Source organism: Lacerta agilis, chromosome 15, assembly GCF_009819535.1.
Source record: "Lacerta agilis isolate rLacAgi1 chromosome 15, rLacAgi1.pri, whole genome shotgun sequence".
NCBI classification, from domain to species: domain Eukaryota; kingdom Metazoa; phylum Chordata; class Lepidosauria; order Squamata; family Lacertidae; genus Lacerta; species Lacerta agilis.
Genome location: NC_046326.1, coordinates 4,826,436 through 5,403,151, shown reverse-complemented (window position 1 = coordinate 5,403,151; position 576,716 = coordinate 4,826,436). Strand labels below are relative to the sequence as shown.

Sequence of the window (576,716 nt, the reverse complement as noted above, 5' to 3'; positions counted from 1 at the left end):
CTCTTGTATTTCACCCCACCTCATCCTTGGACTGGCTCTGGTGTTGACTGTCTCAAGTGTTCACATTAACACTTACTCCACATCCGGTTTTCTAATTGGATTGAAGCTGGTTTGAGGGGGAGGGGGGTTTTGAATCCAAGAACAGTATTTATCAAGAAATTACAGGAGCAAGATGGAATGTGGCTAAAGTCGTGTGAATGTAACTTCCACAGCTAGCAATGGGAACACCCTGGATGCAGAATAAGCAGCAATGTGAATATACACAGAGAAAGAATATACACAGCCTTTGCAGCCTTAATTGTCATTTTGTCTTTCTATGAGCGGGCCTTAAAAAACTAAACCTATTCTTTTTCTGTGTGTCCTTTTTGGCTTCCTTTTTTCTGGAGGAAAAGGGGAAATAGAAACTTTCTAAATGTCAGGTTTAGACAGTTGGCTTAGACTCCAATTTTGACCATCCCTGACCACTGTCCATGCTGTCTGGGGCTTGGGAGAAGCACAACTCCACTTGTCATTCAGAATGGGTAGCAGGAAGGAGTAGATACATGTTAGGTAACCTGCTCCTCCATTCCATCTCCTCTAACTCTTCACTTATAACCATTCATGACCTGGAAATGACCCTGCATCAAAAGGCTCAGTATCCCATTTACCAATCTCTTGAAGCTAACAATTGAGCAGATTTTTAACAAACCCTGACATGGAGTCATCAACCTTAGATTTAAGCTGCACTGCAAATAGATGGCAATTTAGAGAGCCTCTCCCTCCTCCACCCCACAACCTCACCCTTCTGCATCTGCTTCCATTCCCAAATCTTTCTTTGGTCATATCGCAAATCCTAGCTAAATCTTCTGAAAAGGAGATTATGAAACAGCAGATTCTCTGAACAGCAAAAGACAAGAAAATAAGGTAGCACAACCTTCCTCCTCTTCCTGTGGCCCTCCCTCCCTGAAATTCAGCAGCATGCTAAACATAATCTGTCTCCCTGAAAGAAGCTTCAAATGCAGTCAATCTTGCCTGTGCCAAATGTCTAAGGCATATGTTCTGTTCTGCTTATTAGCAGACTTTTCCCTTCACTTCATTGGGGTTTTAGAACAGGCAATAAAGCACCTTATTGGTGTTTTCTCTTTGGCGGTCTCTGTTCACAGTTACAGTGTAATTTTATTCCACTATAAGGTTCCCTTGGGGTCACAAAGGATTGCAAACATTTAGTGTTTCTGTGAACAGCACTGATTAGAATCCACATTGTTTTATATGGATGGTTGAGCATGGCATGGAGACTTTTCTTGATGTATATAATAGAACTGGAATATAAGGTATATAAGGAATTGGAAATTCACTGAAGAGAGGAGGGTAGGTGGGTGGCTGTGAGGCACAGACGGAGACCCTGTGTCCCTGCAAATGTTGTTGGACTCCATCGTCCATCAGTCTCAGCCACCATGGTCAGTCATCTGGAATGATGGAAGGGTCACAGCTTAAGGACAAAAGAAGAGCTCTGACAGACCAAACCAAAGGCTCACCCAGTCCAGCATTCTATTTCAAGTCTTTTCTCCCTGCCACGGACTGGCTGGATGCAGAGGGGTGGTGCACCAGCTGGGGAACTGCCAAGGCAACCCCAAGGGAAGAAGGCTCAGAACCAGGGAACTGGTGGTGGGACGATGATGAGTGGTCAAAGGGAGAAGATGAGGGAACAGACTGGGAGGAGAAGGTGTCAGAAGCTGAAGAGGTAGCAGGGTTTAGTGAGCAGGAAGAGACTGTGACAGAGAGCCATTCAGACTCAGAGGCAGCAGGGGGGGCAGGAGAAGAGATGAGGCAGGCCAAGGGGTCTCCAGAACATGTATAGAAATGAAGAGGGCAGAGCAATGAGAGGCAAGATGAAGGAGCCTTAGTGTAATGGCTTAGGTCTCTCCCACACAACCAAGACGACTTCGGCAGTTAATTATTTCAGATTTATTAGTCCAATCAAAAGGTCCCAGTCGGAGCTCAGCTAATCTCCCTCATCCCCAGAAAGTACAGTTGCTGAGGTCCACCCCCTTTCCCCAAAAAAGGAAAAACCCCACCTTCTCTTCCTGTCCTTTTCGTGCTTCTTGGCCAATCTCGTGATCCTACAAGATTTTGGAGAGGGCACTCTCTGTATTCCTGTGTCTGAGTCACTGTCTGAGTTGCATTCTTTCACTCCGGCTCTCTCTTTCGTTTTCCCTGTGTCCAGAGATCAAGTTATGGCTGCTCCCTGCTGCTTCTTGCTCCCCTCTGCATTCCACTCTTATCTGCTCTCTCTCTATGCCTGCGTTCTCATTCCCTGTCAGTGAAGGAATGGAGCAAGCACTTAGGTTGCTGTGGAAGCAGCCAGGGCAGGAGCCTTACAGAGTCCTTTCAACTGCCTGATTGAGGAATCTGATTAGCCAGTCTCCTCTTCTTGGGCAAGGTTTTGGAATGGATGGTAGCAGACCAGATCCAGAAGCTATTGGAGGAAACTGATTTTCTGATCCAATTCAATCAGGGTTTAGGCATGGTTATGGCACAGAAACGGCTTTGGTTGCCCTGTATGATGACCTCTGTCAGGAGACAGGCAGGGGAAATGCCTTCTGGAGTGGCTGTCCGAGTTGGGGGTGGGTGGGACCACTTTGCACTAGTTCCGGTGTTACTTGTAGAAACGTGTAGAAACTCCTCACTTTTACTTGGCCACAATGTAGCCTATTGTACAAAGATAATGGTGGCATCTGTTGCTGCCCACTTTTTCCTCTGGCCATGCCCACCAATAGTATGTGGCTTCTGGAATGTTACCCAGGAGGGAGTATAGCCCTAGGGCTGAAATAGTTTCCTGCCTCTTCTTAAAAAAATGAAGAAAGCTGTTCTGCATATGGACACCACTATGGACCCTCCAAAATGTCTGGGGATCCTGAAAAGATAAAACCAGAATGTGTATTGGTCAGTCCATCTATCAGAAGGCAGCAGCTATTCCCTATTTCAGACATGGGACTTTCTCATCCTTACTAGAGATGCCAGGGCCCAGGGCCAAACCTTTAGCAAGCAAACTATTTTTTCCCTTCCATTGAGCTATGTGTAGCCATTCCAACATCAAGGGTCTAAAATTTAAAGCTGCTTTTACGATAGGGGAAAAAATGGGAGAAGTTCCCAGAAAAGATGTTCTTGGGACAATCTTGGCCACCTAGTGACAACTTGTTTAAGACTGGAGGGTGAGGTGGGCATATTTGAACTTGCAAACCAGTTTTCCCCCAAACTTGGATCTTCAGAAGTTGTTGGATTGCAGTTCTCACCAATGTCAGACAGCATGACTATTCATCATTCTGCCTGGGGATGATGAGAGCTAGAGTCCAACAATATATTGAAATCCAAATTTGGGAAAGGTTGGCTTAGGGTAAAGGCTTGAAGATCAGCCAGTCTTGTTTCTAGGGACATATCAGTCCTGATGCCTCTCTTTCCCCCCAGAAATTAAGCACTGGCTTGCTGAGATATTATATAGTTCCAACATTCTCTCTCGCCTCTCAGTTTTGCACAAGTTGTCTAGCACCACTAGGCATTGCCAAGGTTGACCAAATGCTGGCATCTTTGCTGGGAACTCTTCTAATATTAAACACAGGATAGAAATCTCCAAACTCCCATTTGGTGCTTGGCTCATATGACAAGAATAATGGCAGAGGGACCAATTAGTGCTAGTGGCTTATTTACCATCAATGTTTTTCCAACAGGAACTGGGCTGAGATCCTCAAAACTCAGACCATAAATGTTATCTCCCCTTCTTTTCAATTTCCATTACAAAATACGATTCCTAGTTAACTAGTAAAGGCCAACTGAGTGTAAACCGAAATCCTCACTAGGATAATTAGGGTAAATTATGATTTCCAAGAGAGCCCAATGGACTATTCTTATTTTAAACAGATGTCTCTGCTATGATTGAGAATAGCCACAGCATCTGCTGTGTCAGGAAGGGAAGAAAGCAGGAGACAGGAACTGCTCTCTCACTCCCCACCTGTGTTTATGCTTGTTGTCTCAGTTGATTTTGTTGCTTGTTCCCTCTAGTTCCCCAAGCAATGAGATGTTCTAGTGACAGCTCCTCCTGGGTTCAGCTTCCTTATTGATGAAAGGGCACTGTTTTTGCAATATTGGCTTTATTTACAAATATACATGTAGAATATATAAGTGTATACGTGGAAAAAAACAGCAAGGCAGCAGAAACACCACCCCTGCAACAGAGCAATGCCAAATATTCCAAACATTTCTTTTGTGACTATGTGGGTCAGAAATTTTGCTGAAATGTTCAATTTGGTGCTGCTGCTCACTAGGCTTGTGCACAGTCCCCCCATCCCAACCAATCTGGGGGCCAATTGGCCTGACCCAAATTGATGTAGCAGGCAATCACCTTGTCTCATAGTAAAGGTAAAGGGACCCCTGACCATTAGGTCCAGTCGTGTCTGACTCTGGGGTTGTGGCGCTCATCTTGCTTTACAGGCCGAGGGAACCAGCATACAGCTTCCGGGTCATGTGGCCAGCATGACTAAGCTGCTTCTGGCGAACCAGAGCAGCGCATGGAAACACCGTTTACCTTCCCGCCGGAGTGGTACCTATTTATCTACTTGCACTTTTGACGTGCTTTTGAACTGCTAGGTGGGCAGGAGCTCACCCCATCGCGGGGATTCGAACCACCGACCTTCTGATCAGCAAGCCCTAGGCTCTGTGGTTTAACCCACAGCGCCACCCTGTCCCATATCTGGTCCCAAATAAATTTGGGGGTGGGACGGGACTAATATTTAATTAGGACCCAAGTAAATTTATAATTGGGAGTGGCCAGGGAATAGAGACACTGCACTCCCTCTCCTGCCTGAGAGCAGGGGGCTAAACCCTGTGGAGATGCTGCTTTGCAGTCACATTCCCTGTGCAGAAGGAGCTTGTGCAGGGGTACCACCTTGCACCCCACAATTTCATTCTAGTTTTGGACAAATTCAATGCACAGCTCTACTGCTTAGCTTACTTCAGGTTGGGGAACCTCAGAATGTGGGGCCTGAATGTTGCCTTCTAGACCTCTCTGTTTCGCCATTAGGACTCACAAAGACCATGCCCCCCCTCAGGCTACACACCCCACTGGTCCTTTCCCACACTCTCCTCAAGTGCTTTAGCCTGGCTGGAATGTATCCCTGAACTCTGATGATGCCTTTTGCTTGCCTGGATCAACAACAGATGGAAGTGCATGAGTGCCTGCCAGCCCAGGAAGATTTTCTTCCAGAAATGTGCAGAGATTCCAGGTATGTCAGTCACTCAGAGGTCACCCTGAGCCTCTTGTTGACTAGCTGGATGTGTGTCCGTGTACACTAAAACAAGCTGGAACGTGTCCAGAGGAGGGCAACCAAAATGGTCAAAGGCCTGGAAACGATGCCTTATGATTAACGGCTTAGGGAGCTGGGTATGTTTAACCTGGAGAAGAGAAGGTTAAGGGGTGATATGATAGCCATGTTCAAATATATAAAAGGATGTCATATAGAGGAGGGAGAAAGGTTGTTTTCTGCTGCTCCAGAGAAGCGGACACGGGGCAATGGATTCAAACTACAATAAAGAAGATTCCACCTAAACATTAGGAAGAACTTCCTGACAGTAAGAGCTGTTCGACAGTGGAATTTGCTGCCAAGGTGTATGGTGGAGTCTCCTTCTTTGGAGGTCTTTAAGCGGAGGCTTGACAGCCATCTGTCAGGAATGCTTTGGTGGTGTTTCCTGATTGGCAGGGGGTTGGACTGGATGGCCCTTGTGGTCTCTTCCAACTCTAGGATTCTATGATTCCAAGTACATATATTTAGGAACCCAATGGGGCAAGCACCCGGTTCATCGCCTGACCCTGGAAACCCTGCTCCTGGATTATTTTAGGAGCAATGCCAGAATAAACCACTTCGCTCTCAAGACATTCCAAGAAGTGTGAACAGCAGATGATGCACAAGGCTTGCTCAGATTGTCACCAGCTGCACATCTTGGAGAGACCCAGTAAGCTTTAAAAAGAAAAAAAGCCCTCAGAAAGCAGTAGGTGGCTAGCATTTTCTGGAAAAGTGGCTTGGGGAAGAGAAAGCAACTAGCTGAGACTTACTCTGTATATATTTGTCCATCAAGGATTCCCGTCCCCCCAGGTGCTTTGCTTTCAGTCAACTGGCATAAGAACATGACAACAGCCTGCTGCATCAGACCAATGTCCCATCTAATCCAACATTCTGTTCTCACAGTGGCCAACAAGAGGCATGTGGGAATCTGAAAAGGAGGATTCAAGCACAAGAGCTGTCCTAAATCTTCCAATATTCAGCTTCATTAGATGACCATGAAAGAGAGAGAGAAACTTATCTCTATCCACTTTCTCAATGCCATTTATAATTTTGTAGATTTCTTTTCCCCCCCAAAAAATTTATTGATTTTTTTTTAAAAAAAACCACAAACAACACATACAACAAAAAACATTACAACAAAATACACAACAAAAAATAATACAAACAATTAATTATATCTACCTAACCCTCTTTTATAACATTGTATATTGACTTCCTCACGCCCTCTCCATCTGCTTTCCTTGTAAATCCTTGTAAATTTCTTTACCTTTTTATAATCTAATCTTAATTTTTAACGCCTTAACATTACTTCATCTATAACTACGTCTTGTCTAACTTACATATCTGCTGCCTATCTATTCTTTAAATATACTTTAAATTTATTCCAATCTTTCTCCACCGTATCATCCCTCTGGTCTCAGAGTTTCCCGGTCAGTTCAGCGAGCTCCATATAGTCCATCATTTTCATCTGTCATTCTTCAATCGTTGGTATTTCCTCTGTCTTCCAGTTTTTAGCTAGTAAAATTGTTGCTGCTGTTGTGGCATACATAAAGACTGCTCTATCTTCTCTTGTATAATTTTACAGGTTTCTATCATGTAGCCACTTACTTACATTTTATCTAAACTAAAAAGTCCCAAATGCTGCAACCTTTGTTCATAGGAAAGTCACTCCAGACCTTTGATCATTTCGGTGGTCCTTTTCTGAACCTTTTCCAGCTGTACAACATCCTGTCTGAGGTGAGGGGTCCAAAACTGTACCCAGTATTCCAAATGCAGTCACACCATATATTTGTATAATGACATTATGATATTGGCAGCTTTATTTTCAATTTATTTCTTAATGGTCCCACATGGAATTTGTATTTTTCACAGCTGCTGCACACGCGCCAAGGTCTTCATCAGGAAGAAGAAGAGGAGGAGGAGGAGGAGGAGTTTGGATTTCATATCCCGCTTTATCACTATCCTAAGGAGTCTCACAGCAGCTAACAATCTTCCGTCCCTTTCTCCGCCACAACGAACACTCTGTGAGGTGAGTGAGGCTGAGAGATTTCAGAGAAGTGTGACTAGCCCAGGGTCACCCAGCAGCTGCATGTGGAGGATCGGGGAAGCGAACCCGGTTCACCAGATTATGAGTCTACCACTCTTAACCACTACACCACACTGGCTCTCAAGCTATCTACTACAACCCCAAGGTCCCTCTGTCCCTCTCTGCCTCCACATTCAGAACCATTTCAGAGACAAGATCAGGGGCTTCAGAGCTCTGTGATCCTGGGAGAAATTTGGCTGAGAATCTTGGAAGCACTCCCCAGTGTATACCAAATGCTTAGGGAAGATGTGGTTGTTCCTCAGTTCCACGTCAGTGAACCTGACTCACTGTTCTGATTCACTTCCATTTCTCTCATTGAATTCCCAGCACAGACCACAGGCAAGCCACATAATTTAGCCTGTTCTCCTTTCTAGAACAAAACTGAAATCCCTGAATTATTTTTGTTGCTGGAAGGGATGAGGCATAAAGGGATCCCATTGGTCCAAAGTCTTTAGTCAAAGTGGACAAAGCTAAACTCCGCCAGATATGAAATGGAGTGCCTTGAAAGGTCACCACAATAGAAAGGCACTTGGAAATTATTTACTATATTATTTATGTGAAATGCATTCTAGTCTTCATAGCAAACAAAAGTGATATTTTAATGGTATAATGCTGTCATAAAAGACCAATAACCACTGCTGTTTTAGTTAGAGCAATAAAGAAACATGTTTTATTTTAAAGATTTAATACGCTGGTCCTCCATCCACCCAGGGGAAATTGTTGTCTCAAAGATTAAAAATACATAAAATTCTCTCATTCTCTCTCTCTCTCTCTCTCTCTCTCTCTCTCTCTCTCTCTCTCTCTCTCTCTCATCTTGTTGGCAGCTTTTTCTCCCCATCCAAATAGAAATTATGGTCCCAAAGCCAAAAAAACTTTTTGGCACAGCAAAAGCAGAAAGATTCTTCATCCAACAAAGAGAAAAGGAAGTGACTGTTTTTAAGTGCAGTAGATCTTTTTCCCCACTGGGGATAGGATTTGCTATTTATGTATCCCTGTGGATTTCTGGGAGGAATGGTACTGCTGCTGGCATGGTTTAAGTGCTGTGCACTGTGGTTTTATTGGATTCTGAAGTGGGTTTTTTTTAAAACTGCTTTTCCTGTTGAGTAGTTGGGCTGTTTTCATTATTAGTTAAGAGAGATGAAGAAAGCTGACAAACTGCTTGAAGAAAGGGTGAACCACTTGCTTTTTGGAGGATATGAATAGTTTTCCTGTTCCTGCATCAATAGATCAACGGCCCTAAGGACAAGGAAGAAATTTGTTCAGTTCACAATTAATACAAACTAATTTGCACATCCCAAAACAATACAGAAACAGGAGAAGATTCCGCTTTCAAAATAGATGCTTCTCTGAATTTTGTGATGCAGATCTCCAGCCCCAAAATGTATGCAATCAAGCAAGTATTTTTATGTGAAGATATGAACAAAAATGCAAATCTTAGGTGAGGTGCTTCTTCTTTTTGCAAAGTAGAAAACAGCAACAAAGGAAAACCTGCAGTCACCTTTTTCTCAGTATGGCAGGGATGGGGAACCCTTTTCAGTCTGAGGACAACAGCGTAGTTTTCCAGGCAGAGCTGGTCCATGTCATTATGGCATCTGAGGTGAACCACAACATGTTGTGTCCTCTCTCCTGGCCAGGGAAGAAGTTGTGAGTGAAGATCTACACCAGGGACGGGGTGGGGACAACACTGAGGGAAATGGTGGGAAGAGACCAACAGCACCTACCATTTGCCCAAAGGCCACTGCTGAGGAAGTGGCAGATCCAGCCTCCCAGGAGCACACCACAGTGGGCGATGCACTCCTTAGAGGTTGAATCCCTTCTGGATCCTGCCACCTGAGAAAGTCACCTCATCTTGCCTCATGGGCGGGCTGGCTCTGCTTCCAGGGGCCACATGTCAGTGATGAGTGGATCCAAAGTAACTCGAGGCAGAAGTGTGTGAAGCAATGGCTGAGGCTCTTAACTTTGTACAATATGATACTTTCCAGACATGCAAAAGCCACAGATCTATACACACTCATGAACACACGAAGATGCATTATTGCAGTCCCAAGGGCATTTTAAAGAGCAATTCTTGCTTAGCAATTCTTATATATATATTTGTTTTTATGTATGGCATTGTTTTGTACATTTCATTGTTGTAACCTGCCCTGAGACCTTATGAACTCACTCTCTCTCTCTCTCTCTTTGTGTGTGTGTGTGTCATTAAATGTCAATTTGATACATGCAGAGTTTTTATACATAGATTCTATCAGCAAAATTAACTCAGCATAAACACTCATTTTGCGTAACTTGCACCTAAAACTCAACAGAAAAGAAGAAAAAGTAACAGAAAACAACAAAAGAGGAAAGAGAGAGAGAGAGAAATAAAAAGAGGAAATAATAATGCATCTATTGAATAATATGTCCCATTCTACTCATATAATTTTGTGGCCTTTTGGCTACAATCAAGTCTCGCGAGCCAATGGAGTGAACCTCCGGGGGCGAAGTCAAACCACTGTGTTAGCAGCACTATAGCAACCGTGTGTTCAGGCTGCCCAGATTATAAGTAGAAATCTAAAACAAGAAATTAAAATAAGGTCCTACAGAAGTCAGGACCAGGTAACTTGAAGGAGAGTGTGTGTTGCTGCAATTTAAAGATTTTATCCAAATACAATAGACGTAATCAGGGAAGCCCATTCCTAGGATTCCCATTCCTAGCCCATTCCCAGGAGTTAGGACCAGGCTGTATGAAGAAAATATTTGACATTATTTCTCTCCCCTGCACCCCCCCCCACTAACTGTGCTATCAGAGTAGTTCCAGTATTCCCATCCTTTAAAGTTTCAGGTAAAAGTGTTCCTTCACGCTGGAGGCTTCTCAAAGACTTTTCAAAGCGGGCAGTGTAATTTCTCCTCCAGCACAGATTATGACATGAAAGCAAGTAAACCTGCAACATTGATTGCTGTTGTAATAAGATGACAAGTTTGCTTTTATCACGGCTTTCAGAGACGATGAAAATGCCCTTTTCACTCCTTTGCTCTTTCTTTCTTGTCAATATGAGTCTCCATCCCATCTTCATCCTGGCTCCTATTTCAGCCTTGCTCCTATCACTGTCAAGAAAGCTATTTGGGTAGGTTTAATCAAACACTAATCTGTTCTGTTGAAACACCAGTCAGTACAGAGTGGTCGATAACTTTCTAGAGTTTTTTGTGGGGGTTAGGGGTGTTCTTCAACACCGACAGTGTAAGCATGTAAAATTTCTTGCATTGGACTCTTTTCGGTATAACAGGTCAGTTTTGCATGCCCTGATAAGTGAATATCCTCAGCCCCAAACAGCCTATCACTGTTGTTTTCATAGTCTGACCTTCCATGGTAAATAGGTGCCTTTGAAATGTTACAGTGTCACACAAAATGCTTTTTTTCCCCCATAGCATTTTCTTCAGGTCCAAATCTCCACTCAGTGATCACTGGATGACCTAATCTCAACCTATCTCACAGAAAAGTGTGTCATCCTTTGGCGTACTACTGACGGTTTCGTGGAGGAAATGTAGCTGTGGATCTTGAAGCACCCAAATGATGACATTCTTTACAAGGGGGTTGGGGCCTTGTTGAATAACCATCAGGAGTCTCAGGAACCCTAGAAGCTTCATCTTCCATGACTCTTTGTGCTGGGGCTGCTGCTAAGGCCATCAATAAACATCCATGCTGCATATTTAGACCCCCAGGAAAACTTCACCCTGGCCTCTGGCCCCCCAGTGGTGGATGGTCCATAAGGGTAAATGGGCTTTTGCCCCACCATTCTCAGAATGTCTTTCTTACAACTAATCAGAGGGTGGCATTGCCCTTCAATGGCTCTATCTCAACCTGATGCAGTGGTACCTCGGGTTACATACGCTTCAGGTTACAAACTCTGCTAAGGCAGAAATAACACTTCAGGTTAAGAACATTGCTTCCTGATAAGAACAGAAATCGTGCTCTGGCGGTACAGCAGCAGCGGGAGGCCCCATTAGCTAAAGTGGTGCTTTTCAGGTTAAGAACGGACCTCCGGAACGAATTAAGTACTTAACCAGAGGTACCACTGTATTCACTCTGGCTCCACCTACTGTTGTCTTCCTACCTTCCACCTCACTAGTCCCAATGGGCACCTGAGCTGCTGCCATTTCAATGCCCCAGAAATCCAGGATGAATGCAGGCCACATGGTCACTACTGCTAAGATTTGGTAAAGAGGCCTCTGGGCAGGATTCAGGGTGTTCAGGGCAGATGGAGAGGTTTGTGAGATGCATTCAGATTAGAGACTGAGTATAATTTCATTCCATCCACAGTTATAAGAAAACGAACCTAATTCATACCACCTGGCCAAATATACACTTTGGGCCATAATTACCCTTCAGATTTCACACTTCTTCAGATTTTGTGAGACAATTTTTGGCTCCATAAATAATAGCAAAAATAATAGCAGAAATCTATAGTTTGGGATAAAATATGTTTAGAAATGTGTGCAGCTAATTTAAATAAACATTTTCATACATATTTTTTAAAAGAAAGGAACACAGATTAATATGGAAATGAGACAGAACAGGTTTATAATTGAGCATATGTGAAATTGACATAAATTGTGAGTAGATTCATCTGTTCATCCTTAATTCTGAGCTCATAGCACACTCAGTGGTGTCAAGAGTGCAAGAAGAGTGAATTTTTGAACTGGGCTGAAGCAAAAAGTCACTTTCTATTTACACACACACACACACACACACACACACACACACACACGGTTTCCTGAGACAAATTCCAAATTGATCTAAGGAGAATTGACTCACAACTAATCTCAGCTACATTTGTGTTCCCCGGATTCAGTCTCAGTAGGGTTTCAACCTGATCAGACACTAGTTCAAATGAGCACATGCTCATTTGTGCACGCTTGTATGAAAAAGCAGGGAGATCTGTAGGCCACCTGAGGCAGAACATTAGCAACATTCTGCTTCAGTGTACTCAGGGAAACATGGAATTGACTTGCTAACCATCTGACTTCACTGCTTTTCCCTACTTCTCTGCTGCACCAGCAATGTCATACCTTGAGACAATCATGAATGTCAGTGAGACTGAGTAGCTACACTCCAGCCTATGTTAAGACAGTCACAAATGTCACCGAGACAGAGTGATTACACCTCTGTGTACAGCCCTGAGCATTCATCATAATGACTATAGGATCAAAATTTTATATATTCATGAAAGAGCATATTAATCATACTGCAGAAGAGAATAGCAGAGAAGGGGAGAGAGTCAAGCAAGTGACGGGTGATTAAGGCACCCCCCTCCCCACTGACAGAAAGCTCTTTGATCCAGCAGATCCTTCCAGTAATGTAATAGAGTTGTGCTTGGTAGGGCTGTGCACCAGATTCAGCCAAAGCCTCAACTGGGCTTGATTTGAGGGGATTCTGGCTTTGGTCAATGTGGGTGGAGACAGCCCCAGATCAAGCTTTCTGGAATAATCTGGGGCTGTAAAGGGGCAGGATGTTGGATTGGAAGAAATTACTTTGGCTTAATATTCCTGTTTCCAACTGAAGAGAGAGAGAGAGACTGAGGCGGATTGAACTGAGGATATATGTTGCACAGTATATTGGACAAAATTCTATAGAAACATGTATCTTTTTGGGGGAGGGGGGAATCATGATAAAAGGCTGGTGAATTTTCCTGAGGACTTTTGCAGATAAATAAATCACAAACTGATGTGGGGAAAATGGAGAAAATAAGATTGGAAAAATGAAAATCTGAAAGAAAACAAAATTGATGGATTCTTCCATCTCTAACCTTCAAGTATGCAAGTTTATCTGCTTTGAAAACTGTTAACTCTTAAAATACAGTAACTACATGCCGGTCATGCTTAACAAACAACAATGCATTTCCTGTAAATCATTCATTAAGCAAGCATTCACATAATGAGTCCATAATTTACCACATACCCCATGAAAATATTTCTAATGCAGGATTCGTCGGATCTCTTTTCCACGTCTCTCCCTTGTTTCTTCCTGAAATGACTGCAGCCAATCAGTTAAAGAGAGACAAAGAGGGGAAACTGATTTGTCCCTGATTTGTCTGATCTTTCCTGCTCTCTGATTCTTTCAATCTCAGTTGCCTCTCCTTCTCTCTGTGGTACCTGCCCCAAAATGTCTGCCTCCAACCAGCAAAGCACAAACAAACAAGGAAGTAAGGAAGCTGGCTGTTTGGATATCTGAACCTGCAGAGCATATAGCAAGGCTTGGACATAATTGTTTAGCTGTGGATAAGTGAATTTTCAGATAACAAGCATGCAGATAGCGGAATGTGTGTATTGGGAACTGATTTTGCCCAAGGCACCTTAGATAAGAAACAATGCATTAAGAATACAACTAACAACTACAAGGTAACATTATGCCCAAAGTCAAGATAGACTTTCTCTTTCTTTCTTTCTTTCTTCTTTCTTTCTTTCTCACATCACTCTCTGGCACTCTGCAGGCAACCTCAATGGACTGCTCATTTTCTGGAATACTCATGAGTACCGTCTTCTGATGGGTGTTCGTGGACAAATGGCACAAAGAGAAGGACATACAGTAAGAAGATCTGCTGGATCAGACCAATGAGCCAACTAGTCCAGCAGGAAGCCCATGAGCAGAACCTGAGCACAAACAGCACAGTCCCCACAACCCCAGCAAATGATGCTTGGAGGCATTCTGCTTTCAACTGTGGAAGGGGAACACAATGACCATTCCTCACATCAAATGGGGGGAGACGTTTGCGTGGTTGTGTGCAGCCCCCTGGATTCCAGTGCGACTCCTGGTAGTTCGGGCTGGCGTCGCCTTCCCCCAGGCAGGGATACCTGGGGTCTCCAACTACCTCAGTTAACTGCCCAATCCCGCCTGGGGAGGCGTTGCCAGGGGATTGGGTAGGAAAAGGGGAGGGACCACCCAGCCCACACAATAGAAGGTGTAGCCTACCTGGGAAGTGGCAGTCGGGGCTCCAGAGCTTCTACAGAGAGCATCGCTGGACTTCCTCAGCGGATAAGGTAGGCCTGGGGCCTTCAGCCTCCCCCCTCACCCTATTGGGCTGTGGGAGGAAAGCTTTGGGATCCTCCACAGGATCCCTTTATTTTAAACGTTAAAATAATAACATTAAACGTGCAGGGCAGCCTTGGGCAGCCTGGCACCCCTCCCGTTGGCCTGATTGCCGTGGGGGGGGCAGTGGGAGGCTTTTCGGGCACTTTCTATGCCCCCAGCGGCGGCATGGGCCACGATCTGGGGCTGCGCCACTTCACACGGCCTGGCCCTCTCCTGTTATAGGCCTGGTGGCTCCGGGGGGCAGCGGGGGGCCTTCAGCCACTTCCCGTACCTCCGGCAGTGGCCAGAGCCGCTGGGGAGGGCCATGCCGCTTCGCACAGCCTTGCCCCATCTGAGGCGGGCCAGGCGGCTCTGGGGAGAGCAGGTGGCTGCAGGAGGCCTTTGGCTGCTTTCCGTGACCCCACGGTGGCCTGGCTCCCTCCCCAGGCAGGCTTGGCGCTGCTGTTTGCTCGCTGCAGCCTTAAAACGCGGCGTGGCACGGCTCCGGTGCCGGTCGGAAGGGGCCCCCGGACTTTCCCCCCCATAGGAATGCATTAATTTAATTTTAATGCGTTCCTATGGGAAACGGTGCCTCGCAAGACGAAATTTTCGCAAGACGAAAAGTCTTGCGGAACGAATTAATTTCGTCTTGCGAGGCACCACTGTACCTGTAACCCTCACACCCTTCATAAAATTCATAAAATGCCCAGATCTGCAAATAATTTCACTGTAATTCCCTTGATTCCAGGGAGGAAGAGATGAAGCATTTTTCAAAATTCAGTGGTCAGGTTTGGCATGGAACAAATATTTGAAATACTAGAACTAAGCTGTTGCACTCATCTGTAGTAACAACCAGCTGTCTGATTTGCTTTATAAAAATGATTGTAAAGCTAATGTTAATCTTGTATTCTTATCATGCTCTAAACTGTCCTGGGACCTGATGGTGAAGGGTGGGTAATAAATGCAACCACCACCACAACAATGCAGTAATAGTAGCAGCAGCAATGCTATTCGGCATGAGTGGTCCTCTCAATCAAACCTAGAAACCACTTTCTTAAGCCAGTCATTCTGGTTTATATAACTGTTAATTTCTCTGTTTTCCAAATTAGGACCATCTGTGAATTTGGTTTCTTCTTCTTTTGAATCTTAAATTCAGTTTCCACATTTCCATATCAGCATTTTAGCGCAGGTTTCTCCTAAAATACACTTTTTTTTGCTAGCAATTTAATACTAATATAATGTATTTTTGCATGTTCTTTTAACTCATTTATTCATTTTTATCCACACCTCTACCCTAATATATGTATTTTTGTACACATCTTTTGTTGTTTGTTTGCATATTGTTTCAGAAACTACAAGTTTTAATGCGAACAACATGAAATCAACACCACCATCCCTTCTCCCTATACATACTGTTTATAGGATGAAATATTTCCAGTCCATATAAATCTACTCTAGCTTCCCAAGCTCCTGCTACAAATTAAAACTTATTTTCCCCCTGAAAGACAGGTTTGTAAGGATTTTTATCTAAGTGTAATATCCCACCTCCTACCCACTTTTTCTTACAGCTCACATTTTGTCCAGGAACATAGACATCCTCTTCTGTCAACCATTTGCCTGGCTCTAATGGGTAGAAAACCACTTGGAGGACAATAATGCTAAATAGAGAATGGAGAAAATAGTGTTTGTTGTTTTGAATATAAAAGGATGGAGAGAAAAACTGGGCATCTATTCCTATTACTTGGAAGGGAAAACATATGACTGTCTATCAAAAAGAGAGCGAGAGAGAAAGAATGGATGCTGATATTTTTTACAGTGCAATGAAGCATTTGGATATAGCAGTGTTGGCAACAATTTATTTGCTGGCAAAGCATTCAGCAAAATGCCACTTTAAGTTGAACTTCTCTCGTGTGCCAGCTCCATTAGTATTCTACAACCAAACCAACCCGGGTACCATCGGCATGGCATGCTAATTAATACAATTGCTCGTTCTTTTTTCCCTCTCTCTCCCTCCCCCTTCTCCTGCCTTTCCTTTCCAGTATGGCCAGTCACTTCTATCAATGATATATGGTTTATATCTTCTTAGACATTATGCTGACGACCCAGGGCAGCACCTGCCACTTTTGATAAACTGTCAGATTATTTTTGGAAAAGTCTAACATATGCTTTTTTTCTGGAGGTACAATTTAGCACTGGGATAATCTATTAAATTGCTTTCTCAGTGATGCCAAGTAGTTGTGCTGTTCTTTTATTTAGGGGACTAAAGCAGCAGATTAAATGGGTGTCCAGATAATTTAGACAAACCGTGAATGAGACGTGGAAAGATTCCACGAGGGCTTCATGCTGGAAGCTGGTGAGCAACCTCAGCTTTATCTAGCCATGCTCCAGTCAGATATAGTATTTCACTTTATTCCATGGCAGCTATTTCTCTGGGAACTACAGAGGACTTAAATCCTGAGGGTGGGATTCGCCTAATGAATTTAAACATTGGCCTGGGAAAAGCCAATTTAAACGGTACTGAAGTCTACAATAGTGGAACGCCCTCCCACCAGATGTCAAAGGAAGAAAACAACTACCAGACTTTCAGAAGACATCTGAAGGCAGCCCTGTTTAGGGAAGCTTTAAATATCTGAAGGACTATTGCATTTTAATATTTTGTTGGAAGCCGCCCAGAGTGGCTGGGGAAACCCAGCCAGATGGGTTGGGTATAAATAAATAAATTTATATTTATTATTATTATTATTATTATTATTATTATTATTATTATTATTATTATTATTATACAATGAATGGGTTACATCACTCATTCCACTGCTTTCAGGCAGAAGTTTACTGAACTTCATCACTTGACAACTAGCCAGTGATGAAGATGTCCCAAACTAGGATTATAGGAGACTATATTCTTGCTTTGTGAATGTAACACATTTTATGTTTGTGTTTGGGGTTGTTTTTTTTTTTTTGCAAGATTGAGCTAGAAGATATTGGTTTCATGCTGTCAGTTCTTGAAGATACATAAAATATGAAATGACAGTTCCCCAACACAGTCCATCCCTGAATGTAAGAGCTGATTATTCAACAGACCTGATTTGCTTTATTGATGCCTATGTTACAGTGATGGCCACCAACTTGAATGATTATAAGAGAGGATTCATGGAGGAGAGGGCTATTGATGGCTACTAGCCATAATGGCTATGCTCTTCCTCCACAGCTGTAGACAATAATGCTTCTGAATAATAGTTGCTGGAAACCACATGAGGGAAGAGTGCTCCTGTGCCCGCATGCTCCTTGCGGGTTTCCCACAGACATCTGGTTGGCCACTGTTATTGAGCTAGATGGGCCATTGGCCTGATCCAGCAGGCTCTTCTTGTGTTCTTATGTGTGCATCCATGTGTTCCTTTCAGCAATGAAATATACTCGGAGTCAAGTGTGGATTTCATGCTCTTTATTCAGCTCATTGTAGCGAGGAATGCAGTTTCCCCAAAATGTCTGCTTTATATACACTATTTACACAATGGGCCCCACGTGATTGGCTAATTCCGGGATACTCCCGTATGCCAATCGGGTTGCGGATTCCCTTCCACCTGGAGCTGGATTGGGTGGCTCCTGCGGACCAATCAGACTGCTGCATTCTGGATGCTATTGTTCTAGGACCAATCAGACTGCTGCATTCTGAATCCTATTGTTCCAGGACCAATCAGACTGCTGCATTCTGGATCCTATTGTTCTCGGACCAATCAGACTGCTGCATTCTGAATCCTATTGTTCTAGGACCAATCAGACTGCTGCATTCTGGATCCTATTCAACTCAGTACATAACAGACAACCTGGCTGCAGCATTCTGTTCAATCTCACAGGAAGCCTCACATAAAGAACATCACAGTATTCCTATTACCGTTGCAGTTCTAAAGACCCATTGTTTCTAATCACAAGTGGGGAGAGTTCTGTTGTACTCATCTCCAGCTTTTGTGATTCCCATGGATATCTGGTTGGCAACTATGGGAACAGGATGATGAAGTCAATGAGCCTTTGGCCTGACCAAGCAGAGCTCTTCCTATGCTCCTCATACAAACTGGACCTTTTTTCTATTGATCAAAATATAAGTATGTGTCCATTTCAGGTAGGCAGGCAGAGAAATAAAGCCTGGCCTAAATAGAAAGACTAGATCTTTCTGAGATGAAACCAGTAGCAAAACTTAATAACTGAAAACAAACACTCTCTGTTCCCTCCAGGGATCAAAATACAGTGGTACCTCGGGTTAAGAACTTAATTCGTTCTGGAGGTCCGTTCTTAACCTGAAACTGTTCTTAACATGAAGCACCACTTTAGCTAATGGGGCCTCCCACTGCTGCTGCGCCGCCACTGCCCAATTTCTGTTCTCATCCTGAAGCAAAGTTCTTAACCTGAAGTGTTATTTTTGGGTTAGCTGAGTCTGTAACCTGAAGCGTATGTAACCTGAGGTACCACTGGATATCTGTGATGGCCTGGGAGTCAGATTCTGATGCTGAACCTGAGGGATCCCAGCCTGCACAGGATTCCCCGCCTCCAGAACCAGCTGAGCCGGGGCCAGGGCTTGAGCCTGAAGGATTCCCACCTGTGCTGGATCCCCAGGTGCAGGCATCAGCAGAGTCTGCTCTGGCTCCTGATGGGAGGGAGGACCCATTGCCTGCAGGTGCTCCACTCCCAGCCTCTTCAGAGGAAGCTGAGGCAGCCCCTGGGTCCAGTAACCCACCATCCTCTCCTGAGCTACAGAGGCTCAGGGCAGAAAGGCGAAGGGAGTTAAGTGTCTGCAGGAGGAGTGCTCGCCTCCAGGCCCGGAGGAGAGGCGAGTCTCCAGAGGATCGGGACCGCCCTAAGCATAGGGCCAGATAAAAGCCAGCCAGACCCAGCCCAAGTTGCGTGAGCAACTTAGTTGCAAGCGTGTGCTCAACCTGCAACCTTGTGCCTGAACCTGCCTTGGACCTTGATCTGCTCCCTGCCTTGCTCCCCACCGGACTGACCTCCTTTGGACCCCTAGACCCAGGACTGGACTTGGACCTCACTTCACGGACAAACCCTTGGGGCCAGCACAATATCTTTGAATAGAAGCACTTCTGTGCAAAAGACAAATGCAGAGCCAATTGCCTGAAAAGGTCACCTTTTTTCACAAACTGGGGGAGGGAACATTTTCAATTAAGTATACAGGCCTTGAAGGGGCAGTTTTCAGAAGTGCCAACAGAGCCAAAGGGCACAATTGATATGGAACCTGACCTGCACAATCCCTCCCAAATAATGGAATTGGGGATGCAGCTCCTCACTCTTCCTCATGAGTAATCAAAGAAGGAAGATCAAATTTACATGCATCCCCTTTAAGTTATGCACAGCATCTCTCCGTGAGATGTGTACAGTACAGTTTCGTCTTCTCTTGAATCCCACACTTTGCAGTGAACTGTGTACAGGAGAACCTCTAGATCAGTGTTTGCCAACATGATGCCTTCCAGATGTTTTGGACTACAAGTCCCATCAGCCCAAGCCAACACATCCATGCTGGCTCGGGCTTATAGAAAAATAGAAAGTTGTATGAAGTCAGACAGCTGGTCCATCTAAATGGTAGTGGCCTTCCAGGGTTTCAGGCAGGAGATGTTCCCAGCCCTGTCTGGAGATGTTGGGCAGGCATAGGCAAACTCCGGACCTCAAGATGTCTGGGACTACAATTCCCATCATCCCTGACCACTGGTCCTGTTACCTGGGGGTGATGGGAAATGTAGTCCAAAACATCTGGAAGGCCAGAGTTTGCCTATGCCTGATGCTGGGGTTTGCATAAGGAACTTATGCAAGCAAAGTAAATGCTCTGCCACTGAGCTACAGCCCTTCTTTACTAGCTTAGATTGCATGAAAAAGAGACTAGACAAATTCATGCAAGTTTTATTTCCCAAATATTTGAAGGGCACCAGGATGGTAGAGGCTGCCATAGAGTATTGTGCAAAAGTGGCTGTATTCTCTGTGTTTATTTCACATTCACATTTTATAACGTTTAGTCCCAATGATAACCATCTGAATTTGCCATCTACATGTTTTAAAATTGCAAATTTAAGGGGGTGCCTAAAAATCCCAAGAGGTAATTGCCTACAACTTGGCAGGCTTAATCCACTCGGGGAGGGGGGGGTTCCCCTGCCTACAGATTTCAAGCACACTTACCAATGACCGGGGGGGGGGGGGGGACTTATAGCCATTTTTAGATCTCCGTTATAGTAAATGGGAAACACAGAGTTTTGTTGCATACAAAGTAGATTGAAGCAAAGAGGAAACAGAGTGATTAAGATTTAGGGATGTCAAATAACTCAATCAGAAATAGAAGTAAAAACTGCTGCATTGCCCCAATGCATCCAGGAACAGGAACAGAAGCAAGCAAATATGAGTGCCATTGACTTTTATTGGTTATGTAAACGTTTGTGTGACTTTATGGATTGTTTTATTCCGTTCCATTGAAATTTATTACACTAGATTCAGCCATAGTGGACAGAGAGATGAATAACATAATGACGTAAGTAATAATTTAAGTTTTAGTGTAAGTCGAACTGTAGAGGAACAGAAACAACACTAACACAGGATGCAAATTGCTGCCTCCTAACATTCCTTTGGAGGGAAGGATTTCAACATATTTTAGGTGTGTGTAAAATGGTCCCCTCCACTAACATGAGTTTGGCCAAACTGCGGGAGGCAGTGAAGGATAGGCGTGCCTGGCGTGCTCTGGTCCATGGGGTCACGAAGAGTTGGACACGACTGAACAACTGAACAACAACAACAACAAAATGGTCCCCTCCTACTATTCTGAACATTGGAGATCACTGCATAATAAGTAGAGATGCACAAACCCTCAATAAATAAAAATCAATGTGCATTGTATAATTGCAGCATTTTTTCCCTGAGAGCGGAATTTCTCTCTACAGTACTTCACATTGTTCAGTTCACGTGTTAATTCTGAGCATAGCTTAAGTACAATAGGCTTTCCAACTTGTTATTTTTCATAGCTATTGCTCTACAGAATTCCTATTTGAATAGCTCTCATGCTAGCTGTGGTGCAGAGCAATAGTCTATTACTCATCACGGTTCCTCCTTCAGATAGCTGGCTAGTTTGCTATTGTAGACGAGGCTAGGCCATCATGCATTCTTTCGCCATTCTGTGTAATTGCCGCAAGTGCAGATAATTAAAATGTGACTTCCATGCCCCCAAATGAAAACCCTAATCAATGCTTGATATATACTAACAGCAAATTCATTTTCTGACTGTTGTGGAGGATGGGAATTTGGGGAAATGGCAATGGAATGGAGAATTCAGCTAATTTCATTCATGAATCGCTTCCCATAAAATACACTGAAGCAAATTCACAACAATAAAAAGTTACACCACACACACACACACACACACACACACGTAACAATTAAAAACACGTTCATATTTTATTTATTTTTAAAGGAAATCCAATCCACCTATGACACAGAGTGGGGTAATGATCTCCATCTAAAAGGCTGTGAAGACTCTTCTGCAAGAAAGTATGGATGAAACCTGGCGCATAGGTTCCAGGAGGGAGTTGTAAAGGGCAGCTGCCACCATGCTAAAGGCCAAATTCCCAAATTTTATAGACCACACCTCTTGATGAGATGGTACATGTGGGAGGTCTTCTGCAAAGTGCAGTGATAGGTTTGGCATATAAGGGGTGAGACATCCTGAGCTCAAGTGGTATAGGGTTTTGTGCACCAATACTAACATATTGAACTTACTTGGGTAGCACACATACCGATGCACATCAAACACAGTGCAGTAGCCCAGCCTTGAGGTTTCTAGTGCATGGATAAAAGCTATCAGCCTATCCCAGCCCAGAAAAGGACACAGCAGGCTTACCAGTTGAGACTGATAAAGGCACTCCTAGCCACTAAGGTCACCAAGGCCTCTAGTGACAAACATGGAGCCCAGAAAACAACAAGGCTACAAACATGTTTCCTCATAGGAAGGACAACCCCATCCAAAGCAAGCAATTCACCCTGCTTTGTGATGCGACACAAGACTTGTTTCAAGTCCCTGCTGTATATACTGGCAGGGATCTCAGTTCCCTGAGTTCCAAGATAGCTAACGCAGCCCAGCCCACTAAGCAAGAGGAAGATATCAATAGACTTGGGGAAGCAAGGAAATAAAAAGACAAACAGGGAATGGGGCAGATAAACATTCTGTTATACTCCCCAGTTCCAGAAGCTATCGGCTCTCACCCAAAGTACTGGCCGAAATCAGCACGATCTAACACAGTCCAAAGAAACCAAGGTCAAGCACAGGGAATCCAGAAAGAAGGCCAGGAAACAGTCCTACGTCAATATCACAGGAAGCAAGTAAAGAGGGAGAACAAGAACCGAGCACAAGGAAGCAGAGGCCTATGGTGTTTGCAGCCCCGGGAAGACTCAAAAGAGAGGCACTGTCTACTCCAGCCTCAATGACCACAGCTGCTTGTAATAAAGGAGTTTCAAGGATTGCTTACTCATGAGTAGCATGATTTCTCTGGGTCTAGGTGCATTCAATGGTGTTCTTTGATCTTTTAGTGCCAGTGTTCTTGAGGAGTGAAAAGTGGTGGTTCCTTCTCCTCTGACAGCTCCAGGGGTTCTTCAGCAGCCTCCAACCCAAAGGGTCCCTCAAGGGGATCCTCAGCAGTGGTTTCAGAGGGTCCTGCTGGCTCCTCAAGATCCTTGACCTGTGGAGTGTCTGGCTCATCATCAGAGGACTCTGTGTCATTGGTAGGCCGGGTCACAGAGATGCACAACTTATTGGGTGAACCCCCAAAACAACCCACAGAGGAATGAGCATGTTCAATTAGCATGGAATGCTGGGCAAAAAATCTGGGGTTGGGGTGGAATGGAACATCTGGGCTTGTATCCAATGTAGCACTAAGTTAATATCACTTAGCAATATATTTGCTCCATTTGCAAGATGTTTTGTGCTAGTGAACACTGTTGCACAACAGAATATATAAGCAGGTTACTGGTAACTTGGTTGCACAACAAATTGTGCAATTCTTTTGTGGGACAACTTTCCACTAATGTAACTGTTGCATTGGATTTCTCTGTTGCACAGAAAATGATAGATTTCTTTTCAGCAGCATTCCCCAATTCAGCATCAGAGGTCCAGCTGGTCCCTATATGCTGAATAATGGAGCATCTAGGGTCCTCATTGTGACCCATTCTGCAGATCCATTTTATGATAGTCCCAAACCAACAGGGCTCTAACTTTGCTGTCAAAACAAGCACCCAGCATCTGGGGAAGTATAAGACTCTACACAACACAGCTTTTCTCTGAGCCGGGACCCACACAATACATTCATAATAGCCAACCCTATTTGTAGTCATAAGGTGGTTAACCGAATGGGAGCGGAAGGCCTAATTATGCAGAGGCACCTTATTGTAATTCTTGGGTAAGAGGTGTGAGAAAAATACAAAGCATTTGTTATTGTTGTGAATTTATGGAGCCAAATGATAGCTGCTATTTTCAGATCATGGTTCCAATTTGAGGGATTTGTGCATAAATTGGAATTCCCCGAGAAATAAATGTGACCTCAATTTCCATTTATTGACTGTGTGTGTGTGTGTGCCTGCCTTTGGCCTCCTTAGGCACTGTGGTGTGAAATGGGAGATTAAATTAAAGAAGCAATCACTTTGATTCCTTCTGTACACTGTACCTGGATTACTAAAACAGGAAAGGCATTTTGCAGGGCAGAAGGAAGTCATTTAAACCAGAGGCAATTTCTCGTGCATGGAGCTTTGGAATCGTTACCCTCAGCTTCATTAGTTTGCCCACAGTGCTGCTGCAAGCTCTTTAGCAGGGCCTCAGTGGTACAAAGACACTCTGCCATAAATGGGATTGCACATGTAAATATAAGCATGATAATGCAATAAATTGGGGAACCTCTGGCATTATGGACCTCTGCATCTGACCCTTGGGACTCTCTGCAGACCACATCCTCACTATTTTTGCCCAGCTCAAAACGTGTTCAGAAATAGTCAAGGGGATGGAGCAACTCCCTTATGGGGAAAGGGGAAAACATTTGGGATAGTTTAATCAAGAGAATAGGGATGCAGGTGGCACTGTGGGTTAAACCACAGAGCCTAGGGCTTCCCGATCAGAACGTCAGCAGTTCGAATCCCTGCGATGGGGTGAGCTCCCATTGTTTGGTCCCTTCTCCTGCCAACCTAGCAATTTGAAAGCACGTCAAAATGCAAGTAGATAAATAGGTACCACTCTGGTGGGAAGGTAAATGACATTTCCGTGCACTGCTCTGGTTCGCCAGAAGTAGCTTAGTCATGCTGGCCACATGACCCGGAAGCTATACGCTGGCTCTCTCGGCCAATAAAGCGAGATGAGCACTGCAACCCCAGAGTCGTCCGCGACTGGACATAATGGTCAGGGGTCCCTTTACCTTTAATCAAGAGAATATGTGTCAAAAAGGAGACACAACAGAGGGGTATGAAGTTATGTATAGTATGGAGAGAATGAATAGAGAGAGGGTCTTGTAAGGCTATACTATGTGGCCATCCAATGAAGTTGACTGTTGGAGAATTCAGGAGAGGAAGAAGGAAGTCCTTCACACAACAGCTATGGAATTTGTTTCCACAAGATGTAATCACTACCAACTTGGATGGTTTTAAAAGAGGCTTAGGCAGATTCACAGAGAGTACGTCTATAAGTTGTTAATAGCTATGATGGAGACAGTATGCCTTTGCGTATCATTGTCTGGGAATCACAGGTGCAGAGAGTGCTAGTGGTCTCACATTCTGATTGCAAGCTTCCCATAGGGATCTGGTTGGCCACTGCTAGAATAGGAAGATGTACTAGATGGCCTTTGACCTAATCCAACAGGCTCTTACATTCTTGAAGTGTCATTGAAGAGAGATAGCATATTTTGCTTGTCTAGATAAAGGAGAGAGAGAGATAGGGGGTGGAATGTGGAAAACTCTGGTGTGTTGTTGTTGTTGTTGTTGTTGTTGTTGTTGTAATGCAATCTACCATACAATGGTAAGGACTTCACCCACTTTGGCATTTGGCCTCACCCTTCATTGGCATGTGGCCCCCAGAATTGCATGTTTCACTTAGGCTGAAAAAGATCCCCAAATCCAGCAATAAATGAAGGATGCATTTTTAATAAAAGCTTGAAAACTACAAAGAACTGGAGTCAGGGCATATGAACATGAAGCTTCTGTGTCATGACTCTGAATATGACCAGTGTTTAGACCATTGTCTACACTCAGACTTTTAAGTTGTGAGAAAACCACTGTACGTCTCTTTCTGAAATGTGGAAATCTTCAGCCCCTCAGCAAAGGTGACATTTGCATTCAATTCTGGCAGAAAATTCTCATTCAGTGACTCTCTCTCCCCAAGCACTCTGTTGGTGTTGGGTGGGGAGAGATCCTCTTTTCTCCCTCTCCCCTCCCTGGTATTCTGCTTATATGGTGTTAGAGACACTCTGTTTGGCCTTCTGGAAGATTGTTCTGAGCTACCATTCTGTACAAATCAATTCAGGAAAACCAGAGCTACTCTGCAGTCATTTGTAGCTGCTTTCAACCCAATCTGGATAGGCTATTAATTGGCCCTAATTGGCAGGAGCTCTGGAAATGCTTTTCTCTCATCTAAGTGAATTGTGGCTTGACAACTTCCAGTCCCCATCTCATTTGTGCCTAGCACCTCCACAGATATCTTTTTCTTATGTTCCACAACTCAATAAGTGTAACAAATCACAGCTGGGGATCACATGATCATCACCTGATTAGGGGGTGGGATGGATGAGTCCAATCCCTGAGTCCTGGTTGGTGGATGCTGACTCTGGTGGAAGAAAAAAAAAGGACACTTCCTGTTTGCTTCCGATTGGAATGATGGCGGATTCTGTGTTGTCTGCTTAGTGGCAACCGTTTTGGAGCTGGACTGGGCTGAGGGGAGAGTGTGAGGACTCCACACACCCCTAAAAAACCCCACAGAGGAGTGGGGTGCCAAGGGTTCCTGCAGAGCAAGAAAACTCACTGCAATCTCCCTGCGACCTGCCACTGACTCTGGCAGTGAGGGGGGGGGGGGGAGAGAAGCGGCCTGAGTTCGCTCAAAGGCAAAATCGCACCAGCCAGAAGATTCTCCCCTGTGCTGTTTCTGTTCTGCTGCACTTTGTCTTCCACCAAAAGCTACATTATCCACCCCACCATCTGCTATGGAAAAGTTATGTAACATAATTCCACAATTTTCTAAATACTTAAGTTGTCATTATGTTGCTCCACCCCATTAGTTTCAGTGCAAAGAAACAAAAGGCAAATGGAGGAAAACATAAACAATTGCACATTCTTTCTGGACTGAAAATAACTGACTCTTTATCATATGTGTTCATTCTATTCATGGGACAAATAAGTGATCATTGGTAATTTCAATTACCACTTCTGTCTTTATTAGAATTCTCCAACATCCCTTCTTGAATGCCAATGAAAACAACATTGGCATGATGATGTTCTATGTAGCTGGCACAGAAGCTCCATGATGGTGCCATGGCCAAGAGGAATGTTCAGCACTGCCATGAGGGTAGGTCGTTCAACTGAGACACCACACACACCTTATCAAAGCCACGGGCCTCACATGGAGAACTGCCACATGGAAATAGGGTCTGGCAGCCTGCATATGGAGGGTGTTTGGATTGATTATATAAGGATGCTATTCACATATTTTTCTCTGCAGGATATTTTCTCACCAAGTGAAAGCTGGAAATCAGAATCCACAAAACGTAAAATCATAGCTCTGTAGAACAAGATAACTTAGCAGCCCAAGCATGTATAATTGTTTTACAACCCCAAGCATGTATAATTGTTGTACCAAAACATCTCCAAAAGGTCAACTAGTTATCAGAGATGGGGCCAAAGGGGAGTGTAATTAAATCCACACAAACTAACAAAGCTAATTTATTGGGATAGTTTGCAAAGAGTAAAACCAATGTTGCTTGTGAGTCTTCCAGATGTCTTCTCTGGTGGCCAAGCTTAAATATATTTTCAAATGATTATTTAAAGACAAAAATCCACTCATTTGACCTCTATATCTTAATGTCTTGTGTGGCAGAGGGTGGGTATACATAGGAAGCTTTCTTATGCCAGGTCAAAAATATTCTAGCATGGTATGCTGTGTTGCTTCCTCTGTCGAGGCTTGACTCTCAACAGAGAAGTCTTTCTATTGTGTTTCTGATAATTCAAGATGGAGTCACTAATGTGTTACCCACAGGCTCACATGCACTCAAAGACCTCCCCTGGCACCCACAGGGCCCACTCCCTGCACTGAAATTAGACAGGAAGGGGGCATTCTGCTGTAGCCAAGATAATATACTGTGGTGTAAGCTTGATTGCTGTGGGTGTATTGTGTTCAGTAGAATTTATCTGGTTTGCAAATGGGCCCATGGTTGGTGATACTTGCTTTAAGAACCAAAAAATATATTGGAAATGCCAAGGACTGAGCATGGGACCTTCCACATGCTAAGCATGTGCTCAAATAATGAGTTCAGTGCTCCATCACTGAAGGAGGAATTGCACTTGGTGCTTAAACCCATTCCTCCTTCCTTGGAAACATAAATTAACTTGAAAAGACAGGTTTCATAACCTCTCTCCTTGCTCGAGGTAGGTTCTGCTTAGGACATTATGTACCATTATGGGCCACTTCTTTGTGGTACCATTTCCACAAAACTATCTCCATCTGTTACTGTCACTTCTTCATGTTCTCATCCATTATCTCACTGGTCTCAGACCGCTATGTGCAGCTTCTATTCTCTACCTCCAAGTCCATGCAGGATTTTTAATGAGACTGCTCCTTTCATAGACTGGAGAATGAAGCCATTTTGTTTCATAATTGTTCCCCTATTTGTTCTCGCCCAGTTTAATTCCAGTTAGCAACAACACTGCTGCTGCATTAGACCCTGGAGCAGCTCAGAAATGGACCATTCTCCCCCTTGCTCCTGACTCACCACTTTCAACCTACAACGGGAGGAAAACTGAGCTTGAATATGGGAAAGTCCTATCCCTTCCTCTTATAGCTAATTGAAGAGCAATGAGATAGCTGTTCGAAATTGTGTTCATTCATCAAGGTGGATGTATCTCAGAGCTTCTTAGAGCCCTGCATGTCATCAAGAGTAGGGCATTGCACCTTGGGAGGTGGGACTGGAGCTTATTGGGAATCAGCTACATTTCTCAACATACAGTAGAGGCTGATCTGTTAGGGCTAGTGGAGAGCATGGCTCCACCAAGCTCAGCTTGTTCTCAGCTAGCCCCTATTTAACAATAACAACAACAACAAACAACAACAACAACAACAAATAATATTTATACCCCACCCATCTGGATGGGTTTCCACAGCCACTCTGGGTGGCTTCCAGCAAAATATAAAACCTCAAACTTTTTTTTTAATGCCTATATCTCTTACTAACATGAGTTTGGCCAAACTGCAAGAGGCAGTGAAGGATAGGCATGCCTGGCGTGCTCTGGCCCATGGGGTCACGAAGTCTCGGACACGACTGAACGACTGAACAACAACAATATCTCTTATTTACAACCAGCCCAAGAGTTGGCATTGGTTGCCTACTTCTTCTTTCATAAGATCATAGGATTGCAGAGCTGGAGTCTTTAGCCATCCTCTTTAGAACGCAACAGGTTAGGAACAGAACCTGAGAGTGCCACATGCTGGTGCTAGGCTCAATAGACTTACTTCATTTTGTTGCAATCATACCCTTGTAAGTGTGAAATCAAATCAAATCGATATGATGTTTGCATGAGTAATTTAATCTTGGCCCTCTAATTATTGGCAAAAAGATGCTATTCTTAGCATTTATGATTTGACATCTATATGAACCTGCATCTTCCCCCCCTCCCCCCCCCAAAAAGCTGCCTTGAGCTTGTGCAATTTTCATGTCTTGAGAATACATTAATTTGCTGCTTTTATTGTTCTTTGGAATAATTTCTGTGGCATCCAACATTTTCCTTACCGTAATTAGCATGAATGAAAATCATTTCAGACAATTGTTAGAATTGAATAAGGATGATAATAATGTGTTGGAGGGGGGGAAATCCTCCAGGACAATTGATAGCTAAGGCCAATTATTATTCTATTATCCCGATGTGGAGAATATATGGTTTTTAAAAGGAAAAGGAAAAGAGTGTGTGTGTGCGTGCATGTAGAGAAAGAGCTCAGTCTGTGTTTGAGACAGTGTCTCTCCACATTCTTACAAGAAATTCCAACCCCATCTGTACCAGGCTGGCAGCAGTTGCAGGATTACAGCAGCTACCAGCAGCCCGGGCCTGTCCAAAATGACACAAAAAATAGCCCTGGCCCTCCTGAAACCAGCCCCTAATCCACAATATCAAGAGAGCCCTCATATTGATATTCCCAGAATTGTGGAATGGGTAATTTTGTCAGGGATCACTTTGGCCCTTGTTTTAACCCACCAGTTAAAATTAAGCCCAAAGCAGACACTTTTGCCTCACTGATGACATGGAATATCCTGTTATCGCCACCATCACTATGTAAGATTGGTAGGACGAGGCTGTAATAACCATGCAGAAAAAAAGAAAAGCGGGGAAGGAAAGGAGCCACCATATTTTTACCTGTAGGAGATCAGTGGTGGTGGAACTCAATCAATCAATTGATCAGTCATTTTAGCTGTGTGCTTAAAACCTTGCTCTTAATTGCAAATATAACAAAAGAAGACATAATAAATAAAATATTGATATAATATAAATAAATAAATATAAATAAAATATCAAAAAGTATACAACCTAACTGAACGATTTCCACACAAATCGTAAATCCTAAAATAAAGATACAAAAAATATATCTTTTTTTAAAAAAAAGAATTTTTTTATTAGTTTTCACAAGTTATAACACTAACAAACAAAAACAAACAAACAAACAGATAACAAACAGATACCTGTAGGAGATCAGTGGTGGTGGAACTCAATCAATCAATTGATCAGTCATTTTAGTTGTATGCTTAAAACCTTGCTCTTAATTGCCAATATAACAAAAATATAAATAAATAAATATAAATAAAATATCAAAAAGTATACAACCTAACTGAACAATTTCCACATAAATCGTAAGTCCTAAAATAAAGATACAAAGAAATATCTTTTTTAAAAAAAATAACAAGTTATAACACTAACAAACAAAAACAAACAAACAGATAACAAACAGCAATACAAATACAAAAAAAAAACACTTAAATCTTAATACACCTATCTTCCTTCCTTATCATTGTAGGTTGACTTCCTCACATACTCTCTTCCTGCCTTCCTTGAGAATCATCTTTAGTAATTTCTTTACATTATTGAAATCATTTTTAATAACTATCCTTAACATCTCTTCTTATCTATTATCCTTATCCTTTATTCAAACAATTATGTACCTTAAGTCTATCTTCTAAATCTACAGCCTATCTTATCTTTCATCTTATTTCTATTCTTTAATCTTACAGTAATTTTTTTAATACAATTTGAATTTCTTCCAGTCTTCTTCCACTGTGTCGTCCCTCTGGTCACGAAGTTTCCCGGTCACCTCAGCAAGTTCCATATAGTCCAGATACAAAAAAATATATCAATAACAGCAACAACCCCCAACAACTCCCTCTAAACAATACCCCAGCCCAAGAGTCTGTTCAACAGCCTCAGCTTTTGCAACTGTATTCAGGGCTCCAATTTCCCAGGCCAGGTGGGAAAAGCATGGAGAAGCTCTTCCAGGACTCACAGCCAAGATGGAAGTGAGTAGGTGGAGTCTGCAACCTCCAGATGCACAGCTGCTGACTGCTTATGGGAACCTAATGTTAGCAGCTGGCAGCAGGGGAGGCTACACACCTGCATGATTCTAACTCTGGCTTCCTTGTCGCTTTGACTCAAATCTCAAGCTGCTAAGGGCATGAGGGGAGGAATCTGTGGTCCTTCAGATTTTATATGGAAACCAACTCCCTTAAGCCTCAGCCAGTATGGGCAATGGTGAGAGAAGATTGCAGTTGTAGTTAAATACCATATGGAGGGCCACTGTACTATTTTACTTCCTTGCCTGAAGGGTATGTGTGTATCCACTTAGCACCTTCCCACCACTTAGGTATGGATGAAACAGTCAAATGTAGTTTCAGCTTCTCATTTCCAATGCTTAGCTTCTGTTTTCCATATTTCGACATCAGCCTTGTGAAAATTCACACCCTTGTGAAAATTCACCAGCATTTTAGTATAAATTGCTCTTCATCTACACATTTTTGTGCAATATTTGCCTAACCATCACATTTTTGCAAAGCATTTTTCTCTAACATCATGCATTTTGTTTGTTATTTTCAGCATTTTATGCATATTTATGCACACTTTGCACCAATGTAGGCATATTTTGACACATTATTCAGCTAGAGAACTGCACTGAAAAATTTGGGGAAAGTGTGGATTTTCAAGGATGGCTGTGTTTCAGTTCTCGTATTGTTTCATTTGAGTGCAAATGGATTGGGTTCATATTTAAGTGGAAATGAAACTGAATTTCTCCGCTATAGCTACCCAACACTCACCACCATGGTTTCTCCACGAGAGAACCACAGCATTCTAAGCAGTCCCAAGAGAGAACCATTTTCTTCCCTTCCAACACAGCTTGTCTTCCCTTTCCTGCCCATCACACATTCTCACTAGCCGCTGTTGCCTGCTACCTTACCTCCAGAAGATAAAAGGTATCTGCTGCTTTTGAGGAATAAAATAATTCATTTACATTTTCTGTTGAAAGGGGAGGGGAGGAAGTCTGAAGTGCTTTTGCATCCACAATGAAAAGCTGATCCTAATTAACAAGAGCAGGATTAGTTTATAAATAAAATACAAGCCACAATACACTGTTCTACAGCTCTTCAAAATGAAAAGGAATTGTGACTCAAGTGCACATTTGATCAGAAACGTCTGTTGTAAAGGTCCCATCAAAAAGGAATGAATAGCAGCCTCTTGTTCATGCCCTACTGATTTATCCCCACTCATCCTCACAATACTAGAATTGTGGTTCTTCCTTAAAAGCAGAGATTTATTAGAAACATAGGAAGCTGTCTTATGCCGAGCCAGACTGTTGGTCCATCTAGCTCAGTAATGTTTATGCTGACTGCCTATGGCTCTCATTAGAAATGTGGTTTTTTACAGAGAAAAAAACCAGTACTTTTCAATCAACCACAATAGAACATGGTTACAGGCCCCTAACGAGACATGGGAATTTGTGAAATGATACTTTGTGTTTGAAAACTGAGATGATTTAATTTTTTTAATTATCTAGACCAGTGGTGTCCAAACTTTTTTTCTTTTTCTTTTTTCTTTTTTTTTAACTTTATTTCTTTCAAATTGTACACAAACCACAGACAAACAAAGATTTATCATAACAAAAAAAAAAATGTGCATCACATAAATTACCATATCATTACATCTTATTACAACTTATTCCCAGTTCGGTCCCTCCCCCCTCCCTCCATTCTTTCCTCCCCTCCCCTCCCCTCTGCTTCACAGTTTACCTTACATGTTGTCCTTAATGTCTGTTAATCTATCCGCACGTCCTTTTATCTATCCAATTTTCTTTTACAACTTATTCATTTGGATCTTTACCATTCTGCCAAGAGGTTGGCTCTCTTAACATATAATTTAAAATAGTTTTTAAGCGTTTCCCAATTCTTTTCTATCTCCAATTTGCCTTTCCCTTGTAATTCTTCATATTTTACTGCCCAATTGTAGTAAGTCAATAATTTTAATTGCCATTCCTCTTTTTCCGGTACTCTTTGTGTCTTCCAATTTTGCGCTACCAACAATCTCGCCGAGACCGTGGCATATAGTAATAAATCTCTATCTTTAGCCTGTATTTCATTTTCCATCATTCCTAAAAGAAATAACTCCACACTTTTTTTAAAAGAATATTTAACCATTTTCTTTATCTCCTTATATATCATTTCCCAAAACACTTTAATTTCTTTACAAGACCACCACATGTGCATGAATGTACCTATTTCTTTTTTACATCGCCAGCATTTATTGTTTTCGTTCTTGTAAATTTTTGCCAGTTTGACCGGCGTGAGATACCATCTATATTGCATCTTCAATAAATTTTCCTTAATGTCGTAATTTGGGGTTAGGTGGTTATCCCTCCTCCATAATCTTTCCCATTTCTCCAGCATTATTGGCCGGCCTAAGTCTCGGCCCCATCTTATCATGGCTTCTTTAATTTGTTCCTCCTCTGTCTCCCATTGCAATAAAATTTTGTATAAATTTTTTGTATGGCTTTTTTGCGAATCCAATAAAATTTCCTCTAATTTTGATTTCCCTTTTACAAATCCAATTTTTTTATCTTGTTGGAATTTTTGGTTTATTTGGAAATATTGGAGCCAACTAGTTAAGTAGTCTTTCAAATCATCATATGCCTTTAGTTTTAATTCTCCTTCCTTTTCTTCTAATAAATCTCTGTAGGTAGGCCAATTGGAGTCCATATTCCTTCTCTTCATTGCCACCATCTCTAGGGGGGATAACCACCACGGAACCTTTGTCTCAAAGTATCTTTTGTATTTTAACCAAATTCCAAATAACGATCTCCTAATTATGTTGTTCATAAAGATGTTTTGTTTGTTTATTTTCTCTTTCATTAGGTACCAATGCCAGCCAAACCCCAGTCCTTCTCCCTCCAAGTCTAACAAATCGTTATCTTTCAGTTCTATCCAGTCCTTGATCCAATATAGTGCTGCTGCATCGTGGTACAATCTTAAGTCTGGCAATCCGAAACCCCCTCTTTCTCTACTGTCTATTAAATTTTTGTGTTTTATTCGGGGTTTTTTCCCGTTCCAGATAAACTTTGCGATGTCTTTTTTCCATTCTTTAAAGTAGTCTGTCCCCCCTATTAATGGTAAGTTCAGAAACAGATAGTTCATTTTAGATAGTACTCCCATTTTCACCAGTGAGATTTTTCCAAGTAGTGATATTTTTAATTTGGACCATATTTCCAATTTTCCTTTAATTTGTCTCCATATTTCTCCGTAGTTTTCTTTTAACAGGTCTAAACTATTTGTTGTTATTGAAATGCCTAGATACTTTATTTTTTTTGATATTTTTAATCCTGTGAGTTCCTGTAGTTTTTCTTTTTCTTTATTTTCCAAATTCTTTACCATCATCTTTGTTTTCTCATAATTTATTTTTAAGCCTGCTAGGTTGCCATATTCTTTTATAACTTGTAAAGCATTCGGGATGCTATCTATGGGATCTTCTGATGTTATAAGTATATCATCCGCGAAGGCTTTAATTTTATGTTTCGTTTTCCCTATCACCACCCCCCTTATTTTCTCATCCTCTCTTATCGTTTTTAATAGCACTTCCAAAACCATTATAAAAAGGGATGGTGATAGGGGACAACCTTGTCGCGTTCCTCTTGTAATATTTATACTTTCTGTTAATTTATTATTGATCAGTAATCTCGCTTTTTGATTCCCATATATAGCTCCTATTGCCCTTTCAAATTTTTCTCCGATATTTATTTCCTTTAGTATTTCTTTCATAAATTGCCAGGAAACCCTGTCGAAAGCCTTTTCCGCGTCAAGGGATATTATTGCCGCTTTTTTGCCTCTATTATTTTCTAGGCATTCCATTATGTTTATGATGTTTCTTATATTTTCTTTGGCCTGTCTGCCTTTCACGAAACCTACTTGGTCTTTGTGTATTATATCTGCCAATATATTATTTAATCTATTTGCTAATACTTTGGTGAAAATTTTGTAATCGCAATTTAGAAGTGATATTGGTCTATAATTATGCGGTGATTCTAAGTCTGTTTCCTGTTTTGGGATTAATGATATCACTGCCTCTTCCCATGACTTTGGTGTTGTCCCATTCCTCATAATATTGTTCATTAATTCCTTCAATGGTGGTAATGTTACCTCCTCCAGGTGTTTATAATATTCTATTGGTAATCCATCTGGGCCCGGTGTTTTTCCTTTTTTCATGCCTTTGATTGTTTCCTTTATTTCTAGTATAGTAATTTCTTTATTTAGCATATCGATTTTTTCTTGGGATAATCTTGGGAGTTTGTGTTTAGTAATGTATTCCTCTATATCTTTCTTCGGTGCTTCTTCATTTTGATATAAGGTTTTATAATAATTTTCAAAAGCTTTCATAATCTCATTGATATTATTTGTAATCTTTCCCTCTGCTTTAATTTTATTTATTAATCTTTCATTTTTTCTTTTTTTTATTTTCCAACTGAGTAATTTACTAGGTTTATTTGCCCACTCAAAATTTCTATATTTCCATAGTTGGATTTGATATTCCATTTCTTGTTCTATGATTTTTTGATATTGTAATCTCAAAATTTTTATTTCATTTTCTATTTCCTTTTTCCCTGACTTATATAAGTTTTTTTCTTTAATTTTTATCTCTTCTAATAATGTCTCTTTATGTTTTTCCCTTTTCTTTCTGATTATGGCATTTTGTTGGATAAAATACCCTCTTGCCACCGCTTTCGCTGTATCCCACACTATTTTCGAATCCACCTCTCCATTATCGTTAAGCACAAAAAAATTCCTTCATAAGCTCTAGGGCTCCTTTTTTAATCTCGTCATTATTCAATAGAAATACATTTAATCTCCATTTCCTGTTTATCTCTTGTTTCCCTTCTTCTAATACTATTGTTATCGGGTTATGATCAGAAAAGGTCTGAGGTCCAATCTCTACTTTTTGTATGTGTAGGGTCAGTTCCTTGGGTATCCAAATACTATCTATCCTACTTGCAGTTTGATGTCTGTTTGAGAAGAAAGTGAATTCTTTTTTTATGGGAAATTTATGTCTCCAGGCATCTACCATATCCAGATTACTCATCATTTCTACAAATAGTTTCGGTAGTTTATTTCCTCTCTTTTTTCCTGCATTTGTTGTCCTATCCAACTCAGGGTTGATGACTCCATTTAAGTCTCCCATAATTATTACCCTCTCTTCCACATAGTTCATTAATTGTTTTTCTAGGTTTTTGAAGAAAGTCACCTTACTTCCGTTGGGTGCATACACCCCAACCCAAAACCACCTTTTCCCCTCTATTAATGTCTTAACTATTATTACTCTTCCCTCTTTATCCCTCCATACTAGTTCTGGTTCCCATTTATTTTTTACGTATATTACTACTCCTCTTTTTTTCTTTTGGTGTGAGGATATAAATTCTGACCCTAGTTTTTCGTTTTTTAAAACTCTTTCATGTTTTTTATTTACATGTGTTTCCTGGAGGCAGATAATGTCCCAACCTTGTTTTTTTAGTGTGTGAGTTATCCTATTTCTCTTCTTTTTATTATTCAGGCCATTTACATTCCAGCAAAGTGATTTTATCTTCATCCTTTATTAATACTATTATCAAATTTGAATGTGTGAGGTTTTAAGGATTCGTTCAAGTGGATAGTGTGCCGATTGAGTAAAAAAAAGAAAAAAAAGGAACCACAGATGTGTGTATATAGTTCTTACTCCTCCCCCTTGTCCTCTGCTTCTTCTTCCTCTTCTCCCTCTGCTTCGACCTCTTCTCCCTCTACGTCAGTCTCTACGGCGCCTTCTTCTTCTTCCTCTTCCTGGTTGTGTCGTTGTTCTTTTATCGACTTCGTTTTGCCTCCTCCCAGTTCCTGTAGATATGTTCTTTCAAATCTTTTAGCTTCCAACACAGTCTCGAACCTTCTCCTTCTTCCCTTGAATGTGAATGATAGTCCTTCTGGGTATTCCCAGCGGAAGCGGATTCTTTTGGATTTTAGGGCTTTTGTCAAAAACTGATAGTTTTTCCTCTTTTGAATCAACCTGGGAGGAATTTCTTTCAGGATTACTATTTCCTCTCCATCTATTCTTAACTTCTTCCTTCCTTTTGTTTGTAAAATTTTATTTCTCATCCATAAAGTTGTAAAAGTCACTAAGCAGTCCCCAGGCCAGTTGTTGATTTTTGCTTTTTGTGAGTTAACTCTGAAGGCCTTTTCAATCCGTATTTCAACTTCTTGTTCCTCTAAGTTCAGCCATTTCGCCAGTTCACTAATTATTTTTGTCTCTATTTCTTCATTAGGGTTTTCTGGTATATTTCTGAACCTGAGGGTCTTTTCGCGCAGTTGCATCTGTATCATAGATAGTGCATCTTGTGTTGCCTCCTGTATCAATCTCTGTTCTTCCATCTCTTTCTTTATTTTTTCCACTTCCTTTTTCCCTTCTTTTTTTTCCTTGGAGAATTTTTTCACAGCATTCTCAGTTGTCAGGTTTTTAGCTTGTATGTCTTGTATTGCTTTTTCGGATTGATTTGCTTTTTCTTCCACTTTCTTCAGGTTTTCTTTAATTTCTAGTTTCTCCTTATCATTTCTTTCCAATTTCTCTTCCATCTTTTCTATTTTTCCTTCCAGTCCTTTAAACCTGTCATTCATTGCGTTCATTTCTTTTTTAATTTCTGTAATGTCCTGTTTAATTTCTCCAATATCGCCTTTCAAGCTGAGAATTAATTCTCGAAGGTCTAGTTCTTGGGCTTGTTCAGCCATTGAATTTCTTCTTTGCACTGTTATTCCTGTTGTCGTCTTTTTTAGATGTTTGTCCATTGTTATATATGTGTAAATATTTTCTTAATACAGATGCAATATGCTTTCCCTCCTCACAATGGCGCTCAGCTCTGATTTATTTATTTAATTATTTGTTTTTTATTTTTCAACCCAGGTGTAATGTACTTTCTCTCCTCACGGTGGCGCTTAGGTCTGATTTCGTTTATTTAATTATTTATTTATTATACGCAATTTACTGCTTGCAATCTTCCGTCGCGCCACTAGATGTCGCTGGTATCTTCCCTTAGCTATCCTTTGACTATCGTTTCTTAAATCCTCCACTTCCCGGTTCTTTCTGCTTCCACTTGCTTAGTCATTCCAGATTATACTGTCTCCGCCATTTTCTCCACCCCTTCTATTCCTTTTACGACTTCTTTCCCTTCTTTTTAAATACCCTTCGCCACGTCTCGCTCTTCTTTCAACTCCTTCCCTCCAGCCAGTTCTAGCTTTTCCACGCAGCTATCCTTATTTTATTTCACGTTTCTGATCCAATTCTTTGCACGTGCGTATGTGTTCTGACACACAGTAAGGTAACTCCTCTAAACGCTTTCCTTTATAGCTTCTTGTAAGTTATTTTGTAAGTTTCTTCTCGTGCGCTATTATTTCACCTCCTCATATGAAATCTCCTCTCCCTTCCGCTGCACCGCTGCGCCCTTCTTTCCACTACACTCGTCTCCTCCTCCGCCTATCTCTTCTGCGTGCAGCGTAGGGGGGGGGTTACGTTAAACTCAGCTCTTTTCCCTTCTGCTTATTTGTTAACCGCACGAGGAAAAGGTACAGTCCATAAGTTAAAAGGAATTTTACCGTCACAGCCGCTCCAGGGGTAAGCTCTGAGCTGGTGGGTGCGATCTTCTTTGTCTTAGCGCTCAGGAAGCCTCCTCTCCTCAGCCGAGCCCAGCGTCTCCGCGTCTTCGCGTCTCCGCGTCCGCGTCCGGCTTGGCGAGGGATGCCAGGTTCCTTTTGGAGCGCCGCCAACCTTCGGTGGAGGCACGCCTCCCCCACCTTTATTTTGGGGGTGCACCTAGCCTTGTGCAACCCCCCCTTGCCCCAGCTACTTACCCGAGAGCTTGAAAGCTCTCGGTATACACCTGGATGCGGCAGCGGTAAAACCGGAAGTCCCAAACTTTTTTTCAAAGAGGGCCACATTTGATAAAGTGAAGGGCTGTGGGGGCCGACCAAAGGGCTTTTTTAGGGATTGAAGTTGTTGAGGGTTTTTTAGGATTTTACCCCAGGAAATAAACTGACACAGGGGCTGGATTAAACCTACCGGTGGGCCTGATTATGCCCCCAAAACGGACTTTGGACATGCCTGATCTAGGCTGACACTTAGTGCTTCTACAGGGAGAGTGGAGGGTTTGTTGATTGCTGCTCTTTTGTATTAGTAAGATATAATTTTAAAAAGACATATTTAAGAAAAAAGAAATGTGCTTCTGTTTGCTTGCCTGCTTGCTTGTGGGACACCCACACATATTTTGATTTGTCTTCATTATTTGTAGAGGCTTCTGGCTTGTTTTGAATATAGGCCCAGTGGCAGCTGTTGGTTAATTTATTTCTGGGCAGTCTGATTGAAAGGGGACCCTTTACATTTGTGGGCAACCCAGACCCTCAGGCACCAACTGCTTAACCATTAGTGTTGGGGGAAAGAGGGAAACCTAAGAAGAGCTCTGTTGGATCAGGCCCAACGCAGCTGAAATGCCTTCTGCTTTGAAGGCCTCCAAGAGGGAAAATGGTTCCTAGAAGTTTCATGCCACAGTATAGCAGGCCTGCATTGGTTACACTTAAGCCACTATATGTCTGCAATTCAAAGGATTACATGTTACAAAACCGAGTTTAAATGCATGAGCAACTTTGCCTTTTGAAACAGGATTATGGAAAGAAATGCTACATTTGCTAAAAGAAGTTTAACCCAAAGCCACTTGACCTCCCCTTCAGCCTTTGAATTCCCAGTGCAACTGATTTGGCTAGTGAGGTTTGAGATGCAGGGCAATGGGGGCAGGGAGGAGCAAAAAAAAGAGAAAATAATTCCAGAACAGATGGATTTATGAAATGAGCTCAGTGGCAGATGGTGCTTAGAAGCTTTTATTGGCATATAGTGGATTGTAGAGTTCTGTGTGTTGTTGCTTTATTTTTATTTTTTTATAGGAGCACTAGTGGTGTGTAAATTTGCACAAGTGTTGACTTATTGAATCTGAAAATGATCCCCATCTCTTACCCACTTCCAGAACTGCTACCACCAGCAGATTTCCCACCTGGCTGCATCAGAGGGAGAGGTGAGGCTGTGAGGCCGACTCCATCAGTTTACCAGGGACTAACCATCCTTTAGCTCCTCCCCTCCTCCAGATTCGGGGCAATATCTCAAAGAATCAAAAGTCTGAAGGTGCCTCAATAACAAAGTGCAACATGCAGGGCTGGCCCAAGACAATTTGGCACCTCAGGTGAGTCATAAAATGGTGTGTGTGTCCCCCCCACAAGGGAAGAAGGGGTGAATGAATATCTATGTCCAGAACAAAGGGGAATAAAGATCCACATCGGCAACAAGGATGAGAGGACACCAGCAGCGCCTCCTAGAGGCCACCAAGAGGCATGGGGGTGGGGTGGCCAAGGAGGCGGCAGATCCGGCCTTCAAGGAACATGCTACAGTGGCAGTGGCAGTGGCAGAAGCAGCAGGCGACACATTCCTTGAAGGCCGGGTCTGCTGCCCCTGTGGATCCTGCCACCTAAGGTGGTCACTCCATGTTGCCTCATGGGTGTGCTGGCCCTGGTCCAATGCTTTGTAACATGAGGGAGCAGTAGGCAGCTCCTGATAGGCTTATAGAGTGGCACCTTACAGTTTCCCATTGTAAAATAATACCCAGGGAACAGGGGAATCAAAATGTCTTGTCTGTGCACCTGACTGAGAGGAAGGGGAGAAGTAGGGAGGTTGGCATTGTGCAAATGCACCAGCAGGTGCACTGCATTGGTTCTGCCATTGTGTTTGCACCATGCTGACATCTACGCCACCTCATCTCTTCCCTCCATCTCTGTCCTGGTAAGGTGCAGCAATTCAAGTAATGGGATATTATTTAAATGGTACCATGGTGATCTGTGTACCACTCTGGGAGCCTTTTGGCTGAAGAACAGTGTGTATGTACACAGAGAGAGAGAAGAAGAAGAAGAGGGAGAGGGGGAAAGGGAAACTGGGAAGCTGATAATTCAACAGGGCACCAGGGTGACTGAAAATTTGAAATATGTTCTGGTACTGTTCTTAAAGTCCTTGTAATCAGAACTGCCTAATACCATTATCATTCAGTGAAAGTGGGATGAAAATAGCAACTTAGCCAGATTTTGATCACAGAGGGTTATCATGCTACGAAATAAATAACCTTATAGGATTTAGTCTCCTGAGCTTTACACTCCTTTATTTGAAATAATCTTCCCAGATGGCAAAATCCAAAAGGACTTAGGGGAGAGATGCTTTGCTCTGTTTGCTGACAGAAGGTACATATTATCAGATAAGCTTTTTCAAAGAGAACCTGTTGGGAATTTGGTGGTCATAATGAGATAGTTCTGTACAGCGGGTGGGTGATGGGATAGGTGATTGAAGTTGCATCAGGGAAGAGAGCAGCATGCAATACTTTGTCAGGATGTTGCCTTGAATTTAGCCGAACACTTTTGTAGCCTCCTTTATGCTACTCATTGTGAATGTTTCTGCTGCAATATTTTCCCTCAAAGACTTGGAAACTGAGCCAATCTAAAAACAGAGTATTTCAAATGACTCTCTTAGGTGGTGTCAGGGAACTGTTCCCGGTTCAGCGCAAGTTGGTGGAAGGGCTCTCGGAAGGCTACAGGGAGCCCCAGCCCCACCTGACTAGCAGCACCTCCTCCAGCGGAGGAAACAGCGATGTCTCCAGAGGGGAAGAGCAGGAGACATGGGGCCATGAGCTTAGGTGCTCTGGGGATGCTGGAGAGACCCTGTGCTCCCCTCACCTGATGGGAGGGAAGAGGGAGGCACGCCATTTCTGTCGCCCGAACCATGCAGAGGGATGAAACGCACTTTCTGAAACAATATGCAAACCAAAACACAGCCATCCTTCAAATTTTGCAGTGTTGTCTCCAAGCTAAAGTGTATAAAAATCCATATGTAAAGCATGCACAAAAATGTGCATATTAGGGGAAATAACATTTAAAATGCAATGTATTCTGGAAAATGGCTTTGCAAAAATGTATATAATAAGCAAAACTGCATACAAAAAATGTGAACACCAGGAGAAATTCACACTAAACGCTGATTAATTTTCACGAGAACTGAACCTATGAGTGGAAAAAAATGAGAAATTTTGATAAAAACAAATTGACAGATTTACCAAGGTTTGTGTGCTGTATGTTACTAGTGGGGATATTGCAGGAGAGGCAATGTGTGTGTGTCTAATTACCAGCAACATCAATAGGATTTACTCCAGCACTACTGGTAACACAATTGCAGCTCAAACATTTTTGTTTTGCTTCTGTTGACTTCGTATCCATTTTGTTTACCATTTTTATCCTTGTTTACGGATTTTGTTAGTTTTTGTTTCAAATAGCCAAGCAAGTAAATACAAGACAGACAGCCTTATTAGTGCTGATGCAAAGGATCTGGAATATGCTCCCAGTGGAGGTTCACGTGTCTTCTTTGCTTATTTTTTTAATATAACCATTATTAGAAATGGACAGAAATTTAAAACACTTTGTAAAAATAACAAAACAATGGGTTGTGTTGTTGTTTTTCAACCACAGCCGTAGTTACACCTATTTATTTATTTATTTACTTGTACAATTTTTCTCCTATTAAAGAGGGCACAACCTGAACCATTGGATTCCAGTTACAAGAAAGCAGTTTCTGACTAGACATCAGGAAACACAGTATAATGGGCTCCCTTGGAAGGTGGCGGACTATCCTTCACTGGAGGTTTTTTAAGCAGAGGTTGGATGGCCATCTGCCATGGAAGCTTTAATTGAGATTCCTGCCTTGCAGGTGGTGGGACTAGGCAATCCTCAGGGTCCATTCTAACGCTACAATTATACGATTCTGTTTACATACCACTTCATTGCAACCGTTTCTTAATACTGTACAGAAACATAATGCAATGGAAATGAAAAATCTGATAAAATGATAAAACCAGAATCCGATTAAATTGCTTGCTAGAAATGTTTTTCCCTCCAACGTCCTGAGACATAGATTGTCAAAGGGCCAAGCCTCCGCCATGTGCGAATGTGATAAGGAGACACTGGAGTCTCTCCAGCACATTATGTTCGCTTGCCCCTTGTTCAACGTGCCACGGGCAAATTTGTTGGGATCAATCATACAGAAACTAGAGGGCACCCCACCAGAATTCCACCTCGCCCAAATCTTGCAGGATAAGGATACTCATACGACCCTGAAAGTGGCAAGGTTCCTGGTCGCTGTCCTTACCCAAAAGCGATGCCAAGGAGCACTACAAGCTAGCTAAAGCTTAGTATGCCATTCTATTTTATTGTATTTTATTGTTACTGTGGTGTTTTAGCGGCTGTTGTTCCCACTTGCACAAGTTGTTATCTATGTGTTTTGTTTTTTTACTTGTATGGGTCTATGGTCGTAAATAAAATTCTATTCTATTCTATTCTTGCTAGAAAAGAAAATTCATTTAGTGGTAGAGGTTCAATAGGGAGAGAGCCTCTCTGACCTCAAGTGATGGAAAGTTCCAGGGAACTTAGCGACACTTACCGGTACTTCTGAGTATGTATATTTAGGGTAGCACTGTTAATATCAACATTTAGTTCTGTCACTGCTTTGAATTTGTGGTTTTAATTTTATACACTTGATTTCTGTTTCTTTGCTGTGTTGACTGGAAAATGTATTGCAGTTCTGTGATAGAGCATCTGGTTTGCATGCAGAAGGTCCCTGGTTCCATTTGCAACATATCCAGATAGGGCTAGGAATGGCCCTTGAGTAAAATCATATGATAGACTGCCTCCGTTTTTAGTATTTAATTTTGTTACATTCCCAAGACTGTATTGTCTATGATTGACATAAATTTAATTAGCTAATGGTTTTGTTATGAACCATGTTTAGGTTTAAAAATGGCATCAACATTGAAAAATAATTCTGAATAAGTTGTGCAGTTCTGTTTTAGATAAATTTATAGAGGATGAGTCTGTTAATGAATATTGTCCCTAACAATTACAAATTGAATCTATATTTTTAAAATATTTTTTTACTTCAAGACTATGCAGCCCACAACTCATACCAGAAAAAGCCCAAGAGAAACAATTAAAAAACAAAAACATATACACAAATAGAAACCTATATTAATTAACAGATGCAACACCCACAGCAAGAAAACAAAAGAAAGCCCCAGTTAAGTATTAATTGATTCCATGATTCATTGACTTCAGTAATTCATGGAGCTGAGAATAAACATTTTTCAACCCTACTCTGAAGAAATAGCATCTAGTCCAACTGCCTGCAATGCAGGAATCTTTTACCCAATAGGGGGCTTGAACCCAGAACCTTGAGATTAAGAGCCTCATGCTCTATAATTGAGCTATCCCTTAGGACTCATTGAGTTTTAATTGCTGTTACCCACTGAGGAATATCAAGGTGAAGGTTGGAATTATCATCATTGTAAGGTCTGTGTGGTGGTTGCTCGCGAGTAACGAGGCAAAAGCCTAGCCTGTCTTTTAAGAGGTTTATTGTGCATACTATGTACAGTGCAGAACTACAAATCCATGTCCGTATCAATTGCTTGCAGAATCCAGGAGTGGCCCCTTCTGGTTTCGACCCCAACATAAGAATTTCGGCACCCCCAGTCTCCGCCTCCCCTCCTTGTGTTTCACCCCTCTGTGCTGTTTGGGCAAAGGAAATAGCGTGCCTCCCTCCTCACCCATCGGGCGATGGGAACGCAGGGTCTCTCCAGCACCCCCAGAGCCCCTACGCTCATGGCCCCTGGTCTCCTGCCCTTCCTCACTGGAGACGTCGCTGTTTCCTCTGCTGGTGGAGGTGCTGCTAGTCAGGTGGGGCCAGGGCTCCCTGTAGCCTCCCGAGAGCCCTTCCACCACCTTGCGCTGAACCAGGGACAGTTCCCTGACAATCATCATCATCATCATCAGACTCTGACCTCTCTAGGGCTTGGGGGGGGGAAGGTTTTCTTTTGTGAAAGGGAGCAAAAACATTGTGCATCCTTCTCTATCTGAGCCATGTGGAACTTCTAGATAACAGCTCTCTCATGGGCAGAGAAAGCAGCAACATCCAAGGCCCAAGCCCAGACAAACAGTGGTTCAAGTAAGGGTTTGGACAAAAGGCTAGTCGGGAGGCAGTCAAGCACAGGATTGAAAAAGGGCACAATACCAGTAGAAAAACATTGCTCCAAATGTTTTCCAGTCTGGTAGTGAGACATTTGATCTGGAGGTGCTGAAACAACACCCAGCAGAATTTCACCAGCTGCAGAGGATCTTATTTTTGTGGAGAACTTGACTGCTGAGGAGTATTTCCCTGAAGTCTGGAAGTTCTCCACATGGGGTGGGTTTCTGCCTGCCATTTAGGGAGCCACCATTCACATGGGCTCAAGGCCTGCTCAACCTCAGTTTCTGGTGTTCAATTGTCCTGCTACACAGGCTTATTATCCTGCCCCATCAACCTTGCTTGAGAGTCCTGACTCATCCTTACTCCTAGATCTACTTGGGTCCTGGATAAGTAGTGGGGCTCCAGTTCGTTATCGGAGGACAACCTGGTCATAGATGCATCATCAATACAGAGACAGTTCTCTGGCCATTAGCAAAAGTGTACTGTTAAACAAACAAACAAACAAACATCACTGGTATTTGAAGCAGATAAGAGTTATTGGAGATGTTGCCTTGTAATAAAGTGTTTTACCCCTGATTAATTTACAGTTGTTGTTCTGTCTTCTCTCCTAGTTTATCTTGGTTCTCCAGCTGCTGGTAGCATGTGTTGTGTAAACAGACCCCCACATGCCATTTAAAGATTTTTTAAAAAAACCAAACCAAAACAAACAAACAAAAAACAAAAAAACCCAGCAACTCTCTTGAGTAATTTATACTTTGGCACATAACCTATAGAAAACAATCTAAAACAATCTAAAATGTGGGAGCCATCCCAGCCTGTGTGCTTAAATCTCATTAAAACTAGATGTAGCTTATTGGCTTTAAAAGCACCCAATAATATTACACATTACAGTTTTGTGAGACTGTTGAGCACTTTGGCAAGAAAGAGCCTTCCATTTCTCTTTCCCCTTTGTTATACCTGAAATATTAATGTTGTGTGTGTGGGGGGGGGGGGTAGATGTGTGTTGGGATACTCTTGCCAATCTGCTAAATATTATTAATTCATTCATTTTAGAAATTGATGCTTTAATATGCTATTCTTGTATTTGCATGAAAACCAATTAAAAATATTTGGATTATAAATACATAGACCAGGGTTGAGGATCCTGGAGTGCAGCTGGGCTCCAACTTTCATCAGCCACAGCCAGGGCCGGCCTGATACATGTCATGTTGGCACTTGAGATGAAGACCAAAACCCCACCAGGGAAGAAGGGACAAGGTGGGGGAAAGAAAATATTGATACTGAGATGTGCTGCCCTTCGGGATCTTGCCACCTGAGGGAGTCAAGTCACCTGGTGTCATGGGTGGGAGGTCCCTGGCCCCAGCCAGCCAACCAATGGTCAGGAGTGATGGGAACTGTAGCCCAACAACATTTTAAGGGCCTTAGGCTACTCACCCCTCTTTTAGGTAATGGTGACAGAGCTTATTTTCTCTGTAACAAATGTGTACAGTTAAACAGTTGTTGTAAGAATTTTAAGGTATTTTATTTATATATAATAATTGTTATTAATGTACCAAAACAAATAAGGTCATATGTCTGAAAAAACAGCACAGACAGGCCTCACTCCATTTTGACTCCCAACTGACCAAGTATTTCTTTGTCTCAGGAACAAAGGGGGGGGGGTTGCCCCTCCAGCTACTCAGCAGCCCTCTGCCTGAGTGATAATCTCTGGCATCCTGATATCTGAGTGTCAGACAAAAACGTGTGATTAACTTGGCTGGGATATAGGGAAATGTAAATACCTTTTGTTTCACTTGATGGGTTTTTGGTGGCGGGCAAGAGGGCCTCCCAATTTGTGATGTAATTCTAATGTATGGAGGGGTGGTCTTGAGCTGGAGGGGGGCAATTTCAAAAAGTCTATATAGGAGCTTGCGCGCCTTTGTTGGGGGTCTTTTGCTTGCAAGACACCCTGCTGCAGCAGTAACAAATAAAGGGCTACCGCCTTGCTTTGGGAGATTTTGTATTGTCTCTATTTTAAGTGCTCTTGAGAGGAGGGGAGCCCTACTAAGGCTCTCCCCCGGGTTCATGGACTCCCTTCTGGGGTTGAACCTAATTTTTATTACACAGTGGAAAAAGCTAACTGTGCCATCAGTCTCAGAATGGTACAACAGAATATGATTACCATAACAATGATTAAAATTAATGTACAGTAGTATAAAAAGCAACCAATGTCTAGAGAAGTGTGTTTTTAGAACAGGGGTTCCCAAACACCCCCTCCCCAAAGCTAGAAAATTCTTGATGGTTTTAGGAGGACCACTTAGTTGTTTTTCTGCCTGTTGCAGCAATTGTAATGCAATATGCTAAATTATAATACATTGCATGGTTTTTAGCTGTATTTTTCTAGACATGCCTCAGTCCACATGAATGAAGCTCCGAAATAAAACAAAAACAAAAATGTTGTGTTCCGAATGCAACATGGAAAACTGGACTCTGAGAAAATCACCACTATGTGGGGTTTGCATGTGTGCAAGTGAGAATGGGATATAGAAAAAGAGAATACAAAGAGGCAGAGCTTGACCAGCAAGCCCTGGGAGACTGTCAGAGAGAGACCAGAATAGAAAAGACACCTCTGCACTTCCCCTCAGGGTATTTTATTACACATAGGCAAAAACGTTACAGATTCAAATCAGCCAATCACATTCAGCCAGCATTCTTCACATGGGATGGTATCAGGTAGCAATGACCTCATGGGAAAACAGGAACTTAGTGTTATAAGAAAAAAAAAAATCTCCAGACAAGCCCACTTCCCACTCATGCTGGATAACCCTGAAGTTACCCAGAACCCTGGCTGGGGGGCTGGGAAGGATAAACGCCCAATGCCTGAGCCAAGGTCTTCCTACATCTGAATATTAATAAAGTTGTGGCCAATTTAATCCCACAGAACATTGTCATGAGTCGTTATTTCCCTCAGGGGCTGCCCCGGGGTATGGGGGACTTCGCCTGGCCGTGCAACAGGGTACCTTCCTCACACACAGGTGAGCAGGGAAGAACCTCAAACCAAAGGCTGCCTGTCCTTAAAAAGACATTTAAAAATAAACCCCTCAGAGTCCAGCCCCCACCCCCCAGAAGCATCATCCATACATCACAGAAGAGGTGCAGCCCAAAGCCCGCCCCTCAGATACATCACACAAAAAGGCAGTCTCCAACAGATTTCAAGAGAAATCTGAGAAGTTTGTTTTTCTCCTGCTTGTCAATTTATATGATTATGTCTTATCTGATTGTTTTCCTGGGTAGCCAGGCCATTCCTTTGAGATGGTAATCTTTTTTAATTCCTGGGCAATTGGGAAGTTCCCTCACCACTCCCTCCTTGCAGAGGAACATTTGGTAAACATTTGGTCAGTTTTGAGAGTCAAAATGGTGTCCGGAGTCAAAATGGTGTCAGGACTGTCTGCCTCAGACATGTGGCCTTGTTTGCTTGGTTCAATAATAAAATTATTATATATAAATAAAAGACCTTAATATTCTTACAACATTAGCCTTCTCCTACCTGACTACCACATCCCTACATCAAAGGATGGGATAGATGGGAAAGAGAAGCCAGAAACAGGAAAGTCATAAAGACAGCAGGAGGGTAGCAGGGAAGTGAGATTTAAACATCCTGGCATTACAACCCTTATTATTTACCAGGGTTTGAGGATCAAAGAGCTAAGTTTATCACAGGAATGCCTGGCAAATGGAAATGCAGCATCTGGTCCCAGCAAGCCAAAACTTAGAACGTGACCTGCCCACTCAGAGAGACTGGCAGAGAGTGCTGAGCCCTATGGGAAGACGCACAGCCTTGTGGGATTTTATCAGAAACTTATGCTTATGAATCAGGCCCAGCAATGATATGATTCATATTACATAATTCCTCATCGTAATCCCCAGGTGACTGGCCACACAAAAACACTTTGTTTTATTATATGCACTTGCGTATAGGAAGCTTGTTATATTCATGTGTACACTATATCCTTAGTAGTAGTAAAAAGAAATTCCATGACATTGATGTCAAAAAACCAACGTACAGCAAAAGTAAAACACAAAAGGGTAGTAACCAACTAGGCTCTACTCAGAGTAGGCCCACTGAAATTAATGGACATAAATTGACCATGTTAATTAATTTCAGTGGGACTATAATTAGATAAAACACTGAAGGGTGGATAAATAATAAAATAATAATAATTATTATTAAATGACAAAAGACCACCCAAACATTTAATCAAAGCATGCAAACAATTGTTGTTCTTTGCTTTCAGTGTTATTATTCTGAAGGCATATTTGCATAATCTATTACTGACATGGCAAAACTCATGGTTCCTGGCAACCTACAAGCAGAGTGCAGCCACGGAGATACTAGCATCTCAGTGGAACTAAGGGAATCTGATGACCCTCCACTGCCACCCTTTTATTAATCTATCATATATTAGGTCTGAGCCCATTCCCTTGCAAAATGCTGAGATAGGGAGATTAATTCATTCCCCTCAGCTGTTGAGGAGGACTGCTGAGAGCACAAGTGAATTTAATTCAGCGGCAGAGCACATACGGTACTTTGCACGTATGAAGCTCCCAGATTCAATCCTTTAGATCTAGGGCTAGGAAGAACCTGCTTGAAACTCTGGGTAGCTGCTACTAGGCAGTCTACTAAACAATACTAATGGAAATGGACCAGCTATCTGTCTTCATATAAGGGGCATTTTCCTGTCTTCCCAGTAGGGATATGCAACCACAAGATTTGCCTTGTATCTGCAGCATTTGGAAGCATCACAATCTGTTTCAGATTCACTCTCTGTCATTTCATTTCATTTCATTATTCTAGTCTCAATCCAATCTGTTAAATCTGGAGCTTTGATTTGTCCCATTGGAGAATCTGAAAATGACTGCAACTTTCTTTCCCCTTTTGTTCCCTTTGTAACATAAGTGGCTAGAATTTTCAGGCAAATGAGCTCCTCTAGAGAGAATTAACTCTGCCAAATTTCAGGCAGATTCATTGGGGGGTGGGGGGTTGTGCAGGGAACTTTTACAGTTTTTTCCCCCTTTTAAAAGGGAAATGTATCTAAATCCGTTTATTTTATACAAAATGCAGATTATACAGGATACAGAGTGCAGGCATGGTAATCCATTCTGAGGGGCTGAAGCCCGCCAAATTTAAGTAAGATGGTGTGGCGTTCGCCCTTCCTAGGGAATACATATGAGCAGGAGTGAGTAAGGGGTTAAGTGGCTGACCCTAGGCTGACCAATAAACAGAGGGGGGAGGAGCTAGGGGCAGCTGAAGAGAGTCAGTTAGAGTTAGAGAGCAGTTGATGAAGATGAACTTTCACCCTGACTGTGAAAGTTATTACCAGGGAGGGGATCCTGGTTGGTGGCAGCGAAGCGCCGTGGTGGCACAGGGATCAATAGTCCGTAAAACGACCGGGGTGCAGAAAGTAAGTCTCTTTTAGGGGGTGGGGAAATTGTGGATGACATTCCTTCTCCTATGTATTTTGGGACAATCAGTTTAAAAACTGGGTGCTGCTGGTATTTCTAATTCAAACCTTATATAATTATGGAGGGTATGTACCAGCAAGCCTGCAAGTACTGCAGAGAGGGTCTACATAAACTATCATGACATGAATGCAGCTAATGTGGGATGGAATGGCTCCACCTTTGCCTAGCCTGCTCCTCTGTGTACAGCTGCTTGATAGACCTGCTGGTAGACAATGGTGTCTGCCTGGGATCACAGCCACCTCTCCCCCCCCCCACCTCCACCCTCACTTAACCACACTTTTCAGCAGAGCCTCTTGTGTGTATCCACTTCCTGTGTAATGTAGTAAGCCATGACCCATTATGGGGGTCTCCCTCAAGTTGATGGTGGGGTCCAATGCATCTCTACCATTTTTATCGCTATATTTTATTGAAAATGTTTCAATTAAACAAAATATATATTTTTTTAACAAGAATTTATTGGTTTTCCATATCAGAACAAATACAAATACAATAGAACAAATACAACAACAACAAATACAACAAGAAAAACAGAAATAAAAGAAAATACATACCCACACTGGAACACCAACACTCCATACATTAATTAAAATCTTATTTCAAATCTAATTAAGGGGACTTCCCCCATTCTCTCCTCTGCTTCCAATTCTAATTTACTTTAATAACTTTCTATCTATTTCAACAATTCTCATCTCTGAAATTTAAATCAATTAACATCAAAATATCAAAATATAACTTCTTAATACAAATCTTAACTTCTTGTATCCTTATCTATCTCTTAGTGGAATAAGAGATAGATAAGGATACAAGAAGTTAAAGTGTGGTTAAGTGAGGGTGGAGGTGGGGGGGGGGAGAGGTGGCTGTGATCCCAGGCAGACACCATTGTCTACCAGCAGGTCTATCAAGCAGCTGTACACAGAGGAGCAGGCTAGGCAAAGGTGGAGCCATTCCATCCCACATTAGCTGCATTCATGTCATGATAGTTTATGTAGACCCTCTCTGCAGTACTTGCAGGCTTGCTGGTACATACCCTCCAACATTTCTCCAATGAAAATAGGAACACCCCATTCCATAATGATAATTTTACTATTTATACACCCCACATATCTTATTAGGTTGTCCCAGCCACTCTAGGCAGCTTCCAACATACATAAAAACATAATAAAGCATTAAAAAAAAAAAAAACTTCCCTATACAGGATTGCCTTCAGATAGCTTGAGAGTTGAATAACTCCATACCCTCCGACATTTCTCCAATGAAAATAGGGACATCCTAAGGAAAAGTGGGGCATTCCAGGATCAAATCAGAAACCAGGACAGATTCTCTAAATCAGGGACATCGCTGGAAAATAGGGGCACTTGGAGGGTCTGCTGGTAGCTTTGGTCATCTGCTGGGTGAGCTCTCTGGGCAGGTCCTCAGATGCAGCCTCCTAGCTGACATTAGAAGAAGAAGAAGAAGAAGAAGAAGAGTTTGGATTTGATATCCCGCTTTCCACTACCCGAAGGAGTCTCAAAGCGGCTTACATTCTCCTTTCCCTTCCTCCCCCACAACAAACACTCTGTGAGGTGAGTGGGGCTGAGAGACTTCAGAGAAGTGTGACTAGCCCAAGGTCACCCAGCAGTTGCAAGTGGAGGAGCAGAGACGCGAACCCGGTTCCCCAGATTACGAGTCTACCGCTCTTAACCACTACACCACACTGGCTCATGGTGTTGACCATGAACATGGGCATCTCAGTGGTGGCGGTGAGGAAGAGGCTGGTTGGCTGAGTGCAAAATGGAACCTGGTTGTCTCATTTCCCCCTGTGAATTTGGGGCTGCCCCATTCCACACAAGGGAGATAATGACAATCCCTCTTCTCTCCTCTGCTCCCCTCCCCTCTTGAACTCTGGGTAATACCAGTGGGTATCTCTCCAGTCAGCTTGATTTTGTTTCTCAGAAGAAAGGAGGGAAGGGGTTGAGGGCAGCTGTGCTCTTAACTTTATGGAGCAAAACTGAGGCTATGGAACTCTTTGGAGGGTCGGGCAGTCCTTGGTCTACTTCAATGCATATTGTTAACAGCACAATCTGACTCAGTAACAGATCTTGGTAACAGAGCCAATGAAAATCCCTAGTTCCTGGGATAACTTGGACACTGTGAAAATCAGTTTTAAAAATAATTTCTGTCAAAGGGAATGGATTGGCTAAAAGTTATTTAAATAAACATCAATGACATATGTTCAGTTAAAGTCACAGGTGCCCCGAGCATCAGTTGCAAAGTCCCTCTTTATTACACACCATGTCGGCTCACACAAGTGTTACCTGTCATCAGCTTGATTCCCAGCCAAAAGAACATAGTTAATAGAAGTCTAAATAAGATCAATTTTCTCAGCAGGTCTCTGTGGACCATCAGAATCCCTTTCCCCACCCCCAAGAGAAATAAGAGGGTGTGGATTGGATTCAGTTCTTCGTTCAGAGGCATTTGTTTCCTGTGAAGAGACATCCATGAGAGGGCAAAGGAATATTTGCTGGTAGTGGGGAAAGAGGCCTTTCAAATATTCAAGTTCAGACTCCAGTTGCAAACAAGCTAGCAAAATAAGTTTACTTGAGCAACTTTGAGTTCCTACTGACATTGAGCTCACTCTAAAAAATAATGATTTGTTGTTTTTTTCTGATGGAATTTGTTATGCAATATCTGTCTGCAAATATATTCTACCAAAATTTAACTCCCCCCCCCCTTCTTGCTTCCCTAAGAAGCTTTTTCTGACGCTGCTGGTGCCATATACATGGACCCTCCAGCCCTCTGGCAGAAGAAGGAACGCAGTGGTTGCTAGGCAACTGCATCACTCATTCTAGCCCCAATCCCTGGAGCACAGGAGGGCTCAGAGATGGGTTATAGTGCTATTTAAGACTGTGTCCAACAATAAAGATTATGGATTGGCATCCATGGGCCAATAGCTGTTCCAGAATGCACAGATCCTCATCTTCAGTGTCTCCATAAAGGAATATGTAGGAGACCTGAGAGCCCAGCAGGGATGCCTATTAACTTCCTCACCTTGCACTCCTATGTGAGTCCCCCTAAAGCATTCAAAAGAGAACACACATGCCTGTAAATGGGCACTTAATAACTCACATTTTAAAATCAATAATATTCTAGTTGCCCTTTAGACTTCTGGAGAGACCTCAGTTTTCATACAAAAGCCCCCAAAGATACTTGTTGCCAGAAGTGCAAGACAACATAAAAGCATGGGTAGCTATGTCAGGTTTTAAACACGAGGGACAGTAAAACTGTAAGTACGTGGTTTTGGTTTTTGTTTTTCCAAAAGTGTGCTTCATTTTAAGGGATCAGTCCCACCAACGGACAAACAATGAAAACAAGTCATTTGAGGGGTAAAAACTAACTTTGTCCCTTTATGATTATAAAGGTAAGCTTCATAGTCGCACAGATTCTACAAGTTACAAGAAATAAATGCATTGGCTATGTGAATCTACAATTTAGAAGTCCAGTTTCCAGTCATTATGCCCAAACATACGCTATTTGGGAAAATAAAAGAGGCATGGGCAAGGAAGCTGAAACCACTACTGAAAATCTGAATCTGACAATCCCAGTCTCCAAGTGATATACAGGTACAAGTGTGATCCTAAGTATAAGACTCCCCCTCACCGATTTACAGGTGCACGGCCGTAAAAGCATTGTTATGTCTCCCCAATCACACACACCACCCTGAAAAACCCTGAAAACCATCGTAGATTTCCTCAGTAAGGGATCGCGCTCAGCAGAACTTTAAAATTTAAAGGGACAAGCTGTCAAAAGCTCCACTGTCAAAGTTGAGCCACAGTGCCCCTAGTGGCAAGGCCATGGTAATAGCAGGCAATACTGCTGTTCCTCAGGAATGGGACCACTTGCTGCGAAAATGTAGCAAGCCAAACAGAGGAGCATGGAGGCCTTCTGTTACAAACGGGAAACAATTAAAACAAAAAAAAATTTAAAAAACAATTCCCTTCCAGTAGCACCTTAGAGACCAACTAAGTTTGTTCTAGGTATGAGCTTTCGTGTGCATGCACACTTCTTCAGCTACACTGAAACAGAAGTCACCAGACCCTTATATATATATTGAGAGAGTGAGGAGGGGTATTACTCAGAAGGGTGGTGGGAATGGGTGATTGGCTGATGGGTGTGGAAAACCTGTTGACAACTGTTAACAACTGCAATTAGTCTTAAGGGGAAAGCAAGGGGTGAGATGGCTAAAGATAGCTTTGTCATGTATAATGAGATAAGAATCCAATGTCTTTGTTCAGGCCAGGTCTCTCCATGGTTTTAAGTTTGGTGTTGTTGTTCAGTCGTTCAGTCGTGTCCGACTCTTCGTGACCCCATGGACCAGAGCACGCCAGGTAATTAGTTGCAATTCAGCAACTTCTCTTTCCAGTCTATTTTTGAAATTCCTTTGTAGTAAGACAGCTACTTTGAGATCTTGTATAGAATGTCCTGGGAGGCTGAAGTGTTCTCCTACTGGTTTCTCTGTCTTGTGATTCCTGATATCAGATTTATGTCCATTTATCCTTTGGCATAGGGTTTGTCCTGTTTGTCCAATATAGAGAGCTGAAGGGCACTGTTGGCATTTGATGGCATATACAATGTTAGAAGATGAGCAATTAAATAGTCCTGAGATGGTATGTTTGATGTTGTTGAGGCCAGTAATGGTGTTGTCCAGGTTTATGTGGCAGCAAAGTTGGCATCTGGGTTTATTGCAGGCTCTGGTACCAGTGTCCGTGTTGAGTCCTGTTGTTGTATTATTGTGGGTGAGGAGTTGTTTAAGTTTGTAGGCGATGAAAGGTCATCCTCCCAGAGCTTGAGAAAGAGAACTGTCATTGTCTAGGAGAGGTTGTAGATCTCTGATGATGCGTTGTACTGTTTTAACTTGGGAGCTGTATGTGATTACTAGTGGTGTTCTGTTATTTTCTTTTTGTGTCTGTCTTGCAGCAAGTTCTCTCTGGGTATCAGTCTGGTTCTGTTGATCTGTTGTTTAACTTCATCAGGCGGATATTTTAGTTCTAAAAAGGTTTGCTGTAGATCTCTTAGTTGAGAGTCTCTGTCTGTAGAGAAACAATTAATTAAGCCTGCTTTGCTAGGGAAATTGTGTATACTGTATATGAATGGAATATTGTGTAAAATGGTTTGTAAATCATATTTTTTTTTCAAATGAACTTCCAAAACCACACACATCCCTTGTTGCGATCCAGTGATGCTCTGGCATAGGAGGCCTGACCAGTGTGGCACAGACTGTTGGTTTTAGTGTGCCTGCCAGGACAACAGGTTATAGCCTGCATGCAAACTGGCCAATCACAAGCAGGCCCTCCCCAGGGGTGGAGCATCACTTGCATCTGCTTCTGGGGGATAAATTGAGGCCCCCCTGAGCCCCCTCGCCCACTTCATTGCAAGATGTCCCTCCCTCATTTATTGGCTGCTTGTGTGCCAGGCACTATTTAGGGCTGGGTGGGAATTTTTCAACTAGGCAAACTGGCTCTGTTCTTGTGGTTTTCACCTACCTTATAACAGTGGACACAACTTTGTGCAGTTAGGCATTGGGTAAGCCTTAGTCTTCGCTGGAGGGGTAGTTGTAGCTTTTGTCTGCCCGTCAATGGGAAATGGGTATCACATTAAAGGGATCTGGGAGGAGTTGCTTCTGTCCAGACACCCAGGGCCATAGCAGTCCTCAAACAGGGATCCCCTCAGGCGGTGTTCCTATTTAATGTAGGTCATGGGTAGACAAACTAAGGCCCGAGGGCCGGATCCGGCCCAATCACCTTCTCAATCCAGCCTGCAGACGGTCGAGGAATCAGCAGGTTTTTACATGAGTAGAATGTGTCCTTTTATTTAAAATGCATCTCTGGGTTATTTGTGGAGCTTGCCTGGTGTTTTTACATGAGTAGAATGTGTGCTTTTATTTAAATTGCAACCCTGGGTTATTTGTGGGGCATAGGAATTCGTTCATTCCCCCCCTTTCAAAATATAGTCCAGCCCCCCACAAGGTCTGAGAGACAGTGGACCAGCCCCCTGCTGAAAAAGTTTGCTGACCCCTGATGTAGGTCATAGGATCCCTGTAATGTGATACCCATTTCCCATTGAAGCCCATATGCTTCTTCCTGCATACTCAACTAAATTCTTAATGGTAGGGGAAAAGGCAAACCATAGGACAGGACAGGACCTCCTCACCATCCTCCCAAGTCCAAGTTTGATTGTATAGCTGTACAGATTGCACAAAGGATTCAGGGGAATCTGGAACCACAATCATTCAGGGTTCGGGATTGTGTGGAAGTCTTTGCATGTACAGCTGCAGGAACAATGGCTAAGTTAATACAGACATTTGCTCTGTATGCATAGATGCGAGGGTGGGGTGGGGATTTGACATTTCTGCTTCTGTGTAGGGCAACATGGGAACTACCACAAGTAAACCAGTGGAAGAGCTGAGAAGCAGAGCTCACTCCATTGGCTCTGGCGTGAGAGGTCAGCTCCATAGGCACCTCAGGAACAACTGTTTAGAAATTGGTGCCTGAGTTTTGGGTTTGATCTTCCTTCCCTGTCTCTTTTTGCCTCGTGTTTCATGTTTCGTAGACTGTAAGACTGAAGGTAGGGACTGCCTTGCTTTGAGTGTCTATAAACCGCTCTGGGAGCATTTTTCAGCTGAAGAACGGGGTAAAAATACTCTAAATAAACAAGATACATAACAAACAGCTATGGTTTCCTCTAGTTCCATAGCAAAGGAACAATGTTTTTTTTTTTTTTAAATGGTAATGAAACAATAATTGGCCTCTTGAGTATAAAGATGATTCCTCTGAGAGGGCATTTATGTTTATTATAAGCAACTCTATATCTTTAGGAGAAGGGGAGAAATACACTCTCCATGGTACTGAACAACAAATAATTGCCAATGTTATTTGTGTCACAATAGCTTATTACTTGAGAAGGATGAAGCTGCTACCCCAGAGGTCACGCATGACCCACTGAATGAGAACTTCAAGCATTACCATAAATAATTAAATTGCACATGTCACTTGGGGTCTGATCATTTATTTTTTAGGTACTGTATTCCAATTGTCTTTACTGGTGAACGTTAATCAAGATAATGATCAGGTTCACCACACACTTGGATTTTTTTAAAAAAAGGATTTAAGGTTAATGATGCTTAAAGTAGCTCAGGGAATGAGAAATCAAATGGGGAGAGGGGAGACGTTTTAATTTAGTGGCAAACCTTTATCATATATGATAGGGGCAAGAAACATCCCTTCATGACTAATGGCAAAGCTCCCAATGACTGAAGCTGGATCGCACCTAATACTTTTTGTCTTTTGGTTTCAACGAAGACCAATGATGTACCTTGCCACACTGCCTTTTCTGACCATTCCCCACTCTTTTATCCATGAATAAAGGTAAAACTTATGCATGTCCATAAGCGAAAGCTAGTGACACAATTTGTATATTTACCTAGTCTATCCACCACCACAGGGCTGTTGCAAAAATAAAAGGGGGAAGAGGAGGGTTATTATTATTATTATTATTATTATTATTTATTTATTTATTTATTTATTTATTTCTACCCCGCCCATCTGGCTGGGTTTTCCCCACCACTGGGCGGCTTTCAACAGAACATTAAAAACAGAATAAAACTTCAAACATTAAAAACTTCCCTAAACAGGGAAGGTACTAAAACAGATGTCTTCTAAAAGTCAGATAGTTATTTCCTTGACATCTGACAGGAGGGCGCTCCACAGGGCGGGCGCCACTACTGAGAAAGCCCTCTGCCCTGTAACCTCACTTCTCGCAGTGAGGGAACTGCCAGAAGGCCTTCAGAGCTGGACCTCAGTGTCCAGGCTGAACGATGGGGGTGGAGACGCTCCTTCAGGTACACTGGGCCGAGGGTAATGTACACAATCCTGAACTCCTGGGAGGAAAATCAATAATAATAATAATAATAATAATAATAATAATAATAATTTATTTGTACCCCGTCCATCTGGCTGGGTCTCCCCAGCCACTCTGGGCGACTTCCAACAAATATTAAAATATATTAAAATATCACAGATTAAAAACTTCCCTAAACAAATATAATTTGTTGTTGTTCAGTCATGTCCGACTCTTCGTGACCACATGGACCAGAGCATGCCAGGCACGCCTATCCTCCACTGCCTCCCGCAGTTTGGCCAAACTCATGCCAGTCGTTTCGAGAACACTGTCCAACCATCTCATCCTCTGTCGTCCCCTTCTCCTTGTGCCCTCCATCTTTCCCAACATATATAATACATCCATGTAAAAAAACAAAACAAAAACCCTATATATGCAAAAAGTTAGAAACCACTCACCTCTGCTTTAATTGCAACATTTTATAGTGCTGATATTTACAGCAAAATACCACATACACACCCAGTCTTGATAAATAAGAAGATAAAATACTCTAATTATGTGCAGTTTCACAACTTTGGTGTCTGAAGTACGAAGTGCCAGCCTAGCCTACCTCACAGGGCTATTTTAATCAGAGAGAGAAAGAAAGGAGGGAAAGACATTGTCCGCAGACTTGAAGGGTTGTGTGGGGGAAACAGTCTTAAGTTGCTGGAGCTGTTACTGTGTCTGAAGGTTTATGATTGCATCTGCTGCAGGGCCATCTTAAGTATATCTGGCGCTGTGGTGCAAAGATCCCTCCGGCGCCCCCCCTTTCCAAGAGTTGCCGACCTTTATACGCCACTGCCGGCAGCTTTGCGGGGCTGGAGGGGTGAGCAGCGGCTGGAGGGCGGCTCCTCCAGCAGGGAAGAGGTGGAGGTTCCAGGCGCGGTGCTGCTTCAGCGAGGCGGGCGAGGGCAGTGAGCTGATGCCAGGAGGCACCGTGTCCAACCTCCGCCTCATCCCTGGAACCCTCCAGAACTTGGCGCCCTGGCTCCCCACACCGCTTGCCTCTATGGGCAGGACACCCCTGATCTGCTGGTTCATTTTGTACTTTATATTTTTGATTCATGGTGATTGTATATGAACATATAGCTGTCCAGTGGTGACAAGCAAACCACAAGTGGCTGAGGGGGGGCACATAGAAAGCGGGTGGGCATTGAAATATCACTTTTTTTTAAGTAGGAAGGCAGTTTCATTTGTTTCAAGATGTTGAAACTTCTGAGTAATATATGCCAAAGTCAGCCAGTTATGTTTTATACTGTGAAGGCAACACACTGGAGAATGCGTGGAATAATGTGTATATAGATGAAATGGCTTAAGCGAAGATAGCCCAGAATCTTCCTCCACCTAGAGTCAGGCTAGTAGCAACAGCGATTAGCTTGTCCCATTTTTTTTAGCTGTTTTGAGAACCATCTGCCCTGATGTATTCAAGTAGGGATAGGGGAAAGACACTTTGTGTGAGAACCTGCAGAACCGCTGTCCGGCAGTGTTGGCAATATTGAGCTAGATGGACAAATGGACTGACTCAGCATAAGGCAGATTCCTGGGCTGCTATGTGGAGATGAACTAACTCAAGGTACCTTTGAGTGGTTTACTCATCCAATGTAGTGTGTTCCACATGCTGTTGGACTACAAATTCCTTCAGTTCCAGTCAGCATCGACCATGGATGATGGGTGTTGCAGTCCAACAGCATAAGGCTGGCACCATGTCGGCTATTTCTGGTTTAATCATTCTTTGAATTAATGAGTTAATGAATCATAATTAATCTGGCAGTAGGTTTAGCAACTCTTTGACAGCAGTAGTTCACGTTCCCTGCAGCACACTCTGATATCTCCTTTAAAAGCAAAACAAAAACCTCCCAAAACTGAAATAGCAAACAGAAATACCAGCCACTACAGGCAGTCCTACTTCTCTGATTGTTCAGAATGTGGAAATTTGAAAATTACAGCCACCAGCTCAAGGGATTAGGCAGCCTTCTCCTTAAGCATGCTGAGAAGCCTATTTTGCAGAAGTCCAAGCAAATACCCTTTCACAGCCACTTAATGCTGTCTGTCCCCGAACAATAGTGATTGATTTTGTTTAGTCCTGCAAACACAAATTATCCCGTAATCATCTTAGCCTGCAAGCCATGCTTACGTCTGACTTGTTTGTGTTTTAAGTGAGGGTGCCGGGTGGTGGGGTGGAAGGGCATGATTATAATGGAAAATGGAAAGGGTTTCAGGCAATGACAAAATTCTTCTTTTCAGGGTCACGGGACATCCATCCACTGTAATCTTAATTATTTTTTTAACCCTGGTGCTGGGTTTTGGTTGAATGCAAGAAGTGAAGGGTGAATGTAGAAATTAAATAAATCACGTTGCTGCTTTCTGCTAAATTGCTGCCTCGGGGTTCCTCCATGAAGATCTTTTGGACTGTATGATTGCTTGTTTTTCTGCCAAACAAGAGTACACAGTAGGATGCTAAAGAGACCCTATTTCGTAACTACACATACTTCTCCACAACTGGCGGTTTAGTTGTTTACCATCAGTCTCTGTTCTGGGGGATGAAATTGCACCGACAATTACCCACCATTTTTGAATAGCAAAAAATATCCTTTGGCATCTATAGAAATGATGGGGGCCAATGTCCCCAGTGTCTGATATTTGTGTTTGTTCTGCTAATCTCTCTCCATAGTTGAGGCTTCTGTTCCAAATGGCTTCATCATATTTTGTGTCCTCCCTGCAATTCCAGTTCATTTTCTCTGCCTGTGCCATGAATAAAACCACTGCATTTAATTGTATTGCCTGCTTGTGACTTGAGATGTTCAGGTGATACTTTTCTTCACTTCCCACCATCTGTGGTGACTCAGAATACAGCCTTCTGCCTGATGGAATACCCTTCCCTTACAACTACGGTAAGTGTCAAATTTGTTATCAGTAGCAGGTTAATGCTCGTTTGCTTAGGCATTCTATGATTTGTAAATAGTGCTTAATCTACTCTGTTTTGCACTTATTTATATTCATTTATTTAAAATATTTATAACCCATCCTTTACCCAAAGGTCCCAGGGTGGAAGTATACACCCTCTAAATGACAAATGAAGCAATAAGATTTAAACGATGCAAAACATAATACAGACTTTAGTTACAAATCAAGCCACTAGTAGATAAAGAGGTGTCTCTTCACTCGCTGATAAAACAAATACCACTTGCCTTCTTGTGGGTGGCAGTTGTGGTGCTGCACAATTCACTGTTGGTGCCAGTCTTGTTTCTGGAAGCTGCTGGGAGACATTCACTTCTCCCTCTGGCTGTTTGAATTTTGAAGTTGCCCACCTGTGAAACTGGCTCTAGGAGGCGTCATTGGAGGGGTGGAGTCAACTGGAGACTGTTTGCAGTTTCCACTTGGGTCTGTTTCCCGGGGATAAAAAGGCCAGGCCTCCTCACCCAGCACGACAGTCTGCTTTCGGTCTCCCATGCCTCCACTCATACAACATGGAGCTCTTAGTTGCTAGATCTTGCTATGGAATTCACCATATTTGGGGTCAGCAAGGAATTTTATCCTCAGACAAATTGGCTGGTCTGGTGGGTTTTCGCCTCCCTCATAGCAATTGTCAAATTTTAGTGGTTAGGGCATCGGGTGTAATCCATGGTAATTAACACAAAGATAGGGGTTGTAAGGCATTGTGCCCCCCTTCCAGAAAATGGGGTGGCCTGTTAAAGGGATCCTAGGGGAGGTGCTTTCATTCACAAGCCCTATTGGGGGCCATAGCATTCCCCATGGAGGCAATTCTAATGGGCTGCTCCTATTTGATGTAAGTCATAGGGCAATCCTCACCCAGAGTCAACTGTCTGGCAGAAGTCAGCTGGTGGGCTCATTGAATGGAAAACCACCCAGTGCCTGAGCCAAAGTCCACATATATCTATAATCAATAAAAGTTATGGCCTGTTTGGCCCAAGAACCTAGTCCAGTGTCTTTTTTTATCACATTCACAAGGCATCAGGGGACAGATTCTCTGCACCAAAGAACACATCTCACAGGAGAGGTCATTCCAAAATAAAGGGGCCTGTCCATGAGCCTGCATCCCATGAATCATGTTAGGTGTGGGGTTCACCAGCAGTGATTCTTCTGAAGATCTTAAAAGATCTTGGGTGGTTACTGTGAGATGATGCATTATTTCAGGTGTTTGGGAGGCTAGATAATTTTGGACCTTAATGTTAATTGACTCCTTAAATCAGGCCCAGACATCAGTTTAATTCAGAATTAAATGTTTTCAGAATTAATGTAATTAAATACCCAGGGTACCCACTAGCACCCTGGCTACAGCATTTTTTTCACCAGTTTCAACTTCTGGTTATGGGTTATATTCAGTACTGGTTATATTCAGAGTAGACATATTGAAATTAATAAACATGAGTAACTTAGGATCATTTATTTCAATGCGTCTACTCTGAATAAAACTTAATTAAATACTACCCCATTGTTCTGAGACGTTATGGAAAATTAAAATGGTGACTTCCAAATCCCCTAGTGGGGCCCACCTGACTGGAGTGTTACTCCAGTGTTGGAGAATTGGTGATATGACATGAAAGAGCCTAAGTGAATTAGATGGGCCCTTGGCCTGATCCAACAGGATTGCAAAATATGACACAGTCCTATTTCATGATTCATGCTGCAGTTTAGCTTGCCCTGAAAAATCCTAGCACTCTCCAGTCTTTCCCTGTAGTGACTCTTTACCACCCAAACACTGGACCAAGATAAATCCTGCCACGTTGGTAGGGCTTAATAGGATCAAACTGGTAGGAAGGCTCCCAGCATGCCCCCGATAAATACATGGGATGTATATTCTGCTATTTGCAACTTACAGCCTCTGATCTTTAAGACGACTTTATTCCATAACTCCTTAAAAGGGAAAACTTAACCAAGGGTCTTAGAGAAATGGATAATCCCCCATCTGTATCATAACAACTGGCTGTGATTATGATGTCACAGAAAGAGAATTATGTCCACAGGTAGAAAATAAGCAGTAGGAATGAAAGGATACTTAAGATTTCATTTTCATGTCAGTAATGAGAACAAGAGAGTGGGAAGGCAGAGGAAGCAATAGGGATAATGGTTCTCTTAGGCCTTTTTACGTACGTTATTGTCACAGTGGCTTTTACCTAATGGACTCTATCCCTGCCCCCTATTCTTCCCTATGGTTTTGCTGGGCTGACAAAAAGAGTTGTGCTATGCAACTAAATAAGCCTGATCTATGTGTATAGTACCAGGCACAGACCCTCCAACGCAGCAGGCACAGACCCTCCAAGTGTCCCTATTTTCCAGGGACATTTCCAGTTTCTGATTTGATCCTGGAATGTCCCACTTTTCCTTTGTTGTTGTTTAGTGATGTTCCTACTTTCATTGGAGAAATGTTGGAGGGTATGGCGTTATCCAACCCCAAGCCAACTGAAGGCATCCTGGATAGGGAAGTTTTTTCTTTTAATGTTTATTATTATTATTATTATTATTATTATTATTATTATTATTATTTTTTTATTATTATTATTATTATTATTATATTATTATTATTATTATTATTATTATGTTAGAAGCTGCCCAGAGTGGCTGGGGCAAACCAGTAAGATATCTGGGGTATAAATAGTAAGGTTATCATTATGGAATGGGACGTCTCTATTTTCATTGGAGAAATGTTGGAGGGTATGCAGGCATTGGGAGGACCAGTCATGGGGGTGGGGTGAGCATACCAGGGGGCGAGCTGCCCATGGGGGTGGAGCAAGCAGTCCATGGGGGGTGGAGCAAGCTGCCCATGGCGGGCTGCTTCCTGGGCGAGAAGAGGGAGCCGTGCTGCGCCGTGCTGCTTTGCCAGCAGCCTTCCTCCCTTCCTTCTTCATTTGACAACTCGGGGAGCCCCCCCCCCCCGGAATCAGCCTATGAGCGGGGGGGCAATGGCGCGCTGCCCGCCCAGGACTCCCAAGGCTCCCCTGAGCTGTCAAAACGGCTCGGGGGAGGCTTGGGAGTCCCAGGCGGTGTGCCAAATGTCACCCCCCCTCTTGAACCACCCCACCCCCTTCCTCCTCTCCTGCTGTAGCTCAGTGATACAGCACTTGCAGGCAGAAGTTTCTTGATTCAATCCCCAGCACCTCCAAGTAAGGCTGAACCTTAAACAACAACAACAACAAACTTGTAGAAATCACATTGGGAAGCAAAGCCAGAGCTTGGTTTCAAGTGAGTCTCATGGATGGATTGATGGATGGATGCATGCATGCATGCAAGCTTGCTTGTGTTTAATTAATGAAATAATTTGGGAATTACATATCCATATTTCATGCTCCCATTTGCAAGGGAAAGAGACATCCTCGACTATTTTGTGGGTTTAAATAACCGTATGCAAAGTAGCGCTGTTCCAAAATCTGTTCCCAATTTCATGAAAGGTTCCTCCCCCCTTGGAAAGAGGCTTCCATTTTTTTCTGACACTTTCTCAGGACCCTTTATAATTTCAGTGGGTATAGAATTTCGACCTTACCTTATTCTTGCAAGCAAGGTGGCTGAAGGTTGGGGTGTGGTGTGTGTGTGGTTTCTTTCTGGTAAACATTCCTACAGCATTTTACAGCCTCCCTAGCTGTTCATGCAGGGAAAGGGTTGCCCTTGTAATAGTCTTCTCCTGGTCTTTAATGAAGTGTGGGCACCCAGGGTGGCTGCAGAGTGCAGGCCTCTGGTAAGATGATTTGAACACTGGAAAAAGGAACTAAAAGTCCACCCCTAAGAAGCAAGAGAATCGTGGAAAAAAATTACCCCACCAATGAGAGTTTTCAACAGTTTTTTTCTCTGCCCTTTGATAATTTTCAAAAGCAATTTATTTTCTCATTAGCTGATGGACATTGATGATTAGAGACCAGTAATGCTTTTGAATGCTAGTTGAGGAAACCTCAGGAGGGGAGAGTGCCCTTGTGCTAGGGTTTGCTTGCAGGTTTCCCAGAGGCATCTAATTGGCCACTGTGAGAATAGGATGCTGGACTAGATGGGCCATTGCCTGATCCAGTAGGCTCTTCTTGTGCTCTTATGGGATGTAAATGCAATGGGGCAGAGATCTGAGACTGCCAGTGCAAAGTAAGAGAGTTAGATTAGCACAAGGGAGATATAAGGTTCTAGAAATCAGTAATGGAACTCATTGGGTGACTTCACTCCAGTTGCTGTCTCTTAACCTACTCTTACCTCACAACACTATAGTGAGAATATCCAGGAGAGAAAGAACTCTGTTCCCCTGGTCTTCTTAGACTAGGAATGGGAAACCTGTGGCCCACCAGGTGCTGTTGGACTTTATCTCCCACCATCCCTTGGCATTGGCCACACTTGCTGAGGATGATGGGAAATGAAGTCCAGCAACATTCTGAAGGCCACAGCTTCCTCACCATTGCTGTAGAGAAAGGGTAGGAGAAATAGGTAACAAATAAATGGTTTATTTCTCACCACAAAAGGAGAAGCTGATACATAGTGCTTAAGTAGTTAATTACCGGCAAAGAGCAGGAAGCTACTGATACGAAGAAATAAATTCTGCAGGGGTGTTTCTAATTGCTCCACATGGAAGGAAATGAGCATTACCAGGACTTCATGGTGTTTAACTTGGGTCTGCGCACACACCTGTCACCAGCATTGGGATATGCATTGAAGGCAGGAGGGGGAAGTATTCTATGCTGTGAAATTCTCCAGTGTTGTTCCAGTCGGTTGTGCAACTAGGGAAGAGAAGTTAACGAAGCAAAAAAAGGACCAGCAACAGCTGCTGGATCCTGCTACCAAGCCAGTGGCTTCTGCTAATGTCTCCAATAGGGGAACAGAAACTGTCTGCCAGTCTCTCTCTCTCTCTCCTCTCTCTCTCTCTCTCTCTCTCTCTCTCTTTCTCCTGCCAATGATGCCTGGAACTGGATAGAGTGGGTGTAAATTGCATCCCGACATTATGCCAACGCAGGAAGTTCAAGGTGGATGTTATTCATTTGGCCCGGACAATTGGGGAAACAGCATCACCTTCAGTGTTTGGAAAGAGCTAAACTTCTTTTACCTTAAGTGAACCAGAGAGGGAGAAAGCTTCATAATGTGATAAGAAGCATTCCCCTAGTGCCTTTGCAGTCTTGAGAGGTTCCGATGATTTGAATCACTTCAAAAGCTATGTGGAGTTTAATTCTGCCCCTATTCTAGCACCATTAGAATTGTAGTTAAATGTAAAGGGGGCAGCAGTGGGGTGTGAAGGGGGGGGGGGTCCAGTGATGGCTTCCCAGTAGCACAGCATCGCCACTTGGCAGAATGGGAATGGGATGGGGGCAAGGTTGAGGGAGCTGCTTCCCTGCCCCACCCTTCCTGAGGAGTTGCTCTGGCAGACGGTACCGCTGACACTCCCCCCAGTGTGCCACTGTTGATAGGGCAAAGGTCTGTGTACAACAGCCACTGCTGCCAAAGTCCATATTGCCACTGCCCTCACTCCTAATCTTTGTAAGATCATAGGTCATAGAATCATAGAGTTGGGAGGTGTGTTCATTGTGAAGGTTTGAAGGTTGAAACCCAGAGCTGTTTAATAATAAACGCCTCTTCCTACAGAACTCTGGGAATTGTAGCTCTGTTGAGGGAATAGGGGCCTCTTAACAACTTGTAACATCCCTATTTGGGGACTTCGCTGAGTTTTTTTTTCCTGGCCCACATAGGACCAGTCTGGATAGTTGGCCTTGGTGAAGATTTGACGTTTTCTCTCCCCAAACAGTTTTGATTCTGGGCTTCCACTGAAATAAGGCTGCATTTTAAGTTGTATTTAATCTTGTTTTTAAGTTGTATTTTAATCAATTGTTTTTATACCTGATGTTAGCCACCCTGAGCCCGGTCTTGGCCGGGGAGGGCGGGGTATAAATAAATTATTATTATTATTATTATTATTATTATTATTATTATTATTATTATTATTATTTATAATTATTAACAAGCTACATGTCCCAGAAGCCTTTCAGGGAAGCCATGACTGGTTAAAGTGGTAACATAATGCTTTAAATGCATAGTGTGGGTGGCAGTGTTCTATCAACAACCTCAGTAATTGGGGGTTGCGGAGAGCGGAGCACACAGTGTCCCATTCCAAATTCAGAAAGAAAAAAAGATAAAATAACCATAATGCTTTGATTCACCTTTTTGGGGTGGGAGTGGGGGTGGACAATTGTATCCAATGACACTTATGCACTAACAGAAAACATTCCCAAATAGGTGGGAGCATCTAGTTTTATTGATCGCTTCTTTACCACAATATCTCACATGCCCCCCTGAAGAAACTTCTCCTGAGGATTGAAGGACACTCCAGGATTTGGCATTAGGTACCGTGGGGGGGGGGGGAATCAGCCAAACTGGGTGCTCTGTTTTGTGTAGGTGTGCATGCTTTATTTCAGGAGTAGGAAGTTTGGGCCTCCCATTGTTGCTGGAATGCAAGGAAATGTAACATTGTTCCCATTTTACATTTTGTGATGTTCCGTTCTAGCAGGATTTTTCTTTTAAGCATCCACAAAGCCTTGGAAACGTTCCTATGAAATCTTGCACCCAAGGATAATGGAAACCAACTTATTCCTTTTTCCAAATGTCATTATCTGATGTTATAAGCCAGCTTTCATATCAGGCAAGTTGTTAAGTCCACTAGATCTGAAATTCTATTTGAGTAAATGTGTTTTCTTGATTCTAAAGGTTATATCCTAATGTTAATGATAAGTGGTGCTTTCTCTTTATAATGATTTGTAAAGTCTTTTGAGCTAGCAAACGTGCTGCTAGATGAAACTTCAGCCGTGGCTAATTTCCAGTTTGATGATCAACTTTCTTAGAGGGGAGGGAAGCCTACTTTTTGTTGATTTAACATCCTCTTCTGAATGTAAGGAAAACTAAAAGGGAGGGAGATGCACACAAGATTGAAGGCAGATTTAAAATGTACCCTGGATGTGGTATATATCCACTCAGTGGTAGAATATCTGCTTGTATGCAGAGAGTTTCAGGTTCAATCCCTGGATCTCCACATAGGGCCAGGAGAAACCATTTCCTGAAGTCCTGGAGGGCTGATGACAGTCATTGTGGACAGTCCTGAGATAAATGGACCCTTTGGTCTGACTTGGCATAAGGCAGTTTCTTATATTCCTAAGAATACATTTTCAAGAATTCACAATACTTTAAAACCACAGATTCACCTCTGTTCAGGCTGACAGTGTATTAATGAGGTCACTGAAGTTGTTTCACTCCAATTGCTAATCTATTCATAGCTTACCACCAGAACAGGAAAACCCAAGGTCTTCCATTAAATAGCCCTTTGCTTCGATACTTACTTGCAAACCTCGGGTTATAGATCATGTTCTCTCAGCCCTGGGGAAAGATCCAAGAGTGAAGGTAGCCAGAGAAATTGAGGCAAAGGGGATCAACTTGAAAATAGATTGAAATATGGAAGCATGGTATTAAATTACAGTCTGCTTAAAAGCATGTGCTGTCTTATCCAAAAGAATACTAGAAGACCAGATAAAGCAGATGGATCTTGGGCCTAGTCCCACATAGCTACTAAAATTCTTAACGGCCTTGGGTAAGTCATTATCACTCAGCTTCAGTTTCTCTACCCATAAAATGAGGGAAATGTTCCACCAGAACAATGTGAGGGGCAATGGGGAAAAAAAAGTTTATAAAACATGGTAAAATGCAGTGCTTTTTTCAGGGGGCGCTCAAGGTTACACAGTATCAGCACCTCTTTTTTGTTGTTAAAAGTGCGGCACTTACTGTCAGTGGTGGAACGTGTCCCACTGTTGTCTGGGGTTGCAGGGCGGGGAACTCCACCGGAGCGACTATGTCCTTCTCAGCCAGAGGGCCGTGGCAGCTCGGGTGCCCTGCAGGTCCAGGCTGCCTGAGAAAGCAGTGCAGGAACGTGGACGGAGCCACCACATCCCTCTGTCTACGTGCACCCTCTCCCCAAACTGCACCTGAGGCAACGGCCCCCCAGCACCCCCCCACTACACCTCTGCTTACTATAACAACTGCATAAGAAATCAGCCCTGAGTGCTCACTAGAAGGACAGATCCTGAAGTTGAGGCTCCAGTACTTTGGCCACCTCATGAGAAGAGAAGACTCCCTAGAAAAGACCCTGATGTTGGGAAAGATGGAGGGCACAAGGAGAAGGGGACGACAGAGGATGAGATGGTTGAAAAAGTGTTCTCGAAGCTACCATGAGTTTGGCCAAACTGCGGGAGGCAGTGAAGGATAGGCGTGCCTGGCGTGCTCTGGTCCATGGGGTCACGAAGAGTGACACGACTGAACGACTGAACAACAACAAAGCCAATCCCAGGACTATACAAGAAAAGTATACAACTGTAGTATTAAAACGAATTGTATTCCTGCAGAATCTCAGAATCTCTCCTAGATGCACACACAGCTACTTCTTATTGGCTGACAGTGTGCATATCAAGGCTTCTCCAGATATGTGTTCCTGCCTCCTTGCAGGAAGGTCTGTCGGCTCACCTTCCATTGGGGGTGATGGGAAAAGCAGTGCAGAGAGCAGCTTGGCCATTCAACTGCTTCTCAGCAGACCTGTGGAAGATGAAGCAAAGGCATATGGAGGAAGCTAGTTCTTTAAGGATCCTGGTCACAAGCTGTTCAGCACTGTGCATTGTGCCTGAAAAAAAGATATTTGAGTCTTTGTGGTGAAATATGTTCAGAACAGATGCTTATCAGTTATCAGCCTACCTGGCGTGTTCTGAACCAGCTCACACTTCTGAAAATCTTCCGGCAGACAAACCATGTACAGCACATTGCTGCAATTTAACCTGTCCTGAGATTTGCTATATGAATACCTATGAACGGAATTGTGTCAAACAGCTCCTTTCAAATTTAAATGCATAGGCTGTGGTTCAGATTCATTTGTTTGCACCCCACAAGGTATTGCTCTTGAGTGGCACCACAGAAAAAAAATGCTTTGCCCATCTGAATCTATGGCCAATACCAGTGACCAGTGACTGAGGAATGTACAGCTGTGGTATTCAGCACAAGGAAACAACTCCTCAAAATATATCTGCCCTCTTTTACGACCAAAGGCTGGGCATATATCTGCTATTGTCTCTGCTTTTGGATCTAAGAGCTCCACGTCACAATGTCATAACACAACCTCACTTACAGCTGCTTTTTGTTCGTGTGAGTAGTGAATGAGGGAGAAATTGGTCTGGTTCATGCTTTAACAAGAATTTACCTAATTTGCACTCTAAGAAACTATGTGTATTGAAACACACCTGGCCTTCAAAATTCACACTTCTTTGGATTTCGCAATGCCCTTCTCCAACCAAATAATGTGTTACAAAAACACATACAGTGGGGAAAAGTGTGCATAAGACTGCACACTGGAGAGCCAGTGTGGTGTGGTGGTTAAGAGCGGTAGTCTTGTAATCTGGTGAACCGGGTTTGCGTCTCCGCTCCTCCACATGAAGCTGCTGGGTGACCTTGGGCTAGTCACACTTCTTGAAGTCTCTCAGTCCCACTCAACCTTCACAGAGTGTTGTTGTGGGGGAGGAAGGGAAAGGAGAATGTGAGCCGCTATTGAGACTCCTTCGGGTTAAAAAGACGGGATATCAAACCAAACTCCTCCTCCTCCTTTCTCTTCTTCTTCTTCTTCTTTCGTCTTCTTCTTCTTCTTCTCTTCTTCTTCTTCTTCACGTATTCCTGAAAATAGCATGGAAATGCAGTCTACATGGGGTCTCCATTTTGCAGTCTACATTTTGTTTGTAAAAAAAAAAAAGAAGTGTATATAATAGGCCAAAATCCTGATGACTTTTCATGGATACTCCCCCCCCCATGGAAATATGAATAAATGAGAAACAGAGAGAATCAGAACTTAGATTCATTGATCGACAGAGAATGGGAGGTTTGGTGAACTGTGGTCTGAGCTGATAGGGAAAGCAAATAATCACTTAACTAAGTGTTGGCCTTCTGCGCAACTCCACTCCATGCCTGCCTCCACATTCTTAGCATATAGTTTGCATAGCTAGGCCATTTGCCAACATGAGTTTCCAGTGCTAAATTTAGGGTTGTCTGCCTTGGGACAATAGGCATCAAAGCATGCACATGTTTTCTGAATGCATGACAAACACTTATTTATCAAAGGAAGCTTTAGTGAGTCAGAATGCTGCAAAGCAAACCAGACAAATTTGTTATGAAACGGGAACAGTGTATCAAGCAACTTGTTCTTTCATCTGTTCACATTTTGTCTTCCCCCCCTCTCCCACCCCACAGCAAATATGTAAAAGTGACAAGTAAGCAAATACAGTGGTACCTCGAGTTGCAAACGCCTCAGGTTACAAACGCTTCAGGTTACAAACTCTGCTAACCTGGAAGAGTTACCTCGAGTTGAGAACTTTGCCCAGGATGAGAATGGAAATTGTGTGGCAGCAAGAGGCCCCATTAGCAAAAGCACGCCTCTAGTTAAGAACAGTTTCAGGTTAAGAACAGACCTCTGGAACGAATTAAGTTCATAACTAGATGTACCACTGTAACATGGTTGCATTTCATCCATTAGGTTTTAACCTTTCTAAGCATACATACGTTGGAGAATAGATAGGCAAAAATATTGCCAGGAGCCGAGTTAGATACCCTGAAAACGTTGTGTTAACTTCTCTGCTCCCAAAAATAGCTTTAAGGGCACTGTGCATGCACACATACTTAGGCTCTGCACATGGACTATCATAACAACGGGGTCATCAGGTACCTTACTTAGCAAAGGATAAAGTATCATAAAAAGGGATAGGAGAGGACATGAAATTATCCATCAACAATTACACCTGGATAGCAGATTGTGCAGGCCAGATAGATCACCTGGTTACAGCACCACTATGGTGAGATGCATTGCATTTCCATTTAAAGTACAGCGATCGTTTCTAAATTTACATCAATGCATTTTAATTAGCACATGCCATCTTTTTTATTTAAAGCAGTGTCCTCTTCTTTGTTGATGCATTTCCACTTTTTGACAGTATCCAAATGGTCACTATACCATCGGTACAACCAGACGTGCAACCTAATTGCCCAGGGATAACAGTCATGGAATTTGCTTCAATAGTAATTTTGCAACAATAGTTAGGTGTTTACATGGCAAAGGAAAGAATCAGAGTTGAGAGTGGGGGCCAGTCTGTTTGGACAAAGCTGAGATAGATGGGCCAAGTAAAAGGCACTTCCTAGGTTCCCATGCATCAGGACAGTTTCCTTTGTAGCCAATTAAACAAGTATTTAAACTGGTATTTAAAATATCTCTTTTCCTATTCAACTCCAATGGCGCTTCTGGTTGACCTTGCATATGGTTCAGTACATTGGGGTGTTAGGCGGGGGACCTTCATCTGCACTTCTGAAGAATGAGCAAAGCTACTGCTGCTTTGGAGCTATTTACAGCCATCCAGATCCTCATCAGCATCCCCCATCACCACAGACTGTGTGTCACACACGGAATTGTGACAGGTTTACATTGGGGGAAAACCAGAAGTTCAAGCAAGCCTTTTGTGGGTCAGCAGCCTCTGAAGAAAAATGTTGTCTTGCTGTCATTTAGGCACAAGGGGAGTTGTTTGTGCTGGAGAATGGCAGTATGTGGATTCTCTCTCTCTCTCTCTCTCTCTCTCTCTCTCTCTCTCTCCATGCACACTATGTTTCCCTGGGCTACTTGGTGACAGGTTTTCAAGGGAACTTTTTGTGCATGGCTTTAAAACAGACCAGTTCCCATTTGTATTTATCTCAGGATGTATGAAGAGAAAATTGGGACAATGTCACCAAGAGCAGGGACGGGCTACTAATAAAAGGTAAAGGGACCCCTGACAATTAAGTCCAGTCGCGCAGCTCATCTCACTTAAAGATCGAGGGAGCCGGCATTTGTCCACTTCCACAGACAGTTTTTCTGGGTCATGTGGCCCAGAAGCTGCTTCTGGCAATACCAGAGCAGCACATGGAAACGCCGTTTACCTTGCCGCGGAGCCGGTACCTATTTATCTACGGAACTTGCACTTTCGAACTGCTAGGTTGGCAGGAGCTGGGACCGAGCAAGGGAACTCACCCCGTCATGGGGATTCGAACCACTGACCTTTCGATCGGCAAGCCCAAGCGGCACAGTGGTTTAACCACAGCCACCCATGTCCTCACCCCAAAAATATCCCAGAGAAAGCACAGGGTAAAACCCTCTACACTCCAAATGTGACCTCAGCCAATTGCTTCCTTTCCATCATGTGCCTAGGACTATGACCTTAGAATCACAGAATCGTAGAGCTGGAAGGGACTACAAATGCCATCTAGTCCAGCACAATGCAGCAATCCTTCACCCAATGTGGAATTGAACCTACAACCCTGAGATTAAGAGCCTCATGCTCTACCAACTGACCTAGTTAATTTGTTGATTTATATTTATAGCCCACCCTTCACAACAGTCCTAAGGCAGGCTACATTAAAAAACAACAACACTGCAAATCTGCAATATAAAACCACTGCTGAACATAAGCATCCGATAAAATGTCAGTTAAAATCATTTCAACAACAGTAAAAAGTAAAAAAATAATAATACAGCAATCTGGGCAAAGAAGAAGAGGAGTTGGATTTGGATTTGATATCCCGCTTTATCACTACCCGAAGGGGTCTCAAAGCGGCTAACATTCCTTTCCCTTCCTCCCACAACAAACACTCTGTGAGGTGAGTGGGGCTGAGAGACTTCAAAGAAGTGTGACTAGCCCAAGGTCACCCAGCAGCTGCATCATGTGGAGGATGGAGACGAACCCGGTTCACCAGATTACGAGTCTACCGCTCTTAACCACTACACCACACTGGTGACTGTTGACTTGCTTGATGAAAATAAATATGTAACATTGGTGCCAAACCAGGCTCAGAGGGAAGGGCATTCCTAGCTTGGTGGTTACAACAGAGAAGGCCTTCTCACGAGCCACCCTCGAATGTCACATTGCTGCTAGGAGGCCCTCTCTGCCTTAGTTCTCACTGCAGCAATGGTGACATATAAATGTTGAAAATAGGGCAGAGATCAGGGCTCCAGTCAAAGGAATGGGCAGGAGGGCTAGTTTTCTATTGTGAAATTAAGTGACAAGAGGCACCTTGTTTCATCTGTGACATGTTGGAAGACATGACACATTGGAGTAAGAGCTTCCTGAAATGTACGCTGTGGTGTCCAGAATCTGAATACAGTTGCTGGAAACCTCAGGAAGGAAGAGTTATCTTGTGCTCGAATCCTGCTTGCTGGTTTCCCACAGGCATCTGGTTGGCCACTGTGAGAACAGGATGCCGGACTAGATGGACCATTGGCCTGATCCATCCGGCTCTTCTTCTGTTCTTAATTGGTTGGGGGAAAGCACATCAAACCGGAGTGTTTCTCAAGAAACTTCAGGATATCTATGGATTGTGGCTTGCGTTGTGTATACTCAGCTTCAAACACTAGTAGTGGGAGCATGCTGGAGCCAAAGTAAAAGGTAAAGCAGGTATGGCAAACTGGCCCTCCAGATTTTGGGACAACTCCCATCATCCCTGACCACTGGTCCTGCTATCTAGGGATGCCTGTATTCAGAAGCATGCAGCCTCTGATACTTGGAGGTATTACATAGTCATCATGACTGGTAGCCTTGATGTGGCTTTGCACATATGGGTGAGATAGAGCACAATGCATTTGGGTTGGTTTTGACTTTTTCTTTCTGAATCTTTAGCAAAAAAAAAAAAAAATCTTGCCATCACATTGAAAATTTTGTTTATGGGTAATCACAATAGCTAGAAATGGCCCAATTTCTTCACTGATACTTAGTTGTCTTAGAAATCTAATAAGAATCCCCCAAGCATCTTGCAGAACACACATTTCCAACCCTGATTGAGGCATTTAATAGACCCTAATAAAGAGTTAGTAGATATAATTCTTTCTTCCCTTTTTATTTATGACATTGAAGCTGCAGTCTTATACACACTTTCCTGGGAGTAGATCCCACTGAGTTTATTTCTGAGTAGACATGTATAATATTGCCAGCATTATCCTGCCTTTAGTTCAAGCAGAATTCCCAGGATGGATCCAATTATGAAATAAAAGGCACAACAAATTTCCATACAGTTACCAGTAATAGCAAACAGATTAATAATGTGATCTCTGTGTGAATGGGGTGTGCATTTTCTTAGCAGTATGAAAAATATAAGAGCAGATTGAAAACAAAAACAAAATTAAAGCACTGGGCAAATAAAAAATGTATGTGCTGGCACAAAGGTATTTGGTTTTGCAGATTTACATGCATAAACATTCCTCAGGTCATAAAGAGTTAAACCACCATATACTATTAATCTCAACTAAGATAATAATCAAGTTGCTCATCATTCCAGTTGCATCTAATATCTTCTCCATTGCACTGGGAATACTGCAGATCTGTGTAGCTGCGATTAAACAATATTAAAAGCATTGCTGCCCAACTCTTCAACATGAGTCATAAGCATCCTATGCAACTCTCTCTCTCTCTAGCTCTTTGCTGCTGATGTTTTCATTCCTGTCTGTTCATGGAGCTCTTCTCCAAAATCTGCATTGTATTCTCTATTTTTTTTGTATTTTCTAAAAAAATAAAAATGTGAAGATCTTTCTTGTTTTATTTCCCCCTTTTCAGAAATCAATAAAAAACAAAAACATAAAGACCCATGGACCTTGGAGAACAAGCTACATGGTCAGAGGTTGGACCTAGTAGTGAAGGGAGTGGAAAAGAGAAACACAGGAAGTGCCTTATATGGAGGCAGATCATTGCTCCATCTAGCTCAGTATTGTCTGCACTGGCTGACAGTTCAGGATTTCAGACAGGAGACATTAGCAGCCATACATGGAGATGCCGGAGATGGAATACTGCATGAAAAACATATTTCTATCATTGAATCACAGAGAGGGGCAGTGGAGACACAATGAACAGTGGCGTAGCATCGGTTGCCAGTGCCCAAGGTAGGCACACATGTGCCAGGCAGGGAGCACATGGATGAGGGGTGTGTGCCAGCCCAGCACTTGCTGCCGGAGCAACCCCACTCTCACCAGAGCAAAGCAGGGCCACACTGAGCCGCCTGCCAACCTGTGCAGAGGGGAGCCTAGCTGGCTGACACGGCGCTTGGTGGGCAGAGAGGAGCACCGGGCAGGGCCTCACTGAGGGTGCCTGTATAGGGATGCCTAGTTCATGTCCCTCAAAAATTGTGTGCCCGTGGTCACACCCCTGGCACCCCCCACACACTATCCCTGACAGTAAACAGTGTGAAATAGCTACATCTCTAGAAGAGGTGCCTCCAAACAGAAAAGGGAGGCAGATCTTCGCTTGCTTGCTGTTGCTTGCTTGCTTGTGGCTCATCAGGCACCACCCTTATCCCCTCTGGGTGGGGCCAAAAGGGGATAGCTGCATGCTGAGTTTAGCTACCCCTTTTCCTCCATAGGAAGGCATAGGAGTCCAGGGGCAGATCTACAATCGTCGTTTATAACATTTAAAATGTGACACCAGAGGGCGCTGCAGAGCAGCAAGCCACCAGCAAAGGGAAACTGCCATTAAAAGTTATAGATATTTTATAACGTTTAGAAGATCAATGTAGATCCAACCCAGGAAGTAGAATTGAAGAAATCTGTCAGTTTTAGTTATCTGCATTTTTCATTTTCCCAATCTTCAGTTCTCTTGGTTTCTGCAGCAATTTGTGAATTTCATTTTTAAAAAATCCTCAGGAAAATTCACCAGCAGTTTGTGTGAATTTCTCCTGAGAAACACTTTTGTGTTTAGATTTGACAAACATACACATCTTTGCAAAGCAACTTCTCCTAATTTAATGCATTTCTGTATGTGTCACTTTATTCCACATATGCATCTTTGTGCATAATAATTTGCTGCAGAACTTCATGGCAAAACTCAGAGAAGTGCAAGTTTTGAATAGTGGTTATGGTTTATTGGAATATGGTATATGAAAAATGAAAAAGATGTTAAAAATCACCTTTAAAAAAACACCAGACACATGAGTGTTATTTGGTGCAGGAGGAAATACAAGAAGATAGAATAAATGTTTTCCTATATTCGTGTGCTGCTGCTAGAATGTTATTAGCCAATATTGGAAAGGGGAAGAGGTTCCAACGATACAGGAGTGGCACCTAAAATTAGTAGAGTTCATGAACTTGGCAAAAATGACAGCAGCAATTAGAAATATTTCGAAACAAAAAATTATAGGAGAATGGAAATATGTGGAGGAATATTTGAAGAAAGAAGGAGTAGAAACAAAATTGGTGATCTGCTTGGAATGACTGACATACAGGGAAAGGGAAATATGGATAACGAGGGATAAGTATATAAAGATATTTTGTAACAAACTTGATTTATAAATAACGCATAGACAAGAACTTTAGTAGGAGACACGAAGACGAACTTTAGGAAGTCATTTTAATTTTTTCCTCTGTCTTTTTTGAGTTCTATTTTACTTGATTGTGTAATTGTATGTAATGATGTGGTTGTGTGATTGTCTTTTGTAATTGTGTAGACTGTGTTTGTGTTGTATTATTATTTGTATTATCTTAAAGAAATTTCAATAAAAACTTGTTTTAAAAATAAATAAAAAGAATACTGGTTATGGTTTTTGGTTCACATTTTGTTTTGCAAAGTGCAAGTTGGTTGGTTTGCCTTTAAAAGTGAGCTGAACTGAATTCTCCTTCATCCCTACCTAAGGCTGGCCCATGGGAAATAAGGAGTACCCCTGTTTTAATGTGCCCTTTCTCCGGGGGCATAGAACAACTACACATGGAATGTTCAATGCTTAGGGAAGTGAGAAATGTGTATCACTATGTCCTGTGAAGATAGAGTTGCCATATTTCAAAAAGGAGCCCCCCTCGAAAACAAGGACATGTCAGGAATTTTCGTGATGTATAGCAATCCTATGTGAAGAGCCACCTTTGCAGGGACGGATCAGCCCCCCCCTTGCTTTGATTACCTGGTGCTGGAAAAGAAGGATTAGCTGCCAGCTTGCTCATTGGCTCACTGCCAATGGGCAGTACCAACAATGAGGAAGAGAAACAGCAACCCCTGTTGAGAAAGGCAGGAAGGAGCTAGACATTGAGGGAGAAGGGGCTATGGACATTGTCCTGCTCATCAAAGGTAATCCAAAATCTGGAGCCAGCACTGGCATCAATATATAGGTTGCTAGTCTAAAATCAGCCTGGCATAAATTCATCACCATTCTCTATATTATTAACTAGCTGTCAACCTATTTTCTTCCAATGCTTACTAAGCAGATATATGTGGAGATTGTGGTCAGATTGGCGCTGGCAAGCCACGTCAATTCTGCAAAGGTTGGAAAAGGTTGGAAAAGCAGTGCTGGCAGGCCACGCTGATGGGGCGCCAGGTTGGGAAACACGTGTTTAGGCAGGGACAGGAGAACAAAGAGGATGATTGTAATAGTGCCGGGGTAGCTGGAAAAGTACTGGAGAGTCAAAGGTGAGCATTGGGAGGGGTGTATGAGGGAGAGGCATGAGGAAGAGCACGTATGCAATGGAGATGTCATGGGAGGAGTCTGGGGGTGGCACCTAAGGAGCCCAGGGCAGGAACATTTCCTTATATGGAATGGATGTCCCACCTGTGGGAGAGGTTTTTCCTTTTTTGGTTTGTGAAACTGTGCCTGAAGGTTAATCTTTAACTGCGATGTAAAATCATCAATAAAAGGGAGCCCGCGGGCGCTGCTCGTGGTTGCCTTCCCGTTGAAACCATCCTGCTCGTCACGTCGTCCTTTTTGCCTGCACAACAGATATACACGTCAGGGGTGGAAATGGCATTCCAGCTTGGACAAAGAGTTGCCTTAGGAGGCGAGCCATGCTGTTTTGAACATACTGCCAACCCACATGGATGCCTCTCCAGGCCTGGATAAGGTCATCAATAGGAACAGCAGGAGACCGATTCACACTGATCATGGACTTGCTTTATGGGCAAACAGAAATGCCAGACTCCAGACTGTGCAATCAGCCTGGCACTTCTTGCAAGCACCAAATGCTGATTAGGAACCACTTGTGGATGGGACTTGAGCCTTGTCACTTTCTTCTACTTGTGGTGACCCAATTATTAATCGAGGAGGGGAAAGCCATTTTCCACATAATTTGAAATTTGAAATACTTTAGTCACTTGTACAACTGTACACAGTGAGATTACACAAGCACCCCCTACTCAGCTCTCTTAGTCTTAATTCCCCTCGTTTACTGACACACACCACCTAACCGAAAGTCAGTTGCCCTGTTTTTATCTTTTCATTCAGTAGCCTATCAGCCCACAGATAGAAGCTGTTCTTTAACCTGTTAGTGCGTCTAATCATGCTTCTATATCTTCTGCCCGAGGGCAGGAGATGAAGAAAGTGCTGGCCAGGATGTGAATCATCCCTGAGGATTTTCCTCACTCTCCTGAGGCAACGGTCTTCTGCGATGTCATCCAGCGGATTCACGGGACAGCCCATAATATCTTGTGCTGTATTCATCACCTTTTGTAAGCACTTCCCATTTGTGGCTGTCAAACCGGTGTACCACACCACGATGCAGTATGAAAGGACACTTTCTATTGTGGACGGTAGAAGGAGATCATCAAATGTTGGTTGACATTTTTCTTTTGCAATACTCTGAGGAAGTGAAGTCTCTGTTAAGAAAGCAACAAAGATCCCACACACATAAAGCTTGGAATTATGGAATCAAAATTGCTTTTGCAAATTTAGATGAATGCAAACAACCTGACTTTTTTCAGTTGGGTAGAGTTGGTGCACAAAGGATTTTTTTTAAGTAGAACAAGAATAAGAATTAGTAGCAAGAACATTTTCATGGCACTTAGCATGCTTTATCTGAAAACACAAGAGCTACTCAAGTAATCAAGCGAATACAAAACACAAGTGGGGAACAACTAGGAATTGTGGAGAGAAGAAAGTGATGAGTGAGGGAGGGGGGATACATTGCCCTCATCATTGCATTGCTTCCTGCTCTTTCCCTCTTTCCCTCTCCTCCCATTTCACTTTGCATATCCCACCTTTCCTTTCCGCTCACATCCATTGATTCGCACCTGGGTCTCCATTTAGCCATTTGGCTGTCTCTGCACCAGAGAGTTGGGGCTAGGAGCCAACTTTTTACATTTCTCATGTCATAGCTTCACCGCAGTGCATTGTGGAGAACTTAAATAGTGAGCTCCAGTTGTGGTCTAGGAACAGCCATCTAAATTCCCCACAATTTGCTGTCATAACATCGCTACAGGGCATTGTGGGAAAATTTAAATGGCAGGGGGCCCCTGGGAACAGCTGTTTAAATTCCCCCACTATGCCTCAGAGTGATGCCACATTCATGATATCGTGGGAAATTTAAATTGCGTTTTCAGCAGAGCAGTTGGGGCCCTACTAGAGTTCAGTCTGACCAGAGGAACCTCATGGAAGGAAGAGTAGTAGTATGAGACCTCCAGTGCCACTGTTGTTGTTCAGTCATTCAGTCGTGTCCGACTCTTCGTGACCCCATGGACCAGAGCACCAGGCACGCCTATCTTACACTGCACCCGCAGTTTGGTCAAACTCATGCCAGTGCCACAGGAACCCCAAAGAGCCTACGGTCACGGTCAAGCAGCCCAAGTTACTCAGCCCCCAAGACATCTTGTCTGCCTGCACTGCATGACTCCACACAGCACTTGAACCCCTGCTCCTACCCATGCATCACAGGAACAGAGATGGCATTGGCCCTAGCAATAACTCCACAGCTGGCAGAGGAGCGCTCACATGGCAGCTAGACAGCTTCATTACCAGGAAGCTTCACAGGAGCATGGAAAGATCCGAGAAGCACCAGGAGTGCATTGGGGTCCAACAATGGCCAGCAAGAGAAGAGCTAAGATAATATAAATATCCTAATCTCTCCTGGTACTTTGATGGGATAAGCCACTGGTCTTCAACAGGTGGGGCAGAACTGATCCAAGGTGGGTTGCAAAAGGAGCACTACCACCATGCAAATATGTGGGGAAACTATGTTTATAGGGCTGCTGTAGACAGCTCATCCTAGTTCTGATTTGCGCTGCTCCCATGAGGGAACCTTATGCTTCCATCTGCAGATTTTGGGGCGGGCACCAGCTTTATGCTTTTTTAAAAAAATACTGACTGGTTTCTGGATATTGTTCTGACTGCATAGTTTCCCACTGCCTCCTGTTGCCATTATTGCAATCTAGTGAAGTATTTGAGGTTAATTGGTATTGTTTTGACCTGTGAGCTGTTCTGAGCATGCTCATAGCTCTTTTCTTCAAGGCCACACCTCTCAAGCTGTTTGTAGGCCAGCAGGAGACATTGAGCACTTTGAAATTTTTATTAGTCTTTTTAAGCACACATGAAGAAAACAATGGAGGGTGTTTTAATGCCATTTATCTGTTTTCTTTTGCCTTTTGTTCTTTAAATTATTTGCATTTATTTTTATTTTTAAAAATGTATTTTTTATCGATTTTCCAGTATTGTTCCAATAGCAGCCTCATTATAAAAATACAATTATTAATGCCAATTATTAAAATGTCAAATTATACAATTAAACTGGCATGCTAGATTTGATGGCTTCGTTCTTCTACATTTTTTCTGTGTTCCAAAATTTTAATAATTTCCATTCCATTCCATTTCAATATAGTAGTCACTTATATAACAGCTACAGTTATGTTAATCTTGTGATTTCTATTCGTGTTGGTATATTAGGTAATTTATAAAGCTTCAAGTGAAGGACTCTAACTGTAATCCTTATTCTTTCCTGCATGTGACAGTTTTCACCCATGATGTTTTCCTATCCATATGTGGTATTGTATCCTTCATTCCCGCAGCTGGTAGACTCCTTTCCTTCCTGTTGCTGATTTATGGCCAATTGTGCATTTTTATTAATACACTGGGGTATACTATAGGAGGACTGTGAGACAAAACGGGGGGAAGCATGGGAGGGGGTTGCTGGGGCAATCGCCCTGGGCTCATTTTCTGGGGGGGGCACTGTTCACATCCTTCTCACGCCACCCTCCCCAAGCCACTTGGCGAGGCTGGGTTCTGATCAGAGGCTGGGCTCATTCCAGCCTCACAAAGGGACTCAGGGCTGGTGTTGCTCTGGCGGCAAGGGCTGGGCTGGTGGACAGCAGACTCCTTTCATTCTCCTCCCCCTGCCCCCCAGCATGTGGTGCCCCCCCGGCATGGTTAAAGCATGCTCCACCACTGGTGGACAGTGGACTGTGCCCCTGCACTGATGGACTATTGGGAGGTGAGTAGGTGATGAATATAAATTACTGTATTTTTCCGTGTATAACACACCCCTGTGTATAAGACACCCCCTATTTTGGGGGACTACAAATAAAGAAAATGGGGGGGGGAGATTGTCCAGAGTTGTTGAGCTTATTTAGGGGGTATTTGCCAAAAACCGCTTACCCGCCAGACCTACACTGCCAATCGCACGCGATGCAAAAGCAACCTATCATCTGTCCACGCACCGGCAAAAGGCTCCAATTGCACATCCTACTGCACAGCGACAGCCTATCAACAGCTCTGACAATCTCTGGCTCTCAGAACCAACCAATCACACATCCACCCTATGCTCTATCCATGTATAAGACAACCACAAATTTAACATATTTTTTTTCTTATAAAAACCTCTTCTTATACACAGAAAAGTATGGTATTTCTGTTGCCCTGATGTGCCCACTCTCTATGTGCCCAGTTAAAAAACATTTCTTCTGCGCGCTTGTTTGCTCATACAGGCTTTGTGTAGTAAGTGCCTCTCCTGTAGTCCCAAGCAGACTCCTCTTTCTGCAAGTTTGTTTACTCACAGGTGCTATTAGAAAGTTGGAAGTTGGAGGTTGGGGTCATTGCTTGTTAAGACTGCTGAGAGTTTTAAACTGACCACTATCCCCCCTCCCCCTAAGATCTACAATTTCCAGAGTTCCCTGGAGGAATTAATGATTAAACCACTCTGGGAATTATAGGTCTTTTGGGGGATCAGGGGTCCCCTAACAACTCTCAACACTCTTAACAAACTACAGCTTCCAAGATTCTTTGGAGGAAGTGCTATGAGACAGCATTAAATGTATAGTGCAGATGACACCATTATAGGGCTGGAAAAGCAGCCAAGGTGATTGACAAGCTGGAAGAACTCTTTTTGCCAATCTGGGATGCAGGCCAAGATTTGGCTCCTGATAGAGGCACTGATGCCACAATTCCCTGGTTGGGGTCTTAGTGGAGCCTCTGCCGTCCCACAATGCCATTGCACTGAAAGGGTGAGCGGACTTACTGTCTCCTGTTTTTAAACTTTGTTTTTATTGTTATTTAATGAATACTTAATGTCATTATGAAAACTGCTTAGAGCAATTTTTTTAAAATTAAGTGGTATATAAAACTTGCTAAATAAAATAAAAATGTGTGCGTTTGCTTTTGAAAAGAAAGATGAGTAACAGGAAACATTATAGTGATTCTTAAATTATTCATCATGTGTAGAGAGATTTTTATTCTTCTCTCACAATAGTCGGACCTGGGGTCATCCAATGGCAGGTAGGAAATTCATGACATACAAAGGAAGGAGTCCTTTTCATGACATACAAAGGAAGGAGTCCTTAACACAGAATGGAGTTGAAAAATGGGATTCAGCTGCCACAAGACGCTATGATGGCCACCAACATGGATGCCTCTAACATGGGGTTAGACAAGTTCATGGAGGATAAAGCAATCAGTGGTTATTATTAATTCTAATGACTATGTTCTACCTCCAGTATCAGAGGCTGCTTGCCTCCAAATACCAGCTGCTGAGAATCACAAGCTCGAAAGTCATATTTTGCTCATGTCCTGCTTGTGGGCTTCCCAGAGGCACCTGACTAGCCTTTGTGAGAACAGAAGAGTGGACTAGCTAAGCCTTTGGTCTGATACAGCAGGATGTTTCTTATATTCTTATGAGTGTCGAATGAAGTGTGTCTCCAATTTTAATCCAGGAGAAAAGAGAGAGATGTGCCCCAGGTATCTAAAGTTTTGGGAGCACTGCATTGAATCTATGACCTCAAATTTGCTTTTTCAGTTTTCAGTTTTCATTTAAGGTTTCATATATATTTTTCCGCAGAGAAGCAATGTGATTGGCATTTGAGATAGGCTTCACAAAAGTTGAACTTGCAAGATCAAAGCCTTGCCAAGACCTGAGCTCCACAGTAAGTTAATTAAAAATGAACAAAATGACTTCTGCAAAACTCAAGGCAAGGTCTCAACTCTTCTGCAACAAGCTTTGGCCAAAGTGGATTTCTCATTCTTGCAAACCTAATTGAAGCAAGAGTTGCTTTGCCTTCTGTGAATAAATGCCTCAAGGTTTGCAGAGCCCAAGCTTTTCCCAACCTGGTGCCCTGAATAATTTTATCCCTGACCATAGAATGATGGGCATTGGAGTCCAAAACATAGGAATTATAGAGTTGGAAGGGGATGCAAATGGTCATCTAGTCCAATTGCCTGCAATGCAGGAATCACAGCTAAATAATCTCTGCCAGATGATCATCCAACCTCTGCTTATAAACCTCTTGGGAAGGCATAATTGTTTGGAAGGTTGAGCCAGAATAACCACAGAACTTCCTTAAAGACTCCAACTCTTCTAGAAAGAGGAAACCCCTTGTCAGAGGCCACTTTATTGTAGGTAGGATTTGTAAGCAGAACTGAAAAACCACAGATTCAGTCTGGATTTTTGCACAGCAAGGCAATAAACAGAAATAATCACAATGTTTTCACTTTTAATGTATTCTTAAAAGTAGGGTCAGCATGAACACAAATACAAATCCTCTTATATTTAACTTCCTTCTGGACCAACGGCTGGGACTATTGTATATGTTGAGGATCCCTTTTGATTTGTGGTATCTCTTTTGCATTTCAGAAAATGAGTTTTACATGAAACTCTCCAAAGCAATAGCTACCTTCTTGAGAATTGGGTCTCATTGTTTAATGGTGTTTTGCTTCAATGGAGTAGCCATATGCTTCAGGAATCTATGCAACTCACTGGTCTGTGTGTAGACACAGAAGGTGATAAATTGCGAGTTTGGCCAGGTCAAGCTCCTCTTCCTGTACCAAAAGTTGATTAGGCTAAGTTGAAACGGTCCTTAGGGACTCTGCAAAATTATTTGCAAGCCTGGTAGCTTGTACGCTCATTTCACCAGTGCTTTCAAGGGGTGGGGGTGTTGGGAAGCAGGGCAAAGTATACCCATTTTGCAGAAGGAAATGCAGCCTCAAATTGCCTATGTGATGTCAGGATGCATCTTTCTCATCTCACATTATACTGCCGCCAGTGAAAAGAATGAGCCTTGTCAAGTTGTCTACATAACTCAGGGATACTGAGTTCTGTTACCATGCTGTGCTGCTGCCCTCCACGCAGGAACAGAAGCCACCAGATGTTCCCCCATGGTCTGGAAAGATATACAAACAAGTAATGACAGAAGACAGAGGATGACAGAGGGGACGACAGAGGATGAGATGGTTGGACAGTGTTCTCGAAGCTACTAACATGAGTTTGGCCAAACTGCGAGAGGCAGTGGAGGATAGGCGTGCTTGGTGTGCTCTGGTCCATGGGGTCACGAAGAGTCGGACACGACTGAACGACTGAACAACAACAAAATGACAGAAGAAGCCTTTTAAAATACTTACAAATTACTTTTTCCCCAAGGGAAGGGGCTTCCACATCAAATCATTTCTGTGAGTGATGCATTGGGCTTTCACAACCTCAGGTTGCATATGAGAATTGTCACACATCTTGGCTGGGATAAAGATGATTACTTAAATTAATATCCTGCCCTTCCCCCCAAAGGAGTCCAGGGTGGCAAATACAGAAGTGAGAAAACAATTAAAATATCTACAAACATCTTAAAAATATCTACAAACATCTTAAAAATATTCCACTACAGATGCAGACTGGGGAAAACCTCTGCTTAAAAGACTTGTGGGAGAGGAAGATCTTTAGTAGGTGCCAAAAAGACAATAGATGGGGCCTGTCTAATATTTAATGGGATGGAATTCCAAAAGGTAGGGGGCATGACACCAAAGGCCTGATGGGTACCTTGTATGGAAAGGATCTCCTGATAAGACTGTGGTTAACATTGTATGTAAGGAGTGAAATGATCTTTCAGGAATTATCCTAATGTGCAGAAGCAGGGGAAGGGGAAGGGACTTTTGCAGACTGGTGGTAAGCTCATTTCCATTGGCAAATGAGGATCATCAGTCTCCGTCCCCTCAATACCTGGGAGCAGCACAGATCAGAGCTAGGATGAGCTGTCTATAGCAGCCCTATAAACAGAATAGAGCTTGGCTGAGAGTTGCAGAGAGCTGACTTGCCAGAGAATGGGAGACTGACAGAAAGGTACCCGGGACTTTCTCTACATTGGATTTGATTATGAGAGGTGGTGTGGAACAGGAAGAAGTGTGACTTCGAGATTTTTGGGAAAGCTTAAAAAGTGAGCATTTCACTTGGTAGGGCTGAGCCTCAGTCGCCATAAACAACAGTCTGTGTCCCAGCAACTGTTCACTACCTTTAAACTCTGCCAATAATCAGCTGATTCCAAACCATGTGGGCAACATGGATCACCTGGCATCATTATAATGTCAGGAGACTGGCAGGTGGGGAGAATTGTCCACCTGTTAAACTTGACTCACTGTGGTGGACCAAAGAAATAATAATCTGGCTGGATCTAATTCCCCATGGCTGATCTGAAGCCACAGAGATGAGTGGTATAGACAGGATAATTGACTTAGCAAAGTGATGGATTCTGCGGGTCTGAATGTGGTGCAGAAACCTTACACTTTGGGTCTTTCTAACTCTGGCAGCAAGCATAGTCTTCAAATAAACCCTTTCTGGATATCACATTTCCCTCTGGCTTGATATATTTGCAGATGCTCTGGCGACCAGGCTGCTGTAACAGCACTTACTATCCTCCCCCTGCCCCCCACAATTCCAGCAAACACAAATAAAATGGCTGGTATTAATATCCTTGGAGAAATCAGGCAATGCAAGAACATAGTGTGAGTGTTCCCACTGTGGCTTGTAATACGGGCTGTGTTACACTGTTATAGGCATGTTTAGTAAATCTTGTCCTGCTTTTCAAATTGACATTGCTCGTGCAGTGCTTTAATGCCAGCACACTCATTTTCTCTTTTGAAACATAAAATGCCACACATTAGTGCAATTGCACAGTGTTGCACTGCATAGTGTCAGTCTCTCTCTCTCTCTCACTCTCTTTCTCTTTTTTATAACATTAGAAATAAAGACATGTGACTTTTTCGCCTGCTGAATTGTTCCAAGAATGAAACAAATTGAAAGGCTTTAAATGTATTAGCAATTGCCAGGTCTGAATTATTTTTATAGAGCCGGAGGCTCAATTAACTAACTCAAGGATGATCTTCAGTATAAATGATAACCTTAAACACAATTGCCGTGCAAGCGAAGAATGCAAAATAGGTATATGACTGATTGCTGAAAATGTGATTTAAAGGGGGAAAGTCTCACTGGGGTGTGTGTGTGTGTGTGTGTGTGTGTGTGTAATTGTAAGTAAACGCCGTAATATTCCAAACCCCCATGTGCACAAATTTCATGCTGCGTTCAGTATCTTCCACTAGACATTTCAAATCCAAAAAGTGTTTTTAAAAGCATGGATGTTTACATGCAGGATGTCAGAGTCGCCACATGAATGCAATCATAGCATGGGGATGCAAGGAGCATCGGAGATTAGAGACGTGCCAGAAGATGTTAGAAGTCCAAACAGCAGCAATGACAGTTTTTGCTCATCTGATATGTATACTGATGGGGAGATCCATGGTCCACAAATGGCACAAGAGGTCACATGAGACAAAATGAAATAAAATATCTATGATTGGATTTCCTAGCTTAAAAAAAAACCACACACACCCTTTTTATTAGAGGAATGACTTGGGGTGAGAGAGTTAATGTTAACCCTTCAACTTCTCTCTCTCTCTCTCTCTCTCTCTCTCTCTCTCTCTCACACACACACACACACACACACAATACTGACCATTCAGTGTGAAAGAATGCAGTCGTAATATTGGAACTTTCATTTCCCTTCACTGATAGCAATGAGGTGACAGCAGTTTTACAGGGAGGACCATTTAGATCCAAAAAGATAAAATGGGGAAGCTTGAAAAAAGAGAAAAAAAACATCCACCAGCTCCACTTTCTCTATATAACTATACAACAAAAAGAGTGGTATCTGAAGTGACCCTGGTATTATTTAGTCCTCTGCATGAAGTTCAGGATGATAACTGATAACTGATAAATGATAAATGATAACCAAGGAAGGATAACCTTCCTGAGGCTTGCTAACTGCTGCTTCTACTAGTCAAATCTGCCTCCTCACTGGCACACTGGTGATCCTTCATCTTTATTCCTCTTAGCACAGTCCACTTCATCCCCCAACCCAAACTGCAAATCAAAGTCTTCCCAACCTTCTTAAGAACCAGTTGGTCCATTCCCCCCAGGTTGGTGACCACAAATTTCCCTCTCTGCTTGCTCCCAACTTCAATGCACTTCATGGAGCCAAACAAAGGCAGGTAGCCCTCTCAGTTGCTCTTGCCCCCCAAACCCACAGGACTCTGGGTGTCCCTGGTTTCTGTTGCTTGTTTAAGGGCTGCACCCAGTGCAGGGATGGGTCCCCACCCCACAAGACCATATTACAGCACCCAATGGGCAATATCGCTGACAGTTTTTATCTCACCCAATTCACCAACTGTCCTTCAAGCTTCTCCAGAGCACACACACAAGCCTCAAGCTGTTCCTTATTGTCCTCCTCTACACAGGAAAGCACTGCCTCTTCCTCAGGCATGCAGAGAAACAACACCAGTGTACCCTTCTCCATAGCACTTCCTTCTTCCACTGTCTGCACACAAGGAGTGCAGAAATCAATCAGCAGCAATTCTTGCACACTCTTAGGCACCTCGAATTCATTCTTTTCCACAGCAGGCACCCAGGGAGTACAGAAATTGATTAACAACCCTTCAGCTCCAGCCAGCATGCCTCCCCACTCACCTGCAGATACAGGCTGCACCTCATCACAGTCTGAGCCCTTCTGCTTCTCATCCACACACTGGACCTCTCTGGTCATTGCTTCCTTTTGGGTGTCATGCAGCTGGGCTCCTGGATCACTTCCAAACCCTTGTAGCACCTCAAAAGGCAGGGCTCTCATCTCATGTGGAGTCACACTTTCCTCTTCATGGAGGATTCTCATCCACTCTGTCAGCAGCTGGCATTATCCATCAGACTTCTGGCTTTGTTGCTGGAGCATCTTGTCAAACAGCTGGTTTTGTCACTGTTCCATTCTCTCAAGCTGCTAGCTATGTTGCTGTAGCATCACCCTGAACTGCTCCAAGAATGCTGCTGTTCCTCCTTTCATTTTTGGCTTTGGCACAGCTTGCTCACAGGTCTTTCATCCAGGAAACACAAATCCCACTTCTGACACCAGTGTTGAATGCCATCCCAACCCTGGTGTGAGATTCCAAGTTTCCAGACCCTTACCCAGGGTCTACATTTTCTTCGGAAATGAGGCACAGTAGAGACTGTGGTGTCTTTATGATATATGGTTTATTTACACACAAATACAACCAGCCTGGCTTGGATTTTAAACTGCCAACCCCCCCCCCCCCATTCTGTTCTGCCCACCCCTTTCTAAAGCTTGCAAAACTGCTTGCAAATCCTTCCTGGTGGATATTGGAAAATGCTACCACAAACAGATAGCAGACTTCTTAAGTGTTACTGATAGGGAGCACCCACATCTGATCGTGTTGCTCTTTATTGAGGGTGGTTGCCATAGTTGCCCAAAAGAGAAAAAAGGTTCCCCAACCCTGATAGAGGGTCTGAAATGCAAAGGATCAAGGATGTTACCTCAATCCATTCATGACATTCTTGACAGAATGGCTTTCCAGGAGTTGTTGCTGTTGTTGTTTAAATGATTCAAAACTAAACACTATTAGAAGATAGTTCTCTACCACCAGGAGACAAAATGGAAACTAGAACTTTGTGATTGGAAAGAAACAAAGCAAGGGTAGTAAAAGTATTTATTTTCTGGCATTGCCAACCAACAGATGCCGTTGTTATGGATATCTCCTAAGAAGGAGGTTTCCAAGTTAAAATGTAGGTGTTCTAGTTTCAAGCTTCCAAAAAGTGGTTGGAATTCAGAAAGGGATTCTATTTGGAGAGAAGACATTCACCATTCTAATATTGAAAGCAGCTCTTCAATTGGGGGGGGGGATAACAACCCAAAGTTATTAATACACTAGGGGTGAAATGTGTGTGACCCACACTGAGTGTAAAATGAAATGAGTGAGCCAGCCCTGGTTTTTTGCCCGCCTTTGCTTCTCTGCTGCAGCATATGAAATGGCTCTTAAATATAAACCACTTTACATTGGCAGGATTTGAAGTGGCTCCTAGATATGAGTCCCTGTAGACATGCAGCAGGTAAAGTGGCACTTAGGTGGCCTTGGGCAAATAATCTTTCTCAACCTTATTCCCTCATTTGGGAGATGGGAGGAACAGGGGTAGGAAGCATCAGTTCATGCAGTGCAGCAGTTGGAATTAAGAAATGCATTGCTGGTAGAATCCAGACTAAGGAATTGCCTTAGGAATTAAGCCATGGCTAACTTTTCACAGGTGGCGTTGTGGTCTAAACCACTGAGACTCTTGGGCTTGCCGCTCAGAAGGTTGGTGGTTCAAATCCCCATGTTGGGGTGAGCTCCCGTTGCTCAGTCCCAGCTCCTGCCAACCTAGCAGTTTGAAAGAACGCCAAAAAAGGTGCAAGTAGATAAATAGGTACTGCTCTGGTGGGAAGGTAAATGGCGTTTCCGTGCGCTGCTCTGGTTTTGCCAGAAGCAGTTAGTCATGCTGGTCACATGACCCGGAAAATCTGTCTGCAGACAAATGCCGGCTCCCTTGCCTGTAAAGTGAGATGAGTGCCGCAACCCCAGGGTCGTCTGCAACTGGACTTAACTGTCAGGGGCCCTTTACCTTTACCTTTTCATGCTGCTATCAATGGGGCCTAAACACAACAAACTTAGGCTAGACGTGGATAGCTTGGTCAGTTAGAGTGTGGTGCTGATAACACCAAGTTTGCGGGTTCGATCCCCATAAGGGACAGCTGCATATTCCTGCATTGCAGGGGGTTGAAAGAGATGTTCCTTAGGGTTCCTTCCAACTCTTTGATTCTCTTATTCTATGTGGCCCAAGATGGTGATGGGCAAAAGTGTAGGACCAGTGGTGCTAGTGGCCATGGAGCAGATAAGTCTGAACAAACTATCATCAGAGTCAATAATTCAAGTTTTGTTCCCCTCCTCCTCTCTGCTGATTTCTACAGAGGCAACACTGAGACTAAGGAGGAAGAAACAGACATGCATCTCTTCCCCATAGACTGGTTGGAAGTAGACAGGTAGGCAGGTGGGGACTGATGGAGGGAAGACTGAGGTTGGTGGGGCACTGCCCCATTTTTCCTAAAGGAGAACTCTCCACTGCTTCACAATCAGAATAATTACATTGTATATGACTGTTGAGGGGGTGTCATGAGAGAGTCTGAGACTAGGCGAGAAGTTGTATCACTGAATGCCCTCCTGTATTAAAGCAAACAAGTCTCCCTGCACTTAGAAAACCAGCATGTTAGGGAGAAGAGCAATAGCTTACTTTTTATTGATTGGGAAAACATGGGAAAGCATTATATATATTAGAGATTAGGTACATTGGTGGCTGTTGGCCATCATCTCTAATTGGATCATCTTTGTACAGAGTTTATAAACTTCCTAGAGATGCTTGGCTGGCAAATGTTGGAAATGTATCCCAAAACACATGGTGTGGAGAAAATGGATAGGAAGAAAACCTCATAATACTGGAACTTTGCAGTGAGTTTGGGGAACCCTCTGGAAGAGGATGGGGACTGCAGGTGAAAGTGATGACATGCAAAAATGGCATCTTCTCCATTTCATGAATGTTTCTGCTAGATTAAAGAGCTCTCCATGAAGAGATGGACAGAAATGGATCCAGCTCAGGATGCCTAATGAAAGGACCTCTGGTCTGATCCAGCAAACCATATGTCATTAGGGTTATTATGAACATGAACAAGATTGCAAAACAACCACATACTAAACTGTCATGGTGATGACTGATGTTGCTAACTGTGATATATAGCTTGTTTTAACCAGTTTAGGAGATGATATGGTTGGAGATGGCTAAGCAATAACTTATAGTGCTCTTTTGTAAATATACTTGGCATTCAGGAGCATCATCTCCATACAAGTGTAGGCAGAAAAAGGCAGAGGCTCTGTGTGCTGTTTAAGCCCATAGAAACCTGATAAGTACATTCACCTCAGCTTTCTACTCTAACCCATATGTTTTCCTCTTATCTAGGCAATATCTTTTCACTACTATTGAGATAGGGAGGAATATATTGAAATACTAATAAAATGACTTTGGATAGATTCAGGGAACTGAGGTGCTATGTAGAACAATATCAGACCCACTGGAGGGGGCTAGGGGGGAAGTTGAAGTAAACTACTTTTGAAGATAGTTTTTTTTGTGGTGGAGGCTACCATTTAACAATTTTCCAGGGGGAGGAGAAATTCTGCAAAAGTTTCTCAGGGCTGGGGCATACAATCATGTGGCAGTGGCAGTTGCTCACAATACCATGGACTTTGCATCATTGCAGGGTGGGATGTCTGTGGATATATATTTTTAAATGGTGGAGATTATTCAGAGAAAATTCAGCAAAGTGGCATTCCCCCCCTTTTTTTTGGCAGAGGGAGCGTATGAGAAAAAGGTAAAAGGTAAAGGACCCCTAGACGGTTTAGTCCAGACATATTCAATTATGGGGTGCGGCGCTCATCTCCACTTTCAAGCCGAGGAATAAGTACAATGGTACCCCGGGTTATGTACACAATCCATTCCAGGTCGTGGTACATAACGCGGGCATGCATATCACGAATGCACAGAAAAACAAAACAAAACAAAAACCTGGAAGAAGCACAATTTGAGTGCTTCTGCGCATGCGCGAAGTGCGCAGAATGCTTCTGCGCATCCGGGGGTCACGCACGGGTTGCGCGTGCTCCGGAAACACTTCTGGGTTGCGGGCGCTCGCAACTCGAACGTCCGCAACACAGGGTGTGTGTAACCCGGGGTACCACTGTATCTCAAAAAGATAACGTGTCTTATGAATAATTTTGGCTTGGCTCTGATAATTTTAATAGATCCAAGCCACTCTCTGAGTTTCTCAGAATGCCATTCAGAAAAATGCTGTGTTGTGACATAGCATCGTTATGGAGGACTGTGAGCATAACAAAATGCCAGCTGCCCCATGAATAAAGTCTAGAGCAGGCATAGGCAAACCTAGCCCTCCAGATGTTTTGGGACTAAAATTCCCATCATCCCTGACCACTAGTCCTCTTAGCTAGGGATCATTGGAGTTGTAGTCCCAAAACATCTGGAGGGCTGGAGTTTGCCTATGCCTGGTCTAGAGGAACACTGTTAACGTCCCCCTCCCATAACATTCTCCACCACCTCCTGTAGATGTGAAAGGTGTATGGAAGTTTCACACCCAAACCCTCTTAAAATTAGGAGGTTGTCATCTGAAAACTTCTAGCTTGCACCTACATTAAAATAGCTTAAGTAAGTAAATAAATGAATGAATGTATAAACATGTATGGATATGTTGTTCTTAGCCCTTGCTTGATGGCTATCAGTTCCAACTGTCCATGATTCTGCTACCAGAATGAAGGAGCCCCATCTCTTGCTGATAGCAGGTCTATCTGTTCTGCTTCACCACTTTGCTTCTGTGCTCCCACATAAGGAGATAATGCCTGGTACTTTGTAGTTGATGGGAAGAGGAGAACCTTCCACCCCCTACCAAATACAAGCAACCTGCTGTTTTATTGCTGATTGTTTCTCATTTGTTAAGGCTGTTTTATAAATCATGCTTAAGGCCACACTTAAATGATGCTTAAATCACACTTAAATTATGCTCAAGGCCACAGTTTCCAGTACAACAACAGAAACATACACATGTTCACGCGCGCGCGCGCACACACACACACACACACACACAGAGAGAGGGAGAGATTGCAGTCTTTATGAGAAGCTTAGCTAAGCAAATATAGAGCCATCAGCCTAAATGATAAAGTGCAAATCAGCAGTGTAAATAGGCTCACTGGATATTAGTATTGATATTTTCTGCAGGTTACCAATAACAGCAGGAAGCCATCTTAGGTAACACTGCTGCTCAAGCATTCATCTATGGACCTATTTTTCCCCCTTGCTTCTATACAGTGTGAAGACTGTGTTGACTTCCATTCAGGTTTTATTTGTTTGTTTGTTGTTGTTTTACTCTGTGATGTTTTGCTAGGTAAAATTATGGGCATTTTGTGGTTGGCCTGTGAATGTAGTCTCCCAGGATTAAGCTGACCTGCAGTTCCACTGCCACCCTGCCTCTCTAAAGGAAAGAGGGCCAAATTTTGTGTAGTAGTTAAGCATATCATACTCCTTCATGGATCACTGCCTTGTCGTGGCGAAGGGGCTTGAATAACTCAGGGAAGCTATGAGCTATGCCATGCAGGGCCACCCAAGATGGACAGGTCATAGCGGAGAGTTTAGACTAAATGTGATCCACCTGGAGAAGGAACTGGCAAGCCACTCCAGTATCCCTGCCAAGAAAACTCCACGGACAAAGACAACACATAAGCATATCAGGCTTACTGGGAGAGTATAATCAATCAATCATTCAATCAATCAATCAATTAATCAATTATACCCCACCTTTTCCTCTGATGAGATTCAAGGCAGCTTAGAGGGGAAAATTTTTTGTTGGCATCCATCTGTTTCAAGAGACAAGAGTATGCCTTCTGAGGTAAAGTCAAATCACTGGAGAGTTACCGTGTCTGCTGTGGCAGTAGAAACTGATATGTGAGAGACATGTTTCGTTGCAGCTGGGGCAAATGAAAGCATCCAGTTTTGTTGCTACAGGTGCACCATGGCATTTCTTCTCTCTTTGTTCCTCCCAGCAGTCATTCTTCATGTGGTCACTACTGTGGATTCAAGACTTGACTGTTTGTCTCTAGGCACTGCAATAGTTTGCAAGGGATTCCCATATGGCAGGGTAAATGTTGCCAGACTTCATGTCACGTTTGCCGACATCTTTGCCATGCAAGTGGGCCCAGTGACTGAATCCTTGGGGATCCTACCACCTTCCATTCTGCAGACATGGCCAAGACAATGTAGACATTGCTGAGACGGAAGTGTGAACCTGCTGGGAATGTGGGCTTGGGAGAGTACATTTTTGTTTGAGACTCTGTCCTGCCATGTGATGACCAAAATCCTGATGCAGCGCATGTGGAAGGCATTGAGGCATTGCTCTTGGCAGGTGTAAATTGCCCATAACTTACTTTCATAAAACAGTAGGTGCTCAACACACAAGCTGGTAGATCTTCATCTTGGTATTGGTCATTAGCATCACATTCTCCCTTACCCTTTTGGAGAGGTGAGCCATTGCTGTAGCTGCCTTGCCAATATGTTTGTCCACCTCAGCACTGAAAGAAAGGTTGTTGGTTATAGTGGAGCCCAGGTAGAAAACATCATCTACCATCTCAAGCATGTTGTCACCAATGCTGATGTGTAGAGTGCTGGTGACATTCTCAATCAATCAATTTATTTATTGCATTAGCCCTATGGCCATATCACATAGTAAAAGACCAGGCAGTAGCCTGACACGATTATGCAGAGAATACAACAGTTAAAACAATTGGAAGTAAAATCGAACAGGTTAAAACAAATAAAATAAAAATAAAAAGCACTAGCAGGCGTGACGACAGTCTCCATGTTGGGAATATACATAAGACTAAGGCTAAGGGAAGTTGGCCAAAAAGGTGGTCCTGAGTTTCAGGGCCTGTAATATGTAGATGGCCACTCCACGTGAAACCAAGGGGTTGGCATCCACCAGTAGATATTTCATGCGGTCATCGTCCCTGGCGATAGTCGGTGGGATTAGAGAGAGAAGCCTGGATATTATTGAGGCATATAGTGGGCAGTAGAGGAAGAAGTGAATAAAGTCCTCTATCTTTCCATTGTTGCATGGGCAGAGTCGAAGATCCAGAGGGGTATTGGAAAATACACCCTGTAGGAATGCTGTGGGAATGGCATGAAATCGAGCCAGTGTAAAGGCCCTTCTCAGCGTAGGATCCAGCAGATCACTCAGATAGTGGGCCAGAGATCTAACTACCTTCACACAAGGGAACCACGTGGAGAGTCTGGCCGCATTAGATAGTTCTTGATCAAGGGCAGCGTCCCTAGCAAGAATCCAGTCGCAAATTTTGTCCTTGTCCCATGAGGATAGGGCTGCGAAGTCTGAACCAGGATGTTGGTCCTCATTTGGTTGATGATGAGGCTGAAATCCATGTCAGCATGGGCAAAAGGACTGATGAGTCTCCGTAGAGCTTCTTCAGAGTGTGTTATCAAGGCTGTGCCATATGCAAACATCTCTTGGATAAGAACCCACCACACTTTGATCTTGGTATGGAGATGTGCCAGGTTAAACAGACCCCCATTGCTCCTTGAATGGAAGGACACCTCCTCTCAGCCTCACTGATGTGATCCAAAGGAAATCAAAACAATACATTTGGCACCAGCTTGGCTCTAGGAGTTGCCAGAAGGAGGCATACCACCAGGCACTTTCCAACCACTGAGGTTTTAAAAGCATACAGGAACTTCCTGGATCCCCAGTACAGCAAAATCTTTGCTTGAAAGCGCATTCAGTTACAGCAGCAAAAATGCACAGTATATACAAAACAAAAGGAGAGAGAGAAAGGATAAGGAACTGCACTCAGTGGCAGGTTTATATCGCCCGGTCTCTGAGCACTGACCTTGAGTTCTCACTTGACTCACAGAAGAAAAACACCACCTGTGGCATGTTTGACTAGAAAGTACCAGAATGTTCTTGAAAGATCTAGTAAATTCAGGAAGATTCTGCAGTTCAATCCCCAACAAAAACATCTGGAGGGCACTGCATTGGCTACTCTGGGCATAGTATCATTAGGCTGAACATTACAGCTGGAATTACTCAGAGGAACTGTGACCATGCTGCATGCTAGGGCCAAGACTGGAGGGAACCACACTGCAGATGAGTACATGTATACAGCATAGTACTTGGTGCAGCCCACCAAAGCAACAACTCAGAGATTTAACTGTTTCCTCTTGGACCCATCCAGGTAGATTGCAATGCTAGCTGTGAATTTTTTCTGGGCTCTTCCAGTGCCAGAATTGGCAGCCAGTTTGAACGTCAAACAAAGCAGCAAGACCAGAAACCTGGCCAGGTAGCCTGAAGGCCCTTCATTTTAACCTAGATTTCAATGCCTTCTACAAGCTCAAGAAGCTGAAGTGCTGTGGCTGAAATAGCAGGTAATGTGGATTAGCAGGTAATCTATCAAGATTTCGGAGAGCATGAACTGCATCTCTTTCTTGGGCCGTGATATGAGGCAGAGATTGGCAAACATTTTGAGGCTGATGGGCATATTTGTAAACTGGAGAATTTATCATGAGCGCTGCATACATGCTTCAACATTCCTCATCCCGTCCTTAATACTACCATCCCATCATCCCCCATGACACAATTAGACTGGGGGGGGGGGAGCCCTGCTATTGGCTAAGGGTGGCTTATTTAAAGCATAATTTCTGCAGAGGGGGAGGTGGAGAAGAGGACCCTGCAGGCATCAGAGAAGACCACTTTGGACACATGCACACTCAGTGGTGCCACATTGGTGACCTATGGTGGGGTGTATTCCTGTTCCACATGGGGGCAGTCATCTAACAACTATAGTCACACAGAGTTGCTCTGCAGCAGCTGAACCTTTGTATTCACTAAGGAGGAAGCATTCGCCTTTGAAGTAAAACTGGAAAGTAGAAAAAGTGAAGAGCTCAGGATCTGACTATGAATAATATCTGAATATTAATCCCTAGAGTGTCAGGATGGGTAGATAGCAAATTAGAGAAGCTGCTCTGCTTGTGTCAAGATGAAAGGGAAAGGAGGTAGCTCAGCAGGAAAGGAAAACACAGCCTGAAGTATCGGAACTAGCATTAACTGAGTGAGGACTGGAGCAGCTGAACCCAGTTCTGCAAAGCAGGTAGAAACTAAAAGAAAGCTCAGCAGTGACAAGGTCAACCTAGCTGGTGGGAAAGTCAGCATATAAGCAAATTTGTAGGCTTAGACCACAGCTAAAACTCAGTTTGGGTTTTTAAGTGCAGCTTTTAAATGAAAACGGCCCTTTCCAACCTCTGATCTCAAAATATTTTTGGACTGCAGTTCCCATCTGCCCAGTCCAGCTTGGTCAGTGGTCAGCAATAAGAACATAAGAAGAGCCCTGTTGGATCAGACCACAGATTTATCTGGTCCAGTATCCTGTTTCCAACACTGGCCAACCAGATGCCTTTGAGAAGCCCATAAGCAAGACTTGAGCGCAATGGTCCTCTCCCAGTTGTGAACCCCAGCAACTGGCATGCAGAGACCTACAGCCTCCAAACAGTCAAGTTGGAAAATCGGTCATCATACGTCTTCATCTTGTGGTAGGGAAGTCCATCATTTAGCTAAGTGCTGTGCCAAGTGCTTCCTTTTATCTGTCTCAAATCTCCCACCTTCTGCTTCCCTGGGTGGCTCCACAACTTCCAAAATATTGGGAGAGGAACAAACACTTCTCTCTATCCACTTTCTTTATTTTCCACTTCACTCTCTTTTTCTCAGCTGAAAAACTCTAAGCAGCAGCATTTTTCTCATAGGGAAGTTGCTCCAGCACTACTACTTCTTCTTCTTCTTCTTCTTCTTCTTCTTCTTCTTCTTCTTCTTCTTCTTCTTCAAATTTGTATACCACCCTATACCCATAGGTCTCAGGGCAGTTCACAACACAAAGTTGCAGTATACAAAGCACAAAATACATAATAAAAGCAGAAAATGCGTAATCAAAATAATCAAAACACAAAGACGGTAAAACGTGGCTTTTCACTCTGTGAGCTAACTCCTTCTCCCAAGCAAATTGTAAATCATCCTCCAAATAACTCCATATGTCTTTCCATTGTTAATTCTTGCACCCCTGATATTTACTCCAACCATCAATTGTCCATTTAGCAAAAGGATCTCATATCACAAGTCAACCTTTCTACATTTCCTGGCCGGGCTGTTTCTCTTTACGTTGGTGACCCAGATGCTTCCGACATCCAGCACAGGACCGTCTATGGCCCTTCCTCTTTTTGTTGGCTTGATCATGCATGGATGATGTAGTCTACAATATCTGGGAAGCACCTGACCAAGGACAACTGAACTTCAGTGTAGATGTAGACCTCAGTTCAATTTTTAAAAGTTAATTTCTTACACTCCAGGTTTTGTTTTGTTTTTTGTTTTTAAATGGGACTAAGTTTTTAACAGTACACATTGCAGCAGGCTTGGAGTGAATCAGACTCTTGCATCCCTAAAGGGGTTTCCAACTGCCCACGTCCTCACTTTACTCATCGCCCATTCATTCTCCTGAGTCTAGTGCAACCAAGTAGGTGATTCATACTGTTATATTTCAGTGAGGCAACAGGCTGCAGCAGAAGTCACATTAAAGTAGTAAAGTAGGACATGTTTGTGAATGAGCCCAGCTCGACAAGCAGGAGTGTTTCTGCCCTCAGCTCTTACAGTTTGAAAGCATTTTGGAAAACAAGTGTTGGGAAAGAACTCTGCCTACAACACTGTGAGAGTTTAGTGACAGACAGATGAGACAATTTAAATTTAAATTATTTAAATTTGTATGCCACTTTTCCATATAAATAGGCTTAATCCTGGCTTAGTGCACCAGTGTTCACCGAGTGTTCCAGCTCAGTATAAGACACTTTACTATAAGATGAAGCCCAGGTTGTTTCTGGGCCCAGTTTAACATGCTGGTTCTAAAGTTTCAAAACTCTAATTGGATTGAGACCAGGTTACTTGTCTTTTCAGTTAGTTAGTTAGTTAGTTAGTTAGTTAGTTAGTTAGTTCTTTCAGTAAGAAACCAGAGGCCTTCCTGTTGGGCATAACCAATCATGAGATACCCAGGCAAGATAGAGTGTTTTTTATGTATGCCACAACAGCTGCTAGAATTTTGCTTGCGAGAAACTGGAAAGGTGAAGAGCTCCCGACTGTAGAAGAATGGCAAATGAAGTTAATGGACTAAATGGAACTCGCTGAGCTGACTGTGAAGCTCCGAGACCAGAGGGAGGAGAAGGTGCAAGAAGATTGGAAGAAATTTAAAGAATATCTAAAAAATCGTGAAAAATCAGATATCTGAAGCAGAATCAGTGAATATAAATGGCTTTAGTTATAAGAAGTTAGATAAAAATAGTATACTAGAAGTAATGTTGATGAAAGATGTATGTTATTAAATGCTGTAATAAGTAATATGAAGTAAGTTAGTTATTTGAAATTGTAATAAGAATAATGATGATTGATGGAAATTAGTTACAAAGTTACTAAAGTAAATTAGAACTGAACGCAGTTGAGAGAACGGGGGAAGTCCCCTATTTAAGATTTAAACTAGATTTAAACATTAAGCAATAAGAAACTGAGTGTTCGTGTTTAGGTATGTATAAGTTTTTATTATTTTTAATTTTTATTCTTATTTTTAGTTTGTTGTTGTATTGGATGTGTTTTTATTGTGTTTGTATGTTGTATTTGTGATTTGTTTAATGTGAAACTAATAAAAAAATTATTTAAAAATAGTTAGTTAGTTAGTTATTCATTGCATTTATAGACTTTCTTTCTGCCAAGACACCCAAGGTGGTTTACAATTTTTAAGGACTAAAACAAACATTTAAAGTCGGCATGGGGGGGCAATCCTACTGGAACCGGCCCTACTGTTCTCTGTGCCTGCCTCCCTTGCCCTCTTCTTTCTCCCCACAGGTCAGGTAGTATCAGAAAGATCACCCCCTCAGCCTTCTGAAACTAAGGTCCTCTTTGGAGGCCTTGCTCCAGTGGCATTAGTAAAAGTGAGGCAGGTGGCTGTCAAGGAGATGGCCTTTTCAGTACTGGCACCCTGGAAGAAACATTTTTATTCACCCATTTGTGGGTTAAACTAAGCCTGTTAAATTTGTGGGTTAAACTAATCTAATGTACTTTAATCCAGGCTGTTAACTGATTCTGCTGCCTCTAATGATACATGTATTTTATTGCATGTTGTTAGGTTTTGATTCTTATATCTCACATTTTTAATGTTGTTTTGTTTTTAAGCTGCCCAGGACGTATTAATAAAAGGGTAGCTACATGCATGAATGAACTGACCACATAAATAAATGCTTCAGGAATTCAGCCTAAGACATACAGTAGATCATGCCAGATTTATACCCTGTTCCTGCTCCTGAAGGAGCACAGGGCAGCAGGTGGAGAAATGATTGCCAAAAAAAAATTTAATTTAATTTTAAAACAGTATAAACACATTGTAAGCACAATTTAAAAACCTTCTTTCAACCAGTTGCCATGAACCCTGAGATCACTGGTTAAACATATAATAGATATTCCATTAGATGTTGGGGTTACATTTGGCTTCCAGTTTGGATTTTTACATGTTGTCATATAAACTAAAGCTGCTTTATATTGAGTCATTCCACTCAACTATCTAGTTCGGTATTGTCTACACTGACTAGTGTGGTGTTTCATAAACTAAGGCAGCCTTTGTCAACTGGGTGCCCTTCAGATGTTTTGGGCTGCAGTTCCCATCACCTCCAGCCATTGTTGGGTGGGGATGGCGGGAGTTGTCCAAAACCACGAGAAGGGCACCAGATTGAAGAAGACTGCACTATGGTATCAAGTGGAGAGGGGTCTCTTACAGATCTCTTACCCATGGTCTTGTTATTTTGACGATGCCATGGATTTTTATTTTTATTGATTGCATTTATATTCCACCTTTTTTTAACCCAAGGAGTTCAAAGTGCCATACATTGAATTTCCACAGCAACCCTGTGTGGTAGGTTAGGCTGAGAGACAGTGACTGGCCCTAGGTCACCCAGTGGGCTTCATGACTGAGTGGGGGTTTGAACTCTGGTCCTGTAAGTCCTGGTGCAACACCCTAACCACTGCACCACACAAGATTGCAGCTGGGACCTTTTGCATGCAACACAAGCTAGTTCTATTGATTCCTGGCATTCCCCTCTTGGGGAGGGGGCCAGACAGACCAAACATGACACAACAGGGTCCATATTAACAAGTGTCCATGATTCAACATCTTGAGTTCTGTATATCGATTTGTTTCTTCCACCCTTTTCAGTGCCTCCGTGATTCAAAAAAGCTGCTTTTAATACAATTTCCTTTTAGTCCATGAGTGATGCCTTTCACACAAATTACGAATCTGCAATGACCGCTCCCCACATCAAATGTGGGGCGCCTTTTGCGTGGTCACACGCAGCCCCCTGGATCCCAATGCGACTCCTGGTAGTTTGGGCTGGCTTCATCCTCTCCAGGCTGGATACCTGGAGGTCTCTGCCTACCTCAGCCAATCGCCCAATCCCGCTTGGGGAGGCGTTGCCAGGGGATTGGCCAGGTAAGGGGAGGGACCGCCCTGCCCACACAACAGAAGGTGAATCTTACCTGTGAAGCTGCAGTCAGCTCCAGAGCTTCTCCCACCATGCCCTCCCTCAGTTAAGCCTTTTCTTCTTCTTCTTCTTTTGCAGGTTAACCTCTTCTCCACAGGTACACTGGTGCTGCTACATCATGGTCACTGTTTGAAGGGCCAGAAAGGATTTTTCCTGCATTGGCAGGTTTCGCGTTTCCCATAGCAATTCATCACAACTTTGAGGGTTTCAGGCCTTGGGCGGAATCCTTTAGTCTATCTTCCTAAATGGGGGAATCCTTTAGGGCTCTCTGTTTGAACATATGTTCTCCAGAGTCAGCCCAATCCCCACACATTCTGGATAACCCTGAAGTTTCCCAGATCCCCGGCTGGGGACAGGGAAGGATAAACACCCAATGCCTGAGCCAAGGTCTCCCTGCATCTGAATCTTAATAAAGTTGTGGCCAATTTTAATCCCATAGCACTTTGTCTTGAGTCATTATTCCCTTCAGGGGTCGCCTGGGGTTGGGGGGGGGGGGACTCTGCCTGTCCATGCAAACAGAAAGCCTTCCCATGCCCCCCCCTTCCAGTCCAAGTGATGAAAGAAGAATAGAGCGGGGGAAGGGAAAATAAACCAGGTCAGAATTACAATGCTGGGGGGTTTAAAGTTGGAATTCCTGATTTTTCGATGGGAACCTTGCAACGACAATTAAAAAGAAAAAAAAGAAGAAGTGAGGGTCTGAGTCATTTTGAACCTGTTTCCAGCCATTGCAAACAAATCGGCGGCATCACACATTTAGTAATAATCTGGAAAAGGTCCAGAGGTGCTGAAGTGTGTGGATGTGTGGGGAGGGAGGGGAGCCCGTGCAGAAAGGATCGCGGGGTGGGGGGTGGTCGTTGAAATAGCACGCCTGTGTCTTTAATTCCCTTCCTGAAAGAAGGAAGTCTGCATAGCAATGACAGCCTCACTTGTTCGTGCCTTTAATATGCGATCTGTTTTCTCCAGTGGAGGGCACTCAGTGTATCGCAAACTAGAACATTAGCACCAACAAGCTCCTGAGCATCCTCGCTGTCTGAAAAAGCCTTCTGAATGAGTGCGGGAGAGCAGCCTCTCTCTTCCAGCACAGCTAACAAAAAACAAAAAAAAGCCCAACAACAACAACAACAACAAAAGAGGGAACACTTTCAACCTGACCGGCTAAATGGAGAAAACTAACCTGCTCAGCTTTGAGTAAAAGCGGGTGGCGGGTCTGGTGGAGGAGGAGAGGGGGGGGGGGGGTTGACTTCTTCTACAGCTCTGGAGGCCTGGTGGCATCGTCGCCCATCGCCGGGGACCTGCCAGAGGATGGATTGCTGTGCCTGGGGATGGCAGGGGGCAGCCGCCTGAAGAGGGCTGCTGGCTGGGAGCCGGCCAAAGCATCCTGCCCTTCTTTCTCCTCGAGAAGTTGCTTTACCTCCGTGGTCCTCCGTCGCTCCGGCACTGAAGCTTCCCCACCGATGCTCATGGCTTTCCTGCTGCTGTGCTCCATGGCTCTGAGAGGTTAACAAACCTGGTCGCCCCCCACCCTCCCACCCGCTCCATTCTTCTTCCTGCCCCATCACTCATACCCCACCCTCCAGTCCTGTATCCCCCCTCCCCAACCCCCCACCATCCCCATTCCCTAACCCTCCCCCCCATCTCCCCTAAATTCTTTTTTTCGTCCCCCCTCCCCCCTCTCTCGGGAACTTTGTGTAGGTTCCTGGCATTCACGCCGGATGGCGGTGAAGTAGGTGGCAGCTGGGCTTGTGTGTGACATGAACATTGTGATGGTTTAAAGGAAAGAGACCGACTTGGAAGGGAGGGGGGGAGAAAAGGAAGAAGGGGGGAACCATCTTCACCAACAAGAAGCAAAACAGCTGGAAAGAAAGGGGGACACAGTTGCCGATGACAAAAGGATGGGTAAGTGAACTTTTCACTATCTGTATGTAGGACAGCTGCATAAAGAGATATAGATATATAGATATAACGTGTTTGTGTCACGGCATCGCTCGTGCTTTATTTTGCCAGGTGACTCACTTGCTATTTTATTTTTAGCTTCTGTGTCTTGTCCCTTCCTGCCCTGCTCCGTTTCTGTCCCTGCAGTGTCTCCTTTTGTGATTAATCTCTCGATGCATGTTCTTACTTAATTGACACACACACACACCCTTTAGTTATACATACATCCTGGAGTGATTTTGCTCTCCTATCCATCCACCCCCCTCCACCCCCGCTCCTGCCCCAGCTCTGCTTCTCTTTTGCTTCCCTGTCCACACATAAGTAGACAAATGCATGTTGCATCCCCATCCAGGATTTGCCGGGTTTCATATTTTAGCAAGCTTTTCTGGGGGGACGTCTGAATTTTTAGCCCTTTTGCTGAATGCAGGAAGGCAAAGTGAGGAAGTACAGTATTTTGCTGTAGACCTGCGTTCAGGAGGGCTGAGTTGGTATCTGAGGGGGGGGGACACTCCTCCCAAAATATATGCTTAGATCTCCAGCAGTCATTTGATAGCTGCTCTTTCCCCCACCCCCTCCAATTGTGACAGGTTACATTTCCCCCTCCATCTGTAAGCCAAAAAGCATTTCTATTTGGCTGCTGTTCCTGTCTTAGGAGCAAAAAGGAAATAACAGAATTTAAATGAAAAAGCCTTGCCATTGAAGTGAAAGATTAGAAGCAAGAGTCAAAAGATCTTTAGATTAGGAATACTTCCTTGCTCTGACACACACACACACACACACACACCACTAACACACAGAGTATCTCTTGATTTCAACAAGGGACGTCAGAGAAAATAACTATAGGTTCTCCCTCTCTGTCCTGTCCCCTTTCTCCCCTCTCTTTCCCACTCACCCCCATCATCATCATCATCATCATCATCATAAACTATTCATTATCGAGAAAGTAATAGCTCTTTATCAAAAATTCTCCTGATGAAAAATGCAGTTGAATCATCAGAAAGAACCACTGGCTCAAATATTATTGTAAGGTCTGGAAAAGTCTCTCTCTGCTCCCGACTTCACCGCACACACAAGACCCTCATAGTTATTCAGAAAACATGGGCTATGTGGGCTGCATGCACCCTGAAGTGTTACAGTACAATAAGTTGCCTGGCATGTGAAATGTTAAATATTAAAATTGGCTAGAATCTGATGCATATCTGACTCAGTTTTGCTCTGTTGCTGCTAGGAGTATGCCATTCGCATTGAGCTAAATGAATATTATTCTGCAAACATCTGTCATATATGCACATACACTAAAATAAACCCATGCCGCTGTGCATTAAAACATACCTGTAGGTGATAGTTATCACTATATAAGCAATGATATATGAAGATAGATATGCAAGTGTGTTACGATTATTAGGAAGCCCTTTATTTATTAGGATGCTATCTCTGAGACTTCCTAATACACAAGATATGACACACCAGGCATGCACACGAGTCTACCCTTCTGCATGCTTGAATTATTTTTTAGCTCACATGAAAGAATCCTACCTTGCACTCTGTTGGAAGATCATTTCAACCTATATATACATAGTTTTGGTGACTACTAGTTTGCTGTGCTATAAAGATCAGTTATAAATTTGGGTTGCTAATTCTTAAGGGGTCGGTGGGACCTGTACTAGCAAGTTGGTTTATTAGGAAACCTTCTGCTTCTTCAGGAACTATTAACAGCCCTAGAGTCAGTCATTTTTCCTTCCAAAAGCTATATCACAGTGACTTGACAAATATGTTTATTGTGAAAATCCCAGCATCTTAAGAATAAGGATGTTCTGGTTAGATGTAGCTTGCTGATGCACATGGGGACGAGTCAAAAACAAGTGGAAGTGGGGAGGGCTTAATTCCTCCTCAAAGGTCATAAATCAAACCAAGGTAACTGAATAGTGTGGTGGTATATATGAACTGGGAAGAGCAGAAGGAAGAAGCAAGGGAAGAAGGGATAGAAGAGCAAGCATCTCCAGGCAAAACAAATAGGGAAAGAATCGGTAAGGAGGGTAGACTTTCTCTGTGTTATTAGAAGGTCCCACTGATGAATCCGGAGGCTCTGGTTTATTTGGTTTTACAATGTATGTTTGTCATCTTCTTAATATTGCAGGTTTCCATGTAATCAAGCAGCTGAGAGGCATGAGTGCAGTGTTGGTGCTCCTCCCTACAGTGCTGTTTGTGACGCTAACCGGGGCTCAGCGAGCTTGCCCCAAAAACTGCAGGTGTGATGGCAAAATTGTGTACTGCGAATCTCATGCATTCAGAGACATCCCTCATAACATTTCCGGAGGGTCTCAAGGCTTATCGTTGCGGTACAACAGCATCCAGAAGCTCAAGCCAAATCAGTTTGCAGGCCTTCACCAACTCATATGGCTATACCTTGACCATAATTACATCAGTTCTGTAGATGAGGATGCCTTCCAGGGCATCCGTAGGCTGAAGGAATTAATTCTGAGCTCCAACAAAATTACCCATCTGCAAAACAAAACATTTCACCCAGTCCCCAACCTCCGCAATCTGGACCTGTCATACAACAAGCTGCAGGCACTGCAGTCTGAGCAGTTTAAAGGTCTCCGCAAGCTCTTGATCTTGCACTTACGTTCAAACTCATTGAAAACCGTTCCAATTCGAGTTTTCCAAGATTGTCGCAATCTCGATTTTCTGGATTTGGGCTACAATCGCCTACGGAGTTTATCCCGCAATGCTTTTGCTGGTCTCTTGAAGCTAACGGAGCTCCACTTGGAGCACAACCAGTTTTCTAAGATCAACTTTGCTCACTTTCCACGTCTCTTCAACCTCCGCTCAATCTACTTGCAATGGAATAGGATCAGATCCATCAGCCAAGGTTTAACGTGGACTTGGAGTTCCTTACACAACTTGGATTTATCAGGGAATGACATTGCAGGGATTGAACCCGGGACGTTCCAATGCCTGCCCAACTTGCAGAAACTCAATCTGGATTCCAACAAACTTACCAACATCTCTCAGGAGACTGTCAATGCCTGGATTTCTTTACTATCCATCACTCTCTCTGGAAATATGTGGGAATGTACTCGGAGCATTTGCCCTCTATTTAATTGGCTTAAAAACTTCAAAGGAAACAAGGAAAGTACCATGATTTGTGCAGGCCCAAAGCATATCCAGGGTGAAAAAGTGAGTGATGCCGTAGAAACCTACAACATTTGTGCTGAAATTCCAGTCGTGGTGACTGAAAAGCCCTACCAGGCCACTAAAACTCAGCAGAGGCCCATATTTGTTCCAAAGCCTACTCTTCCCAAACTGGAAGACTATCAGCCAACCTCTTTTACAGCAAATCCTTCTCCAGATTTCCCAACATCTGGACCAGAGCCAGAGTATGAGCATGTTTCCTTTCACAAGATTATTGCTGGAAGTGTGGCCCTCTTTCTATCGGTGGCTATGATTTTGTTGGTTATCTACGTCTCATGGAAGCGCTACCCAGCCAGCATGAAACAGCTCCAGCAACACTCTCTTATGAAGAGGCGCCGGAAAAAAGCTCGAGAGTCTGAAAGGCAAATGAACTCCCCTTTACAGGAGTATTATGTGGACTACAAGCCGACAAATTCCGAGACCATGGATGTATCGGTTAATGGATCTGGACCCTGCACGTATACCATTTCTGGCTCCAGGGAATGTGAGGTATGAACCATGATCCTCCTAAATCCATTTCTGCTGCTGGGAAGGAGAGGTAAATGTTCGAAGCTCTTGAGGTGTCTCTAATCACTAGAAAGATTAATGAGCCTTTTTGCTTTTGGGTTTGCCCAGTGTGAAAGGTTATTTAATTAAATTACAGCAATCAGGAAAGTGACTGTGGTTATTTTCAACAGTTCAGTCCCGAAAGGGGCTTGTTCAAGTCTGAGATGAGGTTGGAATAAACAGCAATGATGAAGGCATTTAGGCCTGTCTTTTAGCCTCTAGCCATTTTATGCTGGTTCAAAGTTGTTGGTCTCACAGGCATTACTTCTGCCACACCCTTGATGTCAAGGGGGGAGGTGAATATGGCTGTATTTTATTAGACTCTAACAGGGGATGAGAAACAGAGTACTTAAAACATCCTGGTTTTGCCTAGGGCGGTGGCGGGGGGGGGGGCATCAGTGCAAAATCCCATGGCTTTTCTGACCTATTTCAAATGAATTATCCAGCAGAGGACTTTATGAACTTTCCTCCTTGTATTTTGTCCTAGTTCTTCAATGCATTTAGGAATGTGCTTTAAAATCTCCTCAGAATGCCCACAACTTCATAGGGGGTTTGTGGTGTAGGGGAAATGAAGAGTATTAATTGTTATTATCATTGTGCACCTTGGCACCATGGCACTTGAATGATGAGAACAGTTCCTTCCCTCTCTATCGATTGACAGTAGACTGACTGTGTCGTGCAGTAACCTTTACCCAAATCTGTCAGACCAATGTCCACTTTTGTGCGCAGCAAGTTGGGTTTAACCTAAGATGGGCAGACTCTGTGATGGATTTCTGTGATTATGCTGCAACAACGACTATTTGGGCTTCTCATGCCAGCATCCATAGCTAATATGTGCACTCTGGTGGAATGACAATTGGGATCGCAACTGTAGTAATTGATATTGTAGTTGGCATTCTGTTTGGATTGAATATATATATATATATATATATATATATATATATATATATATACACACACACACACAATTTTAACAGGGTATAGTGACCCTACCATGGAACAGAGTGAAAGGACAGATGGATATCCAAATATTTAATAATTTTAAGTATTTTTTTCCTGCCTATTTGACAAATGTTCTTCTCTATCAGGTTTTATGTCAATCTATTCCCCCCACCACAGCCCCACTAAAACTCAGAGAGAGAAACAAGCCTATAAGTCCTGCTCAAAGCCCACTGAACTAAATGAATTACTCAATATGAGTTTATTGGGGCTTAGGTAATGCTCGTAGTGTATATCAGATGCCATGCTTGACAGATCACTGTAGACTGAACTTGTTCAGTGTCAACAGAGTAAGAGAAGTAGGTCTTCCTCAGGGACATAGAATGAGTCTAGCATATTTTTTCTTCCATGTAGAAATGAAACAAGATGATACAACATTAAAGCTTGTAAGAATCAAAGGCCAATCCCACTGTCTCATAAACAAATCAAAGGATACGTGTTGCCTTGTAAATGTTGTTTTAGGCTTCTGCTGTAAATGACTGCTTTGCTAAAAGTACCAAAGTAACATTTAAGCTAAGACTAAAGACCATTTGCCCTTTCCCATAGCAGTAATAATAATTTTAAAAAGGCAAATACAGTATGGTCTTTGGTAGCAATTGCTAAAACCTTATCATGGGTCCTGGAGGCAGTGGTGAGAGCAGGCTGGCAGGCGAATTGCAGATGGACAGTTGTATCCCCAAAAGCAATGAGCAGATCAAGGGCATTTCTTTCAAATGTGTGTAATTAGGTGTCTGTGCTTTCCTTCAATCCACTGATGTAATTTTGAAGAAAGGAGAAATGCAACTGTAAACTGACTTTTACAGCAACTACTTATGTATGGCATTTGAGGGCTAGAAAATTCTCTTCTGTCATACGTACAGTAAATGAGTGTTAAAAAAAAGGACGCAGGTGGCGCTGTGGTCTAAACCACTGAGCCTCTTGGGCTTGCTGATCAGAAGGTTGGTGGTTCGAATCCATGCAATGGAATGAGCTCCTGTTGCTCTGTCCCAGCTTCTGCCCATGTAGCAGTTCAAAAGTATCCCAGTGCAAGTAGATAAATACCGGTAGGTGGGAAGGTTCACTCGGGTTTCTGTCATGGTGTTCCGTTGTGCCAGAAGTGGTTTAGTCATGGCCACATGACCCAGAAAGCTGTCTGTGGACAAATGCCAGCTCCCTCAGCCTGAAAGCGAGATGAGCACCACAACCCCATAGTTGCCTTTGACTAGACTTAACCATCCAGGGGTCCTTTAAAAAGGTAAAGGTAAAGGTACCCCTGACCATTAGGTCCAGTCGTGGACGACTTTGGGGTTGCGGCGCTCATCTTGTTTTATAGGCTGAGAGAACTGGCATTTGTAAGCAGACAGCTTCCAGGTCATGTGGCCAGCATGACTGTCGAACCAGAGCAGCACATGGAAACGCCGTTTATCTTCCCGCCGGAGCGGTACCTATTTATCTACTTGCTCTTTGATGTGCTTTTGAACTGCTAGGTGGGCAGGAGCTGAGACTGAGCAACGGGAGCTCACCCCGTCATGGGGATTCGAACCGCTGACCCTCCGATCGGCAAGCCCTAGGCTCAGTGGTTTAGACCACAGCACCACCTGTGTCCCGTAGGGGTTCTTTACCTTTACCTAAATGAGTGTAAGTTTGATAGGATTTGCAGTCAGTGGCATATCTGGTTGCAGACCAGGCTTCATGCTTCAGTGGCTGGTATCCTCTGTTACACTCCTCCTACGAAGGTGGGCCTCTGATTATTAAGGCAGGGTGCCATTTACATTTTCCAAAATTCCCATTTTTCACAATCTCTGAAAATACTTAATGGATATTGCAAGAAAATAAACTGCCACTATGTAAGCCAGTGCTGTCAAGTATCCCGTTTTCCCCGGGATTCTCCCTTATTTCAAGCAGTTTCCCGCTGCTCTCCCTTATTTTTTATTTCCCTTAAATTTCCCGTTTTTAATGGAACAGCTCCTCCTCTGCTGGCCAGGAACTGGGTGGGAAGACCTCGCCTACTTGGAGAGAAAAGCCTCAGCGCTCAAAGCAAGTGGGAGCTGTTTCCCGTGCTTACATCAGCCCCTATCCGTTGCCGCCGAGCCCCTCAGCTGGCCAATATGGTTAGCTGGCGGGCGGAGCCTGGCTGCCTTTGAGCAGCTGCTGCTTCCTGTCCTGTTTTGATGGGATCAGACAAGAAGACGATGGGGCTCCATCGCACAGAGCACATGGCTGCCCTCCTCTTTGCTGGCTGCCCTCCTCTTTGCTCCGCTCCGAGCCCGCTTGGAGTTTACATTGCTGCTCCGCCCACTTTTGCTTCTGGCTCCGCCCACCACTGACATGTGACTGTCCCCGAGATAGGTGAGACTGCTGATCCCTTATTTTCAGATCCGAAACTTGACAGCTATGATGTAAGCTAGGGGCCCAGGCACTATACCTACAAGATTATATACATGCAATCACTGTTATATACATACAATCACTGTTCTCTTCAGGAAAAGGAGTCCTGCAGATAGCATCTATCTCATCAGGAAGTCTCCATACAAAGTAGGAACTTGGCCTTTAGTGTGATGGCACCTAGCCTTTGGAACCCTCTCCCATTATATACCAGCCTGGTATTGTCTCCATTACTTTTTCAGCATCTGTTGAAGACCTTTCTTTCCCCAAAAGCCTTTTAAGTGGATATTTTAATCCCAGTCTGTATCTGTGTGGGACATGAAATTTTATAACTGTTGAATCGCTTTGGGATGTTTTGTGGGATGTGATTCAGAAATGAAACGAACCAACAAATAATAAATAGGGCATGACAAAGACTTAGGGAATGCGAGAAAAGCGAACATGCTCCTACTTCCTCATGGCCCTTGAGTATTTGCATTTGACAGAGACAAGATATCCCAGATATAAATAGCTTCATTAAGCTGATTTGCAACTGAAAAGGCTCTATCACAAAAGATAATGAAATGCTCTTATTGTATCGAGCCAGAATTAGTAATCTGGCCAGGAATTTCACTTTGTCTGTCAATATTGTCCTTCTAAAGCCATAAATCCTGTCCACCTTTATGGGTCTTAAAGCCACAATGTATGCAGTGCATAGCTTGTGACCCACTAAGCCAAACCCAGCTTACTTGCCAGATATTATTATTTATAGAGGGATGTAGCTGTAAAGATTCAGTGCTATATCACATATCAGCAGTGCATGAGGTACTGTATGACTTGGTGAGTCCTACCGGATACCCCAAAATCATCACCTTTTAACTGCCCTGACCTGACAGTAGAAGGCAGTTAAATGTTAGTCCACATTGGCTCATCCTAAGAACCCTTGAGGATTCCTATCAAACCTTGAACAAGCTTTAAAAAGAATGCTTGAATATATGCCTTCCCTGTATATTTCCTACATCAAGTAGGGGGAAAATCTCACCTGGAAATGGGAAAGTCAAGCTTTGACACAGGCGATGCTCAAGGTATCAACCATCCTGCCATTGTGGGGCTTGTAGTTTTCAAATATGAAGTGCCATGATTTCCTAAGAGGAAATTATGTTCTGTGCATAACTTCCAGCTAAGGAGAGAGCTAGGATGTAAGCTCTCCACACTTTTCTGCTACCCGCTCAAGAGAGGTAAGGCTCAGAGAAAAGTGAGGTTTATGTGAATCAAAGGGTGGTTATAAGCCCCATTTCAAGTCAGGCTAAGGTAAAAAAGAAATGGACACAAATTAAAACGAAGCCAGAATTTTTGAGTGGGCAAAGTTCATATTTAGAGCTCCCCATTCCCCCAGTGTGTTACCAGTAATAGGACACAAACTGCATGCAGGCCACAGACGAATCAAAATTATTGAAAGGTGAACATTTACCAACAATAATGGCCAATGCAAAGTTCTTTGATGTGCTATAAAATGCAATTGAGATTTGGCAAATTTCAATAGGAATTCTAGAACTTATATCAGGGATCTAATCTGGCCAAACTGCGGAAGGCAGGGAAAGATAGGTGTGCCTGGCGTGTCCATGGGGTCACGAACAGTCGGACACAACTGAATGACTGAACAACAACAAATCTGGTTAGCAACAGTAGACTCTATGTGCTCAAAATAAAGAGAATTTGTGGCTAAGCTGTTGTATGCAGAAGGATTGTGGTATAGAGTGATAAGCTTGCTGAGATATAAATCGCTTGGTCCACCTGAGGAGTACTAAGCACAGAGGTGCCCTGATGAAGGTGGGGAGAAGTAATACTGCAACCTCCTCTACTAGTATTGAGCGCAGAATTACACCCCCAACGCATAATTCCTTAATGTAAACTGTAGATATCCCAGACTGTATCATGCAAACCTGCTTTGACCATGATTAGTGCTAAAACTATGGTTAACAAGGACACTGTTGCAGTTATAATGTTAACAATAGTTAGCTTCAAATCAGGAAGGGAGAAGGGAATCTTGCCCAAGAAAGGGGAGCCCGTGAACTCAGTAAATTTCTAATCTTCTAACTATAATTAAATAGTCTCTAACTGCCCCCAAAATGCTGGGACCATCATGCAAACCCTTAAACCATCATGGCTTCTCACTTTGTCATGCAGAGTCCCGAATTCCCACCACACTAAAAAAGAAAACCTCAAATCTTTCTCCACTTTTTCATTCATTGCCCCTTCCATCTCCTGGCCAGGGAAAGAGAAGCAGCAACCTACTTTGGGTTCTCATTCACATGCCCTTCTGAGCTGCGCAGAAACATCATGCACAAAGGGAATGGTCTGCTCTGCAACCAAACCTCTTAGAATCGGCCCGGTTTCTTTGCATTGCTGCCTCCCCTTTCATTGCCAGTTTTGTTTGGGAACCTGAAGTGTCATTGAGCCGCCGCCACCTGTGTGTGTGGCAGGCGTTTCCTCTTTGTCTCCTGCTTGGAGAGAGATGTAGAGAAATATGTGGCTTAAAATTTCTAGAGTGGAAGGGGATTTGGGGAGATGGGGAAGGGTCCTCTGAAGCAAAAACACTTCCCTTCAGAATCCCCTTCCTGTCTGGCTTCTCATGTGGACAGGAAAAAGGCATTGATCTCTCCCATGAACTGAAATGGTGGCACCTTCTGAAATCTGATATGAGTCTCCCCATTTTGTGCATTTGGGTGAAGGGGAGTCCCAGGGCAGCTGGGGGAGAGAGTGCCTGGGTCGGGTGTATGTGCAGCTGATCCATCCAGGATTCACACCAGCACCAGGATGCTACAGTCGCTTATACATTCATAATTTGCTCAGAAATCGGAAATACTGAAAAAAGGGAAGTTTATGCATCCCCAAACTCAAAAGTTTATATGTTCCTGGACCCCAAAATAAACATTGGGATTATTTATTAAATTTGTTCCCAGGATAAAATCACAATGTAAAAACACAAATGCAATAAAAATGGATGTTCAAAGATATTCTGCTTCCAAAATACTCATAAATGCATGATAGTCATGAATGCATAAATACTCATAAATGCATAGTCTACACACACAAACATACATACATTTAGTTGTATTTATTGATTTGGGGTTTCTTTTTCCCCTCAGGCTTTCCTAAATGCAATACATAAATTCAAAGATTTCTGTGCTCAAAATATTGCAGCATTTGATGTCTCCTCTAATAACTTTAGTGGTTGACCAGGAGGAAATGCACAAGCAGTGATACTGATGTAGAATGAAATGTCCCTACTTTCATCTGAGGAAAGTTGGAGGGTGTGTAATAATTCAGAATCAGAAAGCATTGTATATGCACCAAGCTTTTCTTATAAGGAGATGAAGTAAGTAAAGCATATGCTTCTACAGGTATATTTGCAAGTCCTTAGTCTTACTAATATATATCATCTTATGTATTCTGTGCAGGGAGAGTGGTATATTTTCAGCTCATGTCAGTAATAAATAATCACCCATTCCATTCTCACTGCTAAATATGATGCCTGACTGTTATTTGTATCTCTTCTATTACAGCTAGACAATTAGGGTAGCATGAAAGCAATTTCTTCTTCTTTGGCGATCACTTGTAGCCAAATAAGATTGTCTTGCATGAACATAAGTGACTGTGGAGGCCAATTCTGGATCCACATGTCCTTCGACAGTGGGGACAGAGGTTTCCGGGCAGAAGTTTATCACAGTGAGGGTTTGCCTAACGTGCCTTCCTCTTAGCATATTTCTCCCTTTCGTCTTGGTTTCAAGTGTCTTCAAAGTCCATGACACCTTTGGTAAAGGCTTTTCTTCAAATGGAGGGCCTGCAGGACAGTATTACCCAATGGCCGGTGTTTAAACTACATTTTCTTTAAAAAAATTGCCTTGAGACGGTCTTTAAACCTCTTTTGTTGACCACTAGCATTACAGTTTCCATTCTTAATTTTGGAATAGAGTAGTTGCTTTGGAAGATGCTAATCAGGCAACCGAACAACATGACCAGTCCAACGAAGTTGATGTTGAATGATCTTTGCTTCTTCCAGTACACTGGCATTAGTTCGCCTGTCTTCCCAAGTGATGTGTAAAAAATTTCACATCATAGGAACATGCAAGCCCACTCACCATGACAAGCGAGTGAGATGAAAGCAACTACAATAATGATAGTAAGACATTGCTCAAATGCACTGCTTTGCTTGAATTTAATATTGTTTGTCTCCATAGCTACCAAGTTCCAGTAATAAAAAGGTAGATCTACACCTTGCGGTACTAAAGACATATGGAATACAGGTCCTGCCTAGTAACTTAAGCAATGAATCAAAGGGTGGATAACTGTAAGAACTGGACATGGGATATAGGTAGATGATATATAGATGGATAGCTATACAAACACACACACTTTTAAATAAGCAAACATGCAAGGCAAACGTACCTCTTAAGTATGTTCGGAAGGAATAGTATGTTCTAAGAAGGAATCATGAGTTGGTTTTTACAAAGTGGAATCATATAGATCAGGGGTGGCCAGCTCCCAAGAGACTGCGATCTACTCACAGAGTTAAAAACTTGCAGTGATCTACCCCCTTTTGGGGGGTTCAGGTCAAAGTTATTGAGCTTTTTTAGGGAGGAGGAAAGCCCCATTTTTTGGCATTCAGGTAAAAGTTGCTGTGGTTCTTTAGGAAGGAAAACCCTTTTTGGGGGGTTCAGGTCCAAGTTGTTGAGCTTTTTATAGGGAAGCAAAAGTTGTTGAGGGGAGCCAGTGATCTACCACAGGTGTCCAGTGATCTACCAGTAGATCACAATCTACCTGTTGGACGTGCCTGATCTAGATCAAGGTAGTAAAAGAACATCTCCTAATAAAATACCTGCATTTTCATGGACAAGTTTTTGGTTGTTCAACTGTGTGTGTGTGTGCGTACACCATAGCTGTCAACTTTTCCTTTTTTGCAGGAAATTCCCTTATTCCAGCGCTGTTTCCCACTGCAAAAAAGGGGAGGTTGACAGCTATGGTGTACACATGCATGCTATTGAGCTCATCTCCTGCTTGCAGTCATCCCAGAGGCGTCTGCCTGACCTCTGTAAGAACAGGATGCTGGACCAGCTGGACCTGAAGAAGTGTGCATGCACACGAAAGCTCATACCAATAACAAACTTAGTTGGTCTCTAAGGTGCTGCTGTTAACTGTGGTCAATGATTTTTAAAGGGTTCAAGGAATTATTTTGATATGAAAAGCAAAGGTGAAGGACATTTGACTCAGCCCTTGAAATATATAGGAAGGTTCTTGCAGGTGGACAAATCTCTAGGCATTGGTCAGGCTTTCTGTTCACATAGGTGAACTCTGTTGCTAGCCAGTTGTTCTTCCATCCAAGTCCTTATATCCAATACAGCAACTGTGATGTGTGTGTGTGTGTGTGTATTTGGTAGCATAATTGGAGCACCTGTTCTCATTGCTTTTGGTAAGGCTTGATGATATTTGAGCTTTCCTAAGAAATGTGAACTCTCAAAAACATGACCCAAGATCCCTTAGAAATAAATGTTCTCTATTGTTTCCAGTTGTGGAAGCACAAAATTGGAGGAGAGCAAAGAAAGGAGATGACAATTGTACAATCAGCACAAAAGAAAGAAGGGGGGGGGAAACCTTCTTTGCTTTTCTGGCAAAGTAATTGTGGGAAGATCAGTATTAGTTTCTGGGTTAACATGACACAGGCTGTCCTTCCCCGAAATAATGCAGTAGTCATAATCTCTCTCACCCACACACTCAAATAACTGGGCACATATTGTTTTAAGATTTTAACATATTTATTCTAACTTTTCTTTTATGCAAATTAGATGTCATAAGCATATATAACATTTATGGCTACCTACAATATAATTTTAAATCATAATTATTATTACCGGTATTTTTTAAAAATAATTGGTTTAGGCTATCTCATACAAAATTAGTACTTTGCAGCTTCATATAATCAAATTGTATGCATGGCACCCAGGTTCCAATTCTAATCAAAGTTTGAGATCCAGGTTTGAGATAAATTTGCAACCCCTGATGTGTGCAGAATCTCTGTACTACCTCGGACGCAAGGAAAATACGGTACTCTGTTTCAGCTCAGGTGAAACAATATCTGTCCGTATTGCTGTATTCTGTTCCTGTTTTCTGAGTGGTGAAACATTCCCGGGGCACAATGCTTACCTGACTTTCATTTCTTTTGGATTCTTATTGGTGTCTTGGAATATTTGCATTTGCTTGTTTGTTTTTCTGCAATTGGGCAGGTGGCGTGTAGGTGGGGGCACAGCTTAAATCTGTCAACAGCCAGCTAAAGTCCACCACTCCTACACCAGATACTAGGGATGCTTACAAAGCCCAAAATACAACTCTCTGTGACTTTCTCTATCATTTTACGACTTTCTTTCATGTGGCGGGGAGGCAGGGTAAGCATGAGGTTTTTTTTATTCTGACCATCACCACACCTTCTTGGGTCATCTTGAGATGTATCACCTGAATCTTCTTTGGCGATCACTCATAGCCGAGTAAGATTGTCTCCCATGAAAATGGCCTTAAGAGTGAGTCTGTAAGTGACTATGTAGACCAGTTCTGATCCACACCTGAATACCACAGGCTATCAACATTCTTTTTTAATAAGAGATGGGCCAGGTATTGCCTCAAGGCAGTGGTGAGTAACCTCAGGCCCAGAGGCCAAATGTGGTTCTTGGGATTCTCCTCAGATAACACCTTTTCCTTAGCCACTCTTCACAAGTCACACACTTCACTCACCCTCTGTGAGTATTTTTGCCCAGCTGGAATGTTTCCTTGCTTGCATGTATAGATGGATGATAGATAAAAAGGGTTCTTGAGTATGAGTAGAAACTAGCCTACTGCACAAATGTAACACCCACTTTTTTCCTCTGGCCCTCACCACCACTGGCATGCGCCTCTCAGAAGCTTGCCTAGAAGGAAATGTGGCCCTCAGTTTGAAGAAGGTTCCCCAACCCTGCATCATGACAGCCACATTAATAGCCCTGCTCACAGAAATCTGAAATAAAACCCATGAGTACATTTCAAATATGAAGCTTGACACTGAATACAGACACCAGAGTTGAGCTTAGTTAACCCTGACTCAAATTAATAACCTTTCAGGGCATCTGGTGGTGCCTTAAAGACTGTGACATGGCATGAAATATCTCTGGAAGAGAGAGAAGAGAGAGAGAATCCTTGGGGATGCACTTAGCTCTTTTTGCCCTGAACTGTTTAGAAAATGAATGACTCTGCTGCAGAAATGAGTCCAGAACCTTCCGTAAGCTTGACCTTTCCTGCAAATGTCTCATTGCTTTTCCTGAGAGGTAAAGAACGTGAGGTGGAACAACCTGCTCATTTTAACGGCAGAGCCTGTTTTTACTTTACGCTGCCACCTGCTGAAAAGAGGTAATGACTAGTTTTAAGCTGAGTTAGAAGGTATAAGGTTGAAGGAACAAAAATAATGGTTATGTGTTACATTGCATACTTTAGTCCCCTTTAGCTTGAAAAGTCAGAAATCTCTCAGCAACAGGCTCCATCTTTGACATTCCCTTTGCCTGCTGCTCACCACCCCTGGAAAACAAAAACACACACACACCCCACCTTAGTGAAGCTTCAAAAATCCCTTGGGATATGAATCTAGATATCAAGGTTGGCATCAAGGATTGGCACGGCCAGGCACCTGCCGAGGGCCCACACCCCAGCAGGGGTCCACTGACCACAGCCTCCTTTTCCCACCTCTTCACCACTGTAAGCTGCTTGTTCACCTGTCTCTCACTCCAGGCAATAGTGGAGATGAGAAGGTAGGGCAGGAGATACCACCTCCTCATGGTTCATTGCCTCTCTGCCAGATAAGCAATTCAGGAGACAGCAGAGAAAAAGAAGAGGAGCATCAGAAACAGCTGGTCATAATTGTGGTGTGGAGGTAGACTCACGGAAGGAGGGGAGTCTACATAAGGCCCCTCCAAAACATGGAGATGGCTCTTCCAGAGTTTGTAACTGGGATTTCCACTGACTTCCGAATGAAAAATGAAATGATGCTCCTGGGGTTTATTTGAGGGAGGAAGTAAAATATTCCTCTGCCTTTTCTTATTTTCTTCATTCCAGACCTGGCAGGGAGCAAGATGGCTTGAGAAGGAAGAGCAATGTTCTGCTCCAAGTGGGACTCACTCACATGGGGTTCTGCTCAGACAGCAAACACCCAGATGGTTTTGTTCTTCCTTCCCAGTGGGATACCTGGAGAGGCCCAATATATTGTTTTCACACCATTCACTCTCCAGGACCCTCATTTTTATGCCAGTAGTACGAGAGAGGAGAACACAGATTCTGCTCACCATGGGGGTGCCAGTGAGTCCTCATTGTTCCAGCTGTTGTGGCAGAAGGGCTTGGGGTGTGGAGTTCTACCACCATGAGTTTCAGCAGTAGTGACAATTCGATCCCTTCCCATCAAAGCTTTCTGAGCTTTCCCAAAGAAATTTCTGGCAAACACTTTCCTCTTCCTCCCCGAGAGCCACCTTTCAGCTCATAACACAAGCCTGGGTGAGGGGTCTCCACCAGCCCTTTCTACCAATTACTCCTTTCCCAAAACTTAAACATGCAATGGAGGAGGCTGGAGACTTGAAGGGCTTGAGACAGTAGTGACAGAGGCCAGCAGGGACAGCTGGCACTAGAGGAAAAAAGCTTCCTCTATAGGACCTGGTTGCTTCCCACACTTTGATATCTCAATCAAATCTACCCGGATGTCATACACAAACACTGAAAATGTTATCATAAAGTGAAGAGAGTCATTTGTTTTCTTAACACATATACCGAAACATGCTTTCTAGGCACAAGTCAGTGTTTTAAAGCTCTTTGTCCAAGTGGTGTGTGTGTGTGTGTGTGTGTGTGTACGTGTGTGTGTGTGTGTGTGTCCTGCCACTTTCCCCAGGAAACCTGTTCTTCAGCACTGAATTGGAACAAATGGCAATTCGGGTTTTCTGTGGATTCAGCAATAAAGAGTGGGTTTTCACAGGGAAAGCACTGGAGCAAAAAGGAAAAAATAATGTTCTGATATGGAGCTCACTAAGCCAAACCTTTCACTGCCTTGTCATGGCGAAGGGGCTTGAATAACTGAGGGAAGCCATGAGCTATGCCATGCAGGGCCACCCAAGATGGACAGGTCATAGTGGAGTGTTTAGACTGAATGTGATCCACCTGGAGGAGGAACCGGCAAGCCACTCCAGTATCCCTGCCAAGAAAACTCCGTGGGTGCCTGGCGTGCTCTGGTCCATGGGGTCACAAAGAGACGGACATGACTGAACGACTGAACAACAACAACAAAGCCAAACCTTGACTTGCAGTAAGGGTCCATAGAGGATTGAAAAGGATCAAAGAGACTGTGAGCTGCTCTAAGGGTTGGGTTAATGTCATGTGGGGACCAGGTCATGATCAGATGATGGAACAGAATCCTCTACTACACTCTCTAGGTCAGTACACTAGCTTAGGGACTCCAGAGCAGACAATATGGCGAACATTTCTAACCACATTTTGCCCCTCAGAATTTGCCGCCTGAGGAGGAGGAGTTTGGATTTGATATCCCACTTTATCACTACCCGAAGGAGTCTCAAAGCGGTTAACATCCTCCTTTCCCTTCCTCCCCCACAACAAACACTCTGTGACGTGAGTGGGGCTGAGAGACTTCAAAGAAGTGTGACTAGCCCAAGGTCACCCAGCAGCTGCATGTGAAGGAGTGGAGATGCGAACCCGGTTCCCCAGATTATGAGTCTACCGCTCTTAACCACTACACCACACTGGCTCATTCTGCCTCATGGAAGGGCTGGCCTTGATTGAGGATCTATTCTGGATCTTCCACCCCCAAAAATGATTCTCCTCCCCAGAAGAAGGAAAAACAAGTTCTTCGCATACTTCTTCATGCATTGCTTAGTTAAACTCACTTGGATCGCTTTAAAGGAGGATTAGATAAATTCATGGATGAGAGAGTTATTGATGGCTACTTGCCACAATGGCTATGCTCTGCCTTCACAGCTGGTGGCAGCAATGATTCTGAATACCAGTTGCTGGAAACCACAGAATGGGAAAGGGCTCCTGTTTTTGAATCCTACTTGCTGGTCTCTCACAGGTATCTGGTCAGCCACGGTGAGAACAGGATGTTGGACCATTGGCCTGACCCAGCAGGCTCTTTTTTTTACGCTGTTATGAGTTTCTTTAGTATGTTAAAAATAAAAAATAAAAAAATCCTTCCAGTAGCACCTTAGAGACCAACTAAGTTTGTTCTTGGTATGAGCTTTCGTGTGCATGCACACTTCTTCAGATACAGTATGTTGTTCCAGAATACTAGCTGAAAAGTGATGATGTTGTATGGTAGCACACTACGAAATAAATAAATAAAAGTACTTAATGTTGGTACCATAAATGGTAAATGTGGAAAGGCCTATGCATCTTATAACCTGTTTGTTTGTTTTAAAAATTGTGTTTCTATGACTGGCTTCTTCCATGTCTCTTGGCCCCATGGAATCCTCCAGGATTCAGTTCAGGAGTTCATGGCCACTTGAAGGTTGTTTTCATTAGCATTTCTATGGCAAATAAAACAAATACCAGCGTAAGCAAATCGGTTCATTTTGATAATCTCCTGTTTTATACAAACCATGGTCAATTGTTTCTTTCTCTCGCACACAAAACAGTATTGTTTTCCTATCCCAACCCATTCTTTTAGCTGAATATTCTTTTCAAGTATGAGTGCTTTAAAGCTGCATTTCAAAACAAATCTCGCCCACCTTCTCTCTCGCGGAGGAAAGAAACGTTATTAGTTCATAGGCAGGTGTATCATAGAACCAGCGAGTGGAATGCAAAAAAAGAAAGAAAGAAAAGAAAAGAATGTGTTTGGTTCTAGAAAGCGAATGTTTAAATTAGTTTGAATTGAAAACATTTGTCAGATTTGCAGCTTCAGCCTGCTAAATTTGGTATGAAATTACTTTCATTTTGAATCTAAGGTTGACATTTCAGTAATTCTACTTTCGCTTTGAAGCTTGGGAAAGTGTCCTTTGGACTTCTGATATCTGAGATTTTGAAAGCAATGAAATTTTATTTTGAATAGCAGAAATTTTGATTGTTTCTGTGAAGAGAGAGAAACACTGACACCCCGTTCTTCAGAACTCTATAGACCTCAGCTTAGTGGTGGAACAGCTGCCTTGCAGCCTGGCGTGCAGAATGTCCCAGATTGAATCCCCAACAGCTCCAGTTAAGACTGGGAATCAGTGGCATAGGAAGGGCGGGGCGCAGGGGGCGCTCCACCCTGGGTTCCAGGGGAGGGGGGATGACACTTGGCGGCCCCTCCCACCAGTCCCCGCCGCCCGGAACCCCATCCGTGCTGCTCCACGGATGGCCAGGGCAGCCCCACGAGCCACCGCTCACCTGGCAGCTCCTCCAGTTGCTGCGGGAGCAGCAGCGCTGGACGGGATCCACTGCGCATGCCCGGAAATTCTGAATAGTTGTGAAACTTCAAGGTTTTTGTTTGTTTGTTTGTTTTTAAACACATAAGAATGTACACCATTCAATCACCCCTAATTATTTTGAAGTAAGAAAGAGAGAAAATTGCTTCCAATCCCAGTTGTGGATGACAGAATAAAGTGAATTACTTTCCCCCCAAAAAAGCGCTGGAACTATTTATCTGCAATTTGGCAGAGTGCACCCATTCCATAGAGGCTCCTGTGCCTATACATGTCATCCATTTTGCCCCCAAAGGGGTAAATGTTGCATTTTAAATTTTCCCATTACAGTGGTACCTCAGGTTAAGAACTTAATTCATTCCGGAGGTCCGTTCTTAACCTGAAACTGTTCTTAACCTGAAGCACCACTTTAGCTAATGGGGCCTCCCGCTGCCGCCGTGCGATTTCTGTTCTCATCCTGAAACAAAGTTCTTAACCCGAGGTACTATTTCTGGGTTAGCGGAGTCTGTAACCTGAAGCGTCTGTAACCTGAGGTACCACTGTACAGTGAACAGGGAAGTACAGAAGTTCATTTATACTGAACAAACCAGGAGCCATATTACAGTCTAAAGTGATAAGAGCACAGAGCAACTCAGAAACAGATCGGTTTAAAAAATAATAATAAATGCATAGATAGAAATACAAAGCAGATCTCGGGGCTTGTGCAGACCCCTAGTAAATAGTTAAAGTATGTTTACACCAACTTCTGCACAAGCATGTCAAAAAGTGTGCCGTTGAGAGTTAGTCTGCATTATGATACTATGAGGGGTCAGTGAGATCACAACCAATCTTGGAAGTAGGCATCTCTGATGTAAGGTATTTGTGGCAGTCTGCCTGACTTTAGCTTTATCAATGCACAGATGTGCACTAGAGGGGAAAGAAGCAAATGAAAAGAAGAAATTGAAGGAAGTGCCAAAGCACATATGCTCTAATTCCAGAATTGTGCTTGGAAATTGTCGTTGTTTTACAAGAACTCAGAAGGAGAGGAATGAAAGGCAGAGCAAAGCATGAAACAAACATAGAGACAGAAGGGCAGAAATCCCCCCCCTTTTGGTCACCCTAAACTACACTCTTGTAGGTGGTGGCCCAAATTAGGGATGTTTGAGGAATTCGATTTTTGCAGGTGCTTGAGTCATCCAATCTATTCAAACGTGATTCACACCCCTCAGATTAAAGTGTGAATGGCAAGTTTCACACCAAATGTTCCAGCACCTCATCTACACCTATACTTTATAATGGGTATTTCTTGCAATAAAATGAAATAAAATAGAAACGTGCATTATGGAAGAAAATACATTTAGGAATTTGTACTTTAAGAGATTAATTTAAAGCACAGATCAATATAAAAAACAGGTTAATGCTAAAAAAAGGACATACAAGAGCTGTGGTGGGTAGTGTCTGATGGGATTGATAGGGCAGAAAACAGGGAAATGGGTAAAGTCAGCCAACTAATGTTTTGTCGCTGTTCCTGGATGAGTTCTGCAAAGGCATCACTGAGACTAAGGAGGAGAAGTCATCCTGGACTGATATTTAAGTAAGAAGGCAGCAAGTGGGAGCTTGTTGAAGGTAGAATGAGGTTGTGGGATGGATCCCATTTGCCGTAATGGACCAGCCTATACTGACTATGACTGAACCAATATGAAAGTGATACAAGCTGTAAATAGACTGATTCATGGAACCATAAGTTGGAAGGGTCTAGTCCACGCCCCTGCTTGATGCAGGAAATCCAGGATGGGGCGCATTCTCAATAAACAGCCGCCCAGCCTCTGGCTCCCGTCTAGTGTGTAGCTAGTCACACACAACAAATAGCACCACCAATGCATATTTCCAACTCCATCATAAGATGCACTCATCCAGTTCAGTGGTTTAGATGCACATCATGATTTGGATTCAGATGTACATCTCCATTGGCTATGCACAGGAAGCCTACTTCAGCTCATGGTTCAAGGCTACTGTCTACTCAGATTCGCCTAACCAGATATCGGAATGTATACGAGCACTGATCCCTTTAGTTCAATTACTGATGCCTTTCTCAGACTGTGCAGAGAGGAATGGTGTTTTCTGCTCCTTTGCACCCAAACAAAGATAGCTGGGGGCAGTGATTACCAGCCAAGAGGAATTTTGGGTATGGAGGAAGTCACCTATAAGTGGTTTTCACTGTCTTGACTCTTGCATTTGTGGCATGATGCTGGGCAGATGTGAAACTCCACAGAACAAACTGATAGCATGTATTCAGATGCCTCCCCAGATACAGGTAAACTTCCAGGTCAACTGTCTTAAATTTATTTGGTTTCTCCCTCTCCCTCCCACATTTTCTGGGGAAATCAGTGACCCTTATAATCTTTTGTATAACTCCCAGTGATTAAGCCTGAAACAGAATTCACTTGAGACTCAGTTTTGAAAGCACAGATCAATATAAAAAACAGATTAATGCTAAAACAGGACATACAAGAGCTGTGTTGGGTAGTGCCTGTCGGGATTGATAGGGCAGTAATTTGAATGTAATTTGAATTTCAAATGTAATTTGAAAGATGTCTCTGTCTACGGCAGGGGTAGGAAACCTGTGGCCCCCTGGGTAGTTGGATGATCTGTTTGGATGGACTGTCTGCAGAGACTTATAAAATCCAGTAAATTATTTCCAGTGAGGAGAACCGTTAATAGTGCTGAGGCCCTTGTCTATCTATGGAGTGGTGAGATTGCAGGGCAGTGAGCACTATTGCTCCTGAACACCCTCCTTGCTGAGACTGCAATGTGTCCTGGTACTCTACGGAGTTGAAAACAGTGGAACAAGATGAATGATAGTTGTCATGTCACTGGCACAAGACCCACTTCAAGTATTAACACAACTTAGAGTGCATAATTGTGCCTATGTGTGGTAGTGACAGAGGCAAAAAGGGGCTATTTTGTCTCTGTCATTGCATCCTCACTTAGTCATCCAGCAGAGCTATTTTGAGTAAACAAGGCTTATTAACATTAAATCACCCGCCCCCCGCCCCCCGTGTGCCAATAAATGGAGCATTGGGGCATTTGGTTGTCTTTTGTGGTGCTTTTGCAAGGCGCCTTGAAGATAAAATCACCTGACTGCCATTATCTTGATTCTAACATGGATGCTTTTCTAGGTTTGATCTATTAAGATGAGAGGACATTAAATAATGCCATCACCCACCTGAAGTTTGAAGCGGCTTTGTCCATTTGACCAGCTCATTTTAATGCATGTGTGGATCATTACCCCTTTATCTTATTTTAAAAAGAAAACAAAATAGAAAATGTTGTGTTGCTGCTGATGCTACCTGGGTTGCAGCTGGATTTTGTCTAACCAGGGGCGTAGCAAGGGGGGAGTAGGGGGTGGTCTGCCCCATGTTCCATAATGGAGGGGGTGACAAATTATCAAGGAACAATTACTGCCCTACTAGGGTGGTTCATTAAAAAAACTTTTTTGGGGGGAAATGCCTGCTCCAAAGGTCTTAACTTACTATACTAGGGATTATATAGCTATATATAAAATTTCATGCATATCGGTTAATATCTTGACCCTCCTCCACCCAAATAGCTGTTTACTTGGCTGTTTTCCTATGAAATTTCAGTTCAGTGGAGCACTTACTGTTCCCAACCCTAACCCTGTGTAAAGCCATCTAATTAGACTTTAATTTGATTTTTAGATTTTTTAGGAGGTAATTTAATTATTGTTTGATTCTATACCAATGTTATGTATCTGATGTTAGCCACCCTGAGCCCGACTTTGGCTGGGGAGGGCGGGATATAAATAAAAGGTTTTTATTATTATCACTTGTTATTGTTCCTTTGTAAGAAAATATGAAATAACGTAAAACCATTTTTGCAGGGGGGGGAATCAATGGGGGGGGGTTGACAAGAAATTTTCCGCACCGGGTACCACCTGACCTTCCTACGCTTCTGTGTCTAACCCAAGCTTCTTTAGATGGAACATCTGAGAAATTCCAAGGAAAGCACTCAGAGTTTGCACCCAGCAGGGCTTCGGATTTCTTAGATTTCTTAGAGCAGAATGGTGTGGTTCCTGATCAGATAAGGCACCTGAGGAATTCAAAAAAGCTTCTCAATAAGACTAGGAAGGCTTCTCCAGGAGATTCCATAAATACCTGATGAACAGAAAAGTCTCTGAGATCTGTTTCAAGCTCTACAAACACACAGTTTTGTACCATTTTGTCTTAGTTTGATATTGAGATTTTTTAAAAGTTCTTTTTAAAATATCTACACTAAATCCATATGTAACAGAGAATTGCCTGCAGCTCCTTAGGTGCCAACTTGTCCCAGTGGTTTTCTGCAGTGCAGCAAACCTACATGATTTTAATGTAAATTTATTATCGTTCTTTCTCCCCCTTTCTCCAACATTATGGTTCCCCACCCCCTTCCCAAAGCCTCTAAATCATATGTTAGGAGCCTTTGATTTCAAAAGCCTTGTCAATGTTACACATGAAATAAAATGGAGAAATGAAGGGAGTTCTTGTGTTCTCACAGTGGGAACACAAATTGCACAAATCAAACCAAGAAGGAAGTTGCTGGCAATTTAAAATTAGCAGCAATTTGCCTATGGAAACAAATTCTACACATGATTTCCTTTTCTTTGCTCTCTCCCTTTTACTTGTCAAATGTATCCACAGACCCCATGAACAAGGGAGGAGGGGACCCCCCCACCCGCTGCTGTCTAAAGAAAAGATTAACCCTTTGTTCTTAATTATTTGCCCCAAGAATGGAATTTTTTTTTAAGTCTGGGAGAGCTAGATCAGCATTTTAATTTTTATTGATATTTTCATTTTATTACTTGTTATCCTAGGCTGGAAAAACATTTTTTTGGCTGGAGGGTTTTTGTTTGGTTGTTGTGTTTTTAAAGGGGGGCAAAAATTTCTGCTCTCTTTTATGTCTTTAGAAAAGGTTCTTTTAAACAGGCCAGTGTAATCACTATATATGCATATGGGGACATTTCTAATTGTGAATAATAGGCAATGAGTGAAGTCATACTTGTGGTTTGACAATATATAAGTATGTCTGTTTTCCTCATTAATAGTGCACTTGGTGGTAAAACAGCCAGGTTGGACAATACCTAGAATTGGATCTGGCCTATATGTGTAATGGGAAGAGGCAGTGTTCCTGACCTGACCATCAGGTCTTTCCTCAGTCCAACACTCAAGGGCATCCATGAATGGCATCATTAGATTAGGTACATTATTTATTTATTTATTTTAAAAAATATTGTTATCCCACTCTTCTGTCCCAAGGGTTTGTTCAAAATAATTTACATAATTAAAAGAGCAGTAAAGCAATTAAAATGCAATTGATGTGCAGTCATGTGACACCCCCCCCCCCCCCCGAAAAGTGGTGCAATTCCAGCATTTTGTCTCACCTGCACATTCTACTGCTATTTCTGCATTCTGCTGACTCTTCTTACTACATGCAATAATCAGGAAGGAAGGCCAACTCTGGCTTTTGCCATTGGCTAGTTAACTAATAGTTGCTGTGTGTGACATTATGAAACTCAATAATTGGTACTTGAATTTGCTTCCTTCCTTCTTCCCTCTCCATTCTCTCTCTCTCTCCCCCCCCCCTTTGTATCACGTCTATTGAATTGTGATCCTGTGGGCAAGGAATCTCTTATCTTTTGGACTCTGTATAGTAGCACTTACAATATTTGAGGTGCTCTATAAGATTATGTCACCAGCACCATCTTCGTAATGCAAATTTCTCCTAATGTGCACTCTTGCATGCAATTTTGTCAACGACGCACATGATTTGTAAAGCAGTTTACGCTAACAGATTGCATTTTTGTATGCCGTTGTCACTGATACAATATTTTACTTTATTAACCACTCTCCACCCTAAGGTCCCAGGGCAGCTTACAACAATTAAAACACAATGTTAAAAAACAGTTCAAAACAACTTTTATATGCTTTGTTTTGCATGATTTTCCCTAATACATTTTTGTAACCATTACTTACGGTTAAATTTGAAGAAGTATTAATTTCGAAGGATGGCTGTATTTTGGTTCTCATATTGTTTGGAAAGTCCAAATCAGGTGGGTTCGCCTTTAAATGCAAACTGAACCAAATTTCTTCCCCATTCCTAAGTATACAGGAATATACAAACCAGAAGCCTTCACACAGGTTCTGGAGAAGCCACTCCACAATAAAGAATGCCCAATTGCTTAAGTTATGTCCTTCAAAATATTACAGGAGTGCCATCATTTAAGCCAATTCCTCATGCAGCATCTAAAGAGTCATACCTACGCCAGCAGGGTAGATCAGATGTGCTATTCCCACTAAAAGCCAACAATGACACCTGTGTCCTGAGTGTCAGTCTTTTAACACTTTGCCAGTGCATTTGGATGAATACCCAGGAAACTGTAGCCCACCTGTTGGATTCCAGCCACCATCAGCCCCAGCCAGCATGCCTCCCCCACTACTAGTTTAAAGGGCACCTATGCAGTGGATCAGGCCTCATTTCTGGGACAAATGTATTGCTCCCTATGGGAAAGGTACATAATTTAGGCAACATAATAAGGGAGAAGGGGATTTCTGAAATTTGCCCATAACTGTTGGACTGTGCAAGCATACAGTCGCTTTGTAACTGGTCACCTTTGTTGGTTTCAGCAGTCCCTGGCCTTTCCCAGGAGCAGCTAACCATTCGGCAACTGCTTGCTTGTATGACAGCATACTTGTACTAGCAAATTGTTTCAATAGGAATGTTGGCAGTTAAGATGCCTTTCCAAAGGGCAGAAGCTTCAATAGGCAAGACGTAAGATCCCCCCCCCTCTGTTTCTAGAAATCAAAAGGGGCTGGCAATTGAATTCAACTCAAAGGAAACAAGAAAGCTTCTTGCTTCTTCCTTTTGGGGTGTGTGATAACAATATCCTGACTTCTAAAACACCACTTTTCTCCTATCCATTTAATGGTGGTGCCTTGATGATTAGCAAGAAGCATATTATTTCTGCTACATTAGTTCTCTATTACTGGATTTCAACCAGGATTTGATGTGAGGTTTTTATTTTTATTTTCACATCGCTCTGCTGCCAGAGAAGCAGAAGAAACAATCTTTATAGCTATGCAACAATATACTGTAAGTATCATGGAATAGGTTAGAACTGGTGTACGGAAACCTTGGCCCTCCAGATGTTGCTGGACTATAACTCTCACCCTCATGTCTGGCCATTGGCCATCCATGCTAGGACTGATGGGAGTTGCAGTTTGGCAACATCTGGAATGCCAAAGGTCCCCCCCACACCTGGACTAGGATGTAGGGATGTCTCCCCAGGTTCCCAGAAGCATTCTGTCAAGGACAGCCTCTTATCATTAGGTACTTTCACTACCATGAAAAAAAGCAGAGAGTTTGCCCCAGTTTGCCCCCTTGTGGGGTTTAGGCAAATGTGGATATGTGTTGAAAGAGCTTCTATGATATCCTTAATGTGGGATGGTAGTCAAAGAAAGAAGAGATTGAACTCTAAGGGCTCATCCAGATTACCTGTTCAATGAACATTCATCATGATTTGCTTTCACAAAGCTTATGCAGAGGTGAGACTATGACTGGTCGTTTTGGAGCATTTGTTCTGATTTGCTTACAGAGTGGTTATACAACAAGGAGCATTCTTCTTGATTTGTCTGTGCGCTTTTTATATGCCTACCTGCTAATCATTTGTTCATCACACAATTTGCAGTGCATTTCCCCATCACCTTCCTCACCACACAGTCTCTGTGCATCTTAAAGCAGACTTCTTGTGCTAGGGTGACAGAGCACCTCACTCCACTTTAATGGCACAAACATAAATTTTTGGTATGTGCTCGAATCCTTCCTGCAAAATGCTAAGAACGTGGAGTGACCTAAATAAAGGTATGGATCTACAAAGCCTCTGTTATCATTTGCAGGGTGAGGAAGAGGTTAAGGAGCTTTTTGTCTCTGCTTCTGAACTGAGTGTCTATAGTAGCCAACCAGGCATCACCCAAAAGAGAAAATGCGTCACCATAAATGTGCTATGTTTTTTGAACTAGGGAGCTTTTCAAATAGATAGAGGATGCCTTCAAACAGAGGACTCTCCTCTGACAGCCCTTCAAACAGAGTGCTGTCTTTTATAAAGTAGGACACATGGGCATCCCGTAGGTGGCAAAATGGCACAAAAAAATGATGGAATCCGTTGAAACCTCTGTTGCAATCACAATGGGCAGAGCAAATATCTGCTTTCTGCTTGTCTGTAAGAGTGCATGTGGCTAAGTGTAAGCCTGCTTGTATGTGCACGCGTGTGTATGCTATGTGCTTGTGCTTAGCTCTTGGAAGGGTGGCCAACTCTCAATGTGGCCCATAAAAATTTGTCAACCTGGCCAAGACTTGCCTGTGCCTTTCCAATCTTTCCACCTTTGAAGCTTTCACAAAGGGCTTCATTGGATGATCTGTTTATTCATTCCTATTTTGCTTGCACAAAGCTTACACATATAACCAGGCCCATGCAGAAAGGGGAGGTGGGGGTTACGATTTCTTGTCTGAGTTTATAACCCTATTCTATCAAGACTCCCACCCTGGACCTAGGACAAGTTCTGCATGAACCTGTATATAAATTGAACTTTCATCCCGATTTCCTTGTGGGATGATTATTCATATTCCTGTTAATCATTTATTCGTCCAGCTCTTTTCAGTGCATTTCCCCATCACTTTCCTAAACTCAGTCTGCTGTAGTTTTTACACCTTGTTTCATGAGGGCAACGGAGCACTTAAATACATAGCTGTCAACCTTCCTTTTTCTTGCATTGGGAAATGGACATAGCTGTCAACCTTCCCTTTTTTGCAGTGGAAAACGGCGCTGGAATAAGGGAATTTCCGCAAAAAAAGGGGAACGTGGACAGTTATGCTTAAATCCACTTTAATTGCATAAACCTAAATTTTTGAATCCCTTCCAGAAAATAGTGGCAGCCAGTGTGGTGTAGTGGTTAAGAGCGGTAGACTCGTAATCTGGGGAACCGGGTTCGTGTCTCCGCTCCTCCACATGCAGCTGCTGGGTGACCTTGGGCTAGTCACACTTCTTTGAAGTCTCTCAGCCCCACTCACCTCACAGAGTGTTTGTTGTGGGGGAGGAAGGGAAAGGAGAATGTAAGCCGCTTTGAGACTCCTTCGGGTAGTGATCAAGTGGGATATCAAATCCAAACTCTTCTCTGCTTCTTCTTCAATACCAGCAACCATGCATTCTGACATTGACTCCGAGAACATCAGGCCGAAGTTCAAATTTTCTGTGTATGAGATCAGCTGTTATAAAAACAGACTTGGTTCCATAGGGTTGTATCCAGTGCTAGTCCTACTCAGCATCAACCTATTAAAGCTAATAGGCATGACTAATTTGGGTCATTAATTTCAGAGGGTCTACTCTGAGTCAAACTCAGTTGGATACAAGTCATAGCATTCAGTATGTTAATACAAGACACTTATTTTAAGCAAAAGGGGATGGTGACAGAGCTAACATACTTGCTTTCAGATTGATTTGGGGTTGAATTATTCCCTAACCCTTTTCACTGTTTACAAACGGGCGAAATAAGTGTTGCAAGAATGCATCTTATTTATTTATTTAAGCAAACTTTTGTGCCACATTTCTGAAACCAGCTCAGTTAGATTTTTATAAATAAGGAACAAAAAGTGCAATATCAAAATCAGATTGGATCGTTTTGTTTGCTGCTGCTCCAGTGGGGTTCAAACCAATGGGTTCAAATTACAAGAAGGAAATTTGGTTTAAATGTTAGAAAGAACTTCCTGATAGAGTGAGCTGCTTAATTGGGGGGGGGGAGTGTCTCAGAAGATAGTGCTCTCACCTTCATTCCAGGTTTTAAAGAAGAAGCTGCATTGCCACCTACTGTACCTGGCATGCCTCCATAGTGTATTCTCTGCATCAACAGAGGACTGGACTTGGGTAGCTTTGAGGGCCTCCCCAAACTCTGTGCTTTTATGGAAATAAGTTTATTGAGTATGCCCCAAATACATATAACCTAAGATGTCAATTTTGGTTTCTCATTTTTCGTCTTAAGTTCAATTTCCCAAAATATCACATTGCTTTGCAAGAAGAAAAATAAAATATTAAGATATCCTCATGAAAATTCATCAGCATCTTACTTCAACCTTCCCCTGGTATACACTTTTGTGTTCAATTTTGCCTAATATACACATTTTTTGCAAAGCAATTTCCCCCCAAATCATGCATTTTTGTACCGTTTCACAAATGTATGCATTAGAGACACTTTATCTCAGTATTTTTGTGTACATTACCTGGCTGCAGAACTGTATCACAAAATTCAGAGAAGTGCAAGTTTCAAAGGATAGCTGTGTTCCATTTCTCATATTGATTCGGGAAGTGTGGCTTATGTAAGTTCACCTTTAAACATGAAATAAGTTGAATTTCTCCCCCACCCCCAGTCCCTAATATTGGAAATCTAAACCCTCTGTCAAGCAAACAGTTTGAAACCCACATGCATCATTAACGCCTAACAAAAAGAGGCGAGGAACTCGAAAGAAAACACACAGTGAGTTTATGAGTTAACCCCAGGATTTATGACCTGGAATTGATGGCTTCTCACCAGGATTGCAATTGTAGGCCCCCACATGGTACGTCATAAATGAGGCATCGGATGCACAAATGACTCACTCCTCCATAATCCCCGCTTCTTTCTAATATATGATTCAGCCCTTAGCAACAGAACATTGGCGAATGTCTCCAGCCCCTCACAATTTACTGTGTATTTCTATAGAATGGTGAACTCTGCCAGGCAGGGTCATTTTGGGGTGAAACGGAGGTGAAGGAAGAAACCCTGATCTTGCCTAAGGTTGTTGACTCTCTTTCAGTTCATGTCAATTTTGATTCACTCTTTGAATGTCTGAAGGGAAAAGAGACACTCCATGCTCAGGAGCTGATGTGCTTAATAGGAACGAAATAGGAATGAGCATTCTACTTTGAGGAAGCTGTCAAGTGTCTTAAACTAGCGACGTGTGATTCCCCTCCTCCCGCCCAGAGAGCGAGCAGTTCTTCTTGTAAAAACATTTGGGGGTTTCAAGTGTTCCTATTGTGTGCTCAAAAACCTTCAAGGGTTTGCTTTCAAGAATGCTTAAAGAAATGAAATGAGTGAAGCACGCAGGAGGCAGGGGATCAACCTTGCAGGCGGTAGGTCCCAGGTTCAATCTGAAACATCCCTAGGTAGAGCTGGGAAAGATTTCTGCCTTGAACCCTGATGCCAGTCAGTGCAGAAGGTGCTGAGCTAGATGGACTTGATATAAGGCAACTTCCTATATTCCACTCCTTATCTTAAAATGATGCTCCTGAATATTTCTCCCAGCAGGCGTATGAGCATCACTTATGTTTGGGTTCATGGCATTTGAAGATTTCTTACAAACTGAATTGGGATACTATGCTCCTCAGCAGGATATGACACTTCAAATCATTCTCTGGGATTCCGTTTCTTGCTACGGACAGGCCACAAACACCTCCATGAGAACATAAGAAAAGCCCTGCTGGATCAGGCCAGCTCATCCAGCATTCAGTTCTCATGGTGGCCAACTAGATGTGTCTGGAAAGCCAACAAGTAGGACCTGGGGGCAACAGGCCTCTGCCCCTCTGTGATTCAGAGGCATATTGCCTCCACCAGTGGAGGTAGAACATCATGGCTAGAAGCCATTGAGAGCCTTATGTTCCTCATCTTCAACGATAAATCATCTATTGAGCCCTCCTTGCACATAGATTCGATGCCCCTGCATTTTATTTGTTTGTTGTGGGAAGAGAGTCCTGGCTGCTGGTACAGGGTGAGAGGCAAACTTCATTTGAACCAGATGCAAAAGAGAGCAGGGCTTCTGCACCTTAAACAGCTGCACACAAAAAAGTTAATTTCAGTTGGTGTAGCGTGTCATGCAAGTTCAAAAGGGTCTGGGCCCAACTCATAATTAGGTGCTTTTTAGCATGAGGATTGACTCAACTGCCTCCCCTCAAAGTTTGCTCCATTGCTTTCTTAAATGGCCCCTGTACTGTATTCATGGGATTCTAGAACCAGAGGGGTTTGAAGATTATCTTGTTTGATGAAATCCTTGACATTTAAAGCTCCCTAAGGACACAGGTGGTGCTGTGGGTTAAGCCTAGGGCTTGCTGATCAGAAGGTCGGCGGTTTGAATCCCCGCGACGGGGTGAGCTCCCGTTGCTTGGTCCCAGCTCCTGCCCACCTAGCAGTTCAAGAGCATGTCAAAGTGCAAGTAGATAAATAGGTACCCCTACGGCGGGAAGGTAAATGGCGTTTCTGTGCCCTGCTCTGGTTCACCAGAAGTGGCTTTGTCATGCTGGCCACATGACCTTTAAGGAGAGAATAAAAGGTTAAGGTAAAAGGACCCCTGACCATTAGGTCCAGTTGCGGATGACTCTGGGGTTGCGGTGCTGATCTTGCTTTACTGGCCGAGGGAGCCGGAGTACAGCTTCCGGGTCATGTGGCCAGCATGACTAAGCCGCTTCTGGTGAACCAGAGCAGTGCACGGAAACGCCAAGAGAATAGATATGTGCAAATCTGTCTATTTTGGTTTCTCTCAGTTTCTCATTTTTCTCAGTCTGATTTCTCTCTCTCCCTTTCTGGAGTCCTCATGAAAATTCACCAGCATTTTAGTGTGATTTACTACTAATATACCTTAGAGTCCTGTTTCTGAATTACTGAGCCGTATAACCTTGAACCAGATCTAAACTGTATAAGGACTTTGGAACAAATCCTTTGGGAATAATCAAGTTGAGAGTCCAAGTACCATGTTGGAGGGTGGAAGCCAGAACAATACAATAGGAGCATTAGTGCCCATGAGTACACCTTTATGCACATGCGTATTTTTTACTTATGCAGAAACATCTATATATGAAAATCGCATAAAATCAACAACAAAATTGCATTCATATTATTATTATTATTATATATAGTGGCTTCTACACAGTTTATAACATTAGTAATAAAATCTCAACCTATAATTAAAATACACAATAAAGCAAGTCCATTAAAAAGCATATCCATTAAAACAGTTAAAAGAGCAATTAAAACTATTAGATCAGAAAACAAATACAAGTCAATGGATTTGCTGAATACAACAAGCATAGCTGGATCTCTTGTCGGGGGGGGGAACTATAGAAAACTTGCCCCCACCTACCCACTCAAGTGTTTGAACTCCTAGAGGTCCCCGTGAATGCAATGAGATGCAAGTTTGTTCTGGCGCCAAGCGCAGTTCCGACCCTTGTGTTTTGCTTACAAGCTGGCACCATGTGTAGCAAGCAGAGCTTGGGGCCAAATATCTTCTGTGATACTTGGAAGCTTGATGATAACAGAAGAAAATGTGACCCCGACTCCCCTGAAGTAATTAATTTAAGGTGCTTTTTCTTCTCCTAATTAGAGTTCCACCGAAGCTGGGTTATTTTCACTTGCATCCAATTAAGCACTCAATCCTTTTGCTTCCCCCATATGTTACTGTCTGATAAACTTTCTTTAGGACCGCAGCCCTGTTGAGAATAGTGCTGGATTTAATTCTTTTGTTTACACATAATGTATCCCTTAGTTGAAGTCTTGTTGTCTTGCCTAAACAAAGGTCTTTCAATCATGAGAAGAGTTTCACAGCAGCTTAGGGCCAGAGTTCCTGTCGTTTTTTTTTTAACGTTTATCAATCATGCTTTGTTTGCAAAATGGAGAATTTTTTTCCTAGAGATAAATTTGTTACAAGAGAAAAGGACAAGGGAAGAGACACCTGATCATGCTCAACTTGATTTACAAAGGATGCTGTTGCTCCTATGTCAGAAGTAGCACATACTCTCCAGTTTCTATAGGAGGGACAATGCTTAGTTTCCAATCCCAAAGCGTGCAATGGAATCTTGTTTTCTCTGCATATAGATATGCACATATAGACTAAGGTGCCATGCAATTAACAGCATGCCATTTCACACACTGAGGATGTTGGACACACACAAACACCCTTGTATCCTCCATTCAGGCAATCAAGACCCATTGACATTAATAGCCATGACTAATTTAGGTCCATTAATCTCAGTGGATTTACTCTCAGTAGGACTAGCCTTGAGATACCACCCATAAGCAGCATCCAAGGATGCATTCTAGCTGGCAAACACACTCAAGAGCATGTCAAATGAGGCTAGTATGGGGTGTCCCCTGGGGAGAATCCCAAGGGCCAGACAGAGAGGTCTGGGGGCCAAATGCAGCCCTCCGGCCTGAGGTTCTCCAACTCTGTTGGTGAACAGTCAAATTTCATTGCATTGTCCCCCTACCCCCCAAAATACCTTCAAGCAACAGTCTTAACTTTAAAACTAGTGGGTTGGGAGGCTTAACCAGAGTAAATGGAATATAGCAGGCCATGTGGATATCTACTAGAGCGGGGGAGCATGGGTACTGAACTTTGGTATGGAAATTGCATTTTTTTGCAAGCATTTGTTGGTGAGTATTCATCACTTGATAGCCGCAGCCTCAAAGGATGATCTGAATGAATTAGAACTGTCATCATAAGGCCAGGCACAGATTCCACACCTGAGTTTGCTGTTCCATGCACACAGTGGAGAGAGCAGCAAGTACTCAGGTGATGGTGAGAAAGGGCATCCAATTCTGCAACCCTCCTGGTATAGAAGGAGATGTTGAAAAGAAGCCTCAAATATTTTTCTTACTCCTTTTTTTATTTTTATTTTTAAAGGAGCTATTGACTTAACAAAATGACTCACTTTGGCTGAGCTAGAGCTGCTTTTGAAGTTGCATTTTTACCCACATAGAGAAGCTGTCAGAATTTAGCTGAAGACAACGCTCAGGGTACCAACTGTGATGCTGTTTAAACTCTCCTGTTTGATTTTCTGGTCAAAACAGTAATACATTTTCCCCCAAACTACTTAGATTGTACAAACTTCCACCTCTGTTTGCCCAAGGTGTTGTTTCCTCTTCACTGAGGACTGCTCCAAGCCGATGCTTTGTTCTTCTTTGAAAAATAGCTGCATGAATGAGCACAGTCAATGGAAGGATCATGGGGAGGCTGCAGCTGAGTGACAGGGAACATGGTTTGCAAGCAAAATATTCAAGTATCTCCAGGAAGGGCTGGAGACGACTTCTGTCTGCACCTGAGATCTTAGGTCACAGCTACACCATACATATAAAGAACATATGCAGTTTAGTCCTCATATAGCTAGAATTCCCAGTACCCTTAACAAACTCATTCCCAGGATTCTTTGAAGGAAGCCGTGTGCTTTAATTGTATAGTACATTTGCGTGCCAAAGACCCATGACCCAAAGTTCCCTAGTGGATAATAAACACACAGAGACACAGCGGGTGGTGCTGTGGGTTAAACCACAGAGCCTAGGGCTTGCCGATCAGAAGGTCGGCGGTTCGAATCTCCACAACGGGGTGAGCTCCCATTGCTCGGTCCCAGTTCCTGCCCACCTAGCAGTTCGAAAGCACATCAAAGTGCAAGTAGATAGGTACTGCTCTGGCGGAAAGGTAAACGGAGTTTCCGTGCGCTGCTCTGGTTCACCAGAAGTGGCTTAGTCATGCTGGCCACATGACCCGGAAGCTGTACGCCGACTCCCTTGGCCAGTAAAGTGAGATGAGTGCCGCAACCCCAGAGTTGTCCGTGACTGGACCTAACGGTCAGGGGTCCCTTTACCTTTAAATTTGCGTGCCAAAGCCCCATGACCCACAGTTCCCTAGTGGATAATAAACACACACAGGCACAAGTATTTAGGTTTATGGGTTCAAATAGGCCACAACTTTATTGGTTACAGATGTGAGTGGTTTGGCATAGGCACTAGGTGAAGTCAGGCTATATCTCAACTCCCGTCCCTCTGCAGAGTCCATCTAAAGGTAAAACCATTGGGGTTGTGGCATGGCCCTAGCCCACGTCTGGGCATCAGACAGAATCCACACACCCTGGATGCCTTTAACAGGATGCCCTTACTGAGGAGGGGCAGGAGAAGGCTACAACCTCCCCTCCATACAACCAAAGGCTTACCCAATGCCCAACCTCACAAAGTTGTGACGATTGCTACAAGGCAGGCAAAAACCAAATGTCTGGAGCCAATTTGCCAAGTGGAAAAAAAATCCTACAATATGGCAGCCGGCATTTGTCCATAGCAAAGCATAAAAAAGAGGGCAGGTGGGTTGGGAGATATGGCAAAGGGTGAGAGAGAAGGGCTGCAGTTTTCATTTCCCATGGCTATGCCTCCCGCTGGTGCTGATGGGACAGCAGGGCCACCCCTGGGTGGAGCCCTGCCCAGTGCCAGCAACGTGGCCTGTATGGCAACGAGGGAGGCGTCAATCTCCGCCCCCCATCAAATCATTGCAGGGGCCCAGATGCCTGGTCGCAACACCACCCACCAGAAAAGGTGAGCAGACATGTGACCATAGTTAGTGCAGAGAAGGGATGGCAAAATCTGACTGGGTTTCAGTTTCTCAGGTTTACATTTCCATATCAATTTGCATTTCTTGTCTTTTTTTCTTTTTTTTTTAAAAAAAGTACTCATGAAAGCTCATCAGTATTTTAGTGCATCCTCCCCTTTTGCAAAACAATTATGTCTAATATAATGCATTTATCTATGCAATTTTCAAAAATGTGTGCATTTTGTTTCAAACTACTTTTAATATTGTGTTTTAATGTAACCCACCCTGGGACACTAGGGTGAAGGGCAGGCGATAGATAGATAGATAATATTTTTAATGCACACTTGAACCTAGTATATGCACTTTTTGCATACACTACACTGGATAAGTGCATTGCAAAACTTGACAAAATGGAAATTTCAAAGAATGGCTGTGTTTCCGATTGTGTATTGTTCTGGAAAGTATGAACCAGGTAAGTAAGTCTTTAAATGTGAACTGAATCACATTTCTCTCTCATCCCTAGTGCAGAGTAGTGAGCTAGAGGGACAAGGCAGCTTCTTGTGTTCTTATATAGTGAACAGGATGGTACCCTTTGTCAGGAAACAGCCTACTCACAAGTAGAACCCTGGCAGAGACACATGCCCAACTGGCATGTTCCCTCCCTCCTGGGCAATCATTCGGGAGCTTCTCAAGCTTCTTCAGCCTGAACATCAGTGCGACTGATGCCAGAAGACATCAGCACACTCTTAGCATCCACAGAGTTTTGCCCAGCTTGCGTGAGAGACCACAGCAGCTCAGCATGTTGGCTAACCTACTTTATTTACATATAATACACACGGAGCTCTTCAACATGGCTCCCTCTCTCTCTAGCATCAGACAGCAAAGAGAAAGAACAAAGGACAATAATCCCACTTCAGGGAACACAGTAAGACAAACATCCTGTATATGTCACATCCCATTCTGTGGAATGAAAACACATACCCAGTCATGTGATAGACAACAAACTCATGACTGCACATGGGGAATGAATCTCCAACACCCTTTCCCCCCACTATGCAATTATTTCATAGCTGGCTATTGTCATGGTAGAATCTCAAACAAGGCCTGAGGAGACCCAGGTTCAAATGCCTGCTCAACCATGAAACTTATTGCGTGAACCTTGGCAAGTCACTTTCTCTCCGTCTAGCCAACCTCACAGGGTTGCTGTGAAGATAACATGGGGGAAGAACCATGAATTCTGCTGCAAGCACCTGGGAGGGAAGGAATGATAAAAATGTATAGGGGTGGAATACATCGTTGAAGAAAAGTGTTTTCTGGTGAAATAAGTGCAAATAAATCAGCAAACATTTTAGTAAGGAGGGTAGAAAGAGAAAGAGAAGGATTTTAAAAAACAAACAAAAACAAATAGTGAATAGGGGGGTTAATTTTTTTTTTTTTTTTTGCTTTCATCCTTATTCCAAGTGCACATTTCCTCCAAAATATGTGCAGAAAAAAGAACATTTAATTTCTAGGTTGCATTTGCTTAATCAATGTTTATTATCTGTTAGGCATATTCTCTCTCTGCCTCCCCTAGGTACACCAAGCTGCGGTTTTCTTTCAGAACTGTGTTATTTTAGACAGAAAGGGATCGTGAGATCCCACCCCTCCATTTTGCTCTGCCTTTGAATGTTAATTAAAGTGGGAGCAAATGCTTCTTTATTCCCTTTCCAAAACATTGGCTTGAAACTATTTGATCATTGTTTGTAAATCAAGCAACATGATGACTATCAAAGAGAAAGCTGTTACACACTTTCTTCATCAGCTGTCTTCCTTCCTTTGTGTCTGGTTTGATTATCTTTTTTAAAAAAAGAGAGAGAGAAAAAATAATTCTACCTGTATTGCTCAATCTGTCCGCTTTTGTTTTGATTTCTCCTTCTATACAAGAGATTGGAAGGTGGAGAAAACCTAAAGAACCACTGGTGACCTCTCTGTTTACCCATGTAGTTCACAGTTTACCCAGAGTCCACAGTTCTCACTTGTTCAGCCCACCGGAAAAAAACTGGATAGAGCAGCCGTCTGCTTGGTAATGTCATTCCCTGACATTGCCTTTGTTTCAGTCACTGGCACTTTCAGGGAAGACTTTGATAAGCATCTGCCCTCCTCAACAAGCTGATTAGAATAAGTCTTGCAGAAACCAGCCTGCAAGAGTTCAGAGTTCTTTGCAAGCCCTCCTTCGCATGTTAAATCAGAGCTCCGTGTAAATTTTCCTTCGCACAGTATTATTTATTGTTGACATTTCTATGCTGCTCTTCAAGCAAGCTCCCAGAACGGTTTACAAAAAAGAAAATAAAAACTGTAAAAACATGCAAACAACAAAAGACGTACAGTGGATTTATTATATATATTTTTAAGCAGGATAGAACCAGGAACAGAGCTAAAACAGCTTAAAAATATCTTATCAACAACTCTGGGAAAATATTGGTCCAAAAATGACATCCCTGAGGGATGCATTCCCAAACTGAGTGCCACAACTGAGAAGTCTTTCCCCTTGTAGTCATCCACTGCACTGCCACAGCATAGACAGATGAAGGAGGACCTTTGCTAATGACCTGAAGTGTAGGACAGACATATTTTAAATAGGGATTCAGTGTGCATTTAAACCTACATAATTCAGACAATACAATACACAACCTGAAACACAGACATCCTTTGAAATTCATACTTCTCTTAATTTTACAATGGAGTTCTCTAGCCAAGCAATGCATAGGTTAATGAAAATAGCATACAAAAATGCATTCTATTAGGGAAAATAGCATAAAAATGTGTAGATTAGGAGAAATTTGAACTAAATGCAAATGTATTTTCAAGAGGACAATGTGGAGAACTGAAAAAGGAGCAAATGAGAGAAACCAAAACTTTAAGATTTTTCCTAATGTTAATCACTACGAGACTTTGCAAACATTGAGTTGCTGGTAACTCAGATATGAGGCCTCGAAACCTTAGCTCATTTGCAAACAAGACTATATTGAAAACTATTTCAAAATATAAACTTGTTTTGCAGTAATATGTCAATCATATTAGCTTTATTTGCTGTTTATGGTTACATTGTTATTTGCCCTAGTACCATGATTCTCCCTGTAATCTTCCCTTCCCCTGGTACAGACCATTCCTTTTCTCCAGCCTTTCCAATTCATATTCTTCAACTGCCCTGAAAATGATGAGAATCCCTTAAGTCATCACGGCTTCTCACTTAGGGAATGGTGTGCTCTGCACCCAAACCTCTTAGGATCGGTCCAGTTTCTTTGCATTGCTGCCTCCCCTTTCATTGCCAGTTTTGTTTGGGAACCTGAAGTGTCACTGAGCCGCTGCCACCTGTGTGTGTGAAAGGCGTTTCCTCTTTGTCTCCTGCTTAGAAAGAGATGCAGAGAAATATGTGGCTTAAAAGGAACTGGACTAGATTCCTAGAGAGGAAGGGGATTTGGGGAGACGGGGAAGGGTCCTCTGAAGCAAAAATACTTCCCTTCAGAATCCCCTTCCTGCCTGGCTTCTCACATGGACAGGAAAAGGGCATTGATCTCTCCCGTGAGCTGAAATGGTGGCGCCTTCTGAAATCTGATATGAGTCTCCCCATTTTGTGCATTTGGGTGAAGGGGAATCCCAGGGCAGCTTGGTGAGAGGGTGCTTGGGCCAGGTGTATTTGCAGCTGATCCATCCAGGATTCACCACAACACCAGGATGCTGCAGTTGCTTATACATTCATAATTTGCTCAGAAATTGGAAATACTGAAAAAGGCAAGTTTATGTATCCCCAAACAAAAAAGTTTATATGTTCCTGGATCCCAAAATAAACATATCATACAATTGCAACAAAAATGGTCGTTCAAAGTTGGCATTCTTCCAAAATACTCATAAATGCATAATCTACACACACACACACACACACACACACACACACACCAGTTCTTTTTTTCTGGGCGTACTCAAAGGAAGGCGGTACTGGCCCCTTTTTTTATCTAGAAGAAAAGCACTGGTTAAAAGTGTGGCACTTGCTGTAACAACTTCATGGTGAGTACCGGCACCCTTTTTTAAAAGAAAAAAGTACTGCTTGTATTTATTGATTTGGGGTTTTCTTTCCCCACAAAGGCTTCCCTACATGCAGTACATAGATTCAAAGATTTCTGTGCTCAAAATATTGCAGTCTTGTGTGTTTTCTCTAATAACTTTTGTACTTGAGCAAGAGGAAATACTCAAGCAGTGATACATTTGTAGAGTGTCCATATATTCACCTGAGGAATGTTGGAGACTATGCTATTTAGGAGACTCTTTCTTCACAGGCTTGTATAGGAAATCTGATGTCCTTTACAACACAAGTTCAAAACAGTTGTCTGCTGTGAGACAGCATGAGTGCTTGAATGTTCAGGAACATTCCACTGATGACTACAAGAGTGAAATGCTATGGGAGGAACTTGACTTTTACATTTCAATGCATAGCAGGAACATAGGAAGCAGCCTTATACTGAGTCATTGGTTCAACTTGCTCAGTATTTTCTACACTGACTGGCAGCAGCTCTTCAGGATTTCAGAGAGGGTTTTCTCCCAGTCCTATGTGCAGGTGCCAGTGACTTAAGCTGGGATCTTCTGCATTCAAACTAGATGCTCAACCACGGAGCTATGACCCTTACCCCAAACGTAATCTGCAGGGATAAATACTATTGACTTTTGTACATGAAAGATTTGTGGGTACCATGTTTACCTCTTTGCCCACACAGCCTTACTAGGTGGGGGGGAATCACTCTTATGGCAGACTTAACACCTCCTTGAATTAATGAGCTCCACTGTGTCACCTAACACTCAGTTGGCTACTGCCTCCTGTTGGAAGTGATCCATGTCTCTGTGCTCAGATATTCTTCTAAGTAGCTAGACAGCAGGGATTGGTATAGAATCATCTTAATTAGCACACCCTGGTGGGAAGTGAAATGTGCCAATTAAGAGATTATCCCTTTCCTCTGATCATCAGAGGGATGTACTGTGACAAACAGAAGCAGGACCTATCTGGAACTGGTGGGAAAACAAATGAACAAACAAGGCAAAGGGAAATTTGAGAAGAAGAGTTTGGATTTGCTATCCCGCTTTATCACTACCCGAAAGAGTCTCAAAGTGGCTAACATTCTCCTTTCCATTCCTCCCCCACAACAAACACTCTGTGAGGTGAGAGGGGTGAGAGACTTCAGAGAAGTGTGACTAGCCCAAGGTCACCCAGCAGCTGCATGTGGAGGAGAGGAGACGCGAACCCGGTTCTCCAGATTACGAGTCCACCACTCTTAACCACTACACCACACTGAGAAAGAGGAGATATGATAGAGGTGTATAAAACTGAGGCAGGAAAAACTGGAGGAAGAGAAGTTTTTCACTCTCTCTCAAATTACTAAAACATGTGGTCATCCAGTAAAGCTGAACTTTGAGAGATTCAGGACAGACAAAAATACTCATTCACACATCAATGTTGAGCTAAGGCTGGGGAAATTCATGTTTAAATCACTGCTAAAAAAGAAAAAGGGTGGGGTGGGGTTGAAAAGAAATCCTAGCCAGACTATGGGAATCTCTCTTTGTTTAAACAACTTTCATTATTTTCATTAAACATTACAGCAACAAATATAACCACAGAACATTATTTCAGTTACAAGCTTGTACAAAACAAAGCATAGTTTGTTGGATGACCACAAATTCTAATATTATGAGAGAAGAAAGGGAGAAAACCCTGCAATCTATTAACTTGCTCTGCACCATGCATAATTTTATAAACTTCATGCTTCAATCAACTCCCCTCTAACTTAAAACTGTCCCCAGTGCTCTAGCATTTCCTTATATATTTGAGCTTCAATTCCCTGATCATTTTGGTTGCTTTCCAGCAGATTCTAGACTGATCCTGAAATACTGTGAGGCTTCCAATGCAAGGAGATGTGTTTGTTTTGCCTTGGAGAGGTTGGAGTGTGTGTGTGTGTGTGTGTGTGTGTATGTATGTGTTTAACCTTCTCATGGGATTGCTTCTCGGCAGAATGCACAGGCACTTGAAGGGAAGCTTTTGCAAATTGGAGGAAAATTGGTTCTTATATTCATTTGGATTGCCAGTGTGTTATAAATGACTAACACATGAGCAAAGAGGCATCTAATTTGGGGTGCAGAAGCAAGTCTGCATTAGTGTGGAAGTACAGTGAATTGCTGACATTTAGAGAAGCAGTTAGTGGCATTGTATCTCCCTTCTCTCCCACCCACCCACACCCTTAAAAAGGCAAAGCTTGAATCTGCAGAGCCCTGGCAAACATCACAATGCCTACTGGGGGTTAAATTGTGGAATTTTCTCCTACAAGACCTTTTGGTTCTACTCCAAAAAAAATTGATGGACCAGGTCCCAATCTATTCCACACTGCCCAAACTACTGAATAGATGGAATGTATTCTGGACATGAGGGACGCGGGTGGCGCTGTGGGTTAAACCACAGAGCCTAGGGCTTGCCAATCGGAAGGTCGGTGGTTCGAATCCCCACGACAGGGTGAGCTCCCATTGTTCGGTCTCTGCTCCTGCCAACCTAGCAGTTCAAAAGCACATCAAAAGTGCAAGTAGATAAATAAGTACCGCTCCAGCAGGAAGGTAAACGGCGTTTTCGTGCGCTGCTCTGCTTCACCAGAAGCGGCTTAGTCATGCTGGCCACATGACCCGGAAGCTGTATGCCGGCTCCCTTGGCCAATAAAGCGTGATGAGCGCCGCAACCCCAGAGTCGGACACGACTGGACCTAATGGTCAAGGGTCCCTTTACCTATTCTTGAAATGTATTGCTAGACATCTCTGAGGACACACTTAAAGGCACTGGCACGGTGATTGGCAGTGGTATCAGTGCCTGCAACAGGCCAGAGGCCTCCAGGTGCAGCCTGGCAATGCCTTCCTGTGATATTGGCTTTGTCTCTGATGCCCTGAGCCCTCCATCTTTCCAAAGAAGAGGTGATATTCTGCCGCCTCGCCAACCATCTAGATATATGAGGTGGCCCTTCATTATACCCATAGTGCATGCAAAACCAAGAATGGGCACAGAATTCCCAAGAAAACAGGGGACCTGTACTAGATTTTAGTAGGGGCAGAATTTTTGATAAGGTAGTCCTTCCAATCTGTTCCTGAGGGCTGGCCCTACTATTAGACAGAGTGAGGTAACCACCTCAAGCAGTATGTCCCTCTCTGCTGTTGCTCTTGAGCTTCTTGGCCATGTGCTTCTGTTGGAGGGCAGAGTTGTGTTTGCCTGCTGCCTCCCAGGTGTGGTGAATGGCACTATCCTGTTCCCAGCATTGAATTAAGTTTCAATTGCCAGTCCCACTGGCTTCTGCACATGTGCACTTTATCTTGTCCTTTGTCTCAGGCTGAAAAAAATTGCTTGGGTGAGCCCTGCCTGTCCCTGCCACTGAGTTATTAAGGACCAAGAGGTTTTGGCAGGAGCTTGGCAGCATTGGTAGGTTCAACTAAGTTGCTAAACAGACCCCTGGAAATATCCCCAAACATGTTTTAAATCAAACCAGTTTTTCAGGGCAGGGGAAGTTATTCATGTACAATGAGTGTATTAATATTATTGCCTTATTTCCCCTTTCCATGTTTTTTTAAACTGCATTTATGAGCCTGAGCTTGCTCTTAAAAACAAAAACAAAACAAAAATCTTGTTTTTTTTATGAAGGACTGAAGCCTACTTGTAAGTAATGGCCAATGTACTTTAATTGGCTAGATCTCATTTCCCTTAATGTTTAATAAAATAACTTAAAAGCTATCTAAAAATAAAGCTGATGTTTATGTTGAGCTTAAACAAACAATTAACTGTAGAATTGTGTCCTTGAATGGCTTAGAGTTTACAGTGCTCATTTTATGGACAACGTCTCAAGAGATGGGTTCATAATGCAGACTGCCTTCCAGAACCCACCCTCCATCCCTGGTGCAGTAACACTTTTTAGAAGCATCACTGAGACCACAAATGTGGCTTTCGCACCAGTGCAGTAAGTGAGAATGAAGCAAAGACAGCAGAAGTTTCTATATTCAATCCCTGGGATTTCTTTTAAAAGGATCAGCCAGAAGGTAACCTGTAAAAAAAACTACTTCCAGAAACCACGGGAAGCCACTTATACTCAGAGTAGAACATATTGGCCAAATGGGGGGGAAATTCTGAGCCAGTTTAAGGCAGCTTCTTATGCACATAAGGGTTTGAATATATTGAAGGCACTCACCCTCTGCATGTGTGTGTCCCCCATATGCAATTATCATTGTTTATTTGAACCCTAAAAAAACCACACACAAGCAATGGTATTTGCCAGCCACAGCCACCTGAAACAGCAAAGTGGTGAGGCCTGACGCAGCTCATGCAAGGAGGGACATACAGAAGAAGTTGATCCCAAGCCATCAACGCCAGCAACCTTGAATTGAGTTTCTGAACACCTTTTGAGAGCAGCCCCTCACAGTGTGTGTCACAGTAGTCTGATCAATGGGTAAATGGGGCATGAATGACTGTGGCGGGCTTTGACTTTGTCAGAAAGGAGCTTGAAAGCTGGCTAAAGCTGGGGGGGGGGGAACACTCCAGGCAGAGGGCCTTCTCGGTAGTGGCACCCTCCCTGTGGAACGCCCTCCCATCAGATGTCAAAGAAATAAACAACTATATGACATTTAGAAGACATCTGAAGGCAGCCCTATTCAGGGAAGTTTTTAATGACTGATGTTTTATTGTATTATTCCTCTGTGCTATGACATCATCTGACAGATCAAGGATCACCCACTAAACTGTGAGCCTGATACTTCAGGAAGAATGATGTCCCATTCATGACAGGCTGTAGATGTGTTAGAAGACTCATCCATCAACAGTATTTTGGCTCTGTCTGGATTGCATTTCACGTTCCTCCATCCCATCCAGTCCTTCAGGGATGACAAACAACTCCGTTCTCTTTAGGGTACCAAGCAGTATGGATATTAGGCACAATGGTTAGGGCCTGTGAGATTCTCACACGGTATTTTACAAAGGAAAACACAGCCTATATTCAGTCAATATGGGAAGTGTTTTATGGCACAGCATTAAAAGAAAACCAAATATAAATGATATGTTCAACAAAAAGGTGGCTCAAATATGAGCTGCTGATGTATTCTGCCAATATTATTGTGACGGTGGGCCAACCATCTTATTACAAGGAAGAAACAATAAATATTGACAATGAAATGAACACCAATACAATCACACTGTATCTTCTTTTGTCTTAAATACCCTGATTACCAACATCTTGTGTGGAAGTAAGAAGGAGATGAATCTAGTACCTGAGGGCAAAGTTTCCTGTTTGTGGAAAGCACTCACAGTTACACCCTGTAATGACATGTACATGCCTCAACCACTAGATGTCTCCAAATGCTGGAATGGATCCATGCACGGCCACAGAGCAATGAATCAGGAATGTAAACAGCCTGGGCAGACAGAAACCTCTTGGATTATGGCTCTCATTACAGGTGACTTGTGGAATAATTCTTTTGTTCTGGTCCCTGGGCAGTCTTTGGATGGATGTTTAAAGTGTCTTTAAATATTCTTGAGAACATAACAATGCATCAAGGCCACTTGCAAGTAAAGGTGATTTGGGGGGGGGGTTGTCTCTTCCCATGTCAAGTACATTCGTTCAGTCTGTGCTTCATATTTGTGAACTCACAGAGGGAGTGTGCAGATTTTTCTTGCTTCAAACAAGTGTCAGAAGAATAGCAGGAACAGCACTGGTGGGAGATATCTTTCTTAATGCAGATGCTCAGCAGTAGACCATCTGCATTACATCCAGAAGGTGCTGGGTTCAATCCCTGACATCTCCAGGTAGGAGTGGGGATCCCCCTTATCTCAAACCACACAGTCACTACCACTCAGTGTAGGCAATACTGAGCTAGAAGTAGCAATGGTCTGAGAGAGTTTAAGGAAGCATCCTATGTTTCCTTTAAAAGTCTCCTACAGTCAGAACAACAATAAACCCATTTATCTCAATCTAATCCAGGCAACTCTCCATTTGCATGGGGGGTTGTGTTTCGAGGCACTGCACACATCGGTGGGACACGTATAAGCATGCCCCATTCTGTCCCAGTTCCTCCCCCTTCTGGTGCTGAAAATGGCACACATATCAGTGTTTTTGCAGGCCCTGAATGGGCACAAATGGGGAGTTCCCTGTACTCCATTTCATAGAATCAGAGAACTGTAAAGTTGGGAGGGACTATGAGAGTCAACTAGTCCAGTGATGGCCAAACTCGGCCCTCCAGCTGTTTTGGGACTACAACTCCCATCATCCCTAGCTAACAGGACCAGTGGTCAGGGATGATGGGAATTGTAGTCCCAAAGCAGCTGGAGGGCCAAGTTTGGCCATCACTGATCTAGTCCAACCCCTTGCAATGCAATAATCTTTTGCTCAATGTGGAGCTTGAACCCCTGACCCCAAGATTAAGAGTCTCATGCTCTGCTGATTGAGCTATTCCAGGGCCTATATACATTATGTTCAAGTGGATCTCTTAGGAATCTCTGGCAGGAACGTGTCCTAGCTTGGTTAAGACTTAGACCATGTTCACCGGTATCTGCTGAAGTAGAGTTCCTACCATTTTGTGCAATGTTAATAATCACTGATAAACTTACAGTACCCCATTTGCTTATGTTAAGTTCTGCCAGGCGAGCTGAAAGTGGTATAGAATAAATCTCTGTTTCTTCTTGCCACACCCCACCCCTGGAATACCCCATTTTGGGGACTTGTGCTACTATAATTTTGGCTTGCTTAAGTTACACTGGCTGAGGCAGTACAGCTATGGCTCAGCTGGGATAAGGCTGAGCCCTGGCTGAGCTGGGACTGTCCATTGCCTATTGCAAATTCACTCATTCCAGCTATTCTTGGGTTTGGATTGTGCTGTTAGTCATGTCTTGGAGATCTAAAGCTCATATCTGGCGATAATGCACAATGTGTATTTTCATGTTTCTAAACCTCACAGAACAGCATAGTGATTCTATGGTTTTTGTTCCACTTCTTTATTTATTTTACTTTTTATGAGTTCCTTATGGACTTTGCTGTTTGATTATAAGAATCAGGACATTAAGGGTGCAGATATATATGTGGAACTCAACTGGCTTATTCTCAATATTATTATATTTCTGTAAAATGCTAAAACTCAATTACAGAACAGAATAAGCCATCTGGACCTTGTCACAGCTACTGTATATAACATACATATGGAGGAAATTGCTTATTGATTTAGCTGAGTGTGAACAAACTGCAGCTAGAGAACCACAAACATATTCTTAATACTAATAGATACCATCAAAAACAACATGCTGTTCTTGAATCTTGGCTACAGGGCATCAAGTTTAACCAAATAGCTTTAAAAAAAAATAAAAAATAAAAGCCTGTACTTTATATAGAAGCATTTAATGAAAAATGTCTTGGCAATGGGAGCGTAATGCATTTAGAGACAATTGTGTATGTTTGTTTTAGAAGGCTAACAGTATATTGGATTGCAGACTGATAGGTTAATAAACCAAATACTTCAGTAAGTGGAGTGCTTTTATTTGAATGGAAACAGCAAGCTGAAAAATCAGATTTCAGAACACAAATACAATATGCTAACCTTTAATGCATCAAACTTCTTTTTTTGTGTGTTTTCAAAATCTTGGTGACTTGGTGAAAAATGAGTATTTTTGCTGTGCATGTGGTCTTGGGGTAAAACCCACAGAGGGACACATTAACCTCAGATGCACCCTCCCCCAAATTGCCCACACATCAGTCTTGAAGCTTCAGAACCAACCAAGGCTGTCCCCAAACCTGAGCGGGCTGCACACATGACACTGCCAATAGGCACTCACCTAGTGCCAAGATGTGTCTGAGCCCACAATGATGCCACCTGGATTGGTCTGGATTAGGAACCATTTTATGCTGCTGTTCTTAGGGTTTATCTACACCTCCATTTGCCCCACCACTTTTCCCTGAGGAAACCTGATCTTTAGCGCTGAATCGGAACAAATGGCAAATGGGTTTCACACAGATTGCCATTTGTTACAATTTAGTGCTGGAGTGTGTGTTTTCTAGGGGAAAGCATTGGGGCAAAGACAAAACCCCTCAGACCCATGTATAGAAAGAGTGGGACAAACTGAAAATGGGTCAAACCTTAATGTAAATGATTTCTAATCTGAACGTATCTCCTGGGCAAGCACTTGCTCAGCTGCCCTTCAAAATCACTAATCGCACGGGCATCAGATGAATGATGTAAAAACCAATATCTAGCATGCTTATAAATCGCCTTGTGACCTTTCTGAAATATGATTCATAAATATTAACCCTTTAATAACCCTTTAAACAAAAAAAAACACAGCAGCATAAATCAGCTCCTAATCCAGGCTGAGAAAACAATCAATTTTTTTTTAAAAAAAGGAAATGACAGTTAAAGAACTCTGCCCATCATATTAACAAAAATAATTGTTTTTATTTTTTAAAAGGTTTTTAATGGCCACTTAAAAGGATGCCGAGAAGAACCCAAATGTACCAAATGCAATACAACTGAAATAAATGCAAATGTGGCATGCCTAAATACAATTTCACTAGGAAAATACTCATCAGCAAGATTAGCAGAATGGGGGGGGGGAATATTCCCATAAACAGAAGAATGCACTGCCTCACTGTGTGCTTGGTGCCCTCTCACGGGGTACCGCTCTTGGGAGGCTGACCTTACAAGACTGTGGCGAACATATTGCCTCATCCCAACAGTGGTTAGGGTTATTTTTTAAAGAAACTTCATTTTGTTAGTTCTTGCAAAAAATAATAATAATACTAAAGCTCAACAAATGTTTTGTCTGGACTTTCACTTTTTGAAATATGGCAACCTTATTCAACAGCAGCCTCAAATTCAGTGTGTTACCTTTTTTCCAAGTAAAGTTGTGTACCCAGAAACACCCTTTGAGTAGCAGTGCGGATGGGATTCTCTGATGGCCAGTAGTGTGGTTAGTTAATTTTAGACTTTGAACTTAATTAATTTATTGAGAGGGATGCCTTATATAGTAATGTTTATTGCTACCACTCACTTAGAAATGTGGTTCCCCAACCCTGCTGTATTTGGTGGCTCCTCTTGCTCATTCTAGGGATGCGGGTGGCACTGTGGTCCAAAACACAGAGCCTAGGGCTTGCCAATCAGAAGGTCAGCGGTTCGAATCCACGTGACGGGGTGAGCTCCTGTTGCTCAGTCCCTGCTCCTGCCCACCTAGCAGTTGGAAAACACATCAAATGCAAGTAGATAAATAGGTACCACCAGGGCCGTCTCATCCATAGGGGCTGGTGGCGCGGCGCACCAGGGCGCCGGGCCCCCCAGGGGCGCCCCCGCGAGCCCACCAGCATACCGGGCTCCCCCTCCTCAACCCGCCCCTGCCCCCACGGGCGGGCAGGCACTCGCTGTGGCGTTCACCCACACTTCGGATTGGCATAGAAGGTGTTAAAAGGGAATAACCAGTAAGAACCTTGAGGGGGCGGAGTTATGTGGGCTATATAAACCCCTCCCGGGGAAGGAAGAGAGTTCTTTAGGTCTTGGGTTCTTAGTTCTTTGGTCTGGGGTTCGTTGGGTCTTTGGTTCTTTAGCCTTTAGGCTTGTCGTTGGTCTTTAGCTAGGGGGCTTGTTGTGGGTATTGAGAGCCTGGTAGAAGGGTGGCAAGGGAAGGAGTAGGAGCAGGGGTGGGAGAATTCGTTGGGCACTGTTGTTAACAAGAACACAACCAAGAAAGTACTGTTTATTCAGAAACCACATGCTTATGTACTAAACTTCAAATAAAACAGTTTTGTTCCAATATTCTCCTTGCCTGAACTGAGTGAAGTAAATACCAGACAAACTGGTTGGTGGCAGCGGTTAATTAATAAAGTGGTGAGTGCAGGTATCAACGGACCGTTAAACGTCTGGGGGACCTGTGCAGGTTGAGCGAACCGCCACAAGTGGTGGCAGCGGTGGGATCAAAAAAGTCCAGTGACTGGAAAGAGAGGAGCAATACACCTGGAAGGGGGAGAGGATAAATCTAGAAAGGATATTATCCCGTCCTAGGGTGTAATTGTGGAGACTCTTGATCACCGTGAGGCTGAGAAAGAATTAAGAACTGGTGATCTCAAAAGTTATTCTGGCAGAAAGGTTTAAGTTGTGGTCGGGGCAAAGTACGCTGGAAAAGGTTAGAGAAAGAACCTTAGGCGTGACTTTGAGACCATAGTCTTGGAGAACCTAGCCCAGAAAACAGACAGAGAAAAACGTTCTTTTCTTTAATAGACTGTTTGAACTCCTATTTTTAAGAAAATGCCACCCAAAAAGACTAAGAACCCGGTGAGGGAATCACCTATAGAAAGTGCTGAAGAGGAAAATGGGGACCTGCAAGGGGAACCAGGCTCTATTGAAACCACACCTGCAGGAGAGAGTCCTAAAATCTCTGAGAGTTTTGAAAAGTGGAAACTAGAGCAGGAATATAAACTGAGAGAAATGGAATTAAAATTAAAGGCTGAGCAGGAAAAAGAAAAATTGAGAGCTGAGCAGGAAAAAGAAAAATTGAGAGCTGAGCAGGAAAAAGAAAAATTAAAAGCTGAGAGGGAAAGTGAGAGCGAGAGAATGCAGTTCCAATTAGAAATGAGGAGATTGGAAGTGACTGCAATAAAAAAGCAGAATAACAGTAACAATACCAATGGGCAAACACCTGTGAAAATAGAGTTTACGGTGTTTACGGATGCATCCAACGTAGGAATCGGGGCCTTCCTATGTCAGCCGGGGCCGGAAGGAAACCACCATCCTATCGCTTACATCAGCAAGAAACTGTTACCGAGGGAGAAGCACTTATCTGCAATTGAGAAAGAGTGCCTGGCAATAGTATGGGCTCTGCAGAAACTAAAACCGTACCTCTGGGGCCGAGCCTTTGCCCTAAGCACAGACCATTCTCCATTGATTTGGCTTCGAACTATGAAAGGCAACAGTAAGTTAATGCGCTGGGCTTTGTTACTACAGGATTTTAATTTCACCATCAAAAGCGTAAAAGGTTCCCTTAACATCGTCGCCGATGCCCTATCCAGGAGACCGGAAATTGAAGAAGAAGAGTGAACTACTGGAAATAACCTTAGTAAAAGTGTATATATGTTGTTTTGGGGGGTGGACACCCATGAATAATGAGGTATGTTCATGTATTGCAACTGACAGTTGATCAGGAGGTCACTTGGCAAAGTGTACCCTCCTGAATCAAACTTTCTAAAGGGGGGAGGTATGTGGCGTTCACCCACACTTCGGATTGGCATAGAAGGTGTTAAAAGGGAATAACCAGTAAGAACCTTGAGGGGGCGGAGTTATGTGGGCTATATAAACCCCTCCCGGGGAAGGAAGAGAGTTCTTTAGGTCTTGGGTTCTTAGTTCTTTGGTCTGGGGTTCGTTGGGTCTTTGGTTCTTTAGCCTTTAGGCTTGTCGTTGGTCTTTAGCTAGGGGGCTTGTTGTGGGTATTGAGAGCCTGGTAGAAGGGTGGCAAGGGAAGGAGTAGGAGCAGGGGTGGGAGAATTCGTTGGGCACTGTTGTTAACAAGAACACAACCAAGAAAGTACTGTTTATTCAGAAACCACATGCTTATGTACTAAACTTCAAATAAAACAGTTTTGTTCCAATATTCTCCTTGCCTGAACTGAGTGAAGTAAATACCAGACAAACTGGTTGGTGGCAGCGGTTAATTAATAAAGTGGTGAGTGCAGGTATCAACGGACCGTTAAACGTCTGGGGGACCTGTGCAGGTTGAGCGAACCGCTGCAAGCCGACCGCCCTCGCCTCCCGGAGGCTTGCAGCCCGCCCGCCCCTCATCCCCTGCCCGCTCACCCCTCATCCCCTGCCCACCGGCGTGCGAGCGCCCGCTCCAACGCCACGCCCCTCATCCCCCGCTCACCCACCCCCCCCTCCCAAGGGGCAGCCAGCACGGGAGGGAGGCGGGCGGAGAGGCGGCAGGCTGGGGGTGCCAAGGGATCGCTGCGCCATGGCGGCCGATCCCTCTAAGACGGCTCTGGGTACCACTCCAGCGGGAAGGTAAATGGCGTTTCCGTGCGCAGCTCTGGTTCACCAGAAGTGGTTTAGTCATGCTGGCCACATGACCCAGAAAAACTGTCTGTGGACAAACACCGGCTTCCTCGGCCAGTAAAGTGAGATGAGCGCCGCAACCGCAGAGTCATCCACGACTGGACCTAATGGTCAGGGGTACCTTTTCCTTGCTCATTCTACTGAGTGAGGCCCTGGATTTTTGCCCCAAAGTTCTGCCCTGATGGTAAGGATGGGTGAATGGTTTCTCATTTTAGTATGAATTTCTCCTGTAAACATAACTTTGTATTCATTTTTGACCAAAATGCAGATTTTTACAAGCAATTTCCACTCATACAATGCACTTTTGTGTTCTGTTTTCACATACACACAAAATCAACACTTTCCACTTTTTTGTACTTATAGTTTGGTTGGAGAATTGCATTGCAAACTTCGGAGCAGTGAACATCTCAAAAAATAGTTATGTTTCAGTCCACGCATTGCTTCAAGAAGTGTGAACAACAAAGCTCATTAAAATGCAAACTAAATCCTCTTTCTTCTCCATCCGTACCTGAAAGCGCCGTTGCTTGTGATAAACAATAGTGGGCAGTGTGTGTATGTTCCCACCTTCTTTTGCCAGTGAGTGATGAAGGCCAAGTATCACGTAACGCATCACTGTATGGGCTGCTCCTGAAAATATATCACAAGAGCATAAACCCAGAAAGCATCTCGCTGCTTTAATCATCAAACACCTCTGTGTATTTATTCTTTCAAGGAGGGACTTGGTTAAATTGAAAGCTGCACTTGGCACTGTTATCTCTTCCTATTACATCTCCCATCTTTGCCTGCTTCATTTTTTAAAGGAAGCGCAGGCATTCCAGCCTGTGGCTAATGCTCCCCCCGTTTCTGCTGGTTGCTTTAGAATTCCCTATGAGCTTGTCTCTAATAGCATCTGGTCCAGATGCCATTTCCTCCTGAGTCGGATACTTGAGGTTGGGTGTTTGTGACTAACGTAGCAAGAGATCGTTGCACTCAAGCTTCATCTAATTGAAAAATAGAATTTTATTTTATTTTTTTACAGAAATTAGCTCTGGAATTCTCTTTTTGTTTTTGTTTCAAATTAGGTACCAAATACCAGCTAAGAGGATGCCGTGTTGTTCTTGTTTCTCCTTCACACCTAACATTCTTGCATAGGATTTGATAAGATGCAATGCACAGGATTTGGGGTTGTCTTACACAGAGACACAGGCTGCAATTCTCTGCACACTTACCTGGAGTAGGCTCCACTGATTTTAGTGTGGTTTATTTATAAGTAGACATGTAGACTCAGCCCAATTAACCACAATGGTGCTTACTTCCATGTGTCAGATTGCACTACCAAGTCGCAAAGTAAATAGGATGTTCTGGGACATCACACCAAGAGCTTGCTGTTGTTCTTTCATTCTTATTGTAGTGATAGTCACCAGCTTTTGTGACTTTAAAAGAGAATTAGACAAATTCATCGATGGTAAGGCTACCAACGGCTACTAGTCACAATTAGGGCTGGGCGATAATATTGTCCAAAACCGGTTTGAAGTTCACGTCATGATACTGTAATTGTTTCATGATATCTGAGCTGGAAATATATCACGAATCCCAATGTGTGTAAGGGCTAGCCGATATCTGGTTTTCAACATCGCATAACTCACCAGCTAAACCTCACAGTATCACCAGTTAAACATTGCAATGTTATCACCAGCTAAACACTGCAATCTACCTTAATGTCTGAAATAAGGATTGAACTATACAGAGGCAAACAGGCATCTGCTACTACTTAAGAGGTCTAAAACGGATAAATGATAATATTATCAATCACTACACAGTCAGTTTCATCAGCAGCCAAAAATGCATCCCAACGAGACTTTTGGTTTTGGACTTGGGTACCAAATGGTCTTATATAGCTGAGGATATATTGTGATATTGAAAACCAGTTATTGCCCAGCCCTAGTCACAATGTTACCTCTGATATCAGAAGCCGTATGAGTCTTTGGCCTGATCTAGCAGAGCTTCCCTCATGTTCCAAACATTTTAGAAAATACATTTGCACAATTATCCTCATCCACATTTCTGTCCAGATTGTCTGGTCTCGATTTTGATTCTGCTTCTTCTTCATTTTACAGATTCAAACACGTACTGTGTGCTTTATTAAAACACTGTGTGCACATGTGCACATGCACACACAGAGAGAATATATTGACGAACCATAGCCTACATACACTCAAATTGAAGTTATTCTTATTCATTCATTTATGGGGAAATTGCTTTCCAAAATGTCTATATTAGGCAACACTGCATACATACAGGCATATATTAGGATACATAAACACTGAAACACTGATGAATTTTCAATAAGATATTTTTTTAAATGCAAATTGATTTAGAAATGTGGATGTAGAAACTGAATTTAGGGGAGGGGGGATGAGAAGAAAACAAAATTTGCAGATTTGTCCATCCCTATGAAGAACCCACCGTTGTTTCCGAAAGAAAACCTCATGGTGGGGCTGAGGCTAAAAATACAGCCCTGTTCTGCTATCACCACAGGATTTGGGCTTGTGGACATTTCAGTGCTGGAATAATTTTAGAAATCCTGCAACTCAGGAGGAATGGAATGCAGAGTAGAAAAAGCCAGAGGAACAATACAGTATCTGAAAGGGGAAAACCTTTCCATGTGAACCTGCCTGAATCCTGAGATCATCAACACTTTAAGTGATATTTCTAATTGTGACTTATTTGTATTAAATCAGGTTGTTATAAGGTGTATGATCTTTGTAAATTTTCTTGTTTCTTCAGTTTGTAAACCACCATGGAGACAGTAATATAGAAAGACGGTATACAAATTAAAAGTGAAATGAAATGACTACGAGTTTGACTGGTGCCCAGCTCACCTGGATGTACTAATGATAGCTCACTTGGTAGACCAACACGGCTACCCACCTGTAATTGGTAGAGCGTGAAACTCTGAATTTCAGGGTCATGGGTTTGAGTCCCACGTTGGGGAAGATGTCCCTTGTGGTCTCTTCCAACTCTACAATTCTATTCTTCTCTGCATGCAACCTCTGAGGCAGGTCTGGGAGATGGCAAAAAGAAAACAGGCCTTCTCTGTAGTGGCCCCCTTCCCACCCCACCCGACTTACCAATGGAGCCCTGCCTGGTGCTAACCTTTCCATGGTTTTGTTACAGGCAAGCACCAATGATATGATTATATTCCTAAATCTGTTTTTTTAAAAAAAATATGTTTATGAAATTTTATTATTGCATTTTTTATTTTTTGAAAATTGCTTCAGGACTTGTGGGAAGCAATACATAAATTCAGTAAACCCAACCTAAAATTCCATTTCTCTATTTTCTTTCTTTTTGCAAAATGTTACCATGGAGACTGCAATTTAAAGCAGAAGAAGACCAGTCCATGTGGGAAAGTCTCCTTAGCCCTTCTCAACATTATGGCTTTTTTTTTTTGGCAGGGTGTGGGGAGGGAATCATCCCCTTTAAGCTGCTTTCCCAAGGTGCTTGGGAAGGAGAAAGGGATGGGTGACTCTGTCAATTTGGGTTTCTCGCAGTCAACCCATTTCTCCAACCATAAGCTTTGTTCTCCACATTTCCACATCAGAGTGTAGGTTTTAAAAAATAACAATAAATGAATGAAAATTTATCAGCATTTTAGTGCAAATTTCTCCTAAGATACACATTTTGTACAATTTTGTCTAATGCACCTTTTTTTTTTTGCAAAACAGTACATTGTTTTCCACTAATGTGTGTGTTGTTATTCACACATTACTTGGCTAGAGAACTGCACTTCAGAATTTGGAAATTTTCAGATCTTGAAGGCTGGCTGGGTTTCAATTTGCATATTGGATCAGAAAATGCACATTAGGTAGGTTTGCCTTTAACTGCAAAAATAAATTTCATTTCTCCCTAGGCAACCTGAGGCCAGAAGGCTACTTACAGCAGGTTGGGCCTATTGCTTTTAATCAAGGAGCAGCTGAAAACAATTGCCCAGTTCCTCCTGCATTTCCCCAAAAAGTACTGAATGAGGAGAGAGTAACACACACACATGCCCTCTTCATTTGTATTCTGGATTGTTTGCTATCCCCCTCCACCTGCATGTGCCTGATTTTATTTTTATTTTTAAGTCATGGGGGTGCATTCACGTGCATATCAATTGTCAACTTTAGCCCTAAGATGAGTAGTGGCAACCTTAAACAAAGGGAGAGATTGGGTCTGAGATGAGTTTAGCACACACACATCCTTGTTGAAAGACTAATTGAGGGAAAGTACGACAGAGCTTCAACTCTTTTAAGCATTGCATTATGTTCACTGACAGATTTCACTTGACAAAGGTGCTATGTTACCATGTTAAGCATATAATGGCTATGATGCTATTAAATTAATAGGAGCTGCACCAATGGCTATAACATATTAATGAGAAAGAGAAGGGAAATGAATGCATTAGCAGCAAACAAATGCAAGTACAATTTTCTAAATTCTTAATTTGGCCTTGAAAGTGTTCCGCCTCATCTGTTTCCTCAAATGAGAGCTCTCTAGCCATTACTCATTGTCTGGAGAGTTTTAAATTAACAACTTCATGCCAGTAGGATTAAAGTATCCAATAATGGCCAGAGCAAGGGGTGGGGAATGTTGTTGTGGATGTTTGTTGGTGTCTGAACTTTGTTACGAAGATCTATGGGGAGAAGATGTGCCAAGAAGTGTCCTTCTGCCACCCCTTGCTCCTAACATAGACATTTAATTTTAAGCAATTCTTCAAAGGAGTCGTCTGTCGTTTGACTGCCATACTCCAGGCATTTACTTTGCAACAGCCTGGTGGGACTCAGCAACCACCATTCTGGACCAAACACTTTGGACATTTCAGTGAGAAATCCCTACCCCTGGGAGATCCCTGCCATTCCTGGGAAGGGCTGAGAAACACCCCTGTCTGAAATACAGGTACAAGCAACACAGAGCCAATAAATGTACACCAGGGTAGGGAACTTCAGACCTGGGGCCAGATGCAGCCATCAAATCCTCTCTGTATGACCCACAGGCCCCTCCACAGGCCACACACACCCCTCACTAGTCCTGCTTAATGTCCATCTATCAGTGCTCTTGGCTGGCGGGAGTGTGTTGCTGAACTTTGATAATGTCTGTGAGAGATATGTGTGGTTGTGAGGGTATAGAAACCTCTGACTTTTGCGTGGCTGGATTGTAGCCTACTGTCAAAGGTAAGAATCACATCCATTGTGCCACCTACCCACCCAGCCAGATCCACAAAAAAGGTTCCCCAGAAAAAACAAAGAATTTAAAAAGTTCCCTGGGTAGACAATATGGAGCTAGCTTTCCTAATGCTCTGACTCTGTATAAGACAGCTTCCCATGTTACTCTGGCCTTCTAACAACAAATCTTCCAGTGATCCTACAACTATGACACATAAATGAATTCCCTACACAGAGACTCCTGACCTTGGTTCTGAGCTCCACCTTCCACCAGACTAGCCTCATTTGTTTCCCAGTGCTCTGTATGCAATACATTTGGCCGATTACATCTCTCAGAGTGTAGCTGATATATCAGTAGTCCAAGTTATGGTGCATATTAATTGAAAGCTAATACTATGTTTAGATAATAGTAATACTTAAGCACATAACATCTTCAACGTGCTGTACAAACATTAACTAATTAGTACCCCCAACACTCCACTGAGGTGTGTAATTATGTGCATTATTAGAGCTGGTGGAATTATTCCTTATGAATAAATTAGCCAGTAGAATTGGCTTTTTTCCCTATTCAGAAATTTGTATGAATCCCAGCCTAATATTATTTGCCTCTCTTTGGTTTAGGAATCGTATCATGAGCGGACCAGCTAGATTAGCTTGCCCCAACCTGATGCCCTTCAGATGTTTTATACTAGAACTCCCATCAGCCCCTGCCATCATAGTTGGGAATGAAGAGAGTTGTGGTCCAGAACATCTGAAGGCAAGTTGGGAAGACTGGCCTAGATTTGGCCCAGATTTGATCCTTGTATGAAGATCAGAACTTCTATGTGGGTGGACAGAGTGTGTCCTTGAAAAAATGGTTTTCCAACAAGGTGACAGAAACAGCCATCCATTTAGCCATATATACCTGTCTCCTTAAAGATAGGGATGTGTGACACAACAGCCTGAATGAAGCATCTTTCCAAGAATTTGGTATATATGGAATGTTCTTAACCTGATTTATGTCCCTTGAGAATGAGTAGACTGGTCCATTTTATACATACATCATTGTATTTTGTATGCCACCTTTCCATAGCTAAAACCATGCTTAAGGTCGGTTTCATGGGGGACAGGACCATAATAATTACAAACATGCCAAAAGTAGTCATAAACAATAAATAAAATTAAGCAGTTTCCGCATGCATCATAATAAGATCTATAATAATGATGCAAAATATTATTATCAAAAACAGCAACTACTCCCCCCAACAAACACCCTAAACAATACTCCAACCCAAGAGTCTGTTCAGCAGCCTCAGCTTTTGTAGCTGGAGTCAATCAGGGCACCGCCATCACAGGCCAGGTGGCAAAAAGACCCGCAAGACAGGGAACAGGTCTTCCGGGACTCACAGTCAAGACTTTATACATCCCATCAAGTTACTGTGCATATTTTTTTATTTTATTTTTTGCAAAATCTCTAGTGCCTTGGTGCACCTAGGAAGTGTGCTGCTTGCCATACATGCTGAACAGTTTTAAATAAAATAAGCTTCTGGAAGCGACAATACATTATGATGCGCCACTATTTCCCTAGCAGTTGTACACACAAAAGGACAGCTGCCCCCACATACCACCTCAACAGAGAACAACACAACCCAGAGCCCCCTGAAAGGATGCACAAGTGAAACATGTTTGGAAAGGTTTGTAGACGTGCAAAATAATCCACGTCTTCATTCTGATCTGTGCACCACAATCCATCAAATGCAGACTGGGCAGGTTCACTCCAAAGTGCAGAGTGAACCTTAGTCCTTCATCCCTAACTAAAACCAGCTGAAACTCCACCTGATTGAAAATAGTAGTGAGCATACCATAATACCCTCTTGCAGTGAGTTTACCTGGGGCTAGGGAGGATGAGAAGATAAAGCAAGGCTTTGGAACAAGGGCTGTAATATTCTTTAACCCTTCTTTTGCGGAACTAGGTTCCGAGGTGGTTTCCTACCCAGGACCAGCCTTACTTAGCTTAGTTTAGCCCTGTTCCATAGTATGTATTTGTGCTATTTTTTCCCTTGCACCAGCAGTTAATAATAGCCCAGAAGTAGGTGGGAGTACACCAGCTCATCCCTGTGCAATAGAAGTTATTGATGATATGGTAACTTAGATCATGCAGACAGCATCCATTCTTTAGGCATACATGCCAGGTTTTATCTCAGGATTTATCACCTGTTCATCTCAGAATGACTGTGGTTTGCAGGGATTAAATGCCTTAAATAAATGCAGTCAGTCTGTGGAAGATAGCTCCATGTGGAGTACCCCCAAAATTGAAGGGGGCTGAACAATGGCTTTAAGGGGGAGATAGTAGATGTAGTCAAGATGGTATGATTAATGTTTGTGCCTGCAATCTTTTTTGGATCTACCTGACAATGGATTTTGACGTATAAGCAAAAGCAAACATCTGAACTGCACATGAACACAATGATAGAAGGAACATTTGAGTCAGAACAAATAATGAGGACTTGCCCTTCATATAGAGATTTATTTGGCTCAAATTATAACATTCTCCATCCACTTGCTTGGATTTGTAGTTCTATTATACTTTTCTTGTCCTCTGGTTTTTCCACACTGTGTGCTGTATTCCCTCCCCTATTAAACTGAGGCTTCTGTTTAAACTCAAGAGTACATTTCCTAAGATAAATAAATAAATGTTGTTAGAATGCAGAACAAACAGATCTTCAAGGATTATATTGCTTTTCGGGAGGGGGGTGTAGTTTATTTTACACATAGCCCCCCAAAACCGCCACCCACACCAATCCGTATTGCAAAGAAAGTGAGAAAATGGGCTCTATAGTGCAGCATTGTGTATCTGGGAAGACCCAGAGAGATTATTATAGCAGGCAACACTGGGATCGTTAGGGTAACCATAGCAACCCAAATCCTTTTTTATATACTTTGTGGTGAATTCTTTCAATTTTGTTGCCTTTCTTGTCAAATGCAATGAATTTCTAAATTTGCCCTTGCAACATGCATTTCAAATTTAGTTTTGGCGAGTCTGACGAAGATTGATTTTAATGATGTTCCTTTAAAAGGGAGGAAAAAGAAAAAGAACGCGGGGAACAAGACTAGAGGAGCAGCTAACTAAACTTTTACGGTTTGGGTTACAGAACCCAGCTGCATCTCATGTGGACAATATACTGAGCAGTCTTGTAAAGAGCCCCAGAAAAAGTCCCAGCCTGCAATAACACAAAGTAAAAAGAACCTACTGCAAGGCCAGTAGCCTGCATTTTCATGCAGGCAACTGGGGAGAAGAAGTGCCATCCACCATGCCCAGCATGGAAACACAAGGCCTCTTGGCTGGAATAAATAAAAGATTAGCGGAAATTCTGGGTCCCTTTGGCTACTGGGTAAGTTGTTAAATACAGGCCCAATGATGAGGACCCTCACCATTTTATTAATGTTGTAGAAAGCTGGAAGATATATTTTTGCAAGGTTAATGTATACAAAAAGGTTAGTTTCTACATCCTAGGACTTTTGAGGGGATATATTATAAGACTTGGAAATTACTTAGGACGGATGGGTTGACTGGCTCCTTGAAGCTGCAAGTTCTCCTTGAGTTATGCTACATTTCTGACCATTCTCAAAAAGCATGTTGGTATGCTTGTTTTTAATGGCTCTTAAAGGTAAAGGTAAAGGGACCCCTGACCATTACGTCCAGTCACGGATGACTCTGGGGTTGCGGCGCTCATCTCGCTTTGCTGGCTGAGGGAGCCAGCGTACAGCTTCCAGGTCATGTGGCCAGCATGACAAAGCTGCTTCTGGCGAACTAGAGCAGCGCACCGTTTACCTTTCTGTGCGCTGCTCTGGTTCGCCAGAAGCAGCTTTGAGTGGTACCTATTTATCTACTTGCACTGGCATGCTTTCGAACTGCTGGAATGGCAGGAGCAGGGACCGAGCAACAGGAGTTCAACCCGTCACGGGGATTCGAACCTCTGACCTTCTGATTGACCAGCCCTAGGCTCAGTGGTTTAACCCACAGCACCACCCGCGTCCCTTTAATGGCTCTTAGGATGTATTTAATCATAAAGGTGGAACTCAAATATGAAATGGATGTATTAAAATTTAGCAGTAAACTTGATAAAATTCATTTCAGACTTAAACAGCTGTTGTCTCAAGGGTCCTAGAGGTAAGGTGATGTTTGCCCCTCAACAGCTATTTGCCAGCAAGCAGCCTGTTAATTTTTGCCTGGAAACATAAGAACATAGCAAGCTGCCTGATACTGAGTCAGATCATAGGTCCATCTAGCTCAGTATTGCCTACACTGACTGGCAAAGGCTCTCCAGGATTTCAGGCAGAGTTCTCTCCCAGCGCTACCTGGACATGCTGGGGATTGAACCAGAGGCCTGCCATGTACCACTGAGCTACAGCCCACCTGACACAACCTAACCCTGGACTTTGACAAATGATATTTCTGTAAAACCAATTGCAGTCGTTAACAGTCGTCAACAGGTTTTCCACACCCATCAGCCGATCACCCATTCCCACCACCCTTCTGAGTAATACCCCTCCCCACTCTCTCACTATATATAAGGGTCTGGTGACTTCTGTTTCAGTGTATCTGAAGAAGTGTGCATGCACACGAAAGCTCATACCAAGAACAAACTTAGTTGGTCTCTAAGGTGCTACTGGAAGGATTTTTTTATTTTTTATTTTGTTTTAGATGATATATATGTTTAGGAGACACCTTTATTCTTTTAAAAAATTGTATTCTTGATGTTGTATTAAATATTGATTTTATCCAATTTAAAATTATATCATTGTTTTATTGCCTTCGGAACCTTAAGGTGAAAGACAGGTGAGAAATCCTATCAATAAATTAATATTTTGGGCTGTATCAAACATTTTCTGTCCACCACCACAAGGGCACTAGGGGAAACTCATTATGCAACAGATTTCTCAATCTATAGCATAATAAAGTTACCAGAAACCTGCTTATGCATTCTGTTGCACAACAATGTTCTACTAGAACAAAATGTTTTGCCAGTAGAACCAAGTGTAACTCTCAGTGAGTTTAACCTAGAGTTGCATTGGACACAACCACTTGCTTTTCATTTTTTTAAAAAAATACCTGTGTTGGTGTGGGATTCCTACTGAGAATGGAATGTGTGGGGAATGGGAACTTTTTCTTCTGGGGATGGGGCAGGGGGGAGATGTAGATTGGGAATCTCCATTCTGATCACAATGAGAAGGGAAAGAAATAAGCTTCTCCATTTCCTGTCTTCACAGCCTCCCACGTCTATAATCATTTAATGAAAAACAATATATGTATCTGTATGGTACACATTAAGGAAACATCAAAAGTTGTATCCACTATGAGTCCTATTCAGAGTAGACCCATTGAAGGTAATAAGCAAGACTAACTTAGATGCGTTAATTTCATTGAATCTAATCTAAGTATAATTTAATTGGAAGGAACCCCAAGTTGGGCCCTTGGGTAGAAATGCAAGTACTTCAATAATCAGACCACTAAAAGAAGAAGAAAATGGATAAATGGAAATCCCATTTGCACTTCACGCATCTTTGCATCTCAACAATAGATTGAAAGCAAATGTATGCAAGGTGCAGGGATTCCTCTGGTGCACACAGCATACATTTTCTAAGTATTATGTTGATTAAAAAAACACACACACACACAAAACTCTGAATTGAGACTAAAAAGGTAAAAGTACCCCTGACTTTTAGGTCCAGTTGCGGATGACTCTGGGGTTGCACGCTCATGTTGCTTTAAAGGCCGAGGGAGCTGGCATTTGTCCGCAGACAGCTTCCGGGTCATGTGGCCAGCATGACTAAGCCACTTCTGGCGAACCAGAGCAGCGCACGGAAACGTTTACCTTCCCCCCGGAGCGGTACCTATTTATCTACTTGCACTTGACGTGCTTTCGAACTGCTAGCTTGGCAGGAGCTGGGACAGATCAACAAGAGGGCACCCCGTCGCGGGGATTGGAACCGCCAACCTTCCGATCGTAAAGCCCTAGGCTCTGTGGTTTAGACCACAGAGCCACCCACGTCCCTGAATTGAGACTAGACAACCTCTATTTTACTAATGTAACATAGAAATCATAATTTAGCAGAGTCTGGGTGATTTTGCATTCCCGACATGAGGCAACTGAAATTGGATTTCTGTCACTTTTCATCTAAATAAAATCATCTTCTCATCTGCAATATTTGCTTTTTTTGCTAACTGGTCAAATAGGATATGGTTAAATGTGAAACTCTCTCAGCTGGCCAACACTTTCATGCCTAAATGAAGACCCTTCCAATAGTGACAGTGTGGATCAAAGGATTTCAGTTGCAGAGTCAGCTTTCAGATGTCCCACAAGAAAGTTTCCTTTTTGATGTTTCTAAGAACCAGCAATCAGATGTAGAATAAGGAATCCCTAAGGATTTTTCCCCCTAGTCTGGATTTTAAGCCTTGCCTTAAGTCCTTGTTTCCCTGCAGACCTATGTTATCAAATGCCTCAATCAGCATCTGCTCACCCACAACTTGGTTCAGTGACATGTCATCTGAGGGTCCGGAGTCGGTGTTCTCATGACTGGGAGAAGGGGGGGGGGGAGGGAGCAGTCAAAATCCCATTTTCAACAAGCTCCACTAGTCTCAATAGTGGCCTTGAGGCCCGTTACCTCCCACGCTTCCCAAAAATCCTTCAAGCGTGTGTCAAGATAGAAAACAGTGATCCCATAGAGCCTCCCACAGTTCAGCCTGTTGGGATTTCATGCTCCCCGATGATGATTTTGTGATTGTGATTGGTATATTTCACATACCTGTGGCCTGTCTGAGTGGAGACTGAGAAAGGAAGACTGTCTTATCTGTCTTCCGGTGTGAGTCTGTGAAACTGTACTTTCACTTTTACGCTGTGTTGTTTGTTCTCAGAGCTGGAGAGAACAGGCGCCATAATGCTGTTGTCTGTAAATAAATAGTAGTTTAGAACTACGATGCCTCTTTCCTTTTGCTGTGTCAAGAGAGAAGGCTAGTGTGTAAGTCAAGTTGGTTTATGTCGCTGGAGCGCCCTAGAGAAGAAGGGGGCGCCTTTTCCAGAGCTATGCTCACCAAGAGGACGCTCAGAGATCTGGGGGGCTGCTCTCCCAACACAGCCCCCCCTTCACCTGAGTTTCTATGGCAGTGGCTGATCTACGTCCAGGTCCCGTGTGTTTGCACTTTCATTCCCGGATGATACGTTGTTACCTGTCCCATAAAAGTCCAATATAGATTTCTGATGCTGACAGTCATCCTGAGACTTTCTGAGGGGCAGGGTGGACCCTGCATGCTTGGGCGTGGGTGAGCACCATCCTGCCCTTTTGTGAGCCTTTTATGAACTGCTGTATTTTAAGCAAACTGACCTGATTCACATTTTGTGCTCTGCTACGTGGATTGGAACACAGTTGTCATGTGTACTACCCCGAATGTTGTGATTCACTTCCCAGTTCAAAAAACTTACCAGGATGCATATAAAAAATGTGCACTTTAGTTTAAAATGCTTCCTTGCATGCAAATTTTTGGATAAAATGCATACAAAAATGCATATTCTATGGTAGAAACATGTGTATTTGGGGAAGGAGTGTGAAATACCTGTATAATGCCAATTTTAATCTACTTTTAAAATAAATTAAAATAATGCAGACTGACGCCGAAACGTGATGGAACAGACTTGTGAACATGTGAAATTGGCCCAGGCTTGAAACAGACTTATCTGCCCACTCCTCTTTCACATCTGACTAGTCCTGCTTCATTGTAATGTCTGGTGCTAGAGCACAGCAATGTCTGGATCCTATATAGCTCCTTAGGGGACACTAGTAGTGCGGAGATCTGCGGTTGGTATTTCTCCTCCTCTGAGAAGTGTGTTCCACTTCCTTAACCTAGTGCACTATAGCGGTTGGAATGTTAGGACTAGATTTAGCCAACAAGTCCCATTCATGGAAGGCGCTCAAGGACTTCCACTAGTGCAGTGGGAATTTTATCTCCTCTCCTCCCCTGTGCACCCCCCTTTGGCTCATGTGTGTGTGTGTGTGTGTGTGTGTGTGTGTGTGTGTCAGGAGAACCCACAAAACATCATACAGGGATCATTCCACCTGTCAAGCTGAAATCACATTGTTCATGGAATGATAGCCATAGCGCTGTGTTGAATTCCTCCCTTAGACTGGAACCCGGAAGGCCAGTCTCAGCAATGAAGTGTGCTGGGTGTCTCTTAGCTCCATCTTTCCAATAGGAATGTTGGGTTATTTGCAGTTTTGCTGCTTTTCAAATCTTGGGTCACAAAATCTTAACACCCCAGCTTAAAGTGTGGTACAGTTGAGAGAACACAATTACAGTTATGTTTCCTTTCATTTCCTGCAACAAATTAATTTCATTTAAAGCGGGTGGGGGAGGAAACCAAAGAAACATTTATATAGAAAACTATTGCAGAAAGGCAAAATAAGAGCAAAAACCCACCAGAAAGCCCTGGCTGGTGCTTCGAAGAGCATAATTAATAAAGGCTAGTCTTTTAGTGTTTAAACTCCCATTTGATTATTATTTTTTAGAAAAATAAATAAATAAATCCTTAACTATCCTAAAGATCTTCTGTGATAAAAAAAATTCATAAAAGTGATTGGTGCTGGCCAAGTGGAAATGGAACTGAACAGCACTATGCAAAGGTCACATTAATTAAAGGAAGCGACTCAGCAGACATATTTCATGCCTGTTTCATGCTAACAGAGCTGTCGAAATGCATCAAGTCAGAGCATCGCTCTAGAAGGCTCATGGTCTACATGGGAATTGTGGGATACAAGAGCCCCGTTTCAGTGTTCTGTGTGGTGCGAAAGAAAAGAGAGGAGTTTTGCATGTTTAGTATGTGCCTGCTCCCTCAGCCCCGTGCCAGCTCCTTCCCTTGGTGTTGACCAAGGGTGTTCACACATTACATTCAATGACTATGTGTACACAGTAGCAGAGCTGTACAAATAAAGAAGAGTTGTTTCACACAAACACTTGTACCTGAGTTCAGCACAGGTCTACACGGTTGAGCTGCACACTCGCAGGGTGATTCAAACATTTAACGAGTATATGGGAAGTGGGGAACTTTGGAAGCAACTCAAAAGGGGATATTTTAAAGGTCTAACAGCCTATATCATGGGTAGGCAAACTAAGGCCTGGGGTCTGGATCCAGCCCAACCGCCTTCTAAATCCGGCCCACGGACGGTCCGGGAATCAGCGTCTTTTTACATGAGTAGAATGTGTCCTTTTATTTAAAATGCATCTCTGGGTTATTTGTGGGGCATACAAATTCGTTCATATGTTTTTTTCAAAATATAGTCCACCCCCCCCAAGGTCTGAGGGACAGTGGACCAGCCCCCTGCTGAAAAAGTTTGCTGACCCCTGGCCTATATATTCACAATTTAGTTTGCTGCATATTTTGTGATTTTAAATTTCTGCTAGGGTTCTCTCACCCAAGAGTACTTGCCCCAAACCTGGATCTTGGCATCCAGGAAATTCTCCTTTTCAATTTTTCATTGCTACTGACAATCCCCAGCCACTGGCATTCAGAGGACATATTTTCATTCATATTCATGGAGAATTATGCTAACACATGCATAACATGTATTCACCTGGCTAGTGTATACATTGTGCTAGCATTTGATTTAATTTAATTTTTACTCTACACAACTGATTTGCTCTCAGCTATTTATCCCTAGTCTCTAGGTTATTCTAGGAGTTGGTTGCAGATTTTTGTGAGCAGATTATCTGCTTTTTAGATGTAGCAAATTCAAGCTAGCCACTGTGTTTGGCAGACTATAGAGATGAATGCGAGCCATGAAATAAAATATTCTGGCCCCAATTCAGCTTCAGACATATGCATGTAAAATTACTCTTCCATGCATGGTAGATGAGGAACTTCATGAGCACTATTCATTTTTTCAACTTCAATTGATTTTGATATTACTAATACAATATTTTATAATGAGTTTCAGACTCATTGCAATAGAATAGTGGAGCATTTTAAAATAACAACCAGCCACATGTTGTCTCGTATGTAATGTGCATTGCTAGAACTAATTCCCATTTCCTTGATGTAATAATAATAAAAAACAATAGATTTTGTTGTTACAAACCCTTAGTGCCTGATAGCTTATTCAATAATGCTTTAAAATGTGCTTGGTTTCTGTTACATTGTATTAATGCATGGATCATACATAAAAAAATGAGAGTCGAAGTTGCACAGAATTTCATTCTCAAATGAATTATATCATTCTTATTTCTTTTAAGCAAGGACTGAGACTTTATTGGTTTCGTAATTTTCTTTTTATGATGAATAGTGGTTAAAAAGTGCTGGAACTGCTCCTGGCTTAAACTGTTTTAAATGAGCATTATAAAAGCAAAGCACTTCTGTGTGGTGAGGGCATAGGAACTAGTGGGGGTGCCAGTGGCAGTATTTATGATCCCTCTTGGAAGGGAGCCTTGGAGAGAGAGAGAGAGAGAGAGAGAGAGAGAGAGAGAGGAGAGAGAGAGAGAGAGAGATGTCATGTGTTTTGGACAGGGCTGACTTTTAAATGGAAACTTCTCCAGCCCTTTCATTTAACAAGGGTAGAGGGAGGCACTCTGATCTGCGTAGTGGTGGGATCCTAAAGTCAGTGCTTCAAGGAGACACATCACCAAATCGTGTCCTCCATCATGGAGGGCACGTGTTGGGGTGAGATCACCTGAACAACTGCCTCCTTGTTGTTGGGGTGGGACCATTTGGATAGCCTCAACTCCTCATTGGTTCCCCCTCGGTTGCTGGGGTAGAATTTGGCTGTTTGGGGACTTTGATTGGCAATCAAGGGGCTATTTAAGCTGCTACACATCACGTAGAGCATCCTCTTTATCGCAACGTGCATTGGATCACCCGTCCCCCCCTCCCTATATTTAGGGCTATTCTTTTGACTTTGTTATGCTTGTCTAGGGGTCATCTGTTTTGGGGAGCAGGGGCCCAGTAGGAATTTTGCCATTTGGCTGATTAGCTGGTGCCACTTGGTTTTTGCCTACCGTGTAGCAAATCGTCACAACTTTGTAAGGTTGACGGTTAGGCATTGGTTCAATGTTTTGCAGAGGGGAAGTGGTTGGCTGTGCCTGCCCCTCCATTGCTGCTGCTAAGAAATTCCGTTAAAGGAATCCAGAGTCTCGCCTTGCTTTTGTCTGAACCCCTGTCAAGGGGCTAGGGCCACGCCAGAGCCCCTGGGAGCATCTGGGGTGAGCTGTGAGACTGCGAGTTCTCACTACCCCAGGATGCTTTCCCTTACTGACCTCTGGTGGTGCCCAGTGTCAGTCCTGTTCCTGCCACAGTGTAGTTTCAGGTAGTCTGGAACCAGTGCCTAAGTAACCACTCACATGCTGTAATCAATAAAGTGGCCAAAATTAATGCCCAAAACCTTAAACTAAATCCTGTGTCAATTGTGTCTTTATTTTGGGGGGTGGTTTGGGGGGGGTCTTCACATGCAATTCCAGTTTCCTACTGAGTATAAGTGCATATTTTTGGTGTTTGCATATTACCTAAAATATGTTCAGATATGCCTTAAAAGTGCATTGTGTAAAAGCAACTCACATTGCTAGTTCAGAAGTCAAGTGATTAAAGAGAGGTGCAATATGTGATTAACACTTCAACCAATTAATCATACCTATTAATCAATTGAAAGCTGAAAGGCTTAATAAGAATAACAATGAACTTTAAATGTAGCTTGCAAGGAAAAAAGTATACCTACCAGGCAATAAATTCTTTAAACATTCCTCCCTGCTGACCATGTCCACCAAGATTTAGCATCTTAGTTTTAAGCACTGGCGTACTTCCCTGCAAAGTTGGATAATGTTAAAGTGCCATTTTGAGCATAAGGCGTACCCTGATTCTCAGCTTTTGGAAGCTTGAGCACAGCCACTTTTCATGGAAATGTTTTGTTACTCACAGAGATTATGTAATGCACATTTACAAACATCCATGTGCTCATGCTGTGGAGCCTTGATTGACCAGAAATCCTCAGCATGTGTGTTAAGCAACGTGCAGCTGATGTTCAGATAGCATAATGTGTGATTATAAAGTGCATCGTTACAATATGTAGTACTGGCCACCGGTAGGGCTGGCCAGTGTGAGGCATCTGCCTAAGATAGCAAACATGAGGGAATGGCAGTGAGGTTCTGTAAAATAGAACACGTCTGCGTATCCTCTAAGAGAGCCTGCTGCCCTCAGGTGGGGTGGCTGCAGGTGTTCCCTCAGCAGTGCTGAAATATTTGGAATGAGAGGAGGCTTCTGCATATGCAACAGGAAGGTCGCCATCTTGTCCTTCACTCAGGAAGCAATGGCTTGGACAGGCCCTGACTACCGGGTTAGATGACCTCAGAAGGGTGAACAGACAAATTATCAGAGGATATTTCAACAAAGGGCAAAGGGCAACACGCAGTGCATTGCATGCAATAATCCCAGTTTTAATATCTGGGATCTCATAGTAGGCTGGGAAAGACTTCTGTCTAATCTGGAGTTAGGTGTTATGTACAAAAAGGCCTCTTGAAATTATCCCCTTTAATTAGTGGACAGAGGTACCGGTAATCATTTCATTACATTTCTCCAGAAAAGTGAGCAGTTCGCCAAGAGGACCTAAGGGTGGTGCTCACCATTAGCTTCTTCTTTTTATTTAAATTAAGAACGGAAGCAGCACCAATGACCATGTTGGCAGCATGGCCGCAATTTTGTGTGTGAAAATGAGAACTGCCACAAACAAACAAAAAATGGCGGAGGGTATTTTGGAAAGGTTCTGCAAATGGGTGAGAAAAAAGAAAAATCTCAAATTTTCTCAGAAATTATTTCCCCTTGACATTTCATTTCAGCTCTAATCTGAACATAAGAGCCTTGACAGATCAGCATACAAGTCTATCTGGTTCAGCATAGTTTTTCTCACGTGATCAACCACATACCTGTATGGAACTCCCACAAGCAGCAGTCCTGCTGGTTTTTCTCCAGCGACTAGTACTCAGAGGCATGCTGCTGGCCCTATCATTAGGCAAATCAGACTGGTGGTCAATGTTAAAAAAAGGTAAAGGACCCCTGAGAGTTAAGTCCAGTAGCGAATGACCTCTGGGGTTTACAGCCAAGGGAGCTGGTGTTTGTCCACAGACAGTTTTTCCGGGTCATGTGGCCAGCATGACTAAGCTGCTTCTGGAAACGCCGTTTACCTTCCCACCGGAGTGGTACCTATTTATGTACTTGCACTTTGACGGTTTTTGAACTGCTAGGTTGGCTGGAGCTGGGAACAAACACGGGGAGCTCACCTCGTCACGGGGATTTGAACCGTCAACCTTCCGATCGGCATGCCCAAGGCTCAGTAGTTGACACCACAGCGCCACCCGCATCCCTGTGGTCAATGATAGCCTTAACTTAATCCCATTTAAAGCCATGCAACCTGGGGCTATTACTACATCTTGAGGTAGCAAATTCCAATCTTCCTAATTCAGGTATGCTGAATTGTTGATTGCTGAACAATGGGTTTCTGCTGCATTGAAGTCATGTTTGTGGGCTTCCCATAACACCTGGATGGCAAACAGTGAGAATGGAATGCTGGATCAGATGAGACGCTGGCTTGATTTAGCTGGCTCTTCATATATTCATATCACAGGCAGACACTGGGTTTTCAAATTTCAGCAGTGTAAGACCAAAATTTGTAATGTAATGTAATGTAAGCAGTGTAATGTAAGGCCAAAATTTGGTGCCCCTTCGCATGTTATCTTCCGTTCTCTGTGTTCACTGCATCATAGTTGTGACACCCTGTGGTACCCCCTCAGCTTGGCACCCAGTGCAGGGGAACCAGTCACACTCCCCTAAAGCCGCCTCTGTTCATAGAATCAAAGAATCACAGAGTTGGAAGGGACCACCAAGGGTCATCTAGTCCAACCTCTGCAATGTCCATATATATTGGGCCATTGAGTGATAGAAGATGTTGGGGCTAGTCTGATTCATTGGGGCACGTTTTATATGCATGTTATACACCTTTGCTGCAGGTAACACCATGTGTAGCATGGCCATAGTGTAAAATGTAAACGTCTTCATCTTAGGTCTGGGCTATCCAAATATTTACTAGCTGTTTCTTTGCAGCTAACTCTCCAGTATTCTAAAAGCTATTCTTATTCAAATGGAATATAAATCATTTACATGAAGTTTTACAGACACACAAATTGAAAAGTATTCTGCTGCTGTTAAATGTGATGAACCATTTGTGCTTCACATAGATAGAGGGCCATGCTGTGCCCTCATCTTTCATTGCTCATTAGGAAGATCACTGCAAAAGTCATTTTGAAGTCTATTGCTTCTGCCACTCTGTCATCTTCATCACACAGTTTTGCTTGCACTGTTTTCCTTATTAGAACAATACCCATAAAGACAGAAACAAAACACAAGATGGAGCAAGATGGCAGGAAACACATCGCAGCTAGTCAGTTTCAATTTTCACGTCAAATGTTGCCCTTTTAACAAAGTAAAAAAAAAAAAAAAGTGATACATTTGAGGGCTGTTAAAGGGAAACAGCTTCTCAGCCTTGGAGCTGGAGAGTTCCCAGGCAAGCTCGAAAAGAACCTGTGTGGAGAAGCTCCACAGCCTCAACTGAAAGAAGAAGAAGAAGAAAGAAGAAGAAGAGAAGAAGAAGAAGAAGAAGAAGAAGAAGAAGAAGAAGAAGAAGACGAAGAAGAAGAGAGGGACAGAGAGGGACATATCCCCAAACAAGCCCTAGAATGACATGTGGTGGGCAATGTTTATTCCATCCCCCGAAAATAAAACCAGATTGTTCAGTAGTTTAAGCTTGCACCATTCTACATTCCTTTCTTTCCTATTTCGTTAGCAGATTTCAATTTAAGCTGTGAACTTGTCTGGATTTAAAAAGCATCCCACAGAGCACCACAGTAATGTAAGAAGCTGCTTTATTACTGAGTCAGACCATTGGTCTATCTGGCTGAGTATTGTCTCTGGCAAGAGCTTCTCCAGGGTGTCAGGCAGGGAAAAATTCGCCACTCCTGCTTGGAGATGCCAGGGAATTCAACTTGAGGCCTTCTGCATGCAAAGCAGATGCTCTGAGCCACAGACCTTCCCACCTGTGTTGCAGCGCCACAGAAAGTGAGCCACTTGCTCCAACAAAGGCTAGTGGGAGACTGAGGACATCTGAGCTTTTGCCCACAGTCCACCTCTCCTAGGCTCCACTCCCTTTGTGGGAAGTGCTATCCTTAAAGGGTCCAGCCTCTGATCTAAATCCTTCTGTGACCTACATCTGGCTTCTCCTCCCTGGCATCCTCCTTAGTGTGTTCCTTCTGCCATGACAAGACACTCACTTCCTTGGGCTCAGGGGAACACACCCGTAAGAGTCTCAGGTGTGGCTCTATCGTCCCTGGAGTTGTGGGATCTTGTCCATATTGTTCTTACTTGCTAGCACCAAGCTTAGTGCCCACCCCCTGGTCACCAGAATCAGGCTCTGTGTCAGGAAACCAGTTTGGATCTTTAGTCAGTGAATATGATATCTTTGGGTTGGCCTCTTGATCTCTGCTGGACTCTGAGGCCACGGCACTTAGGGATACTTGGGGAATTTGATTCCTGTGAATTCTGAGGTGAAGTGACCTGACCTCATACACAGCTCCCAGAGTACTGTGTAGAATAGTACTTTCTCCCCCCTTTAGGTTTCACAGTTTGCTTATTTTTCTTATTCAATTCTCAGCTCAAAAAAGGTACCAAAAAGTGTTGAAATGCATATTTTAGGATAAAATACAATTAGAAACGTGTGCCTCAAGATAAATAACATCTATAAATGGGAATTTTGAGATTTAGATATATATTCAGTGTTGGTCATTTGTTTTGTATATTGTGATTTTTTAAATCTCATGATGTTTAAATCATTCAGTTATGCACCCACATTTTTTTTGTTTTGTTTTGCATATGAGTTGGTGGTTTATAAATATCAATCATTCTCATCTGTATCTATATCTAAACCTATGTATACAAATTTTGTTCCAGACTTCCCCCCCCTTTTTTAAATTTGGAAACAGTACCATGCAGACTTAAGACCACATGTGAAATTGAGGCAGGCTGGAAACAGACTGCTCTGCCCACTCCTAGCATGGACTGCCTTTCTTTAAGCGCCACAAATCCTCATGGCCAGTTCAGACATAAGCCCACACTAGTCCATTAGGGCAAGTGGGGGGCATTGCCCCACCACCCCAGTCAGTCTTCACTGGCCTGCTTCCTTACTTGCAACAAGGCCAGTGGGTAGCACTGCCTGTCAGCTGCCAGTCTCGGGGTTTCCATTTAGAACTCAGTAGGAATATTGGGGGGGGGGTTGTTAAAACTAAAATTCGTTGACTGCCTGTCATTGGCTCTGGTTCCACCTGCTGCTAGCCTTTCTGCCTTCCTCCCTACCAGTTTCAATAGGCACCAGCCTGCACTGTATCAGTCTCAACTAGGCATATTTCCTTTTCAGCTACCCACACACCTTGGTTGTAGGAGGATGTAACTGGTAATTTCTAGGAGTCTGTAGTGAATTTTGTTTAACAACAACAACAACACTCAAGGGGTTTGTTGCTAGAAATCAAGCATTTTACAATCTGAACTATTTCCCCACTCCCCCCCCCCCCGCCAAGCCTAGTAGAAAAGCCATTAATTGTAAAGCAACACACACAAAAATCTGAAACAAATTAAAGATGGAGAGAACTCCATTTTTTAATTGAGTGATTATAAATTTTGCTCATAGCTCGTACCCGTAGGCCCATATATTAAATGACATATCATGGAGCACATCTCCTAGAGCTCAGCTGCAAGATTATCTATAGTACATGACTTAATAACTATAGAAATCACAGGGAAGGGAGAGATTTCAAGAACATGACAACGTCCTTAAATAGAATTTTGAAGCCACGTTCAAAATATCTCCTTCTAATTAGCAGAGAAAGAACTTCCATATGTTCGATCTCAAGCAAGCCTATTGAAATTTATGGCAATGGCTAAAGGAGCATTTGTTTAGAAGGACTGTGCTGCATTAAAACTACAAAGCAAAAAGATTTGGAAGGAAACAGCAGATTCAAACTTGGCAGGTTTACTTAACGGGGCTTTCCTAAAAACATTCCCTGCTTCTCACTCTTATGAGTGTGAGAGCTAAATCCAGGGTACAGTATTTCGTACACTACCAAAGAAGGAAGGATGGGGGAGCTGAACTCTATAGTCAAATCTAAAATCTGCACCTGGAAATTGTGTGTAGCAGAGGAAGGGATGAAGGTTGCCTAGTAGACAGAAACCCTGATACAGCAATGACAACCTATGCATGGAAGCGGGAATCCGCACGTAATCCCCCAAAAATCATAAACCAACGAATGAACTGAATGAAAACACACACACCACAAAATGGAATCCTGGACTTGTTAGGATCAGAGTGGGATACTGCCTTCATCCCAAGAACTGCATTCCAGGGGGCACTTTCCAGTGGATGTAATTTGTAATTCTGTATCATAAGTTAGTTTCTGCACGCCATTATCAGAGTTCAAGGAAACATTCCAGCCAGGCAAAAACACTAGGAAGCATGCAAAGCTGGACCAGTGAGAGGTGAGGTGTGGGAAGACAGTATGGCCTAAGGAGAGCCTTTAGGGCTACATACAGAGGGCTTGGTGGCCATATTCTGCTCCCAGGTCTGAGCTTCCTCACTCTTTGGTGTGATCCATCAGCAGGGCAGCTCAAGCCATTTTGCTGTTGGAGGCAAAGGACAAGATGTCACTCTCTCCCAAGGCACATACAGAAGGCAGTTGGACTGGGAGTTGACTTTTACTCAAATACTGTTGAAAATACAGTATTTTCCACTGTGCTTGAGGGCAGCAGGCTAGTATAAGGGGTACAGGGCAGGCCACAGGACACTCACAGCTCTGGCCACTCTCCCCCTTCAGTATCTGCCATGTAAGACAACTGCCTCACTCTGCTCCATCATAGGGTCAGCCCTATCTATCAAGTTCTACTTATGTTCTTATAAAGGCGACCTTACTTTTCTACATGATGAATTCATTACACAGTTTTCAAATAGTGACTTTTTCACCCAAATGGGTTAAGATTTTCCGTAACAAGGCGAACTCTGGTTTTTGGTGATGGTCATACTCATGGAAAACATCTTTGACAAGGTGCCCCATGATATTCTTGTAAAGAAGCTGGCAAAATGCGGGCTAGACAATGCTACCATTCAGTGGATTTGTAACTGGCTGACTGACCGAACCCACAGGGTACTCATTAACGGCTCCTCTTCATCCTGGAGAAAAGAGACTAGTGGGGTGCCACAGGGTTCTGTCTTGGGCCCAGTCTTATTTAACATCTTTATCAATGACTTGGATGATGGGCTTGAGGGCATCCTGGTCAAGTTTGCGGATGACACCAAATTGGGAGGGGTGGCTAATACCCCAGAGGACAGGATCACACTTCAAAATGACCTTAACAGATTAGAGAACTGGGCCAACAGGGAGAAATGTAAAGTACTACACTTGGGCAAAAAAATGAAAGGCACAAATACAGGATGGGTGACACCTGGCTTGAGAGCAGTACATGTGAAAAGGATCTAGGAGTCTTGGTAGACCATAAACTTGACATGAGTCAACAGTGTGATGCAGCAGCTAAAAAAGCCAATGCAATTCTGGGCTGCATCAATAGGAGTATAGCATCTAGATCAAGGGAAATAATAGTACCACTGTATTCCACTCTGGTCAGACCTCACCTGGAATACTGTGTCCAGTTCTGGGCACCACAGTTCAAGAAGGATACTGACACGCTGGAACGTGTCCAGAGGAGGGCAACCAAAACGGTCAAAGGCCTGGAAACAATGCCTTATGAGGAATGGCTTAGGGAGCTGGGTAGGTTTAGCCTGGAGAAGAGAAGGTTAAGGGGTGATATAATAGCCATGTCCAAATATATAAAAGGATGTCATATAGAGGAGGGTGAAAGGTTGTTTTCTGCTGCTCCAGAGAAGCGGACACGGAGCAATGGATTCAAACTACAAGAAAGAAGTTTCCACCTAAACATTAGGAAGAACTTCCTGAAAGTCAGAGCTGTTGGACAGTGGGATTTGCTGCCAAGGAGTGTGGTGGAGTCTCCTTCTTTGGAGGTCTTTAAGCGGAGGCTTGACAGCCATCTGTCAGGAATGCTTTGATGGAGTTTCCTTTTTGGCAGGGGGTTGGACTGGATGGCCCTTGTAGTCTTTTCCAACTCTATGATTTTATGATTCTATTAAATGACACAGGATTCAGAAGAAATAATTCACCCCTCAAAATAGCTGGGAGTCCATAACATCAAAAAGCAAGAACTCATACCCAAATTTCTTGTCATTCAACAGCTTCAGATTGTTGTCTACAAACCCCTTTAAAAAGGCTAAGTGCATTTAGGGCACAGCGTGGTGGAATGCCTTCAGGTTTAATATAATATTTAGCATGCTTCCTCCCCCTGTGACAGTAAGCACTCTAAAATGGCATTGCCATTATGAGAGTAATTTCTATAATGTTTTTTAATGCATCTGGGAAATGGCAAAGAGGTTCCTGGATCTCTGACATTTTCTTAAATGTTATAATCTTTGCTTTAGAGAAAAAGGAAATGTAAATAATTTCTGCCACATTTTTCTTCCACAGCTCCCAAGAGAAAATAAGAAGAAGAAATAAATAAATAAATAAATAAATAAGGAGAAATAGTCCTAGTTGATCTAGGGGCCACATATGTGTGCATCCTTAGCTTGATAAAGAATCATACCTGCAAACATATATTGCTCCTCTTGGCCCAGCTGTTAGAAATTCTGTGAAATCAACTATCAGCTGTTTTGGATGGGAAGTGGAAACTAGATGTTGAACAATTGATTGATTGATTGAACAATTGATTGATTGATTGAACAATTGATTGATGCAGGTGTGTGTGTGTGTGTGTGTCTTTAACACACTTTTTCTAACATAGCTCCAGCTGTTGCATGTGAAGACCCCCAAGACCTCTCAAAGAAAGACACAGTTGACACCAATATTAGTTTAAGGTTATTGGCATAATTTTGGCCACAACTTTATTGATTAGAGAATGTGAGTGTTACAGGTAGGTAGCCGTGTTGGTCTGCCATAGTCCAAACAAAATAAAAAAAATAAAAAATTCCTTCCAGTAGCACCTTAGAGACCTACTAAGTTTGCTTAGTTTGAGTGGTTTGCTTAGGCATTGGTTCGACTAGCTGCACCTACACCTCCGGCAAGGCAGCACTGACAACTGGACACTGGCAGAAGTCAGTAAGGGTAAACATACTGGTGGAACATTGGTCTTACCACAGACACAACCTCACCTCAAAATGCTCCCAGGTGCCCTGGCGTGGCCATAACCCCTGGAAGGGGATCGGACAAAAGCATGGCGAGCACCTGGATTCCTCTAATGGAATAAACTATCGCACATTGGGAGGGGCAGCTGTGACAACTTCCCCTCCACCACACCTTGAACCAATGCCTAACCGCCAAACCTTACAAAGTTGTGACAATTTGCTATGCGACAGGCGAAACCCAAGTGGCACCAGCCAATCAGTCAAATGGGAAAATTCCTACCGGGCCTCTGCCCCAAGAACAGATGACCCACGGCGGCATAGCAAGGTCATATTGGACCCTAAATACAGTATAGGGAGGGTGGGGCGGGTGATCCGATGCACGAAGCGCTAAGAGGAAGCTCGACGCAACGTGCAGCAGCATAAATAGGTCCCTTGGCTACATGTTCTCTCAACCCCATTGGCCAGAATTACCCCAGCAACCGAGGGACCCAATCGGGTTGTTGTGGCTATGCAAACGATCTCCCACACACAGACAGTGAGGTCCGTCTTAGTGATCTTACCACAACACGTGCCCTCCATGAAGAGGACCCGATCTGTGCATGCATATAGTTAGAATTAGGCCAGCAATAATACCTCCCTATTCAGATGCTGTGTCTCACAGATAAATTGCATTGTTGCTGCTTGACCTTTGCGAAGATAGAATCCATATGCTTTGGAGTTATAGGTTTACAGATACTATGAAATTGAGGGTATACTTTTGTGGCAGGTCGTCCTCCAGGCAGGGGCGTTCCTAGCCCCTTGGCCACCCGGGGCGGGAAGCGAAGAGGCACCCCTGGGGGCGGGGCATCGTGACGCGTGCGTGCGTCATGACGTCATGACGCACGTTCACAGCGCGATGCCAGGCCCCCGGGGGAAAAAAAGGAACATAGCAGGCGCTTGAGAGCGCCCGCTTTGCTCCCCCCCTTCCCTTTTGGCTTCTTTCAGTGCCGAAAGGGGAGGAAAAAAGGAAGCAAAGCGGCGCTTTAAGCGCCGGCTTTGCTTCCCCCCCCCCCCTTTCCAGTGCCGAAAGGGGAGGAAAAAAAGGAAGCAAAGCGGCGCTTTAAAGCGCCGGCTTTGCTCCCCCCCCCCCTTTCAGTGCCGAAAGGGGAGGAAAAAAAGGAAGCAAAGCGGCGCTTTAAGCGCCGGCTTTGCTCCCCCCCCCCTTTCAGTGCCGAAAGGGGAGGAAAAAAAGGAAGCAAAGCGGCGCTTTAAGCGCCGGCTTTGCTCCCCCCCCCTTTCAGTGCCGAAAGGGGAGGAAAAAAGGAAGCAAAGCGGCGCTTTAAGCCCGGCTTTGCTCCCCCCCCCTTTCAGTGCCGAAAGGGGAGGAAAAAAGGAAGCAAAGCGGCGCGTTTAAGCGCCGGCTTTGCTCCCCCCCCCCTTTCAGTGCCGAAAGGGGAGGAAAAAAGGAAGCAAAGCGGCGCGTTTAAGCGCCGGCTTTGCTCCCCCCCCCCTTTCAGTGCCGAAAGGGGAGGAAAAAAGGAAGCAAAGCGGCGCTTTAAGCGCCGGCTTTGCTCCCCCCCCCCTTTCAGTGCCGAAAGGGGAGGAAAAAAGGAAGCAAAGCGGCGCTTTAAGCGCCGGCTTTGCTCCCCCCCCCCTTTCAGTGCCGAAAGGGGAGGAAAAAAGGAAGCAAAGCGGCGCTTTAAGCGCCGGCTTGCTCCCCCCCCCCCTTTCAGTGCCGAAAAGGGGAGGAAAAAAGGAAGCAAAGCAGCGCTTTAAGCGCCGGCTTTGCTTCCCTGCCCGCTTTCCTCTTTCGGCCGCACGTTTGTTCTGTCGCCCCGGGAGCAGCAGCACCGCACACACTGTGCGCTGCTTCTCCCACGGCAACGGAGCGAGCGGCGGTGCGTGGGGGTGAGAGCGGCGGCCCCTCCTGCCACTCCCCACGCACCACCGGTCACCCCAGGAGCAGCAGCGCTGCACAGACGGGGTGCTCGGCTGAGCGAGCACCCCGTCCGTGCAGCGCTGCTGCTCCCGGGGTGACGGAGGGAGCGGCGGCGCGTGGGAGGGGCCGCCGCTTCTCACCCCCACCCGCGGCTTATCACCCTGTCACTGGGGGCGTACCGCCCCTACCGCCCCTCCCCAACGACGCCCCTGCCTCCAGGTGTTGTAAGACTCCAGCTCCAATCAGCCCAAGACAGCATTGCCAATGTGTGATGGGAGTTAAGAGTTCAACAGTATCTGGAAGGCCACACAGTTTACATCCCTGAACTATGAACTCCTGTGAAAACACTCCAGGCCATTAGCTCTTCAGCTGCATCCCTGTCTGTGTGCGGGTTGCCACTATCACCAGTAGAACTTTATGAACTATGGTTTTCTAATGAGTTATTTAAATTTATATCTTTCTGTTTTGAATAAATGTGCAGAAATTTAGGATGTTTTGCAGAGCAGCCTCCCCCTCCCAAAAAAGTGTGTTTGGTTCTGCAGGGGGGAGGGGGGTGAATGCATTCCTATTTTGCTTCCTTGACTTATTGGACCCTAGCCAGTGTGGTGTAGTGGTTAAGAGCAGTGGGCTCGTAATCTGGTGAACCAGGTTCGTGTCTCCGCTCCTCCACATGCAGCTGCTGGGTGACCTTGGGCTAGTCACACTTCTCTGAAGTCTCTCAGCCCCACTCACCTCACAGAGTGTTTGTTGTGGGGGAGGAAGGGAAAGGAGAATGTTGGCCACTTTGAGACTCCTTCGTGTATTGATAAAGTGGGATATCAAATCCAAACTCTTCCTGTTCTAATTAAAAATGAATTCTTCTATCTCCCAGCAGTCTGAAAGGGTGGGGAATTGAGCAAAGCTCCAGAAATATAAGCTTTCGTAAAATGGGTGGAAAGATTGAATATTTAACCCTCCGATGCATGTTAAAAGAAAGCCCCCAAATAAATCCAACAAGTTACTTAATAGATATTGAGGTCAAACTGATTCCACTGTAATCACATTTTTTAAAAAAGAGAGAGAGAGAGATGCATTTGATAATGAACCTATTCAAATATAAAAAGAAAAGAAAATATTAATATTTAAACTATGTGATTCATATTGGTGATATGCTTTAAAAAATGTCCTGATTGCTTTTATTGTTTTACAATTCTCCATCACATTAATGAAAAAAAGAAATTTCATTTGAACATGATGAAAGGGGGAGGGGGGAATTGGTTCGGTATTCATGGGTAGCATGCAAGTTTTGTTGAAGGGGTGCCTGTTTTTTGAGGTGCCTGAAGGGTGCCTATGAGTGTCCTATCTTTCATTCCACAAATGATTTCTTCAGTGGTCTAGATCCTGCAGGCTTTTGGAATCCCAGCCCATGCCCCTGTGTTTTCACCACATCACCTTCCTGGCTACCTGCTGGTGAGAAACAGCCCCCCCCCCCCATCTGCTGGGAACCTAATTCAGCAGTTTCCCCCACCCGGCCAGCTCCTTCAAGTGCCCACAAGTCTTGAAAGCCTGGTCTTTCTTTAGATGTAGGAAGATGGAGAGGCTGGTGGAGGTTCATTACATTTGTAAAGCATTTTTACTTTAAAAAAATCAGTGCAGAATTATTATTTTTAAAGAAAAGGAAAGACTTCCCATAGACCCCATATGCACTGTATATTTAAAACAACACCAAACCATTTTAAACCCTAATTACCGAAGGCTATTTACAAAAGCCAGATTTAACGTCTTCCCTTCTGCAGTGTTGGATGGCAGATTGAAAGGAGTTCCTTACCAGGATAGACTGTGTTCGTGTGCCCAAGACATTGACTCTGTAAAGCATATTTTGCTGCACTGTGTGAAATTCGAGCAAGCCAGGGCTGAACTGATATTACCCCTGTTAAGACTCTTCCTGGGAAAATCAGAGGCTTACTATGTCAGGTTCCTACTGGAAGACCAGATAAATGATAGAACATTAGCAGTGGCGAAGTTTCTATCGGTGGTGGCAAGAACTAATGATCTCTCTTCCTAAGTCTGTACATAATGCTTATATAACCTGAAGGCGGGCTGTCAAAACCGTGTACTGTTTTATAATGAATTGTTGGGTCTCTGGACCGTAATAAAGATTCATTATTTATTATTTTAAAAATCCCAGCTCCACCCCACGACCCAAAAAGGTGCTGAGAGTTGTTAGGAGACCCCTATTTGCTCCACAGAGCTGCAATTCTCAGAGTTCCCTGAGATTAATTGTTAAAAAACAATGGGAAATGTAGCTTTCTACGGGGGAATAGGGGTTTGGTGGGGGATAACAACTCTCAGCATCTTTAACAAACCACTGTTCCCAGGATCCTTTAGGGGAAGCCATGATTGTTCATATAGGAGTAGTATACCAGTGTTTTTCAAGCACTGTTCCGCGGCACACTAGTGTGCCGCAAGATGTTGCCTGGTGTGCCGTGGGGAAAATGGAAAAATTCAAGAAAATTACTTTATATATAGTCAATATAGGCACAGAGTTAAATTTTTTAACATTTTCTAATGGTGGCGTGCCTCGTGATTTTTTTCATGAAACAAGTGTGCCTTTGCCCAAAAAAGGTTGAAAAACACTGTAGTATACAGTAGTACGACTTTAAATGTATAGCGCATATAGGGCCCCAATAACAAACTCATTGAGTGCTCCAGTTGCTCGTGCTTTCCCTTTTTGCGGGAAAGCATACTTATTTATATATATATATATTTGTTTCATAAGATTTATAACCAAAAAGAAACCCTCAAAGCGGTTTACAAAAAGAGAAACAAGAAAATCAAGAACAAAATCACCACCATACTTTAAAATATACAAAAGTTGAAATACTAAAACAGATTAGAATTACCTCAGCTTTCTAAGCATCTGGATAGGCGCTTGTCTAAACCAGGATGTTTTAGCAGGTGGCGAAATGAGTTCAGGGAAGGCGCCTGCTTGATCTTAACAGGCAGGGAGCTCCAAAAGTGCAGATATCATGAGGCAACTCCTCTCATGGGGCATTTTCAGACCAGGAAACAAAGACAGCCAGGAAGGAGACGCAGAGCTGACCAAATCTTTGGTGGAAGAAATACACAAACACACACCCTACTTCTGGTTACTTTGCAACAATAAGGTCAGCACAAACCCTGCACTGAGCAACATTTTAAAGGAAATCTAAAGTCCCTTAGCAACAGCCAATCCCTTATTTTACTGCCTATCAGAGAGGCATATTTTATTGTTTGTGTCAGTAGTATTTCTTTGTATAAAACTAAGGCAGTTGACCAGAAATACACATGGTCATGCACATGTTAATAATAATAATATATTGGCCACATTAAATATCCATGCAATATGAAATATTCAATACCATCTAAAATATTATTTGCCACCCTGGATTCTATTGGCAGTAAAGGGGGAGATGGAAATAAATAAATATAATAATAATAATAATAATAATAATAATAATAATAATAATAATAATAATAATAAGTGTGCCCTGGATATAGTTTTCTCCTTGCCTGCCCCACAGCAGAGAGCATTGTGAAAAAAGCAGAGCATATTTACGATCCAGCTCCATGCATTATACAGCAGCACTTCTTAAACACAAGAAGATATATTTCTTAGCCTAAAATTATCTGAGTATGACCACAGAATACAGCAGTTAATAAAGGCCTAAATGTTTAATGACATCAGACTTGCTAATTTGTGAGTCCCTCCGGGACGGGAATATTTACTAGGCACTGACTGTTTATCATTAATTTGCTGTCATTATTTGAAAGCTGCATGATTTAGTGGACAAGGAAAAGAAAATATTATTCTTCCCAAATAAATGAGAGGGCTGGGAGCCTCAAGTGTCACCGTGTGAGAAACGGTAGAAGGTTTCTGTGTGGCTGTCGAGAAAATGATGTAGGTGCCCTTTCTGAGATCAAACCAGCTAGAAGTAACAAGGGACTGTTGTTCTCATCACAGGGGATTGTTGTCACGATGGCCAAGGTTTCTTTTTTCTCCTTGCACCATCTGTAATATACATTCACATTAGTATCACACCACTTTAAACTGTCATGGCTTCCCCAAAGAATAACAGGAACTGTAGTTTGTTAAGGGTGCTGAGATACCCTTATTCCCCTCACAAATTTACAGTTTGCAGAATGCTTTAACAGTCAGTCCCTCTTCCCAGGAAACTAGGAATTTAGCTCTGTGAGAGGAACAGAAGTCTAACAACTCTCAACAGCCTTAACAAACTACAGTTCCCCAGGATTCTTTGGGGGAAGTTGTGTGACATTGCTTTAAATGATAGATAGATAGATATTGATTATTACGGCCATTGGCCCATTGTGCACAATTTTCCAAACAACATATATATACTTAGCCTTTCTATTTAGAACTTCGAAAGGACTTAAAGTAACAGACTAAGCAGTAAATTACAACATAAAACATCACCCCCTATTTATAAAATTATAAAAAACATCAATTAAGGTAACACATAATTACATCCTGAGTCATGATTTAAAAGGAATGTCCAAACCGCCCAGAAGTCCGTTTTTTCTCTTTTGGGATAGGACGGTGATCAGAAATCTGGCAACCGTAAGTGATCTTGGAGTGTCTTCATCATTCAGTAGGTATCTCAGTTTGGCTCGTTCGAGACATCGGCAATTCCCTTTAAATATGGAGCGAGAAACTTACTCCTGGACGATGAGTGAAGAGCACAATCAAAGATTATGTGATACAATGATTCTGGTGCTCTGCAATTACAGTCACATAAGAGCGATATTGTCCATTGGAGAATCTATTTCCCAGCACGTTGGATGGGAAGGTGTTAAATCTTGCCTTTATAAAGGCATATCTATGAGCTGAGGAAGTTAAGGAATTCAAATAATTTGGGAGTTTTAGGGGGGGTAGTAAACCAAGGTTTAGAGGTGAACAGGTACCATTACCCAACACCATTTTCTGCTGTATTGCTTTAAATGTATAGTGCAGATGGGGCCCACATTTCCAACAGTGGAGTTTGGCTAAACCCCCTAATTGTGTCTGCTGTAATACAGCGAGATGGTGATTTGGAGGCACTTCTACACTATAAATATAGTGTTGTGTAACCTTGTGACCTATTCCGTAGCTCACCAAGACAGGTCATTTCCTGTAAAATTGCACTGGCCAGGTTGTGAAAACAGAAGGAGCTTTTATTGCCAAACAGAGATCAACAAATACAAGGTCATTCTTTACCTGCATTCTTAATCACAGGTCCTGTCTCAGAGTAACATCTCATGCGCAAAAGCACAGACCTTCAAGCCATTCGGGTCTAGGCACTCCCTGAAATATTCTACCTTTAGCCCATGCTCTGTGAGCTTTGTCAAGTAAAGCACACTCAAAAGCAGAACGGTGTTTAAATATGTCGAGGTAGTCTTCTCGTGCAATCTACACAAAAAGGTGGGGGGAGTAAAAAACAAACAAAAAACCACCACATTTAAAAGTCCTCTTCATGTGTTTGGTATGGAGATGTGAACAGGCCAAGTTGTCTGCTCACTTCATTGACCTGATATGCATTTCTCTAAATTTTGTGTGGCAATTCTTGGGCCAAAAAAGTGTAAAACAAAACAAGAACAACAACAACAACCCCACCAATTATAAAAAATGTGAATTTTAGGATATGCTTAAAACACCAATTTCTGAGAGAAAATAGTTTAGAAATTGATATTTGCACAAAATAACTCAAAGCAAATTTCCAGGTTGTTTTAATTAACACAATTCGTATTTGTAAATGCTGTATTGTTCTTCCTCTGTTGTAAGCCACTTGGAAGATTTGGTTTATCCATGGCCGTATTAATTTATTACTTTTATTTTCATATAAAATTCAGATTAGTGGAACCTAAGTGGGACAGGATGGGGTTATGAATGATTGCATGTGAAACTGAGCCAGTTGGAAAATCTACCTGTCCACCCACCCCTATGATGGAATTAGCCGGAATCAAACCCCCACCAACCCATCCATTCCCATCTCAAATATCTTATGCCTTTTCCTGATGCACCTGACTATGTAATGCAATATAGGGATGTAGCAGTGAGGCTTGGTAGAGGATCTAAATTTGTATTTGTACTCTAAAGGTCCCAGCCTCCCCATCTAATCTAGATGTCATTTCAAAGAACATGCCAAGATCAACTGAAAATGCCTGGGGTTCATCTTGGCATAGAGCAAGCCTAGTGCCCCACCATTCAACCATATCCTCTTTAATTTAACTTGAGACCAGTAATTACAATTAATGCTATACACTTTGGCAGCACTCTCGAAGCCAGTCTGTTTTGACTTTCAATCATGGATTTAACAGTCAGGACAGCTTTGCTAAATATATTTTGCAAAGCGTCTGGCAAGCTCAAACTGAGTTGCACACATAGCTTGCAGTTTCCCATATATCGGATTTCTCATGTTCTGGTTGTTTGGACAGGGCTTCTGTTGCATTTTCACAGGTGAATGACAGTCCATAAACACTGAAGCCAAAGTGTCAAGGGGAAGGCAGTTGACACTGTTTTACTGTCAACTGAGAGATTTCATCTTTCACCCTTTAATGTACTCTACATGGGGCTGCCCTTGAAGATGGCTTAGAGATTGCCACTAGTGAAGAAGGCAGCTGTGAGAGTGTGGACTGGTGCTACAGCACACAATCATTTCGAAAGGCCCAATTCAATTGTTATTATTTGTTTGTTTGTTTGTTTGTTTGTTCATTTATTAAATGAACAAATCAAAGCAACTTACAATATTTTAAGTAGGAAAACCCAGACAAATGCATTTACATAGCACTTCTTATTTCCTCTTCTTTGGTGGCCACTAATAGCCAAGTAAGATTGTCTTCCCATGAACACGGTCTTAATGGTGTGCCTGTAAATGACTGTGGAGGCCAATTCTGGATTCACACGTCCTTCTACAGTGAGGACATAGGTTTCCAGGTCAGAGTTGATCACACTGAGGATTTCCCAAGTGTGCCTTCCTCTTAGCATGTTTCTCCCATTCGTCCTGAATTCATACTTCTTCAAAGTCCATGACACCTTTGGTACAGGCTATTCTCCAATTCCCCATATAGCACTATATAGTAGGGCTGTGCACACACACAGCCCCAACTGCCCTCTGATCTGTGGGGCATCATCTGACCTGTCCTGGGTTGACCCCCAGGACTACCACTACCACCTGCCCCAGATTCAGGCCGGAATAAGTTCAGTAGTAGGACTAATACTTAATTAGGATTTTAAAATCCAGATTAAACGTAATGCTAGGAGCAGTGTGGGAAAGGAGACCTTGCATCTCCCCCCTAGCCCCCTCCGACCAACCACACACCCCCACACACTATAGCATTCATATGTAACACTTCTTATGCACTTGCTCTTATTGGGAATTGTTGTTGTTGTTCAGTCGTTCAGTCGTGTCCGACTCTTCGTGACGCCTATCCTTCACTGCCTCTCGCAGTTTGGCCAAACTCATGTTAGTAGCTTCGAGAAACTGTCCAACCATCTCATCCTCTGTCGTCCCCTTCTCCTTGTGCCCTCCATCTTTCCAACATCAGGGTCTTTTCCAGGGAGTCTTCTCTTCTCATGAGGTGGCCAAAGTACTGGAGCCTCACTTCAGGATCTGTCCTTCTAGTGAGCACTCAGGCCGATTTCCTTGAGAATGGATAGGTTTGATCTTCTTGCAGTCCATGGGACTCTCAAGAGTCTCCTCCAGCACCATAATGAGATTAAGAGTCTCGTATTGGGAATTACACAACATGTTTATGTATCATGACAGACCTAACAGACACTGGGTTTCTCAGAATCTGGCAATGCTTGGCAGCCACAGCTCCTATTTGGCAGGAGGAGGAGAAGACTGGCACCCAAGGACTCTTGTGTCTTTAGATATCAGAGAAGGAGTGTAGACCATCCTTAGGGAGGTGGGAGGACTTGACCAGCCAGAGGGAGGGACTGAACAGGAGGAGATGGGGTCAGGCATGTCACCAAGAACTGGGCATTGCCTTTGTAGGTGGGATCAGACACACCCTCCCAGATGGCTCACATGTGTGTGCAGCAGAATCGTAGGGTGAGACAGCCCCATGAGTGAGCTTGGGAGTTGAGGGATAGCTCAGTCAGTAGAGCACGAGACTCTTAATCTCAGGGTTGTGTGTTTGAGCCCACGTTGGGTGAAATATTCCTGCATTGCAGGTGGTTGGATTAGAAGACCCTTGTGGTACCTTTCAACTCTACTAGTCTGTGATTCTGCCCCACCTCATCCTTGAAAGCTTGGCAGGAGGGACGTGTCACCTGTTGAGACATCTTTGTAGCTTCGGTATGAGTTCTTGCCTTGGCCTTGCACCTTGTACCTTTGAATCTTGACTCCTCCTGTTTGCTCCTGGGCCTGTACCATTATTAGCCTGAATTAAATATATCTTCCTTATTTTCAAGTGATAGTCTCTGTCATGATTTTGAATAGGAGCCTGACATTAAGAGTCTTCTAACTCGTAAAACAAGAGAGGCAGCTAAGAAATCTTGGCAAAAGCTGATTGTGGCTTCCTTTTTCTGAACTTCTAAAGCCTTCTGGCAGTTTGTGTTGAGTGGGTTAACCCAGAATGCAGGAATATGTGGTTGCCATTTTACAGCTGAAGTCTGAGTATATCATGTTGGTTAATTTTTAACAACCAAGATTCATCAGCTCCCAATTTTTCCATATTGTTTCACCCTGACACTCCTGAGAAATATTGTATCAGCTAAAATAAAGCAGGGCTCCTGGACCTGGTGCTATTATTTCTGAACTACTGAAGAGTAATCTGGGGGGGGAGGGGTGTCCAAATGCCCTTGAGCAAGTCTTTCGAATCACTATTCACCGAAATGTGGCTCAGGGTACTCGCCAATTATTCCAGCAGCTTCCCTTTTCTGCACATGCCTGCCAATTGAAACCAGTTGACATAATTATCAGATGCCCACTACCTCTCACACCTGCTTGGCACCATGGATGGAGTAGGCGGGGGGGGGGAGCCTTCTGCTAGTGAATTACAGGAGACAACTAAAGTCATATTGGGAGGTTGGATGGCTCATATGAAAAAGAAAGGGGGGAATGGGGGCCTGGCTGGGCCTTCTTAAACCTCCTAACCCCTTAGCAATTTATTACACTGAAGGAGTGAAGCTGGAAGTAGCTGCTTCGGCCCTGCTCACAAATGTCCCCCCCTCCCTTTTGCAGCCGGACACTGGAGTGGTATTGCAATAAGGCCTCCAAAGAGAAAAACAAGGAAAGTTCAGTAAAAGGTTTGCAATGACAGCACTTTTGCCCGGTGTTTTTTCATTGAGCTGCTGTCTCTGTGCTCTGCTGCTATGAGAAGCACACCCAAAATAGACATGGATAGTGGTGGCAGTGCATTTTTATTATATTAAAATGCTGTTGACATAGTCTTAAGAAGCCAATTTCCAGGAGTAAACACATTTCTGGAAATGCTTGGAGCAAGAGGGAACGTGAGAAGTAGCACATTGATGCCAACGATCCTCTCTTGGGGGAAAAAGCATATTGGTAGAGTGTCTGCTTTGCATGCAAAGGGTCCTGGGTTCAGTTCCCAGCATCTCCAGGCAGGGCTGAGAGAGACATCCCTGTCTGAAACCCTGGAGAGAGCTGTTGCCAGTCAGCACAGTTGATATTGAGCTAGATGGGCCAATGGTCCTGTGTACTGCAAGCCTGGAGAGTGCTGCTTTTGCCAGTCACCAGTCTGCAAAGGCAGAAACAGAAGGGACTGTGTCATATATATTTTAAGAAGAGCTGGACCAAAGTAGCCAGAGGGGGAGGAGCCAGAAATTTGGGAGGGAAAATAAAAGGAGCCATTTCTGAGGGAGTTTTTAGATAGGGATAGAGAAGGGAAGGAGCTGGAGGTAGATGGGGTTTAGTTTGATGGACAGGGCTTGATTTAAGGTAGGAGATAGGGATTAGGATAAGGTTTCTCTGATGGAGAAGGGAGTGGGGCAAACTGCTTGGACCCATGCTTTTTTGGATCTGGTGATTTCACAATTTGGCAGCATTCCCAGAATTTCCAAGAACATTCATAATACATCTCTAAAAGGAACCAAACAGGATCCAGCAGTCAATTTGTTCCTCCTGCAGATCATCTTTTGGAAATCAAAAGGTCTGGATTGTCAGAGTCACAACACACCCATAAAAGCTGCCCAAGGTGGGAGGCCTATTCAGACATTCATCCTAATTATGGTAGGGCTAAGTGTGCGCAAAAATTTGCACAGAGAGAAAGTTGGGCAGAGGGCTGACACATACATTCCTGACCCCTACACACATTTAAGCACTTGTGAAATCAGGCTGGATGCCTGAATAGGGCAGGGATTCCTTGCCACAGCCATCATTCACCTTTCACAGACTGTCAAAAAGAGTCCAAATTTCCACAATAATTTCTGTGAAATAACCATGAATTCAGTATTTCAGCAGTGTAATATTTAAATGGAACAAAACCAGAATTAGTTCAATTTGAACGTATTTTTTTTTGTAATGGCGTTTGGATTTCACCATGCAGTCTGGTTGCATAATCAGTGCTTTCCTCTTAGAGAAATTGGGGTTCTGAGTGGCTGAATTTAAAACATTTCACTGTGGTTTCAAAGGGCATATGGTGGTATGGCAGTTTTATGAATATGTAGCATTGGTGCCAACTCTTGCTTTTTGGGTTCGCTGTTTAATTATAGATCACCTTTTAAATAAAAAAAAATATAAAGGTGGCTTTCAAAAAAGGACATTAAGAATGACATTAATAAAACACCCTACAACCACATGAACCAATGCAAGAAAATCCCTTGCTGCCACCCATCAGAACTTCACTGAAATATTCTCCTCTTGTTGATTTCCGAATGAAATTTCTTTTGTTTTTATTGATTGGTGGAGTTTGGTTAAACAAAATGGAGAAATTGCCAAGATCAATGATACTGAGTCAACCCATGGGCCCATCTATCCCAGGATTGTCTAAGCAGCATTCCACCAATCTCTGAAATTTCCTACTGGCAGTAGCAATTCAAGCTCTAGCCTATATGCCTGCCACCTGACCCAATTCCTGGTGACTCCAGTGGAAAGTATGTAGAACTTACTGCCCTCAAAGCTTGCCCTCTCCCACCAAGCTGTGGCCCCTCCTGCTCTCCCTGGCAAATGATATGTGCATAGGGGAAAGGGAGCGTTGCTTTGCTTGACTCCAAAGATGAATCAGTCGTGACTAAATTGGATATCTGCATGCAGTAAACCCATGCAGAACCTCAAGGGTTGGAGGATGCTTGCTGAAATGAGCAGACAAAAATAGTAAATCAAAGCAGCACTTTAAACAAACAATCATTCTTCTTTGGAACAACATGCCAAAGGTTGCTCAGCATGCCAACAGTATAACAGGCTTCAAAAAATGATTTAGGCACATTCCTGTAGAATGGTCCTCCAAGGCTTTTTTTCCAAGTTGGTCAAAACCTTGTCTTTGGTCATCATTAATCAAGGGCTCCCTAACCTTCAAATGGCAAAACAGCAGGAGAGAGCACAGTAATTGGATCACTCTAAAATAGTTTCTTACTTGTGTTTCCTCTGCAACATCAGATACTGTTTGGGTACCATTAGAGAAAGAACATTGAGCATTTAGATAGACCATTATTCTAATGGAAGGGTGTCAGTTCCTGCTCATCCATTATCATGGTGAGTGGAAGAAACCATTTTCCCTGAACCTTTTGCTATTATTGTTGTTGTTGTTGTTGTTGTTGTTGTTGTTGTTGTGTTGTTTTTCCCTGCCCATCTGACTGGGTTGCCCCAGCCACTCTCTGGGCTGCTTCCAACCCATATAAAACATAATATAACATCAAACATTTAAAACTTCCCGATACAGGGCTGCCTTCAGATGTCTTCTAAAAGTTGTATAGTTCTTTGTCTCCTTGACATCTGATGGGAAAGCGTTCAACAGGGAGGGCACCATTGCCAAGAAGGCCCTCTGCCTGGTTCCTTGTAACTTCCTGTGCCAAAACATGTTCTCCAATTTCTTTCAAGCTTTCATCCCTCATGAGAATACTGCCTCTTTCTATTGGGCTTCAGAATTTGTATAAAAATTAGTGGGTGTAAGGTTTAGTTTACCTTATTGTTGCAAGGTGGCCAAGGGTGATGTTTTGACCAAGGATGGAAGCAGATCAAGATGGATCTCAGTCTGATAAGCTTTGTACACCTGGAGAAAAGCAAACAAAGAAGAAAGGGCTGCTACTTGAGAGTAAGAGTCTTCTGAGAGTCTGGTAAGGAGAGCTACTGTTTATGTTCAGGGAAAGGTTATGTCATCTATTTGCTACTTTGCTCCATTGGGGAATTTTGGGGCTTTCTGTAACTTTTGTATAAAATATTGTTTCTCTTTAACTCAATATTTTGTCCTACTAATGTTTGACTATTTTTCTTTCTTTCTTATACCTGATGGGATATCTTCTTATTTTAAAAGCCTTGTGCTTGGAAACCATAACCTACACCAAGGAGACCCAAGGTGGTTTGCAGGCTGATTGACAAAGGAGACTTCCTTGTAGAAATACCCCCCCCCTTTATTTGGTAGCAGCAAGTTCTTAAATGAGGAAAGGGAGAGTGCAAGATAGTGTACCCTCTGTTGTGGCTGGCTTTCTCTTCCCTAGGTGGCACTTGGCCCATGATGATTGCAAGGTGGCTGCCACAGAACCTAAATACTCCTTTGAACATCTGCTAGCACCTCGCCCATTACGTCTAAAGATGCAGACGTTACTGCTTTTTCCGTTCCAGTCATTTCTCTACCCACATTGCTCTGTTTACCAACTAACCCATGTATTAGGAAGCTTTGGCCCTCCATGTGTTGCTGAATTACAGCTCCCAGCAGCCCCAGCAAGATGGCCCAGGACGGTGAAAGTTGTAGTTCAGCAACATCTGGAGGGCCAAAGGTTCCCCACACCTGATCTAACCTGATGAAGAGTTATGGGGAACTCAGAGCCTCCTTTCTGATAATGCACAGGCTTCCCTGCAGACTCACATAACAAGAACAAGAAAGTCTTTTGTGAAAATAACATCACACTTAGTTTGGCCTTTAGTCTGCAAAACCCTTTTCCACTGTTATGTATTGAAGTTCTCACCCTAGGCCACTAGGGGTGTGTGTATATAGTTCATTCTGCTGCAGTTTTCACTCAGGTCAGCATATGCAAAAGAGGGATTGTAAAGGGACGTTCAGGGATTGGTTAACTGTGGAAAGTTGTTACTGTTGCTTTGTAGCTGAGTTCTATATAAGCAGGCTGCTGAGGCCTTCAGCTCACTTCTGTTCCAGCCTGAGAATAAACAAGAGCTGTTTGGAAATCACTGTGTCGTCTGCTGTGTCCGCCCACAACTTAACATCCACTCTGTCTTACAGCATGAGGACTGGGGTCTTTTCAACATGTTCAATAAAGCCTTCCTTACCACTACTCCCTCTTTGTGTAAATATCCAGCCTGAAGAAAAGGACTGTGGGACTAGAAAGTGTCCATTATAGGTTGTGATATTTCCACTGGTCTTGATTAAAGCATTTTCCTACTGTAACTTGGGAATGTATACATAATGGTATCTCCCTTCACAGTGGTAGGGAGAGATTTCTTATGGGTCCCTGTGGTTTCCATGTGCCCTGCTCTCCAGTCTTACTCAATTCTGTCTTAACTAGGAAAATATCTAAAATTAATTATGCAAAAGAAGCAAGTATGTGCACATTTTCAACTGTGCATGGTTTATGTGGGTCATACAATTCAGCTTTTCCAGGATCAGAGTTTAAGGGAGTTGTTTTGAGTACACTTATAAGCCTGTGTGTGTTCATTTAATGTAAAACAATAGTACCTATTCTCACTGACAGGTGCTGGAGGGGATGAACTAGAAGCTCTACCACCCTTTCTGAAAAATCCTTCAAACAATTTTTTTTATTTATTTTGCTCCAGATGCTTTTCCACCCCACTAGACTAGGTCTATTACAGCCATTTGAAGCTACTCACGTTCATAAACATTTGCAGGCTCAACTCCTAAGCGCCATATGTTCTTTGAATCCAAAGCAGTATATGAGTTCATCACTTTTAATAACGATAACGATTGCAGGATGGTGTCCAATGCCAGAAACATAAGGCATCTGTTGTATTGCTGGCATTGGCCAGCTGGCTGAAATAACAGTTGAGCATCACCGAGGCCACAATTTACACTCAATATGTGACTTTCCTCTGTGTTGGTGCTAGAATATACAACTAAGTTTGTACATAAACACATTAATATAAACCAAGAGCAGAGGCTTGCCATTTTATTCTTCCAAGATACCAAACTCATATTTATTTCACCATCATGTATGGCACATGGGACTCTATCAAAAGTGCAGGGAGCTCTTATCCATCTATAAAAAAAACAGATGGCTATTTGGGGAGAGTCAAGCCCACATTATTCCTGCCATCAGCACAGACCCATGGTGTCTGCATATGGTAGTCACAACTCTGAGATACGTTTCCATGTGAATTGCAAGCATCCTCCCCATACTTATTGTAAGTATTATTTAAATTATTGGCAGCTTTTTATGAAGGTAAAGTGATTTACAATATCTAAACAAAAACATGCATTCAAATCAGAGTGCAAGAAAAACAAATAAAATCTAGTTTTAAAAAACAAGGTTAAAACATCCCATCCACTAAAGGAGGCCACAGATAACTAACAGCCAAAGACCTTAAATATCTGGTACGGTTAGCATCCTGAGTGTCTACACTCCCACTATGTGCTCTGACATACAGACCAAGGACCAGTTTTACTCGTATCACAACCTCTGCATCACAAACCCATTCTCCCAAAGCAAAACACTGACTGTCCTGGAGACATCCAAGTTCATTATCACCAGGCTATGAGTATTGAACTGTGTTTGTGTCACACAGAGCTACCACAGTGCTGATTGTGACGTGGATCACTCCCGGGTAGTGAGCAAGATCCATCTGTAGCCAAAGAGGGCCCATAGCAAAAACTAGAAAGTGTGCCATAACAGTCATACCTGAACTTTGTGAAAACTGCTCTGATTCCATTAAACAAGCTCTACTGGACTGCCCCAGAGATAGTGTTGAAGCAAGGTGGAACTACATCAAAGAGGCAACCTACAACATAGTTATGTCTTCCTTTGGCAAAAGAGAGCAACAGATTCCTGACTGGTTTGAAGCTGGCATAAAGGACATGGAGGCTGTTATCACTCTTGCGAACTACAACTGTGTGTTATGCGAAAAGGCACTTGCTGCACTGAGAAAGGCAAGGAGCGACGCCCAATGGGTTGCCAGACAATGTGACAATGTGCCAATGACTACTGGCTAAAGCTGTGTCAGAACATTCAACTCGCTGCTGACACCGGCAACACTTGCAAAATTTATGAAAGCACGAAGAAAGCATTGGACCAACAGTCAGGAAAACTGCACTGGTGAAAAACTTTTCTTGGAAGAGCTGGATGCCTCTCCCTCCCTTGATGAGCTGAAGAATGCCATCAAATCATAGGTGTGTGGTAAAGCCCCAGAACAGGATGGAATTCCAACAGAAATTCTGAAAGCTGGCTTCAATTCCCTCATGACACACCTCCACCTCTTGCAGGGTTGGGAACAAGGATCTGTGCCACAAGGTATGTGGCCAGCATTGTGACCCTCTAACAAAGGTGACTGCCAAGACTGTGACAACTACCATGCTGCTATCTCCCTGCTTGTTTGCAGATGACACAGGCTCGACAGTGTATGCCAAGGAAGCTCTACAGAAACTCATCAATCATTTTGCCTAAGCCTGCAGGGAATTCAGCCATACCAGCCTGACGAAGACCAACATCCTGGGTCAGGATGCTGCCAGAACATCAGCATTGGTGACCACACACATGAGGTGGCAGACACTTTTGTCTATCTGGGTCCCACCATAACCAGCAACCTCTACATTAAAACTGAGCTAGACAAGCATATTGGCAAGGCAGGTACGGCAATGGCTCACCTCTCCAAAAGGGTATGGGTCAGAGAATGTGATGCTAATGATTAATACCAAGATGAAGGTCTACACTTTACAACTCCGCTGTGTTTTGAACACCACAAATTGTGTTGTGGCATGAATTTGCAAATGTGCAGGCTGAGTAAAATGACTGCAATTTGCTTTTAAGGTGATAATGCCAAAGCAGTTTCTGAATTAAACTGATTAAGCAATGCTAGAATGCAGCTCACAAAATCACAGATGTAGATATGAATTATTCTGGTAATGAATTTCAAAAAACTTCATTATGAAGGTGTTCTTTTTCTGGGAGTAAATAGAATAAGAGGAAGCTCCCCATGCACCCTAAGTGTGTTAGAATTAGAATTAAATCGACACAACTGACTCTGTTGTATGAGGCAACTGTGATAGGCAACACCTAAGAGCACCTGTTTTCTCACATGGCTTTGATTTCCTTCTGATTCCATGTTAAGAACATAATAGTTCCCTTCAGCTGCTCCATTATTGCTCCAACCAGGATGTTACTGTCAATTCTAGCTGGTAGTAGTCTTTCCTAGCTCTCCTATCTGCAGGATAGGCGGATGCTGGCGATTCAACACTCTGTATGCAAAGCATGTGCCCTACCAATAAGCTAAGCCTTTTCTTTCCAATAGCTTCCAAATAAAATATAATCAGTGTCCAAATACAACATTTTGCCATTCTTTTTATCCAACTTCAGCATGGAATAAGTAAACTGATTCAAACTTTCATACACAAACATCTTTAACTACTTTATGCAACTGAGCTTATAGGGTTAGTGGGCATATTTTGAGAAAGTGCCATGGGTGTCATGAGAGCATGGAATAACACAAAATGGATGCCACATACAAACAAGCAGAAAAAGAGACATCACAATTGAAAGGGAGTGGAGAGGGGGACCACCATCCCCTGTCGCTGCTAGCAAGTGCACTGGGTGGGGGCAGGACATGCGGAGGATAAAGATTCCCCCCCCCGTACTTCCCATTCCCTGCCACCGCTGGGAGAGTGCTGGCATGTCGGGTGGGGACAGTACATGTCACATGACAGCAGGCCCCTCGATGTGGGGGGCAAGTTGGTGACCCTGGGGAGAGCCACCCCAAGCCCTAAATAGATAGGGAAAAGGAACCAGCACCAGCCACTGCTGCACTCACAGAGAGAAGCTATTTGCACTGCTGCTCTGTTCTGAATAGACGAGATTGTGGGTATCCAATCCTGGCATCAGATGAAAGGTGGGCATTTTAAGAGGCCATGTTCCATGTAGGAAAGCCAGTTCAAACAGGGCATGCTCAGGAAGAGCAAACAGTCAGGATTCATCCACACTTTGTGTATCCTCTAAATCTATTCCTTTTGAACCCTCTCCAGCCTCCACAGAGGTTTTCTACTCTCCAGAAGGTCAGAGAGGAGAGCCGACATCCCTGCTCCCACTGAAGTCACTTGAGAAGGAAGGGAAATCCCATTGTGTAAATTGAAATCTTTGTACTGATGGGACATCCATGCACCCAGAGACCAGGATGCAAACCAACTCCCGAATGGTCACAGGATAAATGGAGTGGGAGAGGAAAAGATCAGTTCAAAGACCCATCTGGTCTACTTCTGTTCTCACAGTGATCAACCTGATGCCAATGGGAATCCCACAAGCATGAACCAAGAGCAACAGCATTCTCCCCCTACCCCCTTGAGATTCTCAGCAACTAGCATTCAAAGGCAAAGTGCGGAAATAGAACATAGCCATTGTGGCTCCAAAAACTTGCTCAATGGCCATTTCTTCCCATGATGCCACACATTATGTTGAGATGTAGCATCACTCCTGGGTATTTTGTTTGTTTGTTGGGGTGTGGGGAATGGCTATTAAGGATGGACCAGTCAGTCCATTTACAGCTCCTATCAATTTCACATGATTTCATTTATCAGTCTGTTTGATCCCATTCTGTAGTAGATTAATTGATCTGTATCACATCATTTTTAATTATTAAAAACACCCATACCCTTAAATTTAATATGGGAAAAATGAAACCAAAGTTGGCAGATTCATGCAATGTTTTCATGTCTAGTGCCTTTGAAACAAGGTGAGTCCTCCACCACCAAGAATGACGGGTTCTAAGTTCTAACTCTGCCGAATAACAACTATAGCAACTCACAGTAATAACATTTTTGCAAGACATTTTCCAAAGGCAAACAAAACTAAATGACAGTGGTTGAAGAGGAAGAAGTACCAGGAAACTGGAACTGCCCATACTAAAGACAGACAGTTGAAGCAAATGAACTGTTGTCTTGTGGGGGTCACTCCACTCATTGCAATCTGAGGATTGATGCACTTGCTGGAATATTTTATATTAGCTGCATCAGTTATTGTTTGTTTCATTATTTTTGTAATGAACTTGGGAAATGAATGTTGTAACCCTGAGTCTCAGGAATCCCAGATTATTGTCTCAAATTTGATTTGTGTGTTGAGATTACTGCCTTCTGCTACAGCAAATTTTAGGGTCTTTCACTATTACTCTCTTGCTGAATATCTTGCCCATTCACAAGTTTTCTCTTCACCCACCAGTGTTAGTGACCTTCCTGCTGTTAATACTCTCACTCATCTTCAAAATGAGATGTGACAAGTCAAGAGCTCGTGCTTCATTTTGGATTGGCTTTCAACTCCTTATAACCTCAGCCCTGTAACAAATTTGTAGCCAGAATACATTTAGGAGAATTTATTTAAAAAAATTAAGGAAGGGTGTTTACGGCAATAGCTCTTTTTAGAAGAATATAGGGATTAATTGATGAGGGCATAGAGAGAGGCTGCAGAAGCTGTTTTAATTGAACAAAGGACATCTATCTGATTACTGAAGCATCACACATACTTTAAAAATATATTTCTGCTCCAGCAGAAATCTGTAAATTTATTGCATATCAAAGGGACATGGGTAGCGCTGTGGGTTTAAAACACAGAGCCTAGGGCTTGCTGATCAGAAGGTCGGCGGTTCAAATCCCCACGATGGGGTGAGCTCCTGCCCACCTAGCAGTTCAAAAGCATGTCAAAAGTGCAAGTAGATAAATAGGTACCACTCCAGCAGGAAGGTAAACAGGGTTTCCGTGCGCTGCTCTGCTTTGCCAGAAGCGGCTTTGTCATGCTGGCCACATGACCCGGAAGCTGTACGCCGGCTCCCTTGGCCAGTAACGCGAGATGAGCGCCGCAACCCCAGAGTCGGCCATGACTGGACCTAATGGTCAGCGATCCCTTTACCTATTGCATATCAAACACTGTTTTTCAACTCAGAAGGGAATTGATTCAGTAATTTATTCATATTATTTAAATATCTCAACTAGTGTTTGGAATGAAGTTAATTGAATTGGTTCAAATAGTAGTTTCCATAATTTTTGGGTAAATTAAATATGAAATAATTTTCTTTTGGGGGTAGAACTTTGAATGATTTCTAGTTTTTCTTCAAGTTCACTATATTACATGGGTTGGTGTTTTTTTTACACTTATACTCTTTGGATCTCTAAGCTTAAATATAATATGGTTGAAGGACATAAACTGAACAATTCACATTCCACTCTCTGTGTGTTTTGATGTTTTCTAAAGTATATAGTGTATGACAGCACAGCAGCTTGTAACATTCTGAATGCTGAAAAAATTGAAAAGTTTATTTAGGTGAACTTGAATTGAACTGTGAACTGATTGTGTACCAGACTAGTTCATTTTCTAAAGGGACAAATGTGCACTTGAAGTAGTTCCTTTTTGGACAAGTTGAAATTGAAAAAGAACTGACTGTGAGATTGGAAAAATGAGTAACTGAAATTCACAGTTACAGGTAGGTAGCCATGTTGGTCTGCCATAGCCAAAACAAAATAAAAAATAAAAATCCTTCCAGTAGCACCTTAGAGACCAACTAAATTTGTTCTTGGTATGAGCTTTCGTGTGCATGCACACTTCTTCAGCTCAGATTTGTGAATCCCTAATCCCAGGAAACTGTGCATAGTGTTGCAGTACTGAAGCTGATCCTAATAAATTAGGTGTTACACCATGTACTTTTGGTGCCCACCCTCTGTGTGTGTGTGTGTGTGTGTGTGTGTGAGAGAGAGAGAGAGAGAGAGAGAGAGAGGGAGGGAGGGAGGGAGGGAGAGAGGGGGGATAATGGATCAAACCATCTGCTGGCATTTTTGGATTCCTCATGGGGGCAAGGGCAAAAGAGGCTATAACAACGAGCTTCTAATCTTCAAAATTTACCACTTCTCGCAACTGTTCTGCCATCAAGGTTTTCCTCAACCAAAGTGAATGGCTTCCTGGCTTTGCAATCATGCAGTGCAAGAAAGAACTATAATGGGCTTTGAACTGCCAAACCTTCACTAGCGTCCCTGAAACTAAATGAATGTGGCATGTACCAGGCACTAGCACTGCAGCCAAGGTCCTTTAATTACTGAAAGCTGTGTGGGTGAAGGGAATGTTTTGTGGTCTTTTTTTCTGAAAGGCATTTGCTATTCTGTCCCCAAGAATTCTAAGATGCTGAGATACGATGGTGTAGGAAGCATGAAATAGAAGGCTATGTTTTGGCAGTACTGGGAAGTGATTTTGGCTAAAAGAGTGATAATCCTTTTTAAAAAGCAGTTCTTAATAAACAAGCTCTTAATAATTACTTTGATTAAAAGCAAACTCTACATTTTGCTGCATTCCCAGAAATCTGTCAGGAAAAAAGGGTTGGTGTTGCTGATTGATATTTGTACATCAAACCACGAAGTTGAAAGGCAGGGTTTTGTGAAATGACAATGATTGTGAGAAACTACAGCTTCTGCCTGTCATCAGATTATCAAACATTAATTAACTCTCATGTTACTTCAGTGTGATCAGATCCTAAAATCAGAGTATGAACAATTCGTTTTCCTTCTCCTATAGCTCCAGTGAGGAGCAACACTAAACCAAACCTGTGTAGCTTCTATTCTGATGTCCTATTGAGTTTAGTGGGATTTGTGTATAGGATCAATGTAGCAATGCAGAAAACTGAACTAGGAGCTCAGCTGAAAAATGTGGCATGATTTGTGTTTGTTTCATAAATGTATGAACTTCTTCATGGCCTAAAGCCATCAACACAATGTAGAAGATAAAAATACAAACCGTACAAATTCTAAAAAACAATTGCAGCCATTTCTTTAAACTCTACAAAAAAAAGCAATAACGCCATTCATACAGAGCTAAGTTAAGTTAAGCATTGGGCTCAACCACATTATACAAAATACCCTCTGTCACACGTGTGCACCTGAGATGTCTCCACAGTCTTATCTAAATTATTTACTTCTGTTGAAGTTACTCAGATGAAGGAGCCTATGAATTTGGGTTTGGATTTTGCATCAGAGAGAGTTTGGCTATAATATGTGGTTGATCTGTACCAAAGTTTCAAAAACTCTGGTTTGGATGTTTATTAGTGTTGATGATACTGGGCTGTTAGAAGAAGAAGAAGGCAGCTCCTCTGTTCATATTGAGGCAGGAGCAGAGTCAACACAACCCTTGACTTATCGCTGAGTATGAATGCCTGAAGAAGGCTATGGACATACCGGTATGTGTATTTTAAGTGTGCCACAGTAATGGGAATCTGTACTTCTGGTCTTGCCTTTGAGCTCATCATACCAGCTTTCTAAGAAACAGATCTCATTCCCCATCCAAATTCATGGTTCTCTGTACCTCTTCCTCCCATGTATTATAAAGCTAGTCCCGGTCTCATTTATTGTATCTTTCCATTGTATAACTCACCCTGCTCTAACCCTCAAACCTCACAAGCCTTTCCCTTGAAATAACGAGGTCGTTCTGAATAAAAATAAAACATTGTCCAGGTCTCCCTGGTAACATCTCATGCTGAATGGGTGCTTTCCACAGGCTGGTAGGCAGCTTATCTGTCAAAGATTTCAGCTAACCACATTGCTTCAGCTCCTCTCTCTCTTTGCTGCCAGCAAAGCAAGCATGCATAGTTAAAGAGGAAAGGGGGACTACCGTATATACCCGAATATAAGCCGACCCAAATATAAACCGAGGCACCTAATTTTCCCACAAAAACCTGGGAAAGCTTATTGACTCAAGTATAAGCCGGTTCACCTTTGCCGCTGTGGAGGAGGAGGAGGAACGAGCAGCCCGAAAGCAGCCCAAAGGGCTGCTCCTTCCTCTTCCTCCTTTGGCAAGTTTGCATTTATGCGAGCAGTTCAGGAATGGAACAAGCTGCCTGGGGAGAGTAAAGAACTGCTGTTCTTATACACTTCTTAAGGAATGGTGGACTGGGGAGAGCGGGTGGCAGCACAAGCGGAGAGAAAGGGCTTCTTTCTCGCCGCCCCCACTGCCTGCCTCACTCAAGTATAAGCTGAGGGCAGCTTTTTCAGCACAAAAAATGTGCTGAAAAACTAGGCTTATACTCAAGTATATATGGTAATATCGATACCTCAGTAAGAACCCTCCTGGCTTAAAATGAGACTAAAGGATAGCATGGCTGACAAAAGACCAGGTGAGGAAGCTGCAGGATATAAGTGAATATATTCAAAACCAGTGCACATGAGATCGTACAGTGCCACTGAGGAAAGAAAATTCTCCTTTAAGGTTTAGAAGTCTTGTCTCAACCCTGTCTCCAAGGCAATTCAGTTCCTTAGACCAGGAATGGGCAGAAGGTAAGATCACAACCTGCCCTGAGAGGGCCCTAGGTGAATTGCAGCAGATTATCTAGGGTTTCTGTCTCCCAGGTGTTAACAGCAGCAGGAGGAGGGGGGAAAAGAGCTCCCCCTTCTATTTCTTCCCTTCATTCTATCCTTCCTGTATGCTTTCTTTTTAAATTAGTCTTTAAAAAGCTCTGATCCATAGTAACTCTGGTGTCAATTTGCACAAGTATATACAAGATGACTGAGTGCATATACCAGGTGTGTGCACAGGCCCCAAGATTTTGGCTTATATCTGTCTCTGTGTCTGCTTAAAAACATCTGATCTGTTTCTGTGTTGCTTGAATATGTTCTCTGTGTTCTGAGTCTGTATAAAATAATGTTCTGTGTGCCCAGTTCACTATCAACCGAAACCTAAAAATGGTTACAACATTCCTTCCCTTTTGGCCAAAGTGGATAAAATTTATAAGCACAGTATACCCTCTATAGTGGATTAAGCCTGCCAAATTAGAGAAAATTAAGTCATTTACCATTTGTGGGTGAAATAAAAGAGATCCAGTTAGTTTATATAAGTTTTGTATTTTCAAATAAAGGGCTGAGCATTTGTCTCTTGGTTTTTCTTAGATTAAAACAGTTCAGGAGTTGCTGAGTATATGAGCTTGAGTCGCTGAGTTTGTTTGTGGTTTTTTCTCTCTCACTATGTGCAGTGTAAGGGGAACTAAACAGTTATGTCAAATTGTTACTCTTTTTTAAGATTTGGGATTTCAAAGGTACAGAATATTTCACAGGATTTCATATGAATTGCCTGATTAAGGATGTATAGTAGGCTTGGGGAGACTTTTTCAGGCCAAGGGCCATATTTCCTCATGACAGCCTTCTGAGGGCCACATGCCAGTGGTTGGTGGGGCAAAAAAAAAATCTGACTCTTTCCTTTATAAAGTTAGCTACATTCCCAGAGGCTTCTGCACACACCTCTCCATCGGCCATTCAGTCAAGCAAGCAGCACGCACATACTTCAAAGAGACATTTGAGATAGGCAAAAGCACTTGAGAAGGGAGCAGAATGGGGCCAGTGAGAATTGTGGCCTGGGGATAGTGGATGTAGCTTGAGGAGAGTCCCAAGTGCCAAATAGAGAGCACTATATAACACTTCAGTGTTTGTTATAACATCTCAATGTTTAGAGCCCAGTCATATTTACATTCATGCAGAAATAAATCCAGTTGTGTTTGACGGGGCTTGCTTTTAAAGTGTGCGTAGGACTGAAGCCTTAATAGTCATGCAAAAGTGAGATATTTAGATGCAATTTGAACAGTAGCTTACTTCAGGTATTAAGCTTCCTTTCTAGAGAAGCACTGGAGCCTGCCAAGTAGCCACAACCCCTGGAATCTGCACAGACAACATTTTCAGGAGTGAGCAAGAATGCCGCCAAGGAGTGTGGTGGAGTCTCCTTCTTTGGAGGTCTTTAAGCGGAGGCTTGACAGCCATCTGTCAGGAATGCTTTGATGGTGTTTCCTGCTTGGCAGGGGCTTGGACTGGATGGCCCTTGTGGTCTCTTCCAACTCTATGATTCTGTGATTCTATGATTCTATTGGAAGCCCCGTTCCTGAAAACTTTGCTTGCTATGGGACTGGGACTGTTTGGTGTGGTGCTCACAATTTCAGGAGTGAAGCTACTTGGTGCATCCTTGCTTCCATAATGCTCCACATGAGAGCCATAATGTGTGACTAGGTCTATAGAGCATTGTTTTTCAGAAGTTCTATTAATGTGAAAGTTTTATGTAGCCTGATATTACAAGAAAGCCCTGATAAGTTGAAAAGAATTTGGACATACATTGGATTCTAGCCACAATCAACGGGAAGTAGATACCTCCACTACAACTCATTGATTTTCAATTAGGCCAATTGTTCTGGAAGCATGTATATGAATGACTCACCTGGCAAGTATAGGAGAACAAGCTCCTACATTAGCATTTGTGTTGTCTAAACACAGTGCTTATATAAAGCACTGAGCTGTGTAGAAGGAAGGTCTCAACCTGAATTAGATGAGATCATTCTGAAGTGCTTGTTAACCACGCAACTTTGTGCTGGAGAGGAAAACAATGGATGAGAAGGTAAAATATCTCTTTGAAATAAATGAATGTGAATCAAAGGAAACATAATCATCTCCATCCTCCTTCCACTAGGCATGTCCACAGGGATGCCTACCACATGTATAAATATTGTTTATGCACATACAGTTTTATCCACATGTAATGGAGTATTCACTTTTTACAGGGGTTTGTGGAGTTATTCCAGCATTATTTTGCATATACATGGACAACCCCAAATCACATGATGATATTACTTTCTCATTGACTTGCGCGAAAGGTGATTCCTAAATTGCTTTGCAGAACTCTGAAATAATAATAATCATTATACAGTGGTTCCTCGGGTTGCAGCTGGGGAGCGGAGGTAGGCAGGAAGGATTCCCACCCGTGCCCCGCTTAAATAGGGCGGGACACCCTCCCCCAAGCCAACCAGATTAGTCGGCCTGGCGAGTGACGTGGTCGGGAATCCCCTTATCACAGGGGCTGAGCTCTCAGCCGCTGTGCATGTGGCAGGCCCGTGATGCCCGCAACCCCACCTCCACTTCAGGCGGAAGTGGCTTTACAAACACTTTGGGTTATAGACTCCACTAAGCTGGAAGTAGTACCTCGGGTTAAGAACTTTACCTCAGGATGAGAACAGAAATTACGTGGCAGCGGCGCAGAGGCAACAAGAGGCCCCATTAGCTAAAGTGGTACCTCAAGTTAAGAATGGTTTCAGGTTAAGAATGGACCTCCAGAATGAATTTAAGTTCTTAACCAGAGGTACCACTGTACTGAAGGCAGGGCAGGTCCAGCAATAAAAAGTGGGTGGGACTATCTATATAACCCTTATCTTAGCACCGTAGGCGAAACTATACAAAGGTCAGATGTGCATTGTTTTCAGCTCTCCTGCCCCACTACATGCTCCTACCAGTAAAGTAAGATGCATTTGTATATATCCAGAACAGGAAAAGGAATGTGAGGAATGTGTGGAGCAACACTGGTGAGAGGTGTGACCTGTGGAGGAGGACCCATATCTTGGGGAGAGTCCCAAAGGCCATATAGCCTAAACCAGGAGGGGGGCTTCACTGAGCACCCCAAACCTGAGGCACCCCATCCCTGACCTAGAACCTTTGGTCAGGCATCTCTTAAGATTTGTGGGTCAGGTGGTAGATTCATTGAGCATTCAATAAGGCACATTAACAGGCATACACAACAATAACTTGTACTTTCAAAGATTCCTGTTGCGACAAATGGGAGTGGTGGAATTAGTAACACTCAGCTATGATCAAGCAATAAATATTGTATTCTAGTTCACACACAAAGATGGTTACATAAGCTTACCAAACTAACAGCCATATCAGCTGCTTGCTTAAATTTAGCCCTATTAGTCATCTTTACCACCCCTCCAAATTTTTGTCTTTTGTGTGCCTTTAATTTCTTCTGCATGGATATATTTTTAGAAGAGTTAACTGCCTTCAAGATCCAATCCATGCACAGCAAATCTACCTAAAACATTTACTCTTGGAATTAGTGTATAGTTCCATTCCCCTCTCTACATCAAAACTACTTATTCTTCTTTAAGTAATACTGCATGACATCTCTCTTGTGTTCACAATTTCCGTTCTATACAAAACATATACCTGAAGGAGTGTCTCCACCCTCCATTGTTCTGCCTGGACACTGAGGTCCAGTGCCGAGGGCCTTCTGGCAGTTCCCTCGCTGCGAGAAGCCAGATTACAGGGAACCAGGCAGAGAGCCTTCTCGGTAGTGGCGCCCGCCCTGTGGAACGCCCTCCCACCAGATGTCAAAGAGAAAAACAACTACCAGACTTTTAGAAGACATCTGAAGGCAGCCCTGTTTAGGGAAGCTTTTAATGTTTAATAGACTACTGTATTTTAATATTCTGTTGGAAGCCGCCCAGAGTGGGTGGGGTATGTATAAATAAATAAATAAATAAATAAATAAATAAATAAATACTAATAGCTGGTAGTGCTGCAATGAGAATCCTTCAAACTTATGATTTGGGTGATGTTGGGATGGGGGGGGGGCAAATTCACAATGCACCTCTATGCATGTCTACTCAGAAGTAAGCATTGTTCAATAGCCAACCCTATGCATGTCTACTCAGAAGTAAGTATTATTCAATTCAATAGCCAACCCTATGCATGTCTACTCAGAAGTAAGCATTGTTCAATTCAATAGCCAACCCTATGCATGTCTACTCAGAAGTAGGCATTGTTCAATAGCCAACATGGCACCTCCAGATGTTGTGAGCAAAAACTCCCATCACGCCAAGCCATCATTCGAATGATTGGGGGTTTGTGGGAGTTGTAGCACATGACAACTGAAGGGGACTATGCAGGTTAGCTCTGGAATATAGGGTTGCAGCCTTGGGCTCCCAGACTAGGGGGAGGATCACTGATCTTTTGGGGAAAGAACATTTCCCCAAAATAAATGCATTTTATTTCCCTGATGTGGGGCTGGGCTGGGAAGTTAGCATTATTTGTGGTGTTGGTGACTTTCTAAACATAACTTCCAGATTCAATTATCGCAGTGCACTCTACAGGAGGCTGCCCTTGAAGACAACCTATAAACTTCAACTGGTCCAAAATGCAGTGTCTGGATAAGTGGCTGGAGTTGCCTTTAGATCTTACATAAACCCTGTTCTAAAACCCAGGGCCATCTCAGGCACATCTGCCGCCGTGGTGCGGCGATCCTTCCGGCGCCCCCATGCGTCCGGGGGACAGTGTGGGCGGCGCAAGCACCCGGCCGCCTGTGGGGGTGGGGGGAGGCCGCTGCCGGGGCCGCGCAGCTCCCCCCCCGCCGCTGCGCTCGAAGACGGGGCTGGGTGGCCGGCTCACAGCCCGCCGGGGAGCAGCATGGGCGGCAGCGGCTGTGCCGCTGGCGCGCGAGCGCCCGCCCACCCGCCTGTGGGGGCGGATTGGGGAGGGGGTGCCCGGTATGCCGGCAGGTTCATGGGGGCACCCCTGGGGGGGCGGCGCCCTGCCACGCCACCAGCCCCAATGGACGAGACGGCCCTGCTAAAACCAGTTCGTCCTTGGCCTCAATCCAAGGTGCTCTTGCTAGTGTTGAAGCTCGAAATGACTTACTCTCACATATGAAAAAGACTACATTCATCCCTGAAGATCACCCCTGGGGTTAAGATTAGCAGAGGGGGCCCTTATGGTGGTTCCCTCTCCCTCAGAAGTTATGGGGAGGTGGTGATGGCGCAGGACAGGGCATTCTCTATGGCAATCCCTACGGTGCAAATGCTGAAGACATACTGCTGTACCCAGCCCTTTGACACCTGAAATGCCTGTTTCCAGGACACACCCTGTTCCTGTGAGTGTAATCTGTTTTATATGTCTTAATTCTGAATTTTAAATTGTTGCAACTCACCTTGGAACCTGCCGATGAAGGGTGGGTAATAATAAAGCTAAAATTCTTAATTATTCTCTGCCTCCACGTTAATGGGGCAGCCACCGTGTCTCTCCACAATGTCTGGGAAGGACACCAGGGGCATGTTGTGGTTAAAAATAGGGCAGCTGGACTGTGAGGGTATGCAGTGGCATCAGGAAAAGTATAAGGGGGGGGAGAGAAGCCACCCCACCACACCACAGATAAAGTTAGTTCCCCCTACTCAGCCCTTGGTGGTAGCAAATTTCATTGCAGAGGTCCCTGGTGACTAAAGGACCATTTGTTACCAGCCCTTCAGTTCTCATTAAAGGTGTTTAAACAGACTGTGTGGCTTCACTGATGCTACACCTTCAACTTTATTTTTTTAAAATAATTCCATTAGAATAGCCCTCCATGGATGCTGGATATTCTTTGGACTACGGTGCTTTGCTGCTGCTGCTGCTGCTGCTGCTGCTGCTGCTGCTGCTGCTGCTTTCTCATAAAGAAGCTTTTGGCCTTTAGCAGCTGCAAGGTTGGCAGAGCTCCAACAAGTGCAGCTGTTCGCATTGCCAGATGGGGATAGCGTTAGACATGTTGCTGTCTAGAGTGGAAGATCCACCTGAACCACCCACCCACCCACCTGGTCTAATCACAAGCACGCAATCTGGATGTTAGGAGCTGTTGGCCCTAGAAACAGAAATCACTGCCCCTATGTGATGACTAGGGGTGCTGGAGGATTCTGATGGAAATGGGAGCTGAAATTGCAGGTGTTAGCTTATTCACTCCATGTCTGGAATGGAAATCAGTCCAGTGAATATGATCAGTATTCACTCTTGTTGTTTTCAGTCAACAAACAAGATGCATTTGATGTCTCCCCTCGTCCATTTGCGCTGAAATGAACGGTGTGGTCCAAAAAAAACATGCTGGTGTGTAAGACGTTTGGATTGAGCAAAGGCTTCCCTTCACCCTCTTCTAGCAACTCAAGTCACCAACAGATTGACACTTGCGTCACTCTGTGAGCACAACCTCCCCTTTTGTTTGCTGGAGGGGCAGAAAAACCCCTGGTAGTATTCCTGCCAGAGCAGCCTGGCAGAAGGGTGGGTCTGAGCCAGCCTGGGATCAACTTTCACAGCCAGAGGACTCAATCCTGATCACTGCACCAGCCTGGAACTGAAACCAACAATTCCGTGGTTTCCTTAAAAAGAAAAAAGGGTGGGGGGGAGCTCAACAATTTTGGAGTTTTTACTTTTTGAATATGGCAACCCTAACCCATCCCAGTAATGTCCACTTTGTCTGGCAGCATCTGTGCAGGACCTCAAGGTCTAGCTGCTGCTCCTGATATTTCAGAAAGTGTGTGGGGACTACTAAAATGATGTGAAAGCAGACTCTTACTAAATTTTAAAATTGGCCAGGTGCACTTAACGTTCTGCTCGGTGAAGGCTGAGTACATCAGTAAGAAGCACTCCTATAGCTGATGTCTATCTTGTCTTCTCCTCAACATATGTCACATCGTGGGCAATGCATTAATTTTTTTACTTCCATTATAGATAGTGCAGGTAGCAATTTTCGCGTGGATATTCCTCTGAACGAGCACTTAGCTAATAAGAGTGTACCATCCTGCATTACAGCGAGGGAACTTTAAACTAGATGGACCGAACTAGATGGCATGAGAAGATGGGGTTCACTAATTATCAGGGTCAGGGGTGGTAAAGTGCAGTAGTGGTTTGGGAAAGATAATTGCAGGCCCTTCTGTGCAACAGCAGGGGGAAATGTGCCCGGGAATTGCATTAAGTGAGTGGGTGAGTGGCTAATAGCTTGACAGTGTGAGTGACAAGCAGAAGCTCACCTGATGGTGCACACATCTTCAGACTTCTAAAAGTGTTAAGAAGGAATTGCAGAAATGTTTGTCGGGCCTTCTGCTTAACCTTTCGACTTCCAGATTCACAATGTGCAGTAAAGATGGAAATCTTTAGACAGATGCCCATGGTTAAATTTCTACCACTACAAACCTATTTATGGTATTTGCCCCATAACATAAATAAGATATAATAAAAAATATGACTTGAAATAGACAAAAAAATCAAATAAAGTAATATTCAATAAATCAGTGTTGGAACTCATCATGAACACCTCCCTTGTTCTCTTATAATGGCAATGGTGCCCACCTGAGAGGTACCTGAACTCAGTTCCGGTGAGTACCAGCCAAAAAAATGCCCTTTCAGTAACCCTTTAGAATATAATAGTACACAATGAACATTCAAAATATCAGAAAATTAAACAGAAATTCACTGTCAACAGTTATAATAAATCATTAGTAAATTATAATCGATAAAAATAACAGCAAAGTTACAATATACGACCATACATTAAAATATCCCTCTTTTAATTTTTTCACTTAAAAAAAGAAAGTAAAAGCCCTTGCTCCAAGCTCTTACTTCAAATTATAGAGATGAGTACTGCAGAAGCCTAAAAGCAAGACAGATATAATGTGTATAAACATGAAGTTGCTTGTTAAAGATATGGGGGGGGGGGCGAGGATCGGGTCTCCAAAATAAACTGTTACATTTAATGATGGTTTGGTATGGTGCTGGGATTTATAAAACATGGTTTCTGATCAACTGGAAAATTAGAAGAGTAAACAATGGGTTTGGAAAGAAAATTTGAATGTATGCTATAATTTATGCAATCTGCTTAGAGGGGTTTTTTACGATTAAGCAGCATATAAATTATGTTAAATGAATAAATAAACCAACTGTGATTTGATATGATGTCCAAGTTGGTGAATCAATGATGCTCTACCTCCACAGTGTGTTGCACCATAGCAACAGACATAAGAAGCTTGACTGAAAGGAAAATGAAAGCAGTTGTGGCTGGCCAGTTGCATATTTAGAAGCTCACACCATTACTTGGGTTCTATGTTACCTGTGGTTGGCTGTATTGGGGGGGAAAATCATTTCACACACTTAGGGATGGACTAATATGTCCATTTCCATTTCTCTCGTTTTCTCATCCCCCGCCCTCTTAAATTTATTTCATTCAATTTCTGTTTCTTTGTGCAATTATTAAAAGTCTCCATGAACACTTGTACTCTTTGTGTGTAATTCTTCAAATATGCACATGTTTTACCTAGCACATGCATGTTTTTTAGGCCATTTCCCTCGTAGAACACATTTCTGTATATTAATTTCACCCATATATGCATTTTCCTATGACATTTTCACTAATATGCAATTATTTTAATACATTCTTTTGTATGCATCCCCTGACTTGGAGAAGTGTACATTTTGAGCAAGAGCTGTGTTTCGATGGCCTGGAAAATGGAAATTTGATACATTTGCATTAAAATGCGAAGCAAGTGAATTCCTTTCCCCATCCCTGCACACTTTGCTGGTATCAGTGGGCTTTCTGGTTCTGCTAGATTCTGACTTGCTGATGACTGTGGAAGGGTGGAAAGTGCAGCGGGGGGGGGGTCACATTTCAGGACTCCACGGTGTCAGAATCAAAGCAGCTGCAGTTGGGCAATTAGCAGCAGGTGCTTTGGATTAGCAAATCAGGGCACTCTGGGGGAAGGAAGGTTACAAGAGAAATAAGGTGTCTTGGGGGTGGGGGAAACTGCAATTAAATGGATCATATTGGATGCCTCTGTTTAAGCACAGTATGTGCTGCAAGATCCTGCTTAGAATCCAAATCCATAGCTTATGCCAGCATGTGTGTCTGTTTTTCTCCCAAAGACTTGCTGCTTGGAAACGGCAGTATTTTTGGGACAAATTCTTGTGCTAATTGCCATCCAGAAATAGAGCTGAAGTTGTTTGTCAGAGCTTTGGGGAAGAAGAATGGAGGATTTGGAAGTAGCTGTAGATATTTTGTTTTGTTTTTTTGTAAATAGAACATTTTATATGTATATAAAGTTCTGCTTTGATGTTTCCCTTTGAGAATCTATTATCAAGGCATATATCGGAGCAGCTAGCTTGGATTAAGAAAAGCTTCTTCTCTGTTCCAAAACCATTGTTTGCCCATAGTTACACAAAATGCTTCAAACAGGCAGCAGGTTGTTGGTTTGACAATGGCATCATTCCAACAAGTTAGGTGTGGTTAATTTAAGCCCTATCGCTTTCAATGAAATTTTTAGTCAAATACGCCTTATGCTACTGTGATTCCTCCAGATATCGTTGGACTATAACTTCCACCAACCCCAAACAGCATGGGCAATGGTCAGAGATTTAAGAAAGTTGTAGCCCAGTAGCTTGTGGAGACTGTCCAGGTGAATTTACCCATTTGAGCTCACTAACAAATGGTGTTCTTGACTATTTCATTGTTTCTAAAGATTTATTCCCTAATTTTTCATATTCAAAATAGAAAATGTTCAGTTGAGTGATCATCTTCCTCTGGGTTGCCAAAATGTCTATAGACTGGCAATCGATAGGGAAAAGGCACCCTATACATATGGGAATTAAACGCGACAACAACGAGTGTAAAGGAACAAAATGGTCTGTGGAGACCACCACAATTGGCTACCTCAGTATGTTGGCTGTTCGGTCTCCAGGATCTCTTCCCCGTGAACGGTTTTCTGATTCTTTTTTAACTGGAGAAGCCAGGGATTGAAGACAGGACCATCTGCATGAAGAATACATGGTCTATTACCACTGAACAATGGTCCCTTCCTGTTACAAAATGAAAGCATGCCCCTACTAAATGTAGATTGTAAAAAGAATGGATTGCGATACATTTTCCCTGTGGGGGGGGGGGCTTATTGTTGTTAATTTGTGCTTTATCATTAAAAAAAAAGTTATAAAGTATTGGCTCCCCACCCCCAGTGTTGATGAAAGTAGCAAAAGGCAACAGCAATTATGCAGCAAACTGGAAATCAAGCAGTTTAGCCCTGTGCCCAAAGTGACGGCTTGGAAGACAGAACTTGGGTATAAGTTTATATTTATTCACATATAATGAGTGGAATCTGGAGCAAATCGAACAGCGGTGTTCTAGAGTGGGCATGTGCAAGCTGGTAGGCAGAAAGGCAAAGATCTCATGCCCCCCACCATCCAAGCAGAGCTCCATCACCATAAAGTACTAGACCAAGGAGCCTTCCAAGTCAGTGGCAGTGGAAGGTTGTTGAAGAGATGCCCTTCACCCAAGAGTGTCTAAGGTATTATCTGCCTGCACTAAATGACACTCTGAATGAAAAGTGAAACAAGTCAAATCAGCAAGGCCAAACACACCTTAATCTAATCATTTAAAGGACATTGTGAACTAGGCCGCTACAACACTACCATTGCAACAAGGGCCAATTGAGAACACTCAAAAAAGTCCTACTTGGCCCCCCAAAGGCTGACTAGCAAGTCCCCACTGCTGAAGGGTGCATGGCACACATACTGAGCAGTGTACAGATGATGTTATTGTTGTGTCTCCAGCCTTAGGAAGTGAGCTCTAGTCCCAATCTAATTGGGCTCACATTTAAACCCCTCCTTTCAGAATGAGAGTCTCTTGAGACATCCTCTTCTAACAGGGTGGGGTAAATTCACCACAGTCATGGGGACAGAATCAGCAATCTGCTTTAAAATGTCAATTTCAGGTTAAGGCAGAGATAAGGTTTAAGCCCATCCAATACTTTAACAAATGAATCTGCACTGCTCCAGAAATATCTGGGCAAAATGGAAGATACTGTACAGTGGTACCTCTGGTTGCAAATGGGATTCGTTCCAGAGCCCTGTTTGCAACATGAGCAGCACAACAATTTGGCGCTTCTGTGCATGCACAAAGTGTGATTTTGCACTTCTGCGCATGCGCGACATGCCGAACCCGGAAGTAACCCATTCCGGTACTTCCGGGTTCGGCGCGTTCGTAACCCGTGCCAAACGCAACCTGCAGCGAACGCAACCAGAGGTATGACTGTATATGACAAAGTAATATTCAGAGTAGACCCATTTAAATTAATGGATTTAATTAATCATGACTTGTATAATAAGTTCATTGGGTTGTATCCAATGTTAGCCCTACTCAGAGTAGGCCCATTGATAACAATGGACAAGGGATTTATGTCCATTGATTTCAATGAGTCTACTGTGAGTAGTACTAGCATTAGCAACAACATATTGATTCCAAAAAGGTATACTACACAGGTGTCCTAGGGCTCGTCCTTCTTTGGTGATCACTCGTGGCTGAGTAAGATTATCTTCCATGAACATGGGTCTTAACTGTGTGACTGTAAGTGACAGTGGAGGCCAATTGTGGAGTCACATGTCCTTCCATAGTGGGGGGACATACTTCCACTTGTCCTCTGATTTCTAGCCATGTTCTGATAGGTTTTTCTTTTGTCCTACTGGTTTCTCTGGGAAAACCTGCTGTTTCCTGCTGAATCAGAACAAACATCAATCTGCAGAAAATCCGATTGGTGTTTGTTCCAATTCAGCAGGAAACAGTGGGTTTTTCCAGGGAAAGCGGCAAAACTAAAGCAAAACCTCTCATATTCATGCCTAGAAATCACAGGGCAGATGGAAGCATGGATGAACCCTTAGATACAACTCTGTACTGTTGAGAAAGGATGACGAGTCAATTAAGCAAAAGAATGAACTGCTGGTTGCTATCAGGAACATGGACATCATACAGGGAACTCTTCCTTTGCTTACAGAGTAGCCAAACTGCATCAAAATACTGAAGAATGTGTTATTTTTTGTGTGGTTTTTCAAATCATATGTAATAGTGATTGATGGGCTTGTAATTTTTTATTGTCCTTATCATTGTATCTTATGGCCTAGAGAAATAAATAAATCTTGTCTAAAGGAGCATTATACCAAGAAAATTAGGGTGGTTTTTTTGTTTTGTTTTTTAACAGAGTATATGTATTCGACATCACATTACTGAAATCATCCATTAAAAATACAATATAAAACTTCTGCTAAATCTAGTGTTGCAAATTACTTTTTGTGACTTGCTATTGGGTCAAGTTCAGGTAGATGAAGCAGAGCTGTGCTTGCACAAGAATAATGGAGTACACATTTGTCAATTGCAAGTGAATATAGATGAAATTGCCAGTGTTACAGCTCCCACTGGATCAAATTTGAATTTCTAAATCACAAATGTGTTTGTGCAAAAACCCAAACATAGTGTCAGATGCAGGTCACCTCACTGTGTGTGTCTTTACTGTGTTAAGTTCCCAGGTTAAATTGGAATAAATCTAGAAGCCAATTTCTATGATGAAATCCATATACCGTAACTGTCAGTATAGTTGCGGTCGGACTTCTAATAACTACTCCACATCCTGTCTCTGAACCTTCCAATTTGCCATCTAACCTTTAGTTGGGATTTCCTTATCACTTATGATTGGCTAGAGTTCCGCTTGTGCTTTTCTGCATTTTCTCATATGAGATAATATGCAGGTCTTTAGTCCATCTGTCTCAGTATTTTCTACACAAGGAAGGGGAGCCAATTGCTCTCCACATCCTATTGGACTCCAACTCACATCAGTCCCAGCTGGCATGGCCAGTGACTGAAGATGATGAGGTTGTTACTCAAAATTACCTAGAGGTCCACAGGTTCCCCATCCATGCATAAGAATAATGTTGCTTTAATGTCAAAATGGTAACCTCTTTTGTGAAAACAGGAAAAAACTGGACATTGGGAGTTATATATATATATTTACAGCCTTTGGCTTAATTTGAGAATGTCGTATGTTTAATTAAAATTCTAGACCATCCAGTCCTAATGCTTTGTGGAATAGCAGGGGGTAAATTCATGTACGGCATGCCCAATTGCTACTGAGAACACTGCAGAAGGGATGCAATTGTTTATGCTAAATTTGCCCTCTTAATGAGGACATGTTGTTAATAAGACCATGTTTCGGAGGGAAACTCTATTAGTCATTTGCTGTTCTTGTAGTAGCTTAGAATGAAGCTGGGATTATGGGAATGGCATTAAGCATCCTTTGGTATATCATAGTTAAACTGCAGGTGGTGTTGCTTGTCCTTTAGTGCAGGATTTTTTTTCTTGCAGAAATAGTTAGCATGGGAGACTCAGTATGGACCACCACCATCCTTAAAATTTGTGTGTTGGGGGGGGTCTTATTAGAGTGAGTGGGCCATGCAGGGGTGGGAAACCACCAGCTGGTTTATGTCCCAATTTGGCCCATTAGGCCATGCCCCCGCCATTACACCCACCTGTCCCACACCTAGGGATGGGGGAGAAATCCAATTATTTCCCCATTTGCATTTTTCAAAACAATACGTGAACCAAAACACAGCCATTATTCAAAAATTTTACTTATTTGAATTTTGTAGTTGCATTCTCCAGTGAACTAATGTCTACCAAAGGGGCATATATTAGGGGAAAGCGTGCATAAAGATTAATGTGCATTAATGGAAATCACACACAAAGGTACATTATATTATGGGGATTTGCTTTGCAAAGGTGTGCCTATTAAGAGAAATTGCATGCTAAATTGTGTAGATTATGATACATTTGCACCAAAATGCTGATGAATTTTCATGAGGACCTTTAAATAAACTTCACAAACTGATGTGGAAATGTGGAGAACTGAAATTAAGATTAGAGAAATAACAAAGTGAGAGAATCCAACACTGTCACACTTGTTCCTCCTTACCTACACTTGGTGTCCTGTGTGTCATCAGGTGTGGGGCAAGGAAGTAGGTAGCTACAAAGGAAAAACTGGGTGTTTAAAGTCACCTTAAAGGGGCTTAAAGGTGTCCCCCAGTTTTTTATAACTTATTCTCGCCAGGTTCACAATCTATTCATGCAGGGAAGATCCAGGCTGGGTGAGAGCTTTTTCAATTACATCATTCAGTATTCAGAAATACAAACTTTAAGTGACTGTGTGGATTTCTCCATGTGGAAATATTATACTGGGATTAGTGATCTACACGTTTATATGCACTGCATCTGGTGCGCGTCCCGGGTGTGTGTGTGTGTGACGTGCTGTCCCTGGGGGCATGGTGCCCAGTGGGGTGGGGGTCAGCCGCAATGGCATCCCACCGGGATCGTGGTGCCAGGAGCGATGGGCTCTCCCTGCCCCCTCTTCCTCCGCCAGTGCATATATATATAGGATCATGTTGGATTCTCCTTTGGAGCAGGACTATGAAAACACCTTCTGATGTGATTGGCTATGGGCTCTCTCATAATAAACTCCTGTATTCCATAACTTGCTACTGTGCAACTGTTGGTTGGTGAGATTCAGGCATCACTAATGTGTGGTGTGAACATGGCTCTAAACATAGTAAATTGATCCCTCAGTCATGATGCAGAGTCTTCCAAACCTCTTCCTCCAGAAAAGTTATGTTGATACTCAATAGAGTAAGAAACAGTTTGAGGATTGTGGATGATAAAGGCTTGTGTGGGTTCTGCAGTTCTTACTGTCACAGAATGACCCGCTATTTCTATATAAAAGGTTTATTGGGCATCACAGATGGGTTTGTTTCTTCAGCTCTTTGCCATCAAATGCGGAAAAGATGCTAATTTCATTTGTGGATGCTAATTCCATTTATTTCTGAAAGATTTTAAAGGGACAGGAGATAATAAGCCATATATTTACTTAGCTTTGGAAAACAAACAAAAACTGTAATAATGATTTACCATTTTGTAAAAAAAATATGCTGGGATACAATCAAGAACATCATCAAAGCCTAAAAAGAGGTGAACTTTCAAGAGGGGGGGTTAGTGTATCTGCATTTTTCTACTAAATTAATGTTGTTTAATTCCTTGCTAATGAGCACCTCATTATGCATATTCATAGCCCCTTGTTAATTGCTCCTTTTCAAGTACAGAGGCTAGTTTAAAACTGTTTTAAAACAATATTACCTAAATACATAATCAGACATTTTTGGAACATCCCACCCTTTTCAAATAATGAAATACTGTAATTCTTGGAGCAGAAATGGGGAAGCTGTGCTATTCAAGCTGTTGTTGTTGGACTCCAACTTCCACCAGCCACTGGCACATATATTTTAGATATAGATATAGATGATATAGATATATAATCTCCTTTAAAATGTATCTGTGTCTTAATGTTGAGACAGAGGACTAGCAATGATACCTAATCACCAATAGTAAACAAGTTTGCCACAATCTTGGAATACTTGCAAGCCCATCTCCTATAAGCATTCCTTGATTTTTTTCCTGCAAGCTTACTGTATGATGGAAGTGAAGCAGCAGAGATCATTCTGTTAGTGTTAAATTTCAATTAGACAATGTGGGCAGATGGAGGCACTGCTTGGCAACCAGGCAGAGTGCATAACCCTCAAATTCTCACTATTTTGCCGGGACAATCACTACCATGCTTCCATAATCACAGATTCTGTCTTTATCATGGAAAGGCCCAGAATAAGAGCTCTCTATTCTCTCTAAACCACAGAGCCTAGGGCTTGCTGATCAGAAGGTCGGCGGTTCGAATCCCCACAACGGGGTGAGCTCCCGTTATTCGGTCCCTGCTCCTGCCAACCTAGCAGTTCGAAAGCAAGTCAAAGTGCAAGTATATAAATAGGTACCGCTCCGGTGGGAAAGTAAACGGCGTTTCCGTGCGCTGCTCTGGTTCGCCACAAACGGCTTAGTCATGCTGGCCAAATGACCTGGAAGCTGTACGCCAACTCCCTTGGCCAGTAAAGTGAGATGAGCGCCGCAACCCCAGAGTCATCCGCAACTGGACCTAACGCTCAGGGGTCCCTTTACCTTTACCTATACTTTTGTATCCCTATGGTGCCACTCTGTCACCATAAGGAACTAACTCTCAATTAAGACCTCTAACCATTCCTAGCTGTATGGTTCCCCCTGGCCCCTTCCACTCACCCAATTGCCACTCTTTCCTTCCCACATGGCCTCATGGGAAACAGGAAAGTGGGCACTGGGTAAGGCGAGGCTGGGCCAGGTGGTGGGCAAGGCATATTGCTGCCACTCCCTGGTGGTAGGTCCAGTCACCGCGAATGTAGCAGCCTCTGCCCTCCTCCCCTGCCCCCCCCCGGCCTGATTTTGTTCACCTGAATGTCAGAAGGTATGAGAGTGACATGATGTTTGCTGAGGTAGCTCATCCCCTGACTGTGTTGTTCTGAGGGAGGTTCTCCTCTGCATGTGTGCTTGAATGTCCCCCTATTATGTGCAAGGCTTGAAGTAAAGAAAGGCAAACCTCTTTGATCCCTTTGCCTCAAACTGTACAGTGTTTTTGTTCAGTTTCCTCAGTAAAGTGTTGTCAGGATTTCTTTTTTTTTATCTCTGGACTCCATTTGCATTGTTTAAGTGACTTTGCTAACACTGTCAAGTGTCGGAATACGTTTCACGGATCCGCCATGGATTCATATTTATTTGGTTATTTTATGAGTTTTTCGAGGTCTACTTTTGGTATAATTGCGCGTAAAAGCGAAAGTGAAAGCATGAATGAATAGTGTGGTTCACTTACGAGATTAATCCGCCTTTATTTTATAGTTCCGGTCATGTTCAAAGTTGTTAATGAGCGTTAAACTTGCTTCCCGCCTTTTTGGAGGGCAGCAACAGTGATTTTATTGGTTAAAGCATTAATGATGATGTCACGTTTGTTCACTAATAAAGGCAGAGGCACCCCGCTTAGGCGGTAGTAGTTCGTTCATGTTCAGTTTGGGTTTTAGTTTAAGTCAAGTTTAGTTTAAGGGATTAGGAGCGGGCTGGACGGGTTGGATGGGTTTTTTCCTTAGTTAGAGTTAGGTCGCGGAAGATCATTCGGTTTTAGTTTTAGATAGGTTCTTTTAGGTTAGCCTAGGGTTAGGCCCGCGGAAGATATTTCGGTTTTAGTTTATTTAGTTAGCCTCGCGGAAGATTGGGCGCGCAGGGACTTTAAGCTTAGGAGAACTTAGCTTAGGGGACGAGCCTATGCGGGTTCTGCCGAAGCCACTAAAGATACAACCGGTGTCTGTCTTCCTTTGGGGTTAAAGGGGGGAGTAGAGTAAAATTTTTAATTTCTTTAAGCTGGTTCGCCTATTCAGAGTCAGGGTATATATTTTATTTCACGAGGCAACTTTTCACTAAGAAGGCAACTAGGAACTCACAAACTTTCGGAGTCGTCAATTGGCTTACTCAACATCCTTCAGACTGTGAGGCTTGGCCGGCGACCGTGCTCAAAAGCACACGGAACGCTGGCCGCTTTCCCCGCAACTGGTACCTCGTGCATAACCAGTCCAAGGCCGTGCACGAGGAGCTCCAGCACCCAAACCCCGACAAGTGGTGCCCTCTCTGAGGCAAAGCGTAGTCGAAAATCGCTTCCACGAAGACTCCGGTTAAAGGCAACATATCGGAAGTGGCTCGGAAACAGACGTTGAGAGGTGAGGTATAACGGCCCGGTTTATCCAGGATTTCGCTGCAGTAGCGCGAATCCACCGCTTGCCCAAAGTAGTGTAAATAGAAATTGCACGCGTATATTTTGCCCCAAGGGGTCCCCGGGTAGAGCGGCAAGGAGTTTAGTGTAAGCCTACGGGCAGGGTAAGGTCTTCCCTAAAGCCTACGGGTGGGAAGGGTTCTGGCAAAAGCCTACGGGTGCCAGGGTTTTCGGTCAAAGCCTACGGGTAGGGCCGGTGTCTCCCGAAAAAGCCTACGGGTGGGAGGGAAAGGTTTTCTGGCAAAAGCCTACGGGTGCCAGGTTTTTCGGTCAAAGCCTACGGGTAGGGCCGGTAGCCCCTAGTAGAAGCCCACGGGTGGGGGCGGAGGTTTTCTGGCTAAAGCCTACGGGTACCAGGTTTTTCGGTTAAAGCCTACGGGTAGAACCGGTGTCCCCTAGTAGAAGCCTACGGGTGGGGGAGGAAAAGTTTTTGGAAAGTGTTAAAAATGGGCTCCTCACTCTCAACTGCTCAAGTTAAATTTTGCGAAGATTTATTGTACCTTTTGAAAAGAAATGGTCACCCTGTCTCTGAATCAGAAGTAGAGCTTTTAGTTAAAACTATTGGGGAAGTTTGCCCTTGGGTCCCTAAGGAGGGAACGAAAGATTTAGCTTCATGGGAAAGGATCGGGTTAGAATTTATGGCCAACCCGAAAATCGGAATTCCTGTACAATTAGTATGGAGCAAAGTAAGAAACTGCTTTCAACAAATCGCTCCAAGAAATGTTTTGCTTAATGGAACGGTGAATTTGGGAAATACTGCTCTTAATAGTGCCCCTGTGCTGCCGCTTGCGGTTGTGCCATTTTCGGCCCCCTCGCAGCAGCCAGTTCAGGCCCCGTTGTCGTACACGCACTCGCCCTTGTCCAATTTGTCATTGCCAGATTCATTGCCGCCTGTGCCGGTGCAGCAGACGCCGTCGGCCTTTCAAGCCCCGCCGCGGACTGCCCCACCGCCAGTCGCTCAGCAGTCATCGCAGGCCTTTTACCAGCCAGCGATCTCAAGTCAGCAGCAGCCGCGGACCTCGCTCCAAGCAACGGTCCCGCTTCCTCCATCGCAAGCCGCGCTTTTGCCAGCGATCCAGCAGCAGCAGCAGCAAGCAGCCTTTTTGCCAGCAAACCCTGCTGCCCTGCAGGCCGCGCTCAAGCCAGCAGCTCCAGTTTTGCAGCAAGCTGATTTCCAATCAACAGCAATCCAAGCTTCAATGCAAGCAGCACAACAGCAATTTACCAACCCTTCAGCACCTCCAATGCCAATGCAGATTCCAAGACAAGAGCAAAGCCAAACAATGACGATCCAGATGCCAGGACTTGCAGTACAGAGCCAACAACCTTATGCTCCAACTTCAAGTCAGCCATCTTGTCTTCATCCAACTTCAAGTCAGCCATCTTGTCTTCATCCAACTTCAAGTCAGCCATCTTGTCTTCATCCAACTTCAAGTCAGCCATCTTGTCTTCATAGTCAGCCATCTTCAAGGCATCCAGATGTCAAAGACTCTTTAGCACCATCTAGTGGCTCATCATTTGGAAAGCATCAAGAAGATTTAAACTCACTGATGCCACCTACAGATCCAACAGCAATGCAACCCATCTGCAGAACCCAAGCTTTGGAAGCAGCTTTGGGACAAATAGACTTTAGTGCTGATCCAATGCACATCTTTCCAGTGATTCGTGCCAATGGAGGACAACCTGCAAGATATCAAGCTATTCCTTTTGAAACACTACGTGAACTACGAAAAGCCATACGCGAAAATGGACTTCAAGCTCCTTACACTAGAAGTTTACTTGAAGGACTGTCCACTAGTAGACTTCTGCCATCTGATTGGAAGTTGATTCTTCGCACCTTCCTGTCGCCTACAGATGCTCTTCTGTGCCTGCAAGAGTGGAAAGAAGTAGCAGCCAAACGTGCAACGCCACTCGCCGCAGAAGATATGCTCACAGGATCAGGACATTACTCCAATCTCAATCAACAGCTAGCCATACCTGATGCTGCACTCGTCACCATAGCAGACATCGTAGTCAAAGCTTGGCGCAGATTACCCAATCGCACAGATGCTAGCTCAGTATCAGGGTTCGCTGCAGTTAGGCAAGGTCCAAAGGAGCCTTATGGGGACTTCGTGGATCGCCTGATTGTTGCAGTGGAACGCCAGATAGAAGATCGTCATGCCAGAAACATGCTGACAAAACAACTTGCCTTTGAAAATGCCAATGATGACTGCAAGAATGCCCTAACAGCAGTTGCAGCTCGTCCAGACGCCACATTGACTGAGATGCTACGCGTCTGCCAGAATGTTGGTACCCACTCCTACAAAGCACAACTCTTGGCAGCTGCGGTACAGATGCCACGTCAAGACAGCTCTACGCCAGTCAAGAAGTGCTATGGGTGTGGAGGCGATGGGCATTTCAGGTCGCAGTGCCCGGCAACACCAAGGCCTTCTGCCAAGCCGCCAGAGAGATGTCCCATCTGTCAGAAAGGATTTCATTGGGCGAATGATTGTCGTTTGAATCCACAAAATACATCACCTACCTCATCTCCAATTCAGGGTAACGGTTCTGCGGGCCGCGCCCCGGCCCCGGTAAAACAATAGGGTGCAAGTTCAAGAACATCATGAAGGTCAACCATCCCAGAAAGGTGAACAACGCTACTCCTTATCAAGGTCATCAGGAAAAAAGAGTGATCCAGAGAGATATCTACTCTTCAGATGTCCAAAGAAAAGATGTGACCTCATCAAACATTCAGGTTCCAGAGGTTTCATCATCTGCCTTACCTATTCAAAGGGTTCCAGTAGAGAACACAGCATTCAGTTTACCTCCTGCTAATCGCCTTTCAGTTCCTGCTGATGTCACTCCCGCTTCACAGCAAGCAATCACAGTCAAGTCTCTGATCGCAGAATTGCCTTCAACGTTGAGAAGACATCCTACTGAGGTCAACCTTGCAACACCTGAGCTTTATTCACCTTCAAATCAAGGTCAGCCTATCGTTGAAGAACATTTGCCCCTGATGAAACAGCAATATCCAGGTAACAACCCAGCTGATGATCACTTTCCATGTGGCCAGAGAATACAAGTGAGTGAGCCAGCTCCCTCTTGTGGAAGCTTAAACATCACTCCGGTTAACAATGCCCACACCTTTGTGTCACCTCCAGCTTTTAAGCTCAGCCCGCCACAATCAAACAACTATCAGGAACAACAACTTCGACTGCCTTGTGTCAAAGAAGAAGTTCCATCCTGTCACTTCGATACACGAATGACTGAATGCCAGCAGGTTCAACAGCATCAGCAACTCTTACCAACGGAAGAACCCCAAGTTTGCCAACTCAACGCCAAGCAGCTTCAGAGTTGCCAACTTCAGCAGTGCAAAAAACCCGAAGCCAAAAAGATGTCTTCAAACACTGCCAACACATTTTTGATGTGGGCCTTTGCATCAGCGCCAGTACATGCTCTTCCACTCACATGGAAGGAAGGACCCCCTGTATGGGTCGACCAATGGGCGCTGACGTCAGAAAAGCTCGCTGCAGCAGAGGCCCTAATCAAAGAGCTACTACACCAGGATCACATGCAACCCTCTACTCTCCATCAGTACCTCATGGATAAAGCTCCACAGTCATTGACCTTGGAACGCTCCCTTAATAGTCTTAAAACTGCCCTTTGCAATAAGCCTATTGCAAAGTTCCCCTGGAAAGTTTCACTGCTTGGTAAGGTGAATTCTCCTGTCTACAAGTTCTGTTCAGCAGCATCTTCAAGCGCTCTCACACCGTTGAAACTCTCCTTTGTCTCAGTGATCCAATCGTCATCCATGGGATGCTCCTTGCTATGTTCCGTGCTGTCTTTTGCATGGGCATTCTGTTGGCTGGTTTTGAATGGTACTCACCGTGTCTACAGATTGCTGCCATCACTTCTTGCAGCATACCTGTTTCCAACCAAAACCGCAAACCCTTTTCACCTGCTTTCTGTTGCTCTCTACCTGATTACAAATATGCTCCGCATCTCCCCAGGTATTCTTCTGAAGTGTCTTTTCCTGCATCAACCAAGAACTCTACTACAGGCTCCTCAGGCAGTTCCTCCTTGTGCTCAGAAGTACTGTCTTCCGCAAGGAACTCTTCACCTGAAGATCAAGTCATGTAACCCTGCGTGGTACTTGCCAGCCTGCATCTTCAACGACAGCCCTTGTTGCTTAATCCTTCTCAGCGGAGGACTGTCCTTACTTCTGCGGAAAAAAACCCTATTTCCCACACCTGTTTGTGTGTTCAACTCCATTCTTCACTCAGGAAACACGCTGGACAAACTTTGCGTGAAATTCGATACTCCCTTTTCATCACAAGCCGTGATGTCTAACTCCGGTTGTTAGCTATTCGCTAACTTCTCAACTTCCTGTCAAATGCAGCAACTCTTCAAAAGTGCTCAACTAACAGCACCAGTTGAGTTCTGGGCAGTTTGCCTTACCCTCCTACTGCCTAGGCCTTTTGTTTACCTCTGGGCAGCCCCTTGGTTCCTGGCTGCCTGGATTTGTTCCAGTTACTCCCATACCTGCATTCACTAGCAGATCACCCTGATCTGCTTGCTTAACCTCCTTTCTTCTACAGGTATCGTTGTTTCTTCAAAACTCGATGTTTCAGAACTTTCCTGAGCCCCATGAACTTTTCCTGAGTTCCAGGACTATTTCTTCTACATGGTCGTGTGTAGTCGGAGAAGAAGACGACCGGCAACTCATTCATCGTCTTCATCCTCCTCTCCAACACCATTTTGCAGTTCTAAACCTGTCTTGTACTTTATATTGTACTTGTAAAAATTGCATATTTGCCTTTGTATGCTTCTTGAAATATCCGCCTCGCATATTACATGTGTTTTCCATATAGCTTGGTAATTAATGATATGGATGCTTATATACATGAAAACTTTTCTGAAATGGTTTCCATTTAGAGCGTCACAAATTTTGATGATATGGAAATGTTTATGTAAGGTCAAAACATTGTCTTTGTGCAGTTCTAGTCATAGACATATTCCTGCATTTCAGTAATTTTAAATCTCCTCGTTGTGCTTACAAAAGTTGTAGTTCAAAATGTGGTAACACTTATATACCTTAGTTGAAATGTTTTCTTTTGGTCGAAGAATTGGTCATTCTCGGATTTGTTCAAGATATATATGTCAAGTCTGGTGGCGTCCTACCCTTTTGGTACCCCTATTTTCTTTTAAAGAATCCCCCTCTATATGCTACCTTTTGGCAGTAAACCAGGTTCCCAGCTTTTCCCTTCACTCTGTTTCCTGCTGTTGATGGGAGACCCTTATGTAGCTGGTTTAAATCCCATCTCGTTTCGCTGGAAACCCTTGCGTAGATGGTTTAAATCCTCATCCTGGCTGGGACACCTTTATGTAGGTAGCTTAAATCCCCTCTTGTGGCGAAAAACACTTGTACTTAGGTGGCTTAAATCCCCTCTCTGGAATCGGACCCTAGTTCCCCGTTACCTGTGGTCGCTGTGGTAAGTCCAGAATCTAAAGTTCCCTCGATTCTGTAGCCTCAGAGCCACAACCCTTTTCCGTTACCTTATCCATTTTCCTCAGTTTTCCAAATAAAAAATTTAAAAAAATGGGGGAGGGGTCTGGGTAGGCTATGTAGCCCCAGCTCTAGTTATACTTTAATTTTGGGTCCCGGATCGGGACCTCTCTTATGTTTGGGCAGTCGTTATCCGTTATTTTTAATTTTGGACCTGTATCAGGTCCTCTCTTGTGTTTGGGGAGTAATTTGTTGTTTTACGCTGCACGCGAAAGTATACATGCTTATGAGGTGATTTGCTGTGTTACACTACATATTGAAGTATTTATATATGCCTAGAAGGTTTACAGTGTATCGGATCGATCACTTTTTATGTTCGGCTAGTGGTTTGTTATTTTCATGACTTTATTGCTACATTATTGTACAAGTATTTCCTCCTATGAAAGGGGTGGATGTTGATGGTTTTGCTGGTATTTATATCACAGTTTTGATGTAGACTTTGGTATGGACACTGTCGACATTGTCGACGTTCGCCATTTCATGTCGAGGTTCTTATCAAAACAAATGGTAATGTTTGTGTCAGATAAATGCTTATGATATCTTTAACCTTCTTTTTATATAACTAAATCAAAAATAATTTAATTTAAAACAAAAAAAGAAAGATGATATGTCGGAATACGTTTCACGGATCCGCCATGGATTCATATTTATTTGGTTATTTTATGAGTTTTTCGAGGTCTACTTTTGGTATAATTGCGCGTAAAAGCGAAAGTGAAAGCATGAATGAATAGTGTGGTTCACTTACGAGATTAATCCGCCTTTATTTTATAGTTCCGGTCATGTTCAAAGTTGTTAATGAGCGTTAAACTTGCTTCCCGCCTTTTTGGAGGGCAGCAACAGTGATTTTATTGGTTAAAGCATTAATGATGATGTCACGTTTGTTCACTAATAAAAGGCAGAGGCACCCCGCTTAGGCGGTAGTAGTTCGTTCATGTTCAGTTTGGGTTTTAGTTTAAGTCAAGTTTAGTTTAAGGGATTAGGAGCGGGCTGGACGGGTTGGATGGGTTTTTCCTTAGTTAGAGTTAGGTCGCGGAAGATCATTCGGTTTTAGTTTTAGATAGGTTCTTTTAGGTTAGCCTAGGGTTAGGCCCGCGGAAGATATTTCGGTTTTAGTTTATTTAGTTAGCCTCGCGGAAGATTGGGCGCGCAGGGACTTTAAGCTTAGGAGAACTTAGCTTAGGGGACGAGCCTATGCGGGTTCTGCCGAAGCCACTAAAGATACAACCGGTGTCTGTCTTCCTTTGGAGTTAAAGGGGGGAGTAGAGTAAAATTTTTAATTTCTTTAAGCTGGTTCGCCTATTCAGAGTCAGGGTATATATTTTATTTCACGAGGCAACTTTTCACTAAGAAGGCAACTAGGAACTCACAAACTTTCGGAGTCGTCAATTGGCTTACTCAACATCCTTCAGACTGTGAGGCTTGGCCGGCGACCGTGCTCAAAAGCACACGGAACGCTGGCCGCTTTCCCCGCAACTGGTACCTCGTGCATAACCAGTCCAAGGCCGTGCACGAGGAGCTCCAGCACCCAAACCCCGACAGTCAAGCTTCTCCCTCCAACTGGAACTATGGTCCAAAGGGTCTCCTCTTTGAAAGGCTGCCTGAGGAAAGTCCTCTATAGGAAGGGTTGTCTCGTTTAAAGAAAAGAACCATAGGAAGGGAGAGCAGAAAGGGCCATTGACAAGTCAGCACCTGGACTGCAGACTAAGCAGGCACAGGTCACCTGGCCATAGTCTTCCCCACTATGATGAGAATTACTGTGATTAGACAGACACACAGAGGGAGGGAGGGAGAGAGAGAGAGAGAATGAATATGTATGACCTTATGGTGCTAATGCTGTAATTTAAGAGTTGAGAATGTCATCCAGGCCTTTATGCGTTATCTTGCTGGGAGGTCACTAAAATGCTGTTGAAGAACTGTCAGCGTAGCAGCCCTAAAACAAAGTAGAGGGAAGTATTCCCAGGAACACTGTCTTCCTGATAAATGGATGGCTTTTAACTGTTTAATTAAAAGGTTATATGTTGTTTTTTTATTGTTTTGGGATATTTTGTTGCCATGGGTCAATTGTTTAGCACAGAGTACATTTTGAGAGCTCAAATTATAGTGCCAGCTTGTTCCTCGGCAGCCATTAAATGATGTACACTCATTAAATAAAAAAGGGTGGAAATGTTTAGGGTTTTCTTTCTAATCATAGTGTCATGGTCACTCTGGCTGGCACAGTGCAGTTGTGTTACAGCCGGACAACTGGTTGGCTCATGGAGGTTATCATATCAGAGCAGAGAGGTGTAGGTAGAGTCTCAGGGGCCAGATAATGTGTATTGGGGGCCACACTGGGGTTTGTTTTTTGTTAAGTTTTGGTTGACATCTGCTCAGTAGGCTTAAATTGTTATCAGCTCTTTATTAACCAGCTCAGGTGTAAATCCTTCTGAATTCAATAGGGCTTACTGTTTGAGGAAGTTAGGAATGTGTGGTGGAGTCTCCTTCTTTGGAGGTCTTTAAGCAGAGGCTTGACAGCCATCTGTCAGGAATGCTTTGATGTCGTTTCCTGCTTGGCAGGGGGTTGGACTGGATGGCCCTTGTGGTCTCTTCCAACTCTAGGATTCCATGAATGCAGCTATGGTTATTTCTTTTATCAGTTCCTGTTGCCTTTTTAAAAGAATTGTTGTTTTAACTGGAATTTTGTTGTGATTGTGTCCTGAGATTAAGATGCTTAAAGCGTATTTGTTTAAATGGGTATTTCCCAACCATTAAAGTTGCCTGCATGTACAACCACCAGACTGGCCATAGTATGTTTGTTGTCTTGTAACGTTATTGCTTTCTGTTGTACTACATTGGGCAATAAAATCCTGCATTGCATGGGGTTGGACTAAATGACCCTCGTGGTCCCTTCCAACTCCACAATCCATGATTCTATATGATTCTACTCCTCCTTTGCTATAAACTGATATATGTGGGGCTGCTGCCTCTGCTCACACCACTTGCCAGTCCTGTTGCTGCCACCATGAAGCAGAAGCGGATTTAGGGGAGAATGATTTGCCTGCACTGGTTGCCAAACTGAGAGAGTGCTGCAGGGGGTGCCACCAAAATGCATTAGAATGGAAAGTGAGATTTTGGTGTTGCACAGGGTATCGGTGAAATTTGAAAGCCCATAGTCTGCCACTTCTTGGAGAGATCAGAGCAGACAGTAATGAAGCAGATGGAGACATAATTGGTATGAGACAGCCTCCCACATGGAACCCTTAAGCTGCAGGGGTCAACTGTGGCTATGCAGTCATAGGGTTGTATCCGATGCTAGTTCTATTCAGAGTACACCTATTAAAGCTAATAGCCCCCATGAACTTAGGTTCATTAATTTCAATGGGTCTACTTTGAGTGGTACTTAGTCAGATACAATCCACAGGACTGAAGACCTTTTTTGTGGGAGAGGAAGGGCCCAGACCCTGGACAGGTGTCACAATCACATTTTTTTTTCCCATTTTGGCTCAAGTTAAGCTACATTTTCTCAAGCTACAACCTCCCCCTCCACCTGCCCAATGACCCTGGTGCCAAACAATTTAAGAAAATAATGAAGGCTGTAAATATGGTGCATGATGCAGAAAATTAATTGCAGTGCCAGAGGTTCACAATGTTTAGGATAATGTCAGTCATGTAGAACTGAGCGGAATGATCTTCCTCCCCCAAGTGAGGTCACTGAGGGTAATCTTAAATTTACTCTTCATTGCAGACAAAGATCAGAATCTCACTTGCATTGCAGTCAAATGGTGGACTCTCTGCAAAGTAACCCCTGACCATCTGGTGAGCTATAAACCAAGGCAATGATACAATTCCTTTATTATTCAGATACCCATGAGAAAAACAACAACAATATCTCTTAAACAGATACCGGTACTTCCATCCCCCACCCACAAAGAAAGGTCAATTTTAAAGTCAAGGGTTCTGAGGAATTATTTTCTGAAACATAATCAGAAATCAAGAACTGTTGTTTATTTAAACTGCCTTGATTGCTGATTGGCATTTAAAGAATGGTGTTCAGTGTATGAGATGTTTGTCGTGCCACAACCCCACATCAGTGATCTTCATTCACCTTACTGAATCTTTCCACTGTATTCAAAGATGACTTGGAATTTTCCGAAGCTACCGGTAAGTCAGAAGGGAAAGTACACTGGGAGGTGTGACCGTGAGGGAATGAAAATGTGAATAATTTGCAAATACAATTTGTAGTTTCTTTCTCTTAATTACTGGATTACCTTGAAAATGTGTGTGTGTGTGTGTGTGTGTGTGAGTGAGAGAGAGAGAGAGAGAGAGAATAAATATTAACAGCAATCTTTTGGAATGCCTTTCATTATAAAGAGATGATTGAGATAGGACTTTTATTTCTTTTGATCAAGTGTTTCAAAGTGTTATTGAAAAATACAGTTGTGCTACGAAACATAATTAAAAGGTATATAGCTGGTGTCCTTTAGCTTCAGTGGGCATGGCATAACTCCTTGCATAATGTTTAATAACAGGTTGTATGCTCAAAACAAAATAAAAAAAATCCTTCCAGTAGCACCTTAGAGACAAACTAAGTTTGTTCTTGGTATGAACTTTTGTGTGCATGCACACTTCTTCAGATACACACACGAAAGCTCATAGCAAGAACAAACTTAGTTGGTCTCTAAGGTGCTACTGGAAGGAATTTTTTATTTTTTATTTTGTTTTGACTGTGGCAGACCAACACGGCTACCTACCTGTAACAGGTTGTATGCTGTCCTTTATGTTCTTGTCATTGGGTCAGCTGTGTAGCACACTGTAGATTTTGAGGCCTGGGATTAAGAGTCCTAGACCGCAACTCAGAAGCTGTTAAAAATAACACAGGCACATTAAGTATAAAAAAGAGGGGGGGACTTTGAGTTTTCTTATTAGTTTTGGGCAAAGAGCCTGCCATGGCATCTTGGGCTTACTCCGAAGGATTGTGCAGTCCAGATGCCAAGGAGCTAGCTGAGTGACTCAGTGGGAGTGTGACATCACAGTCCATCAGCCAATGGGATCAAGAGATTTTAGCTTTAAAATGTATAAGCAATGTTTGTTAAATTGAACCAACTAAAGTGAGTTGTAACCTATCTTTTTCTGTCAAGTTTCCTGCATTGATTATGCAGCATTGATTATGCTATACTTGTACAAGGTGACCCAGATTCAAAGATTCTTTTCCCATTTCGTCAGGGCTGGCTTTCTTTTTATCCCATCTCTTCCCATAAAGAGTCTTTCCTAGCCAGCAGCCCCCCAGATGTTGTTCGACTCCAACTTCCATCTGCATAGCCAGCACAGCCAATAGTCAAAACTGATGGGAGATGTTGTCCAAGAAATATTTGGAAGACACCGTGTTGAGAAAGACTGCTGGGTTGGGGGGATTCAAAACCCCAACCCTCTGGTTTCAAAAGACTTACATTAAAAAAAAGAATACCAAAACACTCTCCCATGGGTAGGAGTGAGAGCTCCCCTAAATCAACAGAGATAGCCAAGACCTAGCTGTATTTGCAGCAGAGGTCCATTAAAAAGACTTCTTTTTCAAACTCTAACTCAGTCCTTCCTCTTTCTGGTTCAATCTTACTGTGTGTGTGTGTGTGTGTGTGTGTGTTGAGCTTATAAAAATACAGCCTGTCTACATACAAGTCTTAGTACAAGGCCTCTACGTAGAGCTGAATGCTAGATTTGGCCTGGGATAATGTTTGAGGGGAAAAATTAACTCTATATATCTTGGATACAGAAGGCTGCTTTACAAGTAGGATTTTGGCTGACAAATAAAACCAGACTCAGCACTAACTTCACTTACTACATTAAAGTACACTACACTCCAAGACTGTCATGAGTTACTGTTTCTCCAGAGGAAGGTGACTAAGATGATAAAGGATCTGGAAATGAAGCTTCATGGGGAATTGTTGAGGGAGTTGGGTTTGTTTAGCCTGAAGAAGAGAAGAGATAGCCATCTGAAGGGAAGATGGAGCAAGCTTGTTTTCTGCTGCTCCAGAGAGTAGGACCCAAACCAATGAATTAAAATTACAAGAAATGAATTTCTGATTAAACATTAGGAAGTACTGTCTGATGTTAAGAGCTGTTTGACAGTGGAGCAGACAACCTCAGAAGATGGTGGATCATCCTCCATTGGAAGTTTTTAAGCAGAGGTTGGGTGTCAAGAATTCTTTAGCTGTGATTCCCCCATTACTGATGTTTGGAATGGATGTTCCTTGGGGGTCTCTTCCAAATCTACAGTTCTATGTTTTTATATGTGCTGGAAGCTGCCCAGAGTGGCTGGGGCAGCCCAGTAATATGGGTGGGGTACAAATAACAAAGATGATGTTGATGATTATGATGATTGGATCACAGCCACCCCACCCCCAGACTTGCAATGGGAGTATAGTACTGCCAAGTCAATATAAACCATTCTTTCAGCCTTACTGGTGACATGCAGCGTTCAGCATGGATGGCACAGAGCTATTACACGCCTCTCTTTCCCAGCCATAGTCCCTTTGAACTGCAAATGATTACCTGCATTTGCATTGAAATTTGCTGCGGTAGTAAAGTTGTTTAAATGGCGAATTTAATAAATAAAAATTTCTCACTAAATAAATGGAATTAGAAAGAGCAGGGACTCCTGCTTTTCTAGCTCACCTTAATGCTCCCCAATCACATATAATGCTTCACTGGATTTCTCTCTTTCTAATGGCAACTCCTACTTTTGCTGGAGAGAAATTTAAAAAATGTTTCTTGGTATGAAACAGGAAGTGACCCATCCAGAGAAGATGCAATAAAACTACAGTAAATTCCAATAAATACAACAAGTATTCAAAACCTCAGAAAGAGTAAAATCACCGAATACACAGTGTGACTGGTGGGTATAAGTTTGTGGTCTGCACTCAAGGTCTCAGCATAGTTACAGCTTCCCAGCATTCCACCTCTCGCTTAGAGGCCAGATACAGGTAGGTAGCCGTGTTGGTCTGCCATAGTCTAACAAAATAATAATAAATCCTTCCAGTAGCACCTTAGAGACCAACTAAGTTTGTTCTTGGTATGAGCTATTGATGCATAAACATTTATAAACATAAACAAGCTGTAACGTGTCCAGAGGAGGGCAACCAAAATGGTCAAAGGCCTGGAAACAATGTCTTATGAGGAACGGCTTAGGGAGCTGGGTATGTTTAGCCTGGAGAAGAGAAGGTTAAGGGGTGATATGATAGCCATGTTCAAATATATCAAAGGATGTCATATAGAGGAGGGAGAAAGGTTGTTTTCTGCTGCTCCAGAGAAGCAGACACAGAGCAATGGATTCAAACTACAAGAAAGAAGATTCCACCTAAACATTAGGAAGAACTTCCTGACAGTAAGAGCTGTTCGACAGTGGAGTTTGCTGCCAAGGAGTGTGGTGGAGTCTCCTTCTTTGGAGGTCTTTAAGCGGAGGCTTGACAGCCATCTGTCAGGAATGCTTTGATGGTGTTTCCTGCTTGGCAGGGGGTTGGACTGTATGGCCCTTGTGGTCTCTTCCAACTCTATGATTCTATGATTCTATGTATGTGTGACACAGAATATAAGAAGCTGCCTGAAATGTACAAATTTTTCCATCTGTTTTACACTATTTCTTTACTATTTCAATATTTCACCCCAGTTTTATATTTTTAATAAAGCATATCAATAAGGCATAGCAAGGGCATTTGTGGAAACAGGAGATGATTACAAACCCTTTCCTTATTCATGAGCGGCTGTAATTTCAGTGCAACGGGCCAGTTCTTGCTGCTGCAGTCACTTTGTTGATTGGCAGCCTGGCAGATTTTTGTGCATATGCATGATCCCTGAGGTTGATTAAAGTGATGCTAGTAGGATCAGATTAAAAGGAAATTCTGCCAAGGCCTCACACAGCAGAACCTTATGTGCAGATCTTACCCGGGGGGAAAGCAAACAAAAAAATCAGTTTTGTGATACTCACGTATATTTTAACAACTTCTTATCTTTCTTAGCCTTGGCCACAAAACTTAGTCAATTTCTACTAATATAGTTTCATTGGCTTGATAGAATGAAGGTGTAAATCAGGGCTGTGGAACTCTTCAGGGCCCCATGACACTGGTGGGTAGAGCCAAAGGCAAAAGTGGGTGGAACAATGGATGCAAAATGCCTGCTTATGTATAGGAGGTTTCATTCAAACCATGGAAAAGACAGGTGTTTATTATACCCACTTCTCATTCCAGGCCAGCAAATGGCAGTTCAAAGACACCATAGATAGCTCAGTCGGTAGAGCGTGAGACTCTCTCAGTGTCATGGGTTTGAGCCCTACGATGGGCAAAAGTTTCCTGCATTGCAGGGGGCTGTACTAGAGGACCCTTGTGGCCCCTTCCAACTCTACAATTCTATTATTCTGCATCCAGCCAAGCAAAAGTATTTGCAGAGGTTGGAGTCAGGGCAATGAGGGATGTAGCCTGGGAAGGAGGCTTGGCGTAGGAAGAGTCCTGGAGGCCCATTTGACCCCTTATGTCTTCAGGGGAACCCCTTTTGGTAGCACATCACCCTATAGGTCATTGTGGCTCAGGCAGTGAACTAGAAGCAAGTGGTTTCCATGGCTGTAGTCTCAAGCACACTTCTCTCTATGATTTGTGAGACACCATCAGTTATTTGTTTTGGATTTCTCCTGCAAAATACCCTCATATATGTACCACTGCTGTTGCATTATGTCGTTATGATGTGTTTAAAGGTTTTATAACATGTTCTTGTTTGTATTTAATGTTTTTATATCATGTTCTTATGATGTGTTGTTCTTATGATGTGTAGGTCTCGGCATGCCATCTTAGTCTCTTTCAGACCAGCCTTGAGAAATATAGGGATACTACTATCGTTCTAAGGGACGCAAGTGGCGCCGTGAGTTAAACCACAGAGCCTAGGGCTTGCCAATCAGAAGGTCAGTGGTTCGAATCCCCGCAACAGGGTGAGCTCCCATTGTTCGGTCCCTGCTCCTGCCAACCTAGCAGTTCAAAAGCACGTCAAAGTAGATATATAGGTACTGCTCAGGCAGGAAGGTAAATGGTGTTTCCGTGTGCTGCTCCGGTTCACCAGAAGTGGCTTAGTCATGCTGGCCAGCAACCTCAGCCAGTAAAGCGAGATGAGCGCCGCAACCCCAGAGTCGTTCGCGACTGGACCGGTCAGGGGTCCCTTTACATTTACCTTTACTATTGTTCTACCATATACAAGTTGTTGCAATTTATGTGAAGTGCTTTCATGGAACCATAGAATCATAGAATTGTAGAGTTGGAAGGGACCCTAAGGATCATCTAGTTCAGGGGTCCCTTCCAAACTTTTTCATCAGGGGGCCGGTCCACTGTCCCTCGGACCTTGTGGGGGGCCGGACTATATTTTGAGAAAATAAATAAAAATGAACTTAACCCTTTGCCCCCCCAAATAACCCAGAGGTGCATTTTAAATAAAAGGACACATTCTACTCATGTAAAAATACACTGATTCCTGGACCATCCGCAGGCTGGATTTAGAAGGTGATTGGTCCGGATCTGGCCCCTGGGCCTTAGTTTTCCTACCTATGATATAGTTCAACCTCCTGCAATGCAGGGATACGCAGCTGTCCCATACAGGGATTGAATCTGCAACCTTGGCGTTATCAGCACCACACTCTATCCAACTGAGCTATCTCTTTCTGTGTTTGGCTGAGCACCCCAGACACACCAGTTTCAACAGGCTTTTGGATGTTTGATGCTAGTGTACTCTTAGCTGGCTAACCAGTTTACTGTGATGCTGGTATGCCTGTATATTTGTGTGCCAGCTTTTTAATTGTGATTTCACTGGTGTTTGATGTTACGTTTCCCACATGCTTGGAGCCCCTTTGATTATAGTGCTGTAGAACAGTGAGACAACGACCTGCAAAATAAATAAATAAAATAAAGGGCACAATCCGTATCCTGAAAGAGTGTAGGGCACCAATTGCAAAATTTGAACCTGCCTGTGTTTTCCCGATCTTCCTGTGACATGACATGTATATCGCAGAGCTGATCAAACTTCAGCACAAGGGCTCTTTTCTTAGGGTATTTTGAGAGAGGGTGAATGGGAACTTGCAGTTTACCTGCTTCTGTTGCTGTGTGATCTTTGATGTATGTCTCTCGTGCAAAATAATAATTCCATTCTATGTTACTACTTAAAATATGTATGATTGTTCAAGGCGATTCAGTGGCCTGTAGAAATGTGCTTTTGATCTGCAGACAGTCCACTGAAATAATAATGGAATGCTGATTACTTTAAGGATAGGGCAAAGCCAAGAAGCGAACATTTACAGCTGTAAAAGAAAGAACAATGAAACCAATGATTGGAGGTCAAGCTAAGGTATACTGAGATTGACAATAACAACTAATAATTAAGTATGTCGTGGAAGAGGTTAGGCAGAATCACTGAGGTTTTCCCTAACTGATGGCAACAGACCTAAATAAGTTGGATGGACAGAGAACACTGACAAACTCCATTTCCCTTTTTCAAAAAAAAAAAAAAGCAAAGCAAGATTCTAGCACTCATGGATGTTAAATAAAAACTGAAATTTGACTCAGCCACATAAACTTCAGTATTAGAAGGGAAAGATACATTTATTTGAGTCAGGCATTACAATGAGAACTGTCTAGCTGGATCAGGCCATAGGCCCATCTAATCCAGGACCTCTGTGGATCTGGTAGTTTTAAATAACTGACGTGCAGTAGCAGATACCCCCCTTGAGGCAAGGTGCTCAGAAAGGTGGTAGAGGTCCAGCTTCAAGAATTATTGGAGAAAACTGAATATCTGGATCCATTTCAGTCCAGCTTCAGGCCCAGTCATGACAATCCTAGGTCATCCTGGTTGGTGACATCTGTCAGGATCTGTCCCCTCCTCCCCCCAGCCCAAATGTGTCAGGATGTCCACTGTGGAATGCTGTTAACCCAGATAACCTCCTGCCCATGACAGTAGAAGTTGGAGTATGTGTTGCAGCCATTGCACAAAAATTGCTTTCAACGCACACAGAGAGAGAGGGGGGGAGGGAGAGAGAGGGAGAGAAGAAGAAGAAGAAGAAGAAGAAGAAGAAGAAGAAGAAGAAGAAGAAGAAGAAGAAGAAGAAGAAGAAGAAGAACTGAGGGATTTCTATGCACCCTGCCAGCTGAGTTCCCTATGTGTCCCACTCTTTTCAAGTGTAGCAATTTTGCCTGCCTAAGAGACTTTAAGCTGATTATAGAATTAATTTCCTGGTTGGAAAATTCTAATGGACAACAAAGCAGCCATCAGCACGTTTCCAATATTGCTACAAATGCCACCTGCAGGCCTTACATTATCCCTCTTGGTTTCTTTATATTTTAAGTTACAGGCCTGCCAAGAGGACCAATCTAACACCAGTTTCCATGCTTTTTATGCAAGCTACAGAAAACAGGGTCTCTGCATGCTGCCTATGACATCTTTTCCCTTCGAGGTCTGAGTTCCTTTGGTAGGTCTGTTTAATGTAGTCCCCTCCTGCTCAAATCCAGTAGAAAGGCTGGTTTACAAATCAATTGCCTGTCTTTTTTTTTAAAGTGCTCTTCCTTTGATCTGCTGCTCTTGGCTGTATGCAGGCAGCTGATGTGTGTGTACATCAGCTTGCAGAAAAAAATATATTCTTGTTGATGTATAGTCTACAAATAGTATAGACTATTCTCCTTTTTATAGACAACACCATTGCACAGCAGTGCAATACAGCACGGCACACATCAAAGGAAACAGGAGAATGGACACAGAAAGTAAGTCAGGTGTTTGATTCAACCCACCAGTGGGTAGCTAGAGAGATTGGTGGCGGAAGTTTCTGATTTTAATACTAGCCAATGACTAGTAGATGTTTTGAACCCATTCCCAGAGCTTTATGAGCTCAACAGCTTGAAATTGCACATGTTTTCTTAGAGCAGGGGTCGTTGGTCTTCAACTGCTGTCATTCCCAGCCAATATGGCCAATGGTCATGGACTATGGGAGCTGCAGTCCAGCAACATTTGGAGGGGCACAGCCCCCCCCCCCAGTTGAAGTGGGGCATACTTTAGGATTGCATTCTGTGAGGCATATTACACATTTTGTGCAAAGTTGTAACATTTAACATGAAAAGCCCCAATATTACACACACACACACACACACACACACACACACACACAGCAGTGTACTCTGCCAAGCTGTTTCCTCTGTTCCCAGGATTCACATTATGGCTCCTCTGTTCTCACCCCCCCTCCCCCCAATTGCGCCACCAGCACAAGAATTTAATCTAGCCTGATGGAACCATCTCCCCTCTCCCTACTCCCTTTGCGCTGTTCTGGGTGTTTTCCAGACCCCACCCCAAGCCAATTTGGCAAACAGAGAGGGAGGAGTCCTGTTGTCCTAGCAGAGCTTGTTGCACTGGCTCCAGCTAGCACACCTCCTTGGTTGAAGTCCAACCTCTATTTTTGTGTGTGGGAAATCACATTTGTAAGATGAAGAGATGACCATCTCTAAGTTACTAATGAGCCAAACTGACACTTTTAAAACCAGACATTATGCTTACTCGGTGGCTTTTGGCTGTCAGGAGATGATTCATCAATGAGCAATGGTGTTTGGTGGTGGCTGTCTAGGGCAGGGATGAGGAAGTTCGTAAGCCTGGGGGCCACATTCCCTCACCGGTTGCATGACTGTGGTGAGGGGACAAGAAGTGTTGCTCTTATTTTTGTACAGTAGGATACAGTCCAGGTGCACTAGAGTCAGAGGCACATGCACATCTCTGCATACAGGCAAGTGAGATGCATTGTTACAGTGCAAACACATCAGCCAGGCAAAATAACTGGACTAAAGAGGGGTGTGGCCTGAGGAGAGTCCCAAGGGCAAGATAGAGAGGCCTTGGGGTGACATTGGACCTTGCGCCTGTGGTTCCCCAACCCTGTTTTAGAACAACAATGAGGTGTGCTCGGAACTAAGAAGATATTTGAGTTCCTTGCACTCAGAGATCTGTCCAGTCTTGCAATCCTCCTGCTTCTCCTGAACTCCTGAACCATATCATCTGTAGGTCCTGCATAAATCAATGGACCATAGGAAGCTGCAGTGTGCCAAGTTGGAACTTTAGTCAATGTAGCTCAGCACTGTCCCCGTTGACAGGCAGTGGCTCTCCAGGAATTCAGGCAGAAGTGTTTCACAGCTCAGAGATGCCATAGACTGGTCTCAAAATATGATATTGTTTTATCAAAGCAATATTTCCAGAATATTGTACATGGAAGTTTTAACAAACAAAATAAAATTTTGCTATGAGCTTTCACATCTGAAAAGGGGAGCCTTCTCCTACATTCCCCTCCCCCTTCTTCTTCTTCTTCTTCTTCTTCTTCTTCTTCTTCTGGTGTAAAAGTTTCATCAGTTCACAAAGTGAACGCCGTGTCATAATTACTGTAAGGAAAATGTAATATTGCACAAAATTGCCAGTGCCATACCTTATTATTAACTTTCCTTGATAAAAAGTGTGGAGGATCATGTTAAAACTATTACATTAATATTCCTCAGAGACTTGCGCTGTAATTTCGGCTTCTTTTTACTCTCTCCCTCTTTGCCCCGTGAGTCAATATGGGAGGATGTCTGGCAATCAGCTATTGCAATTATCTTTCTTCCCCAGATTCGAATTGGTAACTGTAGCTTTTTCACTAATAGAGCTGCAAATGAATAGTATCCTCTCCCCACCCCCTCTTGGCTGCTTGTAGTTAGTGAGTGGATATTAAGGCAGATGGATCTGATGCCCAAGGCAGGAGAATATGAGAGGGTAAAGAGGACATATGTTTTATAAGTCTGCTTAATGCCAGATATATATATATATATATATATATATATATATATATATATATATATATATATATATATATATATATATATATATATATTGTAAAGCAAAGACTAAAAATATCACACTAGCTTGTAAAAACTTGACTGGATGGCACAGGATGAAATGGCTACTGCCAGGGTATGGCACTAAAGACCTCTGGATCTAAAGCAAAGATCTATTGGCTATATGTCAGTTCTCTAAGTGACTTTATTGTACTTGACACCTAATGGATGTCATAATCCACTTCTGTTACGAGTTCCAAGTGCATAATACTTGCAATAAAATCCAGTGCATGTCTACTGAGAACTTAATCCTATGGAATTTGATGGAGCTTACTCCCGGGTAAGTGTAGCAATTGCAGTATCGCTCCTTAATCTAATCAGGAAGCGAGGTTCTTCCCACCAGGATCTTCTAAAAAATTGAACAATTCTCACATATTGCATGCATTATATTATTACTATTCACATATGATATCATCTATAGGGCTTATTTTATAAAAAGTAAGTAGCATATGAACATATGCATATCACATACCCCAGAATTACTCAGGGGGTTGGACTAGATGACCCTGGGGATCCCTCCCAACTCTACAATTCCATGATTCTATGATTCTAACTGTATACAGATACTTATGTATTGATATATTTATTAACTTATGCTGCACAAATACAGCACAGTATGGGACTTGATTTTTCATATGCATAACACAATATACATTTTGCATATAATTTTACATATAATTAGTTGGTTAAGAAAAAAAGCCAATGGCGCACAAGCCAACTTAGACATAGCTGTCAGGATCTAGCATGGCAACATCACCAGAAACAGGTAAAAATTGCAAGCAATCCATTTTGTCGTTGAGGGCAAGCAAAGGCAGTTTAAATTCATAAAACCCTTTTTGCAAGGACTCTCAAGTAATTGCCGTATAAGGAGGATATGGCTTTTAGACCCACTGCCAAAAAATATTCACAAACAACAGCCAAATATTCGTGAACAACAAATTCCTTGTTCTGCTGCCCTGTGAAATCATGAGCTGAGCCACCTCTACCAGTTCCCTGTCTATCTGCCATCCACTTAACACAGTGTTCGTTTAGGCAAATGTTGACTTTTTGGGAAGCATGTTCACCTAAAACATTTTACTGTCCTTCCTTAGCTACTTTCCTTATGATGCTTTTCTTTGAGTCACATCTCTTTCCACCAGTTATGTTATCCGTTTGCCAGTGGCTTTCCCAACTCCTGGCTAATGTATTATGTACATAACAGAAACGAATATTTCTTATTAGAGTTTTCTTCCTCCTTCCACAGCCTTGCCACATCTCTCTACCAGGGTGCTTAATGAGCCCAGTCCATATATATCTATATCTATATTTATGTGTGTGTCTGTGTGTGTGCGCGCGCACACAAACGCATTAGCTGTATGCAGTGGCACAGAATGCTAAAGCAATGTATTCAGGGAGAGCTTATGTATTCTGACAAAGGGAAGCACCTCCTGGGTGTTCATTCCTGCAAATGAGATATAAAATAGTTTCCTATTTCCCTGGGGGATCATGCCGTTCGTTCCATCAGACTGCAGTGGCCTGGGATCCATTAAAAGTTTTAAAACTAATCATCTGCTCGGCTATGATATCCTTTAACCCGTTTGGCAAGGTATTGTCAGGATTCCATCACACTGTCAACATAGCTAGCTTGAGATGGTTTTAAGGTACTGCAATTTTTGTAGCTAATAACAATCTAATTCCACCAGACTCAGTTCCTACCTGCCAGCTGCCAGCATGTTTTAGATCAGCAGCACATACATTTCCTAGAAGAAGGGTGGAGGGATTTAAAATATATCTTCCTATTATCAGGTAAGCAAAAGTCTTTTAAAAAAGTGATTGCATGGTACAGGTGTTTTTGTGTGTGTGTATACACACACACACACACACTGGTTTTGAGACAAGCCGGTACATTCATAAGTATGCATGGTCTCTTTTGCTTTTCTTCTACTGGAACACTGAGCTTATGAGACTGACATACTGATAACTAAACTAGATGGCAACCGCAACAAACTTTAATGTCCTTGCCATATCATATGACAAAGAGGTAGCAATGACTGCACTGACCGTTACTTCACACCCACTGTAGTAATTCCAGAGTGGTGGCACCTTGGTAAGTGGCTCAATGTGTGCCTTTTCACACCTCCATTTCTGTCCTCCTCAGAAAAGTGAGTGGGGCCTCCATTATCAGCTGTGAATCCACACCAGTCTAGCTTCCCTCCTTTAGTGATCCCACTTCTCCTCCATAAGGACTCTTGCTTCCTCCCTTTGTTCACCCCTCCCAGCCTACACCTGCTCTCATATTCTCTTTCTTTGGCCCCACTCTGGGGTGCTGGCTCTCCACTTTGCTTAACCCCTCCTGCTCAGGTTGATAGCTTTTTGCTCTTTCCTTAGCCACAGAATCTTGCAAAGGCCAAGCTGACTCAGCTTGTCCACAACAACATCCATTGGTTATCCATTGGTTATCCAGATCTTTAACATCCCCATCAGCGGTCCTTCCAAATGAAGGGAGAAAAGTGGCTACTAAGGAGCGGGGATCTTTGTCATGGTATATCCCCTGGGGATGGGACGCGGGTGGCACTGTAGGTTAAACCACAGAGCCTAGGGCTTGCTGATCAGAAGGTCAGCGGTTTGAATCCCCGCGACGGGGTGAGCTCCCGTTGCTCGGTCCCTTCTCCTGCCAACCTAGCAGTTTGAAAGCACGTCAAAGTGCAAGTAGATAAATAAGTACTGCTCTTGCGGGAAGGTAAACGACATTTCTGTGCACTGCTCTGGTTCACCAGAAGCGGCTTAGTCATGCTGGTCACATGACCCGGAAGCTGTACGCCGGCTCCCTCGGCCAGTAAAGCGAGATGAGCGCCGCAACCCCAGAGTTGTCTGCGACTGGACCTAATGGTCAGGGGTCCCTTTACCTTTATCCCCTGTGGAACAGCCTTTGCAGGGCAGCTTCTCCAGTGCATTGCTTTTGATCTTTTCAATGCTAGGTGGTAGAGATGGGGAGCTTCCCAAAGAGTATATGCTGTTGGATGGCCATACAAATATTATTAAACAATGCATAAAATAATTATTATAATGTCCTCCCCATCTGCCCTGCAGCAGCATTATATGATACTCCTATAGGACTTTCATAGTATTAGATTCAGCCTTCATGGGATGGGATATGGATGAGTGAAGTACCTTTCTGCTGAGGAGACAGTCTTGCTTCTGAGAGATAACAGTATTAATGGGAGTTTCATTAATATCATTTGTGGCATCACAAAAGCAGGGGAAATGAAATTGATAAAGCAAGAAAAAGTGATCACTTGGAGGGTGTCACACTTCCTACTTTCAACAAATTTCAAGTTTTCCACATTAGCACATTTATTGCACAAAACATGTTTGGATGGGCTCACAGTCCCTGCACCACAAAAAGGAATGGAAAATTCATGCCCATGCAAGATTCACACACAAATAATGCTATGCTAGGGGACCACAATTTCTTGCAAGACAGATTTAATACAAAAAAGTTTTCCATTCTGCATGCAGCCTCTCTGCACATTAGTAAGTGGTGTGCTTGTGCTGAATAGCACAACATCTTTAGAAGATGAGCAGAGCTATTTTAAGATATGATATTTATAATCCTTATGAAAATGATTGGGGTTTTTGCAGTATGGGGGGTGGAGAAGAAGAGGCTTGAGAATAGCATTTTCCTGACTGTTCTAAGTGGTAAGAACTCAGGTGGTAAAGTTTATTGATGTGCATCATATTTAAGACATAGTAATTTGTAATTTCACTCATGGGATAAGAGTGTTATCTCTAAGTTCTAAATATATTAGATGTCTATTGTACTGTACTATTAGATGTAATTGTCTCTCGTTTAAGTCCATTGTTAAGAAGCACACTGAGAAATGTGTAAAGGGCAAAGAGGCAGGGGACACACAAATACACAGGGCAGGATTGGGGGGAAAGAGGCCCAAACAAAGCTATGACAAGCAGCCAAAACACAAGTGGCTAAGGGAGTCCATACCTTGCCCTTGTGAGCAGAGTTGAATCAAGGAAGCTCTTACTGTCTGAGGAACACTCAGGGATGGGGAACCTGTGGCCCTTCGGACCAATATGGCCAGTGTTCAGGGATGAGGAGAGTTGTACAAAAACACCTAGAGTGCCCCATTTCTAGTGTAGGCCTTTAAGGGTTAAGTATATTGAACTGAGCTCTGAGATGCACTGGAAGGCAGTGCAGATCTGCACTTTGGAAATCGTCTCTGTATTGTTTGCTTTGCTTTGTTGTGAAAAATGATGTGATCTCACTAGTCTACACTTTTATGTGAAAATGTCTCATTTGGCTGAATTTTAAGTGCTGACTTGAAAAAGTTTACTGTCATTTTCCTTCCCCAGAATACTTGTTTAAAAAAATACTGCCAGGACATAGCATCATATGAAGCTGCCTTATACTGAGTCAGATGGTTGGTCCATCTAGACTTGCCAGTGTTTCAGGCAAGAATCTCTCCCAGCTGTTACCTGGAGATGCCAGGGATTGCACTTGTGACCTCCTGCAGGCAAGGCAGATTTTCTACCACTGAGCTACACCCCAGTCTATAATTTCAGGGCAGTTTTTCCCCAGGGTGTGAGTGTGCAGGGATGGTGAATGTTCCAGGAAGTTCATTGCTGTTGCCTGGATTTTTTTAGTGGACCAAAAAAGAACAAAAAGCCAAGTTACCACTCCTACAAAATGGTATGTATCCCAAAACATTTGGAAATCTTTGTCCCTTCCAAAATACACTTCACTTGCTGGTTAGGATACTATCCTAACCCCTGCCCCCCACGGTCTGCTACTGACCAGCTGCTGGACATCAGGAGTAGGAAAGGTCTATTGCCCCCATGTTTGCTTGTGGTCTTCTCATAATGTGTCTGGTTAGCTACTGAGAAGAGAATGCTGTGCTAGGCAGGTACGACTTTGGTCTGGTCCATCAGAAATTTTCTTAAGAATAATGGTATTTGGGTCAGTGCTCAAACAAACACTCTTGTCTATGTGTCAGCAACAGTTTTGCACACATATTTTGAACTGGTAAATACAAAGAAAGCATTTGAAGCAGATGTTGTCAGAAATGAAAACCTCATTAAAAATGCTTATGTTCATCTCCACTGGTGTTAAAGTTGTGAATGAATGAAGGCAAAAGTTTTGGGGGGGGGGGTGAACCTTCAGAAAATGCAAAAAACAAGCTGCAAGAGAGGAATACAGTGCAGGACTGGTGCTGCTGCTGGAGAAAAGAAAACTGTCTTTGGTCAAACTACTAGGCTATGAAGAGTTTAAGTCAGTACAGAATTACAATGCAAGAAGAAATTATGATAAAAGAGACAGTGTTGAAAGTGGTCCAAATAAGGACCTCATGCCTGGTGTAAATTGATTTGTATGGGGAACATTTTATTATTGTGCAGAAACCGCTTGTTCTGATTTCTTTGTAATTTTAGCTTTCTGTACCACTGGTAATGATGTTCTTGGCAGCTGCAAACAAGACAATCTGGATAAACACAGGGCAAAGTCATATTTAAACACTACAGATCAATTCTTGTTAAGAAGTATCCTCATTTCATTTTGTATCTTGTAAAATTAATGAAAGAAAAAGAAAACATGCTTGCAGTGTTCTACATTGTTTTTTCCCTGGTAATTTCCAACAGGAGTATGTTCACAGCTTTTAACATTCAGTTCTACAAGCAAGACTCACTAGGCATTTCAAATTACTCTATATGTTGTTGGGGAGGGGGGAACAATAGATTTTCCCCACCCAAGGTGTTCACAAAAACAAACAATCATGCACACATACTGACAAATCTGTTTTTAAAATGCCTTAAAGAGCCAGTGTGGTGTAGTGGTTAAGAGCGGTAGGCTTGTAATCTGGTGAACCAGGTTCGCGTCCCCGCTCCTCCATATGCAGCTGCTGGGTGACCTTGGACTAGTCACACTTCTTTGAAGTCTCTCAGCCCCACTCACCTCACAGGGTGTTTGTTGTGGGGGAGGAAGGGAAAGGAGAATGTTAGCCGCTTTGAGACTCCTTAGGGTAGTGATAAAGCGGGATATCAATTCCAAACTCTTCTCCTTCTTTAGTGTGTCACTGCTGATGCTAAAACAAATGAAATGGTCATCTGAACTAAACCGCAAAAGTCATACATTGTGTCCAATGCAGCAACAGTTTAAAATTCCTCTGTTGTGCTACATTTAAACACACTCTTGCGCTACAGAGCAGAGATCATTGGATACATCCCATAGTATCTCTCTCTCAGAATGGTGCATATGTGAAATAGGGAGAATGTGTTTGTCTGTATGCTATGTCCCCACCCATTTTGGGTATATGTGGCTTTCAACTGCCCTTTGGAAGAAGGAAGGATTTCCATCCACCACCCCCTCCCCTTTATTTTCAGTCTTATAATTGTCTACATCAGGAATAGCCAACATGGTGCCCTCCAGATGCTGTTGGACTGCAACTCCCATAATCCCTCACCATTGACTGACACTCTGAGTTTTGATAGCACTTGCCACCTGATGAGTTTGAGGATTTAGGGTAGTCCAGAAATCAGCCTCTTCCAGACAATAGTGTTTGAGAACAATCCTGATCCATCACATTGCACACTCTTGGATGCTAGAAGCAAGTTCCTCACTTGTAACCCCTTTGCATATGCAGGGCAGAGTTCTGAAGGCTAAATCCAGTAATCCACAAACACAAATTCCTCTTGCAAATGGGGGCGCTTTCAGTTATTTTTCTAGATATTTTTGGACTCTCATATATGTGAATCATGTGCATTTATTCTTGATTTCTAGAGTGCCTTTCCTTCTGACACACACACACCTTCCTATATATGTAAAAAAAAATGTAAGGCTATCATCATTCAGCCCCACTGGAAAATTTGTAATTCCACATCACAGTCCTGGATTTGCATGAAGTTGGACTGAAGCAAGGGTTAAGAGAACCCCTATTCCCTTCTCAGAGCTATTATTCCCAGAGTGGTTTCCTCAGGAAGCTCTGGGAATTGCAGCTCTGTGAGGGGAATGGGGTCTCCAAACAACTCTCTCCATTAACAAACTATAGTTCCCCAGTAGACTTTTGGTGAAGCCATGGCTGTTAAAGTGGCATAGCAGTGCTATTATTATTATTATTATTATTATTATTATTATTATTATTATTATTATTATTTCGAATTCATCTGAAGATCACAGGGCTGTTCACAACATACAAATACAAAATGAGCAGGCAAAATACATATAATAAAACCAAACCAATAACTGCCCTCCTACAAACACATTTTAAAAGCCATATAATGTCTGTCAGATTTATTTGTGTGTGTGTGTGTGTGTGTGTGTGTGAGAGAGAGAGAGAGAGAGGAGAGGAGAGAGAGGAGAGAGAGAGAACAAACCCATTTCTAGTATTTAGCAGCATCAATGTGCATGACAGTTTGTGATGTCTTGGCCCTTCCACCTCAACTCCCAACACAGTTTTTTCAAACGCTTTCAATGAATAGCTCTGTATGATACGCAAGACACGTTAACAAAGCATTCAGGTTAACTGGTGTGGCAAAGTGCATAGCTAAAATGTTGCCCCATCGCTTAGTATGCCCCCAAAACACTTCTTTTGTGGGCACAGTTATTTGAGCACTTGATGTCCTGAGTCATGAAGCTGGGCAAGCAAATGGCCACTCCTTTGAGTTTCCCAACTCTGTTCACACAGTGGAACAGTCACCTCTGTGTCCTTGGAGATTGAAGTAAAGTTGATGAGGCCAGCTCACTGTATGATCACTGTCCCAGGGAACTCCCAGAGGGCTCTTCACTGGTGAATGGCAATGCTGGAGCCATGCCAATCCACCATGGAACCATGGTGCTAAGGGTGTCCAGTGTCCCTGGCTCTGGGTCAGCACCTTTCAATGCCACTGGGTCCTTCCCTAGGATCCAGTTCCACATCTATCCTCCCCATCCTCTTGCCAATCCTACCAGGATATCTACACAGAATATATGACACACATGTGCCCTTGGGTTTAGGTTTTTGAACCATTCTCAGATTGGGAGAGTATTGGATTTGAAAGAGTATCAGTCTCAGAATTCTCTATCATCTCTCCCCTCCTTCAAATATGAATTGCCCTTAAGGCAGTCCCTTACAAGCAATTCCCTAAAGTCCATTGAGTGTTATCTTTCCTTGCATATGAAATCCATCTGAGATGCCCTCTATAATTGGCTTAATATTGTATTGAACCAACTCAGATGCTTGGGGGAGGGATGGAGGTGGGGGAGAGAGAATAATCACTTGTATGCTACACTATAGCACAATGCTAGGTTCCCTGTTGCCATAGCACCAGCTAGGAAAATGCATTTTTCTCAAAGATTTATAAACAGTGATTGCAATGTTTCCAGCTCTTTGTGGCTGGATGCAATATCCAGTGCCCTCAAGCAGAATATAAATTCAAACACTAGGGGACCATTCAGATCACATTTGAGCCTTGTTATATATGTAGGACAAGAATGGTATCTCACCAGTGTCCATTAATGTATCTTATCCTGCCCAATCACAAGATAAATTTCATGTAGATAGATACTATGGACAAAGAAAAGCATTTGCTCAAGTTCTCATCTCCAGCAACTATGCACAGCAGTTGCTAGGATTCATAAAAGAATGTGCTCTTTTTCCCCTCTTCTGTGGGCTTTGCTGCCCCCCCCCCAATGCCTCATGGTACTTGACTTCCAATGGCTGCTACATCCAGGAGCAAATATCATAGTGTATGGGACTTTTATCATTAAAGTTTCCAAAGTGCTTTAGATTCCACAGGGGGAAGGCACCAGAGGGCAAAATGTAATTATTATTTTTTTGGTCGTTTTATTTATTTAATTTTGCTTGATATGCGCTTGCACATTGTTGCTGTAGGGTGCTTATGAAGGCAAGCTTTCCTTCTGTTTTTTTTAAGTCACATTGTAATGCACTGTGGTGCAGGTACAGGCTGTGAGGGCAAGATCTCTGCAGTGCCTATAATTTCACAAGCCCAGTCATAAACACATTTACTTGGAAGTAAGCCTGATTTCTTTTACGTGTAAGCATTCTAGGTTTGCGGTTAGGAATGGGGGAGGTTTTTTGGGGGCTGGTTTCACTTAATTTGCACGTTCTGAAACAACGCATGAAGCAAAATACAGCTACCCATAAAAATCTGCACTTCTCTGAATTTTGCAATGCAGTTCTCCAGCCAATAAAAAGGTGTATACAAAAATACACATATTACTGAAAACGACAAGCAGAAGTGCATTATATTATCTAAAATTGCTTACAAAAATATCAGGCTTAAGCAGAATTGCATAGAAAAAAAATGTACATTAGGAGAAATCAGCAGTGCTGGTTAATCTCCATGAGGACATATAAAAGGCGGGTGGGGTAAGCAAAGGCAAAAAAGGGACAATCTGAATTTAAGATTGGAAAATGAGGAGCTGGGATTGACAAATTCATTCATTCCTAATCGGAACCTGAAGAGATAACTCCATCCTGCCTTTCAAGTGGTGCTGTTGAACAACTGTCAATTCAGGATATTTGTATCTTCGCACATATTTTTAAGGAACATATAAAAGTCCCAAATAAAGCAACGATCATCTAAGCAGCTATTAAAGGTCCAGCGGGCAGTTAAATGAATCCCACAGAACAAATGAGGACGTGAAAGAAGACTGGTCTTACGAGGAACAGTCTGGCACACTGCACAAGCCTTGGCTGGCTCTTGGCTCCTCCCATATGGGTGGAGAGGAGGCACAGCAAAGAAATTCATTTTGAATCTACAATTCAACATGGAACAACATGTATTTCCCCAAACTCTGCACAAACTGAAACACAGCTATCCTTTGAAATTTGCCCTTCTCTGAATCTTGCAATGCAATGCTCCAACTCAAAGTTGTCTGCAGAAAGTTAGGGGAAAGTGCATAAAAATGCATATCTTTAGCAAAACCTTTGTAATATTGTGTTAGGAAAAACTGCTTGCAAAATGAGTATATTGGGCAAAGCTGCATGCAATAATTGTGCTCTAAAATGCTGACATTTTTTTTGTGAGGACTTAAGGAAATATCACAAACTTATGTGGCAAAGGAGAGAACTGGATTTAAGATTGGTAAGATAAGAAATATAAAAACTGAAATTGGCCTTCTGTCCCTCCCAAGTTGGGAGCGAGCAAGATACCCGGACCGCCTCTCCCCATAGAAACCACCCCAGACTCTGTGATCATAATCTGAAACCCTTCTTTGTGTGTCTCTTCCATGTGAGGTCTGGAGGGCTGTGACATGAGAACAGGCCTTCTCTGCAGTGGCTCCCCATGCTCTTCCCAGGAAGGCTCACCTGGCAGCTTCATGATATATTTTTAGATGCCAGGTGAAACTGTTCCTCTTCAACCAGTCCTTTGGCTGAGTGATATCTTACAGCCTTTTAAATGTATCTATCTGTGGGAAGGGGTGTGTGTTATTGTTTTGTTGTTTTGGCTTAACTATTTACTTGTGTTTTATCTTGTATTTTATTCTGCGAACCACCCTGAGATCTTTTGGTGAAGGGTGGTATATAAATTTAATAAATAATAAATAAAAATAATAAATATTATTGGCAGGCAGGCAGTGGTCTATTGAACAGCTTTGCTTCTGGCCAGCTGTAGCTCAGTCTTCCCCCTCCTCTCCCGTATCTCTCCCATACACCAGTACCTTGCAGGGAGAAGTTGCAAGTGAGAACTGTCAGAGGCAGTATGCTTCTTAATACCAGTTGCATAAAACCACAGGCAGGACAGAGTCCTACTTGTGGGGTGGCCATTGTGAGAACAGGATGCTGGGTCACTTTTGTTCTTATGAACTGAAGGAACTGAAATTTGTAGGAAAATAAACATATTCTAATTTCAGCAGTAATTTGAGGAATTATCCCAAGTAAACCAGAAGAGTGGAGTAAATGTCGGGGGAAACCCATTGGAGCAATAAGGAATAACAAAGAGAAAACTCACTCATTCTGATATTATTTCAATGAGGAAGGTTATAATTTCAGAATCGGTTCTAAATATTGAGATGACTCCCAAACACAAGCACAGAACAGAACAGAGCAGTGAAACATAAGACTATCAAAACCTTTAGCAGCAGGAAATGCCCAATGTGACACTTCAAGGTAATCTTTGAGAGAGTTCTTTCTGTCTCAAGAGCTTCAAGAGTAGTCCAATATGCTTACTTCTTTTAGAAATTAGCTGCTGAGTTTCCACTTATCCTCATTTAAAATGAAACTATCCATTCACCACTAAGTGTTTGTAACATATCATGAAGCAGAAGAGAGTGCTACACACTGGCCTATTTCTTTTGTACACAATATATAATTTGCATATCATTTCATGAACAAGCTGCATGCCAGACTGCTGTCAGTGGTTTTGTAGTTATGCTCCTTCAGTTGAAAAGCTTGTGCCAAGACTTCAGGTACCATTTCACACAGGTCTGACATTGGAAGAGGAGTCACAGGAGAAAGCAGCACCAGGAGCAGTGCAATGAGAGATTACACCTTTCCCTTTTAATAGTGTGAACATCAGACATGGGGTGTATGGGGAGGCAGGGAGGAGTAGTCCCCAGGGGAGAGATGAGGGGCACGCTGTGCTCCTTCTGGGGTCGTTTGTCCACCTTTGGTCTCCATCCTGCACTTAACTCTTGCCTGTGGCTCCTAGAAGTTGTCAGCATGTGACAGCAGCCGCACCCCAGGAATAGCTTTGACTGGATAGCTAACCAGGTGAGGGTAGCAAATAGGTCTAAAACCCTTGGTGAGTTAGGCACTTTCCCCGCATGTAAAGACAGGCTCCAGCAGATTGTGCAGACGAGACCAAAAAACAGTAGGTCCAATTTCTGCTCAGGTCCTGCTTGCGAGTTTCTCACAGGCTATTGTAAGAACAGGATGCAAGGCTAGATGGGCCATTGGCTCACACAGCAGGCCCTCCTTAAGTTCTTGTGTTTTAAAAGAGAATTAGACAGACTATGGAGACTAAGGCTACCAATGGCTTCTAGCCCTAATGACAATCTTCTACCTCCACAGTCCACAGCAGCATCAAAAAGTGGGGACAGCTGTTTGCAAGCTCTTGTGGGCATCTGGTTGGGCCACTGTGAGAACAGGATGCTGGACTCAGCGGGCCCTTGGTCTGATCCAGCAGGTTCTTACATTCTAATGTCAGGCTTTGATTTTAGCCATGCATTCCCTGACAGCATGAGAAAGAAGATATTAAACAGTAGAATCTATTGTTACTCGGAGACTATTTATAGCCACATAATTTAAGTTTCTCAGCCTTTCTCCTAGTTTCTATCCCCACCCCCTCCCACCTCACATTTAATGAACCATAAGGAATCCTGCATTAGAAAGAGGTTTCTTTTTTCTTTTTTACCATTCAGGTTATTGGTTTGTGAGAGGCAGGCATGGTACGACGGCATCCAACAAGAAAGGATCTCTTTTGTTTTGTAGTATCGTAAAAATCTCTACTGAAAGACCATCTTTTGTATCCCCTAGGGTAGATTTATTAATGGGCAGTACCTTGCTCCCTTCTCTAAATTATATTAACAATGGTTTGATTTATGTCTGCTCAGACTGAGCAAATTTTCACAAAGTTGTTTCTTGCTTTATTTCTGGGAAACTAACATTGTATTTGAGAAATAAAGGCAAGCAAAGAGGCAAGCCCATCCACTTGCTAATAAAGAGAAGTACTGTAGATTATTAAAGCTTAACTTGGACCTCTGTGGTTCAATTTGATAATGATGTTGATGATGATACACAACAATACTCGGAGGGCCATAACTTAGCCATCTCTGCTTTGGAACATAGGGCCCAACAACATCTGGAAGGCAACAGGTTAGCTCCCCCTGTTCAAGAAATGGAGAACTTAAGAGTGGAGAAGAATTGAGAAAATGAAAGGAACAGAAATCGGCAGATTTGTCAACCTCTAGCAGTGGGAGTACCTGGGAACATAAAAGCACAGGAACTTGCTTTATACTGAGACTATCCACTGGGCCATAAAGATTCATACTGTCTACACCATGAGGTTGCAGAACTCAAGAGTTTCAGGAAAAAAAATGTTTCCCTGTCCTACCTGAAGATGCCATGGATGGCACATGGAACATTCTGCATACACTCTATGCAATCTACTAAGCTACTGGTGGTTTCTAAGGGGGGGGGGTGGGATGGATACTGAGAAGAAAATCTCATTCATGAAGTTCCAAGAGAGGGAATTGAAATGCAAAAAGGAATGGACAGGTTCCCTGAATGCCAATTCAGGATTATACTTCATGCAACTGATGAACTGGACTGTGGTCTACAAAAAATTATGCCATCATAAATTTGATAGTCATTAAAATGCTACGAGAAACCTTGTTGTTTTTGCTGAAAAAGCGACCTGTCACTGCCGGCAACTGAAGCATGGAGTTGTAGCCACTGTTGCAAATTGTCTCCTTCAAGCCCCCTCCCCTAGAAACGGAGAGGGAAACCTTTGGTCCCCAGATGCTGTTGGATTCTAGCACTAGCCTGGATGACCAATGGCCAGGGGTGGTGAAAACCGTAGTCCGGCAGTATTTGGAGGGCCAGAGGTTCACATCATCCTCTCCTAGAGATGCAATGCTCACATCATTCCAGAGTCATTTGGGAGAAAACTGGATGGAGGACGGGGGTCTGTGCTAAAAAATGCAGAAGGGGAAGTAACAGTCCAATGCTCACGCTAGTTTGCTCTTTATAACAGAACACTTTGCATGCTGTACAGTCCCACCTGTGAGCACATGTGTAGTGTCATCAAATTGCTGCTACAAGGAAAACCATAGGGAGGAAAGCCAATCAATTATTCATCTTCCTGCCTCTCAATCAACTTCAAAAGTGCCGGCAGAAAAACACTGGATCTTTTCCTTTGAAATGTGGCAGGAATCTTACCTAGGAGGATCTCTCATAGCTTCTATTTTCCCACCAATCGCTCACACTATGGGGAATTAAGTGATGCCTTTTTTAACCCCCCCCCCCAAAAAAAAACCTGTAAAGGTTGTCCTGGAAAGAAAATCATTGCAGCTATTCATTCTCTCAAAAGGCTCTACCCCAGACATGGGCAAACTCATCCCTGACCACTGGTCCTGTTAGCTAAGGATGATGGAAATTGTAGTCCCAAACATCTGGAGGGCCAGAGTTTGCCTATGCCTGCTCTACCCTATGTCCAAATCTAATCATGTTTTTCCGCCTATGATTTTATACATGCATATAGGAATGAAACCTGTTCCATTGTCATGGACCGGCTGGAAGCTGAGGAATGATTGGAGGCACCAGCTGGGAAATCCTCAAGGAAAGAAGGCTCAGAGCCTGGGGACTGGTGGTGGGATGATGATGAGTGGAAAACAGGAGAAGAGGGAGCAGACTGGGAGGAGGTGGTGTCAGAAGAGGTAACAGGGTTTAGTGTTGTGACCAGCTCCCCTCCCTCTGGTCTCCCATAGCTAGAAGAAGTGTGAAGAGGGAGGAGCAAAGACAGGCACAGCAACAGTCTCAGATTGCTTGGACAGGACCTGGAGGAGGAGGAGACTTAAGCAACTGTGGGAAAGCAGGACTTCCGGCGGCGGACGCCATTGCGGGTGGTCGTGGGCTGCTTCGGCTGCGAAGCGCCCAGTCCATCCCGGGGGTTAGGAGCCCTGCCACCGCAAAGCGGGGCTCCGGTTGGGGTGCGGGAAGAGCGTCCCGCACCCTGGGCTCCCCGGCTGTGCCCGTTGTGGCTCCGAACCCTTCCCCCGCTCCCCCTGTAAAGGGGGAGTGGGGGTGAAGGGACGACGGAGCCGGGCTATAGGGGACATGCCCCAACCGGGATGTAAATGCGGCGACAAAGCCTGTGATGAGCGTCTAAGTTCTACCTGTCTTTAAGAAGCTGATAAGAACCCAGAGGCTGTGAGTACTTGATTGACTTTTCCTTTAATCTTGGAACGATCTGGGGGAAAGAGGAAAGGCAGCCCGCCTCCCTTCCCTTCGGGAGATGAAAGAAACTAACCAGTTTAAGTGACTGCTGCTACAATAATTGATAGAAAGTATCTGGAATTTGAAAACTGAGACTGCTGAGATTTCCCTTTGGGGATTAATTGGGAAAAAATATCTCCATTTGAAGTTTTGGTCTTTACACTCCGGCTTCGGAAAAATGGCGACGATTTGGACTGTCGTGGGAAAAAATTGAAACAAAGGAAGGAAGAGACAGGAGCTGAAATTTGATACCCACCCTCCCTTCCAAAATGCTGGACTTTGTGCTCGCACTTGTATCGAACTCTGGTTTAAAAGATGAGGAAATGCTTACTGTCTTGAAGCTGGAACTGCTTGATCGGAAATTTCAAGTCTTGGGTGGGATTCTAAAGAAAATGGACTTAACTTCCACAGAGGAGGCTTTTCAAAAGTTTTATACAATGGAATCGAACCTTGGCAAAGAGCTGGGAGGGGTGCTTGAAGGATGGTTTGAAGTGGCTGGGCAACTCCGGGAAAAGGAACCGATTTCTGGGGGTGGCAGCCCCGGAACGGGAAAATTTATAATATCCAGACCCCGAGGTGGGAGCTCGGGGGCAAGGGACATGGAATTAAGATTTCTACAAGAAGAAGAAGTATGGTACAAAGAAACGGAGGAGCTCAAAAAGAAGTGATGGACACCCTGAAGCCTGATGCAAGGTCTGTTGTGAATGCTGCCTGGATCTGTGGACATTTAGAAGAAGAGAATTGGAGATCCGGTTCTGGTGAAAGACAGAGAAAGACAATGGACAGAGGGGGAGTGGGTTGAAGTATTAAATGTATATTCCAAATGGTCTGTCATGGTATCTGAAATCGGAGAGTGAAGTCTGTTAATTATAAGTTTATTTAAACAAGTAGGGAGATATTGAATTTTAAGTTAAAAGCAGCATGATAAAGGACAGAAGAAATAAGTTTAGTCTTTATAAGAATATTTGGTTAAGATTTTTGTTATAATAGAAAGATCAAGATATTTGTGTTATCTTTAATTAAAGTTAAAGTTTTTTTATGGAGAAAAGATGTTAAGAAAGTAGTATATTGATTTAAAACCGAAGGTGAAAAGGCGGGGGAAGTCAAAAGTCAAGATTCAGAACTAGAATTTTTTTTTTGTAAGGTATACTAACAAGAAGAAGAATCCTGGCATTGTGTGTATTTGTATTTGTTTTTGTATTTGTAGGTGTGGGTTTGTGTTTGTGTTATATTATGAAAATGCTAATAAACTCTGTTTAAAAAAAAAACACTGTGGGAAAGCAGGGACCTTCAGTCCCCACACTTGCTTCATAGGGACAAGATCTACCAGAATGAATTGCTGTGCTGACTAGGCCTGGATTCCTGGGTCAACCTTGTTTCTTTGAATAAGGAGTTAATGTCACTGGTGTCATGTGCTTTATGGCTGACATGCTACTGACACTCATTCCTGACACTCATTGACCCAAAGCCAAACTGGGCAGCCTCCAAAATCCTTCAGACTTAGGTTCCAAATTTGGGTCTGAACTGGTTTTTTATTTTATTTTAAAAATATCTTTATTAGATATTCAAATCATACACATCAAATTTAAAATCATACACACATACAATAAAATTGACTTCATATTGCTTGTACATTGATTATCTTGAAATATATAACATTCCTATGCTTCGTCTCCTTTAAAAAATTATTCCCTTACGTCTTGAGTAATCAATTAAAGCATCCCACCAATTCTGTTACTATTCCTCCTTTTTTCAAATACATCTCCATATACCTCCATTCTTCTTTCAATTTCTGCTTTGATATATTCCTAATTGCTCCCATCTGAACTGGTTAGTGGTGGCAAGTGTCTTCCTTACAAGCAATCTAGCACTCCGTTTTGTAACCTGGACCTGCTCCATCAGTTCATGCATCCATTGGCTTTTCTGGAGGAGGGAGAGGCAGAGGGGCCAGGCACACTTTCCCCCTGTGGAGAGGCAGGACTAGACCTGGGGTCTTACCCGAAAGGCAGGGTGGGTGGAGCAATAGGTGTAGTTGGAGCCTCAGATTTGGACTTTGACAGCTGTGGAGAGGGAGATATTCCTTGCAACACTCACAACTGAGACTGAGAGCAGGACGAGGGAAATTCACCCCACTTGGACCCTCCCCAGCATCCTTAGCATCCACCTCCCTTGAATCAGGCAGCAGCCTCCCAAGCCCACTGGAAACCTCCCCGTGGTCATCTGCAAACCACTCCTCTGCACCATCCTGACCCAGCCAGCCCATGACAGCTCTCTGCACCCCCAACTAAGTCAGCAAGGCAGTCCTGTGGCAAAGAGGCCAGTGGTCTGACCCTATATAAGGTAGCTTCATATGTTTCAGAACAGGTGCATTGTGTAATGATCAGTGATTCTACAGCAATCCTATTCCCAGGTTGTTGTTTGACTGCACTTCTTCCTGAAGACTTTCTCACAGAGCTGAACAAACACAAGCACTTTCCCCAAGGGATAACAGTTGTCCAAATCCACTATTTGCCCTTTTGCAAATAGTTGAAGTTTGATCAAGCATCTCTAGCATGAGTGAATTGATTATCGGGGACAGAGTTGATTGTGGATTCTATCTCTTCTTTTGTTTGTTAGGCAGTGAAATAGTGGTGATGAGGGTATTAATTTTTGTTTATTGATTTTAAAAAAAAATCTCCTCCATCACTGTTGAAAAAAATTATCAACAACAAACACAATAAAAACTTCATTATATGTGGAGTAAGGTTGCACACATCTAGAAATACATATTTAGGTGATCACATGGTCTGATTTTATATGTTATTATGATTGGTTTGCCTCCTTGTTATGTATCTTCCAGCTGCTTTTTTTGGTGCTTTAATTCATGGTTCACAGCTTTAAGGTCCAAGGGTTGATGATACAGCACATGTGTTTTATAGCTCTGCACTTTGACCTCTTAAATTACCCCAAGATAAGTGGGCAGTCCTCAAGCAACTTCTGTGATTATGTGCATATGTAAAACAAGCTTAGTCCTATTAATCTCAGACAATTTAGTACAGCACACATTAGAAACTGTAGACGGAAGGAATTTGCAGAGGATTCTGGCTGGCATCCTACTTCATACAAGGTAAGGCTGAGCAGGATGAGGGAGAAATTTGGTTCCATTCACATTTAAATGTGAATCAACCTAGCTTACACTTTCTGAAACAATATGCAGTCTGAAATTCAAAATTTGCACTTATTTGCATTTTCTAATGGAGTTCTTAATCCCCCCTCTCCCACCTCAAAATAAACTAAAACACAAATAGCTGTTGGTTTGAACTGCCTTGGTATTTTCTTCTTGGAATGAAAATTGGTACCGGTACATACATTTATTTATTTGATTGACTTCTTACCCATCCTTCATAGTAAAGTACCAGGGCAGGCTACAACAATATCATATAAAGTTAAAAAAGCAAATAACAATGCTATGGTCATAAAACCATTTCTGATGGAAAGGGACAGTAACTGCATAGAAGGGGAAAGAATGCATATATAATATACAAAATGTATTATATTGTGGGAAATTTGTTTTGCAATAATGTGTGTATATTAGTAGAAATGTGCACTAAAATGCTGAAACATTTTTGTAAGGACTTCCTGTTTTTGTTTTAATTGCAAACTGATGCAGAAAGTTGGCAAACTAAATTTAAGATTGGGAAAAGATTATAAACTGGGAGAAGTTGAAATTGACAGATTTACCCACCCCTTGTTGAGCCACACCGCCACCCTGTGTGAATGGAGAAAACACTCAAAAGTCCCTGCAGCTGTAGGCAAAAATTAGGTGTTGGCCACTGGTGGGTAAGCTGTCTTTCAGAAGGGAGCTTCTCTGCCATTGCTATGGACAATGTGACAGGGGCCTGCGTGAGACTTAGACAGACATTGTGTTCTGTCCTGTGCCTAGAAGGCTTTAAAACAATCCCCAAAAGACAGTAGGACAGAACAATAGTGTGCCAGCCATGATACACGAATATACTGGCAGCCCTTATCATATCCCTTCCCTTTGCCTGCTGTGCAAGGGCTGCTTGCTCAAATTTGTGCGGCAGAAACTGTTGTAAGGATGACGGCACTGCTGTGATCGGTAATCTGCTTCCTAATGCTGTGATGCATCTTTAAAACTTTAAGCTGTTGAGTCGGGGCTTTGGGAAGTGTTTGCAGTTTCATTAAGGCACACTTCATTACCGCATCATGCTTTTAAAAGTTGTAGTAGAGCTGACTCATCACACGCTTGTAAATGTGATAACGAGGGCAATTATGAATGGCTTTGGTCGAGCCCATGATTTATGCCACAGTAGGAGGAATCAAGTATGCAGTTTTTAGTACCCCAGGCAGACCCAGGGTCATGCTGCAATGCCTGCACAGGAAGAGGAAACAGTTTGCATTTCCAGATCCCCTTGCCCCATGTTGCCTACTTCCACACTTCCACCCTACAAAAAGTTACTTATTTGTGCAAAGCACTGACATTCCTTAATGACAGAAAGTCAGGCACACTGGATGATGTTGTTTCCTAGATGAAGTCCCAACCTTTTGTCTTTATAGTTTTTTCTTTGAATCAGGGAAGGCCCTTTGGTCAGCCCTGTAGTTTAGTTACGTTATTCTGTAGCTGAAGAATCTCTTCCTGCAGTGCCAAGGAGTCTCTCTGGTTGGTAGAATGGTTCACACAGGCCATCATTACACACGCTGATCTGATTGCTATCCAAAATCTAGAGTGGTTTTTTAAAGTGCGGCTGTGCTTTTCCTTGTCTTTTGGTTTATCAGAAGGCATTGGAAATGTTACGTCGCAGGTGCAGTGTCTATACGATTTCAGCTCTTCGTGTAATCAGCTCTGGGCAGTGATTCAGCATGCTAGCAAGGATATGCTGCTAGGAGTCAAGTCTAACAAGAACAATCTCCTTTACTGCAGTAGGAACTTGACTGACTGGAGGGAAAGGGCGAGCTTTTATACTCTCAGGAACAGGAGTTGGGGAAAGGATACATTTAGATTTTGGCGGGACCCAATCAGAGTAAGGATCCAAATTGTGCCAACAAGTTAACCAATAGCAACTGTCACCGCACCCGTTTGAATCACCCTGGAGCGGGAAAGGTAGTTACAGAACTAGCAGTGAAACTCATGCATGCATATTAAACCAATACATAACAGGAAACACCCAGTTCAGACTATTGTAAAGTCTGATGTGATCCTTTCTCTCAGTCAAGGAAGACACTCAGCTTTGGAAGATCAGACAGTGGTCTCTATGCATTCTACTCTAGAGGCCATATGGACACCTTTGCCAAGCAGAGAAACTGTCATGGGGATAACACCCCAGCACCACTCACAACAGCCTATTCTGTTGACTGTTGAAAGATAATTCAATAGTCGGTCTGTGAGCATTTAGAAAAGGATGCTGTGGTTTCTAAGACCCAACATGAGTTTCTCAAAAACAAGTCATGCCAGACCAATCTCACTTCTCACCAATCCACTTGGTAGATCTGGGAAATGCTGTGGACCTAGTGTATCTTGATTTCAATCAGGCTTTTGACAAAGTCCCCCATGATATTCTTGCAAGGAAGCTGGTAAAATGTGGGTTGAATGAGGTAAATGTTAGGTGGATTTGTAGCTGGTTGACTGACCCAACCCGAAGAATACTCATTAATGGTTCCTCGTCATCCTGGGGGGAAAGTGACAAGTGGGGTGTCGCAGGGTTCTGTCCTGGGCTTGTTGTTGTTCATTGTCTTTATAAATGACTTGGATGGAGGAATTGAGGGGATGCTTATAAAATTTGCAGATGATACCAAACTGGCAACGGTAGCAAATGCTGCAGAAGACAGAATCAGAATTCAAAATGACCTTAATTTTGCTTAATTCTGCTTTTTCTGTACACTTTCATGTACTTTATAATTGCTTGCCTTCCACTGTATTAAATTCCTAGGACTAGAGAGCAGAAGGCAAATATTTTCTGTTGTTTGCCACCGCCAGCAGAACCAAGGCCTCTGGGAGGTTGTGAGAGGGAGGACATAGAAAGGGGAAGACCAGCCTGGCCTCATCCAGCAGCCAGAGAAGGAACAGCTGCAGGGATCTTGCTTCCCTCCCCCTTTTAACCAGAAAGGATGGTATATATACCAGTACATATAGGCTCAACTTACCAAGAAATGAAATGCTGCTGATTTACATATTTGTAATTTTAAAGGTAAAGGTAAAGGACCCCTGACAGTTAAGTCCAGTTGCAGACGACTCTGGGGTTGCATGCTCATTTCGCTCTATAGGCCGAGGGAACCAGCGTTTGTCTGCAGACAGCTTCCGGGTCATGTGGCCAGCAGGACTAAGCCGCTTCTGGCGAAACCAGAGCAGCGCATGGAAATGCCGTTTACCTTCCTGCTGGAGTGGTTCCTATTTATCTACTTGCACTAGTGTGCTTTTGAAATGCTAGGTTGGCAGGAGCTGGGACAAAGCAATGGGAGCTCACCCCGTCGCAAGGATTTGAACCGCCGACCTTCCGATCGGCAAGCCCTAGGCTCTGTGGTTTAGACCACAGTGCCACCCGCATCCCATATGTAATTTACTATATGTAAATATGTAAATATGTTGTTGTTGTTCAGTCATTCAGTCGTGTCCGACTTCGTGACCCCATGGACCAGAGCACGCCAGGCATGCCTGTCTTCCACTGCCTCCCGCAGTTTGGTCAGACTCATGTTGGTAGCTTCGAGAACACTGTCCAACCACCTCTTCCTCTGTTGTCCCCTTCTCCTTGTAGATCCCTAAATAATCTGTTGTAACCATGCTTTCACTCTTTGAAAGAAAAAAAAATGACCTAAATGTAAGCTCACTGGAAAAAAGGCATGCTTCTGGATGCTGTATATTCACCTGTATACAACTGAACAACAATAAGATTAAGTGGGAAACGTGTGGTTATGGCATAGCCTCTTCACAGGAAGCTCATAGCCTGACAATGTAAGACTCCCTTCCTTTCAAATGCAGCTATCATTACAGCTGTGGTTTATGACTCTGACAAGTCATCTTCAAGGAGCTCTGATTAAAATTCATAGTGTAGTCATCCTTCATCTTTATGGCCTGTATTTAAACAGCAAGACACGCAACTGTAAAAGTGGTGGACATGGGCATCAGTGAGCTTTGCTTTTCCCTGTTAATCCAAGCTTCAAATTGGAGTTTTGGGGGCTGGCGTCTGGTGAGGAGTATCCGGGTTCAAGTTATGAGTTTACGCATAAGTCTATTCAGTCCCATTCCTGCCTTAATCTGCGAAGAAAGCAACACCAACGTTCATACTGAAATACTTCTTTTTAATATATCCTCTGGGGGGGGGACCTTGTATAAATTTATCTCAAAATACACATTTGAAATGTATATTTCAAATGTATATTTCAAACATGTATTTTGAAATAAATTTTTTATTTTTTTTTTATTTTATTTTTTAAAAATAATATATTTAAATCCTCCCCTTCTCCCATGCCAGAATGCAAGGCAGCTTTTAATAAACCGTTAATAATAATTAATAAATCAATTATAAAACACGAAATAATAAAAACAAATTGGTCGTATTTCTTAGTTTCAACTATTTCTGAGTCACTTTTCTGCATAAACCATGCCAAAACAATGCACCATCATAAATAAAAAATAAAGATAAAATCTGATGATAAAGTCTTTTAAAGAATCAGGAAACAGAAATGAATCAGGTAGAAAGAGTAGCAGCTGTCAATCATTCAGCAATCAATCAAACAAGCAGAACAACAGGAACCAAAGTAAATCATATGCTTTGACAATGGAGGAAGGCTTCATTCAAAACTTGATGGCTGTAGGAAGGCAATGGTTCGTTCTTCCATCACTCCCAAAAGGCCTATTGCACTGTCACAGTTCCCATCTCTCACAATTCACCAGACAGCCGAAATTTAAGCTGGACCTTAGTCATGATATTAAGGTAATAGTGACTAGCCATTGTCAGGTTCGTCCATCAAATAATTTCACAGCAGATTTAATTGTCATATAATAATAATATTTGTATAGGACTACAAAGTTGAGGTGAAATTTTGAACTTTCCAAACTTTCTCTTTTTGGGGGGAGGGGGATACAGAGGGGGTGAAATGACCCACTCAGGATATATGTGCATGAAGATCAGATCAGAAGAATCTTTATTTGCATCTAGCCATAGCAATAAAAAAGTAGAATAAATACAATAAAACTGAAGATAGAGATAAAAACTTATCTATAAAAATACATTTGGAAGTTTACATCAATAATCAAATAATAGATCTTATTCTAATTGCCCCCGCTAAAAACCTTGCAGTTTTTGCTGCCACCTGATCATCTTGATTTGCTAGAGGAAAGGACACAATGGTTGGGTGACCCTGCATGGGCAGTAGTAGAGAGGTAATAACCTCACTCCCCAAATCTTTATAAAGAGTGCAAGCCAGAAGCACATGAGCTACTGATTCAATACTGCCATCTCCACATGGACATAATCATTTTTCCAGTGGATTTTTTTTTTTTTTTTAAAAAAAATGACCCTCAAGTACAGCCGAAGGCAGAATATTCAATCTTGCATAAGTGAAAGCATATCTGTATTTTGGATTTTTTAAATTTTGCCAATAGGGTGCCAAAGTTTCAAAATGACTAGGTGGAAAATAATCATACCACAGACAAAATTTCCTTATCGTGACCAAATTATTCTGTCGCCCAATATCATATAGGCTCTGTCTAATTAAATTATTTGCTTTATTGAAGCCCAGCGTTAATAACTGTTGTGGTGATAAACCAGAAAACTAAAGCTTTTGGTTGACAATTTTAGTCCAAGCGCACTCATGACAGTCTTGTGATACTAAGGGTAGTAGACCAGTGGGGTTTAAATTTAGGTAAAGCCAATAATTAAATATCCTACACCAAATCTGTAATTCAATAGAGGGAAGATTAGCTTCCAAGCACAATGAAGCATTTGGAATGCAGATGGAACAGAAAAAAATGCCTTAGGAACTTAGACTGAACAGCTTCTGTAGATCCAAGTTGAGTGCCTGTCCAAATCTGAGCCCCATATAATAACTGTGCTAGGGGTTTACCTTAAAACACTTTATTTCACTTTAAGAGCAATGGTTTTCCCTCAATAATCCTGTGTCTTGTTAAGGGTGCTGGTACCTATGTGAGGCATCCCCTAGCAACTCTCAACACAGATAATACAGTTCCCAGAATTCATTGAGGAAGCCCATGACTATTAATGTCACATGAAAGTGCTTTAAATGTGTAGCACGGATATAGCCAATATATAGGGGAAAAATTACATTGTAGAATTGTAGAGTTGGAAGGGACCCCAAGGGTCATCTAGTCCAACTCCCTGAAATGGAGGAATCTTTCACCCTGTGGGCTCAAACTCACGATCCTCAGATTAAAAGTCTCCTGCTCCACTAATTATCCCAGCTCATGTTTTAAATGTTTTATTGGTTTTATCTTCTTTTAATTATGATTATGGTTCTGTGTATCTTTGCTTTTAATTAGACTGTGATTCCTGGATGCAGTTTTAATTCTACTTATACAACAGTTGGAAAACTTTTTGATCAAATAGTTTATACGTGTGTGTGTGTGTGTGTGTGTGTGTACATAATGACAGACATCTGGTGGGACAGGTTACTCACCCATTAATAAATTTAAAAAATGAATAAATAGTACCATTCTTTGTATTTATATGCATAAGTGAGTCCTACTGAATCCAGTAAGATTTAATCCAAAGTAATTCGTTCACATTCAAAGGTGACTTACCTGGTTTATGCATCTGAAGCAATACACAAACTGAAACACAACAATCCTTCAAAATTCACACTTTTCTGAATTTTGCAATGCAGTTCTCCAAGCAAGTAATGATAGAATCATAGAATTCTGAAAGAGAGAGAGAGAAAGAAATATATGTTATTAGAGAAGATGACTTTGCAACTATGCATATAATTGGCAAACCTGCATACCAAAACGCGTAGGAGAAATTTGCACAAAAGCCGATTAATTTTCATGATGATTTTTTTTTCAAAGAGCAAACTGATGTGGAGAACTGAACTTGAGATTAGAAAAATGAGAAACTGAGAGAAATTGGAATGATCTGATTTGCCCATCCTACTGAGCACCTTCAGTCTGAAATTGTAGAGCTCAGGCACAGCTGTGCCATTGCAGTGAGAGAACTTGACCTGAGCAGCACAGAGTCCACTGCAAGGCTAGTCAGTTTTGCATTTGGAACAAGACATCAGCATCTCTTTCAGTAAGCACTGTTCAGAGCCCAGGAATTTAGTAAAGATACTGGCTTGCCAATAATTTCACTCCATGGATTTTTATTGATGCGAAGATGCTCTTCATTCTGGCCTTACTAGGTTAATTAAAGAGGGAGGAAATGGCTGACTTGGCAAGATGGGGAGTAGCCAGTGTCTTATGGGGATGAATTTATTGTAAAGAAGAAGCTTGAAAATAATGGCAGTGTGTGCCTACAGAAAATGGCTTTAAAATCCGTAGTAATAGCACCAGAGCCCTCTATATCAAATTCCAAATTATATTGAGACTGGGAGGTGCCATCCTGAGAGGGCATGGCTATGTTAGCTTATACTAAATCAGACTATAAGTTCACCTAGCTGAGCATTATCTTCATGGACCAGCAGTGGTTCTCTGTGTTCCAGACAGTGGTCTCTCCCACTGCACCATGTTTTTGTTAATGAGTAGTACAAAATATTTTTTTAAAATAAATAAACAATTAAGATTTGGACAAATGGCAAAGAAATTCTTCAGCATGTAGCACAAATATATTTCTAATTTAATTCCTTTTTTTCTTCCTGTGTTATCTTAAGGACTAGGATCACATTGAGATTTTACATGACAGTTGATATTTTCCCAAAATAGAAATTGTGCGTCCCTTCCCAGTCCCTTTACCTTTACCTTTACTGAAAATTAGGACAGAAACACAACAGATCAAAGAAATAATAGTACCACTCTGTTCTGCCTTGGTCAGACCACACCTGGAGTACTGTGTCCACTTCTGAGTGCCACAATTTAAGAAGGACATTGACAAGCTGGAACATGTGCATAGGAGGGCAACCAAGATGGTCAAGGGTCTGGGAACCAAGCCTTATGAGGAACGGTTGAGGTGGTTCCGTGGTTGGGTATGTTTAACCTGAATAAGAGGAGACTGAGAGGAGATATGATAGACATCTTCAAATATCTAAAGGGCTATCACATGGAAGATGGAGCAAGCTTGTTTTCTCCTGACCTGAAGCAATGGATTCAAGTGACAATAAAGGAGATTCCAACTAATCATCCAGAAGAACTTTCTGATGGAAATAGCTGGAAGTTGGTGGAATCTCCTTCATTAAGCAGAGGCTGGGTGGCCAACTGTCAGGAATGCTTTAGTAGAGATTCCTTCATTGCAGGGGGTTGGACTCATAGCTGTCAACTTTTCTCTTTTCTTGCGAGGAATCCTATTTTGAATAAGGGAATTTCCCTTAAAAAAGGGAAAAGTTGACAGCTATGGTTGGACTAGATGACACTTGGGGTCGCTTCCAACTCTACATAAATATATGATTCCCACCATTCAGCTTATCAGACCAATGCAACATTCCTTCATTTCCTAAAGATTTTTTTCCCCCAACACACCAGGCTCCTCAAAGAAACCTTTTATGAGATGGTACTTGTATGCTCATAATTTTTAACTTCTTTAATTGCCTTTGAATAGTAATGTCATCATTAATGTGCATGTAGCACATCAAGCTGCCACACATTTAATGACTCTGGGAATTGTGACCTTGCTGTTCTCTGACAATTTCACCACTTAAAGGGCAGAAAAAAATTATGCTTCTGAAATAGGTAGCTGCGGAATAGCGTTATTTACAATTGTTATGGAAAAGATCAATGTTTCATAGGTGAGCAATTTGTTCTTCCACTCAGTAACAGAGAAGCCCACTTCAGGCATAATCATTCCCCTTGTGAATAGTATAATGCAGAAGTGAGTGGGGATGAACACATTAACCTCTGGCTCCCCTGTTACCATTGGGGATGGGTGACTTTGTTCATTTCAGGTTTTTCCAGTTTCTTATTTTTTCCAATCTTAAGTTCCATTGTCCACATTTCAACATCATTTTGTGATTTTTTTAAATCTAAAGAATCCTCATACAAATTAATTTGCATTTTAGCATGAATTTCTCATAATAAATACATTTGCATGTAGTTTTTGCTTCATAAGCACATTTCCCCAAAGCAATTTTGCCTAATATAATTGTATTTTTCAATGTTGTTTTTGCTAATATCAATATTACTGAAATATGTGCATTTTTGTGCACATTACTTGGCAGGAGAGCTGCATTGTGAAATTCAGGAAAGTGTAGATATCGGAGATTGGCTATGTTTCAGTTTATGTATTGTTTAGGAAAGCGGGAATTAATTAGGTTTGCCATTAAGTAAGAATGGAATAAAATTTCTCCCCCATCCCATGCCACTTAAAAGGAAATGACCTCCTAAGCATCTATGCAGACAACAGCCTCACTGAGTTCAACTGGACTTACTTCCAGGTAAGAGTCCCAATTCCCATGATCTCTGGCCAGTGGGCATGCTGGCAAGGGCTTATGGGAGTTGTAGTCCAACAACATCTAGAGTACATCACATTGGCTATGCCTGGTATATAGAAGTACTAATATCTTCACTCAACCATGCTTAGAGTCTAAGGTTTTCTTATTTGATGTATTGAAATTCTCTCTTTTAATGTGCTTACAGAAAACAAATAGGAGAAAAAGAAAGAAACAGGGAATGAATTGCAAATCATTTGGCTCACGTTTTATTTTAAACCTATCTGATTGCACTTCCATCACAAACAGAAATTGTCACTCCTGCTCTTGAGCAGGGGTGAATTTTCTACACATACCTTTCTAGGAAGAAGATAAAAGTTGGTCTCTCCCAACTTGTAGAGAGGTTAGAAATAATAATAAAAGGTTTCCTTGGCTATGTCTGAAGTAGGAGGAAGAACAAGCAAGTGGTAGGTCCTCTGTGTGGAGAAGACAGAGAAATGCTATTGGGTGACAGAGACAAGGCAGAACTACTCAACACCTACTTTGCCTCTGTCTTCACCCCAAATGAAAGTGATGTCCAACCTGGTGATGTAAGGAGGGAACTGCAGTCCAAGATAGGAAAAGAGGTAGTCAGGGAACACCTAGCAACTTTAAATGAATTCAAATCTCCAGGGCCTGATGAGCTGCACCCAAGTTTTACTGAAGGATCTTGAGGATGTAATTTCAGAGCCTTTGTCTATTATGTTTGAGAATTATCAGAGAACAGGTGAGGTCCCTGCACACTGGAGGCACGGAAATGTTGTCCCCATCTTCAAAAAGGAGGGAAAGGAAGACCTGGGTAACTACCGGTACTGACCAGTGAGCTTGACATTGATACCAGGATAGTGCAAGTAGATAAATAGGTACCGCTCCAGCAGGAAGGTAAACGGCATTTCCGTGAGCTGCTGCGGTTCGCCAGAAGCGGCTTTGTCATGCTGGCCACGTGACCCAGAAGTTGTACGCTGGCTCCCTCGGCCAGTAACACGATATGAGCACCGCAACCCCAGAGTTGGACATGACTGGACCCAATGGTCGGGTCCCTTTACCTTTACAAGCTTGGTGGATTAGCGAAATACTGTGGACATAGTGTATCTTGATTTCAGTAAGGCTTTTGACAAAGTCCCCCATGATATTCTTGCAAGGAAGCTGTAAAATGTGGGTTGAATGAGGTAACTGTTAGGTGGATTTGTAGCTGGTTGACTGACCAAACCCAAAGAGTACTCATTAATGGTTCCTCGTCATCCTGGAAAAAAGTGACAAGTGGGGTGCCTCAAGGTTCTGTTCTGGGCCCATTGTTGTTTAACGTCTATATAAATGACTTTGATGGAGGAATTGAGGGGATGCTCATCAAATTTGCAGATGACACCAAACTGGGAGGGGGTAGCAATGCCGCAGAAGACAGAATCGGAATTCAAATGACCTTAACAGAAAATGAATTGCATTAGTGGAAAATGAAGCATATTTGCATGCAAAATGTGCAAAAATATGCACATGGTAATTCATGTGAACCTTGGCTTGGCCCAGATGGACCTTGTGGTCCCTTCCAACTCTACAATTCTATGATTCTATGAAAAGTAAGAAACTGTTGTGGAATTAAGGCAAACTGAATTTTTAAGACTAGAAAAATTGAGCTTCTCCATCCCTCCTTTCTCTTTGCATGTACAGTGAATGTGCTTTAGAACATCTCCCCAACATCAACACATTGGAGGGGGGATTTAGCAGTGAGCAAGACAACTATAAGGGTTCCCTAGAGTACAGTTTGAAAATCACTCTGTTAAAAGGGCAGGGAGTCATCCTTATCCCCTTTCATCATAGAAAGCCTTTGTCCTGGAGTGTAGCATTTCCATCTAAACAAACCTTGTTTTGCTGGCTTATCTTCTTTGATGTCTGTTTCAATTACTCATCTGGGTTTAGGCTCCAATGCAAATCTTTGTGATATTAATGGGGATTACTGTATATTTTATTGTTGTTGTTATTTCTTGTATTGTAATGTGCCTTGGGTTTCTTTGTAAATTAGCAGTGTGTGTGTGTGTGTGTGTGTGTGTGTGGTATAAAAAAGCTAAGATAGTTCTCATGGTGAAAGGGGTATTTATGGACTTGGCCTTAAAACTGATGACTATATTGCCTCTAGTGGCAGAGGCAGTGTGCCTCTGAATACAAGTTTCTAGGTAGCATGAGTGGGGAGAGTACTATTGCACTCATGCTCTGCAGGTGCACTTATCATAGGTATCTGGTTGGCCACTGTGAGAAAAGAATGCAGAACCTTTGGTCTGGCCCAACAGGGGCTCTTCTTATGTTCTGATAAGGTGCAGACAACAACACCATATTCTGCTGGATCAGGCCAGTGACCTACCTAGTGTAGTTTCCTGTTCTCACAGTGGCCAAACAGATGTTTATGGGAAGCCCACAAGCAAGACCTGAGTGCAACACCATTCTCCCCTCCTGTGGTCTCCACCAGCTGGTATTCAGAAATATATTGCTGTATCTCTCACTTCCTTTGCATAATTGGAGCCTTCTCTATTGCAGGATACTTTTTAAACATCTAGATTGGCTATGACCCTGGAAGTTCAGAGGAAAAGTACATGCCCCCCCCAAAAAAAGCACACAGGACAACCATCTGGGGAACGCACACCTTCAGAATGCAAAGCTCTCTGTCTGATTATTCATTCCACATAAAAAAGTAAAATGAAATATTTCCCATAAAAAGCTAGTATGCAAGCCGAAAGTACTAGTCTACCTTCTCCCTGGAATGCTGGCTTTTGATTAAAGAGGTCACAGGAGTTTGTCCGAACCTGGCTTGGAGATGAAGGACAGGGATCCTTAAAAGCCCACCACAAGAGGGATAGGTTTCTTGACCCCATCAAACCTTCCTCCAGCTTCAATTGATATCTGGGTCAGAGAACTTGCCCTTCCCTAAAGCACCAGCAGAGCAAAGATAGGAGTAGTTGTTTTCCCCCTTCCTCTCTATCTCCCTTCAGGTATTTACTCTGGAAAAATTTAGGGCAATAACTATGTAAGAGTTCCATGCTCCAGGTGCCCAAGTTGGTCTCAACCCCAGTGACCCCTCTATGCTGGCCTTTCCCCTTCCACTCTTGGCATTCATGGGTGTAGTTCTAATCCTGAGCCTTTTGTGTTAAGGTCCGAAGTGGACTTCTACACATGGAAGCCCTCTCCACAACCAGGAATCCTGTGTAATCATTTGAGGCCCAGGTGGCCTCAGTGCATACTTCCAGCTCTGGCTGGCTCACTGTAGCCTTTCCTGGACTGGCATAGCCTAGCAATGGTAGTAAATACTCTGGTAACATTACATGCAGACTCTACAATTGTGCCTGCATGTGCCCCCTGAAAACAATCTGGGAATTGCAGCTAGTGCAGAATGCAGAGAGAGCTAAGGGAGAATGGATCATATTCCTCAGATCCCCATTAAGGCTTGGGAATGTGAACGCAGCACTTGAACCCAGAACTGAAGTGTGCATGCTAGGTCTAAAGGGCACCTCCAAGGGCACACGCCCCACAAGCCAAAGGCTACAGAAGGTAACTCAAGAGTGCCCATAAACCAATAATGCCTGAGGGTGCCTATCATTTAAGGTCTTTATTTCCTTTACCCGCCCACACTAAATGACAAGCAGACCGAATTAATAAAACCGATAAGCCCACAGTTAAGTAGATAAAGAAGAGTGCCATTCAGGAGCTCCCCTGCCCACCAAAAAAAACAAACCACACCTCCCAGTTCAGCCCCTGGAAAAGTGGGAAGGGTGGTGGGTGCTACAGTGAAAAGCAGGATGTTGAATGTGCTGAGCAGGTCTAAATAGTGGCCTGAAAACCCCCTACTATTGGGTGCTCCTGCCCATGTGATCTCTAGACCCCCTTTCCCTTTCAGTCTTTTCCAAAGTAGAGGGGTGAATTGGAGGCAAATTCACCTCGCTATAGGTTGGAAGGAATTTTGGTTGTTGTTTCCCCCCTTGTAATACATGAATGTTTTGTAATGCATGCGTTCTCCATCTGATATACACTTGTGCTACCTTGTGCTACATAACCGCCCTACATAAACTGAGAGAGAAATCTTTTTGTCACTCACTGACTTAACCAGCACCAGTGCTTAGCTCCCCCCCACCCCACCCTGGCTGCATAATCTTCTGTAAGAACAACTAGTCATTTTGAAAGGATATTCACAGCGATAGCGAAGGTGACTGGGATCTAATTGCCATTGTACTGTAATATATGCCAAAGATAGTCTTATCAAATTATGTATGTTTTATATAATAGATATAATAGTTCTTATCAAAATCCATTGACACATACTAATTTTCACTTATTAGAGTAAAGTAGAAACTGCTGATAGACTATTCTGTATTTCTGCTATTTGAATTCTGAGAAGAGAAGCATGGGGTTGCTGCTGTGATGCCCTCCACATGTTTCAGTACAACTGAAATCAAGCCCAGCCAGCATGGTCTGTTGTTAATAATGATGATGATGATGATGAATAATGTAATTTATATACCATTGGCTTCTAAGAGGCTTGCAACCATAAGATCAATCTAGAATTAAAATACATAATAACATTTAACCATGCTACCACAAGCTGATAATCTTCAGACTGTGGCAAAACCAATCGTGTTCTGTTAGCTGAATGTTGTGCAGTAAAGAGGAAGGATGATTGGATCTGAGTGTACCACATTGGCTATGTCTCCCTACAAAATGGAACGCACCATCTCAGAAAAATTGCTTTGCTGATGTCAGGGATTTGCCTTCTCCTCGTGAGGAGAGCCTGGGGGGGGAGTCCTACTCGTGAGGAGAGCCCGGGCGGAGTACTCCTCACGGGGGGGGGGGGGGGAGAGGGGAAGGTGATCCTGCTAGTGGGGAGGATCAGGGTAGGAAACCTCCTCGAGAGGAGGTCTTGTTCAGGTACAGGGAGCCCCAGCCAATGCTGTCATCTGACTATCTCAAGCCCATCGCCAGAGCTCTCTCCCGAAGAAGAGGAGGAGGAGTAGAGGGTCAGGGATGCTGGGCAGATACCCAGCAACGCCAGCCAGAGGCGATCAGAGGGGGAGTTGCAGCTTCCGGCGCCAGCGCAGCATCGGGGGGTCAGAGGACACAGAAGACGTTGCTTCAGGGTGCCAAGACTTTGGTGCTGGGCAGGAAACAGGAGAGGGGCACTTCGGATTCTGCAAGTGACTGAGCAGTCATGTTTTTAAGTTAGCTCTGCACTGTAGATAGTTATCTTTAGTGTAAGAGAGCTCTTTGTTACTCATGAGCAACACTGTGGTGTACCCTGACAGCTGATCTGAAAGTTGTTAGCAATCCAATGCAACAGAAGTAGGTTTATGGTATTTTGCATTCAGTTGTACTGAATGCCATGCTAACTGCAGCTGTATTGATTTTCACATGGGACCTTGAAGGGAACTTGGCATAAGAGCATTCTCTTGTTGTTTATCTTGCATTTTGAAAGACGTATGAAACAGGTTTCAGAAGCACAATTAACACAGAGGGGCATTATCATTTAGGCAGCCTAGGAAAGCAGTAATAAATGTCAAGTTAAGGAAATTGGGCGGAGGTGAGGATAACCTAAGAATCCAAGAGGTTGCAAGGAGCCAAAGATAGGATGATACTGAGGGGAAAGGAAAAGGGAATGGATTGAAAAGTACAAATTCTTACAATTTGATGAGCATGCTATTAGTATCGTAGAGCTGGAAAGGATCTTGGAGGTCATCTAGGTGAACTTATCTGCTCATTGGAAGATAAGTATTGTAGGCTCCAACTCCATCATTCCAGAGAAATAATAGTCCCTTCTCTGCTTAGAATACCTCTGAGGAAGGAAAGCCAACCATCTCTCAAGGCAGCCTGTTATGTTATAAAACAGCTATTCTGGTGTCTCCAAATGTTGACCCAAAATCTTCTCCCCTGCAATTTCCATCCATTGATTTTAGTTATGCCTCTGGAGTGACAGAGAAAAAAAGTCAGAGACAGCCTATACAAAGAGGTTTATCACTTCAACTACCGTAGATTCAACAGTGGGGAAGCTAGCACACTTGTCTTCATTCTCCCTCTTCGCATGACAACTGAGAATGTAGGGTTCATTTTAAAATGCTTTTTGTTGCAGGCCTAAGACCATAAAGAAATGTTGTTCTCCTTGCACAGAGAACAGGACACATCATATTCTCCAGAAACAAAGATATTAGTGCAGCAGAATTAGAGGCAATAAAAGTTTGACATCATCTGCCAATTGCTGTTGCCAAATATCCCCACTTCTCAGGTCTCTTTGCAGTTGCCAATGAACACACACACACACTGATGTATCCAGGTTTAGGAGCACAATAGCTGTGCAAACAGAAAGGCGACAATAAATCAAGCCATAAGAAGTACACAAGAAAAGCCCTGCTGGATCAAACTGGAGGCCTACCCAGAATCCTGTTTCCCACAGTGGCCAACCAGAAGCCTATGGGAAACCAGAAGAAAGACATGCCGTCAACAGCAGTCTTCTGTTCATGATCCCCAACAGCAGGTATTCAGAACCACGCTCTTCTCACTTTGGAGACAGTGTACAGTGTATGACAGCTGAATCCATGCATTGGTCTAACCACCTTTGAAAGCCATCTAAGTCATTGGCCCTCATAATATCCTGATGTAGCAAATTCCATAGTTTAAATATAGTGCTGTGTGAAGACTGTCTTGATTCTCAAAGTCTTCAGACTTTGTATCTGAAGAAGTGTGCATGCACACAAAAGCTCATACCAATAACAAACTTAGTTGGTCTCTAAGGTGCTACTGGAAGGGATTTTTTCATTAAATTTTGTTTTGACTATGGCAGAGCAACACGGCTACCTGCCTGTAACTATATCTAACTTAAGCATTCATTTCAATGGATCTAATCAGAACAAACATTGAATACAACCCATCATCAATATCTCCCCATGCCCCCATTTTTATCTCAATGAGGACCAGTTACTTGGTCTTTTGTCAAATAATAGTAATACCTATATGGGATTCTCAGAAGTATGTGGACTATAACTATTCCCCTGCTGAATATGATTTAGCAGATAAGCCTCCTGTCCTGGCAGTGAGCTTGTTTTTAATTAATGGGGTGATGGACAAGTTTTCTATCAAACCTTTTGTGGCTGTGATTTTTCAGAGCCTGTGGAAACTAATAATCTTGCAGAATGGGACAGACACTGACAGTACTAAAGGACTTTTACAGGGGTTTGGTGAAGTCATGTCATTCTTTGTAGCCTTTCCCTGCTGTCTCTCTGACATGCCTGGAAGCATTATGAAATGATGCATACACTACATAAAGAGAGTGGATGAGTTTGCTGCTGAGTTATTGATGGCCAGATCTCGTCATCTCTACTCTACTCTGCTATATAGCCCTATTAATTTCAATGGGATTTGCAGTGTGTGGATGGCACTTGATACTCTGTCTTCAATGTACTAAATTTTAAGTGTAGCTTGGACCCAGGAAGAAGGTCATTGACATTACAATCCTTTCATTAGCAGTAAATGTTCTTGCCAAAGGACCCCCCCCCTCTTCCTGTGAGCAGGACATAAAGATTTTATTTTAAATGCTGAGTCTTAGCATTAACAAGCACATAAACAATTCAAATGTTCCAGTGCCTAGTTCCAAATTAATGCTTGGAAGTAGGATCCAACATTGGAATTGGTTCCCTCTTTGAGGTTTGGTCTTGATTCCACAAACATGCACACTTTGTAGCCCCCACCCCAGCACAGTATGCTCTTGGTCCCAATGTCTGGTCTGAAGACACATGAAACCACCACCTTGCTGAATCTAAGCCGGTCTAGGTCTGGTCAATGCCTGGGTGGGTGATCACCTGGGAGCGATATGTATGGTGCCTTGAGTCCCATGATGGGAGAAAAGTGAAGAACTCTTTTATTTAAATGTAGGGGGGGGGTTAGGATGGCCATAGCTCAGTGGCAGAGCATCTTTTTTATGTAGATGGTTCATCTCCAGTGATTCCCAACCAGTCTGGTTGTGGAGCAGCAGCTAGGCAGCTACTGTCAGAAGTAAGAGTAGCTTGGCACTGTCTGTTGGGGAGGGCTTGTTCTGGTGGCTTGGGCAGTGTGGAAGCATGGCAGAGGCTGCCCCTTCCTATTCTGCACCTGGGGCAATTGGATTAATGATGCTCATGATAAAGAGGGGCTGATACATACACAGAAAATCAACTGCTTTGCATGCAGAAAACCCCAGGTTCATTGGCATCTCCAGGTAGGGCTGGAGACATCCCCTGCATGAAACTCTGGAGAGCCACTGTCAGTAACAGTAGACAATGCTGAATTGGATGGACCAGTGTGACCTGATACAGATTAAACAAAATAAAAAAAAATCCTTCCAGTAGCACCTTACAGACCAACTAAGTTTGTTCTTGGTATGAGCTTGGTCTCTAAGGTGCTACTGGAAGGATTTTTATTATTATTATTATTTTGACTATGGCAGACCAACACGGCTACCTACCTATAACTGATACAGATTAAGCAGCTTCTTAAGTTCCTATGGCATGTTCCCCAAAGAATCCCATGTCTAAGGCAGTTTAGCAAGTATGTGGCATATCATGCAGCCGTTAGCTGAACTACAAGCCATCTAAATGTGGATTAGTTTACTAAAAGCAGATCTGGTCTCAGTTTCAGCACATGGCCATGATTTTGTCATCAATGCCTCACCACATCCTGTTCTGACTAAATATCAGCAGAGGCTGATGGAAAAGAACCCAAAAACACCTTGGTGGACCCCCAATACATATTTTTAATGGGCACTCCCAAAAAGTGGTACTGTGGAAGAGAGAAAGAGGGAGGGGGGGAGAGAGAGAGAGAGAGAGAGAGAGAGAGAGAGAGAGAGAGATGTGCATGATGGTTAACAAAAGGCTAACAAAGGCTTTGAAAACTCTGTATTTCCCCAAGATTTTCACAGCTGTGTGCAGACAATCCTAGCCCCTTCCAGTCTTTTGTGAGCAGTTTATTATATTACCCCAAGCCCTTGTTGTTTTGAACCTGTTTGTACAAATAAAATGACACTCCTAAACTCTGCACTAAAACAAATTAGATTTATTTGGAGGAGTTCAGTGAACAGCATTTTGAATGGGATCCATAATAGGCTTTTTAATTAAATGAATATAGTCATTTCATAGAGGCAGTTCTCATTAGTGCAGCAATATTGAGATGACCATTTCCTTCTAATTGTGTTGTATATTTATGTAAGTGGCTCTATTTTAGGGTTGGTTTGAACAGATTTATATGTAATCATGTCTTGACACCTCACTTGAATTTAAAAGCAAGGTAGTCCTGCTTGCCTAAAAAGCGATGTTAAAGTGCAAGGGGTAAAAATTGATTGTGGATATTTCTCATCACCTGGACAACTTAACCTGTCTCACTGCGCTTTGTCAAGATATCCCAGTTCTTTCTGCCCTGGCTGGTGGTAGCTGGGTTGGGATCTCTGGGAGAAGCCTTTCCTGTCCTGAAATACTTTCTATCTGGAGATGCCAGGGATTGAACCTGTGACCTTCTACATGCAAAACATGCATACTAGGGCTATACACCCAGTCCAGACAAATCCAGGATCCCATACTGGTTTGGTCCAATGTAGGCTCCTTTGATATTTGTCTGGAGTGGATCAAGGAAGCCCCAGATCACCCTGAGTTGGGTATACCCAGCATAGCTGTCAAGTTTCGGATTTGAAAATAAGGGATCAGCACCCTCACCTGTCCCGGGGACAGTCTACAGTTCTCAGGCACAGTCCACGCCACGGTAATCCCCCCCCCCAGGCTACAAATTAATTTACACCAGGATAGACCTCCCAGGAAAGAGAAATCAGGGCAGAGAAAAGAAAGCACTTATTCACGCAGCCACAGGGAGCAGCGATGGCCACCAACTTGGATGGCTTTAGGAAAGGATTAGGCAAATTCATGCAGGAGGAGAGGACCACTGATGGCTTCTGGCCAAGTTGGCTCTGCTCTGCCTACAGTTAGGGGCAGCAATGCTTAATCTGAGCATCTGTTGCCGAGAAACATTCGTCTATTTTATCTTCTTCTTTATATATATATATCTGTCTGTTTGTTATTAGGTATTATATTCCACCTTTTTCTCCAAGGATCTCCCTGGTCCTAGTCCTCATTTAATCCCCACAACAGTCCTGTGAGGTAGGCAGGCAGGTAGGCAGGGCTGAGAAAGGCAGGGACCCAAGGGATCTCAACAATAAGGGATAGCAGCCGGAAACGGCTTGGAATAAGGGAGTTTCCCACAAAAACAGGGAGACTTGACAGCTATGATACCCAGAGTGATGCAGAGCTGTCAGGTGCAGGAGGGAGTAATAAACATGCAGCCATGTGGCATGAAGTGGGAGGGAGAGAAGGAGAAAATGCAGGCAGAAAGTGTCCTTCTTTCCTAGCTGTCTATTTGCTGTTGTTGGCATCCATCCATTTTGGGAAACAATGGAAGAGTGTGCGTTTTGGGGTGAAGTCAAACCATTGAGGAGTTACAGCACCTGCTGTGGCTGTAGAGACGGAAATGGGAGGTACATGTTTTATGGTGAGGAAGCGGTGTGGAATCCAGTGGTGTTCCAGGATAGATTTTATGTTTTGGAAGAAAGCTGAAGGAAGTTCACCCCTCTTGGGCTTTCTGATGAGGGCCATTTTACGATTCAGGGAATTTACATTTGCATTTCAAGTGTTCTTTCCTTGGAGAAAATATACATTTCTGATGAAGGATTAATTTAAATATGTGAAGTGTGACTGTTGCCAGTTGTAACACCAGGGGCTACACAAATGATTTGTATTAGAGAAATGTAAAAATGTATAAAAAAAAAACCAGAAAAAACACCCAACCCAATTTTAAAATGTTAATTAGGTTCTGGTCTTCGTGGACAACACTTGTATTCCCTGCATCTGAGTCAATCAGCAATCCTGAGTGTACTTTATGTCATATCTCATTTGGAGAACAATTCATTTCCATTCTCTTCACTTCTCTGCATCCAGTCCTTTATTGTATGCTAGGGCAGAGGCATGGGAACAACATACATTATGACGTTGATCCAGAAATATTCTGACATTGATCCAGAACATTATGGAAAATGTCTGGTTTGGGAGTCATCCAAGTATCAGTCCTTTTGGGTGGATGCTGTGTCTTTGTGAACTCTGTAGCATTAACACTATAGATTTTCCAGGGACATCAATAGATTCTGTAAATTTGAATTTCTTTTAGTGCTGTACATCAAAAGGAGATTTACCTGTCATTTCGTAGCTGCAACAACTCTCTCCTGACCATAAGGGAGAAGTCTTTGCTCATCCTTGAATTAAAAAAAGAAAGAAAAGAAGAGGATTATTTCTGCTAGTCACATAGTTCCAGGCTAGATGTCAAAAGAATTTTTGCAAGAATTTCTCAAGGTCTTTTATATCAATAATACCAGTTAGTAATAGCACATAAGAAATATAGTCTTAACAGAATGTGAAGTTTGCAAAGATGCAGAACTTTGAACTTAATAAACGCCGGAGTAAAAGCTTTCCTAGATAACCAAGACTAGGCCCCTTTGAGTATATGCAATGTGACACCATCTTTAATCATGTAAAGCTCATAGTTCAGTATAAGGCAGTGAAAGAGATGAATATGGTAAATACTGAGATTGAAATTGCAATCAGGATGCACATATGCGATCTGTATTCAGTAAGGCCAGTAGGGCCCTGGCCCCTCAGGGATATCCAAGAACCCTCTGTGAATTTCCTTTTCTTAAAAACCTCATTCTGGTCCATTTGCTTCTGGGGGAAAAGGTAAAGCATGCAGTAGTATTCAATGGAGCGTGCATCAGATTTGGTGAGCTGCTTTAGAAGGAGGGAGGCATTTAACATGCACTGTTCATCAAATGGGTTAGTTTGATCGCACTCCTGGCATGAAGGCGCAATAAATTGAACAGGTGGAGAGGTGACTACTTAGGAACCTTTTAGTATGATGGGTGTTCTCCATAAATGCTGCACAGGGTTGTGGGGCCATTGGGTAGTATACAGGATGTTTCTTACTCTGTGTTTCTCCAGAGTGGGTGGCTCCGGGAGGCCTCCTTACACTCTTAGCAGGTGTGGGTTACAGAGAGACATGTTTAGAACCGTTGTTCCACTCTTGGGCAAGACTAGCACACTCTAAGCATGCAATCTTGATAGAGCTAATTGTTCTCCCACACTTTGGCCACCTCGTGAGAAGAGAAGACTCCTTGGAAAAGTCCCTGATGTTGGGAAAGATTGAGGGCACAAGGAGAAGGGGATGTCAGAGGACGAGATGGTTGGACAGTGTTCTCGAAGCTACTAACATGAGTCTGACCAAACTGTGGGAGGCAGTGGAAGACAGGAGTGCCTGGTGTGCTCTGTTCCATGGGGTCATGAAGAGTCGGACATGACTAAACAACTAAAAAACAACAAAATCATGCTATAGTTACAGGTATACCGGTATATATGTGGCCCTAATTTAACCCATTTACCTCTGCTTTACCTCATTGCAAATGTTCTTTTCATACTAAAATTGTAACTCACATAACTACAGGTTGGGAAGAAAATCATTTTCACCCCTCAGTCGAATTTAAAAGTGCCTAGCACACACACACACACACAAGCGTACACAAAAGCCTTCTGAAATTTGGCAGGTTTCTTACTGGGGGGGGCATCTCTGTGGTATATGCTATTTTCACACATATTTCCCACAAGTGTGCAGGGGAGATTATGTGAATCCTCTTTTAAATCACTGCAAAATGTAAAGGCTTCCTTTGCAATAAAACCACTGCCTCTATCCTTCTAAAATTTGGCAGTATTTTTTGTCTCCTTTGATGGGGCTTCCATGTCTTCAAATTTCACACAATTTTGTTAAAAAGTATTTTATAGATGATACTTCTTTATTCATTCATTCATTCATTGCATTTACATACCACCTTTCTTCCAAAGCAGCCAAAGAGGTTTACAATTTTCAAGTACTAAGACAAATAATAAAATAGTAAAATGGGAGGTGGGTAGTATTGGACAGTCTGATGGGAGCAGGCCCTTATATTGTCTATGTCTGCCCTCCTCATATTATTCCTCGTCCTCACAGGCAGACAAATTATATTGAATTCTGTCAAACAGAATGAAGTTACAGTCATTTAAAATAAAATAAAATTAAAAAAAATAAATCTCCATAATGCAGGGACAGGAAGTTCCAAATTTTCTGGATCAGTATTAGAATTCTGACCCAAATTGGGCAGCCTTAGATTTGGATCCAAACCAGGCAGCCTTTGCATCACTCACTGTGAATTGTGGTCTGAACAGAAACTTGTGGTCAGTGCAAACTTCTAGAATTCAACTCGGTGGCTAACTGGGAAGTAAACTTGCTAATGTGTTCCAATTTTCTGGCCAATGAATGCAAAAGCATAGGATGGAAACATAGAAAAGCATTTTGAGTTCTTGCAGAAACTCAAATGAATGTTTACAGTACTAATGTTGGCAACTCAGATTTAACCTAGAAGGGGATGAAAATGAAGAACTCGAGTGCACACATGCACATACTAACATTTTTTCCCCAGTCCCCCCCCCCAACTTCAAAAAATGTGGAGAGGGACAAAATAGAAGAGATATTTAAGCAGGGACCAATGGCAATATAAATAGGGACTCCCCCTAGTGAGTAGGAGTAGCTTGGACATATGGTGTTCCTCACTTCCTTAATTCTGCCTGTGCCTTGTGGGGTGAAGTTCTGACAAGCTGTCTGGGCAAAGGAAGAATGTAAGAAGATCCCTAGAAGATTAGACCAAAGACACATCAGCATTTCATTCCAGCTGTGGCCAGCCAAAATGCCTATGCAACCCCTAAGGAGGCCATCGTGCACGAGCGTTCTCCTGCTCATGTTACCCAACTACTAACAGCCATTGATAACCATTACTGCATATCTGCTGAAGACTGGAAACATCAGCTGGTGCAGAGTTAAATAGCCAGGTTGCTCACCAGGACAAGATATATATTATATTATATATTACACCAAGCCTGGCGCAGCTGCACTGTCTGCCAATTGGTTTCCGGAACCAATTCAAAGTCCTATAAAGTCTTAAATGGCCCAGAATTGCAATACCTCAAGGACTACCTCTCCCCATATAAACCAACCTCACCTCTGCAATCATCATCTGAGGCCGTTCTTCATGTGCCTCCTCCATGAGAGGTCCAGAGGATGGAAACATGAGAACGGTACTTTTTGCAGCAGCTCCCCGTTTGTGGAATGCTCTTCCCAGGGAGGTTAATCTGGCACCTACACGGGTGGCACTGTGGGTTAAACCACAGAGCCTAGGGCTTGTCGATCAAAAGGTTGGTGGTTCAAATCCCCGCGATGGGGTGAGCTCCCGTTGCTGGGTCCCTGCTCCTGCCCACCTAGCAGTTCAAAAGCACGTCAAAGTGCAAGTAGATAAATAGGTACCACTCCGGCGGGAAGGTAAATGGCGTTTCCGTGCACTGCTCTGGATTGTCATAACTTAGTCATGCTGGCCACATGACCCGGAAGCTGTACACCAGCTTCCTCGGCCAATAAAGCGAGATGAGTGCTGCAACCCCAGAGTCGTCCGCGACTGGACCTAATGGTCAGGGGTCCCTTTACCTTTACAATATACTGTACATCTTTAGGCACCAGACAAAAATGTTCTTCTTCAACCAGGCCTTTGGCTGATTAAAATTCTATGACCTTTTAAAAGTGTTTGTGGGGGGGGGGTATTGTATTGTATTTGTTTTAACTTGTTTAGTGCTATTATCCTGCATTTTTATCTGAGCTTTGGATGAAGGGCAGTATTTAAATTTAATAAATAAAATAAAACACCGGTAATAAAAATACCAGAGGGCCCATGGGAAACAGAGTGGCAGGGCTCCATCTCAGATCAAGATTCCAATAGCAATTGCAATTGCAGCCAGGACTTCCAGAGGCCAGTGAACAGACAGACCACTCCTTCAGTTTATAACAATTCCAATGTTCCTGACTATTCTTCTTTGGCTGTGAAGTTCAGAGCCTTTTCTTTCCTTGCTGTTCTGGAGGACGTGCCAGCTTAGCATAAGCCGAAAACAAAAACAATGAAGCAGTGCAAACAAAGTGTTAATAAACTTGTAAGTCTGCAATAAAAAAACACAATAGTGATAAATATCTATTTGACAACAACATCTAGATGGACATGAAGAGTACACTTCAGACAGTGAAAGAAAGAGCCCTTTGGCCAGGAGTCTAGCTCTCTGTCATCTGCCCATGATCTCACAGTGGATAATACTAATGAGAGTGTAGATGCCAGGCTTTTGATGGAATTGAAGGCTATTTCCCCCCCCCCCCAGGGGCATAAACTATGGGGTTCTGGGCTCAGAAATCCCTTGTTTCTCCTGAAGGGTACAAATGGGATGCACATGTTTTCTCCATCTATCTCACCACTGTCAGAAAGTTAAAAAAAAAAACCTTTGGAGCATGGGTAGGCAAACTAAGGCCCGGGGGGCGGATCTGGCCCAATTGCCTTCTCATTCCAGCCCGCGGACGGTCCGGGAATCAGCATGTTTTTACATGAGTGGAATGTGTCATTTTATTTTAAATGCATCTCTGGGTTATTTGTGGGACATAGGAATTTGTTCATTTTTATTATATTTTTCAAAATATAGTCCGCCGTCCGCCCCCACAAGGTCTGAGGGACAGTGGACCGGCCCCCTGAAGAAAAGGTTTGCTGACCCCTACTTTTGAGGGAGAGACAACCCCCCCCCCCCCGCTCCAGTGCCATTTCCTGCCTTTGCCGCTGCTAGGAGGTTTTTTTTGCCTGCCCTAGACATGGCAAAAGGAAAAGGCAGGAACGCCATCTTGGAAAGGATCCCCCCCCCCACTTTGTCTTTGTTTCCTGGATCCCCTTTCAGCTCCCTTCCTCCATCCGTTTTTGTTCTCTCCCTCCCTCCTCTCGGATCTAATTTTTTCTAGGTCTTTTTTGGGGCCAACAGCCCTTGGGAGGCCTCTGGACCTCTAGACTGGGGGGGGGGGAACCCCAGCAGAAGGGGTTTTCCATCTCAGGAAGAGAGTTTCCTTCTTGGGAGGTGGAGTTTTCTCCTGACTCATTGGAGGAATCTGGGGGAACCCAGGCTGCCTGCACAAGGGGGCCTGAAATTCCCTTCAATATAGCATCAGCCCAGGCTAGAGATGGAAAGGCCTTGAAAAAACTGGAAAAATTGGGGGGGGGGGAGAGATTTTCCCCCAAAGCCATTTTTCCAGAAAAAATGAAAAAAATAGTTCGATATAGTTTGAATATTCCACACAGTCCCCCCACCAATTCCCCCGCCCCCAGGCCTTCCAGCACCCACACTTTGGAGCTCCCTGCCGACTGACACCAGGCAGCTGCTCCCACTGTACACTTTCCGGCAACTGCTCAAAACATTTTTGTTAGGGCCAGCCCATCTGAACACATAGAAGCTGCATGTGATTTGCTTCCTTTTAACCACTGCTGACTTCAATCATTTTTTGAATACTCTTAAATACCTGCTTTTCAGTGTTTTATCAATCATCTTAATGTTCTGTTGTATATTTTTTGTAAACTGTTTAGAAGCTGTCTTACCATCATGTGGTTTATAATATATAATAACAAATTCAGTTTAAAAAACACACACTCCTTTTCAGAGTTTGAGCCTTAGTGCAACATACTACAGTGGATGCTCGGGTTGCGAACGTGATCCGTGCGGGAGGCGCGTTCGCAACCCGCAGCGCCACGTCTGTGCATGCGCGTGATGCAATTCGACGCTTCTGCAAATGCGCAAAGGGAAATTTAGCACTTTTGCGCGTGTGCGAGCGCTGAAACCCGGAAGTAACCCGTTTTGGTACTTCCGGGTTCAGTGCATCTGTAACCCGAAAATGCGTAACCCACAGCGATTGCAACCTGAGATATGACTGTATTCAGTAACTGGATGTTGGTTATTTCTGGGCCTGGCATGCAAAAAAATTTGCCTTACGCTTTCCTCAAGTAGAGATGGGAAGGCCTAGGGAAAAAAAACCCGGGAAAGTTTGGGAAAAGGCAGGTTTTTTCTCGTTTTCCCCCAAAGCTGTTTTTTAGAAGTCCATGAGAAAAATGACAAAGAGGAAGAGGAAGAAGAAATGGAAAATGAGATAGAATAAACTGCATGCATATGTTGTGTTTTACGTTTCTTTTTCTTTTAAAGCACTACTCAAAGAGTAGACCTTCTATGGAGCTTAAATACTGAGGTGGACCTTAACTTTATTTGTTGTTGGTGCTAAGGGGCAAATCTGATTAATTTTTATGTTTATGGTTTCTTGCTATTTTGTTGCTTTTGAGGGGAAAGGGGGGGGTTACCTGTTTTATTGCAAGCATAATACTTTTATATACACTGTGTTTCATGCAATCTGTAAAACTACTCCACACTGAATTCCCCCCCCCCAATTTTTCCAAAATTTCTTTTTTCTGGGGGGGGGGGCAGGGGAAAAACGTTTTTTCCTCATGGCTTCAAAATTTCTGGAAATTTTACATCTCTAGGCCAAGAAGGTTTTGGGCGACTCGCAAAGAGAGGCCTGATCCTGCTGTTCCAGAACTTCCAGAGGTTCTGGTAAGCTGGGAAATGCCCCCCCCCCAGGATGCCACCAGCTACCCCTGGGAGGAAAAGGAAATGCCTGGCTAGGAAGGCTTTGCCCCCCCCCCAGGGGCAGGGCTAGGAGGAGGCTGGGTGCTGAGCAGGGGAGGAATGAGCCCTGGAAGAGGGGCCTCCAGGAGAGCCGAGCCTTCCCTTTCCCCTAGGTTCAGAGGGTTCAGAGCAGGGGTCAGCAGACTTTTTCAGCAGGGGGGCCGGTCCACTGTCCATCAGACCTTGTGGGGGGCAGAACTATATTTTTTTGGGAGGGAAATAATAAAAAAATTCCTATGCCCCACAAATAACCCAGAGATGCATTTTAAATAAAAGGGCACATTCTACTCATGTAAAAACATGCTGATTCCCGGACCATCCCCGGGCCAGGTTTAGAATGCAATTGGGCTGGATCCGGCCCTCGGGTCTTAGTTTGCCTACCCATGGTTCGGAGGGTGCCTCAAGCCCTCACCCCCTTTCTTCCACATCCAGACCTACATCCACCCCCTTGGACAGGGAGGAGGAGGAGGAGCCTTCCCCAGATGAGGAAGAACGGGATCATTTCCCCAGACTCTTCCTGAGCCCAGGCATCAAGCCGCTCTTGGGGAAGGCTGTGAAGGAGCAGCCCAAGGCAGCTGGCCAGACCCCCAGGCTTTTCCCTAAGCGTCTAAGAGGGTCCTCCCCTTTCCAGAAGAGTTTGAGGAGAGCATCTTGCAGGAATGGGAGACGCCTGGGGCCTCCTCTCTCATAAAGCAACTATATCCATTTGATAAGTCTGGAGTGGGATTCCTGAGTGTTCCTCTCACAGATGCTCCCCCCCATAAGTACTCCCCCCATGGGTCTTTGGTTTCTGGAGGTGGGCAGGAAAACCCCAGGAACCCTGAGGACAAAAGGGCAGAGGATTTGTTGCGCAGATCATGTGAAGCTAGTGCAGATCACTAGCCGTTAAGTTCTTGCTACAAAACGATTACAAAACTTTGGCACCAGTTTCGAGGGGGTCAGACAATGTTGGGTTTTTGGGTAACCCTGTGATCCCCGGATTTGATGTATCAATTACTCCATCTGTGGGGTGCTACAAAATGTGGGGTTTTCGCTGCAAAACACAACAAAATGATTGCAAAACTTTGGCACTGGTTTTGAGGGGATCAGACAACGTTGGCTTAACTAGGAACCTGGGTTTGACTTATCAATTACTCCATTTGTGGGGCACTACAAAATGTGGGGTTTTCACTACAAAACAGTAAAAAAATGATTGCAAAACATTGGCACTAGTTTTGAGAGGATCCCAGATTTTGGGGTTCATAGTTAATGATGCTGTCTTCAGTCAATTCCACTGGTACCCTCCTGCTCTGTGCCCTTGTCGATGATGGAAGTTTGTGTTGTCGCAGCAAACAGGGTCGAATCCAGCCCAGTTGGGGGTAGACAATTAAAGAAAAGCAAAAACATCAGACTGTGGTAATGTCCCTACTTCTATAGCATAGCAAATACTGCTCTATTAACAGGCGTATTTCAAATTGTTCAGCAAATAGTTCTAAAAAGTCTCTTAATGTCTTTATAAACTACTGTGAAGGTCAGAAACATGTTTTCTAACACGGTGCAAACACATCCTAGGGATATGAAATGTCAACCTTGTTAGCTGAAGTGAATTTTAAAGAAATGAATGAGGTTTTGTCAGGTAATCGGCCCAATCCTTCTGCATCCTAGGATACTTTTATTCTTTTGGTTTTTTGATGGAGGGGAAAAAATATTCTTTTCCATTTAGATTCCACCCCTCCCCTCCCCCAGGGATTCAACATGGGCCTGGGATATTGTTATGTTATTGTTGGTTAGCAATAAATGCATTACTACTCTCTCTCTCTCTTTATATATATATCACTCTCTCACACAAATTCTTAAAAGCTCTCTTTCTCATATCAAACAAGCTGAACTATTAAGCAGTTTAGTTTTCCTACAGCAGAGATGGGTAGCTTTACTACTACTACTACTACTACTAATAATAATAATAATAATAATAATAATAATAATTAACCTGTGTCTGACTCCCAGATATCAGTGGACTACAACTCCCATCATCCCTGCCCATTGGCCATGCTGATTAGAAGTGATGGGAGTTGAAGTCCAATAACAACATGCACAGATTACATAGGCACAAAGCACTTTGTGATCTCAGGTGGACTTATTCCCCACACGCCATTTGTTTTTTTGTTTTTTTAATAATCCTGAAAAATGCAGGAGAGCAGGGAGAGAACATATTTAAAAGATCGGAAGCACAATATCATAAAAGATTGAAAAAGCATGGTATCAGAATCTAAATATTATATCTAAACTAATCATAGCAAAATGCCCAAGCATGTTTGAAATCATTGTTAAAGAATCCTGAACATTTAGATTATATATGTGTTTCCCCTAATATTTAATAAACCTATTTAAGGATCTGGTGACTTCTGTTTCAGTGTATCTGAAGAAGTGTGCATGCACACTAAAGCTCATACCAAGAACAAAGTCAGTTGGTCTCTAAGGTGCTACTGGAAAGAATTTTCTATTTTGTTTAAACCTTCCTCAGCAATTCTTTGAAATAATCATTTCTTTAATTAATCTCATTCTAGCGTTTGGGATTGCCGAGAGTTTAACATGAACATAATATAGCAGATTTTCTTAAGCCATTCATCAACTGACAGAAAAGTCTACTTTTTCCCTCTACAGTGGTATCTCTGGTTACGTACTTAATTCGTTCCGGAGGTCCGTTCTTAACCTGAAACTGTTCTTAACCTGAAGCACCACTTTAGCTAATGGGGCCTGCCGCTGCCGCTGCACCGCCAGAGCACAATTTCTGTTCTTATCCTGAAGCAAAGTTCTTAACCTGAAGCGCTATTTCTGGGTTAGCGGAGTCTGTAACCTGAAGCGTATGTAACCTGAGGCACCACTGTACTCTCTAGCAAGCAACATTCTAGCCCCAACCAGTAAATTACAAGAATGATAATCATCATCCAACTGTACAGGTAACTACATGACAACTCACTTTTGTGGTGTTTTATCACTACACAAGAGTGCAGAAGTGAATGTAATCTCTGCACAAAATGAATCTTGATTTAATCATGTGTATGGATCCATCAGGTCTGAATAAACACTACAAAACAATGGCCTTATTCAAACATTATGATAAACAGTGGTTTATAATTAAATATGGTTTATGATAATGATACGGTGCAGACTTCCATCTTCCTTGTCGAGTATGGGAATGAGGAGGTAATTGGAAGCTTTTGCTGCCAATTCTCTTTTTAACTGATTGCAATTTAACATTATATCCAAATCTGAAGAATTAGTTGGTCTTAATTATGGTTTCGTGAAATAAACCAACTTTCAATCCTGATATATAAGGCCAGCTTGTTTAAGTAAGCCGTAGTTAAGAGTAACCATAGTTAAGGGTTCCGAAACAATGCTAAACTATGGTTAATTGAACATCGAAACTAGCACTATAATGGGCTCACTTGAGTAGAAGAGGGCAAGGGCAGCAGCAAGACTTGCACCGGTTCATTTGTGCAAATGCTAAACAATGGTTCATAATTTCATCTGAACCAGGTCCATGTGTTCTTGCTTTGTGAGCATACAAAGTTATCAAAGTGGAAACAGAGGATGCTGGGAATTAATTTAAAGCTGCAGGAAGACACGTACTCATGGTGCTTGGTAAAAGGAAGGAAGGAAGGAAGGAAGGAAGGAAGGAAGGAAGGAAGGAGGGAGGGAGTAAATAATTCTAAACATATTGATTCCAATTTGGAAACTTATCCAACTAAGTTTGCCTCAGAGCAGACCAATTGAAATTAGTGGGTTAGTAATGCCAATTAATTTCAATGGGTCTATTCATAACTTCACCAACCTTGAATACAACTCAATGACGAGAGAGAAATTATGATGGAGAGAATTTTGGAAGCACCCCACGTGTAATATTGCTCTGCAACCAAGCCTTTGAAAGGATGCTTTGCCACTAGCTTAATAAGAACTTGCTTTAATTCACCCCAAATGAAGCTAAGATGCTAAAAAAAAAACCTCTCTCTCTCTCTGTGTGTGTGTGTGTATGTGTGTGTGCGTGCACACACATACACACATTTATGCTTGTGTCCTCTTGCTACTCCTTAACTTGTGTGTATTTTTTCAAGCAGTTAAAAATACAGTCCAACACAATTTGGGGAAACATTGTGCAGAATGAAACACATGCTCTTTTAGCTTACCCGATGCTTTATTTAATTGTCTCATCACAGTTTCTTGTAATGACACCAAATATAGAAAGAGCAAGAGAAGTAGGCCTTCAACCCCATTATTTCAATCATTTTGATAATAATCCTGAAGGGTTTTGATGGGACTTGTGCCATTTTTAATACACGCCAAACTTTAATTCATCCATATGACACTGAAAGGCAGCGAGCACACATTTGGGTGCCATCTATTTATTTTTTTGCTCGGAATTCGGCAAGTGCTACAACGATCTCTAGGTTAATTACTGTGATTTTAATTTTTTGTTAAAAGAATCTTGGCAATCTCCTTTCCATATACAAGTGTCGCTGTCTAGAGAGGGCTATGCCCTGTCCTCTAAAAATAGATGTGTGTAGGAAGCAAACAAAAGAGGGAACTATGTGAAAAAAGGAGTCCTGCCATTTTAGTATCTTGAATAGAGACAACAGAGCTGTAAGAAGACACAGATCTTGCAGTCTTAAGACCATAAGAGGGAAAGTACACATTGCAGCAGCAGCAGCAGCAACAACAACAACAACAGCACCCCCAATGGCTTCTTCTTTATTGGAAAGTATTCCCAGAAAAGGAAGATTTGCACTATAGAAGGGACAGAAAGCAGAGGAGTGCTTAAACTTTACCCTGGCAGCCAGCTTCTTTCTGAACACAAATTTGACCTCTGTGTTTTTTGTTTTGTTTTTCATTTTATGGTGAGTGGGAGAGAAACTGCTGGGGGGAAATATACCATAGGGACATTTGAAGCTGCCTGATGTTGAGTCAGACCATTGGTCCAACTTGCTCAGTATTGCCAATGCTGACTGGCAGCAGCTCTCTGGCTTTCAAACAGGGCTCTTTCTCCCTGCCCTAGTTGGGTTGAACTTGGGTCCTCCCATATGCAAAACAGAGGCTCTGCCACCGAGCTATGACCTTTCCCTCAGCACGTTCTACTACCTGATTTGTCTGATGCAGATGAGGTCTTTCCCATCTCTCACCTGACCTTTCCCATGTCCTGAAGGTGGTGCGTCATTGCCACTAAGTGAAAGAGGGAAGTGAAAGGCAGTGGGAGCTTGGCATGGAGCCAATCTGACCCTGTTCTCACTGCAACTCTGTGGTGCCCATGCCACACAGTTCCTGCCGCCTTGCCCCTGCCCCTCCCAGTAAGCAACAGTGATGTGCCATATTCAGTAGACAGGAGAACAACACCCCTCCACGCACACATACAACCCCACTGTTCATAAGTCGGCACAGCAGTGAGCCAGAAGGCATCAAGTTGGTGAATGAGAATGCCCTCCAACTTTACTTCTGCTTGGGGGCCATTTGTGATTTATATGGCTCATTCCCCCTAAATAGGCATTTATTTGGCAACATTCATTAATATTTGGTATGCTTGGTAGAAATACACCTATCTATCTATCTATCTATCTATAACTCTATCTATCTATCTATCTATCTATCTATCTATCTATCTATCTGAGATTGCCCTAGGCTTTGGTTGCCGAGGTCAGAGAATGGAATTCTTTTGGGAATAGCCTGGCTCACACACATAGAGTTTTGCGGTTTAGAGTATCCTAGACAGGTATCTTCCAGATGGCAAGAGGGGTAGGCAGTGTACTGGATCAGGCTTGCACTAATTTATGGTTAGTTGGCATGGTTGTATACATTGTACTAGCAATAATCCTTGTGATAGCACTTTCATTTAGTTCAGTTCTTTCAAACAAACCATGGTTTGAAATTCACTTCTTTCAAACAAAGCCTGGTTTACATTAAACACAACTTGCCAGGTCTGGGTGGCATGGCAAGACGTAGTAGTAGTAGTAGGAGGAGCAGTAGTAACACAGGGAAAGAGCTTCCCAATTCCTTCCTACTGCTGCACTGGATGAGTAGAGAGGAAGCCAGAAGGAGGCTAGGTTCATAATTGGCTTGATAAAAGGTAAAGGTAAAGGGACCCCTGACCATTAGGTCCAGTCGTGTCCGACTCTGGTGTTGCGGCGCTCATCTCACTCTATAGGCCAAGGGAGCCAGCGTTTGTCCACAGACAGCTTCCGGGTGATGTGGCCAGCATGACAAAGCCACTTCTGGTGAACCAGAGCAGCGCACGGAAATGCCGTTTACCTTCCCGCTGGAGCGGTACCTATTTATCTATTTGCACTTTGACATGCTTTCAAACTGCTAGGTGGGCAGGAGCAGGGACTGAGCAACGGGAACTCACCCCGTTGCAGGGATTCAAACCGCCGACCTTCTGATCAGCAATCCCTAGGCTCTGTGGTTTAACCCACAGATTCACCCGCATCCCTTGATAAATCACAGTTTATCAGGGTGTCCAAATGCAGCCAGAAAGAGAGCCATGAGGTGTGTAATGGCTAGAGGCACCTGAATACCTTTCTTTGGGGATCTAATGTGGTGTAACAGATCTGCTGCCTTGTATGAGTGTATCTTCTTTGTCTTTCCTTAGGCTTTACTTGCACGTTTTAAAATAAAACAAATAGCCACCATAACAGCCTAATGACTACACAGAAGTAAGTCCTATTGAATTCAGTGGGGCTAGGATTGCAGTCAAAGTCTCCATCACTCTCCCAACCGAAAAGAACTAAATCTGGATAACAAACACACCCAGGAATTTCGCACCATGTGGGAGGCTGCAGAGATGCATGAACGATGCTTAAAGATTACAATGAAAGGATAATGCCTCCTCCTAAAATCTGGAAGAAAGAGAGAGAGAAATGTTGCTTGCATCACATTCTCTCAGGGCATCTTAAACCATAAATGTTCCTCAAAGCATTTAATGCCTCTTTAAAAGTCTGGTTTAGTTTTATTTTATAGGGTACATATGACCACTGAGGTAGGCCAATTTCACACTGCAATGGGTTGAAATGATTGACAATCATGAGGGAGTTTTGATGTGATTCTTTTAAGCTCTTTCCACATGATTCATTGGACTGTCATTGCCTTTTCATGCAAATAGTTTTTAATTCATTTTATTTCCTCCCAAAGAAACCAGAGATCATAACTCAAGACCTGCAATACAATCCTGTGTAAGGAGACTTGTGAAGAAGTCCCACGGAAACCAGTGCGCCTTGTTTACTAGGGCTGTGCACTGGGTTCAGCTGAGGACCAAACTGAATTGGGCTGATTTGGGGAAAACAGGGCTTGGATCGAGTCAGTTTGATACAGCTGGTGATTGCTGCAGGTTGGGTCAGGCAGTCCAGAGTGATCCGGAACTGTCAGGATGTGACATCAGGTAGAAAGAGGAAGAAGCTGTGAAAAGGAGAGACCTATCCAGGGGCTGTGTGGGACTGGGGGATGCCTTTCCTCCTACCCAATCTCTCTTTCATTCTCCTAGAGTAAATGGGAGGATCTTATCCTGCGTGGGGCCAGTTGCTGCTCCTTTGTGAGTGGCTTCTCTTGTGTGCAGGGAAGCCACTCACTCATGAAAGAGCAGTGCCCTTCACAATCAGACTTGCCAGGGCTCAGCTGGGAATCAAAGAGAAGGAAATTCAGTGCTTCCTTTCCCTGCTCGTCCCAACCATACATTGGGCTTACAAAACTCTTAGTACGCCCCCCCAAAAAAATTGTTTTAGGGACAGGACAGGTGGTCCCTGGGGTGGCACAGGATGGATGACCCCAATTCAGGGGCCACAGATTGGAGCCATGGACCGAATGGAGGGGAGCCGTGCACATCCCTGTTGCTTACAAGTATCGTACTTGGATAGGAGTGAAGTTGCTTCAGTTGATATAAAACAACGACATTTTACTTTTACTTTTTCTGCTTGCTCCACTCGCCAAGCCCACCTTCCTGCCTCAGCTTCCTTTCCTCTCCAAGATGGCAGCATATGCTCTGCAGGTCAGCTTACTCATGGTAACACAAGCTTTCCCTGCCACGGTTTATGCCCCACCTCCCTGTCACCCCCATTTCTGTCTTTCTGACCACAGTATCTTCCTGCTGTCTCAGTTTCCCCTTGGAATCACAACATCTCCCCTCTCCATACCTGTTTTACACCCTAGGACAAAAACAAACAAACAAACAAAAACAGCCACAATATTTTCCCCATCACTGAAGCCACCCTCTCTCCCACAGAAATGACAATGATACCCCCACCGCCCCAGTTTTTCTTTCTCTCTCATCTCCCAAAAGAAAAAGAAAAAACTTCCTTTAGTGCCACAGAAAGAGGGAGGGAGGGAGGGAGGAAACCCACCTGGCAGGTCATGGCAGTAGCCCCTCCTCCCCTCCCCCTAAGGTGACCCATTTGGACTCTGAGGGGGATTCCTGCAAGGGCCAGCTTCCAAGACTTGTCTCAGTCTATGTGCCTCTTGTGCCCTCTAGTGGGCCAGACTGTCATCACAGCATGATGACAGACAAGTACAAATAGGATAGAGAGAGAGATTGACCTGGGTTAATCAAGTGGAACACCCCCCTTCTCCCCCCCTCCTCCCTTCTCTCAACACCTTTTAAAAGCCATTTAAGAGTCTTTTCCACTCCTTACATCAGCAGCTCATAGTGATGTCATGATCATATGGTGCTTGTACTACACATAGGTGGCGTGTGTGTCTTCCATGTAGACAAGTGTTTTAGGAACTGGATGGGGTCAAATGGCCATCATTTGTATAACATAAGCATACAGTGACTCTTGGGAGTCCCATGGACTGCAAGAAGATTAAGCCTATCCATTCTCAAAGAAATCCACCCTGAGTGCTCACTAGAAGGACAGATCCTGAAGTTGAGGCTCCAGTACTTTGGCCACCTCATGAGAAGAGAAAACTCCCTAGAAAAGACCCTGATGTTGGGAAAGATGGAGGGCACAAGGAGAAGGGGACGACAGAGGATGAGATGGTTGGACGGTGTTCTCGAGGCTACTAACATGAGTTTGGCCAAACTGCGAGAGGCAGTGAAGGATAGGCGTGCCTGGCGTGCTCTGGTCCATGGGGTCACGAAGAGTCGGACACGACTGAACGACTGAACAACAACAACAACAAGGCAGGCCTTCACAACCTGCAACCTGCCATGCTGCTGAGAACAGCTCACTAGCTATGACTTGTGATATAACAGGTGCTTTACACAACCCCAACCCTATCTATGTAATCCTAGCATGCAGCAATATAATAACAGCAACAATAATTTATTATTTGTACCCCACCCATCTTAGTGGGTTTCCCCAGCCACTCTGGGCAGCTTCCAACAAAGACACACACAGCAAAACCAGACAGACAGCAAAAGCCCACCCCCGTATGCTCTGTCATGCCTGTGTTTTATCACAAGATGTTCAGTATAGTTATCTTTGGAGCTGTTTACTCTTTGCAGCCTTAAGACTACTAGACCCATGCTGCAGGACATTGCATTGACCGATCTCTCTGTGGGAGGCACAGCACGTTTAAAAGACCGAAATTCTCCTCCTAATGAATGTTCTCATGTATCAGAAAGAGGGAGGGAGGGTGAAGAAACATTTAGTTCCAGGCTAGTTCACATAGCATGACTCAAAGTGAAGATATTTGAGACCTGTCTGATCAAGACGGGAACTCATTTTCAGAGCTCAAGAGGCTTCATAAATATTTTGCCACACTCTAATGCTCTTTACACCCTAAGAACTCAGAGCATTTTAGATTAATAACTGAGTCTCTAACACCTTCGTGGAGTAGGGAAGAAGGTGCAGGAGGAAAAAAACAACACCAACCTATGATTATAAACATTAGGGTTTTCAGAATCATTCTGCACCAGTCAAGATTTATTCTTGTTTTAAATCATATCAAGGACAAGTCGTCTTTTCAGACAATTTTAAATGGTGCCATCAGTCTTAATCTTTGATATGCCTGTTGAAAGCACCATCTACAAATGTTATTTTCCTCTTGAACACAAAATAAACCAATGCACCAAAAGGTATGATGCATGGCCTCAAAGATCAAATTCTATTCCTTCCCACTAGTAATGTCTGAGATAGTTTGAATGTTGCTGGTATGACTCAAGGATTCTTTAGCTGGAAGCTGGGGTTGTTATTATTGGGGAGGGGGGTGTTGTAGAGAATTCTCTGAGCTGCTGTTGCTCCCCTGCCTCGTGTGGTCACGCAAGATGACAACATATTTTAGGAACCAAGTTTTTTTGCAGTGGGTAAAGCAAAGCATGTAGAGCAGTTGAGATGAGGCTGCCACCAGGCTTTAGTTAAGAGGACTGGCAAGTTTGAAGAAAACTCACTTTTGTGATTATTTGTGAGGAGGCTCCCCCCACATACACAGATGTTTGATTTACCTCAGTCCCCCAGGTGTCTCCCTAACGCTTGGACACATTGAATTTAGTGGATACAAAATCCTCCTGTAGCACAAGAGTACCTAATGGGGAACTCTGAAAACCGATAAAGGCCTAGCCACAAATGCTTCCTTATGCTGTGCTGTGCAATGATTGCATCCCACGCGACCTTCATTTCTCAGAAAGCACACCAAGCTGCAGAAATTCAATCTGTTCTTCAGTCTTTGGATATAGTTTAATGCTTGCTGTCTACAGTGCATCTTCGTCACTCCCCTGCTGAAGGTGTGGGTGGTTATGCAAGGGCTCAATTACACATTCCAGTTCCCATAAGTTCTTATCCTAGGACTGTTAGCCTTGTCTACATAAACAAAGAATTCTGTGGTGTTTCAGTTATGCCTCCTGGCTGAAGGTCGCTCCCAATTCTATACTGGAGATTCAGAAAAATATTTGAAGTGAATAAGGGCATACCATTACTAGGGATGGGCAAATCTCTCACTTTTTACTTCTCTCTGCTTCTCATTTTCCCAATCTTAAGTTCGCTTCTCCACATTTCCACTTGCTACCACACTAAAAGATCAAGCTCTGCAGATCAAATCAGTCATGTGGTCCAGGACTGCATTAAGCATTAAGCAAAATAAGCATGGAAGGGGGGAACCAAAAATAATTCCCACATTCAGGTTTTGTCTCATTTTGGAAGAAAAAAATTATGGTCTATTATTGTTTATATTTTGAGTTAGATATATATGAGAGCCAGTGTGGTGTAGTGGTTAAGAGCGGTAGACTCGTAATCTGGTGAACCAGATTCACTTCCCCGCTCCTCCACATGCCTCTGATCAGAGTTCACAAGTGGATCTGCTGAAAGCATTGTATGATGGGCAGTTTGACTGGAATTTCAAATCCATCTAAGTTTCTCTCTTTTTAAAAAATATAATCTATAAATTTAGAAATCCATCTAAATTTCTCAGGTAAAATGCACAATCAGGATACCCTAAGGATTACAGGATAATCTGCTGGTTTCTTTCTTTCTTTCTCGTATATATTGAGAGGGGGGATGTAGTGGTTAAGCCAGTGTGGTGTAGCGGTTAAGAGCGGTAGACTTGTAATCTGGGGAACTGGGTTCGCTTCCCTGCTCCTCCACATGCAGCTGCTGGGTGACCTTGGGCTAGTCACACTTCTCTGAAGTCTCTCAGCCCCACTCACCTCACAGAGTGTTTGTTGTGGGGAAGGAAGGGAATGAGACTGTTAGCTGCTTTGAGACTCCTTCGGGTAGTGATAAAGCGGGATATCAAATCCAAACTCTTCTATGGGGGCACCAAAATCTTTTAAGTGCTTACAGTATGCTAACAGCAACACCTTGAACCTAACCCTGTAGCAATTCGTCAACCAGTGCAGATCTCTGAGAAAACATGTTATATGCAGGCAAGGTCTCACCCCTGCCAGCAATTGTGCTGCAGCGTCCTGGTCAAGGGCAAAGGAAGCCCCACACAGAGCACATTGCAGTCATCCAATCTTGAAGTAATCAGTGTGGCCAGGCTTTCCCAGTTCAGGAAGGTCATAGTCATCAAACCAATTGCAGTTGGTTAAAGGCACTTCTAGCCACTGAGGCTACCTGGGCCTCCAGTGGCAGAGCCAGGTCTAAAAGCACACCCAAACTGCGAATCTGCTGCTTCAGGGGGAGTGCAACCCCATCCTGAGTAGGCAACTGACCAATTTCTCACATACATGAAATGCTCACCCACATCTTGCTAGGATTCAAGCTCATCTTGTTTTTCCTCATCCACCTCCTAATGAATATATCCTAATTGCATGTTTTGCGAACACTTTCCCTTATTATAATGCATTCTATATTTTTTATAAATATATGCATTTTTGCACACTTTATCCCAGTATATGCAGTTTTGTACTCATAACTTTACAGAGAACCTGCCATTTCAGTACCTGTGACTCACAATGAAATGCCTATGTGGACATCACCATACTTTTAGGGCTGAAAGCAAAACTGATCCATCAGCTCCTCGTCCAGTGCTTTAATGTTTGCCCTCAATTTAGCCAACAATTATTCTGTAAGGCTGAGATTAAATAAAAAGAGCACTGAGCTGGCATGTGCACTGACTACCTCCTTCTTGTTCCAGATTTGATTATAAGAACCACTGGATGGCTTGAGGATGGGTTTTTCTCCCAGTTTGTGTCCTTTCTTAGATGTTTTAGCCCTTTAGAGTGGAACTATTGCAGCTTCCATTCAAAAATAAAAAGGATAACCTCCAACTAAGTCCTACTCAGTATAGACCCATTAAAATTAATTTCAATGTGTCTCCTCTGAGTATGGCTAGCGCTAGCAGTGGATACAATCCATAAGAATCAGAGGCAACAGAAACAGACAGTGCTCAGCTTATTAGCAATGTTGTTATAAACTTGGGTAGTCCATAATTCTGATTATTTTTGACCTTTTCAAAGTAAATTTGGCTGGAAGGTTTCCGTAATCATATTCATGATTTCCAAAGGTACTTGTAAGATTGTTTGTTTTTCAGTTGTAGCTGCCCCCATCTTTTGGGATCCCCCCCCCCCAAAAAAAAGGCACCACCAGTGAGGTTTTGAGTTTTAATGTTAGTCAATTAATTAACTAGTTAACCTGTTCAGATTTGCAGCATAAATCATGTTCAAAACTGTTTGGTAGCCCTGTGCGTGTTACAGTGCACAGGACAAATGGGACCTTGCTCACTGACAGTGGGGAAGCAATATTGCAATAAGTGATGTTGCTGAAGTTCATAATTATACTTAGAACAGAGTATGAATTTGCTTGGGTATACACACAAGTCCCACTTACTTAACACAATGAGTCCCTTGGAAATTGTTCTTTAGGCAACCGTTTGCATAATGAGTTGGCAAATTCTATTGATTCCTGTGGGGAAATTTCTAACATGTTCCTGACCACATAACCCCCCCCCCCAAAAAAAAAGCCAGTGAAAACCCAGGAAACTCCCCCCTCCCCATAAATGTTCTCTGATTTGTCTGATCACCCACCCACCCTCCCTCCATTCTTCAGCCAACAAGCAAAAGGCAAACAAGGAAGTAAAAAATTCTCTCTGTTCAGCTTTCTGATTCTGCAGTGTGTATGGTGAGGTTTGGGTACTAATTCTTTGTGTTCAGATAAGTGAATTTTCACACAGTGAACGTTCGTAAAACAGGACCTGCATGTATTATGATCTGAGCATCATTTCTTCTAGAAGTTCTTCTCTGGCTCAGAATGGAAAGAGAAACAAACCAAGATTCATTTCATGCATGTCTAGCATTCAATGAGACCATGTTGCTTCCCTAGGACTTGAATAATGTGATTTTTATACACATCTATCTAAGCTGTGATTAGTGTCCAGGACTTGGAGAGGAAATAGAAGATATTTTGAGGGGCAGCTGAAAGCCAGGAAGGAGCTCACTGAAAACAGGGGGGCTTTCCTAAACTCTTCACAGAGAAAGCTCGTGAATAGCAAGTCAATTCCAAATTGAGGAGAGGGGAGTTTTTGTGCAGCACAAACTACAAATGCAAATGATGCTGTCGCTGTTGTTAGAGACAGCTTTCTACTTAGGAAGCCAGCTTGAGGAAGAAAAGCCAGGCTGCCAGGTGAAATTCTTGCTACTTCTTTGATACCCCCTTCTCTATTAGATATACATATGTCTTTGTGTATGCACACACAAGCTTTTTAACCCACCTCTCAGCCAAGACATTTCACGATAATTCCAAGTTACACATAAGCTATAAAATATATATATGAGAAGGAAGAAAACTGACCTGAACTCCCCCAGTGCAGCATGAGAGGCTGGTATCTAAGATGGGTGGTGCTGAGGCTCAATGAAACAACTACAGTGGACGCTCGGGTTGCGAATGTGATCCGTGCGGGAGGCACGTTCACAACCCACAGTGTTCGCAACCTGCAGCGCCACGTCTGCGCATGTGTGGGTCACGATTTGGTGCTTCTGTGCATGCGCAAAGCGCAATTTTAGTGCTTCTGCACATGTGCAAGCGCCGAAACCCAGAAGTAACCCGTTCCGGTACTTCCGGGTTCAGTAGGGTGCGTGACCCAAAATCACACAACCTGAAGCGGCCATAACCCGAGGTATGACTGTACTACTTAAGAAGACATTATTATGTGTTTCCTGAGTCATGCAATGTTCCTGGGGTAGCCCTGCCAGGTCAAGTTAGAGAATAACATAGGCAGCTGTCTTATACTGAGTCAGAACTTTGGTCCACCTAGCTCAATATTGCCTACACTGACTTGCAGTGCTCCCCGTGGCTTCAGATAGGGTTCACTCCCAGTCTTACCTGGAGATGACATGGATTTACACTGGGGCATTCTACATGTAATGTAGATGCTCTGTCACTGAGCTGTGATTTCATATGTGTCTCCTTTGAATGGGAAAGCTATAGTTAGTTTTAAATGCACTAGGAGAACATAAGTGGCAGCAAATAGGCAGCCCCACAAGGCAGAAAATCTTCCAGAGAGCAAGTCAAACAGCCCCCAAGGCTTTACCCCCAGTTTCAGCTAACACCACACATTGAGCTCTCCCCAACTGCACTAGCTCTTTCTTGTATACATCTTTTCCCCTCTCTTCATCTGGAACGGAATATCCCATTAAGAAAGGGATACAACCAGGTCTTAGGAGACCGTCTCAAGATTTCCCCATCTTAACAAAGGAACCATTGACCAGGAGTCCCCCCCTCCTCCACCGATCTGATTAAAAAGCCTTACCACATCCTATGGAAACCTCTGTTTTAGAATATAATGAGCTATGGGTAGGCACATGATACCTGAAAACACACGTGGAAGGAAGATGCCATGGAAGATCAGCACCACCCAAAATGTAACGCAATGCTGCTTATATTCTCAAGGTCAAGACTATCATGCAGAAACATTTTTTTCCCTCTTGATTAAGAATTGGCAGGTGGCAAATTACGTGGGAATTACTGCTGCATAATTATGAACTTGATTTATATTTAACAGCATCGGGTGATTATGTGCTTCTCCCTCTCACTCCTTTGTGATCATTAAATCAGCTTTGTTTTACATTTCACTGATGGCAGAAAGTTTATCTAACACCAGAGCTTGACAGTGTTCATCTGGCTCCACTCACGTATATTCAGTAGCTGCTTCTCTTACGGAGAAAATAAGTGGAGGTTTCTAATCCATGGGGATGGGTAGTCTTTTACCTGTCTAATGTAATTACCAAGGAGCCATGGATCTGTGGTGTGATCCTGAGGTGGGGGGTGGGGTTTGCCACAAGAGCAACCTCGATAGGAACAAGAAATCAGCCCTGAGTGCTCACTAGAAGGACAGATCCTGAAGTTGAGGCGCCAGTACTTTGGCCACCTCATGAGAATGGAAGACTCTCTGGAAAAGACCCTGATGTTGGGAAAGATGGAGGGCACAAGGAGAAGGGGACGACAGAGGATGAGATGGTTGGACAGTGTTCTCGAAGCGACTAGCATGAGTTTGGCCAAACTGCGAGAGGCAGTGAAGGATAGGCGTGCCTGGCATGCTCTGGTCCATGGGGTCACGAAGAGTCGGACACGACTGAACGACTGAACAACAACAACAACAAAGCTGCCTTTAGTTAAGAACAAGGACACCTGTGGCCCTCCAGATGTTATTGGGCTCCAAAATGAGCCCCATTCACCATGCCCTATGGCCAAGGATGATGGGAGTTGCAAGCCAGAAGCATCTGGAAAACCCCAGTCTACTTTAAGTGGCAGGAGGTCTCCAGGGTTTCAGACATACCTAGAGGTCCCAGGAGACTGATCTTGGGCACTCTCACATGCAAAGCATGTGATTTGCCACTTTAGTTGCACCTACGGTATTTCCCACCTCATACGAAGAGCTCAGACTGGGTCAAAGTATGCTAACTATTCTGCAAGAAGCAACATTGCTAAATTTTGCAATGGGGTGGGTTTGGAAACAAACCCATTGCCTCATACAGAGCTTGTAAACATTTTATGATCCAAACCTGCATCTTGGGATGAGGGAACCTTTCACAAGAATGCAGTGGAGCAGTGGCGGAGAACTGCTTTCAGCCTGAAGGCTGCATTTTCTTCCAAGTAAGAGCCAGTAGTATTCAGCAGCACAGGCAAAAGTGGGTGGGACAATTAATGTGAATGTTGCCTTTGTACAGGTAGGCATGTTTCTACACACACACACACACACACACACACCCCTGTATCTGCCCACCAGGCATACAAAGGTAATGTTGGAATTCAATGACAAATTACAGCCAGGTACAGTACTTACATTTGGGGTACAAAGCAGGTACAGCAAGTTCTGAGGGCCAGGTAGAAAGGCCTGGAGGACCACAACAGGTCCCCAGGTCTGAGATTTCCCTACCACTGCTGTATCCTTTTATATTTCCATTCACCTTGGAAATCAACAGCAACCATTTCACCCCTTATTTACCCCCAACTTTAAGATGAGACATACTCATCACAGTAAGTTTTATTTCTTCTGTTCCCTTTAGCAATCATTTGTATTTTTTCTTCGAAGTCATATTTATGTCAGTTTCTCATACTCTCCCAAAGGAAGACTATAGATGCTTCCTTTAGTGGAAGGTTTTGCAGCTGAACAAAGAACTTTTCGTTTCCCCTTTTATTCTCCATGTTTTTTCCCCATTCTCCCCAATTCCTCTGGTAGGTTGGAGGGACAACCCAGAATGAATTTAGGGGGTATTCAGGGGGAAGAGAGGGGGGACCTTTGGTACTCCCTGCTTTTCTGTCTACCAGGAGAAGGAAATGCAACCTGCAAAGAAAAGCTGTTTGCATTTCTTGATACTTCTGATTTGTTTATTTTCCTTGAGCAACATCCAAAAATAATATTTACCGAAATATTTTGTGGGATAATTCTTGTTTGGAGAAATTTGGCTGTACTGGTAAAGAGAATCTGCTAATTCAGTGAATACCAAACCTCACTAGTTACCTTTTATGTTCTTACTTTCTCCACCTGAATATATGTGTGTGTGTGTGTGTGTGAACTTTCAAAGTGTTCATTAATGCTAAGCCTATTTGCTAAGTGCTAAGCCTCACCAGGGATAACTCTATGGAAACATTTGAAAAAGAGCAAACAATGGGAATTTATGTTTGATTGCGAGCTCTACCATGCCCAAAGCCCATATCAGAATCTGACAGTATCACATATCTTTTTCCTTAGAGATAGAGGAATGGGGTGAATGGTAGAGGGATAGGAAGGCTAATTGAATTATTCCAAAGTGTAATCTTCTTAATTGTCTCTAAGCTTTAACAACAAGTATACCTGCAAAACTGCTTCTGGAGACTTATAACCCATTTTGCCCAGTGTTTTTCATTCTTTGGTTTTAAAAAAAGTGTTCTGCTCAACATGTGCATTCTGATGCAGAGGTTGTTTATGGGGGGGAGAGGTCACTACATCCAGAAATACACAAAGTTCTGCCACTTCAAAATTCTATATCCAAAAATGCCCAGCCCACACCACCTATCAGGAGCTGAATCCTGGCCTGCATCCTAGATTGGCAAATGGGATTGCAGGCTTGGACACAGGCTGGGCCAGGGGGCAGACCCAGTGGACCCAGGAGGCTTCTCTCGGGTCTGCTCCCTGGCCACTTAAGCAACCCTCACCTGGGGCCCAACCTGCTTTTCTTTTGTCGGGTTATGGTTCAAGCTGATAGTCAAGGACTTTGCTGTGGCTATGGTGGTCACCACTTTAAGGGGCTAGGTAGGAATTTGTCCACCGGGCAAATTGGCTCCAACCCGGTGGTTTTGCCTACCTCATAGCAATTGTCACACTTGGTTGGGCATTGGGGCAATTCTTCATCTTGGATGGAGGGGAGGCTGTAGTCTCCACCTGCCCCTCCAAACAATGGGGTATCTCATTAAGGGATCCGGGGAGAGTGGTCTTGTGCCCATTCCCAGGTGGGGCCATGGCTGAAGGCATTCCCCCAGATGTCGGTCCCTGCCGGGTCACCCTGTTTGATGTAAGTCTTAGGAACCCCTGCCTGGATTGACCTACGTATCACTTCTGGTGGGCAGGCCAGAAGTATTTTGATTGCTCCATGCCCAAGCCAAACCTCTTTCATCTCTATTCAACAGAGTTGTGGCCTTTTTTGATCCAAACCAGCCTTAGTGGTCTCTCATTCAGTGGGGACTGAACCTGCAAGAGAAAAGACTTCAACACTCACTCCCTTTTCCTTCAAACCTGCAGAGATTTGAAGGAGAAGTATGGAGGGGGATGTTTGAAGGTGTTCTCCCACCTTGCCTCCAGCCCTTCAATCTACTTCAACCCCCCACTGGGGTTTGGAAGTCGTCTATAAACATCCTCATGTGAGTATGTTTACAAATGATAGCTTGAAAACCCCCTTGTTCACTTTGAAGAGCCTGCATTTGGGTCTTCAAAGGAAAACATTGCCTGTCACTATGATGTCAGAATATTGACAGGTGGGCAGCCCAAGCCACCTGCTCCAGCCACCTTCCAGGGGCGGGGAAAGTAAAGGTTTGGCTTGCCAGCCATAAAAGATTCTTCACCTCACTGTAAGGGATGGGGAGGCTGGGTTTGGTGTGAGGTGTAAGGGGAGGCAGGCAGGGTGCTGGCAATCTCTAAGAGGGGCAGGAGTTGGCAAGTGACATAGGCAGAGGTGGCAGCCCCCACTGTTTTCATATTTTGCTTGCAAGATCTGGCTTTTTAAAGCTCTAGGACATTATGGCAAATACTAGGAATGTGGCCCTTCAGGTGAAAAAGGTTTCCCACTCGGTTGCTATACTGTCTCTTGAAGGTGGACAGTTCTGCCAGAGCGTATCTTTGCTGCCACGTGGCATTTCACCAAACACTGTTAAACCTAAGAGCTAAAACACTGCCTTCTCCTGAAATCCCAAATCTTTGCAGCAGTGCTTCATCTCTCACAGAGGCTGTTATTATTGATTGATTGGAGAAAAGGAAGGAAAAGAATTGTGAGTCATTCAGCATGTCACAAGTTCTGCAGTTGTCTCGGAGGCTGCCAAACGGCTGAGATGGAGATAGGTTTGCATGTGCTGCTTGTGTACGTGTGCCAACTCAGTGCTCAGTTTATTAACAAACATTTCCTCCCCCCCCCTTTAAAAATATGCCAGTGTTTGACAATCAGCCAGTGAAATCTAGAAATTTACAAAAATGAATTGGGAGTCACAGTCATAGGCAGGTAAGTGGATAAATGTAGTTTGCCTCCAGGAGCATATTCCACTCTCATTATCAAGCATTGCTATTTCACTGTGGGGAACCTCGTGTGCCATGTGGCCCTTCAAACCTTTCTATATGGCTCTTTGAACTCTCCCTGGGCCATGTCCCTCATTGGCCCTGCTTCACTTTCCCAAGTTTCCCCCCTAGTCTGATAATTCCTCTTGAATGCTTGGATGGAAGACAGGAAGGGGTACATGTGCAGAAACTAGTCTACTGTGCAAAGGTAAAATTTGTATTCATCGCTCTGCCTATTTCTGTCTCTGGCTCCTTCCCATCAATAGCACGTGGCCTTCAGAAGGTTACCCAGAAGGAGGTGTGGTCCTTGACCTGAAACAGGTTCCCCGCTCCTGCTCAACTGCAGACTGTACATTTCTGGTGCTCAGTTATTGTCAGAAGATGGAAAAGGCTTTCTGAATCATGCATTCATTCATTCATACAGGGCTGCCTTCAGATATCTTCTAGAGTTGTATGGTTACTTATCTCCTTGGCTCCCGGGTTGCATACCCACCAGCATTTCTCTGATGAAAATAGGCACACCCTAAGGAAAAGTGGAGCATTCCAGGATCAAATCAGAAACTGGGACAGCTTTTGTAAAACTGTCCCTGGAAAATAGAAGCAATTGATGGGTCTGGGTGCTGTACATCCCATATTAATTACAGTACAGTTTGGTGGGAGTTGATTCAAGAGCTTTGAAGTCAATTGACTAAAACTGACTCAAATCCAAATGCTTCAAGTAAACTGGAAAGTGGCTCAGGATTTCATGTTTATTCATGCTGCCACTGAATAATTATTGCAACTTAGCCAGTACTCATTTGCCCATTCCACCTAGATGAGCACCAGCTTCTTTATTCAGAGCTAGAATCTTGCCAAAACCACAACTAGGCATATTGAGAGATGCTTAACGCAGGTGGACAGCTGGTAATATTTTTGTACGTATCTGGAGGCTGAGATACAGACAGTCAAAAAGGTAGTGCAGCATCTAACCAGCATAATGAAATCAGACAACTGACCAATACTCTCTTCCTTGTTACGTCTCAACACATTGTGCAAAAAAAGAAAAGTATTTTCCCCACAGTTCCGTCTTGTTTCCTGTGGTGTTCAACATCTACATGAAGCCTCTGGGTAAAGTCATATGGGGGTTTGGGCTGAAGTTTGATAATTACACTAATAATAAACATCTCTGTCTCTCATTTTCAACCAGTCCTAGGGTGGATGTAGAAGTCTTGCACAGTGATACACTGGATGTAGGCAAACAAAGCTTAAATTTCAAATAGGATGGAAATACAGTTGGTTGGGGGTTGGGCTCTGTTTTGAGTTTGGGCATTCAAATTGTTTTGGATGGAGTTGAAGTCACATTTCACCTTTTGGGAGTGTTTTTGGAGTTCTGGAATGCTCAGGTGAGAGACATGAATGACAGTGTGTTTTCCCAGCTTAGGCTGCTTTGCCAATTTTGGTCTTTCTTGGAGAGGACAGACTTGGCCATGGTAATTCATGCCTCAGTAATACCTGGTTTTGACTACTGTGTTGCTGGAATATTGATGCTTCAGAAGGTTCAGCTTCCAAAGATTTGACTTGGTCAACTGGTACTGAGCATATTACTCTGATATATTTCGTTTTCACTGGACACCAGTTTGGTTCCAAACCCAATTCAATGTTTTAGTTTTAACAATGTCCTAAATGGACAGGGACCATAGTATCCTAAAGGATTTTCTCTCGCCATATGCACCTAACCACTGCAGAATATCAGAGGTCCTTCCCTGTGTTCTTCCACCATATAAGATACCAAGGGTGACGTTTGTTCACATTGCCACACTTTGGAATGCTTGCTTCAAAGTGCTGAGAAGTCACAGAGGTGATGGCTTTCTGTTGTGTTTTAAAGACATAGAAATGTAGTAGGCTGCAGCCAGACAGTTGGTCCATTTATCTCAGTATTGCCTGCACTGACTGGCAATGGCTCTTTTCTCAGCACTATCTGGAGTCACCAGGGATTGAACTTGGGGCCGTCTGGATGCAAAGTAGATGCTTCATTGCTGACTTATGGTGTTTCGTCTGATAGCTCTCCCATAATAGTGAATTGTGGGATCTTGACAGTTTGACAAGTTTTAGAGTGAATTCCTATGCATGGTTACTGTGAATAAGTCACAGAGGGCTTATTCCTAAGCAAATATGCATGGATTGAAGCCTTAATGTGTTTTGATTTGTTGTTGTTGTTGTTGTTGTTTGAGATTTGTTAACTGTACTTTTTGTGGCGGGTATTTTCAAAATACAGAATATTGCTTTAGAATATCATCAGTGACAACTCTAAACAACCCTAACACTTCAATGCTACAGATGTCTACTCAGAAGTCAGCCCCAATAAGCTCAATGGGACCAAGTGCTGATCCACACAATGCACTGAAAGCACACACAGTACACATTTGAAACACATTGTTGTTGTTGTTCAGTCGTTCAGTCGTGTTCGACCCCATGGACCAGAGCACTCCAGGGACGCCTATCTTTCACTGCCTCCCGCAGTTTGGCCAAACTCATGCTAGTCGCTTCGAGAACACTGTCCAACCATCTCATCATCTGTCGTCCCCTTCTCCTTGTGCCCTCCATCTTTCCCAACATCAGGGTCTTTTCTAGGGAAACACATGGCTTTCCCCAAAGAATAATAAGAACTGTAGTTTTTTTAAAGGTGCTGGGAATTGTATGTCTCTGAGAGGGAAACTACAGTTCCTATGGAGGAAGTAATGTACTTTAAATGTGTGTTGGATGTGTTTTAAATGTATGGAGTCTGCCCTTATTCCCGTGCAAATAGGTTTAAGATTGCTGCCCAAATTGAGTAGAATTAGCTTGACTAGATTGTAGAATGGGTTTTCATCTAGGAATAGAAGAAGGGATGTACAGCTAAGTAAGTAATTGTAAAATGCGTACCTAGAGTTCAATACCTTCATTTCACAATACCTGGATCCCCCCCCCCCGCGCGCGCAATCTCTTTCTCTAACATTTTTTTAATTGCTAAGGCCCCTTTTACAGTTACTGTCAACATTCTCTGTTGAACTGAATAATTTACCCTTTTAAACTGACAGGAGCTGTCATTATAAAAATTGCAGGGCCACGTTTGACAGGATTCACACAATAGGGGTAACTTAAAACTTTTAACAGGCTTTGCGATGGCATAGACTTTTTTGCATGTCTTGTCAGTCTGTGCATGATCTCATCTCTGCCTTGTGAAAAGTTGGCAGATTAGAAGATTATATCTGACAGATTTGAAGTGGCGTTGATGACATACTCTGACAATAATATCACTAGGAGAGAGGGAAACCACAGGAGCGGGGTGGGGGAAGGTTGGCATAATGGGGGAAAAATCATCTTTAGAAATTTGGTAAGCAGTTTACAAATTGAGCAACGCTTGGTCCTTGCAGATAACTGTTTTTAATTCATTGCAGCCTTGTGGGGTGATGGAGATGGTTTGATGTGTCAAATGTATTCCTCCCTCCCTCTTTTTGAGTCTAAGGCTTGCTTTGAATCACAAACATTTGTGAACCTGATACTCTTTTAGAGGTGAGGTTTAACAGTTTTAGAGGTTTGTGGTCCATTTCGTAGCGTGCTGGGATGTGAACTCTGAGGCAACTGGCATTATAAACAACAGAATAGATAGTGAGTGATCATCGTGTGGTGTTGTATATGCGTACACAGATGTGCAACAGCAGAGTGTACCTGTCAACATACATCAATTCCACCTTTTTGTCAATGTTAGGGTTACATTCACTGACTATCCCGTAATGATCTGCTTTACACAATGGTATCGGAATTCTCTCTCTAGTATTTTTCTACAACTTGACAAAAAGTTATAATTAGAGATGGGGGAATAGTTCAAAAGCTTTTCTTCCTATTATTATATTTATTACTGTTCCAAAATATAAACATAACAGATAGAACGATATTTTCCCTGTCCTGTTAGCTATTAAGCAATAAATATCACTAGTTTATATTGAATTTGAAAAGAGATCTTCCATGTGTATATTCTAAGCATCATATTTGTATTTAGAAAATTATGAACTATTAAGTTATTTCTGGTAACAGATTTTTTTACTGCATTCAATAAAATTATTCCACATTGCTGCAAAGCAATCATACCTCTGCTATTGTTCTTTGCATGTGATATAGTTAGTTGATTCAGCCATTGCAGCATATTCCGTGATCTTTAATAGGTCCGCTTATCTTATTTGGTGGCGATGTTGTGGCTGGGCTCTGGGTCCTGTGTGACCTGGCTGAGGGCTGGAGACTTGCACGCTCCCTACCCCGTTGGCACTAGGCGGGGCCGTGGTCAAGGAGCGGGCCTTGCCAACCATTCAGCGCCAACGGGGGCATGTCCATGGTGGAATTAAACTCCAGCGTGGCAGGGAGGCTGTCTTTCTTGCAAAAAAAGAAAAAAAAATCTAGCTGGAAACACCTCATAAGAAACCACCTCTTTATGTTCTGATTTTACCACCTCTTTCATTTCGTTTAAAGGAAACCAATTCCAGCTGGAATTTTTAAATCTGTCCTTCTCCACCCAATACTTCTGTGTTTTACTACTATTTTACCACATGTGAAAGAGGTTTCTGCATTGTTTCTGGCACTTCCAGCATGTGTTACAAACACTCAGTGACCCTATATTGATCACAACAGTACAGGAGTTGTCTGTCTCTGCTACAGACAGAGGTGCCAACTTCTGAAAAAATTGTGGGGGCCCAATGTGAAGTCCTGACATCACATGTGTGATGTTGCGAGGAGCCAGGGGGTGAAGCTGAATGCAGTAGCCAGGGAAAGACCAGGGGAAGGTGCTCCCAGCCAGTGGTGACAGGAGGAGGAGGAGCCGCTGACCATCAAAGCTGCACTGCACCCAGCTCCACGTTCACCCTCCTCTGCCCTCTGAACAATTGGGGGGGGGGTCAGCCTCCTTAAAAAAAAAAACATTGTGGGGGCCCAAAGTGCCTTGGCCCCTAGGAGTTGGTGCCTACGGCTACAGATTGACAAAAGTTTGCAATCAGAAGTGGCGTAATAGTTCAAACTTTTGGACACCAACAATCAAAGTCAAAAAATCAGCACAAAGTTCCAGAACACCCCCCTCCCTTGATTTGTTTCTAGTAATGGCTGTATTCACAAAGCACTTCATTCCACTTTCACTATGTTTCCTTACCTGAAAATTCCCACACTTCCAGAAAGGTAATGGAATAAAGTGCAGGTTTAATACTCATTTCTGTGCAGATCTTTCACAACGATCCTTGAAAAATCATCACAGGGGTCTCTCTTGATTCTGATGATTGTTCAAAATGCTATCCTATAGTCTCAGCATCCAGTTTTAAAGGGGTTTATCCAAGACCCGCTTCTTCTCGGTATAAGCTGGTTTCAGGGATATGAAGCAGCTTAAAAGCCCCCAGCCTCCGTTCTGTTTACTCTTGTTATTTCAGAAAGCTTTGCAGTGATTAAAGGATAACTGGGAAGACTTCTATCTGACAGGTCCCAAATTGTACAGCCTTAGGTGTCACTTTTGAAAGTGGAGCTCTTCGATGGTGAGAAACCCATTAAAAGCAGTCAAATTTAAACACCAGGCGGCTTGTAAGCTCAGCAGGCAGCACTGGACTGGTTGTGATAACACAGGAAGTATTATGCATTCACTACTCATCCATCACAAAAATGTAGTTGTACCTGCTAAATGTAGTTGGCCAGATCTGGGTATATCCCAGACTTTGCCTGGACAGTGATGTCCCACTGAAAGGTGACCTTAGGCATACAGCTTACAGAACTCAACCCTCTCCAGTGCATTACCTCATTGCACTTAGGGCTGCCTATTCCAAAGTGTGAATTGTATGAATTGAAGTGTTCCAAAGTGCAACGATTGGGGCACCTCTGAAGATGTTGTGAAATCTGGCACAATGGTTTTCAAGACTGAGAAGTTGGGTTTGGTCTATCTCTGTAAACCATCAGATACCATTTAGAATCAAGATGATGGACCAAAATGTTTCAGACTGCATGGATTGGGATGTCTGTGGCATTATCATCACCCGTTTTGGTGCAATGGTTCCTGGGATGGGGAAATCGATTTTGGTTTATATCCTATGCCATTTTGAGCCAAGATGATGGACTGAACTGTGTCTAACTGCCTGTTGTGGAATGGTGGGGGTGCTAGGACTGGCAGGGTGAGGATGACCTGGAGGAGGACACCAGCAGCCACTGGGGGTCCTTCAAGGCTTGGGTCAGAAGGCCTCAGCACCCCCATAGGACATGAAGAGGTGTCAGAGGGGCTGAGAGATGAGGAGTAGAGGGAAGAAGATATCACACAGCCCTCCAACACAGAGGGGTCTGGGAGCCTGGAAGAACCTGATTTGCTGTGCTGCCCCACTGCTGTCTCCAATAGCCAGGAGAACAATTAGGAGGGCCAAACAGCTGGCATGGCCAGTGTGAATAGATGTAGCACATTAGCCAAGCCCCCAATGCAGAAGCAGTGCAGGAGCTGTCCACCAAAGTGCAGTGCTGATGGCTACAGGGAGGATGCTAGTAAAGCAGCAACCAGTAGGTCTTGAATCCTTCTGTCCTTTGTAGTGCGGACAAGAGGACAAGAAGGACACAGCATCTCCTTCCCACTGTCTTCCAACTGTATAGTGGGACTATGTATTAGTCCCAACCACTGAATTGATGTAGGACAAGATTAGAGTCAGGTGTTCCCTGAGTCAGGGAGAGTATGCATAACCCCAGGGACTAACAAGTTACAATATCAATTTGTAAATATCAGGGTTTTTTGTTTCTGAGAATTCCTGGGCAATACCGAGTACTTTCCACTAGTGCATCATATTAGGGATAGTTGCTTGTGAAAATATGTGCCTTAATCAAAACTGTACAGGTGTCACAGGTAAGTAACAGTGCTGAAATGAAACATTAGGTGTATGCAAGAGTCATGTGGAGAGTTGAATTTAAGTCTGGGGAAATAAGAAACTGAAATAACTGAAACAGACAAATCCATTTACCCCTACTTAATCCTTTAACCTCACTTGCAATATGATCCCTGGATCCTGTACTGGGCCATACCAGAGGTATATTGCCTTGCATATTAATACAACCTGGCTCAGCGGTTCTGAAGGTCTATGAGCCTTGTTCTATATAGCACACCACATCCTCAGTAATTTTGTCTAGAATATTGTTCTAGCTACGTGGGTTAAACCTTTGCCTATTTTCATAAGATGTCATTAAATTACACGACCATTTCTTCATATTGATTGGTTTTATAACTGAGTTTTAAAAAGAGGACAGTTTTAAACTGGTCAGGTTAGCAACCTCAGGTTAAATAAAGGAGAGGTAATTTTCATGTCTAAAGTAATGTACTGACAAGAAATCAATCTCCTTTCTGTAATAAAATTAGCCAGATCCCCACACTGCTTATTTTTCACAGCTGAAGATTGTCTTATCTAAGTTAGAGCCGTTTTATGGCCTTTTAAAAAAATAATAATAATACTGTAAACCAGCATGAAACCTTTTTTTTTGGGGGGGGAGAAATATATATATATATATATATATATATATATATATATATATATATATATATATATCCTATTTAAAAGCTCTCCTAAACCTTGAATGACTTGCATACGCTTTAACCCATATGAGCATTGTGAAGAGCTTCTGAAAGACAAGTAATTACTTATTAGCTGTAATACTTGTCAGTGAGAACAATGTCTACAGCTCACCTGGCATAGTTCAGCTAAATGAATTACAACTGAGAACAGAATTAAATACCTGGAAATCTATTCGCCAAGAGCAGCAGTATTTAGCCTTTTCCTTCTATATTCATTAGTTTTCTTTAGACACAGTGCCGGATTCCATCTCTGTTGGAGTTTCCTTATGGTTTTTGCTGTTTGCTATGAGATCTCTCCCCCCACCCAGATGGCTATTATATCACCTCTCAGTCTTCTCTTCTCCAGGTTAAACATACCCAGCTCCCTCAATCATTACTTGTAAGGCTTGATTTCCAGATTTCTTAGTCACAGCTCACATACCTGCACACATAGCTACAACCCAGAGGAATTGGGGCTAGACAAATTCTACCCTGACATTAACTTTTCTGTGTGTGTGTGTGTGAGAGAGAGAGAGAGAGAGAGAGAGAGAGTGAGTGAGTGAGTGAGTGAGAGAGTATATGAATATGATGGGGAACTTGTAATACTTCAACATTTGGAGGGCCACATCTTCCATCACCCTTAACCATTGGCCATTCCTAACAGACACACATATTTGTTGTGGCCCACGGACCCCAAATACACAGTACAACAGTGGTAAATACCAACAGTTATTAAGGTGTAAAATCGGCCATGCTAGCCAACAGAGGAGCTTTAAGCTCGTACATACTGATTTCTGATTTTTACTGCCACCGAGAGGAATTTTGCTACAGCCAATGTAACAGTATCAAACTTATCCTCATGGAGGACTTGGCATAAAATGAGTCAGCAATTCTAGGTTGTTCTGTTTGTATTGGATTGATTAGATGCTGTCTAACCTGTTTATACGGACTGCAATGCAATAAAATGTGTTCCATACCTTCAACATGGGCACAGCCTATCTTGGTACGGGATACCAGCCAATTTCCCCTCAACACTTCATAAAGGAAAACATTTAATCTGGCTCTAGGAAACATACGGCGGTAGTTAGTTACGGTCAAATTCTTAAGGTAGGGAGATAACAAACAAACAAACCCTCTAGGTATTGGATTCCTGACACAGATGGGCCACAGGTCACATGTGAGCAAGATCGTAAATCACTAAAGGCAATTTCCCAAATCCTCTTTCACAGTTTTGAGGGCAGTATCATACTCCAGGTGGGTAAGAAAAGATGGTGAAAGAGGCCTTGGGCACCATGGTTTTTGACCAGGAGCTGATGTACTCCTCATTTATCACATGAGTAGACCGTTCCCAAGGCCATACACCAGTCCCAAGGCACTTAATTGAAAGTGGGCATTCACCAGTTTCCAACAGAAGTATTGAGCTAGATACCTTAAGTAAGAACCTCATAAACTTTGATTGAAATGTATCAAGCTTTGGAAAAGTGCCCTTGTACCAAACGTTGACAGCATATAAGAGTTGTGATGCAGATTTCGCCTGTGCATGAAATAAACAGAGAATTGCCAGTTTGCTTACCTCCTCTATTTGGGAAGTAGCCAAACAATGGGTGCTCCAAGATTTTGTGTGGTGAAATGTAAGTCCTAAATACTGAAAACTGATCTGGTAGCATATGCTTTTAAGAACAGACCTTAAGTGAATTCAGACCAGCTAGAGCTTCCAGGTCGGGTCCCACATACAGCACATTGTAATAACCAAGCCTTGAGCTTACAAATACAAAAATCACCATGGCCAGGCTATCTCTGTCTAAGATCAACCACAGTACAAGACCCATCTCACTTCTTCGTTCTGGAGTTTTGAGTGAAATATGTCATCCCAGGGAGAGCAAAAGCTATAGAAATTCTCTCAATCCTCTCATAACTTTCCTCAGCTCCCTGCTGCAACTCCCCCCAAAAAATAATGGAGAAGGAGGGACTTGGCCCTGTGATAAATGAAGGACATCATAATGTTCTTCCCATGTGCAGGCTCCATGTATTATCATCTCCATAGAATATTTCTGCTGTCTTTGAGCCTGGAGAGTTAAATGAGGTCACATCAGTTAACCTAGGAGAAGACAGATCCAAGAAACAGGTATTTGTGGGAGCCATGGAATCCATTTTCTATCCAGTTTGTTAATTCCAATGGCAGCATCAGTGCTTTTTTTCTTTAAAACAATGTTGAGTGGGACTCTCATTTTCCTATCCAGATTGAAATTCTGCCCCTCAATGTGGCCAAACTTAGATTCACAAAATGTTTAGAGGTATGCTTACCCCTACATACCCCCAGGAAAAAAGCACTGGGCAGCATTATGTATTGAATGAGATGTCTCGTGTCGTCCAGGACACACTCTCAATAGTTAAATGTTGCAATTGTCAGTGGGAACAAAAATGCACTCTTTAAATCACAAGGGTAATTAATTTTCCTGACAAGCTTTCAAAGTGCTCGATTGAGATTTTAGGCATCATATATATGACTTGACAGTTTGCATTTGCTCAGGTTATCCCCTCCCTACTTTCTTCCCTGGAGGTACAAGAAGAAGATGGAAGCCCTAAGAAGCTGCATTGTTAATAATCTGAGCAGATTCTTACAAACTCCAAGAAATGGTTTATGGCTTTAAACGTTTGTGTGTTTTTCTTTTTTGGCATCTGTACTTCAAACAGAATTCTGCAACTTTAAGGTCTGAAAAGTTATTGTTTTTTTATTATTTCCAGAGTGGTAGCTATCTTTCTTCTCCTGCAGCAAAATCAGTTAAAATTGCCTATGGCACTGTAAGGGCTAACAATTGTATGAACAAAGCAAGGATACAAGGAGTTCTATCAACTTGCATACCTTGCTATTGTATTTGGGGCCTCTGGTCCCTCATTTATGTATCTAATAGTGTCAAACCAGCCTTGATTAAAGGTGCCTTGTCTTGATATCCCTCTGTGTAAATGAACTTTTTGCATTAGCTCTTCTGATATTGCCAGATACCAGAAAAGTTAATGTCAGGGTAGAATTTGTCTAGCCCCAGTTCCTCTGGGTTGTAGCTATGTGTGCAGGTATGTGAGCTGTGACTAAGATGATAAAGGGTCTGGAAATCAAGCCTTACAAGTAATGATTGAGGGAGCTGGGTATGTTTAACCTGGAGAAGAGAAGACTGAGAGGTGATATGATAGCCATCTTCAAATATCTAAAGAACTGTCACATGGAAGATAGAGCAAATTTCTTTTCTGCTTCACCTGGACAAATGAACTAAAGTTGCAAGAATCCATTGGATCTGCTTGGTGGGAGTTGCAGTGCAACAGCATCTGGGGGGCACATCTTCCCCATCCCTATTTTAAATAATGCATTTTGAGGTAGCATATATCAAAGTAGCTCTGTGATTTAAGAGAGTTTTGGGATCGAGCAAAAGTGTACTGCTAATACTGTAAGATAACCTAATAAAAGTGGCTTACTTAACAAGAACAGAGTAATTAGGCTGTGTCATTTAGAGGTGTTTTTTTTTTAGCCATAAAAATTGGTTGCTATTTTTCAAATGTTCCATTATTAATTAAGCAGATGACAACAATTCTTCCTCTCTAAGGAGTAGAGAGGGAAATTGCATGATGAAAATGTGCTCATCAGAAGGACAAAGTCTCTTTAAATAGTACCATCCAGGCTATCTTTAAAGTTGTATCCTCTTGACCTAAATAAGGACATTGACAAAGTTGAGCAAGGTCTGTCAACTCTCGCTGTCAGTGAATCTCTTTTTGGCTGATGGAAGGCATGCTGTCCTGATGGTGATACATTACTTCAACACCCCTTCCTCAAAGCGCTGTGATTGGAGATCCCTGGAAAAAACAATTCCTTCTAATTAGAAGTCAAACCTGTCAATCGCAAAAGAGTTATCCCTCCCTCCTCTCCCCAAGCTTGGGGAGAAACACTGTCTGCAGCATTTTGTTTTTAAAACATACTGATCCGCCTAAAGCACTTCAGAAATCCCCATTTCAGTTTGGAGCGATTCAGAGAGATGGAGCTTAAGCACATACTTGGTCCAAACCTGTCTGAAGTGGCCTCACTTCAGACCTTCATTTGTGAATCATCCAAATTATTTGTACACTGCTGTATGGCTTTTCTGGTTGATATTAGAGCAGAATACTGCTCTTCCAAATGATTGGAAGAAAATGTTTCCATTCCTTTCTCCTGCTCTCATGAGAATAATCTCATGCTGATGGCAATATTACGGCCATTTATCCATCAGTACAAATGAATTGAGCCAGTAAATCCCAGTTTGTGTCAGAGGACTTCAAATATAAGTTAGCTTTGTCAAAAAATCTGGGAGAAATCAGCTCTTGGTGTAAATTTGTTGTTGTTGTTGTTGTTCAGTTGTTCAGTTGTGTCCGACTCTTCGTGACCCCATGGACCAGAGCACGCCAGGCACCCCTATCCTTCACTGCCTCCCGTAGTTTGGCCAAACTCATGTTAGTAGCTTCGAGAACACTGTCCAACCATCTCATCCTCTGTCGTCCCCTTCTCCTTGTGCCCTCCATCTTTCCCAACATCAGGGTCTTTTCCAGGGAGTCTTCTCTTCTCATGAGGTGGCCAAAGTACTGGAGCCTCAACTTCAGGATCTGCAAATATTACCTCTAAAAGGACCGTGTGAACTGGTTCAAGGGCCAGTTTGTGCAACCAGAGAAGACATTGATTGAATGTTATGATCTCTTTAAAAACTGGAAGTGTTTTCCCAGGCCGCCTCTGGTGTTTAGGAGAGTTAGTTCAGTTGCTGGTTTCGGGATTTATTTATTTATTTTATCGATGGGAAGGGTGAGAAATGGTAGCGATTTCCATTCTGCCCTGTCATCATATCAATCAGCTGTTTCAATTTCTCTTCAGTTCTACTTCCTATGTGACGTAAGTTACAAATTTAATGTAATTAATTATGGAATTATTTCTACACCCATTCATTTGGATGGTGTCAAATGTCAAAACAGTGTTCTTTAAAAAGGCTTTGTGTATAGGGTCGACTTTTTTAAAAAGGAACATTGTGAATGAATAGCAAATGTATATCCTTGTTTGATTTCCATGATGGAACTGCAATGAAAACAGGAACAGTGCCAGTTTCCATTTCAAGTAGAATTCTACAACATCCCTAAATTATGGATTGTGTGTGTGTGTGCATTTGTTAGCTATTTCTGATTTTTAAAAAATCTGTAGCATCTTACGATACTTATGAGCCACTTAGGTTTTTTCCCTTACCAAGAGTTAAGTGGTCTATCCATTATCTAAACAAATAAATAAAATGTGGTAAAGTGTCAGCCAGAGTCTGTCCTGCTATGTGGTGCAGGTAGGGACAGGAACGGGTGTTCAGATGTATCACCAACACAAGATCGACACCCACACGCTTAAGCTTCTGTGCTGTACTGAAAAAAAAGGGGGGTGAGCGTATGTCTGAGTAGAAGGCTAAGCAAACTCCTTCCCTCTCCACATCAAGGTTTTTATGTGTCTTTAATGTTATTTGTTTAGCTGTTAAAATAAATGCATTACACAATATAAAAAGGCAAGTCTTTAAAGCCTAAAGGCTTACATTCTAAGTGAAGCCGAGACACAAGAGAGAAGGGGGAGTGAACACAGAAGGGGAGAATATATATGTTGTAGCAGGCCCCAGGAAAAGGCTGGTGGCTGAATGCCAGGCCAGAATAAAAGTCCTTTCATTGATCTTCTGCTCCATAGCAGTTGATGGTGAAAGTCTAGGTTGTGAGAGGGCAGAGGAGGGAGAGAAAGAACTGTAGATGGCTTCAGAAGCTGACTGTTGTTAGAAGCAGGCAGTTGGAAGCTGTCTTATACCAAGTTAGACCAAGTAATCTAGCTCAGTATTGTTTGATTTCTTTCCCAGTCCTGCCTGGAATGAAACTTCATGTAAAGCTGTTGCTCTATAGCTCAGTTGCAGCCCTTTCCTGATTAATGCCCCAAACCATTTTGAATAAGAACAGGAATTTTATAGCCCTAATCATAGAGACAGGGCAAGGTGTTCAATTTGTTAATGAAATCACCTAAACAATGAAGATGCAGTCCAGAGAGAAGTCTTCATAACACTTTACCGAGGAAACTGACAAAAACAGTGTATAATTTGAGGAGAAAGGAAGAGAGGATTTGTCTTTTTTAGGCCTTGTACACAGGAGGGATACATTCTACAAAACATACTGAGGAAAACTGCCTTCAAAACTACACACCCAATCAGGGCACATGCTACCTTAGCAAACTCTGCCTGGTTACTAATCAACACCTCCACCCATTCTGCTCTTGGCTAGTTGACTTTAACAGTAACAAAATTAACCCTTGAGTTGTACACTGAATGATCTCTGCTGTTCTACTTCCAACACATCAGAATAAACAATGCCAAGTAACTCAGGTTAGAATTCCCCTTCAGAGCTTCCTAGAGATAACATGGATTGGACCTGGAACCCTCTGCACACCTAGTAGATGCTGCACCACTGAGTTATGGCTTCATATGCATCCCCCACACAACTTTTCAATTGCAAAGTTTTTAAAAAGTAGGGAGAAACGCGCATAAAATTTTGTGGTAGGAAAAGCTACGTGGGGTGGGGAAATGGCAGGTTTACAAAGGGTTAAATGCTTCCCTGCCACTTTGCCAGTTTTGCTTGCTGACTGGAAATGGCTTTTCTATGTCTAAAGGGGCCATCAGGGAAGTGTGAAATGTGTTTAGGCATTTCATGTAGTCTGAGCCTCAGGCCCCTATTTCTCCTCTGACTGTTTTCCATGGGTGAGGGGGAAAGCAGGAGAAGCATTGATTCATCTGACAATCGGGCTCCTTTTGTGCTGGCTACTACCTCCCTCTAATTCCCACTTAAAATCCAATTGCAATTTAAGAATGAAGCATTTTGACTACAATTGGATGAGTGTTTTAATTAGAGATAAGAGATGCAGCCTGCTGATATCAGCTGTAGATAGCCTGCCTGCTTTAGAATGCCTCCCACTGACACATAATACATCATCTGGGCTGCATCAGCAAGATTAGTTTATAACCTAAAAAAGAAAAGAAAGCAGATTGGTTGAAGGAGGCTATATCTGCAATTAAATAGAACACCCAATGCCTATGAACTGTGGGATGATGATTGGAGAGAGAGTGTATTTCTGTGATGAATGAAACTGTGACTTTAAAGGCATGATACTGTAAAATGAGATGTTAACATTTTTTCATGGATTGGTGGGTGGGTTGGTGCTTGCTTGCTTGCTTCTCCAAGCAGGTGCATTTTGTTGCTCACGAGGGTGGTGGAAATAAATCAGATTAGCAATGGCAGTAAGGCAAGGATCATTTCCTCATTCTACACAACCTTTGCTGATAGAATGACACTCCATTGAAGGTTCAGAAGTACCCAAACCCCCGCCATAGGAGCATACTACCCAACTGTCCCTTTTTTCCTGGGACTGCCACAAAAACCATCAAGCAATCACAGTATCTTAATTTGTCCTGCAAAATTTCAGATATTCTGCTACTTTTTCCTTCATTGAAATGAAGTGAAGGCTTCCTGCAAAATTTCAGATATTCTGCTACTTTTTCATTCATTGCAGTGAAGTGAAGGCTTCCTGCAAAATTTCAGATATTCTGCTACTTTTTCCTTCATTGAAATGAAGTGAAGGCTTCCTGCAAAATTTCAGATATTCTGCTACTTTTTCATTCATTGCAGTGAAGTGAAGACTTCCCACCAGCAGATGGCACCTCACCTGCCACGGCCTCCCCCAGTGTCTCCTTACAAGCCTCCTCTTCGCTCCTCCCTCCTTCCCTACACTCCCCTTCCCAGTGCAGAGAAGAACAGGGGGAACTCGCGGTGGTGGGGGTGGGGGAGTCAGATAGATGCTAACAAGGAGCTGCAAAAAGTGTCTCTTCCATTTCCAGCCTCACTCACACTTCTGCCTCCAGGTCTGCCCAGCAACTGAAGCTGCAGCCTGCATTCCATTTTCCGATTGCTGGAATATTTTCTTCTTGTCCAATCCCAGCTCTTCAGATGCAACCTCTTTTCGGGCAGGGCTGTTCTCAGAGCTTTCTAGTACTACTACTTACCAAACCTTTGTTAGGCATTTTACAAGTAAAACCACACGCGAGAGAGTCACATACAAAGACCTTAAGATATATGCAAAAAGACGACAGTTAAGTACATATGCTGATTGTGTGTGCATATATATGTAATCTGGGATTTCTTCCTGTTAAACTACTCCTTGGGGCACTGCTGCCAAATACTCGGCTACCCCCGCAGTCACCTTTTGGTCAATGTCAGACAGACAGAATTCAACGCTTCCACCGTGCTGTGGTTTCAAACCACTCAGGAGGGGGGACAGTACACGTTCACGCAGCCTACTGTACAGTGGGCAATGAAAGAGAATATGCTCTACTGTATCCGGGACATTCAGGGAACATCTGCAGTATCTCTTGTTTCTGCGAATTTTCTGGTATCTACCCCTGACAAATGCCGAGCGAAAGACATTCAGTCGGGCCAGCATAAATGCCCTACGTTGGGCTGGGATTATTAAGTTAGTAACATAGTTGACCCTGCTATCTAAGATATTTAAATCTAGCTTTCTAGTAAGTGGATTGAGATGGTCCTTGCTGGAGAGAGAGAGAGAGAGAGAGAGAGAGAGAGAGAGATGGGGGGCTCAGTGGGGGCCCCTCAATCCTGTGGCTGGCTGGCTGTTGCTGTTGGACTGTGCTAGTCAGTATCTTTGGGGACCAAACTGGGGGGGGGGGCAGGGAGAATTTGTGATGCTCCACTTTTCTAACTTGGGGACAGGGGCATAAAAGCAGTCGGGTCCTGACTGTGCTGCTCCCACCACCGCAACCATTTTATGCTGCAGAATTAACATTCCTCTCATCCCCCATGCTTTGTGCCTTTGTGGTCACTTTGTTTTACTGGGGAAAGGGAGAAAGAAAAAGGTTTCATGTGTATGAGTAAGGGCTAGTTACAGGTAGGTAGCCATGTTGGTCTGCTGTAGTCGAAAATAAAAAATCCTTCCAGTAGCACCTTTAGAGACCAACAAAGTTTGTTCTTGGTATGAGCTTTCATGTGCATGCACACTTCTTCAGATAAGGGCTGTCTTTTATACACTAGCAGAGAACCAGACCTGATTTTCAGGAGCCTGACATGTAAGTACTTATTCTTATGATGATGTGCACATATTTCAAAACCTACATTTATATAGGGGGCATGAGGATGAGAATGATGTAGAATAGAATGTCCCGATTTTTATCTGAATGTTGGAAGGTATGTAGGAGCCTTCCAGCATTGGACCCTGTTGTGGTGCAAACCAAACATCCAGGATCTTATTGGATGGCAGGGCTGAAAGATTCTGGCCAGGCATGCCTTTAGCAAATCCTTCCCTCCCAAAGGCCCCTCATGACCCACCCTTACTATGTTGATCCCGCCTAATGTCAACTCTGAATTGTGACAAAATTCTCACGGAATCTAGCACAACAAAGCATTTCACTGTGGGAAAGGCAAAACAAAAACAAAACCAAGGGCCAATTGAATTTGGGAGGGGGAAAATCATTTCTGACCATGTCAGCTAGTGACCCCAAAAAAGTCCAATCAGCCCCCAGCATGGAGGGTGGGTCGGGCAAAATGAACCTGAACCCTCATGGGCAAGGCATTTTAAAACCTCAAACTCTCCTCCCTCTCATGAGATTTAGTGAGTGCACATAGCAGGCTGAAACTTTAATTAGACATGTACAGAGCTTCCCATCAAAAAGTAACCTTGGCATGTTCAGGGCATTTCATTTGCAACAGCAAATATCCCACTGCCCCTTTCTCTCTTCAAAGATAGGGTTTAATGAGCTGTGCCAGGTTAGTTCAGATCCTGGCACTTAGTGCTTTTTTCTAGAAAAAGAGATGCCAGAACTCACCATGAACACCTCCCTTGTTCTCTTATAGTGGCAATGGCGACCACCTGAGAGGTGTCAGAACCAGGTTCCATGTGTCCAAGGTGAAAATAAAGCCCTGCTAGCACTTATGCTCATTCTTTCTTCCTTCATTAAAGAAAGAATCCCCCTTTTTTGCAATAGTGGATACAGTATGTGCATATGTACTGTATATTTCCATCACACATGAGGGGGAGACTCTAAGAGACAGTTTTGATGATGAAGTGAGAAGTTGTTTAATGGTGCACAGCTTTCCGATTAAAGCAGTGACTGGCCGGGTGATGAGCTAGGGCTGAAACTTGCGCATCATCTGAACTGGGGTTGTCACCTGATTACGGGCATCTTAGTTGATTCATCATTTGAATCCTCACAGGATTGATGGATCAATTATATTTGCATATGAGTCAAAGCATGACTTCTGAAGCAAAATACATGCCCTCCAAATAGGGGCAAAATAGGGATGGGTTGTTGTTGTTTAAAATGTGCTCTCCAAATAAGGAAACTCCTGCACATGAGTGGGTGGAGCTAGGCGTAGTCGAGTGTTGGTGGCCAGGTGGACAATGGCAGGACCAACACAATCTGGATATAATTGGATGGTTTTAAAAGAAGATTAGAGAAATTCATGGAAGAAAAGGCTATCAATGGCCCCTTGCCATTATGGCTATGCTCTGCCTCCACCATCAGAGGCAGTAACGCTTCTGAATACCATTTGCTGGAAGTCAGAGGTGGGCACTGCTGCTGTTCTCATGTGCTGCTTGTGGGCTTGCCATGGGGGCACCTGGTTGGTCACTGTGAGAGCAGGATGCTGGACTTAATGGTTCGTTGGCCTTATCCAACAAGGCACTTCTTATGCTCTTAGCGTGTTAAAGGTAGAAAGCAGGAGCTACAAGTGAACGCAAGCAAATGGCTCTATATGAAGCAAGCCACAAACTACATGACAAAATAAATGCACAGAATGCAGGCATAGATAGTACAATGGGACTTGAAACAAAATGTTGTAGGGTAGGAGCAGGAGAAGCTTACCTGGTGAGGCACAGCTGCCTTACTAGATTTCAGGCGAGTATGTCACTGCCACTTACCAGGAGAGGGATGAGGAGTAGGTGTAGTGTGGACACACTATTGAAGCCAGTTCAGTTCTCCCACCATTTGCCCACACCACTCCAAGCTCCCCACTGCCTCTTCCGTCCCCATAACCAACAGCAACACACTTGTATGATATTGATACTGATTTATGCAACATTTGATAATGTTATTGATAATGTAACATTTTTAATGTAACTGTATTTTGTAATATTTTATTTAAGTTGTCTGTTGTTGCTTCAGTTTTCTGTATACCACTTAGAGATATTTTTAATAAGCGCTGCAGAAGTTAAATAAACCAATCAAACAATCAAACAAGCTGGTGATGAAGCTCTGTCCCACTAGTGTGGAGGGCCCATGTTCACAAATATGTACCATTGTGGGGTCTGAACTGGAGGTGGCAGGCCATGAATGAGACTTTGTGGTTTACTGAAGATGTTGAACCAGTTATGGCGGCTGTGAAAAAGGTGAATGCCATACTAAGGATCATTAGGAAAGGGGTAAAAATAAAATTCCATATATCATAATGCTGTGATGTGACCACACTTGGAATACTGGGTACAGTTCTGGTTGCCTTACCTAAAAAATAATATGGTAGTAGGAAAAAAGTTCAGGAAAGGACAAGCAAAACATTCAAGGAGATGGAGCAGCTCCTTGCTTTTTGAGAAAAGGATAAGAGGTGTATAGAACATGTACAGTGGTAACTTGGTTCTCAAACTTAATCCATTCTGGAAGTCCGTTCCAAAATCAAAGCGTTCTAAAACCAAGGCGCGCTTTCCCATAGAAAGTAAAGCAAAATGGATTAATCTGTTCCAGGCTTTTAAAACAACCCCTAAAATAGCAACTTAGCATGAATTTTACTATCTAACGAGACCATTGATCCATAAAATGAAAGCAATAAGCAATGCACTGTTGTCACACACACAATCTATCAATCAGTAGCTGAACTGGGTTCCACACAGGCACAAAAAGAGCCGCAAAAACAAAAACGCAAAATAGCAAAAACAGACAAACCTCAGCGTAACACTGAAAACGGAAGTGTGGCACTCAAAACGGAGCATGTTCGGCTTCTGGGGAAAGTCTGTAAACTGGAACACTTACTTCCGGGTTTGCAGTGTTTGGGTTCCAAGTTGTTTGAGCACCAAGGTACCACTGTACAGAACTATGCATCATGTGGGGAACATGGATAGAGATGAGTTTTTCTCCCCATCACATAATATTAGTAGTCAGGGCCATCCCATATGAGAAGATTCAAGACAAATGAGATAAAGTACTTCTTCACACAGTGCATAGCTAAGCTATGGAATTCACTCCCTTAAGAAGCAGTGGTGACCATCAAGATAAATGACTGTTAGCTTTGTGCCAGCATCCACAGTGTTTCCATAGGCAAGGATGGGGAGTGTTCCTCCCTCCCAGGCCAAAGACAGCATTTTGTTGTGGGAAACCATCCAGGGGCCACATTCCAGTGATGGGTAGGACCAGAGGCAAATGGATGGAGCAACAAATGTGACCTTACTTCCATACCACGCACAATATTTCAGCCATACAAGTATCAGTTGGGATAGCTTGGTTGGTAGAGCTCAAAACTCTTAATCTCAGAGTCATGGATTTGAGTCCTACATTGCGCAAAAAGATTCCTGCACTGCAGGTGGTTGGAATAGATCAGAGGTCTCCAAACTAAGGTCCGAGGGCCAGATAAGGCCTGAGGGACTCATTTATCTGGCCTGCCGCAACCCCCGCCACCCGCTGCTGCCGCCTGCTCTTACTGGCGCGACTCGGTGCGGCTGCCCATTTCTGAGTCGGAGAGCACTGGAAATAGCTTGTGCACATGCGTAAGCATTATTTCCAGTCCTCATCCAGGTCGGAGGAGGCCCGTGCACATGCGCACAAGCTATTTCCAGTGCTCCTCCAACCCGGAAGTGTGCCGGAAATAGCGTGTGCGCACACGTATGGGCACGCGCTTCCCCGCCCCTCCGGTCTGCCGTGCAATCGGTGGTGGAGACACTGGCCCGAGACGTGGCAAGTTTGCTGACCCCTGGACTAGATGACCCTCATGGTCCCTTCCAACTCTGCAGTTCTATTCTTCATGCACACAGACACACTTCTCCATCCAGAGGCATTATTGCAATGCAAGAAAATGCACGGCCCAGCCAGGTAAAAGTACTTGAGGAGGGCACTGAAGAGGGATGGTGAGGGGTGTCACCTGGGGAAAGGAAGCATGGCCTGAGGAGAGAGCCAAGAGACACGTAGAGAGGCCTGAATAGTTGAATCTGGCCCCCAATTTCACATGCCGTTTTTTCCCTGTGAAACACATTTTTAAAAAATTACGAAGGAGTTTGATCTTTGTAAATTCCTATATGAAATGACTTGAATGGTATCTAATGTGTAGATCAGAACTTGGCTGTCTGCTAGATTTCACACTTCTCTTTGATTGTTGCAACGTAGTTCTTTACAGTTTGAACATAGCAAAATACACATTTGAGTACATGTTCTGGGAGAAAATACAATTGGGAAGAGTATTTTTTTTAAAAAAGCTCAGATTAATGAGGGGGATGGAACAGAAAAATATGTTTAAATAAGTGAATAGGATTAGAAATTGACATATTTACCCATCCCTGTGCCTAATAGTTCATATTTTTCCACCTACAGTTACCATTAAAAAGTTAGGTCACCTTGAATATTGCTTTTACATTGTGCAAGGAATAAAGAGCCCTGGTAATTAGAGACACTATTTAAAATTATTTGCAAAAGTTCTCAGCACAATCTACCTCCTATGTCTTGGAATGCAAGTAGACTGTGGATGTTGCACCGAGGAAGGCTTGGGGCCGCTGGGTCTGCCTGGGATGCAGTAGTAAAAATGGCACTTCAGCTCCCATCAGCCCCACCTACACTGGCCAGTGAACAGGCATGATGGGAGTTGTAAGCCAACAACATTTGGTGGCAACTTGTTGCCTTCCTCTGCTCAATGGCTTGCGAGACAAACCTGGGTTTCCCATTTAAGGTAATGGCTGGGTTCGCTGGAAGAGCAGGGGGAAAGAACTCAACGAGTGGTACTCAGAGTAGACCCACTGAACTAAACAAGCAAGATTAAGTTTCAATAATTTCAGTGGGTCTACTCTGAGTAAAATACCACCCATTTTGTGGGGAGGAGAACTAATTGTTTTTATTTGCTAGAGACAAAAACTGCTGAGCTGCTAGTGAGGTGTTTGTTAATGATGATCTTGGCAAATGATTGTTTCATATATATTATATTTGCAAATGATGGTGAATGTCTTGTACCTAGATGGACTGCAGAGTTTGAACAATTAATAATAGAGCTGTATATTGTTTCCTTACCATTATCTTCTCAGCTCTCCGGAGAAGTCCTGTTTCAAAAAGGAATTGTCATGGATGATTGTGCAGTGAATAAGGTAGGAATTAATTCTATAGCAGAGGCACTCTCTTCTTCTTCCTCTTCTTCTTCTTCTTCTTCTTCTTCTTCTTCTTCTTCTTCCTTATTTTTATTTCATAGGCCACCTGAGGGTCATGTTTGGGATGACCTTATGTTGTTTCCCTGGATGATTCCCCCCCCCCACATCTTTTTGCTGTAATAAACATAAGCAACATACTGTAGATCAAAGCCATGATTACCTTAAGAGAGAGAGAGTGCATACAACCCACAGCTTCCCCCATTTAGTTCAACTAGCAAACATTCTTGAGGATTATTTGTGCTTTTACTGTCAATTTTCAGAACCATTTCCTTTTGTTTGTTCCAATAACAGCAAAGACGAAAGGCAGCAAATCTAAATGATTCAGGATAATTCCATATATGAATATTTCTCCTTGACTTCAGGGTCAGCCTTTAACATTTTAAAGATAATATAATGGCTTGCTTCTATCTTGCTCCCTCGTGCATACATTCATCACCATGGTTTCTCCACTTGATTAGGCAAAATGAATTCCCTCGGCTCAAAAGAATACCGAGTCAGTATGCACAATATGATTTGCACAATACACCAGAAAGGGAAGATGTGCGATCAAAGGGGCCTTCTGCACTTACCAGTGATATAGTTGCTGTTTGAGCCAAGGTTTTTAAAGGTGAATTTGTAGCAGATTGTCTGCACCTTTGATCATATGTCACTGCTTTTAGAGAGTGATTGTGAGATTTTCCTTTCCATACTAATGGCGGTTGTGCCGGAACTGGAAGAAAATTCATGGCTGTGGTCTCACTGTTCACAGCCTACAAACCCTCACCTTCCTCCAGCCAATAACTGTCAGTTATGAGCATGTGCACAGGGGTAGCTCCTGTGACTTTTAAAAATGTGCATTTGAATTCTGGAATTCTAATTTTGTGGGAATGTCATCTATCTACCCTCTTGAGGGGAGGATGAATTTGCCACACACTCCATGCCTACAAGGAGAGGAGAGGTGGTTTGGTCTGGGATGGAGCATGCTGTGGTGCAAGGATGCCAATTAGCCAATGAGGGAAGAGATGGAGACCAGGATGCTTAAGCTAGCTCTGTCCCACACCCTTCCTTTGTTTGGCACCTGTACTTACCTCCCTACAGTGTGTGCTTCGCTAGTCATTTTATTTATGGTTGAGTAGTATTTTGGGTTTGGGACTTCTCTTTGTAGCCTACTTCACACTCTTGAGTGTTGTTTGTGGCTGGAGTGGTTTGTTTGTTTTTTAATTTGGCTCATTTGGCATTTAGTCTGGGCAGGTGAGAAGTTTTAAGGAATTGTTAATTGAATACTATAAACATTATTTGTTTTGGAGCCTAGCGGGCACACCAGGGCAAGTTCGTGGTGTGTCTGCTGGATTCACACATAAAGTGCATGCTGCAGGGAGAGAAATTTCTTTTAATCCTTGCCGGGTGGCCACAATACGTGGCTGTGCAAATGTCCAGGGCATATAATTTTCCCCATTTGCTGCAAATCACCTGCCCGGATAAATTTAATTTAGTTAAATAGGGTTAAATTGGTTTGTTGCAGATCCTCTGATTTGTTATATTTAATAAATACAGTCTGCTTCTAAAGTTATTGCCACAATGTTTCTTTGGTGTGTTGGCAAAGAGAAACTAAATGTCTGTCTGAGCTATTGCAAACATAGTTAAGATGATGAAATTTAGTCTGCAGCAGCCAGTGATTGCTGTCATGGTCAGTACTCCCTTGCAATGTTTCAGAGGATACTGGGCCATCACTTGGACAGGGGTTGCTCACCAACCTTTCCTCATCTGAATAGCTGCTTCCCCTATTTCTATTCTTGTTTTACTTTCTAGTTTTCCCCCAGACTGCTGCATACATGAGATTTGATTCAGTTTTCAGCCCCGTCCCTTGCTTAAGTTATCTTTGTGCACCAGCACATTTACACTTTGGTTAAAACAGCCCAAAAGGGAATCTTGCTGATATTGTGCTGCTTGCAATCAAAACCTGGTTCTGTGTGTGAAGGGCTATCAGAAGTTGTCTTGCAGGTGCTCCTCAGCAGTTAGCAAGTGGGCAGCAGGCTGAGCAGGAACACAGATTACCTAGGCTACAGTCTTGCTGCCTCAGAGGTAAGGTACATTCCATTTTTATTTAAATTCCAGGCATCATTTCTAAATTTGCACCTGCACATATGCAGCAGCCCTTAAACATTATATGCAGGTAAGTTCCCTCTTTGCTTTGTTCCTTTTTGGCAATGCATAAATGGCTGCCCTGGGAACCGTTGGCACTGTGGCTCTTCAGACCAAGGGCTGCCCTCTCTCATGGTCAATTTCCTGAGCACCCACATACCCGCAAGGAACCCACCATGCTACTCAGGAACAGGAGACTGCGGTCCAACTACCCAGAGGTCACAGGTCTTTACATACACAACTCTCCATCCAAGCAAGACAGAGTCATTATTTTACAGTCAATGAGAAATTCCAGTCAGACAAAAGAACTGGAGGAAGGTACAAAGCAAGCCTATTTGAGAGGCGTGGCTTTGGGAGGAAATGTGGTCTGAGAAGAGTCCTGAGAGCCAGATGGAGAGGCCCATGGGGCTACATTTGGACACCCCTCCCCCCCAAAAAAAACTTTCTGAGACTTTTACTAGTCCTTCCCCTCTTGGAATGAGCCTCCGGTTTTGCTTCACCCTCAAAAATTTCCAATACACAATTCTCACCTGGGAACCTTGAGCCCAGCTGCATGTTGGATTTGCTCTCCTTGGATCAGGGAACTTGTAATTGTATTGTTCAGGTATTATGTGCTTTTAGTCAATATCAGTGTGGTTCTCCCTCCCCTCCCCTCCTGCCTAGGAGGATATGCATTAAACATCACCTGCCTAGCAAAGTCCTGTACATCAAAACTGTTACTCTGAATCATTCTGAAATGTCACTAAATGTTAACCTGACTCTTGTGTAAGATCCTATGGGGAAAAGATACAAGGTGTCTGGAGCCGATTTGCCTTTTGATGAATCGAGTAAAGGATCTTTTGTTTCTTTGCTCTTGGGAGAATTGCCCCGTATTGTCTATATTGTACCATTTATTTTGAAGTATGAATTTCAGAGGTACCTGGCTGTAACATATGTATCTCTTGGTTGAAGGGTGTGGTCTAATGCAGCCCTCATTAGATTGGCTAATGTGCTTTTACACTCATGCAAAAAAACGTGCCATTTTTACACTGCATTCAGACTTACAGTATTGTACTGGGCAGTAACTGAAGTTTATCAATTAAGTAATTAAATTACTTGTTAGATACCGCCCTTTCTCCAAAAAAGGAGGCTAGTATTGAACGAACATAGAAAGCTGAAATAAAACAACAGTCAAAACCAATATACAATAACAATGTAGCTTTCAGCCATTGGTTAGGATATAAAATTCTCCTCTGGCTGTTCCCAGCTATGTGCCAATGGCCTGTATATAAATACAGATTTTAAGATGTCACCTGGATAAAACAAACCACATGGGTGATAATCAGATCGCTAACAGAATGAAATTTATTAAATGGGGTGCCATCACCGAGGAAGCATTTTAGTTTGAAATGACTAATAGCAGAATGATTATTATAGATATTGGAGAATTCCGATGGAAACAGAAAAGGATGTGGAAATTGCTGAAGATTATTTTTTCATCTGTGGTCAGGAACAAAAAAACAGTCAAATGAATATGCTTAATATTCATTCACTTAATCGTTGTTGCTGTTGTTTTTTAAGCCCACGAATGATACATATTTCATCACATTTGAAAATAGTTTAGGGTGTTTCCTTTGAAATGAATGTAAGTTATGCAGCTTACATTGAAAAGCAGACATCATGGTGAATAATGTAGTATTTGATGGAAACTGAACTGCAGCAGAATGGATACAGCACTTATTTTAATGAATATCGTTGCATGCCTTAGCAGCTAGTGTATGGTGGTGCCTAAATTATAGAGGAGGGAACTTGTGGCCCTTCAGATGTTGGAAATAATGTTTTTATTCCGTGCTTCAATTTAAAAGTTATTTTGCACCAAAAAGAGCTATTGAATTTGTACACATTAGCATGCATAACCCCCGGTACCACATAGATCAACGATGTGAAGTATTGAGGCCCATCCTCTGCTGTTGGATTCCAACTCCTAATAATAATAATGTGACCATCATCTTGTGACCTGAGGGTGGGAAAAACAGAAGATAGGAGGATGCACTTGGGAACCCACTAATGACATTTAAGAAATGGTTTTCAAAAGGGCAAAGCAGTAGTGATTGATGAACCTCTCCACAGCTAGATTCAAATTGGGGAAACAATGATTACTGGAGAACACTTGATTGCACAGCTCCCTTTCCCCCCAAAGCAGCATAAATTTCTGGTGCTCATCCACAGTTCCCTTAAGCTTTAAAAACAAAAACAAATAAGTATCCTTCAGAGGTGTTTGATTAGCTCTGTCTGACCTGTGACTAGTGTCATGGACTTGGAAATGCTAAAGGCAGTATCCAATGCCATAGCTCCATTAGCCAATAGTATTTACGCTTGTGCAACGGAACTTTCCCCCATCTCCCCCCATGCCCCCTCCCCATATTTGCACCTGAGGGTTGGGGTAATTAGGGAGTGCACAAGGGGTGAGAAAGGGGGCGCAAACCTGGGCAGTGTGTATGGAGATCCTGGGCTTCCCAGATGACATTACCCCATTCTCGGCCTCGCTGATGTGGTCCAAAGAAAAGCAGAGAAGATTCATCCCAAAGATGTCGGCATAAGATTGCACCCTTACACTAAGAGTGCAATCTGCACATTTGCCAGTGCAAACAACTTCAATAGTAGGGGTAAATAGCTACAGGAAAATAACTGTCCTGGTCGAGAGAACCATGAAGCATGTGAAAGTGCGTACCTCTTAGAAAGTAAGTGCTGATCACATCCAAGGCAATGTCTTATGCGCGGCTCAGATTGTACCAACAAGAAAGCAGAGGTGTACCCGCCGCTTCAGCAAACTCTCTTTCTGACTGTGAGTCCTTAGTCCCATCCCCTTTGATTCTGTAAATGGGAAACTACAGAATCTGCACTTCTTGAACCAATACACAAACTATTCTTCAAAATTCTCACATTTCTGAATTTTGTGGAACAGTTCTCCAACCAGACAATGTTTACAAAAAAATGCATACATTAGGGGAAGTGTGCATCAAAAGCATTCTTTTTATTTTTATTAATTTCTATTCTGCCCTTCATCCAAGGATCCCAGGGCAGTTTACAGTATAAAAACACAAAAAATACATACCATGGCAACATGCAAAAACCATACCCCCAAACACTCACACAGTTTAAAAAGCCGTAGATTGTTTAATTAGCCAAAGGTATGGGAGAAGAGGAATTTTTTTATCTGTCACCTAAAGATATGTAACAAAGATGCCAGGTGCGCCTCCCTCATGTTATGAATGAAAATAACGTGCAAGAAGCATTATTTGAGAGGAAATTGAGTTGAAAAAAATGTTTGTATTAATCAAAACTGCACACAAAATTGTGATTACGTGGATAAATCTGCTCCAACGTGCTCACAATTTTAATGACTTTAAAAAATAAAAGTTATAAATTGCTGCAGAAATTTGAACTCAATTTATGATCTTGAATGGCAGCCTAACTAGATAATTTTTACTGGAGACATGAGCAACTGAGAAAATCCAAAAGTGACTAATTTGTCCACCCCTAAATTGATGCCCAGGGCATTACAATCCTCTTGTTTCTCTAGACATCAACTTTAGTGCTGTGGCGGGGAGGGAGAATTGACTGCCATTTGAACTCTTTCATGAGGGAAAAATAATGTTTTGACAGTCTCAACCAGACGTTGAATCTGTTGAGTGTGTTTTCCTCACCTTCTTTCCTTCCTTCCTCATCTCTGTTCCGTTGCCTCTCTTGACTGCTGTGACTTTGACCCTTTGCTCTCTTTGCTTACAAGGGGAGCATAAAGAATCCGAAGCAAATGAAATCACATAACCAGTGATGCATTTCTGTGGCTGAACCATTTTTTATTCAAAGTTGTGTAAACCACTGTATGACCAAGGAAGGCTAAGTGCAGGTACAAAACAGACTGATTTAAACCCCTAATTTGAAGTACCAAAATAAAATCTGACTGGCCTCCCCATAGTTCTGTTTGCTCCACAAAGCAAATGGCCTGCCCACAGCTCCACCTCCTGCCTGCAAACACGCTGGTGGAAGTGACACCCTACCAAAAGACAGCAGCTAGCCCCCCAAAGTGTGCTTTGAGGGTCGGGAGGGGTTGAATATATTGGATTTCAAGACAATCCCACTGCCACCATGTGATGAGATTAGGCCTAATCCATGCCCAATCACTGTGCCAGCTGCAGGTTGATACTGAAATCTTCCTGCTGCCCCATTCTTTCAGTTGGCATGCTTGGTTGTGACATCCCACTGACTTAAGCAGTGACCAGGTTTATGACTGCCAAAACGTTATTCCAAAGGAACAAGAGTTAAAATGACATGGAATGGTTTGCACATATGCTCATTATTCCTTTTGCTATGAGCTGAAATGAGCATCATGTGTTTTAAGCCAGTGTGATGTAGTGGTTAAGAGCGGTAGACTCGTAATCTGGGGAACTGGGTTCGTGTCTCCGCTCCTCCACATGCAGCTGCTGGGTGACCTTGGGCTAGTCACACTTCTCTGAAGTCTCTCAGCCCCACTCACCTCACAGAGTGTTTGTTGTGGGGGAGGAAGGGAAAGGAGAATGTTAGCCACTTTGAGACTCCTTCGGGTAGTGAAAAGCGGGATATCAAATCCAAACTCCTCCTCCTCCTCTTCTTCCTCAAAAAATGTGCCATCAAAAATACAACAGTTTTCTGAGTGCATTTCTAGACATGGTAACTTCTGGTGCCAGAGGGGGAAAGAATTGTTGGACTGCTCTGGGCACAGAATCTTTAGAGCCATTCCTTTTACACTCTGGCATGTTAAAATATTGCAACATGACCAAGCCAGCTCCCTGGTCCTTGAACCATGGCGAACAGATGCCTTTGATATTTTCTTGGGAAATAACCTACATAAATCTAGACGGGACAAATGGTCTCTGATCCTGAAAATAACTCTTGACATTATTGGTGTTAGAAACCAGCCTTCTCCTCAGCCTCTGCTCAGGCATCCATCTGGAGCCAGTTAACAGGACCTAATACCCTGCTGTGCTGGGCAGGAGGGAGAAACTACAGGTCATCTTATGGCCACTGCATGAAATAATCTTCAACTTGCTCCAAGACACAAACCATTTGTGTGCAGCAGCTCATTATGCAAATTGGATGATTTTTCTTCATCCCGTAACAAATGTTGAAAAGAAAACTTGGTGATATAATGGGCAAAATCCATGTGATTATACACAACACAGAAACATTCTCCTCCACCACCCTCGTGTTAAGAAGAGCACTGTGGCTTTTAAAAGATCAAACAATGCTTAGCAATTTGGAATTAATAGTTTCAAAACATCGTTCCATTATGAACAAGGTCCAAACCCCACCAAATTGATCCCTACTGCTACCGATGGGGCAGGATTTCTGATCGCTTTGCATTTCAGTGCAAACCTACCTGACTCGTATGGTGCACATATCACAGCTATCCTCTGAAATATTCAACCCAAAACATATAAAAATGCATATATTAGGAGGGAATGTGAAAAACAATGGCTATATTAGAGAAGTTAACAATGAAATGCATTATATGAGGGAAGATTATTTTCTGGTGAAGCTGGTGATTGGACATGGCGTGCTCTACATACAAAGCATGTGCAATCATATTCAAATATACATTTCCACCATTAAATATCCTCCATTGTAATAATACATTCATCGACTTTGCTTCTCCCCCTTCCATAGTTCTTTTAATTTTCCCATAATTTCTGATAGAACCATTTACTTTAATTTCTCCCCATTCATATTTCTTTATTATACATTATTATACTGCTGAATTTACCTTAATCCTGCTAGCGTTTTCACTTGTTTACAGTTATTTTCCAAATATTCCACCAAAAAAATTCCACTCCTCTTTCTATACTTGATCTTGTTGCTCTCTTATACTGTTGTTAGGCCTGCTAACTCTGCATATTCTATCATTTTAAGTTGCCATTCCCCCTTCTTAGGGACCCCTCCAACATGTGCAATCACATTTTGATAGGACATAAAAACATAGGAAGCAGACTTTGGTCCATCTAGCTCAGTATTGTCTACACCAGGCATGGCCAAACTTAGCCCTCCAGATGTTTTGGGACTACAATTCCCATCATCCCTGACCACTGGTCCTGTTAGCTAGGGATGATGGGAGTTGTAGTCCCAAAACATCTGTAGGGCCAGGTTTGGCTATGCCTGGTCTACACAGACAGGTGGAAGCTTTCCAGGATTTCAGACACTGGTCTCTTCCAGTACTACCTGGAGGTATTGGGTACTGGACTAGGGTGGGGTGATGTCAGGTTTTGACATCATGGTTTGGCGGTACATCACAATGTTGAAAAGTAGGAACAAGCTGCGCTGGTGAAACCGCTACCACTCTGACTGAAGGAGCTGAGGAGGTTTCACTGAGGCACACCACAGGGCCGGGGATGAGGCAACTTGTTCCTGCCGCCAGGCGCAGGGCAGAAGAGGCAGCTCTCCCGCTTGAGCGAAGGCGGAGGCAGCCCTGCAGACCAAGCCTGTCAGGCTCTGTCCGCGGGGCTCTCTCTCCACCGTCACACAGGCAGGCAGCTTCTTTAAACCGCTCTGCTGAGGGGTGCATGGCTTCCTGAGTCTCAGCGGAGCAGTTTAACAAAGCTCCCACCCTGCCATGCCCCTCAGTGGAGCAGTTTAAGGAAGCTGCCTGCCTGCGCAGGCAGCTGAGGGAGGAGCAAGCTTCATTGGCCCCAGTGCCTCTCCGAAGCAGCTTGTTTCTCCCTCTGTGGTTTGAGGGCCGGAGCATGATGGCAGCTTTGCATGTCGAGGCTACCGGTCAGCTCCCATTCCCCAATAACTCAGACATCACACAGTAATTTTTGTTTAAGGTTTTTGGCATAATTTTGGCCACAACTTTATTTAAATACAACCAATGTGAGTGGTTGCTTAGGCATTGGTTCCGACTACTGTCCCCCCAGCCATGGGACAGCTGACATTCGCTATTGGGCGAAGTCAGAAAGGATAAACACCTAAGGGAGAACATGGAGCCAGGCCACGGACCCACGGTTCTCCCCCAAATGCTCCCAAGGACTCTAGCGTGGCCCTAGCCCCCCATTTGAGGTGGGGGTGGACAAAAGCAAGATGAGCCCCTGGATTCCTTTAACAGAATACCCTTTTTGCAGGGGTAGGCCCAGCCAATTCCATACCCCTGCCCAGCGCTTTCAGGGGCAGCCCCAGCCAATCCATACCCCTGAAGCAGCATTACTAGGGGCAGGCCCAGCCTATCCTGACCCCTAGTCCAAGCAATTTTAACCAATGCCTAACCGCCAACCTTACAAGTTGTGACGATTTGCTACGCAGTAGGCAAAAACCAAGTGACCACAGCCAATCCGCCACTTGGACAAAATTCCTACCAGGCTCCTGCTCCAAAGCAGACAACCCCATGACAGGCATAGCAAGGTCCAGCAGAACACGCTTCCCTAAAGTTAGGGAGGGCAGGCGAGAGATCCGTTGTACGCAGCAAAAGTGAAACCAGAATTTCACAAACACAGGTTTTATAAGCAGCACCTGTCAATCATCAAATGGCAAAATGCCCAACTCCCCAGCAACTTGCCCCAACCAATCACCAGCTGTGGCCAAGCCAAAACCGCCCAGCAACTGGGAGCTGCTCCTTTAACCCAAGGGATTCAGGAGTGGTGGCGGTTTCACCCACAATATACTGCCAGGTGAAGCCGCCATCGTGTTCTGGCCATCATACCAGTCCTGGGTGATGTATTGGTACAGGTCCAGTCTAGGCCTGGGCGATGTGATCCTTTGCTTGCAAAAGCAGTTGCTGAATCTATTACTGAATCCTTTTACTTTTCATTAAGCCAGCATCTGACTGAAAACGAATCAATCCCTGTGCCTTGAAAAGGGGCTGCAGAATCAAAACCCTCTTAGGTGCTCTAGAGATCATCACAAACATTATTTCCCCCCAAAGGCAAAATCCCTTATTGTGTAACAGCTGGTCTGTGCTATGTGTGAAATGAGTTTGTAGATAAACCCAGGAGACCAGCAAACGCACCTGGCAGACACAATCCTAACTGGAATGTACTTCAGGTAGATTCAATTTAAAAGAGTGTATTATTTATACAGATGAACAGCCTGCCCTGGCTCCAAGCTCAAGGATAGAGATAATAAAATTCCTTCTCTCATTCATAGTGTCTTTGGACATTAACCAGGAACTGAGATAGTTAATTTCCAATAGTGCAAGAACTTGCACACCTGCAAAATGCCCTCCCAGCACCTATATCAGAGTCAGGATTTGCCCCCAGTTTCCTTTAAAGATTGATTGGCTGGATATTTGCCTGGGGAAAAATTTGTTCGCTCTGCACTTCCTGTGATTTAAATGCTGTCTTTTTTTTTACAGTAGATTTCATTTTGAATATATTGAAGGTAACCCTGAGGAAATGGTGTGGGGGGGGGAGGAATATCCCAGCAGGTTCTGCATTTTCCTAATCAGCTTCGCAGGAATCGTAATATAAGCAGTAGCAGGAAATCTTTAGCTGATTTAGGAACTTGGTGCCTTTCTGAAACTAACGTCTGTCCTGTACATTTCACATTAGCTAATCAGTTCAGTATGGGGAAGCAATATTTAAACGAGCAGAAAATCATTAGATGATTTACAAAATGCTGAAAACACACATTGAGAATATGAGGCTTCTTCTGAAAGAGAAGATGATTTAATTATTCTCTGCTGTTTAAAACATTCATCTTAGTAAAAATTAAAGCACTCGTGACAGACAGAAAATTGTCTTCCATGTTAATATTTGCTGAAAATGAACAAATGGCACATTGTCGATTGCTTTCTTTTCTGGACTTTAAAAAATGTATTCTCTCCCCCTGCCCCACCATCCCCTGGGGGGGGGGAACACAGTAGTTTTTCAAAGCTAATAAGGAAAAATTCTATAAATCTGCTCATGGTTTATGGTTTAATTTGAGGAAGCCTATATCTTTGTCTTGTAGAAAAATTTTCAGACAAATGAGCCTCTTGAAATGATCACAGGCAGTTTCTTCTTCTTGCCACAACAAAGTCAGCTTGGCCATTCAGGAGAAGCCTTTAGAATCTTTGAAGATTCAGGCTGACTGTAATTTTGGCCCCACTTTCACAGAATAAAGACATTGAGACATAGTAACTGAAACAAGCTATGGGCCACAACTTAATATTATATACCTGATCTGCATCTTAAATATTAAAAGCACATGCACTGAGTACAGGCATATATTCTACTGAGTTGATGGGTATTCATTTGGTTGTCAGGGGTCAGCAAACTTGTTCAGCAGGGGGCCTGTCCTCTGTCCCTCAGACCTTGTGGGGGGCCTGACTATATTTTGAAAAAATAATTAAATGAACGAATTCCTATGCCCCACAAATAACCCAGAGATGCATTTTAAATAAAAAAGCACACATTCTGCTCATGTAAAAACATACTAATTCTCGGACTGCCCATAGGCCAGATTGAGAAGGCGACTGGGCTGGATCCGGCCCCTGGGCCTTAGTTTGCCTACCCATGGGTTGGATGATCCCATGATGACTCCAAATATCAGATCAGCAAAACATTTCCTCTTCACTGTCCACATGCCTTGAAGATATAATGAGGAAGACCCATCAATGACTTTGGGATCTTTCAGACTGTCATGGTCTGTAGGTTGACTCCTGCTCCAGGTCCCCTCAAGCTGATAAACCCTGTTGGGTTAGTTTGGAGAAGTCTCCACCTCCCTCCACAGCCACCCATTACTTTGATGCCTCAGGTTGTTCATCTTTGCCCTCTGTGCTTTTCCTTCCTACCCTCTAGCACCAAATTTGCCAATAGCAACCTATTTATGCACTGAATAAGGCCAAACAGATACTGGATCATTAAAACCACATGACCCGACCTGACAAAGCATGCTGATTCCTCTATCGTGCAAGGACTCTTGCCAGCCTGGAGGCAATAACCTGATCTTGGTCACAAGCAAGTGGAGCTGCTTCCTACTGAGTCAGATCATTGGTTCATCTAACTCTTACTGGAAGCAACATTTCAGGGTCTTTTGTAGGAGTTTTCCCTAACCCTCCCCTCTGAGTTCCATTAACTGGAGATGTCAGAGATCAAGCTTCCACAGACATGATGCAAAGCATAGGAAGCTACCGTAGACAGTATTGTAGACACTGACTGACAGAAGTTCCCCAGGGTTTGAGGCAGGGTACATCCCCAGCCCTGCCTGGAGATGCCAGGATTTATCATGGGGCCTTCTGCATATAAAACATATAAAGCTATGGCTCTTGCTCTGTCACTGAGCTTTCATTCCAAGATGACAGCTCACCATCACCTGGGAAACGGGAAAGTGCTTTTATCCCCACCCCAGATCTCACATCTGATACAAGCTGCCGGAGGCTACTTCCCACTGAAGAGGGGAACAAAAAATATATACATTCATTAGCATTTAGTACCCACTTGCAGTGTATACAGTGGTTTATATGGAAGCAGTTAAACCTCCTGACACCCAGAAATCATTTTGGTATCATTTGTTACCAAAGCAGTTATGGTCAGAACCCTCTTAACATGAATCTCCACCTATAGTTTGCCTCCCTTCTTTGGTTGCGCTTTATGCAGTTGACAAAGGATGTGTTGTTTTACTTATTGAAAAGGTTTACGATTTCCATACATTAGATTTGTAGTACAATGATGATGTGTTTATTATTTTTTGGTTTTGCTTTCTTTCCCCTATTTATTCATTTCCCTTGTTGTTTGGCTCCTGTTTAGTTCTGGATATGCTTTTTGCAGTCAGTGAGTGTTTATACATGTTGAAATATGAAAAACCTTTAATAAAAAGTTTTTGTTCTTTTTTTAAAAAAAGGGGGGGGTGAAAATGAAAAAAATTGGGACGTTGCCCTCACGACTCCAAACTGTAAGGACAGTCTATCTCACACCTCCTGTTGGTACCTGCAGATTGTGCATCTCAGAGACAATGATCCAGTGTGGGAGGTTGTTTTGCTTTTACCATTTTCTTTTGAATACTGGTAGTGAGATTCAGTAACTTCAAAGCTGCCGTTGTCATATAAGAATCAAATATTGCATTCCAAAGAGATAAATATTTTGTTTTGGGTTCGCGTCTTTGTCACTCTTTATACATGACGGAGTGACATGTTTATCATGGTTGTGACTCTTCTGGAGAATTTCAAATCCAGTGGAACAGTGACCAGGTTAGTTACTAGCTGCCTACTTCATGACTGCCGAGTGATCCTTGTACACTGCTTGTTTGCTACTTTATTGTTATTATTATTCCTCAAAACCTGAATGATTTTTAATCACCATTTCTCATATACTGGAAAATGGCGGGGCCAAAGGCAAAACTGCTCAGACCTGTACCTTGAAACCATGAGGCAAGCAGAAAACCACTTGAACTTGTGCTTTCTAGACACGGGACAAGTGGAAGTTATACAGTTATACACCTTCATTATACAGCTTTAGGTGTCAGGCAAAAACGTTCCTTTTTAACCAGGCCTTTGGTTGACCTGATCAACATCCTATACCCTTTTAAAATGTGGCTCTTGGGGGAGGGGGCGTATTATTGGGTTATTGTTTTTATTTTTATTTTATATATTGTGATCATTTTTGTGAACTGCCCTGAGACCTCCGGGTATAGGGCGGTATATAAATTCAAATAATAATAATAATAATAATAATAATAATAATAATAATAATAATAATAATATGGACAAGCCCTTAGTCTCATTTTTATCATTGTAGAACTCAGCAGGGAGGAGAATGGTTCTATCTATGTCAGCAAGGCACAGTAGGTCAGAACAAGACTGGAGATTAGGGTCTGGGACTCTGGGGCAAACAAAGGGCTGAGTCAATTGAAATCAAGAGAAGTCTGTTTAGGATCCTCCTGCAGAGACAACTACCGGTAGTAAATAACAAAGACAGGGACAGCTGTTATATATGTTATATATAGGGCTAAGCAAACTCCTATTTGTTCCTCAGGTCACCTGGCTGGGCTGGGCTGACAAATCTGCAGTACCATCACTGACCATTTCGGGGATGCTGCTGCAGCATAGAGGAAAGCAGCTCAGAAGCTCCTGTAGGAGACATCTCCAGGGCCATATAATCATTTATATGCCTGCCAAATCACTAAGGTCTTTAGGGGAGTCACTCTTAGTGATTAGGGCTGCCATGCATCTGGATTTTCCTGGACATTACCAGGATTTCAAAGGCGGGATTGAAGTCTGGAGGGAATTTCTGAAAGGTGGCACTTTGTCTTGGATCTTTTTCAATCGAAAAATCACTTTTGGGGGGCATTTTTTTTGTATAAAAGAGCTCAACAATCTGGGGAGTTTGTCTAAAATAAGCTCAATAACTTTTGGGATTTCCTGGTTTTTAATTTTTAAAATATGGCAATAAAATATTAGCGATTCTCTGTGGCTCTCATCCAGCAGGAACCGTGTATTTCGTATTGTGGGCCCAATTTATGAAACTTCCTTCTAGTTGAGGCCAGACAGTGCCTGACCCTCCAGTGCCTCTACTGAAGTCTTTTTCAATCTATCAGGCATTTTAATCTACATTTGCTTTTATAGTTTTAACTGATTTTTTTTGTATTGTATCTTTGTAAACCGCTTAGAAACTATTGTAGTTAACCAATACATAAATTGTTTAAATAAAATAAATAAACGTGGGCTCTTTAGGGAGGAGATCTCCAAAATTCTCCACCATTCCATTTTCAAGGGAAGGGCTGTAAGTCAGCAGCTGCAGAGAAAGTGGTGTTATATGATCAAACAATCTGGTACTGAGACTAGCCATATTTTGAAAACAGTGGAATTTACTTCCAAATAAATGGTTTTATGATTGATCTCTAAGGTGATCACACCAATAAAACGATGGATGGATAGATAGACATGTATGCACACATCGTATGTCCACAGGAGTGATGAGCAAAAATACCTTTGGCTGCATTGCATTATACTGGCCACATTGTTCAAGTTTTCAATTTGCAAGAGCTCAGCCAAGCTTGCAAGTTTATGAGCTTAGCTGGAGATGGCCGGTCCCATAAAAGAGATCATCCTATCTATTTTGACATCATCAGATATCATTGCTGTAACAACATTTCAAACAACTTCATCATAAACTTATATGCCCTAATACAGTTATCTCTGTCAGGTGTGAAGACTGCAAAGCAGACAGGTATCTTCTATGCTTCCTCTGGAAACATTTCCATTGGTTATACTACCGGGTACATTTCTCTTGAGTTGATTTGAAATTTTCTTTGCATATATGAGCTTATGGGGAGGAGAACATGTCCATTTTCTGAAAGTTCTCATTCGACTGATCATATTGGTGTGGGCATTTTGGTAGTACATGCCAGTGGATGTGCATTTATCCATCCCCCCCACCCCACCCCAAAATGTGCTTCCTCTTTGTAAAGTAGGTGTGGGCATTTTGATGATGTTCTCTTGAAAGTGTACTTTCTAGCACAGGGGTCAGCAACCTTTTACAGCTGTGGGCTAGTCCACCGTCCCTCAGATCATGTGGTGGGCCAGACTATATATATATTTTTTGGGGGGGATGAACGAATTCCTATGCCCCACAAATAACCCAGAGATGCATTTTAAATAAAAGCACACATTCTACTCATGTAAAAACACGCTGATTCCCTGACCGTCCGCGGGCTGGATTGAGAAGGCGATTGGGCCGCATCCGGCCCACGGGCCTTAGGTAGCCTATCCCTGTTCTAACACCAGCCATGACTGAGATCCACTTGAAAATTCAAACATCCTTACAAAACAAAATGCAGGACATGACGGAAACGGCAATCAATAAAGGATCACAAGAATTTACTCAAATTGGGAAGTTAAGTACAGTGGTACCTCGGGTTACAGTCGCATCAGGTTACAGACACTTCAGGTTACAGATTCCGCTAACCGAGAAATAGTACGTTGGGTTAAGAACTTTGCTTCAGGATGAGAACCGCACGACGACAGCACAGCGACAGCGGGAGGCCCCCATTAGCTAAACTGGTACTTCAGGTTAAGAACAGTTTCAGGTTAAGAATGGACCTCAAGAACGAATTAAATTCTTAACCCAAGGTACCACTGTAATTGACAATTTCAGTGAGAATAAGGGATTACCATTAAGGAACCTTTATGTGTCCCCTTTGTGTGTTTTCTAGGGGAGAATTTCTCCCCCTCCAGTCTGAGGGCTGCATTCCCTTCTGGGGATAACATACCTGTGGTGGGTGGGGCCAGAAGCCAGAGTGGGCAGAGCAATTAATGTAACAGTTACCTTTGTGCCGTACGCTCATTCCTACGCAGATTCTGTATAATCTGTCTAGACAAGAGCAAGAGGCATTACCAGTGTTTTCAGGATACAACCCAGCCAGGGGGGGAAATTGAGGGTGCAAAGAAGGGCTGGTAAAGCAGAGGCAGATTTAGGGGAGCAATGGCTGGTTTGCTTGCACTGGGTGCCGAGCCAAGAGGGTGCTGTAGGGGGTGCCACAACAGTGATATAGAACAAAAGGCGAGAGGTGGAGGGACGCTGAATTTTGGCACCGCACAGTGCGCTGCTGACTTTTGCAAGCCCAAAGTCTGCCACTGGGTGAAGGGTGTTTCTAGAAAGGAAGAGCCAGATAGAGAGGTCTGGAGGGCTACATCTGGCCTCTGGGTCTCAGGTTTATCATCCCTGATATGTTCCTACAAAGCAGCTGGCATTTTTTGCGGAAGCAGTTTCATAGTGATCAACTCAAGTTCCTTCCAATAACAGTGCCATCAAGAGTAAAGGTATGTAAAAAACAAACAAACTGGTAAGCCTAACTGATGAATATAATAGATGCAAGGATTTATCATTTTACATTCAGTGCCAGGGGAGAACTTCTTTGGAAAATGATGTTTGGTTTCTTATACTCTCCATAGGACTTGGGAGAATTAGGAGCTGAGCAAATTAGTATTACAAACTAGTAGGAATGGAAGGATCTTTCACTTTCAGTTCTCTGTTTCTCATTCCCCCTCCAAGCTTAAATTCATATTGTAGAAATTTGCCTTTAAAAAAAATCCTCATGAAAATGTATTAGCATTTTAGTTCAAATTTGTCCTAATCAACAGATTTTTACGTGTGGTTTTGACTAATGTGTATAGTTTTTGCAAGCAATTTCCCCTTGTATGATATAGTGTGTTATTTTCAGGAATATAGTCATTTTTATGCACACGTCCCACTAATATATGCATTTTTATAAACATTGTTTGGTTGGCGATCTGCACAGTAAAATTTGTATAAGTGCATATTTTGAAAGATAGCTGTGTTTTGGTTCGGATATTGTTTAGGAAAGTGCACACTTGATTGATATACCTTTAAATGAGACCTGAATTGAATTTCTCCTCCACCCCTATGAACAAGCAGCATCTTGAATAATGCAAGACTATGTATGCCTATCTAGAATTAAGTCCCATTAGTTTCAGTGGGAATAACTCCCAAGAAAGTGGGTATAGGGTTGCAGCCTACATCATTCAGTGGAGGGTGGCAGCATCCGAGTGCTGGACGCTGTTGGGGGCATTGGGGGGGGGGTCCTGACAGGTTCCTGAGAGTGTTGCATGTTAACGTGTGACCTACCTGACAGCCAAGATGGGCTGCACTGGGCTGTTTGGAGCACAGGTCTGGCACAGTTGAAGTAAGCACTTCATACAGCTGAGAGCTACTGCAACACTGTGACTGAGATGCTCAATTGGGAACCAGGAAGCCCTTGCTTCAAATCTCACTTCTGCCATGACCCTCTGTGAAATAAGCCAAGGACAGGGAACTCCAGCCTGTCAGCCCACTCAGCATAGTCAGTGGCCAAAGATGATGGGACTTGTAGTCCTATAATATCTGAAGAGCCGCATGTTCCCCACGCCACTTCTGTCTCAGATTTCCCCTCACCCATCTGCAGCATGGGGCTATTAATACTGACAATAACCTGCATAGCTGTTGTAGGGATCAGTGATCCTTGGTTCAAATGGTCTTATGCTGCCTTAAGTGAAGTAATCCTCATGGCATCTTGAGGTGGCATCTGTATTGCTTTGCTTCACTTAATTCAGAATGCACACCCTCCAACATTTCTCCAATGAAAATAGGGGTGTCCTATTCAGTAATAATAATTTTACTGTTTATACCCCACCCGTCTGACTGGGGTTGCTCCAGCCACTCTGGGTGGCTTCCAACATATCTAAAGCATAATAAAGCATTAAACATTAAAAAGCATCCCTATACAGGGCTGGGACATGGGTGGCACTGTGGTCTGTACCACTGAGCCTCTCAGGCTTGCTGATTAGAAGGTTGGTGGTTCAAATCCCCACGACGGGGTGAGCTTCCGTTGCTTGGTCCCTGCTCCTGCCAACCTAGCAGTTCAAAAGCATGCCCAAAAGTGCATGGTAGGTACCACTCTGGTGGGAAGGTAAACAGTGTTTCCATGCACTGCTCTGGTTTCAGTGTTCCATTGCGCCAGAAGCGGCTTAGTCATGCTGGCCACATGACCTGGAAAAACTGTCTGTGGACAAACACCAGCTCCCTCGGCCTGTAAAGTGAGATGAGCGCCGCAACCCCAGAGTCATCTGCTGCTGGACTTAACTGTCAGGGGTCCTTTACCTTTACCTTTTATACAGGGCTGCCTTCAGAGGGCTCAAGGCTCGGGTAACTCCATACCTCCCAGTGAAAACAGGGACATCCTACCATACCCTCCAACATTTCTCCAAGGAAAATAGGGACGTCCTAAGGAAAAGCTGGATATTACGGGATCAAATCAGAAATCTGGGACTGTCCCTGGAAAATAGGGACACTTGGAGGGTCTTCAGAATGTGGCGCACTAGCCCTGCTGCATTTTGGGTGGGGGGGGGAGTGTCCTCCTGCTAAATCTGCTAGTTGGGGCCTTGATGTCTACCCCCAAATTCTTCCCTGAGTTTACTACTGTATGTAAAACACATGTTTCTGGCTTAATATGAATTGCACTCCCACATATATATCAGCGAGCTTATCATCTCTTTATATCGTTACTCGGTTACCCAATTTACAAAGCACTTCACAAGATTCTTTAAAAGCAAGAAACTATATAAAAAGCAATAAAATCCAATGAAAGCTGAAACAATTCAACAGATGAACAGCAGCAGGTTGTCCTCTATTTCTTTCAGTATTTGGCGTTTGTATTTTCAAAAGCAATGATCATAACAAGAACAATACTGCCCTCGTGTCCTACCTGGGTCATCTAGTAGGTCTCTGTGGAAAACAGATGCCATGTGACAAAAGGAGCTTGCTGGGTGGGGCATTTTCCTGGCAGGTGGGTTGCTGTTGCTTTCTAGGAGGAAGAAGGAGCAGAGACACCAGCTTCTCCGGACAATTGAGGGGGCCTGAGGCAACGTCCTGATGTCACGCGTGGGGCCCTCTGACTATTGAGCCCCCTCAAAAAAAAAAAAAGATTGGAGAGGCCATTGTGCCTCGGCCCTAGGAGCTGGCACCCTTGCAGGTCAGTATCCTGCAAATGCACTGGCAGGAACATTGGATTGACTCCCCAGGTGCCCGTGCACCACAGTTGCCTCCTTGCCACCTCCCCCTCTCCTTCCTGATAAACAACAGTGACCCACCAGCCAGGAAGCAACTCCATCTCACCTGACGAGATGATGTTCTGATTCAACAGAGCTTTCCTTATGGGCCTTCATGTGATGGCCATTTCACAGTAAGAGGGTGGCAATAATAAAGGCCCTGTTTTAGTGGAGGCTAATCTTAGTGTGTTTATATTGATGTATTGCTTCAGCACAAAAGGCCCCTGAGCAGAGCTTTGCTGGCATAGATGCAGGAGGGAGGTCACACAAGAGAAGATGCTTTCTCTGGGATATGCTAATCCCTGACTATTTTCGTCAGAGATGGGGAACCTATTTCCCTACTCCCTCCATCCCTGATCATTGGACCTGCTTGTTAGGGCTGATGGAAGTCTAATGACTTTTGAAGGGTAACAAGCTTACTAACCCTAGTTGGCCAAAACATGCCTCATCTGCTGCAAAAAAAAAAACTTTGCAACATTCTTCAGACCATTGCAATAAACAATATTGTTTGCATAATCAATGGAATGTACATGCCCACACATGTCCCATGTAGACTCATGGATATACTGGATGAAACCCAGCATTTTAATTTACCACTTTCTGGATCAACAGAAATATGCTACTTAATTACAGCATGATAGTTATAAGCTTCATAAATCAGCAATGGGTTTCATTCATTGTGATCAGGCACTAAGAGCCTTTAACTTGTATTCAACCCAAAAATTTGACAATAGAGTCATCTGGAAATGTTACCTTTAAATAGAGACAATACCCCCCCTCCCACAAGCATTTTCTTAAAGACTGATAATACATTAGGAGCTTTTGCATAATGAGAGGGGGTTTATCACCAAGCTTTTATGTGTATTTATGTGCATTTGCTACAAAACGTTTTACTTGTCATACAAGTTCAGTAAATGGGTACTGTCTTTGCAATGGATGGCTGGGTTTTTGCTGAAACCTCCTCCGATAAGCATTGCCATAAAATAAGGCTATTGTTCTTCCATGAATCATTGCAGCTCATCCATATAGAGAACTTTGTGACTTGCCAAGTTAATAAAATATTGATTGGAGTATTGTCGCTGATACTATACCAGGAAGAAATACTGCGTACACAAACATTTTTACATTTCTCTCCCACTCAGTACCCTCCAGAGTTGCTACGACTGCTGTCACTTCCAAAATCACATAGGTTTACACATAACGCTCCTTCTGTAAAAACATATCTAATTCAATTACTCTGGAGGACAGAATAAAAGAAAGGTGTGTGGAGGCGGGGAGACACAAAGGACATCTATTAAGCATAGTGATTGGTTACATTGCAGAGATTTAAAAGGATGTGTTTTCCAATGGGAGAAGAATGGGTAAAAGCTTTTCAAACTGAATATACCTGCAACACTCTCACCTTGTTGAGAGATTCATTATGAAACATCTGGTACTGAAGTTCTTCCCTCCCCTGCCATATTGTCTAACAAGAAGAAGCTTGCATACATACAGGTATAGTAGGGTTGTCAGGCCAGGAACATCCCAGACTTGTAGGTCCCAAACCTGATACCTAGGGGTGGCCCCCAGTGATGCCACAAGAGCTTGTACCATGACATCTCCGGGGGCCTCCCTCGGCATGACACAGTAATGAGATAAGATAAATCTTGGTTAGAATCAGTGTTATATCACCTTTTCTGATCTAAATTTGTTTTTGTTTTTTTAACTATTGTACGTGTTGTATTGGGACATGCTGCAAGTGCCAAATTATTCTGTTTGATTGTGTGTTGAACCCTGCAGTATAGCTATAATCCCTACCAAATGTGTCAGAGGAATGAATGGTTTTTAAGTCTGGCCACCACTAATTTTCCACCAGATTCTTGCCTGAAAATGAAAAGAGATGTTTCAGTTGCTTGAATGGAAATGTTCCAATTATAATGCAAAGAAGAGCCATGCTCATTCCAGATGTCTGCTATAACTATGGTAACCTTGCATTGCTGTATTACTTTGCTAAAGGTTAGGACAGAAAACAACTCACTCAGAGAACAGAAAGAAGTCAGTAATTGTGTCCTAGTAACATGTTGGTGACTAATGTCATTTGCATGTTTAGACCTTTTACCTTTCCCAGAAATAAATTAACACAGGAGTCAGATATTTGGTTTGGTTTTTGGCAGAAATTTAGGCCACAACTTTATTGATTACAATCAAGTGAGTGGTTGCATAGGTTCTGGTTCGACTATCTCCCTGCACCCATGCAGGCAGCGCTGTCCCAGAGCCACGTTCGTAGGACAGCCATGGATGAACACCAGGGACAGCTGATGGAGGGAACACCAAACAGCCTCCCTGATGTCGTCTGGACTCGGGCACAGGCGGAACCCCTTGCAGGGAATGCCAAACCAGTGAGTCCCTGGATTCCTTTACCGGAATATCCTGTCACATGCCATGCCTATCACCTGAACCAGAGCCTATCCGCCACCAAGAGCATAAGCGCTTGCCACCAACCACTCACCCTTGTAACCAATCCCTCAACCCCACTGACACGGAGGTCAGCCATAAATCATTCCCAAATACAGACAGGTGAACACCATCAGGCCTGTAAATGGATGCATTGCAATAGGTGATGCCTGGGTGGCATATGAGTGCTCTCCCCATGGACAAAACCTTTCTGGCCACCACACTCTGGATGCGTCTCCTGGCCCTCTCAGTGGCAGCTGGGCAACAACTCCCTCTCCATGCATGCCTCTGCAAGAGTTGCTACCAAAATATTTTGAGTCCAGGAATAGTTGCCGCCAACTCTTCCAAGTTCTCCTGCATGTGGATCCGCGGGCTCAGGCTGGGAGCTTCCAGAAGGTCGTTCTCGCCCAGCTGGAGCACCGTTGTAACAGGCATGTTCGTAATAGACAGCCTGCTCCAGATCGTTGGGAGAAGCTTCGCTGGCATCTGAGGGGGCTTGGACTTCATAAGACGTTGGAGCAGCTGAAGGGCCCGGCTGAGAAGCCGGCTGCTCCGGAAACTGCCACACCAGGCTATCCAATTCTGCATTTATCTTGCTCACAGCCGCTGGATCTGTACCTATTCTGGCCAATAATGCAGACATAGGCCTACTGTCTAAAGTGTTTTGAGGGATAGCTGGCCACAAAGGGGAGCGCAAGGGCTGAGACGCACCCCTCGTAACTCTCCTCTCCTGCTGACCTGGGAGTGCAATGCGCTTAACCGGCATGGTGAAAAGGCCTCAAAGCTTATCAAAACTTAATTACCGTACAAGGAAAATGGTGCTCAGACTAACTCAAAATGGTGTCCACTGGAAGTTGGCATTCGTGCCAAATTAAAATGACACCCAAAATGGCTGCCGAAGAAGAAGGCATCTACAAACCCAAGATGGCAGTTCCTGCCCAAGTACGCAGCCCAGGTCGTACGAAGCCAAAGCACGCAGGGACAAGAAGAACTGAGCTGGCAGACGAAGCTTTCCAGCCCACCTTCCACCTGATCCCAATGGAGCACCGCCCCCGCCCTGCCCCACCAGCCTCAAGGAAAGCAAGACCGGCGAGGCCGAAGGCACCGACACCTGGTGAGTCAAGGCCAAGGTGGAAACGACGACCGCTGGAAAAACGGTTCTCTAAGGGATTAAATTCGGCCCCCCAAAAGACTCCCTGCAACCTGGGAGGATAAATGGGGGGGGGTAGAAGGGTCTATCCACGAAGGCCCACAGGCCCCGGGAGGGGGAGACAAGCCCCCAAAGCAAGCGCTCTATGAACGGAGTAAGGGGTGGATTAAAGGAAAGAGCACAATTTCGGGGAAAACTAAAGGGAAGATTTAGGGTAAAAGGGGAAGCAATCACCAAAAGTCGATCGATGTCTCAGAGCAGCAGCGATCCACAATCCGATGTTCCGTGTTCTGATCAGGGGCGTCACTGGGGAGGGGCGGTAGGGGTGGTATGCCCCCAGTGACAGGGTGACAAGCGGCAAGTGGGGGTGACAAGCGGCGGCCCCTCCCGCCACTCCCACGCGCCGCCGCTCCCTCCGTCACCCCGGGAGCAGCAGCGCTGCACGGACGGGGTGACCGGTGGTGCATGGTGCGTGATGGGAGGGACCGCCGCATGTCACCCCCACGCACCGCCGCTCGCTCCGTCGCCGTGGGAGCAGCAGCGGACAGTATGTGCGGTGCTGCTGCTCCCGGGACGACGGAACGAATGGTGGCACGTGGGGTGACAAGCGGCGGCCCCTCCCACCACTCCCACGCGCCGCCGCTCCACTCCCTGCCCGCTGGGCTCAGGAAGCGGAGCCCGGGGGGAAAGGACAGGGGCAGGCCAGCGAGGGGAATGACACCCCCCTCGCTGGCCCAATCCCTCTCTTTTCCCCGGGACGGCTCCGCTCATGGAGCGCAGCGGGAGAGGGGTGGGCCAACTGGCCCGCGCGGAGGCGTTGTTCTGTGCGCATGCGTCATGACGTCATGCGCACGGAGCGACGCCCCGCCCCCATGGGTGTCGCTGGGCTTGCCGCCCCTGGCAGCCCAGAGGCTAGCTATGCTCCTGGTTCTGAAGCAATAGCCCCAAAGAGAAAGCTCGTAAGCCTCGCATGGTTTCATATAGGCCCCGCATTGCTGCTTCTTCAGATTGCACCCAAACAACGCGGGACCCACCTATCAGGGGTTGTGGCTGTTCCACAACACCAGGTCAGGTGGCCAGTTCACACCGCAACACGTGCCCTCTTTAATGGAGGACCCGATTAATTTTCCATTGACTGCTTCCTTGGGCAGGCCCGTCTTAGAGGGATCGGCCGCCCTGGCGCAGCGATCCCTCGGCGCCCCCAGCCTGCCGCCTCTCCGCCTGCCTCCCTCCCGCGCTGGCCGCCCCTCGGGAGGGGGGGTGGGCGAGCGGGGGATGAGGGGCGTGGCGTTGGAGCGGGCGGGCTGCATGCCGGCCGCCCTCGCCTCCCAGAGCCCCAGCTGGAGTGCTGGAAGGTCGCGCAAAGCCCCGTGCTGCTCCAGCGCTCCAGCTGGGGCTCTGGGAGGCGAGGGCGGCCGGCTTACAGCCAGCCCGCCCGCCGGCGCGCGAGTGCCCGCCTGCCCGTGGGGGCGGGGGCGGGTTGGGGAGGGGGAGCCCGGTATGCCGGCGGGCTCGCGGGGGCGCCCCTGGGGTGCCCGGCGCCCTGGTGCGCCGCGCCACCGGCCTCTATGGATGAGACGGCTCTGTCCTTGGGCTAGCTTCATTGGCTCTCCACATTTGAAGTTTTAATGATGCTCACTATTAAAACCATGGGGAGTGTGTAGAGGTGGGTTTGCTCTTATCACTCATTTCTGTGTTAATCATGTAGGTTTTCCTCCACTTCTCTGACCTTGCATATTTTTAAACTAAACCAAAGCTGATTTTACCAAAACATGCTTTGGAGTTAAACTAGTGAACAATCCCCCGAATTGATGTGGCAGTATGTTATTGTAATTGTTGTTGTTCTTTCTGCCACTTCCAAAGACTCAGAGCATTTGGCTCTGTAATTGGAATCCCATCTTAACAGTAATTTTTGTTGTAAATGTCTTGTTCTAATGAATAGCTCTGTAACATGTTTTGCCAGCCTTGATGAAATCTCATTCTGCAGATGTGTTCAGAAAATCTTCTATATCTGGTTTGAGTGACAAAAGAGCATATGGATTTTGCTATTGCAAATCTAATTCCAGCTCTTCACATTGTCCTATGCTCTAAATGAGGAGTTTACATTGGGAAGCTAATAAAACTGATTTGTTTTGGTTAAATTCTAATAAGAAGTCTGGTATTTCTGTTGAGTGGCATTTCCGTTACGCTTATTTTTGGGTTCTAAAATCTAAGCATTTCCAGGCTGGAACTGTCTCAGTGGTGGAGTGATCCAGCAATGTTTTCACTACAACTCAGATAGTTGCATTGAGTTAATAGAGGACACATGTATAACCAATAGGACATTTGAACTTAAAAACAACAACTTTTTAAATCAGCAGCTTATAACACTGATGGCTATGTTCCAGCTACATAGTCAGAGGCACTATGCTTCTGAGTGGCAGTTGCCAGAAACCACAGGAGGGGGGAGTGCTGCTGTGCTTAAGACTTGCTTGTGGGCTTCCCATGGGCATCTGGCTGCCTTTGTGAAAACAGGATTTGGGGCTAGATGGGCTGCTAGGCTGATCCAGCAGGCTGTTCTAACATTCTTATCATCAGGAACCTGCTCCTAAATTAGTACAACTTGTTGCTTTCTGCTCTTAATATTTATTTTCTATATTTCCTGGTGGTAATGCATTTTTTTCTGCAGCAGTGTGGAGCTGGGCCATATTTCCTGATAACCTGAAACTGTTTTGCCTAGAAATGTGTCTTGTCCCTACCCACCCAGACACACACTCAATGATCCATTGTACAGAAAATTGATATGACAGCTGCTTTGGCTCAACTTTGCTTTTTGAAGAAAAGTCACGGTAAGAAGGACAGCTTCCCCATACGCAGCATCTGGCTGTCACTGCACAGTTTAAGAATCTCCCTTCTTACACTCTATCGGGATGACCTCAAGTGAAACATCTGCTTGAGTAACAATAACCCAGGGGTTTGACATTGATAATGGTTTGTTTGGGGCTGCTCTTGGCAACACCTCAGATGGATAGAAGGTGGGAGCATTTGCATAAGCATGGTAAATTATGGGCTGATCCTACCAAGTCACCAGGGTTGGCCCAATATATTTTGGCACATGAGGCAAACCGCAAAATGCCCACCTTCCTACCCCTGCCAGGGAAGAAGCAGTGAGTGAAGATCTACATTGACAAGGGTGGGAAGAAACCATCAGCCCCTTCTATTCTTCAAAAGGCCATTGTAGATACAGCATGGGGGAGGGCTGCCAAGAAGGAGGCATATCTGGCCTCCAAGGAGCACATGGTTTGGCTGCAGCTGTGGGCAATGCATTCCTTGGAGGGCCATACCTGCTGCCCCTGTGGATCCTGCTCTCTGAGGAGGTGGGCTGGCCCCACAAATGCCAATAACAGATAAAAATGGGGGAGGAATGGGTCTCAATTTTGTTAAACATTGATTCTGAACATGTCCAACAAATGACTGGGGCGGCATGCAAAATATTGTTCCTATTTTTTTTTTCTTTATGTGCAATGATATGGAAAGTAGCAGCAGACAGAATAGTCAGCCATATTTTTAGCTCATTTCCAGCTGTTCTAGCTTTAGGAAGGGAATGCATTTGTGCAGATGGTGCTGACAAGGCAATAGCTGGTGCCATCCAGGGCCTCACTCAGCAGAATGACAAGAGGTCAGCCAAGTGCAGCAGGTCTGTCTTGCCATGTTTGAAGTATGAAGAGCCAGTGTGGTGTAGTGGTTAAGAGCGGTAGACTCGTAATCTGGGGAACTGGGTTCGCGTCTCCACTCCTCCACATGCAGCTGCTGGGTGACCTTGGGCTAGTCACACTTCTCTGAAGTCTCTCAGCCCCACTCACCTCACAGAGTGTTTGTTGTGGGGGAGGAAGGGAAAGGAGAATGTTAGCTGCTTTGAGACTCCTTCGGGTAGTGAAAAGCGGGATATCAAATCCAAAATCTTCTTCTTCTTCTATGTGAAGTAATGCAATTTACCATCAAAAGAGCCCTACCCTTCCTTCAGATCAGAGTGTGATGTTACAATATTTATTTGCATGTATGGTTACATGACCTCATTTCAAGGCAGGACACTACAATAGATATAATCTTCTTTAGATTGATGAAACAAACACTCAACAACATCATTTAAGAGCAAATGAGTACTTAGCATGCAAGTGCTTTTTAGAATACTGTTTCTATGTATTAATCTTCCATAGGCAATTGAGTTTATATGTTGGAATGTTTGGGGGAATGCATTGCTCATTTCTATTGATTAGGGAGAGTTATGTGTGGAAGTCAGAAAATTATGTATTTATTTTGGGCATATTTATGCCCTGGTTTTCTATTTTCTAGATTTAAAATGGCTAACCATCTGGCTAAAACCCTACAATAAAACAAAACCATCAATAAAACCAAGCAACCAGAACCAATTCTGCTACAAATGTGGTGTCCAAGTTGGAACAGATGTGGGGATTAAGCTTCATGGAGGACAAGGCTACATTACTTCTTGTTTCAGAGGCAGTAGGGCTCTGAAAATCGGTTGCCAAGGGAGTTTCCTAGATTTCCACTAGGACCAGGATCAGATTGCAAGAGAGTTTAACTGGACGACGTTCTGCAGAAACAATGCTAGAAGAGAAGTAAGACGTTTTTGCTGCTCTCACCAACACTGAGTAGGTTCTAAGATGAGTCTTAGTTGTATTCCCTTAGATTTAGCTGCTGGCTCTTCACTACTTGCAGACTAGCCATCGTTTGATCCATGGCTTTACTACTGATCAGGGATAGATGTAAGAAGGCATAGTTCCACCCTGTAGCCATGTCATCCTGCTCTGTTTCTATTCTATTGCAGTTCATCTTCTGCCAAACACCACATCATTCTTCTCACTTTCAGCTGTGGAAAAATTACATAATTTATGTAATCTCTGTAACTATTCACACACATTAAACTATGAATATGTTATTTCACCCCATTCCCTTCAGTGCAAAGGAAACAATGGGAGTGTGTGTGTGTGTGTGTGTGTGTGTAATGCAATCAATTATGTATCCTTTGTAGAATGCAAGCAACAATGCCAGTGAACACTGATCATATTTGTGGAATTGATTTCTGTTCAGGACATTGAACAAAAAAATCTAATATTGACAATTCCCACTCCCATTTCTGTTTCCATAAGAATTATTTGACATCCCTAGGATGAATCAGTCAATTCCTGGTCCATATCACATTCACATGTTTTTACTCATGAATTCATGGTGCCCTGTTTCTGAACAAATCTGTGATTTTTTTTATGATGATATGAATTATCTCAAAATATTAATTTAAAAACCATTTTGATATTTTTTTAAAGCTGAAAACTGTCAAAACATTCATGAAATTAAAAAACTGGCTGATAACAAATCTGAACATTAATCCAGGAGATGCAGATCAAGTCAGTTCATACTAGTAATCACAAAGATCCGATTAGTGAAGTATGCCTGCTCCCAGCTTCTCGGAACATAATATTATGTGTATTACTCAATTGCATAATTGCACTGTTTGCAGAATTCAGTAGCCTGGAATTCCTTTCCTTTCCTTTCCTTTCCTTTCCTTTCCTTTCCTTTCCTTTCCTTTCCTTTCCTTTCCAATAACAAGTCTCTAGCTCTTATCAGAATGATCAAAAGCTTAAAAATATGTAGCAATAGTTGGTAAACTTCAGGCATTAGAGCAGGCTTTTACCTTAATGGGTACAACTTTTAATGGCCAACAAATTCAGCGTTTCTGGTTACCTTGAGTTTTTGCATGTATTGTAGCATTGGGGGTACACATCCCTGACCACCTACTTAACAATGTGCACCAGTCACATCAATTTCAAGCCTACCCTCCTCTCCCTATCCCCACCCCCACTTCTGTATTGCATCCATTATCTGTATGTCCTGTTCTGGGCCTGCTGCTACAGACAAGCCAAATCAAAGATAACACCCCAAGGGCCTTTATCAGTCATGTCCCACCTCCTATTAAATGAACAATTTTGTAGAGGAAAATCATTAGCATGACAGCAATTATGTAGCACCTGCACAAAAAAAGACAGCAGCCATGTTGCTTCCCCTTGCATAGATATTTGCATTTTGAACTGTCACACCAAGCCATTCCTAACATTATTTGGCACAAATGCTCCAGTGATGAGGCATGGAGAGCAGAAGAGATTAATTACCATGCGGTTGGCATAGGATTACCTGCAGCACATCCAGGTAACAATGGGGACTAGCAGCTGAGTGACAGATCTCTTAGAATTCAGAGGTAAGGCCAGCACTCCATCTTATTTGTGTCTCATTGTTCATTCTTATTGCAGTGCTTATGGATTGAGAAGCAGTATAATTCACTCATCTGAAGCAGCTGCATTGTTTAAGATGAGTGGAACGAATTAAAGATGGAGTGCCTGACTTTTACTGTGGTTTCTCTTGTTCAGGAGAAGGTTTCGTTGCAACCTTATCATGTTCCATTGAAGTCAAATTGTGAGCCTCATATCAGGGATATGTGCTACCATTTCTTATTCTTCTTTGAAACAAAATATTGGGCTTTGTTATTTCTTTTTGTCCCTCAGTCTAAAACATGAAACAGGACTTCATGCTGCTGCTTTATTTCACATATTTTTCTTCTTAAATTATGAGCATGCATCTCTTTGAGAGAGATAGCCTCTCTAGCAAAGGGCTGTAACTGAGTGAATGATGTAGATGGGGTTCCCATGCAGAGTTGCCACTGAAACCGGGTTCCTTCAATGTGCAGCATGGCTGGAGTGAAGCACGACATGGGAGTGGACGGGTCTCAGTCACATGCAAGACCCACCCATTGTCCAATCGGAGGGTGCTGAGCAGGACTTTTGGGGTTGTATCTTGCAATTAGTCTTTAGGTTTGACCTTTTCCTACCTACTCCACACTGAATTATTGGGCCTGGTTGTATAGTGAGTGGCCTGCTTCAGTTATTGCATTTTATTTGGCTTCCATCACAATGAGGCAGGTGGTTTAGGAATGGAGACTGGGCATAGGCGGCAGGGTGTTCTTCCTGCCAAACAGTGCCCAGAAGGAGTGGGACAAATCAGATGGGGGAAGTGCTTAGCTCACATTTAAAGTAAGTTTGCAGTGAAAGGCACAGGTCTATTATCTTCCTGATATCTTCCTGGTGCTTTGCGTGGTGGTTTCCTCCTGTTAGTTATGTATGCAGGTCAAAAAAAAAATATCTTTCCAGTAGCACCTTAGAGACCAACTGAGTTTGTTCTTGGTGTGAGCTTTCGTGTGCATGCACACAAAAGCTCACACCAAGAACGAACTTAGTTGGTCTCTAAGGTGCTACTGGAAGGATTTTTTTATTTTTTATTTTGTTTTGACTATGGCAGACCAACATGGCTACCTACCTGTAACTGGATGTATGCAGGTTGAGACTCTTGAGAGTCCCATGGTCTGCAAGAAGATCAAACCTATCCATTCTCAAAGAAATCAGCCCTGAGTGCTCACTAGAAGGACAGATCCTGAAGCTGAGGCTCCAGTACTTTGGCCACCTCATGAGAAGAGAAGACTCCCTAGAAAAGACCCTGATGTTGGGAAAGATGGAGGGCACAAGGAGAAGGGGATGACAGAGGATGAGATGGTTGGACAGTGTTCTCGAAGCGACTGGAATGAGTTTGGCCAAACTGCGAGAGGCAGTGAAGGTTAGGCGTGCCTGGCGTGCTCTGGTCCATAGGGTCATGAAGAGTCGGACACGACTGATCGGCTGAACAACAACAACAAGTCAGCCCATTGCAGATTCTTGTTGATTTAAAGATGATAAAGCTGTGACCTTTTATTCCCAACTGTGGGCAATGGCAGAACATGTGCCTGTTTATTATATTGATTCCCCACTTTTTCATCAAGATTAGATGCTACAGTAGTTAAACAGAATCCATGCAAAAGTATAATATGACTTAGCAGTTTTGGATGGACATTTACTTACGTTTGTTGAAAGGTGATGGATGATGGAGAATGATGGAATGCTGTTGGCATTGCGACCTCCACAATCCTACCATCCATGTCTCCTGATACAAAGCAGGCAAAACCCCGCTAAGTGCTACACCGGCCTTGGGGTGGTGGATCAGGTCCAATAACATCAAGTGATACAGTGCTGGGTATGGAAATCCAGGCTGCCTCCATCTCTTACTACCACTAGAATGACCTGTACTGGACCATTCTGCAGACTCCTAATGTTGTTGTTGTTCAGTCGTTCAGTCGTGTCCGACTCTTCGTGACCCCATGGACCAGAGCACGCCAGGCACGCCTATCATTCACTGCCTCCCGCAGTTTGGCCAAACTCATGTTAGTAGCTTTGAGAATACTGTCCAACCATCTCATCCTTTGTCGTCCCCTTCTCCTTGTGCCCTCCATCGTTCCCAACATCAGGGTCTTTTCCAGGGAGTCTTCTCTTCTCATGAGGTGGCCAAAGTACTGGAGCCTCAACTTCAGGATCTGTCCTTCTAGTGAGCTCTCAGGGCCGATTTCCTTGAGAATGGATAGGTTTGATCTTCTTGCAGTCCATGGGACTCTCAAGAGTCTCCTCCAGCACCATAATTCAAAAGCATCAATTCTTCGGCGATCAGCCTTCTTGATGGTCCAGCTCTCACTTCCGTACATTACTACTGGGAAAACCATAGCTTTAACTATACGGACCTTTGTTGGCAAGGTGATGTCTTTGCTTTTTAAGATGCTGTCTAGGTTTGTCATTGCTTTTCTCCCAAGAAGCAGGCGTCTTCTAATTTCGTGACTGCTGTCACCATCTGCAGTGATCATGGAACCCAAGAAAGTGAAATCTCTCACTGCAGACTCCTAATAGTGGAACTTAACTCATTTATTGCTCATTTATCAGGCAATATTTGGAGCTCTGTACCAGAGGGTGGAGGGGATGTTTTAGGCTGGGCAGAGGAAGACCACCACCCCATCCACCACTCCACCATGGTGAACTGAATAATTGGATTACAGTCTTACATTTTAGCTTTATTTCATTATATTGATTTTAGTCATTTGTACTTTTAAAATAATGTATTTATTTCATTAACTTCTCTCCTTTTCTGTAAGCTACTTTGAGATTATTTTATAAAGAAATGTGAAGTATTTCTTTTTAAAACAGATAAAAATAATAAGGTTATCAACTATATTTATGGGGAGGAGTAGGAATCAGTTAAATGCTGAGGCCTAATGCTGATCCTTCCCCAGTCTACTAAAACCAGGTTCTAAAATCTAATATCCTTAATGTTTTGGGTATTCCCTTTCAAATTTAACTGCCTCCCCCAACCTTACCTGTTCAGTGAATTAAATAAATGTATTCTGTGCTCACATCCTTTATAGTAAAGTAATTGTCCCTGACAATACAATGCTGGTTTTCAGTTGTTATTATGCAGAAATGGTTCCATAAATCAGGGACTGGTGATGTGTTGTATTATGTGCAAAGCCCTCAAATTAACTCCAAGGCATATTTGTCATTAGAAGCTCCAATGCTATCATGAAAAAGTTGTTGGTTTTTTTTTTTACTAAGTTCTAAAGGAACTGAATTTAAGGCTAGCTATCATTCAAAGTAAGCAAACTATTAGGCTTAACTCGAGGTGTCCCAAGATGTGCATTGACATTTGATAATGAAATAAAGGTGAGTATTGGGGATTTTCTTTTCCCTGGGCTTGCATTTGCAATGGGAGCGCTGAAGACAGAATTAATTAGCTAAGCCAGCTATTCATGACTTGTCCATAGGTATGTTGCAGTTGTTTGCATATACCATCTTGCAGTCTGTGCATGGCTTCCTCATAAGCACCCCCAGAATCAATATTGATGGATGGTGAGCCCTGGGCCATGATTCAATATATTCATCTTCTTGTGGCCATGGATTTGAAATTTTATTATAATGGACATTCACTGCTTCTAAACTTTATGCTCATTCAAATGGAACAAGAGACCGTTCCAAGTCTTTATGTTTGAAGATTGCTCTCATATTTCCTCTCAGCCTCCTCTTTTCCAGGCTAAAACATACCCAGCTCCTTCAAGCATTCCTTGTAAGGTTAGTTTCCAGATCCTTGATCATCTTGGTTGCCCACTTCTGCACATGTTCCAGCTTGCCAACATCCTTCTTAAATTGTGGTGCCCAGAATTGGACACAGTATTCCAGGCACAGTCTGACCAAGGCAGAACAGAGTGGTGCTATTACTTCCCTTGATCTGGACACTATACTTCTGTTTGGTGCCAGCCCTCACAACTGTTAAACAGGAGGCCCCAATCCTGCACAGGTGCTGCTTTGCTGCAGGAAAACAGCTTCTGAAGCAGCACCCATACCCCACAGGACCAGTGGTTCTGCTTAACAGCTTTTGAGTGGAAGCACTGATCCTGTGGGATGCTGGTGAGGTAGGTTGTGTTGACATCCTGCCTGCCTTTTCCCCCTGCCTGCAGCCCCACCCCCTGACTGCCACAGATTGCTCTAGGCCAATCCAACCCAACTCATAGTGATTTGTGGCTGAGTTGACCTGACTGCCACATCTCTCCAGGCAAGGAAGAGAAGAGGCAGTGTCAGAGTTCTAGGACACACTCCATACAGGCAGAAGCATGCAAGGAGAACTGGGATTGTCCCCAGTTCGAGGTGTAGCCTGAGGAGTGTACCAAGAGCCATATGTACCATATTAATACATTTAATCCCTAGGTCTGAGGTTCCCTACCCCTGCTATAAACACCCAGTGCAGATGTGTAAAATGATCATATACTATTAGCCATAATCGTGATATGACACCTCCAATTTCACAGCATAGCTGTCAACCCTCCCTGCTGTTCCCCACTGCTATATACATAGCTGTCAACCCTCCCTGCTCGAAACAAAATAGAAAATTCTTTCCAGTAGCACCTTAGAGACCAACTGAGTTTGTTCTTGGTATGAGCTTTCGTGTGCATGGACACTTCTTCAGATAGTGCATGCACACGAAAGCTCATACCAAGAACAAACTCAGTTGGTCTCTAAGGTGCTACTGGAAAGAATTTTCTATTTTGTTTTGACTATGGCAGACCAGCACGGCTACCCACCTGTAACTGGAACCCTCCCTGCTGTTTCCCAATGCTATAATAAGGGAATTTCCCGCAAAAAAAGGAAAAGGTTGACAGCTATGGTTCACAGCCAATATGAAAGTGCAAGTTCCAGGGGAACAACAATGGGGCAGGGCATTCTTGCCTTTAAGCTCTGCTTGTGAGCTTCCTGGATGTATCTAGTTGGCCACTGAAAGACTAGATGGACATTTGATCTCATCTAATAGGCCTCTTCTTCTAGTCTTCTGTACTACACAATGTAGCTGAGTCCTGATGCTCCCAGTTGACATCTTCACTTCAGATGCCCAAAATATAAATGAGTAGTATTGATCTTGGAAAATGTAGAGATCCGTTTAAATAAGGAAGAGATCCATTTGCTGTAGGGAAGAGTGGCTGCTGGAGCTGTAGATTACAACAGGTTTTTGAAGCAGGCTGGTGCTTTACAAGCCTCACGTGGCTCTTTTTTCATTAACTATATTCGTTTACAGTCAAGCTTTTTATGGGTTTCTTCTCAGTGATAATCCTGGAAATGATGGAGTAAAACCGAGTCTTGTGTTCAATCTAGAGAGCAGCTCATTTCAACTCACACTTAAAAGATTTAAGGTGAGGGAAGATGGCTAGCAAAAAGATTTAGCTTTCCCCCGTCAAAAAAACAAAACAACAAAAACCACCAATGGGAACTGCAGTCTCTGAATGCTGAATGGATATGTCAATAAAGGCAGAGGAGAGAGCCGGCCTTAACTAGTGTTTAGCTGTAACAAAGGTGGTCTGTGGGGGATGCTAAGCTTTATGTCAACCCATTACAAAAAAGCATTAGTCTGGCTTTATGCTTTCAATGTGTATTTTCTTCTAATTAGCTAATTCTCACTCTCTTCTGCTTCCATCACACTGGTGATGCCTTTCTTGTTCATGCTGGCACTTGACACTGATATCAAAGTATCGAAAGTGTTGAATTTTTCATGGATTGGGATTGCACAAGGTTGATCCTTACATTGGGTTTTCTAGGCCCAGGACAGTTCATTGATGATTCCAGCGCTTGGAACCCCAGTGAAGTTGCTTGCTTTCCTAATTGCATGTCAGTTTCATCTGCCTAGAACTGATAGGTTGGTAGGGAATTCATTCATTCATATATTCCTGTGTATAATATATTTTCATCTATTCTGTTCTGATTTTATATCTTTAAGAACATAAGAACAACCTGCTGGATCAGGCCAAATGTCCATGTTGTACAGCATCCTGTTCTTACAGTGGAAAACCAGATGCCTTTGGGAAACCAGGGAGCAGAACATGAGCACAAGAGCACTCACCCCTCTCATGGTTTCCAGCAATTGGTATTCAGAAGCAATACTAACTCCAACTGAGCCGTCTTTCCTATTGGGCTTACTGGCGCATTGCGCCAGGGCGCTGGCCTCTCAGGGGTGCCCAACAAGTAGGGGAGCTGCTCGGCTTTGCCGGTGGCCTCCCCTTTCCCTGCACGTCTGCCAGCTGTGCCCTGTCAACCATATGGCTGGCGGGCATGCAGCTTGCCTCCCAAGCCTCCACGGGAGGACAGCAATCCCTGCAGAGGATTGGGAAAAGGTTGACAACTCTGGGAAATTGGGGGGGGGGCAGTGCCAGAGGGATCTTTGCACCACAGCATTGGATATGCTTAAGATGGACCTGATAGCCATCATGGCTAGTTGCCATCAATAGCCCTCTCCTCTTCCTCCTCCCCCTCCTCGTTTATTATTGAGTGCATAATGTAATCTGTTTGGAGTCTTTAAAGAAAGGGTGGGGTGTAATTTTAAAAATGAATTTTACAAAGTTAATAAAATATTAGTACAATATAATTCAATGAGAATTTGGACACAAGAACCAACAACAAGTTTCAATGGCTGCGTAATGTAGCATAACAATTGGCTAATTATGTATCACAGGAATGGGGAATGCCAAAAGTTGTTGGACTTCAATTCCCATCAGCCCCATCCAGTATGGCTAGTGGTCATGGATGATGGGCATTGTAGGCCATGCCCTGACTCCCACCCAGCAGCCACAGACAGAGGTCCTTATATGTTTACACAGAAAGAGAGATTTATTCAAGCATGTAACAGTACAGACTTAGTAGGTTCTGGAGTCACAATTCAAGAGTTAAGGAGTCAAGCAAGAAGTCCAGAACTAGATGGAAGCCCAAAGGTGTCCCAACATTCTCCAGGCCCTGCCTGCCAAGTCTTACTTGAAAGCCTCAATTGCTTGGTGGGAATGTTTGGATTGCAAACATGCTCTGTTAGGGCGGGTGGATTTGCTCCTTTCTGTGGAGATAAACTCCTGTTCAGGCTCCTAATCAGTCACTGCCATCTCCTGGGCTGCATCTCCACTGTCAGCTGCTCACAACCCTTCCCAGCCTCCACTGAGGCTCTTCACTGCACAGGAAGGTTAGCAGGATCCATCATACATGTTTCCCCTTTCCAAAGTGACTGAAGTCAAAGCACAATGGGAATAGCCCCCTCCTTCAACCCCAGTTCCCACCATTCAGGCCCCCCTCTGTTTAATCCTCCAGCTTCTGCATCAGGGCCTGCCAGTCCCAACTCAATCCCAACCATGTTGCGAGGTTCATCACAGGCCAGCAATGTATGGAGGGCTGTGGATTCTTCATCCTCCATAATGCATTACATCAGTGGGCAGCAATCAGTACACGGAGTTTGAATTCCGACTTTGCAAATCTTAAAGCTGGAAAAGCTGTTGTATTTTAAATGTGATCACACTTGTAGTAGTAATACAAAATGCAAGAACTAAAGGACTAGCTTCTCCCTCACATACCTTCCTGCCAGTTAGGATCTTTGTCAGAGGAAAACTTTGTCAAAGAAAACATTTGAGAAACTGGAGAACAGATTTCAGCACAGCACCCAAATTATTCACTGTTTCATTTTCACAGTAATCTGCAGATTTTTTTTTAATCTGCATGTCAATTCATATTAAATGTCCATTCAAATACACACTGTTAAATGTACTTTATCTCAAAATGTGCATTTAAAACACTTATTTCAATATGTTTCTTAAAGCCAAGAAGTGTTAGGATATTTGAAAATGGGAAAGCAGGTGGATAACTGAGTTCCTATTTGCAAATTAGTCGGGAATTTGCAGGTCCAGATCAGTTTGTGTGTCAAGTGTAATGTGTGAATAGTCCTATATGGCTATTCACTTAAGCCTTCAGCTGATTTCCTCGGGAGCTGTCCAATTTAAGTCATAAAAAGTGGAATTCTGGTCCAAATTAAATGTGTAACTCAATTCCAGACACCACTATGAAAGGCTACCCTTCAGTCAAATGCACATTCTCCTGACCAGGATCCAAAAGGTTTCAACAAAATGTTGGCCAAAATTATGTTTCTTGTTGCTGCAGTTAATTCTGTGCAATGACAGTGCTATCCTGAATGAAGACATGTTTCCATATGTATCATTTGCCTTCTATCCTCCCTTGACATTGCCATGGAACATAGGCTGACGTTAAATGATTTAAGATGACTAGCAATATTAATTTTAATGATGTGTCTGGAAGACACCTTAATAATATAGCAATTTGGTGTTTTTTATGTTTTCTGCAAAACTTTATACATTTTCTTATACCCAACTTTATACATTTTATGTATAAAGTTTGTTTTGGACATAGTCATGACTTCCTTAATATTAAGCACCACATGTTTAATGCACACTATGGCTATTAATAGAGCAATGGCTGATTATTGAGGAAATGGGACATATTCAAACTCTGTTTAGGAAGTTCAGCTTACATGGCCCGTAGCACAGCTGTATCCATTAGGTTATAGACTGCATACATTCATCTTATGCAGAGTTTCATTCAAGAGGTGGCCAGAAACCACAGCTCATCCAGAGTATAGCAATGGTTTTGACTGGTGCTGACAATAGGGAGCTTATTACTCTATCATTGTGTCAATTTCACTGGCTTCTAGTTACTTTTTTGAGCCAAAATCAATTTGCTGGTGTTCACCTTTAAGGTCCTACACCAATAATAATAATAATAATAATAATAATAATAATAATAATAATAATTTATTACAGTGTTACTTCGGATTAAGAACTTAATTTGTTCTGGAGGTCCATTCTTAACCTGAAACCGTTCTTAACCTGAAGCACCACTTTAGCTAATGGGACCACCCGCTGCCGCTACACCGCCAGAGCACAATTTCTGTTCTTATCCTGAAGCAAAGTTCTTAACCTGAAGCGTTATTTCTGGGTTAGCAGAGTCTGTAACCTGAAACGTATGTAACCCGAGGTACCACTGTATTTATACCCCGTCCATTTGGCTGGGTTTCCCCAGCCACTCTGGGTGGCTTCCAACAGAATGTTAAAATACAATAATCTATTAAACATTAAAAGCTTCCCTAAATAAGGCTGACTTCAGATGTCTTCTAAAAGTCTGGTAGTTGTTTTTCTCTTTGACATCTGGTGGGAGGGTGTTCCACAGGGAAGGTGCCACTACCAAGAAGGTCCTCTGTCTGGTTCCCTGGTTCTAGGGACAGAACATTTTTTATCTCCTTCCATGTGTCTCTGCCAAGTCATGTACCGGTACTCTCTGTTGATGTATGTTTGCAGGAGGAGTTATTTGGCCATAGGAGACAGGTACTCCTTCACAGCAGCATCTAGAGTGTAGGACTCTCTCCAAAAAGAGATCTGCTTCCTTGCTAGCACAAGAGGCAGAAAATCCCACAAGCATCTCTTCTTGAGATTAAAAATACTTCTTAATTTACTAGGGTTTCTCATGGTACACTTTCGTGAAGCAAATGCCCTGCTTTACCTAATGGTAGGGCCGGTCTTGTTTAAATTATATTGCCATTAATTCTGTGAGTAATATAGGAATAGCTCCAAGAATGAAAGGTCCCCAGTTTTGTAATCTTTGGTGACATCTGGAGGGTTACAAAGTGGTGGTAGACAGCAGCAGTGGCTAACAATGCATCCTCAAAGAGGTAATTTTGACCTATTGCAACCTTCTAACAGGACGCGGGTGGCGCTGTGGGTTAAACCACAGAGCCTAGGGTTTGCTGATCAGAAGGTTGGCGGTTCAAATCCCCGCGACAGAGTGAGCTCCCGTTGCTCGGTCCTAGCTCCTGCCCAGATTTGTGATGGTTTTGAGTGCCCTGTAAAACTGCAGATGCTCAGAATTACAGTTATGTGCACACAAGTGCCAGGAATTATTCAACCAGAGCACACAGCCATGTTCCATGAGGTTTTGCTGACTTAACGCTAAGGAACAAATTGTACTGCTTGAGGTTGCAGACATGGCATCTGGCCATGAAAACTAGTAATGTTGTATTTGGTGGCTGTGATGTATGACATAGTAGATAACTGTATTTTTTTAGCCTTGGGGTCTGATTTTACTTTTGGCTGCTGATTTTATTCGTTTCGGTTTTATTTTATGAACCTGTTTTTAACATTGATTTGGATTGACAAATGCATATTTTATATTTCCTGCAAACCACTTAAGAGGTTTTACCCACAGTTAAGTATTGCAAAAAAAGTTAAATAAATAGCAATGGGCAAAGGAGTCTGCTATATAGTATAAGCCTCAATATGTCATTATGATCTTGAAAGAGTAGCAGGTCACACCACTGCCACCTCTCTGTCACCCCCAGCTCTAACTTCATGTCCACCAAGAACAAGTTAGAAAACTTCAACCATCTTCCGAACTACTCAAGCTCAATTATTTTGGTTGGGCAAAGGAACGAATAGAGGAAAACAGTATCAATTTTGTTCTTTTACTGGTTATGAAGATGACATCTCAAACCAATTTTTTGCCTATCTGCTGAAATACCACATCACTCACAGTGAGGAGGTGTCCTGAGGTGCTGGGGACCAGGATTTGCCATCAGAATTACATATTCTGCTTAGCACCCACTGTTTCTGGCTGTGGATTCTGATTATATTTTCAACAATTGTCCCCAACATAAAAGCAGTTTGTGACAACAGTACACATCCCAAACCATAAAGGCTTTTAGCCATTGTTCGCTTAGGTTAGTGTAGTAGTTGCAGCCTCTCATGGACAAAAATTGCTTGGCCACCATTTTCCGTGGCCTGGTAACCTTCCATTTGGAATACTGTCTTGTACATGAGTTTAACCAAACTGCAGGAGGCAGTGGAAAACAGGAGTGCCTGGCATGCTCTGGTCCATGGAGTCACGCAGAGTCGGACATGACTAAACAACTAAACAACAACAACAAATGTATTGTACATGGGGCTGCCCTTGAAAGTGTTTCAGAAATTGTTGTGAGTCTGAAATATGGCTTTGAAGTAGTCTTGTTGCCATATATTGTACTCACGTCAGTTTCTGAAACTAGTGTACATAACACAAATTGCCAATCTTTTTAATTGCTTTAAAAGCACAAAAGTAGGGGGAGAGAAAGAAACCCATCAACTCACAATAATAGTGCTATGAGGTTTTGTTGTTGCTGATGCTGTTTTGGGGGGAGAAAGTAGACTGTAAGTGAGATCCTTCTAACCCAGGCATCCCCAAACCCGGCCCTCCAGCTTTTTTGGGACTGCAACTCCCATCATCCCTAGCTAACAGGACCAGTGGTCAAGGATGATGGGAATTGTAGTCCCAAAACAGTTGGAGGGCCGAGTTTGGGGATGTCTGTTCTAACCCCTGGACTAGCAAGTGTTAAAATATAAATCAAACTAGCTTCCTGTGTCATTGGCTATGAAGGAAAACAAAGGAAAGGAGCTTTGTGTGAGACTGCAGGTGGGCAGGGCCCACCCCCCAGCTTGCAGTTAGTTAGAAAGATGAAGCCAGAGTTTAGAGTTGAGTTTGCAGTGATGCGGCCAGATGTGAAACAGCAAGCTTGGAGAAGTCATAGAGACAGAGCCATGTTTGGTTTCTGTTTGAATTCAGGGCTGCCACTATGGGAGAGGCAAGACCTTTTTGGGGTGTTAATACTTTGAACCCCTCCATTGTGGTATATATGTAAATAAATTATACACCATGGAAACATCACAGTCACCACTGTGCCTCATTCCTGAAGGAAACACCACAAACTCGGATAAACACATGGAACCCCTGGGATCTCGCAGTGGCCAGAGATTGGGGTGCTTATGCAACAATAACCCAAGCAGTCCAACTATTTCTGAAATGAGTCCATACTCTCTATGAGCATACTTGTGCTGGTGCAGTCCCAATGGAACTCCGACAATGAGACATTCAGATTTTTATCTCTGTTTAGTGAATCTTCCTCTGGTTGACCCGAAAAGGAGCAATACAATGACAATTCAATGCTCCACCAAACAGATCAGCTCCAGCCTTAGAATGGTATTTTGAGTTGTGAATATTATTATTTAAGATTTCATTTAACGGAAGATGTTGAAATGCTGTACATTGTCGTTAATCAGTTTTTGTAAACTATATTCAGAGTTGTTTAGTTTGTAATTTATCTCTCTGTATTCCTTGGGCGTGGTACTGAACAATATACGGTAATAAGCATAACGACATCCATATTAATTACTCATACAGATCAATATATGCTATCAAAATGTCTGAACAGGTATCCAAATGAAGTTGGTGTTTATAGAAAGGACATTCAAATGTAGCATAGGTGTTCTTCAGACTGAGGTATAGTAGACTATATATTCTTCCAGGCTTGAAGTATAAGTTTCTTAGCAACCATAAGGTTTATAAAATCCATTTTTGTTGTCCTGCTGTTAATCCCTATACTACAACGATATGATTTAAAAGTACACAAACATCCACAGATATCAAGGACTCCACCAATACAAGATTTATCTGGACAAGAGTTCAGACCAAAAAAAGAAATATCACAGGACAAGCCCACATCATATGAACATATAGCCAGGCTTAAAAAAACAATTACATTGACTCCAAATCCATTGCCAGGCTCAACTGAAAGCTGGTTTTAGCCTTTAAGTAAAGCCTTAGATATCTTGCAACCAGATATCTTATGGTCCCCTTCTTCTGTACCAACCTGGCCAGCTGCCAAGATCTTGCTCGGAGCCCCGCTTTTCGTGTCCTCCTTCAATAGGACATTCTTCATTGTGACACCCCAGATGGAATTATTTACTTGGCGCAAAGCTCAAAGGTTATATTTAGTGAATTCAGAGTTATATTTAGAGAATTGAATCTATATATATACCGTATATATAAATGTTCCCATTGCGTGCACGTCCGGCCGCACCTTGCTCCGTAACCGCTGGACCAAATCACATCAAATTTAGTCCAAAGTGTAACATGACCATGGGGGAAGGATATAGCATAATAATAAAATAAAAAAAACACCTGTCATGCCTAAAATATAGAATAAAGGCCAAAAAATGGTGCGCCTATTATACCTCACCAACAAAAGGAATGAAAGGAATGAAGACTCCAACAGCATCCAATAGAAAGGCGGATTGCCTGCTGACGTCATCAGACCTGGCCAGAGCAACAGTGCCTGTGCCCTCACCTAAAATGGCCGCTGCAGCTTCGCATGTGCCGAGAAGAAAAAAACACGGAGCAGGAGGCATGCCTGAGAGGTCGCACTGAGTAAGACCAGCTCTGAGGGGATTGTGTCGCTGGGGTGCGTGATTTTGGGACTGGGTAATTTTGGGACTGGGGTGGGGGAGAATGCTCTTTAAGGCTCCAGTGCCCTAACCTAAAATGGCCGCCGCAGCTTCGCATGTAAAATGCACCTCTGGGTTATTTGTGGGGCATAGGAATTAGTTCATCCCCCCCCCCCATATAGTCCGGCCTACCACATGGTCTGAGGGAAAGTGGACTGACCCACGGCTGAAAAAGGTTGCTGACCCCTGCTCTAAAGGGACAGGGAAGAATGAAAACAGGGGCTTCCAGAATACTCTTGGGGTCAGGAGAATTTTAAAAAGGGGGGGAGGGGGACAGAGAGGTGCCAGGCAAGAGTTCAACGGGAGAAGCTGTGGGGAGGCAAGCGAAAATGGGAAATACGGAGAGGAGGCAGGCAGGAGTTCAACAGGATAAGCTGTGGGGAGGCATGCACTTTCTCTTTTACATCTTCCTTTGCCATTTCACAAAATGAGCCACAGCAACGTGTGGCCGGGACAGCTAGTTCCTTATAATTTGCCGTGCTAGCTACGTCAGGTGAGAGCTTGATTCCAACAACATCCAGAGCACCACAGATTTCATCTCTCTCTCTCTCTCTCTCTCTCTCTCTCTCTCTCTCTCTCTCTCTCCTTCTTTCCTGACAAAACTAGAATTAGTTGGGCCCCCTGCCTTCCATCCTACCAGTCCCAGTGGACACTAGCCAGCCACTACCACTAACAACAACAACAACAACAACAATAATAATTGAAAAAGAAATCCCCAAATAGCCCACGTTCTAATCAACATACAGGAAAATGTATTGATAATCAGTGAAAAATCAACACTGCATCATTCAGTCAAATTTTCTTCCTTTGACTCTGGATTGTGGTTTAATTATGCCTTCTTATTCCTGCTTGATTTGAGAAAGAAAAGCCATTAATTCTGTTCATTGTATTGGGCCAAAAGGGAAAAATCTTTGACTCGCTAGTAGACGCTAATCAATATGCCCATTGAATAGTGATAATTATTTAAATTGGCAGCTTGGTAGCTAGCTCCGAACTGTAAACATCTTCAAAATGAGATTTCAAGGTAAGGAAGAGGTTCTGAAAAGAAGTAAATGGGGAAAGGGATGGAGGGAGGGAGAATCTCAAAATGGTGTCAGCTCCAAGTTTTGCATGCCCCTCAATCAGTGAGTCTATCTCCTCACTGCCATTCGGACCAGCTCTCACCAGTGCTCCTCTTCCTCATAATTTCTGCCCCCCTACTTGTCACACAGGGAGCCAATTAGCAAGAAGGAAATAGCACCTAGGAACATAGAAGGGTAGGGACAGAGGTGAAAGCTCTGGTTCTGCTGGATCTCTCAGCGGCTTTTGATACTGTTGACCACTGTATCCTCCTAGACCGTTTAGGAGGACTGGGAGTTGGGGGCAGTGTTATGCAGTGGTTTCACTCTTTACTCCTGAGTCATGTCCAAAAAGTAGCAGGGGGGGATGAGTGTTTGGATCCCTGGGCTCTCACTTGTGGGATGCCTCAGGACTCCGTCCTCTCTCCCATGCTTTTCAACATCTATGTGAAACTGCTGGGTCAGGTCATCAGAGGGTTTGGACTGGGTGTTCACCAGTATGCAGATGATATCCAGCTCTACCTCTCTTTTACATCGGAACCAGTGAAGACAGTGAGTGTCCTGTATGAGTGTCTGGAGGCTGTTGGAAGATGGGTGGTGGCTAAGAGATTGAGGTTGAATCCCAACAAGACAGTAGTACTGTTTCTTTGGGACAGAAGGTGAGCAGGTGTGGGGGACTCCCAGGTCCTGAATGAAGTAACTGTGCCCCTGAAAGACCAGGTGCATATCCCAGGAGTCATTTTTAACTCACAGCTGTCCACATTAATTCTGTGTCCAGGGCGGCTGTCTACCAGCTCCATCTGGTACAACAGCTGAGACCCTGCCTGCCTGTGCACTGTCACCAGAGTGGTACATGCCCCAGTTATCTCCATCCTGGACTAATGCAACATACTCTGTGTGGGACTACCTTTGAAGATGACTCAGAAACTACTGTCCTGCCAGGCTTAGCCTTATAGCTCCCACAAGCCATTCTTGTGTTCCTGTACCAATAATTTAGGAACATTCACCACTTTGACTAAGCCATGTTTTTCTGCCTGTGCAACTTTTCTAACTGATGTATGGAAAAGCACATGAACCTGGCCTTTGAAGAGTTTGTAAGTAAACCACTTTTTTAACTAACCAAACTGTGTGGTCTTCTCCTATGTTTGGGGAAGAGGGAAGTGTTAGAATTCACAAGAGCATATTTTAAAGATTTAATAGCTTATATTTCCATGCTTTAGGTAAAGGTAAAGGGACCCTGACTCTGGGGTTGCGGCGCTCATCTCACGTTACTGTCTGAGAGAGCCAGCGTACAGCTTCCAGGTCATGTGGCCAGCATGACACAGCTGCTTCTGGCGAACCAGAGCAGCGTACGGAAACGCCATTTACCTTCCCGCCGGAGTGGTACCTATTTATCTACTTGCACTTTGACATGCTTTCAAACTGCTAGGTGGGCAGGAGCTGGGACTGAGCAACGGGAGCTCACCCCACCGCGGAGTTTCGAACCGCCAACCTTCCGATCAGCAAGCCCTAAGCTCTGTGGTTTAACCCACAGCGCCACCCACGTCCATGCTTTACTTTGCTACATATTTCGTTATTTCAAATCTCTACTTGGATTATCTCACCAAAGAATACTTGCCCCAAACCTGGATCTTGACATCCAGGGAATTCTCCTTTCTTTATATATATATTTTCCACCAAAGCTAATAGGTGTGTGTGTTTGCATGTAAGTTCCTATGCCTCCCAATTTTTAGCCCGCTTGAATTCAGGCTGACACTTGAATAGAGAAATAGATTAAACCCCACAGAGCAAGGCCCTTTTTTCTTAATAAGAAATCATCCCTCGTGGCAAATCTGCTAGTTTATAAGCAGCTTCTCTTTTGAGGAAATCTTAGTTTTCAGTTTTGGGTGAAGAGAAACCCCAAAGTAAGAGATGTTGTTTCCTTTTCTCCTTTTCCATCAAGTGGGGGCTGTGGGTAGGCTGAGAGCAGTCCCAAGGCACAGCATCACATCCATTAATTCTGGGAGCAATGCTGTACCACATGGTTAATGATCCACTGTGTGGATTCATTTCCTTCAGTTTTTGGCAGCTTAGGTTTGGATATTAGAATGATGGATTTCTCCTCAGCCTAAGAACTTTCCCTTTGAAAGTCAAAATGAGTGTGTGCATGCACACACATGCATGTTCTTGTTTTCTTGAGTGGGTGGTATTTAACGCTTTCCTAGGGCAAGTAATCTTAATTCCTTTTTGTAAAAGTTGCCAAACATCTCTTACATTGTATTATTGCATCCCACCTTTCCTCCCGAAGGAGCCCAGGGCAGCACATGTCTCTGTGTGTATTTACCGTATTTATTTCTGTTAATTTTGCTTTCTCTCCATTTCTAATTTTCCAGTCTTAAATTCGTTTTAAAATGAGCTTGTGATTTGTTTGTTTGTTTTTAAGTCATGAAAATTCATCAGCATTTTAGTGCAGGTTTCTCCTTTTGCCTGATATATATAGACCCTTCCCCCCTAATAAAATACCTTTTAATATGTTATTTTTGTGAATATGTGCATTTTATACACACTTTTCACCAAGGTACATGTTATTTGGTAGAAGAACTGCATCAACAAAATATGGATAAGTGTCAATTTTGAAGGAAACCTCTACTTTGGTTAGGTAATTAGGTAGGTTTACATTGAAATTTGAACTTCTCTTCTCGTATGCATGGGTTGTTAATGGGCCTAAGTTGTGGGAGTATACATATGGGTCTGTGAGAAGCAGCATACGGTAGGGTTGAAGACACTGAGTGGGAGAGCCTTGACTTTCCCCCCTTCTGGATAAAATTAGCCGAAATTGGGCGTTGCTCTCTTGTGATCCATTATGTTCCACTGTCGAACAGCTCTTACTGTTCGGAAGAACTTCCTGACAGTAAGAGCTGTTGGACAGTGGAATTTGCTGCCAAGGAGTGTGGTGGAGTCTCCTTCTTTGGAGGTCTTTAAGCAGAGGCTTGACAGCCATCTGTCAGGAATGCTTTGATGGTGTTTCCTGCTTGGCAGGGGGTTGGACTGGATGACCCTTGTGGTCTCTTCCAACTCTATGATTCTATGTTATGAAAACACTAAGAAAAGAGCCTTTCTGCTCAAAATGTTTGTGGAGAAAGCTTGCAACAATTGAGCTGACTCTGAATTAAAAGGTAAAGGTAAAGGTACCCCTGACCATTAGGTCCAGTCGTGGACGACTCTGGGGTTGTGGCGCTCATCTCTCTCTATAGGCGTGGGAACCAGCATTTGTCTGCAGACAGCATCCGGGTCATGTGGCCAGCATGACTAAGCCACTTCTGGCGAACCAGAGCAGCACACGGAAACCCGCTGGAGTGGTACCTATTTATCTACTTGCACTTGACATGCTTTTGAACTGCTAGGTGGGCAGGAGCTGGGACCGAGCAACGGGAGCTCACTCCATCACGGGGATTCGAACCGCCAACCTTCCGATCAGCAACCCCTAGGCTCTGTGGTTTAGACCACAGCACCACCCACATCTCTGACTCTGAATTAAGCGGAGTTAATGTCACCCATCAGTATATACCGCTAGCACCATCATCCAGCAGGGCTTTCCCTACCTCCCACCCACCCACCCCAAAAAAACAGTGATCCAATAAGCACTGCCTTAAACCTCCTTCATTCAGAGAAAAAGAAAAGCAGTGAACCACTAGATATTCAAAGTGCATCCTCTCTCATTGGCAAACGAAAGTTGTGCCATCAAGATCTAATCTAGCTTGCAGTGTTGTGCCCATTCCCAGGCTGGAGGACAATTTCTTTATATATATTTATTCTCTTTATTATTTTTCTTTGAGTGAAGGAAGTGGCTGCCGTCTAACTGGGAAGAAAATTGATAACACGGCAGCTCAGCCAGTGGGGTGCTTCTCTCAGAGTCATTGATTTCCTTCCCTGCCAGGCAATGGCTGCACCAAGCTCTTTGCCAGAATGCAGAATTCCTCCTTCCTACTTATTGTTATCATGGCAGTTGTGCAGCTGACCCTGCCACTAGATTCATCAGGGAAAGGGTTGTATTTTTCAGAAACACTAATTCATAAACTGTAAAGGCTTCTTCCACATATGAAAGAAGCCATTTCATTCAAGCAATACCTCCCCTTTACATAGGAAGCTGCCTTATACCGAGTCAGGGCAGTGGTTTGTCTAGCTCAGTGTTGTTGACAGTGATGCTCCAGGCTTTCAGATAGGGCCCTTTCCCTATCTGGAAATGTGGGTGATTGGACTTGGGATCTTTTGCATGCAACGCACATGCTCTTCCACTGAGCTGTGACCATGGCTGGCCCACCCACGAGCCAAGATGAAGCAACTGCCTCAGGTGGCAGCATCCGCAGGTACAACTAATCCCAATGTAGATCTTTATTCCCCTCCTTGTTCCTAATGTAGATCTTCACTCATATCTTCCCGGGTGGGGAGTAGGGCAGCATTTTGTGGTTCCCTCGGGAGCCAAAATGTCTTGACCCTTGCTTAAAAATCAAAGACTGCTGCCCTAATCTCAGAAACACAATTGTCATTTTGAAACACAACCAGGATTCTGAAAGTGTTACACTTTGGATCAAGGACCAATTTTTCAAGGATGAACTGGTCACTGTTGTTTTGAAATATGATCTGATTTTGCATTACTTTTAGCTCTACTGATACTGTACCTAACTAAACCCAAGGCAAACTTGAGATTTCCAGTGTTATTGCACTCATGTCCTTTGTGTGGACTTCCCACACCACGACAAGAGCAGAATTCTGCTTTGGTCTGTTTCAGGAGGGCTCCTGTGTTGGAGCAGATTTGCTGCTAGTGTAAAACAATGGAGAATTTGCGAGCATCTCTTCAATAAGGCTCACTTTTCACAAGCATTGTTGGGCATATTGGGCTGTTTAAGATGTAAACAATTCTAAGATCTGGAGTATAAAGGAGAATAATGACTGAATGATAAAATGGCTGATAGCATTTCACCCTCAGTATCTTCATTAATAATGTTTATTTGGCATTATATGCAGTGGGTAATCATTTATCTTAAATCATCAAGTGTAAAGGCACCGTTATCTCCATCCCATCAAGGAAACATTGTGTCAGTTAACTTTCCTTTAAACACCTTGCTAAAGACTTTCAGAGCGCTGTGTATCCAGACATTATCATTGCCTTGTGATGATAAGGAAACCTTATTTTAATTCTTGAATTTTGCTGGACAGGAAAGTCACAAAATGTGCTTTGAAAAGTAAAAATAAAAATAAAATTGAAATGAAAATAAAAAATTGAAAGACAAGCGTAAAAAGGTTTGTCTGAAAAGAACAAAGTTCTCCCCTGCCAGTGGCACAATATATTTTGCAGTTATCAAAGTCTGGTGAATGGTGATGTGTGAGAAGTATGGGAATGCTTTTGAAGAATTCTGTGTTTACATACGAAGAGATTAGTCATACACAAGTAAAAGGGACTGGAGAGAAAAGGTGGAGTAGGGAGAACAGTTTGAGAATCCAGGAGTGAAGAGATGAGTTTTTAAGAGGCATTTAAATGCATGGACAGAAGGAGCCAGATGGATGCCAGGAGGTAAAGAGACCCAATGGGAAGTCACAGCAAGGGAGAAAGGGTGCAATCAGGCAATGGAAGTTGCCGTTTTGGGTTTACAAGGACAAGAGTACCAAAGGAGATGGAAAGAAAGAAAGGAAGGAAGGAAGGAAGGAAGGAAGGAAGGAGAACATACACAAATGAGTAGAAGCAAGAGAATGAAAGCAGGGGTGGGATTGACAAATCTGTCACTTCCATTGTTTTTTTCAAATTCAGTTCACCCCTTTTGCATATCAGTTTGTGATTTTTTAAAAAAAATTCCCATAAAAATACATGTGTATGTTTTCCTAATATATCATTTTTTGCATGAAGTGAAGAAGTGTGCATGCACACGAAAGCTCATACCAAGAACAAACTTAGTTGGTCTCTAAGGTGCTACTGGAAGGATTTTTTTTATTTTTTATTTTGTTTTGCCTAAAATAGATTTCCTCTTTAATATAATGCATTTATATACACCATGTAAACTAATATATGCATCTGTGTGCATTCTTTTGGTTGGAGAACTCCACCACAAACGTTGAAGAAATGTGAATTTTGAAGGATAGCTGCATTCTTGTTTCAACATTGTTATGGTAAGTGCAGATTTCCATAGGCTTGCATTAAAATAAGAAATATTTCTCCTTGATTCCTATTTGAAAATCAGCATTAAATAAAATGCAGGAAGAAATACCTAACTGCACAAAGCCATTTTTATTTTCCTCATCCTAGCATTGTTAGGACAGAATCTCTTTGTTGAGTTTCAAAGACCTTTGAGATCATGTTTCTCTTAAATATTACAGGTCAAAGAACAGATGTCTGGCTATTACACTGGCCATCATAGGACAGGGTGGGTTACGACAATAAAACACCTAGTAATAAAACACATAACGCCATTACAAATGAAACACAGCAGTGTACATTCAGCAAAGGAAGAGGTCCCTGCAGAAGGAGAGCCACTGCCAGTCAGCATAGGAGGTATTGAGGCATATGTGCCCATGCCTAGTTCAGTAGCCCCTTGTCGACATATTTTACAAGCTATGGAGCTTGTTTTTGAACTTAAATTTAGGTTTCTACCTTTGGAATGAAGTTTAATTAGTCATGAGTTGGAATATTACCACTCACTATCTGGGAGTGTTCTTTTTGTTTGAAGTTTCTTATCCTCCCCCTATATTAAACAGAAACTACTGTATATACTTGAGTATAAGCCTAGTTTTTCAGCACATTTTTGGTGCTGAAAAAGCTGCCCTCGGCTTATACTTGAGTGAGACGGGCGGTGGGGGCAGTGAGAAAGTGCCCTTTCTCTCCGCTCGTGCCGCCACCCGCTCTCCCCTGTCAACCATTCCTTAAGAACAGCGGTTCTTTACTCTCCCTAGGCAGCTTGTTCCATTCCTGAACTGCTCGCATAAATGCAAACTTGCCAAAGGAGGAAGAGGAAGGAGCAGCCCAAAGGGCTGCTTTCGGGCTGCTCGTTCCTCCTCCTCCTCCACAGCGGCAAAGGTGAACCGGCTTATACTCGAGTCAATAAGCTTTCCCAGGTTTTTGTGGGAAAATTAGGTGCCTCGGTTTATATTCGGGTCGGCTTATATTCGGGTATATACGGTAAGCTGTCTTGAGTTACACAAAATATAATTTCTTCTTTTTTCCCCTTCTGAGGAAACTGATAGATCACAACAGTGAAACGAGATTTTTAGCCGGCAACTCGTCAAGGTTGTTTTGGTAGTTATTTTTGGTATTCGGAGTCTTTTGTTAAGTTTGTTAAATTATTATTTTCCTTTGGATTAGTTCACAACTTTTTTAGCGTTTTTGAGCTATTCTACTTTGTTACTTAAGTATTACTATATATATATACATACGCTTATCTCGTTACAGGGATCTTTCACGGTGTTGGTTTTTTTTCTTTTTATTTAGTTCAGTATAAGGCAGTTTCTGATCTTCCTTTTTTTTTAGATGTTAAAAATAAATTTTATTGAGCTATTCTTAAAAATATAGTCCAAAGTATAGTCAAATAATCATACACACATTGATACATTGTTACAGATGAAATTAAGAAATTACAAAAAAACCCACAAAAACAGAAAAAAGTTACAGAACACCCTTCAACAACCTAGAACCAAACAGTAGGCAGCGAACCAAATTTTATACAAGTAGACAGCTCTGAGCACTATTCAAAGGCAGCCTCAATGCACATCACATTACAGTAATCCAGTCTGGGTGTGAGAAGTGCATGGATAACAGAGGCACAGTCCAACCCTTCTAGGCAGATTGTTACACCAATTTGCCAACTTCCCATATATATTATTTACATGTCGCCCATGTAACTGGGTTGCCTCAAACATTCTACTGTAGGTGGCTTCCAACAAATTAAAACATCAAACACAGTAAAACATCAAACATTAAAAACTTTCCTATACAGGGCTGCCTTCAGATGTCCTCTAAAAGTCAGATAGTTGTTTGTTTCCTTGAGATCTGATGGGAGGGCGTTCCAAAGGGCGGGCGCCACTACCAAGAAGGCCCTCTGCCTGGTTCCGTGTAACCACATTTCTCGCAATGAGGGAACCGCCAGAAGACCCTCGGAGCTGGACCTCAGTGTCCGGGATGAAGGATGGGGGTGGAGATGCTCTCCTGGTCACTACTACCAGCTGACCTTCATCAGACATGTTGAGTCCAAACTTGAGTGGAGCCCTATCTAGGGCAGGTAGCATACCTCTAGCCAGTATCAGCAGTCTTCTGTGAGTTCTGTTCTTGGCTCATTTATAAGCCAGGCTGGGCTTTCTGCTTAGTGCTTTTTAAATACTTACATGGTCTATACAATATTAATCTATTAAGAATAAGTGTCTAATTACACCTTTATGACTCACATAATTTTGAACTAATTGTCCTATGAGGAGCTCAATACCGGATGTAGCTGCTATACTGACAATAAATACAAGAGGGTGGTCTTTTGGTGTGATTTTAAAATATTGTAGTGTCCTGCAGGAGCCATTAAAACTGTGCATCTGAATTAAAGGTTTGTCTTCAGTGGCTCATTTAAAATGTTAAATTACATGTGATCAGTTGTTGCCCAGAGCAGCATTTTTAAAAGTGACTATGGTCAAAAGAACTTGAAGGCTATCGCAGAATATTAAATGTTTATATAAAGTGCAGTTAAAGCACAGCCTGATTTCCTGGAGCATTAAACCTCGAGCGATGGCTTCCAGTAATTCTGGAATATAAGAATGTGTCAGCAACAGAAAATGTTTCAGAAAGACATATGCAGTTATTAGCAAAGTATAAGACTATTGTTGAACAATCAGGCATTACACAAGGGAAAGAAATTAGAATACAATCACATGGCCAGTGTTAAGTCATTTTTAAAATAATTTCACAATTCTACACTTCCCAGCTTCCTACCTTACTTCCTGGTGGTTCCATGTGCCTTTAGAACTCCAGCATATCTCATGTTCAGAGGCACCAGGGGAGCCTATCACCCTTTCAAATTAAGGCTCTTTTCATCAGCAGGCGCACTCTTTTTTATTTTTTAAATGTATATTCTTGCCACTTAGTGCATCAGCGAGCTATGTTGCCTCAGTATACTAATCTCATTCCCCTATTCTGCTTTTTCCTTCCTTGGTCACTGTAGTCATGCCCATTTATTCAGCTGTAAGTGGCTCCTGTCTTAATTCACCACAAGTAATGTTGTTTTCTCTTTTTCTTGCTTTAGTCAATTTCATACTCCCATTTCTGCCTGCTTCCATTTGCCTTTCCTGTTTACTAGCTGGCTTTCTGCATGTTCCTACTTCTCCTCCTGTTTCACACTCACAAATTCACACTCCCTTCCTGTCCTCCCTTCCAGTCCACTTAGTCTTACTCTTTTCTTCACAATCTCCTTTCCAATAGGCTTCTGTCTTACACACACACACACACACATTCTCCTTCTGTTTCCTTTCCTGTATGTTAACAACAACAACAACAACAACAACAACAACAACAACAACAACAACAACAACAACCGAGACCAGGCTGAGGGCAGCTAACACAAAATACAAACAATTACAGTGGTGCCTCTAGATACGAATGGGATCTGTTCCGGACCCCCGTTCTCATCCTGAGAAGTCCGCAACCCGCAGCGCCACTTCTGCGCACACGTGGGTCGCGATTCAGCGCGTTTGCACATGTGCGACCCGCCAAACCTGGAAGTAATCCGTTCCGTTACTTCCGGGTTCGGCGCGTTCGTAACCCGTGCCATTCACAACCCGCAGCGAACGCAACACGAGGTACGACTATAGTTTAAAATACATTTAAAATCACATTTAAAATCAAAATAAAATTAAGTGGAACCCATGAATCATAACCATAGGGGTAAGGAATTAAATGTTCACCAGGCCCCGCCGTCATTGCTGGTCCCATATGGGCCGATAGAAAGAGCCAAGGAGGCCACTTACATACACAGGGTCAGAAAGGAAGGAAGGAAGGAAGGAAGGAAGGAAGGAAGGAAGGAAGGAAGGAAGGAAGGAAGGAAGGAAGGAAGGAATTAATGAAAGATAGAAAGTAAGAAAGAAATAAAGAAAGAAAGAAATAAAGAAAGTAAGAAAGAAAGAAAGAAAGAAAAGGGTCAGACTGGGTCCCGACCAAAGGCCTGTCGGAACAGCTCCGTCTTGCAGGCTCTGCGGAAAGATGTCAGATCCCGCAGGGCTATGGTCTCTTGTGACAGAGCGTTCCACCAGACTGGGGTCAGGGCTGAAAAGGCCCTGGCTCTGGTTGAGGCCAGTCTAACCTCCTTGAGGCCTGGGACCTCCAAAGCATTATTGTTTGTGGACTGTAAGGTCCTCCGCGGGGTGTACCAGGAGAGGCGGTTCTGTAAATACTAGGGTCCTAGACCACATATGGCTTTAAAGGTTAAAACCAGCACTTTAAACCAGACCCCGTACTCCACCAGGAGCCAGTGCAGCTTGTGTAGCACTGGATGAATGTGGTCCCGTGGCGAGGACCTTGTAAGGAGTCTTGCCACAGCACTCTGCACCCGCTGGAGTTTCTGGGTCAGCTTCAAGGGCAGCCCCGCATAGAGCGAATTACAGTAATCAAGCCTGGAGGTGATGTTGCTTTGTCAGCTCCTGTTTCCACTTCTCAGTGGCTGGGACCCCACACCCAAGGTATCTCTTACACTGCCTTTATCCTCTGCCAGGCTGTGTGGTGCTGCATCTTCATCATGCTCTCTGCCCAATGTCACTTCTGAATGGACCACTAACACCACAGGGGACTGGACATGAAGTTTCCCTGCCCCTTGCTCCCATACGCAAAATATTATCAAAACATATGGGGGGATGTAAGGGATTTAGAGGCAAAATTCAGCACCAACATATACACCTATTTAACTGCTTCCTGGTTGTCTCTGTGTCCTCAGCTGAGAATAAACAACAAGCAGTATTAATAGATGAATGAACTGAAAAGCTTTAAAAATCACTTTCTTTCTAGTTTGTATTCACACTAAGCAGGTTCGTACTGCAGAATGAAACTACTACGGCTTTCCTTTGAACAGCAAGTACCAGAGACAGCTGAAACTAGCAACGTTTGACTGAAACCATGTACCCTCTCATATTTCAAATCTAGATTTTGCACAATGCTGATGGAAATTGAACTTGGTTCTTTTTGAAGCATAGACACTACTTATTCTGTATAGGATTGGACTATGAGTGCAATTTTGGAACAGAAAATTTAATCTTATGTTCCAGATTCCCCAATGGATGAAGTTGCCTTTTCTTGTCTTTTAAAATTATTTTATATGTTTATTTATAACATTCTGTTAACACAAAACTCACAATATGGATGAAATATTCAATGCAAGATTAACCAACAATGTTATATCCTCATCATATAAAACAACACCATCTTAATATCAAACACATATGCTAACAATGAGAACGAAAAAGTTCTAAACGAAAAAGGCAAGCATAAAATTTAATCCTATATCAGTAACCTGCTCCCTTTGAATATACATAGTTATGATATCCTATTAGTAATTTCCTTACTTTATGAGGTTGCATATCCTTGCCATTAGATTTACAATCTCTATTTGCTCCTATATTTTCCTTACTAGCTATGACTTACTTTGTCCTCTATTCAGTCTATATGTCTTTGCAAATAGTATACTGGCAATTGGCATTATATATAAGACCAGTGATTGATTTTTTTTCAAAAAAATAATAATATCTTCCTGGCCATGTTGGTTCTACTCTAAATATTCGTTCTGGGATGAAGTATTTCATCTTTATTTTTTCAGTGATTTTTGAGCGGGGAGCAAAGGTTTTCAGCAAAACAAAAACAACCAAAAGCCCTTCTGTATTTGGGGGACACAGGTGGAATTAAAAAAAAACCACACACAGATTCGGGAACAGTGTGTCATTGTGGGCCAGCATCCTCCCACCAATGCATTTGGGAGATGTATTATTGGAGAACATGATGTTCCAGCTGCCTGCTGCCGCCACCACTTCAAATGGCCAAGGAAATTACGGTTTACAAAAAAATAAAAATAAAAATAAATAAAAATAGAATAGAAGCAGCTGCCCCCACATTTAATGTAAAGGCCTCTTCCAATTAAATTTCAGAAACTTTTCATGCTTTTCAAGTTAGGGATGGGGGTAAATTCAATAATGTTCACATTTAAATGCATTTACTGTATTAATTTAAAAGAATGTACAAAATGCATTCATTGCTCTGCAAAAAATGTGTATATTAGGGGAAAGTGCATACAAACATGCATATTGGGAGAAATTCATACTAAAATATTGATTAATACTCATGAGGACATCTTGAAATAAATAAATTGTAAACTGTTGTGGAAATATAGAGAACTGAACCTGAGATTGGAAAAATGAAAAACTGAGAAATGCTGGAACGGACAGATTCACTCATCTCTATTCCAGGTGTCGTCAGTAAATGCTCTCTCAGTTTTATAGCACGTGGGTGAGATTACTAAAGTTCATTCTTTCCAGATGTTTGGGTCCATTTTCTTCAGCCCCACTTTTTCTTTTAGACGCTTCTAACTTTCAGATGTCCCTCTTATGAATTCTCATTCCTCTTCCTCATCGTGAATGTCCCAGCCTAACAGCTGTTTAGAAAGTAAAATTTATATCAGTCATAAATAGCATGCGGTCACAATAATTTTGTCAAGGAGCTAGTGCTCTTTGTTGGAAACTTCCTTCACTAACTGGAGCATTGGCAACAAATTAACAATGAAAGTTGTCTGTGGAAACACACACTTTTTGGATTTTTTACTGATCATCACCACATTTCAGAATTGGTTGTGCATTCAGATTTAGTCATCAGAAATCCAGAGACTGTGAATTTTGTCCCTAATTCTTCATTTGTAGAGCACTCTCAGATCAGCTCCCGGGGCGCTAAGCATTTAAGTTCCTTCTTAGCCCCTCCGATGCATAGAATCAACAAATATGCAGAGAATCAACACATGGGAGAAATGATTGGAATAATGTCCTGCAGTCTCCATGCAGTGAGCCGGAACATCACAAACCCATATACATCATTAATTCATAAGCAAATTGGGACCTTTCATTTTACAAAGATGTAGATCATACATACAGAGTCTACATACACACAACATACACACAGCAAGGTCAACTCTGAATTTACTGTGGGTGTAATCCTGCTCTCTTACCTGTACATTGGTTCTGTGTATTGTAATTGAGTGAAAATCTTTGCTATTTTCACCAAATGAATGTAATATAATGAAACATTAAATTTTAAGCTAAATGTTGAAACCCATTTATTTCTGAACAGAAAGAAAAGTACGTGCAGAAATTCCCTATGAAATCAACAAAGCTTAAATGTGCTTATATTTGGCTATAATGTGCCCGTTTTTGTTTGAAACAATTGGGTTTAAGATGCCTCAGGGTTGATGGTTCCAGACTTGCCTATCATCTTTACTTTACAGCTCATTTAATGGATAATTATCTACTATGAACTGTCTGATAGTGGAACTACTTATCTGGTCCAGTTCATAAATATATGATGTTTAGTTTGAAACCTGTACCTAATGGTTAACCTTAGCGTCTTTAATTTGAAGATCTTAAAGTGTATTGTGAATGAAATATGAGCTAGGGGATAATTATTCACATTAAGCATTTAAACAGAGGGAGAAGTTACGAAGTAACCCACTTTCCCATCTACCATAAAACACTTACCTTTCTGTGTTTTCAAGGACATTTCAGCCTGATAGTTCTGGGCCCAATCTGTGAAAGATTTTCTCGACAGTGTGGGGGCCAGTTGAGCAGCAAATAGGATGGAGTTTTGCCTCACATCTTGGATCCTGCAGGGATCCACAGAAGAAAATTGTCCTGTCAGCCCTTGCAGGAGGGGGGAGAGGAAGAGTTTGGGGCCATTTTGTCCCATGTGGCATTGGTGAACAGGGCTCCCCTTCCACATTTAGTGCTGAATCAGAACAAACAGCAACCTGGCTTTCCATAGCTTGCTGTTTGTTCCAGTTTAGCACTAGAGAGCAGATTTCCCCAGAAGCAAGGGCACAGTCTCTTGGACCCATTCCTAGAAAGCACGGACAAGTGGAAAACTGCTGACATCCATGCTTTCTAGACACAGGACAAGTGGAAGTGTGGACCAGCCCTGAACCTGCTCTTTTGCACATTGGGGTGTGATACCATCAGCTCTTCTGAATGGGAGATTTGGGGGACACCCTACTGTGACAAGTTATGTCCCTGTGGTTCAGAAGAAATAGAAACAGTAAGCCACATCTCCATTTTATCCCACATCTCTCATGAAATGGAGCAGGAAATAATTTTGGCATTTTGGTATTCATGGGAAGATTTACTGGAGCACTTCAATTCTCCATCAGGCTGGTGTTGCAGAGAGGTGTTTGGAAGAGAGATTCCCACTCTCCAGTAGCAGAGTTAGAACAATGGTGATTTATACAAGCACATTTAATCTTAGTTAGATTTACATCTACCCTCATCCACCTTTAAACAAATGTTCCCTGTAAAAATACTTTGGCTAGAATAAATCACAGACACTTAGCTTTGCAAATAAGTGAATGTTTTACTAACATAGTTTCCAGAAGTTACAGCAAACAAGTTTCCATCTCTGGCAGTAAAACAAAGATGAGAAAGGTTCCAAACAAATTAAAAAGAAAAGTACTTGATTTCCTTACAAAAGGCTCATGCAGTCTTCAGGTTAGCAAAGATGCATGCAGTAAGATAACCTTTTAGAGAGATTCAGTTCTCTTCCAAGGAGTCATTGGCCGCATGGCTCCTTCTTTGCTTGTTCCAGGAAGCATGAAGGTGGGGTGGGGGAAGAGTGAGAAGGAGAGCACTGAGGTTGCAGAGAGCCTGCTAAGTCACATCCACTTGCAACCTGAGCTCTGGGCTCAGGTTAACTCCTTAATGCATCTTCTCCAATTTGCTTAACTATAGACAAATTAGTATAGACAGAGTACAGCACTAATATTTGAAACATCAGGCAGGGACATCATTTGTGATCTTTGATTCAGGTATCCTTGCATGGACAACAATTTAGCACCTTTCTCAAAGAAAGGTGTGACATTCTTGCATAATAGGTCATTCCCTGTACATAAATCTGTACCTGCTTATTCAGAATTTTGCAGTTTTGACAGTCTCTTGGTCAGAAGATTCACCAGTTCTGCTTTATGTGGTTTTAAACAGTCAGATAATATGAAACCATTGTGCTTCACACTAGGTTCCATTACCTGCCCATCTACGTATCCTCCTCTGTGGGACATCAATTTTGCCCCATAGTTGCTGGTGGATGAGTAAATGGCCTGGTGGAATAATGGAATAATGGAACTATAGTTGCCTTGGAACATCTCAGGTTAACAATAGTTCCATTATTCCATTATTCCTAGAAACTCTAGAAACATGTTTGAGCAAATAGATTACTTGGATTATAACTCAAAACAGACTGTAGTGGAGGCAGATACAGCATTAAAACAGAAATGTGAACTGATGCCATAGCTTGATGTTAACAACTCCACAAGAGCTTAACTCTTTTCTTGATTATCATTTACTCTTCTCTTTTGGATTCTGCAGCCCCAGAAAAATCTCTCATAAAACTTATTTTTAAAGTACCAATGAAATTAACCCTTGTCCTGCATCTGACAAGAGATTCTGTGCTTCATGATGATGACACTCAAGATAGGATTGGTTCTGGCCATGAAATTGATCAAGTAGTCTTGATATCCTCTTATCCATCTGTCTTCTTCCACTTTAGAGTAAAGAATGAAAAGAAACTACCAGAAGTAATTGAAAAAAGTAAAATCATTTTCACTGGGAGAGCAAACATTTTGATTCTAAACAGAGTAACAATGGCTTCTTCACACAGATACATTGAAAGTGGCATGTGCTGATAACACGTTCGATCCCCATTTCGGACAGCTGCATATTCTTGCAGTGCAGGGGGTTGGACTAGATGATCCTAAGTGTCCCTTCTAACTCTATGATACTATGATCCCCAACTGGTGCTCAGAGTCATACCACTCAGAGACTGATAGATAGGGGTAGCATGAAAGAAGCAAAGAAAGAAAACCCTACTTAAAACTATCTCTGTAAGAATACAGGAAGCCACATTGAAAACACTGTTAAGATGACATTGGCAATTCTAGATAGACGGGAGTGGAGTCCAAAGACTATTCCAATTTATGTTGGTGGGGTTGTGGACACACTGGAACATAGCTTCATATGTGGTGGGACTGTTGCATAGTTCAGAGATCCTGGATCCAAATTTTTGATACTGTTTCCATCCTCACCTCACAGGTATTTTCCCTGGCACTCTGATGCTTGGAGTGAGGGACCAACTCATCTAGAATGCACAAATCTCTTGTGCTCATGCTTCTTGCAGCAGCCAGATTGACAGTGGCTGCTCATTGGAAGTCTAAATCACCTCCTTCCCAGGAGAACTGGCTATCGAAAGTAGGGGACACTGCAATGTCAGAACACCTGACATATACATGGGGAGTCCTTAATGGTTTATTGAAAATGGATCCTTTTTCTCGATGTGGTATCATGGGTGTAGCCAGGATTTTTGTTAGAGGAGCAGGGTTTTGTTGGGGTGTGTGTGTGCATAACCTCATATTTTATTGGTTTGTATTGTATTACCCTTTCTTGGCTACTCCCATGTTAGAAGTTTCTCTCCTATGCTAACTCATTAAACCCCGTTACAGGTGGGTAGCCGTGTTGGTCTGCCATAGTCGAAACAAAATAGAAAATTCTTTCCAGTAGCACCTTAGAGACCAACTGAGTTTGTTCTTGGTATGAGCTTTCGTGTGCATGCACACTTATCTGAAGAAGTGTGCATGCACACGAAAGCTCATACCAAGAACAAACTCAGTTGGTCTCTAAGGTGCTACTGGAAAGAATTTTCTATTTCATTAAACCCCCTACTCTACAGACAAGTACAGGTATGTGAAGAGGTTTTATTGTGAACTGAATTGACCCACCTTTTTCTTCTCATATGCAACAATTGAATGTGACACTATATTTTCAGTAGTTTGTTGTTTTTTTTACCCCGCCTCTGTATTTGCGTTTTATTTTCCTACTTTTACATTTATTTTTATTTGCTGTATCCATCATTTTTATTGTATTCTGTATGTGTTTATGCCAATGAAAGAAAGAAAATAAATGAAGGAATGAAGGACATATGATCCAATCCAAACTTCTGGTTGTATCTACCTGTAAGTAATGCAGGTCACAATTTTAACACATTAGTAAGACCCACTAAAGACTGTAAACATACATAGGATTGATTTGTAAATATGTGCATCTGCACAACTGTGTATAAGTATAGGGACTCCTAGATAGGCCCTAGTAAGGTTATATAAATACAGAGGTGGAGGCCTGGGTTGGAGGAGAAGGACTGGATGCATGATAGCATCATTCTCTTATGGAAGATACACTGCATTCTGTTTTCAACCATGTGAATATCCTGGGGGTGTGCCAGGACACACAGGGATGGCTGGGAAACTGCAGAGAGCCATGTGGGAATCTTTGGTTGCTTAAGGGGACACCAATTGGCTGGAAATCAAGAAAGAGAGTCATGATTAGGGTTGGGGAATAAATCCAATTAGTACTATCCAATTGCATTTATAAGTGCACCTTCCTAATTTGTACTATCCAAAACAATATGCAAACTGAAGATCAGCCGTTGTTTGACAGTGCAGTTCTCCAACCGAGTAATGTGTACAAAAATTCACACGCTAAAGTGTGCATAACATGTATATTCATGAAAATAACGTAGTAAAATGCAGTCTATTAGGGAACATTGCTTTGCAAAAAATAAACCAAAATTGAGAAATCCACCCACTCTTAATCACAAGGTTGTTTTGCTGCTCAAAGAAAAAGGGGGACAATGGTGGAGCCAGGAAGCTATTGGGAGCTGCGACGAACCTCCGGCCAACTTCCCCTATGTTACTAAGTGTATTTCTTCTGAGGTGTTCCGGGTCACTTTTCCTATTCTCCTCACCCCAATGCCTTGAGGTCCGTCTGTGTGGATAATCCCCTTTTATTATAACTAGGGATAACTTAGTAACGGGGTTCTCTTGTCCAGCTGCCGTGGCCTGTGTGTGTGTGTGTGTGTATTGCTCTGGGTTAAAAATACCTCTCAGCTGTCAGTTCCGGGTCTCTCTCTCATTAGATCCCTCACTGAGTCAGTTAGCTAAACCCTTTTAGCAACTGTGTAGCCTTACCAAGGTTTCTGCCCTTTTGCCCCTCCTGAGTGAAACTCTGATATAAAGGCAATCACCCTGTAAGTCCATGCTGCCTTTCCCCTGAGTTCACCTCCTCATGAGCATCCATATATCACTGGACCAAATAAATAAACTCTTTCAGTATAACCGACTGATCTTCATCCTATCCTAGCCTACCCACCACTATCCTGGTCCCACACCCTCCTTCTTCCAGTCACCACTCACTCCCTCGCTCTCTCCCTTTCCAAGGGCTGCTCCCTCCTTTTTAAAAATGCGGAATGTCCCGCCTCCCTCGAGCTAGCTGCCACTCAAACTGGAGTGAACATTAACTCATAAAACACTGTGGGTTTCTGAAAATCCCTTAACTTATAGCCGATTCCCTTAACTTATAGCCGAATCAGGGGGAAGGGAATCCTTGGCCACCTTGTAAACTTAAAGAGATGGACAGCACTCCCAAATGTTTGGAGAAATTTCTCTCATTCACCACTCTTCAGGTTGGTTTCAGCCCCTCCCCACACACTCAAGCACCCCCTCCTCCCAAAGGAAAGGTGAGCTGAAAATTATTTAGATGCACTTAACTTTGAGAAATCAGACCCAACATCTTACATGAAATTGAAATGTCAGGTTTAGTCTTGATGCCCTCTTTAAATGCAAATAATAATAATAATAATAATAATAATAATAATAATAATAATAAATGTTGGGGTGGGATGCTGATGGGTGTCAAAGGCTGTAAAGAGAGTCTAATCTAACTCTCCCAATTTCTCCATTGCAAAACATCTTTTCTATACCATAGTAGAAGCAACCAAGGGGGTTTTCTTGATAGCCAGGCAGCTGGCTCACCCCCTCCTGTGACTCAAGACAGAAAGGAATTGATGGCTTTAATGTGAAAAAGATGTAGGCGTTTTCCTCCTTCTTCTCTATAGGGTAATTTCCCCAAGTTTTTCTTTCCTTTCCTTTTCATCAGAAAAATAGCTGTGCATATGGGTGACAAGAAATAGGTTTCCCACTGGGAATGATTGTCACTTGTCTGATTTCACACACAGGGAATTTCAACCAGAGAAGAGATCACTCATGCAGCTTGGTGCACAATACTGCTCAGAGAAAATGTGTTTTCTATCAGCTCGCACATTTACCATAGAATATCCCTGCCTGCTCTGTTCTAAAGTAAACACTATCATCATCATAATTGCCACCATCACACTGGAAATGAGTTAGGGGGGGAGGCACTGGTGGCAAATGGAAGTAGTGAAATGAAGAGAAATTTATAGTGTGTCAGATATGCTTGTGTATCCATGACCTAATGCAAGGTTAGACAGCTAGTATGGTATCACAAGCACTTATCAATTCCTGTTGAACATTCAAAGGAACTTTGTGTTTTGAAGCACCATAATCTAAAACAGGAAATTACGCTTAGAGAATCATTTTCAGGTAAATCAAAAGCATGCAGGGTCTCTCCTGTGTAGAGACATTGGAACATCAGAAACTGTCTTGTACAGAGTCAGAGCATTGGTCCATATAGCTGAATAGTCTCTATCCTTCAGTTTCAGGCACTTGGTGTTTCCCAGCGTTACCTGGAGATGCCTGGAATTGAATCTGGGATATTAGGCTCACAAAGCCTCTATAGCTGAGCTAGGGTCCTTCCTCAGAAACTCGCTATTTGCAAATTACTATATGAAGCGACCAGATCTGCACCTCTCAGTCTAATGAGCAGATCAGGATGTATCCAACAACCAGCTGACACTTCTCTGTCAATCGTGGTACAGTTCTCAGGATTTAAAATGTATCAGATTATTTCTTCAAATATGTATTTTGAGAAATTGCACATTTTGATACTATTTTGAGGGGGGAAATCTTTGAGAAGTTTTTTTTATACAGTACGTATAGTTGCAAATTTAGAAATAATTAATATAATTTAATTAGAAATACAGTGCTTCTTATCATATTGGAAAAGATGCTGACCAAATATTGCATCCAACTAACTTCTACTCAGAATAGCCACATGGAAATGAATAGACCTAGGTTAGCCAAGTCTATTAATTTCAGTGTGTCTATTCTGAGTATTACTAGCATTGGATACATTGCCAGGTGACCCATGAGCCTGTTCTGTCTGCTGTCCTGCTGCTCAATATTGATGCGCAGCTCTCCCTTCATATGGTTTTTTGTGTGGATTTGAGATCCCTTCAAATAGAGAACACCTTTAAATAGAGGGCTGGCATCTTGAGTGCTCTTGAAATACAGAACTGTACTCTGTAAAGCAGAACACGTGGCCATCTCAGGAGCCCATTAGGGTTGGTGTGCAGCTTCCCTTCTGCCTGAATCTGTACACACTCAGTGCCAGGGGCCAGAGGATAATAACATGAACTTGTTCCCTTCTCCGTGGATCTGCTGTATGTGTGCAAGAAAAAGTCGGGATAGACCTTTAGTGTGTTCTGCACTGCACAAAAAAGCAAGAGAAGTGGCTGCACTACTCAGCACGAGGGCACTGCAAAGCAGACTTTCTTAATTGCTACTAAGGCTTAACCACCCTTCCTAAAGCTCAGTTCCTTCTGAACTCCTCCCACATAAAGATACTTGAGGTAAGGTAACCATACCACATTTTCACCGAAATGAAAGTCAAGATATTGACATTGTGCTGGTGGGTGGGAGCTTCTCTGATATTTTCACTCATTACAGCTACTTGCTTCGACTCCTTGATCATGTGAACACTTTAATGAGTTCTGCTCTCTCAGGAACCCTAATAAGTGCAAACAAGCTCTGGCCGGTGTGTATCTGTTTCTGATCTCTCTGGACAGAGAGAAATTAATGTGATTTCCCATCTCACAACATTATGTCCCTGAGACCTCCTTCATAATACCGCCCAAACCTTTCACATTTCCAGCTGTAGGATGGAAAAATGAAGTTGGTTCACACAGACAATTGGCCCCTGCTGGGAGCCTGATTACATCCAGAGACTCCAAGCTTCAGCATGATGAGGGAGGGAAAGTATTTAAGCCGAGAGGAAGTGAAAGGAAGAAATAAAACGGCATATACACAGCACAGGCAATGTGGTGCCCTCCTGATATCTGACTGTAGATATCTGCACACAATCTATACATTTAAACTACATTTAAAGCACACACACACACCAAAAAAGTATCATGGGAACTATCGCTTACCCCTCGCAATTCCCCTTACCCTTAACAAATTACATTGCCCAGGATTCTTTGGGAGGAAATAGGTGCTTTACATGCAGAGTGTGTATGTAGTCCTTGATTCCCATCAGACCAAGATATCAGGGGTGATGGGAGTTGCAGTCCAACATCCTGGGGGAATCACATTGGCTGCTATGAGAGCCAGTGTGGTGTAGTGGTTAAGAGCGGTAGTCTCGTAATCTGGGGAACCGGGTTCGCGTCTCCTCTCCTCCACATGCAGCTGCTGGGTGACCTTGGGCTCATCACACTTCTTTGAAGTCTCTCAGCCCCACTCACCTCACAGAGTGTTTGTTGTGGGGGAGGAAGGGAAAGGAGAATGTTAGCCGCTTTGAGACGCCTTCGGGTAGTGATAAAGCGGGATATCAAATCCAAACTCTTCTTCTTCTATGTGCTAAGAGTTGGGTTTATTCAGGTTGCAAGGCCTAAAGGAAGGTAGATCAAAACTCACAAATGAAAACATTGCGGGTTACACAGCATTAATTATATGCATATGGGATATATATTCCATTACAATAATTATAAAGCAAAGAAACCCATCTTTCCCCAGGTCCCACTCACATCCAACCTAAAACATATCTTCGGGTAGTGAAAAGCGGGATATTAAATCCAAACTACTACTCCTCCTCCTCCTCCTCCTCCTCCTCCTCCTCCTCTTCTTCTTCTTCTTCTTCAGAGGTATGCAACATCTAGAGAATATTCTAAAATAGGGATGAGGAATCTCTTTTCTTCTTCTTCTTCTTCTACTTCTTCTTCTTCTTCTTCTTCCTCTCTCTCTCTATATATCTATATCTATATCATCTATATCTATATCTATATCTATCTATATATCTATCTATCTATCGGCTCATCCACACTTCCACTTGTCCCAGACCAAGAAAGTCTGAGAGGTTTTACGCTTGTCCCATGATTTCTAGGCGTGTGTCTGAATGGTTTTGTGAACTAACATAAATCCACGGAAAAACCGATTGACATTTGATCCAATTCAGTGGTAAGCAGTGGAGTTTCCCAGGGGAAAGTGGTGGGATAAGTGGAAGTGTGGACAAGCCCTCTCTGGTTTCCTGATGAGGACCACATTCCCTTGGGGATAATGTATCAGAGGATATGTGCTCACACCTCTTTCTCTATCTTTCCTTCTCTCTATCATCCTTTCTCCCATCCCTCCCCATCCACCTATCCCCCACATTCCCCCCTCCTTGTCACTGACAGAAAATGAGGGCAAGGGTGACATGAAATTAGGGTTAGGGCAGCAAATTCACCACACTTTTTAAAGGCATATGGCACTATTTTTCTCTGTAGCTAAACAGATCTGTCCTGAATGAAAGACAACCTGGAACCAGGGCTTCTTTTCAGCCAGAACTCACCAGAACCCAATTCCAGCACCTCTCAGGTGGGTGCCATTGCCATTCTAAGATAACAAGGATGGTGTTCATGGTGAGTTCTGGCACCACTTTTTCTAGAAAAATAGCTCTGCTGGGAACCTTGTGTCAACTGCTCTGAGCTCCTTGGAAAAAGAGCAGAATACAGTGGTACCTCGGGTTACAGACGCTTCAGGTTACAGATGCTTCAGGTTACAGACTCCGCTAACCCAGAAATAGTACCTCAGGTTAAGAACTTTGCTTCAGGATGAGAACAGAAATCGTGCAGCAGCGGTGGGAGGCCCCATTAGCTAAAGTGGTACTTCAGGATAAGAAGGTTGACCACTTATATGTAATCAGCTTGCTGAATCCTAACCTAGGATCCATCTGCACTATACATTTAAAGCAGTATCATAACACTTTAAACTGTGATGGCTTCTTGGGAGCTGTACTGGTAATTTGTTAAGAGTGAGAGTTGATAGGAGATTCCTATTTCTCACACATATCTACCATTCCCAGAGTGGTTTAACAGTAAAACCCTCTTCAAAGGGAACAACACTACATAAAGGGTGAAGACCCATTTACAGCCCAGGGATTAGATCACCTTCCTGAAACCTTATGCCAATGTTGGGCAGGGCCAGAGGCAAAAGTGAGCAGAGAAATGTTTGTGAATTTTGTACAGTAGGCTAGCTCCTACACAGTCATAGACACTTCTCCCTGTACTCCATCCAGGCAAGCAATAAAGATTCTCATAGCTCAAGGACATATTCCAGCCAGGCAAAAACCCTTCAGGTGTGAAGCAAGGTTGATGAGGGTTGTGGCTTAGGAAGGGGTGTGGCTAGGGGAGAATCCTGAGGGTTAGATAGAAAGAGTTAGAGGGTTCTCCATCCTTGATCTATATGTCTCCTTGCTGTCCTTGTCAATATAACCTTGGGGAAAGTGTTATTCTGATTCCACCTTAATATGAGGATTGAAAACACAAGAGCTCTTCAAGCATTGTGAGCATTTGGAGAAGGCTCTAGATTTAGGGAGCCAAGAAATATCACAAAGACATATTCACTTGCAGCTGGAAGAAGATTCTACAGCAATTCATTTTTTGAAAATTAATGGTTACAAGGTAGGAACCCCCAAGCTAGTGTCCAGTAGACTTCATCAGCACAGCCACAGATCTTCAGCAGGTCATTTATTTGAACAATGGATAGGAGTGCTTGTGGTTTCCAGTGTCAGCAGAACCTGTGGCCTGAATAATAGCTGTGCATTCAAACAAGTAGAAAGAGATAATCCGTACATGAGTAATGGGATACTGGGCAAAGTTGAAATATTTGAAAATCCCGATGTGCTCTGGCAAGCATAATACACTGGTAAGACACAAATGCTATAACTATTACTGATACAATATATATCACTCAATATTTCAGAGATGAAAATTAGGAATGCTGGCTAACCTTGCTGGGCTTGTGTCTGGAAATGATTTTACTGCTACAGGCCTAGATGTGTTTAGCTGAAAATAAACCATTTGAGCTCCATGGGACTTTACTTCCGAATGGACATACATAGGATTGTCCAGCAAATTAGTGAAATTCAAGTGAGAAAAGAATTCCTTCAAAGCCCTGCTACTGCAGACTCTAGACCTTCCAAATACACTTTCCTCCTAAATTCACGCTTACTAGTTAAGCAACAAGATAGAAGGGAGGATTTCAGGTTTAAGAGATGTAGTATTTGGGCAAGTTCAGATTCTATTTTTTATAATATTTTTATTGGTTTTCATTATAACAAACATCTTATAACAATAAACATTAAGAAATAAAAATAAAAATTTGAACAACTGTATCATTTTGCATTATGTTAGTACATTCAATACAGTACCAAAATATGGGATTTCTCCAATTCCCCAACTTCCCTCTTCCCCCTCTGTGGTTCCATTATTTCATTGTTAAATCGTGCATGTCCAAATCATATTTCCATCCATTCATATCTATTTTTATGTATTATGATAGTATTGCAAGTGTTTTTAGAATCCTGCTGATGTATTTACTTGTATATATGCAATAAAAGTTTCCCATTCATTTTAAAATTTGTAATCATCCTGATTTCTAAGTCTGCCAGTTAATTTGGCCATCTCTGCATATTCCATTAACTTAATTTGCCAATATTTTTTTTTTGTGGGATTTCCCCCACTCTTTCCAGCATTGGGCTATCAATATTTGTGCGGCCATAATCGCATACATGAATATATATATATATATATATATATTGGTATTTCTCTTCCTATAATTCCTAATAGGAAGGCTTCTGGTTTTTTAAACGAAGGTTATTTTAAACATTTTCAAGTTCAGATTCTAGACTTCCTTTCTTTAAAAAATAAACACTGCAATGGATCGATCTGAGTAAGTTTTAGGCAACATGGGAATACACACACGTGTTTACTCCTGAAAATCCCATTTTTTTAACCTCCTGTTATTTGTGCTGCCCTCTAAGATAAGAAGCTCTCGCACTTAGGGTTACTCCATAAATGGTTAGGTTTATTCTGAGTCACAATTTCACCAAGCATCACCCTTTTGTAAATAATAATAATAAATAATAATAATAATAATAATAATAATAATAATAATAATAATAATAAATACTCTATTACAGTATCCTTCTTTCTCATCTCCAACTTTTATTTATGGTAGTCGTGGGGAACCTTTGACCCATGGGCCTAATTAGATCCCTCAGACTTCCCACATTTGGCTCATGAGACCATTTGGGGCATGCCACAACCACCTGCCTCACACCTGATTTTATGTATATGAGATCAAGCATATGGCAGGTAAAAACACTGATAAGTTAAAAGGGGGTTTGCAGGCACTGTACTTTGCCAGTGTTGCATGGCTTAGCTTGCATAGGACAGTGTGCTCCTCAAACAACAAAAATCAGCTGATAGTCTGTGGGGTTGAAAACACATTTGAAACTTCACTAGCAGAAAGTGTGGAAGATAATTTCCCTGCTGTATGAGATTCATGAGGAGTTATTCTGGAGGTTGAAAAAAGTCATGGAAGTGGAGAGCTACTGCAATACACTTGTGAAACATATACTAGACGGACTTAGGACTAGTGCAATAGTTTTTTTACTGGTTATAATGCTAGCATTTCTGTCCCAATTTTGAATTCCTTTTGCACGACAGCAAAGGTAAAGGTAAAGGACCCCTGACAGTTAAGTCCAGTCGCGAACAACTCTGGGGTTGCGGTGCTCATCTCACTTTACTGGCTGAGGAGCCGACATTTGTACACAGACAGTTTTCCCGGGTCATGTGGCCAGCATGACTAAGCCACTTCTGGCGAAACCAGAGCAGCACACGGAAACACCATTTACCTTCCTGCCGGAGTGGTACCTGTTTATCTACTTGCACTTAGATGTGATTTCGAACTGCTAGGTTGGCAGGAGCTGGGACCGAATAACAGGAGCTCACCCCGTCGCGGGGATATGAACCGCCAACCTTCTGATAGGCTCAGTGGTTTAGACCACAGTGCCACCCGCGTCAATGACAGTACCTGTTGCCTTATGGAACCATGGCTTTCTGAATGACATGCCACCATGCCCCACTAAATTTTAAATGGTGGGAAATAACTGTAGCTAGGGATACTACGCCAAAATTCATCTTGTGAAATTACAATACAAAACTCCTGTGATTTTCTGAGTTAAGAGGACTGCAAATTGATTTCTTTTTCTGCAAACAATTAACATGGAACTTAGTGCTAAGCTTCCACTAGATTCAGTTGGGTTATAGAGATGGATTGTATGTCATGTGAAAAGGTCACATTTAATGTGGAAAGTATCAGGTAAGGAAACACCAGGAAGATGGAATAATATGGCATCTGAATGCAGCCTCATATTTCCTATGACGTAGGAATCTGCTTCTTATCATGCAACCTTTCTCAGTTATTGTCTGCAAATATTGACTGTGGACATCCAGGAGTTTCAGGCAGGGGACTTTCTTAGCCAATAACATTTGACATGGAAAGGATGTGTGAGCAATGGCGTATTTATGCATTTATCTATTTAGCTATACTATGTTTGCCTGCATCCAGCCATGCATCATGATTTTGCAATGTACATCTTTCAGGACAGTGCTTTAAGGGACAGAGGAACAGAAAAGCTGCAATAGGGAGGAGGGAAGGGAAATCTTCCTGAAATGTGAATTTTGAGAATGCAAATGCATGCTGTATAACTAATCTTCCACTGCAGCTAATGTGAAGTTGTGGCAAACAAACACCCAAGGAATCCCTAGTGCAATCCTCATGTGTAGCTGTTTGAAGGGAAATGTTCCAAGGCTCTGCGTTCATCATTTAGAACTGTTTTCCCTTGTGCCAAAGGCTGTCCCTGCCTTGGCATGTGTAGGCAACACTCTGCTGCCTCCAGCGAAAGCAACTGTTTACACAAGCAGCGAAAGAGTTGAATAGGAGATTGGCATCCCATATGGAGTGGTTATGAATGGAGCTGGATGTCATTCCCATCATGTTGGGAGGGCGATAATATTTTGCATGATCCAACCTGACATTTGAAGAAAAAGAAACAATCTGGGGTGGTTGGCTTGTCAACATTTCCATTTTTCCCCCTGAATGAGGCTTTCAGAGAGCTTTGCCAATTCTGCATACATTGTACTGCCCTAAAACATCAAAGTCGTGACTGCTTTCTGTTTGGATGTGATGATTGGATTTCTATGGTTTATTTTTTATTTGGTGGCTCTGCTTTCCTGTTCATTTCATGCTTCTTCTATACACAAAGCAAGAGGTCTTTGTGTTAGTGTAGAGTTCGAATCAAATCAACTCAGGCTTTTGTATATTGAAAGTGAGAGAAGACACTATACCACTTTCAGTGAATGCTGAGGACATGCGTCTTTACCCTGACCTTGAACACGTGAGGTGTGCTACCAGACCTACCCTATTATTGTGACTGTGATTTATTTTAGCCATTTATAATAATGAATTCTTAAATGAGCAACCCAGGAAACTGTTGCTTCAGAGGGAGTTGTACAAAGATAACATTTGCACTCATTGCTCCATCTCAGTTACAGGTAGGTAGCTGTGTTGGTCTGCCATAGTCATAACAACAACAACAACAACTTCCTTCCAGTAGCACCTTAGAGACCAACTAAGTTTGTTCTTGGTATGAGCTTTCATGTGCATGCACACTTCTTCAGATACACTGAAACAGAGACTGGGGAGGGGTATTACTCAGAAGGGTGGTGGGAATGGGTGACTGGTCTCTCACTATATATAAGGGTCTGGTGACTTCTGTTTCAGTGTATCTGAAGAAGTGTGCATGCACAAGAAAGCTCATACCAAGAACAAACTTAGTTGGTGAGTAAGGTGCTACTGGAAGGAATTTTTTATTTTTATTTTGCTCCATCTCATTTTGCCTCTTGACCCACCAACCACCATCATGTGGCCCTCAGATGGTTGTTCATTAGGAATGCAGCCCTTTGTCTGAAAAAAAGTTCCCCACCCCTGCATTTAAAGCCACCAAGCCTAATGGCTGTCACTGTGGCTTTTAGCAGCACAGCCCACAAATTAAATATGCACTATATGAAATACTTCCATGCAGTGAGCCACTGTGGTATATGTTGGTTTCAAAGGGGGTGGGGAATAGGTATAAACGGAGAATTCCTGAATGCTAAGATCCCAGTTTGGGATTTGGTGAGATTTAAAATAACAAAACATGCAGCAAACTAAAGCACAGAAACATAGGGTGTTAATTTTTTTAAAATGTCATCCCGTGAGTTCCAAAGTTTCCCTCTTCCGCAGCATAAAAAGGCCACAGGTTTCGTAAGTTTAAAATGGTTTACTTACAAACTCCTCAAAGGTCAGATTCATGTGCTTTTTCATACAGCATTCTGAAAAGGTTCCAGAGGCAGTAAAATTTGTTTAGTTTCAAAGTGGTGAAATTACCTAAATTATTGGTATAGGAAGTCAAGAGTACCTGTATCTTGTAAGAGCCATGCAGTCTGAACTGCAGCAACTAGCTCAGACCTCCTCACCTGTTGAGCTTCTCAGGTGGACTGAGGGGGAACAAAGGATTGATTCCTTAGTCCCTCCCAAGGTGAGCTAGCCTGAGAGGCAGGGGCGTCGTAGGGTGGGGGCGGTGGGGGCGGGCCGCCCCTCGTGCCGCCCCTAGGCGGGTGTGTGCGGTGCTGCTGCTCCCGGGGTGACGGAGGGAGCGGCGGCGCATGGGATGACAAGCGGCGGCCCCTCCCACCACTCCCACGCGCCGCCGCTCCCTCCGTCACCCCGGGAGCAGCAGCGCTGCACGGACGAGGCTCCCGAAGCGGTCATGACGCACACGCAGCGATGCCCCGCCCCCGGGGTATGCCGGGCCGCCGCTTCGGGAGCCTCGGTGGGCTGCAAAGAGCACCGAAGCCGCAGCCTGGCACCCCTTTGTGCTACGGCAGCGGCTTCGGGGCTCTTTGCAGCCCGCCGAGGCCCCAAGCCCCCGCCCGGCATACCCCGGGGGCGGGGCGTCGCCGCGCGTGCGTGCGTCATGACGTCATGACGCACGCACGCGCCGCGATGCCCCGCCCCCCAGGGGTGCCTCTTGGCTTCCCGCCCCAGGCAGCCAAGGGGCTAGGAATGCCCCTGCTGAGAGGACAGATTATTCTATGGTTTTAACCCCTTCATGCTTTAATTAGACTTAAGCATGCTGGTTATATATTGCTAATTATATCACAGTGTAGAAGTTGACTGTTAGACTAAGAGTAACTGAGACACCAGATTTCAATTTTCACTCAACCATGAAACTCACTAGGTGACCTTCAGTCAGTTGCTATCTCTCAGCCTAACCTGCCACACAGGGTTGTTGTAATGATAAACTTGGGAGGGGGTAAACCATGTATACCACTACCTTGAGCTCCTTGAGGATAAGTGGGCTATAACTGTAATAATAATAATAATAATAATAATAATAATAATAATAATAATAATAATAATTTTGTCTGTCCTTAATCTATTCACCCGCCTCATATAGTTAATAAAGGTTCAAGCCCATTGACCTTCCCAGATAGTGTGTGTATGTGTGTGTTTGAGGGTGGGAGGTGAACTGTACATTTGATGTTGTGGCTTTGAGGAGAAGGAACTAGATTAGCAAATTGGCTTTCTGACTCAATTTATTAGTGAGTTACCAAAGTAGCATTTTTCCCCCACTGAGGTTTTTTTAAACACATAATTGGGTGCCCTGTCAATGAGCATAAATTTTAAGGCATGTAGGGAGAATGGTCAGTGTAAAAATCTTATTCATGGAGGAACTCTGTGTTTTTCAACAGAATTTACTGCCTACCTCAACAAATCTATTACACAACCCATGGAGTTTTTCAGTCTAGGGACAGCCTGTGTGTGTGTGTGTGTGTGTGTGTGTGTGTGTGTCTTTTCATTTGGAATCATTGATTTAAGAATTGATAACCTGTTTTGCCTGGAGGGTTGTGCTAAGAAAGTCGATTCCTCCAGGATGCTCAGAAAATTGAATGCTTCTTGTGCTTTAAGAAATTATTTAGCCGCTTATACCCAACAATGTAGCTTTTACTTTCTCAGATAGGCCTTATGCTGGCCTTCAACGTGTTAAGGGCATTCATTTTCTTTGACACAATGTGTTGCTTCTCAGTTACTTGTTACCTTTAACAGACGGTAACAAAGAAATTGTTTTCTTCAGCAAGGGAAAGTCATGGGGAACAATCCATTGACAAGCATTCATGTGCAAGCCTCACTGAAATGAATGGGACAATGAAGTATAATAAATAATAATAATAATAATAATAATAATAATAATAATAATAATAATAATATATTTATACCCCGCCCATTTGGCTGGGTTTCCACAGCCACTCTGGGCAGCTTCCAACAGAATATTAAAATACAATAGTCTATTAAACATGAAAAGCTTCTCTAAACAGGGCTGCCTTCAGATGTCTTCTAAAAGTCTGGTAGTTGTTTTTCTCTTTGACATCTGGCGGGAGGGCATTCCACAGGGTGTGTGCCACTACCAAGAAGGCCCTCTGCCTGGTTCCCTGTAACTTGGCTTCTCGCAGTGAGGGAACCGCCGGAAGGCCCTCAGCACTGTACCTCAGTGTTCAGGCAGAACGATTGGGGTGGAGATGCTCCTTCAGGTATACAGGACCGAGGCCGTTTAGTAGAGCAATATAAGGAGAGCCTGGCTGCTGGATCAGGCCCATGGCTTGCCTAGTCCAGAATCCTATCCTCATAGTCATCAAACAGATGCCTTTGAGAAGCTCCAAACAGGACCTGGGTGATAGCCCTCTCCTCTCTCCTCACATACTGCCTCAGACCATGGAAGTAGAACACTTGCCATGGCACCAAGTAGCCATTGGTAGCTTCATCCAATCCTATTTTAAAGTCATTTGAGTTGGTGGTCACTAACTGCACCCTGTGGGTGCTCCACAGTTGATAGGCATAAGGATCATACCAAAGCTGCATCTACTTCAGCATTCTGTTTCTCTGGGAAGCCAACATAAGCGAGTCCTGCTCAGTGGCGTAGGAAGGGTGGGGCATAGGGGGCGCTGCGCCCCAGGTTCCAGGGGAGGGGGGTGACACTTCCCGGCGCCTCCTCCACCGCCCAGCACCCTGTCCAGATGGGGCAGCCCCATGACCTGCAGCTCGCTCGCCGGCTCGCAGCAGCGCCGGCCGGATCCACTACTCATGCCCAGAAATTACGGGCATGTGCAGTGCATCCGGCGCATCGTGGCGTCACAACGCACGCGTCATGATGTCACGGCGCACGCGCCATGACGCCCCGCCACCAGGGTAGTGCCTCCACACCGCCGCCCTGGGCGACAAAAAGGCTTCCTACACCTCTGGTCCTGCTCATGATCCCCACTAAATGGTATCCAGAGGTGTACTGCCTCTGATACTGCAGGACAATACAGCCACGATGGATTTATGCTTTCCCCCTCTGATTTGCTTTGAAGCTGCTCTTTGTTTGTTTTTTTCCAGTTTGAAAAAATTGGGTCCAATAGGAATTTTGGGGGGCAGGGTGCTGGGGAAAAGAGCATACAACCCCCAAAGGACTGGGGTGGAGGAGAAGGGACCCTCTTACTCCAACCATCATGGGTTGGGGGGGGGGGGCTTCTGTATGTGGATCTTTGTGGATACAGCTTCTTAACCCCTGGAAGAAAGCTCTCTCTCTCTCTCTCTCTCTCCATGAACTTGCACAGAAGAAGGCAGTGGTGGAAAAGATAGCACCTGTTCCCAGGAATGGCTGAGGTGGGGAAATGTCACCCCACAGCAAGGGCTTTATTAACCCAAGGTTCATTGGTGGGAGGTGAGCCACAGACTTTGGGGACTCGCAATGAGGAAAGCAACGGATTATTGTGAAAGAGGGGCCGAAACCAGCCAAATTAAAGTAACATTGCGTGCTAGCAGACGTCAGTGCAAGGGCTCCCGCTAGTGCAATTTGACTTCCCCCACTCATCCCCCTGTGCACCCCCCCACCTCCTCCAAATCCACTCTGGAAAGTCGGGAGAAGCCCCAGTATGCGTGGGGGGGGGGGAGGAAAGCAGGAATTATTCTGTCTATCAAAAAGAAATACTTATGCTGACACAACAACCAGAAGAGCACAGCACTGAATTCCCCCCCACCATTTTTAATCCCTCCTCCAAATCACTGTGATTGGAGTGGGCTTTTTTTGGGGGGGGGGGTTAAAGCTAGATCTGTTGGTTAAAATGAAGGATCCCCACACCTTTCCACCCTGTCCCTGTTTGGACTGGGTATTTTTCCAGTTGGTTAGGTTCAATTTCTCTGGAGAAAAAGAAACATTGTGCTAGGTTGTTATTTTGTACAACAAGTAGCCACAGAAGTTCTGGGATGCTTAGGGAGTCTATGATCCAGGCTGTATATAAATTTATATATAGTTGATGGGGTTCCCCTCCCCCCCCAGATTGTTAGATCACTTCAATCTCATGTTTTATGGGAAGCACCTAATAAATGAAATAAATTAATAAATAGGTTGTCAAACCTAAAGTAGAAAAAATAAAATTAACACGTATATACATAACAACAACAACAACAACAACAACAACAACAACAACAACAAATAAAATAAAAGCCAAAATCAATCATAAACCTCTGAGTGCTTTATAAAATATTTAAAAATACCGATAAAAATCAACAGACTTTAAAAACTATAAAATTATATATTTATGTAAAATTACATGCTTTCCTAAACAAAGAAGTGCCTGGCAGGCATCAAAACCATTTCAGCAAAGTCTTCCTGCCTCACATTAATTTCCTTTGGCTCTTCTCTCATTTTGGATTTCATCTCTACTGTTATCTCAGTGCACACTTGGCTTTTCTCATTGCTGCTGATGACATTCCCCCCCCCCCCAAAAATGTAGTGGATAAACATTATTCAGGTAACAGGCCTATCTTGCTGTGCAGATAATCTAAAGCAAACAAGGCAGAAATAATGTCCAACATGACAGTTGCTAGCATTTATTTTATTTTATTTTTAAAGAGAGGGGTATCTAATTATTTTGTCAAAGAAAACACTATAAAAACGTGTATTTGAGCAGTTATTTCATGGGTCCTTTTTTATTGCAAAGTTACAGGTGAAAAATCTTGTGCAGATAAATGCTTTAATAATTGTTCCTGGTTAGTGCCTGATCAGTCAAGCAGTTCACGAAAGCAGCAATCAAAGCAAGCCAATCTTCTTTATTTACACCCCCCCTTCTTTTAGTCTGTAAATAATATTTAAGTTTGCTATGGGGAGAACAGCATGAAAGGTTATCATTAGCCATCATAATGATATTTGCAAGATCAGAGAATTAGAAAGATTACACACGAATCCTCAGCAAATTAAAACGAGTATTTTAATCTGAGCTTGGCCCTATCTAATTTGTCACATCTTTGAAGACTGATGTTGCCATTGAATTTCATCCTTTTATTGGCATTCAGTTGTTTGTTGCTGCGGCTGCTACAGAATTATTTTTTTACTCTTCCTCTAAGGCAGTGGTGGGGAACCCTTTTCAGCTCAATGGTCACATTCCCTTCTGGGCAGACTTCCTAGGGCCACATGGCTGAGCTGAAGTGGGCAGAATAGCAGATGCAAAGTTTACCTTTGTATAGAAGGCTGGTTTCCGCACAACTCATACACTCAGGCAAGCAAGAGGCATTATCAGAGTCATAAGGACACATTCTAGCCAGGCAAAAACACTTGCATGGGCTGTGAAGGGCGCAGCGATGGGGCAAGGTCTGGAGGGCTGCATTTGGCCCCATGTCTGAGTTTCCCCACCCAGGCTTTCTAATGAGCTGAAGACCGTTGCTGTGCTTTCCCAGTTTTTCCTGTGATGAAGATCCAGCTGATGGGTGGTGACCTTCCCAAGGTCATGCAATAAAATTAATGGATTCCAAACTAGGTCCTCCCAGCTATAGTCTGACACACAAAATACTACGCCAGACTTGGTCTCAGTTCAAAGCCATGTGAGGCCAGAGGTGGAGGTGGAGGAAAGGCAAAGGAGAGGACAATGGCTTGGATGCTTTTCTCTTTCAATTCTTGTATATTCTCTGAAGCTCCTCTTTTGTCTACTGCAGTTGAATGCTGCATTTTAGAAACCCCTCAAAAGTGGCATGATCAGAACATAATGGAATAAAGACAATTCTGCAGGCCGGAATGGGAATGCTGTAACATTTTGTGGCCCACTTCAATACTGTGGTGGCAGCACAATACAATTTTCCATTGAAACATTGCTGTTGATTTTCATTTGCCATCATTTATCTTCAAATGTGGTCTGAAGCTCAACATCAAAAAAACTAAGATCATGGCCACTGGTCCCATTGTGGGAATGTTGAGGGATGTGGGAGAGGATATATTGTTTTAGATATCCTATCCCAACTTGCGTTTACAAGCTCGATAATATCAGCAGAGCTAACATTCCCTTTTTACTTCATATGCGCAGCAGATAGTTTGCATAGACTCGCTAGAGTCATTAAAAATATTGTCCTGGTGTCTTCCCCTTTTTATCCCTCTTTCAATAAGACACTTCACAGTGTTTGGTAAAGTGTATAACGTTTACTTACAAGTAATCATCATCTAGTCACATAAGGATCCTAGAGGCAGGCTTAAAAGTTACTAAATAACATACATATGGTGACTTTCTCCTTTTGAGAGAAAGTCCCTCTTTTTACTTTTGGCCTAGTGCCAACGGTGCATTTTAATAATGCTGCTTTTAAACTGTCTTAGAGATTAACACAACTGACCAGCGACATGGAGACTCGGCATACACACTACAGTTGGAAGCTCCCAACTGTAGAGTTCACCCCCAACTGTAGAGTTCCATATAAGGAAGTTGGGTTTGACTGCCCCTGTCCTTTTACATCCCACATACCCCTTCTCAGGCAAATTCAACTTTATTCAACCACCCAGAGTCCCAGCTTGACTCGTATATTCTGGAAACTCTCTCTAGGCAAGGGTTTTGTCAGGATGTCCGCAGCCATCTCATTGGTGCAGCAGTACGACAGTTCCACAAGTCCATCCTGAACTGCCTGACGTATAAAATGGTATCTCACACCTATATGTTTTGTCCTGGCAAGAAACTTTTCACTCTGTGTCAGTTTTATGCAACTCTGATTGTCCTCCAGCAAACTGACAGCTTGCTTTCTCACCAAACCAAAGTCCTTGATGAGTTCATCGAGCCAGGCAATCTCTCGGCACGCTTCCGATGCAGAAATATATTCAGCTTCTGTGGAAGATAATGCTACACAGTTCTGTTTATAACTGCCCCATACAACAGGTCCATCCCCAAACATAAAAACATAACCACTTGTTGATTTATAGTCAGCATTATCCCCAGCCCAATCAGCATCAGTGTACCCAATTAACTTAGGATTTCTGACAGCTGGTAGCCTTAATTTACAATTCAATGTACCCTTCAAATATCTGACCACCCTCTTAACACCAGCCCAATCATGCTCAGTGGGAGAACTCACTTTCCTGCTAAGAATCCCCACTGCATTGGCTATGTCAGGTCTACATGTGGTAACTAAATACAAAAGTTTACCAATTACCGACCTATATTCACTGTTATCTGGCAACAGCTTCGAATCCTGCTGATTCTTCAAAAAGTCTGTGGCCATGGGCGTTGCAACTGGGTTTGCGTCTTGCATCTGCATGCATTCAATCAGTTCATTTATTTTCTGTCGCTGGCTGAGAAGGAACGATCCGTCTTCTTCTCTTTCCACCTGGATTCCTAGGTAGTACTTGACATCTCCTAGTTCTTTGACTCCCACCTCTTTGCTGAGGTGTTTCACAATCTGCACATATTCTCTGTTATTTGATGTCGCGATAATCAAGTCATCAACGAAAGCCAAAATATATGAGAATTGTCCATTACCTGACTTACTGTACAAGCATTTGTCAGCGTTTCCTTGCTTGTAGCCAAGTTGCGTTAACATTTTGTGCAATTTCTGGTTCCAGGCTCTAGCAGCCTGTCTCAAACCATACAGTCCCTTCTGCAACTTGCACACTAAATGTTCCTCATGTGGTTTCACAAAACCTTTGGGTTGTCTCATATAAATTTCCTCGGAAATCTGTCCATGCAAAAACGCAGTGGCAATATCGATGTGCTTTACATTCAGCTGCTTGGATGCTGCAATGCTTAAAAGCATTCTCACGCTACTGTATCTTACAGTTGGTGCAAACGTTTCATCATAATCTTCACCATATTTCTGTGAAAATCCTTGTGCCACAAGTCTAGCTTTGTAGCGTTGAACTTCCCCTTCTGACCCCTTCTTAATCTTGAAAACCCATTTACAGCCAATGGCTTTCTTACCCGGAGGTAGTTCCGTGAGGGTCCAAGTCTTGTTTTGATGCAATGCATCCATTTCGTCCTGCGTGGCTTTCCTCCAGAGATTAGCTTCCTTAGGTGGCATTTTCTGTATCTCTTCCCATGTGGAAGGTTCCTGTGGAGATGCCGACCCTGCAAAATAGGACAGCCGTGGTGCTGGAACACCCCTGTTGGTTCTGGATGAGCGTCTGATCTCTGGTTCTGGAACCGCATCAACATCCTCATCCTCCTCCAATGGTGGCATGTCTAAGTCGTCCTCTTCATCTCTGAAGCCAGTAGGAATTTGATCCTCTGCGTGTTCTGGTGCATTCCCTGTAGGAGGTGCTATGACATTAGAACGCAGATTAGCACTTCTTGGGGTTTCAGAAGGAAAATCAATAAGTTCTTGAGTCCATTCTGACTCCTTGGAACAGTCAATAACTGTATTCTTTGTGTTAACCATCGCATGCTCATCAAAATAAATTGCATGGTGCGCACTCGTTTTACCACTTTGTAAGTCCATTACTCTGTAGCCTTTCCCTCCAGATGCATATCCAACAAAGACACCTGCTTGTGCTCTGGAGTCTAGCTTCTGTCTGTGTTCTTTGGGCACGTGATAGTAGCACAGACTTCCAAACACACGTATGTGTGACAAATTAGGCACTTTGCCATGCCAAAGTTCAAATGGTGTACGCTCTGCTCCTTTTGTTGGCAATCTATTCTGCAAATAAACTGCTGTGTCAGCTGCATTTCCCCACAGCTTCTGTGGCAAGGATGCTTCCTTTAGCATGCACCTTGTCATTTCCATAATGGATCTAAATTTTCTCTCTGCAATGGAGTTCTGCTGTGGCGTGAAAGCGATTGTAGTTACGTGTACAATTCCTTCCTTGGCCATGAGAGTCTGCATTTCACGTGAGCAGTACTCACCTCCATTGTCAGTCATCAACACAGCTGGAGCACGTTGGAACTTGTTTCTGACCATGGCAATGTATTCTTTGAACATTTCCACTGTTTCACTTTTCTCTCTGATGAAATATGCAACACAATATCTTGAAAAATCATCAATAAAAATTAGAATATACTTGTTGTTGCCAAGTGATGGAACATTAATTGGACCACATAGATCCGAATATATGATATCAAGCACTTTAGTGCTTCTTTGTTCTGCACAACGTGGAAAAGAAGGTTTCACAGCCTTCTCAGTAATGCAGCTTATGCATTTTGTCAGAGCCTCTTTGCTTTCTTTTACCTGTAAACCTCTTACAAGATCACCTTTTTGTAGGTTCATAATGGTGGTGGTGTCTCTGTGTCCTAGTCTCCTATGCCATAGTTGCATATCAGCTTCATCTTTCTGGCTAGAATGCGCTACATTTGCAGACTGGGTCTCTGAAATATCAATCTCATAAACACCATTAATTAATTTTGCTTGAATATACAGTTCACCATCTTTAGTCACATTACACTCTCCATTTCCAAATGTGATTTGGAAACCTTTCTTGTCCAAACTGGACACACTGAGTAAATTGCAACTTAGTTCTGGAACGTACAAAACTTTAAGCACTTTGGTCTTAACAGGTTCATTGTTTATATTGAATTTCAAGTCCATGGAACCTGCACCTTTTGCTTTAATAACTCTGCCATCTGCTATCTCTATTTCAGATTCTTCATCTTCATTTATCTCATTAAAATTTTCTCTTTTAAATGAATAATGTGAACTGGCTCCTGAATCTAAAATCCACATATTACGTTTATTTTCACGGTTATGAACAGCTAAATTCCTTTCTTGAAGTAGCATGGTGCGTTCAAATTTCCCCTTCTTTTGCCATTTTGGCTGAGAGGTTTGGGAATTCTTTGCTTTAGGAGGAGCTTTACAGTTCCTAGAAATATGGCCTTCCTTGTTGCAATTGTAGCAAATTATTTTCTTGGGCATTTCTCTGGACTTTGTAAATTGCCTGGACGCATAATTACTGTCCTTGCTTGTGGCATTTCTTACTGGAGACTCTGCTCTCTCTCTACACTCTTCTCTTAAATGACTGGTCAGGTCTTTGAAAGTTAGACCTTCTCTATGGTCCATTAGACTGACAAATGGATCAAAACACGGTCCTAGGGATGCTAGCAAAAATGATACCTTTGTTTCTTCATCAAAAGGCTTAGGAGTGAGGTCAATCTTTTGAATAATCTCAGTAAATTTGCTGATGTGTGCTGTGAATTCTCCTTTATAATTCATTCTCAATCTGGTTAATTTATACATCAAGCTTCTGTAGGAGTTCCTGGAAGATTCTCCATACATGCGTTCAATGTCTTTTAGGATCTGAGATGCATCATCTTTACTATTTATTAATGATAGATGCTCATTGCGAAGTGCACATAGAATTATATGCCTAGCTTCACTGTTCTTGCGCTTCCAAGCTGCTATCTTGGCTAAATCCTCTCTACTTGTGCCAGTAGGCATGGGATCTTCAACAGCCTTCAAAACATGCTTTGCATCTAGATATGCTATTAAGCGCTGCTTCCAGTGCATAAAATTATTCTCACTCAGCACAATCATCCCTAGTTTTGTATCACTATCAAAATTTGCACTAGCCATCTTAAAATCCAAAATTTTTGAAAAATGTTCAAAAATCTCAAAATGCAAAAATCTCTAAACAAATCTTCACTGCCTTGGATTACTGTGAACACTGAGGGAGGGGAGGGGTAGTTAATTCCCCTTTTCAGCACAATGGATGCTTTAGGCCTTGTGCTCACCAGGAAAATCCACTCAACTCAAAATTGCAATCCGATGCAATCCTTTAAAAATACACAAAAATATGCAATTCTGGGCCCGCTAACCCTTTGTGGGAATGTTGAGGGATGTGGGAGAGGATATATTGTTTTAGATATCCTATCCCAACTTGCGTTTACAAGCTCGATAATATCAGCAGAGCTAACATTCCCTTTTTACTTCATATGCGCAGCAGATAGTTTGCATAGACTCGCTAGAGTCATTAAAAATATTGTCCTGGTGTCTTCCCCTTTTTATCCCTCTTTCAATAAGACACTTCACAGTGTTTGGTAAAGTGTATAACGTTTACTTACAAGTAATCATCATCTAGTCACATAAGGATCCTAGAGGCAGGCTTAAAAGTTACTAAATAACATACATATGGTGACTTTCTCCTTTTGAGAGAAAGTCCCTCTTTTTACTTTTGGCCTAGTGCCAACGGTGCATTTTAATAATGCTGCTTTTAAACTGTCTTAGAGATTAACACAACTGACCAGCGACATGGAGACTCGGCATACACACTACAGTTGGAAGCTCCCAACTGTAGAGTTCACCCCCAACTGTAGAGTTCCATATAAGGAAGTTGGGTTTGACTGCCCCTGTCCTTTTACATCCCACACCCATCACCTCCTGGCAAATAGAAGGGGAAGAAATGGAGGCAGTGAGAGATTTCACTTTCTTGGGTTCCATGATCACTGCAGATGGTGACAGTAGTCACGAAATTAGAAGACGCCTGCTTCTTGGGAGAAAAGCAATGACAAACCTAGACAGCATCTTAAAAAGCAAAGACATCACCTTGCCGTCAAAGGTCCGTATAGTTAAAGCTATGGTTTTCCCAGTAGTAATGTACAGAAGTGAGAGCTGGACCATCAAGAAGGCTGATCGCCGAAGAATTGATGCTTTTGAATTATGGTGCTGGAGGAGACTCTTGAGAGTCCCATGGACTGCAAGAAGATCAAACCTATCCATTCTCAGGGAAATCGGCCCTGAGTGCTCACTGGAAGGACAGATCCTGAAGTTGAGGCTCCAGTACTTTGGCCACCTCATGAGAAGAGAAGACTCCCTAGAAAAGACCCTGATGTTGGGAAAGATGGAGGGCACAAGGAGAAGGGGACGACAGAGGATGAGATGGTTGGACAGTGTTCTCGAAGCTACTAACATGAGTTTGGCCAAACTGCGAGAGGCAGTGAAGGATAGGCGTGCCTGGCGTGCTCTGGTCCATGGGGTCACGAAGAGTCGGACACGACTGAACGACTGAACAACAACAACATCTTCAAATGCTCATCGGAATGAGATACTTCATTTTCTGTGGCTCAGCTTGATTATTTATCAATATCCCAAGGGATGGTGTGGAATCCAGAAAACATTGATCTTGCCCAAATCCCCCATTCCTCTCCCTCTGCAACCAGTGGAGGTTGGTCTATTGGGACAAAAAGGGCACTTCCCCACCAACCTCCATCTGTCCTCAGCCAATCCCCATCTACCTGCCTTCCCACTGAACAGTCCATTCAGGGGATGGATGGTCATATCAGCTTCCTCCTCCTTAGTCTTGGTGTTGCCATTGCAGAACCAAAAAAAGGAGGAGGATTGCAATGCAATTGGTATAAGTTGTCTGATTGAAGCTCTAGAAAAAAAGAGAGGGACAAAGAATATGCTAAATGCGCAAGAGTGCAGCTATGCCTGTGGTTTTTCTTTAATTAATTAGAAGCTTGAAGGGATTATCATCTGGACTGCAGAACACACAGAGAGGAGATTTATCAGTTCCCTCCCCATCCATGATCTGCAAGAAAATTACACTCATGTGACTATGAGGAATAAATCTTGGAAGGGGAGAATCATTGCTTGTATATAAATCCCTAATAGCCCTAGACTTGCTTAGCTTAGAGTCCACCTTTCCCCTTTACCATAGTGTTCAAACCCCCAGGGTCAACAACATGCCCACAATGTGGTCACACCAGGGATGAGGGAGAAATGTGATTCCATTTAAAGGTGACTCTGTTCCTCACTTTCTAGAACAATATGTGAACCAAAACACACCCAGACTTCAAAATTCCTACTTCTCTGAATTTTACAATGCATAGTACTCTAGCCAAATAATGTGTAGGTCAAAGTGTGCCTGCATATGTACATAGTGAAAATAACATACAATATTGCATTATTTTAGAGTGGGTGGCTTTGCATAATTGTGTATATTAGAGGAAATTGTAGGAAAATGCTGATTAATTTTCATGAGGGAAAGTGAATTTCAGATTTCAACAATGAGAAATTGAAATGCACACAGATCCACCCAACCTTAGGTGGTGCTCACACTTTGAAGGGCACCCCCCCCCAGAAGTTAAGGTGGCACCAACAATTTGTTTTTTTACGGCAACCTTCAGTCAACCAGGCTTCTTCAGAATAGCTTTGCTAGCTATTGCTTATGTTGGTTATACAAGTACATTTAATGCATTTTTAAAAGCCCTTTAAAGCCCTAAACGGCCTCGGTCCTGTATACCTGAAGGAGCATCTCCACCCCCACCGTTCAGCCCGGACACTGAGATCCAGCGCCGAGGGCCTTCTGGCGGTTCCCTCACTGCGAGAAGCAAAGCTACAGGGAACCAGACAGAGGGCCTTCTCGGTAGTGGCGCCCGCCCTGTGGAATGTCCTCCCATCAGGGGTCAGAGAGATAAACAACTACCTGTCATTTAGAAAATACCTGATCTGTGACTTTGTATTGTATTTTGATATTTGTTGGAAGCTGCCCAGAGTGGCCGGGGAGACCCAGCCAGATGAGCGGGGTATAAATAATAAATTATTATTATTATTATTATTATTATTATTATTATTATTATTATTATTGCAATAACATACTTTTTATTGCTTGTAACTTTGTGGTTTACATTTCTTGTATCCCTTACTCCTTACTTGAATAGACAGAGGAGTGTGTGTGTGTGTGTGTGTGTGTGTGTGTGTGTGTAACAACTGGCTTACTATAAAAAGGCCAAATAGACATTAATTGCTTGGGCTTCATTTTATTCTGTCTCTACCCAACACTGGCACGCCCCCCCCCCCACTGAAGGTTGCCCAGAAGGGAATGTGCCCTGTGGGCTGAAGTGGGCTCCGCAGCTCTGCTGTTTTCTATTTGGTCTTCTACATGCTTACCTGGATTAACAATGCATAGGACTGGGATGTAAGAGTTGCAAAATGAACCCTTTCTGTGCAGTTCACATATTGTTTCTCTGGATTAATCCATCATCTGGCACCTCATCCCCCCCCTCCTCATACCAGACACCCACTCATCTCAACAACATTTGAGAATTGCACAATTGCTCAGCGTTATCTTACTTCAATGTTATTGATGGATGCCAGGGCAGCTTTAGCTGAGAAACAAATTTGACTTTAGATCACAATGGGCTTCAGTGGGGAATTGAAGTGTTAAAAGCGTGAAAGGTGAGAGCTGTGTTGTGTTCTGGAAGAATATAATTTGTACAAGGAGAGCTGAGTAACCCCCTTCACCTTCTCCCTGCTGCGCTCTAATCTGCGGTCCTGGCCATATGGAGTCAGCTGCTCACACAGAGAGAATGTAAATAAAGCTTTTCATTGTCTTCTGCATCAAAGTCAGTTTTATGCTTCTGTCTCAGCAAGCCTTTCCATTCCCTCCAAGATACAGTTAACATAAAAGCCATCCTACTGCTTAGAATGCATTTAGACTAAATGTTTTTTTCCCCTCAATATGAAAAAAAAATGTTTATTTGTTGAAAAGAATATTGCCTAGATTTTTTTTTAAAAAAATCTTTGCTCTGGAGTAGATTTCCTGAAATATCCTTGCCCACTGTTTGTAAGGACTGATTGATGGAAGGTTGGTCCTACTCCAAAGCAGACTATGAGGGCAAGCTAGATGTGATTGTGGGAAGTCCATGATTTGATCTCCTGACATTATGTTGTATCCAGTTGCACTAAATTATAGTCACTTAGATGTATACTTGTTCTGCTGTGGAAATGTTCTGTGATAGTGAAAGATCAGAACCACATAATTGGAGACTTGAAGGGACCTTGTGTCATCCAGTCTAACCCCTGCAATGGAGGAATCTCAGCTAAAGCATCTGTGACAGATGACCATCCAATATCTGCTTAAATACCTCCAAGGAAGGAGAGTCCACAACCTCCTGAGGGAGACGGTTCCACTGTGAAACAGCTCTTACTGTCAGAAAGTTGTTCCTAATCTTTAGTTGGAATCTCCTTTCTTGTAACTTGAAGCCATTGGTTCGAGTCCTACCATCCAGAGCAGGAGAAAACAAGCTTGCTCCATTATTATTCCACCAAGTTTGTAACTCCATCAAAAAAAGAAACCCATGTTGGGTCTTATTATTCACAGCATCCTTTTCTAATTGCTCACAGATAGACAGCTGAATTACCTGTTCTGGGACCAATCCTGGAATCGATGTCAAGCTCACTAGCCAGTATTTACCTGGGTCTTCTTTCCTCCCTTTTTGAAGATGGGGACACCATTTGCCTGCCTCCAGTCTGCAGGGACCTCACCTGTTCTCCAAGAATTCTCAAAGATCATGGACAAATTACATTCGCAAGCTCCTTTAGTACCCTTGGGTGCAGCTCATCAGTGCTGGAGATTTGAATTCATTTAAAGTAGCTAGATGTTCTCTTACTATCTCTTTTCATATCGGGCTGCAGCTTCCTTCTTACATCATTTATTCTGTTATCACCAGGTTGGGTATCATTTTCCTTTTGGGTGAAAGCAGAGGCAAAGTAGGAGTTGAGTAGTTCTGCCTTCTTTGTGCCACCCAATAGCATTTCTCCAACTTCTCCAAGCAGAGGACCTTCCCCTTGCTTCTTCTTCCTCTTGCTTCAGATGTAGTCAAAGAAACCTTTTAAAATTATTTTTAACCTCTCTTGCAAGCCTGAGCTGATTCTGATATTAACCAGCCTGACCTTCACCCACAACTGTTGGCTACTCGTGTACTCTCCTCCTTTGTGATTTCCCCTTTCTTCCATTTCTTATACATGTCCTTGTCAACTCTCGGCTCATCTGTAAACTCTTTATGCAGCCACATTGGTTTCCTTAGATGCCTCCCACTTTTCTTTCTTGTTGGTATTGTCTACATTTGGGCCTTCAATATTTCTCCTTTAAGAAACTCCCATCCATCTTGGACTCCCTTCTCTTTGAGTATTTCTGACCATGGGATCTCACCCAGTATCTCCTTAAGCTTTTTGAAATTTGGCTTCTTGAAGTCCAGTGTGCATGTCCGACTACACTCAGCTTTCCTTCCCTCTGCATTATGAAACTTCTCAGCTTGCCTTCCCCAGACTGCAATTCCCTTTCTCCAATATTGTCTCCATGGAAGGTAGTAAGTGGGCTATCAGAATAATCATCCATGATCAGTAGTCTTGGACCTGAAGGGGTTAGGTCAAGAATTACATCTCTCCCTGTCTCTTTCTCCTTGGGGTGGTGGTAGCAGGTATTATGAGGTAGGTAACTGCTGTCCTAGCTCCTGTAGCCCACCCAGAATCAGTGTCTGAGCTAAGAGCATGGAAGCGATTTTGTTAAGCTTGTGGTCTACCAAAACTCCTAGATTGTTTTCACATGTACTGCTAGTAAGTCAGGTGTCCTCAATCTTACATTTGTGTAGCTGGTTATTCCTGTCTAAGTGTAGGCCCTTACATTTGTCTCTATTGAATTCCGTTCTGTTTGGGCCCAGTTCTCCAATCTGTTAAGGTCATCTTGAACCCCAATTCCATCTTCTGCAGCATTAGCTACCCCTCCCAGTTTGGTATCATCTGCAAATTTGATGAGTGTCCCCTCAATTCCTTTGTCCATGTCGTTTTTAAAGATGTTGAGCTACGTGCACCAGATTCAACTTCCATGCAATGACTCCGACTAGTGCAATGGGGCTTTCCCCTCTCCTCCCCTTATGTGCCCCACCCCCCAGATTGACTTGGTGGGGGGGGGTATTGGGAGAACCCCAGAGCAGTGAGTGGTGGGAGGAGAGCAGAGACCATTCCATTGGGCAAGCAGAAGTGCTTGTACTGAAGGAACTTTATAACAATGAAATGTTGGAATTCCTCCCTACATGTTCATTCTGAAACCTGGATGTCCAAACATGCTTAGAGCATCAAAGTCCATGGCAATGCAACCCAACATCACCAGCCACCGTTGCAAGTATATATTTCAAATAAATTACATTTTTGCAATATTTCATCTGCCTCAGAAATGCCCTTCTTAGCTTCATAGATACGATAGTGAAGTGAAGAAGCATTAAAATGTACTTTGTTGCTAGATATGTAAAGAATGCAGGCCAGATACCAAGCTGCAATAAATCAGCTTTGCTCCACTGGTGCCGATGCAGCAGCAGTGATTTACAGAGCATAAAAGTGTGGATATTTTCTTTCATAACCAGAAGGAAGCGGATCTGGGAACGCAAACAAATCCCAGCTCTGTGTGTGTGTGTGTGTGTGTGTGTGTGTGTGTAGGAAAAATAACCAACCATTGAAAAAAGAATTTCCCTTTGTGTGATAATTGTGAAATTCCACAATTGTTTACTTCACCCACCCAGGCATCATTAGGCTCCCTTAGTGCCAATGCAGGAAGCAGAAGTAACTGGTGTCTACTGAGACTGATGGGGTGAGAGCCATGGAAACCAGAGGCACCAATTTGGGATTGTGGGTGCCCAGCAGCAAGCACATGCCACATGACATCATGACATCACTCACACCATCCCGTGCGCACTGCTCGGCTTCCACCTGCTGCCTTGCCTCTGTTGACTCAATTCATCTACTTGAAAACAGATTTCTTGGCTGAGCATGTGCTCAGAGGCTCCCTGTTCCTTATGGTCACCATACAGCCCAGTCATTTTTTTTCCCTCCTGGCTCTAGCTAGTGAAACTTGAGGTTCATAAAGAAGAAGAAGAAGAAGAAGAAGAAGAAGAAGAAGAAGAAGAAGAAGAAGAAGAAGAAGAAAACAGCAGCAAAGTAGTCTGATTTTTGTCCCTGCTTTAAGGAATATTATTTTGTAGATTGGTTGTTCAGGGTGAGTAACCTCAGGCCTGAGGCCCAAATGCAGACTTCATCTCTATATGATCCTTAGGATGCTGCCAGACCAAACCCCTCCTTTGTATTGTCCTTGAATGTTTTTGGCTGCCTGGTGCCTCTTGAGTCCAAATGATGCTTGCCTGGGTGAAGGCTAGAGATGGGTGTGTCAGTGTGTGTGTAGAAACTACCCTTCTGTACCAAGGTGAATTTTGCATTAATAGCTCAGGCTTCTGGCCCCTCCACACCATTGGCATGTGGCCCTTGGAAGTTAGCTAAGAAGAGAGCCCCTGGGATGAAAAACTGTTTCCCATGCCTTGTTTAGTGTGTTTCATCTGCTGCTATGTGTCACATACCTGGAGCAGGTCTGTTGCAGGTTTGGCGTATTCATTTGCCAGCTTTCTTCTAGAAAACACAAAGCTGGATTTTTGGTTTTTGGTTTACTGGGATTAATGGAATTCAATGATGCTGAGCAAAAAGATTAACATACCCTCCAACACTAATAACAATCCCTATTCTCATACAAAAGATTGCCGCCTTCACCCCTCACTCCACTATTACTCATTGCTGAAGGCTCTGTTCCACTTGCTGTATACTGTATTCATTTACTCTGTAATAGCCTGTCTTCCATTGATTTAACAGCAAAGACAGTGATATTTCTTCTTGAAGATATACTAGATTTAAAAAGAACAGAAAAGTGTTAGAAATTACGGGTGGATGAATCTGCCAATTTCAAGTTCTATTGGTTTCTCATTTTTCCATTCTTATGTTCTGTTTGCCACATCCACATTTGCTTGTGAATTTTCTTTTAGAAAATCTTCAGGAAATTTCATATGCATTTTCAGGCACATTTATCCTAATCCATGCATTTCTGTATGCAATGTTGCCTACTATACACTTTTTTTTGCAAAGAATTTTCCCTAATATAATGCAGTTTCATACATTATTTTCATGAAAATATACATTTCTTCCTGTATACATTAAATTGTAATGCTGTCGTCATACTGCAGTTCAGATGGCTGTCAGTAGGCAGGTATGCCAACTCCAATATAAGGATAGAACAGCAGGTAGGTAGGTAAATGAGGAAGACGCATGCAGGTCATTGAGCATGCTGGGAATTGTAGCTCCATGAGGCATAAACTATAGCTCCCAGGATTCCATACAAATGAGTTTGTGGACTTTAAATGTGATTTAAGTGTACATTGTTTATGCTGCCAGAGACATTGCAGTCAGATAAAAACACCAATAAACAAAACTTCCCCACTCCCATCCATTCCTTTCTTAGCACATGAATTTCTTAAGAGTCTTACAAAGGCCCTGTTCCTAGCCAACATATTTTGTTCCCCAGATACAACTCTTTTTCATATGAGTTAAATTGAAATAAATGCACAAATGGCTTCCATGTTTTGAACTACTCAGTTTCCTGACATGTCCTCTCCCATCCAAGTCAGCCCCACTTCTGTAGAACAATGACAGTAACTGAACCTGTAAGTTATAAGGGTCCTGTGCATCTCTATAGCACAGGATCGTGGGACCTGTGACTCTCTGGGGATAGCTGGACTGCACTTTCCATCATCCCTGACCATTGGCCATATTGGCTAGGGCCGATGGGAGCTGGAGTGCAACAGCATCGAGACAGCCACCGGTTCCACGTTCCTGCTTTCGTGTATCAACCACTGGCTTCAAAAAACAAAAATCCGAATGACTGTCTGGTATTGGATTAGGAGTCAGTGTTTCTAGAACAGAAGGTATTGTTTTCAGCAACTTTGAACACCTACTCCTCCCACTTTTAAGTGTTGGGGATCAATATCTACATTGACATGTTAGGAGAAGTGTCTGATCTGATTTCAGTGTTGTGGTTTACACTCAATAAGCAATCAGCAACTCACTTGTGTGAGGCAAGGCAGCCTTCAGAGTGCCTCTAAAACCAGCTTTTAATGAGCATTAGCCACTTCTGGGGTTGGCTACAAAGAGAACCTTTAATTTCATGGGACCAAAAAAGTTTTGTTGTCCCTATCGATGACCTTTCAGCAGCCCTGTGTTTTGCTATTATTTCTTGAGCTCTCAGAGTGGGAGGTTGCAAGACGGCAAAAGAGGGAGGGCAGGAATAGCTTTTATCTTTGCTAATAGGAATCTAATGGACACCACCGTCTGCCTGTAATTGGATTTTGCTTCAGATCATGATTAGGAAGATTGCTAAACAAAGTGTATAGAAACTGCCTGCAGAAGTTATATGCATTCTTTGGCTGTAATTGAATGAAGAGATGGGATAAAGGAGATCTTGGAGTTATCGGGTAAACTGAAATGGAAGCAATAAATGCAAGAGGGGGTAGAAATCACAGTCTTATGGAAGAAGAAGAAAGATAAAACGTGGGTAGCACTTCACAATCAGAAACATCTACCGAGACAAATAAATAGGCACAGTTTGCTTGCCTTTGCCTTATAACATTCATAGCTTTTTATTATCATGTGGATACCTGATTCACTCACAATATGAACCATTAAGAAAATGCAGAATTCACTTCTTGTTTCATCACGCCCCTTAAAGTCATGATAACAGAAGAATTATAGAACATATATTCAACTCAATTCAGCCTGCTTGCAAGACACATTTGATAGGATTCACATAATTCTGCTTGAGCCAAATTTGTCAGGGATGGTTTGTGTTTGCAGGTTAGCAGTGCCTGCAATGATATGAATGGCAAAATTCAAAGCTGCCTTGTGATATGACCAGGAAGCTCACACCCTCCAAGTACCCTTATTTTCCAGGGTCATCCTTGATTTAAAGAAGCCATCCTGGTTTTTTATTTGATCCTGGAATGTCCCACTTTTCCTTAGGATGTCACTATTTTCACTGGAGAAATGCTGGAGAGTATGGAGTTATCCTATCCCCGAGCCGCCTGAAAGCAATCCTTTATAGGGAGGTTTTTTTAGGTTTAATGTTTTATTGTGTGTGTGTGTGTGTGTGTGTGTGTGTGTGTGTGTATATATATATATATATATATATATATATATATATATATATATATATATATATATATATATATGTTGGAAGCTGCCCATAGTGGCTGGGGCAATCTAGTAAGATGTGTGGGGTATAAATAGGGACATCCCATTCCATAATGATAATTTTACTATTTTCATTGGAGAAATGTTGGAGGGTATGGAAGCTGTCATACTAGGCCAGACTATTTCCCACCTAGTCCAGTACTGTGGGTAATATGTGGCTATAGGGCTGCATGAATCTCAGCTTAATTTTGTGCAGAACTTTGGAAAGGACTATCACTCAATGGTAGAGCATTTGCTTTGCGTGCGTAAGGTCCCAGGTTCAATCCCTGGCATCTACAGATAGGGTTGGGAGAAAACACTGTTTAAAACCCCAGAGAGTTGCTGCCGGTTAGTGTAGACAATACTGAGCTCCATGGACCAATGTTCTGAATCAGTATAAGGCAACTTCCTATGTTCCTAATTCCAGAGCAGCCATTGTTCCATGGCTTGGATGCACATCTCCTATTCACCTGGAGTCATGTGTTCAGTATTGTGGGCCCAATTTTATTGTTCTCACAACTGAGGTAAGACCATCTTGTTGAACTTCCAACACCAACCAAAGCCTTCTTTTTTATAATGGTAGGCATTTTAACTGAATTATGATTTTAGATTTTGTGTATTGATTTACTTGTACAATACTTCAAGACTATTGAAATCAGGTGACATATAAACGGTTGGGATTATAAATAAATAAATCCCAATCTGCAAAATTGTATCACTTCTGTACTGTGGCAGGAGTAATATGGCCCTTCTCTGGAGATCCACTGGTGAGAAGGGAAGAAGGCAGCGGAGAAAAGGAGAAGGCCCACTCAGTTTTGGCTCTGGCCATGCCCACCATCTACAGGCACTCCCTCACAGACTAGCCCTGTGCAACTCAGTCTCAGTCTACTCCAGAGGCGTAGCAAGCCCCAGTGGTACCCGGTGCAGATTGTTTTTTGTCACTCCCACCACATCCGCCTACACCCCTTCAAGTCACAGTGAGCGTTTTGCGTTCCCCCACAATGCTTTGTGGCACCTCACATGCAAATGAGGTGCCACAAAGCATTGTGGGGGAACGCAAAACGCTCACTGTGACTTGAAGGGGTGTGGGCGGATGGTACCCCAGGTCCACGTGGACTGAGTAAAGCAAGCACAGCTAATGCTTTTGCATTGCTGTGGTGAGTCCTAAGTTCAAAGCCACTGGATTTGCTGTGGCTTGTGCTTTAGGTTCTAGGTGGAGGTGCCAAATGTCACCCCTTGAAGATGGCACCTTTGTGCCTCCTGAGAGGGCAGTGCCCTGGTGAAATGTGCCAGGCTGCTGGGTGGAGCCCTGGCTGGGCAGAGCTGTGCTTCTGTGGCTCTTCCCAGCAGGAAGAAAAAAGCAAAGTGTGTGCTGTGTAAGCCAGCTGCTGTACTGAGCAACTTAGGAGTTGTGGGGTGGGCATGCTGAGAGTCACCTCCCTCCCTTGGAACCCAGGGCAGACCGCCCCCTGCCCTCCCAGCAACGCCCCTGGTCTACTTAATCCTCTCCCACCACCTGTCTCCTAAAACTAGAGAGCCAGGATTGAACCCAGGACAATCTGCATGCAAAGCATGTGTTCTATCACTGAACTATGGTGCATCCTCAAACTTCTACCTAACTGCAGATACCTCAGTGAGGGATGCGGGCAGCGCTGTAGTCTAAACCACTGAGCCTCTTGGGCTTGCTGATCAGAAGTTGTGGTTCAAACCCCCGTGGTGGAGTGAGCTCCCATTGCTCTGTCCCAGCTCCTGCCAACCTAGCAGTAAGGTAAAGCACACCAGTGCAAGTAGATAAATAGGTACCACTGTGGTGGGATGATAAACAGCATTTCCATGCGCTCTGGTTTCCATCATGGTTTTCCATTGCACCAGAAGCAGTTTAGTCATGCAAGTCATATGACCTGGAAAGCTGTCTGTGGACAAATGCCAGCTCCCTTGGCCTGAAAGCGAGATGAGCAACGCAACGCCATAGTCACTTTTGACTGGACTTAACTGTCCAGGGGTCCTTTACCTTTTACCTTACCTCAATGAAAATTAGATTGGGCCTTCTGACAGAACTGGCATATTTGCTAAGGGTGTGCACAAGCCCCAAGGTTTCCAATGTATCTGTGCTAACAAACAAACGGGATATGTTTTGGAATCCCTCTATGTTTTGGCCACTTCAGTCTTTCATTTGGGTTCTAAGCTGCTCTGTATTTCCCATTATTAATTTGCTGGCACAGGAGCCTCTCTAGAGTGGATTAAGCCTGTGAAGTTGCAATTCCAACAGCTTTTGCAGGGAAAGTAAAAGGGATTCCCTTTTCTTCATAATCAGTATTAGAGTAATATCTTTATAAGACCAACTACCCATCTGTCTGTCTGTCTGTCTGTCTGTCTCTCTTTCTCTCTCTCGCGCACACACACACACACATTGCTGGTGTTGTATATTTCCTAACCTTAAAATAATTAAGAGGTGGTTGAGTGGTGGTGATTCTTGTTTGTATATTAAAAACAAGCCATTAGCAGCTTCATATTATCTACCTTAGGTTTCCAGTGCTTGTTTGTGTTGGAAGAAGATGTCTTTCAATGGGTATTCCAATGTGAAGCTATCCAAATGCTGCCTGCAGAGTGCTGAAAAACCCTGGAGGTTTTTCTTCAAGTGAAAGAGTGATTTAAAAAAAATTGAATCATGTTTTTACTTAATTCACTCAGGTATGCTGAGGATGAATGTTAAAAGCATCAGAACTACTATGAGCAAGTACTGAGCTGGGCAGATTTGATATAGTAAAGATCCGCCTAGTAATGGTTGCATTCTGACTGCTGCTGATGAAGGGGTTCTTGGCTAGCTGTCTAGGTCAGTGGTTGGTATTTCATCAATGGAAGCTAAGGTCAAGTGAGTGTCTCCTGATTTCTAGGACTCTCTGACAATGGTTGGGAGAGAACCCCACCAGCATATGGAGAAAATGACATGCTCCAGCTGAAAAAAGACAGCAGGTTTTCAGAGTGTATAGGTCACAATCAGCAGAGGTAACATCATAATACAGCAGAATTTGGAAGTTCTCAAAGTATGCATGCCCTTCATGACATTTCCAGGGCACCACCAACCTCAAAATGTCTTCATTTCCTGCCATAGTGGCATATATTTTTTTGGTCATGCTAAATACATTTTCAGTGTGTAGAATGGTTTGCATTTCTGACTAAATGTGTATTAAGAGCAAGATTGCACTCATTCTCATTACTTTTCACATGCTGAACACATCTGCACACAAAATACCAATCAATATGCAGAGGTTTGGGGAAATCTCGATATGATCTTAAGGGAAATTGTGTTTTATTTCACGGTTTTAAATATTTATTAGCCACCATTCTACAAAAGATTCCAGGGTGTGCAAAAAGAAAAGAAAAGAAATAATATAAATACACTTTAAAACCATCAAGTAAACATAACAGAATATAAGCCAAATAAAAATTAAAAGCCCTAAAAAGCAATATATAGCAAAATTCAAGTAATCTAAAATTAAAAACATCTGGACAAATAGGCAGGTCTTTAACTGGCACTGAAAAGCTTGTAATGTTAGCACCAAGTGTGTCATCTTGGGAAGGGCACTCGAAATTCAAGATACCATCACAGAAGAGGCTCTCATGAAAGTGTGATGTGCCTCTGCTGAAGAGGAACCTGAGCAGGCCCTCTATGGAAGAACTTCAGCCATGGGCAGGTCACTAGGTGAAGAACTGCTCCTTCAACTATCTGAGCAAGCATTAAGATTCTGATGTGCAGGTCCATTTGTGTGCATTGATGTCAAGGCTGAGCTGTGGGCAGCAGAACAAGGTGAGTTTGCAGCCGTGAGCCAAGCCAGGAGGCAGGATCAATAGAACAAGCCAGAACCAGCAAACCTTGAGCTCAGGAAGATATTTACTGCACTGGAGATTGGAAGCCTTTTTATATTCCTTCTAGCCAAGGAGGATCCAATAGCCTGCTTGGATGGGGTCGGTTCAGAAGGTTCATCTCTGGAAAGTTGTTTGTTGTTGTTCAGTCGTTCAGTCGTGTCCGACTCTTCGTGACCCCATGGACCAGAGCACGCCTATCCTTCACTGCCTCCCGCAGTTTGGCCAAACTCATGTTAGTAGCTTCGAGAACACTGTCCAACCATCTCATCCTCTGTCGTCCCCTTCTCCTTGTGCCACTTTCCACAGGGGGCATGCTTGCCGATTTAGGAACCTGATAGTTTGGGCTAAACGGTCCTACACATATTGTTTTCCCCTGTGTTGTATTCAGTAAAGTGGCGCTAGTTTAACTCCCCCATATTGCATACCCTCCAAGTGTCCCTATTTTCCAGGGGAAGTCCCAGAATTATGAAAGCGATTCCGGCTTCTGATTTGATCCTGGAATATCCCTATTTCCCCCACCCAGTGCCGCTGCTGCCAAGCTTGGGGAGGAGGATGAGCTGGTGTTTGTCTCTCCAGGGCTGCCATTGCCGGCCTCCTCCCGTGAGTAGCTGGGCAGGAAGGAAGAGAGAGCACAAGGAGTACTGATTTTTTAAAAAACAAAACAAAACAAATCTTTGTGCACCATGTTTAATCTTGCCCCTTTCTAAAATGTATGTATTGGTGTGTGCTTTTGCTTTTTGTAAATCTACCAAAGAATAAAATAAAATGATTAAAGGTTTTTCTCAGGGCCATGAAGTGTGTGTGTGTGTGCTGTGTCCCTTTGGTGTAGTGGTAAAATGCTCTGTGCAGGGCAGGGTGGAAGAGACACAAAATAGGGGGTGGAGGAGGCTCAGCTGGATGGGGGCGGGGTTGAGAAATTTCCCTATTTTCATCTGAGGAATATTGGAGGATATGGTACTGAGTCTTGCCTCTTTACTCCATTCTCCTTAGACAAGTATCTCAGACCCATTTAGAGTGGCAATGGGATCTTGAAAATATATTCCCTTTGGTTCCTTAAAACACACATAGGAAGTTTCAGCTATTGTTAACTCTCTCCCCCCCCCCTGCGCGCCCCCCAGTCCTTACTGCAATGGCTTTGGAGAAGAAGCAGGGCAAGGATAGAAGTAGGGTAGCATTTGCAATTGGGAAAGCTATTAGAAGTGTACCTTAGTAGCTCCAGAAGCAGTGATAAATGCAGCCTGAATTCAAGCTATTGCTTTTAAGTGGTAAGGGAAATAAATCCAAGATTTCCATAGGGGCAATGCTTAGATTAGACTTAATCTTTCAAAGAAAGAAAGAGCAACAAGAATTTTCTGTACCTGAAAATAAATGCATCCAAGGGAGCAAACCATGACCTGAGCATTCCCTGCAGCCTGACTGCAGAAGGCTGTTCTTTCAGATAATGGATCAATGCCGCAAAGTTTAAAACCCTCCTGGACTACGAGGCAGAAATACCATCTCAAAGGCCTACTCACTCTGAGGGCTGCTGATTTGTGTGTTTGTGTGCTGTGAAACACTATCCTTATGTGATGTGAAAAGCTCACTAGATAAGACTCCCCCCCCTCACACACTTTTAGAATGCCTCTCTGTACAAAAGAGAGAAATTTCAAATAGCATGTGTGCTGATTAACCCTGCAATATAATTTATACTTCTACTTATTTAATCACTCTGGAGTTTCAGAATTTCCTGGCAGTTGCTAGATTGCTTTTTAAAATTTAGGTTGGGTAGAGAAGAGTTTATGCGTGCTCACTCCTCCATCACAATTTGGGAGGGGGGTTGTTAAATATTGTTCTATGTAAATTATTGCATTCTTTGCTCATCTGCATACAAAGCCTTCCCATCTTGGTGTCTTTAAATCACAGCTAACATCCTTATTACATCTCATCTCAGCCCGGCACCCAAATGACTGATCTCCACGTTTATACATGCTTCTTTTAAATCAAGTGAAGAAATACAGTGGATTGTGGTTTAAGCAGTTTTGAAAAAGAAAAATGCTTGTTTTGCCAAGCTTGTGGGATCCAGAAGTATAAAATGTGATATATTATATTCTTTCTTTCTCTCCCCCGCCCCCAAAAAGTTTAAATAACATTAAAAATAATGTTATGAATTAGTGGGATTGTGTTTGCAAGTCACGACCTCCATCAGGTTTTCGCTTTGTTTGTTTGTTAATGTGAGTTTCATATTATGTATTTTGTGATTTTTAAAATGTATTTGTAAGCATTTATTAGACAGTTATAATATTCATCTTCAGAATACAACCTTTTGTAAATAGGTGGGTTCCATCCAACTAATTTCTAATCAGAGTAGTCCAAATAAATCAATGGGCATAGCTACCTTCAGTCCATTCATTTCAGTTGGCCTACTCTGAGTAGAACCTGGTATATTAGGTTGGGCTTGCATGGGATTATGGAAGACAAGGAAGCTGAAATGGAAAAATGGCTTCTGACAATCTACACTGCAATGCAACAGTAATACTGTACAAGGTTGCAATTTTATTCCCAGCATTTGAGGACAAAAATTGTGAGCCGTCAAAATCATCGCTGTCAACTTTTCCCTTTTCTTGTGAGGAATCCTATTCGGAATAAGGGAATTTCCCTTTAAAAAATGGGAAAGTTGACAGCTATGACATGGCATTGTTACCTGCAGATTCTGAGAGGGCTCCTGTGCCTTTAATTTAAAAGGGTGAAATATCCCAACATTTGTATTTTGTCATGGCAAGTGGCTGTAGTAAGTTTTCAGACAATGTGGAAGACAACCATGGTGCTGGCACGTTTTCCCTTGGTATTCATCATTATGAATGATGTTCTAGTCACTACCAGATGAATTAATAATTTTCCACTTCTCATAAAGTGCATTGCCAACTTTTATTTCACCCCCTCTTATCCATAATAATATTAAAACTATTCTGCAACACTCCATAATGTGCAGCAAGTCCTTATTATTTCCTTTGGTCTCCAATTGTAAAAACATTAATCATAGTTAATACAAAGCTATCCAAACCAGATAGAAATATATCATCCCTTACAAATTCCAGTGATTTAGCTCTATGGTCTTAATTGTCTAAGATATATGATGGAATTATTGCTTAGCACCTGTATAGAAACATGTGTGGCTGCAGTGGCTGCCAAATGAAATGGTTACAACCAACTAAATTACAAAGGTAAACCAGATAACTTCAAAACAATTAGAAACTTAAAATATGATTAATATTATAAATATTGTTAACTTGCACCATTCCATGTACACAGCCATCCACAGCATAAGCGACACACACACACACACCTCTTTTATCTCTTGGCATAATAGATTCAAGTACTGGAATGACCCTCATTGGATTTTTGGTTTATTTGGAGAACTCCACTATCTTTGTGAAACTGCGGTATTACTTGTGATTTCTTCCCCCTAAAATTTGTCATCTTTATAAAGATTGGAAAATTAAACCACTTTAGGGCAGTGTTTTTCAACCACTGTTCCGCGGCACACTAGTGTGCCGCGAGATGTTGCCTGGTGTTCCGTGGGAAAAATTCGAAAGATTTTTTTTTTTAATGTCAAATTTCCGCGGCGAGCGGGTTCCGTCGGGGCGCCATTTAGCCTCTCTGGGGCATCGCCCTCCTCCGGCCAGCAGCACGTCCGTCCGTCCAGAGGGCCGAATGGCTTCTCTCTGCCTTGCCGGCCAGCGCGCCCGCCCGCCGGGGGACTCTTTCTTCTTCACCCCCCTCCCCGCTTCGGACTGCGCAGGGACACAGTGTGAAGACACACAAAAGGGAGGAGGGGGCTGCAGCTGCGGCCAGGGTCCGGCAGGACAGGCGAGGGGGAGGAGGCGGGGGCGCGAGGGGCTCCCCGGTCCTACTTTCGGTGCCTCTTCATTGGCCTTTGGCTGGACCCGGGCGGCGGGGGGAGCCAGCCCTCAGTCCCCTCCCCCGCGCAGGCACCTGAGGTCAGCCTCGCCAAGCGCCCGCCTGAGAGGAGGAGCCGGCGCGGGGTGAGGAGGCTGCCGGCGGGTTCTCCCGGGGGATCCCCTCGCTGCCTCTACACCGGCGCGGCTGTGGGGAGGACGGGGGCCCGGTGGGAACAGGCAGCGCTCCTTGATGCGCGCCCTCCTGAACGGGCTTCTCGCCCCGAGGATTCTGTGCAGCGCTGCCCGGCCCGACAGGGCTGCATAGAAGAGCTTCCAGTGCCAGGAGCAGCTGGGCGGAGGGGCTTCCCGCCGGCCATGACGAAGCGCCTCGCAGCCCGTGCAATAAGGGAACAAGATCCCCCAAGAGCCAGCGGCCTGTTGCAACCTGAGCGCAGGGAGAAGGCCTGTCTCTCCCAGGGCTGCGGACCCCCCGGCCCCCAACATCTCGCTCGCTGCGCTGCTCCTGCCCGAAGTAGACCGTCAAATGCGGGGGGGGGTTGCTGAGGGACCCCAAGGAGAGCTTCGTGGGGGCTGCCGGGGTCCCAGAGTAGAAGAAAGGCGGCAGATAAAGGGCAAAACATGCCCCTCCAAGCACTATTAACCCGTTGTTGCCTTCCTATTTGTTGTCTATTAAAATGATGGCTTGGGGCAGAGCAATATGTATTTGAAGAGCCTGCCAAACTCAGCTTTCTTTTCTACTTATCTATTTATGGCTGTCCTCCTAGCTCTGATTTTGATGAATTGCTGCTATAACTGGAGACCTTCTTGAAGCTATGCAAGGTATGACACACAGCACTTAGGGCTGATAAAGATCTCTCAGCATCAGTGCTGTGTGTCTGCCCCCCTCCTGCATCCTTTTCTCACAGTAGCCCAATGGGAATAAGCTTGAAAGCAGGGCATGTGCTCCCAACATGCTGCCTCCTATGTGAGGTAGATTTGTGTTTATTTGATTCCTATTCAAGAGAATTACTTTATATATAGTCAATATAGGCACAGAGTTAATTTTTTTAACATTTTCTAATGGTGGTGTGCCTCGTGATTTTTTTCATGAAACAAGTGTGCCTTTGCCCAAAAAAGGTTGAAAAACACTGCTTTAGGGTAACTATATGGGAGTGTGTATGGCCAATCAACTGACTCAGTTCCAGCCCCTCTCAGGTGGGTTATGGCACCTCTCAGTTGGGCACCATTAGAGACCAACTGAGTTTGTTCCTGGTATGTGCTTTCGTGTGCATGCACACTTCTTCAGAAGTACATGCACACGAAAGCTCATACCAGGAACAAACTCAGTTGGTTTCTAAGGTGCTACTAGAAAGAATTTTCTATTTTGTTTTGACTATGGCAGACCAACACGGCTACCCACCTGTAATTGGGCACCATTGACATTCTAAGAAAAAAAGGGAAGTGTTCATGGTGAGATCCAGCACCTCTTTTTCTAGAAAAATAGCACTGGGTGTAAGAGTAACACACCACAATCATTATGGCTTTTGGGCACAATCACAAGTACATAGGAAGCTGTCTCATTCCAAGTAATTTATTTAAACAAGTTCAGTATTGTCTTCCTTGACAAGCAGTGGCTCTCCAGAATTTCGGATGAGACAACCCCAGCCCTATCTAGAGATGTCAGTGATTCAACCTGGAAAGGTACCCCTGACCATTAGGTACAGTCGCGGACGACTCTGGGGTTGCGGCGGCGTTCATCTTGCTTTATTGGCCGAGGAAGCCGGCATACATCTTCCGGGTCATGTGGCCAGCATGACTAAGCTGCTTCTGGCGAACCAGAGCAACGCACGGAAACACCATTTACCTTCCCGCCAGAGCGGTACCTATTTATCTACTTGCAGTTTGATGTGCTTTCGAACTGCTAGGTTGGCATGAGCTGGGACCGAGCAACGGGAACTCACCCCGTTGTGGGGATTCGAACTGCCGACCTTCTGATCGTCAAGCCCAAGGCTCTGTGGTTTAGACCACAGCACCACCCGCGTCTTGAACTTACTTAGCTGGGATTAACTCATTAAACAAAAAATGACTTCTCAGAAGTACCAAATCTCAGAAGAACTCACAACAGGAAAGATGCATCCTAGTTGCTAGGGGGAAAGGAAGAGGAAACTACTGAGATTACAAGGACTAGAAAATGATGCAGAACCCCCCCCCCAAAAAAAAAAGTGCTAAAAGGGAGGGACCATAGCAGCATTTCCTATTTCTGGTGTCCAAACAACTCATTTATCCATCATAGCTATGACCAGGGATGGAAGAATCTGTCTATTTCAGATCTCTCGGTTTCTCATTTTCCCCCAGTCATGAATTCTGAACCACTTTGGGTGAAACTTGGCAACAGTGGAAGGCAGAGGTGAGGGCCCTCAGGACCTGGGCTCAAACACAGTCCTCCAGGCTCTTGGGACCTTCCAAGGCCACACCCCTCCTGGGATCACACCTTCTTCTCCAAGGTCACACCTCTCACTGGCCCTTCTTCATAACCCCCTTAAGTGTTTTTGCCTGTCTGGAATGTGTCCTTGATCTGCAATAAAGCCTCTTGATTGCTTGCCTAGATGAAGCGAGGGGTGTGTGTAGAAATTTTTGATTTTCATCGCTAGAATATAGCTTTACTGTACTAAGAGTCACATCCATTGCTTTGCTCATTTGCACACCTGACCACATATATACCTTTGCCTACATTTTCATGGCCTCTTTAACTTATAGGGAGACATTCATTGTGAATTTCACAGAAAAGTGCCTCGTACAGCCTGATGTCGTGTCGGAATACGTTGCACGGATCCGCCATAGGATCCACTTTTATTTATTTGTTTAATGAGGTTTTCGGGAACTACTTTTGGTATTACTACGCACAAAAGCAAAAGTGAAAGTAAGAATGAATAGTTTGGTTCACCAATGAGATTAATCCGCCTTTATTCTGTAGTCCCGGTCATGTTCAAAGTTATTAATGAGCGTTAAACTTGCTTCCCGCCTTTTTAGAGGGCAGCAACAGTGGTTTTATTGGTTGAGGCATCGATCGTGATGTCACATCTGTTCCCTAATAAAAGGCTGAGGCTCCCCGCTTGGGCACGTTTTTATCGCTTTCCGTTTTAGTTGGGTTTTAGTTGAAGTCAAGTTTAGTTTAAGGGTATTGGGAGCGGGCTGGATGGGTTGGACGGGTTTTTCCTTTAGTTAGAGTTAGATCGCGGAAGATCATTCGGTTTAGCTTTAGTTAGGTTTCTTTTAGGTTTAGCCTAGGGCTAGGCTTGCGGAAGATATTTCGGTTTTAGTATTATTTAGTTAGCCTCGCGGAAGATTGGGCGCGCAGGGACTTTGAGCTTAGGAGAACTTAGCTTAGGGGACGAGCCTACGCGGGTTCTGCCAAAGCCACTAAAGATATAACCGGTGTCTGTCTTTCTTTGGGGTAAAAAGGGGAGTAAAAGGTTTAAGGTAAAAATTTTAATTTCCTTGAGTTTATCTATCTATTCAGATTCAGGGTATCCTCTATTTCTCGAGGCAATATTTTAGTTAGAAGGCAATTAAGAACTCATGCACCTTCGGAGTCATCACCCGGCTTACTCAGCTTCCTTCGGATTGTGAGACTTGGCCGGCGCCCGTGCTCACAAGCACGCGGAACGCTGGCCGCTTTCCCCGCTACTGGTACCTCGTGCATGGGCAGTCCAAGTTTGTGCACGAGGAGCTCCAGCACCCAAACCCCGACAATGTCGCCTGCTCAGACTGGCAGTTGATCTTCCAAGTTTCAGGCACAGTATGGACTCTTTCCCATCACCTGCTTCCTGATCCCTTTTTAAATGGAGATACTTGGGGCTTCTTACACAACACTGAACTTGGCTCCCTCCCCCCAAAAGATGAATTGAGGAAAAAGAAAGAGGAGAGTGGCTGGTTTAGGCTTGCTTTTAATAGACACTATACCAGTGGAAGGAGTCGGTCCTGGACAGAGGTGAAGAGAGAAGCAGTTGCAATGGCAGGTACCAGCCATGGGGAAATGATCCTACGGGGTTGATTGCATGGTTTGGCTCCTTAATTTGGAAAACAGCTGAGCTTTTAGCTGATTTCCCTCTCGCCCTGTGCCAGCTTCTGACCATTGTCTACATATACAACTGACAAATTTCCTTTTGAATTACAGCCCCAGTGTCATGGGAAATTTCATTTTTGAATTGCACTAATATGGAGAGGAACAAAAAGTGTCAGCTCACATTATACATCCACAATAGGCCTTCCTGCAGTCAAGGACTTGACTGCAGCTAACTTGCTCTCGCTCAGGAAATGCTGAGAGTGACAGTTACACTATGACACTTTAATACCGCGTTATAAATCACTGTCACCACACTCCCAATCACATCACGCATCCGCCACAGCGGGTTCGTTCTCATTTTTCCATCCTCCTCCTCCTCCACTTCCTCCTGATATTACCCATGTAGTACAGGGCCATTTCTAATCTGCTCAGGCTAAGCATGATAAATATTCAGTGCTGTCGGATTATCACAACAAATATCCACTCTACGATTAATAAGAGGGGTACTCCCGTACCGATAAATAAACATTGGATTGAATTTGCCATTTTATTTAAGAGAGGATGGCAAATTGGAAAGTTTTGTGCAAGTCACAATCATTGCTTTTTCTTAAGCTGGAAAGAAAAATGCTTCTGGAGTCCCTTGAGCTACGGGAGGCAGGCAGACACTTTTGTTGATTGTTTCCTATTTGAGCTTAAGGTCAACTCAGGCAGGTCTATCAAGACCAGGGATCAGCAAACTTTTTTCAGCAGGGGGCCGGTCCACTGTCCCTCAGATCTTGTGGGGGGGGGCAGACTTTCTCTCCCTCCTCCGGTGGGTCTCTAACCCCCACCCCCACCCACCTCCACAACAAACAGACACACACACACACACACACACACTCGCAGCCAAGTTGAGAGCAGCAGAGATGTCTTTGAAGAATGGTCTCTTAATAAAGGATGCTGCTGGTGGGGAACGATCAGGTTGGGATCGGGTCCGCCTGTGTAGCTGGCACAAGGTGGGCGTTTGGTGGGGTTGGGGAGGGGGGCGAGATCAGATCTGCATCAGAGGGAATGGCACACAAAGGTTCTTATCTATATCTATATCATCTATATGTATGTATAGCATGTGCCATTCCCTCTGATGCAAATCTGATATATATATTGGGGGATGGGGTGGGTTTGCACATGTGCCCATGAAGCTGTGTGTGGGATAATTCTTTTGCAGCCTTTAATCAACACACATGTGCACATTGGTAAAGTGTGGAATGATACTAAAGAATTTAATGAACTGAAAGCTGTGGCAAACTGTCTGTGCTCATGCACTGGAATTAAGGCCCCACCTGCAATATACATTTAAAGCTGCATCATAGCACTTTAAGCAGTCATGGCTTCCCCCAGAGAAACCTGGGAAATGTAGTTTGCTAAGGATGCTGAGAGTTTTTAGAAGAATGCTGTTTTGCTCACAGAGCTGCAATTCCTAGAGCGGTTGAACAGTCCATCCCTCTTCCCAGGGAACTTTGGGAATTGTAGTACTTAATTTGGGGAAGATCTGTAGTCAGTGATAGGACATCTGCTTTGCATGCAAAAGGTCTGAAATTCATTCCCTGGCACCTGTGTTTAGAGTGGGGAAAATCCCGTCTGAAACCCTGAAATTACTGCATTGTGTGTTGTGGGTGGAGCCTACACATTTTGCTTACATTCATGAGTGGAAACAGCCAATAAGGAACACTGTCCCAGGAACCAGGCTTTCCCTTTGACCTCATTTGTTACATCCATTTCAGAAGGCAGGTGCAACTCTTAGTGTGATAACCACCATGCTGATCATAGTCCACTCCATTAACGCCAATACTGTATTATTTGTCTGTCTCTTTTTTATTGTTGATTCTATGATTCTATTCTCAGATTTCGGCATTGCAGGGGGTTGGACTAGATGACCCTTGTGGTCCTTTCCAACTCTACAATTCTATGATTCGAAGGATCTGTTTACAGACTTTGGTAATTAACTGGCCTACCAGGGGTGAGTGAACTCTGGTTTGTAAGAGTTCTGCACTTCTTTTTGTGATCTTTGATATCACAACATAGGATCAGAAAGTCTTAATCCTAGGATTAAACTCTGGATGGGTGATTTCTTTAAATGAGGCCTTTAGCTTGCCTTTAATGTAATGTTAAAGTAAACCTGGTCTGTTCAGAAAGCAGAAATGCCTTAAGTCGCTACTACATAGATCTATAGATTGTGGCTGTAGTGCAATTTTTTAAAGGAGAAAAATCAATATTTTGACTTTTTTTCTCTCTCCTGGAGTGAACCAAAGTTCACATCAAAATTATGAATGAAACTCCTGAAAACTTGAAAGCTTTCTAAAATGGTTTTTTTCAAAGTGGAATAAAAGTTAGCATCACTTTGCCCTGGTCAAGGAGAGGCCATGTGCCCTGGGCACCAGGCTGGAGTGTGTGTGGCAAAATTGCAGGCTTTCTAACAAGGCTGCCCATGGATGTGTGGATGTGTAAATGGAAGCCAGGGCTCTGATAATTATTATTATGATTATTATTCAGCACACCCATCCTGGCATCTCAGAATGCAGGTGCTGAGCTTTGCCATCTCTCTAATTATCCTCTCTGTAACAACAACAACAACAACAACAACAACAACAACAACAACAATAATAATAACAATAATAATAATTTATTACGGTTGGAGACCAGCTTGTGAAACACAAATGGAACTACAACCCCAAAAGCAAAACAGACATTTAAAACAATATACAACAATGGATTTTAAGTTTAAAAATGCGGTAGGCATATAAACACATAATAACTTTAAGATAGACTACCATAGAGAAATGAACCAGAGTCACCCGTGGATCCGAGTTTGGGAATTTTCTTAACAAACTAGTTTGAATTGGGGGATGGTCTACACCTACAAATCTGTGCGCAGAGTCTGGCGATCATCCGGGTTGTCTTGTGATCTTTGCCTAACAGGAAAAGATCGAATTTTTGCTTAACTGGGAGGTCAGCAAGCCTCACCAGCAGGAGGTCAATGGTTTCTCTACATGCCTCATCGTAAAAAAGGACATCTAAAAATATGTGTTGGAGCTTCCTATATCCCCCAATGGGCAGACGCAAAGTCTCTGGTCATGTGGGACTTTCTTAAAGGATCCTTCCAAAACCGGTGAGGGCAGAGCCAAGGTTCTGGCAAGTGTAAAAGCCCTTCTTGCATTTTGGGATAAGAGAATAAAGAGATATGCTGCCGGTGCAGCTGTATATCTCTCGATTTCTACAATTTTGTAGTCGGGGCACCTTAAGCAGTCCTGTTGTCTCTCGGTGTCTATAATTCTTTGCCTCACCATAGCTTTTGCTTGGCCCAAGCCCAGACTTAGAAGGGCTTGAGGGGCAAAACCCAGTTTCTGAAGAGTGTTCAGGACTGCTGTCTGCCACCCTGACTGGAACTGGTCACAAAGGATCAGTGGAGCTATACCATGAGGGAGCAGTTTCAGTGTCAGCCATTTATAGATTGATGTTAGGCTGAGAGCCTCCACTCTCATCATCCCTGTTTCTAGTCTGACCCATGCATTTGATACACATCTGGGGACTTGTAGACCCTCTCTGTTGTGCATGTGTGTGCATGGCAAGTGTGTCCCTGCCCGAGACCCCAAAGAACTGCTGCCAGTCAGAGCAGTTACTACTGAGCTAGAATTGATGCTTTTGAATTATGGTGCTGGAGGAGACTCTTGAGAGTCCCATGGACTGCAAGAAGATCAAACCTATCCATTCTCAAGGAAATCGGCCCTGAGTGCTCACTAGAAGGACAGATCCTGAAGTTGAGGCTCCAGTACTTTGGCCACCTCATGAGAAGAGAAGACTCCCTGGAAAACCCCCCAATGCTGGGAAAGATTGCGGGCACAAGGAGAAGGGGAAAACAGAGGATGAGATGGTTGGACAGTGTTCTTGAAGCTACCAACATGAGTTTGACCAAACTGCGGGAGGCAGTGGAAGACAGGAGTGCCTGGCATGCTCTGGTCCATGGAGTCAGACACGATTAAACAACAAAGATGGAATATATAGAAACATAAGAAGTGTCTGCTGGATCAGGTCTGTGGTCCATCTTGCCCAACATGCTGTTCTCAGAGTGGTGATATAGCCATTCTCCTCGCATATGATTCCCAGCAACTGGCATTCAGAGTGGCTGAAGAGCATAACTGTTCTGGCAGCCATTGATACCCTTATCCTTCATCTCCCATCCTTTTTCAGTTTTGGCTAACATAGCCGTGACTTCCCTAAGACCTTCCACATGTCATTCAGAATTATATCTTATTATTATACTTCTTTAATCTACCATTGCTTACATTATCATAAATCTCTTACTCACTCTAACTACCCTACTTACAATAATATTTCTACACATTAACTACAAAGCTTCTTGAAGTCCTATTAGCGTATTCAACTGCAAATTGTTTGTCAAATAGTTCGTAAACTTTAACCAGTCTTTGATGAATTTCTGGTCCCGCATTCTTCCCGTCATTTTGTCCAGTTCTGCATATTCCATCAATTTCACTGTCCAATCTTCTTTTGTCGGTATTTCTTCTTGTTTCCATCTTTGTGCTAGCAAAATCCTAGCTGCAGTCACTGCGTATTGGAAAAGTTTAACGTCCTGTTTTTTAATGTCTGTACCTATAATACCTAGTAAAAAGGCTTCAGGTTTCTTAACAAAATTATATCCCATCCTCTTTTAAAGCCTTCCCAGTTGGTGGCCATCACAGCTCTTGGGATGGCTTTAAAAGTGATTAAGCAAATTGTAAATAAACCATCTGACCTGGTGTAAGGCAGCCTCCTCTTTGTAAACTCTCCTGCCTTTTGTTCTGCTATGTAATTTTGATGATATACAACAGAGGGTTGTTGAAACTTGCTGCCAAGTAGCATTTTAATGATACTTTAAAGTGTGTGTGTGGGGGGGGAACAATTCCAAGTTGCTTGCTGCAAAATATATGTTTTCTTAATGACCACTGGTGACTCTTTAGGCTGAAATAAATCCAGTCTATCTGTCAACTTGAAGACCATTCATAGATTGGTTCCCATTAATTAACAGATTGGCAATCAAATATTAGCCCACCCTGTGACTTCATTATATTTGGTTAGATTCCCTACAGCAAAAAAGTGAACAATTAATTTGTCTGTGTCTGAATTTCAAGTTCATGAGGATCTGTTCTCCACTTTACTTAAGGGATACATGCATGTGATGGGTGAGTAACTACCCTTCAGTGGGTGCATGCTACATTTCTTGCCCACCAAAGTTGAGTGTCTGCTGAGGTGGGTGAAGACATTTGTACTGAGTTAGCTTCCACTGATAAGCAGCAGCCAAAGATTCCACAAGGGCTGGATCTACAGTAGAACCGCTACTTACGTCCTGCTCTACTTAGGCCCATTCCAAGTCACGACCACGGCAAACCCGGAAGTAAACACCGGGTTTGCTGCAATTCACGCACTTGCAGAAGCGGCTGCCGCCGAATGCGCCTACGCACAATGACGCTTCTACCTGTTTTGCCATAAGGACGGGCCTCCGGAATGGATTGTGGTCATGAGTAGACGTTCCACTGTATACCAATATTTAAAGAATGCTATGGGGGGGGGGGGGCTCCAAAGGCAATCTGCCATTGAGTTTAGATTCTGCTCTACAGTGCCATCTGGTGTCACATTTTTTATAAGGCGTTTAAAATGTTATAACTTGACCTGTGTAGCTGAGTCCAAGGTCTCAGTTCATGAGGATTCTTTGTTGCAGTTCTGCACTCCAGCAGGCCCATGACACCTTCCACTGAAGTCACTAATTAGGCCTAGCAGATCTCGCAAATGGGCTCATCAGAGCACTTTGGCCAAGCCATGTCAATCTGACCTACACCTGTGATGTCAGCTGATTGTCAGGACTTGCAGAGCGCCACACCTAGATGACAAGCATTGCCACCCATCCCTTCCTCTTTTGTCCTCGTGGAAACCCTGCATGCTAAGTTAAGTTGAGGTCGCTTAAGGTTCACCAGTGAACTTTTTGTAGGAGAGAAGGGACTTGTACTCCAGTTTTCCTGGTCTCAACCTGAAGCTCAAACTTTTATGTCACACTGTCTCCACTCTGAGTCAGTAGAAGGTGACACCATTTGTTCCATCAGAGTTAAAGGTTAAAAACACAATGTTTGTTGTGAAAGCTTGTTGTGCGTTGTATGGTCACTTCTTTCAATCTCAGCAGTTGATTCACAATCACTAGCGGTATTTTATTTGTTAGGACGTTTACAGCCCACTTTTCCTCCAAATCTGTGTCATACATAGTTTTCCCTCGCCTCATTTTATCTGCACCACAACCCTGTGAGGTATGTTAGGCTTAGAGATAGTGGCAGGCCAAGTTCAGCCAGTGAGCTTCATGACTGAATGGGGAGATGAACCCTGGCCTGCCACCTCCTAGTCCACACTCTGATCACTACATGCTCAAACCATCAAAGGGTCTCATGCCTTTATTGTTAGTGCTGTGGTACCTAACAACAAAATACCCTTTGTAAACACCCTAGAAAAAGGGCAAATTTTTATAATAATATATGTACACAGCATAGCAATATTTTGGGGTGCTTTTAGAAATTATAAACAATGAGGTTCACTATGTTGGTGGTGATAATAATGGCAAGATGTAGAAGGAGATGGGAGGGGGGGAAAGAGATTGCAAGTTGCTGGATATTTCAAAACACCTGGGGATGGAAGGTGCGGCAAGGGGTTTACAAGAAGAAGTTAATGAGGTGTAACTAATTAATTATAAGGGCAAGGAGCATGAATGAAATGTAATACAATGCCAAAGGATGCCACTAATGATTTGGCCTCAGCTTGATTTAAAAATGCTATTGCTCACTTGGTAATGCAATGACATTTTTCAGCTGAGGAAGGTAGGCACAACTTACATCTCCAAGGTTCCATTGTAATCATTCATATGTAATAATAATTTAATATTTATACCCCACCCATCTGGCTGGGGCGGCTCCCAACAGAATATTAAAAACATCAAACATTAAAAACTTTCCTAAACAGGGCTGCCTTCAGATGTCTTCTTAAAAGTCAGATAGTTGTTTAATTTCCTTGACACCTGATGGGAGGGCATTCCACAGGGTGGGCGCCACTACCGAGAAGGCCCCGGCTGTATTTTTCTTTCACTGTAAACTACACTGTGGAGGATGAGACCTAAGTAGCTCTGATGGCATCAGCCTTGCTTGCTAAATAGTGAGCCAATAACATCCTAGTGTAGGTATCTTGTTTAACGCACGCCTCCTCCACACCGAATCCCCTCCCCCATACGGAATAGGCACAGGGATAAACACTGAATATGTCAATTTTGAGTTCTCTCTGTTTCTCACTTTTCCAATCTTAAATTCAGTTCTCCACATTTCCACATCAGTTTGTGATTTATTTTTTTAAATGTCCCCCTGGACATAGTGTGGATTTCTCCTAATATACACATTTTTCTATGCAATGTTGCCTAATATACATAATTTTGCAAACCACTTTTCCTTAATATACCGTAATCCACTAGCTGGCCCAGCCACGCGTTGCTGTGGGTTTTTTTTTTTTTTAAAAAAAATTCTCCTGACCCCGAGAGTATTCTGGAAGCTCCTGTTTTCATTCTTCCCTGTCCCTTTAGAGCAGGGGTCAGCAACCTTTTCCAGCCGTGGGCCGGTCCACTTTCCCTCAGACCATGTGGTGTGCCGGACTATATTTTTTGGGGGGAAGTGAACAAATTCCTATGCACCACAAATAACCCAGAGATGCATTTTACATAAAAGGACACATTCTACTCATGTAAAAACACCAGGCATGCGAAGCTGCGGCGGCCATTTTAGGTGAGGGCACTGACGTCGTCACCTTAGAGAGCATTCTCCCCTACCCCAGCCCCAAAATTACCCAGTCCCAAAATCACGCACCCCAGCGACACAATCCCCTCAGAGCTGGTCTTACTCAGTGCGACCTCTCAGGCATGCCTCCTGCTCCGTGTTTTTTTTCTCTCGTCACATGCGAAGCTGCGGTGGCCATTTTAGGTGAGGGCAAAGGCATTGTTGCTCTGGCCAGGTCTGATGACGTCAGCAGGCAATCCGCCTTTCTATTGGATGCTATTGGAGTTTATCTCTCCCCACAGCCTGCATTCCAGCCTCCATGGGCCTTAAGCTGTTTTCATGGAGAGCTTCAATTACATCTTCACACTCACAGAGTTTTAGAACAAAGAACCAGCAGCCACCCTTTCAAGATGGTGAGTTTCCAATACAGTACTTCTCACGTGATCTAAGGTTAATCACTCACATGTTAGCTGCTAGAGAACAACAATCAGATAATTATCAAGTCAGTTAAAGCTCAGAGAGGGCTCTTGCTGTTCTTTGGCTTCAATGGAATCTTCCAGTTAAACCATTTCACCATTCCCCATTTCAGTGTCAATTAAACCAATTATACTTAACACAGGGTCCCTTCTCCATAGCAATATGTTCATGGATTTGACATGGCGGGGGCACACATCCCTCTTTGGGGAAGTGCAGTGATTAGAGGTGGAAAGTTTAAAATTATGGTATATTGCTGGGTGTGGAAATTCAGACCTCTAGTTGTCATTTCAGGACAAAAGAGATCACTGGCTTACCAATAAACCGTCCTTTGAAAATTACAGTATTAACTTCACCGTCGGTGCCCTTTGCTTTCTACAATCAGAACTATTTAACTGTCTTTTACTCCCCTTCTGTCCCTCTTGCCACATGATGTACCTCCCCTGGCAAAGATTCTTAGAGTAGAACCTCTGCTGGTGATTTTAAGGCATAGGCAGGCTGGGACAGAGAGGGATTTAGAGGCTGTGGGTTAAACCACAGAGTCTAGGGCTTGCCGATCAGAATGTCGGCGGTTCGAATCCCTGCGACGGAGTGAGCTCCTGTTGTTCGGTCCCAGCTCCTGCCCACCTAGCAGTTCGAAAGCACGTCAAAGTGCAAGTAGATAAATAGGGACCGCTCTGGCAGGAAGGTAAACGGCGTTTCCGTGTGCTGCTCTGGTTAGCCAGAAGCAGCTTAGTCATGCTGGCCACATGACCCGGAAGCTGTCTGCGGACAAACGCCGGCTCCCTCGGCCTAGAGAGCGAGATGAGCGCCGCAACCCCAGAGTCGTCCGCAACTGGACCTGATGGTCAGGGGTCCCTTTACCTTTACCTTTATTAGCATCATGGATTGGGTTTGAAAGTGAATAGGTAATGTTATAAGAATTTTAAGGTCATATATATATATATATATATATATATATATATATACACATATAATAGATGTTCATAAATGTACCATGCAAACACAATTCCTGAATCAAGGTCACAAGTCACAGGACCCTATTCACACTTTAAATGTGCCCTTAAGGCAGGATTGGTGATCACAGAGACAATGGGGAGGTTTTTTTCATTTCCTTCAACTTTGCAGAGAAACACTTGAGGTCATTTTGGGAGAGAGAAAATGGTTTCAGGACTTTTCTGTGGGTTTCAGACATGTGGTTTACATATTCGTATGTGTTTGTACAGTAGTTATAATAACAAAGAGTGGCCAAAACCCAGATAATGCAATCAGGTAACCTGCCAGACAGGAGATAAACAACACACTCAGGATTCTGTTTTAGATCACCCCCTGTGATGTATATATGATGTCTCTGGGGGTGGTCTGGAGTTTGAGGGTGGGCAATTTAAAAAGTCTATATAAGGGTGGGCACACCTTTGTTCTGGGTTCCTCCTCTTTCCTGCTTGTGGTGAGTGAGCACCCTGTTGCAACGGTTTAATAAAGATCAGGCTTACTAACTGCTTTGCTTCTCAATATTCTCTGGTCGGACTCTGTTATTTTCTTCTATCAATAGAGAACCTACAAAAGGACTCTATATGGGCTCTTGGGTACCCCATAATGGAAAAGGAGCACCCCCCCCGTCATAATAGTAACCAGTGCATTTCTTTCAGAATCACTTATAATATTAACCTCCTTGCTTCCTAAAATTGTGGCCACTGAGCCCTGCACTAGCTGTGGCTTCAGGTTGACTGCAAGGGCAGTTCCTAATACAGTGCATTACAGTAATCCAATCTGTTAAGTTGTGGGTGGACACAGCAGACAACACAGTGATTTCCAAACAGCTCTTGTTTATTCTCAGGCTGGAACAGAAGTGAGCTGAAGGCCTCAGCAGCCTGCTTATATAGAACTCAGCTACAAAGCAACAGTAACAACTTTCTGTAGTTACCCAATCCCTGAACGTCAGTTTTCAATCCCTCATTTGCATATGCTGACCTGAGTGAAAACTGCAGCAGGATGAACTATATACACACATCCCTAGTGGCCTAGGGTGGGAACTTCAATACATAACACAATCCCTACTGGGGACCTCTTTTTTGCTAGAAATGTGGTGTTGGGTGTTGGACTGGGAGACTAGGGTTCAAATCCCCACTCAGCTATGAAGCTCACTTGGGCCAGTCACTGACTCTCAGCCTAACCTACCTCACAGGGTTGTTGTGAGAATAAAATGAGGAGGGGAAAACCATGCACATCACTTTCAGTTTCTTAGAGGAAAGGCAGGATATAAATGAAATGATAATAATAAAAATTAAATGTTTCAAATAAATTAAGAAATCCTTTCCCTAAAACGACATGCCAACAAAGTATAGCATTTCTCTAGCACTAAATGCCTTGTACTTGCACCTGGGGAAAGTGCAATTTCCTTTTGCAGATAGTCCCCCAGCAGGCCATGAGATAAAGTCTTGAGTAAAATCGGCTTCTCGAGTGAGATGTTCTTTGTCTCCCTGTTATATGACATTTACAGATGTTTTATGAAAATTACTACCCTTTTGTTCCCTGTTAGAATTATTTATTATCAAGGCAGATGCTCCTGGTGATTTATCATTAAACCCACCAGAAAGTGAAGCTTCCATAAACCAAAAAGATTGTATGCCAGGATGGTAGAGATTGTGGAATGAACTGAATTGTCAGCCGACCATAACAGCTTGGACTATAACATTTCGAATTATTTGCTTCGGTACATTTTCTTAAGCAAAGATCATAGGGCTGAGGAGGCTTTTAAATCCGCAGGAGGGATAGAGACAACATTTTTAAAGGGTTTGAAGCTTCATGTAGAGATTAAGGAGAACCCTTGTGGGAGAGGTTAATAGAGTAATGCCTTTGTTAGTGTCTACTGCTGGCATGGAAAAACAATCTTTTGCATTTTCCAGCTCTAACCTTTCTTTCCTGTGCACTCTTGTATACCATTTTGTCTTTGCACCAGTTACTAGAAAACCTTAAAGACACTGGAGCTCAGTTCAAACAAACATCTAGGTCTAGACACCTTATGGAAACTGAATGTCAGTTTTAGAAATGGTTACAGTCTTTACGCTAGATGTGCATTGACTATTACAGCAGTGTCAGCTTCCATGTACAGAAATTATTAAGTCTCTAGCCCTCATGGTTGCAGTGAAAAGTTGGAAGTATGTTAGCTGATCATGCTTACTGGTAAGTCTCAGAAGCCCTCTGATACTGCAATCCTTTATCTACTTTCCTGGGAGTAAGCTCATTGAACTCACGTGGACTTATTTTAAGCAGATACGTACAGGGTTGCACTCTACGATTTAATCTTTGCAACCATGCAGAGATTTCTTTTATAGCTGCTGTTTCCTGATCATGTTAAAGGCAGAGGAGCTTTCTTGGGAAACAGGAAAGCAGGGATTCTACCTTGATGGCCAATTGAAGATGAGACAATTTTCCTCTTCCAGTCCATTATTGGAACTGCTCTGACCCGTCTTTGATGCATGAAGAATTCAGTTTCTGTGAATTCCTACGTCCTGATCTAATCCACACATTCTGGACTAATGTGTAGGATGGAAGGCAATTATTCTTCAAATTTCACACTTCTGAATTTCATGACTAAAAAAATTCCAAAATCTGTATTTTAGGATAAAATGCATCTGGCTGCAGTAGGACTGGCTTCTTGATGTTTTCCTTCATAATGTTTATGAATAACAGTGGTCTGAACAGAAAGCCTTGTGGAAAGACCTCCTTAGTTATTTCATTGTTTTAGCGGAGCCCCATCTTGTCTTCTGATACTGGCCACTTTAGTGTTTTCCTACCAGCGACCTAACATTTGCAGGCATACTACTGCCCCATGGAGGCATGGATGACCATGATGCTGATGGGCTTTCAGCACACTGTGATAGCAAATTTGAGTGGACTACTAGAGGCTCTTGAGGAGTTTGGTATCTGTGAATTGATATCAAGTCACAAACTGACTTGGTACAAGCTGACTTGTGTGGGTTTGGAAAAGAATTATCTTTGGATTTTGCACTTCTCCGAATTTAGCAATAGAGGCCTGCTAAAAAAGTACACAAATGCATATGTATGTAAATGCAAATTATCATGCATTTGAATTAATAATAATACCATAGGAACAGATTAATGAGGAAATGGGGCAGTATGATGGAATGCATTCAAAACTGGCATGGACTGCAACAGACTGATGGACCATCCTTACCATCAACTTTACACAAGCATGGAGAAGAATTGGGTCAGATCAAATAATTTCCAATCTTCTTTCTGGTAGATGGCACTTGTGGTGATATATCTGATATATCTATGTCAGCATGAATTGGGGGTTTAGGGTAGATATTGTTGTGGGGGTGGAGTCCCTCCCCCCAAAAGCATATAAGCTCTGCAATCTTTGTCCTTTGTTTTCTGACCAACAGGGTGACATCCACATACTTTTAGCCAAAACTGCTGCAGGGACAAAAAGTAGCGTGGCGATGCTTTAAGTACATGGGAGAAGTAAAAAGTATTTGATTATACAGGAGCATTCTGTATAGTCTGTAGGCTTAAAAGGATAATCACTTCATCATGACACTGAAAATTACAATAATCATACCACAGTTTTTCATTCTTATTTCTTTTCAGTCCATTATGGGGCCTTTCTTCGACAAGCAAAATTGGTGCTTGCTTCTTTGACAGCAAAGGACAAATGCCTCGACATGACACAGCGCTTCTTGCCGAATAATTAAATCAAAGGATGGTGTACATCCCAATGGTACCTCTTCATTGGTAGTATTTCTTTCAAGAGTCTGGGAGACCATAAATCCAATATTTAATATTTATAGCTTTCACCTATGGTTCAAGGTTGGAAGCAGCTGGCTAGATTGAGCTCCTGCCTGACTCAACAGACAACCTTTTAACTCCTTGTGTGCATCTGCACGAGAATGGCACATAAAAGTGTTCCCTCAAATACCATTGACCTACTATATTTAAGGAAAGCACCTTAGCTCAGTAGAAGAGTGTCTGCTTTGCATGCAGAAAGTTCAGTCTATGGTATCTCATGCAGGGCTGGGAATGACCCTGCCTGAAGCCCTGAAGTGTCATGGCTGCTCAGTGTAGACAATACTGAACTTGATTAACCAATGTCCTGTGTTCTTCTGTGTTCTCTTAGGTCCAAATAATTATGGAACCCAATTAATGCCATGTTATAGGTTTCCAACACTGGAATACTAAGGCTGCAGTCATATACCCACTTACTTACAGTAAGATCCAACAAGCTCTGTAGAACTTTTTAGTAAATTGATGTCACAGGAGCATGCCAGTCTGTAATCACACAGTTCAAACACTTTATTAGTAAAACCTGATCACCACAGACTTGGTTGAGTGGCAGGCCTAATGAGCAAAGCAGTTCATTCCCAGTGCTTTTCCACCAGTTGGTGAGACTGAAACTCTCTGCCTCCTCGCAGCTGTCTAAGTCTTCTCCTCTCCAGGGCTTTTTCCAAGCAATCAGAGACTGTGTCTGCATGCAGCCAACCTCTCCTCTTTTTCATGTCTCTTCTGGTTCTTGGACACCGATGACTCTTCCCCAGCCGAACTCATCTCTGCCTCTTGTCCTCCCTCCTCCCACACTCCTGCCTCAGCTTCTGCCTCAGCTTCTGGACTTCAGTCAGCCACAGACTCTCTCAGCTCACTAAGCCCTGTTACCCATTCAGTTTCTGACACCTCCTCTTCCCAGTCCTCGCCTTCTCCCTCTGACCACTCATCATTGTCCCACAACCACTCTCTGAGCCTCTGACCATTCCTCTGTGTCCAGCCTATGCATGACAGCTGATGTGCACAGGATTGCACTGTCAATCATGGATTATCATACAATGGCCTGAAGTTGACACACTATCAAATTATGCAGTAAATGAGCTCAGCTGTAGTGACGAGCAAAGTGGATCCCCACTTGAAAACTGAAGGAATATGACTTTCAGCCATTTTGTACCTCTCAACAACAAGCCATGCCTCTGATGTTCTCCAATGGATTTCCACCAGTGGAATAATTATGTTTTATAATCAAGTTTTAGAGGGGACTCAAAACTTCACAGCTAGGTTAAAATTGCAAGGGAATATGTTGCTCAAGACGTTTTGCACAGGAAGGTCAAATGTTAAAAAGAAAGGAGGTTTCACTTGTTTTTATGCCTCCCTTTCTTCTCATGGTAAAGTCTACAGCCCCTGTCATCACAAAATATACCAGGGATTCATGTGTATTCCTGCTTGTGGGGGAAGGAACTGGAAAGAAGGGCTGCCTGATGGGATTATGGGTTAAAAGCATTTTAAATTCACCCCAGAGTTTGCATTATGAACTTATCTGCTCATAAGTCATCAGTATCACTGATGAACTGTGCAACCACTCTTTCTCTCTAAATTTAAAGGTAGCACCCTTGATATCACACTTATAGTGCCCTTTTTCAGTTTCAAATATTCTACTGTATTCCACTTCAGTTACCTGCATACATAATCTGCCTGGATGATATTGCACACACAGAAATCTTGATGCATCTGAGAAGGGGATAAGCAGACTCAGATGTGCAATGGTAGTTTGGTGCAATGTGCCTTCTTAATTATTAGATGTCATGCTTAATTGCACACCTGAAAAACTATCAGGTGAATCTGTTTTCAGTGGCATGTTGTGACTGAAACAACCCACATCTAGTCATGTTGCCCAGAAATCGATTTTTCCCCTTATTTGACACAAATTGCAATTATTTCTTTGCAGAATGTCTTCTTCTTCCCACTGAAAACACACACACCACCCATATTTCCCTTCACATTATTGTCATGCCTTCATGCAAAAGGAGCTGGCATAGATGTATATTATTCAAATTCTGTTGTGACATTTCCAGGGATTGAACACATGCATGAAGTTGAAAAGTCTGTTCTGTAGATTGGAAGCAGAAGTCTGCTTGACATTGAATTAAACACTTTGATTAAAGATAATAAAAGTTCTAATAATTCTGGGTTGACATGTTTAAAGTAGGGAGACACTGATTCAAACTTTGGTGAGGTCTGTGTTCTTCACACTTGTAATGCTTTTGTGCCACACCCAGAATGAAGATTTGGCACAGTGATTGGTTAAAGGTTATCTTTATTAAAATAAAACTAAGAAGAACTTACACCAATCCAAACGGAACTGAGAGCAGGTATAACCTGTGCTGCCAGGCAGAAAGTCTCCTGCCAAACCACCCTGGAACAACTCTCAACTGCCTTGAAGGGAGGTAAAACCATATTCCAAGAAAGGGAAGCCACAGGTTTGTAGCCTGACAGGTGTGAGCTATCCCCACTGTTCAGTGGTAGCCAAGCCCCAATAACACCAAACCACACAGTCCCCCTGCCCCCCCCCCCGGCCATCTGACAAAAGGTGGTTATGGGAGTGACCTCCATCCAGGTACTGGCAAGGAGTCAAGGGAAGGACAGGCTTTTAAAGGCTACTCCCTAACCTGAACCTATTGCCCAAAACAGGTCGCACAGTATAGAGCAAATGCTCTTTCAACTCAGAAGGAATCAAGGTGAGACTTCTTCATTGGAGTGCTAAGAGTTGTTAGGAAACCCCCTATTCCCATCACAGAGCTACAGTTCTCAGAATTGTTTAAAAATCAATCCTTCTTCCCAGGGATCTCTGGGAATTGTAGTTTTGAGAAGGGACTGGGGGTGTTCTAACAACCCTCAGCACCCTTAACAAACTACCATCCCCGGTTTTTGGGGGGGAGGGAGCCACGACTGTTTAAAGTGGTACGATACTGCTTTAAATGTGCAATGTAGATGGGATACTGCTTTATCGTACCACTTTAAACAGTCATGGCTCCCCCCCCCCAATTAACAAACTATAAATAACAAACTTCTATTGCGTTTACCTGGAATCTATTCTGTTTACCTGAAGTTTGTTATTTATAGTTTGTTAATTTTTTGCTCCTTCCTGGGTCTGATTGTTTGGCTTGGACTTAGCTGCTATATTTATTTATTTGAATCTGTTGCACATAATATTGTTTCAACTTTTAATCTCTTTTTTAATTTTATTATGATATCTTATTTTATGGAATTGTTTAATAACACCCCTTATTTAATTGGACAAGTTCTCCGGGTAGCACACAAAAGAAATACATTTATTTATTTATTTATTGGATGTTTAGAACATTAATTAGTTGCTGTTGAAATCACATTGAATGCCATTTATGGCTGAAGAAGGGAGCATATAAAACCTTTAAATACAAATGATAGCATACTCCATACAAATGCATGGTGGAGATTCTGTTGCATATCCAACCAGACCCACCTGCTCTGTATTTTTCACAACACACTAATCCTGACATATGCATTCTGAGCAAGGTTCTGCCATGTTACACAACTGAATATAAACCATATGTGAGCAAAAATAAAGGGGGGGGGGAGAGATTAATTAGATTGTCATCATTCAAAATTGGATTTGTAGACAGCAGGTGCATTCTGGAACCTGCATGTAGATTGGCTATGTTTAATCTGGAAGGGTAGGGGGAGAGAATAGTTGCATTTAGCACACAGTTGCCAGTGTACCGAGGACAGCCAAGTTTATTATCCATGGCAAAGTCAAAGAAAATAAGAGGATAGTGGCTTTTTGTAAGTACGTCTTGGTGAGCTGGCGATGATAACCATTAAGCAAGCACGGTCTGTATAAATGTGTTTTGAAACAATTAATTATAAAACATTATTTTCCGTTACAGGTAGGTAGTCGTGTTGGTCTGCCATAGTCAAAACAAAATAATAATAATAATAATAATAATAATAATAATAATAATAATAATAATTCCTTCCATGCACACAAAAGCTCATACCAAGAACAAACTTAGTTGGACTCTAAGGTGCTACTGGAAGGAATTTTTTATTTTTTGTTTCGTTTTGATTATTTTCCGTGTTAGTCTTGGGCAAAATAAGAATACTTGTGACACTGCTTAAGACAGTCTTCCCTAATCTTGGAACCTCCAGATATTGTTGTACTCCAGTTTCCATCTATTGGCCATGATGCCTGGGCCTCCAGGGAGCTGGAGTCCAAAATCTTTGAAGGGTGGAGAAGAGTGTGCAAAGAAACAAAGAGTGCTGCTACCAATAATAAATTTAGGGCTTATCCACACCTCCATTTGTGGCCTCTGCCGCCACCTGGACTTCATCTCCCCCCGTCCCCCCCATGCCATCCTGTGCTGCTGCCACCTGTCAGGGACTGGACAGAAGAGGAAGGCTGGGAAGCGTCCCCTCCTTCTCCTTTGCTTCCCTCAGAGGAGGAGGGGGAGTGGGGGGATTGCCTCCCCTTCCCCAGTAGCTTCAAGAGAAGAAGGAGAAGGATTGAATTGCAGAAGAATGCAGAGCTGCCAAGTTATGAGGTGTTAGGAGAAGGAGGAGGAGAATTGCCAGCAGAGACGTCCTTGGAAAGCATAGGAGAGCCACCACCCCGCGTACGCAGCGCTCACTGAGAATTCAAGAGTGAAGGGCTCAAAGACGTTTGACTCCCGAGGGCACCCAGGATGCTGTTGAGCAACATCACTATGGAGTTAAGGACTGGGTTCTTTGTCTAGCACAGGTTTCCTCAACCTCGGCCCTCCAGATGTTTTGAGACTACCAATTCCCATCATCCCTGACCACTGGTTCTGCTAGCTACGGATCATGGGAGTTGCAGGCCAAAAACATCGGGAGGGTCGAGGTTGAGGAAGCCTGGTCTAGCACCACGATAACATTAAAATCATGAATACGAACTCACTTACTACTTCCTTGATCCCTGATGCTTAGAGAGGAGAGAATCCCCTTGACACCACCCAACATTTTCCTTCCCACCACTGCCTTTTCTCTAGTGCTCAGGTGCCCCAGCAGCAATAGGGCCTGGGTGCCTCTGTTGGGGCCTACAGCAGCGGCAGAGATGCATGGCAGACAGAGGCCTTGCAGTGGAGGTGCAGGCCCCACGGTGTGGGGCTCAAGTCAGCACTGCTGCTAGCAGCTGTTTTATTTGAACACTGCTGATGGAATAGCATTGTCCACCATATTGGCAGGCTGTGTGGCATGCATAGTTCAATAAAGTGGAAGGGCCCAGGGGCTTAGGAGGAACAGCCAGGGGTCTGCTGTTGCTGTCTCCCAGCTAGAGATAGGAAGTAAATTTGATTGAAGTATTACTTGAAGCCAGTTCTACCAAATTCACATGTCCCAAAACAATATGGGAACCAAAATCCAGCCATCCTTTGAAAGTCACACATCTCCAAATTTTGCTATGCAGTTTGCCAACCAGACCAAATCTACAAAAGGGAATGTATTAGGGGAAAATGTGAATAATAATGAATATATTGGTAAAAATAATGCAAAAGGTGCATTATATCAGGGAAAACTGTTTGCAAATTTGTGTGCATTAGTCAAAATGCCATATAATGGACTGGATGAGAGCCAACAAACTGAAACCCAATCCAGATAAGAGTGAGGCACTGTTAGTGGGTGGTTCCCTAGACCGGATGGGTAGGAGATCGCCTGCTCTTGATGGGGTTAGACTTCCTCTGAAGGAGCAGATTCGTAGCTTTGAGGTCCTCCTGGATCATTTGCTGTCGCTTGAGGCTCAGGTGGCCTCAGTGGCCAGGAGTGCCGTCCATCAGCTTTGGCTGGAGGCCCAGCTATGCCCCTATCTGGACAGGAATAGCCTAACTACTGTTGTCTATGCTTTGGTAACCTCAAGGTTTGATTACTGCAATGAGTTATACATAGGGCTGCCTCTGAAGACAGTTTGAAAATTTCAACTAGTGAAAAATTCAGCGGGAGGTTGCTCACCAGAGCAAGACGCTTTGAGCATATTACACCAATCCTGGTCCGACTACCAATTAGTTTCCAGGCACAATTCAAAGTGCTGGTTTTGACCTATAGAGCCTTAAACAGTTCAGGACCAGAATACCTCAACGACCGCCCCTTTTCATATGAACCTACCCAGACCCTGAGATCATCTTCTGAGGCCCTTCTTTGTGTGCCTCCTCCTTGAGAGGTCTGGAAGGTGGCAACACAAGAACAGGTCCTCTCTGCAGCAGCTCCCTGTCTGTGGAATGCTCTCCCCAGGGAAGTTCGCCTGGCACCTTCATTGTACACCTTTAGGCACAAGGCAAAAATGTTCCTGTTTAACAAGTTCTTCATTGATTTGATTGACATCTTATGCCCTTTTAAAATGCTGTGGGTTTTTTTGAGGGGGGGGTTATTGGGTTGTTGGTTTTATTTTGATTATACATTTTGTAGTTTTATATTTTGATTTTGTTCTGTGAACTGCCCTGAGATCTCTGGGTATAGGGTGATATCCAAATTCAATTGATGATGATGATGATGATACTGTGGCTGATGATGATATAAAATGTGTTTAAAGATAAATTTGTACTAAAATGCTTGTGAATTTTCATGAGGATTTTTTAAAAATACAAATTGCTGCAAAATGTAGAGAATTGAATTTAACATTGGAAAAGTCAGGAACTGTGAGAAGAGAAATGGTCAGATCCTTCCATTCCAACATCCAGCATATGCAAACAGTGGCACGCAGCTCATGTTTGCCTAATGGCAGGCTATGCCCCTAAGAGGAGTTTGAAAAATATCCCCTGCCACCAATAATTATTTTCTAAAATGATCAGAAAATCCTTTTCTGATAAATGCCAGCCTAGCCCCACTTCATCCTGCCACAACCACTTCCTATTGACTGCTCGGGACTAGGCTTGGTTGTTATCTTAGTGACAAATTCAGTCTGCTGAACAGCGAATATTCAGGCAGCAAATCATTAAAATTAGACAGCTTCAGCATGCCTGATCAGAATGTTACTGATCTGTTTTTAAAAAAGAAGAAAAGAAACTGCAATGGGAGAGAAGAAGCTGCCTGTTCCTGCATTGTGCCAGCCGAGTTCTTTGTATAATGTCAAAGAAACAAGAATTGAACACCATGTTATCTATATTCTATTTCCCCCCTTTCATGCTGTACAATGTGCAGTGTAGAAAATGAACCACCTGCCTTTTTTCATTGTGTGTGTGTGTTCTGTTCTGTTCTTGCTGCAAGGAGAGAGCCTTGAGTTGGCCATGCTCCAACTCAGGTAATTACATTATTTTTTGCCTGCCTCAGTTCTGTCTGCAGTTTCATCTGAGCATGATGGTATCGTGCTTTGCCGTCTGTAGTTGTTGCCTATGATTGATGGTGTGGTACCCATTGAGGTATTTGCATTAGTATTTGGGGTTTCTGGTGGCCTAAGGGGAAGCATAATCAGATCAGCAGGTTTGGCAATAACAGTTTGAACAGTGCTGAACACATTTCCATATATTGAGTATCTAGCAGGTTCAAGCCAAAATGTTTCTCCTTTACTGCCCTGTTTCCATCCTGTGAACAGGTATAGCACTGTGTTCTTTATGGCTGTTTCCCTGCTCCTGCCAGACACCTTTTTCCTTTCCTTTTTCCTTTTTATGCACCAGATGCACAAGTGAGTGCAGAATGGAATTACTGTAACACTTTTCTGGTTTCAAATGCCACCCGTAATCCAAATCTCATTGCTATGTATGTGGCATTTTCATAAAGCTGGTTCAAAGTGAAGGAAGAAAGGATTGCTCTCTCTCTGATTGGGGTTTGTGGCAATTTCACATTGCCAATGAGATCTGACTACACCATGAAGCCAAATACGAGTTACAGGAATCCTTTCTGTCCTTACTCTGCATCTTCAGGTTAAGAGAGAGAGAGAAGGGCACTCGGCAGGAACAGCGAACACATTCACGACCACAATCAGGGTGGGGGAGACAGCAAAAATAGATTTTTTAAATAAAAAAATAAGTATGTTGAAGTGTACTTGGATAAAATATTCAGTTTCCCTTAGAAAAACTCCCCATGGAAGCAAAACAAAAAGCACATTCTCAATTGGCAAGAGATTTTTGTTCAACCTAGTAATATTTACTAGGGTGTGCATTAGATTCAGACAAAGACAAAGCAAATTCAGGGCAGCTTGGAGGGATCTAAGGCTTGTCAGAGGTGAAGTGGGATCTGTACGCGGCAGCCTGAGTTGAAGTGGAGACTCAGTCAGCGCTGTATGTTGCCTTGACAATCTAGGTGTAAAAAATAAAAATCTGCAGACAAGCATCTGCTAAAAGCGTAACTTCTCTATACATGTAATAACTTCAGGGCAGCATGAAGAGTGTGGAGAGGGAGGAGGAAGCATTTTGTTGTGACTGACAGACCAAGCTTGTAATCAGAGGAAATGACTTAACCCTGGAAGTGAATTACTTTTAATTCTCCTGCCCTTAACATAAAACAAACAAACTTTAAAGATGCCTATTGTGGACATGCACTTACACACAACCCCCTGAACCTATTCTCCTGAAATATGGCAGGCTTCTATCACATTTGCAATTTTCAGACTAATAACCCACTAGGGGAGAATAAGTTATTTAATTTTTATCCACTGTAAAATGTTAATGAAAACCACTGAACCTTTCCTTCTGAAATTTGACAGGATATGTGCCCCAAGAAGGAGTCACCTTACCCACACATTACATCCTTTTCTGTTCAAAACTATAAAGTAGACTTTTAAAAATAAGCAGAATTTAAAGATGCACGGTAAAAGAGCCCCTGAGCTTCTTTGCTATTTGTCCAGTCTGGTTGGGAGACTATGCCTGCAAATTTCATCCACTTCTGTCAAAAAAGTTAGACAAATTATAACCATAAATAAATAAAAACAATAGTGAAGCAAAATGGAACAAAGTGGGCACAGATGGACCCCAAGTTGAATCAGGCAGAGACTTGAACTTAGGTAAACTTTTCCAAAGCACCGAATGGGTATTCAAACCAATCCTTGTGGTTAGTACAGGGTTTCCTCAAACTTGGGTCTCCAGCTGTTTTTGGACTACAGTTCTCATCATCCCTGACCACTGGTCCTGGTAGCTAGGGATGGCGGGAGCTGTAGTCCAACAACAGCTGGGGACCCAGGTTTGGGAAACCCCGAGTTAGTGCATGCCCCTAGCATTTAGTGCAAAGGGTGCGGTCATCCCCATAGGCACCATGTAGAAAAATGACCCACATGCCTCAATCTCCGTCAGAGTGCTCAGGGCTGTGTGAACTGTCATGCTGATTGAGATATAGGCTTCAGACTTCAGCCAAATCAAGGTCCCTACTAACACCTAACTATATAAAGGGTGCCTTATACACACATACAGTATTGCAAGCTTGAATTCCTCTGAGGCTCTGGTGCCGTCACCATTCTTGAATTATCACAATTATGTTCCTTATTGGGAAGAGAAGTATAAAATGATATAAAGTGTATTTCCTGGAAATATTTGAGGTTGAAAAGCAGAACTATTAGGTCTTGGTGTGTCAGAAAAGTTGGTTTGGGGTAGATGTCAAATCTTTTCAAAAGTGGAACATTTTTTCATCTCTCCTACCCTCTTGTGTACACATGTCAAAAGCTGAATTTTGTCCATTTACTTAAACAAACAAACAAACAAACAGACAAACATGCTCTTAACTGCAAACTGTTTGGTGTGTTTTCTAAGGAAGAAAGGATTTCTAAGGCTCACCATCTCTGCTTCCATGGCAACATATAACATGGCCTTAACAAGACATTATCAGACATTTACTATCCTAAGAAGTGGGGTGTCCTGCTCGATCTCTGAACTTTGCAATCAACTGGCATTCACTAGGATTCACATACCAGAGAATCATCTGCATCTTCTTCAGTAATACATTTGTTGCTGCCCCTGTGAAAAACCCTCTCATGAATACTGCAGAAAGTCATTCATGAATAGAGCCTTAATTATTTAAAACCATTTTCCCATTAATTGACTTAAGGATGTTGCCTTTCATGTGCCCAGGATGAATTTATTGCAATGAATTATGAATTTCATTTCAATTAAGTTGGGTATGTACACATATCTGGATCTTGTGGCCATCTGCTTGCCATCTGTTGATTGGTTGCTATTCCTGTAGAGTATCTTCCTTTGAAATTTAGATGGCCAGACGTGCTTTACCAATTTATCATTCAGCTCCTTGTGGAGATGAAAACCCAGCCACCGCAGCCTCCATAAGCCCCTCAGAATTCAGAGATGAATTAAAACCATAATTAGAATCCTTTTTAATCTTAATTGAGCTTTGTTTCCCAAGTGAGCTCGTTTTGTGTGAATATGATTGTCTTAGAATCATAGAGTCATGGAGTTGGAAGGGAAACTTAGGGTCATCTAGGCCTACCCCCTGCAGGAATCTCAACACATGGCTTCCCATCCAATTTGAAACCATACTGGAGTCTGCTTAGCTTTGCAAATATAGAGTAAATTTATTGTTGCACTTTACATGTAGGTGCAATCCTGTGTTATTGACAAATGGTGGTTTGCTTACTGTTTACTTAAAGGTGAAAGGTAAACAAAAATCAAATTCTATGCCTGGGAATTTATCTCATTCTTCATTTCTGTGGAGACTTTCCTAATGAAAGATGTAGGTTTTACACTTCTGGGGATATAAAAAGCTGCCTTATAGTTGTAGGTCAGAACCTTTGGGATGTATCCAACTAAGTCACGCCCATTAACTTGAATGGGTTCATACCCTCCAACATTCCTCAGATGAAAATAGGGACAATAGGGACAAAAATCAAGACCCCTTGCACTCCTCTCCACCCCCTTTCTTCCCATCCAGGGCAGCCCTGCCCTCTGTCTGCCTCTCAGAACCAGCACATCATGTGGGGCTGGGCCTCGGCAGCAGCGGCCTCTCCTCCTACTTGCCTTCTCTCCATCAGCCACTATGAGCTGCCCAAGTGAGAAGGCCGGCAGCAGCAGCCATGGAGAGGCAAGGAGATGCTCCTTTGCAGCCACAGCTGGATCATCCTCGTGCCCAAGCTTGGCGCTGCTGGGAGAAATGGGGACATTATGGGATTGAATCAGAAGCCAGAATGGCTTTAGTTATTCCGAGACTGTCCCTAGAAAATCAGGACACTTGGAGGGTATGTGGGTCTGCTGTGAGTATTACTTGCTTGGGAGACAACTCTTTGCCCAAATAGCCTGATATTATCTGTTCTGATTGACTCAGATCATAACACAATTATCATTCAACCCAAAGCTTGTCTGAAACCTCAGTGTTTTCACTGTTTAATGAAAAGCAAGCAGGGAAGGAGAAAGTGGCCACAAACATTACTCTAGCCCTGGCAGTCCTCGATCTTGAGGACAGTTTGAAGTTAAGTCCTTTAGAGGCTGCTTCCAATGTCCAATTGAATGCTACATCCATCTCTCCACTCCTGCCTCTGAATGCCCATAGCCTGCTCACTTCACTCACTTTTGCACTGCTGCACTGCCCCCAATCACCCCAATCTGAGTACCTGACAGGTGTTTTTTCCAAAGCTACATAGTGAAATGAGGAGGAGGCAGAGCCCACAGTATCTACACAATAGGAAGGGGAGAAAGAGGAACTGGCTAAGTAATGAATTTGGGGAAAACTGATTCAGGGGTGGTGAGGGTAAGATTTTAGTTGGGGGAAATGCATTAATTTAAGAGAGATGTGTTTAGAGCATTTGGGGATAATGATGAATGGGATAATTAACTGAAGAGGGACTGATTTGGAGCAGGAACTGGGTGCAGAATTAATTGAGGTGGATTAATGGAGGAGGAACTGATTTGGAGAGATCTGGTGGGATGTTCATTTGAGTTGGGAAGCAAATGAATTGAAGAATGTATTTCAAGTGATCTGGGTGGGCAGTTAATGGGAAGGAAATGTATTGAAGGAGGATTAAATTGGATGGGAAATTAATTGGATTGCCTTCTGTGAAATGGGTGTTCTCTTGCAGCAAAAAATAAAAAGGGGTCATCAAAGGAATGATTTAGTGTTTGTGGACTCAGACCTTTATCTTGAATTCAGTTTCTTTGGCAAGTTATATGTCTCTCAGTCTCAACATTTTGCCTTCTGTGAACTGGCTTTTACCTATCCCCAGTAGCAAATGTGGAGTCAATATATGGTATGGGTTTATTTGCACTCTCCAAATCAAAACAGAGCCGTTCTTCAAAATATGCATTTCTTCAAATTTGTCAATGCAGTTCTCCAGCCAAAGTAAGGTGTACAAAAAATGGTATACTGGGGAAACGGTATGCAAAAAGTGTATATTAAGAGAAATTCATACTAAAATGCTGATGGAATTCTCCCTTTTTAAAAAAAGAAACACCAAGTGATGTGGAAATGTAGACAAAACCGAAAATGAGAAACTGAGGAAAAGGTGAAACTGACAGGTTTGCCCATCCCTCATTTTGCTCTCATTTTATCCCTGTGAAGGAGGTTGAGGTTTAGAGACAATGACTGTGAAACAAATTCACCCAAGGAACTAAGAGACAGTGGGGCTTTGAACCCAAATTTTCCCCTACCCTCCTACCCCATCTGCAAGAACATAGTATTTGGGATTATACTGCCTTAAAGAAACAGTATTTGACTGCCTGTGTTTGCGAGACTCAAACTTGCTATGCCAAGAATACAAAGAGAGCTGCTTATTGTCATTGGAAATATAGAACGCTCTCCACAACTCACATCTTGCAAGAGAGATTATCCCATTTGGACATTTTCTAATTCTGCCAGTCTCCAGCCTCCCTAATAAAATTGCTTTCCCCTTAGGAACTTCAAGTCTTTCGTATGGGCACAATCTTTTCTCTTTAAGTGGCAGTTATATTTGTGCCTATTAGAGAGATATCGAGATTGGCCCCATGCCATTTTAATGCTAAAGAAAAGAATATGGAACATATAATTCTTTCAAATTGCTTCTTCAGAGATGAACACTGGAGTTCTTAACACTCACAGCCGAAGCCTTCTATGAGAGAAGTCATAATCAAATGTACAACAAGATCAAATATGTTCAACTTCACCACAAAATTCATTTCTTTGTCAATAGCCCAGCACTGTCCTTTTTCCTCCTATCGAGAACCATTTGTTTGCAAATAGATATATAGATTTATTGTCTCTCCCCACAGCTAAAACAATGCTCTAGATGGCACTTAGCCACTTTTGTTACTGAGTAAATTTCCTATTATGTTGAGGTAAGTGAATACCAAGGGGAAATACATTTAGTTCTGCCTGTGACCTCATCTCTCTCCCTAATGCCTCTGTGTCATAGACTGTGTGTGTGTGTGTGTGTGTGTGTATTTGTGTGTGTGCAGTGGCGGGGCATCACGATGTCACGACGCATGTCAGGACGAGCTGCGCATGCGCGAAAATGCCATGCATGTGCAGTCCATCTGGCCGGTGCCGCTGTGACCAGGCTCAGATGCATTGCGCATGCCCGGAATTTCTGGGCATGCACAGTGCATCCGGCCAGCGCTGCTGTGACTGGGCGGGCTGCCGGGCGGGCGGTTTGTGGCCTGCCCCATCTGTGCTGCTTTACGGAAGGGGCAGCCCCACAAGCCGCCGCTCACTCGGCGGTTCGCTCAGTCACCGGCAGGAGTGGCGGGATGCATCTCGCCCAGCGCTTTTGCTCCTGTGGCCACTGGGGGAGCCGCCAGGCAAGCGGTGGCTCGTGGGGTTGCCCTGGCCATCCGTGGAGCAGATCGGACGGGGTGCCAGGTGGCGGGAGGGGCCACCAAGTGTCACCGCCTCCCCTGGAACCTGGGGCGCAGCACCCCCTACTCCCCACCCTTGTTATGCCACTGTGTGTGTGTGTGTGTGTGTTCCTAATACATACATCTGCATGCACATTTTACCCCAGTATATTCATTTTTGTACATATTACATTGTAAAATGCAGAGGGGTGGATGCAACAAGCATCCCTTTGATCATTCCAACGAAATGGAAGGAGGCAGCAGTGGTCTCTACATATAAAAAGGATGGAAGAGAAAATTATAGACCACCAATTATAGGAAGGTCCTGTGGTCAGTGCGATCAGTGCAGCCATTATGTGCAGTGGCGATCTGTTTCCATGGCAGGATCTGTGCAGTAGGGAATTGTGTACATAGAAACCTGGAGTCTAGTGGATTAAGGGGGAAAGCATATGCTGCTCATAAACCCTGACACTTAGTTCTGTTATTTAACTAACAGTATGACATTTGCCTCTGGCTAAATAATATCTCAGGAATAAGAAGCAGAAGGGTATGTTACAACGAAAATAGCCCCAAGCCACCAGAGACTGTTTTGCATTTCTCCTTACCCCACCCTTCCTCCCTTCCTCCCTTCAGTCTCTGATTCTTCCCTCCCTCTTATTCACATCTGTTTGGGAAATGGTTTTGGCTGAAATCAGATGGGCACAGGTGGTGGTACCTGCTACAAGTTAATTAGCTAGCCTTGGCTCCATCCCAGCTGTTGATCTTGCATTTTGTTTATCTTTTAGCTGTTTGCTCCATGGAGAAAGGGTCCTTAAACACAGAAAGCATCTGAAGCCATTTGAAGCCATCTCTGCTTTCAAGATGGCTTCCATCAAGAGCACCACATACTGGATTTCAGAAGCAACTTGTTTGATAGATAGTGTACAAGCATACCCTCCAACATCCCACTGATCAGTTCCCATCTCCACAAAGGACCCAAGAGGGAGAGGGGAGCACATTTTTGCATCGGGGCTCCTTCAAGAAGACCACCAGAGATGCCCCTGAAACCCCCGTCCCACCCTTGCTACCTTGTCAGGTGGCCTCCCTCCTCCCTTCAGCGCTAGCTGTGAACCAACCCAGGGGCAGCAGCAAAGGCAATGGCATGGAAAGCATTTCCTGCTTCCTCCACTACTAGCCCTTGAAGCCCCAGCCTCATGTGAGCCACTCACCCAGCCTAGGGCAGGGCAGCCAACAGCAGCACCTCAGGGCAGTCAAGTGAATAGCCTTTTCAATGCTCCTGGCCTAGAGGCAGATCAAGTGACAGGTGGCCGTCTTGGTCATAGAGGCACAGACTCTGACAGGCCTCCCTGAGCGAAGCTGTGAAGGCCATGTCTCTGAACATAGCTGTCAACCCTCCCTGCTGTTTCCCAATGCTATAATAAGGGAATTTCCCGCAAAAAAACGGGAAAGGTTGACAGCTATGTCTCTGAAGGGCATGAAAAAAGGGCAGGCTGTGATCACAGGTGGTGTCAAACAAGGACACAGGCGCATAAGGAATGTAAGGAGATCCTGCAGCGTCTTTTGGTCTGACTCGCACCAGGGCATTGGATGAAAAATGGAACATTCTGGGATCCAATCAAAAGCTGGGGTGGCTTTTGTAATTCTGGAGTGTCCTGCTCAAATCAGGACTTTTGAGGGATATGTACAAGCAGTACACACATACTGATGAGCTAAAAGGATGATCATGTATGTCAGGGGTGGGAAATATTTATTAGCTTGAGAGACACATTCCATTCCGGCAGCCACATACCATAAGTAGCAGCAGAAGCATGCAGAGCGATTAATGTGATTTTTACCTTTTATGTGGTATAATACTTTCTTCATACACACACACACATGCATGGGTGGAAAAAGTAGATAAGTTTTTTTTCATTTTCTCATAGTCATAATCTAGGATCATGTAATGAAGCTTCTTCACACAGCACATGGTTATAATATGGAGTTTAGATTCACAAGAGGAGCATAAGAAGCTGACTTTTATTGAGTTACATCACTGATCCATACAGTTCAGAATTGCCTGTGCTGGTAGCAACTCTTCAGGACTTCAGACAAGAAATTATCCAAGTCCTACCTAGAGATGCAGAGGATCAAACCTGGGATCCTCAGTGCGCAAGCAGATGCTCTGCAGCTACAATCCTTCCTAGAACACATGATGCAGACTTTGGAATATAGGAAGCTGCTTTACAGACTGAGTTAGATCCATTGGTCTATCCAGCTCAGTATTTCGAATACTGACTGGCAGTGCTCCCCAGAGTTTCAGGCAGGAGACTTTCTGCATGCGAAACAGATGCTTTTCGACTTTCCCCATCACCCTAAGTTGGTGATGACCACCATGGAAGAGAGCTTAAAAAAGATATTAGACAAAATCATGAATAATAGGGCTATCAGGGGCTGATAGACATGATGGTTTTATGCTGCATTCAAAATCAGAGACAGTGTGGCTTGGAATACCAGTTGCTGGGGAACAACAGTGGGACAGAACAGAGCTATTACTCTCACGTCCTACTCCTGAGCATCCATCCTGTTGACCATGTGAAAAAGAGCATCTGGCCTTAAAAAAAACTATTTGTTATGCTCCATCATGACTCTTCTTAACATTCTTGCATGGGATAGTCATCTCTGACAACCTATATGCGGAGTATACATTCTTTCCACAATGAACCTGCTTTTCCATGCAGAAACCAAGTGACAAAGCCAAATGGTTTGCAAAGATCTAGGGCCCACCATCCATTGCAAAACAGCAGCAGCAGCAACTTGCCACAGTGTTCTTGATGGTGCTTGGAAATAATTACCACTGACCTCTTCCCTGTTGGCCACACACTGAGAATTATTGTTTGCAAAGCTGCAAAACACACAGAGAGAACAGATGCGGAATGCTGTTTCAGTATACATTTAGGGTTGCGTTCCTGCCTTGTTGCTTCACAAAAACACACAGACATCGAATGTGACAGCCTATCGAGAGCATACAGGAGCCAGAAGGATGAAGCAGCAGCCAGCTCTGCAGCAATTAAGGACTAAGAAGCAGCTTATTGTAATTCATGCATATATGCTCAGAGACTGAAAAAGGCAGGGCAGAGTAAGAGCATTTACAACATCTAGTTATCTTGGATCCCCACCAAGATGCTACTTTTCTCCTGCTGGAGAAACCTTTAGTTATACCATTTCCTTGCAACCATATTCATATCCCAATGGTATCAATATAGAAAGCTAACAAGACACCTGTTGCCTACCCTGTCCTCAACAAACCTTGGTGCCCAGTTATGGGTTCAGCTGCTGTGGTGGAACAGAATGTTCAAAATTGCTTGGAGAGAAGCTGGTGGCAAGGGAATTATTTAAATACTTATCTCTGAGCAGGGGCGCCAACTACTGGGGGCCTGACCCTTTTGGCCCCTTCTCCCCATATTTTGGGGTCCCCCAAATGTTCCAAGAAAGCAGGGCCAAGCACGGAGCTGAGGGTGACACGGCTTCAGCGTCCAGCTCCTTCTCCAGCTGCTGTTGTGGATGAGAAGCAGCCCCTGGCCGCCACCAACAGCAGAAGGAGCCACCAGCCGTTGAAGTCACATTGCTGCTGCGTTTGTGGCTGCTCTGATGTCCTGACACAATGTCACACATGCGACTCTCCCTCACAAGTTGGTACCTCTTCCCTGAGGGAAAGGACAGGTTAGTTTGGTTGAGGAAAAGAAACATGTGCAGGGCATAGGGTCCTTGCCTCCTTAGCAGAGCCTCAAAATATTCAATATAGTGGGATGAGTATAAAATTAGTTCTTTTTGCCCTCTCATATTTCTGTAAGTAATCTAGTCCCCTTGGCCTTATGGTCCACAAAGAAGTGAGATGGTTGCTTTCTTTAGTCAGTCTTCCTGTTATTTCCTTTGTAAAATAAGTTTCACATGAACATAGGAAGCTGTTTTACCCTGAGTAAGACACTTGGTCCATCTAGCTCAATAGGGTCTACACTGACCGGCAGCAGCTATTCATGGTTTCAAGCAGGCATCTTTCCCTGGAGATGCCAAGGATTGAACCTGGGACCTTCAGCGAGAAAACTGGATGCTCTACCAGTGAGCTATGATCCTTCCCCAAGTATATAGAAATATATAACCCAGAAAGCAATTTCCAGGAAATCCTCTCTGACTCTATCTGCAACTTTTTGCATTTAAACAATAAAGAAGGGTCAAGCACATTATCTGGACAAGTTTACTCTCTGCCTGGCAGACCTTGGTCTGCTCACACTTAATTATGAGAGAATCAAAGCTATACTTTAATAATTGAGTGTGTAAATCTCTCCTTTAAACTGTTGGCTTTGCGTTAATCAGAAACTCGTTTGTTGAGGCTATGAACTTATAGCCCAGAAAGGATGAAACCAAAGACACAATAAAAATGCATTTTCCAAATCTGTACACCATTTCTATGCATTAGCTGCAAATTCAATAAGTGCTAAGTGCCTTTTTCAGCTAAGCGTTGTCATACCTTTTCCACTTGAAAGAGAACATGTTGGTGGCATGTGTCCAAAATTATATTGCAGAGGTTTGAACAAAGGAGAAGATTTGGTGCTGGAGCAGATTGTAATTCCAAAAGGAGAAACATTCACAGTTCACAACAGGTATGCTGCTGAGTTGCCTTGATAGGGTGCTTTTAGTGCTTGTTTATGACCCAGTTCAGTCAGTTAATGGGTGGTGCCAAGTTTCTCATGGAGGAGGTTTGCCATCTATCCACCATGCTTCTAAAGCAGGAAATCACCAACCTTTTTTAGGCCCATGAGCAAATTTGTAATGTGGGCCCCACTGCCTCTGGCCACATTTTTCTCCCTTTCTCTGGATCTGCCCACCACTACCCTTGAGAGCAATAAAGTGTGCATGTCACACAAGCCTCACTCTCCCAAGGGATCTGGGTAAGCGATGGATGCAGTGAAATTATTCTGAGGCTTGAAAAGAACAGAGCTGAAAACGAACATCCTCCTCTAGCTCTATGTGTTTTTACAAGGAAGAAAGTGGTAACTACATCAGAAGCGTATCACCTTGGGGGCAAAGAATGTGGGGGATGGGGCTTTGTGGGTGCCAAGGGAAGATCAAGGGTGCCATTACATGCATGGCTGGTAGAGCATCTACTTTGCATGGAGAAGGTTCAGTCCTCAGCATCTCCAGGTGGGGCTGGGAGACACTCTAGTCTGAAACCCCGGAGAGCCACTGCCAGTCAAAGTAGATATAATATTGAGCTGGATAAGCCAATGGTATCTGAAGAAGTGTGCATGCACACGAAAGCTCATACTAAGAACAAACTCAGTTGGTCTCTAAGGTGCTACTGGAAGGAATTTCCTATTTTGTTTCGACTATGGCAGACCAACACGGCTACCCAGCTGTAACTGGTCTGACTAAGTATAAGGGCTCCTCCACACTTACCTTCATCCCTGCCTGGCACACCTTCTAGGCACAGGTCTGTGCTTTAAAGCTCCATGCCCGAGCGCTCCCCCGATTTGTTTGCCCTGCTGCTTTCCCAACGAAAACCCACTCTTTAATGCTGAACCGGAACAAACGGCAATTTGGGTTTTCAGTGAATTGCCATAGGTTCCAGTTCAGCAGTAAAGAGTGAGTTTTTAGGGGGAAAGTGCCAGGGGGGGTGGGTAACCAAGTGCTCTGACACAGCACTTTAAAGCACAGACCTGTGCCTATAAATATGGTATAAAAGGAAGTCTGGATGACCCCTAAACCAGTTTCCTGTGCTCCTGTGACCCCTGAGGCCATCACAAGTGATACACACTCTTCCTAGTCTGCTGAAAGTTGTGGTTTGAAACTGTAACATAAAAATGTTTCCTCAACATGCAAAAAGTTTGCATTCCAATACAGTGGTACCTTGGTTCTTGAACTTAATCTGTCCCGGGAGTCTGTTTGACTCCTGAAACCGTTTGAAAACCAAGTTGTGGCTGCAGGAGCTTCCTGCATGAAAGTGGAAGCCACGTTGGACGTTCAGCTTCCGAAAAACTTTCGCAAACTGTAACACTTCCAGGTTTGTGGCGTTCGGGAGCCAATTTGTTCGACAACTAAGCCGTTCGGGAACCAAAGTACCACTGTATGTCAATTTGTAAATATCTCTTAATATATACATTTTAGACAGCACTTTCCCTCAATAAATAAAACACATCTTATACAATTCTTTTTTGTGACTATGCAGATTTTAGTGCACACTTTCCCCTAATGTATGTGTTTTTGCATGCATTTTTTGGTTTAGAAAACTGTTTCGCTAAATTTGGAGAAGAGTGGATTTCAGTTTGCATGCCGGTTCAGGAAGTGAAATGTTCACATTACAAACTACATACATTTCTCCCCCATCCCTATGTTTAACCAAACATATACGTAAAACAGAGAAATCTGAACAGGCAAATTAAACCCAAGCTTCTCTATTTGGTTGCCAAGAAGAAGAAAACACCTTGCGGAAACATACTGACTTTCGTCATGTGCATGGTGTCAACTTTGCCATGGCTGCAAAGAAATTTGGCACCAGTTTATTAAAAGGAACATGATCTCTTGTGAAAGATATTACAGGCTTGACTTGTTTGAGCAGGATTATGACTAATTTCTTTAGTTACCTTTTATTGTTTGAATATTTTTATGATGTTTTAGCTATATTCATGGGTTTATTCAGTTTTTTATTCAGTTGTATCTGTATATTTTATTGTTTTATGTCATTCCACTTGGACTTTTAATTATCGTGTTATGTGTTTTTGATCTTGTAGCTTGAAAAATTGCTTTAAATAAATATATTGATCTTGACCTTGAAATAGGGAAAAAAGATGTCTGTGGTCCTTATGGGACTCCTACTCCACAAAAGTTGTCTAAATCACAAAATAGAATGTACAATGCTTGAAACCGCCTTGAACCAAACTAGCAATATTTTAATCATGGTTATTATTTACAACTTAAATCCAAGGTTCTCACAGACTGAGACAGGTGTGATGAGACTTGTATCTACAGCATTACTCTTCTCAAAAGTTATCAAGCTGCATGAAGGGCCAAATAATCAAATGCCTTCAACCTGCAAAAGCATAAATAGAATGGGCATGTCCCATATTTTTAGGGTGTTCACATGCTACACATGCTACATTTAATGAGTGTACAATATGAGTACTTTTGTAAACAAAAGGGGTGTTCACACAACATACTCGGTGAGTGTACAATCTGTACACAAATAGATTCTTCACACACTGTACAGGTACAAGCTGTTTTGTACACATAGACAAGGGTTTGAGTGCATTCAGATGTGGGGTTCATTGCATTAGTTTTCCTGGTTATAATGCTAATGCTTCTGAAAAATAAAACACAAAAATCACCAGGCAAGGAAGTGTCAGGGAAATGGAAAAAGTGCTGTCTGAATGCATCTTTTGTGCACCAGTGTGCACAGAAGTACATATATTGTACACTTGTTGAACATTATCTGTGAATAAATATCCAGCTCAGCAATTGTGCACACATATTGCACACTTACTAAATGTAATATGAAGTGATGTGAGGTAAGAATATTCTCCGGAGAATATTCTCAAGAATGAGAATATTCTCTGCTAGAAATTTTTCCGGAGAATATTCACCACAAACTGTAAATTCTAATGTAAGAACCAGTTTTACAACTCACATTTTAAAAATCCTTAACATGCCAATTGTATTTTTTGACTTGTCCTATAACATGTACATGTTCTAATGGAAGAATGAAATATGATTTAACTACTTAGTTTCCTTATACCAAACCTTAACATGACAATTACTGGTGCCATCACCTTAGAATGGTTTAACTTTAACTATAAAACATGTTTTACTTTTTAATTTGATACTTGCAAGTGACAAGTATTAATGTTGAGTCTTTCATGTAGAATTTTCAATTTCAAGTTTGGTGCAAAAAATCAAAGAATGTGAATTCACTACATTGTCCCATTGAATAAAAGTATCTGTACAGTTTTTTTGTTGCCATCTGAACAAGCTTACCCATGAATAAACATGTATATCAACTACATCTGTAATTATATCATTTTCAATGCATTGAAATGAATATTCTCCTATTTTAAATGAAAATTTTCAAATATTCTTGTTAATCTAGAATAGTCTCAAGAATATTCTCGAGAATATTCTTCAAAAGATTATCCTTGAGAATTTAACATCACTAATAATATGTGACAGCCAGAGGCAGAGTAATTCTGAGAAATTAAATTGATTTGTAACCCAGATCTGTACCACAACCTAAGCAAAGCATATGGGTTCCTGTGGAGGCAAGTGAACAGTAGACAACTTGCCACCATTTTTTTGGCATGTATGTTGGACCCGATTGTCCAGCATAATAATTTGAGTTTTTATTTGGCATAATTTGCAATCAGTTGTGTTATTGGCAATTTATGCTGGCTTCATTTTGAGGGAATTTGGCCCTGTAACACTGAAACAAGGCCCACTTTTTGGCTCTTTATCTTTTAACATCTTTATATTTTTTTACAAAGGGATAACTTTATGGAGAGAGAGGAAGGAAGGAGCCGAAGCAGAAAACTAATCTCACTACATCACAAGTGTAATTCTATCAGGATGTAGTGGATAGTCATTGTTAGCCAGAGAATAGCTGACTGTCAATCAAGAGAATGACAGGTGTAGCCAGAGGAAATGGCGGAGCAACCTTTTGCATCGAGCTTGCGAGCCGCTGACTCTGGAAACCTATTAGGGATGATGCGACACTTTATTCTTTAGAGGTTAGATAAACCAGGCTCAGTTCCTTGCAATTTACTGATTAGGGTCTTTTGCAGGGAACCATAAAAACCTGAGATTCTGTCAGTTCAGGCTAGATTTTAAATATCCCATAGCAACTGCCAGAAGAGTTGTCTTTCCAAGATACTCTTCTGCTCACTGTTACCATAGCATTGGAGCATGCCGCAATATTCTCCATTTCTGAGAACTCAAAAGTACGATAAGGATTGCTCTTCATTACAAATAGGGATTGAGATTGGGGGGGATCCATCCCTTTGTATTACTTGATCACCCAAATAGACATTGAAATAGTATAGAAAATATGTTCCCCTGTATTTTATTTCAACACACGGATCATATGTATGAAATGATAAATGGAATGCATGAAGAAATCACTATGTCATGTTAAATGAGTTTGTTGTTATCTTAGATTCTGTATCCCATTGTCTTTCTGTGGGTTTTTTTTAAAGTAGCATTACAGTGAATGATTTTGCATCAAGAAGAACACTTGCTCTCAAATACAGAGTCATCTCATACATTTGCTATCAATAAGATGGGTGGTCTTTTCTTTTCTGATTGTGGCATCCCCGTCACACACAATACAGCTAAAATCTCGATGAAAGGGAAATGTGAAGCCAATTCAATTCCAGCTCATTAAGTTCATCCTTAATTATTCCCAAAAATTTCGCTGCAATTAGAAGAATAATGTTAACAAATGTGTTCCCATCCTATATTTGGAAATTAATTTGAATAATATTCAGAGTGATGATTTGCAAGGTACTTTGGATGGAAATAAATCAAAAAAATGGGTATGGAAAGTGGTGGCAGTAATCACGCTGATTGCATGTAGAAAAGTGGAAGATTATAAGGGTTAACACAGAGACCATCTCATATCCCATAGGCAGCAACAGGCTGCTAATATTATGTTGTTAAGAGCCTGTAAATCAATTGGATTGAATATGCACTAAAGTGAGATGGTGAGTTGCATAGGCTTGTTCACAAGTTACACTGACTGCAGGTACCATGTGTGTTTACACATGTACAAGTGCTTGTGTTTTGCACAGCTGTTTGTTGATTTGCGCAGCTTAGAATGTGTGCACAGGCTGTGCACATGTTGCATGTGGTTAACTGTACAAGTGGACAGCTCAACTATTTGTGTAACGAGTGTATCATCTGTATAAAAGGTGAAGATTCAGATTTCTTTTATCTGCTGATTCTTTGTGTGTGGGCACAGCAGTGACAAAATGACACAAGTTCTTGGATTTAAGCAAGGGCATAAACTTTCTTTATATATAAATACTAGGAGTTCAAACTTAAGCTTAATTTATAATTCCCAACCTATGCCAGAACTGGATTATCATGGTATAAGAAGTAAGATACTTTGCCATCCCATTCTTACACCTGAGCAATCCCATCTTTTGAGGGATACTTGTGAAATTCTGTCTTTGCAAATTCCAATATTAACTGACCTGCCCAGTACCTCCTAGACCAGAGATAGTCAACATGGCACCCTCCAAATGTTGCTGGACTCCATCTTCCACCATCCTCAGCTAGCATAGCCAATTGGAAGGGATGGACATTAGAATCCAATAAAATTTGAGGGCATCAACTACCCTTGTTCTAGTCCAATATGAGAATCAGGATTCTGTTATCTGTGGACTTTCACACTTTCTGACTGTTCTGTCAGTGCTGCCCCCATCCCTGAAGGTCAATAGGGAAGGAACTGTGAGCAGGCTCCACCTTCTTCTTCGTTGAAGTATCTTCCCTTGGCAATGTGGGCTTTGTTAGTCACCTGTTTGGGGGGCTGAGTTGGAATTTATTAGGGAGCACCTGATTGACCTCGGGAGTCCTATTTTTATGCTTGCTTAACACACTGTTGAGATTTATTAGGAGTAGAGCTTTTCCTGTCTGGACAGGAAAGAGAATCTAAGACATCATGGGATAATTACCTGAGGCACTATTGAGTTAAGGGCATTATTTGGTCACCTTCAACTGGCTTTTTTTTTGGGGGGGGGCGTCATTGCCATTGCCATTCAGGCTTGGCATGCATGCTGGAATGAACAATGGCTGGCAGGGCCATGGTGGGGTTGTCCGGTTCTCAGACCCAAAGCTCTTGCAACAAGGAGGAGGAATTCCCTTCCAATTACTTCCCACAATACCATGTGGCGCCTGTAATCGAGTACAAGAGAAAGGAGGTAGTAGATTCCACCTTCATTTAAGAAATTTCTGACTGGACTAATTTTTACACACCTGGTTCTCATTAATTTAGTGCTGTGATCCAAAAACATCTGGGGACCCAAAGCTGGGGAAAGCTGTTCCAGGGTCTTTCCCATCATCTACCGCTGGTTCCTTTTAACTGGAGAAGCCTGAGATTGAAACTGGGAATTTCATCATGCAAAGTGTGCCCTGCACCACTGAGCTATATTGTATTTTCACGATTGCCCAATGTTCCTACTGCAGAAAAGTCTTCACTTTGCTCACTGCCTTTTCCTCTGCTATCATATTTCTTTAGTCACCAGAAAACTCTTTGCAGAACATTATCCTTTACCAATTTACAATGCCAGTGTTGCCTAAATGAACCCACTGTTTCAATGGGGGAAATGCATGATCATTAAGCTTCCTTATTGGGTTTTTCCCTCTCTCTTTTTCTTAAAGTACAAAATTAATTGGAACTGACAAGAGGAAAATGTTGCGTTTGAATGCTCTGATAAGCAATCAAGGCTTAATAGATTAGAAAATATAATTAATTACTTAATTATTCTTGAAGTGGTAGCTGTTGGTAAATTGTTCATTGAGAACCTATTGTCTATAATATATGAAATAACCATGGTATGATTATCAGTCACAGTCTGCTGCTGCTGCTGCTGCTGCTGGGCAGAGGATTCTAGTGAGAAATAGGTCCTGTTCGGGTCGATGGCTTCATACCTTTTATCTTTTCCGCTGGGGATAGCAACAAAAGACAGATGGGACTAAAGTGGAAATGAGCTACTTTTCCTAAATTACCAGCTGCAAATCTAGATTTAAAATACGCTCTGAGATTCTCAAAATATCTTAAATTGTCCCTGAATATCCACCAAATATTTCACATCAGTATTTATTATACCTTTATAAATTTGTGGGGTGGGGAGACCCTGCCTAAACCCAAAAAATTAAGGAATGTCTGAATCTAGATAATATTTAGGGTATTGAAGGGGAAAATACAGGCTGCAGCAGTTCTCCTGAACTGTGACAAAGAATCCCTGGGCTGGCTGGCTTATGCAAACCAGCCTGGTCTGCTAGCTAGATGCAGAGCCATTAAGAAACAATACTAGAGCACTGACAATGCAAAATAAAGAAGAGTGGACAGAGGCAGGAGAATTAGCAGGGGACCAAAGTGATGGGGAGGGTGAGAGGTGGCAGGAAGGAGTGTCCTTTGGCAGGAGGCTAGAATTATGGCAAGGGGTGGGCTGGGAAAAGAAGGAGAACAGCAGCTAGACCTCCCTGAACTGCTGGGCAGGCCAGAACTCCATGCAGGGGCTGGAGGTCAGAACCATATTCTCTAATATAATGCATCTCTGTTTGTTTGTTTGTTTGTTTGTTTTTGCAACTATATGTAGGCCTATCTGTGAGCACACTTTCTCACAATTCACACATTTTTGTATACCTCATTTGGTTGGCGAACAAGATCAGAAAATTCTGAGAAGTGCAAATGTTGAGGGATAGCCATACTTTAGGGCAGATACTGTTTTGAGAAGTGTGAATTAGGGAGGTTCACATTGAAATCTGAGCATTGAAACCCTTCCCCTATCCACATCCCTTCAGCCAGGTTGGAAGTTGATAGGAACTTCTTTTTGCCATTCCTTAGGAGATCTGTGGGGCTTGGTATCCAGCTTTATGCTGCCAGAGGGAGCACCACTGGCAGCAACTTTCCACCCACCTGCATTAATTTGGGGCCTCCATATTGACAATGCCCCCCATGCTGTTCCTCTCTACTGATGTGGATTGGTGAAGGGGAGACTACAACTCCCCCCCTTCTCTCCACTATTCCAAGTCTAGTTTTAAAAAGTGACAATTTTCCTGTGTGACACCACACCTATCTTGCCCTGGCAGCATCCCCCTTAGTTACCTGTAGGGTCTTTTGCCTTTTGCCAGGGCCATCATCTCCCTCCCTCTGCTCCTCTGTCTGGCAGAAAAGCAAGCTCAGCCCGTCAGCTCTAATTAAGCCCCAGCACCTAAGAAGCTAAAGGGGGAAATCTGGCATCCAGGAATCTGGGGGATCCCTGTCCCCTGCTAACCTGTAACAGTATAATAACATCAACAGTAACAATCTTACTGTAACAAGTTATCCGACCCCTGAGCTGTATGAAGGCAATCCTGTATAGGGAAGGGTTCCCCCCCCCAATGTTTAATGTTTTAATATGTTTTTATATACATGTATGTTGGAAGTTGTCCAGAGTGGCTGGGGTATAAATAGTAACATTATCATTATGGAATGGGAAATCCCTATTTTCATCAGAAATGTCGGCAGGTGTGCCAGTGGTGTAGTCCTGCTCCCCCATCCACTTGTTTAATCAGCCCATGGGTGGGTGCATGGTGGACACTATATATTTATTGGCAAATCTCAAATCCTCTTAACAGGTAAAGGACCCCTGACAGTTAAGTCCAGTCACAGACAACTCTGGGGTTGCGGCGCTCATCTCACTTTACAGGCTGAGGAAGCCAGTGTTTGTCCGCAGACAGTTTTTCTGGGTCATGTGGCCACCATGACTAAGCCGCTTCAGGCGCAATTTAACACCGAAACCAGAGCAGTGCATGGAAACACCATTTACCTTCCTGCTGGAGCAGTACTTGCACTTTTGGTGTGCTTTCGAACTGCTAGGTTGGCAGGAGCTGGGACCAAGCAACGAGAGCTCATGCTGTCGCGGAGATTCGAACCGCCGACCTTCTGATCAGCAAGCCCAAGAGGCTCAGTGTTTAGATAACAGCTTAGTTCTGGTCCCTGGGTGCGTATGATATTTGCCCCTTCGGGTACCCCAGCAGCTTCTTCCGCCACTGGCTGAGGTTACCAGAACTGTACACACCATAGATTTATATAATGTCATTATGATATTGGCAGTTTTATTGTCAATCCTTTTTTTCTAACTATCCTACCTGATTTCTGATTGCGGGGGACATTTTAACATTTGGGCAAGTTGATATTGGAAGCAGTTTTTTTTTTTAAGGCAGGTGGGTCCCAAGCTGTGATATTTTGGCAGAAAGGAGGGGGGGCAGGGAATTTGCTAACCGCAGACTCGCCATGTGAAATAATCCAAGACAGAATGCAAGTTCTCAATATATATATACAGCTTCATTCTCAATTTCTATAGTAATTCAGAGCAGGCTGGGATAGCAGAGCTGCAAATGAAAAGCGATGTTAAGATTACCTTGTTTTTTTAAAATAAATAAATAAATAACGCTCAAGACCTAGTTGCCTCTACGTCTAGTTTCTCTGGCCTGAAGTATTTATTTTGGTTCTCTATTAAGCTCAATTAACAGCCTCAGAGGTGTTGGGAAGAGTCAAGAAAGTTGTGTGGAATGGATTTTTTTTTTTTTAAAGTGTGGCAATGTTCTCTTGAAGAGGTTTGCTATAATCACATTTTCAAAAGAAGAAACACAAACCAAACAATGCTTTTTAAATGTAGTTAAGACCAAAAAGAGGCACTTAATTAGCAGCCACACATCTGAGAGTGCTTTTGTGCTTAAGCTTCCTCATTAACAGCTTAATTCCGTAAGAGACTTTAATTTGCTTGAGTTTCTGTTGTGCTTTATATGTCAAGAATCTGTGAAGATTCCCTGAAATTGTTGTGGTCTTCCTGCATAGATTTTTCTAAGATTTCCCCCTATTTTTGTAAGAACATAGGAAGAGCTCAGTTTGATCAGACCAAAGTCACTTTTAATCCAGGCTTGTGGTCTCACAGTGGCTAAAATAACATGCCAATGGACAAGCCACAGTCAGGATGAGTGCAACAGCCCTCTCCAAATCTTGTTCCCAAGCAGCTATTTACTCTCTCTGAAATTGGGGGGATGCTGATTGAAATTGCTTTCAAATATAACCCCAAGGTTGATAAAATGTCAATGACATTTTCTTTGCAGTCATGCAAGATGTTTGTCATGGGTTGCACCCCAAGCTGTCACTATTTTGAGGTGGGACTCAACCACATAATGTACATTTAAAGTTGATCCAGTGTTCCTGCACAACAAACCAGCTTCCCTCCTCACGTGTCATATAGCATCCCTGCAATCAAATAATAAAGAATGCTCATTAAATAGCCACTTAACCTGCCTGCAAACTTGGTGCGAAAAAATAAGCAGGGCGACTACTCAATAAACAGGTGATCTGAAAGCCACCATGCTCGCCCTCCTTTTGAGGCGCCCAAGGGTTGTTTGTGTGAGTGTCATTTTCTTCAATCTACAAATCATTCCACCAGTGATCTGCACTCTACAGCCTTCCTAGGTGTCCATATACAGTAGCAGTTAAAGCTCAGGGAAAGCTTTCATGAGATAAATACCCCTATGAGACCCTGTCAGATCATAAAGTGTGGGCGGAGAACCAGGAAGAGTACCGCTGCTTACAGTAGCACTCTGTGCTGCCTTCCTGGTTATCAGAACCTGCTATCAGCTGTGTGGAGGTGTGGTCTTCAAAGAAAACAGTTCTCAGCCTGATCAGAACAGATGTATGTTTCTGATAGGTCTAGCAAGCTAATAGCACTACCATGGCAACAGACCAACAAATTTTATTTTCATCATGACAGAGGGAGCGGGAACTTGCAGTAAAATACAGATTTATCACATGCTTTTTCTCCTGGAGATTCATGGCCATGACAATATTTTTGGATTCGGTGGTAAAGTGAGCTGATTGGCCAGAGAACACATTATGATGATGATGTTCAACGGCTGCAGTGGCAGCTTCTGGATTCTGGCGAGATCTTGTGAGAGCCCCACAAGATCTTGCAGAGGCCTCATGTGATCTTGCTGAGTCCCCAGTAAGTAAGTCAGAGCTAGATTTCAAAGGACTTTCATGAGACATTGCTGGAACCCAGAACCCACTGTCACTTCTCCTTGCTTCTCCAGCAGTGGCATGGAAAAGTGTGTGTATGTGTGGGTGTGTGGTGGTGCCTACAGTGGCACCCCTTGGATTCTGCCACCTGAGATCGCTGCCTCAGTCTGCACTGCCACTCTTTGTGGGGCTGCCCTTGGGTTTGGTTCTGAAGCTCCAGCTGGTGCAGAAGTGGCCGGACTGCTGGTGGGGGTATCTGGTCAAGAACTTACGACTCCAGTGTTAAAACAGCTGCAGTGGCTGCCTATCTACTGCTGAGCCAGATTCTGGTCCTTGTATCAATTTAGAAAGCTCTGAACAACATAGGTCCAAAATATCGTCTCCAAGAATATCATTGGCCTTGAGTTGGCAGGGCTCATCTGACAACAACAAACTAAGCAGTTAGTATCATTGGCCCAGTTTGAAGGCATACTCTGCCATTAGAGACTCCTGCCATTAGAGGGCCACAACTTGACAGGGGGAGCCACAACTGATAAAGTAGCACAGTGTGCTCAGTTTATGCCATAAATGTAACTCCTGCTTCTGTTTCTGCAAATTAAGCACGTATTGGCTAGCTCCTGTATAATTACTGGAGGCAAGTAATATTTTTACTCAAAGCATCGCCGAGGAACGTTTTACAATGGGTTATGACATTTTTCTATGAATACCTCTATAAATAATTGTCTGTCAAAACATGTAGATGTTTGTGACTGATTGTGTCCTACTTGGATCTGGAAGCAGCAAATTGGTTGTGCTTTTGGGGAGAGATGGGTGCTCCCCCAGGAGAATGCTCTGCCTTTTCCAGGATCATTTTCTTTTCCCTTAAAGTCAGTTTTAAAAGAACACATTTTCATGTACTATAGTGGACATGACATGATTCAGCCAAAATTTGGAACGTTATCATCCTGTCAGTTTCAATGGGAGAGATGAAAGCAGGTTGCTCTGTATCCTATGTGGTGTGCTGTACAATTCAATGAGTGTTTGCTCAGATCCGTCTTATCTTTCTGCCTGTTTATCTCATCTATTGTAAGAAGGAATGTCTGTCTTAGTTGCTACCCCTAGCAAGCCACTTTTCCTCTTCATTATGCTTGTATGGTTATCCAGGTAGGATTGAAGAAAGATACCGCAGCTATCATCAGGAAATCACTCTTGTTGCTCCATAAAGATAATCTTCTGTAAAAAGCCTTAGAATCACATCCCATATTGACTATTTTCATGCTCTGTTTAGTTTCCATTATCTTCCTAGATTCTGCTTTACTTAAAAATAAAATTCTGATGAGGAGTGTACAGTTGTGCATTTCAGGTAGCAATCTTACCTTTAAAATTTAATGCCTTGCCATGATGACTGTTGAGATTTAATTTCATGCAGTGGCATCAAACCTACTCATTTTTTAAAGTGGGGAAATAAGTTGTATATTTTGAACCAAGGAGAAAATCCAATGTGATAATTTCTGCTCACCAGGGACTCTAGGGGAGCGGTATTTGCCTCATGGCATAGCTGCAGCTGCTCCAAGGAGGCTGCCATCTTCCGGTATGGCTGGGGGAGGGGATGGTCACCTGGTGCCACTCACCTTGCTGTGGGCAAGGGCATGGGGACCACCCCCAGCTTACCCCCTGGGGTATTTAAGTGAGTGGCCATATTCAGGCCACCCTCTTTGCTGGCCATTGCGGGGGGTTTTCCACCCACCCAGTTTGTTAGGGGCCAACCCAGTAGGGGAACAGGCGCGTTGCCTGTGGAGCTTGCTATGGTTTACTCAGTTGCCACACTGGGAGCCAGGGAGGAATCTTCTCCTGCAAGCCAATTGGCTGGCTTGCAGGTTTTCGCCTGCCTCATAGCAACTATCACAACTTTGGTGGATAAGGCAGTGGGCTGGGGTACCCATTAGAGGGATCCAGGAGGGGTGACTCTGTCCAGGAGTCCACAGGAGGACTGATGGGCCAATACACCTCTCCCAATGGCGGCCTGTGTAAGGTTGTGGCATCCAATCCATGTTGGAAGCGACTCCATCAGGCTGCCTGATGCTGGATGCAAGCCCAATGCCTTAGTCAAATCTGCACTTTCCCGTAATCAATAAAGTTGTGGCCTAATTTAACTCAATCCCAGTCTCTCCTCTTGCACTGGCCATGGATATCACGCACCTGTCATGGCAACCCTCTTGTTGTGTATAATTGATTTTAGTTCACATTTTGGCCATGATCCACAGATATCAAATGCAGTACAATACTTTAATACAGTGCTGCATAAGTGAAAGAGCTTATCAGGGTTGGCGATTGGCTGTAATTTGAAGAGGAACAATTTCAATTTGTAATTGGGCTTGGCAAATCAAGATATCTCCCCTATCAAATAAATAAATCAGAAAACAAAATAACACAGGCGTTTTTTGTTTTTTGGGTTTTTTTTAGAAAGCTTCTACAAGCCCAAAATGAACCCTGCTATGTTTTCAGGAGCTTGGTGAGGTCTTCTAAATACCTCTAAATTTTCCTGCCTCTGGAGGATGAGGAGGAGGGAGATGACTCTGTTTTAGATTGCTTGGCCTGATGGAGTGTTGGAGGTAGTGATGGAGATATTAAGAAATGCTTTTGGGATGAAGTTATACCTTCTTTTCTTTTTTAAAATAAAGGTCCTCTCCAGAATGAAATATTGAAGCTAGCACTAAAACTTTGAAACATCCCAGCTAGAAAAAAGTAAAAATAAATCCTAAGCTAAAACAGGAGAAATTAAGAAATGAAATCCATTAAAGCTGTGCACAGAGAATAGGCTAAGCCCCCAACTGTTGTTTAAATTGCAAATGCTACCCCAACTCCTGTAAAAAACCTGAAGATAAGACTCAAGGCTTAGATAGCCTTGGTACAGGTAGATGGAGCTACAGAAATCCCATTCCAAGTCCGTGACATGCGACTGCCCTTGATATGTGAATTGGAAAAACTACAATAGCACATTTATTATCTTATAACAAAGGTAATTTACATTTTAAAAAATGAACAGTACCGTACAATTCATTTTGTTTATGTGCTGCTAGTAATTGTAAAGCTACGTTCTTAAGTAACTATGTTATGGTACTTGCTTTGGCTTGTGCCATCTGCCATGGTCATGTTTCAAATGGAGAGAGAAGATGTCCTCAGGACTCCCCATGGCCACGTCACCCAACCACAGGGAAGGGAAGCTATGCTCCATGGTGCATGCCTGGTGTCTGTCATTGACACATGATCTCTGCAGTTGAATATTATCAGAGCATAGGTAAGAAGGGATTGCTCACTGCACAGATCGTATATAAGAAGGGATTGTATAGTGCACTGATAATTTAAGGAAGGGTTTGTGTATGGAAACAGGGAGTGGTGGTCTTCTTTTGGATTAACTATGGCAGTGTAACCTTGCATATGTAGTTTTTGAACAGGGCCCACAGTAGTTGCAGTTTTAGCACATGCGCCCACAGAGGCCTCCCCCCCACTGCAATTAGGCTTTCAAAAAAGCATCCTACTATAGTCAATATGAGGGGCTATGGTGACTGTCTGGTTGCTGGGTGCGCACCCATAATATTTTATCCTGTTTTTAAATCAATAGAATTACTGGAAGGGTGAGGAAGAAGACACAGATTCCCCTCTGCCTACCAAAAATATAATACAGTACTTTCTGGAGTTCTTTTGGGGTGGAGGGTCCATTTCTACAGGAGAGCCTTCTGAGACTGTCTACTTTTAGAAATAGAAGGATTTATCAGCATTTAAGTATCCTGACTATAGTCTGGCTAACAACAGCAACAACAAAAATTGTGTCAGGTATTGCTTTATTAAAATATCAGGTATGTGAAATTTTAATCACATTGTCAATTTTAATCACAACACGAAGACTCCTTGATTTTAAATCACATTCTTTAATCATGTTTTTGGTTTGCATTTTGTAAATTTTATTTCCCTAAAGGGGAGATGCATTCTCAGTTGATACGCTCTCATGAAAGCATGTTGATTTGACTATTTACAAGTAAATTAACCTCCTGCCTTAGATTTCAGGTTCGTTAACTATTGGCGAGGAGAGTCAAAAATTAAATACCCATATTTAAGGTGTTACGTAGCTTAACATAAATTTATTCAGAATTTCTACCTTGCATTATTGCAGGAAAGTTATTTCATTTCCCCCCTTCTAGATAATTAGTGCTTATTCACACCTCTCCCTCTCTCCACTTCCCTCTCCCTCTTGACAAGAGGCAATTGAATGGAAATTGGCATTCACTTCCAAGGCACAAAAGCAGCATTTTTAAGTTCTGTTTTTTTAAAAAAAAATCTGTTACATTAAATTACTTTAAATGTGGGTGATTATGCATAAGACAAAGAATGAAAACTAAATATTTCAGCTCAACTGAGATGAAAACTAATGATTAGGCTAAAAGTTTTGTACTTACATGTAGTAGTTTTCCATTAATCCAAGAACAATCAGCGGGAAACTGAATGTTATTCGCTAGTACATTTGAAAATTGTAGCTTATTGTGTACCCAGCTTACTCTGGGAGCATATATTTGGAAGAAGGAAAATAATTCGTGTGTGTGTGTGTGTGTGTGTGTGTGTGTGTGTGTGTGTGATGTATATAATATATCCTATCTAAGGATACCCCCAACCCCAAGCATCATCATTATTAATTTTATTAAGTATAGATTGCTGCACATAATAGTTTCAAGGCTATGTACAATGAAAACAGCAAAAACAGTTAAAATTACAAAAGTAGTAGATATATTTAAAATGAAACAAAAACACACATACACACAATACACACACACACACACACACACAGAGAGAGAGAGAGAGAGAGAGAGAGAGAGAGACCCATTCACACAGCTGGGAAACCCCCTGGAACAAAAATGTGTGTTTCCTGAAAGAGCAGACTACGTGTTGCTGCTGAATCTTGACAGGAATGCTATTTCACAGAACAGGGGCAGCTACACTGAAAGCCCTGCCCTGTTGAGAGGCTTCTAATACCTTTGGAACGGGGAGGGCCCCAGTGACGTACTTCTGGAAACCAGCCAGCCAAGGTGCAAAACCAGAAGCGAATGAATCCAAAAGACACACAGATTTTGGTTGTGCCCTCTTTTGGTCCTGCTTATGTGAAATCCCAGGATGGAATCAGAAGCTGGGGCTACTTCTGTAATTCTGGGATGTCCCAGTAAAAATAGGACAGTTGCCCAGTATGAAATCCTAAGTGGATGAAAATGTTCATTCAGTTAGGGACTCCCCATGATGCCCCCTGGATTCCAACTAAGTCTGCTTGCAGATGTGCACACTCTTATAGGTGTGTGGACCATTGAATATGTGACCTAGGCCATTGCTTAGCCCTGCCTCCTTCCATCCTGCAGAATGCCTCATTTTGGGGCATTCTACTGACTACCATTGGTGGGCAGCCTACCAATCACACTCTCGCCTACCCAGACATTTGGCAGACAGAAGGGGGCATGGCATAATGATGGAATGGTGCTTTCATTACTCTGTCATCAACTGTCTTAGCTAGAAGAGCTGGGTGAAGACAGCCCTCTGCCAAATCCAGATCCCCACAGCCCGGACCAGTAAATATGGTTTGGTGTGTGTGTGTGTGTGTGTGTGTGTGTAAAAGAATACTGGTGTTAGAGCACCAAAATGATATTCTTCTCATCCAAAGACTCTTCACATGTTGGTTGAACTGGAGCCATTTCTCATCATTTTACACAAGTGGCTAGATCCTGCTGTGAGGCTGATTGTCTTCCTAGGAGTCAGGGCACATGTTCCAAACAGGATAAAACAATGATGTGCAAATTGGAAAAATAAAAACTCTTGCTGGGCAGCACCAAGGAATCTGGCAATGTCATCATCAGAAGCAACACTAATTTGAAGTTCTATTTTGACAGATGGTTGAAATTACAGTTAAAAAATGTTTGTGTGTGATCAGGGCATGTGTTGGGCTCCCAGAGACTTGTGGAGAGCCAAACCTACATCGTACTGCAAATTTCAGACAGGCTGGCATCAAGGGCAAACAGAGGGGAGAGATGTTTGCAGAAACGATTCCAGAATACAACAGGAACTGAGTATCTTAGCCGATGAACCTTCTTTTTATTGTGCAACCAGGCAATCCATGGGACGCTGTGTTAATTAGGGAAGAAGAAGGAAAACATGCATTCCCTCCTTTGTAGTGCCTTCCTCACCTATGAAGAATTTGCTCCTAATCCCATCTGAAGGCAAGCCATCAGCTCGACTGGATGGCTCTTCAGATGGAGCAGCTGTTTATCACTGGCACGCATTACCAACGGCATGTTTGATAGCTTTGAACTACCAGCCAGGATGTTACTACCAGCCATTTGCTAAGGGAGTAGGAAGGCAATGAATAACACTCTGTTAGTAAAGTGGATATGCCTTGTACAGATTTGCTTGATGCTAAGATGGGCAGAAAAAAACCCAGAAGTGAGTTTCTACTTAGGGAAAAATAAAAACGAGGTGCCTAAATAAAGCACTAGCTTTACTCAAGCTGCCCAGAACTGGGAGTGGGGAATCGCTAGGCTGCATTTGTACATCCTGAGAACCAAGGGGTTTCAGTTGCAGTTAGAAACCTTATGTGCTGATATCTAGCACCATGTCCTCAGTATTAGCCAGAGGGGTTGAAGTGCTGTATGGGAAGAGGCATAGCTCAGAGGCAGAGCATCTGTTTTGCATGCCGAAAGACCCAGGTTCAATCCCTGGCATCTTCAGGTAGAGCTGGGAAAGCACTTTGTCTGAAATCCTAGGGAGGTGCTGCCAGTCAGTACTGAACTGAATGGATCAGTGGCCCAGTTCCCTATAAGGCAGCTTCCTATATTCCTAAACGTTGACCCAGTGTCCTGGGTGTATGCAAGTAATATTCTGAATTCCCAACATACATCACCTAGGTGACTATAAGTGGTTTTAGACTAAGGTTACCAGATTATTTTCAATGAATCCGGGGACACTTTTCAACTTCAATGGATTTTGTTTGGGGACTGATTTGTAAATCCAGGGACTGTCCCTGGGAAATGGGGACGTCTGGTAACCTTATTTAGACTGCTTTCAGTGTTGCATTTTAATTTTTGTAACCTGCCCTGGAAGCTTAGAATGAAGGGCACATACCGGTAATCTCTCTAGGATGGAAAGGATTCAGAGAAAACCGAAGGCACACAGAAATGTGTACAGATGTTCACAGAGATTTTTTAATTTTTTTTATTAATAATAATGATCTCAGACTAACTTGGAAATGGGGCAAACTCCACTTAAGACTGGAAAGATTGAGAAACTGAAGTGTCAATAGTCCTGTTGGCCATAAACAGTGTGTAGAGTTTGGTGGAGCGTGATGCCAGAAGTGAAGAGTCTGAGATACCCTTGGTAGAGTCAGCATACAAAGTCAAGTCCAATGGATCAGGCAAACAGCATTCCACATAGACAATCCAGTGGCCAGGAATCTGATGATCATGAAGGCAAGGGTCCAGTCAGAGAGCAGGCAGCAGCAAGGTAAGGGCTGGGAACCACAGGCATTATTTCCAGCATTGACAGCTGCTGAGAGCTCTGTTTAAGAAGGCTGAAGCCCGCTAGTTCTCATCAGTCCCTTCTCCTCTGTGTCCTTGAAGGCTGACCAGCTGCAGGTGGATTCGCTCCACCTTCTCTCGTTTCAAGCTGCTGTTCAGCAGGTGAAGCTGACCCCTGGCCCATGACAGAAGCCCAATTCAGGCATTCAGGGTGTGACTTGAGTACACACAGTAGGAGTGTGCCTTAAACAGACCTGCTCTGCTGCTCCTCACAATCACCGTCCATGAGTTCCAGGGCAACTGTCCGCAGCAGGGAAGCTACTCACGGAAACTTTTGCACTGTTCAGAACATTGGAAACGTAGGCTCCAAAATGCACAGGAGCCCCCACACCTATAGGAGGCTCCCCAACTGCAGACATTCACCCTGGAACAGGTGAAGAGCAATGGGGAGATAAATGAGAGGCAGAGCTAGTGTCCACATGCACATCCTTCTCCTTTGCTTACTTAAGTCACATTCCTAATGCCCGAAAAGCTGAAATTGCCAGATTCATCCATTCCTACCTGTGGGATAGGGGAACATTGGCCTGATTTAGAGTTAGGCTTGTCCTTACATTTGTAGCATCACCAAAAACACCTAACTTAAATCTGCCATTCCTTCCACATGTACTGCATCTACCTCTTTCAGAGTTCCTGAAGTAATATATATTTTGCTAGGATGCCTTTTAGTTAGGACTAGACTAGAACACATTTCAAGTAACAGCAATAGATATGTTATCCTCTGTGAATATGCGCTTTGATACATTTCTTCTTTGTCTTAACTCCCTAGGCCTCTAATTTTGACAATTGGTTTCAGCTCTGGTTTTTGTTGAGATAAGGTACATTTCAGTTTTCTGTTTTGACACTTGACCAAACAGCACTTTTATTCTTCTCTGATAAAAGAACCATTTCCCTGACTTAAACTTGCAGCAACTCTCAGCGGAGGAAATCAATATTACTTTATATAACACTTACCCTAGCTGACAATACAAACTAGCAATCTTTTTTAAAATCATGCATGTATACATGTGTGAGAGAAACAGGGGTAGCAATGTTGGTCCAAGTGCCTAATCTTGCACCTTGCAATTGAATCCCAGCCAAATACATGATCTCAGTTGATGATTAATTTTAAGGTAGGGGTGGTTGGAGAAATTTGTTTGGTCCACGTTTCACAGCGCTCTCAAACTTCTTTGCAGATTAGGAGGCAGCTCCTAGCTAGATTATGCACTTCACTCTCCTTCTGTAATGAATCTTTGGTGCACAAAAAGTGCACCTAAAACTATGTATTTTACTTTAAAGATGCATACAAAATGTGTGTATTACTGGAAAATGCATTGAAAATAGCTGAACGTATGTATTTTATGTAAAAAGTACATTAAAAAAATTAAGTACACAAAATGCATACAATGAGACAGAAAGGCATTCAACAGGGATGCAAAGACATTCAGTTAGATGGAACAGACCCATGCTTGAGTGCCAGTAAGATCAAAACAGGACAGAATTAGCTGTCACATACATTCTCATATGCAGGATTTTCTGAAATTGTTATTTGACTGCAGTTATGTTGATGCTGGATTCTTAAGATAGTTGTGCATCTGTTTGTGTTTGTTTTATTTTATTTTTATGTGCTTTGCAAGCAGGATTAACTACCAAAGCACCCAATAATTCAAATGTACGAATAACAATGCAATTTATTCATGACATGTGGAGGTGGTCACAGTAGCTTTCTGGTCTCTGGTTATAATCCCAGTTCTAGATTCTTCCCTCCATTACAGTAGACTTCCATGGGACTTTACTAATCTAAAACTCAGTTACAGCCATAAAATAAATAAGCTGCAACAGCATAAGATTATATTGAGGATGTATGTGATTTTGTTGTGCACGTTACTTGGCTGGAAAACTGCACTGCAAAATTCACAGAAATGCAAATTTGTGAGGATGGGTGTGTTTGGGTTTGTGTATTGCTTCAGAAAGTGTGAATTAGGTAGGTGGCTTTTGAATGCAAACTGAATCAAATTTCACACCCGTTCCTTGTGGTGCTGCATCCTCTCCCTGCCCCCATATATGTTCTGGCTGCTGCTTTTGTACACCCAGAGTACCCATAGGAAGAATACAAGTGCCACAGTTCTTTTGTACTCAGGTTCAAGTCCCCATTGAAGTTTCCATTGAGTTTGGTTATTTTTATTTTTATTTTATTTAGCGCATTCTGTATACTGAAATGAGCAATTGAGCTGTGTTTTGCATAGGAGGAAGGGAATTTCATCACAGTGGGACATTAATATTGATGTACCAATGAAAGGGGATTGTATTATGTTGTAGGACTTTATAATAGGTGCTAAACTGGACATTGTTGCAGGTTGGATGTTTTGTATGAATTGCATTATATTTGGGTTAATGTAATGCATTATTTCATTAGTGTGAGGTGGCAGGCTTTCATACACATTGTGTTATAAAGTAATTGAAACCCAATGGATTGCAGTTTACGCTTTGAGCTGGGAAGCCTTTCTTTAAAATACTACTGTGACTATTACTACTAATAAAAATCAGGGCTCTACCATCTGTTTTAATTTGATTTGTTTTCTGTATGGTTCCTTTCCCTCTATTTTTTTATAGTGATTTCTGATTCTATTGTGGTTTTGTACTGGTTTTATTTTGTTGTTTTATTTTGCTTTGCTTGTTTTGTATCTGTATATACTAGGACTGCACATCCCCACCCTAAAAAGGGCCTGATCTGGCAGTTTGGATGAGCATCAACACAATCTTGGGTTGACCTGATCTGTATCCAAGCCCTGAATGGATTTGGGAGCCAGCCCTAATGTTTAACAGGGGTTTAAAACCCTATTAAAACATGCACTTGGGAGGAGTGAAACGAAAGAAGGAAACACAACATCTCTTTCTCTGTGTGCCCCTGAACCAACTGTGTGCTTAATCAGAGGTATAAAAAACTAATTAAAAATACAACCAGGAGGGGGAGAGGTGAAAGAAGGCAGCAAAGTGTCTCCTATTCCGTTCCCAACTGCACAGTAAAAAGCACGATTCAATCTCCTGCTCACCAGCTGGTGAGTGAAGGGTTCAATCCTGCTGGTGCTTGCTCCCCCGTGTGTTTCCTTTGGGGAACAAGCTCCTGAAGCAGGCCCCTGCAGTCAGCAGGATTGCATTCTCCACTCACCAGCCCAGTAACATCTGGAGGCACCATGTTGACTACAACTTCTCTGGCTACTAAGTAGCAATGCATTGGTTGGATTCCATACCTCCAGAACCAATGGAAACGTTGTTGTACAAATTATTTGGCTGGAGAACTGCATTGCAAAATTTAGAGAAGTGCAAATTTCAAAGGATGGCTGTGTTTCGGTTCTATTTTTTGTTCTGTAGAGTGTCAGTTAGGGCTCTACCTTCAAATATGAATTGAACCAAATTTCCCTTCCATTCCTAATTGAAATAATCAATTTGTATGTCTGCTTCCTTCATTATCCCGTTGGTGTTCTTTTTTGTGTGTCTACTTCGTGCCAAATCCACATCCTATGCATCAGTTTCACCAGCAGGTGTAGCCACAAACTCAGTGGCAGAAAAAGAAATAGCTCATATTAGAAAAAGGTTCTTCCTTCCCTCTCTACTCCTGGCATTGGAACAGTTCCCATGTCAATAGAGGAGAAGAGGAGGAAATTAGAAGACCGTGTGAGTGGGAGAGAATACTGCTGGCAGCTACAACATGAGTCAATTGGCCACAGTTGCCATCTATGGTGGGTTTGGAACTTGCACAGGGGTTTAGGTGACCCAAAGGGCTTGGTAGGTCATGGTGTAGCAACTACCAACAAATTTAGAACTTTTGCAAAAAGTAGTGGGTTTTGAAATTTATTATTCCTGAGTGTTCACTACCTTGTAACCTCTGGTCACATTGAAGCCTGGAGGAGTTCATCCACCTCTACTAATGAAGATCTTACACTGATATTTTTTTATAAAAAAAAACAACCCACCAACAACCCTACTGAGAATACAAATATGCCCAATACAAAACAAAAAGTCTACAATGTATAGATTTGTTTTAAAGGGCAAGCCAGCTATTGATTCATCAATCCTTTCTTCTTAGAATTATAAAGATAAATCAGGTAGCTGGGCAGACTTGTCTCTACCAACAGTCCAGTGTCTCCCAAGCTTTGCCTAGTTGTTAGTCTAGCATTTTTTAAAAGTTGTGTGTCTTCTCAATTTGATCCTTTTACATGCTTTTGTATGTATTGCGGTATTTCATGCATTGTGGCTTGCTGTTTTTTATGGATTATAGCTTAGTAATTATTTATTGTAACAGTTAAAAGTAAATTTCTGTTTAATTATTTAATGATTATCCATTATATTCTAACAGATTATTGAATATTATTTTATTTGATATAAGTTGTTTATTTTAAAGTTATGTTTTTATCACAACTTTTTTTGTGGCACTCCATTGTTTTCTTTTGCACTGATAAAGTAGCAGCAAGGCAAGTGAGTGGCTTACATAAAGCTTCAGTTCAGAACTAGATGAGATCAGCATCTTTCTTTGGCAAACCTGAATTGCATCAAGCACAATCCTTTCTTTAAACAGTGTGTAAGCTCTGGAGATTTTAGCTGCTAGCTCTTCTTATTAAGATTCCCTTTATGGTATGCAGTATGTTTTCACAGGTGTCACAGGCCTGGAATGATAAAAAAAGAAGAAGTTTCAAATACTAGCTTTATGGTCTGTTTGGTGTTGGCCCAGGCTATACTCGAATAATCTTAATAAGATTTACATGTGAGATGCACTAACAGAACTGTACATAAAGGATAAGTCTGTTCAGAAGGCAATTGGCAGCCGATAGTGATGATGTTCTTCCTCTACAGCTGGAGAAAGTATGCCTCTGAATACCAGATTCCAGGGTATCACAAGTGGGGATAGGGTTATTCCACTCAGGTCCTGCTCACAGGCTTCCCATAAACATATTATGGAAACTTATTAGAACTCATGGACATCTGTCTCTACTTCTCTTCTTCCCCAACCTTATATGGTCTATAACATTAGTGTCTCACATCGAATATAACTGATATGTAGAAAATATTCTGTTAACGAAAAGCTGGGGTTCTGAATGTACTTTTGTAATTCAAGAAAATCTTAATAAAAACAAAACAAAAAACAACAACTCATGGACATCCAGAAAAACTGGATGTTGGAGGATTCAGGAAAGACATGGAAAGCCCTAGTTGAACTATGGAAATTGCTCCCACATCAGGCAGTGATGCACACCAACTTGGATAGCTTTAAAAGAGGATTAGACAAATTCATGGAGGTTAAAGCTATCAGTATAGCAATGGTGGTTATGCTCTGCCTCCACAATTGGAGGCAGTATGCTTCAGTTGCTGGAAGCCTCAGGAGGCAAGAGTGTTCTTGTGCTTGGGTCTTGTTTGTGGTCTTCCCATAGTCTTGGCCACTGTGAGGACAGGAAGTTGGACTAGGTGGGTCAATGGCCTGATCCAGCAGGTTTCTCTTATGTACTTTTGTTCTGAATACAGCAAGGTGGCATATGTGATGCGATCTGAACATTTCAAAATAGCAGTATAAATTATGTCATTGGGTTTTTGGGTTTTTTTTAAAAAAAATCCCCAGCCATTAAGTATGAAATATTTTTTGTCATGATTTGGTTCCAGTGACATCTATCAAAGGATAGCTTAGGAAGAGTTACAACCCACCTGTCATGAGACAAAATTTATCACAGGAGCTTTTGTTAGCCAGTTCCTTTTATTTTGTAAATTAATAATTTTACTCAAGTCCACTGTAAATCAGTCTAGTGGAAGATTGTTCATTGCTAAGAATTATATATATATATATAAACTAGGGACAAGGAACTTCAGACCCTGGTGCCTAGTGTGGCCCTCCAGGCATCACCATCCAGCCCTTCGGACTCTCTTCATGTCACACCCCAAGACTCGCCCTTATCCAGCCCTGCTCTGTGCCCACACTAGAATATGCACTTGAGTTGTGATAATAAAAAGAAGAAATTTGTTCTTATTACAATGATAGACAGTGGGTTTCCAAGGTTTCAAGATGGAGTATACCCCTAGGCTTACCTGGAGATGCCAGGGGCTGAAGCTGCAACATTCTGCGTGCAAGGCAATTTTGCATGCAACACAGAGCATAAGTGGGAGTAAATAAGCATCCCTACATACTTATACCAAGTCACGCCATTGTCCCATCTAGCTCAGTTGTGTGCATTGGCAAGCAGTAACTCTCCAAGGTCTCAGACAAGGTCAGTCCTATTCCTACCTGGAGATACCAGGAATTGAACCTGGGACCTTTGTAATGCCAAATAGATGTCCTACCACTGAGCTATCATTGGGTGTCAGGTGTGATTTCACAGAAGCCCAGTCAAGTGGTTAAGCTCACCCCAGGAAACAGCTCTTTAGCAGAGTTGTCTTTACTAGGCCAACACCAACACACACTCTTTACACATACACTATTTATAGATGTTACAAGTTGTTTTCGCTCTCTGAGTCCAGAGAGGGTTCTTTGCTTCAGTGTCTTTACAAGTCAAGTCCTGAGTTCAGTTGCTTGCAAGGTCTTGCAACTCTTTGCAAGGTCTTCAGTCTTCCACAGTTCCAATTCTTCTCCAGAAACAGCTCCAAGCTCTCTGCACTATCCAACAATGAATTCTGGGTTACATGATAATTCTGCCCAGCAGCACCGATAAGACGGTCACAAGATGACTGCAGCTCCATTGTGGGAAATGAATCCTCACTATTGACTCATGGAGGATTAACCCATTTTTTTCACTTTTCTTAACAGCTATGTTCATTACAGACTTTGTTTTGTTTCAATCACAATGAGGCGGAAGCTACAAAATCTCAAAATCATTCACTGCCGACTTTCCAAGTTATTTGGACATCCAGTTCAAAATTACAATGAGAGCTGCATTTGACCTCTCTATATGGGTTAGCTAATCAGGTGGAAGTTCATTATGTACATACAGACAACAGATTCCTTTATGGTTGGCCTTCACAGCCTGAGCATGGCGTCAGGCCAGTGAAGCACTCAGTGAAATTTTCCATCTGTCTGTCCTTCCATAGCTTGCATGATATACATTATGTAATTGAATGTCAAAGAAGTTTATGTGGCATTTAGGCTACTCTAACAAACGCTAGAATGGAAAATTGGTTTGAATAGATGGTCTGTGCAGGACGTGAGCTGGTTCCTCAATACCCTTGCATAGTATGCCTTGAGTCCACCTCCAGTGTTTATTATTCCATTGTATTGTAAATTTTCTGTCTGGCACTTTATGAAGCTCAGGCAACTACATTTATCACAAAGGGAACATAAATTATTGCTATTTTATTGTGACTGAGAAAACAGGCTGTAGCTCTGGGTATTTTTGCATTGTTGTTACTTCTTTTTTTTAAACAAAAGGCAGTTAGGAAGCTCTGTGCATGGAGAAAATGGGAAATCATTACGAGATACAAAAAGTCAGTGGATTCAAGGTTGATATCAGAGGGCTGGCCAAGAAGCCAAAGTGTTTGGATTTTTTTTGTTACATCTTCAAAAAGCAGACTTGAAAATGAAAGGGCAAACATTTTTAGAGCGGCAATTGTTTTTTTCATTTCATTTCTGAAAAACCTTTCCCACAAATCAGGTACCCAAGATGATTTGCAGGCTATTATCCACCCATCTGCTTGCATTTATATCCTGCCTACCCAATGTTCAACGGAGCTTTCAACAAAATAATACTGATAAAGCACAAGTTAAAATAACCATCTAATCTGGAATACTTAGGAACAGAGACAATGCAGCCCTGTATGAGCATCGCAGCTGGATCCCAGAGCTCATTCAACAGACCAGCATAAAATAAAACATACAGATAAACTGAACACATAAACCTTAAAACAGGTAAGGGATAAAAACTAATAGTTAAAAGGTGATTGTATCATACATAACTTAAAAAGATAAAAACAAGGACAAATGGTTAAAAGTGACTATATGGGAGGGAGCATGAAAGGAGCACAGGCCTTGCATTTTGGACCTTCAATTTAGGCCTAGTTTGTGGCGCACACCATCTTTTGATGAATAGCCATCATGGCATAGCACATCTAACAACTAAGAATGTAACATCTGGGTTTTCATCCTGAAGTAGTAGGGAAGCATGAAGCTGTTCTGTGCGACCTGGAAATTTATTTAGTATAGGCAAGATGAACCTAGCTCGTATATCTGTATAGTAAGGTAAAGGTAAAGGTACCCCTGACTGTTAAGTCCAATCACGAACGACTCTGGGGTTGCGGTGCTCATCTCGCTCTATATGCTGAGGGAGCCGGCGTTTGTCCGCAGACAGCTTCCAGTCATGTGGCCAGCATGACTAAGCCGCTTCTGGTGAACCAGAGCAGCGCATGGAAACGCCGTTTACCTTCCCGCTGGAGCGGTACCTATTTATCTACTTTAGCATGCTTTTGAACGGCTAGGTTGGCAGGAGCTGGGACCAAGCAACGGGAGCTCACACCGTCGCGAGGATTCGAACTGCCGACCTTCTGATTGGCAAGCCCAAGGCTCTATGGTTTAGACCATAGCATCACCCGCGTCCCATCTTCTGTATAGTATTGGCAATGAAAAAAGGCATGTTCTGTTGTTTCCAGTTTTACCATCTGATAAGCTGTTTAAAGTATTATTTCAGGGTGTGGGGGCAATATATGCATATTTGTACACACAGGATGGTTGGAGAACTACGTCACAACACCCAGAAAAAAATGCAAAATTTGAAGGATAATTGTGCTTCAGATTGTGTATTGGTTCAAAAAGTGAAAATTAGAAAGTATCACATTAAAATGCAAACAAAATTATATTTCTCCCCCCATCTCTACCAGTGGTCAATGTTCCTTTAGCAGCAACCCCCAAAAGCATCCTTGTACAGTTTTGCAAAATCACTGGATGCTTGCATTTTTTGAAATGTATTTCCCAACAATGCATGGCTGGCTAAGGCTTTATTTGAACTGCCTTAATTGGCACAAAGAAATTTGTTGTTGTTCAGTCGTTCAGTCATGTCCGACTCTTTGTAGCCCCATGGACCAGAGCACGTCAGGCACGCCTATCCTTCACTGCCTCCCACAGTTTGGCCAAACTCATGCTAGTTGCTTCAAGAACACTGTCCAACCATCTCATCCTCTGTCGTCCCCTTCTCCTTGTGCATCTTTCCCAGCATCAGGGTCTTTTCCAGGGAGTCTTCTCTTCTCATGAGGTGGCCAAAGTACTGGAGCCTCAACTTCAGGATCTGTCCTTCCAGTGAGCACTCAGGGCTTATTTCTTTAAGGATGGATAAGTTTGATCTTTTTACAGTCCATGGGACTCTCAAGAGTCTCCTCCAGCACCATAATTCAAAAGCATCAATTTTTTGGCGACCAGTCTTCTTGATGGTCCAGCTCTCACTTCCATACATTACTACTGGGAAATTACTTCAAGTTAAATTGGGAGGTGGGTACTTAGCGCCACTATCAGGTTTTCCAGAGGCACCCTCTCCCTGTTGCACAATGCATGTGCCACACTATAGTAACTTATAAAGTTAGGCTTATGTTGTTTGAATACAATGCTTTTGCCCATTTTATATATGTTCATTTTTGGTATTCTCTCTTTTTATAGATCCCCAAGGTGGCAAACAAATCAGATTTAACCAGATAACATAAAAATAAATGAGGCATAATACTTAAAAAGAAGCAGATGAGTTGGAAACAAAACAATCTAGGAGTTAACACCAGGGGCCCCCAGTGGGGGAGTGGGAATCAGGTATTCTGAAAGCCATGAACCACTGTGAATTAAACAGTTCCGACAAGCCAGTGTGATATACTAGTTAGAACAGGGGTTGGCAACTTTTTGGCATATGGACACACTTGAAAATCAAACAAACTGTAATGGGCCCCACTCACTCAAACATAAACACACCCACACCCAGGGATGTCACTAGGGGGGGCAGTGGGGGCACCCCGCCCTGTGTTCCAGGGGAGGGGGGTGACACATGGGCCAGCCCCGCCCCGCCGGCAGACCCGAACAAGCCGCGGAGCGAAGCTACTCCGCTCCGCGGCCCATCCAGGGTCCGTCCGCCTGCACTGCTATGGGGCTGCCCTGCACGATCAGGACGGGGAAGCTCCAGGAGCCAGCGCTCGCTCAGCGGGTTGCCGCTGGATCAGCAGCGCCGGCGGGATGGACCACGTAGTCCATCTCAGCCGGCGCTGCTGCTCCAGCGGCGACCAAGCGCCAGTTCCTGGGGCTTCCCCCTCCGTGCAGGTCCAGGAGCCGGCGTTCGGTCACCGGGTTGCCGCTGGAGCAGCAGCGCCGGCGGGATGGACTGCGTATGCCCGGATTTCCGGGCATGTGCAGTCTGTCCTGACGCATGCGTCGTGACATCACAACACATGCATCAGGTCACCCCGCCCCCAGGGGGGTGCCTCAGGGTGGCAACGCCACCCTGGGCACCCAAGAGGCTTCCTACGCCTCTGCCCACACCCCTGCCTCAACTGGTTCCATTAGCTACAATAGAATGCTTCTTTCAAGCCTAATTTCAATGGGTGGGTGGTGGGCTGGACCCTGTGAGTGCCAGGGAAAGCCTCTGTGGGCGGGATTGATTCTACCTGAAGGAGCATGTTTGTAGTCTGGAGGTGCTTCTAGATCCAGCTTTGTCACTGGAGGTCCAGGTAGCTTTGACTTTTCCTGGATCATGAAAGCTTGGTCACAGCAGTTCAGGCATTGGCTGGATTATTACTATGTGTTCTACATGGGGCTTCACTTGCACTCGATCCAAAAGCTGCTGTTAGTACAAATTGCTGCAGCACAATTGCCGGCAGGAGTCAGACCTTGTCAACATATAACACCTGTGCTTAAAGATCTGCACTGGTTGCCAACTTGCTACTGGCACAAATTCAAGGTGCTTCATATATTTATGAAGCCCTTAACTACTTGAGACCGGATTACCTGTGATAGCACCTTACTCCGTTTATGTTCACTTGACCACAGGTGCCACATTATGCTTCTTCTGCATTTGTTAGAAAGTCAATCTTTTAGTGTGGTAGCAGAGCAGAAACACTTTGGTAGTGTTTGATAGTGAAGATGTCTTCACTTCTTTTTGGTGCCTACTAAAAACATTTTTGTTTAGCATGTCTACCTCGGTAATCTGCATCTTGCTAATTTAAATTATTACTTGAAGGTTTTTAATCACTGTTTTATACTGCTTTTACTGATAATTTTATTGTTATATTCTGTTTGTAAACCCTTTTGAGAGCTTTTCTTTACAATTGAGTGGTTTGTAATTTTGATGAAAAATAACTAAAAATAACAATACAGGTAGGTAGCCGTGTTGGTCTGCCACAGTCAAAACAAAATACAAAATTAAAAAATTAAAAATTCCTTCCAGTAGCACCTTAGAGACCAACTAAGTTTGTTCTTGGTATGAGCTTTCATGTGCATGCACACTTCTTCAGATACACTGAAACAGAAGTCACCAGACCCTTATATATATAGTGAGAGGGTGGGGAAGGGTATGACTCAGAAGGGTGGTGGGAATGGGTGATTGGCTGATGGGTGCGGAAAACCTGTTGATGACTGTTAACGACTGCAATTAGTCTTAAGGGAAAAGAAAGGGGTGAGATGGCACTTTGTTATACATGAAAAAGCTATCTTTAGCCATCTGATCCCTTGCTTTTTCCTGGAAAACCAATTGCAGTCGTTAACAGTTGTCAACGGGTTTACCACACCCATCAGCCAATCTCCCATTCCCACCACCCTTCTGAGTAATGCCCCTCCCCACTCTCTCACTATATATAAGGGTCTGGTGACTTCTGTTTCAGTGTATCTGAAGAAATACCAAGAACAAACTTAGTTGGTCTCTATGGTGCTACTGGAAGGATTATTTATTTATTTAATTTTATTTTTTGTTTTAAAAATAACAAAACAGTAAAACAATGTGTATGTGAACAAGCCAAGATAAGTAGTGCACACATTTTCAGAAATGCAAATAATCAAAACTTTAAATGGTGTAGTTTATCCTTGTCCCCTTTGTAGTCAACACTGTTTTGCATCAGAAAAGTATCCCATAACTAGCATATCTAAAGCTACCCCTCGGGGAGCAAACTTTTCTACATCAGCCACCTGATTTTAAAAGCATTTGACTGACCTTCTAGAAAATTCTGAAAGAAGAAAGAAATATATCCCTATATGTGTTAAATAAAGGGCAATAAAAATACAGTGTGCAGTGCTTTTAATCTGGGGTGCTGAGATGGCCATTTATTGGCCTGTTAAATGTTTAACTGGTCAGATATTCTGTGGGCATAGTTTGAAATGCTGAGTAAGCACATGTCTAACAGAAAAGAAATAAGCTACCCCTGTTTATGACTGGATTTACTTTTATTAATTCCAAACAGAAGATCCAGAATTCTTCATACACTTGAAGGCCGTTCCTACGATAATGTACCCATGGTTGTAAAAGGATATGTTTGTTCTCAAGAGGTTTTGTGGGGATAAATAGAAGATGGAATGAATAGTGTTTGATTCCTGAATCAAATTCAGAAGCTTGCTTCCTCTGATGAACACACACATCCAATCCCTTTGAAAACTTCAGCTCTGAACTTCACATCAGTAATTTTGGTTTTGTTTAATTCACTTTCATCGCTGAAATTGAAGCAGATGCATGTGGCACATGGTCAACCAAGCAGCCGTTACACAAACAAGTTACATAAACTTGGCAATGCACAGGAGGATGAGCACACTGAAAGGCCAATGGGGGTAAAACTAGCCAAGAAGTGTATGCAGAGTAGGAAAAAAATCACAAATAAGGTGCTTCCAGTCTGCCCCTCTCTTTGAGTGGGATTCAATCATATACTGGCAAATTCAGGCTGCGCCATTATATTGACTGGGCAGGGGCCACACATGGTAATGGAAATGATGGGGAGATGCACTGGAAAGTATATGATAACAACTTGCTTTGATACATCAACTAACCCTGAAAACAGACTAGAATACACTTATTAAATACAGTCATACCTCAGGTTACGGCCGCTTCAGTTTGCGAGTTTTTGGGTTGCGCACCGCGCCAAACCCTGAAGTACCAGAACGGGTCACTTCCAGGTTTTTGCACTCACACATGCGCAGAAGCGCCAAATCGCAACCAGCGCATGCACAGACGTGGTGTTGTGGGTTGCGAATGCTGTGGGTTGCGAATGCGCCTCCTGCATGGATCGCATTCGCTAACCGAGCGTCCACTGTACAGTGGTACCTCTAGTTGTGCACATGATCCATTCTGGGGTGCTGCTCGCACCCCGAAAAGTCCACAACTACAGCAGAGCTTCTGCGCATGTGCAAAGCGCACAGAACACTTCTGCATGTGTGCACGGCGAAACCCGGAAGTAAACAATTCTGGGTTTGCCGCGTTCGCAAGCCAAAAAGATGCAACATGAACCTAACGCAACATGAGGTATGACTGTAGCCAACATGGGTTCAATCTGCACCGTACATTTAAAGCAGTATCATACCACTTAAAACAGTCATGGTTTCTCCCAAAGAATCCTGGGAACTGTAGTTCATTAAGGGTGCTGAGAGTTTCCAGGAGACTCCTCTTCACCTGATGGAGCTACAATTCTTAGAAGTTTAACAGTCAATGTGTCTTTCCTGGACATTCTGGAAAGGGCTGTAGTAGGTAGTACTGTGGTAAGAATTTACGTCTACACCACCTTAGCCATTATCCAGGTAAGGAACCACCTTTTAAATAAACCACAGAAGCAAGGAAACTAATTCAAGTCCAGTATCCTTGAGGGACCCAGGGTTTAATTCTGTTGCAATAGGACAGAGGACTCTATTGCAATAGGACTCACGTGCCAGTTAAGAAGGTCTGACCCGAGATGCTTCAAAGCAAAAGATCATATAGTAGTTCAAACCCAGCAAACCAACAGTCACAAAACATTCTTAAACATACATCAGAAAAAATATAGGTTATGAGAAGTTAAAAAAAACCCCACAACTCATGGCTCCATATCAGTATCTTCACCCCCACAATCACGTTGTGATGACCAGAAGTCCCTAGGTCATTTGACCATTTTGGCCCATCTCCTCTTCCTGGGCCTCTGTTCCTTCATATATAGGACATTTTGCCACTTCAGGCAAAACAAAAAATGGTGCCTCTGTTGCCACCACTGCCACCTGAGGCGACTGGGTGTAGCCTGGGGAAGTCCTGGCGTGGTGGCAAGGGTTCAAAAAGGAGGCCAGCAGAGAAGGAGGAGGTGAGGTGAGCAACAAGCACAGAAGGTGGCGAGTGGTGTGCTCTTCAGGCCCCGATCTGCCAGCCCTGCCATCTATCTGTCCCCAGCCTGCTGCCTGAGGCGACTGCCTCACAGTGCTTCATGGGTGAGTCAGCTCTGTTCATATATCCGCTCTGCACTGTTTCTGCATCAATATGACTTTGTCTTATATTACATGAAGCCACTGGTCCATATAGTTCAGTATTGTCAACACTGGCTTACAAAAACGCTCAAGGTCATTCTAGGGATTGAAACCTGGGATGTTTTTGCAGGCTTGAATATAGGTTCTTCTTCTTCTTCTTCTTCTTCTTCTTCTTCTTCTTCTTCTTCTTCTTCTTCTTCTTCTTCTTCTTCGTTTTTAAACATGCAGTAGTATTCTAATATGTTTTATCCTTTGGGGGAAATGGTGATATAGAAAACATGTTAGAACAAGTGAAAGAACTAGCTTCCATAAAGCAATTTATGGGTTGGATTGATTTCTTTTTTTAATGTTTATGTGTGTGTGTGTTTATGGGGGTGGGATGGCCTGCTTAGAGTTGGAGGAAGAAACAGAATAGGTAAACAAGAATACAATATATTTTGGAAAAGCTGAATACTGGATCCAGAACTCAAAACTTCCTTTATAAAGTATGTTCAACAGTGCCACCTAGTGGTACCTGCAATGATGATGTTGTTTTTAACCCACCCACACATCCATTCACCACAGGGTATGTGGTGCTAAAATCATAGAATATTGGCAGAGACAAGAAGGCACTTTCTTGAAGTGATCATATTATGGACAGTAGAAAGATTCAAGTGGATTTGCGTAATATAGGCATTCTAGTGGTTTTGTTTTTCCCATTTGATTTGACCATCAAGAGAGCAAACATCAAATGTCAGAAAACATATTTGCTTCTAGTAATCTTGCCATGTTGTTAATGAATCACACTGTATGAAAGAGAGAGTGAGAGAGGTTAATCATTCACAGAATGGCACCAGGATTTGAAGCAAAGAAGACTCTTCTGAACTATGAGTATCCCCTGCAAATATCAGTTGAACAAAATGGATTATATTTAATTTACAGTCTTACCTTGGAAGTTGAACGGAATCTGTTCCGGAAGTCCGTTCGACTTCCAAAATGTTCAGAAACCAAAGCGTGACTTCTGATGGGCTGCAGGAAGCTCCTGCAGCCAATCGGAAGCAGCAGAAGACCCACCAGACGTTCGGCTTCCAAAAATAGTTCACAAACCGGAACAGTCAGTGTTGTGGTGTTCAGGAGCCAAAACTTTCAGAAACTAAGCTGTTCCAAAACCAAGGTATGACTGTACTTATAACATGAGGAAACCCAGAGTTGTAGGGTTCCCAAGTCACCTCCCATTTAGGGATAGACTACTAGGAATGCGATATTTTGGCCTTCAGACCCATACCTGATACCCATTTGGAATATGTTGAATGTCTTTAATGACCAAGTAAATGACTTGGGGTGCAACCAATTGATTCAATATTGGGGGGGGGGCTGAGGGCAGGGAGAGTTGTTTCATTTTACTTCAGTTACTCATCGTTGTCCCACCACCAATCACCTGGCTCTGAACCTTCTTCCCTTGGGGGTTCCCTAGCTGGTGCTTCCCACCACTCCTCTGCATCTAGCCAACCCATGACAGCAATAGACTTTATTGGGTGATGTAGGACTAGTTCGTAGCAAGGGATGAAGATGCAGTGAGGAAAATTTATGGTGTCTAAATGGAGGCTGGGGGTGGATGTGTGGCAACTGCTCTTGTGAACATTAAAATAAATAAATGGATGAGCTATTGCAAAACATGGTGAGTCATAGCTTCCCATGGCCCATACACAAGTGCATTCCCTCATACATCTTGTAATATAAACTCTTATATTTATCATTTAGCTGTTCTCTAAATTATTTCCAATGTATCCACTTGGATCTTAAAGATGGCAGCTATTCTTTTTCCAGATGTGATGTAATCAGAGATAGGAACAATTGTTTCCTGTATCTGTTAACTTTACCTTATTGGTCCACCATAAAAAAGTTCCTATGTGAAGCACACAATTATTCTGCTATCACAATAAACTAGATTGATTTACCGCAAGTATGCCCATGAGATGTCCAGTGCTAGTCCTACCTGGTTGTAGACTCAGTGAACCTAATTGTCATGACTAACTAGCATTGGTTATAATCCAGTAGGTCCACCTCTGCCATATTGAGGAATGTCCCCACACTGGAATGGAGAGGTGGATGGGCTCTATTCTATCCCTATCATCATGAGTTATGCTACCCAAGGCCTTTCATTCATAAGCTTCTCTTTTTCTAAGCTACTGTAGGAATCTGTTCTCATTTTCTATGGTATGTGTGTAGGAGATGGAGTTGGCTACAATTTGCCTCATCTCCATATAAATGAGAACTTGAGATGAATGCATTGTCCGTCTGTATTTTGATGGGTGAGAACAATTAACCTGCTTTAGAGCAGAACGTGCTCGATGTTCATCGCACCCGACATGTGCCCCTCCTGGAGTGTAAGTGCCAGGGAGATATATTCAGCAGCGTGCACAGTGAGGTGAAGTGGCTAACAAAGTCAGTCTGAATTATTCCCCCTTGTCAAAATATGCAAAATGTTCATCAATCCACCCCCATGCAGAGCTTGCTTGATTATTTGGGTATTGAAATGCATGGTAATCCTGTGAAACAATTTGGCCGCTAATTGGAGCAGCCTATTATATGTAATGTAGAAGGATATGCAGAAATAGCCTGTGCCCCCCACACACCGCTTTGTACAGAGCTCAAATCATTAAGATAAATTGGCTCCCTTAGATTTGCTATTAGTCTTCATGAACTCATCGCTACACCTATTTACTTGCCTTGTGCATTTAAATGCCTCCTTCTCTGGCATATGGGAGAAAATCCAGTACTTTCTGCTTGTCCCTGCTGCTTTCCAGCACCTTGGGCATAGGGAAGATGCTGGACGGGACAGGCCCAAGATTATTTGATTCCTTCAGTGGATGGCAAAATAGTATTACCACCACTCCAACTCCACATACAGAAACCAGCCATTGTTGTTGTTGTTTGTTGAGTCATCTTGGTCGTGTTTGACTCTCTGTGACCCCATGTACCAGATCATGCCTTGGAAACTCTCGCTATCTTCTCAAAGCTTCTCCTTTTTATGTCCATGGAGTTTTCTTGGCAAAATACTGGAGTGGTTCCTTCTCCAGCCAAATCTGGAGTTCCTTCTCCAGTTCCTTCTCCAGTTCCTTCTCCAGCCAAATCTTTGCCACTGGCTGCTTCCACCCAACCTGAGTGCCACAGACTAGCACAGCTTTCTCCTACAAGGCTTCACAAGGATTCCCAGCCCCCTATCACTTGCTGCCTGAAGCAGTTGTCTCGCTGTGCCTAATGCTAAGGCTGGCCTTGGAGAAATGCGACCAAGGCATCATTTTAAATACAGTGGTACCTCGTTGAGTGTCCAGGATTCGTTCTGGAGCCCCGGATGCTCGATGAAAGAGACGCTCGACAGAGCATCACTCTACGCATGCACGTGGAGCGGTAATAATAATAATAATAATAATAATAATAATAATAAAGCAGCAAACCCGGAAGTAACCCGTTCCGGTACTTCTGGGTTTGCTGCGGACGTCCACTGAAATGGACAATCAAGGTTTTAGGATGCGTGTTTTAAATAGTTTAATGACACATTATTTGTTACATTGTATATGGCTTAGAAATGTTTGAAATATTAAGCATTTCACAAATGTTTTAAAATAAAATAGCTAGATTTGTGAAGGCCCATTTCTCTAGGCATTCACGCTTTACACAGGAACATTGATGGAGGAATATGTTGCACAGGAACATAAAAGATTGCCTTGTACTGAATCAGAGCATTGGTCTATCTAGCTCAGTATAGACTACACAGACTGTCAGGGGCTCTTCAGGATTTTAGGCAGGAGTCTGTTCCAGACCTACCTGGAGGTGCCAGGGACTGAACCTGTTGCTTTTTGTGTGTAAAGTTGATCCTCTGCCACTGAGATACAGTCCTGTTTTCAGGCTACTCTGCGTGTTGTTGAACATGGGAAATAGTGAAGAACACTTAAATAAGCTCATATTATTAACTTAATTGGAAATACGACACACAGCTCAGTGTTGATAATGCCCAAATAGATGTCAAAGAAAGTGAGAAAGAGAGAGAGAGAGAGAGAGAGAGAGAAACCTGTTTGTTGTACAAGAGTTCTCTCCTCATCTCCCTCTCCCTCTAAGAAAGCAAGTTTGAAGAATATTAGAGTAGCTGGAGACTGTTAGATCATGGCTGACTGGTTTGGAGATCGGTCAAGCATGCTGTCTCTTGTTGACGTGAGCTGCAGACATTTTCCCCCTTAAGAGTTTTTTGTGCTTTCCACATGCAATTCATAGGGTAGTTTTGCTTTCCCCTGTAGGGTACTTTCTGCCTAGTCCTGTTCACACTTAGAATTCATTGCAGCCAGCAAATCACAACAGCCGTATCTAGAAACTACTTCGCACATAGAATCATTAATGTATATTAGATCAAATATAAGACTGATGAGTATTTGTTTATTGTTTAATTCTTGGTCACGTTTCATTTAGTTAGATGCCACTCCCCTCTACCAACTGCCCTCATTAACTATATCCTATACCACACTGGGGAAATGGGTGATCCTGGTTCTCTATGGCCTGGGAATTACCTTCAAGCTGGGGGAAGAAAATCTCACTCTGTATGTTTTATATACCTTTCTCTTCCCCTTCCCCCAAAGCATAGCTTATTAGTTGCAAGAAAATGCCCTAAAACCTTATTTCAGGCAATATTTAACAAAATGGTGTTGTTTCAAGCGGATGTAAAAAATCAAGAGGCAGCAGAAGGTCGTGAAAATGGCCACATATTATCCATTTTAGTGATAGTTCACAAGACCTGTGAAAGAAGACTTAGATGGCCACCCATTCAGAGTGAAACAGGGATATTTTCCAACCCTTGAGACTAAACTGCTTCATTGTCCTATGGAGCCCCTGCAGAAGGTGGAGCAGCATAGACCTTCCTACATCCCTTTGTGGTGTGTCCTGGGAATGGGGTAAAGGCTGGACAGTAATTCCTCCAGTTTCTGCAGGCAGACGTTTGGGTCACCTCACCCTAGAACTGCAGTTTCTTCAGTCTGAAGAAACTATTGGTCCAGCACCAATAGGGTCTCTCTCTTAAATAATGTGCCCTGAGTTGCACCCAGCCACTGCTGGCTCATCTACAATTACCTTTTGCCTTGTGCTTTCTAGGCACAGGTTCACACTTTCCTGGTCTGTTTCTTAGTGCTTTTCTTTCCGTCCCACTGCTTGCCCCATGAAAACCCACTCTTTAATGCTGAATTAGAACAAACAGCAGTTCAGGTTTTCCACAGAATGCTGTTTGCTCTGATTCAGCTTTAAATAGCAAGTTTTCATGGGGAAAGTGCCAGGGCAGAGAAGAAAAACAAACACCCAAATTCAGACCTGGAAAACCCAGATTGATGCCTAGAAACGTAGAGCAAAGGTAAATGTGTCCTGTGTCTGTCTCTCTATTTTGCCATCATATCACTGCATTTCTATTGTTCCTTGTTGTACCAATTCATCTTGATTCATGAGCTTGCATCTTTTAGGACAGAGGTTTTCAATCGTTTTGAGTCCACGGCTCCCTTGACCAACTACATTCTTTCTGCGGTACCCTTGCAGGGCTCAAGAGCCCAGTTATATCCCACCCCCCTTGCCTGCAGAGCTGGCAGCCCCTCACCCTTTTTCGAACACCCTCCTTTGTGGAGTGTTCCCTCAGCCTCCTCCCCTCTCCCCTCTCCTTGGAAGTCCTCTGGGCAGCCACTGCTGCCACCCCTGATCTCTGAGCTGCCCGCCCCAAAGAGAGATGCCTCCTCGCACTGCCCTACAAGGGCCTGGGACTTGTTTGTCCATTCCCAACAGCAAGGGCTAGAGGACTGACTGGCTGAACTCCCTTACCCACTTGCTTGCATACTCCAAGGCCACCTCAGCTCCTGGCAACCAGCACCCCCTGGCCAGCCAGCCCCAGAGGCACCACTTGCCTGCAGATCTTATAGGCAGGGCGGCTGTAATAAACAGCTGTGCAAGCCTTTGGGAGGCAGAGATGCAAGAGGACATCAGAGGAGGGAAGGAAAGAAAGAGGTTTAGAGGCCAGTGTTGCCCATGACACCCCTGACCATCATTCAAGGCACCCCAGGGTGCCAAGGCACACTGGTTGAAAACCACCATTTTAGGACATTGCTTAAAACACACAAGTGCATTTTCCTTCCATAACAGATGGGCTTGATGCTTTCAAAAAGAAAACCAGACCATAGTTGCAGTCATATGCACACCCTTTTAAACATGAAGCAAAAATGAGGAATGGAAAATAAAGCATAAAATGTTATGGATGGTGCCAAACTCATGAGCAGAGGAGGCAGCTGAATTTAGGTCAAATGTTGTCATTTCAAGTATCACTCTGAAAACACTGGTTGCAATATATTAAACCACATGCATAAACTATAGCAATCACCGCCACATTGTTTTCTCCCCCCTCCCAGAAATAACTCTGATGTGTTTTATAGTGATAGCAGGGACAAAAGTGGTCTGTGAGTAGGTGCATGGAGGGAAGCTCTTATGGGGAACCCTAGTGGAGCACCGAAAACCTAGGGGGCAGCAGGTATTTTGTGACTAGTTGTTGAGAGAAAATTGCACAGTGTTCAATTGGATTCATTTTATTGCTCACTCCAGCCCCCATTGCACCATCATTCCTTCTAATAGCAAATGCTGAGTGCCTAAAGGACTGGAGCTGGAACAGGGCCTCTGAGAAACACAGTGGTGGTCCCAGCATGCTGAGGGGGGGATCCCAAGGTATACAAAAGGACAGCATCCTGAACAAAGGCAAAATGGGACGCTCCACCTACAGCCTTGCCTCCATCAGGGTCGGGCATGCTTGGTGGCCTGGAGGAACTGTGGAATGTTGAGAATTAATGAAAAATAAAACTGAAGAACCCAGGGTGGGGTCAGCTGGGAAGTTGTACTTCCTCCTTCCTACAATTTTGTTGAATTCCTACATAAAATGTAAGTCTAGACCCCTCCGACTATTGTGCAAATTGCCTTTCGGCTCTTATTCAGATGTTGCACTTCTCTGAATGTTGTGACATAGTCCCCAGCTATTTAAAAAATATCCAAATATGCATTCATTTATTTGATCAATTTGTAGCTCACCCTTCCTCCATAATGGAGCACAAGGTGGCTTAGAGCAATGATGATAAAACGCCGCCATCATAATAAAACAATTATCAAAACCAACAAATTGCATTTCTTCTTGTGCCATGCCTAGAAAGCATGGGGCTGAGTGCTTTCCCCCTTGCCCCACTCCTTCCCAAGAGGAAACCTGCTATTTAGCAATAGAGCAGAACAAATGGCAATCTGGGGGGAAACCTCAATTGCCATTTGCTCTGATAGAGCACTAGAGAGCAGTTTTCCCCAGGCAAGGTAAAAGGTAAAGGACCCCTGGAGGGTTAGGTCCAGTCAAAGGTGACTATGGGGTGTGGCACTCATCTCGCTTCAGGCTGAGGGGGCCAGCGTTTGTCCACAGACAGCTTTTCTGGGTCATGTGGCCAGCATGACTAAACCGCTTCTAGCGCAGTGGGACACCGTGGAGAGTGTCAGAGTGCATGGAAACACTGTCTACCTTTCCGCCACAGCAGTACCTGTTTATCTCCTTACACTGATATGCTTTCAAACTGCTAGGCTGGCAGAAGCTGGGACAGAGCAACGGGAGCTCACCCCGTTATTTAAACATGCATTTTGAAAAGATTAAACAAGGCTGGTGGAGGAAATGAAAGAGAATGGAGTTTGGGATAAAAATGTTTGAAAGTGACCATCTCGTCTTCCCGCCTAGACATTCCTTATCTTTGTTGTCATTTCCTCTGCCCTGGTTGTTAGTTATTTGATGTTATATATGCTATATGATGCTATATGATGTTAGCTGTTGTGAGCCCAGCTCTGGCAGGGGAGGGCAGGATACAAACAAAATTATTATTATTGTTATTGTTGTTGTTATTATTATTATTATTATTATTATTATTCACATTTAAACAATATGACTGTAAAAAGTCATTGGAGTGGAATGGGATGCAATATAAATGAAATAGTGCAGGCATTTTATCTCCTTGCGGAGAACACTCCTCCATATGAAGAGCAGGCCCCATTTAAAGACAGCGGGTTGCATGCAATGTAGTCACTTACTAGTATGCTTGTTCTGCTGGTGAAATGGTTTGCGCTGGTGGAATGTTGTTGTGCAAGAGAATGCTTAAGCAGGTTCTGGTAACTTTCAACTAGTGTGACTGTTGTGTCGGCTTCCTCCACTAAGCAACATTAGAGCTCACCTGTCTGCTAGCACAAGAGCACCAATGGACAGCGTGTTAGTGTATAAGAGTTTGTGCATGCAGAGAAAAGGACAAGGAAGGGTTAATTTAGGTGTACTTGCCCTGCACCCACAGCTGCTTAAGTGTGAGTCAACAAATCCGTGAGAGTGAGTCAGAGAGTGACTTGGCACAACATAAAGTACAAATACCCTTGTGTTTGTAGCAAGACTTGGCCCCCACATCCTGGCTAAAACCTAATCTATGTTGGAATGCTGCAAGGAGGACATGTTGCTGGAACGACCTTTTATTACTTTTGCTGTAAACTGTCTGTTGGGCATTAACAACAGACTGAGGTGAGATTGCTTTATGCTGCAACTGTATGTAACTGCGAAACTGAGAAAATGCATTATGCTTTGGACTTTGTTGTTGTTCAGTCGTTCAGTCGTGTCCGACTCTTCGTGACCCCATGGACCAGAGCACGCCAGGCACGCCTATCCTTCACTGCCTCTTGCAGTTTGGCCAAACTCATGTTAGTAGCTTCGAGAACACTGTCCAACCATCTCATCCTCGGTCGTCCCCTTTTCCTTGTGCCCTCCATCTTTCCCAACATCAGGGTCTTTTCTAGGGAGTCTTCTCTTCTCATGAGGTGGCCAAAGTACTGGAGCCTACCTTTGGACTACCTTTCAGTAAAGGAAGTCCAAAAGTGCTTTGGACTACCTTTCAGTAAAGGAAATGACTTTTCCCAAACTGCCTAGTCTTTTTCTTTACAACCACGTTCTGGGTTTTCCATTTGCACAATCTGCTGGTGTGATAATTGGGCACTCTGCACCTGTCCCAACATAGAGAACATGGAATACAGCCCGAAGTCCAGCAGAAGAGAGCATGGAAACCTTGAAATTGCCCATCAGCAGTGAGCGCCTGGAAAGCAATTGGAAAAGGTGCACAGCTCACCAGGTGGCTTTCCCTCAAGAATTGTCTTCCCCACTATGGTGAGTTGTTTGGTTGGCATCCATCTGTCTCAGGAGATGATGGAAGAGTGCGCCTTTGGGAGTGAAGTCAAACTTTTGGAAGGTTACAGCATCCACTGTGGCTGTAGAGACCAATATTGGAGAGACTTGTTTTGTTGCAGCTGAGGCTGATGAAGGCGTCTGGTAGTGTGATGTATTGCATTTTTATTTGAGCCAGTGTGGTATAGTAGTTGGTGGGTTTTACTAGGACCTGGGAGACCAAGGTCCAAATCTCTACTCAACCATGAAACTTAACAGTTGGTCCTTAGCTTGAGAAGTGGTGACTGGCCCAACCTCAAAGGGTTGTTGTGGGGATAAAATGAGGAGTGGGAGAACCAGGGAGAACCACCTGAAGATCCTTGGAGGAAAGGTAGAGTGCAAATAAACAATTTACATATTATTTCTATATTTTAATCTATACATACGCTAATTTTATGCAAAACTCTATCATCTTTTGTCCTACGTATGTAAGTGGCCACTTAAAGGGGGGAGATCTGTGCCATAATGATTCAGTGAAAATTGCACACTGTAATAAAGGTAAAGGTATCCCTAACTGTTAGGTCCAGTTGCAGATGACTCTGGGGTTGCAGCGCTCATCTCGCTCTATAGGCTGATAGAGCTGGCGTTTGTCTGCAGACAGCTTCCAGGTCATGTGGCCAGCATGACTAAGCCGCTTCTGGTGAACCAGAGCAGTGCATGGAAACGCCATTTACCTTCCTGCTGGGGTGGTACCTATTTATCTACTTGCACTTTGACATGCTTTTGAACTGCTAGGTGGGCAGGAGCTGGGACTGAAAAACGGGAGCTCACCCCTTCACGGGGATTTGAACTGCCAGCCTTCCGATCGGCAAGCCCTAGGCTCTGTGGTTTAGACCACAGCTCCACCCGCATCCCTTGCACACTATAACAACCCTGATCAATATATCAAATTACTCATGCTGCCCTCCCTTTTCAACATTATAAATCTCCTGCTGTTCTGATGTAAAGCAAATAAGTCTGCAACAAAGTACACAGGCTCAAATATTCAGGAGGAATTCCCTTCTTTAGTTCCAGAATCAGAGCAGAGCTGGTGAAGAAAGGGGAAGAGTGAAATTAAGAGACCACTAAATGCATTTTAATAAATTCATCTTATAAATACAGGGGTTGGGGAGGTGAAGGAGGTCACTGTTAATTTAGAATGCTGAATATGCAAACCTGTGAGCAATCAAGAGAGTGTGTCCTTCCCCCTCCCCCGGACACACACACACATACACACACACACACACATTTGGAGGAGGAACAGCAGAAAGGTCAGTAGAAAGTCCTTGGAACCTATTTGTTAAAGCAGCCTTTGCTAGTGCTAAGGGGCATAGGAGATACATGGGTATTATATCAAGCACTAATTGGGGAGGGGGCTGGGGCCTAACTTTGGGAGGGCAGGCGGGCACCATTGCCCTGCATCCTTCATGTTAACTGTGATTATTGGGGGGCATCAACTAGGCATTTGGGAAAGTATCTGCTTTTACATCAGTAGTGAGGAACCTTCCAGATGTTGTTGGACTCTCATGCAGCAATGGCCAATGGTCATGGCTGATGGGATCCATCAACACCTGAAGGGCCACAGGTTCTCTATCCCTCAAGGGGTAATTAGTATAAGAATCAAATGGCCTCTGTAGTCAAGTGAAAACCACTTATTTATATGTTGTTAGCATGTGCCACTAGAGTTCTCATGCTCCAGAATCCTGTTCTAGAAATGTCTTTTCTAAGGAGGAAATGGATGTGGTAACAGTTTGTGGAGCACCTATGTGCATAGAGTAGTTCATGCATAAATGTGCCCTTGCAGATGCTGTGCTCAATGATTCATGTGGTAAGGGGGCAGTGCCAGCAGCACATAACATCAGGTGCAAGGGCACTGGCACAGACATGGCTCTTTCCTTCTCTATCTCCCCCACCATCTGAGAGTTGTTAGGAGACCCTACAGTTCTCAGAGTGGTTTAAGAGTCAATTCATCTTCCCAGGCAGTTCTGGGAACTATAGTCCTGAGACAGGACTAGTAGGTGTCCTAACATCCTTAACAAACTATAATTTCCAGGGGGTCTTTGGGGGAAGCCATGACCCTTTAAAGTGGTATGGTGCAAATGGAGTCACATTAGGACAAATTATGAGTGCCACATCTGCGGAATGGTGCCTAGTTAAGACTCACTCTTTTGCCCATGTATTTTAAGCATAGTAAGTTGATTATGGTTTGATCTGTTCTGCAGTCTTTAATTGCCTTTTTTGTTTGTTTCCTTGTGTTTGTTTCATGTTTGGGTGGGTTATTTTTCTTTCATGTTCTGTACCTGCTGTGGTATCTGCATAGATGCAGAGCAGGATTTATTAATGATGATACATTGGGATAAAGTCATGGGAAGATTGGAATGTAGACACCTTCTTTGTCACACACAAAATGAGCTACCCATGGAGAAGAAACTTTTTGTCTTTCCTTTTAATGCCAAGTTGCTTGGCAATTTTTGCCTGTCATTCATTTGCTTGTGTGGGATAATGAAACATAAATACCTGGTAGACTTTCGCTTCAAAGATAACAAAGCTGTAAATATTTCCCTGACCCCCTCCCAAATTTTCCTCCATGATCTTGTTTATAACTTTCTTGTTTTCTCTGCATTCTGTAAGTACATGCCCACAAGAATAAGTAATTTGTTCTATAGGAGAGAGATGTGGGGAGGGAGGAGAGAGAGACAATTGTTGTGAAATTTCCTTTGCCTGAAATTCTGGGCAGGCTTGCATTAATTTTCTGCTTCCTTGATCTCTGATATACAAAGTGTCTGGAGGACATGACTGTAAGCGGAAAAGTTTGTCCTTGATTTTCTAATATTGGTTCTGTTGTCATTAAAAATAAATAAATCCTAGGGAATTAGAAAGTAGAAACTGTTGAAAAGATCGACAATAGTCATTTAAAGGGATCTGTTTCTAGAAAACAGTAGTGTGGAATCTCTGGCTTGAGAGCATAATTGGGCCCACCAGACTTACCCATTTGAACATGTATGATGTCAGGTGTGGGGCAGGTATAGACACAACTTGCTGTCAAAAGTGGGCTGATTTTCAGTCCCTGTTTAGCCCTGTGAATTTGAAAGTGACACTGATCAAGGAACAGGACTTTGGAGGCATGAATGATTTGCAGATCAGTGGCACTTGTACAGCACAGTGCCTTTCCAATGGCCAGTCATCACAGTGACACTTGCAACAGCATGGGGTTTTGCAAGTGCCAACAGTCAGGTGGTTGTCAGCATTTGCACAGTGCTGTGCCTTTGCCCAAGCCACATGAGCAAAGGAAAGAGGGTCACCTGACATCCTTGTGACATCACAATATTTACAAGTGGGCAGTCCATGGTTGGCCAAAGGGGCTGCATCACATTAAGGCTTTGGTTTGATACAGTTTCCCACCCTTGCTATAAAATAATACTGTGTATTTTGTGTTAAGATCTCACATCTCTTTGTGCAAGTTGCTTACTGTTCATGACATTACACAGTACTCATCAAATACTCATTCCATTTTAAATGCATAGCTAAAATGATTTCTGCATTTGAGAGCCACCTGGGCTCTTTTGAGATGATGTTTCCATGCTGGCAAGATATCAGCACATGAGAGGAGAGCAGCAGGCATCACCCTTCACAAGTTTCGTCTGTGTGGAGGGTAAGGGACCCCTGACCATTAGGTCCAGTCATGTTCGACTCTTGGGGTTGCGGCGCTCATCTTGCATTACTGGCCGAGGGAGCCGGCGTACAGATTCCAGGTCATGTGGCCAGCATGACTAAGCCGCTTCTGGTGAACCAGAGCAGTGCACAGAAACACCATGTGGAGGGTACATGTGTACAATTCTCCTATTGCCAATCACATCTGTCATCCATTGCACCTGATAATGCCATGGCCATGTGTGCTACAAGTGTACACACATGCACACAAAGAAATTCTCCACACCATCCTTGATTAATCAAGATCCTCTTCTGTGGGGAGGAATTCTGTCCCAGTACATGCATAGGGATCCTTCTCATGTGTGCCAAAGCATGTCCCCAACACATGTGGCATTGCTAGCCCGCAGAGCCCCCCAACCACCTCTTGCAGTTTTCTGAATGTGGAAGTCACTGGAGTCCTTTTTGTGACTGGGAATGATGGAAGATTCCTTTGTGTGTATACTACATAGATATAATGCAGGCATGCAAATGAGCACACACATGTCCCCTTGTACACACACCTGTAAAGGGCTTAGATTCTTTACTGGTGTGGTAAATCTGGGCCTCATTTATTAAACTTATGCAATTTGCACTCTATAGTACAAGAAAAAAATAAAATAGAAACCATATACTGGTACATGGAAAATAAGTTATGATCACATTATACAGTGGTACCTTGAGTTACAGACACTTCAGGTTACAGACTCCGCTAACCCAAAAATAGTACCTCGGGTTAAGAACTTTGCTTCAGAATGAGAACAGAAATCGTGCGGCGGCAGCGCAGCAGCAGCAGGAAGCCCCATTAGCTAAAGTGGTACCTCAGGTTAAGAACATTTTCAGGTAAAGAATGGACTCCAGAACGAAATAAGTTCTTAACCCGAGGTACCACTGTATCTTGTAATGAGCCAGACCATTGATCCATCTAGCTTAGAAAAGTCCACACTGACTAGCAGCACCTCACTGGGGACAGGGGACATTCCCAGCCCTACCTGGAGATGCTGGGGATTGAACCTGGCACTTTCTGCATGCAAATCAAATGGTTCTTCCACTGAGCTATGGACCTCTCCCTATTTAGCTGTACTGAATAGAATCATGTGCTGCTGTAAGCTATACCCACACCAGGTGTTGCTCCTGGAATCTCAGTTTGCAATCTTTCATTAGTGTTGGTCAATGTACCAGAGCCAGCGTGGTGTAGTGGTTAAGAGCGGTGGCCTCGTAATCTGGTGAACCAGGTTCGCATCTCCGCTCCTCCACGTGCAGCTGCTGGGTGACCTTGGGGTAGTCACACTTCTTTGAAGTCTCTCAGCCCCACTCACCTCACATGGTGTTTGTTGTGGGAGAGCAAGGGAAAGGAGATTGTTAGCTGCTTTGAGACTTCTTAGGGTAGTGATAAAGCGGGATATCAAATCCAAACTCTTCTACCAGATTTGGTCAGGACCATTATCATTCATTCTTTCGTTATTTGCAGATTAAATTACTGTAATGGGGCTGCTCTTGAAGTTCAAAAACTTCATTTAGTGCAGGATGCTGCCATTCACCAGTTGACAAGATCAAGACAGCACTCTCGTACATCACCTATCTTAAAATTATTGCGTTGGCTGTCAGTTTCCAGGAGAAATCCAAATAATTGGTTCTAGTCCTTAAAGTCCTATCCGAACATGGACTCTGATGAAACATCTTTTCCCCATGTGAATCCTCCCCTTTCCCAAATAAGACCTGTGAGCTTATTCTGAAAGCTTCATCATATATGGAAACTAAACTGATCTCTGTAAGAAGCAGAGACTTTTTTGCTGTAGCCCCAAAGCTATTGGAAATCCTTCCCCAAGAATCTTCCTCCTTGGTTCCCCAACACAAGGTGTAGTCGTCTCTCTCTCTCATATACACACACACACACACACATATATATATATATGCCTTTGATAGCCTAGTTATTAAGATATTTCTTAATCCCCCCCCCCCAGTATCTGCTTTGTTTGAAATAAGCAATATGAGATTTAGAGGGGGCAGGGCAGGCTCTGATGTTCTCTGCCATACTGTCTTGGCTGTAATCACTAGACCAGACACCCCACTTTATTATTTTAGTCAGGGGTCAGCAAACTTTTTCAGCAGGGGGCCTGTCCACTGTCCCTCAGACCTTGTGGGGGGCCGGACTATATTTTGGAAAAAAAATGAACGAATTCCTATGCCCCACAAATAACCCAGAGATGCATTTTAAATAAAAGCACACATTCTATTCATGTAAAAACATGCTGATTCCCTGACCATCCGCTGGCTGGATTTAGAAGGTGATTGGGCTGCATCCGGCCCCTGGGCCTTAGTTTGGGGACCCCTGATTTTAGGCATGTGACTTCTCTGCCTTTTGAATCATGCTAGTAGTTTTGTATAAATCCCCCAGCAACTCTCCATGAGTCATTTCCCCTACCATTTAAAACTGTGGGGTTGCTATCTCAGTGTGGGCACACAGTGCCTACAAGTGCCAATGAGCGTGATATCTGCACATCAGTAAAAGGTTCTCCCATTGCGGAATGGATTAATGTGATTCTCATTTGCACCACCACACACATTGGTTTTTCCACAGATAGGTGCTAGCTGGGCAATTATACTCCTGTAATTCTGTCTGAACAGGGTCCCACCGAGGCATTCAGGACAAGAAGAACACCCTTCTGTGTTCGCCATCATTATGTGCTTTACTGGGCTGACTGTTCCTATTCAGTAGAGAAGACGTGCTATGGAGAAAATTGTCACATGAAAGAAAGGGGTGGATAAGATACATTTCCCCCATTCTTGACTCAGTATAAAGAATATTGTGAATGATGTTTCAGTATGCATTTTTCACAGGGGCTCAAGCCCCCTCAGATCTGTCTTACAGTGGGGGTGGTTTGTTTTTTTCAAGTTTGGGGCACAGGGCATTTCAGTCTACATCTATGTCAATATTTTGCACACTTAGTTTTTTATAAACTTAGTTTTCTAAAGACATTTATATGTCTCCTTTCTGAACAACAACAAAAAAATCCACTGCCACTATAGCGTAATAAAATAACCCCATTGTTGAAACTCCCAAAAAACAATGAAATAACAAATTATACTTGCTTCATTATACTTACTTAAAATACTTCATTAAATCTCTGTAAAAATCCCTGCAGCTGTATTGCCTATCTAAAATCCACCTGAAATGGACAGGTTTTCACAGCTTTCTGAAAATATTGGAGTTTGGTGAACTGCCAACTGCCAACAGGAAAGAAGTTCCAGATGTGTGGAGCCACCACAGAAAAAAAACAATCCTCTTTTATCCAGCCCATTGATATTTTTCTAGAAAAAGAGGTGCCGGAACTCACTAAGAGCGCCTCTCTTGTTCTGTTATAAATGGCAATGGTGCCCACCTGAGAGATGCCGGAACTGAATTCTGGTGAGCTCCGGGTGGGGAAAAAGCCCTGATCCAGTCCATTTGCCAAAGTCTGCAATACGATGTGCATGGTCCCACTTCTCTTAGCATCACAACAATTTAACAAAAATTAGGTTTGGCTGAGAGATAGTGACTAGTAAGTTTTCTTGTTTTTATCATCATCATCATAACATCATCATCTGTGGTCAGTTGGGAAGTTGAAGCTGGGTTTTTCTGTTTCTGGGTCTAACTAGGGATAGCTGAGGAGCTTGATGATTGCAAAAAGACCTGATTTTCACCTCCTGGGCAGAATCCAGGCGATCCAGCAATCCAATCTCACCGTGCCAGACTGAGTCGCTTCAACATCACTCCCTCAGTGTGGAATTCCCTGTTTCCCCCACTGAATGTGTAGACAGGCAGAAGTTCTGGAAAAGAACAACACATTGCCTTTGAAACCACAAGGTCTTTGAATAAGTTGTGGAAGTCCTAGGTAGTTACCGGTATTTGCCATGAGTTATGACCAATGCGATCAGCAGAGGGGCGTTATATCTTGCAAGCACAGGCTTGTGACTTTAAGAAATCATTTTAATCTTTTGCTCTCCATGTACAGGGCTCCTGCAGAACTTTTTTTTAAAAAAAGAGCATTTAAAACCCTATAAGGGAGTCATTCATTTCTGAGTAGCCCTCTTGCATGCCATAAATTTTGAGCAGATCTAATGAAAAGCCAATATTTAATACAAGACAAAGACTTATTTCACTCATTCCCCAATGCTTTCATTTGTCACTGTGGCAGCAACATTATCAAATGTTCATATTAAATACTATGTGTATTTATTGTGAGTAATGGATGAATCAGGTTGCCATCTTTATGATCACTGCACAGAAAACAACAACAGCTCTACCTTCTCTGTCATTGAAGTGGTGTGCTTTGGTTTCCAAATGCTATGTGGACATATATTTGAAAGGCCATCTCCAGTAAACAGCTGCCATTTGATGTAAAACAAACATGCCAGAATCTTTTCCTGTGATTATTTATTTGGGGGGGGGGGGTAACATGAAGAACTGTTAACTCAAGGAAGGAAGTGTGGTATAGGAGCTGGGAGTGTTGGACATAGCATATGTGGGAAATGGTTTCTGAATCGCCCCCAGCCACCTTGCCTAGAGGGTAAGTGTTGGCTCCTCACCATCTCTCAAGCCCAAATGATCTCATAGGTTTATGAGGCTAAAGATGGTTGGTAAACCATGTATACATCAGTGTCGGAACAGCAGTCTAAAAAATAACATGCTCAGGTTCCTCATTAGGTTTCAGCATAAATTGCTTGGTCTGCTTGTTTTGAGTTTGCTTTTGTGGGTGGCAAAAAAAAACCCAACAAAAAAACCCCACCCTTAAATTTTAAGTGATTTTCTGAACTCTTTTGCCCACTTTAGCTGTAATACTAAACTATGTTTATGCTTAATAGCCTGTTTTGAATTTTCAGCTTTGTTGTCATCAATCTATATACTATAATGTGTTGTTCATATAAACTGCTTGGAGGTTTATCTTGATTAAGTGGTATACAAATTTTGTTAAATAAAGAAAATATGAATTCTGTTTCCAGTTCTAAATAGAAGTCATTTCCAAATATGTCATATTCAAATTAGCTACATTCATTGCAACTGGACTCTCCTTTTTATAATAAAATTGACCTTCAAATCTAAAACAAATTGCTTCAAATAGAATATCCAAGCTGCCTAGCAAAAATTCACAGGAGGGTCAATATTTGGGTTCTATAATATGCCAAGCTCCTTCATGGAGAATATACACACATAAGGCATTATAATCTGTTGTAACAAGTTATCAGTGTCCCTCAACAGTATTCTACTGCAGTATTCTACTGCTTTTACAAGGTGCTGGATTTAACATAAAATCCTAAAAAAGAATTCATGAAATAGAACTAAAGGTTCCAAGATGGGTATTCCTGGGAGAGGAAATTCTTCTTTATGATTGATTGATTGATTAAATTTATATACTGCCCTTCACCCAAGGATCACAGGGTGGTTTACACTATAAAAACACAAAGTATATAAAACATTGTTGCATAGTCTCTAACCCTAAGCATTGGGCATGCTGACTGTGGTTCATGCCTTATAATTCAGCAGCATCTGAAGGGCCACCAGTCACCAGTTCCTGAGTTCCTTCTGTTGCCTCTACAGCCTCAGCTTTACTCTGAAATAGAAGATTTATCGGCCCAGGGAGTTGCCTTATGCTGCGTCAGACCATGGTTCCACCTGGGTTTCAGACAGAGGGGCATTTCCAGCTCTGCCTGGAAATGCTGGGGATTGAATTTGGGACCTTCCACATACAAAACAGATGCCCTGCCAATGAGTCATGTCCCTTCCGCTAAAGGAATTTTGGTTCCTAAATTCCTCCTACCAGATACCTACGGTAAATTTTTAATCCCTCCAGCTGAGGTTTATGCAAATATCCTCAGGGAAATGAATATTTCTTTCAAGTATCCAATCATTAAGGCTGTAACATTGACATCATTCAGCAGCAAGAACTACAGAGGTGAAGACTTCACAAGTTAATGCCAGCTAATTAATCCAGCCCATTAGACCCAAACTCTCCATGAACATTTGAAGTGCTTTCCTAATGGAACAAGCTCCTCAGTTAATAAAGTAAAGCTTGCTTCAGAGGAACGGATAGAAGCACATCTACTGATTTATTTACCTATCTACACAAGGTTTCCTGCATTTGACAATACATAAGCATGTAGGAAGAAATCAGACTGTTCTGCTTGATTATTTAAATGTCTTTTTTTAAGGGGGGCAAGCTGACACTGTTGTCTGTCTCTATCAGTGACATGAAAAAATATTTTCAAATTAAGTTACATTCGCTCCACCACATTAAATAAATGAGCCATATATTTAACTGGATATTATTAGATGTGATGAAAACTGTGGGCATATAATTTGTTTAGAAGAGACTAAATGCAGATAATATGAATAACAATGCTGTCTGGTGACAAATAGCAAGCCACCTCATTTTTTTAAAAAACAACAACACAGATTTATTTTTGTAATATGTATACAGATACCAGATCAAGAAAAACAAGTTAAGTAAACACCAAGAACAACAGAAGGCTCCCCTTGTGTTGCCACCATTCCTTGAAGCGTGTAACTTGGCTAACTCTTATGAAAAACCTTTCAAAATGTACATGGCAAACAGAATTGTTTCTGCAATGTCAACATTTCCACAAACCAACGTGTGAAGGGTGAACGACTGGCACCTCCCTACAGTGGTGTTGCATTGTTTGCTGGTGCCTGGGGCAGGCTTGCAGCAGACAGGGGCACGGTGCAGAGGGTATATAGAACTCACCGTGCCACCCCAGCCCTCACTGCTGCTGCTGCTAGGGCTGGGCAGGGGCATTGCAAGTTCACAGAGCCCGTGCACCAGCCCAGCCCTCACCACCAGAGCCAGGTGTGGCCGCACTGTACCATCTGCCCACTTGCACAGTGAGGAGCCCGGCCAGCCGCTTGGTGGGCAGATCCCCTTGACACTGGGTGGACAGCCATTCAGCAAGGGAGCCAGGGGTGAGGCAGTGAGGACAGGTTGGGCCAGGTTCTGGGGCCCAGAGACCCCATGGGGCAGGCAGGGTGGGATGGGGATCACTGTATGGGAGTGCCTGGTTTGTGCTTCCTAAAAATCATGGTCCCAACCTTAATTTATATTTATTCAGTCAGTCAGTCAGTCAGTCAGTTTTATTGCACATAGCCAAAGGCTGCTGCAATGTACACAGAATCATTCAACTTTTATTTATTTATTTATTTATTTATTTATTTATTTATTTATTTATTTATTTATTTATTTACATTTGTATCCCGCCTTTCCTCCAACGAGCTCAAAATGGCATACATAATTCTCTTCCTTCCATTTTATATTCACAACAACTTTGTGAGCTACGTTAGGCTGAGTGTCACCCATTGAGCTTTGTGGGATTTTGAACCTCGGTGTCCCTGGCCCTAGTCTGAGGCCAGTGGCTATGGCTCCCCGTCCCCCCTCCCACACACACTATGCCCCTGCCTCCCTACTGAACTGTAGGTGGGCAAGAGCTACGAAATAAAGTTAAAGAGAAGTACAGGTGTTACAATGCAATGGTTACCTGTCCTGTCCATTATTGGAAAGAGTAGGGTGAAGTGGTTAGAGGGTCAAACTAGGACCAGGGACACCGAGGTTCAAAATCCCACGAAGATCACGAGGTGACACTCAGCCTAACGTAGCTCACAGAGTTGTGAATATAAAGAGAATTACCATTTTGAGCTCCTTGGAGGAAAGGCGGCATACAAATGTAATCAAGTTAATAAATATAAATTAAAGGTTGACAGTCATGGCTGGAACCTGAGTAGCTTTATGTTGTCACTGTCCTTAAATTTCTAAAATTGTTACCTTTTAAAGGCTACTTAGCCTAGTAGCTGTTACCAGATTTTGGTGCTGCAAATTCCATATGTTAGGTCAGGCATAGGCAAACTCCGGCCCTCCAGATTTTGGGACTACAATTCCCACCATCCCTGACTACTGGTCTTGTTAGTTAGGGATGATGGGAATTGTAGTCCCAAAATCTGGCGGGCCGGAGTTTGCCTATTGCTGTGTTAGGTGCACAGGAAGCCATCTTATACTGAGTCAGGCCATTGGTCCATCTAGCACAGTATTGTCTGCACTGACTGGCAACAGCTCCCTAGGGTTTCAGAGAGGAATCTTCCTTTTTCCTATGACGTTCTTACAATGTGTGTTGCGGGGGTGTTTGTTAATGAATTAGATAGAAAAATAGAAGCCTCTTTAACCAGGGGTGACAACTTTTGGGAACTCAGGGGACAGGTTTCCAAACAGACCTAGTGTGGAGAAATACTTCCTTTTGTCTGTCAACTTCACTGGACCCCAAATATTATGGGAGAGGAAGGGAAACTTATGAATCTCCGCTTTGGATGACACCTTCTAGCAGAAAAATATATTCTGATAAGGTAGCAGGGCATTCTCTGAACTCTTAGGGTTCCTCTCTGTGCCGTGGCGCAGAGTTTTTCTAACTTTTTGCCTTCCCAGCAGGAAATAAGTAACTCTTAAAACTTTTGAACTAGTTTTCTCTCTTCCTACTGAAAAGCAACCTTGATCAGAGAAGCAAAACATCCCAGGCTGGAGCTGAGGGGACAGTTTGGAAAAGTACTGAAAATATGGTTGAGAGGGTAATGGCGTTTGTGGGCCGTTTAGAGATAATGTTGTAATTCAGAAGCTTTTAACTCCTGTTTGGAGAAAAGAAACAAAGCCGTGATGTGCACTGGACCCCATCTGGTTAATGTCCTGTACGTTATTACTGTAAAAAAACAAACAAAACAAACCCACACAAAAACAGCCCACAAGGGCCTCAATCTCTAAACTAAACAGAACACAGAACAATGGTTTATAGTATCATAAAGAGCCTACTTTAAAGCTTGAGGGTGGAGGTTTTGTATAAACTGGTGGGAATCCCATTGCCTCTGAGGGGATTTTATTTCAGCATTTATCTTGGCTATCCTATCAATACTTCAGGAATGCATTGACTGTTGCCTCCCTGCCATTCAGCCATTGTGTAAAATTATGACATTTCAAGCTGAAGAAATCCTAGTATAAAATTCTAGGAGTCTTCCTTACCTCCCAATGGAGACAGGAAAGGGTAACTAAGACTTTGAAGATAGTAAGTTACTTCATTCATATTTGTTGCCTCATAAAAGTCACTTATTTTTGGTCAAGGTCATCTGTACATTGTCAATTTAAGATAATGGTTTACACACTCTTCTCTTTCTCATTCTGACTTTTTGGGTCCACATGTGTGACAGTGTGCACTCAGCCTTGTGTTATCCCCATGGTTCTCTGGATTGGGGTCCATATTCAATTTACAGAATCACCAACTTCTGACTTACTCCTATTTTACACAAATTAGTCCTCTGTCTCCTAGTCTTTCAGTGTGGGGGGTAAGATTTGTTCCTTTTGTTCTCGCTATTGGAAAAATGCCTTAAAACATTTTTATTTTACTGTATTTTATTATACACATTTGGTTTTCAGTGATTGACGAGCTTTATGGTATTTTATACATTTGCAAATCACTTAGATATTTTGTTTGTAGAAAGTGATGAACAAATGCTAATAATAATGCCACAAGCCTTCTCTGGCCTTCTATGCCACAGCTAGGGATGTCATAGAATCCCATAAGAAATTCCCACAAGTTACATGTTCATCAGGAATAGAAATCGCAAAAGCAGGCAGTATTTGCTATTCTTTATTTTTTTTTAAGTCCACAAATGGTTCCTAAATAGTTACGTTATTCCCTCCATTGTTTTTGATGTTTCCCTTCCGTTGAAATGCATTTAAATTGGTTACATTATTAATTATGTTAGTTTCAGCCAAAGCAGATAGTGAAACAAATAATGCAGGTTTCAGCGGAGGCAGAACTGGAGCACAATAGAAACAGTGCTGAATGTGATGAACACAGGTTAAGACAGAAATTTCTGCCTCCTTAGATCCCTAGCTCCATTGCATATTGTCTTTTCATTGCTAAAAGAAAAAAGAAAAATACGTGTTATTCTGCAATGATGCTGACATGCCTGTTTTTTCCCTCCCCTCTCTCTAGGTCCCTCACCATATGAAAACCTTGCCCTATTACAGCTACGACCAACCAGTGATTGGATATTGCCAGGCCCACAAACCCCTCCATGTAAATAAGGGATACGACACAATCTCCCGGGACCAGGCTGAAGCCACCAACTTGGAGTTGAGTCGAGACCACAGCTTCATTGCTACAATTGCACGTTCGGCTGCTCCAGCTATTTACATTGAGAGAATACCAAACTGATGGAATCTCTTTCCTGAGAATCAAGAGAGGTTGTGTATGGGAGGCTTCTTTTTTTTCTGGGGAGGGGGGAAACCTTCGAGTGAAGAGGAACAAGGAGAAGAAGACAACTCACCATTCCAGTTACAAACGTTTTGATGCAAACAACAGGAAAGGGGAACCCAATAAATAAATAAATGACACGTTGCTTGAGGACTGCCGTATAAGGAAATTCAGTCTAGTGACACTATAGTACCGACTGGAGAACTTGAGAATTTCCTTTGGCTTTAAACTGTCGAACTTCTTGGTGTACATATCAAAGAAAGATTGCTGAGTTCTTATATAAAAATGCGAGCGAACGAGCGAGAGAATTAGATTTCACTCTAGCAACATAAAGGGATGGATTAAAAGTTCTGTTTGTATATTTGGTTTTTCTACACTGCACGGTTCCTTCAAAGGGGAACCAGAGGTACCAATTAGGGGTGGGACGTGGGAGAACATAGAATGGAGTATGAGATATTGTTTATTGTTTATTACTCTTAGAAGTAACAGAAGGTTTCTTTATTTTTCCATTTGGGGGTGGGAGGGAGGGGAATAAACCAAACTGAGTCCCGTTTTCCTTTTCTTTTTTTTCCCCCTTGAGGGAGTGGAAGGCCAGTGTTATAATTTCAGATTCCAAACGTGGTTATGTTGAACCAAATGGACATTGGCAATTCCTGAAAAAAGAACCAAGAGGCAAAAACAGACAAACCTCGGGGTGCATGTACATTTAAAACACATGCTGTACATTATAGGGAAAGGGTGACTTTTAAGTTTTTTCCTATCTTCATTGTGCTTCATTGTTGACACTACAATTATGTTTAGGGCTCTATAATAAAAGAAAGAAAGAAAGAGGGAGCAGTTATTGATGACAAGAGAGCTCACACTTGAACAGGATAGCTGTGCTGAATGCAGGGGGAGAAGGGGACTTTGGGTATGGAAATATTCATTATATACCTGGAAATTGGGGGGGGCGGGGCGGGCTGAAAATTTGATGGCTGATGTGATTTAAGAAACAAACAAATGGGAGGATGTGTAACACTGTTTGATTTATTTTAATTAATTATTCTGATCAGTTAGCTTTTGTGTAGTTTTTATCAATAAAACGACAAAAAAAGTGGTGGGGGAAATAAACATAATATTTTGTGGTTGGGAAGCCACAGCTAAATGGATGATTCAGTGTTTTCTTTAGCTGTTTTATATTGTGACTTCTACAGTCTCTTGAGATGATACAAAGATTTAGACAGATGGGGGAAAAATGTGATGATGTTTCAAGATCCATGGGCAGAATCTGGCCAAGGCTGGGGGTTCCTATTATTATTGTTACTGTTATTATTGCCATTGCTGTTGTTTTCAGTGGGAGTAAGTTAAACACATGCTTAATGCTTCCACTGAGACCAGTGAGAAATCAAAGCTTTGGGGTGGATTGTGTTCTTATTTCTTCTTCACCCCACCCCCATGGAACCCCAATCTTATTTCATTATGCAGGGAAGAAAAGAAAAGCTGGCTGGATAACTTGTGGAAGCATGTGGTGGAAGTTTTTTCAAATCATGCTGACAAAAGTCAAACACTTATTTGGGCAACCCAAGAGGTTTAAAGTCAAACCCCTTAAGTGTGATCACCGACTTTCGTAAGAACGAGTACTGCACCGGGATTGGTTGGATTAAGATTGCATCATTGTTCACACTTCCCTAGTTTAACTCACAAAAAGTACAGAATTTTACAGTTGCACATTGACTATTGAAGCAGAACCAGAAACGGCTGGGATAGAGAAGAAACCTGTACTAGAATAATTTACACTATCAGCCAGTCCTAGATTGGGCAATGGTGTTAATTATTAGCACTCTAAGACAGCAGTCATTTAATTTCAGCATGGCGCTATAGAAAAATGGAACTGATAGCATCCCTGCCCAAAGGACTTACCATCTAGTGCTGCAACAATCTTCTCACCTACCATTCTAAGCAAATTCAAACGTCTGCCTTTAAAAGCACTTAAGTGATGGCTCAACTAGACATAAAACTTGGGATAGGGTGAGAAATTCAGTTGGTTTCTCCTAACAACTCTCAGCACCTTTAACAAACTAAGGTTCCCAAAGTTCCTTGAGGGAGGTAATGACTGCTAACATAGCGTAAGAGTGCTTTAAATGTATGGGGCAGATGTAGCCCTGGTGTGACCCTAACAGGCAACACACCCGGAAGAAACTATAAAGGAAAGGAAGGAGGAGCCAGCAGCATTCAAAATAACTTAGTGGCACCTGGTTGCTGCAAGAAAAAGTTTCATTTGGGCCATGTTTGGAGGTAAGAACATGCATGAGTGAATGGAATCAGAGTTAGCTTTTTGGATTCTGAAACAATGAGCTTCAGAACTTGCCTGCACTGAAGCTGTGTGCAGGCAGTAGATCTTCAGAATTTCCAGCCAATGGATGTGTTGATTGCCTGTGGTCCTCATGTTCATATATTGCACCTCAATGAACTCTATTTTTTTATTATTTATTTTTTTATTTTTTTAAATAATCTTTATTTCAAAATATTTTTGGGAAGAGGAAGAAACCTGTATATATATACAGGTGAAACTCGAAAAATTAGAATATTGTGGAAAAGTCCATTTATGTAAGCAATTGTTTTCATTAGCTACTGGAGTTTAATATATGAGATAGACTCATGACATGCGAAGTGAGATATGTCAAGCCTTTATTTGTTATAATTGTGATGATTATGGCATACAGCTGATGAAAACCCCAAAGTTGAAATTGTTAATTTGGGGCTCTCATCAGCTGTACGCCATAATCATCACAATTATAACAAATAAAGGCTTGACATATCTTGCTTCGCATGTCATGAGTCTATCTCATATATTAGTTTCACCTTTTAAGTTGAATTACTAAAAGAAACGAACCTTTCCACGATATTCTAATTTTTCGAGTTTCACCTGTATATTGTGTGTGTGTGTGTGTGTGTGTGTGTGTGTGTGTGTGTGTATGGCATGCCTAAAGCCAAAATGAACCAACAGAAAAATATGATGGAGCTATTCCATGTCAATGGTTCCAGGTAATATTCCCTACCACCATATCCAGTTACAGTTGGAAGGGATGAACATATATGCGTATATATGATCCTGGGATAGCTCAGTCAGTAGAGCATGGGACTCTTAATCTCCAGGTAGTGGGTTCCAGCCCCACACTAGGCAAAATATTCTTGCATTGCAGGGGCTTCACCAGGTGGCCCTTGAGGTCCCTTCCAACTCGACAATTCTGTGATTCTACTTGTATACAGAAAGCCACGTTTGATCCCCGGCATCCCCACGTAAGGTGGGAAATGTCCCCTGCCTGAAACCCTGGAGAGCTATTGCCATTGGTCTGCTAGATGGATTGAAGATGAGATTCAGTAGAAGGCTGTCCTACATTCCTAAACAATGGGCTGCATCTAGCTAAGTTATACTCAGGATAGACCCACTGAAGTTAATGGACATAGGTTAGTCATGCCCATTAATTTCAACTGCTCTATTTGGAGTAGAAGTAACATTGGTTACAATCAAATGGTAGCAAAGCTAGGAAAGACTCTGGAAAGTCAATGACTGAAAGGAGGCATCAGAGAATTAGATGGGTAAATGGTCTTATTCAGTATTCAGGCAACCTTATATGTTTGCTTTGGCTGTAGCCATCAAATGTACTGGTTTCACTCTTCTTCCCTTTCTCCCTCCCTCCAACAATGGCAAAACTATCCAAAATTGTTGGGACTTTTCTTTTTTAAAAGTCTTATCTTTTAGTAGAGATGGCCGAACCCTCCTTGGCTCAGTTCAGAACTGGGCTCAGTAAACTGAGCTACTTCCTGCTGAAAAATATTGGGGTAGCGATGAATCCTGTTTTTTTAAAAAAATTGTTAATTTTTACCAGAAATTCTATGCTCATCGTGAAGCAATGTTTTTAATGTTTAATGTTTAATTATTTTTTATACATGTTGGAAGCTGCCTAGAGTGGCTGGGGCAACCCAGTCAGGTGGGCGGGGTATTAATGATGTTCTTGCTGCTGCTGCTGCTGTTGAATCGGAGAAATGTTTGAGGGTATGCAATCCCTCTCCTCCCCCCAAAAAACCCAGTCTATATTCGTTTATTGGACATACATTTTTCAGCAGTCTGCAGTGGTACAGCCCAGTTACAGTTTTTATCATTGCAATGAGAGCTAGATTCCCAATCCTTTTTTGGCCCCAGGGGCATGTTTGGAAAACTAGTAAACTGTTGTGAGGATCACAAAATACCCGTTTCACAGAAGAAGAAATGCTGGTGTTCAGATGCCCTCCCCAGAAAAGAAAGCAGGGCAGAACATTTACACAACCCAAAACAGAATAAAACAGACAAAATAACTGGTAAGATCTCCCTCGCACACACAAAAAGGCAACTCCCCCCCCCTCTCTATATATATATGATATGGAGTAGCAGGAGATGCTGTGATGCCCACAACAAACATGCTGGAGACCTCAGCTCTAGAATACAGAACATCAGGTGGGGGGGGGGGTCTTCAGATAATCTCGTTCTCTGTCAGACTGCATCCCTTTTCGACCTCATAGATATGATTTTTGTTACTGAATAATGGAACAGAACAAGGTTTTCACAATTAAAAATCAATGCAACGGATAAATGAGAAGGGGGAAAATCTGTGAGTTTAACAAAAAGACCCAACGGATGTAAACAGGACATCAACAGGGCTTGGCTCAAGAATTGGCAGCCTTTAGCTAGGAATCCAGGTGCACAGCGTGTGCTAGGAAAGGCAAGGGCGGAAGTATTTCTCATTCATTATTTAATGGTGCCTGAACCATCTCCTGTATACTTCCTACTCTGTGGGCTCATTCTGCATAGAAAAGCCATTCACAAACTGATCTTTGCAGACAGCTCTTGGGAACCTGGTGTTTGAGTCAGGGCTGCAGCATTTCCCTATTCTAGCCTTCTGCCACCCACACAAGCAGTCAATGAACTGACGATTCTGCTGATGGCTGTTTATGCGTCATCAGAGGAGCCAGGCAACCCTGCCAACAATCCTGTCTATCCCTTTTCTCTTCCAAGGGGACATTTGGAAGGATTAATCAGTTAATTGTTTGCACAGAGATGGATGCAAAGACAAATCTGCATTACACTGTAGCGGGCACCAAAAATGTAAAAGCTCAGACACATCTCTCTCTCCGCCTAAAAAGAGGTGCAATTGACTCTCTTGTAGAAATCTGACCTATAAAGACCCTCCTTAATTCCATTCAAGGAAGTGGGCTTTAAAGTACTTCGGGATATGATCCAACCATGTTTAAGGATGTTGGACTTTTCATATTTTACAGACAAACAATAGGGAAGCATGTAATCTGAGCACAGGACAGCAAATACTTTTACATCCATAGAAACAAGTGCCCAAATTAACCTGGCAAAGCATTGCCAGTCTTTTGATTCGGAGGTTTGTTTTTGTTTTTAACTTGTTGAGATTGTGAGTACAAACAAAATCGAAAATTCTTTCTAGTAGCACCTTAGAGACCAACTGAGTTTGTTCCTGGTATGAGCTTTCGTGTGCATGCACACTTCTTCAGAAGAAGAAGAAGTGTGCATGCACACGAAAGCTCATACCAGGAACAAACTCAGTTGGTCTCTAAGGTGCTACTAGAAAGAATTTTCGATTTTGTTTTGACTATGGCAGACCAACACGGCTACCCACCTGTAGATTGTGAGTAGTGAAGGAGGGGTAGAATCTGGTGAGCTGTGATTCTGAAATGGACTCGCCTAATCTGATCTGCCCAGATCAATGGAGAGAGTCAAATTCTCTCAGTCTCAGAAGGCATGCAAGGGTGACCGTCTGTCTTCTTTAGAAATAATTTCCGCTTCCTGAAGGAGGATAGCTAATGCACGGGGCTCCTAATACTGCACACGTTGAAATCAATATAGCATTTTCCACAGGAAATATTGTACTGTAACCATAGGAGCCAACTCCTAGTGTTCGATGTCCCTTCAGCCCCACTCCCCAATAAGATATTTAAGGAGGCTACCTCCACAGTTGATGGGCATTGCCATTCAAATGATGTGTGTGTGTATGTGTGCCACATCATGTGATCAATTATGCAGGGTGGTGCTTACCTGTCCCCCCCCCAATATTTTATTCAAGTTGGCACCTCTGACCGTAACTTTTAGGATGAAATTGCATATTTCACACACATTCACATTTTTAAAATATATTTTACATTCAGTTTCCCTAAAGACTCTAAGGGGATAATTGAATGTAAAATTAGATTTGCTGGGGGGGGGGGATATGGAAGTTAATTGCCCGTGTCTACTCAGAAGTAAACCCAACTCAGTTCAATGGGTTATTCCCAGGTTGGTAGGTAGGTAGGTAGGTAGGTATATACATACAGGATTGCAGCCTAACTGCCTTATTATATATGTATTTACATTGCATTGCTTTTTGTTTCGTTTCAGTATTCTGATTTTCTTGTGTCTCTGAGGTTTGACTGGACCACAAGGTTTAACCCAGATCTTGCTGTCATGCTTCAGAAAACAGCCTGCCTCAATCCAAGGCATTTTGAAGGCTGCCCTTTTCCATTCAGGGTCCACTCAAGTCTACTTCATCCCACCATGCAATTCACAATAAGAAAAATAAAATGAAACAGCTATATTTTGTATCCCTCTTGGCAGGAGTGTGTGAAATTTGTGGGCCTACTAGCTGCTCCAGATTGGCTAAAGCCTCCCAAATTCCAGGCAAATAGGACCAGGAGCTTTTTCTGCTGGACACCTTTATATTGATTTGTTTAATTTTATTTATTAAAAAAGCAAGCTTTCGTTTTTGCTTTGAGGCAGACTTAAATAAAATATGCAGGCAGTGTTACCCCTTCTGGGGGCATTTATTCTTCTAAATTCCAGAAGGATAACTGCACCTCAGCTATTACAGTTCTAGGTAATGCTGTGCCAAAATCTGCCTTCCAGTTTCTCAAAACATCTCTTCATCTGCTTCTATTTTTCTGCTTTGTTCTCGGGGCACATTGAAATGTCTTTGGGGGAGGGGCTTTGAGCTTTTGTTATAATTTCAAGGTGGTCAAGAGTAGTGTCTGTTTTTCTTTCAAGTATTAATGGAATTCTCCATCTGCCTTTTCCTCACTATGGTGCTTGCTGTCCCCCAATACTTCACTCCAGGGCATTATCTTTCCTTTCAACAGAAACTTGTCTGTAGCATTATTATTATTATTATTTTTAATGTACTGTATGGATCATCAAGGCAGTATGAAGCATTCCTGGCTTCTCCATTTTAACTCGCACCACCTTGTGCAGATCCCACTTTGCCTCTGAAATATTGATTATGCGTGAAATGCAGCTAAGGCAAGAAATTGTAGTCATGGGAAAAGCTCAGAGAGCTAAAGAGGGCAATGAACCTCTGCTCTGTGCAACCAGATATCCTATCCAAAACTCTGCCCAGTTTCTAGTGTCTCTTCATACATTGCCTTTGTAGGGTTGTACCTACGGTATTTTAAAGTATGAAATGTGGATGCAGGGAATTAGAATTTTCAAATACATGTGATATTCGCAATTCTTGTTAGGGAACCAGGATTGTTGCAGAGCCAAAATAGCAGAAGATTCATAAAGGATGACCTTAGGAAGATGGGCAATTTTCACTTGGAAAACTGCACAAGGGAAAGGGTTAACCCCCTCCTCTGGCACCGTAGCCCCAGTAGGATTTTTAACATCACCTGACTGTAATTAAACTTCTGAAAATCAGCAGGAAATCCAATCATTTGGTCTGTGTAATGCATGAAACAGCCCTAAGCCTTCAACATAAATTTGATTCTGTTGCTTGGAGACTCTTAACTACAGAGCTGAGGTTGTATAAGGTAGCCTTCCACACGGAACCATTTGGCTGCTGCTGCTTCTTTTTACAAAATATTGTTTTAATCCCCTTCCTCTTTGCAATGACATCACATGAAGCCGCATAATCCATGTTTAAAAGGTAATATTATTCTGCTCTGACCAAATGTATCATACTCACGTGTGAAAGAAACCACTCTGCTAAGGGGAAGTCTTGGACACTTTGCTTCTCAGAACTAAATATAAAAATTGACGTAGTGTGTTTGAAAAAGTCAGGCCCACCTGTTCATTTGTATTCAACAGCCACATTTCTATAGTCATGGGAGTGTGTGTGTGTGTGTAGGGGGATGTCATTCACCACAGAAGTGGAATATAAAACTATATTTTCAGCCACTGCACCAGTGCTAACCTCTCCCACATACCCTCTTGCCATACCCTTCCCTGTTCATCCTTAGAATGCTTGAAAAATCTGATTACTGTAATTTCAATCAAAATGGACCCAATCCATACCTCCTGGACTATTTTTTTTTTAAAAAAGGTAAAGGACCCCTGGATGATTAAGTCCAGTCAAACTTGACTATGGGGTGCGATGCTCATCTCGCTATCAGGCTGAGGGAGCCAACTAATGTGTGTATCAGAATTATACTTTGGATACATACAAGATATAATACAGTATGAGACATATTAAGTATTTAAATAGTATTTTGTGATAAAATGTGTATTTATAAGCCTATTTAAATATCAATTCAAATATTAATTTCCATACAAGTCTCATTTTAAAAAAGAAAAAGAACATTGCTTCAAATTAATGCTGAAATAGGACAGAACAAACTTATTAATGAACATGCAGGAAGTTGACACAGACCAGTATAGCAGAGTCCAACAATATCTAATTCTTCCTAGTTCTTGAGTCACTGTCGCAATATTGCACCAGCGTTTGTAATCACGTCTAACCCTCAACTGGTGAAGTTTCATGCACCAGGGGGCAGTCCCTCAAAGAGAGTCACTGCCAGTGTGGCAAAATGCCAATTATTATTTCTGGAAGAAGTCCATACAGTTTTCCACTGAGGAGCTCAGCGTGTAAGAGGACCAGCTTGAACGGTATTATGGCACACTGGGGCTGATTATTTTTATGGGTAGTTTTCTGAGGATAGTTGTATAGTTCAAAAATGAATAGGAAGGTTCATTTTGTAACTTTCAGCTGCACCAAACACTCTGGATATTTATTGCCCATTCCAGTTATTGTACATAGTGACATTTGAAAATAACTTAACATATATTTGCAGTGTGTTTAGCATTTTATGTGAGATAAATTACTGGCAAACATTTATAAAGCATTTATGAGACATGCAAACATTTGCTAAATGATTTATAAAGTCAGCTTGCACAGTGCAAAGTAATGGCAGGGTTACGTATAAATCCTTTGGTAAATATTTTCTCTGCATCAATATTGCTGATATTAATTAGTTTACAGTTTATCTACAAGTGCTTGTTGGATGATTTACACACCCTCATCCTAAGGGTTTGAAATACGAGGCAGAATTAAGTACCTTTCCCATTAACATTTCTGACACTTGTTTCTCACCAGGTCTAGAGGCATGCCTCAAGATATCCCGGAAAGTATCCTTAAGTCAATGCAACATTCACATAACCTCTTAGTTGTGCCAGGACCTATAACAAATTTATTTCATTAGGTTCCAGTACTGTGATAGACATATAAATCCAACAAGTGAGTTCCATTATTCTCCCAGCTCCTTCGGATTATTTTAACACAGCCTTATATAGCTCTTCCTGCAACCATAGCATCTAAATCCACACTGGCTAAGCAGCTAGTCATCAAGAAACTTATTTAGCTCCACTTCCCAAAATGCTTACCTGTATATAGCCTCTTAAACCACCAACTTGTGTACAGAGGAAATTGGTGGAGCAGGAGCAATTATTGAAAGTAACAAGGAGCAGGCATTATCTAGCAATTTATTGCAATGATGGAAAGTGGTGGTGGTGGAGTAAGTCTCGCCATTAAGAGAAACACTAGCACATATTCCTTTCCTCTAAGGGTTTTCAATGCGTTTGTTGTTGCAGTGATTTTATCAACAGCTTGACCACCATTTTGTATTCTCCACAGTTCCCTCGACCTCACAAATTCTGGATCATTGTGAAATGCCTCTTGGTTGACTTGATAAAGGATGGAGATATGTGGGTTTATCTTCGTGTGTGCATGTGCATGCAAGAATCTCTGAGATTTGCATGGCACAATATCCCCATTTGTACAAAGGTAAGAGTGGTATCCATTGATCTACCCACTTTTGCCTCGGAGACTGCTCAGTGCTGGCATGAACACACACCCATCAGAAGGTTGCCTCAGAGGAAATGCAACCCTCAGTCTGAAAAAGGTTCCCTATGACTTCATTAATGCACCAGTTCCATTCTGGAAAGAAGACCAGGTAACTTGAAACTGCAAAATCTTGGAATAATTTTTGCTGAACAGTATTTGAAAACCATTTCTATTCCCACTTCTGTCATCCATAGCATCAGCCTGAACAGACAGTTCTGTTCAATTGGTCAATGGGTATCTTCAGTTAACTGTGCATATTTCTTCCTTATCTATCCCTCCTTGCCAGCATGTGTCCTCAGGTAAGATGGGACTATGTACCTTCCGTCTCCTACTCTCACCTCCATCAGTGTCAGACCCCTCTTTCCATAAAACATTTCCATGGTTGCCACATTGCTGAATTGAACACTATTGCCATATTTACGAAGCTATGTGTTATCCGAATTCCATTTTTATTCTAATGGAAACTTTCCATGAAAGCAAGGAAATTGTGCACAGGTGTGCTGCTTGGAATGAAGTTATAAGTAAAACTCTAGATCAACAGGCTGATAAGCTACAAATGAAGGTCGGCATAGACTCTTCCTTTCATTCTATATCCACATATATATTTCATTTTTTTTAATGAAACCTTTCTTTGTGTTATCTGTTGTTGGAAGGGCATCCGGGCTAGCCTTAAGGGGTGGCTGTGAGAATATTGCAAAGTTTAAGGTCTAAGCAAAACAATCAATCCTTTTACACAGCCCTAAGGTACAAATATTGGACGATTTGCTTTGTGCTTTATAGCCACTCCACAGGTTCACATTTGATTCCTGAAGTGCCTTCCTATGGGATACCACCAATTCAAGTAACAGATCTTTGTAAACAGTTACAATAAACAAAGATACTGTGTGAGCCAACCATGTCTTTGCATTATGTCCTTATCAGACTTTACTTATGTGTGACCTTTAAATATTGCTTTTCAAAATGTATTCACAAAATGGTTTACAATATATGAAGAACATGAACACAAAGCTGTGTGTGGAGATTGTGTCTGAGGAATGGGGCACATGCAGACCATGTCTGCACATTGGCCAGTGTGAGGCAACAAATCAAGGGCTGTGTAAGTCCAGTGTCTGACCTCATCTGCCTCTTTTGAATCATGTCTCAGCACCCACCCAGCTATCTTACATTACATTTGTAACATTTGGTTGGGAAAGGACTCCATGACCTTTTGTAGGACTAAGTGGATTTCCCTTCTTCTTCTTCTTCTTCTTCTTCTTCTTCTTCTTCTTCTTCTTCTTCTTCTTCTTCTTTTTCTTCTTCTTCTTTGCATACCAACTAACTTGGAAGCAGTAGCAGACCCATATGCCACACACACAAACACACACACAAACATTTTACATTTTAAAAACCCAAAACAACCATCTCGCTGTCCTGATTTTATTAAAATTAAAACTACTTCATTTAAGAAAAACAAGGAATCACAGCAATAGCAGAACAATAAGCTGCCACCCCCATCTTCCAGTGCTCAAAGGTTGGCTGAGGGTACCACTTCTGAAACAAATGATATGTGAAACCATTCAGCAGCAGTTTCTCCCACCAATGGCCTCACAAAACTAGGATGAAAAGGGAACTATTTGTTTTGTGAAAAGCAGCCAGTGATATGGCTGACTTCGCCTTCTAAAGGAGGGCATTCTGAATTGCTAGAGTGACTATTGAGAAGTCCCTGCTCTTAGCAAATGGCAATATATCCAGAATACATTATAGAACTTTTGTCAAGGGCTCTCTGGCAGATCTCAGCTCATGTGGGAAGAGGATTTACATTGAAGGATGCTTTCCCTTAGATAGATAGCAAATAAATACTAACAGTGTTGAGGGTCTGGTCAAAGCAATTTGTCCTGTTAATGCGGCATCCTAAACATCACAGGTTTAGGCTGCAGCCTTTGATTTGTTGTGCCTTTTTGTGCAAAGAAAAAAGTCCTTTCGAAGTAGCAGTTGTGTAAAGTGGAGACAGTGATGATTGGGGCACCTAAAATGATTGATGCGTGACATTATGGTTGCTGCTGGCAATATCCACCAAATAATGTGGCTACTGAGAGTCCAGGATGATATGTGCAAGACATGTCTGCTGTCAGGACTAGAGAAATGACCCTGAAAGCTAGGAACAACAAGAAGAGGCTTAAGGTCTCTGCCACTTGGCATTTTCTGTAACATCCCATCAGGTACTCAAGCACAAGAGCCATTGAGCCAGGTGCCGGAGGGTTAGCCACCTCTGACTAAGATGGATAGGACATTCTGGCTGTGCATTTTTGTGATGTCAGAGACCTCTGAGCAGCATGGAAGGTGAACCTGAGATTGCAGACAAATAGCTTATTTGCTTCAATTATTTATTTCATAAAATTTATACACCACTTGATCCTTTAAAAAATTCTCAAAGGGGTTTACAAATAGAATAAAACAAAAAAATTATCAGTAAAAAAAAACCAGTTTGAAACCATTATTTAAAACCTTCAGTGATAAACAAGAAACAGATTACCAGGGTAGACTTACTAAACAAAAATGTTTTAGCAGGCAATGAAAAGAATAAAGTGAAGACATCTGTCTGATGTCAATAGTCAGGAAGTATCAAAGTATGCGCACTGCCACACTAAAAGATTGATTCTATTACAAATACTGTTTACTTGCACTGAAGTCCTGTGAACTTCAGTGCAAACCAAGAAATAAAAGCTTACCAAACATGTTGATACATTATCCATAATCCTGGGCACACCAGTGTCCTATCAGTGGTTACGAGAGTGCTCATATAAGAAGGGACGGGGAGCATCACAACTGGGGTCCATGCGTGGCCCTCCAGGCTTCTCTATCTGGCCCATAGGACTCTCCTTAGACCATACACCCTCTAGAGGCCTACACCCCACCAGCCCTGCTTTGCATTTTCCTTGAGTGCTTTTGCCTGGCTGGAAGGTGTCCTTGAACTCTGATTATCTTTTTAGTTGCCTGGATGGAGGACAGAGAGGGGTGCATCAGTGTGCCAGGGGTGCCAACTTGAATAAAATATTGGGCGTGCCAGGTAAGACCCGCCCCTCAAATAATCAATCACAAGACATGGTGCATGCACACCATTTGAATAGCAATGCCTATCAACTTTGGGGGGGGTGCGACCCCCTCAAATATTTTATGGGGGGCAAGGGGACCTCACCCCTTGGAGTTAGCTCCAAGGCCAGAAATGAATCTAGACAGTTCAGGGTGATCTGAGCATTGTTTGACTCAGGTTCAGACAGCATTGGATTGGGTGGCCCAGAGTAATTGGGGTGGGGGTGGGAAACTGTGAAGAGACCAAGGATGACCTATCTGACTAGCTGCATCTTCCTGAGAGAAGGCAGGTGTTTCTGCCCAGTCTCTCTTTCTTCCTGCCCAATGTCACTCCCCAAAAGCAGCACCATGCAGGGTATAGTATTCCATCCTGCACAATGCAGGCTTTCACAACAGGCTTCCCTGAAGAGAAGGTACTCTCAAGCAAGTGGCACTGATATATTCTCAAGAAGGTATAGCCAGTCTCAATGGCTGCTGTGGAAGCCTGACCAGTCACAAAATGGTGGTCACAGAGAGCATGGTCAGTCACAAAATACATTATTGAAACAAAACACCAATTTCACAGAAGGCAAGCCCATGGGCAATAATTAGCTCCAGAAACTGAGCCCCCAAACATGAAACCATATACTTGACTCGTTTTTTTTTAACTGTTCTAACAGTTTTCACAGAAAGCAAGCTACCGGTAATTCATCTTGAGTCCAAATCAATTCACCCTCTAATAAATTTACCCACCATTAATTTATCATCAAGATCACCTCAAATTCTTCAATTAATTTGCACCTATCCCAAATGAATGTCTGACCAGATGACCCCAAACTTTTCTCTATTATTCCCCCCAAATTCATACCCAACCCAGATTCTGCTCTAAATCAAATCACGTTCCTTTAATGACTCCCATTAATCATGAACTCCCCATCTCCTCCAAACAAATTCTTCTGAATTTAATTTATTTTATTTCTCATAATTCCTATCTTATCTAGGTTTATCTTGGTGGGGGGGTAGTTATAACCACTGAATCCATCCCTAGAGCTCCCTGCAGAAGGCTAAGTCTCAGTATGACAGTATTTCCTGAGAGCTTTAGGAACTCATCATCCTGCCCTGTGTCTAATTAATTTGCTTCATGCCTGTATGTTCTTCCTTCATCACCCCCAGTTGAGGTCTTCAATGAACATGTGAGGAAATAAAGGTGGAGAGCCATGGGGCTGTGCAGCTGAGACCCAACTATGAAGAGGAATATGTCATGATTAGCTGAACACACTGCAGTTGGGAACCCCGATTGCACCATTGAAGATTCCTTGGTGGTCAGTTTAACACATGAAGATGCCCACTCCAGACCACTGGGTGGAGTGGGTGGGAGTGGAATGGGCATGAGCACTGGGAGTGTGGTGGGACTGTGTGGGCCTGGCATGTGTGCTCCTATGCCCTCTCAAAACTTTATTCCCCCGCATATTATTTGAACAGCTGAATTGGGTTATAGTGGCAACTGTGGGCATCTAGTTTATATAAACAGAGGTGAATAAACCTGTCAATTTTCATTACTCTTGTTTGCCCCCAATTTCCCAGTATTCAGTTCACAATAATTGTACATCTGTTTGCTAATTGTCATAATTCTCACTAAAGTTCACCAGCATTTTGGTACGTATTTCTCCCAATATACAGATTTTTTGAATGCAATTTTGCCTAATATATATCTTTTTTCTATTTATTTATTTATTTATTTATTTATTTATTTATTTATTTATTTCTTTCTACTTTGTATTACAATGTAGGTTTTGTACATTTATGCAATTCCTCATAGTATATCACATTTACACAATTCCTCATATATATTATATACCTGTATATCTTGATTTATTTTAACTTTGTGAACTCAGTGTATACACATCAATAAATTTTTATTAATGCCTCTTTTAGTCATATATTCATCAACACATCTCCATTCTTGTTTGAGATTTTGATTGGATTGCCTTCTAATTGATATGTATCTTATATATACACATTTTTGGAATATGCTTTGGCTAATACAATGCATTTGTGTATGTTATTTCCACTAATATATGCAGTATCATACATACTTTTACCTATTAAACCTATTATACATGTGTGTGTGTGGAAGGTGGTAAACTGCATCACAGATGTATGAATTTCAAGGACTGCAGTTTCCAGATGTGCAGAGATGGGCTTTCCAATCTCCCTTCGTAGCTGACTGCCCACCTTAGGGTGACAATCTGGAGTAACTATCACTTTCATTAATTATCACTTTCACACCAAGGTCACATTTTGGACCACCATCTCGATTCAAAATGGTATCTGGTGTCCAACGACAAATGGAGAGTGCTGTCTCCACTTCAGAAAACCTTGTGCAGCATTAGGCAACAATATCTCAAGAAGCAGCAATATAACCACAGTTGCAACCAGTCATGCCAAACTGGGTGACAATAACTTCAGAGTCATCCCAACCACTACAATTTGGACCCAGAACACCAAAATGGGTGACATCACATCAAACTGGGAAATGAAATCCTTACTGGTGTCCACATTGGCACAGTTTGGACCCATCATACCAAAAATTGGTCAAAGCCACACCAAAGTTTGGTCACACTAAACTTGATCCCCCATCTTGTCTCAAAATGGCATCCAATGTCCAGACACTGAAGATCACCACCTCCCAAATCAGGAACTCTCATGCCAACTTTGGTGACAATATATTGAGAGGTGGCCAAACCTATAGAGAACACAAAGGCAGACAGAGAGATGAACAAACCACTTTCTAAAGCTTACAATAGATAAATAAATACCCTGACCTCTTGCAAAACATCAAGGCTGTGTATAGAAATACAAAAACATTTAAAAGCAATTCAAAACAATCATTAACTTGATTGTGTGCTCAGTATTTTTAAAAGACTGTGTAGGAATAAAAAAGTCTTCAATAAATGCCTGAAAGTCAAATGTGTGTATGCCTGCCTGATCTTTTCTGATGTTGCTGGACTCCAATTCCCATCAGCCCCAGCCAGCATGGCCAATTTTCAAGAGTGATGGGAATTGTAGTCCCACAACATCTGGAGGGTCAAAGATTTGCCACCCTTGGCTTATGGGAAGCTCCTTATGATGGTCCTCATGATGCGTCAGGTTTTAATATACCCATATGTGTCAGAGCACACCTGGACTTTGTATCTAGGACAGCAAAGAAATCCCAGTCTAACACACACATGATTTCCTAGGATCTAATGGAACTGCCAAAATAATTATGCTTTTGTTTTGGCATCTGGGCACACACACACTTTTATTGTTCCCAAGTAGACAATCTCTTTATACCGTCAATACACTTTTGTGGAAGATTGTTGTTGTTGTTGTTGTTGTTCAGTCGTTCAGTCGTGTCCGACTCTTCGTGACCCCATGGACCAGAGCACGCCAGGCACGCCTATCCTTCACTGCCTCTCGCAGTTTGGCCAAACTCATGTTAGTAGCTTCGAGAACACTGTCCAACCATCTCATCCTCTGTCGTCCCCTTCTCCTTGTGCCCTCCATCTTTCCCAACATCAGGGTCTTTTCTAGGGAGTCTTCTCTTCTCATGAGGTGGCCAAAGTACTGGAGCCTCAACTTCAGGATCTGTCCTTCTAGTGAGTACTCAGGGCTGATTTCTTTGAGAATGGATAGGTTTGATCTTCTTGCAGTCCATGGGACTCTCAAGAGTCTCCTCCAGCACCATAATTCAAAAGCATCAATTCTTCGGCGATCGGCCTTCTTTATGGTCCAGCTCTCACTTCCGTACATTACTACTGGGAAAACCATAGCTTTAACTATACGGACCTTTGTCGGCAAGGTGATGTCTTTGCTTTTTAAGATGCTGCCTAGGTTTGTCATTGCTTTTCTCCCAAGAAGCAGGCGTCTTTTAATTTCGTGACTGCTGTCACCATCTGCAGTGATCATGGAACCCAAGAAAGTGAAATCTTTCACTTGTGGAAGATTATCTTAGTTAATGAGCAGTCCACATGAAGAAATAATTGTTTAATATTGGAAACTTGGCAAGGAGACATCAACACTGAGAAAGAAAAATGACATTTTGATCAAATACACTTTTATCAGTTTTTTTTAAGGCAATACCTGATTTTCCTGTAATACGAATTTCTCTAATAACATACAAGTAGGACCTGCAATTAAATGGTGCAATGTGAAGTGTTCTGCTTCATGGTTCAAGTCAGCCAGACAGACATGCTGTGATACAACATTGTATCTTGCTGCCCAACAGCCAGTCAGCATTCAGTGGCCATTCTCCATTTTCACTGGGGTTTGAGTTCAGTTTAGGCTTCTAGTAGGCTTTTAGTTGGCCACTCTGAGAACACTTTGTAAACTGCTTTGAGGTTGTTGGGATTGTTGTTGTTTTTTTACAATCAAGCGGTGTATAAATTTTATGAAAATAATAATAAATAATTGGTGCTGGATTAGATGGGCTTTTGTGGGGTGCACAGGTGGAAGAGAGGAAGGGGAAGTTCTGTTGCATGAGCAGGTTTAGGGAAGGATTGTAGTTCAGTAGGACAGGATCTGATCTGCATACAGAAGGTGCCAGATTTAATCCCCAGCATCTCCAGCCAGAATGACTCTTTTTTAATTTTTAATTTATTTAATAAGTTTTATTACATAAAATGTATACAAAAGTTTGTAAATTTACATAAGAGTACATACTTACATAAAAAAAACAAATGAAATAGCCACTAAAAGGAAAAGAAGAGAGAGAAAAGAAGAAGAAGAAAAGAAAATAACGGAGTGGAAGAAAAAAGAAAAAGAAAAAAAAAAGATACATTTTGTTAAAAGAAAAATTACACTACAATTGGTTGACTTCCACCGCTGCGTAACTCTACCTATTTCCAACTGAAATTTTCTGCCATTCTTCCCTTTAACACCATGTATTTTTTAATGTTACTGAAATTCAGCTTTAAATTATTCTACTCCAAACACAACCAAAACCTTTCATTTGATCCTTGTTTACTTAAATATTCATTAAAACATTTCCATTGGTTTTGAATCACATTTTTTGATTTTTGCCTTATCCAGTTAGTCAATTTTGCCATCTCTAGATATTCAGCCAATTTGCTCTGCCATTCTTTCTTGGTTGGTACGATACTATCTTTCCAGTGCTGGGCTATCAGGGTTCTTGCTGCTGTAGTCGCATATAAAAAAATATCTACTTTCTCTTTTGGTATATCCCCATTTACTATTCCTAATAGGTATGCCTCCTGGGAATGACTCTTGACTGAAACCCTGGAGAGCTGCAGCTGGTCAGTGGTGCACCAATGGTCTGATTCATTAAAAGGCAGCATCTTATGTCCCCTAGCTGTTCTCTTCGCACACTGACTTTGTTGGCTACAACCTACTGTTCCACTGTTAGTTTCAAAGGAAGATTCACCTGCCAGCCTGGTCAGCTTTTGTACATGGATGAAGGCAGATGTGTGTGAGAGAGATGGTTTCAGAGAAAATAAGAAAAGCATAAACACATACACCATCTCAGAAGAACCAAGAAGGTCAAATGTCCTTTAAAGAAAATTCATGGTTTCCTTTCTTGTATAGATTTCTGCAGAAGGTGTGTTGCTCTGTGTGCCCATACTTACTCAGTATGGTTTTGTATCTGGATTTACAGAAGTTGTGACCTTCGAAAAAGACATCCATATTTCAAAAACTGCAGAAAGCAGATTTACAGACTGTTCAGTCATCTTAGATAATGTATAGATATGTGGGGGGAAACAAACAAATCAATAGGAATAGCATGTTTGCCTCTACATGAGGCCAAAGCTAGTGTCAAAGACCTTGTGTTTTTTTATTTTATTTTATTATAAAGGGGATCTTTCGTGCTCAGGCTCAGCTCTTCTGCATTAAGGCAGCCACCTGCTTTTAATGGCTTTGCTTATGAGTCTTTGGCAGCAGCTTGTTAAACATAAAAAGGAAACTTTTCCCATGAGAAGAAAAGCCCCACCTGCTGTATTTCTGCATATTGTGCTGCTTCAAGGCGTTGTTGTTGTTCAGTCGTTCAGTCGTGTCCGACTCTTCGTGACCCCATGGACCAGAGCACGCCAGGCACGCCTATCCTTCACTGCCTCTCGCAGTTTGGCCAAACTCATGGCCAATTCAAAAGCATCAATTCGTAGCAATCCCTTAAAGAGAATGGCAAGACCTGGGCCATGCCTAATACTCTTCACCTCCTTTCAGAATCAATAGCAGCTCTGTTTCTTCATAGGCAATGCCTTCAGTTCCATGGAGGAAAAGAGCAAAGCCCAGTATCACTACTCCCCACCATTCAATTTTTTTCATGCTTCATTTGCTTCCCAATGTTTTTTTAACTGGCGATAGTAGGAATAACGCCTGCTTCTTGGGAGAAAAGCAGCTGCTGTACTTGTTATGACCCTTCAGCAAAAAAGAAGATTGCACAAGGGAATAAGTCGCATGCACCTTCCCAAGTTTTATATTTTCAAATCTGACTTTCAGTGCAGTGTCTCCACTTGATAGAGGTGCCTTACACAACTGTAAATAAAATCAGAATAAAGTAAACAAGAGATAATGAAACCTACTTATCAGTCAGAACCGTGCATGCTGCACAGTACATTGGGGGGTATAGATTTGTGACAATGCTGAAGGTTGCCTTTGCCGTCTTACGATGAACATTGAGATAATTTGCCGTTTTCAATATAAAATAATAATGTGCCAATCGCTGTTCCATCTTTTATTTTGCACTGGTTTTAAATTAGATGTTTTTATACAGTCATGATTCGGGGCGGGAAGGCAGGGAGAATGAATTTGGATGGCTTTCCTGACTATCATTCCTGTGCTATCTTCAGTCTGACTCTCAAGGCTTAAAAGTCAATGCACAGACCTACAATGGCCCACCACAAACAGCAGGTATTTCCCACAACGTTTTCACAGATTATCAGCTGTGTATTGGACACAGACACAGGTGGCGCTGTGGTGTAAACCACTGAGCCTAGGGCTTGCTGATCGGAAGGTCGGCGGTTTGAATCCCTGCGATGGGGTGAGCTCCTGTTGTTTGGTCTCTGCTCCTGCCAACCTAGCAGTTCAAAAGCACATCAAAGTGCAAGTAGATAAATAGGTACCGCTGTGGCGGGAAGGTAAACAGCGTTTCCGTGTGCTGCTCTGGTTCGCCAGAAGCAGCTTAGTTATGCTGGCCACATGACCCGGAAGCTGTCTGTGGACAAATGCCGGCTCCCTCGTCCAGTAAAGCGAGATGAGTGCCATAACCCCAGAGTTGTTCGCGACTGGACTTAACAGTCAGGGGTCTCTTTACCTTTACCCACAAATGAATCCCAAATTCTGAGGTAAAGCAGGCTACCTCAGAAGGACTTTTGTCTCATCAGTGGTGAAGTAAAATTTCTATAACTACTGTAGTCCATGCACTGGTAAGCTCAAGGCTGGATTATCTATATGGGGTCTGGTTTGTAAGCTCCAGCTGGTGCAGAATCCGCTGGACGAATGCCTTCGTCTAGCGAGTTTTTCGTCTAGCGAGGCATTCGTCTAGCGGGGCACCACTGTATTGATGCAAATTATATTTCACACACTCAAGCTAAGTAATGGCAAACATACAATTGTCAATCTCAGGGTCACATGGTAGCCTGCAAAATAACAAACAGTGATCCATGGTAACTGAATTTGGTGTTGCAGATTCATATACAGGCAACTTATAGTTACAATTATCTACCTGAGTTCATGATTGAACTAACACATTTGACATCTGTTGTTGGCATCCATCAGTCTCAGGAGACAATGGAGGAGTGCACCTTTGGGCATAAGGTCAGATGGTTAGAAGGTTGCAGCGCCTGCTGTGGGAGAGACATGTTTTGTTGCAGCTAGGGCAGATGAAGGCATCCAGTTGTTACACCATTCAGGACCAGGGAGTCCCCCACACCTGCCTACCCTCTGTCCCCCAGAAACAATATTTCTGTCCTGTCGGGATTCAACCTCAATCCGTTAGCTGCCATCCACTGCCTCCCACTGCCTCCAGACACTCACACAGGACATTCACCACCTTCACTGGTTCTGATTTAAATGAGAGGTGGAGTTTGGTATCATCCACATACTGGTGAACACCTGGCCCAAACCCCCTGATGATCTCTCCCAGCGGTTTCATATAGATGTTGAAAAGCATGGGGGAAAGGACAGAGCCCTGAGGCACCCCACAAGTGAGAGCCCATGGATTTGAACACTCATCCCCCAACACCATTTTCTAGACATGGGCCAGGAGGAAGGAGCAGAACTACTATTATTAACCAGTGCCCCCAGCTCCCAACCCCCCTAGATTGTCCAGAAGGATACCATGGTCAATGGTATCAAAAGTCTCTGATAGATCCAGCAGAACTAGGAAACAGCTTTCACCTCTGTCCCTAGTCTGCCAGAGAACATCGACCAGCATGACCAAGGTGGTTTCAGTCCCATGGTGAGGCCTGAACTCTGACTGGAAGGGATCCAAATGGTCCACATTCTCCAGACAAGCCTGGAGTTGTTCAGAAAACACCTGCTCAATTACCTTGCCCAAGAATGGAAGATTTGAGACTGGGCAATAACTGGCCATGATGGCCTGGTTCAAGGATGGTTTTGTAAGAAGCGGTTTAATAACCACCTCTTTCAGTGGGTCTGAGAAGACTTCCTCACAGAGAGAAGCATTCATCACCCCGCATGGCCCATTGCTCTGCCCTGTATGGCTCCCTTTTATGAGCCTGGTTGGGCACGGATCAAGGAGACAGGTGGTTGATTTCACTCATCCAAGCACCCTGTCTACATCCTCAGAGGTAATGCCAACATACCATAAGTTATGTAATTTCATCACAGCAGACATGGGTGGAAAACAATCTGCAGTGGAACGGAAACAATTCTGCATATGGTGAATGCTGGACAGAACAGAAAATGATGCTTTCTTGCATCCCTAGTCCTCAGGGCTTCTCTCTGCAGAGAATGTGATTCATAGATCCACAGCAATTTCTATACAAACTGGTTGGGGTCAGGCTGAGGCTATATCATGCAACTAACACAGATGAGAACTGCTGCAGTGTTTCCAAAATAAGGCAAAACTCCCCCCCCCCCTTTCATGTATCAGTAAGCCTCCTGCCTGAGCCTGGAGCTGCAGGTATCATTCTCAGAGGCTGTCAGCTATTCGGTCTGCAAGGTTCACTGATGCTGAATGCTTCATTTGCTCTTGTTGGGTAGCCTGAATAAAGACTCAAAAATTGTTCTGTACGTCCCAGGTTTAATCTGATTTCAACTGACATCAGCTGCTACATGTGTTCCACTCTTTGCTGCTTTCTCTCTACTTGTCTCCGATGGCTTGGTGAACTGTAAATTCATCCCCCATAAATTCCTCATCTCTAAACTTATGTAAGCTATTTTCAAAACATCCCGCAAGCTGTCTTTGGCTATGCCTCTTTCAGAACCTGATGGGTCGTTGAACAGAAAGCAGAGTGGGAGGACAACGGTAAATGGAACAACGAGAGAAACAACAAGACTTGTATCTCATGATCTCTCCTGCCCAGTCAAACATCTACTTATTTATGCATTTATGCCATGCATTAATTTTAAAATTATTGGCAACTCTTCAGCCATGGCTCTGGCAGCAGCGTACAAATAAAACATGCAGACAAAATACAATGAAATCCAGCAATTGCAAATTACAAGTTATAAACAGAACATGGCCCGGGGGGGGGGGGCTGTGCTGAGCAAGTGTGGTGTAGTGGTTAAAGTGTTGGACTACGACCTGGAAGACTAGGGTTCAATTCCCCACTTGGTGATGAAGTTCATTTGGACCAGTCAGTGACTCTTAGCCCAACCTACCTCACATGTTGCATGGATTATATAGTGAGAAGGAGAAATAGGTCCACCACCTTGAGCTCCTTGGAGAAAAGATGGGATATAAATGTAAAAATATTTTACATTTTTAATATTTTAATATTTTGTTGTGAACCGCCCTGAGTGGCTGGGGAAACACAGCCAGATGGGCGGGGTATAAATAAATTATTATTATTATTGAATGAATGAATGAATGAATGAATAAATAAACATGTTTGCCGATTGCACTGGAAAGAAAATAAAGATGGTGTGAGGCAAACATCTATGGGAAGGAAATTTTGTGAATAGTGTGGTATATTGTCTCCCTGCTTATTTAACTTATATGCAGAATTCATCATGCGAAAGGCTGGACTGGATGAATCCCAAACCAGAATTAAGATTGCCAGAAGAAATATCAACAACCTCAGATATGCTGATGACACAACCTTGATGGCAGAAAGTGAGGAGGAATTAAAGAACCTTTTAATGAGGGTGAAAGAGGAGAGTGAAAAATATGGTCTGAAGCTCAACATCAAAAAAACTAAGATCATGGCCACTGGTCCCACCACCTCCTGGCAAACAGAAGGGGAAGAAATGGAGGCAGTGAGAGATTTTACTTTCTTGGGCTCCATGATCACTGCAGATGGTGACAGCAGTCACGAAATTAAAAGGTCCGTATAGTTAAAGCTATGGTTTTCCCAGTAGTAATGTATGGAAGTGAGAGCTGGACCATAAAGAAGACTGATTGCCGAAGAATTGATGCTTTTGAATTCTGGTGCTGGAGGAAACTCTTGAGAGTCCCATGGACTGCAAAAAGATCAAACTTATCCATCCTTAAAGAAATCAGCCCCGAGTGCTCACTGGAAGGACAGATCCTGAAGTTGAGGCTCCAGTACTTTGGCCACCTCATGGGAAGAGAAGACTCCCTAGAAAAAACCCTGATGTTGGGAAAGATGGAGGGCACAAGGAGAAGGGGACAACAGAGGATGAGATGGTTGGACAGTGTTCTCGAAGCGACTAGTATGAGTTTGGCCAAACTGCGGGAGGCAGTGAAAGATAGGCGTGCCTGGCATTCTCTGGTCCATGGGGTCACGAAGAGTCGGACATGACTGAACGACTGAACAACAACAAAAAAGAGAGTAAAAAGAGCAATGGTGGATCAGACCAAAGGCCCATCTAATCCAACATTCGATTCTCACAGTGACCAACCGGATGCCTAGTAGAAGCTCAGAGACAGGACCTGAGTGCAACACTGTCAATTAACTGGCATTCAGAGGCAAACTGCCTTTGGCTGTGGAGGTATGGTATTTTAACTATTGCTAGTAGCCACTGTCATAATGCCTCTGATGTTATCCCCTGCTTTACTTCATTGGTTATATTGTCAGCTAGATAGCAAAACAGGGCCATTCCCAATCGATTTCTGCACACTTGGAGATTTTCCTAAGTATGCAGTAACATATTAGTTAATCATTTGAAAGAAAGTGGAGGACAAAATAGCCTGATGCCAACTGAGCAGGCTCAGCTGCCGCCCAGAGTCATGAAATGTTGAGCATGTCAATAGCAGGTGGAGGTGGGGGAAAGAAAAGGAAACCCAACAGATTACAACATAGGACACCAACATGGCACCCATGGGTGCAGATGACCCTGTGGAGGCTTTCTGAGGAACCTAGATCGCCCCATCACCCTGCCCCTACTTAAATTAGCTTGAAAGAAGCCTTATTTAGTCAAAGCACCACATAATCCAATTTCCAATTTTTAGTATATTAAAATCCTGTGCAGGGATGATTTCAGCAAGGGAGGGGAGAGTTTTGTGCTGTGAGTCCTGAAAGACCTGCTCCTTGCTTTGCAGCCTTTTTTGACCTGGAAGGTGGGACCCTGACTGACTCAAACTAAAAAAGCTGAGGCTGCTGAACAGGCTGTAGGGTTGGGGTGTTGTTTGGAGTTTTGGGGTGGGGTAGGGTGTTGTTGCTGTTGGTTTTTTGTATTATCATTATAGATCTTGTTGTGATTTATGTAGAAAGTGCTCAGTTTGGTTGTATATTTTGTTAATGTTTACTTATTTATGACTGCTTTTGTTATGTTGTAGTTATGCATTTTTGCGATGTAAGCCACCTTGAGCATGGTTTGAACTATGGAAAGGTGGCATACAAATAAAATTATGTATGCATGTAAGTGTTGGGCGAGTTCTCCTTCATGGAGAGCATGTGTTGCGGTGGGGGCCTGCAAACTGCCCCTTAATTTGCTGGGTGGGTTAGTTTGGATGGCCACTGTTATGATTGGGCCCTGGGTGTTGTTGGGAAGATTCATATGTTGCCATTTCGTGATGGACAGCCCAGCTTGTTATAAAAGGTTAGCTCGCAGAGTGTTCCGCCTCTTTGACTGAGAGCTTCGGATCACCCGCCCTTCCCTCCCTAACTTTAGGCCTCTGTGTTGACCTTGCTATGCCTGTCATGGGGTCGTCTGCTTTTGAGGCAGGGGCCTAGTAGGAATTTTTCCATTTCGCTGATTGGCTGGTGCCATCTGGTGCCTACTGCGTAGCAAATAGTCACAACTTGTAAGGTTGGCAGTTAGGCATTGGTTCTTATTTTGCTGGTTGGTGGAGGGGACTGCTGACATATTCGTTTACCCCTCCACGTTCATCATGGTGTGGGGATTTCCGTTAAAGGAACCCAGGAGCTCTATATGCTTTTGTCCGTATCCCCCGGTCGGGGGCCAGGGCCATGCAAGAGCCCCTGGGAGCCTGTGGGAAGAAGGGAGAGGTGATTCCCACTCACTTTCTCTACCTGGAAGGTTTTCCCCTTTACTGACAAATGTCAGTTCTGTCCTTAGGGACAGATAGTCTGAACCAATGCCTAAGCAACCACTCACGTCTCTTGTAAATCAATAAAGTTGTGGCCAAAATCATGCCAAAAACCAAAACCAAAATTATGTCTGTGGTGTGAATTTATTTGAGGGGTGGTTTGGGGTCCTCGACACACAAATTCATTCCCCGTGTGCAGTCATGGGATTGTTGTCTTTCACATGACGGTATGTGTTTTGATTTCACAGGAATGGGATGTTTGTCTTACTGTGTTCCCTGAAGTGGGACTGTTGTCCATTGTTCTTTCTCTTTGCTGTCTGATGCTAGAGAGAGAGAGAGAAAGCCATGATGGAGTGCTCTGTGTGTATTATATGTAAATAAAGTAGATTATCCTACATGCTGAGTTGCTGTGGTCTGTCACGCAAGCTGAGCAAACCTCTGCGGATCCATGAGCATGCTGATGTCTTCTAACATCAGTCACAGTGATGTTTGGGCTGAGGAATGCTTAAGAAGCTCCCGAACAATTGCCCAGTCAGGCATGTGTCTCTGCCAGGGCCCTACTTGTGAGTAAGCCATTTCCTGACAGTAAGTAGTGCCACAACAGCTTCTTTAGTTTGCTAATATACCGGTAACTGTGGGCCCCAAAAGTTTGTGGATCCCTGGATTATTACATGACTCCCACTGAAAGTGGGGAAGATGCACCCCTCTCAGATATTTCAGAAGGGGGGAGGGGTTAAAATAACATGTGGCTATTCATATAATATGGGGGGGGAGAGGCTAAAAGACATGGCTGGTGAAGGTTCATAGGATTGCATTGAACAGCCATACTCAGTGTGGACCCATTGATATTAATCAGACAAAACTAGCTTACGCTTCTTAATTTCAATGAACGTACTCTGAGTAGAAATCAGTTGGATACAACCGTTACTTACTAAATCCCCTGAAGGTGTTCTAGGTTAATTTTGGGAAACAGTCATTAACTTATTAATGTGCAGAGGAAGCCATTTGTAACGATGCTATCTTTGAGACATGCCAAATTACTATGAGATCAGTCTCAGTAGTCAGAAGTAAGCAATAAAATACCTCATCCTGACATGGCCTCTGTCTATGTTTGGCAAGGAAAGCTGGCACTTTGGGTGTTTGAGAGGCGGCAGTGCATCACTTCTGGGAAATCTCAAGTCATGAGACACCCCCCACCCACCCACACCACACCTCATCCAGGCTTCTCTATGCTTCTTCTTCTGGGCTTCCCTGCTTTCCCCCTATTGCAGTAACTACACAGAGTTAAAAGAAAAAGCCAGTTGCCTTGTAAAACACTGTCGATGCCATCCAGAATGTTTCCTACTTGCCAAGACACTGAGATTTCTCAAAAGTGTCTTGCTAGCTGTCACCGTGTGTTAATTGAGCCTGCAGGCCCAGATGGTATCTGCTCCCTGGAGGAACCAGTTTCCAATCATCCTGCAGCAAAGAAGAGCAAATTGGGAAGGGTAGACTATTCAGAAGGAAAAGCATTCACACTTTTATTTAAAGGTTCCATTGTGCAACAAATTAATTAAGGACAGCATTATGGGGTTACCATATTGCAGGCAAGGGGTGTGTAGGCACTGCGGTAGGCTTCTCAACCCCCCCTCCCCCGTGTGTGTGTAAGCGTGTGAGTATGTGTAAGTGTGTGTGAGAGAGAATTCAGGTGGCTCCAGGGCCTTCACAACATTCACACAATATTGACTGGCAGTGGCTCACTAGGCTTTGAGACAGGGGGCATTCCCAGTCCCAGGGTCTTAACTTGGACTTTTTGCATGTAAAAAGCAGGTGCCTTACCACTGAATTACGACAATGTTGTCTGCCAATCAGGGTCTGATAATACAATACCCACTGTGTATCTTCTGTGCCTGAGCACAGACACCATAGTGAATCATTTGAGTAACCCCACAGCCATGCACCCATCATTTTTCTTGGTCAAATCTTACAGTCCCCGACAATGTTATTATTCCTCTGGTTATCATGATGCCTGAAAAGGAGCCACAACAGATGCTTTTGAAATGCACTGTTCTTTGGCAATAAAATCTTAAATATATTCAAGAGTATTAGTCAAGACTGAGCTAGAAGACATGGCATACAATAAAGCTGTCAATAGCATGTCCAAAGAAAAGTAGCACCCAAACCTTTAGAGCTGTCTTTTGAGGTCAAGATCCCCTCAGATCTAGAGTACCGTATTTTTCGCTGCATTTTTCGCTGTATTTTTAGGGAAGTTTTTAATGTTTGATATTGTTGTATTTGGTTTCTGTTGGAAGCCGCCCAGAGTGGCTGGGGAAATCCAGCCAGATGGGCGGGGTACAAATAATAAATATTATTATTATTATTATAAGACAAACTTTTTTCCTCCTTGAAATTAAGGGGAAATATCTGTGCGTCTTATGGAGCAAATGGTGGTCCCTGGAGCCGAATTGCCCAGGTGCCAAAAGCAGATAGTGCTTTTTATTTTACAAAGAGAAAAAGAGGTGTTGAAAGGACCCCGCTCAGCAGCTGATCAGCAAGAGATCGGGAGAGAGATAAGAGTCCTGGCTCCCTTTCAGCCCCGCCCTCCATTGTTGAATGTGCTGCAGAGGGAGGTTGTTTGTTTCCCCAGTGACACGTGACTGGCTGATTAGATTATCTGTCTGGAAACTGTAGAAATGGCTCCCTTTTCTTCAGAAGCTGCAGAAATGTGAGTTGAACCCCATTAAAAAATGGGGCTTTTCCTCTTTGCTTTTCTCCCTTTGCAAAAGGAGCTTTGCTTTTCTCCCTTTGCAAAAAAGCTGCAAAACTTAGCTGATCCTAAAAAAAACAGGGCTTTTAGAGGAGGAAAACCAGAAAAATATTTTTTTCTTGTTTCCTCCTCTAAAAACGAGGTGTGCCCTATGGTCCGGTGCGCCCTATGGAGCGAAAAATACGGTAAACACTTACGTATTGACAGGAAAAAAAGAAAACATGTTACCCGAAAAGAGACTGAAAGAGAACACAGGCTTGCATAAAATTTGTGTATATTGATTAATAGGGGAGTGCACCAGATTCAGCCAAAGCCCAAATATATTGGGGGGGGGGGAGGTGCTTGGGGTGAAAGCTCCAGATCAGACAAGCCCTGCTTGTTCCCTGCCAGAAAGGCACCAAGGAAGCACAGCAGGATTGAATCCTCCAACTAGTGAGCTGAGGTTTCAGTTCTGCTGCAGAGGAGGTGTTTTCAAAGCAGCACCCAGCAGGATGGTAGAATCATAGAATTGTAGAGTTGGTTCCAAAGCAGAAACAAGTGGAGAAGCAAGAACCCTGCAGCCTGGGGGGTGGGAAGGAGATGTGGTGCCTCCTTCTTCCATCCCCTCTTAAACATTAGCCCCACCCCTGAATTGATTTGGGGTCAGATCCAGGTGAGGTTGGGGCCAATCTAGAGCCCCAGAATGGGTCAAGGGGACTGTGCACAGACAGACAGACAGACAGATGATAGCTTGACAGAATTTAAAGGGAAACTTAAGAGGCACTTTCCCGATTGTCCTCCCCAAATGTGTTATAATAAATGACTACTGGAGAAAATGGGTTTTCAGTGGTGGTAGTGCCATTATGGAATTCTCTCCCAAGAGTGAGGGTGCTGACTGGGGAAGTGAAAGGGGGCTGCCCCTTATTGAGACGGTGCAGAGGTGGGCCAGGGTGGTGGAGAGGTCAGGACTGCGTGCATGGGCACACCAGTGGGAATGCTGGATTGGCTCTGCCCATAGCTTGCTGCCACCCTCTGCTGCCACCACACCACCTCAGCTTGGTGGCAACAGAACTGACAATGCTTTTTCCTGAGGCCGGGGTGGACTAGCCTGCAAGTACAAAGGTGAGAGTCTAACAAATGGACAACAAAAGTGGATCCTGCTAACCCTTATGGTTGCAAAGAGACTTACAAGCTTGTCCACACTTCATTTTGTCCTGTGATTTCTAGGTACAGGTCCGAGAGGTTTTTCTTTTCCCCACCACTTTCCTGTTGTTTGCTGCTGAATCAGAACAAACTTCAATCAGGTTTTCAGCAGAAGTGCGTGTGAGCTCTTATACTGCAAAGCTGGAAGCATAAACACCCACTCTCTGCTTCCCAGTGCTTTGAGGATCTCCCTTTGTTTGAATGTACAGCTTATTCTTATCAGTCTTGTTTGGATACCTATTTGAACATATTGACTGCCTGTATGTATGTATGTGTATATATATATATATATATATACACACACACACACACACACACACACACATGACATCGCCCTAAAAATAATTCAATTGATCTTGGTGTGTGTGTGTGTGTGTGTGTATACACACACACATATGTACATGCACACATCAGGATCAATGGAATTATTTTTAGGGCGATGTCATGTGATAAAATTTGTTTCCACACTTCTCTGTTACATTTGCAATAAAGATTTGAGATGGTGACTACCCACAATGGCTATGCTCTACCTCCACAGTCAGAAGAAGAGATGCTTCTGAATATCAGTTGCTGGAAACCACAAGGGTGTGTGTGTGTGTTATTGTGCCTGCGTGCTGCTTGAGGGTTTCCTAGAGCCAGCTGGTTGGTCTTTGTGACAACAAGATGCTGGACTAGATAAGCCACTGGCCTGATCAGGCAAGCTCTTGTTATGTTCTTAAATAAATAAAAGAAAAACACACAGAGATGAGGAGGAAGAAGCCAGTTCTTATCCCTGTCTCAATAAATTTCCACTTAGCAGTCAGGTGTTGCTACAGTTCATTAATTAAATAAAGTTGTGGCCCTAATTTACTCCACCACATTTGTTTTGTCTCTTTTTTGGGGTCTGTGGGTGGAGAACATGTGCTGTACTACTGAACTATGGTCCTTCTCCAATAGATTTTTTTTTTAAATCCCCATAATGACTGATTGGGTGAACATATGGTTCTTTGGAAAATATGTGGAAACTCCATCCATGATACTACCTACTGATTATGGACAGCGCTCCCAAAATATGTACACTCCATAAAATTGTGAATTTAGGCAATCCTACATCTTCATGTTCATTTTGGGAAGGGATCCTTTTATCATAAATAAACGTAGAACTGGCTTTCAAAGGCTCATTCAAAGCTTTTGGGAATCTCTGGGCATTCTTCCACTGATTCCATAATGAGATAGTTTGCAGAAATAAGTCAATATACATTTGGACAATATTGTGTTGGAAAAGTCAGGAAATTCAGCCCTCCTTATACAGTATAAGAATTCTCCTTTGTCTCCTGTTTGTCATTTACAAATGACTGCATGTCTGTAACAGATGTTTCCCTATTTGTGAGCAGAAATGTTCACAAATGATTCTCATGTTTAATAAACATTCCCCCCCCCAGTCATTTTTCTCCAACAAGGTTTTCAGCAATAGCAAATAAGGATATTTCATTGCCAAGTGATTACTTACTGTTGTGCACATGGATGTATGAACATATTATTATGTTCATACATTATGAGTTGGGGTGTTGTGGTGGACAGCTGAGCCTTAGAATTTCAGCAGAGGGCTGGAGCCTCTCTCTGATTGGCAACCAGAGGGGGTGGAGCCAGCACTTCGGAAGAATAAAAAGAGCCACTTTTGAGAGAGGGTTCAGAGGAGGAGATTGATTAAGAGAGATCAGGAAGGAGAAGAGAGTTGGTTTTGGTCTGTGCAGGGCCGTCTTAACCATTGAGCCTACTGGCGCAAGGCACCAGGGTGCAGTGGCCTGGAGGGTGCCTCCGCCCTCCAGCCCCGCTGGCAGCACCCGCTGGCAACGCCCGCCAGCTACCCGGCAGAGCGCGGGAGCGCGAGCTGGCCAGCCGCGCCGCACTCTCCGGCTGCCTGGCGGAGCGCAGGAGTGTAAGTTTGCTGGCCGCTCCAGGGCGCCTGATATGCTTAAGACGGCCCTGGGTCTGTGTGTAACATCCACTCTGTGGAAAATACCTACAGCTAGAAAAAGGAGTCTCTGAGCTTCAATATGAAGACAGTGTGTACCGTGTTTCTCCAAAAATAAGACACTGTCTTATATTTATTTTACTTAAGAAAATAAGCCTATGGCTTATTTTCGGGGGTGTCTTATTTTTTTATTAAGCACGGTATAGTGCTGGGCACCTGCCTCCTCCTGCAGCGGCCGGCGTTGCTGTTGCTTGGTCCAGCTGTCTCGGGGCACGCGGCCCTGCTTGGCGCCGACCCGGCAGGCCACCTCCTCTTCCTGCTGGCTCCCGGAGGCTCGGGGCGGTGGGCGCCGACCTGGCAAGCCTCCTCCTCTTCCTGCTGCGGCTTGGCGCCTGGAACTGGCTGCTGCTGCTGCTGCTGCTGAAGTACTGACAAAGTGCCCAGCAGCGCCACACGGAGCACCCCGAGCCGCGGCAGGAGGAAGAGGGAGGAGGTGGCTTGCCGGGTCAGCGCCCAGCAGCGCCACACAGAGCGCCCCGAGTCGCAGCAGCAGGAGGAGGAGGCTTGCCAGGTCGGCTTCCAGCAGCGCTGCGCTGAGCACCCCGGGCCTCTGGAAGCCAACAGGAGGAGGAGGCGGCTCTTGCTGGGTCCCGCTGGCTCGTGGCTCCAGGCGGCGCGCGCTGCGGCTCTTGCTGGGTTGCTGGGCGTTTTGACGGGGCTGCACCAGCAGCAACATCCGGGTCTGGGTGCCAACCCGACAGGCCTCTTCCTCTTCTTTGGCGCCCTCTAGAACTGCCCCCAGCACTACGGCTTATTTTTGGGGTATGTCTTATATTTTGTGAATGCTTGAAAATCCTGCCATGGCTTATTTTATAGGCACGTCTTATTTTATGAGAAACAGGGTAGTATCTTGGGAGAGTCTTCAGACAGGAGTTAACTGGAGGGCTGAATTTGAGCAGGAGAAGTAGAAGCTGTGAGGATACCATCTCCTTGGATCTCATGTCAGTCAGAAGGGGAGAGATCTTCTAGAATGACCACTCCCCACATCAATTGGGGGGCGACTTTTGTGTGGTCACGCGCAACCCCCTGGACCCCACTGCGGCTCCTGGTAGTTTGGGCTGGCCTCACCCTCTCCAGACTGGATACCTGAGGTCTCCGCCTACCTCAGTCAACTGCCCAATCTCACCTGGGGAGGGTGTTGCAAGGGGGATTGGCCAGGTAAGGGGAGAGAGTGCTTTGCCTGTACCTCAGGAATGGGTGTGAGAAAAGATTGGGAAACTGACAGAAAATTCCACCTTGTTTAAGAACCAACGTATTAAGCTGTAACACCTATGGAACAATTAAGTTAAGGAACGGAAGTGAAATAACATCACTTCACTTTTAGCTAAGTCTAAAACCTGTAACTTCTGTATCTGATCAAAATTCAGGGGAAACAAATGGTGAAATGAGATTCTTTTCACCAGTTGGCATGACAAATGGGAAAACCAGCTACCATATGGTTACATCAAGGTTAGCCAATGTGATGTTCTCCAGATGTTGTTGAACTCCAATTCCCATCTGTCCTAACCAGCCTGGTAAATGGTCAAATCTGGGCATCATCATGGAATTGCAGTGGATGATGCCAACTTTGATATCTCCAGTCTTAATCTCATTTCTCTGCATGTTCATATCTGCTTGCACTTAAAAACAAAAGGTTTCCTCAGCATCTTAGTGTGAATTTCTTCTAATATACATATTTTAATGCAGTTCTGTCTAATATAATGAGTCAACAGTGTGATGCAGCAGCTAAAAAAGCCAATGCAATTCTGGGCTGCATCAATAGGAGTATAGCATCTAGATCAAGGGAAGTAATAGCACCACTATATTCTGCTCTGGTCAGACCTCACCTGGAATACTGTGTCCAGTTCTGGGCACCACAGTTCAAGAAGGATACTGACAAGCTGGAACGTGTCCAGAAGAGGGCAACCAAAATGGTCAAAGGCCTGGAAACAATGCCTTATGAGGAACGGCTTAGGGAGCTGTGTATGTTTAGCCTGGAGAAGAGAAGGTTAAGGGGTGATATGATAGCCATGTTCAAATATATAAAAGGATGTCATATAGAGGAGGGTGAAAGGTTGTTTTCTGCTGCTCCAGAGAAGTGGACACGGAGCAATGGATTCAAACTACAAGAAAGAAGATTCCACCTAAACATTAGGAAGAACTTCCTGACAGTGAGAGCTGTTTGGCAGTGGAATTTGCTACCAAGGAGTGTGGTGGAGTCTCCTTCTTTGGAGGTCTTTAAGCGGAGGCTTGACAGCCATCTGTCAGGAATGCTTTGATGGTGTTTCCTGCTTGGCAGGTGGTTGGACTGGATGGCCCTTGTGGTCTCTGCCAACTCTATGATTCTATGATTCTATAATGCATTTTGTTTTCACGAAAATATGCATTTCTATGCACACTTTACCCCAATATGTACATAGTTGTACAAACAATGTGGCTGGATAACTGCTTTGCAAAAAAATGGAGGTGTCAATCAATCTCCATAATCACAATGGTTTGACAAAGTACTACCACCATCTCAGTACACCCTATAATTTGTGATTCATACAAGTGGTGCCTACATGTAACCTTGGAGGACAACCTTTATGTAAACTGGTGCAAAGTGATGTAAACCCCCCTGAGCTGGGGAATTGTTACCTCCTTGAACTCACTATGGCCATGAGGGAAATAACACCCACTTTTGAAGTCTAGTATTGAGCACCAGCCCCATGTTTCAGGATTGGGTAGTTGGCAGCAGACTGAGATGAGCCAGTCTGAAAATGATAAATCTGTTCAGCTCTAGTTTCATTACTTTTCTTATCTCAACTCAGTTTGGAACAAACAAATTACACCCAGAACTGGCTCTGTGTGTGTATAGAGATTGCAAAAATGTCACTATGTGAGCCCTCGAACAAGCATGTTTTGCAAAGGGGAGATAGTTTAACTTCATTAAAAAGCCCCCCTATTGGCATGGTCTGTATTTAGTTCTTGGAAATGCAAGTTCAGCGGCTTAATTCCCAGCATGCTAAGGTTAGTTAGCAAATGGTCCTGATGCCTGGCAGTGCAAACATTTGATTTCTGGCAAGACAAATCTACAGAGTTCCTGGCAAAAAACAACAAGTGGATGCTTTATTCCTCCTCTTTTTCTGCAAGCACACCCATCTCATTTTGGAGTCTCTGGAGATGGCTAAGATACGGCTGGCTCTGCATTTCTGACAACAGAATGCAAAATGATTCCTTTCAGGAGAAACATTACATGAACCTGTTGGCAACCCAAACATACAGAAGGTTCAGCTTCCTCACAAGACCAGCCTGGTGTGACTTGTGAAAGAACAAGTCTTGTTGATTTGCTGCCAGTGGAAATTACTGGTGGTCACACCAAGGCAAACATACCAGATGGAGTCCTGAAAGGGGGGAAAAAATAAACCAACCTGATTTTTGCAGTCATCAGCCATCATATACAGCCACCATTCTGATGTGGAGTCATAAGAACATAACAAGAACCTTTTGGAGCCAGCCAATGGCTCATCTAGTCCAATATCCTGTTCTCACAGTGACCAACAAGATGCCTATGAGACATAGGAAGAAGAACTTGAGTGCAAGACTTTGGAATGGATTACCCTTGGGATCCCTTCCAATTCTCCCCATATGTGTTTCCAGCAACTCTGATTCAGAGGCATGCTATCTCTGATAGCGGAGGTAGAACACAGACATCATGGCTGGTAGGCCTTCATAGCTGTATCCTCCACACTCATGATCATCGCTACCTCTTGCAGGAGCAAATTCCATGGCCTAACAATGCACTTTTATCTGCCCCAAATCATCCAGCATTCAGTTTCATTTGATGGGCGAGGAAGGAAACCGCTTTCCTATCCACTTTCTCCAAACCATGCATTCTTTTATACATTTCTATCATGTTTTCCCTTGCCTTTCCTCTAAACTGAAAAAACCACAAATGTTGCAAGAGTCCAGAGATATTTTACACAATTTATATGTGGTGGGGGGTATGGGGTGCAAGGGAAGGGGCAGTATCTCTGCTGGGGGACATGCCGTGCTCCTTCTGAGTAGTTGGTCCACCATTCATCCCCACCCTGCACTCAGCTCTCACCTGTGGTTCCTAGAATCTGTCAGCGTGTGACAGTGGTCACACCCCAGGTAAACCAAGGTAAACCAAGTGGGGGTAGCTGATAGGTCTTAAACTCTTGATGAATTAGAGACTTGTCTATTCCTTGCATGCAAACACGGGCTCCAGTGGATTGAGTGGAAAAGACCAACAGTGGGCCCAACAGTCAAGAGGGAAAAGATGTCAACCTGGGAAGGTAGCCCATTTAGGAAAAGGAAAACTCTTATCCAGGCACCCCCCCACACACACTCAGCCCTCCAGATGTTTTGGGACTACAATTCCCATCATCCCTGACCAATGATGGGAGTTGTAGTCCCAAAACATCTGGAGGGCCGAGTTTCGGGATGCCTGCTCTTATCCTAAACCTCCACTGCCTTGTGGCTATACTCATTAATGAGAAAGGTTTCAGGAGTAAACCCTGAGGAGCAATCTGTACCTACAGCCTTGCTAAGGAATAAACCCTACACAAATCTGGAGTGGAGTTCCTAAGGTGGTTGGAAGGCGTCTTGTATGCTTCCTTCCGGCAACTCCTACAGCCAGGCTGGTGCTAAATTGATTGCTTTCCTTTCCTTTGCACCACATTATTGAGGCCAAGAGGCGGGTCTTGTCGTCTAGGCAGCCCAGGACCTCCATACACACTACTCAGACTTGCGCCCTGGAGAGGTTGCAGCAAAAATATTGTGGGAGGCAGCAGTTACAAGTTATAAGCTCAACCTGATTGGCATAAGAGACAAGCACTATGGGTTGCCTTCATTGGTGGGAGAGATTATCATGTCTCAGTGGTCAACTACTGCCCGCCTTAAACCATATGGCCCCCGGTCAATAAAGTGCTGATCCGCCACTGTCTGACAGCTTCACAGTGATTGACGAAATATCTAATGGGATCAGAAATCAATTGAAAAAAGTACTTGTGTGTAGGTGAGGTAGTGGTTAAGCATTAGCCTACTTTCCCTTTAATTTCCTAATATACAGAGCTGTCTCCCCGACCCCATTGCAACCATTTCCCTTAACACAATGAAATCTACTCACCTTGTGGAACAATCTAACTGACAGCTTTAACAATCCCAATTATTACACAAATGGAAAACAGTCACGCTGCAAACTGCAGATTTCTTGTCCCCTGCTGGGCATTCTTGGGGGCCCTTGCTAACTCAATTAGCCCAGTATCTCTGCAGGATGTGCCATTTCATTTACTACAAAGCACTCACAAAGGCTACTGGAAGGTTCAGTTGAGATTAAAACAGAAGATTATTATCATCACCACCATCATCATCATCATTATCAAATGGGAACAAAAATGTATGTCAAAGCAGGAAATTATTATTATTATTATTATTATTATTATTATTATTATTATTATTATTATTATTATTATTATTATTATTATTATTTGTACCCCGCCCATCTGGCTGGGTCCCCCAGGGCACTAAACAGCAAAGCACACTTCAGGTCAAAAAGTTTTTTTTGTGGGATTCTTTCTGAGAAGCTTGGTTCAAGTGGAATTTTGCACATGTCCCAGAACTAAATGTTTCTACTTGGTGTGGCCTGAGAAATGAGTTTGACGCTATTGCAAAGGAATCAGAGGAGGGACAAGGGCTCAGTAGTAGCATGTCTAATTTCCATGCAGGTTCAATCCCTTACATCTCCATGTATGGCTTCAGATGTCCCCTTGTCTGAAATTCTGGACAATTGCTGCCAGTCTGTGTGAGAAATATGGAGCCACATGGGCCAATGGCCTAAGTATAAAGCAGTTACAGTCATACCTTGGGTTACGGCCGCTTCAGGTTGTGCGTTTTCAGGTTGCGCACTGCACCGAACCCAGAAGTACCATAATGGGTTACTTCCAGATTTCGGAGCTCGCACATGCGCAGAAGCTCTAAATCACGACCCGCGCGTGCAAACGCTGCAGGTTGTGGATGTGCCTCCCGCATGGATCACGTTTGCAACCCGAGCATCTACTGTACCTATTTTGCTAAACATACACTCTTAGAATCATAGAGTTGGAAGGGACCATGAGGGCCATATAGCCCAACCCCTTGCAATGCAGGAATCTCAGCACATGGTTCCTCATCCAATAGGAAACTATACTGGACCCTGCTTAGCTTTGCAAATGTGCTAGCAGTATTATTGCTGCAGGAACTCCATAGCTGCGACTACCCATCATGTTCTAGTCTTTTTTTTAAAAAAAAAATGGAAGACCTCTCCACTCCCTGACCATAACCCTTTCAGGTGCTATGACAAGTGAGGGTGGGGGGAGTGGGGGGTGGGTATCACCACTTTTATCCAACAAAATAGAAGGAAATAATAAAGAAAAAACATACAGTCCTGGCATAATGTTGTTGTTGTTGTTTAGTCGTGTCCTACTCTCCGTGACCCCATGGACCAGAGCATGCCAGGCACTCCTGTCTTCCACTGCCTCCCGCATCTTAGTAGCTTTGAGAACACTGTCCAACCATCTTGTCCTCTGTCATCCCCTTCTCCTTGTGCCCTCAATCTTTCCCAACATCAGGGTCTTTTCCAGGGAATCTTCTCTTCTTATGAGGTGGCCAAAGTACTGGAGCCTCAGCTTCAGGATCTGTCCTTCCAGTGAGCACTCAGGCCTGATTTCCTTCAGAATGGATAGGTTTGATCTTCTTGCAGTCCATGGGACTCTCAAGAGTCTCCTCCAGTACCATAATTCAAAAGCATCAATTCTTTGGCGATCAGCCTTCTTTATGGTCCAGCTCTCATTTCCATACATCACTACTGGGAAAACCATAGCTTGAACTATACAGACCTTTGTCAGCAAGGTGATGTCTCTGCTTTTTAAGATGCTGTCTAGGTTTGTCATTGCTTTTCTCCCAAGAAGTCCCGGCATAATCTGGAGCAGCAAATGTTACTGGCTTAGCAGCATTTTTGTAGAAGCAGGCAAAGCACTTGACAACCTGACTGCAAACATTCACACACTCCCCAGCAAACACTCTTCTGAGGTGGGACGGTATCTTTGCTGCTCTTACTGGAAACTGGAGGTTTTGGCAGGTGAGATGCTTGATAATAGGTTTTCCCACAAGGTCTTCAAATAATAGTGTGAACTCCACTCCTCTTGAGTCTATTGTTGTATTGAGCACAGAATTTATAGCATAAAATGCCCTAACCTGGTTACAGTTAGAGAAAACAAGGAGTCAGGACTTTAACATTTTATATAAATTCAGTTTTAGAGCTATAGCACTGGTGTGTTATCTCAACATCCAGTTAAACACAATAGTGAGCTTTCTCACAGAATGGCCATGACTCCCACTTTGACAATGAAAAGTTTTTATAAGTTATTTGTATTTGTCAGGGTACAGGGCATACTGCTGTTGTACCAGTATGATCCATTTAAAAAGAGTGGATAACTATGGTATTTTGCCTGTTTGGCTAAGAGAAAAAATTACGCGCACAGTTAGTTCTTAACATGAAGCAAATAATAGCTAAAGGTACAAACATAGATCTGGGTGTCCGTTTCTCTGTTTGTTTTCTTTTCCCCCCTTTCCTTTTGATTGAAGGCTTATATTTTAGATGCTCACATGCTCACATTCTGTTTGTATTTTCACTTCTTTCTTAACTGATGACAAGGGGAAGGTAGATAACGCAGGGAAAATAAGAGCAGACCTTCAAGGAGACATGCATGTGTGAATGAAAATTGACTGACTGTAAGAGGAACTTTCAGCGCAAAGGCCACATTTTCTTCTAGGCAATCTCCAAGGCACCACATGCCAGTGGTGGATGAGGCCAAAAGCAAAAGTGGGTGGAGTTACCTTTATACTGTACGGTTTTTCTCTACACACATTCAGACATGCCTGTCCTAGGCAAGCAAGAAGTACTATCAGAGTTCAAGGACACTTTCTAACCAGGCAAAAACTCTCAAGGAGAAGTGCCTCTTAGGGTTGTGGCTGGGGAGGATTGCTCATTGACCCTGCCTTCTGCCTTGTCTTCTGGCTGGGTCTTGGTTTTGACTTAACCCACAATTCCTGGTTCCTCTCTTCTGTGGTTCTGAGTTGGATTTAATTCTGGTTGTCTCTCAGCAATAAAATATAATTTTTGGATGTTTTTAATGAGATTTGCACATGGACAATAGGAGAAAGTGTATTGTGTATTTCTGGAGCACAGAATTGCATCCTAAAGCTTTGCTTGCACAAGTGTTGGTTCAAATGTTACCAGTTTGGGGACAATTTCATTCCAGTCAAAGTCTTCCTTGGGCTAATGCCTGGCCACACCTCAGTCTTGCCTGGCATATTATGTTTCTATTTCTCATTACTCCTTTCTCTTCCCAGTATAGGTTACCTTCACATATTAAACCAGTCTTTCCCAACTTTGTGACCTCCAGATATGTTGGACAACAACCCCAGTCATCCCTGGTCATTTGCCATGCCAGCTGCAACTGATGAATACGGAGCCCAACACATGGCAGGCAGCAGGTTGGGGAAGTCTATATTAAAGAAATAATCAGCATGACTGGTTGTTGCTTGTCACTGGAAAGCTGTATCATACCTGGATTAATTCTATCTGAGACTTGGTTCTCTTGGGTCCCCTTATGTAGCAAAAGAGGGCTATAAGGAATGCCTGGAAGGGGGATAGGTCTGAGGTTTGATTTCTGTTCTTCATAAATAAAGGACTACAAACACTATATCCTGCATTGCAAGGGGTTGGATTAGATGACCCTTCCAAGTCTAAGATTCTACAACTCCCATCATCCCTAGCTAACAGGACCTGTGGTCAGGGATGATGGGAGTTGTAGCCCCAAAACATCTGGAGGGCTGAGTTTGCCTATGCCTGTGTTGTAGCAAGTGAGCTGCCTTGCCCCACAATTGAGGGGGCTGGGACAGTGGAACATAAACATGCCATGCGTGCGTGCCTCACAGCCTGCTTGTGGCATGTGTGCACACTGCAGGGCATGCTAATGTCACACATGCATGCCGCGAGGCATGATGATGTGTTGTGTGCACACCCTTGGCTTGCATGTGTGACACGAGCACCCCCCTGTGGTAATGCATGCATAGCCACCAGGGAATTTTGAGGGGGCCCAGCCCTCTCCTTGGAATTTTTTTGGGGGCCCTTGTCTCCCTGCCCCCCATGGTATGCCTGCATTGAAGAGTTACAGTGCCTGCAGTAGGTGTAGAAACCGATATTTGAGAGACCTGTTTCATTGCAGGTGAGTCAGATGAAGGTGTCCAGTTTTGCTGCAACAGGTGTACCATGGCATTTCTTCTCTATGCACTCCTCCCAGTGGTCATTCCTCGTGTGGTCACTGCTGTAGATACACATCCTGACTTTCTGTAACCAGGCATTACAATCATCTGCAAAGGATTCCCATATGGTGGGTTTCATTTTGCCAGTCTTCACATAATATTTGCAGGCATTTTTGCAAGGCAGAGTTGGTCTACCAACAGGCCTAGTCCTTGGAGATCCTGTCATCTTCCATTTTGTGTACATGACCAAGGCAGCAGAGACGTCACTGACAGAGTAGTGTGAACATGTTGGGAATGTGATCTATAGTTTCAGATTATAGAATGACTGGCATAGTTTTATTACAAAACATGTGTACATTAATTCCATTCTCGCAATTAACATCGCATCTAGTTTGTAAGGAACCAGCTCCATTACAATGATAACACAGGCTTGATTCCTTTTTGTTTTTGCCATGTTTCATAGCATAAATGGAAAAAGTAGCTCTCACTCAGAAACTAATAAGACTGTATTTCCACCATGCACAATGTACCTCTCCCGTCATCTTGACCACACCACATCGACCACCAGCAACAAAAAACACTAAATGCAGGAAAGAATAATTTATATCCTGATTTGTTGCAGTTAGAGCCACTTTTGTATAACATAATTAAGAAAAGTACTCCACAAGGGGTCCTTGCATCCACTTTCTTCTAAAAAGAACTTGTAACGCGATTGGGCCCCATGCAAATAACTTGCAAATAACCTGAAGGCCACATCCTGTTCAATTACAATTATCACGCAAGCCAAATTCTTTGCCTGAAGCCCTCCTCATTTATCCAAACAATTCCACATGCACTTTCTTTGCTGTCCTGCAGATGTATATAGTGTATCTCTGACCCCTTTTTGAGTCATTAGCAAATGTACTCATAACAGAACCATTGATCACATTCACAGCTACCCCCAGGGTGATTAATGAAATATGCAAAGTGAACAAAATCACACTCAGAATTGATTCCTGAAGCATCCTAATGATTGTTCTTCAAATGTGAATGATTCACTTTCTCTCATGCCTCCCATGTTTTATTCTTAACCATTTTTTAAAAATCAATAAGAATTTGCACACATGCCGCACTGGGTTTTGCCTTGAAGTCTCAAAGTGCTTTGCAAAATAAATGAGGCCCTGCAGCGTTCAATCTGCTGATTATCTTTTGCTTTTTTTTCCTAGGTGGAAAAGATGGTAAAATGAAGTGTGTTCAGTGTCTACAGATTGTATCAGAGATAGTGCAAAAACCTCTGAAGTGGGTTACTTTGTACACAGGGAAGGAATGCACCCTGCCCCTACAGATAATTCTCCTATAGCTTCTAATGCAGAGGAGATAGCACACAGCCTGAACATAAATCTGAAACAAGGCTTTATTAAAACACACATCAAACACACATCCATAGCAGCTGCACCACTTCTGCTAGTGAATTAAACACTGAAAGCTAAGCTTTGCAAGAGATCAACTGTGGTCCAAAGAAGTGTAAACATTATTATTATCATATGTTACATTTATTAGTTGCTTTTTATGAAAAGTAAATTCAAAGCAACTTACAATATAATGCGAAAATTAAAACCGATATAAGACGAAAACAAAATAAAAGCTGAAAACATTCATATAAAGTGGTACCCCGGGTTACAAAAACTTCGGGTTACAAACTCCGCTAACCCGGAAGTAGTTGCTCTGGGTTGCGAACTATGCCCCAGGAGAAGAACAAAAATCAAGCGCCAGTGGCATGGTGGCAGTGGGAAGCCCCATTAGCAAAAGCGCACCTCAGGTTAAGAACAGTTTCAGGTTAAGAACGGACCTCTGGAATGAATTAGACCACCTTTTGTATACAGTGGTACCTCGGGTTACAAACTTAATTCATCCCATCCACCAAAGGAGGGCTCAATATCTAAAACTGTCCAAGTTAAAGGTCAAACACTTGGCTAAAAAGAAACATTTCTGCCTGGAGCCTAAAAGAAGCCAATGATGATGTCATGTGTGCCTTCCTGGGGAAAGCATTTCATAAGCAAGGAGCCACTACTGAAAAGGTCTGTTCTTGTGTTGCCAACCTCAGCACCTTTCTTGGAAAGCGCATATGGAGCAGCAACTCAGATGAACCCAAGGTCCAGGTTGTTTCGTGTGCGGAGAGGCAGTCCTTAAAGTCCTGAGACACGTGAGGCTTTAAAACTGTCTTCCACTGGCCAACCATCTAAATTCTGGGACTGAATTTCATAAGTTAATTATTGTTTATGCAGAACAAAAATCAATATCACCGAGGGAAAAGTTCTAGCATTATGAAAGAAGAAGAAGAAGAAAATAAAATTCTTCATCTAGATCCCCCTTGGTAATTTTTTGTTATAATTATCCTATATTTGCATTCCTAAATGGTTTCATGATGAGATTAATTTGTGTCATTGCAAGGTACAAACCCTGAATCTTTTTACAGTCTGGAACAAAGAAGTTGCAGTCATGACTACCCCTTCATCCCCGAGTTAGCACCTGGGGCGGGGAAAGGCAGGCAGGCAGAGAATTAGACAGACCTGCCATGCACTTGTATCCTGATGTCAGGCTGCTGCCAGCAACTCCCATGGCCGGTTGCCCAGGAACATTCAAAGACAAGGGATGTTCTTACCATCCACTTTTTATGCAGTATTCACAGAGAGAGGCTTTAAAACCCAGAGCCTTAGATTATGGTGCCATCCTGAGTGAATCTCCACCACCCCCCTTCTCTCCCACTTCCTCATTCATCATCCTCATTGTCTCCTCTAAAGATGCTGCTATGTGCCCTCTGTCTTTGAGCTCTTTGGTCTCCTACTTTCAAGGCTCGCTGGGTTCTGGGAGAGCTTTCTAAATGCTTTCTATGCTTTCTAAAGACACTGTGTCCGTCAGCTGTCATGCCCCCCCTGTGCTTCCTCCTCCTCCTCTCCCATTATTTCCCAACTTTTCCCCTCATCTGCCTCTGAGCTGTGACCTCCCTCAAACCCCTGTTGTAAATCTAAACTGTCTTACTCTTCTCTCAAAGGGTCAGGCTGGGGAGGCAGTCTCCACCATTCCTCCTCTGCCCAGTTCCTGTCACCTGATGAAAAATGAACCAGGACATCTCATATGCTCACCACTGCTATGGTACACAAATGTTCTACCCTTTGCTAGTGATAACACCCTTCCCTGTTCATTAGTACTATGTAAGTAATACTGTTGGCCTACATTACAATGTTATTTTGTGGACTGTTGAGATGAAGTGAACCTTGTAGCAGTGGTTACCAATTAGGTAAGTACTGCAGACCCTCTGCTTTTCAAAAACCAAACCATGGGCCCCCTACCTTTGAAAATTTTGATATCTCTATGATAGTTTCTGTTATGTGAATGGAGTCACAGACCCTCTGGCTGGGTTATGCGGACCCTCTGGCTACCAATTGGGGATCACTGCCTTATAGGTTAGGGATGGGGAACCTGCAGATCTCCAGATGCTGTTGGGCTACAACTCCCATCACCCTATACCATTTGCTGGCAGAATGGGGCTTATGGGATTTGGACTACAGCAACATCTGGACATCCACAGTTTCCCAGTCCTTGATATAAGTGTTAAGAATGATTATGATTTACTTGCATAGGTTTCAGCTGGAGTTAGATCCAATAGTCTCTGAAAGGAGGAATGTGATCAAAACAGGGAATTATAGAGAAGAGATCATAAGACAATAATTCTATACACACTTTATTTGTGAGTAAGCATAACAGAATGCAATCTGTGTCAATGTGCACAAGACTGGGCTGCATGCTGTTCTATATGGAGCTTTGAGCCATAAACAAACCTGCCAAGTATAATTGAAGGTTATAGGAGAGCGGATAGTTTTATGTTACCTGCTCTTGAAATCCCTTCGTCCTCATTCTCCCTTTCTCTAGTTGTCAATCTTGAACCTATCACCTGCTCTTCCTTTACTAATAGGAAAAGACAGCACTTACCTGGAGCTAGCTCTCCAAGACAGACCCAGGTATGAGCCAATTTTTTATTTCCAAGTGGAACTAATGAAAAGGGTCATTGGTTTCCCAGAAGACATTCATGGTATTAGTTGCAAGACTTGGATTTTCTCTTCAAACAAAATAACTCTTCCTCCCTCCCTTCCTCCTGCCCTCCAGCCCTCCATCTCTAGTCTATGCATGTCAAGTGGGCTGGGATAGCAGAGCAAGAAAAATGACATCTTGGGCCTGGGTCTCTTGCAGAGCTGCTGGGTCATTGAGGTCATTTGAGGAGGCCCACTAGGGTGTCACCAGAGTGGCCGTATTTTGCACAATTCAACAACATACAGTGGTACCTCTGGTTACGTACTTAATTCGTCCGGAGGTCCGTTCTTAACCTGAAACTGTTCTTAACCTGAAGCATCACTTTAGCTAATTGGACCTTCTGCTGCCGCTGCGCCGCCAAAGCACGATTTCTGTTCTTATCCTGAAGCAAAGTTCTTAACCTGAAGTGTTATTTCTGGGTTAGTGGAGTATGTAACCTGAAGCGTATGTAACCCGAGGTACCACTGTACTGGAAATGTAGGTTTGTACAATTGACAACAAATTTACTTAAACATTCACACACAGGGACTTTTTGTGGTTAGGAAAGTGACAAGGAAGTGCACAGAAAAGTGGGATGGGATGAACTAATTATTAACAGGAAAAACAAAATAAAAAGATAAAAAAATCCTTCCAGTAGCACCTTAGAGAACAACTAAGTTTGTTCTTGGTATGAGCTTTCGTGTGCATGCACACTTAACAGGAAGACATGCAAACACACTGTGAACAAAGCACAGTGAGCACAGGATAAATATTCATTGTGGTATAGCTATGGTTGACATATGTCTGGAAAATCCCAGACATATTCTCTTTTGGGGGGGCTAACATGCCCATCCTGACTGATTTTTACATTTATAGGAAATGTCTGGGGTTTGGGGGGGGGCTCAGGCTTGGCCAGTTTGATCTCAGGCTCGGTTTCAAGCTGCTCTACAATGAGTGTATAAGGTTGCAGCCAAAATCTCACACTGGATATTAATATCTACTTATCTCACCCTCTTCACAAATCCCTTGTAAGATATGTTATTTGAATATTATTGCACACTATCAGAAAGTCTCTCTCCCAACTATGGAGACTTCCCACTGAGCCTGCTAGAAAGATAATGTGAGCCCACACTTACTGGGCAAGATCAGTTACTTCTCCAGGTTCCTGTCCATCAGCTAGATGTCTCTACCCACGTACCTGCTTCACCAAGAACACATAAATATACCCTTAATGCACAGCGTGGAAAATAGATAGACATTATCTCCTCTAAATATAACTCCACAACCAAACTAATTTGTGCTACATAACTCTGCAGGCATCCGTCTCTGTTTTTGAATTCCTTATGGAGGAGAATTTAAATGTGGGATGCATATCCTCCCCCCCCCCCTTTTCAGGATATGTTTCTATCAACATTATGCTCTCCCCATACACCCTCTAAATCTATTCTAGGGGTTCCTCCAACCCTCTGGAGCAGATTTGAGGAGGGAAGGGGAGGGAAGGGGAGGGGAGGGGAGGGGAGGGGAGGGAAGGGAAGGGAGTCATGTTCCATAAACAGAAATCTCTGAGCTAATGGGATATGTTAGCAGAATACCACTCAATACATTGGACTCCTGTCCTGCCTCTGCTTAAGAGAATTTATCCTATAGATTTTCCTCAGATATGTACTATACTTTACATCTCACTCCTTATTTCACATGGCACAAAAAGCCTGAAATGCATCATTATGCCTTCAACATGGTTTGGATGAGCTTCCTTGCCCCTTAGGGACACTGAATCCATTATTCTAAAATGTCACTTCTTACATTGGAATGCATGCCAGTGGGGATTCCCCCTGTCATTGTGTGAAATATCTTCCCATTATTATGCAAGTATTGTCTGAGTGGCATGAAAAGCTTCTCTCTTATGTTGCAAAGAAGCGGCAGTCAGGCTTCCTGTTAATGGAGGGTCAAGCAGAACCAAGAGGAAGGGTGATCTGAGGCCTCTTTTCAGAAAGAAGATAATGTACAGCTGGAAAAGAGTAAGAAAGGGTGCAGCCAAGATGATCATGAGGCCACAGCAACTCCCCTATGAGGAAAGGTTGCAACATTTGGGGCTTTACAGTTGAGAAGGAGGTGCATGACAGAGGTGTACAAGTTTACGTATATTGTGTATTATGTATACTATATAGTATCTCACACAATACTAGAACTTTGGGGCACTCAATTAAGCTGAATGTTGGAAGAATCAGGACAGACCAAAATAAGAACTTTTTTTACACAGCAAATTGTTAAACTGTGGAACCTAAGCCCATCTGCTGTAGTTAAGGCCACCTAGTGTGATGGCTTTATGAGACAATCAGACAAATTCATGAATGACAAAGATATCAGTGGCCCCCAGCAATTATGGCTATGTTCTCCTTCCACTGTCAGAGGTAGTATATGTCTGAGTATCAGCTGCTGAGAATCCCAAGTGGTGACAGTGCTATTGCACTCATGTCCTGCTTGCAACCATTCCATAGGCATATCCTAAATAGCGCCACAGAAGCTTACGAAAAGCTTGGCCTGTCGCTCAACATCCAAAAAACCAAAGTGCTGCACCAACAAGCACAAAACAAGCTCTTTGCTCTCCTACTTTTAAGGCTTGCCGGGTTCTGGGAGATGGAGGGTCTGGAATGCTTTCTAGTGACAATGTGTCAGCCAGCTACTGCGCTGACCCTGCCTGCTACTCTTGTCTCATTATTTCCCAACTGCTCCCCTCATCTGCCTCTGAGCTGTGATCTCCTGCAAACAACTGCTGTAAATGTATACTGTCTTCCTCTTCATCCTCCCTGGAAGGGTCAGGATGGGGAGATGGTCTCCACCACTCCTCCTCCTCCTCCTCCTCTGCCCAGCCCCTGACAGTACATCACCTTAATCTCATTGGAATCAAGGTAGGATATAAATGTAATAAATAAACAAAAAGTCATAAAGCAGAAAGCTGTGTTGCCTAACAAATACAAGGTTAGTGGTAAGCCAATGGCATAGAAATATGCTATGAAAAACTGTTATCTACATAGTAGGTTTGTAGAAATGAATAGCAATAAAGTTATGGGCCTCCTCCTCCTCCACCTTTTTGAACCACAAATAGCATGGGTTGCCAAGAGAACGTTGTTTTTTTTTAAATGATATGGAGAGCTTTACCATTTTCACCTCTGACAGTTTGAATTTAACTTCCTCCTGGATTAATTATTTTGTTTACATACATTTTGCTTTGTGATTTATAGTGTAGTGGCCGTTGGTTCTAAGCAATAAAACATCCGACTGGCTGAAGCAAGAGGGTCTGCTACTCCTCCTCACTTCAAGAGATGACATATGAGCTGGAGGCAATTTTAAGTTCAGTTCTTCACACTTCCACATCACTTCGCAATTATTAATTTTTAATAAAAAAATTCACTAGTGTTTTAGAACAAATTTCTCACAATATGAACATTTTTGTGCATGCATGTTCCTCTAATATGCATACTTTTGCAAAGCAGTTATCCCTAATATAACATATTTTTGTGCTTTTATTATTATTATTATTTACTAATGGGTGCATTTATCTGCACATTTTACCCTAATATATGCATTTTAGTACACACTTTCTTGCTGGAGAACTGCATTGCAAAATTAGAGAAGTGTGAATTTCAAAGGAGAGGGCAGTGTTTTGGGTTGCAAATTGTTGTGGAAAATGTGAATTAGGTAGGTTCACTCCCTCATCCTGAGCCATTGCCCACCCACATTCATTCATCTCCACTTCTTTCTTTTAAAAGTTGATATGACAGTCCTATAGCTTCTCTTGCCAACTCACTTCAAAGGCAAGGTTGTGTGTGTGTGTGTGTTTCACTAGTGATACAAATTAGAGCATCTGTACATTAACAGGATTAACCTGAGTCACCATTTCTTCACAGTGACAAGTGGAGGCTGTCCTAGCATATGACTCACCCCCATGCCTTCTGCTCTTTCCTATACATTTTTATTTTATTTATATTTTTGATGACAAGGTTCTCTCCCTCAGAGCTGTTCTGTATAATATGGTGTTATCTTTCCTTCTGCTTTTGTGCACCTGTCACATAAACAGCAAGCCCTGTTTGTTCTCTCTCCCACCAGCTGACAGAGCTGGTTCCACACAGCACTAGATTTGCTGGACCCTCTTCATATCCTGGCAATGAAAAAGGTTTTGTGAGAGATTGAGTGGTTCATAAGATACAGAAAGGCTGCCGACCTTTTCCATGAGAGGACACAGTTATGTTGCAAAACTCAAAAATCTATTTTCAAGTCCTTTCTACTGAAACGTCTACAGGTCTCCTGCTGGTAAAATATATGCCTGTGAATCTAATTGCTACCCTAGCAGAGTGCTTTATAGATGCTGTGGATTTTTTTCTCTCCGTTCTCAATAATATTAGCTTCATTCCTGGTTCCATTTATGGTCTAAGTAAAGTTTTATGTTCTCAGTTTTGCAATCAGTTTATTTAAAGCTCATGGTTTTCCACAAATGCTTCTTTTATCAATTTCTTTCTGTAGTTAGTTTTCTGTTCTCTGAGAGCACAACCCCCCAGGAATATCTTCTGAATAACTTATAAGAATGAAAGAAAAGCTTGCTGAATCAAGCCAGTGACCCATCTAGTCCAGTATCCTGTTCTTGCAGTGGCCAACCAGATGTTCTTGCAGTGGCCCAAAAGCAGGATTGGAGCAAAAGAGCCTCCTCGCCTCCAGTGGTATTCAGAAGCATTACTGGCTCCAACTGTGAAGGAAGAACATAGCCAAGTAGCCAAGACCGAACAAGACCGGCCCCCCGCAAGGCCCGATGGGAAGAGGAGGGGGGAGTGCACACACACACGTTTCCAGGATACCTTGAGGATTGCCTGGGCTCTTCTATCACAGACTGATCACAGAAGCATGACTGGCCTCCACTAGAAGTGAGGTGTTTTGTATCACTGGTCCCTTGCTGTAGAACACTTTTCCAGCAGAAATTTGGCAGGCATGCTTGCTTGCTTGCTTGCAAGTGTGTGTGTGTGTGTGTGTGTGTGTGTGTGTGTTTACAGTCACGTGTCTCTTGAAGACATTTTTTTGTATCAAGAGGCCTATGCAGTTGTCTAAAATGTCCCTTGAGTAGCCAGGCATTTCAGTTCAAATTGTAATGCACAGTATAACACAATGGAATAAATAAAAGAAGAAATAAAAACAATTAAAACCAAAATGAATATTAAATGCAAAGGGTGTGCCCTCTCCCATCTTAGAAAAGGATGCTGTGGTCACTAAGACCCAGCATGGATTTCTCAAAAACAAGTTAAGCCAGACAAATCTCAATTTCTTTTTTTGCTAAGAGTTACGAGCTTGGTAATGATTCCGTGGAATGCTGTGGATAAGGTATATCTTGATTTCAGTAATACGTTTGACAGAGTCTCTCGCGCTATTCTTGTGGAGAAGTTGGACAAATGTGGATTTGCAGCTGGTTGACTGGCTGAACGCAAAGAGTGCTCAGCCATGGTTCCTCATCATCCTGGGGGGGGGGGAGTGGCAAATGGAGTGTTGCAGGGTTCTGTCCTGCCCCAGAGGCTAGGTCCTGAACCAATGGACTCAAGTCACAATGAAGGACATTCTGACTAAACACCAGTAAAAACTTTCTGGCAGCAAGAGCTGTTCAATAGTGGAATGGTCTCACTTAGGAGGTGGTGGACCCTCCTTCCTTGGTTGTTCATAAGCAGAGGCTGGATGGCCACCTGTCATGTATGCTTCAGTAGAGGTTTCTGCATTGCAGGCTGTTGTCCTAGATGACCCTTGGGGTCCCTTCTAATTCTACGATTCTCTCTGTGTGTGTGTGTGTGTGTGTGTGCGCGCGCTTGTGGGGAGGGGGAGCAGAAAACCTCCATAAAATGAGGGAGAATAGTCTTTTTTCTAGGGACATACTAAAAATCTCTGAATTATTTTCAGGGGGGGGGGGAATGTCTTCTGAGAAATTTCAGCTTAGCTGCAGCTATTTGTCCATCATCAATGTTTTCAGTTGCAATAGACATGCCAACTCATCACATTTTGGGGGAGAAGTAACAGAAGAGAGTGCCCCCTGCCAATGTCGATGACCTTAGAACTGAGCACCTGCAGTTGAAGGTGAAGTTAAAAATATAACGCCGTGGCAGGTCTAACCATACAGATGGTGTCACTTTTCAGCAGTGCCAGAGATGTGAGGGTTTGGGGGCTGATATCCCCCCCCTTTTAAACTGCCACACACACCCCGGTGGTTGTCATGTTGCATCCTTTTATTAGAAACTGAAACCACAGAAGGAATAGGCAGGTGGCATAGCTGCAATTTTCCTTTCCATCTCCCCAGTTTTATAACCAGTTGCTTCTTCCCAGTCATATTGGTGGAGTGAAATATCCCCAGCTTGACAGGGATGCTTCTATTTTAGTGGCATTTTCCTGTGCTGTAAGATTTATATGAAGGTATATTTTTGGATGCTAAAAAGCTCCCCTACCACACAAACATGCCTAACACACCTACTTTCCTTCTGCCACCTGCTCCTCTCATCTAATGTGTTTGAAATCTTCCATCAGATTCATACCGTTGAAGCTAATTGTCTATACCAGAGTTATTAATAAAATGAGGACATAACTTTGGTTTCCACATGCAGCTGAATTAGAGGGAAATGGGAAAGTAAACCCTCTAGAACAGATTTAGAGGATGCACAGGGGGGTAACTTTGAGTGCAGCATATTATTATTATTATTATTATTATTATTATTATTATTATTATTACTACAGTGGTGCCCCGCTAGACGAATGCCTCGCTAGACGAAAAACTCGCTAGACGAACGGCATTCGTCTAGCGGAAGCTGCCCCGCAAGACGAAAAAGTCAATGGGGCTGCTTCGCAAGACCAAAAATTTTCGTCTTTTTTTTTTTCGTTTAGCGGAGCGCGGCTGTCATTGCCGCTTCGCTAGGTGAAAAAACCGCTAGACGAAAAAATTCGCAGAACGAATTATTTTCGTCTACCGGGGCACCACTGTACTAATACAGTGGTACTTCGGGTTAAGAACTTAATTCGTTCTGGAGGTCCCTTCTTAACCTGAAACTGTTTTTAGCCTGAGGTACCAGTTTAGCTAATGGGGCCTCCCGCTGCTGCTGCGGCGCCGCCCGATTTCTGTTCTCATCCTGAAGCAAAGTTCTTAACCCGAGGTACTCTTTCTGGGTTAGCGGAGTCTGTAACCTGAAGCATCTGTAACCCGAGGTACCACTGTAATACTATTAGTATTTCTGAATTGAGCGTTTTACTTGGGGGAACATTTAAAAAGGGACATCTCCTACCTGCAGACATTCAGCAACAGAAGTCATAGACCCAAGGGCTGGCTGATAGGACAAACACAATTCCCCAGGTTGGAGGAGGGTCCGGCACATGGCAGAGTCACTAACTGCCTGTGCCGTGTTCCCCTTACCCAGCCTGCCCCACCTCCCCCCACACTTTTAGGGGGAACTTGGCACAGGAGCAACACATGCACAGTTTCAGCCTCAGCTATTTAGCTGTGATGATGGAAGATCTGTGCTGAATCTGTCACAGTCATATAGAACATGTGGGGAGGGGGATAATATAAAGTAGGTATGGGGAACAGAATCTGATCTCCTCCACCTATTGTCCAGGCCTAGTAGGAGGACACATTTTAGTCAGGGGGATATCCCGAATGGGGGTGCAAAGCAGGGCCAGTGAGAGGCTTGGCTGAGAGAAGGTGGGTCTGGGTAGGCTGTAGCCAGAAAAAGAGGTCTCACGGATCGTGCCTGACCAAAGGTTCGCCATGCCAGCACTGAACATACAAAGATCTTAAAAGGAGCTCTCATGCACCTGGAAGGGAAGGGCTTTTGTGTCCCATTTGAGGAGGGGTTTGCATGCACACCCTTTCCCCACCACTAGTATTAAGCTCCCATGTGTTAAACCACAGAGCTCCCATGTGTCTAAACCACAGAGCCTAGGGCCTACCGATCAGGTTGGTGGTTCGAATCCCCGTGATGGGGGTGAGCTCCCGTTGCTCGGTCCCAGCTCCTGCCCACCTAGCAGTTTGAAAGCACGGCAAACTGCAAGTAGATAAATAGGTACCGCTCCAGCAGGAAGGTAAACGGCGTTTCCGTGCGCTGCTCTGGTTCGCCAGAAGCGGCTTGGTCATGCTGGCCACATGACCTGGAAGCTGTACGACTCCCTCAGCCTCCCTCAGCCAGTAAAGCGAGATGAGTATCACAACCCCAGATTCGTCTGCGACTGGACCTAAAGGTCAGGGGTCCCTTAACCTTTACACAGGACCGGTGCTAGGGCTTCTTGCGCCCTAGGCAAGACCACCTTTTGGCGCCCCACGACCCCCCCCCCCATGCCAAAGCCTGCTTTAGCGGGAGCCAGGGGTGGTGGAGAGTCAAGCAGCAGTTTCTCCACTG

The 576,716-nt window shown here is 43.0% G+C and overlaps 1 protein-coding gene across 4 annotated transcripts; it reads left to right on the top strand.

Moving 5' to 3' along the window:
* The first annotated feature begins 104,947 nt into the window (after positions 1-104,947).
* Positions 104,948-524,160, top strand: LRRTM4 (leucine rich repeat transmembrane neuronal 4). 4 transcript variants are annotated; one of them, XM_033171752.1, is made up of 4 exons: positions 104,948-105,221; positions 107,395-108,941; positions 330,202-330,261; positions 522,953-524,160. In XM_033171752.1, exons 1-4 carry the CDS (start codon positions 105,218-105,220, stop codon positions 523,172-523,174), a joined length of 1,833 nt encoding a protein of 610 aa, XP_033027643.1. In that variant the 5' UTR covers positions 104,948-105,217; the 3' UTR covers positions 523,175-524,160. The 4 variants fall into 4 exon arrangements, with proteins under 4 accessions (XP_033027643.1, XP_033027644.1, XP_033027647.1 ...); XM_033171753.1 differs by lacking the exon at positions 330,202-330,261; XM_033171756.1 differs by lacking the exon at positions 330,202-330,261 and having other exon boundaries at positions 107,395-108,990; positions 522,953-523,039.
* Positions 524,161-576,716: the final 52,556 nt, after the last annotated feature.

Bases quoted from the DNA above. Each gene is read 5' to 3' on its own strand.
- LRRTM4 (XM_033171752.1), top strand. The intron at 108,942-330,201 runs GTATGAACCATG...TTATCTTCTCAG, and splicing joins CTGGCTCCAGGGAATGTGAG to CTCTCCGGAGAAGTCCTGTT. The intron at 330,262-522,952 runs GTAGGAATTAAT...CCCTCTCTCTAG, and splicing joins ATGATTGTGCAGTGAATAAG to GTCCCTCACCATATGAAAAC.